The sequence below is a fragment of the Molothrus ater genome, chromosome 20 (assembly GCF_012460135.2).
Source record: "Molothrus ater isolate BHLD 08-10-18 breed brown headed cowbird chromosome 20, BPBGC_Mater_1.1, whole genome shotgun sequence".
Lineage (NCBI taxonomy): Eukaryota > Metazoa > Chordata > Aves > Passeriformes > Icteridae > Molothrus > Molothrus ater.
The window spans coordinates 5158155-5645741 of record NC_050497.2 but is presented as its reverse complement, the minus strand read 5'-3'; the positions used below and the strand labels follow the sequence as shown (position 1 = coordinate 5645741).

General features: G+C 48.6%; 14 protein-coding genes across 28 annotated transcripts; 4 read left to right on the top strand and 10 right to left on the bottom strand.

Annotated features, from left to right (window-relative positions):
- The first annotated feature begins 207 nt into the window (after positions 1–207).
- On the top strand, positions 208–5012 carry FPGS (folylpolyglutamate synthase). 2 transcript variants are annotated; one of them, XM_036394160.2, is made up of 15 exons: positions 208–290; positions 1184–1312; positions 1418–1471; positions 1582–1646; positions 1735–1849; positions 1934–2011; positions 2283–2344; positions 2447–2549; positions 2635–2712; positions 2789–2936; positions 3015–3113; positions 3295–3445; positions 3548–3623; positions 3955–4021; positions 4117–5012. In XM_036394160.2, exons 2-15 carry the CDS (start codon positions 1196–1198, stop codon positions 4542–4544), a joined length of 1641 nt encoding a protein of 546 aa, XP_036250053.1. In that variant the 5' UTR covers positions 208–290; positions 1184–1195; the 3' UTR covers positions 4545–5012. The 2 variants fall into 2 exon arrangements, with proteins under 2 accessions (XP_036250053.1, XP_036250052.1); XM_036394159.2 differs by lacking the exon at positions 208–290 and having other exon boundaries at positions 972–1312.
- On the bottom strand, positions 4862–17036 carry ENG (endoglin). 2 transcript variants are annotated; one of them, XM_036394158.2, is made up of 15 exons: positions 16930–17036; positions 12320–12477; positions 10095–10229; positions 9344–9509; positions 9001–9157; positions 8717–8846; positions 8306–8477; positions 8079–8221; positions 7809–7946; positions 7481–7525; positions 6645–6755; positions 6310–6555; positions 6072–6135; positions 5875–5976; positions 4862–5494 (listed from the first exon to the last, which is right to left on the bottom strand). In XM_036394158.2, exons 1-15 carry the CDS (start codon positions 16985–16987, stop codon positions 5376–5378), a joined length of 1944 nt encoding a protein of 647 aa, XP_036250051.1. In that variant the 5' UTR covers positions 16988–17036; the 3' UTR covers positions 4862–5375. The 2 variants fall into 2 exon arrangements, with proteins under 2 accessions (XP_036250051.1, XP_054372954.1); XM_054516979.1 differs by having other exon boundaries at positions 4862–5474; positions 16930–17016.
- A 2553-nt stretch (positions 17037–19589) lies between these two features.
- AK1 (adenylate kinase 1) lies at positions 19590–24283 on the bottom strand. 3 transcript variants are annotated; one of them, XM_036393749.2, is made up of 7 exons: positions 24214–24283; positions 22978–23018; positions 21817–21852; positions 21148–21311; positions 20829–20945; positions 20113–20304; positions 19590–19810 (listed from the first exon to the last, which is right to left on the bottom strand). In XM_036393749.2, exons 2-7 carry the CDS (start codon positions 22985–22987, stop codon positions 19745–19747), a joined length of 585 nt encoding a protein of 194 aa, XP_036249642.1. In that variant the 5' UTR covers positions 22988–23018; positions 24214–24283; the 3' UTR covers positions 19590–19744. The 3 variants fall into 3 exon arrangements, with proteins under 3 accessions (XP_036249642.1, XP_036249643.1, XP_036249644.1); XM_036393750.2 differs by lacking the exon at positions 24214–24283 and adding an exon at positions 23215–23239; XM_036393751.2 differs by lacking the exons at positions 22978–23018; positions 24214–24283 and adding an exon at positions 22022–22178.
- A 1746-nt stretch (positions 24284–26029) lies between these two features.
- On the bottom strand, positions 26030–28538 carry ST6GALNAC6 (ST6 N-acetylgalactosaminide alpha-2,6-sialyltransferase 6). Its single transcript, XM_036393748.1, has 5 exons — positions 28474–28538; positions 28164–28343; positions 27600–27997; positions 27300–27407; positions 26030–27220 (listed from the first exon to the last, which is right to left on the bottom strand). Exons 1-5 carry the CDS (start codon positions 28486–28488, stop codon positions 27031–27033), a joined length of 891 nt encoding a protein of 296 aa, XP_036249641.1. The 5' UTR covers positions 28489–28538; the 3' UTR covers positions 26030–27030.
- Positions 28539–29367: 829 nt separating this feature from the next.
- Positions 29368–34641, bottom strand: ST6GALNAC4 (ST6 N-acetylgalactosaminide alpha-2,6-sialyltransferase 4). 2 transcript variants are annotated; one of them, XM_036393745.2, is made up of 8 exons: positions 34371–34596; positions 33481–34263; positions 33094–33170; positions 32678–32848; positions 32128–32540; positions 31885–31992; positions 31618–31803; positions 29368–29451 (listed from the first exon to the last, which is right to left on the bottom strand). In XM_036393745.2, the coding sequence occupies exons 3-8, from the start codon at positions 33103–33105 to the stop codon at positions 29439–29441; spliced, it is 903 nt and encodes a 300-aa protein (XP_036249638.1). In that variant the 5' UTR covers positions 33106–33170; positions 33481–34263; positions 34371–34596; the 3' UTR covers positions 29368–29438. The 2 variants fall into 2 exon arrangements, with proteins under 2 accessions (XP_036249638.1, XP_036249639.1); XM_036393746.2 differs by having other exon boundaries at positions 34078–34641.
- Positions 34642–35122: 481 nt separating this feature from the next.
- On the bottom strand, positions 35123–38051 carry DPM2 (dolichyl-phosphate mannosyltransferase subunit 2, regulatory). Its single transcript, XM_036393752.1, has 4 exons — positions 38006–38051; positions 37188–37277; positions 35807–35909; positions 35123–35519 (listed from the first exon to the last, which is right to left on the bottom strand). The coding sequence occupies exons 1-4, from the start codon at positions 38006–38008 to the stop codon at positions 35461–35463; spliced, it is 255 nt and encodes an 84-aa protein (XP_036249645.1). The 5' UTR covers positions 38009–38051; the 3' UTR covers positions 35123–35460.
- Positions 38052–39214: 1163 nt separating this feature from the next.
- On the bottom strand, positions 39215–119194 carry EEIG1 (estrogen-induced osteoclastogenesis regulator 1). 2 transcript variants are annotated; one of them, XM_036393923.2, is made up of 12 exons: positions 75982–76117; positions 73974–74604; positions 55529–55649; positions 55174–55203; positions 51551–51667; positions 51028–51074; positions 48418–48569; positions 47204–47308; positions 46729–46918; positions 46418–46539; positions 45239–45308; positions 39215–44331 (listed from the first exon to the last, which is right to left on the bottom strand). In XM_036393923.2, the coding sequence occupies exons 2-12, from the start codon at positions 74117–74119 to the stop codon at positions 44286–44288; spliced, it is 1146 nt and encodes a 381-aa protein (XP_036249816.1). In that variant the 5' UTR covers positions 74120–74604; positions 75982–76117; the 3' UTR covers positions 39215–44285. The 2 variants fall into 2 exon arrangements, with proteins under 2 accessions (XP_036249816.1, XP_054372899.1); XM_054516924.1 differs by lacking the exons at positions 51551–51667; positions 55174–55203; positions 55529–55649; positions 73974–74604; positions 75982–76117 and adding an exon at positions 119188–119194 and having other exon boundaries at positions 51028–51076.
- NAIF1 (nuclear apoptosis inducing factor 1) lies at positions 82734–86798 on the bottom strand. Its single transcript, XM_036394176.2, has 3 exons — positions 86122–86798; positions 84849–85298; positions 82734–84270 (listed from the first exon to the last, which is right to left on the bottom strand). Exons 1-3 carry the CDS (start codon positions 86630–86632, stop codon positions 84251–84253), a joined length of 981 nt encoding a protein of 326 aa, XP_036250069.1. The 5' UTR covers positions 86633–86798; the 3' UTR covers positions 82734–84250.
- Positions 87539–114743, top strand: SLC25A25 (solute carrier family 25 member 25). 6 transcript variants are annotated; one of them, XM_036393814.2, is made up of 11 exons: positions 87539–87844; positions 107191–107317; positions 107405–107492; positions 107935–107970; positions 108271–108382; positions 109118–109276; positions 110001–110153; positions 110262–110369; positions 110600–110767; positions 111243–111393; positions 112217–114743. In XM_036393814.2, exons 1-11 carry the CDS (start codon positions 87554–87556, stop codon positions 112399–112401), a joined length of 1578 nt encoding a protein of 525 aa, XP_036249707.1. In that variant the 5' UTR covers positions 87539–87553; the 3' UTR covers positions 112402–114743. The 6 variants fall into 6 exon arrangements, with proteins under 6 accessions (XP_036249707.1, XP_036249708.1, XP_036249710.1 ...); XM_036393817.2 differs by lacking the exon at positions 87539–87844 and adding an exon at positions 98311–98953; XM_036393819.2 differs by lacking the exon at positions 87539–87844 and adding an exon at positions 104446–104730.
- Positions 116834–122114, bottom strand: LOC118693522 (alpha-1-acid glycoprotein-like). The gene is made up of 6 exons (XM_036394177.2): positions 122008–122114; positions 121289–121431; positions 120615–120688; positions 119207–119317; positions 118380–118483; positions 116834–116970 (listed from the first exon to the last, which is right to left on the bottom strand). The coding sequence occupies exons 1-6, from the start codon at positions 122107–122109 to the stop codon at positions 116854–116856; spliced, it is 651 nt and encodes a 216-aa protein (XP_036250070.1). The 5' UTR covers positions 122110–122114; the 3' UTR covers positions 116834–116853.
- Positions 122115–124364: 2250 nt separating this feature from the next.
- LOC118693526 (alpha-1-acid glycoprotein 1-like) lies at positions 124365–127344 on the bottom strand. The gene is made up of 6 exons (XM_036394180.1): positions 127234–127344; positions 126462–126604; positions 126181–126251; positions 125744–125881; positions 125436–125536; positions 124365–124568 (listed from the first exon to the last, which is right to left on the bottom strand). The coding sequence occupies exons 1-6, from the start codon at positions 127342–127344 to the stop codon at positions 124515–124517; spliced, it is 618 nt and encodes a 205-aa protein (XP_036250073.1). The 3' UTR covers positions 124365–124514.
- Positions 127345–130882: 3538 nt separating this feature from the next.
- On the bottom strand, positions 130883–274118 carry COL27A1 (collagen type XXVII alpha 1 chain). 3 transcript variants are annotated; one of them, XM_036393982.1, is made up of 61 exons: positions 273558–274118; positions 265718–265788; positions 259236–260659; positions 250324–250377; positions 242046–242099; positions 236477–236530; positions 234555–234608; positions 229604–229648; positions 228734–228787; positions 226311–226355; positions 224001–224054; positions 222764–222808; positions 211736–211789; positions 208104–208148; positions 205890–205943; positions 205495–205539; positions 200889–200942; positions 200119–200172; positions 199921–199974; positions 198916–198969; positions 198553–198606; positions 196632–196676; positions 195912–195965; positions 194760–194804; positions 189139–189192; positions 186355–186408; positions 185526–185579; positions 182372–182425; positions 175060–175113; positions 174660–174704; positions 174498–174542; positions 174233–174286; positions 173490–173543; positions 171196–171249; positions 169472–169525; positions 168211–168264; positions 166251–166358; positions 153554–153607; positions 153325–153432; positions 151879–151932; positions 151545–151598; positions 147141–147197; positions 146929–146982; positions 145964–146017; positions 144572–144625; positions 142586–142639; positions 142403–142510; positions 141939–142046; positions 139995–140102; positions 137717–137770; positions 137078–137140; positions 136602–136655; positions 135925–135960; positions 135221–135238; positions 134810–134845; positions 134472–134498; positions 134191–134256; positions 133630–133798; positions 133359–133468; positions 132413–132631; positions 130883–131318 (listed from the first exon to the last, which is right to left on the bottom strand). In XM_036393982.1, exons 1-61 carry the CDS (start codon positions 273611–273613, stop codon positions 131172–131174), a joined length of 5226 nt encoding a protein of 1741 aa, XP_036249875.1. In that variant the 5' UTR covers positions 273614–274118; the 3' UTR covers positions 130883–131171. The 3 variants fall into 3 exon arrangements, with proteins under 3 accessions (XP_036249875.1, XP_036249876.1, XP_036249877.1); XM_036393983.1 differs by having other exon boundaries at positions 134191–134253; XM_036393984.1 differs by lacking the exon at positions 242046–242099.
- A 68421-nt stretch (positions 274119–342539) lies between these two features.
- On the top strand, positions 342540–390826 carry MEGF9 (multiple EGF like domains 9). Its single transcript, XM_036394216.2, has 6 exons — positions 342540–342997; positions 365380–365572; positions 377910–378049; positions 381403–381546; positions 382449–382721; positions 385894–390826. The coding sequence occupies exons 1-6, from the start codon at positions 342679–342681 to the stop codon at positions 386340–386342; spliced, it is 1518 nt and encodes a 505-aa protein (XP_036250109.2). The 5' UTR covers positions 342540–342678; the 3' UTR covers positions 386343–390826.
- Positions 390827–394957: 4131 nt separating this feature from the next.
- CDK5RAP2 (CDK5 regulatory subunit associated protein 2) lies at positions 394958–466123 on the top strand. 2 transcript variants are annotated; one of them, XM_036394013.2, is made up of 39 exons: positions 394958–395029; positions 395168–395229; positions 395868–395935; positions 399315–399425; positions 400237–400313; positions 401051–401171; positions 402616–402767; positions 403658–403820; positions 405119–405172; positions 405580–405699; positions 406300–406392; positions 407685–407903; positions 413299–413469; positions 414197–414370; positions 419331–419428; positions 422771–422901; positions 424497–424612; positions 426056–426184; positions 430293–430388; positions 430963–431010; positions 431619–431803; positions 433862–434324; positions 437014–437278; positions 438628–438744; positions 440897–441497; positions 443408–443640; positions 446173–446221; positions 447053–447165; positions 448321–448446; positions 452057–452173; positions 452439–452628; positions 452835–452956; positions 454319–454567; positions 455539–455616; positions 456355–456620; positions 459410–459556; positions 461430–461568; positions 464548–464594; positions 465473–466123. In XM_036394013.2, exons 1-39 carry the CDS (start codon positions 394977–394979, stop codon positions 465530–465532), a joined length of 5823 nt encoding a protein of 1940 aa, XP_036249906.1. In that variant the 5' UTR covers positions 394958–394976; the 3' UTR covers positions 465533–466123. The 2 variants fall into 2 exon arrangements, with proteins under 2 accessions (XP_036249906.1, XP_036249905.1); XM_036394012.2 differs by having other exon boundaries at positions 446981–447165.
- Positions 466124–487587: the final 21464 nt, after the last annotated feature.

Here is a 487587-nt window from a genome sequence, read left to right as displayed (position 1 = left end):
GGCGGGGGCCTGGCTGCCCCTCGCAAAGATGGCGCTGCCCCCTCCCTCATGCGACGTGGCGCGCGCTGCCAGCTTCAAAGATGGCGGTGGCGGCGTCGCGGGGGGGGGAAGGGGGGGGGGTCCGTGACGGCCCCGCCCCCTGCCCTGGGCGGCGCGCGCGGTGCGCGCGGGGCGGCGCGCACGCGGCGGGGATGGTGGCGCGGGGGCTGCGCGCGCTGCGCGGGGCGCTGCGGGCCGGGCGGCGCCGCTTCAGCACGCGCCCCGCGCGCGCCCCCGCCACCGACTACCAGGTACCGCGCGGGGCCGCGCGCCGGGCGGGCACGGGGCCGCGCCAGCGGCGGGGCTGCGGGGCCGCGCGGGGCGGCGACAACGCACCCCGTCCCCTCGTCCCCTCCTGATCCCCCCTCCGCCGCCCCCCGCGGCCCCCCGCCGTACCGGCTGCCGCCCGCCACCGGTCCCCGCTTTCTGCTAGGGTCACCCCGCAAAGCGCCGTGCCCCGTAGCAGCAGCGGGCGAGCCCGGCCTGCAGCGGTAATCGCGGCGTGTCCCGGCCGCACGCGGCTGCGCCGGATGCCGTGGGGATGGCGGCGCTGCCCGGCGTGGAGCGGTCCCGCTCGGCAGAGCTGAGCGCTCCCGGTGTCAGTGCCGCTGTCTGTCCGTTGTCTGGGTGGAGTGTCCCCGCACTGGGGACGTGGGTTGGTGTCCCAGCTGCCGGGTCCTCTCTGCAGCTCACGTCCCCTCGGCGTGGCTTTGGGGGGCTCGGTGACAATGGTGACCTCTCAGGCGTGCCGTGCCGTGCCGGTGCTGCGTTGCTGCTTCATTAGCGCCGCTCATTAAACACCAGCCCTTGGAGCGCTGCCCGCTCCGGCCGGCGGCGACCTTGTCCCCGTGGGCAGCGCTGGGAGCCGGCCTGGCCCGTCCCGTGCCCCAACGCGGGGCCAAGGGGCGCCTGGGGAGGGGCGGGTAACCCCTGCCCATAAGTAGCCTGGCCCCGTGACGGGATCTGGCGCTGCCGGCACATCCCCGCGGCACCATGGCAGAGATGTTGCCGGCCTGGGTGACCAATGACACCGCCGAGGGGACTGAGCCCGAAGGGGTGGGTCAGGGTGCAGCGGACTGTGGGCAGAGCGGCCACAAGGCTGCTGTGTTGGGCACTATCCCGACTGCTCTGGGCGTCTTTCCAGGATGCAATCCGGATGCTCAATACCCTGCAGACCAATGCCAGCTACCTGGAGCAGGTGAAGCGGGAGCGTGGTGACCCCCAGGCCCAGCTGGAAGCCATGCAGGGCTTTTTGGAGAGGAGCGGGCTGAAGGTGAAGGGCTGATCCCCGTCTCTGTTCCCCCTGTCCTGGTAGCAGTGCCGCCATGCTTGGTGCTGGCTGCCCTGGGGGTCTCACAGGGTGGTTGAACTCTTACAGGTCGAGGACCTGGATCGACTGAACATCATCCACGTCACGGGGACGAAGGGCAAGGTGAGGCAGGCGGGCGGTGCTGTGGGGGGCTCAGGGGACACTGCTGCTGTCTGTGGCTCTGTTTTTGCCCCTGCTCTGGAACAGGGGGTTTAACACAGCTGTCTCCTCAGGGCTCAGCGTGCGCCTTCACTGAGTGCATCCTCCGCAAGTACGGGCTGAAGACAGGTTTTTACAGGTGGGCATGGGGTCAGGAGGGTTTTGAAGGGCCAATGGGGCTGTGCCTGACTGCCCCCTGCTCTGTGCCCCCTGCTCTGTACCCCCAGTTCCCCTCACCTCGTGCAGGTGCGCGAGCGGATCCGCATCAATGGGCAGCCCATCAGCAAGGACCTCTTCAACAAGTACTTCTGGCTGGTCTACAACCGCCTGGAGGAGACCAAGGTGAGGCAGCTGGGTTTGTGGGGGTGCTCCCTCCCTTGGGTCCCCGCTCCCAGGGTCGTGTGCTCACCCTGCTCTGCCTGGCAGGACCCAGCACACGCCAGCATGCCGGCCTATTTCCGCTTCCTCACCATCATGGCCTTCCACGTCTTCCTGCAGGAGAAGGTCAGTGGTGGTGGCCTCCAGCTTGTGACAGAAATGTCAGGTTGGTGGGGACCTCAGGGAGGGGGGAATTGGGTCAGAATTTGTGTGGATCAGGCTGTCATGGCTGTAAATGGGATGCTGTGCCAGGTGGATGATGCCCCCACAAACAGGGGTGTGCTCAGGTGTGGGTTTGGAAGGGCTGGTGGCAGGGACCTGTCTCCACCCACATCCCTGAATCCATGGGGGCATTTCTTGCTGGTGGCTCTGATGGCTCATGTCCCTCTGTCCCCAGGTGGACCTGGCAGTGGTGGAAGTTGGCATTGGTGGCACCTATGACTGCACCAACATCATCAGGTAGGAGCTGGCAGGGCTGAGCCTGGCCCCAGGGCTGCCAGGGCCTGATGTCCCCATGGCATAGGGGGGAACAGCAGGGACACTGTGATGCTGCATTCCCAGGGCACCAGTGGTGTGTGGGGTCTCCTCCCTGGGCATCGACCACACCAGCATCCTGGGGGACACCATGGAGAAGATCGCCTGGCAGAAGGGGGGCATTTTTAAGGTAGGGAGATCTGGTCTTCTGTCTCCTCTTGTGTTTTTGGGGTGTGTTCCCCCATGTTACCCTGAGCACCCCCTGTCCTCCCCAGCCTGGCGTGCCGGCGTTCACTGTGGCGCAGCCGGAGCGGCCGCTGGAGGTGCTGAGGGAGCGAGCCCAGGAGCGCAAGGTGAGTTGCTGGTGGGGGTGTGGATTGGGGGATACCCCATCCCATGGCAGGGGGGCTCAGCCTGCTCTCCCCACAGTGTCCCCTGTACCTCTGCCCGGAGCTGGATGACTTTGAGGAGGGCTGCCAGGCGCTGGAGCTGGGGCTGGCAGGTGCCCACCAGCGCTCCAACGCCGCCCTGGCCTTACAGCTGGCACGGACGTGGCTGCAGCGCCGTGGCTGCCAGGGTAAGGCCTGGAGATGGGGATGAGGGCCAGACCCCACCAGGGCTCCTGAGGGCTCAGTGGCATGCCTGTCCTGCCTAGGTCTTGGAGAGCTGAAGGAGGTGCCACCAAGCACGGAGCTGCTGGGGAGGCCAGTGCCACTGGCTCCTGCCTTCCAACTGACTGATGCCATGATCCAAGGTGCAGTATGGCCATGCCAGGACCCCCTCCCTCACCGTGTCATAGGGCATAGCAGGGCCATGCTGGACCCCAGCCCGTGCCATGTGTGCTGGAGGGCACACTCTGCCCCACACTGGATCCCCACGGGGTACCAGTGCTGGGGAGGGTATGGGGGTCCCAGCCATGCCCTGTGCTCCCCCAGGCCTGCGGGACACAGAGTGGCTGGGCCGGACCCAGGTGCTGTCCCACGGCCCCGTGACCTGGTACCTGGATGGAGCTCACACCACCAGCAGCATCCAGGCCTGCGTGCGCTGGTTCCGCCAGGCCGCCCTCAGCCAGGACAAGCCCCATGAGTAAGGAGGGGATGCAGAGGGGGGCACACCTCGTGGGGGTGTGGTGGTGGTGGTGCTGCAGGTCCCCTGGGGGCACGGGCCACTTGCCCTTTCTCCCTGCAGTGGTTCTGAGGTGCGTGTGCTGCTCTTCAATGCCACAGGCGACCGGGACACGGCGGCGCTGCTCAAGCTGCTGGTGGTGAGGTTTGGGGGGCACCGGGGGGGTCACTGTGCCCGGGTGCCTGGGTTCTCTGCCGGTTCTGGGACCTGCTTTGCTGAGGGTGCAGGGAGCCACGAGGTGGAGCTGGCACCCTGTTTATCTGTCTGTCTGTCCACCCATCCTGCTGTCCCGGGGTGTATCCCACCTCAACTGCCCCCTGCAGGGGTCTCACAGTCCTGGGTGTGGGAGGGGACTTGGATCATCCCCTGCCCCATTCCCTGTAACCCCGCTGGTGTGGGACTGCCCCAGTGGAAATCCCATGGGTGGGTCCTGAGGGTTCCCACAGTGCTGATTATTCCTGTTTCTGCAGCCCTGTCACTTTGACTATGCTGTCTTCTGCCCCAACTTCACGGAGGTGTCGGTGGCCAACAATGCAGGTGAGTGATGGGGAGACAGGGTCTCCCCCATCTTCCCTTTCTGATCCCTCCCAGCTCCCCCTGCAATCCCTGACTGCTGCCTCCATCCCTCCCAGACCAGCAGAACTTCAACGTGACGCTGGAGAACGCCCTGACCCGCTGCCTGGAGAACCAGCGGACATGGACGAGGCTCCTGGAGGAGAAAGTGGGGCAGGACCCCTGGCTCCCATCCCCGCTGCGGGTGGGGGGGCTGCTGCAGCCGGCCCCCGCCCGGGGCTCCCTGCTGCTGGTGCCCCCAGCCCCCCGGCCCCTCAATTCCCCGGCGCTGGTGTTCCCGTGCCTGGCGCAGGCGCTGCGGTGGGTGGCCCAGGGCAGGGACCCCCAGCTGGCCGCCCCCTCGGCCTCGGGGGCTCACCCCCACCCCGCGGCCAGCAGCGGGGCCGTGCTGCTGCGGGAGGCGGCGGCCGTGCGGGTCCTGGTCACCGGCAGCCTGCACCTGGTGGGAGGAGCGCTGCGGCTGCTCGAGCCCGCCCTGTCCCAGTGACGGGCACGGGGCTCGGCACCTCTGTTTACATGAAGCACCAGTTTAGCCCCCGGTGATGCTCAGAGGCATCTGGAGGGGGACGTGGGGCTCCCCCCCACACCATCCTGGCTTGGCTGTTTTCACCCCAGTGCCTTTTGCCTGTGCCCTTCCCGGGACACTGTCCATGGGGGGATGCTCCTGGTCTCCATCCCCGCCCTAGTCAGAGTGACTGGGGGGACCCCCAGGGTTTGGGGAGCTGCCCCAGGCTGTGATGAGCTCCAGTGCCTGGTAGGTGGGAGCCTCAAGCTCAAGTGGCAAGGCTCAGCGTCAGGGCGCAATTAATTTAACATAGGGAAGGTTTTTATTATTATTGATAAGAGTTTGTAACTTGGACGGGGAGCTGGGGGGAGTGGTGGGTTCTGCCCATCGTCCTGTGGGAGGGCAGCAGCCTTGCACCATCCTCCACAAATAAACCTCTTGCTGCTCCCACTGGTGCCTGCTGCCTTCCTGGGGGGAGGCAGGAGGGGCACGGGGGTCACCCCAAGTGCTGGGGCATGTCCAGGGGGCGCCCACTTCTTCCCCCCCCATTTGATGGGGAGCCTCGTGGGAGGTTTTGGCAATAGCTGCTCTTTCTGCCTCCCCACTGCAGCGGGGGAGCCCAGGGGGGGTTACAGGGTGCCCCCCCCCGGTGTGGGCTGCCCTCAGGGGGCCAAAGCATTCACTGAATGAGTAATGGAGGCCCCCTCTGGGCTCAGCCTGAGATTTGGGGCAAAAAATCAGCTTAATGGCACTGGGCTGGCTCCCCAAGTCCGTTGGCCGGGGGCTGTGCAGGCTCGGGGGGGCCCAGGGGCGTCAGGCCATGCTGCTGGTGGAGCAGGGGGTGCTCTGGGTGCTGCCAATGCTGTGGTTGGTGCTGCTGCTCTCCGAGGCTGGCGCCGTGCTGGAAACTGGCTGCAGTTTGGAGATGGGACCTGGCTCACACCGCCCGCCATGGGGAACACCAAGGGGAAACCACACTCAGGGCAAACAGTGGTGGCCTTGGCTCAGCCCCAGGGACCCTCCAGCCCTCGTGGATCACTCCCCAGCTGACCCCTGAGCCCCTGGGATGGAGATAAGCATGAGACACCAGGAGCAGGAGGGAGGGCAGATGGCAGAGGGGACCCCGAGGAGCTGTAGACACCTGGCGCAGGGTTATTCCCCTATAGCACTGTACACATGAGGGCAATGGAGCAGCCTGGTCTCTGACTCATCTGGGGACTTTGGCCAGGAGGGAAAAATGGGCAACCCAGTAAGGGACACTCGGGGGCCCCCCCATCCCACCACGGGGGCCCCCAGGGTGCTGGATACTCACGGGTGTGTGAGTAGATGTACCAGAGCACGGCAGTGAGGAGCGCCCCGATGAGGAAGGCGCCGAAGGTGATGCCCAGGACAGCACCCAGCCCCAGCCCACGGTCTGTGGGAGGACAAGGCTATCAGCACTGCCACACTGGGAGAGTCCCTCTCCCCCTCCCATTCCCATCCTGACCACCTCCCTGGCCCTGAACTCACAGTTGAGCGGCCTCCAGGCATCCTTCACTCTCACCTCCAGCACCTTCTCGAAGATGGTGTCGTTCTGTGGAGGTGGAGGTTGGGGTGAGAGGGGGGACATGTGCACCCCCAGGCTCTGCAGGCCAGGGAATGTTGCTCCTGCATGGGCTCCATCACCCAACAGCATGGGACAAACCCATCAGACTGCAATGGGGACCAGCCTGGTGGCATCCCAGGGTGGGGAGGGGGTTACACTGACCTGCAAGCCGGCCTTGCACCGCAGGAAGGCAGAGAAGGGGATGTGCCCGCCCTCAGGAACGCTGTAGGTGAAGCGGAAGCGCCAGACCTTCCTGCCGTGGCTGCTGGGGGGCCCCTCCAGCACAGCCACCCCTGCTCCCCGTGCCTCCCCACCCTGAACCAGCAGCACAGGCTCCCGCTCGGAGGCCACCAGCCAGCACTCCTTGAGCTGCAGGTCAGCTGGGTGATCCATCCACCGCATGGACGCCTGCACGGGTGGGAGCGGGGCACACGGTCAGGGTCGGTGCCCCAGGCAGGGCTCACTGCCCCAGCCTGGGCTCTGGACAGTGGCAGTACCTGCACAAAGGCCTCCTTGTTGATCTCCAGCTCCGTCTGCGGCGCCTTGAAGTCAGCGGTGGGGAAAAGGCGCAGGAAGAGCTCCCGTGGGATCTCGCACTGGAAACCCACCTGCAAGAGGGGGGCAGCACTCAGGGGGCACCCAGCACCTGTCGGAACCCAGGACGTTCCTCTGGCTGCCCTGGAGGGCTCGAGACCCTTGCAAGGGGCTCAGAGACCTCGGCACAGAGTCAAAGACATCTGTGCCTTCGATTTTAACCCATGGAAACAATTACCAACTTTGTGCGAGGATTTACAAGCCACAAGAGTTTGAGTAGAATGATAGTTAACTTGTCACAGGGTGAAAAAGCAGAATTTTGGGGTTTTTAGAATGAGGATTCAAGAGGCAAATGGAGGAATCTGGGTGTGTCCTGTCTTTCTTCTTCTTCTTCTTGGCCTCCATCTTCTGCTGTGATGGTGGCGCTTTTGGATTGGTTTAGAGTAGAGACAGACTGTCTAACATAGGTGATAGGTATTGGAAAATTACTGTAAATAAAGTACACATAGTTTCTAGTATAAAAAGCTAACACCACCCCAAGGGCAGTCAGCGTGCCTCAACCCGACCTGCTGGACAGATCTCAGCAGGCCCAAAAAAGAATGTGATAGATAAGAGAGAATAAACAACTTTGAAAACCAGAACTGAGGAATCTCAACTTCTTTGGTTGCGAGGCTGGGAAAAAAGACTCTTTAACACCTTGGGAGCCATTCCAGCAACACAAAACCCGAGAAGCACCCAGCTGGCAGTGCCATCTGCACCTTCTCCCACCCCTGGACATGCTGGGAAACCTGGTTCTTACCCGCACGCTCCGGAGCACGGCATCCTTGGCCAGGCTGAGGATGAGCTGTGAGAAGGCAGAGGGCTGGGTCAGTCAGGTGGTACCCATGGATGGGATGGGATGGGATGGGATGGGATGGGATGGGATGGGATGGGATGGGATGGGATGGGATGGGATGGGATGGGATGGGATGGTCCCACCCACACTCCCCCTCCATCTCAGCCCTGGCCTGCACTATGATGTTTCCAGCCATGCAAAAGCAAGGAGGTCCTGGTGGAGAAGCCCCCCCTCCCCTTCATGGGCCATCAGTGGGGCTGGAGGCAACACCCCCAGCTAACCCCCCTCTCACCTCATTGTTGGCATAGCCCCTGCCCTCCAGTGAGGTGCCACAGTGGCTGAGGGGGCTTTTCAACATGAAGTGGGTGGCATTTTTCTCTGCCTGGCAGCGGATGTCCCTCAGGGTGATGTTCACCACGTCCTTGATGGGCTGGGAGGAAAGCACACTGTGGTCACCCACTGCCTGGGGACAGCCCCGTGCCACCCACCCCAAGCACCCAGAGGAAAATGAAACTTCTGAGTGATTTTGGTGGACATTAGCACCTCTGTCCACCCTCCTCACCTCCAGGTAGGACCTGATGATGACAATCTCCATGGTTTCATCTGTGCACTTCCAGGGCTTGAGTGTGCGCAGCACCTGGTGGGGCAGGTCTGGGGGCTGTGTGATGACAGTGGAGGTGGTGCTCACAGGCGTCTTGACTGTCTCTGCAGGACAGGGAGATGGGGGGGGCTGAGTGGGAATGCTGGAACCCCCCATCCCACCCAGCCCTGGGCTGCTGGGGGTCTCACCGTGCTCATGAATCTGCAGGCTGATGTGGGTGCTGGCAGGGATGGCAGAGTAGGAGGCAATGACAGTGTAGTTCTTCTCAAAGGCTTCAGCAATGAGGCCCTGCTCTGTGTCAGGCAGGGGATTCCCAGGGATCAGCATGGGGAAAAGAGGCATCTTGTAACTCCCAGAGACCTGCAGTGAGGAGAAAAGGGGGGAACACAGAGGGGCTAAGTGGAGACAGGGACAGCTGAGGGTGCACAAGGCAGGGATCATCCCAGTAATGAGGGCTTGCAGCAAGGGGGCTGCCACTTGCCCGTGTCTAATGTCTCCAGGTGCCCTCCTGCCACCTTCCCCATGACACCAGCATCTCCTGGGCACCTGGCAGACCCCTCGGTGGGGGTGGTGGGGAAAACATGTTCCCCTCAGCATACCAGTAACTGGATGTTGCACTCTGCGGAGAGGAACCAGGTGAAGTTGGCCTTGCTCTGCAGGATGAGGATCTGGTTGCCAGCAGAATTCTGAGAACAGCTCAGAGACAGGTTCACCCCTGAGATGGAGGAGCTGCAAAACCACAAGACCCCCATTCTCAGCATTCCATACCAACCGGTCCCACATCCAACTCGGGATGTGGGGCTCAGCCTTTGGGAAGCCCAACACCTTCCCAAGCATATCCAAGCATATCCCCCTGCCTGTCCCACTGCTGGCACTGTGGTACCTGGGCTCCGACTGCAAATGGATGATGTGGGCAGCCCTGGTGCTCTGGGCATCACTGCGTGAGCAGCTCTTCACCCCGTGGAAGAAGACCTCAGCCTCAAGGTGCAGAATGGCATTGAAGTTCTCCTGGGGAGTGCACTCTGGAGGGCTGTGGGCATCTGTGTAGGTGGCAGGGTGATCAATACAGGGCTCAGTGGGTGGGAGATGCTCAGGGCCAGGGGCATCAGTCCCCATGGCATCTCCCTGGGAAGGTACTTTGCCCCAGGAGGTTGTCACCCTTCTGGAACAGGGAGACCATTCCTGCCCACTCCAGCCCCCCAGTGCTAACCCCCAGCCTCACTGACCTTCTCCCAGGTGGAGCTGGAGCCTGCGGGGGTCCTGCAGTTCACTGTAGGATGTGATGCCCCCATAGGTAGCCAGAGCCCAGGCCAGCAGCTGCTCCTCGCTGGAGATGATGGGTGGCTCAGGGTTTGGTGCTCTGTTGGTGCTCTCTGGGATGAGGCGGGCGTCCTGTGGGCCAAGTGACAGCCTAAGCCGGGGTGAGGAGCAAGGTCATCCCTCCCTTACACAGGCTGGCATGGGGAAAGCAAGGAAAACCTTTCCCCTCCACGTGCAGGATACAAATGTGAGCCTAAAACAGGTGAGTGTCCCTGGAGCCTGGGCTGGGGGTCACCCCAGATAAGTGGGGATTTTGGGGCTGTGAGCTGGGAGCAGAGAGAGTGGCTGGTGGCACAGGGAGGGCTCAGCCCACTTTATTATTAGCCACAAACAAAGCAGGAGGTTTATTTTGCTAACAAAGCGCCCGACCCCGGCTCAGCTCGCTGGAGCCAAACCCCATCCCTGACCTTCCTCCCGCCGGCCGGAGGAAATGGGAGCTTTTTCCAGCCCTGTGCGTCATTCCCTGCCTGGCCAGCGCAGTGCTCAGCGCCGCCAGCAATGCTCGGGAGCGTCCCCTCCTCCCCGGGGCACCACAAGCATCGTGGCTGGTGATCAGGGGGACCAGTCTCCGCCAGTGACCCCCTCAAACATCCCCATGGGTGGCCCGAGCCCTGCTGCCCCCCGGGGTTGTTCCTGTTGTGGGGCTGTGGCACTCACGGTGCGGATGATCAGGTTTGAGCACGGGGAGGTGATGGCGGCAAAGCAGCGGCTGCAGAGGAGGATCAGCACTGCTGGCCGGCTGCAGGCATCGGCTCGTGGGGTGACTGTCACCGTCAGAGGGGCAGGAGAGGCCTGGGGGGAAGAGGAGAGTGTCACCACTGTGGCCACCAAGCCCCAGCTGCTGTCACCTCCCTGGCTGCCCCCTGGAGCCCGAGGGAGCAGGGAGAGCCCTGAGGCTGGCCCTGAGATGAGCCATGGCTGGGTTTTGGGGCAGGGATGCCATGTGTGTTCCTACACTGGCAGGGCAAACACGCCCTGGCTCCCCCAGGCAAGGGACCAGCGAGATGCCCACCTAGAAGATGGTGTTATCCCCACACTGGTGTCCAGGACATAGTGAGGTCTAGGCACCCCCTTCTTAGGCACCAGGGCATCCTTGAACTAGAGACTAATTAATCTCTGCACTGGCTGTGACAGTGTCACCCCACTGTGGGCTGGGGTATCCCCACACTGAGGACTGGAGCATCCCCACCCCGGGCACCAGAGCATCCTCACTGTAGGTACTGGGGTATCTCCCACTGAAGACTGGAGCATCCCCACCCTGGGCTCTGGGGCATCCCCCTGGCAGGTTTCCCAGCCCCATCCCAGCGCCGTGCAGCTGCTCCAGGCTCAGGTGTGTCCGTGCTGCAGTGCAGGAATGCCTGGGCACAGAGGTGGCACACACCATTCCTCGTGGCTAGCACTGCCTGGTTGCCTCTAGCCGGAAATCCGGATGGGGAAGTCAAAACTCCAGGCGCTAAGTTTGGCAACTGCTGCCTGAGTAACTGCTCGCAAAGTTCCGAGCAGAGGGAGAGGAGAAGGCAGGGGAAGCCAGCCGGGGACGGGGCGGGTGGAGGCTGCTGCCCGTGCCCTGCACAGGGCTAGCGAGGAATCCCGGCCTCCCGGCCGCGGCCCCGTGGCAAGCGTGGGTGGCCAGGGACCCCGGGTGGCCCCGAGTGTCGGGGAGGAGCTGGCGGCTGTTTTTCCTGCCGCGTGTTTTGTGGCGCTCCATTGTTTGGCTGCGCGAGTGGCGGGAGCCTCGGCGCTCCCCGCCGCCGCCTTTCGGGTTATTTTTTTTCTTTTTCTTCTCTTTTTTTTTTTTTTTCATCGTGGGGATCTGCTTATAGAAAGCGGCTTCCAGTAATTCTTCTATAAGTGGAGCCGTGTCCCTGCCCAGCTTCCCCCGTGCGCCGCGGGGCTCAGCGCCGCAGCCGTGACATCAGTGCGTGTCCCCTGTCGCCGCTGGTGACAACCCCGGGGCACCCCCGGCCCTGGCACCCGTCCAGGATGCCAAGGCCAGGTTACACCGGGCTAGGCCAGAGGGGTCCTTGCGAAACCGACCCTCCCCAGCGCCTCGTGGTCTGGCTCCCCCTCTGCTCCAAAAGCAGAACTGGGAGAGCTGGGAGGTGGCAGGGAGGGGGGAGTGTGGCGCCAGGGCTGGGCCAAAATCGGGTGCTGGGCCCCAGCCAGCGTGAGGGAAGCCTGTCTGTCCTGCAGAGCTGCCATGCCAACCCATGAGTTGGTGCAAACCCACCCAACAGTGCCAGCCAGTGCCAGCGCTGGCCCTGACACCGCCCTTGTCCCAAAGCACCCTCAGTGTGGTTATCACCCCTCAGCATGGCCATGCCAGCTCTGGCAGACAGGTTTCTGCTCGATTGGACACCTTATAATGATGTGCCTCCTTCATCGCTTCACTCTTTCCTCCATGCCTCCCTTCACCCCTCCTTCCATCTCTTCCTCCATCTCTTCCTCCATTCTATCTTCTGTCTCTTCCTCCCTTCCACTTTCCACCCATCCCTCTCTCCCTCCCAAGTGTGGTCACCACTGGGTACCTGTGGCTCTGCCCAGCCCCTGAGCCAGAGCCAGGCCACCTTCACAGAGAAATGGGGTGTCCTGAGGTGTCCAGCACAGGAATATCTGCTTTGGCAGCATGGGCTATAGAGAATTTGCCTCCAAAATCTTTACATTCCCAGCAGGGGCAGAGATGCCCAAGGCTGTGCTTGGAGGAGAAGCTTGGACAAGGTGCCATGGAGGAGGTTAATCCACTGCTCCTTAATTGGAGGAAGGTTTTCACAGCTGGACACTGTGCCAGCTGAGGGCAGTGACAGGATGGCAGTGCTGTGGTGACAGTGTGAAGTACAGTGTAAGGAATTCTGCGGGGATGTACTGGGACCCCTCTGGCTCACCTTGGACCACTTGACGCTGAGCACATGGACTTCATGGTCAGTGCCCATGGAGCTGTTGCTGACACATCCCCGGGGCACCGTGCTGGTGGCATAGGAGAGGGTGATGGATGGCTTCTCTGTCACGGGCTGCAGGTCACAGCCCTCGGCTCTCCCGGGGCCTGTGTGGAAAACAAGAGACCGTCAGTCCCTGCCGCACGGATGTGGGGTGACACAGCGCGGGGGGACACGATGCAGGAGGGGGCTGAATCCCTGCCAGCGCCGGCGCTGCCCCCTCAGCCTCAGCCCCCAGCCCGGCGTCAGCCCGGCCCCTCCGGGACCATCGGCTACGTGTCCGCCACCGCCAGCCCCCTCCGCAACCCCGTTAATGACCCTTGGATCCGGGCTGGAAAAATCCACTGTCCCCGCTCGGCGCTGCCCGTGCCAGAACTCGCACCCAGCCGCCCCCAGGGCCGGGGCGGTGGCGGAAGCCCCCCCGCATTCCCCGGCCGCAGGAAAGTGGGAAGCGCAGGTATGGAAATGGCTGTAAAGCTCATCCTCCCGGCCGCTGAGGCGTGAGCTTTGCCCCATCCCAAAGCCCCCGGCGGCGTGCGGCGAGCGGGGCCGGCCGGCGGCTGCCAAGGGAAATCCTGAGCGCAAACAGCCATTTGAAGGCCTGATCCTGTAAATCCCCACGTGCCTCGACAGTTTCCTCCCTGCCTCAGGCAGCCCTGCTGTGGCCGGGCTGTCCTTAACTTGGCCCCGAGGAGTCATCTGCATCCATGGGTGCTGCCTTCCAGGAGGCTGGGAAGGACAGACCCCCATGGTCTGTCAGCCCACAGCTGGGCTTCTAGGGGCTTTCTATGGGGAGACAGTGCCTGGGATGCTGTGTTTCCTTTGGAGGTATCCACTGAGTTCTATCCCTTCCCACTCCAACTTTTCCCATCCTTGGTGGCTCCAGCCAACGCACCAGGAGGTGACTGGACCAAACTCCAGTCCACCCAGCCACCCCTATCAGGACTGGGGCTACAGGGTGTTATGTCACAGACATCTTTTATGAAAAATCCTTTCCTTAAGATTTTTCCTCCTGAGAAGCTGAGAGGCCTCAAGAACAAAATGTAAACAATGATTATCTGCTGCTGTGGAAGGCAACAGGTAAATCTTTGATTGCCCCATGTTAGTTGTTTCTAATTAATGGCCAATCACGGTCAGCTAGCTCAGACTTTCTGTCCGAGACACAAGCCTTTGTTATAATTCCTTCTTTTTCTATTCTTAGCCAGCCTTCTGATGAAATCCTTTCTCCTATTCTTTTAGTATAGTTTTAATATAATATATATCATAAAATAATAAATCAGCCTTCTGAAACAGAGTCAGATCCTTGTCTCTTCCCTCCTAAGACCCCTGTGAACACAGTCACAGTGTGATGCTCCAGGTCACTGAGTTTTTGGGATCAGCACCCTGCAAAAGGCCGTTCCATCCAGGCCGTGCCCATCACGGTGTCCCTGACCTGTGTCTCCCTGCTGGGGTGGCCCGGTGGTGGTGGCGGGGTCACGGCACAGACCCCCGGTGACGCCGCCGTGGGCCCACCAATTGTCCGGTGCTTCCTCCCCCCCGCGCGGCCGCAGCATCGGGAGGAAGATAAACAGCCGCTTATCTGGGCTCCGCAGGCTGCGTCCCTCTTCCCTTCCACTCCTGCCCCGACGGCACCGGGCACGGCTCCGGCGCTGCCGGGCACAGCACGGGCAGCCCGTGGCTCCCGGGGGAGCAGCATCCCCCGGGATGGGCAGGCAGGGCTGGGGGCCGCGGCCGGGATCGCCCCCGGCAGGGCAGGGATGCCGGCGGAGGGGATGGTGCCAGGCGGGCACTGTCTGTCTGTCCCTGGGGAAGGCAGCGGGCTCCAGCATTATGTCAGGATCAGATAAGGGGGCTCAGCTGGGCCGCCGGGGCGATCAGATAAGGGCACTGTTATTTTTGTACTCCAGGAAAGGGAAAAAAAAATTAAAAGGAAGAAAGAAAGAAAATCCACTTTATGTTTTTCCAACCCGCATTCTCCCTGGCTTTGGTGCTGCTGAGATCAAGGAGCAGGGATAGTCCCACTGTGGCTCCCCCGTGGGTCATGGGCTGGGGGAAATTCCTGGGATTTTGGGAGCAGAGAGCAAAGCTGGGGTGTGGGATGCAGGGCAAGGGTGACTCTGGCAGTGCAGGATGCCCATGGAATGGGCAGCACCACTTTGGCACCCTTGCATCTGGCAGTGTTGCCTTGGTACTTGTGTAACGAGCTGATCCAGGACAGGAATGGGGATGGATCCTGCACTGAGAGGGAATTGGCATCCCCTGAGCCACCACTGGCTGTTGGACCATGCTGAGGTGGCACTGGGGGGCAGATGATGGGTGGATGGGTCCAGACTTCGAGCCTGACACAAACCACATCATTCCTGCCACTCTCTAACTCAGACAGGTGCCAAGAAGCCTCTCCCCAGAGATGGGAGGGGTGACCCAGCACCATGCTCACCCCACGGGGAGCAGTCCTGGCCTCTGTTCCCCCTCTGGAATCTGGCTGTGTCTGTGAGACACCCTGACACTGCACCCACCAAGAGCACCCCAGAACAACATCACTGCACCCACCATGGACATCCCAGTCCCACATCACTGCACCCACCAAGAGCACCCCAGTCCCACATCACTGCACCCACCATGGACATCCCAGTCCCACATCACTGCACCCACCATGGACATCCCAGCCCCATAGCACTGTGCCCACGGCTATGGGGCGCTCAGTCCCATAGCACTGTGCCCACTGTGGGCTCCCAGCCCCAGAGGCTCCTGTGAGGAAGAAGCAGCCACTGGACAGGATGTGGTGAGTAGCACAGGTAGGCAGGATGGGGACCACGTGTCACAGGTACACAGGACATGGAGCATGTAGCACAGACACTCAGCATGGGGACCACATGGCACAACTGCATAGGACAGTGACAATATGGCACAGTCATAGAGGATGAGGTCCATACAGCACAGCTGCATCCCTTAGGGGTGGTATGGCCAGAGGAGATGGGCTGTTTGTATGGCAGAGTGACACAGGGACCATACAGACACATACAATAGGGACTGTATGGCTCCATTACAGAGCACAGGGACTGTGTGCCACAGCTATGTTGGATGGGAATCATACAGCACAGATAAATAGGACAGGGACCACAGAAACACACATTCAGGGTGGGGACCATGTGGCACAGCTGTGTAGGACTCAGCCCATACAGCACAGCCCTGTTAGGGCATGCATGGCACAGCCATATAGGGAGGAGACTGTTGGGGATGAATACAAAGGTCATGGACACATGGCACTGCTACATAGGACACAGGTGACATTGCACAGCTGTGTGGGATGAGGACCAGATGGCACAGCTGTGTGGTATAGGGACTATACATCAGAGACAGGGAGGACAAGGCCTCTGTGGCACAACAACACAGGATGTGCCACACATATGGCACAGCTATAGGATGGGGACTGTACAAGAAAGCGACAGAGGACACAGACCTTACTGCACATCTACATAGGACAGGGACACCATGGCACTGCCCTAGGGCAGGGACAGTGGCACAGCTACAGGATGGGCACCCAGCCTCACAGTTACACAGGACACAGACCTTCCTGTACATCTACAAGGATGGAAACTGTATGGCACAACTACAGGGGACATGGCCCCCACGGCACAGGGACCGTCTGGCACAGCCACCAGACAGGGCTGTGATATAAGAGAGGGGGCACCAAGCCTGGCAGCGGGGCCACCCCAGCACCACCCATGAGCAGTGACCCCTGAGGTGACCAGGAGGGACCAACCCAGCCAGGACACTCAGTGCCGCTGGCCCCAGCCTCTCTGGGCGGCTGCTGCCTCCCCAGTTCCCTTCCCCCTGCCAGCAGGCGCTGTCCCTGAGTCCCCCAGCTCCCTGTCCCCCAGCTCCATCAGCACTGGGGTCCCTCCCTGAAATTCCCCCTGTGGCTTTGCAGGGATCTCGGCGTGGCTCCGACTGCTCCCGAGGTGTCTAAGCCCCCTGCTCCCATTTAGGCTTTAAGGGTTTTTCCCGTTTCTCACCCTCAGCTCCATCCCCACATTCCGTATGAGGTTTTAAGGGTTTTTTCCCATTTCTTTTCAGCTCCAGTCCCACATCCTATGTGAGGATATAAGGGTTTTCTCCCATTTCTCCTCCCCATCCCCTGGTCAACTCCTCCATACTCCGAGGTGATGGGGACCAAAGCCACCCCAGCTCCCCCGTGTGCCACCGTCTAGGTCAGGACTCAGCCACGGCGCCTTCAACACCTCCCACGCCCAGTGACGCAGCCGGGATTTCGGGGGTCCCAGGGAGCGGCAGGGCTGTGCTCGGCGTGTTCCGGGAATCGGGGTGGGTTCGTTCCTTCCCACACGGACGCTGCTCCCTAAAACCTCCTCTCCCGGGGGGTTCCCGGGGGTGCCAATCTGTGCCTGTGCGGGCACAGCCGGGACCCCTTTGGCCCCCGATCCGGAGTCCCCGGTGGTCCCGCCGCGGCTGTCCCGTTCCCGGGGGTCCCGTCCCGCTGTCCCATCCCGCGGCTCTCATCCCCGGGCTCCGGTTGCCCGGTGCCCCTCGTCCCCACTCACCCGGGCGGCCGAGCAGCGCCAGGAGCAGCGGCAGGAGCGGGACGGAGCGGGGGCCCATGTCCGCCTGCGGCCGCTCCCCGGGAGCCAGCGCCGAGTGCGGGCGGCGGCAGCGGCAGGAAACCGACTCCCTTCGGAGGAGGGTCCGCGGCGGAGGAAATGCCGCTGGCGGCGCTGGGGCCGGGCCGGCGGGGCCGGGGGGGCGGAGAGGATGGACGCCCCCCTCCCCCGGAGGCGCCGTGCCTCAGTTTCCCTACAGCGCCGTGCGGGGCTGCGCCTCCGGAGGGGGAAGGAGGAAGGCACTGGTACCCAAGCTAGGTGCCTCCAGGGCCTCCCAGGGCTGGCACTAGTGAGTGGAGGGTTGGACACAGTGGTTCTGGTGAGGTCCACCCACCTAAATTATTCCCGAGCTGCCCCAGGCCATGGGGAAGGGGCTGCCCCCGACATTCAGCCCCCCCTGCTCCCGATCAGCCCCCTGGCAGGGCCACCTTGGCTCAGGCTGGTGGCTGCCCCATGGATGCCCAGGCTGGCGGGCAGGTGGAAGCCCCCGAGCACAACTCCCTGCTTTGTCTGTACCCTCGGCCAGGCCACAGCTGGGGCTGCCCGGACACCCCCACCCGGCAGGTGGGCTGGGGGTCAGGAGATCCCCTGGGACAAGGGGGCCTGGGTGAGGGAGTCACGGGCAAGGGGGCCACAGCTGAGCACGGCCAAAGGGGCACCAGGGGCCCCCTTGTGTACTCCTGCCCCATTCCTCCCCACACCTCTGCTGGCCGAGGTGAGAGCCCTCACACAGCAATCAGTGGGGCTGGGACCCTCACGCCGGGGGTGGGCGCAGGCCCCTGGAATGGGGTCGATTCATGGTTCAGGGGCATGGGGACAGAATGGAAACGTGCCAGGGAAGTCAGCGACGCCTGTCCTCAGAAGCCAGGATGGCCCCGGAGATGTCTGTGACCGAGGTGAGCAGCAACCATGTCCCATGACAGAGCACTGCCATCTCCTGGGGACCGCGGGGACGGGTGCTCACCCGGGCATGGGGACAGGCATGGGGACCGGGACCCGGCACGGGATCCTCTGGGGCCCTCGCACTCCTCTCTCCGCGGTGACACCTCAGGGCAGCGACTAAGAGACCCTCGGTGATGGGCACTGGGACGGTGGCAGCCACAGGGTGACAGAAGGAGGGTGGCCGTGGCTGCGGGGGAGCCACATGTGCAGCCCCCTGCACCCATTTGGCCCAATATCTTCCACCCTCGCAGCATATGGGATGGCCTTGAGATTTCAAACCAGAGGAAAAGCATCTAAACATCCACACCAAGCACTCAGGGCTGTACTGGGGAGCAGAGCAGGGCTCCTGTCCCACTCCCTACCCAGGGAACCACCTGGGGAAACTGAGGCACACTCACAGCACACCCAAAGAGGGCTGGAACCACCAGAAAGATGTCTCTCCCCACTCCTCAATTTGAGGCCGTGCTGTCCCAAACCACACAACCCCTCTGCCTCCTTGTCCCACCAGCACGGGCGGGCCCCAGCCCTGGATCGCTGTCCTGGCAGTGTCCCAGCCCGGCCGGATGGCTGCATCCTTCCTGCCCGCCTGCCTCCCCGCAGTGCCCCGCCTCTGCCAGCGGCCCGTGGCCCCGGAGCACGGGGCTGACGTCGGCCTGACTGGTGAGTTTGGGTTTTCGTCTTGGGGAGTTTTGTTTTTTCCCTGCTGGCTTCCTTTCTCCGCTCTGACTCCTTGGCCTCGTGGCCTTGGCTGACCCCAGCGCTGCCGCCCCTCCTGCCCTCCCAGCCCCCTGGCTCCGTGCCCAGCTCACAGCAGCCCAAAAGTAAAGTGGTGGGGGGCCCTGCTGGGGTTGCAGCTCTGCTGCCTCCTGCCCTCACTGTGGCTGGGTAAACCCTGTCCCCAAGCTCCACTGCAGCCCCTCTGCTATGGCGTCGTGCCTGTGTGGTTCTGTGGGTGCTGGGGAGCCCCACATCCCCTGTCCCCCACACCAGCACCCCCAAGTGCCTGTCTGTTGGGGTCTTGTGACTCACCACCAGTCCCCCAGCCAGGAGGACACCCAGCCTGGTGGCTGGGCTCACCTGGGTGTCCCCAGAGCATTCCCTATCCCCCAGGGTAAGGGCTGAGCTGTGAGTGTCCAGGCACAGCAGGACAGGGTACACCCCACTCCAGGGCATTGTGCCTCTACCAAGCACCACAGCGCAGCCACTGCGTACCCCAAAAACCCCTGACAGCCAACAGAAACAAGGAAATGCCAAGGCATGAAAGTGCTGGAAATCCCCATCCCAAATCCGGTCGCCTCTAGCCCCTGGCAGGCAGTGGGAGAGCTGGGAGGCATGTGCAGGACACACACCCAGACACCAGGGGGTTCAGCAATCGGGACAGAGCGACGGAGGCCGGGACTGGCTGGAGGATGCAGGCGCAGGCTCCCTGCAGGCACGGATTGGGAAGCCGGGGCGAGCGGCCGGGATGCTCCCTCCCTTCCTCTGAGCGCAGCATCCCGCTGCCCCGGCGGGATAAACACCCGCTTCCTGCCCTTAATCAGCTCCAGAGGGGCTGGGGGGAGGACAGAGAGGCAGAAAAAAAAAACAAAAAACAAAAAAACCCAAAACCTCTGGAAAGAAAAACTCATTTCCTGCGACAGAAGAAAAAGATAAAGTCTGGATTCATTACAGTGAACTTTACTGGGGAGAGACGGGAAAGAGCCAAACACAATGTCCTTGAAATTTCCTCCGCACGGCTCCGTCCACGAAAACAGGATAAAGCCGCTTCCGCTGTCTCTGCTGGAGTGCACTGGGGGGAACTGGGGCTGGGGGCTGCTTACAGGCAGTCGAGGTGGGTGCAGACCTGCTGGAAAACCTCCTCCACAGAGCCCTCGGCGTTGAGCTGGGTACAGAGGGGACAGCTGGGGGATTTGCCCGAGGGCTCTCATCCGAGAGCAACTGGAACTCCCAAGGATGCATTTTAGCCATGGGTGAAGAGACCAGGGCTCGCTTAGGGCAAAGGGGTGCAGGCCATCCTTGGAGGGGGTCGTGTTGGGAATGAGAGGGGTCAGGCCCATCCCAAACTAGACAGGATTGAGTCTTCCTGCTTCCCTCATGATCCCCATCCAGCACTTCCCCTCCCCTGGGACACAAGCCCCAGGCTGTGGGGCTGGGGGTGCTGGCATCGGCCGCGTTCCCGCTTACCTGGCGGACAATGCCTCTGCTCTTGTAGAAGGCAATGACAGGCTCAGTGGCCTTGTAGTAGGTCTCCAAACGCTTCTTGATGGTCTCCTCATTGTCATCCACCCTCCCGCTGGTCTCTCCTCTCTTCAGCAGGCGTTTCACCATCGTGTCCTTCCCTGCATCCACGTAGAGCAGCAGCGTGGGGGGCGCGATCTGTGCACAGAGGGGACGTGGCTGTCACCACACTGAGTTGGTGTGGCTCTGGTTTCGTTTGGGGGGGTGGTGGTGGTGGTCAGCATGAGGGTCACAAATGTCCCCACACCACCCTCTCTGCCTCCATCCACATGGGTCTGGGGGCCAGCAGGACACAGAGACATCCCCACACCATCTCCTGCCTCCCACTGCTTTGGTCTGGGAGCCACCAGGACACTCTTCCACTGGCCTCCAGGGCCATGTAGAGGAAGGCAAAGCACACTGCAGCCAAGCCCTGGCTCTCTGCCATCACCATCATGTCAGCACTGCTGTCACACTCTGTCAGCCTGAGGACACCCTGGTCCCTCCCGCTGTGCTCTGGGCACAGGCTGTCCCGAGGCAGGGGGACCTGCTGCCCAGTTTAGACCCTTCTGGGATGTGATCTCTGCTGGGATGGGGAGCCCAGGCTGCTGCTGGATTGAGTCCCTGTGCTAAGCTGGTGTGTGGCACAGCCCAGCACAGCACAGCACAGCACCAGTCCTCACCTTCTTCTCAAACTCCTCTCCCTGCTTCACCTCGCGGGGGTATCCATCGATCAGGAAGCCCTTGGACACATCTGCTTTGGCCACCATGGCATCCCTCAGCATGTCCAGCACTGTGTCCTGGAGGGGGAGGACAGAGCTGCTACAGCTGATATGGGACAACAGGACTCCCACCCAGCATCCCTGGGTCCCTGCAGCAAACCCTGCCCTGGGATGGCAGGGCCAGAGATGCCTGAGCCGTGTGCTAACCATTACTGCGGTGGCCCCACTGCCACCCCTGCACACCCCATAATGTGACAGCTGGTGGCTGGTAGGGACTCACCAGGGGCACCAGCTCTCCCTTCTCCATGATGGCCTGCAGCTTCTTGCCCCGCTCCGAGCCCGAGCTGACCTCTGCCCGCAGCAGGTCCCCCGTGGACAGGTGGGTGTAGCCATACTTCTGCACGATCTTCTCACACTGTGTCCCTTTGCCCGAGCCAGGGCCACCTGCAAGGCACACGTGTGGCCCCAGCCATGGGTAAGGAGAGGGAGGGTACACAGGAGCAGCAGCACAGACACACACAAGCCCTCAGAGCTCAGTGACATGTCTGTTGGTGTCCCCAAGCCCAGCACCAAGGGGATGGACAGAGCTCCTCGTGGTTGCCCAAGTGCTTGGGGGTGACACGGGCTGCTGGGAATTGGCATGTGGGCACCACACCCTGATGGCACCTAAGGTTTTGTCACATTACCTCCCAGGAATTTGTTGTCACATCAACCCCCACTGGTTTACTGCCACATTACCCCAGATGCTGCCACCCCATGTGTGGCCAGAGGTGCCCTCCTGGGGGCACCATACCCATGTGGACTCAAGGAGCCAAGCTGGAGCCATGGCCATCCCACAGTGCCTGGGAATAGCCCAGTCTCAGCCTCCAGTCCTGTTTCCCCAGCCTAGAGGTACAGGGAAAAGGCCTGGGCTGACCCCACCAGTGACAGGATCCAGACATAGACTTACCCACCACAAAGATGATTTTGTGCTGCTTGAGCTTTTCTGGAAAAGAAAAAAAAAAAAATTATCAAAAGCCAAAAGGTCCATCAGGGAGTGAGGTGTCCCCAGGGGGTGCCAGATCCAGGGCAGGCATCCCTGGGGATAGAGGGGCCCGATCCAGGAGAGTCCTGGGGGGAAGATGGAGAGGGAAGCAGACGTGTGTCCTGGTCACCTGGGCAGGCTGGGATGTGTGGCCACGTCTGAGCACAAAGACCCCATGGCACCTCGGCCATGGGGCTGGAATTCCAGTGCCACGTGGTGTCCCAAAGGTGCTCATTGTCCACGGCTCCACTGCAGGCAGGGACTGGCCTCATCCATCCCTGTGGCCGGCTCCTCACCCCGCTGGGCTAACTGGGGCCATGGCAGCCTCGGCTGGCACGGCCACCTCGAGCACCTGGCACAACCCCGGCAGTCCCTGGACCCCAGCATCGGTGCCTGGACTTGGTGGCCGCTGTGCAAGTGGCACTGAGCGCCCCATCCCCTGCCCAGCACCCTGGCACAGGGCTCTCAGCACCTGTGGGGTCTGTGCACCAGCCGTGGTGTGGGGCGATGCCAGGGTGTGATGCCGAAGGGGGAAGCAGAGCTAAAAATAAAGTTGAGCTGCTCTGGGGCCACTTTCCCATCTCCTGATTACAGCTGGATGAAATTTCAACTCCTTGGCACCCAGAACTCCCCAGAGCTGGGGATGGAGCCAAGAGTCTGGCAGGGACCAATGGGATGTGGGGCATGTGGGGGGGCTGGAGGGACATGGGGAATGGACAGAAGGAGGGAGGCAAGGACACAGGGGCACGTGGAGGGGGGAAGGCAAAGAGGACCAGGGCTGCACATAATGGGGACAAATGCAGGGACAGAGGCAGGGAGGGAAGGGGAATGCAGAGGGGGTGGATACAGGGGGGGCAAGGGGATGGATGCAGGGGGGACCCAAGGGGTCGGATAAAAGGGGACAGGGGCATGCAGAGGGGATGGGTGCAGGGGGGACAAAGGGGATTAATTCCAGGGGGGGATTGATGCAGGGGGCAACCAAGGAAAAGGACACAAGGGAGACAGGGAGATGCAGAGGGAATGGATGCAGGGGACACTGAGGGGACAGATGCAGCTGGAATGCATGCAGGGAGATGGATCACTCACCTGTCGCCATGCTGATGGTTCAGGCACAGAAGCACTTAAGGCTGCCAGGAAAGAGAAGGATAAACAACTCAGCACATCAGGTCACCAAGAGTCTGGGGAGAAAAAGGGTCTCCTTTTTTGGCCATGATGGTGCCCAGCTTCAAGCCCAGACTGGGGAGATGGGAGAGAAGACACAACTCCTGGCTCGGCCCAGGAACAGGGAGCTGAGGGATCCCTGCTTCTGCGGCCATCACTCACCTGGCTCCCAGCAGTCACCCTCCGCATCCGGCTGCGGTAAGGGCATCCCCATGCCGGGTGACGCGTGGTGACGTTGCCGGCTTCCTCCCCTGCCCTGCCCACATCCCAGCCTGGGGTGCTGCCCGACAGCAGGAAACCCGCGTGGGATGCCCGGTGCCACCACAACACCGAGGGATGGAGGCAGCACCCCCAGCTCCCCACGGGCTGGTTTCAGGGGGGTGTCCTAAGGAGGGGGGTGCAGCACCCCATGGCACCCCCAGGACCTGGAGGGTGTGTTTGGCCACCCCACCTGCCCACACCCAGCCCCGCAGCACCCGAGCTGCTTGGCCACTGTGCGTCACCCCGAACCGGCCGGACGGGGTGCAGGGAGGGGGCATCCCGCGGCCAGAGGAGCCCGCGGCCGCTGGCAGGTCGTGTTACAGCCTCGAAAGGGCAGGGGCTAAGAATGGCCGGGCTGAAACCGGCACCGGGTCACATCCCACCGGCGCTGCGCGGACAAAGTCCCGACATGTCCCCCAGGGGCTTTGGGGAGCGCGGGACCCGCGGGTCCCTGACTATGGGGGTGCTGAGCCCCAGGACAGCTGGCAGCAGTCCTGGTGGGGTGACAGGGGGCTGCGGGCCTCAGAGCGAGCTGCGTGCCTGGTCCAGTGCGGTGCCACGGGTGCCGGTGAGGGCGGTGTGCAGGTGACCGGTCCGGAGGCGAGGGGGGGCGCTGACCCGCTGGGGCCGGGGCCGGGGAGAGGGCTCAGGGTGCCCTTGTGCCTCCCCAGCCAAGGCCCTTGCGGGCTGCACCCGGGGGTGCCCCAGCGATCTCAGCTCCAAGCCACCCCTCCCATCCCATCCCATCAGACGGAAGGGGAATGCGCGCCGCAGCCCCTCCCGGGGACCGAGCCCCGCACCGGGCTGCTCCAGCGCCGCTGCAGTGCCCCCGCCACCCCCGGCAAGCGCCAAGCCAAGCCCCCCGCGGTGCCCACCCTGGCCCGGGGGTCCCGCACCGACCTGGCCCCGCCGCCGCCGCCGCCCGGGCCCGCCGGTACCGCTATTTATAGAGCACGGCGGCGCGCGGGGCACGCCGGGAGCGCGCGGCACCGGCGGCGCGAGCGAGCGGCGCGGGGGCACCGGGAGGGACGGGCGGGGACACGGGGGGGGGGGGGGCGGGCACGGCCGAGGCAGCGCCGCCCGCACGGGCAGCGCCGCGGAGAGCGCGGTTCAACCCCCCCGGCTCGGGGGTGCGGGACCGCCCGCGAGGGGAGCCCCACCCGGCCCGGCCCGGGGTCTCCGGGGCGCCTCCGCCCCCAGCTCCTCGGACGGGAATGCTTTTCGTGTCACTGTCCTCGTGTCGCCTCCCCTCTTCTGCCCCCATTCCGTTCTCATGTCCCCATCCCTATCCCCAGTGCCCATCCCTGTCCCTGATGTCCCTGTCCTTGTCCCTAATATCCTCATGCCCCCATCCCTATGTCCCCATCCAATCCCCACGACCTCATTCCCATCCCATCACTACTGTCCCCATCCTTGTCCCTAATACCCTCATGCTCCTATCCCATCCCTATGCCCCTCCCTAATGTCCCCATCAATCTCCATGTCCCCATTCCCATCCTTAGTGTCACCACCCTTGTCCCTAATGTCCCTATGTCCCCATTCCCATCCCTACTGTCACCACCCTTGTCCCTAATGTCCTTATGTCCCCATCCCTATATCCCCATGCTCCCACCCTAGCTCACACACCCCTCTCCCTCAGCTCCAGGGGTGTAAAACCCCGCGGGTGTTGTGTCCTTGTTAACATCTGCTCACTGAGATATGCTGGATGCCAAAGCCAATAGTACAGATTTTATTTAATGATAAAATGTGAGGTAGAGAAAGAAATAGAAAAGAGGGATTGTGCATGTGGGGGAGAGAGAGATCGGTGAAGCAGAAGATTGTCACCACCTGTGGGTCCCTCAGCATCCCACTGATCCATCCCCACCCTGGTGTTTGTGGTGGTGGGGGTCCCGAGGTTGTTGAAAACTTCTCACTATTTATACATTTTTGCAAATGAGGGCATTAATGCTCATTGGCTACACAGCTCCTTCATTCCATTGGTTAAATGATTCCCTCTCTTCTTATGCTAATTAATCCCATGCTCAGTGTCTCTTCTAGTCGAGTCCCTGTCAATCTCCCCGTCAGAATTACCTTCTACCCAGCTGGAGCTGATCCCATCCACCAGTTACCTGGCTGGCTTTCCTTGTGGATTCTTTGTGTCCTTTATCAGTGACACATTCTTCTCCCCCAGTTTTATTTACACCCCTAATCTGAGATAATGCTCGGACGATAGCACCACCTTTATCTTATCTCAAATTCCTCTTACAATTCAGCAGGGGGAAGAGGAGCTTCGGTGGTTGCAGGTGCTGTCTATCCCATGAGTTGGGGTGATCTGTTTGACCAGTGACATGTGTATGAGCAGCTGCCCCTGCACAGCCCGTCTGGATGTGCCAGACCAGGCTCAGAGCCAGTGCCATGGTGCTGCTCCCTTCTGTGCTCATCTCTTGGCAAAGCCCTTCTGTGCCACCAGACTTCAGACAGGCAATGGTGATCTCCCAGTCCTGGCACTTACCTGCCCTTCCTCCTCCTCTGTGGCTGCAGAGACCCCATCCCAAGACCCTGTGACCCCAGGGCACCTGGCTGGGGGTGACACAAGCTGGGGGGGTCTCAGGTGTCACCTGTCACTGTCAGAGCTGGAGTCAGCCAGGGACTGGACGTGCTGGTCACCTGAGTGCCCAGGGACCGTATTGCTGGGGGTCACTGCCTTCATCCCCAAAAACCCATCCAGAGCCAGGGCTCAAGGTAACAGACTGCAGCAATATTTATTCCTGTACAAACAATTACAAAACATGGGTGTCCCGCTGCTTCCCCCAGCACTGAGCCCCCCAAAACCCCAGCCACAGCCAGAGGGAAACTGAGGAATGGATTCCTGCCAAGGCTCAGCACCCAAACACACCACCTTTAGGTGCTTTCCCCAGATCAACTTCTCTGCTGCTGAGAAATTAATAACAAAGTCCTGTCCCAGCCACAGGGTGCCAAGAGGCACCACTTCCCCCCACTACCTGCCTACTTCTAAATTGTTTATGAGCAGCTGCTGGCTCTTTGTTTCCACTAATGAGCAGCCCCTGCTCACTCCTTCATCCAGGAACCCCCAGTAGAAACCCCAGGATTAGAAGCAGGAGAAAAAAAGCCAAAACCCCCTAAAAGCTCCCAAAAAATCCCATCTTTCATTTAGAAAAGGTTTTGGCAGTGTGGGGTGCAGAGGTGCTGGGAGGGGCTGGTGTTTTTAGGGTGCTGGGACAGGGAGGGTGGTAATGTCACCCCTGTGGGGTCCCACCAGAAACTGTGGGGTTTTGCTGTGGGAAGGATGACTGAGGACTGGGATGAGGGGCTCGGGATGCCGGGGGGGGGCTGAGCTCCAAAAAAGTCTCCTCACCCAAATGTTTAAGGGAAAGAGTCTCTGTGGTGACCCCAGAAGCTTTGCAAACCAAAACTGAGCTGAGGGGACCTGGAACCCCCTTACAGCCTCACAGGGGCTGCAATGTGCATGGACCAGGATGGGGCAGGATATCACCCCCAAGTATCCTGCACATGGAGGGGGGACACCCCAAGTTTTACATTCACCACTTGGTCCAAAACCCAGCTCAAAACCCAACACATCCCAGGTGCCAGGAGCCACCATGCACAACAGCAGTGGTCCTGTGGGAGGCAGCTGGGGACACCTGATCCCACCACTGCCAGGGGGATGCAGGGGACCCCCCCATCCATCCCAGGTGCCCAGCAGGCGTGGGGCAGCCCCTAAGTCCAGGTGGGGTGGGAGAAGGTGATGTTGTAGAGGCTGGCCCAGCTGGCAAAGACTCTCTTCTCTGTGATGAAGCGGTGGTGGTTGCCGCGGCGGCTCCGCTCGTTGTAGATGTAGGTTGTGCACTCGTCGGGGCCCTTGGGCTCGTAGTAGTGGTAGGGCAGGCGGCGGGGTGGGGGGTGGCGGCTGCAGGGGGCAGAGAAACACGGGGTGAGCCCTGTGGTGGGGTCAGGGAGCTGAGGGGGAGCCCTGAGGGTCTCCTCACCCGCAGTAGCTGGGTGGCACCATGCCATAGACGTGGATGGCGTCACACAGCTCCACCGCGATCACCATGGTGAACCAGCCAGTGCTGAGCCACGAGCGAGACTTCTCCCTGGGGAGGAAAAGCAACAGCAAGGATGACAGGGGTGAGGTGGTGTGGATAATGGACACCCTCAGTGTCCCCAGTGTGCCTCAGGGACCCCCCCAGCTCAATGCTGCAGCCCATGAAGCAGCTCCGAGAGTCAGCTCTGTCTTGGGAGCCTGCAGAAAGGGGGGCACAGCACAGGAGGTAGCTCTGAGGTACCTGTCCTTCCCTGTCTCTCCCCGAAACAGGTCATCAAACTGCTTCATGCGGCTGGGGGAGACAACGTAGGCTGTCATGTTGGGGAACGAGGCGCAGACACGCTGGATGATCTTCAGGAGGCTCTTCTGCATCTTGGTGGGCGGCCCCCAGAAGATGAACATGGTCTCTGGGGTCTTGTTGACAAACTCCTGGGGCCGCTTGAGGACACGGTAGAGGCTGGAGTGAGCCACCACACGGAAGCTGGTCTTATTGCCCACATCAGCACTGTAGCCCGTGGTGGGAGCATCGTTCATGCGGATGGTGCACTCAGCCCCGTCGATGGCCGTGCCCAGGTGGGTGCCCAGGAGGTGGCTGGAGCTGGTGACAATGACGCATTGGTGGCAGCGGGCAGTCAGGGTCTGGTGATGACAAGCGCCATCAGCAGGTGACTTCTGGTGTCACCGTGGGCAGGGCACTGTTCCCTGCAGAGCTGCTGTCCTCGGGAGGGGACAGTTGGGCAGGATGCCAGCAGAGGGACAGACCCTGTGTCACCACCTGGGCCCGGCCCTGCTGCCCATCCCGTACCTTGTTCCCACAGACAGGCAGGTACCCGCTTTTCACCCCCCACTTCTTGAGGTCGGGGGGCCGGCGGGCTCTGCCCCGCAGGCGGCTGTAGGGGAACACCTCGCTCCCGTTGCCGGAGCTGTAGATGATCAGCAACATGATCAGGGCAAAGAGGACCCCCAGGGCGGCGGCGCGCTGGCTCTGCGGGCGGGGGGACAGCGTCAGCCGCTGCCCCCACCCACGGGGGTGCATCCACCCCTCTCCCAAGGCATCTCCAGCAGGATTGCCTGCTGTCCCCAGGAGGTCCCCGAGGTGATTCTCTGGCACTCACCGTGCTGCCACTCATGTCTCTGTGCCAGCCTCAGCACACAGCGATCGCCGGCGTCCTGTGAGCACCTGCAAGGCGTGTGGTCACCCCCAGCCTGGCCCACTGTCCCCATGACAGGCTGGACAAGTCTCCATGTCCCCCTCTGAAGAGGAGAACAATCCCCCGGAATTTATGAGGGGGAAAGAAATGCTGTTGACAGAGGCTGGGCAGACTCCAGGGTGTGGAAGAGCCAAATCCAGCTGCAACTTGTGCCTGGGGAATCCCCACGTTAAGCTGGGTCCAGGGAGGATTATCCCTCGTGGGGATGAAACCACTCAAACCGCAGGGTTAGGGAGGGTCAACCTGCTGCTCGTGCAGTGAAATTCCATTAAAACCACCACCACAGGAGCCTTGGATCAGGAGGGAATGGAAGGAAGTGAGACCTGCTCCACTCAGTGCATGCATTGGATTGCATCCATCCAGCCCCGGGACCCACTCTAACTTCCACTCCAAGTGGACTGACCCAGTTTAGTTCTGGGAGCCCTGGTTAGTGAGCCCCAGCCATTCCTGGAGCGCTCCAAGCAAATGGAAATTAAAAACCACTGAAGCCTCTTTACTAATTGTCACACGGAAAATTATGCAACAGCTTGAGATCAACCCCTGGGGGGAGCTGACACCTCGAAACGCTCTCAGGGCCGCCGGTGGTGCCAGAAGGTACCAGCCTGCCCGGGGAGCCCAGGCCGCGGCCGGTGTGGTGACGCTGAGGGGCTTCGTTGTCCAAGGGCTGGGGACGCTGTGAGATCCCACTCCCGGACCCCACTTCGCTCCCTCCACAGCTCTCGGGCCATGTGGAGCCCCGCGGAGGGGTCCCGGCGGCCTTACCTCACCTGCTGGGGGCTCTCATGGGGAGTCCGTCACCTCCTGCGCCCCGCGGGCGGCGGGCGCTGCCCGGCCCCTCCGGCGGGCTCGGCCATGCCCGGGACCGGGGCTCACATCGTCGCTCTGCGGGAAAAGGCTGCTTCAGAGCCGGCCCCCTCCTCCGCCGGGAGTCCCCCGGCCCCGGATGCGAACCCTCCCGCCCTCCGGGAAGGGAAAACCCGCCCGGCCCGAGGTGCGAACCTCCCGCCGCTCCTACGGGCGAGTCCTCCCCCGCCCCGGGGAGCATCCCCCACCCCCGGCGGGGGCCGCGGCGACACGGGAGGGAGCCGGACCCTTCCATCCCCGGACCCTTCCTACCCCTCCATCCCCGGACCCTTCCTGCCCCTCCATCCCCTGTGCACCGGCCCCGGGGGCAGGGGCCGCTCCCCCCCGGCCGCGGCGCGTTCCGCCCCTGCACCGGCTGAACGGGCCCGGTGGGGACGCGCGAGCTCCACCGGACGCTCCGGCCCGCAGTGCGCCCCGGTACCGCTGCCGATACCGGTACCGCTGCCGATATTGATAGCCCTGCCGATGGCGGTGCCGTTACCGCGGCCGTTACTGATATCGCTGCCGTTGATGATAGCGCTGCCGATCCCGACCGCACCGCTCCCGCCGCCCAGGCCGGGTCCTAGTGCCGCCCTCCCGGGATGGGCGAGCACCGCCGGGTCCTAGTGCCGCCCTCCCGGCATGGGCGAGCACCGCCGGGTCCTAGTGCCACCCTCCCGGGATGGAGGAGCACCGCCGGGTCCTAGTGCCGCCCTCCCGGGATCGGGAGAGCCGCAGGGAAAGACCGGGACTGATTCCCCGGTCCCCGAGGGCACCGATGCGGGCAGCGGGGATGGGGGGCAGCGCTGCCCGGCCGTGCCAGGAGCAGCTCGCCGTGCCTGCCCGCTGCCGGGCGCAGCGCATTGCTGGGATGCCGAGGTCTCACCCACACCGGCCCGGCAGCTCAGGGCCCCGCTCGGGGGTTTCGTGGCGCAGGGGGAGAGCTCCACCGCTGGCAGGAACCGGCATCCCTGACGCGTGTCCAGAGCGATTCTGGCCCCGCTGTGCCGGTGATGCCTTGCCCTGCGCAGGGCTGTGGAAGCTGAGGTGGCAGGCATGAGCTCCATGGGCTCCTGTGCTGCACTGCCCTGCAGGAAGCAGCCCTGGCAGCACCCCCAGTTCCTGCACCACTCGCTCCTCACTGCACCCCCTCTCATCTCTGCTCCTCCTCTTGCCCCTGGCCCCCAGACAGCACCGGACCCACCCAAACGTGTGGCATCTGTTTACATGTTCAAAGAGCTGCCGTGGGCTCAGGGCCATGCACTGGCCCATGGCCTCTCCCATCTCCCCAGGGACACGGGAGCTGCCAGTGCCCTGTGACAGCCCAGCAGCACTGAGCTCTGTGGGACTGAGGATCACCCCAGACCCAGCACCCATCCTGCAGAGATGCAGCTGCTGGTTTCCAAATAACCTCAACTGCTTTCAGCACCCTCTTCCATGTTTAGGCTTGGCTCTACCCCCTTGTCACCTCCTCATCTTATTTATAGCCTGGCAGCCTGTGATGAGGCATTGAGTATCCCCCCTCCCTCACTCCCTGTCCTGTCTGCAGCCACAAGGGGCACAGCAAGGGGCACCACAAGGGGCACTGCAAGGGGCACCACTGAATTAAAAACAATTTTAATGGCCACGTTTGCTTTGGTCTGAATCCAAGGACACTTGTGACAAGGCAATTCATAGCCCCTAGGGCACAGGTCGCTCCAGAGCTTCCAGCTGACGGGCTGCAGGCACCAAGCAGCATAAGGCAGAGCCTGGATCCAGCCTGCACCCCACACCCAGCACTGTCCAGAGGGTACAAGTGGGGCAAGGACCACAGCAGAGCTTCATACCTGTGAGAGGCACAGGTTTGTGGCCCTGGCAGGGCTGAGCATTTCTGCCCCATGTCCTGCTGGAGTCCAGCAGCACGTCTAATCCTGCATTAAATATTCCTCCTGGTAGAGAGAGCAGAAAACCAGGTCTCCCTGGCTCCATCCAGTTTGGAGCCAGTGGGGCTGCATGGGTCAGGCCCATGCCCCCATGTACCAACAGGGGCTTCCCAGCCCATCCACCAGCTGGGAACAGGCACTGCTGAGATGGAGACTCCCTGCTCCAGGGCTTGGCAGAAGGTGTCCAGCCGTGCCACTGGCAGAGCTGAGACGTGTTGCTGCAGGATGAGAGCTGCCCTGCTGCCGAGGCTCCTGCTGGCTCACGCCGTGGCTGGCGCCCTACCTGCCTGTCCAGGATGAGTGGTTGAAGACAATGTTCCTCTTCTTGGCCCAGCGGGAGAAGATGGCTTTCTCGGTGATGAAGCGGTGCCCGGCACGCCGAGCTTGCTCGTGCATCAGGTACATCCTGCACTCGTCCAGCCGGCCCTTCTCAAAGTAATGGTACGGCACGCTGGAGTGGTTCTTTTCCCTGGCAGGAGGGCACAGGGTGAGTATGGGACTTGGGGGGACACCAGACCACCCCACACCTGCCCCTGCCAGCCCCCCACACCTGCAGTAGCTGTCGCTGACCATGCCAAAAACACAGATCTGCTCGCACAGCTCCATGGCCAGGATCATGGTGAACCAGCCCGTGCTCAGGAAGGAGCCGGATTTCATCCTGCAAAGCATCGTGGTCACACTGGAGTGGGTGGCACCCCCTCGGGTGGTAGTGCCACCACTATGGGTGCTTGATGGGGGATAGGTACATGAGGGTGACCTAATGAGAGCTCTTGACCTCAGGAGCCAGCAGTACCTGTTCTTCCCTGTCTCATTCTGGAAGACATTGTCGCAGTATGTCATCTTCTCCTCAGTCAGGGTGTAGATCTGCAGCTGGGGGTACTTCTCCATCACCTTGACCAGTGCCTGGTAGGTTGAGCCCATCTTCTCCCTATTCATCTTTTTTGCTGGCCCCCAGATGAAGTAAAGGGTCTCTTGGGACTGCTGGAAGAAGTAGGGCTGGTTCCTCAGCAGCAGCGGGACGCTGGTGTGTGAGACCACCCGGATGGTGCTGCGTGTCCCCACGTCCTGCTCGTAGCCGGTGGTGGGGGCATGGTTCATGCGCAGGACACACTCCTGCCCGTCGATGGCCGCTCCCAGCTGCGAGCCCAGCATCTGCCCCGAGCTGGAGACGACGGCGCACTGGCGGCACAGCGCTCGCTCCAGCGGCTGTGGGGGAAGACACCGTCAGCTCCTCCTTCCCTCCAGCTGGATACACCACAGGCCCTGCCCGCCCTTCCCAAAGGACAGGGAAACCGAGGCACAGGTGGGCCGAGCTGCCCCAGCGCTGCTCCATCCCCACGCACCTTCCCATCGGGAACGCGGCTGTAGCCCTGGAAGCTGCGGACGCCGGACGTGGCGGGGCTGCCCCGCAGCGCCGGGGCCGAGCAGCAGCGCTGCACACGAGTGTGGGAGCAGAGCAGGATGTACAGCACCGCGGTCACCGCCACGCACACCAGCGATAGGAAGAGCCGGACCTGGGAGCAGAGCGAGGGGAGCTCTCCGGGCCTGCCCACGTGCACCGGGCCCGTGCCGGCTGCCGGTGGCCCCGCGGCCATGGGGGAGCTGCCCCTCGAAGGGTGTTGAGGTGTGTGGGGGGAGCGGTGCGGGGTGCCGGGCCCGGCTCACTCCGTGCCCTACGGGCTCCGTGCCGCCCGCGGGCACCGGCAGCAGCGGGGCTCAGTCCCCCGGCCCCTCGCCCCCTGTCCCAGCGGGTACTCACCAGCGTCTTCATGCTCGGGGGCCTGGCGGATCCCCGGGCGGGCTCCAGGGGTCACCGGCAGGGTGGGGGCTCGCACCCTGCAAGCGGAGCGGGCTCAGCGGGATCGCCCCGGTCCCCAATGCCCGGGGTTCCCCTCCACGCCTCGTGCCGGGAGCCCCCCGAGGCCATCACCGCGATCCCCCCCCCCCGCATTCCCATTCCCATTCCCATTCCCATTCCCATTCCCATTCCCAGGGTGCCCCACGTGTGCCGTTCCCCTCCGTGCGCGTTCCCCCTCCGTGTGCCGTTCCTCCCGTGCCCCGCGGGTGCCGCCCCGACGGGCAGGGCTCGGGCCCGGGGGGTCTCCCCGGAGCGGCATCCCCGGTTCCCGGTGCCGGCCCCACTCACCGAGCCGGGATTCACCGGCGGCTCCTGCATCCCGCCCGGAGCGGGGCTGCCGGGCCGCGGCGGGGGCGGAGCCGAGCGGGCACTGCCGGAACCGGCACCGGGACCGCCCCCGCCCCGCCCCGCGACCCCGCTCCTCGGGGCCGCGCCCGCCCGTGCCCGCGGGCTCGTGCCCGGCGCACCGGGACCGACCCCGGCACCCAGCTCGTGTGTCCCGGTACCGATCCCCGCCTCTCGCCCCACCGTGTGCCTCGGCAGCGACCCCAGGGCTCTTTCCCGCTCTCGCTCTGCCCTCTCGGGCTCCCGTCCCGCTCGGGGGTGCTGCAGCCTCCCTGTGGCCTGGGCTCTCTCACCTCCGCGCACCACGGGACACCACGAGGATCCGGGATGGCTCAGGAGTGGGATCAGGGCAGGTAAGGTAGCCCAGACCCCATCCAATGGCCCCAGGGCCTGCCCATCACCTGCAGCCCCACCTGACCTGGTCAGGCCACAGAACACCCATGGGAAGTGTCCCCAGAGCGAGCTGCCTGCTGGCCTGGGCGGGCATCGGATTTCTCCTACTGCAGATAAAGAAACATGAGATGTTACCTTGAAACCAACCTGCTCTTATTGTCCTGCACAGGCCTGGGACCACAGGGAAAGTGACAGGGACAGCACTGGGCTCCAGCACAGGAAGCGAGGCTGGAGGAGGAGGTCACACCGGCAGCTGCTCAGTTACCGTGGAATTCTCCACTCTTTGCTTCCTTCTGCCCAGCCCAAAACCAGCCCTGTGGGATGGGTTGAGCCCTGAACAGCAGGTGAGCAGCAGGGAAGGGCAGCAAGATGCTCGACAGCTCAGCATGGCCTGGCAGCCTCTGCAAGAGCTGGAAACAACCCCCCAGCCAGAGCCTCACCTCTGGACCCTCTGCTGGCTCCTGCAGCCAGGCCCAGCTGTGGCCCTCGGGGTGTCCCAAGCCATCAGCATCACCGTGGGACATGCTGCTGGCAGGAAGCTCACAGTACATGCAAGAAGGGTTGGAGTGCTCCAGACCTGCCCTCCCCAGGCAGGGGACAGCAGCCCCAGGCATGGCAGAACCAGCGTTTTTGGCCAGGTTGTCTCTGGTGCTTCCCTGCCTGACCTCACCAGCAGGATGCCATGCACTGCCAGGGCCATGCAGCTGAGCCCACCCTGGCAGGCTTGTGGCACCCCTTGGCATGGCAGAGGACAGGGAGTGAGACCTTACAGACCTTTATTGAGGGTGATCCTGCTTGCCTTGGTCCAGGGGAGATGCCAGGAGAGGAACCCCCCAGGGGAAGGACACTGCCACCACAGCTGCCTGCTCAGCCCCAGCCTGGCTGGCACATGGAGCCCTGTCCAGGGCAGGAACCCAGCCAGGACTGAGAGCTGTGATGGGAACCACACCCAACACTTCCCCGTGATCCAGGACATCTCCTCACCACCCCCTCAGCTGGGTGGGACACAGAGGGCAGCACTGTCCCTGCTCCCTCTGCACACCCAGCCTCATGGGAGTCCCTCTTCAGAAGGGCAAGAGCCCCCAGCACTGTGATTAGCCCTTCCAGAAGCAAATGGAGAAGGCAAACCTGTCCTTTCCAAGCCCAAAGTCTCATTTCTCTCCTTTCAGACTTGAATCAAAAAAACCCCACAAACCGTAGGTAAACTTTTAAATAAAATTCCCAGAAGGAACAAACTACTGGGCCGAGCCAGAGCTGAAGGGAAGGAGTGCCCAGAGTGGGCAGGGCAGCCCCAGCTGGGGAGCAGGTCCCTCAGCAGGGGCTCTGGTCCCTCACTCGATGAGCCTTGGATGAATCCTGCTTCTCTTTGGTCAGTGAATTGTAAACTACAGGTTTAGTCTCTGCAGGAGGGAACGTGGGAGCAGCTCAGTGCTGGGCACCTTGGAGATGTCTGCCTGGAGCTGCAGGAAAAGTCTTTTCCTGGCTGTGATGCTGCAGCGTGGGCACCTCCTCATCTCCTCAGCTGGGCCTTCAGTCTGATTTCTTGGTGTGTTTCCTGCTCTTCCACGTGACAAACATTATAAAAACACCTGCCGAGACAGACAGAACCAATTCAGGTAGGAAACTTTTAATTCCAGGCACTTCTACAACACCTGTGAATGAGAAACAATATCAACAGAGAGAGCAAGAAAATTCTGCTGTCCAGAGGCTCAAACAGCCAAAACCCACACACAAACACAGCCCCCGTGCCAGGCTAAGCTGCAACAGTAACCACAGAGAGTGCCGTGAGTGTCACACATTAACTAAACCCCTAGCAACCTTTTTCTCTCTTCCTAATTTAGAAGTTTCTAATTAGAAGCACAGAAACAACTCTCACCTATAAATAGCAGCAGCAGCAGCCCGGCTGTCACGGGGATGATAACTGCATATTCCCGAGGCAGGAAGAACTGGTGGATCCCATGGTCGCTGTCCATGAAGGGCTGCAGGGACACAGAGGGGGTCAGCAGGTGCCCACAACACCTCCAGTGCAGCCTCGAGGGTTTGGGACAAACATGGAAATATCTGGTGTGAGATGGCTGAAAAAGGTGCCCAGATCTGCAGGTGGCTCGGCCACAGAGACAAGAGCGGGTGGGCAGTGAAGGTTTGGGGTTCAGGGGACAATGAGGGGGGGCTGTGGGGCTGGCACAGGGTCCCACAGCCCCGGAGGCTCGGGGTGGGCAGAGCTGCTTATGCAGAACACAGCAAACCCCAGTGTCTGTCCCTCTGTCCTGCAGGAGGGAGCAGCTGGCACCAGCTCTGCTCCGTGGTTATCCCAGCAGGATCCCTGTGCAGAGGCCGTGGAAGGCTCTGGACACCAGGGAGCACTGGGAGGACTGGAATGCTCCTGCAGCTCTGGGAGCACTGGGAGGATGGGGATGCTCCTGCAGCTCTGGGAGCACTGGGAGGATGGGGATACTCCTGCAGCTCTGGGAGCACTGGGAGGACTGGAATGCTCCTGCAGCTCTGGGAGCACTGGGAGGACTGGAATGCTCCTGCAGCTCTGGAAGCACTGTGAGGACTGGAATGATCCTGCAGCTCTGGGAGTACTGTGAGGACGGGAATGCTCCTGCAGCTTTGGGAATGCCGGGAGCACACACACGGATCGGGCAGCAGAGTGAGTGATGCAAGAGGGGAATTCAAACCTCTTGGAGGTGGAGGGGAAGCTGGTGGGAGTTCAGATGTTAGTCCAAGGCTGAACCTGGCCTCTCATACCTGGAAAGCTCGTGAGGAGAAGTTTCTTTCCGGGGAGAAAATCACCAATGACCTCAGCTGACCTCAGATGGGCAGCCTCACTTTCCCAGAGCCCTGCATTCCCTAAACTCTTGTCCTCCCTACCAGATTTGTTAAGATTTGTCTCAATGTTTCCCTCTGTCATCTCCCACCAGAACCAGGAATCTGGGGGATGTGGACATTGATGACACCTCCATCAGGGCCAGGCTTCAGCTCTTCCCAATGGCTCATCCAGCCCTGGCTGGGTCAGCCTGGCTTGGAACAGCAGGTGGGCACCACAATCAATGTTTGGTCCTGCCCAGGCAAGGCCAGGGACACCCAGATGGGACAAGGACAGTGCCAGCACACAGAGGAAGATCTGCCCTGACATTTTTAACCCAGAAGTCAAAAGTCCTTCAGGCACACAGACACATCATCACCCGGACAAAGGGCGGGGAAACACGTGAGTGTGGAGTGACTGGGCTTATATTGGCCAGAGAACTGCGTACCAGCACGATGATCCAGAGGGTGTAGTAAACAAAGAGGACGAGGCTGAAGGCGACCAAGCCAAACCCAACCAGCTGGTCCGTCGCTGTGGCCTGCAAAGGAGAGACAGAGCGGATGGCCACGCCTGGGCCCGAGCGGCTCGGGGCTCCTGCGGTGGGGAGCGAGACCGGGGGCAGGGGCACCGCACCGGGGGTGGCCGGGCCGTGTCACCGGCAGCTCCCTGTCACACACACGTTTTATGAAAAATCCTTTCCTTAGGATTTTTTTTCCTGAGAAGCTGAGAGGCCTCAGGAGCAAAATGTAAACAATAATTATCTGCTGCTGTGGAAGGCAACAGGTGGATCTGTGATTGGCCTCGTGTGGTTGTTTCTAATTCATGACAATCACAGTCCAGCTGTCCGGACTGTCTCGGTCAGTCACAAGCCTTTGTTATTCATTCATTCTTTTTCTATTCTTAGCTAGCCTTCTGATGAAATCCTTTCTTCTATTCTTTTAGTATAGTTTTAATATATATCATAAAATAATAAATCAAGCCTTCTGAAATGTGGAGTCAACATTCTCGTCTCTTCCCTCATCCCAAGACCCCTGCGAACACCATCACAGCTCCCTCAGCCGGCTCACGCACCGCATCTCAGGGGCCGCTCCCGGGAGACTGGGCCCAGTCTCTCCAGTCAGGGAGCCTGGCCAGGGCTCCGGGCCGCGATCCGGCCCAAGCCCCCCGTGACACCGGGCCGAGCAAGGGCCGGGACGAGCAGGGACCGACCCTCCCCTCCGTCCCCGCCTCGGGGTCCCGCTCGCTCCGGGCCGGGCCCGCACTCACCATGGCGCCCCGGCCTCCTCCCCGCCGGCCTCGCCTTTCCGGCACGGCCACCAATCAGCGAGCAGTGCGCCAGCCCCGCCCCGAGAGCGGCCAATCAGCGGGGGTGGGCGGGGCCTGCGAGGCCCCGCCCCGAGCTTCGTCACCTCCCGGAGCCGCGAAACGGCCGGGAAAGAGCGGCGGGGACGGAACGGGACCGGGACGGGGAGAGCGGCGGGAACGGAACGGGACATAGAGAGCGGCGGGAACGGAACGGGACATAGAGAGCGGCGGGGACGGGCCGGGCTCGGGGCGGGAGAGGATGGACCGGGTGCGGGGCTGGCCCGTTCCCATTCCGTTCCCGCCGCTCTCCCTGTCTCACCCACAGGCCTGCGATCCTTGTCACCGCTCCGCGCTCCTGCTGCTCCAGCGCCGTTGCCTTCACCTGCGGACGGGGCACTCTGGTTGCATCCAGCACCCGTCCCCGGGACCTGTGGTGGTGATGGATCCTGACACCAGCCCCATCCATCCCGACATCCCACACCCTGCCGTTCCTCCAAACACACCCGGGGCAGCGGGAGAAAAGGAACAAGCGAGACCAAACAGCCAAGGGCCAGACACAAAAGAATCATAGAATCCTTTGCCTCCCCGTCCTGATACAAGGGAAAAGGGAAGAATGTGCTTGGGCCTCAAAGGTGCACTGACCTTTGTGTGGCCGAGGCTCTGGGAAGGTGGAAGAGGTAAAAGCTGCTCCTGCTCCCCCCTCCAGCCCTGTCAGCCATCAGTGATGAGTATCTGGGCACTGAATTTGGCTCACCCTCCATTAAGGGGGTGCTGAGCCTGGGGTGGGCAAGGGGCTATGCAGGCGCAAGCCCTGAGGATGCAGAGTTGCTTATTGCTTGTGCCCTGCTGGGCTGTGGGCCCAATCCCCCAGCGAGCCTGGTGAGGTAGGCCCAGCAGGAGAGGCAGTTTAGGCAGAGCCTAGGCTGGGACAGAGCAGAGGACGCTGCTGGCAACTCAGGCAGATGTCACCTTTTGCCAGGATTGCTGCTTCCATGGGACTGGTGCTGTGCTGCCAACTGCCCTTTCCATCTCCAGGGAAGGGCTGGCAGGGATCTCTGCTCTCAGCTGCCAGAGCAATCCAAGAAGGCAAAACCAAACTATTCCAGGCCTGAGCATGCCCCTCTCACCCCACAGCATTTAAAACAAGAAACAGAGCAAGAAGAACCAGTGTGAAGTACCAAAAAAACCTTTATTTTTTCCCCCAAACCATAACAACATTTGACATTATACTGATTTCCTCATATATTTGTTATTTCTCTACATTAGGAACCAGATACAGAAAATACAAACACGATCTGTTGAATCAAAGACGGCACAGCATTCCGTTAGAAAAAGAAACAAAGAAACTAGAGGAGCAAGATAGAAATGGTGAAAAATAGTCATTCCCTCCAGCCCAAACTTTCCAAGAATCATCATCAAAATAGAGCAGTGGAAGTAGCTTCTCTTTCTAAACGCACTTCTGCTTTAAGACAAAAGTTAGATTTATCTTTAGATTTTCAAAGTAAAAAAATGTTAAACTATCTTTCAAGCAATTTTGGAAGTTTGCATAGACCCATTCCCTTTCCAAAAATATCAGCCATCTCTCTATAGAATCTGATACAAATCGAGTGCGCCTCAGCCGAAGGTCACCAAGCTCAATTCACTTTCAAGAAAATAAAACACGATCTCCCCTTCCCCTCCCTCCCCCCACAAAAATATGGGCTCTACCATTATTCCACGTGTTTGAGGCAAGTTACCAGGCTCATCCCTCGCTCAGAGCTTCATCCCAAAATTCCTTTTCATTTCCCAGGTTTCCACTCCTGCTGCTCTGCAGGCAGCGGGATCGGGGGGCGCAGGGTGGGGGCTGATGGACACAGCTCTCAGCAGGGAAGCGGAGGGAATTCTGCATTCACCAATCCCTCCCCGCAGCCAGGAAGTGGCTTTTCAAGGACAAACACCTGCAACCAGGCAGAGTTTGTAGGAACTTGTCCCTGGGGACTGGCCTTGTCCAAAGGGCTCGGTCACCAGAGCAAGAGCTCAGCTAGAGACCAGGTGGGGCAGCAGGGAGGGGCAGGAGGGGTGGAGGGGGGTCTGCAGCCCCCAGGTAAGGCAGCCAGGAGGGGAGGGGGAGCCCCTCACCAGGAGGGGTTTCACTGTGGTGCTCTAGCGTACCTGGAGTGAGGTTTTCCCAGAGGTTCCTGGCAGCAGTGCAGAGACCAGCTGCACTGCCACCCGCTTAAAAAGAAACAGCAATGACAAAATAAATAAAAAGTCAACCCCTCCCATTCAGATGAGAATGAAATACTATTTCTTCAGGCCCCCACCTGGTTTGGAACCCTCTAAAAACTGAAGCAAACGTTTAAAAGGGCTTGTTAACCTTTCTGCAGGGGGCAAAGTGATGTGGCAATGAGGGGGGGAGAAATCACACGCCTGCTGCCCATCACTCCAAGGGTCAGAACAGCACGAGGCCCCCATTTAAAGTGCTGACCATACAAAAGATGATGATGAGGGAGCAACATCCTTCTCCTCCCTTTTCCCATCACAATTTCCAACTGAAATCCATCTCCTTCACCAAGTAACAACTAAGCCTATTCTTCTGGACACTCAGTTTTATATTGGTTTTAAAAAAAGAAAAGAAGTTAGTAAAAAAGTTACACTGAATTTCCTAACGCTTTGCAATGTGCTTCCACCAAAACTAAGGGTCTGGAAACCAGGAGCAGAGCCCACATGTTTTGCCTGATCCCAAGACTAAAGCAGAGAGCCAGCTCTGCTCTCCAGGGCCAGCCAGGCATGAGCAGCCCTGCTCGTCAGCATCAGAGACCCAGGGGATGCAGAGTCTTGCCAATAAGGTTCTTTTACTTGTTTAAGCCACCTCTGAATCCCCTGAGAAGGGGAACAATGTGGGGAAGAACATTCCCCCCTAAGCCCCCCTGAAATAAAATATCAACGAAACGATAATGCAGTCAAAAAAACACCAGCCTGCTGGGTTTCTATAAAAAAAAAATTCCATAAACTTCACAACAAAAAAGAAAAACCCAAAGGAAACTAGCCAGCGGTTTGGGTCTGGAAACTGATTCACTTCTTAAATGTTCAAAGTCCAACAAGGAGCAGGCAGCAGGGATGCCACAAGGAAAAAAGTGCTCGTGAGATGCAGCTTCCTGAGGCAGCAGTGAGTGTGTGGGACCAGGGACCCCACAGCCAGTGACCACCTCGGGTGCTGCCTAGGGACTGCTGGGCACTGCTTGGGCTGGAAGCACAGCAGGAGCTCTGCACGGGATCTACAAACAGGAACAGACTGCTCCTTCCTCCCTCCATGTCTGCTCCACGTCCCCCAGCTGTGCCGCACAAGGTGCATGACCAGGACTACCTACTCAAAACCAGGGGCAGGAGAGCTAAAAAGCCACACAAAGATCAGAATCTGTGGAGGGACTAACGTGGAGACAAGGAGGAAATACCCTATGGGACACAGTTATCAGAAATGCAAGCAGTGATGTGCCAAGCCACTGGAGAGAAGCCAAAGACATGCCCAGCTTGGCCACAGTGATGTGATGGAGCAGGTTATGCCTCTGCCAGCCTGGGAAGAAGAGACCAGTGCTCTCAAAAGCTCAACTGCTTCTCCTCCTGCTTTGCTGGGAAGATATTCCTCCCTCTGTCCCACTGATTTCGTGACACGCCGAGCTGCCAGTGCCTCGAAGCAGCCAACCCTGGCCAATGGAGGCCAGGAGAATGCCCTGGGATCCCAACTGCTCTGACAGTGACTGCCATTGTTTCTCATGGGAACAGAAGCAAAGCAGCAAAATGAGCTGGGTTTTAGCCTCTTTCCTGGCTTATGCTTGCTCCTTTCAAGTCCTGGTTGGATCTGATTTCCTGAGGGGCTTTGTTGGCCCCTGGGGAGCAGCCAGAGCCTCGGCTCTGCAGGGCCATCCACAGAGAGGCAGAACATCCACAGAGAGGCAGAACAGCCCCTGCTGCCCTCACCCTGACCTGAGCACACAGTCAGGCCAGGCCTGGCTCTCTGGCACTGCCCCAGGGAGAGAAAGACAAACAGTTCTGTCCTTCCTGCAGACATGTGGCACCCAAGGAACAGGGCAGGACGCTCAGCAGCCTGCAAGCGAGTGCCAAACCTACCCAGGCTGAATGAAGAAGAGATCACCATTAAAAAAACCTAGCAAGTGTGAAAGAGCTTTTGTTCTAGACAGTCTCAAAAGGTCCAACACTTTCCCCCTGCATTAAACCAAACCAAGGTGTTGTCTGTATCCCCTTTTTACCCTAATTCAAATTTAATTCCCTTTGAAGGGAAATGGTAGAAAAGATGCATATCCTATATGTGGTCTGTCCAAACACAGAAAGAAGCCTCTTGACTCCAAGAGAGAAACCATCAAAACAGAGTAAGCAACTGTATAGTTTTACCACACTGCTGAGCACCCTCCCCATGCAGCATCCTTAGCAAGAAGGGTAAAAAAAAAAAAGCTAAATCAAGGCCCTTTCATTCCTTGTTTCTCATTCTGCCAGATTCCCTTTTCCAGCAGCTCATCTGCATGCATTCTGGCCACAGAGACCACAGTTAATGTTTGTTTTTTTTTTCTCCTTTAAAAGAGGCTTTACAATAACTAAGAATTTGAACAATGTGATCAGTTACAAGTCTTTCCTTGCTGAGCAGTGAGTGTGTGCCTGAACACACACCCACATGTGCCAGAAGGGAGCCAGGTCCTGGAGAGGGCATGGCTGCTGAGTGCTGCCACAGAACACTGGCAAAAGAGGAATGGGCACCACACAGAAATAGCTTATCAGCTGAGGGGCTCTGTACAGGGAGGGCTGCAAGCACAGCCTGCTGCTGGCCCACAGCCCGGGGCTGCCCAGATCCTCTGGATTCTGGAAATTCAGCTGCTAGGAGAAATCTCCAAGTGGGAGCTGAAAGGGATGGACATCTCTGCCACACACTGCAAGGAAAAGTGTCAAACAACTGCAGAAACCAAACCCAAAGAAGAGCAATTGAAAGATAACCAGAGAACAGTTTGAAGCCTTGTCAGAAGAGTTCACTCACCACAGAGCAGGTCAGAACAGCTGCTGTGGCTAATGCAGCAGCAAACAGCCCTTCTACCCTTGAAGGCAGAGACAGTAGCTTCTCCCCAGCCCCAAAAGGAACCAGCACAGGCACAGATCTCTGCTGACAAGATAAGAAAGGCCAAGCAACACCAAATCCCTTACTGGCCCAGGCCAAGAGAGGCAATTGACATCACCACCTCAATAGAGAGACCACTGCAGTCAACTGCAACCAGCTCTGGCCCAGGGAAGGGCTGTCAGACAAGATTCTTTTCACAGTTCAAGAAGGGCAGTTCCCTTCCTGAGCCAATGAAACAAGGAAAAAAAAAAAAAGAAAAAAGAAAGAGGCTTTGTATTCCAAGCTCCAACAGGACTATTTGCTGAATCAGTCCAGCAAACACAGATTATACTCCTGGAATAGTGAGTAGAAGCCTCCTCCAGGTAAAATCTATAAGCTCTAAAGTGCTCCTGCTAATGCTAGTTGATGAACACCCCCTTCCATGCCCAGCAGTGGAAGGGCTGCTGCAGTCAGTGGTGTGATGAGCACTCACATTTAACCGTTCACCAACTCTCAGCTGGATTGCAGTAGAGTTTTCTGAAATGCACTTTTGGGAAGTATTTCCTATGAGAAGATGTTGTTTGGGGATGTGAGGATAGGAAGGTGAAGTGTACACCACAGCATACCTTGTTCAGTAAAACCATTGCCTTGGGAGGTGATGTTCCCTTGCAGAGTCAATGGAATAAAGCATCCTGCAAGTGGCCATGTCACCATGTCCCCAACAAGCAGCTCTGGGTTTGGTTAGAATGGTTTCCCCCACCCCCAGTGGTTTGAAGAGTTCACAGTGGTATAACCCAATGTTTTGGGGAGACAGAAACTGAGACGTCCCCTGCTGCAAGTGAATGGGTGGAATGAGGGATGCAGATGAGCAACATCCTCTGGGACTAGCCCAAGGAAAAGTCCCACAGACACCTTGTGTCTGAGCAGGAACAGGGGAAGGCATGCACTGGAAGGACCAGGAAGCAGAGAAGGACAATGCAATGCAGGGAAAGTGCATGTTCTGGAGTGGTCTCGGAGTAGTTCTGCAGTGCAAACATACGGGGAGGGGTGTGGAGAAATCCCTTCTGGAATGCTGCATGAAGAGAGGTAAAGGTTGGCATCCAGGTGGCAGCAGACTGGGTAGGGGGCCTGTGTCCAGCAGCTCTACCCTGTTCTTCACATTTAGTGGGTTTCAATCACCACTGGCTCGTAAACTCCAGATGAGACCCTGGGGAGGCAGAGGGGGAGAGAGGCTGGTTATTTTCCAGTCATTTTAGCAACCAAGTTGTGGTTCAGAGCTCTCCACTCAAACACCATCTTCTAAACCCACTCAGAACACTGCCAGTAACAAGTCAGCCTTGTGGGAAGTCAGTCCTTGGAATACAGAGGGGACAAAGAGGTGGCAAGCTAGCAACAGAGCCCTGGAGAGAGCAGGGTGTGACACACAAACCCTGCTGTACAGGACACAGCAGAGGGGGAGTATCCCACCCACAACAAAGCCAGCCTGCCTGGCTTTGCTGTGCTCCCAGTTTTGTTTCCAGCTTGATACATCTTTGCATTACCATTACTGCTCTTTTTAATTCAATGAAAAGATGCAACAAAGCCTCAAACACAACTGGCCGGAGCTGTCCTAAGAGCTACAGTGGCAAGAAAAAGTTTTACTGCTTCAGAAGGCGTTAATGAGAGAACAACCCCTCGGTGGTTATGGAAGAGGCAGGAGAAGGGACAATAAGAGGCAGGAGAAGGGACAATAAGAGGCAGGGAGAAGGGACAATAAACGCTGCTCTGCTGCAGTTTTGCTGCAGGCCAGCAGGAGGCAAAGCTCCCTCCTTCAGAAACAAACGGGAACCAGCCTCTACCATTTTGTCCTTTCACTCCTCTCACTTCTGTTCCTGGGTCTAGCAACCAGGATCCCATTGTCCCTCTGAGCTCCTGCTGAGAAGTGCACTCATACTCGAGTGCAGCTGCAGCCTGCCACCAAAGGCATCCCAGGGCTGTTAATGTGGGAATGAAGTCACCATGTAGCACATGATGTTTAGAAATCTCTCCTGTAGCAAAAAGTGGAAGTTTCCTAGGTACAGAGCCCACCAATCTCTCTGGGGCCCCTCTGGCTGCCAGCTTTTTGGGAAACCTACCTGTTTCCCAGCTGAATACCACTCAGAGTAGTTGTTCCGTCTCTGCTCACAAACAACCTCAGGTTACTGTCTGCAGATAGAAAAGGAAGACAGACATCAAAATCCAGAACTGCTGAGGCTGCCAGGAACTCCCCTCCCAGACACACAATCAGCACAGAGCAAGTGTGTCTCAGCAGATGCATATCCACACTTTCTGGTGGTTTTCCCACAGTCATGGAGCCCCTGGGAACCCTTTCCTTGCTCCAAAGGGAAGCCTCCACAACACGCAGCTTTGGAAGAATAAAGGCAGAGATATTAATTCAGTCATTCACCTCCAGCTGCCTCTTTTAAAGCAATTCCATTGATGCAAGTCCTTGGTCACCTAATACACACCTGAACAGATAAGATGTGGGGCCTCACACTGCTTTGGTAGAGTCACTGGAGGAGAAACTCAGCCTGTTCTGCTGGGGAGAGGCAGCTGCATCCAGTCTGATTCTAACCCACACTGAGTGAGGTATAACTCCCCACATGATAAGAGTGCTGCCATGTGCAACAATTTAAGGTGATTAATGGTAAATTAATGAAGCACAGATAACAAGCTAAGCTCAAGTCTAAAACTTAACAGAAAACCTCAGATAGAAAAAAAATCAGATTAGAGGTCAATTTCTATGCTAAAGTGGAAAATGAAACTGAAAACAAAAGCAGTTACATTATTAGTTTTCTCCTAGCAGATGCTGTGAGTGCAATGGAGAAAACTCCTTCTTAAGCTCCCCAAGAGACCTGATCACCAGCACATGGTAACCCATGTTTCTGTAGAGATGTGCTGCTTCCCTCCAGTTGTGCTCTCCTCTTTTGATAAATACCCTTGGCCTGACCCTGGACAAAGGCCACTGGAGCTGTGCAGACAGCTGATCTCCACTGCATTGAGAATCAGTGTTTTTCCTCTCTCTCCCTGCATGTTTGAGCTTCAATCTCAATCTCTGCTGTCATGTGTGGAACAACTGCAAGTGCTATCTGTAAATACATGTGCAGCTCTCAAACCCACATGGTTTATCTACCACAGAAACACCCAGCAAGCACTGAAAGCAAACAGCTGTCAAAGGAGAAGAGAGCCCATGGCAGATGAGATCTGACTGTAAACACTTGGCAGCCCTGCAAAAGGAACAACCCAGACATCCCCTCTGAGGCTTCTCCTCTCACCTTCAGTATTGCTGACATCTGTGAAGTCCTGACTCTGCATTATTTTCTCCACTATATCATCAGCATCGATCCTGGTGTCATCCACTCGGGTTGGGTGACTCTCCATTGAATCCTTTTTCCTCCTGGCAAGAGGAAATCCAGGACAAACTTACTCAGCTTCTCAAGACACAGACATCTACATACTGCCCTGCATTTCTTGGCCACAGCCTCCTCCTCAGTGGCCACAATCTGTTCCACTGGTGCCTGAAGACAAAGGAGCAGGTTCTGTCTTCTCCTTCCCAGAGAAAAGTCTTTGCTCCACTGTTACTCACCGGGAGGGTCTGTCCAGCAGCAGGGGTGGTCTGGGGGGCCGAGGAGGCTTCTCCAGTTTGTGCTCCCTCTCCCCCTCAGGGTACTCCACGGTCATGCTGAGCCCCCCGGAGGCGCTGCTGCTGGTGGACGTGTTGCGGCGGTGGGTCAGGTCGGACATGCTGGAGGAGCGCGAGTGCTCCGTGCTGTAACCTGCCAACACAGGGGCCACAGAGCTCAGCTGCTGCTGCTCCCACTCCTGGCAGCACAGACAACAGCCAGGGCAGCTCCACAGCAGCACTTCTGCTCCTGCACACAGAGGTCTAGACATCTGTGGGCTCATTGGCAGAGACTGAGCAGGAGGCTGGTATTACACAGCTGGGGTGAGTATTACAGAGCTGGTATAGAGAGAGATGGCTGCAAATCACTCTCACAAGGGCTTGCTGCAGGAAGGAAAAGGGAAAAAGGGATGGCAGAGCTGTGTGGATCAGTGGTTACCAGAGATCTTGGACTGCTGGCTGGCATAGCTTGAGTTCCGTGAGTGCCCTGAGTGGAAAACTTCCTCTGGGCTGGACAGGTTCTGATCTGACTCCTCTGGGACACCTGCCAAGGAAAAGAGGACACTGCTTACACCACAACCACTGGTCACTGGGAGGGAAGACTGATCTTGGAATGACAGATCAAGGAAAGGGCAGTCTACTGGCCAGAGCCCTGTGTAAAGGCCAGCACAGGGCACAGAAACACGCAGGGAGTAGGGAAGACCACAGTGAACTCTGTCAAGTTTATCACTATTTCTATCCAACACGTGAATTTACAAACATCTCTGGGGGCTTGTAGCATCTAGAAGGACAAGCAGTGTCTGAAACTATCCACAGTTAAAAGCATCAAGCTAAGTAAGCATCACATGGCCACTGGCAGTAAAGTATTTCAACCTCTGTTTGGGTGCTTCTGTTACCACCTTACCCTTTCTATTACTTCTGAGAGAGCCTGTACCATTTAAATAATCTCTGATTTTGATACAGACACTTCAGCATAACCCCTGCTCCTTTGCCCTGCTTGTCTCTCTTGCAGGAAGCTTATCCAGAAGTGCACAAATGTAACACATTAGCCAGCTTTTTAAGAACACCACTTGCACCACGTGCTCTGTCAACTGAGGGGATGAGACTCCAGTGCTATTTTGGTGCAGTGTATCTGCCTGCACATTTGGAATGTGCTGGGAAGGAAAAAAACTGATGTGAAAATGCAGTGCCCTTGAAAACAGGCTCATACAGAAGGCAAAGAACTGCATCAGCAGCTGGAACAAGGCCACTAGACCTTAAACCAACCTCTAAAACCCTCAGAGGAACTTTTCTAGAAGATAAGTCTGAGCAACAGAATAGCTGAGTGCAGAACAATGGTAAGTATCATTGCACACAGTGGAAAGCAGGGATCAGTGCAGTTCATGAATTATTAAATCCCCAGCAAAAAGAACAAATTGCTTTATCTCCACTAACAGAAATCTATGCACGTGGCAAATAGTCAACCTTCCTCTCCTCAGTCACACTCAGATGGCTTTGTTATTCTCAATATTCTGAATGAGCAATGGGGGGTTGAGGATGGGTGTGGGAAAACATGTAAGATTAAAGAGTTTCTGTGCTTGCAACTGCTGGGAAAAACAAAGGAGTGTCCAGGCAGAGCCAGGCATGGCATGGCTGCAGGGTGGGCATTCAGACCTGAGCTGAGGATGGCAGTTCTTGGCTTGGCCTGGCGCAGGGAGCCAATTGTGGAGGAGCTGCTGCTGCTGGTGGTTCCCTCGCCCTTGCAGGTCAGCTGCAGAGTGGAGTCCTGCCCTGGGATGGTGATGGACTTGGCAGTGGAAGGAGGCCTGGAATCAGAAGGGAAGGAGGTTACAGACTGCCAGGCAGGGAGCAGGCATCATTCTGTCCATCCCACCCTTGTCAGCAGGGGGAAGCTGGCAGCCCTCTGACCACCAGCTCAAATGGGATGGTGGGTTTTGTTTTCTCACATGCAAGACTGGTGTCATCCCTACCTGGCACTGCATTACAAGAAAAAACAAATTTTTGAGGTAAATTAAGGCAAAAAGGGGCCATTCATTCATTACACAGGCTCAGAACTTGCACTGTCCTCCAGGACTCCATCCAGAGCTGCCCTTTCAGCCCCAGCATGTGTCCACTGCCCAGCTGGCTTCACAAACAGGAACCAGTTTGCTGCTGTCCCACTCTCAAGTCCAGCTTCCTTTCTCTTACACCTCTTTGGCCAAAATGAAACCTTTTATCCCAGCAACCCTGTCCCCTTATGAGAGCACTTTTACAACAATCAAATAACCTTTCCCTTTTTTAACTGACTATTAAACTCCTTTTCAGTGAAACTAAAGTGTTTTTCCAGCTGTCAGAATTATTTTTCTGGTTATTCTGTGAGCCTGCAACATCCCTTTGTAAATGCTGACTGCAGGGCAGATCTGTGAGTGCCTGGAGCCCCCTCCCTTCCTCCAGAAGTGCTTTTGGGTGGAAGCCACAGCATGTGCAGCGTGGCAAAGTGAATATTCCTGTTGGAGCCCTAACCTCTCTGCAGCCCGAAGTCTGAACTGGAACTAAAGAATCATATTATGGATTTTAAGTGAGGAGTGAGAAATAAAATCTTTTGTCTCACTCAGAGCTCTGAGGGAAGACGTTACATGAGAGGGGATCTTTGCGGTATTTTGGAAGGCAGAATATTTAATGTGGACAGCTGAAGGGCTATAAAGCTTTCAGGAAACTCACAGCATGCCTTCACCAGGAAAAAACCTCCCTAATCACCTTATCAGTGATTTGCATGCACCCAGGTGCTTTGGGGACTTGGCTTCACAGGTTTTTAAGGCTTTTACAACCTTAAGCAAGCAAACTGCTCCTGCAGCAGCTGTGGGAGCAGCCCCTTGGTCTGTCAGCTCAGCTGCTCTGCCCCTTTCAACAACCCCAGCAGGAGAAGGTTCATGGAGTGCTGCAGAAAATCAGTGCTTGGAAGTGATTTCCCAGCACAGTTTAATTCCTGCCTAACCCTCTAATGAGTGTCATTTACCAGAAGCTCTACTGATCAAGGACTATTCCACATGCAAAGTTTCTATTTTTAGATATTTGCACATCATCAACATAAAAGGGAAAAGTGGGAATGACTGCAAAAATCCTTCAAGAAAATTAGGTTTGACTTTCAGACTGAACCTACTTACATTAAATGGATATTTATATCCTATTCTGTGCAATTTTCAGGCATTCTAAGGGTGGGACTTGCTTCCATTGCAAAGGAGCAACAGGTATTTTTGTAAAATATTACTACCAGACATCCCAGTACCCTAGATTTAGAACATCTGTTACTGCTATAAAGTTATGGTTTAAGATACTCAAAACTTCTACATTACACTTTCTTCTGAAGCAGAAATTCTTCAGAATCAGATGACACTGATGTTGGGTTCAAAAGTGTGAAAAAATACTGCAGCACTATGAAAAGCCACTCACAAAACAAACCTAGCAAAAATAATGCAGCATTTTAAAAAAGAATTTGAGCTAATTTATGCACTCCAAGCCAGCTCCTAAAATTAGATCTACAAGAATTGGCCTCAAGGTAAAGCTTTCTTCTCTCATTCTGTTGGGAGGCAACATGAAATATTCCTTTGGGCACATGGCAGCCCTGCTGTGCAGTCACACACCTTCCAGCACACCCAGCAGGGCTGGGACTGTGATGCTGCACTGTGGTGTGAGATCAGGATATTTATTGATTCACCAACAATTCTTTAAGCAGCAAAACTGCTCCCCAGCCTAACTGTCCTTATTCTTTCCTATCATTATGCATTAAAAAAACCCCACATTACAGCAATTTCTCTGCTAATTAATACAAATTGTGAGCCCTGTAGGAAAAAAAATTAAAATGATTCAGCTTTGAAGAATTTTTGTTGCTGTTTCAATCTGAGATCTTTATCCCCCATGGTATGTGCTGAAGCGTGTCCACTTCCAAGACTGTTTTCTTTATTGACCTTTCTCCTCTTGGAGGTCAGTGAAACCAAGCCCAGAGCCATGAGAAATTCCATCCTTCAAGCAAAACATGAAGTTTGTAATCAAAATCTACTGGTTTCTAAAACCTAAGTTGCACCAGCAGGGAAAATACTGTGCACAGCAATAATCAGAGCTGGGAAAGCCAGAGCAGAGAACAAAACCAATTAACAGCACTGGCTGGCTGTGCTTTTCTGGATGATTCAACCAGTTTTACAGTACTTCCCAATATCAAGGGCATCCTTTCCCCTCCCTTCATCAATTCTAGTGTCTGCCCAGAACAGGGTACAGCCAGGAACTCACGTTTTGAAGCAGGGGTCCCCAGAGAGCAGGGACATTCCAATCGTGACCTGGAGAGGGGACACAAGGCACATCATCAGCCATGCTGCACTGAGCTCCTCACTTCACAACACCCAGGAGCTCAAGGGCTAGGTGTAAAGATCAGCCAGATCTAGCTCCTTTCCCAGGGAAATCAGCTTCAGGGATTTAGCAAAGTATTCCCCTCCCTGCCCCAAATCCCTGCATCAGTCACTCCAAGTGGCAGCAGCTCAGCAGGACACCAGCTGGGTCATGCTGACAGTGCCTTGTAACATTTCCCTCCCTCCTGCTCCTGGATTTTTTTGTCAAGGGTCACTGCTTGGCCAAATCAATGCCAAATTATCAAAGGGCAACTCTGATAATGGGAAGCTTCCCAAGTCAGTCTAGCAGCACAAAAGCAAAATCCTGTCTCTGTACATAACAGGACGTTCTGCCAGACTGGCACTGTGCTGTGATCTCCCCAAAGCCCTAAGCAGGGTTTCTGCTGTGTAGGTTCTAGCTGTTGTACCTTTAGAATGGAGTTGTCCTGTCGGGTGTTCTTAGTATCATATCCTTCCAGCAAGCAGCAACGGACAGTGGATCCAGAGCCTGCAAATTCTGCCAGATTTAGATCAGCAAAGCCCAGCTGCAGCCAAGAAAACAATGGAGGGGAAGGTGAGAAAACAGACATTACTCCATAAAGGGATACACAGTGTCTCACAGACCAAAGGGAGAGAACAGGAGCCAGGACACAGAGTGGTGGCTGTGAAGATTCCCTGTTCTTGAGGATGGACAGGGTCACATTCCTAACCCCAAGCTAGATGGACACTTGGAGGCCTTCAGGAGGCCAAGCCCACATGGAGGAAGGGTGTACAGTAGTGCTGGTGGCCCGGACAGTGTTAACCAGCCTGCAGCCATTGCATAACCAAGGACATGGAAGGCACCAGGTCAACAATGTGGAAAAAACAGAATCACACATACACAAACATAATAAGGCACTCTTTGTATCGGACCATCCCAGAATGCAGTGGAGCATGCGAACCAGGAGATGAAAGGATATTGTTACAGGGGAAAGTGACACCATCCTGACAAAAACAACAGACTACGGGCACGGGGAGCTGGAGGCCCAGAGCCATGTGGCACTCACTGCCTGTGCCTCACCCCTCAGAGGCAGCTGCTGGGCTGGGCAGCTCCTCCTCAACACTGCTCAGGTTTAACCAGCAAGGAGTTGGTTTGACACGCAGAAGGGAAGAGAAATATTTGGAGAGATTTAGTTGTGAGCTCTCTAAACCTTCTCCAACAAATGGGAAGCAAACAGAGAAGGTGACAAAGCTGAAGATCACATGCATTTTTTAAAAGGGCACCGATCCCTCCAGAGTAAATACACACACAATGAAGAGCACCTTTGTTTTCCTGCCCTAATCCCTGGTGTATTAACACAGTGTTTCAAAGAAAAAGTTACAGCTTGTTTTATGCACAGCTTTATGAACAGCAGGCAGTTGTGTCCCATCTCATCTGATCAGCAGGACATGCTGTACTCTGTATGTGGCCAAAGCATCCAGGCGTGGAGCATCTGCGTCACAGCAGCGGCAGCAGGGCAGCTCCCAGGGGAGCAGGGAACACAGGTGGAGCAGCAGCAGCAGCAGGTCCTTCTGTCCTTCTGGGCTCTGCAGCACATCCCTTCTGCCCTGCTGCTGACAGCTGAGCAGAGAGCCCCAACAGTAGCACCATCCTATGGAATTGTGGGGCCCTGTCAGCTGAGGAAGCTAATGGAGAGTCCCAGCACAAAACAGTCACTGCCAGAGGAACCCTGGCTCCCACTGTTCCAAGTCAAGAATCACAGTCTGATCAAGATATATGATTGAGGGGGAAACAGCAGCAAGATTAATGTAGCTGCTTTCTTCATCCCATCCTCAAAGGGCAACTTCTGATGGCTAATGAACAAAAAAAAAGTGGGATAGAGAGGGAACCTTTTATCAGGAAAAAAAAATAACCTTTTTTCCTCTCTTCTCACTTCTTAAGAATTCCTTTAATGCAAGTGTTTCTTCAGCCCTTGCTGCAGAAATTTCTCTGTCTCTTCTAGCCAAGGGCTATGCTGTTTGCTAATTATTCACCAATAAGGAAAAAAAAAAATATCTCAGAGATAAACAGGACAGAGGAAAGCCACAGAGGGAGATGCAATCCATCACTGTGACAAAGACACAGCACCACCACACCAGGAGAACAGCATGGCACAGGGGTGGCCCAGACCTAGATCCCTCTTCCTCCAGCACAGCACTAAATTCTGAGAGGAGACCAACACTGGAGCACAGAGTGTGGGAGAACCCTCCAGCAGCCCCAGTGTGCTGAGGTCAGAAGCTCTTTCAGGAAGCAGACTCCCAGTATATAGAGGAAAGATCCCTTAACAAAAGGATGTTTTCAGATATAACCTTCCAGAATCGTTTCCTCAGTTTTCCAGCCAGCTGATGGTGTTTCTCCCAGCTCAGGGAAAGAGTTTCTGCTTTATCAGTCCTTCCTGTCGCCTTCCGCCCTGTCACCCCTGACACTGAGGTGGCATTCACGTCAAACCCCAAGGTGTGCAAGGCACTGGAAACTGCCTGGAGCACAAACAGCCCCATCACCCTCACTCCCTGCTCATGGGCATGAGGTATGCCAGGTACAGAGGGCATTCACAAGTTTCATCTTCCTCTACATCTGCTGCTGTGACTGGAGGAGTTCTCAGCTGAATTGGGATAGTTTAAAAAGGTGGTGACTCGTGGTGTAAAATGAGAAAATAGCTGCATAGACATCTACCACAGACTTCTGCTAGAAACATTAGGAAGCCCAAATCAGCTCTGTCATGAGAACCTGCCTAGAACAAGCCTGGTCCACTGGGCAAGACTGCAATCGCTCTTGTCTGGTGTGACATCGCTCATTTCTGAGCTGCTTCAGATCATCTTCTCAGAGAACACATCTGTCTTTTTCACCAAGCAAGATACCAGCCCAAGAGACAACACGTACTTGAGATTTGGTCTCCAGCTCTGGGCTGGAGGAAGTCAGTCTCTGTTAAATGCCACTAAACACAACTGAAGACTGAGCAAAAAGGAAGTAGGTTAGAACATGACCTGAATAAGGTCTCCAGGTTAACTCCACCACAGAAACGTGCCTTCAGGCCTCCTTTAATTCTGCCTTCCCAAATCCTACAGAAAGCTTCAGGATGGACATTGCAGGAGGCAAAGGCTGATGCATTTGCTATACCTCTTCTTCCAGCTATGCTGCTCTCCCTGGACATGCAGCCCTGCAGAATGAATAACCTTCCCACAGTGTGAATTCAGTGAAAAAGAGACTGATGGCCCTAGAGACCATGTCCTAATTAGCAATGAAAAAGGAACAAAGTCATATTGCCTTCTCCCACCCAGCACAGCAGAACACAGGAGCTACTGCAGTAGACCTTTCACATCCAGTTGCCTCCATGGCCTCAGAAAGGATTTTGATGAGAAGGAATTCTTACATGGCTGTGTGTGACCAAAGCATCTGTTTGTTAGAAGCCAGCAGCAGTGACTCATTTTCAAACAAACATCATTTTGGGCACTGTGTGAGCTCAGCTTCTAAGCCAACATTGTCTCTTGATCCAGCACAAGGAGGAGAAGGGGGTGGCCCATTGTCTGTCCCACAGCACAGGCAAGAGAATGCAAGGAAGACAAACCAAGACTAAGATCCCTGCTGATCCATTTGGCTTTTGCCTTGGTGTCTCCTGTGCTCTGGCAGGCAGTGATTTCTGCTGAAGGCTCCTGCCTGCTCTCCTGAGGCAGTGAGGTGCCTGCCCCAGCTGGCTGCCAGCTCTGCAGAACAGAATTGGAGCCTGTTTCTTTATTAGAGACATGCTGCCAGAAGCCAGAGAGTTCAGATGTGACTCAGAACTTCCCCAAAGTTTGAGGACATGCAGATCATCTCTCCAACCCCCATGTCAAATCCATATCCAGTGCAATCTGGATCCTGTCCCAGCAAGTCGAGTTTTTTGGGAAATCTCTTAACTCAGACTCAAACTAAGAACTAATGAACATCTCTCCAGATTGGTCCACTCAGCAGCCACTAGTTTCTAATGGCTGTAAAGCACAAGCAGGAGACAAGACCATCTTCACTCTGTTATATTTGCCCTTTCTATGCTCTTACCTTTGAGTAGGTTTTTCCGCCCTTCAGCTCCTATATTGGGAAACAAAACAAAACAGGAAAAGCAGCTATTATATGTGCTGGGGCAACAGGGGGAAAGTCATTACTCAGTCCTGGAATCTTCTCTCAGGATTCACAAGCCTCTCTCTCAAGGGTTACCACCACCTTGGTCATTCCCATCCTCCATCAAGGACTCTGCTCGGAGAGAGAGGCTCTATTCCAGCATATCCTGTCCCAAACAATCTTTCCTTCCCACCACAGTCCACACAACTTTTCTTGCTGCCAAAAAGCAGCCAGTGCCCAGCTGCCAGTACAGCACTGGTGGTGCTCCCTGCCAGAAGCAAAGCTGGGTGCTCACCTTGCGGACAGACACTCGGCAGATGCAGGGGTCCAGGAGCCCTGTGGCAGGGTTGGCACTCATTTTACACACAAAGGTGAATTTCTTTTTCCAGCGGACACAATTTTCCTGAACTTCCTCTCTGTGAGAATGGAAAAAAAAAAAATCAAATAAAGGTACAAAGCCAAATCAAGACCAGCTATTAAGTATCTTTTTTAATGACTGGCATCCTAGCCCATAAAGATCCTCTGCAGCAGCTTGCTTCACCTGAAACTGAACCACACAAAGGTGTTAGGTTCGCATCAAACTTTTCACTAGTCAATACAGGTAAAATCCACCCAGGTTACAGAAATACTAATCATCTCATCAACAGAATTTGCCTTCAAAACTCTCCCAAGCTCTGACATTTCCTGCTCAGCCGGTTTAGCTCATTCTCTGTCCAGCCTGCATGGAGCAAATCTCCACACCTGAACTGGGCTGAAGGTTCACAAGCTTATCTCCCTCCAGCATGTCTGTTTGTACAGCCTCTGCACAGCAAAGTGCTCTGTGTCCTGGATGGCCTGTCCTTCCCTGCTCCTCGGGCTGGCACTAAGCCAGTGAGGATGGCCAGCTTAAAGGAGGACAAAAACACATGTGGAAATGCTCCTGGTGCAAGCAGACAGGGTCACACCAAGCAAACATTGCTTCAAATCCTGCAGGGGCTTAGCCAGGGGAGAGGTGGTTTTGCTTGCACAGCTTCTGAGCAGACCATCCTGATCTCCAGGCTGAGTGGAGAACACATGGCTCTGGCACAGCCTGAGCCTGCAGGAAAAAGAGAAGAAGCATTCCTGAGTGCAGGAATCACTTCAGCTACAGCTCTGGCTTCCACACAGCCCTCAGGGGAAGCTGGATTTTACCTTTCCAAGGAAGCTGATTCAAAGGAACCTGGAAACAAGGTGTGTGGGTCCTTCCACAGGGCTCTAGTTTCCTTTCCTACTGAGCCTCTACAGGCTCAGAGCTTGGCCCTCAGCCAGTCCAGTTCTCAAGTGATGAGGCCAGGGGAGGAAGGGAAGGCACTGCTGACAGCTGTGAGCAAGCAAGTCTGACTCTTATCTCTCCTCCTAGCACAGGACAAAGGTGCAAGGGCAGCTGATAAACTGTTTGCTTTAGCAGGGAAAGGGAGGCTTCCCACCATCTGACCCAGGCCAAAGGGACTGGTGGCAAAGGGGAGAGTGATCAGCCTTGGTAGTGTCTCCACTCTTCCTGGGAAGGAAGGGGAAGAAGCTGTGGCTCACATTCCCTTAGGGCAACCTCGAGGTGAGCCCAAGGGGACAGAGCCAGGGACTCAGTCCTGAGCCAGGAGGTCCCTGCTGGTCCTCCAAGATGTTCTGTGGGACCAAATGTGCCAAGCAAGGGAGACACAGAGAACAGAAAAGGAGTAACTGACAAAAACCTGAAATCTGTAATCCTCTGTAATGCAGATAAAGGCTGATCATCCCTGTTTAAAACAAGAGAAAACAGAAGGCAACAATTCCTTCAAGGTAGAGAACTTAAATCCCTTCCAGACAGAACTCAGGCTCACTACTGAAGTCAGTAAAAAGTGAGACATCTAAGTGCCAAAAATACCTTTGAATCCGGGATTATTAATTCAAGATGAGATCTGGTTCTCATTACTTCACCCAAGTCACCCCAGCTCTCTCAGACAGGAGGAAGAAACACATCCAGAGGGATTAAAAAGGTTTTGTCTGTAATAAAATATTCACCATGCCAGCCAAATTAAGCATGCTACATTTCAAATATGGGTGCCTTAAACCTGCCTCAATAATAAGCATCTTAAATGGCCTAAAGGAAGGAAAAACTCAAGATACAGATGAGAAAAGGTACGCAACAGAATGGAAAATCACCTGTGAACACAAGGCAGGTACAGGGGGATGCAGGAAACACTGAATATTTTAGGAGCATTAGTCACCTTTGGAAAGGAACTGCTCTTTTCTAGAAAGCAAAGCTAATGCTAAAGCTACCACTGACACCAGAGCTCCAAGGGATTGCTGGGAGGCAGCTACAAGTGAGAGCTGTTCAGTCAGCCAGCAGCACACTGGAGCACACCCTGCTCCCCGCCCTGACCAGACAAGAGCATTCATGGGATGCTCCCTCCAGCTCCCAGAGCCCATCCCTGGCTCCCAGAGCTGCAGGAGCCCCAGTGGGATCAAGAGCTGCTCCAGCATGTGAGTTGAGTTTCCTTACTCAGGAGTTCTTGCTCCTTTCTCAGTGCAGCCATGATTAAGCATCTGCTGGATGCTGCTAAGTCCAATGAAGGCTAATTACTTCCAAACATGGTAAAAAGTACTGATTAGCAATCCAGAGCTCCATAGCTAATTTGCCTTTAGCCTAAGCTCCTCTAACAGACATTCTGCTTCTTATTAAGGATGTACATTGGCTTTCCAGAACTGCTGTAGATACCACACAGTGCAGGGGATTAGGAAAAGGATTTGGGGGTGTTATGTTACCCACAGCACTGTGATCATGAACCTCAGCTGCAGGTGCACACACAGCTTAGGGGTTTTGTGCCTTTGGAACAGTCTGCACATGGCAAGAAGGAATTTATAAGACAAAATCCAGAGCTGCTTTCCAGTCACAAGTTTCACAATCATTCAATAATGAATTTCAACCTTTTTTGTTTTTTTTTATTTTAAAGGGTGGGGGCTGGATCTGTGTCATTAGACAAACAAGCAACAGCTCTATTGTTTCAAACTGAACTCTAAAATATTAGTTCCACATTTCAAAAGATGGCATGGTGGAGAAGAAATGGGCTTTGCCTACCCACCTCCCTTCAAGTTAGGCTGGTAATTAGAGAACACTAAAAAAGGGACAAAAAAAAAAAAAAAAGGAGAACTCAGATGATGAGCAGTTTTGTATATAGCCCTGGAATATTCTCTGATGTACAATTATGAACCATCATACAGAAACAAAAAATAACACCCAAGAAGCATGGTGAGGGCTGCACTGAGGGAAATTTTCTTTCATCCTAATCACAAGGCAACTAAAAGTAAAGGAGAAATGAACAGCTTAAAACCAGAAGTGTCTAATTTTAAGTGTCGCTCTGTATTTGGAGAACCAGAAATAGTTCACACCAATGCCAGGTCTAGGTGCCAATTTAACGGGTCTTCAGAAGTTTTATTTAAAAAAGCTGCCTGTATCATTTTGCAAAAAGACTCCCAGAAGGTTGAATGCCTGCCAAACTAAGCTTTGCCCTCTTCTGACTTCAGACTTATTCAAAGCTGTGTAATTACTCTTTCCAGACCTAAATATACCTCCTCAGAATAAACCAGTGCAATCCTGTGGCAGCTTTTGTGAAAAGCAGAGTTCTGCAAAGAGCTTTGTGAGGTTTTCTAATCCTGGAGCTGCTCATCTACCTCCAGCTCAAGGAAGAGCTTTTTGCATCCCTCTTTCTACCTCTCAAGAGAAGATTCACCAGGAAAAGAGCAGCTGGAAGATGCTTCACCATAGCATGGTGAGAGTCAAGTGATGGGAATGATGCACAGCAGGGACCCACTGCTCTGCCTGATTTTGGAGAGGCAAACACTCAGGGAAGCCTCCAAGGCCACTCTGGGTTGAGATCTCACACACAGCTCTGGAGACAGGCAGAAAACATACAACAAACAGGCCTTAAAGAAGAGATGTTTCCCAGCTGTGGTGTAAGTGCCATGGACAGACCAGCACTCTGAATGGCTCGCTCTGAATTCAAGCTGGTAAAGCAAACAGTTCTAGAAAAAGGCCACATATTCAACCCATGCTATCTTGGGCTACACTGTGAACCTCTCTCCCACATGAAAACCCAGCTAATGAAACACTAGAGCAGAGATTAAAACTTCTATTTACAGACTCAGAGCTGAGCTGCGGGTATCAACCTTCCAACACACCACCCCCTGAAACACTTTTGCCTTGCTGAAGCATTTAGAAAAGCAGATGTTTCACTCCTGCTTTATGGCAGTTGTCACACATAAGACAGTGTCATAAAAAGGCCACAGCCTTACTGAAAGGGCTGCAGCAACAAAAAAATAGCTTTTAATGTCAAACGTTTCACTAGAGCAATGTGTCTCAGTCTGATGTTTCATGTATGGGGCAAATGTGGGAAAACCTCAGGCTAAATGGGACAGTAGAGATAAGCACACACAAAGAGCTTCTTATTCAGATTTACTCCTCCTCCTTACACAGAGGGGAAGGGTAAGCTTTCCTATTTCTGATGCTCAGTCCACATGCTCACTGTCCCCCTTCTGAGATGTGGATCTGTGTCAGAGCCTTCAAGCAGAACTAATCCCCCTCTCAGCAGACCTAGTCCTCTGCACCCTCCTCCCTGGTTCACCACTGCAGCAGGAGCAGCAGCATCTTATCTGATAAGGCACAGGAGAGATAATACCATTTTAAAGAGGCTGCCAAGCCAACTCCCAGCTCAGATTCTTTTAAGTGCAGTGAAAAACAGCTCTTCAAGGGGCCCTGACACACACCAGCAGTGTGTCTTTCGGGGAGTAAGGGAACACAATCCCTGCAATGCAGGTACAATCCCCTCAATCACAGAGAAACAAAATATCATGTTACTTCAGCAGACTGCACCTGAAAGGCATCTTCTACACCATTTCTTTACAGAGCTCTGCTTTCATCTGCAGAGACACAGTTAAAACAGTCCCATCTAATCCCCAGCCCTTCCAAAGGCTGAATTAGAGCAGAATCACTGACACTCCCATAGCTTGGAAAAGCCTGGAACAATCCTGCATTTTGCTCCAGAGAAGACAGTTACTATTTTAACTAGGTTATCTAGCGCAAAGCTGCAGGAGACACCTTTGCTAAGTGCAAGGAAAAATCCCTGAAAAGCGTGTTTTGAAATTGACTTTCTAGGATGTTCAGGAACCAGAACACCCCGTTGTTCACAGCACATCAAAATATATCCCATCCTACAAACACAGCAGGTCCTGCCACAAACAATGCCTAATCACTGCCTATAAAACACAGGAATTGCAAAAGTGGGTGAACATACATATGTAATACAAAGCAAGCCCTCATTTAGCCATTAGCTGCTTTAGAGTTACAATCCAGAACCTGCAGCTATCTCCAAATAATGGGCTTAGGACAGGGCACTTCATGGCAGTACACACGTTATTAAAGAAAAATACAGCTCTGAGGCTTTGCCATCCAGATGCCTGGCAAGGAAAAGGAGAAGAATGCACAGTGAGGAGAATGCACTGTGGGCAGCCACCACAGGAACAGGTCACATCAGTGAAGCTTAGGGCTGCCAGCATCTGCTCCATTTTGTTGTCAAGCATAGGTAGGAAAGCAGAAGCAAACACAGCGTAGCAATAGGTGCTGGGAAGCTCAGTGGGAACACATGCCAGGAAAATTGAGAAGTGACACACCATATCCCTTGGGGAACATCATTAAAACCAGCTGGATACACAATGTATGCAATCCTAGTCTAACCTGGAGGCTGACATATGCCCTGCAAGTTTACACAGAGGGGTTTTGCCTTCCCTGAGCAGAAGCAGGGCAAGGGCTGCAGGGAACTCCCAACAATAAAGTCACTCTGCAGTGCCTGAGCTTACATCACTGGCCAGAACAACTGCCAGCCCAAGGAGCTGGACGTGTCCCCCTCTGCAAACAACCCTGTATTCTCCAGCTGACAAGTGCTGGTTGTTGTTCAGTAGACATGAGCAGTTATGATGGAAAAATGGCTCAGAGACAGATGATGCAGACTGTGTTACTGAGAGAACTAAGCAAGCCTTTGTCATTTGAAACAAGTCTTATTTGGATGTTTCACTGCAAGTGTTTTAAACAAGGGTTCAGCAGTAAGGTCACTGCATCTACCAAGCTACTCACAAAATTAACTTTTGAACTCCCAGCAAACCCATTCCAACGGCCCAGGGTGAAGAAGGACAGCTACCCTCATCTCTCTTGTGGCATCAGCTTACACTTGTTCAGTTCTTCATTTGCACCAGAGCGGCGATTTGGAAAGGCTCCCTAAATGCTAAACATGTACACCAATGCTTTTAAAATGAGCCAATCGCACAACCCAGCATTTTTGAGGGAGAACAAGGCAAGCTCCAAAACTTCTGCAGGGCTTCACCTGCTGTCTCCCAGCAGGAGATGGACATATATCCACTCCTGCTGCTCACTGGCAGCTGGGGAGGAGTGAACAGGGAAGGAAGAGTAGGGGAAAGTCAGCTCAGGAAACCAGATTCCACTGATGCAGTTAAGAGCACAGGCTGCCTAATCCCTACTTGACTGGACATGAGACAAATACAGGAAAAAGGATTAATGGCAAATGTACAGAAAAAAAAAAAACAAAACCAAAAAAAGCTAATGGAAGAAACTCCAGCCACAACTGAGAAACCAAGCTAAGGAACAGTCAAAGCAGCTTCACTAGGGGACAGGGGACGATGATGACAGCACTGAGTATGTGAAAGGCAGCTGAGGAAAGAACTGGAGCAAAAACAATAAGGCGAGCATGAAATAAAAACAGTATTCAAAGAATGATTTAGATATCATCCTTAGGAGTAAGCTGGTATCTAGCAGGCAAGGGATTGACTTTTGATGGTTTTAACCATCTTTATTTCCAGAAAAGCCTATTTCTGAAAAGCACATTTTTGGAACTGTGTGTTACAGCTCCCTCCAAGGCAGTGATCAGTCTTGATGAAGGTCCACCAGCACAAGCCAGGAAGTGATAATTCCTCCTGGAGAATGGGAGTGGCAGTCAGTCAATCACCAGAACAAAACCCTCCAGCATCAGCATCCCTAGTTGTGTATTAACAGCTTCCTTGAAAGTAATTCAGTTATGTCTGCACTCCAGTCACATGAACCCAGACATGTGTCTTTGGAAGTGACAGACATGAAATGCTGCACCTCATGCACTATGTCCCACAGGCAAGAGCTTTCCAGTGCAGCACATCCCATGTACTCCAGGTCACTGCACTAGGGAGCCAGGCTCTCCAGTACATTCAGGGCTTCCCAAACCACTGGGAGTTATTCTAGAAAAAATATTTCCAACCACTCCTTGTATCTAAATCTTAAAACTCTTAAGCTCCTCCTAACATGAATTATGTTAAAAATGCTATAAGAAATGAAACAATGGAGGTTATTAAAAAAATCACATGCAGCTGGTGACCAAGTGCTACAGGAAAAGCTGCATAAGGAAACAAAAATTGTGCCAAATGGAGAAAGTAAGTCACAGAAAAATGACCCTTTAGAACTTAAGTTATAGAACAAGTCAGATAAGTTTTGGAAGGGTAAGCAAGGGTGGAACAGGGAGAAAGCATGGAGAAATAATTCTAACAGACTTGGCTTCAAGCAGCAAGGGATGGGTACATGGCAGTTTAAAGACTGGACATGCCCAGCAGAGCCACTCTGCTTTGAGGTATTTGTAATTTACATTCTGTCATCTGGAAGCAAAGAAGAAAAGCTGGACATCAGGAAAACAAATCCAAGAAGGGAGTGTAACAGTAAATGCTATGCAATCTATTGTTACACACTGTGCTAAGGCAGACCAACCCAAAGCAACAAATATCCAAGGACTTCTTGCCACATCTACAGAGCACGAGCTCTTCCTGGTCTGAGGCCAGGGATGTGTGCCAGGAGCAAAAACATCACAAGCAAAGAACTACCAAACTCCTAAGTGTAAAGAAAGGAATAACTGGATAGATGAGTCAGTTACTAAAGCACAAGTCTGTAATAACGTGCGTATTGAATGCTGAAAGACGCATTTGCTTTTTTTGAACTCTCATCATGCACTGAGTCACCCCACAACTCCTACTTCCATTGTTCTGATAGACTCTGTTGGAGCTGGGTTAGCCAAGAATGAGCCATGTGCCAGGCTGCCAAGCCCACCACCAGTGCTCTCCTCCCAGAAGCAAATCCACAAGCATTTAACTTTCAGAAGAAACCAGAGCAGGTCTGCCCAGGTCAGCCACCGGCTCCACGCTCAGGGTTTTGTGTGCCAGTGGTCCCAGCCTGGCTCACACACGTTATTCCTCTTGCTTTGTGCTACCTTGCAGCTCACACCCACCACACTCTGAAGAACTTGTCTAAGATCTCATTCCACGACTACAACCACTCAACAATCAAACGTGCATAAAACAGGCATGAGGGCAACTTAACCAAGTTACCTCTTATGAACTCTAACCTACGCCTCCCGTCCAGCCAGCTAGACTCACAGGGACATGAAAAGAACCGAAGCTGAGAGAATTCCCTGTTACTGGGGGGTGGAAGGCACAGAAGGAGGGGTGTTCAGGCTCATTACCAACAACTGTATAGTAAACTCCACAAAATTTGAAACAGGGTGAAGAAAATCCCAACTCTTCCAGGGCCTGTTGGCCCTTTAGACAACCACAATTCAAATTTCCCCTTTGGTTCTAACAGATCGAGGACCTAAAGTTTCAGAAGGTCCAAAACACTTCAGAAAAACTCTGAAGTTTGCTCTGTACAGATGCTTACAAGATTAAGGTAGAATACAGTAAATTTCTGAGCCAATACGTGTTTCTGTATCACAGTGCGGCTTTTCTCGAAAGCCTTTTCACTTTTGGCAGAGCACAGATGTAAAATGAAGATTTGCTGATTATCCATTGCTGGTGTATATTTATAAACTTTCTTCATCCCCTAAGTGTTAGCTGTCATTCTGAGAGATTCCAGATTTGGATTTTGCTGACTAAATTTAAACTCTCAGTGAAGAAAGACAGCAATGTAAACTCCACCAAGGAGAACTCTGATAATGTGCCCACCTCACAGGGCACAAGACATGGCTACAAGTCTGTATTTTAAGAAAGCTAGCTTTGAACACAAGATGCTCTTATGAAGAAAAAGCTACTTATAAAGAAAAAAAAGCTACCTTAAAAAACAAACAAACAAAAAAAAAGCAACACTTGCCCCCAAATATGAAAAAAATCCAGACATGGGTCAATTCAATAGGCCCAGGCTTTGCTGGGATAGCAAAAATGGCAAATGAAAACTCAGAGGGAATCAACACAAGACTAGGAACAGCATCACTAACACAAGTGGTGTGCAGACACAAATGTTTTTGCCTCTAAGGCAGGTTTAGGGCACGTGAAGACATAATGATGCCAGAATAGTTAAGTGACTTTTTTGCCAATATCAACCCTGCTTCAGCTGGGAGAGTTTGCCAACGTAGCTGTACCAGCGAGGTCTTTATAGTGCAAATTAACCTGCACATGAGGCCAAGTTCATTTCTGGAATAATTTCATTAATAAAGTATGATGTAACATCACTGCAATTTGGCTCGAACATGCTGAAGAGCCTTTCAGTAAATAAGCTGCCTCAAGTCAACCCTGTGCTAAATGTGGGTTTAGTTACCCAAGAGGTAACACCCAGCCATGCTCAGACGTGTTTCCCTATGAGTCATTTCTATAGAGTACACATTTACTCAAAACAAATACAATAGCCCAGGAGAAGGGCTTTAATATATTAACAGCAACTTTTTATTCCAGGACCAACACAGGTGTTTTGGGATGGCTCCTTTGTAGAGGCACCATTCAGCACGACAAACCAGGTGACTGGTTTTATGGACAAGGTTCAAACATGTTTTCCCTGAACCTCTGTCCCCTCCATCAATATCTATCACTGCTGGTGTTTATCAGCAAAAAGGCCACTCAGCAGGAGAGGTTTGCAGATGAGAAGAGGCTGCTGAGCAAAGCTTGTTGACCCCTGACTCAACACTGTACTAGTGGTGATGGGCTGGGACTCCTAACTCAGCCTCTCCCAACTCTCCCTTCCCTTCTGCCCCAGTTTCAGTGTCAGAGCCAGCAAGAGGGGAGATAAAAGGGTCTGAGACACAGCAACTAGAACTGATTTTTCTCCTCTGGAGCCAGAGCTGCAGACAAACAGAATTCTCTAAGAACGACCAATATCTCATGGTGCCACTTGTCCTAATGAGAGAAAGGTACTTTCATAAATTACATCTTGTTTAAAAGCAGAATCTGGGAGAGCTCTGCATTTAGTGCCAGCAGCAAGTGCTGGTTAAGGCCTTGGGAGATGTGAGCATAGGATCCCACTGCAGGAACAGGTTTCTGAGGATCAGCAAGGCTTTACCTCCTGTGTGGCTGTCACCACAAGCTGTATTCAGACATGCTCCCTTGATTCTCCCCTGCTAAGAGCAAATGACATTGGAGATGTACTGCATCACTTCTGGAGGGAAAACAACAGGCGTGTTTTGAGAGAATAGATGTAGCTGCACTTACAGCAGGAAAAGTCATCACTACAAACCTACATCAGAAATGGACCTTAAAGAGAACAGGAGCCACATCAGCTACTCCCTATCCAGCACAAAAAGGGTGTTCAACAAAGCAGAAAGGCAGCAAAGCACAGCAACAGTTGTAGGAAATTCACTCCTCCACAGCACAGTTTCCCTTGCAGCAAAGAGCACTGCAGGCTCCTGAAGTACAAACGAGCAGCACTGTGCTTGAAAGAATTTGACATTTATACAGATGCAATATCCTGGTGTTACCAGAACAGGCCACTGACAGAAGCCAGGCAAAGCTTTCCTGCAGAGGGGTTACTGCATAATTAATCTGTAACACAGGCAAGCAGACTACCTCTGCTCAGCCTTGCTGCTCAGTCTGGAGGCAGGAGGCTGCACCAGCCAGGGCTGACTGGTTACAGCAAGGCTGCCTAAGTGCAAATGGGATTGCTTCATCTCAGAGCAATGGAGCATTAACAGCTCTGGAAAAACTGCTGAATTATAAATATCCTACAGGCCTCCCTCACATTCTCTGACATGCAGGCACAGCCTAAGTGAGGATGGGAAGAATGGGAGCTAGCAGGAGAAATAGGCATGATGGAAACACAACTAGACTGAAAACCCTCTCCTCAGCCTACACAGATGCAAACAAAAACCCACTGAACACCATGATGCCATACCCACCTCACCTCTGCTGTCTCAAGCACAGATAAAGCCTCAAAGTCTGACACAACACCAGGTAAAAAAAAAATTCCCTACGCCAGGCTTTTTTTCCAAAGAAGTGCTTCCTTCCTCCTCTCCTGGCCATCTGCATTTTTATTTTGATGAACAATATTATCCCTTAAAGACTGGAAACAAGTGACCAGACAGAGAACAAGAAAACCCAACCACATGACCTCTTCAGGTCTCCAAAGCTGCATTACTAATTAGTGCTGCAGCTTTCTAGCCCTTCCAGGACAGCAAATGCACACACTCTCTTCCTTCCTTCCATGTAAGCACTGACGGTGCTTTCAGGCTGAACAGACAGAATTAATTTCTTATTTAAAGTACAGCATACAGCAGTAAAAGTATTTTTAGCTTCATCCTATCTCCTACTACAACATGGGACCTCCTTCAAGGCCTCCTCTCACCAATGAGGTAGGATAAATCCAGCCAAAGGAAAGGCATAATCCTGCTCTCCTGCCAGCTCAGCTACTCGCTATCCGCAGGGAGTGTGGCCTCTATATATGCTACTGCTTATGTAGAACATCCTGTCTCTCCCACACCTGCCTCCTCCCAATCCTTTAGTCTCCATGTGCTTCCTCTTCATTGTCTTCCTCATCCCCATAACTCCACCCCAGCTCCTTGGCCTAATCCACTGAGCCACACGGGTGACCCATGTGAAGCACGTGACAATGACATCCACGACAATCAGCGATTTCGAATCGTGCACAACAATTCCCTTTCTTGCTCATCAGATTAAAAATACACCAAACAAGAAGGCTGTTCATGCAGTGAACACTGGCACAACTGTTTGTCTAGTGGGAAGTGCCTTTCAAACCCAGGCACTAAAATGAGATGCCGAGTCCCACTGTATGGTACCAGAGGGATCGTGATGCCAAGTCCGCAGTTACAACAGCGACGTGCATCGTGTCTCCCAGCAAGTGCACTTGGCACAATATGAATAAACTGCAAGAGGAAAAAAATAAAGTCTCTCACCCTGCAGGGCAAGCAGCTGGTACTGGGGTGGGCTGACACATCCTGAAATAACACCTGAAATGATCACCTTTACAGCATGGATTACTGACACACGTTCACAGGATGCTACAGAAGAAATAAGCAGATCCAAATGTTGGTCCAGGGAATTTCTAAAGGCTTCTGGTTATTAAAAAATACCCCAGCTATGAAATAATTTCTGATCCATTTCAGAGTAGGCTGCAAGCAAGTGAAGAGCTGGCAGCCCACAGAGGATGCAGAACATATCCTGTTTGAAGAAGGGAGGTCACACACAGAGCCACATCCGCCTGTCCTCGCACGGATGAGGCCTCACAGAGCCACACACACAGGTGGATGCTGCAGAGTTCTCCAACCCACACTGCCAGGCCTGAAGTGAGGGAGGTTTCTGATCTGAGAAGACATTGGCCTCTTTCCTGAAACACTACCAGATGTAGTTTCCTGCAATAAAATAATACTAAGAAAAAAATCTGTACCTGCCTCATTTATCTAGAGACTGGTAACAGAACAACTTGCCACTGGCAACTTATGGCCTATTAAAATACCAACTGCTGTGCAGAGAGACCACAGGCTGCCCAAGGCACGCCTGAATTCCTCAGAAATTCAGCTACAAAGCTAGAGTCAACACTAATGGCAGCTCAAGAGCACAAAGAATAAAGAGACTGGAAGCCCTTTAGGTCTTTCTCTGTATTTCAGGAAAAAAATACATGCCTTAAAGGAACAGGGCCACTCTCACCTACCTACCCTGATTCTCAGCCAGAACTGATGGTGTTGTCACCCTGCAAATTAAGTGGGCCACAGAGCCCCGGTTTCCCAGTAGAACATTAATTTTCAGTGAGTAATTTTTCTGGGCCAAGGGCTGCTTAAGTAACACAGATAAGGCTGTTGCTAAGAGTCAGCTGTCAAAGCAATGCCAGCTCAGAGTCGGCGCTGAGGGGGAAGTTTGAAAGCCGCCTGTATCTGACCGTATTTACTGATGCTGCACACACAGCGTATCGCTTACAGCGCCTCACATCACAGCTTCTGGTCAGCAGAGCAGCCTCTGCCTCAGCCACAGCAGCCAGGACAGAGCCAGGCCATGAACAGAGACTGTTCTTTACCCAACAGGATACAGCCCCCATGGCAGGAAGGTTTGAATGTAATCCTGCCAGTCTTGTGACAGGCTTCGATGCGGTGACCGGTGACAGGAAGCGGCAAGCACAGCACAAAGCAAATCAGCCTGCACAAAGCATCTGTCACACCCTGCAGGTGAAGCAGCCAGAGGCCAGGAAAGGCTGCTACTAAGGCTGCTGCTAAAAGTGCTTTGCAAACTCAAAGCACAACTTAAGATGGTTTGTGCCGGCGACTTTGCGGTGCTCCAACACTTCTGCAATTTTTCCAGCACTCTCAACTTGTGAGAGGTTAAACCTCATTCACTGCTTCTGCTCTCACAACTTGCACCTACATTTAGCTGCACTCCTGGAATGAACCCCCTTTTTGTCACCTTTGCTGTCTAGTTTCTCTGTATTTGTTTCAGAATGCAAGGCACTGCAGGTACTATGCTTGAATATAATCTTGAAATAGGTCACGTTTTATTGCAAATCACTTCTAGAGGCTGTTTTCAAATCACTTTTCCATTAACACCCCCAGCCTATTCCTGAGGCTCTGCCAGGAAGGAAGGATGTTATGTGAAGCTGCTCTGGAACATGAAAACTAAGTCTATTGATCTGTATAATAGGAGTATTTGTACATGTAGGGAAGGTCTGCATTTCCAGACACATTTGCAACAAAAGTATCTTTAAAATGCCTTAACATACCACATGCTCTAGCAGAGGATAGAGCCAAGCACATACTGTCCTAAAATATGGAACTAGGAGAATGGTTTGAAGTCACAATCAAGTTCCTTGCTCTACTAAATTGTGACAATCCCACTGGAATCAAAAGGCAGCACTCAGCAAGTGATCCCCTTTTGATCCCCTTTTCACTTCAGCCAGTTTTCTTCCCTCTTGAGGACTCTAGAAGAAAGTATTTAGTTACCTAACTTTTGCTTTTTAAGGCAAAGAGTAGTCAAGATTCAGATCTCAACCAGGCTGAACCAGTCTTTCAGTCCCTGATTAAACAAACAGCTAACGATTTTCCGGTCTGAAAAAGCTAAACATGGTCAGCTTAATTACCTGAAGTGTCAGGCACAAAGACTATTTATGTAAAGACAGTGAAGTAGTTGATTTCTAACTCCCACCACCAAGAGCTGCATTCTGGAGGTGGCACAACTTGCACCTCCCTTCACAAAATGTTTTCAGTCACCAGCCCTGTATTAATAGGGCAACGTTTTACTCCTTTATTTATGTCCCACAGTAGTGAATAAGTTCTGTTTATCACTAAGGCATTATGATGCTTTTTATCCCACCAGCTGCCAAAAGCAAGCAGCTTCAGCTCATTTGTGCCTACACGATGATGACAGAGCCACACTTACACAAAAGCTGACCTCAGTGCACAGGGAGCTGTCAGTGTGAGGTGCCTTCCCAAATATCAGTGTTTCTCTGGTATTCTGGATGAAGCTTTACACCCACAAAAAATAAATACGCAGTGCAGGAAATGGCCTTTCATAGTGACTCAATTAAAAACTGCAAGGCTAAGAACATTGTGGGTTCAGGCTGCAGCACTGACACACTTGGAGGTCAGACCACCCCAACAGGGTCAGGTCTTCCCAGATCCAGCCCACATGCAAACAGGGCAGGGCTGCAGGAGACAAGCTACAGTCATTGTTTCAAACTGCTGCAATGAGTGCCAGGATCAGAAAACCGAGCTGAAATGCTGCAGATGCTTGGAAAAGCATGGTCTCAAAAAAAATACAGTGTAAGGTGCCTTCAGAAGACAATGAGGAAGGTGGGAAATGCCCTCAAAGCTGCTCAACTCATGCGAAACAGTCTTTCCTCTAGAGTCAGACAGGGCCTTTCAGAGTACAATCCCTTCCTTCAAATCCAGAAATACTAGAGTGAAACTCCTGGCAGGCTAACAGAACAATGTAGGATGAGGTGTCAGGAGTCTGTGGATAACACCTGGCTTTCCACTTCCTTCACACTGTGTGCCAGCAACGCTCACTGCCAACACAGAGCCAGAAATCACTCAGCAGCAAGCAAAGAGCATCTGGCTGTCACTCAACATGAACTGTAAGCAGAGAGGGGGAATTTAATTGAGTCTTCCTCTTCTGGGATACCCAAAGATGTACATGAACTTACTACATCAGCCTGTAGCTTTAGGCACTCCTTTGGACACCCAGGCTCCTGCCTGTGCTGAGCCATGGATGGGATACTGCCTGATGAATTTATTGGCTCATCTCTCTAGGAACAAAGCTGCACCACCCCCCAGAAAGCTTCAGACTGGTACAAAATGCAGCCGCCCACCTGCTCCACAAAAACGGTTGCCATGAATACATCCCTACTTCTCTGTGCCTGCTATTTTTAAGCATACTTGGGAGGCAACTGAATTCACTGGTGGTTGTGCTATTTAAGTATCTGGATTAAAAATATTCTATATTGGTACTTCTCAATATATTGGGAAATACAGCATCTGCCTGGCCTACACCTGGCTCAGATGCCTTTCAGATGGCCAACTTCTGTAATCCAACTGCAAGGTGATAAACCCACAGACACAATAGATGCTTTTAACACAGAGCACTGTAAAGTGAAACCTGTGAGTGTTATTCCTCAGAAGCCCCTAACAGCCTAAGGAAATTTTACAAAGGGAGAGGAAAAGACAAGCCAAAAGATACTTGCAGCTGAAACTTTAGTCATTAAAGTACCTATAGTTTAATGCAAGGCCTGAGCATAGGAAGACTGGAAATAAGAGTACCTGCCTGCAAGAAAACAGTAATTTTAAAAAAACCAAACAAACCAGAAAACCCAAGAGAGGCAGATCCCCAAAGCTAAATGTGCTGACAGGACCTGAACCTTTTCCAGACATCCTTGAATTCCTAAGAGCATTTAGTCATAACACATTTCAGACAGGTTCCCCTCCAGGCAAAAGAGTGAGCAGTCTGGGAAGGGGGTCCCAGCCCAGTGTGTGTCCCACCAGACACAGAGCACCAGGCTCTGGCAGCTCTGTATGTGCAACCCAGGCTGAGCTGGACTTGGGACCAGGACAGGCTGATGGGAGCCAGCAGCACAGGCTGCTCCTTCTGCCTTGCCCCCAGGTCAAAATGATCCCAGTGTCACCTGGAACTCATTGGGAATTTTATATTCCCACCTCCTGCCACAGACATGCATGAGGTGTCAAGTAAGCTTATTGTAAATAACCTGAAAAATCTGTCTCTGGAGGTTCCTGTATAACACACTCCTCTTTCCACAAGACAACTACAAAAACTGATTTAATGTTTCCTGTGAAGAGTTCCTATACCTACTTCTAACCTCAGTTTACAGACTCCAGGTGACAGGGGACACATTATTCAGACCAGTTCTGTGAAAACTCATGGTCATGAAGAGCTACAGCTCAGCTCAATCACAGCCACAGACCTCCAGATAGCCCAGATCACAGAAGCCCAAATCGATTGCAGAGCAAACACCAGATTTTGGACACAAGCAGCTCACAAGAGATTACCTGCCAGACATGACAACCTCAAACCCAATCAGTTTTGGAAGTGGTTGGTTTCAGAGAAACAATCATAGACTCTAAACAACTTATAGATTTCTAACAGAACACATATACAGTATCTCCTTTCCTTTCACCTTTCCCAGTGAGTATCAAAAAGGTGATAGAAATGAAGAGAGGAGCACAGAGCAAAGCCAAGGCATGACCTGGGAGCCTCTCCACACAGTAACTCTTCTGGAAATTCATCCCTCCTGAAGTTTCTCTAACTGCAACAGGGAAAAAATATTTGGAAAAGGTCAAATGACTCAATACCACTGAGACCCATAACTTTTCAAGCAGGAACAGGTTTCCATGTGCTTTCAGTTAGAGCACAGACAGGTTGGAAAGGCGGGAAACCCCCCAGCCCTCTTTGCCTTTGCTCGTTTCAGAGCTATGTATGTGTTTGGTTTTGAATTACAGTTGATTTTGGTGCTGGAACACATCTGCAACGCTGAGCGAACTACTGAACCCCAGCCAGCTCAGAAAACAACCCACACGGCTGGCAGCACCAGCAAACCCCAGGGATGGCTCCCAGGAGCTGCTGTCAGGGACAGCAAGGAGAGGGACATGGACATTTCCCTGCACAGCTTTTCCTGAGACACCCTCCAGTGCCACTTATTGCAGGAAGTGGAAGGGTTAATTTCTTTCCAAGTTCACATACTGTTTGAATTCCTTAGATAAACTGCTTCCACCAAACCCAAGGATCTAGCCCCAGGGGACAACACTAAGGAAAAGCTCTTTTGATAGATTTTCTTCAAAAGAGAAATTAATTCAAAGTCCATTTCTGGAGGTGTTCCACACCCTCAGCTTCTAAGGACTTCAGATGAGTTTGTATTGTGCCTCTGGAAAAAAAAAAAAAAACCCAAGCTTTGAGCACTGCCCTAACACTTCTGTTTGCAAGACAGAAATGTTTTATGCTTGCCCAATAAAATCTTCTCTCCTGAAATGAGAAATTGCTCCAGTACAAAGCACTACAAAGAGGAAAACCAGACCCAACCAGGCTTTAGTCCTGGGATAAAGCAGTTAACAGCTAGCACAAATTAATCCTGTGCCTTTAAAACTGAGCAGTCACTCAGGAAAGTAAAAAAACAAGTTTTGAAAGCCACTGAAGGCTTCCTTCATATTTTGAAGCAGAAAGCAAGTCTGGGCTGTTATGGAATTTGTGTTTGCATACTGTTCGTGATAATCTGTGTGCATAGTTGGAAACAAAACAAGTTTTTATTAGCAATTAGTAACAAGAGTGGGGACAGACCTGCCTGAAGGAGGCAGAGAAATGCCAATAGAGGATGGCAGAACCTTATAATATGTGTAGCAGAAGGATTCCAACATGACATAGAAAACACTGCTGCTCTGAAGTGGGAAATGCAATGGCATCAGTTCAAGGAGATAAACTGGGTCTTTAACACTGACAACTTTGACTGCAGGCAGCAGTTTTCCCTTGCACAGCAATTTACAATGCAAAACAAACTACTTCCACCCTTACCAAGAAGAGAAATTCAGTATCAAAGGGGGGAGCACAGTTGGGAAGGGTTGATTTGCTTAGACATAGTTTCCTACAGAGTTAAGTTTCAAATAAGGCATGAAGGCAATACAGAACAGGGTTTGATTTGAAACAGTGTGTGAGAACTTGGGCAAGGAGGAGGGGGAGAGAGAAGAGAGGATTTAATCCCCTTTCAGAGTGACCTCCCACTCCCTCCCCTCACCTCTGAAAAATTCAATCCAGCTCGAATCAGCCAACACCACCCAGGTTCAGAGCTCTCAGCTATGCACTTCCCCTGCTCTGGGGAATGAAAGGGCATGTGGGGCCCTACAACAGAACTATTAAAATCCCATCAAGGGGTAAGCAAGTGGTTGCCATATGCTAAACCATTCAAGGGAAGAATAACCAGGGAAAGAAGCACAGCCAGGCAGCAAGTCTGCAGACAAGGGTCTTACCTGCTAGATAAACTAGCAAAGTCTCCTCCATCTAGCAGCCTGATTTTGCAGAACAGAACCCCATTGACAAAGGGGACAGCAGTCAGCTCCTCTAGAGTAAAACTTGTCTGAAACTTGAATTTCTTCTTCTTCATCAAGAAAGCCATGGGCAAATTCAGCGTGGAAAGCTCAGGAATTCCAAACAAGATCAGGGAGAAGTGGCTCACAGCACAAACAGACGAGCAGAGGAAGGGCAGTCGTTGTGGGAGCAGAAGCAGGGATAGATTCCAGTTCAGTTACAACGAGGGCCCAGCCTCAAACGCACGATTCTCTTCTCTTTGGTGGTCGGATCTGGCTGTGGGATCATCGCCACGGCAGGCTTCAGGTGAGCAGGAAGAGGTCAGATTAAATCTCTGCAACATCTCCAAGGGAAAAGGGAGGGAGGGAAGTTGGGTCTCAGCTCCAGACCAGCAGGAGCTGTCCCAGTTAGAGGCTGTAGTGCTGTGTCTTCAGCACAGCCCCTCCTGAAAGCATCTCTTGTGAGAAGTCATCTCAAGTCCCAGGAGAGGCCTTAAGTCTTCGGGCAGCACATTCAAAGAGCTTCCAGTCTCTATCTCTTGTGCAACTCTTTGATACAGGTCTTTGGGTCAGCCTTTGGGAGGAAATGAGTAAATTAGTTCCAGCCAGTCTTGGACTCCTCCTGCTCTAAAACCTGTTTGGATAGGTAATATTCAGTCCAGACTCATTCCAGTCTGAAGAGGTATGGCCCCAATTAGTCCAGCCCCAACATCCTCTTTCCCCTTTTTGCCTAGGGCAAGCTTCACTGTTGTCATCCTCCTTGTAATTTCTGTTTTGCAAAGCAGCTAATAAAAATTTGCTCTATTTTCAGTCATCATACTTAGAAGCAGTTTACAGCGCAAGATCATTCTAATGTGCAGTCTAACAAGAGGAAGGAAAAGCCGTCTCAAGAAATGCAAAATATGTTTCTCTCCTGCATTTCCAACCAGCCCTAAGTGTTAGCACCTGTATCTTATAAATGGAGAAAGCAGCAGAGAGGGGAAAAAAACAAGCAGCCTGCTCCAGATTACACAGCATAACAACCAAATCAGGTCATCTGGCTGTCCAATGGCCAGGCCCACCGGGAATGCTGCCTTCCCACCGGCTCTGCACTGAGCTGTGCCCTGCACAGTTCAGATCTGGGGCTGCAGACAGCGATTTCGTTACACATTTACAAAACACCTAAACCAGGGAGGCAGGAGCTGATTAACATCTCAAAGGGACAAGGTTATGAGCACCGGGCAGTAAACAATCCTCACTGACTCTAGGAGCTGCCTGCGTGGGTGGGTGGGTGGTTAAAGACCCTCTCCTGCCCGGTGGCTGAGGGAGAACCCAGCCGGCTCTGCCAGGGCCCGGGCACCCCCACAGGGGGCTCCGCTGTCCCGCAGAAACCTTGGAGCAGAGCGGGGAGGCAGGTCAGTGCTCCACACTGCTGCCAGGTCTCAGCCCTGGATACTGGGAGGTCACAGCCTGTCCCCTGGCACTCCGGGGTCATGCACTGAATGGTATTCGGGACCCAGCTCCCTGTCCAAGCTGTGCACCGAGCTGTGCCCAGGTCCAGCTCTCTGTCCGAGCCGGGCACTGAGCTGTGCCCAGGTCCCAGCTCCCTGTCCAAGCTGTGCACTGAGCTGTGCCCAGGTCCCAGCTCCCTGTCCAAGCTGTACACCGAGCTATGCCCAGGTCCCAGCTCCCTGTCTGAGCCGGGCACTCAGCTCTGCCCAAATCTTAGCCCACCTCTCGGCCCTCCAAATCCCCGACTGCCCTGCAGTCCGGTCCCAGGGGCCAAGCACCGAGCCATGCCCGGGCCGCAGCCCCGCTCCGGCCCCACAGCCCGAGCACCGAGCTGCAGCCGGGTCTCAGCACCTTCCCAGCCCGTACACCGAGTGCAGCCCTATCTCACCCCTCTCCCGGCCCCCCATCACCAGCTGCCTTACGGAAGGTCTCAGCCGGCTTCCCAGCGCCCTCCACTGACCTGCGGCGCGGTCGCGGCGCGGTCCCGGCCCGGTGCCCGCCCGGCCCTGCCCGCTCCTCCAGCCCGCTCCTCGCACGGCGGCCGCCGCTCCCCGACACGGCCGCCTCTACCCGCGCTACGCCAACTGCGGCCGCTACGCCGATAGCGCAGGCGGTGCGCGGGCAGCGCACGGCGAGAGCGGCGCCGCCGCGCTTCGGGAATACCGACGGCACGTAACACCCGCCCTCCCCCGAGACGAGAGAACGCGAGCGGCGCCGCCCGATTGGACAGCAGCAAGGAGGCGGGCTGAGCACTGCGAGGCAGTGATTGGTTATTTCGGCACGGGGCGGGGAAAAGAGCGCGAGGATTGGAGGAGAGGGGTGTCGGTTTGGACAAGCCCCGCCCCCTGCCCCAGGGGGCGGGCGGGAAGCGGGGTCCTCGGTGTCCCTCAGCGGGAGTTGGGGCACCGGGCTTCCCGCCTCACACGGTGTCTTGGAGCCCCTCTGTAGGCTGAGCAGCCCCCAGCTGGCACAGACCTGCCGTTGGGGTGTCCCTGCCTGCGCCGAGGTGATGGCAGAGTCATCTGGCATGAGACATAAGGAGCTCCTGGAACTAGGTCCCGCGGAGGGCAATGAGGATGACTGGGGAATTGGAGCATCTCTGCTATGAGGAAAGGCTGAGGGAGGTGGGCCTGTTTAGCCTCGAGAAGAGACAACTGAGAGGGGACCTCATTAATATGTATAATTACCTAAAGTGGAGTCTCAAGAGGATGAAGCTAGGCTCAGCTCAATGGTGCCAACCACAAGGACAACAGGCAATAGGCAGAAAGCGATGCCCAGTAAATTTTACTTGAACATAAGGAAGAACTTTTTTCCCGTGCAGTGATTTCTCACTGGCTCAGTGAGGTTGTGGAGTCTCCCTCACTGGAGATAATCCAGAATCGTCTGGACATGGTCCTGTGCCACGTGCTCTGGGATGACCCTGTGTGGTGGTGGTGTTCGGAAGGGTCCCAGGACGAGGGGAGAGATGAGAATCTTGACTCCATGTTTCAGAAGGCTGATTAATTATGATATATATTATATTAAAAGAAAATTATATACTAAAACTATACTAAAAGAAGAGAAGAAAGGATTTCATCAGAAGGCTTGAAGGAATATAAAGGAATGATAATACAATCTTGTGACTGCTCCCAGCCTCGACACAGGTGGCTGTCATTGGTCATTGAGTAAAAACAATTTCACACGCTGGGTAAACAATTCTCCAAATCACATTCCAAAGCAGTAAAACATGGAGAAGCTGAAGCTTCTCAGCTTCTCAGGAGAAAAGATCCTGGCAAAAGGATTTTTCATAAAATATGTCTGTGACAACCCTGCTTGAGCAGGAAGATGGGGTCAGATCACCCACTGTGGACCCATTCTGTGGTTTGGTGACAGACGTCCTCCCTGCATCCTCCTGGCAGCCAGGAGCTCTCCTCTGGCTTGTCCCAGTGCCCGAGCAGCTCCTGGTGACATCCCTCTCCTCAGCGTGTCCCACGGGCTGCAGGCACACGGCTCCTCGGGCCACTCAGCGCTGTGGCCATGCTGTCCCCTCAGGGCAGCACAGCGTGGCTGTGGGTCAGGCCAGCAGTGCCTGGGCTGGCTGGAGCAGGAGGGAGCCCCAGGTACCACAGAGCCCTGGGGAGCAGCACCAGGCAGGGCCCAGAGCTGGAATCTCACCCTCCACAAGTGAGATGTGGCAACCAGCTGGGCACATCCCTTCATCAAAATGGCTCCCTGTTATTATGTGCTGCTGCTGCGGCGTCCAGCGCTGCGGCTGGGATCCCTGGTTAGGCTGGATTCCATCCTTTAAGGGCAAGCAGAACAAAATGTCTCTCCTTGTCCTGAAGGAGGCTGCAATCATCAACGTGATTTGCCTGGATTTAAAATTTAGGTGTTTGCCCAAGAGCCTCTGTGGCTGAGAAGTTGAGGCTCATGTGGGAGAGACTGTTCCCAAGGCTGATATGCAAAGCTTGGATGAAAGCCTGGGAGTCCTTGCTCTCTGCCAGGCTTTGATGCCCAGACTCCTTGCCTGTAATCTGCCATCTATGCAGACAATATCAGAGCTATCAAATAATTCCACCACAATGTGAACCTTGGGAGAAAAAAAAAAAGACTCTGCTAAGAAAAGTACACAGAAATGTTCTTGGATAAAAGTGAAAAATTGGATCAAGTCAAATGCATTATGATTTTTACTTACCAGGTTAAGCTTACACAGACTTTGGACTGGGAAAACATTTTGTATTGGTACAGTGAAACCATCACAGGACGTACCAGGAGTTACCAGGAAACAGCAGGGCTTACAGGCTGCTGGTACAGGTGAGGCTTGAATCCTTCCATCAATTCCTATCTGGTGTTTTCAAGGCTTTGAGGCACTGCTGGAGACGGGCTGGTATTTTTGATTTCTGTTTCCTGCTGGAGACGGGCTGGTATTTTTTGATTTCTGTTTCCAGCCTATTAGGAAAGAGCCTGCTAAATATTTGATATTTACAAGCTGTGCTGCTGAAATACCAGAGGCATCTGAAGAATCCAGCCCAGTTCTCGCACCTCTCATGCCCCAGCACATGGCTGACAGACATGTGGATGCTCTGCTTCCATCCCTAGGTAAAGGACAAACGATCCCTGTGTGTGGTGTGGGAGGAGACTCTGCTATCTACTATGATTCACTCTGGTAAATAACCTTCTCCAGGGCTTCTCTTGTTTATAGCAACAGCCTCAAATGCTAAAGTTTACAGAGACTTTAATCCTTGCTGTTCTCACGCATATTTACTTCGCAGTTTTATCAGAAACATCTCTTGAAAACCTCAGTGTTTTTATAATTAATTGAATAATGTGACTGATGTTAAAAATAAATGGATTTGGAAGAATGCCCAGTGAGCTGCTGAGCAGTGTGTAGTATAGCAACCGTAGCTGCAGTCTCAGGGATGTGTGTATTTTCCTAACAAACCCAGTCTCATGACTGAGAGATTAAATCTTTATTAGTTCAAAATTCACCCTGTTGATTTTGCTGTGTTTATGCTGCATAATTGTTTCTGGAGAAATTCACATGTTTTAAAGGGACAGTGCTCCTGTTTACAGAGGGGATGGGTTAGTCTGAGCCTCCCACAGAGGCAATGTGGGTGCAGGGTATCTTCATCCATCCACCATCCCTCTGGCTTTATATTATTTTCTGCTCCAGGTGCAATCCATGGGGGCCATATGTGTGTGACCAAGGTGCTTTGATTCTGCTCATCCCAGACTCACATCCTATGGATTTCTCTATGGCTGTGCCCACCTCACCTCTGCTCCCTGAGCCTCAGCCACATCCCTGCCCTGTGCTCTTCCTGACCTAAGCCTTTCCTGAGGCCACTCCCCAGTGCCGCCACCACTTCCTCAACTTTTGCTGGCTCAGGGCACTGTCTTATCAGTCTGGGATATTTTTATCAGTCTGTGCTGTGCAGTTAAGTCTGGGCCTCACCTCTGCTCTCCTGGAGAGGTGTGCCCAGCTGGCCAGGGCTGGGACCGCTGTGCTCTGAGAGTGAGCACCAACAGACATGCCTTGTCTTGTCTCCCCTCTGCTCTGAGGACAGAGATAAAGCAGCAGTGGAGAAACAAGGTGAGATAAATACAGGAGGGACAAAACTTACTGAGGTGAAGTGAGGTAGATCCTGTAATGCATTTGGTAAGCCTTCAAATCCTATCTTTATCCCAAGGGAATCCCAGATGCACAAGCCCTGCAAACTACATCATCAGCATCTTCCTCTGGAAAGTATCATCACACTAATTCATTTGTCCTGGCAGCCAAATGATTAAAGTTTTAAAACTAAATTACACACGTTGCTGTAACAGCATAAACACAGTAATGGTTCTCTGTTACACCTGTCGCCTCTGCTGTAATGGCCTTAATGAGCTTTCAGCCTCATCATCCAAAAAAAAAAAGAGATTATCACAGTCACTTTAAGCTGTAAATGCATTCTTGGGGCTGTGAGTGGGACGCAATGCCCTGCTCCAAGGAGCTGTGGGTGGGAGCTGCAGTGGGTGGGTGCCTTCCCCAGAACTGGGGCAGGTCCAGGCTGGGGAGCTCCCAAAATGGGGCAGGGGGTGCAGACTCCACAGCAGTGCAAGCTGTAGCAAGCAGGCAGATGGAAACCCTGTCAGGGGAATGGGTACCTATCTCCATTGCACACGATTATCCTATGGTGTGGAGTTATTCCAAGCTTGCATCTTCTCAGCTTAATAACAGGCTGTGAGCTGCACTTTGACCTGCTTGTGTTTTTCACTTGTTCCACATTTGACTGAACTCATCATCATAAAGGCCAGGAACTGTTTCACTTTCTGTGCCAGGCTGGGTTTCCTGTTGGATGTGCAATGGACACACCTGCATGGAGGGTTTCTGGCCTGCCAGCACTGGGAATCCTGTTATTGAAAAAAGGGAGCCCAGGAATCTGGAAATCTGGAAATTTTCAGGTCTAACCACATTTTTGAGGAATCTTTCCTCAAAAATGTGGTTAGACCTGAAAATCCAGCTGCCTGGCTTTTTTTGTTTACTGGTTTCCATGCCTGCTTCAGTGTGTCCTGGGAATGTGCAGCGGAGCTCTCTGCTTCATTCTGTGAGGTCTGTGGGTGGAACTGGATCTTGTTTGCCCCTTCCAAAATCTGCAGACTTGCAACCTGCTTTGCCTCAAGGCTTGTTGTGTTTATCAAGCCTTATCCAGTGTCTGTAGCCCAGCTTCCATCCCTTCAGTGTTGTGCTGGACAAGAGACTTGCTGGCTGTGGCCTGTGGTCTGCCCCACCGCCTGCAAATGCTGCTGTTACCCCAAATACATCAGAAGCAACCGTAGGTCTGTGGTTCTTCCTTGACACAGCAACCTCTAATTTGGGATGCCGGGTGACAGAGGTGAAGGAAACTGTCCCTGCTGGCGCTGGGATTCTGCCTCGGGTTAATCACCTGCACATCTGGGACCCGTTTGCAGATGATACCGACTTCATTCCGCCACTCAAAACATGGGCTGGAAGCTGTGCTCCTCAGTCTCATGGAGTTTCTTATCAGGTGCTTTCAAGCAAGACAGAGAATATTAAATGCTTTAATTTTCACACTGAAAATTAAATGCTTTAATTTTCACACCCTTCTGCTGACAATACTTGCTGGCAACAACCTCTCACGTGACAACAGGAAAAAACCCACAAACGATCCCCAGAAGGATGCTTTGCCAAAACAGGCTTGAAAACTTTAAAATCGTGCTGGAGGAAGTAGAGGTTGTTTGGGTGAGTATGCAGGGCAAATCATTCTGTCCCTCGGAGGGGATCTGCTCCCAGAACTGCGATGCGGTGATGGCAGTGGTGGGAAACTGACAAATGTAAAAAAAACCCATAAAAACCCCTTAAAACTTGTTTAAAAAACCTTAGTACCTGTCCCTTTGCTTATAATGAAGGACTTGATGTGTTTTTTTAAATCCTGTCCTTGCCCATTCGGTTCTGCAGTGAATTCATCCCAAAGGCAGACATCTCAGTGTCCTCTGCCACGTCTTTGGGAAGCAGAGGGACCTGCTCGAGTCCCCAGGCATCATGACTTTTCCAGGGATAGCTATCTCATTGCTGCGCTCTGCCCTTTGAATTTCCTCCTGTCAGATCTCTCAGCCATGAAAAGATTTGCCAGCGGAGGGTGCAAGCGGATCCCACCAGGGCTGGAGCTCAGGGTGCTTCCCGGGCCGGTGCAGTGCTCGGGATCCCGGCGCGCAGTGCCACCTCCTGGAAAGCCGGGCTGCACCGCACCATCGCAGGCGGAGCTGTGCTCCAGAGGAGCAGCGGTGGCTTGGTGCTGCCTCCGTGGCTACAAATATTTTCTTCTCACCACCGAGAGTCCCCTGCCAAACTTCCCTTTCCCCAGCAGGCACGAAGATGCTGCTCACGCCCATGTCCAAGGCACCCTGTGGCAGAACATCTCTGCATGGCTCCTTCCCAGTCTGGATGTTGAATACAAATCTTTAGGTACAAAAAGAACCGTAGAGGATAACAAATAAACATCTATAAATATTCCTCTTTAGCTTTTGTTCTGTTTGGGCATCAGCTGGTTGTTCAGTTGAATGTCCCATGTCCTTGTTTGCCCTGTCAGTGTCCTGTTCACCTATTCATCCTGCTTTTAACATTAAGGGACCCTTTTCTCTGTCCCCACCAGTTTGGTGACTGCTTCATGAGCAACAACCAAGCCCCTCATTGCACAGTTCACCCTGTATTTAAAATGTTGCCACATCTTTTTAATGAGACAAAAATCTGTACACAGAACACATGCTTGGATGCTGCTGGCTTGACTCAGCTCTGCATTTATCCTGAAAAGACAGGAAAAATGTGTGGTTGCAATGGCAACACGTTTAGTCCTCTAGAAAAGCAACACAGCTGAAGTGCTTAGTCACTGAAAAAATGCACACTGCAATTTAAAGCCAAAGGCTGGTATTTCTAGCACTATTTTAGGCTATTGTGGCATGTTCTGAGCAGTGGGGAGATTACTGTATTTCAGTATTCCATCAGACACTGTGAAATAACTTGTGCTCCAAGGTAAGTCTGTAAAAGCTATTATTTGAAAAAGACTGTAATTATGTAAATACAAGGCCACAAGATTCACAAACAAGAGGAAAAGCTACTGTGACCTGTGATTGTTCACAGCTCTCCTTGGTCCCTTCACAGTGAGGATTCTGTGTTGCAAAGTTGTTGTCAGGAACTCATTTTCACTTCTGCACACACCAATGAACTGAAACAGCCTGTTTACCAAAATGTATTTTTTATTAAAATTCATATTTGTAAAGGAGAGATCATTACACAAATGAGGTAAACCAACACATATGACATAGTTCTCACTCTAAAAATAAATTTCAGTTCAGCAATTGATTTGATTCCACAAAGTCTAAGAGGAAGAGTCAGGCAAGTGCTACTCATGTGGTGAGATGCCAGACAAGGCAGGATCCACCCTGACTCAGCTTGGAGGTGTCAGTCCCAAGGGCTTGGGAGTGTTCCAGGGACCAAACCCTTCTCACTGTGGTGTCCTTTTCTCCCCCATCAGATTTGTAGAAAGGAGGAGATGAGTAAAGGCCAGGGACTGACAGCAGTGACCTCATCACCTACTGCTCTAACCAGGGGTCCTCCATCAGCATCTCCCCATTAAAGGCTGTGTAAAGGTTTCATTTGATTGTGCAAATTCACTCCCTTGTCAGCCCTAAAGGAGACTTAACAGCAAGTAAATACCAGCTCTGGAAAAGTTCAGTTTTAAAAGTAATAACCTGGCAAGCAACAAGCCTGTAAAACATAAGCCACTTTGCAAGGCAGAAGGAGAAGACTTACACTTCTGTTTTTTCTTTCCCTAAGTTTTCTTCCATGCATATACAAGTGGACCTTTAATCTTAAAGTTCATGAAGTTACTGCAAGTCTGTGAGAATCATGTTGACCAACCTGTGCAATGAGGCTTTCTCATTAAGGACCAAGATCCACAGAATGCCTCAGAAGTGGCTGTAATGTTGTTTCACCCTGTATAAATGGTATAGGATAGTGAGGAGAAGCTCAGCTCTGTTTGTCAGGATGAGGCCAGCCAGCAGACAAACACAGAATGGCTGCACTGGCTTCCAGCTCCCAAACATTACAAAACAAACACCACCAGCAGCAGAACTAAGTACTGCCCCAAAATTCACTCAAATCAGTGGCTGACAAATTCCTCAACACTGGGAATTCCTGTGTGGCTGCAGTTTAGTCCAGGACCTTAGTCCGGGTCCACTTTGACGGATCAAGGTATTCTGGAGGTGACAAACGATGCAGATGAAGCAGAGATGGAGTTTCACTGTTCCATCCACCCCAGGGAAACTCATCCAAGCCCTTGGGTGTTTACGCTGTGACAAAGACATTGTGCCAAGACATATCCCAGGAGAGTTTCTGGTACCCAAGACATGAAACTTTCATCACATGTCCCAAGTTGATAGAGAAATTTTGTGACGGCACACAGATAAAACATGAGGTGAATGCACTGTTTCAATCCCACTGGGATCCTCAGGGCAGGTAGGTGGGACTGAAAATGCACAGAGGCTGGGTGCTGGTCTGCATGGGCAGGATGTGACACTGCAGGAGCAGGATCCAGGGCTCTCAGTGCAGAGGGAAGGTTCTACCACATCTGGTACCATGTTTCCAGTAAATGCTTTCAGCAAGAGGCAGAAATGCATTCACTGTGTGCACTGTGGGTTCACCATCACTGTACCTTGGCAGCTGCAGCACTGATATCCCGACAGAACTCTCCACATTAGAAGTCAGTTTTAAAGCCTATAGAAAGACAAAAAGAGAGGTGTCATAATTAGGACAGAATTTTTTTTTCTAACAGAAATTTAAAAATAACTTAAAAAAAAATCTATTGTTTGAGGAACTAAAGCAATCCATGTTAAGCTGCTGGTTTAATACACATCTTGCTATGGCTCTGTATGAGAGTCTGAAAGGGCAGATTAGCACAAGATTGGCAGAGAAACCTGTTTAGACTCAGCCGAACTCCAAGGGGGCCATTCACACTGAGAAGAGGCAGCACCCCATGCTCCCAAGTGTCCTCTGCCAGCATAGGTAGGTTTTTAGCACGGCTGATGTCCCATAGAATCACAGAATTGTTTAGGTTGGAAAAGACATTTAAGATCTGAGTTCAACTGTTTCCCCAGCACTGCCACATCCACCACTAACCCGTGTCCCCAAGTGCCATATCTACACATCTTTTAAATCCTTCCAGGAATGGTGACTCCACCACTACCCTGGACAATCTGTGCCAGGGCTTGGCAACCCTTTGAGGGAGGAAATTTTTCCTAATTCAATCAATCTAAAGCTCCCCTCCCATCACTGTTTCTTTCACTGGATCATACCATCTTGCTGCCCTGTCTGGCCAGGCTCAGTGGTGACCGATGGGTTGGGTGTATTGCTCTGCAAAAATCGACGGAAGTCCTTAATCATGGGGCGGAGGACCTGGATGAGGGCACTCAGAGCTGCCTGTGTGCCCTCCATGGCCTGTGCCTGCCGCTCCTGGGCACACGCCTGCACCTCCTGCGAGCGGCGAATCATCTGCAGCAAGTCGTTCTGCTGCTCCAGGTGCTGGGCAATCTCCTTCACGTGCAGGTTGGTCACCCGCTGCTCCTGCAGGAGCTTGGCTGAGTTGAGGGCAATGCGGCTTTTCAGCTCCTGGGGCTTGGCAGACACCTCGTGCTGATGGGCCATCATCTCCAGGGGCGCCTCGGCCGTGACGGTGGTGGGGGCTTCCGTGGTGCAGTACTCCACAACGCCATCCTCCAGGCTGTGGTAGGCTGTCTCTGCAGGAACTGAGAACAAAGGACAGAAAGGGAGTCAGGAGTAGCTGGGATACAGGATTTTTATCTACAGGACTATTCAGTGAGTATCACAGGAATACGGCCTGTTCAGTGAGATAACATACAACGGCCAGCAATGCACAAAATGACCTATTTAAGTCTACTCCACCCTCAGTCGAGCTTCCTTCTGGGCTGTACAATCCAAAGGAATAGGGAATGCCTTATCTGTCTAGACAATACCATCTCTCAATCTCCAGTTTAGAACAATCTTTCCACGCAGCATTAACTGACTGACATAACAGCAAAGACCCCCAATGGCCCCTGTTGGTAGAAGAGCTGCTCTTTGGGAAACTGCCACTGGAAAATCAGCCCTGAAGATGTTTTTCCCCAGAGGGGAATGAAGAATCTCCCAAGGTGCAAAGGATCCTTGATTCCCTTGTCCTTAAGGCTGAGTTCAGCTCTCAAAGCTGACTTTCAGTACCTGCTGTCTTGAGGCCACTCCCCTACACCACAAGGGCAGACTGGGAGGAGCATTTCATTACAGAGATGTGGGGATTTCTTTTTGTTGGGGTTTCTCTCTGTCCAAAGAACCTGTGAGCACCCTATCCCTGGAAATGTTCAAGGCCAGGCTGGGCGCATCAACCTGGTCTAGTAGAAGGTGTCTCTGGCCATGGCAGGGGGTTGGAACTGGGTGCTCTTTAAGGTCCTTTCCAACCTAAACCATTCCGTGGCTCTGTCCCCACACAAGGCTCGGGGTCCCTTCGCAGGGGGGTGTCAGGGGCTCTGTGTGACCCTCCAGTCCAGCCCAGAGCGTTCGGGCGGGCGCAGCACTCACTCTGGGTCAGGGTGACCGTGGTGGCCGACGCGGTGATGGGGATGTCGCTCCCGTCACCCGCGCCGCAGTCGCCGCTCGGCAGGCTGATGATGGTGGCCTCTCCCAGCAGGTTGCAGATGCGCTGCTGCATGGGGGTGAGGATCACCGGGGCGGCCGCGGCGCCCGCCGGCTCCTCGCCCTCGGGCCCGTTGCCGCCGCCGTTCTGGCTCTCGCCTCCCCCTTCCATGGCAGCCCGCACTTGGGCCACTTTGCGCCGCACCTCGGTCTTGAGGTCGGACCACTTCTTCTTGACCTCGGGCAGCTCGCGGTGGCAGGTGGCGACGGCGTTGACGCGGCGCAGGATGTCGTGCCAGGCGGCGGCCTTGGCGGCCAGCGGCACGCCCGCGTTGAAGTGGTTGACGAGGAGGTGCTTTCCCCGCTCCAGCTCCTCCACGATGATCTCCACCTCCCGCTCCGAGAAATTCATCTTCCGCTTCTTGGCTGGGGGCGCCGGCGGCGACGCCATGGCCATGGGGGGCACCGGGACGGGGCACGGGGTCACACCTGGGGGGCCTGGGGGACGCTGGGCAGGGCCGAGGGGCGGCAGGGCCCCCCCACCCCCGGGGCCGGGGACAACAGGGGGGCCCCGAGGCCCCTCAGGGCCCCGAGGGGTCGGTCCCCCCCGCTCCCCCTTTGGCACCGCCAACGATACGCAAATTGCGTACGGCGCCCGCCCGGCAGCCCCGCTCAACGGCCCCCGCCCTGCGGCACTGGCGTAATGGCTTCCAGAATCGGCCCCTCTTCCTGCCATGTCTGATTGGCTCGCCCGCCTGCCCGTCACACTAATTGCCCGCCTCCCGCCTGCAATACCGCATTATTATTGGTCACCAACCCTGTCCATCAGGCAGACAACAGGCGGCCCCGCCCCGCCACTGGTCTCAGGGCACTGGGCCTGCGTGGGGCCTGCGTGGGGCCGCTGAGGGGTTGAACCCGCCCGTGGCTTTCCTTGTTCTAATCCCATTGGTGTTTCTCCTGTCCATCATTTCAGAGCGCGCACTCCTTTCCAACCTACCGGATGCGCGTGACGTCCGTCAAGCTCAAACTGCCTGCCGGACCCCGCTCTGATTGGAGGAACTCTCCTTATCACCGCCCTCCCAGGCGGTTCAGCCAATCGCAGCTTGGCCCGTGCGCCTGCACCTCCCCCTGCGCCGCACTCCGAAACACCGCGGCGCTTCCTCCCGATTGGTGCAGGCGGGGGCGTCCCCCGTGACGTCACGGCCCGACGCTCCGGGTGGGCGTTGGAGGGCGTGCACGAGGGCGTGTCGCCCGCTGTGATTGGCCAGCGCTGGGCGTCACGTGGCGACGACGGCGCGTGGCGCGAAGGCGGAAGCGGCGCCATTTGCCGGTGCCGCGGGCGTGAGGGGTGTTCGGGGTGCTCGGTGCCGGCGCGGCCATGCCGGGGGCGCGGCGCTCTCTCGCCTCCCCGGTGGTGAGCGGCGTTCTCTGCCCGTGCGGGTCCCCGCACGGATCTGCGGTGGAGAGCGGCAGTAGCAGCGGCGGCGGCGGCGGCGGGGGGAATGCGGGGTCCTGCGGGCGGTCGCTGTGCGAGGCATCCGAGCAGGACCGGCGTCTCCGGACCCTGTTCCAGAAGCTCGACGTGAACCGCGACGGCGCGCTCTGTATCCACGACCTGGCCGTGGGGCTGGGCCGCCTCGGGCTGCACCGCTCCGAGCTGGATCTGCGGGTGAGAGGCGGACGGGCGGTGGGGTCTGGCCCGGCGGGGCTGAGCGCTCCCGCCTTGCGGGCTTCAGGGAGGGTTTGGCCGCTCCCCGTGTCCCGTGTCCGCTCCGGAGCCCTCTCTGTGTTTGTCTCGGGAGCAGGACGTGGACTCTGGAGACCTTCTAGCTGTGTTTTGCCATGGCAGCACCTGGGTCCTTTTGCGTCCCCTTCCCCGAGAGAGAGCCGGGCTGGGATGCGACACGGCCCCTCCGCTCCCCTCCCCAAGGTCCATGCCTCAAAGCCACCCCGCTGGCTTCCACGCTGGACCCGGAGGAATCAGCTTGCTTGCTACCTGTAGGCATGTACTGTATTAACTGTCCGTAGTTAATAAGATTAAAACTTAAGTGTTTGGGCAGGAAAAAACATAAAGGAAATCGTGTTTGGGCAGGACTCAGGACAGGGCAAGTTGCATGCTGGCTTACACTAGTGGAAGGTCCTTTGGGAGCGATTCCTGCAGTCAGGATAATTGTGCAGCTTTCATTCCATCACTGTGTTCCTCATGTGAGTCTGGCAGCGTGTTGCTTCTCATGTTTGCCCCGGATGGCTTATGCCAGACTCCTTTATTTTATGGGTTTGGAAATATCTTAGCATGTAGGGAGGCTGCTGCACTGTACAATTTGCACGTATAAAACATGCAGCTCTGGCTTTCTTTTGCAGGGAGCTTTTTGTACTCACCGCTCTGTGTGATGCTGTACGCTGAGGGCTCCAAGGTTCAACGTGATGCTGCTCTAGTCACTGTGACTAGTGCAATTTACATGTCTATGTGGCTTGTCGTCAGTGCTGCACAGTCTTCTCCTGCCTAGTCGCTTGTATTTTATGTGCAGAGCCATAAAAAACTCGGTACCATCTGAAGATAGGAGATAAACACAGGGGTGCAGCCAGGGATGTGCCACTACAGAGTGCCTGAGTCCTACAGGAAGGAAGAAGAGTTTAAGAATAACTTCTGAGTCACTGAAAAGATAGTTAATTCAAGTGACAGCTCCTATTCTCTCCCTGTTCTGGGAGTGGTGCCCCACTTTGAGTGCTTTAATTACACAGTCCTTTCCTGAGTTTCTAGTTCCTTTCTAACTTTGAATCTCTAGCATCTTAACTTCTGACATTTCTTTTTGGTTGGCATCTTCCTAGCTGCTGTAAAATATGAGAATTCCTTGGCAGTGTGATCTTGTGAGTAGTTTAGTTGTGCTGTTTCTAGAAAAAACATGAGTTCTGCTGGGTGCATTTGGGTATGTCGATCTGCTTGTACCACAAGTCACCTGTGCATGCCCTGTGACACTGACCTGCTGCCACCTCTGGGGCCAATCCTTGACCTCTGGCAAAAATCCCCTATGACCCAGAACGTTCTGTGCTTACACCTGCACGCCTGCCTCCGTTTGCTTTCCCTTCTCTTTGCATGCAATTCAATCCAGCCTAGCATTCTGTAGCCCAGGAGGAAGCACCTTAAAACAAACTGCATTTTTACTTCCCAGCAGAGAGTTTCTTTGCTTGGCGGGAGCGGCACAGAGGAACCATTCTGCGGGGACCGGAGCTCGCTGCTGAGGGAAGCACTGGCTGGATGCTGCTTAACAATCCTGTCTTTCTGCTGAAGCCCTTGTCTGTCAGTATTGTTCCTCAGCCTTTTCCTTCCTCTGACTCCTTTTCCACATCAATAGTGTGAGGGGGGTGAAACACTAGCAACAGGGTGCACAGAGAAGCTGTGGCTGCCCCATCTCTGAAGGGTTCAAGGCCAGGCTGGAATGAGCAACTTGATTTTGTGGCAGGGGGTGGAACTGGGTGCTCTCTAAGGTCCTTTCTCAACTCAAAACATTCTAGAGTTTGCAAAGCATTGTTCGTATGGTAGAGCATCCCCTTTAGCAGGGTAAAAATCATTGAGAGTGAAACCATTGAGAGTGAGGATGCAGAGTTCAAAACTCTCAAGTTCCAGATAAAAATGTGGGAACAGCCCTCAGCTGGCTAGCAAACTTCCATGTCGAGCAGTTTTTAGGGAAATCAGATAAACTTCCTGTTTCCAAGGCAGTTCTATTAATAAGTCAGTCCTTTTTCTGCTCCATCCTTAGCTAATTACGGCATCTCAATGCCTAACTAATGTGAGGTCACGCACAGGGAAAGTGCTCAAGTGTCAAGATAGAAAACCCTTCTGATTTATCGAGCATGGTATTTGGAGAGCAATTTGGGCATAAATCACATGGATTACTTGTGATTAGTAAATTACTTGGTGCCTGTGGTGCACTTTCTTTCTCCTTCCATGCAGCAGTACATTTGATATGGGAGTTGCCTTCTAATGTTTGGGAGCAGATGGAGAAAACATTGGGCTCGTAAAGTGAGGTTATCGCCAATCTGGGCTGCGAGCTGCTAATCTCCCTGCGGCAGTGGGCTAAAAGTCCTCGTGGTAACAATAACTTTTGGGCTGAACTTGAAAAGAAAATGAGCAATATTTTGGCTCCTTCAATGCTTGAGAGTTCTTGCTGAGATAAAACCCTTTGTGGCATTCTTGGAAAATTGCTGCTTTCTGTTTTAGAGGTGGCCTTCTGTGGTGGGGGAGAGAAGGGCTTGCACTCAGATGTCCTTTGAGGTGGAATTTGCTTATGTAAACGATGCTTTCTTTTTTTTTTTTTTGTTTTTTTTTTTTTGTTTTAACCCATGCTGTTATCTTTAAACCAATTGACAAATAACAGTGTGCCAGACCAGTGAGCCTTGTAACGAAATGCTTGTTTGCACTGGTCAGCATGAAGCAATCCACATACTTCACTCTGTTTGGGCAGTAAAATGATAACCATGTGAAGAATTTTTTAAAAGCCTTTTTTGTTCTACTGTGTGAAGGGATAGTATCTTACTGCTAAATTTCATCTATCTCTGGGATGGTAAATGTCCTGTTACTGTTGCTTTCTGACTTTATATAGACCTATGGAGCTTGAAGTATGCACTCAATGGAAATATACTGAAACAGAACTGTTTCCTACTTTGTGTCTGGGGATGTCCTATTGCTGAAAGAATGTGTGATGGTAATATTTGTGTGTTTGCTAATATAACTGTTTTCCTACTGATCCTGATTAGCTGCAGGGCTAGAATGCCATTCCAAAACTTCATCTCTGCTGCTGAAGTTCCAGACAGTCTGAACTGGTGGAATTAATCTCAGCTGCCTAGAGACAGACTGAAGTGGTGAACTTTGTCTGCAGCTGCCTCTTCTGTAGTGCTCAGCATCTTCTGCTGGACTAGTTCACTTTAAGAAACAGAGAAAACATAACCCTTGTCTCTTTTCAGTCCCAAATGTCCTCTTTGCCTCTACCCTAAACAGTGATGTCCTCCTTGGTCTTGTGATACTCTCCCCTCCTAAGTTCATGTATTCAACTGTGATTGCTCCCTCGGTATCAGCTTCCCCGTGGAAAACTGTATCAGCTCCCAGGCTGCTGAAATCTGCTTTCATCACTTCTTCCTTAGCTTCATATCTCCACTTTCATATTCAGGTCCTGGCTGTCCAAACTCCCCCCAAGGTCTGTTTTTTACTTTTCCCATGTACTGTAAAGCAAAGCTGTGCTGCTGCAGCTGGACTCTGCAGTGTTCTGTTTGCGTCAGGCCTTTCTTCGGAACAGCTTTGCATTTTAAGTGTGTCCCTGGACTCTTCCAGCTGTGCCTGTGCCACTCTGGGATAATAAATCAGTTAGCTCTTTGGCAAGTGCCTCCATGGATGGATTGAGAAACTCTTTCTACTGTAGCAGTTGCAATCGTAAAAAAATTTAATCTTGTTTCTGATCAATGCTTTATCTTCTGTCATGACGTCATTTAATTCTTCCTCTCAGGCTCTGTTTCTGTAACTGTTTTTTTGTTCTTCAGCACTTTGGAATACTCTGTTTTATACTGTGCACAATGTACTGCAATTCTTAGCAACTGTAAGGTGCAGAAGGAGCAGGGACTTTTTCCAGTGTGATCTTTCACCTGTTTTCCATTTACAGCCATCTGGAATTGGAGGACCTGAGTTTTGATTGTGTTACAGAAGTCAGTTTATAATAAAAAGAGCAAAATTCCAATACTGTTCTGTAATTTGGACTGGAATATCTCTCCAGCTCTCATTTAGATCTCACATCTCCAAACCTATATACATTTATGTATTATCACATTTTTATGGTTTATGTGTCCTGAATCCTGCTGGGGCACTTGTGGAGCTTTTGACTGGGCTTTTGTAATTCACCTTGAAGGACTGAGCAACACAAGGTTGTATTGGACAAGTACTGTTACAGTTTGATATTCCAGTTGATAGCCTCCCCTCTGCTGCCAACAACTTCTCATCCACCCATCTCCTTACTAATCCCAAAGGATTACCTTTTGTGAATACCCCAAACCAGTTTAATACAAGGTGAAACCATTTTCAATAACATGTTAATTAAATTCACACATTCATGAGTAATGTTTATTAAAATAATAAACAAAATAGATCATATCTGCTGGATCTGAAGGGAGTGGAGACCTGTTCTTGCTCTTTGTAATTATGAAATGTGTGGTTTCATGGAGACCCTGTTCTCATGCACTTGAGCAAGAGCAGAACTGTAGGTCAGTGATTTAATTGTAGATAAAACTTTCAAATCTGTGGTGAGTGGTTAGTTGGTATGAATTTGGGGTTTGTTGCCTTCTCTGATTTAGGCTGAAGACGCAAATGAACTCGAATCAATCACATGAGTTCTTGACAGCTGCAGAAAAGACTTGGAGAAGACAGGCCTTGGCTTTGGCACAAGGAAACTTCTGGTGTTGGTTATTAATAGCCTTGGCCAGCAGCCCCACAGTGAGAGCTTTGGGACAGGGGATGTCAGGGAGATGGGCTGGCACTGCAGCCACCCGGGCTGTGACCCTGCCAGGTCCTGCAGGGACAGAGGAGGAGAGGGGTGCTGGGAGCAGGGAGCCTCAGGCTGTCCTGGTGAAAGGCTTTACCCACGCCTGGTGTCTGGTCAGCCCTGCCTTAGTGTGATTAATGCATGAAATGGGCAGTGTGTGTCCACTCCGTGTTCTGAGGGGAGGTTGGGAGACAGGTTTTAGATGCAAATATGCACAGGAGAAACTTGCTCCTGCGTGTTTTCCTTGCATATAAACAAACAATTGCAGATTAGACAAGTGTTGCTTTATGTACATATAGGACCAGGTATATAACTCCTGTGGGATGTTTGTTCTTCCAGGATTGTTTTTGTCCTATCTTGCAGAAAATTGGAGAAGCCTGATGGTTCTCTGGTTTATTTAGCAGCGACCTTTGTCCTATTTGCACAGTGCTAATGACCAAGGGCTGCTGGCTGACGTTTGAGAGATGTAGGTGCAACTTTGACTAGAGCATATAAATTTTAAATGTCAGCATTGTGTAGAAGGGCATTGTAGAAGGGCATCCTGAGTATCACTGATGTGGCCTCACAGTATTGCTTCCTGCAGGATGGGGTCTGTTCTGAACTGTGTAGGGAAGTGAATGCCTGTAGGAACTCCTCAGCCTGAGTGGAATGAAACAACAAAACTCATCCAAAGCAGCTGATTGTGCCTGTGTAGAATATGCAGCAGTGCTTTGGTCTTTCAGTGTGTTCTGTGGGGCATTTTTTAGTGACCAGTGCTCAATACCTTCGTAAGTAGTGGACACATCTCCTTGTCCTCATCTGCACAGATTTTTAGAAGAGTTGATGTTGGAAAGGACCTCCAGGATAGGGTCCAACATTTGATGCAGCACCACTGTATTACCTAATCTAGCACTAAATTGTTTTGAGAACACCTCCCGGAATGGTGACCTCCCTGGACAGCCTGTGCCAGTGCCTTACAATCCTTTTGGTGAAAAAATGCTTCCTGATGGCCAACCTGAACCTCCTCTGGACTTGCTTGAGGCCATTTCCTCTAGTGCAGTTGCTGGTTGCTTTGGAAAAGAGGTTAACTTCCTAAAACCTCATTTCAGGGAGGTGTCAGATTACTGAGATAACAGCAGGTAAAAAAACTCCAGACTTCAGCATACTTACTGTTTCTTTTAAATTTTATTTTTAATTTAGCTGAATATTGAGCAGAACCCTTAAATGGTTGGTGAGCATTAATAAAAGACATCAAAGCCATAATAAGGACTTGGTCTTTTGTTTGAGAGCCCTACAAAATGGTGATGCTGCAGCTCTGGGCCCTTGGTTGCACACAGTATAACATGATACAGTGTTGGGAGGAGGAGAAGGGGGAGGGAGCTTTTTCCTACAGCCCTACTTGTAGCAAATGGGAAATGAGTCTTTGTTCTTGTTCATGTCCTATTGCTATATTTGTCCCTGTGAATGTGGGACATGAGCACAGTTTAATGATGGCCCAGTCTTTGTCTTGGGTGAAGAAGCATAGCTGTGATAACTCATGGGAAGGCAGCTGAGATGTCTGAGTTTTTCCAACTCCCAAGTCATGAGCTGCAGGGAGGCTTCTGGCAGCTAAAATGGTTTGCAGTGAAGAATTCTGCTCTAAGAGAAATATTTGAAATTTTTAGATTATGAGTTGCCCGGAAAGGCAGAGCTGCTTGGTATGTGAACCTACATAGCTTAGCCCAAGGAGAGCTGTGTGGGGGCAGGCCTGGGCCTGGGCTGCTGCAGGGCCATCCTTTCTCACTACCTGCCTTCTTGCTTAACTGCCTGGTGCAGCAAGAAGTTGATTCTCTAATTTCTGAGTATTCAGGATGCCCTGTCTCTTGGTTAATCCCTCTCTTCATATAATATGATATGACCTTGGTGGAACTCTCAGTCCTGGGCAGTGGCTCTGTGCTCCCTGTCCCTGGCCAGCTCTCTCTGTATTTTTGTATTTGGCACTGGCTGTGGATGCCTGAATAGATCAGCCTGGGTAGCTAATTCCTTGTGCCAGGGTTTCTGTAACAGAAGAGACCTGGGTTGCTTTGTAGTGTTCCCTGAGCTATGCTGTGTCACCTTAATATATGAATGCTGCTTAAATAATTAAACTGTCACCAGACAGTTTAATTATTTAAGCAGCAGTGGCCAAGACATTGAGATTTTATGTCATGGTGTGAGAAGCACCGTGCAGGGTTAACTTCAACTGTTTAAAAAGTGTGAAGTAGTGACATACTTAACGTTTTCCTCTTTGAGAAATGAAATTTGAAAAGATAAGAGGTGATTGGCAGAGTCACGGTGGCCCATCCCAGCTGGGGGCTGGGTGCTGTTTCTGGGTGCACACACATGTAGGCAGCAGGGCTCCTTGGGGTGTTTCCAGGAGGCTCCCAGAGGGGATGAGTCACTGCTCATTCCTGCAGGGTCACTCAAGGAACCAGAGATGCCAGCAGCTCTTCCTCTGCTGGGGGAGGAGAGGGGTCACTGCCCCCAGCACAGCTCCCTTCCCTCTCTCCCCCTTTCTTTTTGCCCTCCCTCTCACATTTTTTGTGTGTTAGCAAGTTGTCGGTGATGAGGCTTACAAGTTCACAGGAAAACGCTGTGCATTTATTCAAAAGTCTTCTAGAAACCATCTTAAAGCAGAAGTTAATTTCTGCCAGGTGTACCAGCCTGGAAAAGGCAAGTGTCTGTCTGAAAAGTGGAGTTTTAGACTCAGCAGGTATTATGATATGGCTGAAAAGGGTACCAGGATACCTTAATTTATGGCTTATGCAGAACCTCCCTCTGCCAGCTTGCAGTACTGAGGAAAATAATTGAGCAAAACATGTCAGTCTCTTGCTTTTTTCTCTCTCTTTTGTCTCATTTGGATAGATTACAGCTCTTTATTGTCAGCTTCTGCTCAGGCTATCTAATGACTCCCCATTTTGGTGTGCAGGGCTCTGAGGCCAGCTGCCACAGGCGCCTTCTGTCCCCAGGGGCTGGTGTGCTGGCCAAGAGCCAGCGTTCAGATCAGCCCTCCTGCTTTTTCTGCCTTAAATCCCAGGTCTGGATCATGTCAGCAGCTGGAATTGCAGAATAGCTGTCTCCTAATGAAGCTGAGGTTGGGAAAGCCGTTTCACTGTGGTCTAGGTGTTCATTCATGATTTCTAGAAAAAGTGAATCCTTGTTCCTCGTGTTCCTTTGTGTCACCTTTCATGCTGGACTCACAGTATTTATTACATCTTTTTTGTGTCAATGATTGGCTTCATGGTGGTGTTGGTAGAGTAATATTTCCCTACAGATTCCCTGTAGGAGTGCAGTTGTCTTGCTTCTAGCTATAATCAGCTTGCTGTTACTAGGTTTATAATTCTGGCATAATAAAATTCCCCACTTGGTAAAATAAATGCTTTTTAATTTTTTTTTTCTTAAATATGATTAGAAACTTCTGCCTGTTCTCAAGGAGTTGTGTGAATTAGTGTGGTGGCAGAATTCCTCTGAGGTTTCCTTTAGTGAGGACAGAGGCCAAAGAAGCATTGCTAAGTTTCTGCTTTAATTACACCCCAGGCATGTAATTTCTTGCAGAAATGATTATTTTCTTATGAAATCTCTGCATGAACAAAGGAAGATGTGCACACACCACTAATATTAACACTAATGCAGGGGAACAATTGTAACAGTGGCAGGTAACATCAGCTGTTAAATGGGGCCTTGTGAGTATTAAGTGACCACAGAGGACAAATTTCAAGTTCTGCTTTGGGTGCTTTGCCTTCTGTATGGTGTCCTGTAGCTGTGTGAGTGGCAGGGCAGCCTGCCTGTTGCTGCAGGCAGCTCAGATGCCCTTTCCACACTTTTCTGGACCCCATCCATGAGTAGCCTCAGCTGGTTACCTCAGCAGGAAAGCTCTGCAGGTTTTTGGCTGGGTTCATGAGGTTATCAGAAGAGCATGGGAGCAAGGCAAGTGCAGGGCTTAAGTGGATGTGTGAGATGACTTGTAGTGGCAGTAAGCTTCAGATTAGTTCACAGCTGCTTGTGAAACCACAGCCTTAGGCTAATAGAAGCTGATTTTGAAGAACTGTGCCCAGTTCAGAAAATCTGCTTAGTTCCTCTGGCTTGACAGCATTAAAAACTTCCAAATGTCATCTTAAAGGATCTGATTCACTATGTGTTAGAAAGTAGTTTAACTTTTGTGCTTGTAGCTGGGATGACTGACAGCAGCTCAGGGTAATGGAGGCATGACAAGAATTCCTCAGTCTTTTCTGCCTGTGCCTGAGCTGCTGACTGCATCCCAACTAGAACCAGGCTGTGCCATTCCTCAGAGAGGGACTGGGCTTTCCCACACCCTCACCCCAGAGTTACTGGCCCATAATTTAAAATTTTTTTATGTGTGGTTACTTGTTGGTATGTGTCAAATTTTAAGATAAAAAACTTTGTTGCATACTGCACATAGACCTTGTGATTAAAAAGCATTTTTTTCTTGTTAAGTAATTCTGGTGTATGTGCAGAAGAATTTTTTTAATGTGGTGTCTTCTATGTGCCTGTCTCTCACTTTTTCCATTACTTACGTTCATTATAGGAATTCAATGACAGCGAGTTCCCAAAAGTGATGCTCATCTCAAAATTTATGTGCAACTTGGTTGCTTAAGGCTCTCAGACCTTTTTAGATTTTGGATTGTATTTTCACATCTAATATCTATATGCTGGAAGTGTTCTGCAGTCTGTCACTCTCAAAAGTTAAAAGCTGAACACTGAGGTCCTTTGCTTGCTGTGGCTCTTGCTGTGTTGGGTAGGGAGCCCCAGGTGATGGAAGCTGTGGGTTTGTACTCATTTTTTCTGCCTGTTAAGACACCCAAACTAAGGGAAGAGTCACAGTACTTTGGAAGTGAGGCATGCAGTGCCCTCTGTGGACACAAAGAATCTGGGAATATGAAGTAAGTTGATGAACTGTAAAATGGAAAATGCTGGGTTCCTCCAGGGTGGGCTCTGGTGGGAGGCCGATACAGCTCACTAATCAATGAATAAATGCTGCTGTGGCAGCAGAGGAAAGCGTGGCATTCCTTGTAGGAATCCAAGCAACATCATGTGTCCCTGTGCTTATATACATCAATATCCTACCTTTGCCTAGGTTCCTCCAGCAGAGCTCGGCCAGCCGACCAAGCAGCGATGGTTTGAGCCCAGCTCTCACTCACTGCTGAATGGCCGTAGGCGCTGTGCTGGCAGCACAATGCAGCACCAGGAGCTATTGTAGGCACGGATGAGACCATAATAGACCGGGGAGAGAGAGAGAGAGAGAGAGAGAGAGCGCTTAGAGGTTAATGCGGCCACGGCTGGGCAAAGCCGGCTTCTCTCTGCAGAACCATCTGCCGCCCTAACAAAGAGCTGCAGCCGGGGAGCCACACGCACCCCTCGGCCGCTGCCCATCGCTCCGGGGCCGTGCCGGTTCCCCGGGGCGGCAGTGCCGGTTCCCGGGGCCGCGGGCGCGCTCCTCTGCGGGCGGCCTCCCGCGCTCGGGGCGCGCTCCCGGCCGGCTGCGCGCGCGGCCGCGCTCCGGAGCAGCGCAGTGTCGGGAGCGAGGATTGGCTGGGCACTGCTGCAGTGGGGACGCAGCCCCGGTGCTCAGCATCGCTGCTCGGCATCGCCTGCCGTGAGCCGGGACGCGCAGCTCGGTTGGCAGCTCTGAGAGGCTCCTTTCGGAGAGGTTCATCGTTAGCTTTCCTCCCAAGCGCGGCGTCTCGGCTTCTCTGCGCGAGCAGTCTCGGCTTCTCCGTGCCAGGGGGCTTGTGCTTTGTCTGTTGCCATCAGATTTCTGAGGCTCTGGTACAATGAGCTGCTTGTCAGGCCAGGCACGACTGCAGTAGCAGCAATTTCAAAAGGCAGGAAGCGTCCGCAGGAGCGGTCTGTAAAGAATCGGAGCCGGTGGAGTCGCTGGGTTGAAGCTCCCGCTGGCTGCCGTGCCGATTCCCGTCTCGGGGGTGCTTGGTAGTGCAGTCACATCATCCTTGGCAGCGGGCAGCTCCTGAGCGCTCAGGGTTTCCCTGCCTGGGATGCTCGCTGGAGCAGCAATGCTGCAGACCCTGTGGCATTTTCTGTCTAGCTTCCTTCCCAGGGCCATATGCCAAGGTCCTGCAGATGAAAAAGAGGATGAGGCCAGAAACACCACCCCACTTCCAGGCCCCGGGGAGAAAGGGCCAAAGGTGTTGGGGAAGACACAGGACAGAGGGACTGATCCCACTGAAAGGAGACCAACTATCCTACTGGTGGTTGGACCCGCAGAGCATTTTCCAAAGGTAATGGGATATCCAGGGGCCTGAGGAGGGGTTGGTGCACATGACAGTGGAGTGCGTGGTCTGCTGGGAGAAGGGGTGTTGCAGGTGGAGTGTGTGAGTAGCTCTGTGTGTGTGTGTGAATTTGGGGAGGGGGGAGAGGAACAGGAAAAGGGAGCAGGGTCTAACGCGTGTGTTGCTAGAAAGGAAGGGGGCGGGGGGCAGGGGAGTGACTGAAGAGAGGAGGTGATTTAACCCTCCAAACATGATGTTCAAAGTGTGGGAGAAAAATGCTGTTTTAGGGGCAAGGGGGAATACGGAGGCCTCCAGGATTCCTGGGCAACTTGCAAAAAGCATGACTTAGAGGGCAGGGAATGATAATGCAGGTTAGTGGCGAGTCCCACCCCTGCACCCCAGACCAGCAAAGAATCAAATGCATCCTAAAATGTTCTGGAGTCAGTCTCTGGTAATTTGGCAAGCCTTTGGTAAAACTTGCATATTTTGAGCGAATGAATAACTGGCTGAATTATTTGAATGGCAGAGCCCGGAAGAGAGTAAAGACTGTCCCTGGGGAGCGGGTGGCATAAGGGAGAGACTAAAATCTGCGTGAGGATGGGAAGTTCCCAGGGGATAGGAGAGTGGGGAGGTGGTGGGGGCACACAGTTGGCAGAGAATAAATGGTGAGGCTTTGTCTGGGGGGAGGTGAACAAAAGCTGCTTAGTTTAGTGCTGGAGCTCCCAGCACAGTGCTGGCCGACTGCAGTTCTGGCTTATTTAATGGAGGGAAGTGCTGTCTGTCTCCCCTGAGGATGGTGCAGTCAGCTCTGACTACATGTGGTTTAAAACCAAGGGTGTGAGCTGGGATTAGGGGGGAAGGAGTTGGGGATAAGGCCTCTGAAGGGTGGGGATGATACTGAAGGGCTGCAGCAAGGATAGGGGTGTGTGACTTTCAGGATGCAGTTTATTTCACAGGGAATTGGGCATGGTTGTTGCTGTGAGCTTTCTCTTTAAAATGAGGGATGAACAGGTTTAAATTGTAGAGAGGATTAATATCTGTTCTGCTGCTGTTTTGAATGGAAACGAGCAAGGCGGCATTTCACATTCTGGAGAGCAGAAGCCACTCCCTGCTTGAATCAGGCTGAAAAATCTGCAGGGACTTTTGCCTTCATCTCTATCCTTAGCAGTTAGCACTGTGCATCCCCTTCCAAAAAAGGAGCATGCGCATTTTCAGGAGGACTTTGGTGCACAGAGGTTGAAGAAGGACAGAGGCTCAGAACTGAAGGAAGTGGTGACGAAAACCTTGGAATTACAGGGCTGAAAATCTCTGGTGTCTTCCAGAGAACAGTGGTCTCTCTGTCAGGGAGAGTCCATCTGTTCACACCTGGAAATAAAGCTTTCTCTGAAAGCTGATACCAATCTCCTCTTTCCTGTGTGACCCTGGGAAGTTCTGCTGCATAAGAACCGTAGGATTGGCTGATGGAGAAATACCTAGAGGATAAGGATGTGGTAAAACAGAGTTATTGCATCTTAGGAAGTAACTGCCCATCTGCCAGGAGATTGTGACTGAGTAATTTTAGCTTGCCCTGATTGTTAAGTGAAATACAGTGTAAAGCTCTTCTGTTGAGGATTATGCAGATATGTTTCACCTTGCAATTCAGGCTGGCTTATGCTTCATCCAGCCCATGGCTCAGCTGTGGACAGTAAGTAACTTGTTAAGATGCAATGACTTGTTTGTGCTTGATCAGATATCAGTGTTCCAATTACCTGTCTGAAGGAGAAGTGTTGGGAGAAGTCTCATACAGCCTTAGGGATAGATAATAAACCACTGTGAGCAAAGAGTGTTATTTGGTGTTAATAGAAAATGGGGGCTTTTGTTCTCTGCCACTGGCTGCCTGTAACCTTGGGAGCAGTCTCTTGATTGGTAGGCCACTTCATTTTGTAAAAACACCTGTTACTACTTCTCTCCTAAAACCACACAAAATATCACACCTGGTACTGGGGGTTCTGTAGGAAATTGATGTGTATCCATAAACTTCACTGGAGGGGCATCCTGACCTTGCTTCTTCAATCTTGTTATTGCTGTGTTCCTCCTCAGATGTTTGCCTGTTCCAAGCTGTTCCAACATGAGGCTGTTATTGCAAATATGGGGAGAAAACACTGATTGCAAATGTGTTATGTTGGCCCTGGATCTGTGTACACAGGAAACAGGCATGATCTGCCCCTGATGTCACCATCTGGACTTGTAACTTTGGATCCCTGTGTTGTCGGTGGAACAGGTCACCTTCCCTGGTTACCTTTATGTCAAATATCGCATAGTGCTCTCTGCTGTGCCTGCTCTCTTATCCCTCCCCTGGCAAAGCCAGGGCTGGTTGCAGCTCTTTACTCTGCTGGGGTCTCTTAAATCATTAACTCTCCTCCTTCTTACACTGTACACTCTCTGTGCTTTGTGAGGACTTTCTGTACTGTCCAATTAATTATAAGCTAGTTTCCAGAAATTAAAAAAGACCAAGTCAGCAGAACCCAGTGAAACCTTCTAGCAATAGGGTTGGAGCCCAGAGAGCTGTTTTGCCTCTGAAGGAGGATGTTACGTGACTGTGACGCTTGCTGGTACTTGATATTTTTAGAGCCTTTTTTTTTTTTAGCAAAGAAAATTCAAAATTAAACAGCATACTTTCCTGCTCCTTGTATGGCTGCATCTTTCCATCCCTTGGGAGGTACATTCTGGAGGTGATGTAGTAAACCAGTGATGAAGCAGATGCTCAGAAGTGTACAAATAACTTGGAAATGTTAGCAGGGATGGCAGGGTATGGAAACTGGTAACTTGTGCAGCATTTAAAAGAACCAAATCCTATAAATAAAATGAAAATGAGTTTGCTAAAGGGAGAAGGAGCTGTGTTTGCCTTCCTTCATGGCTCACTTTCTTGTCATCAAGGAATCTGCAGAGGGTATTAGCCAGGCTGGCTCCACATGGCCCAGAAATGTGTCGGTTCAGTGTCGGAATTGGTGGATGGAAATATCAGGGAGGAGTGACTTCATTTGAGCTCTGTGCCCTGTCCTTGCTTTGGTCAGGAATAGACAGTGCTAATGAGGGATGTACTGTCCATAGCTGGTGCCTGGAGCCCTGGGCTGTGTGTGCTGCTGCCTGCGGGTGCTGGGGCAGTGGGACTGGCTCTGTGTGTGCTGAGATGTGGCCAGTGACCCCACGCCAGTGTCCCAGCAGCACTGATCCCTGCAGCTTTGGAGAGCTGCCTGGCTCTTGAGTATTTCCAGCTTTACCAGGATTTTTAAAGCTGAAATACAAAAACTTCTTAAGACTTAAGTTCCCTTTGTCATTATAACGTGAATTGCTGGTATAAACTTCATTTGTAATCTGTCTCTCCTTCTTAGTTCACTGTTCTGTAATTAATACCCTGCTTAAAATCAGCTTTAACTTCATTAGCTTTCTCCTTTCCTCTGACGTAGGTAGAAGGGCTTTTTTTTCCTAAAATGTGCCGATTTTGCCTTTTGTCTCTAGCTGCCAAGTCCAAACAGAGTTTCTTAGGAAAATCTGCATCATGTTGGCATAGCAACTGAGCTGCCAAGCAGCTATAATAGTGATGCTTGGCAACTCGTGGGAAGGACTACGGAGGATCTTAAGGCTTTGTGAAGCAAATCTGAGTTAGATTTGTTCACTTACTGCCTGTTGCTGGGGGTACCCACTCTGCTCCCCTCTGTGGGGGTGTTTGGTGTTGGACAGTGGGGTGTAGGTATCATTAGGGTGCTGCTTGCAGTGAGACTGGCCTTGGTGGGAAGGCTGGGCTGTGCTGTGGGCATGCATGCAGTGAGCTGCTGCAGCAGCTGATCTTTAAGAGGATCTGGAGTCCCTGAGAAGATCCTGTTTTCATGCAGAGAGACGTCAGCAGGGAGTAGGTTAAGCCTAGTTAGGTAACCTGGCCATGGTGCCAGGGTAGGTGAGGTGCCCCAGGAAGGCCAGAGGACACCATTGTAGGTCACGAATCCCAAGGGTACTGAGTTGCTGTGGGTCGTGATCCATTAAGCTTTAAAAAAAAAAAAAATCCTTGAAATGAAGCCACAGATTAAATATTCCCAGTTGGTGTGATTGACATGCAGCTCCATGAACAGCTCATTACAGACCTTGGCTTTGCTGTAGAGAACAAAACACCACGGTAAAGACGCCCAGGCACCCTGGCATGAGGGCCTGAGGAGGGGAGTGCTGCTTGGACTTTGCTCTGTCAGGCAGGCTGTTCAAACACAACCAACACTTGAAAATGTTGCTGTGTCCGCAGCAGTGAGGAAGGCTGTTATCCTGGCTGGCTTGAACCAGTTCAGCAAACACATTTTGTTACTTCTGCTGCAGATAGGATTTCAGTGTTTGGGTTATGGGCTGTGGCTTTTTGCATCTTGCCTGCGTGATAGCTTCTCTCTGATTAAAACTAAGACTATAACTTTATTTAAAATTGATGTCAGCAGTCAGTGATTCTGTCCTGAACAGCATTGTTACTTCCTGCACATTGGTACTCTCTCTGGAGAGCGAGGTGTTACCCTGTACCTCAAACCAAATGCTCAGGAAGCTGTAATTATACCTGCACTAAATGGTGCTTGTGCCACACTCCCTCCAGCCTGGCTTGCTCCTAATGGGAGCTCAGGAACTGCTTACAAAGCAGTTAAACTGTCAAGGGTGAAAACTGGAAAATTGTTCTGCCCAGGACACTTCTTGTAGCACACAAAATGACTGCAATGTTTAATTGGAGTCAGAAGAGGATGAAAAAAATTAAGCTGGTGTAACTGCTGTGTGGATGCTTAGCTAGGAGGCTTAGAAGCAGCTGGGGCTGTTTTGAAGCCTGCCCTTGATTTGGGCGATTTTCTCTGTATTTGGCTTAATGACAAACCTCCACAGGCTTTATTGCTGCTGTGTTGGTAACTGGAGTGCTACAGAGGGGAGAGATCTTTGTGTGCAGGGGTTGTCTGCTCTTAGCTGGCACAAGTGGTTTCAGGAGAACTTTCAACCAAAGCCAGTCAACTCTGGCATAACAAAATAACCTCGTAAAAGTGGAAAATTTTTGCTTAAGCTGGCTATCCTAAATGTGTACTAAAGCAGTAAGTGGCTTGCATCCTGTTCTTACTGCACTTTTAAAAAACAATTTCTGGGAAGGCAGTGATAGTCCTCCCGTGTTGCAGGAAGGGAGAGGTTGTGATCAAGACTTGTGCCCACTGCTACCTGTACAAATCCCTACAGAGGTGAGAACAGGATCAGGAAGGGACCGTTCAGCTGTAAGGCACAGCAAGAGAGTGTCCTGGCGCTTGGCCAAGGGGTCGTGGGTTCAGAGGCCCCCAGTGAGGGTTAAGTGGCCGCGGGTGTGATGTAAGGTTTGAGGGGAGCCAGGTGTTGAGCAATGGCAGCGCTCACGTGTGTCCCTGCCCCGGCTGGGTGGGACCGGCAGCCCCGGTTCCCTTTTAAGTAGAAGGGCAGGGCTTGTGCAGCCAATCCCGCCGGAGCCGGGCTCGCTCATAGGCGTGTGTCATGAGACTCGCTGGCATTTCCTTTCCACTCGCTGCTGAAATTAGCTCAGGGGAATCGCTCGGTTTGACTTCCCTTCCTCGCCGGTCGGAGTGAGCAGGGCAGCGAGTGTTGGGCTCAGGAAGATGCTCTGCCTCTGTCTGTACGTGCCGGTGTTCGGGGAGAGGCAGACGGAGTTTGAGTACTTTGAGTCGAAGGGGCTGCCGGCCGAACTCAAATCCATCTTCCGACTCAGCCTCCTCATTCCTTCCCAGGAATTCTCCACCTACCGCCAGTGGAAGCAGGTACGGCCCTGAGAGAGGAATAGAAGGGATGGAGGTGATGTTTAATACATTTAGTGGCTTGTTTGAGAGGGGGAGAAGGTTGTGATGGCTCTGTTGTAATAACTGAGTGAAGCATGGAAATGCTTCTCGCGCCCCTTGGCAGGGATTGCTGAACCGGTGTGGAGTGAACACTTTTCTTTTTGATTCTTTTGTTTTGAATTGGGTGAAGTCTCAGTGCTTATAAGACTATTTAAACCAGTTGATGTGAGTTAAATAGAAAAAAGGGGTTTTTCCAAACTATGGAGTCTTCTGCTTCTATGGGTCTCTTCAGATACAGCATTTCACATCCTCTTCCTCCTTATTACATCCTTCCCCATGCCTCCTCCTGACAGCAGGGCTGGAATGTAGAGTCAGCTGAAGCTGGTGAAGGTGAGCAGGTTTGTGCTGGGAGGAGGAAAGCAGCTCAGTGAGTGACTCAGCCAGGGGTGGGTGGGCTGAGCTGGGGAAGGTTATGCAAGACCCTTTTGCTTTGCTGTGGAAGAGACATGCACTAAATACGTGGAGTTTCCCATCCTGATGTGTCACAGCTCTTGCTTTCATCTTGCTGCTACTTTTTTTTTTTTTTCATGATCAGGCTGTCAAGAGCCCAGAGAGCTGATTATTGATCAGCCAAGCAGGGGAGGCTTTTTACACCTCTGAAAGGACATGGACAGCAGGCTGGAAGGTGTGTGGTGACCACAGGAACTTCTGCAGCCAAAATAGCTGTTAATGGCCAGATTTCATGTTTGCTGTTGAAAGCGAAGAGGTGCAGGCAGATACTTGATCACACCTCCAGAGAAGATGCTGGGAGCTTGGCTTTCTCACCCCTCACACGTGTGCTGTGGGTTACTGTCGGGCAGGCAGCGTTTCTGTGCTGTGGCTGTGGGGGAGGAAGGGCAAAGCTTTTATTGCCTGCAGTCTCTGATCACTCAGGCTGCATTTCTGCAGCTGAGAGAGAGGGAGCAGTTGCAGAGTCACATCTCTCTTACAGTGCCTCCGAATTATCAATGCCTGTCAACTGGTTGGGGGTTGCCAGTGAGAGGGAAGCCCTGAATCAGCTGTTCAAGCCATGTGCTGACAGGAGAGGGGTGTTGGTCTATATTTAGCCCACAAGTTGAATGTGAGGTCGTATCTGAACTTCACAACGGTCATATGATAAATGGCAGGGTAGGAATACTGGGCATGCCTTGGAGGTCAGGGCAGCTGGGACAGCACTTTCTTATTTAAGGTTCATAAAGTGATTAGGAATAATCCTCATAGCATTAGGGCTAAAGAGGCAGGACTTGCTGGGTGAGGGAGAGCGTTTCAATAATGAATGATTTAGTACTGAAGTAATTTAAAGTGACATTGAAACAAAGACCTATGGCTTATGAAGGGGACTGGTGGTCACAGACTGAGGACATACCACAGTGAGTTTAGGCTTGCCTAATACTTTGAATGCTAAATATTGAACAAGATACTGGTGAACAGAGGGTTAACCCATCTCAGCTCAGAGCTTCTTTAACAACCCATCTGTTGTTAACATAAATGTTACAAGAATTCAAACAAAACTTTGGGTGATACGCTAGACTGAATCACACCTAATTGAGTGTTGCTCACTGATGTTGGAAAAGACTTAAAGGCTGTCAAAGGCAAGTGACTGAATCAGAAGGGGGATAGGAACTCCCTGAGCCACATTCTTGTAGTCTGGAGATCACCTCACCTGTCAGCATGCAGCCATGTGCCCTTAGAGAGGACAGTCCATGGGCTCTTGCCTCACTGAGTTGCAGTGAGTTAATTAGTCATTTACCTTGTCCTAGATGTCTGGCACAGTTTGATCTTGATTTTAGCTTTGTCCTACTAAGAACCTATTCTTGCTCTATATGCATCTCATGGAAACTTGTGTAATTAAAGCACATAGCTTCAGGGTGCCTAAACCACTTCACAAAGGTTTTTATCTTTGGCTGCGTTCACTAGAGCTGGACAGGATTGTGCTGGCTGGAGTTAGTTACTGCCAGAGGGAGCTTACTTCTCTAAGGATTGTAGCAGGCATGAAATTCCTTCTCCCGTTCAGTTTTTTTTTAAATAAGTTCAAGTTTTGTGATTCACTTTTTATGCAGATCTGTTGACTCATACTTAGTTCTAGAACCTCAACCTCCACAAGGACTTTGCAAGATGTTAATCAAGGTACAGTCCTGAGATTAGACACGTGACACTAGCATAATATCCCTGATAAAAACATGAGGCATTTCATCTGTAATGGACTTTGGGAAACAGTTGGAATCAGGTGACTTTTCTATGCTATGGCATTGCTCAACTCTTGTAGAAGAATTACAGTTCTGTCAGCTACTTTTTGAGAAAAAGTCAAAGTTGTGTGGGAAATGTTTTAAAGGTGGTAGAAGGGGAGATAGATCTGTCTGAGTGAACAAAGGAACTGACAGTTCTTGCTTGTTTTCTGAACAGAAAATTGTGAAGGCTGGAGACAAAGACCTGGATGGACAGCTGGATTTTGAGGAATTTGTTCACTATCTCCAAGACCATGAAAAGAAGCTGAGACTGGTTTTCAAGAGTCTGGATAAAAAGAATGATGGTAACCACCTTTCTCATGCTCAGGGTGGACTGGAGCATGTGTTAGCCTGTGATGTGTATCCTTGAGCTCACTGGATTATCTTCACAGGCCGCATCGATGCCCAGGAGATTGTCCAGTCTCTCCGGGACCTGGGGGTCAAGATCTCTGAACAGCAGGCTGAGAAAATACTGAAGAGGTGAAGATTCCTCTGGTTCTTCTGTTTTATGTCAAGGGAACTAGAAAGAAATATAGGGACATGGAACCCATCTCTTTTTCCCCCTGTATGCACTTTCCAGAGACTTTGGTTCCTCCCTTTTTTCCTATTACTTTCTATTTTGATTTTTTCCCTGTGAATTGGCATACATTATAAAATCATAATGCTTTATTGAGACTTACTGTCAGAGTCTCTCCCTGACCTGTTGAGGGGAAGTGCTTGCACCTAAGCTGATTTGCATCCCTGTCTGACTGTCCTGCTGCCCTGAGCTTGCTGCTGTGGAGAAGGACTGTGCAGTTGCTCTTTGGAAATGCTAAGTGCTTTATGCATGTGGCACTAACATGTTAACAACCACTTATTTGTGCTGTTTTTTTCCTCTTTTTTCCTCTGCTACCTTCCCTCTGTCTGTTTGCCTGTGTGTCAGAATAAGGACGGGACACTTCTGGGGTCCTGTCACCTAGTAAGTATTATTTTCCCTTCAGTGTCAGTTATGTCCCTGAATTTGGTAGGAGGGGTTGCAAATACTGTTGTGGGCTGGTTAGAAGGGAGAGAGAGGGGAGGAAAGAGAGAGCCCACTTCTGCCTCAGCATTGTTTGGTGAACAGAAGGTTTCCTAGCTTTGTCTTGTGTCTCTTTAGAAGTCTTTTAGTGGTTGCTTTGCAAAGCTGTATTTGGTGTAGGCTTGGATAATCAAAGGGAAGGGGAGGAGGAATTTGTCACCCAGTGGGAGTCTGTACTCACCTGATGATCAATCTTTTTAGCATGGATAAAAATGGGACAATGACAATTGATTGGAATGAGTGGAGAGACTATCACCTGCTGCACCCCGTGGAGAACATTCCTGAAATCATCCTGTACTGGAAGCACTCCACGGTAAGAAAAAACTCCTGTACAACAGGTCTCAGTCTTTGCCCAGCTTCTTGGTCCAAGTCCTGGCCCCCAGGAGTTGCTATCAGCAGTCCTTATCTTTCTCTTCATGGTTCACAGCTTCCCTGTAGCCCTTGAAGCTCAATTGCTTCCTGTCCTCTGCTGTAATCTTGCCACATATCACTGTCACAGCTGCTGGCACTGGTGATGACGACTGCAGTACTGCAGGGAGCTGAGGGAGTTCTCTTGGTGTGCACCTCCAGGAGCTCCTGCCAGTGGCCAGCCCCAGCTGGTTCAGCACCTGTTAGAACTAGAACCTGATTCCAGAGGCAGCCATCCTTCCTGGAGTTATCTGTATGTGAATAGTATTTAATGAGATTTAACAGGCTGCCAGCTTGGAAGGTTCTGGAGAGGTCCAGCTTCTTTGCCATGCAGCTGCCTGCAGTGGGTCAGTTTGTTCCTAAATACCTGCAGTATTTTGATGTAGACAAATGTTCAGCAGTTGCCAGGATCTTGGAAAGAAATCTTGAAATCAGAACTCAGTTTCCCCTGTGACATGTTTTAGCAGTGGCAGCTCCTGTGGCCAGGCACAGCAGTTAGTGGCTGTAGATAAACTGCTGGCTTGGAATAAGCAGGTCCTGTACTTCAGCACCTGCTGCTAGTAAAGAGCAGTAAATCCAGTAAAACTTTAGCAAGATCACTGGCTGATGAAGCATTTCTCAATACCTTCTCCTTTTGCAGATCTTCGATGTAGGAGAGAATTTGACTGTCCCTGATGAGTTCACAGTGGAAGAGAGGCAGACAGGAATGTGGTGGAGACATCTGGTTGCAGGTGGAGGTGCAGGTGCCGTGTCCAGAACCTGCACAGCTCCCTTGGACCGTTTGAAAGTGCTCATGCAGGTATGATGGAGCAGTTCCAGTTTGTTTAAATACCTGAGCAGATTCCTTTAATAGTTATGGTTATAATGTTCATCAACACAGTACAGCACTCTGGCCAATGCTGATCTTGTTGTTCTTTTATTGCTATTTTGAAACGCATTTTGAATTATTTGAGTGATGAAGGTCATATTAACTAGAAAAAGTACAGAGAATCTTTTTGGAGGTAGACATGTCAAAATTGTCAGTAGTCTAGTAGACAGTTTTATGGAAAACTTGGTTTTTGGTGAAACAGGTTAAAATCCTGTGATCCTCTGAGAGACCTTGAGGCCACGAGAGTTGAAGTGAATGAGGTGGTCAGTTGGCAGAGGTTGTATTCAGTATTATCAGCATTAGGAAGGAGTTGGAAAATTTTGATTTTAGCCTGCTTTGTCACTGCTCTAGAACCAGCTGAGAAGTTAATGGGTAGTTGATCCTGTGCTAGGTATGGGAAAAAGCCAAGACAGTTGCCTGTTTAACCTTTCCTCCCATTCCAGAGGGAGATATTGATTAGATTGATTAGTTAACGGTAGACTTGGCAAAAAAGAAAAGAAGCTTGCTTTCCCATTGTAGAAGTTATCTGGAAGGGATTAAAGCCTTGGCAACTCTCTGGGTAAATAAAAAAGCGCCCTTTTGTCCCTGGATTACAGAAAAACGTTGCACTGTCGTAATGGGGCTGGAACTGATCCAGGCTTGTCCCTGTCCCCAGGTCCACGCCTCGCGCAGTAACAACATGTGCATCATCGGCGGCTTCACGCAGATGATCCGCGAGGGCGGCCCCAGGTCCCTGTGGAGAGGCAATGGCATCAACGTGCTGAAGATTGCACCCGAGTCAGCCATCAAGTTCATGGCCTATGAGCAGGTGAGGGCACAGCTGTGACTGCAGGAGGACCAGCTGGAAAGAAAGCGATGGCTGAGATCAGTCAGGGAGCCTCACTGTCTGTCTGTCTGTCTGTTGTGGCTTCTGCAGATCAAGAGGTTCATTGGCACTGACCAGGAAATGCTGAGGATCCACGAGCGGCTCCTGGCTGGTTCTCTGGCTGGGGCCATTGCACAGAGCAGCATCTACCCCATGGAGGTGAGGCAGGAGGCTGAGTCCAGCCCAGGAGGCCTTGTGGATGGGAAAACGTGGGTAGAACACCATCACTGTGACAATTAATTAATGAGTTCTCAGAGGTGGTACCAAGCAGTACTGCTTGCAGGACGCTTGCTGTGGTTCTGACAGTCGTGCTCCTAAGAATGACCTTGTACATTGTTCTCCTGCTGATTCTCCTGTAGGCCTTCATGCTATTTATTCTTGTCCTCTAGGTTCTGAAAACACGGATGGCTCTGAGGAAGACAGGACAATATTCAGGCATGTTGGATTGTGCCAAAAACATCCTTGCAAAGGAAGGAATGGCTGCCTTCTACAAAGGCTACATCCCCAACATGTTGGGAATCATTCCATATGCTGGTATTGACCTGGCAGTCTATGAGGTATGAAGCCTTTAAGCTATTGTTAGATTAAGCCTCACAATTATTATATTATGTTTTGTGTTATTGTTAGCCTATTGTAGGGCTGTGCTGCTTGTGTGGGCTTATCACTGTCAGACCTTTCAGTTATGACAGGAGTTCAAGTAATTTATCAAAGCTTTCTTGAACGGCCTTATGGGGTACAAATGTATTCTTTTACCCCAAAATGGCTTAAAATATAATCCAGTATGTTGATTCTAGTTCATAAACCATTGTCAGCATCATTCATGGCCCCTTGTTTCTTTTCTTAATGAGAAAATTGCAGCAGAAAATTAAAGGAAGGATTTTCCCCAGCCACTACGGCAACAGCAGCTCAAAAAGATTTGAGAAGCCCTGTGCTTTTGGCTGAACTTTCTGGGCCTTTACTCTAGATCTTTCATGAAATGTGATACTCTTTTGCTTGCCTCTTCCCTGCTGACCTTGGGCTTGTTCCTTCCAGACACTAAAAAATACCTGGTTGCAACGCTATGCCGTCAACAGCGCTGACCCTGGGGTCTTTGTTCTGCTGGCCTGTGGCACCATCTCCAGCACCTGTGGGCAGCTTGCCAGTTACCCACTGGCCCTTGTGAGGACACGCATGCAGGCCCAAGGTGAGAACTTTTGGAACAGTGGGAACTCCTGTGGTGGTGTTTGCAGGGATCCCCAGGACCAGGGAAGAGATGAGAATGTTGCCTCCATGTTTCAGATGGCTGGTTTATTATTTTATGATATATCATATTATATTATTTTAAAACTATACTAAATAGAAGAAAGGATTTCATCAGAAGGCTAGCAGGGAATAGAACAAGGATGGAATGAATAACAAAAGCTTGTGTCTGACTGAGAGTCTGAGACAGCTGGGCTGTGACTGGCCATTAATTAGAAACAACCACATGAGACCAATCAAAGATGCACATGTTGCATCCCGCAGCAGCAGATAACCATTGGTTATGTTTTGTTCCTGAGGCCTCTCAGCTTCTCAGGAGAAAAATCCTAGCAAAGGGGTTTTTCAGAAAATATCATGGCTACAAACTCCTATCTTTTGTTTTTGAGCAAAGCTAAAAGATCTTTAGTGTCAGCATTGCAACAACAGCCTCAGCTGGCCCCTGCAGCTGACCAAGGGCTGTTTGTGATGCTGCAAGGGGACAGTGGACTTTGTGCTGCCCTTCTAACCTCTGGGACCAAGGACCTCCAGGACAGAGGTTCTGTTTTGCTCAGATCAGCATTTCTGGGCTGAGGGCATCTGCAGAGCAGTTTGAGAAAATACCTCAGTGTGGAGCACAGAATGGGCAGCTGAGTTAAGTTAATGCCATCCCCCACCAAGCACCTTTGCTCTGGGAACATCTGAAAGCACATGGATCAGTACTGCTCTTGGAAACAAAAGTGTTTTCACCACATAGGCTGCATTATTTATTGTGGCTTTCCCTGTTCCAGCTTCAGTGGAGGGTGCTCCTGAAGTGACCATGAGGGGACTGTTCAAACACATTCTGAAGACAGAGGGAGCGTTTGGGCTTTACCGGGGTCTGGCACCCAACTTCATGAAGGTGATCCCAGCTGTGAGCATCAGCTACGTGGTCTATGAGAACTTGAAGATGACTCTGGGCGTGGACTCACGGTGACCAGGAGATGCTGAGGACTTGGAACTCTGAAATCTTGGGATGCAATCCCAAGACATATAAGCCATCTCTCATTCTGTGAATGTGTTGACACTAAGCTGACTAAGCAAAGCTGTGAAATCTCAGATTGTGAGTCAGTAAGGAAGGGGGAGGGGAGGATCTTGTGTCCTTTGCCGTCTTGCTACTCAGAGCTCCACATAAACCATCACGGGGTCCTTTTTGTTGGGCCTTTTGGGAGACCAGGAGCTGAACTCCTGGGAGATCTTGAGGTGGGAGTTGCTGAGGTCAGTCCCCAGCAGTATGACAGAGTAGCAAAGATTTGGGTTACAGGTCTGCTCTCAGCGTGTTGCCTGTTTGCCTACAGATGAGCACCTTCTGACTTGCTGAAAGAGCTTCTTTTTCCATTCAGAGAGCTGCTTTTTCCATTCAGTTGTTTAACTTCCTGCCCATTGTTTAAATTTGTACAAACCTTGTGTAGGAGCTGCTGCCACACCAGGCTTGTTATGTTTACAAATATTCCTTTGGGTGGGAGACATTCATGTTCTGCTTCCAAGAATTGACATGAAATGTAACTTTGATCTATACTGGTTTGGAGGGCTGGTGGGCAGTGGTTTATCCAGCCAGGCTGAAGGTTACTTAAGCCAGCCTGATGAAGAATTAGGATTATTTATTTTTTATAGGTTTAAGTGTGTCTCATAAACCCACTAACAAGATGCACTTACTAACAGAAGCAGCAGACTAGAGCCTGCATGCCTGTATCCTTTGCATGCCGGGATTGGCTTGTCTTATTCTCTGCAGGGGCTTGGAAAGGGGAAGGAGGAGAGCCCTGGGCTGCCCGGCACTGTGATGCATGGCTTTAGTGAACAAAGACAAAACCACCACAGCTCCTGTGCAGCTGTGCTCCCAGCACGACAGGAGAGCCCCTGCACAGCGTTGCATGGACCTCTGAATCCCAGCCTGCCTGGTGCCAAGAGAGCTCGTGAACCTTTTCCAAACCCCGTGCCTATGCTGCTATCTTATCTCTTTAGACCTCTTGGTAGATCCATGTTCAGGTTTCCATTGGTGCCGTGCAGGCCCCAAGTCAGGAATGTCTGCTGTGGGAAGGGGTGTTAGGGAGAGGGGCTGTCACTGGGAGAGGGGAGATTTCAGTCCTGAGGACATGCTTGCTTGCCTTTCAAAGGGTGCTTTTCATAAGGCTAAGGGAAAGAGATGGCTTTAAAATTTCTCTGATAGCATTATGGGCTGCTTTAGTTAATAGGATCCAGCTTCTGAGGCCTGGGAGATCCTCACCCAACTCTTCATTTTGGGTAAAATGGACCAGCGTTGCATTCCACTGTTTTACTGCTTAAAGCATATTTATTTTGTATTTATTTGAACAGAGTTATTTCAGACTATTTTTATAGGTTTGTTTAAATATTGTTACTGTGCTTGTATTTCTCCTGTTTTAAAAAGTTCTCTATTAGTTCTTTTGCATCACACAGCTGAGTCGTGGGGAGGGATGCTGAAGTCACTTTTGTCCCTTCCCTCTGGGGCTTGAACTGCCTTTCCCACGTCTGGGTTTGTTGCTGGAGGACCTCAGCCCAGAGAAATTCTGTAGCAAGAAGCCATAGGAGAGAAGGGAGCAGATGAGGAAGCAGAAGTTTGGGGAGAGGGTGCACTGTGAGGCTTGCCTTAGCTTGGAATGGCCTCTGTGCATGGCAGAAAGGCTTTGGGGGGATGGCTGAAGCTGGGAAGTGGAAGGTCTGTGGATGTTGGATGTCACAACAGTTAATTAAGAGAGCTTGGGGGAGTTTTGAGGTAAGGGGGGAAGAGAGAAATCTCAGGGACTAAAGACAATACACATTTCCAGAGAGGTGGAAGGAAACTTGCGCTTGGACACGAGCTGCTACAGTTGTGCTTCAAGGCTGAATGAGCAGCCCCTGCTGCTGAGCCAGTGCTCATCACATGCAGGAGGACACTGTGGAGATGTGTGGGAGAAATTGGAAAAGGATTTGCTAAGCACTCAAACAGCTGCTTTATTTCTGACAGATTTTGGTGGTTCATGGAGAGTCTCCCAGGTGAGACTCTGCCTTCACTTTCGGTGGTGTAGCCACGTGGAAATCTAACCAACAATGGATGAGTGATATGATTTTTTTTTCCACCCCCCTCTTCCTGAGACCTGTCATAAATTCTGCAGTGGCTCCTTCCTACCAGTGTGGCCTAATGAGAATATGAATATCAGAATGCAAAAATCAATGCAAAATGACAACCATCTTTGTAGCTGTAACCACAAATTGTTATAATGCAAATCTAACACGGATTCTTCATGTAGGGAACAGTCTGCTAATAAAGGTCTGATAAAGAGATACCATGTCTCCATCTCTTTCTCTGTGGTTTATTGGTGCTCTTTGGGGCCAGACTCTTCCTGGGGTAATTCTCACCAAGGACACTGACAGTGGGAAGGATTCTCACTGTGAGGACCTGGGAGAACAAAATTCTTAAAAACAAAGCCAGCAAGATCAAGGCTGATGATAGTGGTGATGAGTCAGGGATGTTCAGACTCTGTTTACCTGTCTGGGTATTGCTGGACTTTGCTCACCTCTGCAGTATCCACAACTCTGTTCAGAGAAGTGAATTTCCCAGAAAAAACAGAAAGCTCTGCAGTCCAATTATCCCCTTGAAGGAACCTGGCTAATACCATGTCCAAAATAAAGGCTTTTTGTACAAGTTTTTTCATGAAAAACAACGCAGCCAGGAGCTGCCCTTGAAGGTCATTCAGGAGCCACAGCTGGTAGTGCAAGTGGCCTCTGATTTGGTTAACAAAACTTGCTCTGGGGGCCAGACTGGCTTTGTTTGTTCCTTATGTCTCCTACTGTAATTCAAGGCTTTTATTCAGCTATAAATCTACTCATAAAGTCTGGGTTTTTGTAATCTGAGCCACAGCTCTCCAGTGGTGTCAGCTGAGATGGGCCCTTGAACTGCAGCCCTGGAGGCTGCTGCCAGCATCCCCTCAGCCCTCTGGAGAGGTTGGGAGTTGTGTTTCACATCACAATCTGATGAGGAGGTGGGTGAAGCAAGGGCTGCCTGGCTACCTGTGCCTCAAGACCTGGAGGGAATGGGCTGAAATTATTTTTTCATCCAGCAGAAAGCAATCTTGGGGGGGACCTTCTCAATCTACAATTCCCTGACACAGGAGGGTGCAGCAGGCTCTGCTCCCAGGGAACAAGGGACAGCAGGAGAGGGAATGGCCTCAAGCTGTACCAGGGCATCAGGAGGAATTTCTTCACTGAAAGATTTGTCAAGCACTGGAAGGGGCTGCCCAGGGCAGGTGGTGGAGTCCCCATCCCTGGGAAGGGTCCAAGGGATGACTGGATTGGTGCTCAGTGCTCTGCTCTGGTTAACAAGGGGGGGATTGGTCACAGGTTGGACTTGACCTTGGAGGTCTTCTCCAACCTTAATGATTCTGTGATCTTGTAAAATTCATTTTTGCTAGAGCAGTCACTCCAAAGGCTTAACCCTGAAATACTGCCTGGTAAAGGCGGCTGGACAGAGACAGAGCACCCTGGAGCTCCAGAGGGAGTCACAGAGCTCGCTGCAGCCTTCCCTCTGGCTTCTCTCATTTTCTTCCTTTTTAAGGAAGAGAGATCTTTTCAGTGCTTAATTATGAGCTGAGACTGAATTACTCTCCAGACATGCAGCAGCAGTCTCTTGTTACACTTGCCCATTTTACAATGGCAGGGATGGTGCTGTCCCCCCTTTGGGGCTGGGATAAGGGGTGTATCAGGTGCCTGACAAGTGCTGGGATGTGCTGGAGGCATGGACAGCAATGCCATCTTTGCCACTTCACATTTCCAGGGTGATGAGCTTGCTGAGAAATGAGAAATTGTGAAATTTTCTCTGAAAACTAAAAATCCAGGCTGGGTTGGGTTAGCACCCCTTCCCTCTGGCAGGAGGGTAATTTCTCAGTGTCAGACATGGTGTGCAAACCAAGCTGTGCATGGACACGATCAGGGAGCACTTGCCTGGTCCAGAGGCTTTGGGCAGGATCATCTGTCTCACCTGGGCTACCTGGCACTCAGCTGCCAGGAGAACCGGCTGGTCCCTTTTAGCTAAACCCCCTTTTCCTCAGGCTGCGCAGTTCCAGCTCAGTTTCCAGCCTTCTCTAGATCCCAGTTCCTCCTGAAATGCTTGGTTTGCTTATTTAAAATAGTCAATGATTGCCCTCTCCTGGCTGGTCTCTCTTACTGCTGCATTGCAGCGCTGCTTTTTGGCAGAGCCAGAGCCCTTTTCCAAGCTCGGTGGGAAGCTCCAGGCTGATTCTCCCAACCCCTGGCTGGATGACTCACACAAAGTGAATCGGGTGCTCGTTCTCTTTTTGCAAACCCCACTTCTCAACTCTTCAGAACCTTCTGCCCTCAAACAACTGGCACCGAATTGTATCTAATTTGAAGGAAACGTTTATTGCCCTGGGTGGGGTCAGTTCCCTGCACTCCCAGGCCGGGGGGTGCCTGGGGCAGGGGATGCTGTGGCTGCAGCCACGGGCTCTGGGTGGGGGCTGCTGCTGCCTTCCGCTGCTTTCGCTTGACACACCTCCTGTCAAAACAACAAAAACAGAGTCAGTGAATCTGCCAAGGTGCCGGCAACAGAGAATTTACTCAAGAAAGATTGAATTTACTCAAGAAAGAAGGAATTTTCCTCTCCCCTTTTAGCTGATTATGCCTAAGAGGGCTTCCCTGTCCTGTCCAAGGCTCAGACAATGCTTGCCCAGGTGCTCAGCTCCTGCTGGTGCCATTTTCCATGCCTGTGCTGGAAAGAGGAAAAAGTTTCTGGGGCAAAGTTAGGGTACGTGTGCTCTGAAGGAAAGGGGGAACTCAGACTTTGGGGGAAATAAGTAAAAAGCTTGTGCTGCTCAGGCACTCAGCATAGGTTAAGTTCTGTTAATGCCTGCAGATGACACAGGGCTTTGTGAGTTTGCTCCTGTGCTCTGTTCACATCCACCTCCTTCAGCCTGATCACAAAGGGCCCCAAAATGTTTTCTGTGTCTGTTTAGTTGTTTTTTTTTTACTCCTCAGGTGCAGTTGCTTACTTTGGCCAGTAACTGCCAACCCAAATTGCACCAGAACTTGTAAGCACAGACACTCCTGACCAATTCCCCTCATTTTGCCCAAATTTAAATGTGATCCAGAGACTGCAATCCCCCAGTTCACAGCGGCATGCAGTTAATGTAGAGGAGCTGGGCTCTGCCTCCCAGGTGCTGCTTGTTTGCTAAATTGGAGGAGACCTGCCCCAGGTGCAGCCCCATTCCCAGGGTTCTACCCTCTGTCTCTGTCCTCTGTTCCCCTCAACCTGTGGGGCAGTTTGAAAAGCAGCTCTTGAGGCTGGAGAAGTGTTGGGGATAATGTTGGATCCAGCCTGGTGGCTTGGCCTGGGGTTTTGGGCACCTCTGAAAACTCAGAGCCTGCTGATGTGGGTGAGCAGGTGACCAGGACAGAGCAGCAAAGGTAAGATGTTCTTCACCTTCACTTTGCAAACAGGAGTCCCTGTCAAGCTGACTTAAAGTCTGGGTTATTTGCAGGATAAAATGTCTTAAATCAGGTGGCAGAGGTGAGAACTGGACCTGGTTAATGCTTTGGTGGAAAAAATCCCTGGGGGTTCCTGCTCTTTCTGCAGCTTCTGGGGACAGCTGGTCCTTGCTAGGGAGCAAACCCAGGGGTTTCAAGGCAAAATCAGTAACTTCAGGGCAAAAATCCCTCGCCTATTTCCCCCTGGCAGGGGTAGGCAGGCTGTTACCAGGGCTGCCAGAGGAGATGCTCAGTGCAGGCATTTGCTCCAGGGCTGCTATTTCAAACCTCAGCTGAAGCAAGCCTGTGATGATTTAATCCTCTAAATAACTTCCAACACCTTGAAAACGTGTCTGAGAGCCCAGTTTGGCAGCTGGGGGTGCAGCTGGGCTCTCGCAGCCCTGCCTGGAGCTGGTTTTGGTGGCCCAGGGTGCTTGGTACCGTTTTCCAGGGCGCGTACACGATCTGCTCCGCCCTCAGCCCCAGGCACCCGGCGTGCTGCTCAAATTCCTCCCGGTCTGCTGTGCTTATGCTCAGGTTCCTGGCTGGAGAAGGATTTGTCAGGGGTTAGACATGGACTGGTGGCCTCGGCACAGCCCTTTGTGTCCCTGTCCCTGCTGCTCCCCTTCCCCACCAGTGCTTGCAGTGGATGTGCTCTGTGTGGGGGTCTCTCACTCCCATGGTGAACACACCTGAACAAAACCAACCCTGAGCATCCCTTGTTTAACCCTCTCCCAAAAAGCTCTGGTCCTGCATGCTTAAAGGGGTTGCAGGATGGTTTGATACTCCTGGGGTGTCAGGAGAGACCAAGGTGGAATATGGAGGCAGTTTTCTATATGTGTCTTCAAAATCTCTTAAGCAACTGCAAGGTGATGGGGAGCCTTATCAGGATCAAAACTGCTGCTTTATGGGTTTGTGGTTAAATCTGATCAGCCTTAGCACCTGCAAAGCCACGTGCTCTGCCTGGGAGGTAAATACTGAAACATCATGGTTGGCTTGAAAATGTTGAGATTTTACAATTATATCAATGCTGAATTGTATTTGCTTCCTGTTCTTTAAATATTTATGCTGTAAGTGGGTTTGGTCTTTAACTTGCTTTTCCTGTTCTGCCAAGAGATGTGGGGTTTAATGGGGTTTGCAAATCCCATGACCCCTGGAGCGTTGGTCACTGACTCTTGGTGAGACCAAGCTGCTGTATGGTTTTAGTTGATAACTTTGTGTGGGTGTGCCATGATAGCTTTAAATGACTTTAGGATGGAGTTTCATACCATAGAGATACTGCCCCAAGTATGTCCTTTCCCTCTGCATTTGGTACTGGATGAGTAAAAGGTTTTCAGAGCTCATGTTCATCAGCATCCCCTCAGTTTGCTGGGTCATGGCTTGGAGAGAACAGACACAGAGAGAACACAAGAACTCAGATTTGCAGTGCTGCAGCAGCAATAAACTCCAGCCCAGCTGTGGCAGTATCAGTGGTCCCTGGGATTCAACCTTCAGTAGCAGGTGAGGAAAAATGTCCTGAAATAGGGTGATTTTTTTGGCTCTTGGCTTGTATAAATTGCATTTCTTAAAAATGGGGCTGGGGTGTGAAAGAGCCAAAGTCCCCCAGCTCCTGTCCTGCTGTTGGAATGTCTCAGTGATGGGGGGTGTTGGGACTCAGGGTGTGAGTGTGTCCCAGGGGGCTGCAATTCCCACCCCAGACTGGCTCACCCCACTTCCTCAGCAAGGAGGAAGAGCTCAGAACAAGAGGCTTCCTTAATTCCTGAAACCTGCCCTGGGTGTTCCCTCCTGCCCGCAGGGGATTGTGCAATACTTCACAAACAGGATGGTGCTCTCCGGCAGGGACGGGAGCAGGCTGGCTCCTGGCACAGCATTGCTCTGGGGTTTATTGTGCCTGCACAGCAGGGCTGGGACCCCTGGGCTGCCCCAGGAGCAGAGTTTCTGAGTTTCTGAGCAGGAGCAGAGTTTCTTCAGCTGTTCATTTCTAAAATAGTAATGTTCTGGATGCTGTTATACAGGAACCATAATATTAGTATTTTTTTCTTATTTTTGTGACCAATCTGTTTTGTTTTGCTTAAAGCTAACAAAGTTATTAATTTCTTTAAAGCACTCATCAAAACCTTTATCAAATTACCTTCATTTCTGTGGTTTCTGACACAAAGTGCTTACCTGAAAGCATAAAGCAGCTGTGCCTACATTTATGGATATTAGAAAGGCTAGTAAGACATAAAAGCTAAGTTACAGCACCAATACTAGTAAGGCTAATATCTAAAATTACTACAATAGCAAATAAACGAGCAGTATAACCAACTGATCCCTGTGTTGCTATTGCAGTAATCTAAAATTACTACAATAGCAAATAAATGAGCAGTATAACCAACTGATCCCTGTGTTAGCCTCACAATATGCTTAACAGGATTTCCCCCTTGCAGTCCCATCAGGTACACAGCTCTGGGGTATCACACTCTGGGCTGAGTCCCCCTATCCCCTTTATTCCTGGTGCCCCAGGGGCAGGAATAACCTGGGTGCCCCCTGCTTTGGAGCCCACCGAGGCTTCAGACAGGCAGAGACTCTGGAATAAAATACATCAGATAATGTAAAACAGGGAAATGGGCCCTTTGTGTGTCTCAATCCGTGTGAAACCATGGGCTGGGTGTTAACCCCTTCCGTGCTGCTCACCGTTCTTCACCAGCGTGGCGTTACCAGCAGTGACTTCCAGGTAGGTGAGGTTGTTGGTAAAACATTGGTCCCCCCTGGAGAGAGAGGGGAAGGGGGTGATGCCGTTGTGTGGAGCGAGCAGCAAAGCCCCAGCCCTGCCCCGGGCACCTGCCACCTCCTCCTCAGGGGTTAATTTCTCTCACTGTTAAAATCAAGGCGTTTCTCTCCCTCCAGTGGCAGCTCATGGTCCCAGCCTTGCCATTGTTCCCCCGCCCCTTGGTGGTCAAACGTTTTCCACCCTGAAATAACCGAAACCTCAAAGCGCTGCCTGTGTTGGCACAGAAAAATTCATCCCCTGAAATTCTGACCCTGTGGGGGAGCAGCTTTTGGTGCCTGGCAGGGTCAGCAGCCACGGCACAGGGGCTTCTGCAAAGTTCTCCTCCCCTGGAAAGGTCTTCTCTTGCCTGCAGGGCTTGGTGCCTGTGAGACCTCTGTGCCCTGCAAAACTTGTCTGAACCTGCGGCCTGCTGAAATAAATGAGGAAATAAAGGGGATGAGGGCGAGGGTGCACAGAGCAGGCAGGAGCGACTCCTTTTGGAGAAACCAATCTGGAACCGTGCTCGCACCTTGCGCAGGAAGATTTTAGGGCTGTAGCAGAGAGGGGCTGGGTTGAGGGCACGGGGACCGCATCTTACACGGCCACGAAGTGGCTGATGAGCAGCTCCTGCCCGCCGGGCCCGGGCTCCAGGCGCAGCAAGGCGTGGTCGATGAGCAGCATCTCCACCTGGTGCTGGGGGAACTGGGCAGCCCCTGCCACGTACAGCCAGGTCCCCGGCAGCTGTGGGGAGGGAGGGGACAGGTGGGTTTGCAGGAGGAACCCTGAGATTTCCACCCTCCGCGTGGCAAAATTGATAGCGCTGCTAGCTCTCGGATATCCTGCCAGGGCTCTTGCGTTGGCAGCGATAAGGTGAAATATTTGCGAATGAACTGGGGAAAGAAAAAAATAGCTGGGTGTGGGGGTTGGGAGGGGTGCTGGCACCGGCTGCGGTGCGGCAGGGACAGGACAGCCCGGCTTTGTCGCGGGGGATTTGCACCCAGAAATGCCCAGCCCACCCGCCTTCTTTCGAGGTCACTGCTGAGAACCTGAGAAAATTGGGTCATTCCGGGTGTTTTGGACATTAAGCATTTCCCGTTTGCTGCAGGTGTTTCACCGACAGCGCCTCGGCAGATGCGCTGGGGGAGCAGAGGGGCGCCCGGTGGGGCCGTGTCCCGTCCCGGGGGGCGCACGGTGGGGTTGTTCCCTTTCCCGGGGCACACGGTGGGGTTGTGCCCTTTCCCAGGGGCCAGCGAGGCTGAGCAGAGCCCCGGGGCCGGCAGCAGCGGGGGCAGCCCCAGCCCCGTGTTTCTCCCCTACCTTGGAGGCCGTGGCGCTGTCCGGGCGCTGCGCTCCGCAGGGCAGCGCGGCCGCGGGCAGCAGCGCTGCCAGCCCCAGGATGGCCACGAGTGCCGGGCCCATGGCTGTGCGAGCCCTGCACGGACAGACAGACGGACACACAGGCGCTGCTGGCTCCGCTGGGAGGGGACAGGATGTGCCCGGCCGGATCTGCCCCTGTGTCGCAAGCGGTGCCCGGGATGAGCCTCGGGCTTGGCGCTCGCCCCGGCCGGGATGCGGCTGCGGTAGGAGCGGGCGGCTGGGCATTGTAAATCAAAGGGGAGAGAGAATGATGCATCTGACTCCATCATCAGAAGGCTAATTAATTACTTTATTGTGCTATACTGTGTACCTTGTACCTGAACTGAATCTGCCCTGCACTCGCTCTTGCTCACACTGCTCAGAACTGCACTCATCATCTCCGATTCTCTCCTCACTCTCCCGTGGCAGTCCCACACACAGACACTTCTTGGCCCTGACAGGCCGAGAGGACAAAACATCCTCACTTTGGGTAAACTATCTCCATATTGCATTCTACTTTGTCACAACACAGGCACAGCAAGCGAGATAAGCATCGTGTTTTCCTCCTTCTCTGCTCGTCTCACAGCTTCTCTCTGCTCAGAGGGCATGTGAATGCCACAGCTGGTGATGCAGTTACTGCATTTAAAACTCCAGCCTGCCCTAAATCTGCCCATTTTCCCCCGTGAGCAGCTGCTGTAGTCACCTCTTGCTCTGCTGTTGAGATGTGCAGTCCCTCCCAGTGCTGGTTTGGCTGCAGACCCCCCCCATCCCAATCTCAGCCAAAGCCCAAGGGTGTCACAGACATATTTTATGAAAAATCCTTTTGCCAGGATCTTTTCTCCTGAGAAGCTTCAGCTTCTCCATGTTTTGCTGCTTTGGAATATGATTTGGAGAATTGTTTACCCAGCATGTGAAATTGTTTTTACTTGATGACCAATGACAGCCACCTGTGTCGAGGCTGGGAGCAGTCACAAGATTTTATTATCATTCCATTCTTTCTATTCCTTGCTAGCCTTCTGATGAAATCCTTTCTCCTGTTCTTTTAGTGTAGCTTTAATATATCATTTTCTTTTAATATAATATATATAATAAAATAATTAATCAGCCTTCTGAAACATGGAGTCAAGATTCTCATCTCTCCCCTTGTTGGGGTTGCCTGCAATTCCACACAAGGGGGCTTTGAAGAGAAGGTGCTTTTGCTCTCCTTGGCATTAAAAGTGGTGTTTAGGGGCTTCAGGGGTCACTCCTGTGCTGTTGGACACATCCCCAGTGCAGCTCCTGCCCCTCCCTGTCCTGCTGCTGTCCCTGTGTGTCAGACAGGCAGGTCCTGTTTCTCTGGCATTTGGGGTGCCTTTTCCTCTCTGAGCCTCCCTGAACGCTTTGGTCTGGCTCTGGGGGATGGTTTTTCCCATCCTCTCCCCTTTCCCCTCCTCAGGGACACCTGGGGAAGGTGCAGTGTCACCTTTTGTCACTGCAGCTGTACTGGGAAAGATGTGAACAAGAAATTGTTATCCTCTTGATTTCTCAGCCAAGCCAATTTACTTAAAGAAGAGATGGGTTTGGAAAAGTAGAAACGAATTCTGTGCTGGCAGGTAATTGCTCTTCCCTGCTAAAACATCTATGCCTGGATGATTTTATCTGAGAGTAAAGTTAGCTTTCCTTATGCTAAAATAAGAGTCCTTGTCACTGATTTCCTATTCACTGGGCTGTTACTCTCAAAGGGTCAGTATTTGCAATGATTTAGTACGAGACAAAAAAAAAAAAAAAAGAAGACACAGTTTGTGTCCACTGCATGAATTTTACTTTTTTAACTTTATGGGGATTTCTTCTGGAAATTACCCTTGATAGGATAACTTGATGGTGTGTTAGCCCCAGCCAAATGCTGTATGATGCAGCTGCTTGTTCAGTTGCCCCACACTCCTCTGCAGTGGGATAAGGAGAATCAGAAAAAGGTAAAAAATTGTAGTTTGAGGTGAGATTGGTGTAGATGGAGCCTGGTGGGGTTTGGCTCGAAAATGGAGGGTGGGGATGCTCAGGTGCTGGGAGTGCTGTGGTGGGGGAGGCTCGGGGGGCTTGGCAGGTTTGTGTGTCACCCTGAGGGCTGGGGGCTCGTGTCCCAATGTCCTGAGGCTGGGAGGGTCCCCTGCCACCCCAGAGCTGGCATGAGGGCTGTGCCTCTGTGCCCACTGCCACGCTTGGCCCTGGCTGGGTTTTGTCTGGAGCATTTCACAGCCCTGGGTGGGTTTGGAGATGCAGCACCATGGGCAGGGCAGGCAGGAGGGTGTCCCAGAGGAGATGGAGCAGGAACAGCCAGTGGGTGAAACACAGGAGTTTATTTTGGGCTCAGCTGAGAACAGTGAAACTGGGTGAAAACCAAAACATGGACAGGAAAAATAGGATAAGAGGTTCTGAGGCTGTGCTGAGCCTGGAGGAGGATGAGGATGGAGCAGCTGACCCGGTCCATGGGGTTACCCCAGCTGAGGATCTGCATTGTCTTCATCCCCAGGCAGGGGACAGGCGTGCTGGGGGAGAGAGGAGAGATGAGCTGCTGGGACAGAGGAGAGATGAGCTCCTGGGGGAGAGGAGAGATGAGCTCCTGGGGGAGAGGAGAGATGAGCTCCTGGGACAGAGCAGAGATGAGCTCCTGGGGGAGAGCAGAGAGCAGCTCCTGGGACAGAGGAGAGAGCAGCTCCTGGGGGAGAGGAGAGATGAGCTCCTGGGGGAGAGCAGAGAGCAGCTCCTGGGAGAGAGGAGAGAGCAGCTCCTGGGGGAGAGCAGAGAGCAGCTCCTGGGAGAGAGGAGAGAGCAGCTCCTGGGGGAGAGCAGAGATGAGCTCCTGGGACAGAGCAGAGATGAGCTCTGGGACAGAGGAGAGAGCAGCTCCTGGGGGAGAGGAGAGATGAGCTCCTGGGGGAGAGGAGAGATGAGCTCCTGGGGGAGAGCAGAGATGAGCTCCTGGGACAGAGCAGAGATGAGCTCCTGGGGGAGAGCAGAGATGAGCTCCTGGGGGAGAGCAGAGATGAGCTCCTGGGACAGAGCAGAGATGAGCTCTGGGACAGAGGAGAGAGCAGCTCCTGGGGGAGAGGAGAGATGAGCTCCTGGGGGAGAGGAGAGATCAGCTCTGGGAGAGAGGAGAGATGAGCTCCTGGGGGAGAGCAGAGATGAGCTCCTGGGGGAGAGAAGAGAGCAGCTCCTGGGACAGAGGAGAGATCAGCTCCTGGGGCTCACCCCAAGCCCAGGAATGGCTGGGGCAGGGGCCTGAGGGGGAGTGGGGATGCACAGCAGGGGAAGCTGTGCTGGGGGGTCTAAACTCACATCCCCCCAGAGCCCCATCCCAGCTGGGAACAGAGCCTGGCCTGGGGCTCACCCGGCCCAGGAGGGGTTTGTACCTCTGTGGAAGCGTAGAACACCTCCTGCTCAGTGAAGCCCAGGCACTGCAGGTGGGCTTTGAACTCCTCCAAGTGCTCCTTGCTCACGTTGGGTGTCCTTGCTGTCAGAGAAATGGAAAGGGAGGGAAGGAAATGGAGTTTTAGTGTTGCTTTGCTCCTGGGTGATCCCTGCAGTGCAGATGGGGAGCTCACTGCCTGCCCTCATCTTTCCCCTCTCTGTACAAGAGGAAAAGGGGTTTATTGCCCTGCTTGTGAGCACTGGAGATGTCCATGCCCCTTGATCTGTCCCTGGGGAAGCATCTGCTCACCTGAGAGACTCAGATTTGGGGAGTCAATGTTGATGTGGTTCAGGATCAGCAGGTCTTTGTCACTTTGGATCAGTCTGGCCATGGAAGCCACCCCCGTTATCATCAACTGGGAGAGATGGAGACAGTCAGATTTCCCCACTGGTCAGGATCCACCCCATGCTGAGCCTCATCTGCTTCCATCCTTGCCACTCATCTCAGTGGGGGCCACTCTGGTCCCACAGTGCTGCCATAGATGTGCTGTGTGGTGGAAGAAATTTTTTTTCTCCACCTCCAGACACGATTTTAGGTGCAAAAGGCTCAGGGTGTCACATACTGGGGGGGGGGGGAGAAGCAGGAGGGTTCAAGGGCTGGCTGAGTCCCCCATTATCCCACCCCATTATCCCACCCCATTATCCATCCCCACCCCATTATCCCATCCCATCCCAGTGGAGCTTTACCATGCACCAGGGTGGAGTTCTCGTGGAAGACCTGGATCTTGCTGAAGTTCCTCACCACACAGGTCTCATTCCTGTGGGGCAGAGAGGTCAGAGGGAGCAAACACCCCCCAGCTTGCCCCAGCCAAACCTGAGGGACTTGGAACATGAGCAGGGCTGCAGAGCTTCCCTAAATGTGGCACAGCTGCTCTCCAGCCCTGAATTTGTGGGGTGTCTCAGCCCAGAGGTTGGAAATGCCCCTGGGGATGGGGGAGCCAGATCAGGGCATGGATCCCTGTCCTTACATCCTTATGATTTCAGTGATGTTGAGCTCGTCCTTGTGGCTGCCAGGAGAGAAGGAAAAAGCCTCAAATGTCACCGCTCTCAGCTCTGCCAGGTGAGGGGGGTACCTGGAGGCACCAGCGATGTAGAACCACTGTCCCAGGAGCTGCAGAGGGGAGCAGAGAGGGGGAGTTGGAGAGGCTGTGCCAGGCTCACCCCCAGGCACCCCGTGAGGGAGAGCAGAGGCTGTGTCTGATGTCCCAGGCCAGGAGCAGGTGTAGCCACTGCCCTGGGTAGGGGTCCCTGGGCTTTGTCCCCTTCCTGTTAAGGCACTGCTCCAGCTCTCAGCATGGCCAGTTCTTTCTGCAATGCTGTTTCTCCTGCTCCAGGCCAGGCTGTCATTGCTTTCCTCCCATTAAAAGCTCCCGAGGGATTAAATTCTGTTTATGCAGTGAAGGGTTTGCGGATGGAGACCCGTGACCTGAGCCACCACCACTTGAAGGACTTAAAATAGAGTGGTGAGGCATTGGGATGGTGCTGCCCAGCCTGGTTTGCTGGGAGATGGAAGCAGGAACCCCCCAGAAGTGCCTGGTCATGAGATGATGGGTGCAGAGCTCAAGGCTTCACCCCTTCTCTGTGCAGCAGCCGGGATCTTTTTTAGGAAAACAAGCATGGACAGGCAATGAGCTAAACACTGAGCTGCCAATGGTTCTCCCATGACCTCCTCCTGTGTCCATAAGGGCTGGGGGCTGACAGGAAAGGAGAGGATGGTGCCTTGGCTGAGGCAGGGCTTACCTGAGGGATGGTGGTGCTGTTGAAGGTGATGGGGACGAGCGAGGTGCAGCTCTGGGGCTCGCTGGCCAGGGCCAGGGGCAGCCCCAGGAGGAGGGCGAGGGTGGCCAACATCTCCTGGCTGTCCAGGAGGATGCTCCTGCTCTGCCAGCTCAGCTCTGTCCCTTATATAGGGCTGCAGCAAGGCCGGACATCCCCAGCACCGGCGTCCCTGTTCCGCTGCTGGGCTGTTTGCTCAGGCATGAAGCAACAGCAGGTGGAGGAAATCCAACTTGCAAAATCTTGGATTTCTCCAGCACAAAAGGAGGAAACACCCCCCTCTTGCTCCAACCTCATGCTTCCCCAGTGCAGGCTTTTGTTCTCAGAAACTGCAATTAATTTTGTGGGTGCCTGGCAAAGCGCTCAGCAGCCTCAGGTGTGTTTGGAGACCTCGGGGACACTGAGGGCAGCAGGACATGGCATTCCCCCCCAGGGCAAAGAAACCCTGATGGAGATGGCTGGCAGCTCTGGGAGCTTTGTTCCACACTCACCTGGTGGCACATGGGGCTTGCACAAGGGCTCAGGTGTGCCCGTGTAGGGCAGGGGCCATGGGGGGTTCCTTGGGGGAGTCCATGGGGTGGGGGCCGTGGCCAAGAGGCAGGGAACCCATCAGTGCAGTGGGCTCTGACCTTTTAAAACCATAAATTGGGCTCAGACCTTTTAAAAACCATAAATTACAACTTCTTTAAATGCAGCATCTCCCTGTCTAACAGCGCCGTGCAGCTCCTCTAATGTTGGCATCATAATCGAGCGTGGTGATTAATTAATTAATTAATTAATTAAACAGATTTGCCTTCACCCTTCTGCCCTCATCAGCCGCTCGGTGCTCGGGGAGGGGACAATCGCCAATCACCAGCCGGGCTCTGGCGGTGCCGGGAAGGGCCGAGCGGGGCCGGGCAGACGCGGCTCTGCCCCTTCCCGCTGTCGCAATCTGCCCCGGCCAAGGCAGCTCTGCTGCTTTTTGACCCCCAAAAACCAGTTTTGTTTTCCTTTTGCTTCCTTCTTTCCATTTGCTGCTCGCTTTTTTTTGCCCCCTCCCCCTGCTGTTGCCCTCGTCTTTCCCCTTTTCTCTCCCTTAGTTTTCCCCCTCGTCCTTTCCCCCACCCCAACTTTTTTCTTTTTTCTTTCTTTTTTCTTTTTTCTTTTTTCTTTTTTCTTTTTTCTTTTTTCTTTTTTCTTCTTTTTCCTTTTTCCTTTTTCCTTTTTCCTTTCCTTTCCTTTCCTTTCCTTTCCTTTCCCCTTTCCTTTCCCCTTTCCTTTCCCCTTTCCTTTCCCCTTTCCTTTCCCCTTTCCTTTCCCCTTTCCTTTCCCCTTTCCTTTCCCCTTTCCTTTCCCCTTTCCTTTCCCCTTTCCTTTCCCCTTTCCTTTCCCCTTTCCTTTCCCCTTTCCTTTCCCCTTTCCTTTCCCCTTTCCTTTCCCCTTTCCTTTCCCCTTTCCTTTCCCCTTTCCTTTCCCCTTTCCTTTCCCCTTTCCTTTCCCCTTTCCTTTCCCCTTTCCTTTCCCCTTTCCTTTCCCCTTTCCTTTCCCCTTTCCTTTCCCCTTTCCTTTCCCCTTTCCTTTCCCCTTTCCTTTCCCCTTTCCTTTCCCCTTTCCTTTCCCCTTTCCTTTCCCCTTTCCTTTCCCCTTTCCTTTCCCCTTTCCTTTCCCCTTTCCTTTCCCCTTTCCTTTCCCCTTTCCTTTCCCTTTCCTTTCCCCCCTTTATTCCCCCCCCCTTTCCTCCCTTTTTCCTTCCCTTTTCTTCTTTCCCCCCTACTCTTGCTCCCCAGCACGGTGGCAGGATGGGTACATAGGGACAGGGATGTGTCACAGCAGTTGGGAGCCAAGGGGATCCCAATTTTGTGCATTTGGCATCACAGGAAGGTTTGGGGTGTGGGTTTGGCTCCTCAGATCATTTAGGGAAACCCCTGGGAAATGGGGTGTTTCTGCACCTCTTGCCCACCTAGTTTCTTATGAAGAAAACAAAAAAAACCAAACAATTGCAGTCCTGTTCCATTGCCTCAGTTTTAAATATTTATTTAAAGTTAAAAAAAAAAGGAAAAAGAAAAGGAGAAAAAAAAAAAAGCTTTAAGGAGAACAAATGGTAACTGCAGCCTTGAGAAAACACAAAACCAATGGCATGGGATGAGAAATGGAGGGATCTGGAGTATGGGGGGTTGCAGGGGGGCAGTGAGTGATGGGTGGTGGTGATTCTGGCCTGGGGATGAGGTATTTCTGGCAGGGGCTGCATGGAGGGCGAGGTATTAGGGACAGATCCTGTTAACCTTTTCTGATGGTGATTGGGAACCAACCAGCAGGCAGTAGTGACAAAAAACAACAGCAACAAAAAAAAAAATACACAAAGAGAGACTCACAGATAATTTTTTTCCCCTCAAAAAAATAAAATCCATAGTCCGTATGAGACATGAAAACTCCAAACAGGCACTGAAGAGTTTCTGATACAGTACAGCTCTGATTACATCAATATTATTCCTTATATAGAATTAAAGATTACCATAATTATCCTCTTTAAAAAAAATTCCTCCAAATTTACATATAGAGACTAAATTTCTACAAAACTTAACAGAACAAAACCCTTGCAAGCTTGGCTGGGTTCTGAAACAAGGTACCATCATGTCAGTCTTGACAGAGGGGCCGAGGGAAGAGTTCAGAGCTGGGTTTGAACGTGAGCTTAGTCCAGGGAGTCCTGTGGGCAACTCAGTACAGCCCAACCCAACCAACTCCAAAGGAGCTCTCTGAGGCTCAACACTTCCAGATGAGCTGTGTCCCTCACTCCCCTCCCAAAGCAGTGAAGTGCTGATGAACAAAAAAACCAAATTTGCTTGTAAATTATCCCGTAAGTGATGTTGGCTGTGGTGTGAGTTGTGTTATTGACACCCATGGCCACTGAAGGATCCCTTTTAAGGTGGCTGTTTCTCTGATTTAACTGTAGAACATAATCTGCTCTCTTCCCAGAGAGATGATTCTATGGGGCTTTTATTTTTGGGTCTGTGGCAAGACATTGTAGCACCTTCACAACCTTAAATAAAGTCATATATATAAAATAACACACTTTTTTAAGAGCACCAGAGATTTCACAGTGAGAGGTAGAAACAAATCAGATGAGCCCATTCCCTCTCTCTATTTTAGCACCAGTCTCTTCCCCTCTCCTCTTTCCATTCCCCCTTCTTTGCTTCCTGACTCTCCCCTATTCCAACACCACACCTTGAGAGGGAGTCTTGATTAAACTCATGGAAGGAGGAACTTGGCTTTTTTTTTTTTTCCTTTTTTTTTTTTTTCCTTTTTCTTTTTGCTTTAAATAATATAATATATATATTTTGTTTCTTCTAATATTGCACATCAAAATGCTTCCTGTACACAGAGCAGCCAGATTCAACTTGCAGCTCCGCCTGGGAGACCTGATGCAGCTCGTGGCTGTCCAGAAGGCAACAAGCTCTGAGAGGGAAGCTCTATTTTTTTTTTTTTAATAATTTTTTTTTTTCCAATGGAAAGAACATTTGGTAACTCAGGAACCAGACAAAAATGGGTGGGTGGGTGGATAGGGGGGGAAAAGAACAAAAAAACCCCATGCGCTGCAAGGCGCTTGAGGTTTGTCTCAATGTTTTCTTTGGTCATGGAAAAAGCTTTGTGTGTGTGGAACCACAACACCCAGCCCCCTGATCCCTTTGCACTGCTCACTCCTGACTGATGCCTGCTTCCCCCACGTCCTTGTTCCTCCTCCTTTTTCAACAACTGGCTGAGTTCAGTAGATCATGGGCTCTTGGAGACCTCGAGCCAAGGCTGGAGCAGGAGTTGGCCCAAAAGGCACAGCCCAGCTGTCCCTGCTGCAGAGAGGGGCAGAGAGAGCCCCTGTGAGGACAGGCCAGGGTGGGGTTGGAGCTCAGAGCCTGGTCCCACAGCTTGGTTCAGAGGAAGCAGACGGGGCCAACCTCGAGGTGATACTGCTGTCCTGGCTGGGAGGGGGGCAGGTTCTGGATGCTGACAATTGGCAGCTGCTGAGGGTCCTGGGTCCGGAAGGAAAAGAGGGTCCTGTGCCAGCGTCCATCCTTGATCTGCACGGGGAGGGGCGAGACATTAACTGAAATCTCAGCTCCTCTCAAGTCTCTAAATTCCTTAAGGTTTGAGATAAGCTTTATTGGAGTTGATTAAAATAAATGGGTAGGCCTTGTAGAGTTAGTATGAGTAAGAGTTAGTAGTTAACTAATAATTGATTGCTTGTCAACACAATGTTTGGTTAGCTGGGTTTATAATGAAGAATATAGAAACTTTATAAATAGCTTTTAGGAACATAAGACAATTGTAGGCCTCCTCTGTTCTGAAACAAATTGAAGATGGGGAATGGGAGTTCTACCAAGGGTTCATTTGTCAGATTTGCATTGAAAAGGTAGAAAGGTAAAACTGAGCTTGGGTGGTACCACCAAGACAAACTCCTAATGCTGTGAGCCTGAATGCAGCCCTGCATCTCCTGACTCTGTGTGGCACCAGACCAGAGCCAGGGTCACCATCCACGGGGAGCCATTCCCCCTTCTGCCATTTAACTGCTGCTATCCATGACAAGTAACTTCAAAAATTCATCTTTTGCTTTCTATTTGAAGGCTATCTGCTTCAGAGGAGCGGCATAGCTTCCTGAACTGGAAAATTAACAGTAAACCTGACCCTTCTCCCTTGTAGGATAAACAGCACAGGTGTTACTGGAGCCCCAGAGTGGGCTCTTGTGGTACTTGCAGGGGTCCCCAGGCCGAGGTGAGAGATGAGTGAATCTGACTCCATGTTCTTAGAAGGCTAATTTATTGTTCTATTCTATTCTATTCTGAAAGGATACAGACAGAAGGCTTAACAAGAATGATCATGAAAAACTCGTCACTGACTCCTCAGAGTCCAACACAGCTGATGGCGATTGGTCATTAAGTAAAAACAATTCACATGAAACCAATCAAACATGCACCTGCTGGTAAACAATCTCCAGCCACATTCCAAAGCAGCAAAACAGGAGAAGCAAATGAAATAATGTTTTTTTTTTTTTCTCTGAGGCTTCTCATCCTCCCAGGAGAAGAAACCATGGCAAAGGGATTTTTCAGAAAATGTGACAGTGACAGGCTCTGGCATTTCTCTCCGCTCATTTTTTCCCTCTCTCACAGCAACATACCTTGCAATCATCAGCTGCCACTTCTGGCCTGAGCTGCCCGGTGGCCTGGAACACCTGCCCGTTCCAGGCCCTGAAGCGCAGGGCGCGCTCCGAGGGGCTGTCGGAGGAGCCCTCCCTCCACACTGAGGTGTTCAGGCAGTGGATGGTGATGTGCTGCACCACCTCCGAGCTCAGCAGCCTCAGGAAGTTCATCTGGACCCTCCCGATGTCGAAATCCAGCTGGAAGGTGACAGAGAGGTCATGGGGACACCCTGCAGAGGGGCTGAGGGGAGCAGGGTTAGCAAAGGTGGGGAGCAAAGGGGGTCCCTGTCCTCTGCTTCATTCTGCAGAGCTGGATCTGATGTCAGTATGGACATGAGGACCAGATGCCCATACTGTTTTTATGACACAAAACTTTCTAGTTTGTTCTGCAAAGCAGGTCCTTTGCTTTGCAGAACAAACTGGAAGGTTCCTTAAGCAGGAGGAAAAGAATGTAAACTTCAAACTCAATACACTTGCAAATCAGGTTCCAGTTCATCTGCAAACGAGCCCAGATATTGCTATTTGTATTTTTAGTACAGGTACTTCCTCAACAAAAATCCCATAGCAATAACTTCACTGGCAACTTGTGTATTTAGGCTGACCTCACTTCTCCAGGTGGCAGAAAACAAAATGCAAGAGTGACCCAAACATAAGTCAGGTCAATAAAGGATTTGGGAGCAGCATGTTTGTGAAATTACTGGTCATGTTAAGACTATGGGTTCATTAAACACCACAGGAACACAGGGCTTTGTCTTGAGCCTTGGGTGTATTTTTTAACTCCTGAGAGCAGTTCTGAGCATCACCCTCATGCTCCCCCAAACTGTGTGCTGTGTCCTTGTGCTCACTGTCCAGTGTCCTGGGACAACACAGGCTGTGTAAATATTTATCAGTGGGAAATGCTGCTCTGGGGCTGGGCTGTGCCTACCTTGGAGACAGTGACAGGGCTGAGACACGTCTGGCCACCGTTGGTGAAGTTACAGGTGACCTGGATGGTGTCTGAGGAGCAGCCAAGGTTTGGGTCAATCCAGTAGGTACCTGAGGAAATGCAGGATTTGGGATTAACAGGGACACTTCACCTTTTCTGAGAATGACTAAAGCACAGTTTTGGTTTCTTGGTGACTGGTCCCAGGGAAGGGGAGTGTGTGAAACAGCCCTGTGGAGGGGGATGCAGCCTTTGCACATTTGGGGCCTCCTACCATCAGTCATCTTCTGTTCACAGTTCATGAGGTCCCGGCAGATGCGTGCAGGGTTCTCCTTGGTTCCCAGGGGTCTTTTGATGCTCTGAATGAGGTTGCTGAGGTAGTGTAGAGTCTTAAAGATCTCCCCTCCATGGTCCAGCATGAGAAGGTCTGGGTGTTGGTAACCCTGGAGAGAAAAAAAGGCAAGTCAGGGGTGCCCTGGGGGCACTGAGGGCTGTGACCACAAGGGTTTCTACATCATTTTGAGAAAAATCAGTGGTCAAAGACAGGCTGTGGTGGCTTGGGGCCAGTGAGCCACAGGCCTTGGATTGTCCCAAACAGGACATTGCTGAAATACTGGCAAAGTCACAATGGCAAAGTCAGGAGGTCTGCAGCTTCACAAATCAGTGGCACAACAGAATGATATCCTTTAATTGGACCTTTGCCTGCATAAATTCCAGATATTCCACTAGAACAGTTACAAATCAGGGCTCTGTATCAACCTTCTGCACACACAGAAAGCACTGATGGGCCCATTCCCAGTCTCCAGCCCAAGCAAAGACAAAAATGCCCTCGTACCTCTCTCTTGAGCGCGGTGTTGGAGTCAATCAGGGTCTGGAAAGCTGCCCCAAAGCCATCTTGCTGCTGGTGTGGTGTGAAAAAGATGGAAACTGAGACTGTTAGAAGCTGAGCATGCCCTGATGCAAGAAAACACTTCTCAACCTAAGGCTGCAGCTGGAGCACTGCTCTGCTGACAGAGCCTCTCCTGCTGTGTGTGTCTGCAAGGTCCCAGCAGCACCTCGGCTCTGCAGGGCTTGAGATCATCATTGCAAACAAACATACAGAGAATGGCAACTTACAAATGAGGCTGGAACTCCTGGTGGTCCCTGGAAATCAGAGGAGAAAAGGGGCATCAGGCAGGAGGCTGGTCAGTCACTGCTGCACAGATATTCAGCCGTGGCCTTTGAAATCCCCCTCAGTGCAGAGGAGTGAGAGAGGCAACAATGCTGTCTCTATAAAACTCTTGGGGATGGTTTGGACCAAAGCACAAGAAGCACTGGTCCATTCACACACATGGTTTTGCATGTGAGGAATGGGGCTAAGCCATAATTTCCAGTGAGGGAGCAGCCCCTCTGGAGAGCGTCATGGCAATCATTTCAGCTTGGTTCAGTCATGAACGCTTCCCCCAGATACCTACCGGAGGGCCAGGGTGTCCTCGTGGGCCTGGAGGACCCTAAAGACAGAGTGGCATCAGTTAGTGAAATATCTCCAGTTTTATTTCCATTTCTCATGGTTTTCACCAGCAGGAATCTGTTTCCAGCTGGATTTTTGGCACCCCACAGCAGCCTGTCCCTCAGAGCCTTCAAAAGAGAGGGGGTGACCCCATTTTGTCCCTGCTCTGGGTACATCTGTCTACACCTGGTCCATGCCTGCTGCATCCCTTGTTCCCAGCCCTTTCAGCTCCTCAGTTGTCACTAATGCCCCATTCCCAGGCACTCATCCCATTCCAGGAGTGCAATTACCCACCCTGCAGCTTTACACTTGCTAAAAGCAACTGTTTTATTTAAATACAAGTTATCAGTCAGAAAAAGGAATGTCAAATACTTACCCTTGGACCTTGAAGACCCTGCAGGGGAAAGAAAAGTGCAGAAGCTGTCAGAAAATGCTCATTACTAACCCAAAACCTCCCTGTACACCCATGTGCTGTTCCCAAGGGGTGATGGTGTTCACAGGGGTCTTAGGATGAGGGAAGAGATGAGGATCTGACTCCATATTTCAGAAGACTTGATTTATTATTTTATGATATATATTACATTAAAACAATACTAAAAGAATAGAAGAAAAGGTTCTCCTCAGAAGGCTGGCTAGGAAAAGAATGATAACAAAGGCTCTGTCTCAGACTCTCTGTCCGAGCCAGCTGGGCTGTGATTGGCCATTAATTAGAAACAACCACATGAGACCAATCCCAGATGCACCTGTTGCATTCCCCAGCAGCAGATAACCATTGGTTACATTTTGTTCCTGAGGCTCTCAGCTTCTCAGGAGGAAAAATCCCAAGGAAAGGATTTTCCATAAAAGATGTCAGTGACACCAAGGCAAGGGCAGGAGATCCCACAGCTGTGGACAGCAAGGGGTGGTGTTGCTGGGTTAAGGAAATGGAAATTTTACCAGCAGAGGGGTGTGGATGTGTGTGCACATCTGTGAGCAGTGTCTTGCCCTCGTGGGAGCCTGATGGTCACAGCAGAGCCCAGAGTGACTCTTGGCTGTTCAGAGCCTCTCTGAGGAGCACCCAGAGGTGGGAGCAGCACTTACCATGTCCCCACGGCTGCCTTTGTCTCCCTTGGGGCCCTGCAAAGGACAGGAGGTGCTGTCACTGACCAGGCACAGGCTGCCCCAGAAGCTCCTGGCAAGGACTCATCTCTAACTCATCAGCTTGGGTTGTCATATTGGCCTCTCCATCCCAAGGCAAGAAATGCCATTGCTAGCTGCTTTGGAAATGTCTGAGCTCATCTGACTGGTTTTTATCTCTGCAGCCTCTGGACCAAGCTCTTGTGTTTTCACAAAGCACTGACCTGATCTCCATCTGTGTTCAGGGCCTTTGGCATTTTAGGGCAGGCAAGGATTTTCAACACTTCCCAAAATCAAATGGTTCCCAGTTTAATACATTTAAAAAAAAAAGTTTATTTAAATGTGTTTCCCAGACCAAGTTCTTTGGGTAATCTGCAATAACATTCTTGTCTTCCAGTCTATTGAAAACCTTGCACTTCTGCATTGCTGCTCCTCACTTCTCAGCTAATAATCTCCCAGAAATTGTCTATGCAGCCAGAGACTAAGCCTGCACTTTTCTGAAACTGCTGATCTTAAACCCATTTTATTTTCCTGGTTACAGCAGGATTTGGGGGTTACCTGTGCTGGCCTCAAACATCTTGGATGTCATGCATTTAAACTCCTCTAAAAAGTACAGGCAGGAAAGAAGTGTGGGTACTTACAGGGCTTCCTGTGGGACCCTGAATGCCCAGAGGACCAATAATTCCTTCTTTTCCCTAGGAAAGAAAAGACCTGTGAGCCACCAGGTGGGACCTGACAGTCATTTCCACTAGGGCAGATTCAGTGAAAACTCCAAATCTTTGGTTTTTTTTTTTTTTCCTTTTTCTTTTCTTGGTGGTGGTTTTGCTGTATCTGGAATAAAAAACCATTTCCAAAGAGACAAGTCCTCACAGTGTGGTTTTCATGAGCCTTGTTAAACCTCAGAAATTCCAGCAATAAAGGATTTCAGCATGGCTGGAGTGCTCTGGGCAGCGTGGCTGTCTCTAAACCCTGTGCAGGGGAGGTCACCTGCAGCTGTGGGGCTCAGAGGTGCTGCCATGGCCTTGAGCACTGGGCTCCCCACAGCCCCTGGAGCCTCACAGAATGGGGGTGAAGGGGGAAAAATCCTCCCAAAGCCACAAACTGGAGAAGCACTCACCATGAGACCTGGTGGCCCACGTGGTCCCTGAATGCCTTTGAACCCAAGGTCTCCTGGGGGGCCCTGTGAGCAAAAAATGAGATGTGAGGTAACTACTACTAAATACTGCCACTAATTAACCAAACCCTGTGTTTGTGCCCTTGCTTAGAGCTCTGCTCTAAGGCCAGGGCTGCTGCCTCTTGTCCATGGGACAGGGAAGATCCAATTTGTTGTAAATTCTTTCCCCACTCCTGTTTTGCAAGGCTTTTACTTTTGACAGAAAACAACTTCCTCTTCACCAGGGAAATGATATGGTGATAAAATGAGTCTGAATTTCAAGCCAAGGCTCTCAGAGTTAGGGATGCACATTGGTGTCTCAGGTGCAGGCTGATGGTTGATGCTGGAAATACAAATGTCAGAAAGGGGGGAAACAGCCACAGAATCTCTAGGACAGCCCTTTTTCTCCAACAAAGCATGTGTGAGCACACACTCACTTAACAAATGAAGAGTCATAAACTAAAGAAATTTGGATCAAAATTCAACTTCCACAATTCCTGTAGAGCTGCTAGCAGTGCAACAAGTGTGGCATGACAAGTGTGGCATGACCTGTCCCCAGTAAAGTGAGAGTAGAAAAGCAGCTGGTCCCCAGCAGCCTCTTACCTTTGGCCCAAAGAGTCCTGCAATCCCTGGGAATCCTGCCTCACCAAAGTCACCCTGCACAGCCAAGACAAGAACAAAGGACAGCAATAAATTCACACTGCTGGCTGCAGATCTCACTCAGAGATGCACCCAGAGTTCAGCAGCTCCAGAGGCAGAGAAATCTGCGAGCATCCCTCAGTTTAAGCAGGACTGATGAGAAAGAAGAATGAAAAACACCTGGAGGAGGAGCTGCACAAACATCAGGCTTGAAGCAACTCACCTGATCCCTTAGAGCTCACCAATGCCACCTTTCTGCCCCCAAAATGGGAGGCAGACCTACACTATTCCTAGTGGATGCTTCTCTGGCTTGGCCCAGCATTAGCAGGATGCAGAGCAGCTACTCTGAGATTGATCTTGGAATTTCATGCTGCAAAATAACAGCCTCAAAGTTCTTTAAAACAAGCTCCTCTTTTATTTCTAATACAAACTGGACTGACCTACTAATTCAAACTGTGATTTTAAACTATGCTCATTCAAGCTGTTAAAAAAGTGCATGTTCTTACAATATCACCTCCCACTCAAGCCCAGGAAAACCATGCATATCCCTAATTCTTTTCCTATTCAACTCTGCAGGGATTTTCCCTCAATTTTGTTAGAAAAATAATAATAAAATAGTTGAAAGACCATCAAGCTTGAATCAGCACATAGCATGTACTCTGAGAATAAAAAATCCACCCTGGGTAGCACGTCCTTATGTAAACATCCTCCTTTCACCATGCTGGAGATGGTCATCCTTTGATATTTTTGGGCTTCTCAGATGTCAAAATTCAAGATGATTCAATATTTAAAAAAAAGAAAGGGGCCAGAAACCTCCACCAGATGATTCTTTTCCAGTGTTAGGAACATCAGAGACAGATAAGGCTTGTTTGGCCTTTTGGCAGGACTGTCTCACCCATCCTGTGCTTTTTGGGGTGTAATACAATGGTTTGGGAATGACCCAAGTGATGGGGCTTCCACTCCCTTTGTTGCACAGCTGTTCCAGCATCAGCCTAGAAACCTCACTCTTAGGAAGCTTTCCCTTGAAAAAGGCCATGAGAGTGAGAAACTGCTTGGCAAGAAGGGGCTTGGTTGGACTTGGTGGAGTGTAAGAAACTTTCCAAGGATTCAAATTGATTTAATTGCCCATTTCTGGGTCCTGGAAAGGAAAAATTGCTATTAACAGGGGACTGGGGTCTTTCCTGCATGAGGAAAATCAACCAAGGCTTCTTTGTAGAGGAATTTCAGGCAAAAGCACACGGAAAGTCAGAAGGGTTTAAATGTCATGGAGTCATCTCAGCCAAAGGGACACAAGGTCACTGTTCCTGTAGCAAATCAGGCAGTGACAATATGGGGCAAAAGAATGTGTCACTTGTGTCACAGAGACAAAATAATCTGTGAGATTGATCTATGACCGATGACAAAATGATATATGGTGGTGTTGGTCACTGCCTTTCAGCCTGAAAACTGTTAGCACAAGCTTTTATATAAAACAGCCAAAAAAGTGCACTTTATTGAGGTAGTTTGGGTTCATTCTGTGCCTTGTTTCATATTGAGAGGAATAGTGGATTTGTCTTTACAAACAAACTGTGGATCTGTTGGTAGATGAAACCAGCACTGGGAAATAAAAGGAGCAATGGGAAGGGAATAACTGATTGATGAATGGAAAAAGATATTTGCTTTTACAAATAAGCTTTAGGTTTGCTGATAAATGAAATTATACATTGAAAGATGAAAGAAACGATGGGGAAGAAAAACCCCTAATGTCCATAAGAATTAAAAATGAAAAGGGAGGGTTATACATTAGAGGGAAATCTTTGGTATCAGGTGTTTTGGGAAGTCTGTACATCTCAAGTACCTCAGCCAATGGGGAAAGAGAGAAGGGAAATGTGGCTGGGAAATTGGGATAAAAAGGAGGCTGCATCCTCCAAAAATCTGAGAGATCCCAGGGGAATGCCCCATGGCCTCTCTCTTTATTAAAATAAAGTAAAAGGACTCCTCTGTCTCCTTTTTGGACATAAACCTCTGGTGTTTGTGGATTAATTTTCCTGACAATATCAGTCCTAATCCCTCTCCCAGAGTGATGCTCCAGCTGGATATGGGCTCCCCTGTGCAGCCCCTCCCTGGGATCACTGTGCTGTCCCAGGCTGGATCTGCATCCTCTCCTGCAGGGCTCAGCTCTGCTCAGCCCCACCACACCAACCTGCTGTCCTTTGGCTCCAGCACCACTAACCTGCTGTCCTTTGGCTCCAGCACCACTAACCTGCTGTCCTTTGGCTCCTGGGTCCCCAGGGCTCCCTGGAAGGCCTGTTCCTCCCGGTGATCCTCGCTTCCCTGCTTGGCCACTCTGTCCAGGCAATCCTCTTTCACCCTAAAGAGAACAGAATTCAAGTAATTCCAAAGGAGGGGAGCTAAATATAACAGCACTCAGCTGGGAAAGCCATAGATGGAAGGCTGGCAGAGATGGGATGAGGAATGTGGCTCCATCAGGGGATGCCCCAGGTCTGCTGGGGCAGGATGCTCAGGGTGGGACCAGGGTGGGCATGGCTGTGTTCCCTTCTGGGCTGCCCCCAGAGCAGGAGCTCAGCAGAGCTGTCCCACCTGCATGGGGACAGAAAGGGCAGCAAATGTCTTCTCTTTGCACTTCCTACATTCTCTCTCTGCCCTGCAGTTTCCCATAATCTCTTCCCCCAGCAGGCTGGCAATTGGTGATTAATTCATGGAAAATGCTGAAGGCATGCCAAGAGCAGGACTCCAATCCAGAGGCTGCAAAGCCAACATTTCCCCCTGTGTTAACCCTACAACTTCAACCCAGAGAGGGCCTTCTGCCACCCAGCACCACCCTTTGCTCCCCTTGCCAAATTCCAGGAGCAGCACAAGCTCCAGCTGCTCAGTCTGGGGCGGGCTGGGAGAGAGGAGCAAAGGCAGGGGGGAGCCTTGGACGGTGGAACAGCCAGAAAAGGGGCAACAAATTCCCCTAGAGGCAGGGTGAGAGTGTGTGACAAGGACACAGTCTCAGACACCTCCTGTTGTACTGCCCAAGGCAGCTGGAGGGCAGCAAGTGACAGATCAAGGGCTATGGAGCCCTAATTTAAATCAGATCCCAGAGCCTCTCCAAACCCAGCTGGAGTCTTCCTATTTACAGAGTTTTCCTATTTACAGAGTTTTCCTATTTACAGAGTCTTTCTACAAATGACTGAATTGCTGTGGGTCCAGTTTAGATCCTGTGGTGAGCCTGGATCAGGGCAAGGACCAGGAAAAACCCCAAGGTCACAAAAGCAGGTTGTCCCTGCTTCCACCCAGAGTGATGTCCAAGCCCATACTGGCTCCAGTCATTCTAACCAGTAAATATGCTAAAAACAAAGCAGCAGAAATTTCCCTCCAGCAGTTCAGGTCTTGCAGAGCAGTAGAACACCTGAATCTCCCATGGAATTGTCCATTCTGGATATCCTACAGCTGGCTGTAGTTCCTCTGGAACATGTCCATGTTTTTCCTAGCCAGGTTTCTCATGATAAAACACTCAAGTGTTTGTAATGTGTCTGCAGGCTCCTGAGCTCCTTTGGTAAGGGAGGAAAGGTCTCTGGGACATTCAGCTGCTGTGTACATCAGGAAAATGGATGGAGGGATGGATGGATGCATGGATGGATGGATGATGGATGGATGGATGGATGGATGGATGGATGGATGGATGGATGGATGGATGGATGGATGGAGGGATGGATGGATGGAGGGATGGATGGATGGATGATGGATAGATGATGGATGGATGGATGATGGATGGATGGATGATGGATGGATGGATGGATGGATGGATGGATGGATGGATGGATGGATGGATGGATGATGGATGGATGGATGGATTATGGATAGATGATGGATGGATGGATGATGGATGGATGGATGATGGATGGATGGATGGATGATGGATGGATGGATGGATGGATGGATGGATGGATGGATGGATGGATGGATGAGGGATAGATCATGGATGGATGGATGGATGGATGGATGGATGGATGGATGGATGGATGGATGGATGATGGATGAGGGATGGATGGATGGAAGAAAGATCTGCAGAGCCTCTGGCTAAGTGAGAGATGGCAGCAGGAGCTGAGACTATATTAGACCTTGGAGAGCTCAAGCTCAGAGGCATCAGGGTCACAGACTGGATCACTCACAGCAGCATCTGAGGCAGTCAGAAACTCACCTTGAATCCTGGTGGTCCCTGGGCCCCTGGCAGTCCTGGCACGCCGGGGTTCCCTCTCTTGCCTGACATCCCAGTCACACCTTCCTCCCCATCATCTCCCTGCTCTCCCTGGGAAAGAAACACACAGGAGGTTATGAAACAAAACCCTTTCCCCTTCTGCACAGCTTCTGGGGGGCCAGGGGAGTGGTGGGATTCTGCTGTCAGCAAGAGGGGGCCAGGTTTGCAGGGCTGGACAGAGTTGTGTGCCTGTGAGTGTCTGTCAGGCTACAAACCCCACTTTATTCACAGATCTGGTCATGCAGAGGCAGCTGCTGCCTCAGTGTGCAAGTGATATGTGAAGATCTCCGCTGGGTGCACGTAAACTGGAATATCCATAGCTGGATCACCTCATTTGTCCTGTGCTACCTTGCAGTTTTGCAGCTCCAAGGCTGTGTTTGCTGTCCAAGGCTGCAGTTGAAGCTTACCAGCATCCCAGGCACGCCGTCCTTCCCAGGCACTCCATCCACTCCAGGGGCACCCTCTTGCCCCTGCCTTCCCACCACTCCTCGAGGACCTGGTAGCCCAAGGATGCCCTAAAATCACAAAGGTATTAGAGAAGGAGCTCCCAGACAGCATTTCCTGGGGCAGAAATCTGAATTTTCACCTACCGGTGAGCCCCTGCTCCCTGCACTGCCCTGTGCTCCTTGCTTTCCTTTTTGACCCTGCAAGTAAAAAAAGAGAGACATCTAAAATTGCAGCAGTTCTAGCACAGCTCCACTTGGGACTGTGACTTCAGGGTGTGCTTTTGGATAATGACTGGAAAGAGTTTTATAAAAGGGACATTTATAAAGTCAGTTGCTCTGGTGCTGGGGAATGAACTGCTATTTGCTTTTATTACAAGTGATTCTTCGTACGTCTTGAGAGTTCTAGGGCAGGAATGAATAGCTAGAAGGCAAGGACCTGCATTTTTCCTAATACAGAGCAGATGAGGACAAAAAAAGCAGGATGAACTCGAGGGAGGATTTGGTACACTGGCAAACATTAGAACAAGATGCTAAAAACCTCAGTCCTCCATCAGTTCATTGACAGCAAACCCAGGACCCAGAGAGTTCTCTGGAGGGGTTCAGGGGGGGCTTCTCTCTGAGGAGTAACTCTGTTTTGGAGAGCTAGTGGAAATTAAAAAGGGTGTCTTCTGTCTGAAATTTGCAATGCTGCTTTGTGAATAAAGGCAGAAAATAAATACCCCTGAGGTTTATTAGCTGTAAAAAGGATTAATTTGTGCAGAAAGAATGGAAAACTCAGCCTCGTCACCTTCACCAGGGCTCTCTTAGTGAGGTCATGTACTAAAGCACTTTTAAATTGAAGAATTCATTTTCTGTACATTGTTTCTCCATCTGCAGAGGACCAGGCTGGCCAGCTACATTAAAGAAATATTCCTGGGGGTGCTTCCCCTGCTATTCATTAGACCCAAAGACAGTTCCAGATTATGCATCAATGGGCAGAATTTATTTCTCTTATCACCTGGTACACTTCTTGCCAAGAAGACCTAAAACTATCTTCTGGTATTACCCCCAGCAGGGTCAGATAAAAAACCCTGACATCTGCCAAGAGAGAGGAGGAATTTGCTGAGTATTGAGGTCACATACTTATGTTTTAGCAAATAAAGCCCCTGGTCTGTGAGAATAATTAGCAAGCTGTCATAACAGCCAGATGTGGAGGTAGGAGTGGGTGTGGAGTACCCCAGTGAACCCTGGAGGACCCATGTGCCCTGGGTTCCCTTGCTCAATAAAGGACAAGAAGTTAAGAGGGATTGTTCCAAGAAACAACTCCATGGATAAAAGGACTCTAAACCCAGAAGGTTCCAAGCCAGAAAAGTTTATGGTTCAAGGCGAAGGGACAGACTCTTGCCTGGCTGAGCCCTCCTTGGGGATGGAGGAGCCAGCTGTGGCTGGAGACAGCACTGTCGCAGACATCTTTTATGAAAAATCCTTTCCTTGGGATTTTTCCTCCTGAGAAGCTGAGAGGCCTCAGGAACAAAATGTAACCAATGGTTATCTGCTGCTGTGTAATGCAACAGGTGCATCTGGGATTGGCCCATGTTGGATGTTTGTAATTAATGGCCAATCACAGCCCAGCTGGCTCAGACAGAGAGCCGAGCCACAAACCTTTGTTATCACTCTTTGCTATTCTATTCTTAGCCAGCCTTCTGATGAAATCCTTTCTTCTATTCTTTTAGTATAGTTAATGTAATATATATATCATAAAATAATAAATCAAGCCTTCTGAAACATGGAGTCAGATCCTCATCTCTTCCCTCATCCTCAGACCCCTGTGAACACGGTCACACAGCACAAAGAGGGCACAGGAAAGAGACACAGCCATGGCAGGGACTAAAGACCTGCCCAAGAGTCACCATCATGCTGGGGCTGCAACAGATCTTGATCTTCTCCAGCTCCACAAAGCCAACAAACCTCTGGGCTTGGACACCCAAATGTTTACAGCCCTCCCACAAGGATCTCCACAGCCTTTCCAGGCATAGAGCATAGGTTAAAAAAATCCCACATGCTGGGCAAAACCATGAGAGTCTTCTTAATTAGAGATTTTCTTTAAGTCTTTAAATTGGGACACTGTAAATCCACCCTGCTGAAACCTACCACATCACCTTTGGATCCCTTTGCTCCTGGCTTGCCTGGTGATCCAGGATCCCCCTACAAAACATAAACAAGAAAAATCTGCTTAAAATTCTCTTCTGGCAGCATCTTGCATGAAGTACAAAGAACAGCATTTTTTGTGCCCTAATAACACTGACTGTATGGAACCAATTCAGGGAAACTGCCTGCACTCAGACAGGCCCTAGGGGAAAAAGGAGCAAGGAGCTGTCTCCAGAGAGCATTAACAGGGTGTCAACTGGAGAAGAAGCAACTCTGCCCCTCGCTTGGGTGGTGCCTGTATTTGTGGAAATCATTCACCACATTCCAGATGGTGCCTGGAGAGCTGGGAGGTGAGCAGGAAGGAGCCTGTGTGCAGAAATTGTGTGCACAATGAGCAATTTACACAGTGACTGCTGGTGCCACCTCCCTCCTGAGCACTGCAGCCCTTGCCTTGGTTTCACCTGGGGGTCAGGTGTTGGAAAGCTGCCTATGGGGTAAAGCAGGGAGGGTGTTTCACTGCTCTCTTCCCCATCACACCCATCTCAGTCTTTTCTCCTGGCCAGCCAGGGTTGGGTTTTTTGCTATTTGTGTCAATGGCAATTTCTGCACTAACATCAAATAAATGGTAAGGAAGGACTCCCAGCAGAGCTGTCCTTTTTCAGCCTGTTTTTCAGCCACGTTTCCAATGGATCTTTACTAAAGACAATCCATCTGAGTCATCTGAGGGGCTACCAACCCCCAAATAAACTACATCCACTGGGGAATGCAGCAGCTCTACTCATTTCTGGGCCATATAACAGAGCACTACCATTTAAAACCCAAAATAGAATCTGTTGTTCTTCCCAACATCCTTACAAAGAGTGGGAATTGATTCAACTTTATTTCCCAATACAAACTACATTTAATGTGCTGCTGCACTCACAGTTGCAATTGCCACATATAAAGATCAGATGCTACTGTATGTAACAAGGGAATAAAAAGTCCTTCCCTGGAGTTTGGATTTAATTTAGCCTTTCACAAAGTCCTTCAGTAGTTTGAGAGGAAACACCTTGCAAGTGGAATAATATGGTTTCACCTCACCAGCAGCACATCAAATGGATCATTTCCAAGCAAACCCTTCCATTGTCATCTCTCACCACCATCTCCTAAGATTTCTATTTCCTCAAAGACAATTCAGAAAGGATGATTTTGGAAACAGGCACTGGGAGTGCTCCCTGTTTCGTCACCCATTTATCAGTCTCAAATGTGGCTCAAAATCCCCATTCCATAGGCCTGGCTGATGGAAATGGCCACATTTCACAGCTCCCCACACACTCCCACTGCAGCCCTTCCCACCTCCCTGTTTCTCCTGTGCCTGGGGCACTGGGTACCTCGCAATAAAGCAGCATCTCTTACCGGTGAGCCTTGCTGCCCAGGTTTTCCTCTTTCTCCATCAAGCCCTTCCTGACCCTTAAATAAAAAACAGAGAGGGAACATGCCTTTGTTCTTTTGTGGCAATGAGAAAGAAAAATGAATGTAATGTGATTTAAGGGGCAGAAGAAGGCACATGTGTCTGCATTCTGCTGATACAGAAATGGGGAAGTTGTGGGGAGTGCCCAAATCCTGTGGATGTGCTTTGGAAAGAGGAACTGCTCAGCACCAGCTAAGCAGCAAAGAAGGTGTTCTAATGCATCCCAAAATACACACAGCACTAATGGAAGGGAGCAGTTGGAGACAGCTGTCCTAGAAAATAAGGCAGCAGCACTGTTACTCTGATGAATTAAAAATCTTCTAATTACTGTAATGGGTCACTCTGACCAGGTGCTTTTGAATGGAGGTAACACTTAATTCATGGAGCCTTTGCAGATCAGCCCCAATCAGCTGAAAATGTCCTGCAAAGAGGGAATAAGGAGCACAGCAGGATATTTCATAGCCCTGGTTTTGTTTTTGAGGGAAATCTCGCAAAGATTTTAGAACTCTCCAAATCTTAAAGTTCACAGATCTTCCCATGGAAGAATCTACAGCCATGGGCACATCAGTCTCTGAATTTGTCCAGCAGTGACATGGAGTGCCATGCACACATCTTGTCTAGGATGTCTGCTTGACAATCACAGAGAACTGTGCCCAAATGGTCCTGCTCTTTCTTTTAGCCTCACTCAGCAGGTGCAGGCAGGGTGAGGTGCTGACTTTCTTGCCTTCAGCAATGTTTTTACTGCTTTAGGTAAAGAATTGCTCCTTGTCTGAATCACAGCCGTGTGCAGCAGCTGACCAGGGACAGCAGCAGGTTATGAACTGGGACTGCAGTGCTGTGGGCTGATGTGGACTGGGAGCACTTCCCCAAGGCAGACATTTTTCAATCATGCATTTGGAATAAGACTCACAGGATAACCAGTGTCTCCAGGCTCCCCTCGGTCACCTCTGTCACCAACAGGGCCCTACAAGAGCACAACAAAGACTTGAGGTGGGTGTAAACAAGCTGCCATCTGCAATATCTCAGTGGCTTGTGCATGTTCTACAAGTAAGGCAGCAACCCAGCTAATCCACCCTCCAGAATCACTCCAGGGTTGATTAGAGAAGGGATTTAACATCTTACTCTGTCTCCAGGTGGTCCCTGAGGGCCTTCTACCTTCCCGTCATCACCTTGTTGTCCCTGTGAGTAAAATGTTAGTATGAATATAAACAGCAGATTTTAGAGCAGATGTGTCTGTACAGACCCAATCCAGTCCTTCCATATCATGGGAAGTCAAAGCCTCTGTTGAATTTACTCCCTTTTCATCCAAAGGAAGACTAAACAATTTTTTGTGTTGTTTGTTTCACTGACTCTCCACATTGCTTTCCTGATTTCTGCTGGTTGTTTTTCCCTGCTCTAACTCTCCTCCTTAAGTAACCAGGTGCAAAGGGTTATTTTCAACAACTCCTAAAACTCAGCAAGCAGGATGTAATTACAACAACATGGGAAATAGCTCTGTGCCTCTGAGTTTTATTGCTGACAGTTCAACCAAACTCTTTAATCAAGCATTTCCCCGCTCTCACTGAGTGCTGCCTGGGCTGTCCTGGGAGCAGGGCTGGTCTGGATGGGCTCCTGGGTTGTGTGCCACCATTGTGGGCTTGTTTTACAATCAGCCAGGTGAGACAGCCTCTCACACCCCCCTCTCTTTGCTGGGATGCTCTCACACACCCCTCTCCTCGCTGGGATGCTCCACAGCACGAGCTCAGAGCTCATGGTTTGGCTGGCAGATAACATCACCCGGCTTATTTATGGCTGAGGTCTCTCCAAAACATCCACAGAGAGATCCCTTAAGACTTAACAGAGACACTATCCTTTTAAATTCTGTTGTGAAAGTCACTCAGGGTCACGGTGTCCTGTTTTCTCTGGAGCCCAGCTCAGAGATGGCTGTTTCTCAGCTCCCCATGGAAGAATGCAACATTCCAGCTCCTCCAGTTTTTCACTACTCCATTGCAGTCTCTGGCACTTTGGCTCCTTAGGATGAACGTCTCAGAGCTCCTTTGGTGCATTTTGGGAGGTTCTGGCACAGTGGAGGTGCTTGGGTGCTCCAAGAAGCCTTGACCATACAAATCTCAGCAGATTGCAGAGCCAAGTTTTTCACAGACTTGTGTAGTTCTCAGTGGTTGCACCCACCAGCCCTTTCTGGTGTAGTTACAGCTCTCTTTGACCTTCTCTTTGGGCTACTCTCCTGTTGGAGTTGCAGCTGCTGATAGTAAGGAAATTTCTTGGTGAGCCTGCCTGCCTCTGAGAGAAATGAGGAGAGGAGAGGGAGAGGGAGAGGAGAGGAAGCAAACCCTCACAGGCTCTGCCAACAGTTTCCAGTGCTACTGAACTTGCTGCTGGAAGCCAGCAGCAGCAAAATACCTGGCAACTGGTTTGCCTTCCAGCCACTATCTAAGGAATGTTGCCTAGAAGGGAAACAAAGCCACCATTTCTCAACTCTCAGGGAAAAGAAATCATCCCAGTGTGTCTGTTGCTATGCAGAAGTCTTAGCACTGATTGCTTCTTCCAAGCAGGATGTGCTCACCTTTGCCATTTGGGACCTGAGATGAGTGTGATGAACTCAGAGAAAGCTCCTAGCTCTGGGGACCCTTGAAGAGCATCAAGACTCAGGGATTTTCTCCCCATTGTGGCTTTGTTTCCCCTTGAGGCTGATCCCCACCTTGTTCTCTGTCTCCTGCCTGAGAAAATCCTGCAGCCTGGTCAGCTCTAGGACTGTGAAACTGAGCTCCTCCAGAGCTTCCTGGTGCCTCAGCTGCTTGAGAGGGAGATGAAAGGTCTGTGCTCATTCTTCAGAAAGTTGCAGTGAAAAAAAGTTAGAGTAAAAGGGCAGCAAAGTAAACATGTTAGGATACAAATGGAAAATGCATGGCGAAGAAGGGAAGGCTTGTTGTTGTTGGCTCCTGTCCCAAAGTGAGATACACCAGTTTGTAATTTTTAAAAGGATCCCATCTGGACTGCTTTAAGCAGCTGCCAAGAGCAGGCGTCTGCTCTGAGCAAGGCCTCTTTGAGGAGCTGCAAATGCATGAAATGTGGTGGAGTGGCTGGCTGGGATGGCACAAGGGAGCAGGATTCCACAGCAGTGCCTCTCCCCAGCCTTCTTCTCTGAGAAAGGGAAGACCTTCCCCACCATTGCATCCTCCTCCTTCAGCACGGCTCCATCCACCATGTCACTTAAAACTCACGGAGTGCTCACGGTCCCATTTCCATTTTCTCTTTATTTCTCACTTTCAGGCTTCCATTTTTGCGTTCACACTCCTGTGAGAGGTTACAGATGTCTGGAGGGAAGGAATCTGTCTGTCCTCAGGCTGGGATCCAGGCAGCTCTTGGGAGACGAGGGACGGTGGATAGGAAAACTTAGATGCAAGGTTTTGTGGAGCACCTGGATGCTGCAGGAAGGGGTGCTGGACGCTCAGTGCATGGTTTGTGCTCTCCTAGTTCAGCATCTTCTCCTTCTGCTCTCCAGCAAGACCCACTGGCCTTCCAGGAGAACATGAGTGAGGAGATCCAGCTGCCAGCGGTCATTAACAGAGCTCACTGCTCCTAGCAGGGTGCATTGAACGCTTTGGTGGCTTCATCAGGCCTCAGCTTGGATACTTGCATGTAGGATTAATTTATCATAACACTGCTGTGCTCTTCTGACACCAGATCCACTCAGGGAATGCTTTTCCAGTGTCCTTTTGCAGAGCAACATCTCGTTGATGAAGGGCAAAATGCTCCACTGAGCACTTCAGATGAATAATCTGGGGATCATTTGCTACTGAAATGACAAGAGCTTTCAAGATGGCAACTTCAAATGTTTTCAAATAAAACTACAGCTGCTATTTCAGCAATGGACATACATATCTGCACATCTCAGTGGCTGCAGGGTCAATGGCTGACCTTGCTTTTGCTAGTCATGACTCACAACTTTTTGCCAGGATGCTCAAGATTCGACAGTGGAATTGTCAGGAACCTCTGGGGCAGGTTCTGGGCTGACAATGTGCCTGGTCATGAGCTCTCACATCATCCTGGGCTGGTTGTGCTTGTCTAACACCTGCCAGGGAGTTCAGCAAGGCAGCAATGGAGATAGGGAGCAAACAGCTGTTCCTCCATGGATGTGTTTCAGCAGCAGGAAATGTGAGAAAAAGCACAATGGCCATTGTTCACCCCCAAAGAAAGATTTCTGAGTGTGTGAATGTCTCAGTGGAACACAACAGCTTGCCCTGCCCCAGTGACTCCTGGCTGCAGGGGGGATCTCCAGGCAGAGCATGGTGTGAGCAGGGTGGCACCAGGAGCCTGAAGGGATCCACTCAAAGCCCCAGCAAGGGCAAGTCCTTGTAAACTCATTTTATAAGCAATGGAGCTCCTGTCTGCACTGCATCTGCCCTCCCACCTGTGTGCAGAGGCAAAGCTGAATGATGTCTTGGTGATGGGGAGCAGAAAATAAAGGGTTCATGCATCTCTTCTCTTCATGGGGACCTCACAACTGACCAGTCCCCATCACCATCGCTTCCCTTCCCACACCAAGGGAGAAGCACAGAATGGTTTGGGTTGAGAGGGACCTTAAAACCCATCTTGTTCCACTCCTTGCCACAGGCAGGGACACCTTCCCCCAGATCAGGGTGCTCCAAGCTCCATCCAACCTGGCCTTGGACACTTCCAGGGACAGGGCAGCCCAGACCTGTGCCAGTGCTTTACCACCCTCTGAGTAGAGAACTTCCTGACCAAAGTCTTTACACTTTTGTTTTAAAAGTATTCTCCCCTGTCCATTGTAGGAATCTGCTCCCCTCTTTTAGACAGCCCCCTTTAAGCACTGGAAGGTCACAAGGAGCTCTCCCCAGAGCCTTCTGCAGAGAGGTCTCAGGAGGGAGGGAGCCTTGCTGCAGAAGGCATGTGAAGGACACCATCAGCCCTGGGAGAGCCAAGCAGCCCTGGAGCCGACAGGAAACCACTGAGGAGTGAGTCACTGCTCCAGCCTGGACTGGTTATGGCTCTGCTGACTCAGCAAAAGGGGGAAAACTCCCGGGAAAAGCCACTGTGGAAAGAGGGCTCTGAGTCAGGGCAGCTGCAGCCAGGGGGCTGTGGGAAGGTGGGGCACAGGGAACGTGGAGCAAGGGCCATGGAGAGGGGAGACACCAGCAGCTGGAGATCTGCTCCTTTGTGCAGGGAGTTACTGTGACCTGATCACAGAAAGCCACGAGTCTGATTCCTTTTGGCTTGGGGATGGAGCTGAATTCCTGTGGATGCAGGCAAAGCACATCCTCAGGGTCCATGCTGGCTGGCTCAGCCCCTGGCACAGGGGTGTCTGGGAAGGACGTGCTGGTGGCACGGGGGTCCTGGCACGGGCTGGCACAGGCAAGGCTGCAGCTCTGAGGGGTTGTGTGAGAGGCTGTGTGGTCAAGGAGGCACCTCTGCCTCAGCTCAGGGTGAGCAGAGTGCAGATGCATGGGAGTCACAGCAATTGTCTCATTCAAGGGGAAACGAGACGGCCAAAGCCCCTGAACTCACCTTTTCCCCCTTTGGCCCTGGTGGTCCAATTGGCCCTGGTGGTCCTGCATGTCCCTGTGGAGAGCAGAGAGCACGTGAGGAGCCAGGAAAGAGCTGTGGGACTGAAAGCCCTCCCTGGTTCCCTGATCCCACGAGCCCTGGGTGGTGCATGCCAGCTTTGGAGGGACACGTGGGTCACACAGGCAGAGATGAACCAAATGCAGGTGGTGCAAATGGAGACTTGACAGAGAACTAAACTCGAGGTCAGAAATAAAGAACAATTTGCATCCTGGAGTGGCAGTTTTGGTGTGTTTAAGAACAGATAAAAGCTGGGAGGTGAAAATAAAACCCTTACCTGGTAACCCTTTAAGCCTGGGTCCCCTTGAGCACCCATCCTTCCTGGAGCTCCCTGGAGAGGCAAAGACAGAGGGACTGAGAGAGGCAGCCCATGGTGTTGGCACGAGGGGAGGAGGCACTGGGCTGTGCAGAGCAAAGCTCTGCACGTGTGGGAGCGTGGCCAGTCCTTGTCCTGGCCACCACTGAGCTCTGCTGCAGCCACCTGATGGCTTCTCCTTGGCTTTAACCTCTTACACATGGAGAGGGCTGTGCCAGGAGGCCTTTCCATGCCTTTGCCTGCCTGCAGCAACAGATTCCCCACCTCACTCAGATTTGCTGTCAGAAATGGCTGCATTTGTGTGCTCTTCATCTGCCCTCTTGCATGCCTCTATATCCAAATATCCAAATTAGTGTTGTGCTAGGAAGTCCACCAGACTTCCACAGACCAGAATCACACCCTCAGCACAGTGAACAAAGGGGTTTAAATCAAATCATCAGATTAAAGTGAGACACAAAATTTCCATATAATCCCATTTAGCATGGAATAAAGCCCTTTCCACAAGACAAAGACATGTCCACTCCAATAGACTGTTGCTCAGATATTGCTTTGCTTCCTTGTGAAATAATCCATGGAGGCTTTGCCAAAGACTATTAAGGGAGGATATGTGGTGAGGCCACAATTTTTAGTGCAGGAAAACACTATCAGCAAAACCATCACTCCATCACTCATTTGCTACTGTTCTGAAATATCACCACTATTCCTAGTTCATAAATAATTCCTGATTTTGCACTAAGTTCTATCAAATGGAGTGCAAGAAGTTTCCTAACCAGCCTGCAATGCACGAGAGGCACTTTTATGTACCACTGCTGTCCTGATGCATTTATCTCTTGTGCCTAAAGCAAATTAAATTTCTCCCCTCTCTGCCATACTATGGGTGTTCTCTCTGGAAGCCTCACCTTCAGTACCCAGTTCAAACCCTTTCCCATGCTATATTTCTTCTTGCTCCAAGTGTTTTAGATAAGTAGATCAAGAGTGGGTGTAGAAACAGGGCAGAAATCCAAGGCAGAGTTCCTTATAACAACACAGCTTGACTTGGAAGCAGCTCTTGCCATGAGTGTGCAGTCTCAAAGGGGAAGATCTTAGCAAAAAATAGCTTATCAGCTCACTCAGCTGAGGAAAAATCCCCAATATTTCAGCAATTTCAGCCTATCTGGGGAGTTGTAAAGAACTGCCTTGATGCAACGTGAGCTGGGCTCACGGGGCACCAACCCAGCCACCCCTATGGACTCTCTCCTGTGCTGCTTGGGACAAGGGTTAAGATGTTTCTGGCCAATTAAACCCATCTAACAGCATTTTTCAGTGCATTTTTCAGGCTCTGCTGGGCTCTCTGCCCCAGTCAGGCCCGTGCCCACCAGTGCCAGGTTTCTGTGAGTTGTGTTCAGCCGTTTGCAGAGCTCTTCTCACCATCGGTCCCAGGGTACCTCGGGATCCTTTGGGGCCTTGGTTCCCCTTCGGCCCCTGCTTCCCTGGGGATCCCATCTCTCCAAGCTGCCCCTGGTAGCCTTTGCTGCCCTGCAGAGCAAAGGCACTGACATCAGTGTGGGACAAAACTCCTTCTGCAGGAAAACGTCAGAGACGAGGAACAGGAGGGAAAACCACAGGCTGTGATGTTATCAAGGAGAGATGTTCCTACCTTCTGGCCAGGCTTGCCCTTTTCCCCCTGTTTTCCTGGTTTCCCTTCTGGTCCCTGGAAGGGAAAAAGAAAAAGGCTGTTGGAATGGGAAAGCAAAGGAGTCACATCCCAACCAGCCACTCCCAAGCCATTTCCCTAGCACACGAAACTTGAGAGCATCCTCACCCACACATGGGGGCCAACAAGGAGGCCAGGGAGTTGTGCAGGTCAGATCACAACCCACAGGTGCTACAGATGGAGGAAAGCTCATTGCTTAAAGGTGGAAAGCTCTTTGTGCTCAAATGGCTATGGGGCAGCACAGCTGAAAGGTGATACTGTGATAATGTTGATGATGGTGACTTTGAAATGACATCCTGAAGATAGGTGGGTCATGGAAAACTGTGTCCATCTGTCTCCAAGGGTGCAAAAGAAGGATCTCCAGAAGTGCACCTTCCCAGCCTCTGCTACAGAATGGGCTGAAATGTGGAAAAACATTTATGCTGATTCCCACAAAAGGATTCCTCTGGTTCGCTCCTGAACCAGCAGTGAACCAGTAGGTATCAATACTTGCTAGGCACTAAATTAGGTATTAATATAGGACCCTACCATTGATTCCACAGCACTTCTCCTTATTTTTTACCTTGTGAAAAAAGGCAATGGTTTCATTCTCTGTGCACCTACCACACACAACCTCCTGCACCCAGTGAAACCCCCTCCCACACGCAGAAACCACAATCTACTGATCAGGCTTCTAGAAATGCAGTGGGATGCAAAACTTGAGGTGGGAGCCATGGCAAGCAGAGGCAGGAATGCTGAACTGCTTTCAGAACCCAGTGTGGGTGCAGAACCTGCTGCCCCTCCTCGCACCCACACCACAGGCATGTGCTACCATGAGCAGCTAAATACAGCAGCCTCTCCTTAGGGACCTCAGGGAACTCATTTTTTCCAGTGTTTGACCCTGTTGGCTGCAAGGGAGACAGAATATTTTGAATTTGACAGAAAGAAGCAAGAAGTGTAACTGAAGAAAATAACTCATGCTTTTTGACAATTGTGCCAAACTTTCCAACAGCATCTCCACACCAGCACCACCTCTCTCCCTCTGCTCCCCTCCTCCCAGCTAAGAAGGTATAATTTTCATCATGGTTGGTGTTGCAGTCTCAGCTGAATAAAAGAAACTTTAAAGTGAGACATATCGGGGGGTTTTCACTCTGATCTGAAACATGGGCCTCAGAAGTGCCTGCTCTGAACACAAAGGAGCAATTCAGCCTCATTCCAACCCTAAAGGATTGTGCCAGTTCACTTCCCCAGAGGGAATAGCTCCATTTTACCCAAGTCAAACATTTCGGGAGTCCACCTTGCCAACACCATTAGGCTTCACAAAGCACAGGTCCCTGCAGAGGAGCACATGAGCCTTGTTCTGTGTCTCTTCCATACTGCTCAGGGTTGGTTTTTGTTTTGTTTTTTTTTTTTTTTTTTTTTTTGTGTGTGTGCTATTTTTTGCTGCCACTTTCCCAGAGATCACTTTTGGAGCTGCTTTCCCACAGATGCTGAGCAGCCGTGGCAGATGATGGGTGCCAAGCCTCCAGCATCGCCCACAAGATTTACACTTCTGACAGGAGTACAGAGAATGAAAGCACTGATTTCACTAATGAAAGCATTAGAAATGGCCAGAACCTTCCAGCTCCACAGCAGCTCACTGTGGGACCTGGTACTCAGCACCTGAAGCACAGTAACTCCACAGCCCCTGCTCTGCAGCAGTGCCCTGGCACATTATGGCTTAAATATGTGGAGAGGGAATAGTAGAATCAGTCAAAAAGCTTTACTGTCAAAACAAGATGTGACTGAATAATGAGACAACTGGGGTTTTTAATCAGTTGCATAGTGTTTTTTCCATCAGTCTCCCTGGACTGTCCTTTAAGAGCTTGTGGAAGCACAAGCAGTAGATGCTTCCTGCAGACAGGAGAAAGCCCATTTTAAGCTAGATCTGTTTCTAACCCAGTGATGGCCAAGGCCTTGGTCTGCTCCAACAGAGTAGTTATGCACACTCAGATGTGCTCCTGGAACTGCAGTGCTGTGGCAGCTCATGGAACAAAGATTTCCATGCAAAGGTTCCACCCCCAGGCTGAGAAAGTGTTATATTGTCTGTAAAAAATGCAGATAGCAGGACATTGGTGAGACACACTCTTTATCACTGGGCAGAGCAGGTGGTCCCTGTTCATGACCCTGTGAGGTCATGAGGATCTCACAGCTACTTCAGAAGAGTCTGAGGTAGAGCCTGGCTCCCTCCACCAGGATACATCTCCCATGGGAGTTTCATGACTGAAACTTCTACCCTGCATTGGAAAATGTCTTTGTTTTTCAAGAAGACAAGTTTAGGCTTTAAATTTTCCCATCTGAGAAACAAAACTTCCACGCTGCTCCTAAAATCTGCCAGCATTCAAGTTCCTGCTTGCACTCACCATCACGGAGTACAGATAGAATCATCTGGGAGAGGGTGAACAACAAAAACCAAACCAAACTTTGACAGCCCAAGTCCTGCTCACAAAATTGAGCTCAATCCACAGTGAGACTGTGCTGAGTACAAACAGCTTCTCAGACTTTCTCAGGCCTCCTTCAGCTTGTCTTTTCCCTTGGTGGTGGGTGTGAACAGAGATAGGGGCTCCAACAAACTCCTTGTACCATCTCCCCCTTATGACACATCAGCCTCAGGGAGCAGGGGTGTTCATCTGCTCCAGAAGGTTCTCCTGGGTCCTCCAGATGGGGTGCAGCTCTCTCTCCATTGCTGAAGAAAAAATAACCAACATTGGCAGCATCACCAGCTCCTGTCAGTGCCAGGGAGAGGAGCTGTCACTCACAGGAAGCCATGGAGACCTCGTTCCAAGCCTCCCTTGCTGTTCTTGACTCTCATCCACTGGTTAAAAGCTTGGCTGGCGTAAGAAAATGGGTCAAACCACGCTGGTGACGCCACGGGCAGAGACGTGGCTCAGATTCTGAGTTCCTGAGTCACCTCCTCGAGAGGAATGAGCTCTATCAGTCAGGGACATTTCCCTGCTCTCCCAGCACGCTTTCTAGGACTTTGGCCAGCAAGCTCTGCTGGTGAGTGGGAAGCCTACCATGTGTCTGATTTTCCTGGATATGCTTTCTCCAAATGCACAGGAATTCTGCCCAGATGAATTTAGAGGCAGTTCAGCACTTGTCTGGGGTTCCCAGATATGTGATATCTCTACTTGTGATGATCCAGATGTGGTTGCTGTTGCAATCCCAGATGTTCCCAGGGCAGATATGCAGGGGTTTGCACAGTTCCCAGAAATCACTGCACTGCCCTGCACATTTCACAGGGAAGGAAAAACCCAGCAACAACTTTGGTAGCCTTCAAAAATAGTCCCATCCTTTTTCTCTCTATTCTTCTGACTCATCTGTCCAGGGATAAAAAAAAAAAAATAGGGCCAGAAAAGGAAGAAAAAAGAAAGAAAGGATAAAAATAAAATTCAATGAGATGTTATCTTCATCCAGGCTCTCCCCAAAGTACATTGGGAATGCAGCACCCTTTGGTACCTCTTTTACTGCAGTGTGAAGTTCCTCAGGTTCCTAAGATTTCTTCTCTCTTTAGCAGAGATAGGAGTGAGGGCAGAAGATGTACAAAAGCCTGCACATCAAAATAATGAAATCCAAGCTCCCTTTGCTGGACTCACATCAGTTGGGTCACTGTGCCAAGGCACTGAACACTTGGTGCTTTTGTTCCCAAGGTTTGTACACATTTTGTTGTATGCCTTGGGTTACTGGTTTGCTGAGAAAATATATCTTCTTTCCAAGCTTCTTCCATCAGTGGGGCTATTTTTAAATGGTGATTTCTCTTTATATGCTGCAGTCTTCACTAGAGAAGCATATCAGTACCTCCAGATGATGATGGTATTTGTGACCAGGGACAGTGGAAAGAAGCAGTTTTATTAAGTCACATGCCTTCAGCTATGCCAAAATATCCAAGGAAAGCAAAAAAAAAAAAAAATATAGTCTTAGGTCTAGCATGTTTAAAATTTCATTGTCATCTTCAGTAAGGACACAGATTTACAAGGATTTTTTTTAGTATAGCCTTAGATATTCCCCTAAGGGAAAGAAGAATGGTTTATTTTCCAATGCAAATTGGTTAATTTTTAAAGAAAAAGAAAAAGAGACTTCCAGCTGCTGATGGCCTTGACAGAAAAGTCAGATCTATTGCCCAGCACAACAGCAACGTTTAGTGGGAGCAAATAGATGAGCAGCTCAGCTTTAAATTCTCCAGACATCAACAGTTGAAATCTATGTTCTGACAACAGCATCCAGAAAAACAAAACAAGGAAGTTGAATGAACTGCAGAGAGATATGCCCTGAACAGAGCCAAACAACAAACAGGGCTCAAATCCTGACCCAAACTTCCCCACAGCCAGTGATGCTCTTGCTGCAGGCAGTGGGTCGGGGAAGTGGTAACAGAGATGTGACTCACCATCCTGCTCTGGCTCTTGGCATTCCAGAGGGCAAATGTGTTCCTGCCTTCCTTGCAGCACAGCACAGCACAGGAGGGAAGCTCTCAGGGCACAGAACTGCTGGGAGAGCTTCCCAAAGCTTGCCTCAGGTTGTTTCAGGATTGCTCAGGACTGCTGTGGAGCAGGAGCATATTTTCAAACGATTTTTTTTTTTGTGTGTGTGTGTCGTTGAGTGAAGGTCTGAGGTCACTCCTCCCTCCCAAAAATAAGGCAGGAAGAAACAGAACCACCAGAATACAGCTACTGAGCAAAGGAAAAAAGTGACATAGTGACAGGGAAAAAAAGAAAAGATAGTTTGAGGCACTGGATGTAAAAAGGGCAGGAAAACTAAAAGCAGCAATAAAGGTAGGAAGCATGAACCATAGGATGACCATGCCCATATTGTCCAGGCCCAGCCAGTGAGCTCATTTAAAGGGAAATGAAAAAGCCCCATATAATTTCCTACTGCTCAGCAATGTCTCCATATGAGAACCTCTACTTAATAAACTTTGATGGAGAGAAGCCTCCCCCCATGGAGGACAGTTCACAAACACTCAGGAAATTAGTGGGATTATTTAGGCCGGGCATTTGAAGACATAAATGTTTTGGATTTATAAGAAACACATTTCATAATCACTCTGCCTAGCAGTAGTCTGGAAGGGGAGGAGACAGGGCAGCAGCTCCTGAATGAGTATGGGGAAAGAAGAAAGACTCAACTGTTCTCGAGAAGAAAGACCTGATTGTGCTGTGAGCTTCAGAGGGTTTCACTGGGAGCACTGGGAAGTAATGGGCTCTTGGCCTGCCTGTGGAAACCCGAGTGGAGAGTGCAGGTAGAGCTGGCTGTGCTCAAAGAAACAGCAAACTGGGGAAATCCTATAAAAAGGTCTTGGATGGCAAGGCTGCAGCCAGAGTGGCTGTGACTTTCAGCTGAGCTCCTCGGCTCAAAATGGGAATCCAACCCCAAGCTGTGTATCCTGAACTCTCTGCTTAAGAGCAAACTCTTATCTGCATGCAGCTGTTGCTCTGAAACTTGCTGCTTTCAGTTTTGTGGAGGAGGAGATCTATTTAACTTGATTTTTCTGAGCAGCCACAGTGTAAGGCAGCAAAGAGTCATGCACAGAGCAGTGCTGTGTGCTCTGAGCTGCTCTGGTTCAGTCTGATAGCCCTGAACTGCCACTAATTTGTTGTTTCTGGGATAATCCTTTTTTTCCCCACTCTCTTTGCCTCTCCTTCTTCATCTCTAAGAAAGCACAGGAGACAAGATGCCACTAAAATGCTTGATGGATGAGTGGAAAGTGTAAGAAAAGTGCAAGGCCACATCCCCACTGAGCCTGTGAAGCTTTCATACACAGTGAAACCAAAATACTCCAAAAAATTAGTGCTGGAATCTGACAATGGGAAAGAAAAGAGTAGAGAGAGCACCTGGGCAGCACAGCTCTGACTGACACTCCCCCAAACACTAAGGGTTAATATCTTCCTTTTGAAGGACACAGATGCCCTGGGGTTGTGGAAGAGGAGGGGAATGAAATCCTCTCTTGCAATAAGGAGGGGAATCTTGGAGCAACTGCCCAAAAAGTGTGTCTCCTTCGTCTGAGTCAGGAAAGAAACCGTGCCAAGCCAATGGGATTTATTTCAAATTCTGGCTCATTTTGACTCCTGTTAACTCTAAACTAAGACCAGCTGGGATCAGGCTGCCTTCCCCAGCAGCAGAGCCTGCGAGGGCCAAATGGCCCCTCAGCTGCTGGAGAGCAGCCTCAGTTGCTGCAAGCAGCAGTTCCCTGGGGATTGGGAAAGCTCTGTGATTCCCTGCAGGATGCTCAGGGCTCACAGGCAGCCCTGCTCTGCTCCAAAGGTGTCAGTGGATTTGCTGGGCTGAGTCACAGAGAGCAGAATGGCAAATAAAGGGGGAAAAGTCCCACGCAATATCACCCAAGCAACAAAATCCAGCATGTACCTCTGCATTAAGTGGGTGTTCAGGAAAGGCTGACCATGGGGCCACCAGCACTGACTGTCAAAGCAAGAGGAGAAGCTGATTGCAGCTGTGGGCAGGGGTGCCCAGGGATGCTCACCTTGGGTCTAGGAGGGGAAACAGAGAGACCCAGACCTGCATCTCCACAGAGAAGCATTGCCCTGGCTCTTGGTCTCAAACTCTACAAAACAGAGGTTTTCAGCATATTTCACTGCATTTCTGAGCAACTTTATTCACCTTTGACAAATACCTACTTATGGCTTTCCTGGGTGTTGGTCTGCACGAGCAATGATACTCCAGGGCTGTAACTCAAGGACACACCAAGGCCAAGTGCAAACACCTTCAGTCCTGGAAAATGGGCTCCAGTATAGGAACTGGGCCCCTGATATAGCAGCTACTGGAAAGGACAGGCTGTAGGGCAGGGGGATGGTCTGTTGTGACCCCCTCTGCCACTGACTGACCTCCTGCATCACCCTGGACCCCTTTACTGTCCTGTGCATCTGCTCCTAACACATTATTCAAGGGCAGGATTTGGAGTAACACACTCATTTCCTAAGATTTAGGGTGTGAGGATCTTGCTGGTACCACAGACACACTGCCCTCCCCTGCACAGCCAGCCTGGTGTTCTCCATTCCTTCCTCTGCTCAGTCAGAGGGTGACCCCACACTCCCTAGCTGGGGCATTTTAAGAAATTTCATTCAAGTAATTACTGCACAGACAGCCCATGGTCCAGCGCACAAAAAACAGCTTTTCCAGGAAACAACAGCTCAGTACTTTATCAAAAAAACCCATAAAATTCCTGCATGGAGAGCAGAGATTAAAACCAGAGGTGACTCCAGGATTGTCCTCAGTGTTTTCAGGGAGCTGGATGCCATGGATGTGGTGCTGCCAGCTGTGGCTGAGCTCATGTGCATGCAGAGAATGGCTGGATTCAGCAGCAGCAGAGCGAGGGGCTTTGTTGCAGAAAACCTTTGAATCGTGTTTTCAGTGGCAGGAAACAGAAGAGAACAAAGAGCAAAAACCACTCTGGGACAAATTCTGCTGTAAGTGGTGTTTGGACAGCATTGTACAAGAGCAATGTGTCGGATGAGAAGATGCTCCTGCTCTGCCCTGGCACTGCAGAGCCCAGAGGGCAGCCTGGCATTGCAGCTCTGCCAGCTCAGAGCAGAAGGTCCATCCTGGCCAGCAAGTCATCCTTCCACTTCAGGATTGTAGCCTGGAGATGAGACAGGGACAGAAATGTGGTGGGAAGGCTCCTCAGGACACCATCCAGAGCTGTGTGTGGGGCTGCTGCTGCTCTGGGGAGCGACCACAGCACCGGAGCCAAGAGCCACGAGTTCACTCCACGCTCTGCACTGGGCTGGAGAGTGGCTTGATCTTGTGAGTTCCCTCAAAAAACCCTTCTCAGCTCTCCAGCCCAGCCCAGCCCTGTCAGTCTACCCTCCTGAAGAGCAAATGAAAGGACTTTGGATCTTGTTGCACCAGAGCAAAAGGATTTACAGCCCTTCAAGCTCTTCTGGGCTGATGGTGCACATCTGCATGCCACAACAGGGCCGGCAAAGGCAGCAAGATCTTCTCTGATGTAATTGTTTATGGCAATTCAGAGCACTGGAGTGTCTGGCTCGAAGCTTTCTGAGTCCTGACATAGCTCAAATGACACTGCAGATAGGATTTCAGGTTAAAATTGAAGTGAAAAGAACTCGACTCCCAGTTTTGCTGAACAATGAGGGAATTTCTTGTTTCAGAGCATGTTGTATTTCAGTATTTCCAGGCTCTCCAATTGCTTTCCTGGAACTGTAAACCCCTTGCTATCAGATGTCTGCCGTGTATGGCAACCAGCACATTACACAAACCACAGTGCAGAGCCACAGAGCACAGCTGGAAACCCATCACCTCCCTCCTCCAACTGGCCTGGGCCTTCCTCAGCCACTGCTGCATCTGTCATCCTCCCAGGGAAGGGCTGAAATGCCACATTTGCTGTCACTGCAGAGGAGAAGCAGCAGAGGGAAACACTTTTTGGGGGAAGAGGTTGTTCTCAGGGCAGGTTGTTGGTGGCACATCAGTGACTTCAGCCTCTTTTACCATCCTCTGATGCCATGAGCAGCTCTGATGGGCAGTCAGATCCTTTGTGAGTGCAGGTTACTCTCCAGGGATGTTCTCTGGGTGTTTCAGGCTCTGTGGCACTATTCCCTCACAGCCTTGGAGATGAGGAGATAAATGATCTTTTTATTTTGGCAAACCACACCATGACACTTGCGCTGCTGAGGGATGCCTTGCCAGAGTTCACCAGGCTCTTGTACTTTCCAGTGTCCCCACACAGTGAGGAGAATATCCTTGTTCTGCCTTGCCCATACAAAAGTTCTGGATTTCCAGCCAGTCTCTCTGAATGCAGGTGCCCAAACAGTCCCTGGTGCTCTGCAAGGAGAAGGGATTTTCAGCCTTCTGTTGTTCAAACCAGGGGGCAAATGGCCATGTTCAGAAGAGAGTCAAGGTCAAGTGAAGGCAGTGAGTTTGTGTTAGAAGACAGAAACCTCTGGGAGGAGATAATTCATGGGCGAGCAGCTCAGGAAAGGTGCACATCTCTGGAAATTCCAACTGGATTTCTCTTTTATGGCCAGGGGGACAACTGGCCCATTCCTCCACTGAGCAAGAACTAGAGCTGAAAGGAGCAGTGTGAACTTGGACAAAGTGACCAAAAGATAGAGGATACTCATTTATTTCAGCTCCAGCTGCCTCGAGCCCTGCCAGCCACAGCTGTGAAGCTCATGGACCATCTCAGCTGCCAGGTTTGCTGAAATCCACTGGCGTTGAAACACGTACAAACCACCCCTGGAGACTCGACTGGGGCCTCCCTGCTGCTTTTCGTTTGAGACTCAAAACCACAGTGGAAACTGGTTTGCAGATATGTTAATGCTGGAAATGGCTGAGCCAAGTGAAAGCTAAAGAGCTCTGGAAAACCTTCCTTGAGCACTGAGGGAAGTTTGGTTGTGCTCAGGCAGTCATTGCTATCAGCATCAGGATGAGCCTCTGGAAAATGAAGCCTTGCTCAGGAAAGCCAGATGTGCCTGTGCTGAGCCCACTGATCACCAGGTGAGTGTCTCTCTTCTGCAGGACCCAAAAGGGCAGCACAGACCCTCTGTGCTTCCTCCAGCTTTCCAAGTTGCTTTGGGGTACATCTGCCATCTCCAGGGAGCTCCAGGACTGCAGAGCCTCCAATCTCCTACCATCCTTCACACTGGCCTGCTGCCACATTAGGTGTGAGCTGGTGGTGCCAAATTCCCCAGCTCCTCTACCTGCTCTGCCAGCACCAGCCTCTGCTGCAGCCAGGATACACAAATCAGGCTGAAAATGTACCAGCAGTGAAGTCAGATCCTTTCAGAGCAATCTGGCACCTCATTTCCTACATCTGTCACAAGGACACTTGATAGTGAAGTGTCACATTCCTGTAGACATAAGCAAAATAAAGATTAAGACTAAACATTTCCTTGGCATTAACGACAAACCTTCAGGACATGGTGTGGCTGCAGAACCCTGTGATGAAAAGGGGTTTTTCCAGAGGTTGTTGCTGTCCATGGAGAGCATATCCCTGTGGGTGCTCCCTCTGGAGTAACACAGGGACAAGCCAAGGTTTAGGAGAACCTTTTATGTGTCCACAATTGCAGGTGGGCATCAGATTCCTCAAACTAACTTCCAGAAGCAGAAGATGAGCTTCACAGCCCCAAATGGAGCTAGAGTTTGTTGGCACAGGTAACTGCACAGATCCTTGTGTGTGCATCTCTCCTAAGGGCACAGAAGCATCAACACCTTCCCTGTGCCCTTTGTAGCTGAGCAGGATATCCCAACAAATACTGGAGCTGAGGAAAAGCCCAGGAAAGCATCACTGGATCCTGGCAGGATTGCGGTGAAGCACAGATGCCAGGAGAGGCCAAATGGAGATGCAATAGCCAAAGATGAAGTTCTTACCACCATCTAAAGTGATTATTGGACAGCAGGACACTGTCACATCAGAAGTGTTAGAACCATTCACAACAGGGTGGTGTGGAATCACTCAGTTCCTGCACATCCAACCCCAAAACGCTCCCTCTCCCTCCAATCCAAGCACCTTCAACACCTTCCCCAACCAACTTCTATGCCAGCAAACAAATCCTAGACATGAGTTTGTCACCTTGATATCTGCCCTTGGGTGAACAACTTTCACAACTTCCCCATGACAGATTTTTTGTTATCTTAGTCCAGCAGCCTTAAAGACTTCTGTGCATTGTGCAGTTTGTGGTGGCTTTTGCAGCATGTCCTCCAGGGCATGGCTTGGCTGGATATTCCAGCTTCTGACCCTCAGAGGGCTTGCAGTTATCTCCATCTGAGCTGTAAACCTTATCTTGACTGAAATCTAAGGAAGATCCCACTGATATTTCTACTCCCCATGGGAATGTAGAATGAAATTCTCAGTAATGGAAGAGGAAAATAATTTGTGCTTCTGTCAGAGGAATTCCATATTTAAATGACCTCAGTGAGCACAGGAGGAACACCAGGCTGTGTATTAGGTAACAGTGTCTGGCAGGGCAGGCAGCACTATCTGGAGACTGTGTAGGTCTGAAAGTCTGCCTGAGCTTAGGCACAAGGAAATACAAAGAAGTATATTAAAATAGTAGATGGAAATATAGCACTTTGCAGTAAAAAAAAAAAAAAAAAAACAAACCGAAAGGGAGTGATTATGAGCAGGAATCTTGGCTCTATTGACTGTTTTTTTTTTTTTTTAATAAAACAGAAAACACCATCATGTTCCCAGGGACATGCTGGCAAACAGCAGGGACAGAGTCTGACAGAATCTGTATTTTATACTTTATAACTTAATATGGCTTTTGCATGATTTTAGTATTTTTATTGGTTCTTAAAACATACACAATATAAACACGTGAAGCAGCCAGAAGTACAGCACAGCACATGGAGGGCCACTGTCCAGCTGTGCCAGCCTGCAGCTGGGAAGGAGCTGGGCTGTTGGGGACCACCCTTGCCTGTGGCATGATCCCAATCCTGAAAGGGCTCCCTGTTGGGGACAGGGGCCTGTGGCCAAGGGTGGCCTTATTTGGGGCAGGACTACGGGCTTCTTCTGCACATTTATGGTGCTGCACTACAGCATTAAGCCAATGTTTCCACTTTCTAGTTGAGTCAGTGCTCAAATCCCAACCTCAGCCCAAAAATAACATAAATCCATCTCTTTTTGCTGCTTCCATCCCCTCACACCCTTCTCCCTGCCCTCCTTTTAGCCAGCCACAACAGCACCAAGAGGAAAATCAACGTTTCACCACAGAGCATCCACCCAGGGCTCGGCAGTACCTGCTGGCCCTGCTGCTTCACACCCAGCCCAGGCTGGGAGTTCAGAGCTGCCTTTACACTTGGGCTTCTTGTTCCTTCTCCATGGATGTGTGGGGTTGGAGCTGGTGTGTTCCCCAGCTGCATGAGGGGTAAGGCCACAGGGAGCAGTGCATCCCACCGAGCTGGGCTGCCCCTCTGCTCTGTGAGCCTTGCAAAGCCATCACTGCTGGTAACTCTGATCCAAGACAACAATCACAATGAATAAACCATGTCAGCAACCTGACAAACTCCACATCTCAAGCAGAAAGGCCTGACTTGCAGAGCAGCCCACTGGGGCACTGGGCAGAGCCTTCTTTCACCTGGCACTGCCCTGCTTCCTCTCATCTCAGAGCCAGAATCAAACTTTTTCTTTCTACAGCACCAAGATCAGACCTCTAAAACCCAGACATGCCCAGGATATTCATTGAGAATTCATGACTCATATCCTGCTGATTTCTTCTAGTTGTTTTCTATATTTAATGGGGAAATCCTAGAAGGGAAGAGCAGAAGCAAGCAAGTAACCATCAGAGAAGGCACAAGGTGGCCAATTCCAAGCTCCTGGCCCAAGGCAGATGTAGATGTGGCAACCAGGGAAAAATCAGCCCCTCTCAGTCCTCTGGACCTCCCCCTCTAACACATCTTACAGAGGTGTGGGAGGGAGGCACATCCCTCATTTCTCAAAGCCTGTGGCAGGTCAGATTCCCATTCTCAAGTGTGAATCCTAGCTGAAAAACCAAACCCTCTCCTGGACATATTTTGTCATGAAAAACAACACACTTTACCATAATGTTTAGGACAAGTTACATCTCAGGGGAGCTCCTGCCCTGAGCAGTGGCCTGGGTCACAAACCCATCAGAGCAGGAGCCCCGGGGTGCCCAGGGCTGGTTCACAGACTCACTCGGACACCTGGGATGCCGGGATATCCAGGAGCTCCTTCCTTCCCCTTCAGCCCTTCACTGCCCTTCTCTCCTTTCTCTCCTTCTGGGCCTTGCTCTCCTTTGTCTCCCTGTGGAAGAGAGGAGGGTGGGAGGTTTTCATACCCACACAACACGTGGGTCACTCTGCAAAGGTCCCTGCGAGGGAAAACCCCACCACATAATTAATATTTCAGGAGTCTGAGAGGAAAAGAGCCTGCAAGAAAAGGGATGAATGAGGATGAGTCATAATACACTTGACATTTAAAAAAAGGAGCAAACCCAGGTTTCTTTTCTTTAAAATCTCTTGGCTGAAGGAGAAAGAACTCCCCCATTACACAGAGTAACCTGAACCCCTTTGCTTCTCCTGAACCTCCCACGTGAATGAGGCAGGCAGACAAGATGTGAAAGTCTCCCTTGCCTCATCCAGAAGCCCGGAGCTTGGGATACTGAAAGAATTTTAATGGGATGGGTTTGTCTGGAACAGCTGCTCAGCTCCTGCTGCCAAACAGAAATCAGCCCAGGGCTCCAATAAACACTCTGTGAAACTGTGTCACTGTGCCCTGTAAAGCATCCATGGCCTGAGCAGTGGGTATGCTGTCAAATCACTGCTCTGGCAATTGCAGAATCACAGAATCAAAGAGTCATTTGGGTTGGAAAAGATGTTTAAGATGAATTAATCCAAACTTCAACCCAGCACTGACAAGGCCACCACTGAACCATGTCCCCAAGTGCCACTTATAGGGACAGTGACTCCACCACTTCCTGTTATAATGCCTATTTCTTTCAGTGGAGAAATTTTCCCAATACCCATTTAAAGCTCCCCTAGTGAAACCAGTCGTTGAAATTTATGAAAAAATCTGGCAGATAATAAAATTTCAGCATTTGGCAAGATCAACCAACTGGAACACAGACCAGAAATATAATAATAGAAGTGTAAGAAGTAAATGTATAGCTGCTTTTTGTTTATCAAAATAAATAAAATATTGTAAATATTTTGTATTATTCATTACTACCACTCAAAATTATAGGGAGACAATGATAAAGGGCAGTTTTATACTGAGAGCAACATGTGCAGCCAAGCAGCCTTGAACTGAACCATTTTCCTCTTGCACCTGTGTTGGGAGAGCTCAACAAGATCCCATCTGGTTAAAGAGCACAGACACATCTGCTGAAGTGTCCAGAGACACATTTGGGGTGGAAAGAGCTGGTTTGGTTCAAGAGCTCCTGGGCACAGCCAGCAGTGCAAGGGAATACAGAAGCCTTGATTGTCCTCAAGGAAGAGATTTTTGGTCCAACATTCAGAGATAAGCAGAAGTAGAGACACATGGTGAATAGTTTAACTAGAAAGAAGCAATAAAGTGCATTGTTGTGGGATGGGCTGCTCTTTCTTTCCATGGAACAAAATTGTTGGCCTGTTTGGAAAGGCTGGCTGTGCAGGACAGGAATCAGAGCCCTGTTCCAAAGGCAAGGTAGCAAACTCCCAGCAGTGAGAGACAGAGCAAACCCTGAGTGAGATCCTGGGGCTCTGCCAAGGGAAGGAGATCTGGTTTCTTTACTCTCTAACATTGTTCTGGTCAGTGGTGCAGGGGAGAGTGATGGACAATCCTTGATTTCCCTTGCCAGGCCCAGGAATTCCTGATTAGCTGGAAATTTGATCTGTAAAAACTCAAATAAAACAGACAAATTGTTGGAAACCAGATTTTGAAGAACTTGACCTTTTTGGAGATCTGATCAGATGCCAAAAAACGTGGGCAGAGGAGTGAAACAGGAGGGGTTTGTTATGTGTGCTCGCAGAAAAAAATCCTTAGAGACTGCAGGGCAAAGGTTTATTCCAGAGAGGACCCAATAATCCCCTCATCCTCACCCTGGCTCTGGGAATCACAGGGATCTGAGTGCACAGAGGTGAGTGTGAGAGCTGCAGCTCCATGGAGTGAGGCTTACCTTGATCCCATCTGGCCCAAGCTGCCCGCTGTCCCCTTCCAGCCCAGGCTCTCCCTGTGGACAGAACAAACACCATGAGGCTGTGCCTAAATGTGCTTTCCCCAGCAGTGATGGGAGCCCAGCCCTGCACTCTAACATGTCCTATCTCATATCCTGATGCTGAACAAGGAGCAGGAGCAGGAATTCAGCCTCCTGCTCTACTCTGAGCCACAGTTTCTCCTCCATGGGCCCACTGTGGGAAAAGGAGCTCAGTCAGAATTCATTTAACCTGGGCCTTCCTCCTCCAGCTCCAACAACTGACCTCAGTCCTGGGAAGGGACAGAGCCCCTGCCAGCCTCAATCCATGCATTCATCCCCCTGCCATGCCCACACAGTGTGTGCAGTGTTTCCCTGCTGAGCTGCCTCTGCTCCAGCCTGCACAGCCCCTGGCAAACAGGAGGGGTCTGTTCCCCCCTGTGCTCCCACACTGCCCCTTTCACACTCACTGGGGCATCTCAGGGCTCACAGACACTGCAGGGCCTGGGCTGAAGGGCTCTGTGGGGAAGTAACAGGGGCAGGTCTCAAATCTCTGCTGATCACAGTGACTCTGAGATAGGTACAAGACTCTTTTCCCAGCCTGGCTGTTGAAGAAGGAGTCAGTATTCTTCTGTTCTCGTTCTCAAGGTTGTTCATTGTTTCTTATCTATAAAATTCTTCCTCCTGGCCCGCTGAGGTCTGTCTGGAAGGTCAGGCAGAGGCACACTGGTTGTCTTTTTATACTAAAAACTACATGTACACAATTACAATAACTTCCCAATACCTATCACCTGTGTTAGACAGTGAGTTTCTACTCTAAACCAATCTAAAAATGCCAACATCACCCAGAAGATGGAGGCTAGGAAGAAGAAGGAAAAAGGACAAGGCACACCCAAATTCTTCCATCTTGGGACCCAGAGCCCCCATTCTAAAAACCTCAAAAATCTATTTTTCACCCTGTGATAAATTCACTATCATTCTACTTAAATTTTCATGGTTTGTAAATCCTCATATAAGGTTGGTAATTTTTTCCGTGGGTCAAGATCAAAGGCACAGGGGTCTTGGGCTCTGTGCCAGGGTCTCTGAGCCCCTGGGCAGGGGCTCCAGTCCTCCAGGGCAGCCAGAGGAATTTCCTGGGTTCTGACAGGCTGGGATGCAGAGAACAGGGTCAGCCTGTCCAGGCTGTGGGACAGCAAGGACAGAACCCCTGAGGAACTGATGAGGCTCAGAAAGTGGCCATACTCACTCTTTGGCCAATGAGACCTTGCTCTCCAGGGATCCCCAGCTGGCCAGGATCACCCTAAAAGGAAGGAAGCACAGACAGGGACACAAGCTGTTTACTGACACCAAGGAGTGAAATACTTCCCATTGCACTTCTAATTTTGTCTCTTTCTTTCCTTCTCCCACACAAACACCTTCAGCTGAGGTTTCAAAGGGGCTTCAAAGGCCCAGCACAGCCAAGAAGGACACATCTCAGAGGCTCTGTTGCAATGATGCAAAGATGGACAGGACAGGGGTCCCAGAGGGTCTGAGCTGCCTGAAGCTGCATTTTCTGGCATGGCCCTTCACAGACAAGCAGCAGGATGGGTGCAGTGTGGTGTGGGGGCAGACATGACCAGAGAGAGGGAGGACAAAACCCAACAGCTCTTTTAGACCCAGTTCCAGAAGAACCAGAATCTTTGATGGCAGTTAAATGAGTGAACAGAAGGAGCTGGCAAACAAATGGATCTTGCCAATGTGGCACTGGGGTAGGATGGCCACAGGGCAGCTCTCTCCCAGGTGTGCCCATCCAAGCAACCTGCTCTGCATGGAAGAGAGCTCTGGAAATGCAGAGCATTCAAGGGAATGTTTGAGATATCCATAAACCATAAATTCCATAACCATAATATCCATAAATTCAAGGGAAAAAGGTTTGAAGTAGCCATAAACCATAAATTCCATAACCATAATAACCCTAAATTCCATAACCATAATATCCATAAGTTCAAGGGAAAAGGGTTTGAGATATCCATAAACCTCATCCCCCAGCAAACTGCTCTGCACAGACCAGTCTTGGTCCAGCTCCTTCCAGCTTGGAGAAGGAGCAGGACAGGACCCTCACTCCACAGCTTCCCAGCAAGGCCAGCAGGTCAGGGGGTGTCTGTGCAAATCATCATGTCCTGCTCCAGGGAGGGCCAGCCAGGAGCACTGGAGCTGAAACACTCCTGCAGTGTCAGGATGCCAAAAGCACGGTAGCTCCAGTGAAGTGTCAGAAGATTTGCCAAGGAAAACATGGCAAAGGATGGGAGGGAAGAGCAGCACAGAGGAAATTGCATTTAATCCCCACATAGAGTTTGTTCAAAAGCTCTGCTCACACGAGCAAATGTTCAGACCAAGTGGGTTAGGATGAAATAAAACCCCCTCTGAGCTGCCCAGCACTGGGATTTTACTCAAACAAAGAGATGGCTTTTATGTGGACAAGAAGGTGCATTCATGGTCTGCAGCAGGGCACCCTTCCCCCTTAACCATCAGAGGAGTTCAGTCCCCAGAGAGCTGAGCCTTGGAAACTGTGGCAGGACCTTGTCTGAGGGTATTTTTAAGTCTGAGACCTTCCTGAGACCCTTCTGGTTTTGAATTAGAGGCTGCCTGGATCTCTGAGTCTCAAGGACTCCTCTCTCCATTGAGATTTTGGATCTGCAAAGAGCTGAGCTTCATTTCCCAGGCCCTTCACAGCTCTTGAGGCACGAGATCCCTGGGATGGGGCTTCTCCCCAGCACTGACTGCCTCTCCCTCAGAATGGGGCTCAGGAATTTGTAAAAATGGCTAAAAATAACCCAGTTTTAGGTTTTTTAAACTTTATCTTTTATTGAATGCACTATCTGCTTTGGCTGCTGCAGGGTAAACCTGCAATGTCACTCAGTCCTTCAGGAACAGAAGTTGCCATTTGTCTCCCCAGTCTGACAGAGAAACCACACTCAGGGTTTTTCTTACCTTCATGCCAGGTTCACCTGCAGGACCAGGTTGTCCCATTGAGCCTGGCGGTCCCTGGGAACAAAAAAAAAAAAGCCCAACAAGATAATGAAAAAACCCATTGTAACAAAGCAGAAAGCAAGATCAAAGACATAACTCCTTTAGCAGAGCTCTCCTGGGACAGCCAAGCCCTGGTTGCAATGCAATCACCTCCCTGGAGCTGGCTCGGGGTCCAGAGCATCAAAGAGGCCCCTGGTGCCTGGGAGGGCTCTGAGCAGCTCTCACACCTCCCCTCTCCCCAGCCTCCTCTGCCAAGCACCTTCCTCTGCTCCTTGCAATCCCTCTGCTCTCTAAGGTTTGCAACCCCAGCAGGGAGCAGCACTGGAACCAGCTGGGATGGAAGGGAAAAGGTCCAGAATTGGGTTTGGAAGCTTTTTGCAAGGGTCCAGCAGGCTGGGCTGGTACAGGGGGTAACAGGAATGTGCTCTTGCTCCTGCTCCCTGCAGCTCCACTCTCCATTCCCACCTGTGTGAGCACATCCTCTGCACCAACAGGCTCTTTCTGATGAGGGACAAGCTGCCCCACATCTTCCAGCTGAGCCTTTGCCCCCCTTCCCAGAGAGGCAGGGGCACCATGGTGCTGCTGCTAAAGGGAGCTGAGGGCAGCAAGGTGACACTGAGCCCTCCAGCACAAATTTTGGCCAGATTAGCCTTGACATCCATCAGCCAGCTGTCTCTGGCTGTGCAGGGCCAGCAAATCTCCAAAGGCCAACACCTGGGCTCAGACCAGCAATCCACAGCCCAGGTTGGACTGGCTGAGAGAAAGTTTCTCCCTCTTGTGTGAGCACAGACTCTGGTAGAGGGGTTTGGCACCCCTCAGAGACCCAAAAATGAGTGCTTGGCCTGGAAAAAGATAGGAATTAAGATAGAAAGATGGAAGATGTGAGAATGACCTTGCAAACTGTTCTCACTGAGTCCAGCTCCATGTGCAGCCCCTGACAGTGGGGTCACAGTCATTCACTATCTTTAGTACCAAGATCTGTTGGGAGCTTTCATCTTTGTACATTTGCTCCTACCTCTGAGAAGCATGGGGAATGAGAGTCTGTAAAACCACCCCAAAGATGGGACAGTAAAGCTTCTCTTTAAAGGATTTGAGTGGTTTATTTACTTATGATATTTGCATTCCAGACAACAATCTCCCTTCTCTTTACAGTTGGGAATAAAGGAAAAAAGAGCACATAGTCAAGGGAGCTACCCAGGGAATAAAGCCAGTTCCTGGCTTGCTGAAGTGGATTCAAGCAGAGGAGGGAGCAGGGTGTGTGTTGGGTTTGTGAACAAACGCTCGTGTCACGCAATGAGAAAATTCAAGCTCCAATGAAAGCAAAAATCCTGCTTTGGTTTCTCCAGAGGTGCCAGTGCAGAGAAAGGCTCCTGGAAGAGTTACAGATTTGAATGAAGGTCTGTACTTTCTTGGTTGGCAGCATCCAGAGTGGCTCAGCAGCAGCTTTCCAGCTCCCCAGTGTGGTTTACCATGCTGAGAGCTCACTCCATCCACTCCAGCAGCCATGAGAATGGAAACTTTCATGACTCACACACTTTGCATAGACTGCATTCAAAGCCACCTCCACGTCTGTGCTACAGCTCAGGACCTACAGAGAGGAGCTGTGCAAGGGGCACTGGCACACGTGATAAAAGAGCCAAGACTATATTATTTTAAGAGTAGTAAAATAAAGCCAAAAGTGTGGGGGAGTTGGGGGAACCATGGAGGCATCCCCTGCGCTCCTTTGGGGCAGTGTTTGGCAGCTGCTGGTTGGTTTTGGTGTGTTTGTGTCAGTGCTTCATGGCAACCCCAGCCCAGCAGCACTGTCAGCAGCAAAGGCGGCTCTGAGCTTCCTGCTGGGGCTGCCTTGGCCTCTGCTGGGGCTGCCTTGGCCATCTGGGCAAACCTCTGTGTGTCAGCAACAGCACCAGGGAGAGGGAAGGACTGGCACTCACTCTGATTTGTGCTTGTATTGGCTCCCTGGCTCTGCACCTTGGTGCAAAAGTTGGTCCCTGCCGTGGTCACCTTTGAAATGCATCTTCTGTTGGGAAGATGGGTCTGCACTTCCAGCAGCTGGGTGTCTGTGGACTGTGGTGGAAAGGGTGCTAAAATTCCTGATTTCACTGTTTGTTTTGGAAGCTGAGTGTCAGATTTCAGGGAAATCCTTCCTGCTCATTCCACAGTGTAGGTGTGGAGGGAAGCTCCCCTGCACGGTCACTCCTCCCTCAGTCCTGCACTCCTGAGGGAAGGGGAAAGCAAACAAAGCTCAGACCTACCTTCTGCCCCATTTCTCCCAAAGGCCCAGGTGGCCCCTGTGGTCCTTGGGGACCCTGCAAAAGAGAGACACAAGGCTCTTTTCACACAATTGTTTTCACTTCTGAAGGGCCATCACTTCCATGGTCTGTAAGGTAAGACTCCAGTTCCCTCCCACATCTCAGAGGAGTTCTCACTGTGCAAGATTTGGTAGAGGGATGGAGAGGCCAGCAGTGGGTGTGCAAAGAGCTCAGAAGACCTTCCTCTTCCTGGCTCCCATCTAAAACAACTGCAGTGGCTAATCTGCAAGTGTCTGGTTTACTCTCTCCCTTCACAGTCCAGCACTGCTGGCCCTCCTTGAGGTCTGTCTGTCCCCAGTGACTCCCCCAAAGCTGTGGGCTCAGTTCTGACACCATCAGCCTCCCTCCTGCTCCTGCTTCCACTCCAACTCCTCCTGTTACATCTGACCCTGTCCCAGACCCAACCTTGCCCTTCTTTCCTACCTTCCCTTCCAAAACCCACCCCAGGCTGTATCCTACACTCTCCCTGGTAGATCCATGGCTCCCTTTGGCTTTCCAGGAGTCTGACCTTGTCTTTCCTTCTGGCTCCTAGGACTCTAGCCAAGTCTTTCACATCTCTGACCATGCTGGAGTTGGCAAGGACAGAGAAGCTGGGAATGGGATAAGTGGTGGGAAGAGACAGAGAAAGAAATGAAGTGTCTGTGTGCAAGGAAAGACAGATGGAGAGAGAGTGATAAGACACTTGCCGGGTCTCCTGGAGCCCCTTTTGCTCCTGGAGGTCCAGAAGGTCCTTGGATACCCTAGAAAATGAAAAACACCAGGGTCAGCTCCAACCCAGCAGCAATCCTTCACATTTCTCAGCAGAAATTGCACCTCAAAAGTGCTCCAGTGACAGGAAGGGAGAGGTGGCCCTGCAAGTGTGAGATAGGGTCCAGATTCTTCCACCTGGACCAGGACTCAAAACTTAAGGACTTGAGGTTGTGAAAGGAAGCAGGAGGGATGGACACTTACTGGGAAGCCGCGTGCTCCAGTCTCCCCAGTCTCCCCCATCTTGCCCTGTGAACACACAGTTACAGCAGTTATCACCTGGGGATGTGCTCACACACCTGAGGTGCTCTGAGGACACGTGGCTGTCCCCAGGGCTGGCAGCTGTGGCTCTCACAGAGGACATACCTGCAGCCCATCAGGGCCCACCCTGCCTGGCTCCCCTGCTCGGCCCTGCAAAACAAAGAGACAAAAGCAATCCAGGAGGAGCATAAGCTGTTGGTGATGCTCTTCTGCCCCAGCCCATCTCCTCTCGCATTTTTATGCATCAAATTTCCCTTCCAGTTCCCTGCAGCTTTTGAGAGGCCAAATACCTGGGATGATGCCCCAAGGAACACCCAACCAGCTGGGAGTGTGGGCAAAGGCCCCGATACCAATGCTGGATAGATTTCACTCTGGTTGTAAGAGACTCATCCCTGCTGGTTGATCCTCATGGAGCAATTGAACATCCCTGTTCCTGGGGAAGGATGTGACCTTGATCCTGCCCAGAGCATTTCACAGCAGAGCTGGGAGCAGCCTTGGCACTCACCTTGGCACCTCGCGGCCCTGGCTCACCCACGGGGCCATCAGGCCCTCTGGCACCCTAGGAGGAGGCAAAAGAGAGGCAAAAATAAGAACACAGAGGATATGGCTCACTGGAAAATCCAGCTGTCACTTTAGCCTTGGCCACCAGGACAGTCCATGAGATCAATCCTGGCTTAGCCAATTTATACCTGCTTGGGTTGAGCACAGCAGCTCAGAGCCCAGGACTAAAAGGATTCTTTCTGTGTTTTGTTGCCTCATTTCTCACTGTTACCAGCACACAGCACTTTTTATTCCTGTTAAACCAACTACCAACCACTAACCCAAGCCAGAGGAGAAAAGCAGGCCAGGAACAGCCTTATTTTCAGACAATGGTTACATGACAACAGTTTTGCAGTGCACAGACAAACTTGCAGTTCCAGCCTTATTGACAGCAAACCTTTTCCTTCCTAGAAACGTTGCTTTTCCAACACCTTTGCCTTTAACCCTTGCCACACCACACTGCCACATGGTCACAGTGGTGGTATAGAGGTACAACAACCCCCACTGTGCAGTACCTTCACATTGGGCCCCAAATTCCTCCCAAAGAGAAAGGTGTATTTGCTGGCAGCAGAACTCCAAGCCCTCAGCTACAGCTGAGTGATATTTAAAGATCTGGCTGCTGTTAAGGACCAGGCAGTGCATATGGAGGTGGGGAAGGTCTGGTGCCATGCCTGGCCTCTGCTCCTGGGTGTGTGAGTGTGAGGTGGGCACAGGGGCTTTGGGAGGTGTGTGGGACACACACCCTGCTGCAAATGAGCAGGTGTGAGTAGCTAAAATTAAACAGTTCATGGGACAGCTTGGGCATCACTGAGGAAGGGGCATCCTTGTTCTTTTAGAGGGTTCCAAGTGAGGAGAGCCCTGGGAAGAGGGTAAGGATATGATCAGAGAATCACAGAAAAAATGGTTTGGGTTGAAAGGGACTTTAAAGACCATCTGTCTTTCAAGAGAAGCTGAACACACAACCTTCTGCACCATTTGACCCCCAGAGACCAGTGTGTAACACAGACAGAGAATAAAGAGCCACAGTGAAAGAAAATAAGAGTTAAAAAAGGGTGTATGAAGAGACTCTGTGAACAGACATCATGTTCATAATCAGTTCATGAGCTCAGTTAGGACTCTTAGGCACTACTGCAGTATAAATAATAAATAAAAGCACAGAGCAGTGCTAGGACGTAGTGGTAAGAGGAATTCTGAGAGCTGGCCAATGCAGAAAGGGAAAACAGGAGCCAATGTGCTTAATCGGGATGCAAAGCCAGTGCCAAAAGTAATAACAGGGCTAGGGAGCCAGTGTGTTAGAAAAGCAACTCCAGGATGACAGGCAAAGAGAGAGACTCACAAAGAAAAGCAGTGTACAGCAGAAATGTATAGGAACCCCAGCCAAATTATTACAGCAGACAAACATTGTCAATATAAAATAATGCAAAAACTCCTACTGAGCTTGGCAAAGCCCTGTGCTGCTCAGAGGAGCAGAGACTGAATAACCAAGAGCCTATATTGCACTGCCAGTATGGCCCAGCTCTGAAGAATGCTCAGCCTGGCCCCCAGGACAGACAGACAGACAGACAGACAGACAGTGGGCTGTGCCCCAGATGGGACCCTCACAACCAAAGGGGTGTTTCACAGCTGGGGCTGTGCTGCACAAATGTCACAGCACCTCTCACCAGCCCAGCACCCCAAGTGCTGTGGCTCATGCTGGGCCCTAGATCAGAGAGCAGTAAAGACCAAAAGTTTTATTAATCCACGTCCCTATAAACCTCAAAGCACAATGACAAAGACCAGAAGGTCACTTAAAAGCTGGGTAAATGACAGCAGGAGTCAGACAGCCCTGTTACTTGGGGTGGTGGAAGAGCAGGGCCTGGAGGCACCTTGGAGCTGCCTGGGGTGATGGGACACCCAGCAAACACCCAGAGGAAGGGAGGTGGCACCATGGGTGTGATGCTGGCACTCTGGGAAAGCACCCTCAACAAACAAATGCTCATCCTCCCTGGCAAACAAACTGTTCCCCTCTTCTTTGAGCAGCCAGTTGGATATTTTGTGCAATTATTGCATCTCTACTGTCTGAGAGGATGTGGTGAGCTGCCAGTGAAGCAGGGGGAGGATATGCAGAGGGCAAAGATTCCTTAGCTCAGGCCTGGAAGAGGGAAGAGGAAGCAAGAGGGACATGGAAATTACAGTGATGACCCAGGTTAGAGTTGGGAAGGGAACTGGAATGAGTCTGGCCTCTCCAGACCCATCTTCTGTAGCCTGTCCTGCCCTGTCCAGCCCCTTTGCCAGTGCAGGGGCTGCTCTGAGCCAGGAGGAGTTGGTTGGGTGCCCTCAGTGGTGGCTGTGGCTCTCACCAGGGCTGGCTGGGGAGGTTTTTACAGGATCCTCATCTCTTCCAGCAGAGCCCTGTCAGCAGCATGGCAGGATCTGCCAGGCCAATCTCCCTTCACAGCTGTCACCTGCCTGATCCCTCCACAGCACCTCTCATTGGCATCTGACCTGGAGAAGGAGAAAGGGACACTCTGTTCTCAAATGCATGTGGCAGCTTCATCTTCTCCAGCTTCCTGGGCTGAAACCTGGGTTAAAGGCTTCCCCTAATCCACCCTGACAGGAAAAGCTACATTTAGTCAATTAGTTAAATTTTTAAAACTCTCTTTTACTGACAACACTGGTTAGAGATGAGTGAGTGAGGTCCTGGCAGCTCTCCAAGGAGCATCCCAGAGCCAAGAGCCTCAAGGCTCCTCAGAGGACCTCAAAGTGCCTTCCCCCTGCAGACCTGGCAGCCTGGCCTTGCAGGCAGGGCTGAGCACAGCCCCTGGGCTCCCCTGGGACCCTCAGTGCAGGCCAGGCCAGCATTTCAGCATTTCCCTGTGCTGAGCCACACCAAGCAGTGCTATCAGAAACCCCAGGCTAAGCAAGGGGTTCCCACATGGCTGGAGGTGACAGCTCACAAAGGCAGGCAGGGGAACCCAGCTCCAGGCTTTGTCCAGGTGAGGCAATGGGGATATATCTGCTGCTGAAGCAGACAATGCTCCTGCAGAACTCAGCAAGGTGTTTCTGCAGAGCAGTGCTGCATTTCCTGCTGTTAAACACCTACTCAGAGCTCAGACAGACAGTGACCAGCCTCTCTACAGCAGCATGGAGCAGCAGGCAGTAGCTCCTTTCCAGAAACCCAAAGCTCCTTCCTTACCCAGTTATCCAAATATTGATATTTTGCTATCACAGCCTGGCCAAACAAAAAAGCAAGCAGATGCCTTGAGTGAGGCCAAAGGGAGACATCCCTGGCCATGGATCTGGAAAAGAGCTTTTCCTCAAACACTTCTAAGGCTTTCTCAGTCAACCAGAAAGATCCCTGGAAGCAGAACAATACCCTCCACTTCTCCATGAACAACAACCCAGCTGGGCTTGGAAAGACAAATATTTTCAGGTTTGCTTAGATAACACCACTTTACAAATCCCTGGCATTTATAAATTCCTGCAGTTGGTGATGCTGGAAGTCATTGGGTCCATGTGGCAGAGGCAGCAATTCCTTCCCTCTGGCATGGAGCAGCAAAGGGCCTGGAGTGCAGGTGTGCTCCCCTTATCTTGGATTTACAGGAGTGGATGAATGAACGGCACAGTGGAAAAGAGAAATGGGCTTTGGGATTTGCAAAGCTCCTCTGTATCACCTGAGCCAGAACCCAGCAGTGAGAGGATAAAATTCTAGAAATACTGGCAGGCACCTTGGCCAGGAGAACAGGGCAAGGAAAGGCACTTTACAGCAGGGCTTCAGGGGCAGCTTTGTAATGTGGGTTACAAAATCATGGCTCTGGTTGATACTCAGCCTTTCAAAGACACTCCCAGTCTTTTTGATGACATTATCCTTAGGAGATCACACATTTTACTGCTGTGGGGAGCAGATTAAGAGAAATGTGCTTTAGGATTTAAGTGACATAGGGCGAGGGGCTTGCTGGACCAACTGCCTCCAAATTTAAACCTTGATTTGGTTAAATAATTAGGTTTAAGCATGTACATAGCTGTCACTAGCTGGATGTTAAGCACATGTCCAAGTGCTACACTGAGTACAGATGAAGGGAAATGAGCCTGGGCTCACATGTCCAAATTTCTTCTCCTTAGGGAAGACTAGAAAGGAAATAACATTTGAGGAAGATTGTTCAGTATCAGTTTGGTGGAATAAACAAAGACTTGTGAAGGAACAATAGCTCTGTCAGGACTAAAAAGAGGGTTGCAATTTTTAAAAAGCTTTTCTTTTTAAAATATACATATCTTGACACTGTGAAAGCTATCACAACATAAATGCAGACCCCAAAAAGTCTCCATTGTTCTTAACAATCAAAACCATATTTGCTATTTACGGTTCCTTCAAAAGCAGAATAACTTTAATGAAGCATCCACAAACAGAGCTCATGGAATCCACAAACATCTGGCAGGGGCTGCATTCATGTTTCCACTCTGAATTGAATTACATCCCTTCTGTGAGCTGGGATAGACAGAGGGTGATGGCTGAAATTAAAGCTGGGGGATCATTTCCCCATCCTGAGTAAAGCAAGAGCTGCAATCAGAGGAGCACGTAAGCAAACATAGGATGCTGTGTGCCTGGAATATCTTCTGAGGATATGAAGAGAATGAAAATGTGAATGAGAGAGATTTGAACCAGAAATCCTCCAGGCAGGAGATCTGGTTCTTACTGACTTCCCTGCATCAGATCCACTGAAATCTGTAGAATTCCACGGCAAAGCCCAGGTTTGTCCTTCTTGCTGGGGATCTCAAAAAGTGCATCTCTCTGCCTCACAAATTCTGCATGGATGAAATCACTGCAGTGCTCAAAAAACACCAGATCTCCACCACAGCCCAGCCCAGCAATGGGAGCTGAGAGCAGGAGCACCAGCAGCAGATCCAGAGGCTCAGTCCTTGCTGGTAGAGCTTTAGGCAGAGTTTTACCCAGTACTGGTGTCCTTAGGGCAAGACCAATTCCTCAATGGTCCCTTTTCCCCAGGCACTGCCTCCTTTCTGCCTCAATGCTCTGCACATCCTGAGGTGACTTTCTGCAGGCACTGCAGCCTGTCAGGGTACAGCCACTGCTGCATTCCTGTTTGCAGGGCTGGGATGCACTCTGAGGTCTGGCCCCCTCTGTGGAGGCATGTCCAGAGGGAGGGAGTGGCACAGGACCTGCTGGGCTGAACATCTGGAGAGGAAATGGAAAGCCAGGCCATGCAGCTGAAGGTCTCTGCTGCATGATGTGCCATTCTGAGCATGGACAGTGCTGGTGGCAGCTGATGTTCCACAGGATTTCTCTGGAAGGTTTGACACCCTCTCTCTGGATCCAGCTACAGCCAAAGGCAAATCCCTGATGTCCCAGGCAACCTCCTGTCTTGGGAGCTGAATCCAGCTGTCCTTGTGGGCTGGGGACTTGAGGCCAGCATGGATGTCAGAAGCTGAGGAAGGTTTATATGAGGGAACCTTGGACAACCCCAGAGCCAGACAGTGCAGTGCCTGTGCCTGCTGGAAGGAGGAGGACAGGGATGGGGATGGGGATGGGATGGATCCCTGGCTGGCAGCTGGGAGGAGGCAGTTCCTGGACTCCTTCTCTGTCACTGCAAACATTAAAGACACTGGCAGAAGCAGCTGGTGCCCTGAGAGGACCCACCTCTCCCAGAGCCCTCACATTCACAGCCTGGATCCATCAGAAGGTGCTTCCTGCTCAGCCCTGGGCTGCACTTTTACCTTGGGGTATTTTCCACCATCCATTCAGAGCCTGGATGAAGGAACACCTCCAGTTTCTCACCCAGCATGATCATGGATGTCCCAGAGAGCCCAGTTAATCCCAGCTGGGCAGCACAGGGGAACCACACTCCCTTTGCAAGTGAACTCCATGGGCCTTCCCACCAAGGAGCACAGAGGAATGGGAGCTTTTTCTTAAAAGATGAACCCTGATAAACATCTGCCAAGCTTGGATGTAACTGGCATCCTTCTAGATGTGATTTTAAAGTTTAGAGCAGTTCCAGAGTACATAACTCCATAGTTACAAAGCTTCCTAGCTGGTTATTCCATTTTCTTTTGCTGGTCCCATCTATTTGAAGAAAACATTCACTCTGGCATAGGGAAACACAAAATTGTTGGCTGTCCTGAATCCCCCAAGCAGAAGTTGCAGGAGAAGCAGAGAGTGGGAGTAGGTAAAATGTATAGTTTACTCCAGTGTGTGCCTTTGAAAATGAAACATGGAAACAGATCCTTGGAGGGAGAAATGCAAAATATGTTGTTGTTGGGGCCTTCAGCAGAACTCATGTGTGCTGGCTATTAATACTTTGTAAAGCAGCTGGACAAGGAAAAACAACCCAAAGCAGGGATGCTGCTGCAGTAAATATCCCCTTGGAGAAGAAAGACTGAGGAGCTCAGTGGGATGGGGGCTGGATGTCAGAGGCAGGAAAACAGGCAGCTTTGGCAGGTCAGGAGGTCACTGTCCCACCAGCTGTCACCCAGACAGAGCAGGGAGAGCCACACAGGAACTGACTCTGGGTGTCTGTGAGCTTTTATGGAGGGAAATGTGAACTCACTGCACTGCCAGGGGTGCCAGGCAGTGGCACCCAGCATGGGCTGCTCTTGCCAGGCAGGGTGAGGAGTCACCTGTGCTCACACGGTGGTACTGGGAGGTACACATCAAATTAGGGCTGGAAAAGTCCTTAGAAAGGCACAGGACATGTTTATAATTTGATCTAGTGCCAATGCAAGGCACACCTTCCTCACATGCCTGGGGAGCCCTGCTGGGAGGTGCCAGTCCTGTGGGATGGAGGGGAACACATGGGTAGAACAGCCCAGCTCTATTTCTGTCAGCCCTGTCTCTCAAGTCTACGTCATGACATAACATTTCCTCCTTCATCTGCCTCTGGTTATAGCACAACACTTCATATCTCAGCTACTTTTCCTCCCACAGCAACAAAGGCACCTTTTCTGCTTTTCTACCTGCACCCTTTCCCACAATTTCAGACAACTAAATCTTCATTATCCTCACCAGAAGCATCAATAAACTGTGTTTTGACATGGCAGGTAGTTGGAAAAGACAGGCTGGACCACTTCCATGATAAGCTCTACTCTGGGCACCCCTCTGCCCTTACACATCCTTTGCATCCACTTCTTTGGTAAGATTTGTTCAAGGACCTCTATGAGCAGCAGAAACATGTTTATGGAGGTGCTGCTCAGCTTCTGCTCATCTTCACACCCCCAGACCAAACCAGATTTAGCAGATTATTTTCCCAGTGTCTGGAAGAGGAGAGGGATGACAGCTCAGTGCTTACCCTGCGACCTTTCATCCCTCGGACCCCTGGTGCACCCCGGGCTCCTGCTGGACCCTGCAAGGGGAAAAGGACACAAAATGAGGAAGGCAGCAGCTTTGGTGGGACCCTACATCCCTCTGTGATCTGCAGGGGCCTCAGATGCAGACCCTTGATCAGCAGATTGGTTCATTAAACACTTGCTAAAAAACATCACCATTTTTAATTGCCTATAAATATCTTTTTTTTTTTTTTTTGGTCACAGATTGTCTTTGGATTGTGAACATTTAGGCCAAAGATCCTGGCTGAGGTTTGCATGCTTAATGACCTGCAGGCTGTTATCTGTGTCAGTGGTGTGATGTGAAGAGAAGTTGAACATCCAGATTCCTCTCTGAATCTATTAAAAGCAGCTGTTTCTCAGCATCTGTTCAAAAATAATAATAACCAGGATCTGGTTTTTAGATGTCCAAATGCAAAATCAGACACCTCATCTTGGGTATCCAAGTTTGATCTTTTCAGCCAAATACTGACTTTATCTTTAAGTAACTGTTGCCCTGTTAATGCTGCATAAATATTGATACTGGCAGATAGATACTAATTTAATGTGACTGTTGGTGTTGTGGATGATCCTGTTCTTACAATTACAGAAGGATTCCAGGTTTTCTTTTAATCTGGGTTTGTACACACATGATTCATTAATGTGCATACAGAAAATGCAGAAAGCCAGTTTTTTTCCCTGCTAGAATATTTATCAGAGTAAAAAAAAATAAAGGATATATTTATTTAATATCTGTATCACAGCTTTTAAACCTGATATTTAAAGTTAGTGCCTTTCTGCTGTCAGAAAAGGAGACCTGAAAATGACACATTCACTCCTTGCCCTCTCAAACCTTCCACATCAAATTTGGCTGTTTACATGTTAATAGCTTTTACCAACTGTCAGCCCTGCAAACTCCACCAAAGATCAGAACAGAACTGGACTGTGATCTTCCTACTGCTCCTACAACTGCCATTTATGAGGATTTTGCTTTTGTGCATGTAAGCTCAGGATACAAATGCTGAGCTGTTCTCACTGAGGATGGAAAAGGCAGTTGACTGTAACTGTGTTTGTGATCACAGAACATCCCAGTTTTGGTAGTGAGGACAGTGGTGACTGGCACAGGCAGTGGATGTGTCAGAGGCCTGTTTTATAGAGATTTTTATGATAACCATGTGCTGAAATGAAATCCTTAGCTGGTATTTGGAATCTCCTCTGGAAGTCTCAGCCTATCCCAAACAGCTTATGAAAGTACAAGGACAGAGACATTCATTGTGATGGCAAACGTTGAGGGAATAGCTAGATACCCTGCTGGAATTCCAATGAACTATTTAGGAGAAGATAAATGACCTTTAATATTCCTATATATACACATTATCTCCAAAACTGTATATAAACAGAAAAGATGCACCATAATGGTGAGTAAGAAGAGGAAAAAGAATTCACAAGCCTCAGGAAGCTGAAACCAAGGGCAAAGTTTCCTACCATTGACTTTGCTCCCCATTTCCAATCACTTTTTGTTGAATTAATCAGCCATCACTGCTGAGGCTCATTCAAAGATTTTAACAGTTTAGGACAAACAAGAACTGCATGCCTCAGGTCTGGCTTGAAAGGCAAGTAAGGAATGTTTGGTGGAAAAACAGCTGGAGTTAATGAGTGGGGATTTGATATTAGGAGATTATTTGATTTACTGGCTCTGTGGGGAAGTTTGGCTTATTGAATTATGACTTTTTAAAATGCATTTGTGGAGCAAACATTTTGCTTGGATGAACTTGTTATTTGCCTGCAGGAGAAGAGGGAACTGAAGGAAGCAGAAGGACCTGGGGACAGTCTCAGCTCCCAGAGCTTTGCTGAGAGCTTTTGGTATCTCCACCTGCATCAGATGCCTCAGCTCTTTCTATTGTTATGCCCCAGTGAAGGCAGACAAAATTTGGCTTCACTTGAAGGTACATTTAGTGGTGCATGGGATGGTGCTCAGGGCTGGAGCTCTCTGCCACAGCACAGAAACTGCATCAGCCACGGGTGCTCACAGGCCTGGAGCAGGAGGGAGCCCAGTGCTCCAGCTGTCCCCAAATAATGTGGCAGCTAACATGATGGGAATTGTTAAAAATGAGACATCTACAGATACACAGCTGCCTCTAGGCTTCTGTCAACAGCAAGTGCTGCCATGAGGGGCCACAGAGCAGCTCAGTGCTGGGGGCTGTGGGTGGCATTGTGCTGCTTTTACTGCAAGGACCTGGGTGGTGCCACACTGCTGCTCCCCAGGCAGAGATGGGCCACCCTGAGGTGCTGCTTGAGCTCAGATTTTCTCTTTTCCTCACCTCCACTCACTTGTTACTGCACAGTCAGTGCCCAGGCAGCAGCTGCCTGCAGCCAGTGCACCCAGAGCATCCTGGAGCTCCCGGCAGTGGCACAGCTGACCCTGATTTGGAGGCCACACCTTTGGCACTTCCTGGGCATTTCACTGCTGTGATCTTCCTCCCAGTCACCAGCACTGTGGGAATTCACACACTGAGCAAAATCCATTCCCTGCACCCACCCAGGGCTGCCTTTTTGTTGGCTCCAGCAGCTCTTGTGCTGCTGGGAGAGCCTGAACTACATCTAAGGAACATCTGTGGGAAACTGGAGCCAGGCTAAAATCTGCCTCCATGGCCATTGCATGCTCCAGCCACAGCTGCAGTGTGCCAGATGAGCCTGGCCAGATGGAGGGTCTGTCTGGGGGAGCTGCTCTGCTGCTCCTCTCATGCCAGCAGGGGCTTGGACCAGGCAGGATGGTCACGCTGCATGCCGTGGTCACTGTGATAAATGACCATGATAAATCACTGTGATGCATCACTATATCACATATCACCACACTGCCAACCAGTCCCAGCCCAGAACACCTTGAACTAGGGAGCTTGTGTTCCTGCCAAAAGATTGAGGCTGGATTGTGATATTTGCATCCCTCCTTAGGAGTACAAAATTTTGAATTAAGCACTGTGGGTTTTTTGTGTCTCTTTCCATGTTGCTCCCACCCATGTCCCATCCCTCTCCCCATATCTCTGGTTTGTATCAAACTCAAATAAACTGGAATACAGCTGCTGACTTAGCCCATGCATGCCCAGGATGTGGTGTTACAAGGTGATGATAGCCTTTACTTACTGTTGGTCCAGGGATCCCAGGAAATCCCACTCCTCCTGGCATCCCAGGGTGCCCCTAAAAGGGAAGGCAGAAGAAGATGCTTGCTGTGAATGTCCACAATCTGCACAGACCTTCTTCCTCCCAGTGGGAAGACAGGAAAAATGGCATTGCTGGCTGCTGGCAAGGTCAGGCAGATCTGGTATTTGTCAGGGTAAAATTGCTCAGGGGCAGAAGGAAATGGCCAGGCTGTCACTAGCCCAGCTCCAACCCAGCCAGTGATATCAGCAGCAAGATTTTCTGAACAGCCCAGAAGAGAATGGGCTGAATTAATATGAAAATATATCTTTGGGTCTTGTACTAGAGTAGACAGGAAACAAATGTCAGAGAAGACAAGATCCAGCTGAGGTCCCCACTGTTAAATTCCTAAACGTAGTTCCCTGAAAGGCAGAGCACAGCAAGGCACAGTGACTGTGATGCCCAAGCATTCCCAGCTGCCCTGGTCAGTTTGGACAGATCCTTGTTGGTGGGCACTGCCTGTTCTACAGCCAGGATGGTTGGGAACAGGCACCAGCCCTTCAGCTCCTGGTTGTCTCCACTTGACACAGCAGACCCTCAGCTGATGGAGCCACAGAACACACCTCAAACCCCAATGAAGGGAAAACTGCTGGACTCAGCTGCTGGGGAGAGGCTACACCTCAATATCCACTCAAATGCCCATTCCCATCCCCACAGATAGGGGAAGAAATTGCAGCTGTTGTCATGAAACCCAAAGACAGGAGAAGCTGCACCCTTGGCTAGGACAGACAGAGAGGTGGCGGCAAGAGTGAGAGAATGCAGACTTACTCCTTACCATCGACCCCTTGACTCCTGGTGGGCCTGGGGGTCCCACTGGGCCACGGTCACCCTAGGAGAGAGACACAGGGAGAGTGATCTAGAGCAATGAAACAACTAAAAAAATCCACAAATTCACGTCTATGCCATCCGCTTTCTACCAGAAATGCTTCCAGTATTGCTCTCTTTCCATCCATCCCATCAGAGTAATGGAAGAATTGCAGGAATTAATCCTCCACATCCCAAGAGAGGGGACTTTACTGTTGACTTTACTTTACTGTACAGGCACATCACCTTCAATTCCAAACAGTGCTAGGGCTGATCCCAAGGAAATCTCCAGCCCTGCCCACCCAAGGCATGACATGCCTGTTCTGCAGTACCACAATCCCTGCACGTGCTGGCATTTTCAGAGCCATGGATTAGAAATCTGCTGTCACAAGACCCTGCTGAGAGCAGGGAATCCAGCTGGAAAAAACCAGAGATGCTGCCTGGTGCTTGCAGAGGAGACTGTGGGTGCTTTGGAGGAACTCCCTGTCCTCTGGCTCATACTGAGACCACAGTGCCAGCAACAACAACCTGGAGGTCTGATTTATGAGGGGCTCAGGGCTGGATGACTCCCCAGCCCACCTCAAAGATAGGATCCCTTCTAAAACAAGCAGTTAAAGAACTTGATGTACCAAAACATCACTTATTCATTGCAAAAGTCTTCTTTATCCCCTCATGCAGACCATCTCACTTTCCTTGAACACGTCCTTGACCCAAAAGTAGGAGACAAGAGGGTCAAGCCCCACCAGCACCACCACAACCTGCTGATGTGAGGATGACACAAAGGTGTGGCTTTAGCAGGGGGACATCAACAGCTCCTTCAGGAGACAGTGGCAGTTCCCACACAATTACCTGTAGTCTCCCTGCAGCCCCAGGGGTGCACTGGGAATTAGGTGTGTTAGGTTTGTATGCTCAGGGGGATGAGGAAGGAGGATTTAGCAAACGCTGCCAATTAGTTTACGCCCAAAATCTGACCTACCTTCCAACAGCAAAAAGTGTAAGGGGAAATATTTTCTGGGCTCTAAGGAGCTTATTAAAAACAAACCCCAGAGTTTGTGTTGTCACCAGCTGGCCCTTGCAAACCAATGTACGGATTTTTTTCTCCCTGAATGGATGGATTTTATTAAGTGTGTATTAACTGTATTGTTCTCTTTGATAATCTTTGGATTCTACTGGCTTCAGTCTTAACTTTTGCAGCTCTCAGGATGGAGATTGCTGACTCAGCTATGTCTAATGAAAGCATATTTCCCACTTCATTTAGCTCATAAGAGCGTAGTAAGCTGTAGGATACTATGCCAACTGGAGGCCTGGTTGAGGTTTTGATTTGATGATAGCTATTTCTGTCATCCCTAAATTTGTCCTGGTAGAGAAGCCTGATGGAAACCCCAGCTGTGCTGAGGATCTCCAAGGGCAGATTTTCAAAGGACAGCCTGGGTTTGCCTTGACATTGATGTAACATCATCACATTACAGAGCTGATCTGGAACCTGAGGAGACTTCATGTGGTCAAGGCTTTGGCATGGAAAGCACAGGGACAAATTTGAACTTAATGGAATGGAGGAAAAGATCTTCCCACATCTCCTGCATGGCAAACACCTTATTCTTCATTCAATTCAGGGCTGCAGCTGCCAATGAGACAGCTCACTCAGGCACCAATTTTCTGCGTAACCACCCTGGACACATCACTCTTTATTCTCTAAAACACAGCCCACATCATGTCACTCTTTTTAGTTCTTGTGAGCCTTGACAGCTTGGACTGAGACTGACTCTGCTACTGCCCCACTGGGGCCCACAGGACAGAAAGGCCTTTCCAAAGGCTGCTGTGGACAGACAATAAAATGGATCTGCAACAAACACAGTATAACTGTCACAGAGTCTTTACATCATTACCCAGAGGACAGGGCTTGAAGCAATAAAAGTGAGAAAGAGAGCACTGATGTGTGGAATGCATCGTTTTATGCTCCTCGCTATCTTTACGGCCGCACTGTGAATAATTAAAGCACCAATGAAAACCAGCAGCGTGCGAGTGAGGTACAATGAGTGACACAGATGATTTGTCTTTGGGAGCTGCCTCTGAATGAAAGTTTACACTCTAATAGAAAACAAATTAACGTCCTTTTAGGTTTTTATGTGAAATAAAGCCCTTTTTATTCCCCTGGAAGAGGTTTGTGTCTGTAGTGTACACAAGAGGGCACCAGCCCTGAGTGTGCCCAAAGCAATCAGGGCAGCCAGATGGGATGGTCCTCACCAGATAAAAAGGGAAATATTTGGACCAGCTCAGATGGGTGGCTGCACTCTTGTACACCTGAGAAATTGCTCAGACCTCCTGTTCAATGCAGGCTCAGCTCTGGTCCTGCATGGCCCCCTGGCAACCCAGAGGACTGCTCAGCAGAAATCTGTAACCTCAATCCCATGGACTCCTCCCATGACCAGCAATACAGGGCTGATGGATCTCTCATTCCTATAAAAACCAGAGCTGACTATTAAATACAAATTCCCTGGCATATTATGAATGGGGAAAGTTAATTTTTCAAAGAATATTTGACAGTATCTCCCTGGAGGGCAGCGCATGTTAATTCCTGAATGAGAAGTGGATGATTTTGGCCTGGTCCTAGTCTAGCTCAGAAACCCTGGACGTGCCTCATTCCCAGCTGGGTGTGGCACTCACATCACAACTTAAATCTCCACAACCCTTCTCCCACCCCAGCCTTCCTATCCTGCAAAAATTACAACAAAGATTTCATTGCAAGCAATATTACCTTTTCTCCTGCTATTCCAGGCTCCCCCACCGGACCAATGAAACCCATGAGACCCTGAGGAAAGAGAAGAGCACAGCTAATTTTCAGTTTTTATTTGCTGAGAAAGTAAACAGTTCCTTTGGTCCACCTTGCTGGTTGCAATAGCACAGCATCCCTCATCTAATGCTCAGTAATTCCTACTGGCTACCAGAGCGGATGGAGTTGCTCCCGGCCATGGGAATGTCTAACTCCACAGCTGGTTCTGCTTTAGGGGCCAGCTGGAACAGCAGCACCAGGATCTGCAAGAACCACAACACACAGAGCAGTGGATGAGTGAAGGAAGGAAGGCTGAGTCCATAGCGTGGCTTTGTTCCGTGAGCTTTCCCCAAAACAGCTTCCCCAGGAGCTCCTGGGTTGCACAGAGACAGAGACCCACCATCATTTTAGCAGCTGGACTGGGTAGGCTTCTTCTGGGTTAATCCAAGCTGCCTCAGCCCTTTGTGCAGACTAATTTTGCCCTGGATAGTGTTGTGTTGGTGGGATGCCAGTAGGAAATAAAGGTTCCTGCAGCCAGAGAGGCCAGCAGGGCAGTAGATCTCACACACCACTCAGAAACCATCTTGGAACAAACCTCCGGTCTAAGCTCAGGGTTTAACAATGTTCGGGATAACGAAGAGGCAAACAGAGCTGCTTTTAATTAGGAAGATGGAAACAGATGCAATCTCAAGAGAAGATTCCTGAGAATTAAGAAAAAGCAACCTCCCTACCAGCTCCAGTGGTTTCTGGCTCTGGAGATGCAAGGGGCTGTCCCCTCTGCCACTGCAGGCACTCGTCTCCTCTGTGCCATGATGGAAATACCAATTAGCCATGGGATGACAGCTACAAACAGAAAAGCTCCACACATCCTGTAGGGGTGTCACCAGCCTTTCTGAAGTGGTCTTTGCTTAAAAATGGCATTTGTGTCTGAAGCTGAGGCAGTCCTGGAGCACAAGGTTGTCATCGTGGCCAGGCTGCACTGACCAGACACCCATGGCAAGCAGAGCTGGACTCAGCACAGATTGCCCAGTGCAGGAATCAGCTGGAGAGCAGAAAACTCTGCAACATCTGCCTATGCAAGGTTGCCACTGGGTGGCATTGCTGAGGGCTGCTGGATCAATTGTCCTTTCAGTAAGACACAAGAGCGGGTACACAACTGCATCCAGTTCCTGAATTTTTCCAATAGCCCAAGGCCACGAAGAAGGCAAATGTTATGGCAGAGAATGGCAAAGCAATGAGATGCAACAGGGAAATGCATTGCTAGGCAAAAATAGACAACAAAGGAAGAAGGAATACATCTCTTGTTCATTTCCAATTTCTTGGAAAACCACAAAACTCTTTCTCTCTCTCCTGGGAATATGGTCTTTAAGAAATTTCTGGTTCCTTAGGGCAGTCCCTGCAGAAGAGGGATCCCTGCTCTGCAGAAAGTGTTGGTCCCATTCAGAGCAAGACTGTTTCAAACTCCCTTCCAAGGGGTGCTGCATGTCCAAGCTCAGGCTTGAAGGCCAATCTTCAGACCCACTGTCCATGCCAGCATCCACCCTAAAAAGCCTCTCAGGAATCTGGTTCCTGAAGCCAGGTGTTCTGGAGATGCTTCTCAGGCTGGTGTTTTGCAGAGGGGTTTGCAGGGATCTGGGCACACCAAGAGCCCCCAACACCCTCCTGACACCCTCCCTTGCTGTCACAGATGTGCTCCTTGTTATGGCAGCTTGGGGAGAAACCTGCTGGCATGGCCAACACTGGTCCTGCTGCACAGAGGGGATGGAAGGAGAGCATAGCCAACATCTCAGCCCAAACCCAGGGAGAATTCTGCCTGTGCTGGTGCACTGTAGGACTGCACAGGGGAAGATGTCACTGCTCCCCACGTGAGAGGAGCATCCCATGGTTGTGAACGTGGGATGCAGAGCTGGGACCTTGTAGCTTCCAGCACAGTAGCTCTGCAGTGTTTGCAGCCAGCACTGTCTGCTCTGGGCTAAATTAACCGACATTGCTGTGTCTGCAAGCAGACACAAATTGAGATAGATATGTCTATGCCAAATAAATCTCAGTAACTTATCAGGAGTATAAGAAAAAAACAGGGGAAGATTGGGTAATGATGCTCTTCACTGGCCAAAATGGGATAGACACTAAAGGCGAGGAGATTTAGGTCTTAAGACAGAAAGATTTAGGTTTTAAGAACCAGAAGAGCTGCCAATGGCAAATATTTAATCAAAACAGACACAAATTGTGGTCATTACACTAAAATGGCTGTGGCACAACATATTTTTCTCAGGTTCCCAGGGTTGAAAAGAGGGCCTGCACCAAGCAGGGCTCTGGGCAGTGTGTGTAATGATGCACGTGAAGTCCCAGCAGCAGTGGCTGCCCGGATAAAGGCCCACACTACACAGGAAAGAATGTAAAACATTTATATTAGACAGGAGTTCAGCATGTCGCTCATGATTCAGTCTGCTGTACTCCCCAGCCAAGGGCATGGCGGAAAAGGGATGGAGATTGTTAAAAAGTTGCTGGGGGCTTGTAGAGGGGAGGGGTGGGGGCAAGGAAAGGAGGGGGGACTGGTGGGTTGTAATTCCTAACTCCTGTCTTGCTTTCCCCATTTATTGTCCAGCCCTGTCATAATTAAGCCCCCCCTCTTGGCTCCACCAACAGAGAGCAAGTCAGCACTGAAGGCTTGCATAAATCAGAGCCCATTTGGGAGGGAGAAGCAGCCCAGCATGAGCAGGGTCTCCCAGGGACGGGCCCGCTGGTGGCTCCCAGCGGGAACCGATGGCGGCCTCTGTGTTTGACTGGTTCACCAGAACTCAAAACAAAACAAACCAGGCACAAAGGGAAGGGACGGGAGGGAGTAAATGTACAATCCTCCCATTCAGATGAAAGAAAGGGAAAGTAAAACAGTAAATATCGCGGTTTATAGACAGGAGGACGCTCTGACCCGCAAAGAACGGCCATGTGGTTTAACCCTCTGTGCACCGGGCTCAGCCCAGCCCTCGTGCTGGGTTGGGTTTCCACCATCCTGGGAGTGAGGGAAGGGAAGGTGGAGAGGTGTTGTCGAAACACCACAGTGCCTGAAAATCCCTGACTGAGATGCCTGGAGGTCAGAGACGCCCTGGAGGAGAAGGTGAAGGGCTGGAAAGGAGCAGTGCTGACATGTGGGAAACACCAGGGCAGTTCCTGTTCCGTTCTTGGTGACCCTCTTGACCTTGGCCAAGACAACCAGGACGTCCCCACCTGCAAACCTGACATCATAGCCCCTCTCCTTTGGAAGGGGAAAGACATGAAGGAGATGGTGCTGGTGTCCTTTGACAAATGATCTTAGAATGCTCATATTGAGACAAAATACTTTGACCTTAAAGGAGAAGAGAAGGGCCTTGGCTGCCCTTCCCAGCACAGAGTGATGGGTACATGGCTGACCTTGACACAGCCCCGAGAGTGAGCAGGGCTGTCACTTCTTGTCCAGGGGAAGGGACTCAAACAGCTGCTCCTGCTGTGACAGCACCTCCCAATCCCATTGAGGATATGAGGCAATTGGAGCCTCTTTCAGCTGGCACAACTCTTCACTGGCATTTTCTAGTGCCAAGCAGGGGCTCCCTGGGATGGCAGCACCTTCCTGCCTGCTGCAGGGTGCTGCTTCTCCCACAGGGCTCTCTGACCTTCAGCATGGACATTTTGGTGACATTCTCCTGCTGTGCACTCCCCAGCTCGGGGACAGGAAGGCTGGTGGCTTCCCTGGCCAGAGGCCTCGTATTCCTCTTCATATCCTTCTGACTCCATCTCCAGGCAAGGAAGGGTTAACCCACACATTTCCAGGGTACTGGGGCGCCTGGCAGCTGGAATCCTTCCAGCACAGGGAGACAACAAGCATCTCATGAATGATCTTCCCCAGTCTGTGTCCTTGCAATGGAAAAACAACGCATCAGGGGCTGCCCTGTGCCTTAAAACCTCATTTTTCAAGGAGAGCTCAAGTATCACCGGAAACCTCACAGAAACTCCCATGTTTTCCTAAACAGATGTCCCTAAGAAAGGGGAGAAATCTCCAATGAGATGGATGGCTGGTCTCTTCTCATGCTGTTATGCTGAGATTTTCTACTCTGAGAGAAACCATTTGTCAGGCAGAGCAGCAGGACTGAGAAGTGTGATGTTTTCCACCCTTACTGTGGAATAGAAAACATCAGGGTCTCCACAAGAGAAAACAGGGTGAGGTTATGGTGTCTTCAGTGCCAAGGGCTCTGCAAAAATCCAACCCAGCCCCAGCACCAACTGCTGAAGTTAAAGTGGAGGGAGGAAGGAAACCCCAACGCTCCAGCATCGTTCAATGGAGATGTGAGGGGAGAGGAGGTTATTTCTCATTACTCTGGTGAGACATTTTCGTTCTAATTACTTGACTGGTTCAGAAATGGAAATTTTCTGGGTGATATTTCTAGACAGAGACTAATTGCCTAAGAATAACACAGGCAGCTTTCCTACCACTGTGCTGGTTTCAGTGTCAGCAGAGGCCAGCTGTGTTTTCTTTTCGATGAACAGTGCCTACAGTTCTCATCCAAGGTCAGTCCTGAGGGAAGTTAAAGAATAATAATCCTAATGATGCTTTGCCCTTCAAGGACAATGTCTGGTTAAGGATCTCAAAGCACTTCTAAATGTTCATTTTTAACAGTGTCCACAGGTGCCGCTTCAGACAGGAGGCCCTGGGCTAAGCTCTGCTCAGGGCTGTCTCACACCTTCCACAGAAGGGGAAACTGAGGCACAAAGCACTGGAATGTGTTGCCTGAGATTGTGCAGAATCTGATAAAGCTGCAAGTAGAACTCAGATGTGGGGAACTTTGCTCCTTCAGTAGTTGCTCTTCAAGGAGCAAATTAACAACCATAACACAGAAATGGCTCTAATTTCCAAAGAGAAGTAACCACCTCTGATAGATGCAGAGGCTGGTATCAGACTGCTGGTACTGAAAAGATCCACCTTGACTTTTGTAGACTTGCTTGGTCAGAAACCCTTGGAAGAAGTGACCTGAAGAAGAGCCAGAGAGGCTGACAAGCTAAACCAAACCAAGCTGACCATCCAGCAGGGAAAGTGTTGGGAAGGACAGCAGTGGTGGGAAGCAGCACCCACAGTGCCAGGGCCAGCTGCCACAGCCACTTTGGTGTGGTCATGCAGGAACACACAGAATTTGTTGGAGGCTCTGTGGCTTCACTTTCAGGGTTGTTGGTGGACAAGTTTGTTGGTTTCAATGACAGAGATGTGGGAACAATGGTTGCTTTTTCCTTGATGCCTGTGGTTCCCCCAAAGCCTACAGGGATCGTGCATGTCCTGGGTTATGCCAGCAGAATGTTCTCCATGGAATTACAACAAAATGCAGCTCAGTGTCTCTCTTCCCCAGGGTCTGGTTTCTTCAGATGCTATCTCCTCTACTCTCCAGGGCAAGTGAAAGCAACATAGCACCCAAAGCAGAGAATCCTGTCCTTAACACCTGGAACCTGGAGCACCAGGGCTGCTTTGAGGGCAGCTTTGAGGTGGCCAGAAGTCCCTGGCCACTGCCCTCTGCCGGCCCTCTGGGCACCCAGGACACGTTGTACAGAGGAGATCATCAAGGAGACAAGGGAAATGAGGAATTTACCTGCTCACCAACTTTCCCTGGTCGGCCACGGTTTCCTGGCTCACCCTGCAGGACAAGGAGACAAGGGCACATGGGTTACTGGGCACTGCCAGCCAGACCCTGGGCACAGCCTGGCTCTTTGCACACCCATTATTTGGGCTGCAAAGTGTGAATTGGAGAAAATCTGTGAGAAACAACATCTTACAAAACCAACTGTGACTTGGAGGAAGAAAGAACTTTCTTACTTATCCAAAGTAAGAATACTACATGGAGCAAACATTTGCTGTTCTGGAGTGAAATGCCCCAAAAGCTGGTCCTGCTGTAGTAAAATAACTTTCAGAGAATCACAGTGAAACATAAGATATCTATGGTATAGGCCCAGCCTAGTCCTTGTTACTTTATCCCAAAGTTTTACAAAGCATAAGAAGAAAAGACAACCCAAATATTCCCAGGCAATGCTGTCCCCTGATTCTGTTGTTGTAAAACCTCAGACAGGCACACTCTACAGTCACATGGAGCCTCCACGGGAAAACCACAGCAAGAACCTATGTGAGATAAATCCCAGTGCAGGAAGGAGGAGTTCAGAGCATGAAAATGATGAGGGGTGAAGGAGAAAGCAGAAGGAGAAGGCAGTCAGAGTGCCCAGCCAGGCTCACCAGTAACCAGCAGTGTCTCCAGGACAGCAGCTGTATTTTCTCAGTAGGCAGATACTCCAGATGTGCTGCCAGAGCACATTTTTGCTATTTACTGTTTGAAGAGGTTGTTTTTGTTGGGTTTTCTCTTTCCTTTCGAGTGTGGGTTTGTGGAGTGCATTGCCCTGGGATGGCTCCTGCTGATAATTAGGCAGCAAAGATAGGAATGATGTGCATTGTTTTAGAACAAAACCATGGAGAAGCAATGGAAAATGAAGTGATGATGGAGGGAGAAGTTGGTTAATATCAAAAGAGGAACACATTTGTTTATAATAGCTTAAAAAATGCACCATCATTCTTTTTGAAGAAAGAAGCAGAAGCTAAGACCCCAAAATTCTGAGAAAAAGAGGAACCCTCAGTCCTCTTGCTCTCTCTGGAATGAATGCTTGGGAGAGTGGTAAAGGTGAGAAAAGACATTTCCCTCGTCCTTTCCTCCCTTCTACCCACTGCTTTCCTGATCAGGAACAAACTCTTTTCTTACCTTTGGACCATTGGGACCAGGTGTTCCTGGAAATCCCTTCCGACCAGACCGACCCTGAAATACATGGAAAAACCATAAACATCAAAAGCTTGCAGCTGCTTTGCTCACAGGTGCTGCTTACATGCTTGTAAAATAAAAGATAAAGATAAAACATTCATTTTCTGGTCCACCTATTACCAATTTTTGGGATACTTTACTATCCTGAGGTGACAATTATGTACAGACCCATTACAAAATCCTGAGCTGGCAAGCTCACAGATATGATAATGTTCTTTTTGTTTCTTCTAACTGTGTTTCTGTGATACATCACAGAGGTCAAAAGGACTCTCTCTGACTATCCAGTCTTTTTTTTTTTTTCTTTTTCCTCTACTCATTGAAAAATACTATAAATCAAGGAAGAAACACAAGGGCTGGTTATGGAGATGGTGTCCAATCAACGTCATTTATCTTGAGGATGAACTGTTTAAACATTAGAGGGTTTTTCAAGGTTTGAGACTCCAGGAAAGTCATAAACTCAACACCCTGTGCAAGGCACTTCCTGGACTTTCAGCCATCCTGGATCAAGCAATCAATCAAGCCCTGGACAAGACAATAATTCATAGCAGGGCAGATTAACTTCCCAAACCAGGAGGGTGGAAGCTTTTTGAGAATTTAACTACAATCCCATTGCAAGGTCATCAGAGCTGGTAATAACTGAGTGAATAAATGAATGGAACCTACCTCTGGACCAGGGACTCCTGGCGGTCCTAAGGGGCCTTCATCTCCCTGAGGTGAAAAGAAATTAAAATAAAAGGCAAAGAAGTGACAAAATTTGGACTCACCATGCAGCAAGAATGAAATGCCTGCAGTATGAGCAGCAGTTAAACACAGGCTGTGTGTTCAGCTGTCACATTTTAACAGCTGAGCCCTTTTCTATCTTAGAGCAGCCTCTGAGGTTTCTCAGGGAAAAAAGATCTCAAGTCAAGCCCTGCCAGTAAAAGCCATCCAAAATCTGACCAAGGGAACACCAGTTGATTTGGTCTATGATGAGCTGGATTTGGCCACTGGGGTACCCTGGACATGCTGCCATAACTCTGCTTCATTTGATTTGGCAGGGATGTGAATGCTATAGAGTTCTCTTTTCTCTCTTCCCCCCAAAAAAGCATGCTCCAAAATTTCCCACAGAACCACTTGGCAACTGTATGAACGTTTCCCTTTTGCTTTCAGCTGGGACTACACATGCTGCAGAATGGAGCTATCACAAAATCTCACACAGCATTTGGACTCGCTCCTCTCCCTTGGCTCCACACCAATTTCTAATGTGATAGGATCAGATCTACAGTTTCTAAGAGACCTTCAATTAAGCTTCACAAAAATTATCTCAAGTGTCTAAACCCAACTGCCAAGAGAAGAATTAAAAGCGCCCTTGGCAGCCCCAGCCTGGCTGCTCTCATTTTGGTGGGCAGCCCTGGTAATGAAGGGGCACTGGCAGGCTGAGGGTGGGACTGGGGGTCAGGAACCCAGCTCCAAGGGCACAGACAAGCCACCCACAATACGCCCCATTTCCAGAGGGATCTAATTCAATTCAGAGCCCTGACCCAGTGCCCTGGGTGAGCACAGTGGTGAGAGCACAGTGCTGTGCTCTGCTGCACACTCTGAGCCCTGCAGCACAGCTCACACCAAACTCCATGTCCATGTCTTTGGGCTCACTTTTACACTCACTAACTAGAGCAAATTGAAGGCAGCTTGGTCACGCCTGCCTGAACCTGGAATGCAGGGCTTCGATTCCCTTTGTATTTTGGCTGGAATATTTTTTTTTCCCCCCTATTTCACTGCAAATAAATGAGCTAATTTGCATTAATCCCATTTAGAGAACAAGCAGAAGAGTTCCCAGAAAAAGTTAAGAATTATTAGTGCTATTAAAACGAGCTCCTGCCCATGCATGTGCTCAGTATTATTTACACAATGTCTCGTGACTCTGGACAAACAGCTTACACTGGCCTGAGTGAGAGGAAATTACACCAATGTCACTGGAGTTACAACAGGATAAACAGGCAACCCAGACATTCTCTGCTGCTCCCATCATGTACAATTAAATCAGTGACAATTGTTCCCTTCCTAATGACTGCAAGGGGAATGATGCTTCAGGTTCTGAGGTGAAGCAGTGAGGGAAAGCTCTCAGGTGCTGCGCAAATGAATTTCTGCAGAGCAGCAATTCCCATTTCCTCCTCTTTTTACAGAGGGATGTTTCTCCGTGTGAGAGAGCGGAGTCTGCAGGTCTCATGGTTGAAAAGGAACACACTTAAAAGGAGCAGAAAGCAGATGCCAGGCCAGGGCATGTCTGTGCAAGGGGATGCGCAGGGAAAAGGGCTCTAACACCCATCTGGGGGTGGGGAACAGGCTTTAAAAGCAAAGCCAAGGCAGAATTTAGGGTCAGCAGATGCCAGCAGTGGCTGGAGGCAGAGATCACAGGCCTTGGAGAGCACACAGCTCAGAGGAAGCTCCTCTTCTGCAGGTCTCTGATCACTCAGTATAAGCATCTGCTTCCAAATTCAGAGGGACCAGAGCATTTTAAACCACAAACACTATTTCACCATGCATTAATTTAGAAAATTCAGCATTGTTCTTTAAATCAAACCTCTTCTGAGCTGAGGACACTCACCTCTTGTCCAGGCAGTCCTCTTGGCCCAGGTAAACCTCGTGCTCCTGGCTTTCCCTGAGAAAGAGCCAAAGGAAAAGATACTCAGAAAATAGAAACATAAGCTCAGAAGGGCAATTAAAATGAGAAAGTCTCTTTCACAGCCATGGGACATTATCCAATGTCAATTTTGTTACAGAAAAAAAAATCTGAAGAAAAGAAAACGCTGCACTTGGAGGCACCTCAAGCCAAACAGACCAAGCTGAGATGCTGGCCAGGACAATCTTTAGGAATCTCCTGGGCTTTCTCTCTTCCCCCCTTCCCACTACTTTGTTTTCCCTGGCTGCTTCCAACCCCACACAGAGCTGCAGTCTCTGCTCCACTCACCTTCAGACCTTCAGGACCGTTTTCTCCTGGTGGGCCAATGTCACCTGGGAAGCCCTGGAGGAAATGAGGAACAGTCAGGGTGGAATTCTGCAGGCAGTGTCAGCCTCTGTGAGAGGTTGAGTTAGAAGCCAAGGGACAAGGTGTGTTACATGCTGGCAGTGTCCATGTGGGGGCCACCACAGCTTTGGGAGGGAATGGGACACAAAGGAGCAGCACCATCAGTTTGATGGAAGAGCAGCCTTTCCCTAATTCCCTTTAGGTCCATCCTCTTACAAGATTTATTGCAGAGAGGGCCTCCCTGTCATCACACAGCTAAAAGCAGCGATTTGGGTTTTAATTAATCTTTCTGAGCCAGCTCATAACCTCTGTGCTCCCAGAAAGGAGCTGCAGCCTCGGCGACAAAGGGAAGCAGGCGAGGAATTAGGAAAGGTGCTGACACCCTCATTAGCTGCCGTCAGCCTGGCAAGGCTCCTTCCCACCCAGCCACCCACCCATCGAGCAGGAAACAAAGGAATCCCTGCTTATTTCCAATAGCAACAAAGAGGAACGATTGCTAAGTGGCAGCACTCAGCTGAGAGCCCTTCCAGACCCTGTGAAATACCAGAACGCTGATGAGGGGAAAACAGACATCAGTTGTGCTGGAAGAGGCTCTCCAGCATCTTACAGACCTTGTCTGGTCACTTAGGAAGGGGAAAAATGCTGGTGTGCTGGTGGAAGCTCATCCTGCTTCTAAGGTATCACTGTGACCTTTTTTTCGTAAGGGAAATAAGAGGATTTTCTACTTTAAATGGTGTTTTGAGGGGGAAGAACTGAAAAAAAAACTCCTTCATTTTATCTATGAAAAAAAGGGGAAGGAAAAAACAGGATTTCATCTACATAAGATGTAGAACGGGTCATGAACCCATCTTGATTCTTCCTACCCCATCACCGCTGATGTGCCCTCATATCCCAGCAAGAAGTGAAGCTGAGGCTGGGAGGATGTGAGAAGGAGGTGGTGGGACATACCTCAGGGCCAGGTGGTCCTGGAAACCCAACTGGTCCTTTGTCACCGACTTTTCCCTGCAGAAATTGGAAAAACATGGGGAAAAGTGAGCTGGCTGCTGGCTGTCAGGTTTCCTGTTTGGAACAGCCAAGCTGTCTTTCCAGCTGGGCACAGAACCTTAGAAAGGGAGGTGAGGGAGCAGAGGGTGCTTGGTTACTTACCAGGGGGCCTGCCTTCCCTCGTGCCCCAGGGACCCCAGGCAAACCCTGGCTGCCCTGAGAGAGACACATTTTTTTATTTTTTTCAGAACACAATGAGGCATCAAAAAAAAAAAAAAAAAAAAAAAAAAAAAAATCCTCAGGCTCCAGCTTTGCTGCAGAATGAGGAGCATCTCCTAAAGGCTGAGCTCAGCCCTGCATGGAGCTGGGGCAGCTGCACTAATGTCAGGGAGATGTTCCTGAGGACAGCCCTGAATTTAGCCCCAGAGAACACAAACTGCTGCAGTTGGCTGTGGCTCAGAGCCACGCAGGCTCCAGCACGGGGCTATGTGCAACATTTGTCAGCCACAGGCAGTATCACATTAAATCACAGGGGAGAAGTCATTTGATCAGAAGTTATACAGAGCATTAAGTGGTTCCCTGGGTCAGGGTTTAAGTTGCTGCACTGAGCAGACAAAATCTCCTGAGTCTGCAGCCTCTGGACCACACACATTCACACACATCCCCATCAATCCCATCACTTCCAACCTCTGCTAGGAGACATAGTTCCTACAAAAAAACCCTGCAGAACTGCTTTTACTATGGTAACTATAAAATCCATATTCTGACATGGATTTTAGAAAGGCACAGCATACCCCAAATGGGAACAATCCAAGCAGGGGAACCTGACAGCAGGAGGCAGCTAATTCCAGCTCCTAGCGGAGGAACTGAGATAACTGGTGGCCACTGCTATGTGAGGGGAGAAGAACAAAGGAGAAAAGAAAAACAATTACCTTGTCTCCTTGGAAGCCAATATCTCCTGGAACACCTGCTCTTCCCTGATCACCCTGGGTACACATCACCAGAGAGTTAAAACAGGCAACAGCAACAGCCAAAATGCCCAGGTTGGCGCTCAGGAGGTGCAAAGGCTCAACAGCAGCTGCACTCAGAACTGAGCTGCTGGCAAGCTGCAGATCACATTGAACACAGCAACAACCCTGAACAAAGTGTGGATTTCCCAGCTTGATTCTAAGGTGAGGAAGGAAACTGCAGGAGAGCAAAACCCAGGAATTCCCCCAGCATTGTGTATCTATAGGAGCTGCAAGAAGAGAGAGCACATTCCTCTGGCTAACAGGCACCATGACGGTGGTGAAGTGTTAAATTCAGCTGAACAGAAGAGTTCAGTTTTCAATGAATGAACCTTTTCTCTCACAAGGCTCTATAGAAAAGCAAACAATCCTCAGGGTTTCTGTGAGCATATCCTAGTCCTGACATCAAACATCAATCCTCTTTCATAAGAAAACAAGAGCAACCTCTGGTACTGCTTTAGTAGTACCTCACTGCCAGTCTCTGAGCTGAGATTCTCTGGGAGGGGTCAGCTGGTGCTCACTGGGATGGGGAGCCCATCACTGACAGTATTTCCTCACCAAGCTGTCTGTCTGTCTGTCCCTCGTTGGACCAACATAACAGATTCTGACTCCCTGGGTGGAAGCCAAATATCCCTGAAGGTTTTCCAAGGAGCAGTGGGCTACCTTGCATTGGCTCTCAGCCCTGCTGTGAGCAGCTCTGGACCAAATCACCTCCTGATGCCCCTTCCAGCCTCACGTGTTTAGTGATTTACTTAAACAAAGGATGAGTCAATGATGGGGCAGAGAAAGGAAAATTCTACTTGGGAAGTCAAGGGAGGAATGACTACAATAACTTGGTACAATGACAAGACCCAACAAAAATAACTGCTGAGGAACTCTGTCCCATGAACTTGGCTCCCCAGCAAGGGAATGAGCCACTCCAGGGCTATATGTTTAAACATAGCCCACATGGAAGACATATGGAGTCCTGCAGCAGAGCCAAAGTCCACAGAGAGATGTCAGAGAAAGTCCACTTCACTCCAGAAAAACCACCCACTGTCACCCATCAGAGAGCTGAAATAATTGCAACTACTTCAGTAACATGCAGGGGATAATCAAATTGTGGATGGTTCAGGTTTGAGTTAGCAAAAACTTTTCAAAGACAATTTTTCAGAAGAAAAATAATTAAGAACTATGCAGATTCAATGATGGAAACATTTCATGAATTCATGCTAAATTTCCTTAAATGTTTTGGCAAATGTTCCCGGAACATTTCACTGAACCATCTTCAAAACAAGTCTTTTACGTAGCAAAATTAAAATGTTGGTCTTAAAAATGTTAAATTGATTTTACTCATTTGGTTTTCAACCTAAAATATTTTAATTTGAGTAAAATAACCAACATTCTGTTTCATCGGAACTATTTTCCATATTTTTTTTCTTTGGCAATGCGAAATGGAAACAATCAGCTCTTTACACAGCTTCAGTTCGGAAGAAACCCAAGTATTAGATAGAAAAGAAATGGTAAAAAAGCTACTGTGTGACCCAGCTCCTTCACAGATTTCTCTCATCTTCTCTGAATTTTTGACTTATTTTATGTAGTCCAAGGCTTAAAACACGGAAATCTACTTAGTTCTGGCTCCCGACTGAAGGCAGCATGAAAACAGCTTTTCTGGAAGTGACAGGTTGGCTCTGAGATTTGGCTTTATCATCAGTTCTGAGGGTCAAAGAAGAAAGATTATATTTTTTATTAAGCAATTTTCTACCCAGAGAGTACAAGTGGCCATTGAAATACTGTTTCACAAGAAATACTTGGACACTAAGTAATAACTACTAAAATAAAAGAGTTTCCTGAGCATAGCAAAACGCAGGAACAAACTTTTGTTTCCAACCTTTAGGAAAAGTGGGGCATGACAGTGAAGCCAGTTTTCAAACAGCTCTGAGAAATGGTCATTAGGGAGGGCAAAAAGGAAGCAGGGAAACAAAACTCATCTCTTAACCTGAGCTGGACTTGACACCAGATGTTCACATGTTATTGTGATAGCACAGCAAAATGTCGCAGCATGAACAGTCCATCTATGGCTGTCAATCTCTTAAACCAGAACTGAGCACTGGGGCATCACCTTTTACCTGCCCTGGAACTGAGACTTGGGATCTGTGTCCTTAATACGAGGGGAAAATTACAGAGGAAAGAGGTCAGGCATGTTTGTTATTAAAAACTGAGATGCTGAGATGACGAAATGGGCCTGCAAGGACTTGGTTCACGGGGCAGGAAAAGGAATGTAGGATCTGAAATTACAAACAGCCCCTGCCCATGGGATGTTGCCTGTGCTTCATGTTTCACCTATAAAAAGAAATGCAGCTTCAGACACCCCCAGGGCTTGTGTAACCCAACACAAACAGAGAGGGGCTACAAGGGAAGGGACCAAATGCACAGCTGTGGGATGTGTTTGCTGTCTGGGGGATGCAGAGGAGGTTGTTGTGCAAAATCCCCTCAATTTTCCTCAACTGGAGTCTCTGTTCCCAAGACTTCCTGCTTAGCAATGCAAAGGGAGCTAACGCCACACAGCTCCAGAGGTATTTGCCTGAGCCATGTCCTCCACAAGTTACAGATGTCCTGATTCATAAAACTCCTTTGTGAGAACAAGTAGCTGGGATTTCCTCTGCTTCCTCCACCTTTCCCCTGCACTCATCACCCCACGTGGCCTTCTCAAGGCCACTCTTGATGTCAGAGTTACACAGTAATTGCACTTCTCCCTCTCTTCCCCCTCTCCTTGCCTCCATGAAAACACGGGAATGCAAACACAAGGATGACCTGGGTCTGCCTGTCTAGCTTCTAGATAAAAGGATGTGATTTTTGCTGGAGGAGCGAGATGCTGTCCCTTATTCTGGTTCACACCTGGCCATGTGATGTGAGGACATTCTCCCAGGTGGATTGAGGTGGCAGATCCAGTGACATTCCTGCTGTCTACACAACTATCCAGCTGCCCTGTCACTGTTCTCAGGTTTTACCAGCATCCATCTGACTGCTGCTGACTGAAGGGAGTTTTCCTCAGCTACAAAAAACCCAACCTGTACAAGGCCACGTGTTTTGGATGTGACCAAGACAGATGGGATTAATAGGAGCTTGCAGACATCCAATTAAATCTTCATCAACCCAGGAAGGCAGGATGACTGCAGCCTGAAGCTTGCAGGGGGAGGCAGCTGGGGGGGAAGGAAAGGTTTCCTGTACCTCAGGAGCATGGGATTGTTGGGAGGATGGATAATTCTGCACTTGGGAATATTGTAAGGATAACTCCAGAGAGAGCCACGAACCATTTGGTTACTGTGACAGCAGTGGCTGGGGAAATACTGGGCTTAAAAGAGCAGTTTCTATAAAGTGATGGAGACTGAACTGTCCAGGAAGGTTAATTTTGCTAAACAATGATTTAGATCTTGGTGATTTTTAAGATATTTAACCATTTCTCCCAAGGAGTGGATGGAGGAGTCTGTGGACTCCAGGATCTGAGGTTCAGTCCAGAAACCAGCTACAATGCCTTAAGCTTGTCCTAAAGAAAAAGCCCTTCTCTTGCCTTGTCATTGCTCTCAACAGAAGTGGGAAAGCAGCACAAGGGAGAAATGGAAATTGCAGACACAGGAGTCCTGGCAAAGAGCTGCTATAGTATAAGAAGAGTTGAATCACTGGTTTGACACTACTTCCCCCCTGTGCAGTTTTGGGCAGCTAAATCATTCTCTAAAAGCAAACATCTAAGAAGAGAATAAAACATCCGACAGGAGGAGGAGAATTCACTTAATGGTCATTTTCCACTGCCCTCCTGAGCAATCAGAGCCAGCAATAAATAACTGCACCTCCCACTCCTTCAGACTAAATAAATCCTAGAGCTGAATATCTGTAGGAGGAGGGTTCTCGTGACAGTGAGACATTTACACACACAGCTTCATGCTGATTTAGCTGAAGCTGTGTGGTTTTGTGCCAGCACCACTAAATCACTGCAATCAAGGCCCCTCTCCATTTTGCTTTTTCTAAAGTGATTTATATCAGTTTGGGACAAGGCAATTTCCTCCCAGTAGGAAGCTGAACTGAGGTGAGGCTCCTTGAACAGGAGCAGAGGTATCCAACACACAACAGTTTTTCCAGGGGATCCACCTGGTTTGTTTGATACAGGGCTGCTTTTTCACACCACATCTTTCTCCCAAATGCATTAATGCAAGCTCACTGTCAGTGTTGGATCATCTCCTCCCCATCCCATCATGTAAATAACAGAAAAAACAGTGGAACACCAGGTAATTGTACATTACTGTCATCATCAGTGGGAGATGGGAGCTCCAAAGAGGATCTGAGCATAACTTATCTATATTCCATGGAAAAGGGGATGGGGCAGATATCAAAGAAAGAAAAATCAAAACTAGAGTGTCATGAATGGAGGGAGAGTGAGAGGATGGGGTATAGATGGCCAGGGTGGAACCAGCACTACAATGCTGAATAAGAAACTACAAAGGGGGTTTCACATGCAAAATTAAAACACAGTGCAATAAGGGAGTATTCAGATCACCTTATCACCTTTCAGTCCATGTTCTCCAGGGTTCCCCATCAGCCCCTGAAAGAACAGAAAGTTCAGAGTGAGGTTGAGCCATGGTGAAGACTTGCTTGGGTCAGTGACATTGCTGTTTGCTGATGGGGCTGGTGGCTCACATCCACAGCACTGGCCTGGGACAGTCTCAAGGTCCAATGCCAGACTGCTCCCAAAGTGTGCTCCATCACACATTCTTCATGTGGGAAAATGCTTCTGGAATTCTCCATTGAGAGCACCAGTGGGATGTTTTTTCCAACATCACTGCTGCCCATCCTTTATCTCAGGACAGTCACCTCTGCCCCAAGGAGGAACAGAACAACCTTCAGCCCAGCCACGGAGGGATGAGAGCTCAGAGAGCTCAGAGATCCCCTCACCTTTAATCCTTTTGGTCCTGGATAGCCAATTGGTCCAACAGGGCCCATGTCACCCTAGTGAGAGAAAGAAAATTACCACAGTCATTAGGTGCAAACCCAACAGAACCCTGCATGTGGTGTGAAATTCCTCTGATATCCAGCCTCAGTATCCCTGAAGAAATGCACTACTGATACCAACAGCAGCATCCTGGCATGAGTCAAGGCTCTTTGAATGTGCACACAGCCCCTAAATAAATGCAGCACTCACAGAAAAGAGAGGAGAGGCAGGAGGTGGGGACAGAGGGGTCTCATCCTGCTGCAGTGAGAAGTCAGCGTGGCACTGTGTGCAGTCTAACACAGGAGGACAGCAGAGCTCTGGCTGCTGTGGGCACCCATGTGTGATGTACAACAGAAACCCTTCAGTGCTGGTGTTGAAACGGGCTCTGGCTGCTCCCTGCCATGAAGAGAGGCAGTGACAGGGTGCCTGGCCTGGCCTCAGTGTGTAAATAAACAGGGCAGGCTCCCTGAAGGAGCGATTCTCCAGCCTCAGCCCCGGGCCCGCGGTCACGCAGGGAGAGCTGGGCTGCAGCCACCCCAACAGAGCCCTTTTCATAGCTCCCAGCATAAAGACTGCTTGTGGAAATGCATTTACTTAGAGCTCTGCCCACATGGTTAATTAGGAGAGCAAGAGGCTTTAGTTACACCTAATTCTGCTCTTCAGCCTCTCTTACACCGTGAACCAAACTCTGCAGAGTGTGTGAGCAGAGCCTGGCTGGTCCCTGGGGTGGCTGCAGGTGGCAAGGGCCATGTGTCACCTTCTCCAGGCCCTGCAGTGCGTGCACACCCTGGGGAAGGAGCTGGAGCTGTCCTCCACAGGGAGGACAGGGCAGGATGGATGTGCTCCCTTCTCCCCAGGAGGACTGAGGAGGTCACTCTTGGTCTGTCCCACTAGAGATGCTTCAGCAGTCTGAATTCAGGAGCTGCATCTTACCCTGGGACACAAAATCTGACTCAGCTTGACCTGAATCTCAGTTTGAAGTTTGGCTGGGCAAGTGTGGACGGGAACTTCTGACTCCATCATCTCTAGAAGGATCATGATGACATTTGCCATCTCTGGCCTTACACTTTCTAACAAACACAATATCTGTGAGATAATGGCTACAAGGAAAAGAGAAATCTTTCCAAAAGCAAGAATGCCTTCAATGGTATTGTTTTAAATAGCAATCTTCATCTTCCAGTTTTTTGACAGGAGCACATCCTTTCTGCTGCTATGGCTAAAGTAGCTACTTTCATCTCCACTAATGAAGGGAAGCAGAGCTAGTTCCTGGTTCCATGGAAAACCTTCCTTTGAATCCACCTCTGCCCCAATCCCCCATCTCCAAGATGGGTGTTCCACCAGATTCCCTGCTGTTCCTTCCAGGAATGTGAGATTTCTGGGTTTGTGCAATGCCTAGTGCAATGGAGGCCTTGATCTAAGCTGACACACACTCCTGTAATTTAAGCTATGGAAAGGCAAAAGGGGAAGGTTTTAACCATTCCTTGCAAGTCAAGTTTCCATGGTTTGTCACAGCTGAGGAGGAATCATTATGAAAGAATGCTGTAGTAGTAACAGAGCCTACCAATTTATGTGCATGGAAGGGAATAACCTAAAACAAGTACTGAGACCTAAAAATAAACCACACTAAGTTCAGCTGGAGGAGCTGCCACCCATCCTTACAGCCATTTATCTCCTGCTGGGGGAAAAGTGGTAATGAAGGGTAGAATTTGGCTGAGTAAAATTACCTGGATTAGTGATGGGATGGTGAAAGTGCTTTTAAAATTCCTGTCTACCCAGAGGACTGACTGTTCCTGCCCTCAAACTCCCCAGTGAACAAGAACTGTGTGTCCCTGAGGTCACTGCTGACAGGGACTTGCTTTTTAAGAGATCCTGGTGTGGAATGAATGCTGCATCTTTGAAGAAATACCCTGGCAAGTGCTATCAAAAGGGCATGTTACCATGAAAAAAAAAAAAAAAGACACTAACAACAGACTTCCAATCTGTTTCCTTTTGCTTGGAAAGGGTTTGCCCTCCTCCACCTCCGAATCCACCAGGAAACCCCCTCTCTCCCCAGATGCCACAGCTCCCCCATGCAAACAGTCATCCTGCTCACAGGAAGAAGAAAATCTGTGTGCAGTTAGGCAGGCTGAAAGGGTTAAAGCCCGACAAGCCAGATCTCCATTTGTTTTTGTACTTACAATGAGTCCAAGGACTCCAGGAGGACCTGGGGCTCCCAATTCTCCCTAAAAGGAAAGACAAACCCACATGGTTACAGAGCACTTTATAGACAAGCAGAGACTGAAAGGCAGCTTAGTGTTTCAGGGGTTTGAGGGAAGGGAAAAGAAGGGAAAAAGACCATCCCTCCCCCTTCCATCCCCAGCCCCTTTCCCCTCCAAAGCAATCCAGAACTTCCATTTTCAGGAGAGCACATCCTGGGAAGACACAGGCTGCTTGTTTTTGGCAGTAATTCCCAGGGCTGACTGCCCTCCCAGGAGCAGGCTGAATGAAAGGAACAATTCAGGGGAGAGGTGGGAGCCTGCCCCAGGTGAGACCCAGCCACTGGCAGGGAGAGGGAGCAGGGGACAAGGGGAGAGCAAGGCTAAGGTGGGAAGGAGAGGAAAGCTGCTGCTTTAGCACTGGGAAAGGTGAGTTTTGGGAGTGGTTATGTAATAATAAAAGGAAAAGGTAGGAAATAATAGGAAAAGGTAGACTTGCATGAAAATGCAACTGGGTAGTTTGGGGAGAGGGTATGGCAGGTTCTGGTGCTGGCAAATGGGAGTGTTTTGGCACCTTGGAGCTCATCATTCCAAGGGTCAGACTGCTGATGGGGCTTGTGGAGCTGGTTTGGCTGCTCAGCTTCACCACAAACGTTCTCTGTGTGAGCTCTCCAAAGCCATGCAGAAGCTCTGGCAGGTACCTGATGGCATCTCCAAGTGAAGCAGAGCAGAGAAGCTCTGCCAGACCCTCACCTACCCAGGTCCCTGAGCAGTTCAGCAACCATGGGGTGCTCAGCCTGTCCTGGCCATGCTAACAGTGAGCTGCTGGCCAGGGCAAGGACCTGCTCTGACACACCTCCATCTCCAGCAGGGCCTCTCAAAACAAGTGCATTGGAAATGCTGAACTTCCCTTTCACTCAGACAGTCCTGCCCCTGCTCTGGATCATGCTGGCTACTTCCTCTGACAGCCCTGCTCAGTTTATGGTGCACATCTGGTGGAGCCCCCTCCAGTGCAATAGAGCTCCCCTTTTATGGAAAGCTTTGCCTAGTGGAGAAGGAAAGAGAAGGGGATGCAACGTGACTGAATGTGCTCAGGGCTCCTTGGCTAAAGGGTTACGTGTGTTTATTTTATGGGAAGTGGAGTAAAGGACTATTGGGCAAGCACACACACAAAAAAGCGTTTCATAATCTCAACCAGCCTAAAATTGCCTTTTTTTTTTTCCTTTTTTTTTTAATGGCCAGTTCCTTTCCTGCATACTTGGGACATCTGTGGAGCAATTGTTCCTCATGGGTGGGATTTCTGTGTCCTCAGAGCTACTGTTATAAGGTCGGCTGCAAGCTTTCAGCCAAGGCCTGGCATTACTGGCTCAGGAAGGAGAGGGAGCATCCCAGGAATGCTGAGCACAGGAGCTGCACGGTGGCCTGGGTTCCCCAGGAAGGGTGGCTGGGCTGCAGGCTGGGGGGATGCTCAGCTCTTGGGCCCACCAGCTCCAAGAGGCACTTCCCAGATTTTCTGACTTGTGTCCTATTGCTATTCCTCAGGAGAACGGCTGTCTGTGGAAATGCATGAGCTCACAGCTAACAGAAGAGGATTTCCTCTTGGAAGAGGAGGGGGTGGACTCCCCTGAGAGATGAGGACAGGACTAGTTGTTAATTTGAGCCATTCCCTGGTCTAGGAAATGGAGGATTTACAAGTGGCCTTTCCTGGCTATCAGTCCCTGACCTGTGAGGGAAATCAGGCTCTATTCTCCTTTTTTCAGCACATGGACCGGGCACTGGGACAAGAGAGAAGGAGATGAATCAACAGCCCTTTCCCACGTCTAATTCCTGTGATTAGGAGCCTAATTGGAGTGGCTGAAGCACTCCGGGGAACGTGGGATCTGGAATGCCATGGCTGACAGTTCTCATCAGCTGGCAGGAGGGAAGAATGCCCCTGGGCTGGAGGAGCTGTGCCTGGAGGGGCTGCAGAGGAGATCAGAGGCTGTGGCTGAGCCTTCCCAGCCAGCAGGGGATCAAACAGAGGATGTGGCAGCCGGGCCTGAGGCCATCCTGCCCCTGACAGCTCAGCTGCACACCCCACCTACCAAACCTAGCATATTTGTGCGCTCCACAAACAGACTTTCTGGCATTTTTCTGCGTCTGTGACTCCACTTGTGACCCTGTGAACCTCCCTTTAAGTCAGCCCAAACAGTCTGTTTTCATTCTGCCATGGCCAAGGCACATTAATATTTAAGAGCCGTTGATAAGATGAAAGAGGAGCAATCCTTCTGGGTGAATTAACGGGACATTTGCTGCTCTCCCAGGCTCTGGGAACAGCCATTCAGCTGACTGGCATTGAGAACATCTTCTGAATGGGGCTTAGACAACTTGCATATTCAAAAGAAAACAAAATAAGTTATTTAGGGAAAACAAAAACAAAAAAAAAAGTCTTCCTGTCCTGCAGGATTCCTGCTCTTCCTGGTGGGCTGGCTGGAAATAGCAGTACAATCAGAATGTTTTCCACTTTGGGACTACTGATTCCACTCTGACCCATGGCTTAAGTTGACTGAAGGATGGGAAAAGTCCTGCAGAAGTGTTCCTTGGGAACATCATTCTTTCAGTTCACTGCATTTATGATTCTTGTGCTGAATTCCCACAAAGGCTGGAGCTGTAGCTGAGCTTGGCTTGGTGATTAGAGTCTGTTGTGAAAATAACTTTTATGCTGCATACATGACGAATGGGAGCTTGCAGGCACATGTGGAGTGGGTTACTTCACACAAATCATCCCCTCAAACCCCAGAGCAGCACGGTGATTATGTGTGAATAACCAAGGCAGCAGGAATTTCAAAGATGAATCAGTGCTGCTCACATGCTAATTCGGGGAGAACCAACAAAGTCATTCAGAAAATAATTTAGGATAATTAATACATCTGAGAGCTGCTGCAAACCACGAGGACACGTTCTGTGAGCAGTGGCAGACACAGCACATCCCCACAGTTTACTGCTACAAGAGCAGAGCAAATTGAACTTTATCAGCACCCAGCTGCTTAAATGACCTCAGTGACCATCCTGACCCAATTCCCAGGAGACACATCCCACTCTTAGGAAGCCAGCAGGGGTCAGATGAAGACTGAAGGGCAAGATCTCAGGAGACTGGAGACTTGTACTCCCCATGCAGTCCCAGGGCTGGCTGAGGATGGGGCAGGCAGCAGCTTGGGCTGTGGAGTCTGTCCCTCAGTGCTCCCAGACACTGGAGCAGGGAATCTGTGCCCTGTGGTGTGGACAACATGGTCCAACACTGCCTACTCTGCCAAAGCAACATCCTTGCCTTTTTTCTCTTTATTTTCTCCTAGCCACACCTTCTGGATAAGAAAGTACTTGTCATGACTGAGGTGCAGGGAAGGCAAGAGATGGAGACAGAAAAGTGATGGCAAATGACCTGACAGTTACAGGAGCCAAACACAGGAATTTTCAGCTGGGATGTATATTTTTTTTTTTTTCAGGAGGGGCAAAACCAACCAGCAGGTGCCACCAAGATTAAAAAAACTCCCAAAAACTAGCATGATGCAGTACAGTGTGCTGTCTACTGCAAAAAAAAAAAAAAAAAAAAAGAAAGGAAAATGTTATGAACTTACAGGGTTCCCATCGATGCCTGGAGGTCCTCGTTCTCCAAAATTCCCAGGAAAACCCTGAGAAGAGGAGGCAAACATGAATGTTAGTTATTGAGGCTCCCTGGTGCAGTCAATCAGTTACAAACCACTCCCCCTGCACCCCGTGCAGCACTTTGGGAAGCAGCAGAACACGGGGACATGTGGGACAACCAGCCTGCCTGTCCTCATCCAAACCACTCCTGCCACACCAGCACAGCTCAGCAAGGCCAAAACTCCTGATTCACAAACTCACTGCAGTGACTATATTAAAAATGGATTGCAATGTGAATTATTTAGTGCTGTCTGCTAACAGGACCCTTTGAAGAGCATCCCCTCCTCTCAGGATAGCTGGACAGCACAAAGCCTCTTGGAGCCCATGCAGATGCTTAATGGAGCTGATGGGAGATGCCTGGTGAATTCACTCCCTTTCAGCTTGCCAGAGGAGCAAACACTTCCAAACTCATTCCAGCCCACACCCCAGGGCTGTGAAAGGCCATGTTTACTACAGGAAAAAGTCACCACAAAAGAAGACTTCATCTCATTATATCCGAGACAAGTTTGGAAGACTTCAGACAATTGTAGAGAAGGGAGGGGAGGTGCTGAGCCAGAGCCAGAACACAGTGCTGGGACACGTTCTCTCTCTCTCTTGGACAGACCCTGTGCTCCTCTAAGCCCCCCAATTCCCTGCCACAAGCAGATCCCAGAGCAGATTTCTCTTCCCTGTCCTGCCATGCTCCGTCTCCCACAGGAAGAGCTCGAATTGGGAGTCAAAGTAAAAGTGCTTTATCCCCTTCTCTGCTCACCAGAATATGAAGGGCAACATGGGCATCTTCTGAAATACCTGAGAGCTTAAGAAACAGAGAAGAAGAAAGGGAGAGGATGCTGTCCACTCCTGCCTGCTTCCCTGCATGCTACAAACAAATGGTGACAATGCTTATCTGGAAACCCATCAGCAACAATGAAAACTGAAATGATCACAGCAGACAGAGCAGGAAAACCACACTGGGAAACTGTCATCCAAGACCTCCCTTGACCTTTGGGGGTTTACAGCTCCTGGTGAACAGAAAAGGTAAAAAGTTGCTCAGTAAAATCTAAGGTGAGAGATGGGACACCTGTTTAGGTCAACAGAAATTCTGCTGCTGACCTCAGAGCCAGCATTTCAGTTTTTCTGTACCAATTCTCTACAGCATGAAGGACTGAACTGACATGAGCTATTGCTTGCTTGGATTCAACACTTTTATTTTGTGGGAATCATTGAGAATAGGAAAGTTGTCTGCCTTTCTCCAGCTAGGCACTACATCCCTGAGGCCTGTGCACATGCCAAGAGGCTGTGGTAAGCAACCACTGGAAACAGCCTTCTGCCATCTAGAGACAAAGATGTCAAATATAACAAGAAGGCAGGGGGGCCTACGATTTTCTTTAATGAAAAAAGGAGAAAAATAACTCTTCTACATGCTGAATCAATCAGATCAGAAGAGAGATGTGCAGGGAAAACTCATTGCTCAGGCAAGACAGAAAAAAAAAAAAAGAAGATTGCCAGAATATTTTGCTGTTTACAGTCATGTGGCTTGCCAAGGAAAATATGAGTGTGCACAGACTGATACTGTACTTGCACTGCTGCAGACTTCAGCATTCCCCCATCTCTCCTTCCTTCCTCAGGGACAGAGCTGGGCATGGAGTGGCCCATGGGTGCCACTGAGCTGCAGCCTGGCCCTGTGGCTGCTGAGCTCTCTGCTGTGGAGCTGAGCTCTCACCAACACAGGGAGATTTTACTGCTTTGAATGGTACAATGAAAACAATATTGCTACAGCAGCATAATACCAGCTAGGGGAATGCTTGCTCCAGACTAAAACAGCACTGTCTGAATTTGGTTTAAAACTGTGGCAGTGTGACATAAACAATGTGCTCCTGTGCCAGAATAAAAGAACTCAGATAAGGAACTATTTAAATGCATATGTTTTGCACATGTGTTTCACTTTTTTTTATGCCTCAGTTTCCAGCATTAACCTTGCTGCTTAAACACAGGAAATTTGAGGCACTTGGTCGATAGAGTTAATAGAAGTCTAAATTTACACAGGTTTTCCAGCACTAGATCTCCAAATATCTAGAAAACCAGTTTATTCCTGTGTTTGGAAGGTGAAGCTGAGCACCTGAGGTCACTTGGCCAATACCACCCAGCAACCAAGAGATTCAGCAATAAAACCTGTTCACAGCAGGCTGTGACTGCCCACAGAGCTCGGGTTCTGCCAGCCCTCAAGAGGGCATGGAAAAGGGTCAGAGTGGGAGGAAGCAGAGAAGAACAGCAGAACAGGCCCAGGACAGCACTCAGCACCAAAGCCCCATCCTGGCCAACACCTTTTTTGTCCTTAACACAGCATCTGCACTACTGGCACAAGCACCCCCAACCCAGCTCACCCATTGCTGGGGGGGTGGCTGGTGTTCCCCCTAAATGTCCCCTGGTACATTTTGCCCCAAACTGTAAAACAAACCCAGAGGAGGAGACAAATGCAAGGAGCAGCTTCAATTCAACTACCCCCAGGCATCCTAGCCCAGAAGTCGAGCTTAGCACAGGTTTTGCACATTAAAGGAGGCTGAGGCTGGTGGCTGTGGCATGGAGAAGGATATTTCAGCCTTCATGCAGGCTGCAAAGACCCAAACCAGGTTGTGAAAGCTGTCCCAGCACAGCTCTTGCACAGCAGGAAACAATCAATCTTTTAAGCCCCTAATGAGAAAGAAAGCACTTTGTTTCCATGGGGTAAGCAGTAGCAGTTTAAACCACAATAACAGTTCCAGTGACCACAGTGTCCTAATTTATTGGATCTCACACGTCTGTAAAAGCTATTTTTTTGGTGCCTCTCCTGCCTGAGTCTAAAGGAGAGAGCTGTTCCCTAGGAACAGAACTAGCACTATTCAACTAAAACAAGCAGCCCAGAATTTACAAGCAGACTCTGTTATCCCCCTGGTTTCACTCCCCTAAGCAGTGACACCTCTGCTCTCCCATGCTCTGCTCCAACAGCCTGAGGAGCCCAGGCTGAGGGAGAACACATGGGGCAGGAAGCTCATTTTATGGTGCTGGCAGACAGGAGGGTCACAACTGGCAGCCCATTACAGGAGACTTTTGAAAGAGATTAAATACAGCAGATTCAGAGCCTCCTGTGAGTGCAGAAGGGGTTTTGGTACAGAAAATCCATAATTTTCCAAGGTGTTTTTTTTCAGGAAAACTAGTCACTGGAAATTATGCTTAAGGATTGGGACAGCAAAGGTAAACACCCCAGTGAAAAATACAGAGCCTGCTCTGTGGGAGGGACAGGATGACAGAGAAGGACCAGGACAGGGAAGGGAATGGCAAATGGCAGCAGAAGTAGGGAGAAAATGCTCGACTAACAAGTTGTGCTGGCCAGGAGCCAGCAGGGTGCTCCTCCACAGCGCTCCAGTCAGGTATGACAAAACTTTTGGCTCTATCTCACAGCTGGGAAATTCAGAGAGGAGGTGGGGGAAAATGTCCAGCTGAATGGATTTCACATTGTCTGAAGGAGAAGTTCAATGAAAGAAGCAAGATGAGAGCTGGAGAGAGAGCACAGAGGCAGATGCTTTGCACCAACAACCTCTGGGTGCTCCTGTGCTCCCCTGTCCCCAGCCCAAGCAGAGCTTTACAGGGGTTCACGATTTGTGAACTGAGACACAGAGATACAAACTGATTTATCCCAGCTTTCACTGAGGAGTCTGCAGCTGAAGCAGCAACAGGTCTCTGTCTTTGAGATGTTCCAATAGTGCCTTAATTCCTTTCATCCCCGCTCCCTGCAAAGGGCATCCTTTCACAGAGCAGGAGACTCCTGCTGAGAACAACCAGACCTAGACAGACACTGGAACCAGCTCCTCTTGCATCAGGGGATTACATCCCCCTCCACCTCCCCTTCCTTTCTTCCACTGCTCAAAGCAAACAGAGCAGCCTGCCCTTTCTGCTGTCAGCCAAAGCACTGCTCCTGTCAGGGCAGCTCCTTGTCCCTTGTCCCTGGAAGCAGCTGTCCCCAAGGAGCAGGGACTGGTGACACAGCACGGTGTCCTTTGCTCCCCCCAAGCCCTCTCAGGTGCTCACGTGTGGCTGGGTGTGTTGTGTGTGTACAACATCTGATTCAGTTTAAAGCACTTTCCCTGAAGGAGTAAGGGAGGCAGTCTGGCAGCTGCTGCTCTGAAGAATCCTGGCAGGTCTTCATGCCAACAGAATCGTTCTCCAAAAATAGGATTTTATTTTCCTGTTGGCTGAAGGTGAAGCTGCTCAAACCAACCAGCCCTCCTGTCTTGTCTGCAAAAGTCTCTATTTGCCAGTTGGCTCTGGCCAGGTGAATCACTGCCCAGAACCTCCCCAGGGACAGAACTTGCAAGTCAAATAATTTAAGTAAGGAAAAAGGAAAAAAAAAAAAGGTGGTGGAGAAGCAGGGCTGAGGGTGAGAGAAAGCCTTCACTGGAAAAAAGAAGGAGAATAAAACAAACAAGTGTAGCTTATGTTGGCAGCTCACACCTCTGAGAGAATTCCTGGTGTGGAGAGCAGACTGAGCCCCTCCACAGGTGGGCAGGGGGTGGCTCAGCCCCTGCAGGATTCACCCCAAGGGATCCTGGCAGACCCTGTGCTCCTGCTGTGCCTCAACAGCTACACAGGGACCTCTGCCCTCCCCTGGGTCCAGGCACTTCTCATCCCTGCAGAGAGGGAGATGTGGGAATGGAGGGGGGTCCTGCTGCAGCTCTGCTCCTCTGCCACCTCAATGGAAGCTTTGCTCTCACCCCCAGGAGACTTCACAGCTCAGTGTCGCCTCTTGGGACAAAGATTTCAGGGCATTTTTAAACAAAGCTCTCCCTCCAGCTGTGGGAGTACAGCAGGAGCAGCACAAGAAAAATTTCCTGAAGCCCCTCCAGCCAAACATCACTCAAGTGAAACGCCAGCCCCTCCACGCTCCTGCTCCATTCCTTTCCCACTGGTACAGGATCTTTTCCTGCTCTGCAGGGCTCCAACTGAGTTACCAGTGCACAGACACGTTGGCCTAATGCCAGAGAGCACCGAGCCTGCCACTGCCCCTCCTTATCTCTGGCCAACATTGCCAATCCAAGCAGCCTCCTGCCCAAGGAAGTCAAGCAGCTTTAGGGGTCAAAATGCTTTCAGACTCATAGGTGACAATTGCATTATTTTTCTTTATAATTTCTAAGGAGAATAGTTTTTCAGCTTTGATTTATGAATGAGCTTTCCCCTGAAGGATTAAAGATGCCTGGAAGACCTTGGTTCAGTTCCTCATGAGATTTCTGAATGAAGATGGACAAGTCAGTTAGGAGCATTCTTGGGAAAAAAATATCTTTGGGATTGTTTCTTTTCTTTCAGTGGAAGTTATAGCTCTTGGCACCGTTTCCCTGTGTTTTATGTACCTTGTTTTGCCCATTCTTAAAAAATGAAATACATACTGATATTGTCAACCTCTCCAGGTTATTTGGATGGTGTAATCCTGGACATAGGAACATGTGAGAAGTAACCATGCAAGCACCTCACCAGAGATTTGGGAAACTCCAGACGTGTGGAACACAGCTCAGGCCAAAAAGAGATGGTGACATTTGCTCTGGGCTCACGCCTGCATTTCAGAGTGGTGAACCAGGCCAAGAGGGGTGGAGAGACCAGACCAGCTGCCCAGCTCCAGTGTCCAATTTCAGCATTAAAAAAAGTCACTGATTGCTCAAACCACATCTATTTTAAAAATTCAGGTTAATAAAGCAAAAAAAAAAAAAAAAAAAAAAAGCAAAGAATTTACTTAAATGGCTAACAGGAAACATCTGATCCACGGGCTAAAACTCTCTCATTAAAAGAGGAGCCTTGTTCATGGCTGGTTTTCAGGACCTCCACTGGACTTTTCATGCAAACAGAATGATTAAAAGCATATTCTGCTTTTAAATTAATCAGTTCCTGAACAAGGCACCAAACATTTTGGTGCTATGCTGGGGTACTGGCACGAGACAGCACTGCCCAGTCCTGTCCATCAGCTCCTACAGACCATTTGTGCTCCCTCCTGAGGCTCATCTTGTGGAGTTACCTGTACACAGCTCTTCAGCCCACTCATTTCTCTACTGGCTTTGGCTGGCCACATCTGAGAGTACCATGAAATGCTGTTACCAGTTTCCCAAGTGCTCATGTGGTGCAGGAGACTCTTGGCTCACTCACTCAAGGAAGGGTCTCAGCTGCATCCAAAGCAGAGAAAAGACTGGAGCAAGAGAGGAGATGTTTATCACCTTAGTCCCTACAGAGAGAAGCAACATTTGTTTTGTCAGTGCTCTGTGGCCATGCCAGCCCCTGCAGACCCACGGCAGAGCCTGGCTCCCCACTGTGCATGGGCAGCAGCTGGGCCTGTGAGCCTTGGCAAACCCCAGGCTCTGACACTGGATCTATCCAATGGATGGATCTATCTCAGGATGACACTGGATCTGTCCAAGGATGGATCTATCTCAGCCCTCCATCAAAAGGTTGGGGAGGCTACAAAATGAAACCTTCCTGACCCAGAGGCAGCCCTGCTTTTGGCTATCCAGACACAATTGACGCCTTTTCATAGGATGCAAGAGCCTGCTCATGCTGGTGGGGAGGGCAGGGGTACCCCATGACCTTCTGACAGCTTATCAGATGAAGGAAAAACCAGTATATTGCATCTTGGTGCTCACTGGAGGCAGGAGTTAATGCATGATAAGGCACCACAGAAGAAGAGAGCACACATGGAAAAGAGCTTGGTGAGAGGGAGGGTGCCGCTCTCTGTGAGAGCTGGAGAGGGGGATCCTGCCTGTGGCCAGCTCAGCAGCCTGGCACTGCACTGGTGCTCCCAGCAAACTCTGAGGCTGGTTCCAGTGGCTGCCAGCTCCCTTTGGCTCTCACACTGTGGGTGACAGAGGGGAGGGACCCTGCTGGACTCACTCCCATGCTGATCCCTGTGACTCCAAATCCATGTGCCTTTTTATGGCACCTCCTCCTTGAGACATGAGCTGTCATCCTTGGCATTTCTACGCTAAGCTTCAGCTGCTGAGCTCAAAGGAGAGCTCTCCAAAGACAGTGATGTCCCTGGTTTGCACAGAGCTGGAAGAGCCAAGCAGCTTGTGTGACACTGTGTGTCATGGGGAGAAACCAGAACGATGAGCACAGAGACAGAAATATCTGCTCGTGGTGCTCATGGCTTACTCGTGCTGCTGTTACCAAACCCTTCCAGCCCTGATCCCTGTGCTGTTTTGTGGACCTTTTGGGCCAGGGCTTTTCTTTCACAAGGTGTTTGCATGGTACCTGACACAGTGAGGCTCTGAGTGCAGGACCAGCACCACCAGGTTCTTAGAAAAATGTAAGGAAACCTAAGTTGTGTTTAACTGACTTGTGAATAGACCTCAGATGAACCTCAAAATTACTAAGTATGTCTTTGAATTAAATTTCTCTTCCTTCTTTTCTATCTCTTTTAAAAGAATACTACTAACAAAAAGATTGGAAGCAAAAAATCATAGATAAAAAATAGCACAGCTGGTGCAGTGTGAACACTATGTGAAAAAGAGAGATATAAGCACACATCAAAACCAAAGATGAACCAAAAAAGAGCTCAAAGCTCTTTGGATATATTTCCTGAAGTTTTGCCTTTAAGTCCTTTCCTCTAGCAGAGCTTAAGAACTTCTGAAAATATTCCACTCCATTTGAAGTTTAATACAATCTGCAGTGCAGACACTCCTGATTGTGGCTACCCATCTCCCACAGCACAAGAACAGCTTGGTGTTCCTTCAGCTACTTCTATCTCCTACTCTTCCTATGAGTCATTTCCTACAGTGGCAGCACAGCTCCTTCCCAAAGCTGAACCAGGACTGGCACATTGTCTCTGCATGGCAAGACAAGCTATCAACAGCTTCTCTCACTCCTTCCCCCAGCACCGCTGATGGGGTCTTGTTTTTATATATATTTTTTTCCCCAGCTGCTCAGCTGAACACGATAAAAATCCACAAAAATCACCATAAAAAGACATATTTTTCAGCCACTGCACTGGCAAGACTGAAGGTTTAATCAGGCAGCTGCATCAGCTCCAGCTCCCCAGCCCACCTCTAAACCAAGCAGATCCAGAGATGTACAGACTCCTGTTATTTCAGCCTCCTTTGTGCACTGGGCTCCAACCATAACTCTGCTCCCAGCCCACCCCCAGCCCTCTCCCTCTCCAGGGCTCATATTTTGGGATGCACTGGCCTCCTGCATCGCTGATGTCGGGCAGGGAGAGGTGGAGTCAGCTGTTTCCACGACAGACTCACCATGTCCCTCTCAGCTCTGCAAAACTTTACTTCCCTGGAAGGATTTCAAGCTCTGACTCATGTCCAGTTCCTCTATTTTAATCATTCCCTCTTACATCATTCTCAGAGGCCCACGGTGTCACATGCAACCTCCCCCAGCCCCCAGCTCCTCCTCGGCTGAGCACTGATCCACTGCCAGCTCTCCTCCCAAACAAAGCTAGGTACAGAAATATGTGTGATACCAACTCCTTCCTCCTCTCTCGAGCATTCACCAGCTCTGAAGGCAGCTAATATGGGCTTGGAAGAGCTCCCCTCAGCAATGACAAGACGGAGACAGCAGAGGAACAACAGCCACACCAGCAAATCTAAGGGAGCAGGGATGGGAGAGACCAGAGAAATCCCAGAAGGCTCACAAAAACCCCAAGGCAGCTGGGAGGCAGCAGTGGCCAGGAGATAAGTGTTGGAAAGAGAATCAGGTCAGCTGGTTCATGCTTTCCATTTCTCCCAGAGACTTCCTGAATAACTGTGGATGTCACTTAATCTTTCTGTTCACGCTGGGAAGTTCAAATCGTCAGCATCGGCCCATTCAAGATTTCCTATTAAACCTGATATCATAAACCAGGGATGGAGCCAGAGCTCTCTGAAGGAGCCAAGCAGAACAAAGGTGCTCACGTGTAGCCGTTTAATCCCTTCCCTAGATCCCAGCCTGAATGCCTCCACAGCTGAGAGATTCCCTGCTGATCTCAGGGGAGCCCCTTGCTCGTAGCAGTGACCGCCAGACCGAACCCTTGCCTGGAAGATTACAAATCCTGGCCAGCCAACAGCTGGAAGGCTTTGAGCCTGCAGCGTGCTCTGTGCAGAGAGAGCAGAGAGCAGAGCCCCTGCACCTAACAACAGTTGCTGTGTTTGTTTTGCCCTGGCCAGCGAGTCATGGTTACACCACGGACGCTGCACTTATTCATCACAGAGGTTTCTGGTGCAACCAGCAGCTTGCAAAAGATCTGGTATGGATTTCCAGTACCCCTCCAAAAAAATCTGCTTGACTGCTCCCCATCTCAGGCAAAGGAGAGGGAGGATGGATGTGGCACTGCTAAGCTGTTTGCACTGCTGAGGTGTCTGCACTGCCACCAGAACCCAGGACATCGCTCTGGCTGTCCTGGATGGCTTGAGCCCCTGCCAGGGGGCTCAGAGACCCTGGCACAGAGCCCAAGACACCTGGGACTTGGATTTTGACCCATGGAGCAAATTATCACCTTTATATGAAGAATTGCAAGTCAAGAGAGTTTAAGTAGAATAATAGTTAGTTGGTCACGGGGTGAAAAGTAAATTTTTGGGGTTTTAGAAAGGGGGCTCGGGGTCCCAAGATGGAGGAATTTGGGCATGCCCTGTCCTTCTTTCTTCTTCCTAGCCTCCATCTGCTGAGTGATGTTAACACTTTTAGGTTAGTTTAAAGTAGAAACTCACTGTCTAACATAGGTGATAGATGTTGGGAAATTATTGTAAATAATGTACACATAGTTTTTAGTATAAAAGACAACACTGCACCTGGGGGCAGTAAATGTGCCTCTGTCTGACCTGCTGAACAGACCTCAGCAGGCCAGAGAAAGAATGTTATAAATAAAAAATAATAAACAAGAAGAATCCTAACTCCTTCGACTGCCAAGCTGAAAAAAGAGACTTGTACATATCTCAAAGTCACTCTGACCAGCAGAAATCCTGTAAATGCCAAGGTGTCTGCATGGCTTTTGCAGTGAGAACATCAGTGAGTGGTGGGCGGGGGGCTCCTGGGAAGGGGGACAAAGGGAAAGCATTGGATTTTTCCATGTGTGGGTGAGTGGACATTTTGCAAGAAGCCTGTGAGTGCAATGATGTCCAGAGGTCAGAGGAAACTCAGGCTAACATGAAGGACAATGTGCAAAGGCAATGAGACACAACAGAGCTCCGACATGCTTGAGCTCTCTGCTGGTTCCTGGAGCAAAAAGCTACATCCAGCTTCCTAAAGTAGGCATACAGGACTGTTTGGAAGAAGGTTGATGGGGTAAAGTCTTTCCTTTCTGTCCTTTCCTCTGCTCATTTCAGTATTTTTCCCACTTGCTTTTTACTAGAGTCAGCACAGCCCCCCTTGTTCTCCTACACAGCTCTCACAGCTTGCAAACACCTCTTCCTCCTGGCCGAGCTCTCACATCTCCCTGGTGCCTCCTTGCTCCTCAAACACATCTTCCCCAATTCTGTTGTACCACCAAGAACAAAAAGGTTTCTACACAAAACCACACTTGCATTACAGAAACCAGGATGGGACAGGGGTTGGAGAGAGACACAGCAAGAAGAGAAGATAGATGTGATAGAAGTGACAGAAGCTGTGGTAGAACTGGTGGGAGTGCAAAGCAGGAGATGGAACAGAGCCAGTACAGACACCTGGGACACTGCAGCCATGGGTGGGAATTAAAAGGTGCATCTAGGGAAGCAATTGGCCAGAGGCAGGACAGGAAGGAAGATGTTGTAGAAGAAAATCTGAGAAGTTTAAGATCCAAGGGAGCATGGGAAAAGAGCAATAAAGCCTGTGAATTGAGCAGAGCATGGAAGAAAGGAAGAGAGCAATATCTCTATCTTTGGTTTTCTTCCTGCTTGAGAAGACAGACATGGAAAGGTTTGTTTGAAGATATGAAAGGACCCAGCCAAAAGCCAAATGTCTTCTTCCCAGTTTCATTCAACAAGGTCTGCATAATAGACGAGGAAAAACTTTACCGGCCTACCCATCTTGCCCCTCTTCCCAGGAACTCCAGGGATCCCCTGCAAGGAAAAAACACAGAGAGAGAGAAAAAAAAAAAAAGTTCTGGTTGAGAAATCAAACAGCCAACCAACAATACAAAGCAAAATGAGAAGAGAAAGGAGAATGCAAAACAGGCTAATGACTGTGGCATTGTTTGGGAATCAAAATGTCAGCTACTTGCAGTGGGCTGCGAGAGCAGAAGACAATTAACCTTCACCCATTAACTGCGGCCTCCCGAGGCCACGTGCAGGCAGCATCCCCAGGCTGGGGCTGGGCTTAGCAGGAGCAGTCATTAAGCTACTGGTCTGGAACCAAATGAGGGCCACTGCTGAGGCACTCGCTGCAGAACTCGTGTTTATGTTTCTTATTTAGTTCTACAAGCATTAAATCAGCGTGGCCAGAGCGCGGGGCAGGCCCTTCCCAGGCAGGCGCACTCCCACATGGTCCCAGGGCCTCTCTGCTTTCTGGAGATTGCATTTGAGGGAGGAAAGGCTGGAATCAAATTGTGTTTGGCTTCCAGTGATCCTTTTAGGAGCTCTTGTAGTGGGGAGAAGGGGAAGAGATCAGGCAGGTGGGAGGGTGTGGAGATGGAGAGTGGAAAAGCAAGGGATGACCTGTAAAGCTCTGGAAATTTGGGCTGGGGGAAGGTACGATGAAAAGGATGGGAGGAAGGGAGGGCACAGCCACAGCTGCCCACTCACAGCCCCGGGCTTGACTGCCCAACTCAATGCAACTGGAAATAAAGCCATTTTCAGAAAGCTCAGCACTGTCCCTTCCAAGAGCCAGGCTCTTTCCAAACATCTCCAGCCAGGCACACAAAATGTTGGGACAGCGTGGCTGGGAGGGGATTCCTGTGGGAGCAGAGAATCTCCATGGACATTCTCCTCACCCTGCCCCACCTCACTAAGATGAGCTGGCAAGGGGGAGAGGGAGGGCAGGTTTTCAAGTGAAGGAGAATATAGAAAAATTCCTCTGTAGTCAACAGCAAGGTCTGATGGCCCTGCCTGAAGCCTGGGTTTTCCTCAGCTGAACATCAGCATTATACAGGGACACAGATCCTTATTCAAGGGTAGGAAGAGACTAAAGAAGGGATAGGTAAGCATTAGGCATGCTTGCCTCCTTCCTCAGGGAGCAGGGATAGAGAAGATTACATCAGGCTCTGAAGAACTGCATTCAACCAACACACCAAGGTTTTCTTCACAAAATACTCACTCGTTCTCCATCGGCTCCTGGTAGCCCAAATAATCCTGGGAGACCAATATAGCCCTAAAGAAAAGAGGAAACAAGCAGTCAAACACATTTCTCCATTAGCATGCAGTAAATCTGTGCTTCCTGAAGAGCAGAGCAGCCTCCAGCGCTGGTCAGTGGCAGCCGTGATGAAATAAACCTTGAGGCAAGTGTATATGCCCATGGACTGCATGGTGCTGGCTTCCACGATGTAGTCCAAGGGCACATACCCTCACACCAGGGATCAGGAAGACTCCAGGCAGCAAGAGGACAGCCAGAAGAAACCTTACCTGGGCTGGCTCTAAGTGTACCTGAGGGAAATGGAGCTTGGTTCGAGGTTAGCAAAAGTAATCCACAGACCTACACCTCCTTTTGTCTCTTTCTTTGCTTTTGACACTCATTTCCAGCTGTCCTGTTGTACAAGCCCTTTCTGTTTGTGTTGTGTCACCTGGTGGTCACACACTGCAGCCCCTTCTGAGGCAAACCCCCCTTTTCCTGGCACCAGGGCTGCCACCACCCTGCAGTGAGTCCTGGCTCTGCCCAAAGCCTGTCCCTGCACCACCAAGACCATGTGCAAACCTGCATCACCCCAAGCACTGAAGGCGCTGCATGGGCTGGGAGAGGCTGGACCTGACATTCCAGGCTTGGGGGATTGATGTGAGGCTCAACTTGCACACCCACACCATAGGGAAACCACCTTTGCACCAGCACATTTCACATAAAACCTGCTGCTTCCACACTCATCAGAAACCTTGTGTTGCCAGGTTTCTCTGTGGCCTTGGGGCCCTGCTGAGACAAGACACGCTGCATAAAACACAGTGTTTCCCTTCCCTTGCCACAATGGCAGCCTTGTGTTCAATCCCTTTGCTCAGCAGCCTGGACAAAGTCACCTTGTGTGCTGGGCCTCTGCAAAGGCCCCACTGGTGCCAAGCATGCCAAATCCAGAGGAAGTGAATTTCAGCAGGGAGCCCCCTCCGTGGCACCTCACTGTTACAGGAGCCAAGCGCTAACACTGCTTTTCTCTCATCTTTCTTTCTCCATCATTGCTAAATCTCTATCTGCCAACCCCACCAAACCTTTTCCCCAGTCCATCGCTCCCTGTGGGCTGTGTTTCCTTTAGGGACAACACCTAGCTGGGAAATAATGCTACATTTAAATGATCCTGCCTGCCTTTGCCTCCTGAATCCTAAAAGAAACCACATAACTCCCAAACTTTTCCTGGAGAAGGAAAAAGTAGAAGTGGAGGATGAAGAAGAGTCCAGAGCTCCAGAGTTGGCTCCCTTAAACCACAAAATGCACATTTCTTACCTTAGCACCCAATTCTGATTTACTGAGGTTGAACTAAGAAAGGGCTTCCTTGGGTATTTATAAATATTTCAGTCCTCACCACTCAGGGATGCAAAATGGAGAATAAGTTCCAAATCTTACATTCTGTACATCTACCACTTGATAATTACACAAGGTCCTGGTTAGGGCAGTGAAGAGATGCCCCAGGGAAAACTTCAGTCCTTGCAGAAGTGGGGTGAGTCTCACATTTTCCTCTTCTGCAGGAACTGAATGTGCCCTCTCCCTTCCCAGCTCAGGAATACTGCTAGCTACAGGGTCAGCATTTGTTTATTCCTTGCAGTTTTCCTAGTGATGAAAGCCAGCTGCTTGAATTTACTGCATATAGAGAAAGTATCACATGTTGGAGAAATGGGGATTTATTGGCTTAGGATCTCATTGTGAATTTATAATTGCAGGAAAAGAACAAAATGTGATTAACAAGAGCCTTAAGTAGTAATAAAAAAAGAATCCTTTGCAGTGAGAATAAAACCCCAGCAATTATTTCTGGTGAGCAAAACCAGACAGAACGGAGATATTGTTTGTATTTGCACATGGCTTCAAGATGCTGGCTTGCTGTTGTTCATAATGATATAGACCACTCCCAAACCAGGCCTGTGCCCAAATGAGCCCATACTCAGCGTCGTTAAAGTCTGCTGAACCACACTGATTGAAACTAAAGAGGCCTTTGGGACATGGGGCTTGCAGGCTTTGATAGGAATTTGTAAGCCATTCTTTCCTCTCCTGCAATGTGAGCTCTGAAGGGGCTGACTTTATCATCAGCACTATTGGGGGACTTTGATCAAGGTACATTCCATGTTTAATTAAAAAAACTTAACAGTGCATGGTTCAAATCCTCCAAACCCAACAAATTATAGCAACCAGCTTCAGAATTGCAAAATCAAGCCTCAAGTTTCTTGAGCAGTCTTTGATAAAAACAAGCAGAGAAAAGGCAAATGAAAGATTGCTTACCCGAGTGCCTTTTGGGCCAGATTCCCCTATGGGGCCAGGTAAACCCTAGAACAGAAGGGAAAAAAAACAAAGACAAATGTGGACAAGCTTTAACTTAAAATAAAAAGCAGTGCCAACCCCCCAAGCACCATCCCTGCATGGTTCTGCTTTAAGTGCTTCTTAAAGCTTTAAGCGCTGCATGGTTCTGCTTTAAGGTTTTGCTTTAAGCATCCAAGGAGTATCAACAAAGGAGAAAAAAAAAAGACCAAATAATGCAAATAACAGATCTGCCATTGTTGGGGAGCTGGCATTCGGCAGAACCTGAGACTGCTGCACACATTGAGCCTTCCCTGGGGCTGAATTTGAGATTTCTGATGATAAAGACCACAAGGGCTGATGCAGTGGGGTGCCCAGAGGTTGTGTTACACTTGGGATGCCAGGCACAGTGATGCTCTGTGCCCAACAGCTCTCCACTCATCTTCCTGCCTGAGCAAACACATGCATAGCAAATGTATTCCAATACCTGCTTAGGTGCAATGAGAAATTCCTACAGCTCAGAGAGTCACTTAGCAATGCAGGTACTGTGATAGCTCTAACCCTTTGCAGCATCAGCTATGGAAAGAATTGAAAATTAATTCCCCATTCTAATTCTATGCCTAATGCTGCTCACTCAAAATACTGCAAAGAAGGAAAGTGCAAAAACGCAAAATAATTTTTCATGTTTATTGCCTTCTAGCAAGTTTCCAGATCAATTTTTTTTCAAGCTCTAAATTTTGATGGGATTTTTCTGGGGGAAAAAAAAAAAAAGGCTAAGTCCATATTTTGTTCAGCTGGCAGCAGTGCAGGCTCAGCCTGGGATGTGAAAGTTGGGTTGTGCTCTTTCCTGGCTCCTGCATCGTTGCCAAAGATTTCAGGCATTGGGGTGAAGTTACAATCCTGCCTGTGATGCACAAACCAAACCTGAGCCAAGCACTCTCTCCCATGGCTGCAGAGCCAGCACAGCTGACAGGAGTAACAAGTAGTAAAATCTCTGTAAAGTAAACAGCCCTGATGCAGGATACACGCAGGATTCAGATAGGCTGAAAAAAGCTGCCTTAAAAAAAATAAAAAAGTCACTTTCCTGACCCAAACCATGTTTTTAAGAAGGCAGATTTGTTCTTTGAATGTAAAGGCACAGATTTCATCCTGCTTATCTGATGGGCTGAATTGCTGAACAGCATTCATTAACCTTGTATGTCCAAAATCTCTTGGACGTCTTCTCATTAGCCATCTAACACACATTCACACCTAGGAGACTCTCTGGCATGCTGAGCTCTAAGAGCCTTTCAGAGTATGAATGGAGCATTTAGTCAGGTGCATAAAGCTCCCATCCAGTTCTGCCATCTGCACTCTCAGTGTGCTAAGCAAGGCAGCAGTTTAATTTTCAATTTAAAATGGGTCATGCTTTGTTGACAGTCTGGAGCAGAGAGATGCAGACTTGTTCTGCAGGTCTAGTTCACATTTAATCCAATAACCTACACATCTGCATAAAAAACTCACATCCAAACTCATGATAAGTCTGAAAGACTCAGGACAGAGCATTTGGAATCTTTGACATCTGCCTGGTCTCTTGGCTTACAGATAAATGTGGCTGAATCCAACATTACATGTGTCCATTTTAGAAAACCCTGACAAACTCACTTCACCACAAAAGTTATAGGGCTGGGTGTTCTGTCCTCCAAGAGATTCCATTTTTTAGAATCTTGCAAATTCTCCTGTTTTCTTTACACTACTCAGCATCTTCCATCATTAGGACAACAGTGTCCAATCTTGATCCATTACCTCATGCACACTCTTCCATTCCTAAAGTTGTCTTTGTATGATGTTTTTTCAGCATGAGAACAATGACTTGATTGTCTTTCATTATCTTTTTTGCAGCTGCAAATATGATTTATATATATATATATATTTACAGTTCATGCATAACACTGTGTGTGTATATATATAGGTTTTATGCCAGTGCATTTTACTAATGGGAGTTCATCTAAATCCCCTCCTCCAATAATAAATACATCTTTTTCCATCCTAGGTTTCTAACTTGTCCAACATTAGATGTAAAATATGCCTAGAAAAGAAGGGTTAGCAGCTTGCACGTGCCGTTCTGTGCTCTGCTGTTCTGTTTTTTCCCTATTGTTATGCTGAAGAAAAATCTGCCATAATTTGCTGTAGAAATTCAGGTTTTATCTATCATAGCCACAAAATACTTTCTAACAACATTTCAGAGTTGAAAGACTGTGTTATTGCTACAACACCTTGAGGAGGGAAGAAGGAAAATATTCAGAGATCAAATATTCAAATATACCAACATTTTCTAGAGGACTGCACTGTCCTTAGTGGGGCATGTCTTTAGCTACCTGCACACCCAAATCCCTACTCTGTGCACAGCACGATGAGATTTACTGCACCTGCCTGCCAGGATAACCTTTGGCACCTGGACTTCCAGCTGGTCCTTGTTCACCCTTTGGAGAGAAAAAAAAAGCAAAAGCACAAAAAGTCAGGTGAATGTGCCACTTGGGAAGGGGTTTTAGCTGAATCATTTTTGAGGGGATTAACCTGATGCACATTTATTGAGAGGAAAACAATATTAAGGGTCCATAATGAAGTTAATTAATGAGGGTGAAAACACAGGGAAGGGATCCATGCACTGAGCAAGTGCTGCTGTTTCTCCTTCTCCCTCCATTTGGGGGAAGGCAGCAGAGAATCTGGAACAAGGACACTAAGAGAAGGTGTAAGGCTGCATCTATATCTGGCATATGGAACCGTTTTGCTGGTGGGAAAGCACTGCCAAAATTCTTCAAAACTAAATGGATTCATGTATAATATCCTTTAACATCATTGCTAACAGGGCCTGCTATTCATTGCCTTTTTTTTTTTTTTTTACTGCATTGCAAACATCAAACTTAACCAAATAGAGAGGGAGGAGAAAAGGGGAGGGGGGGAATGGGCTTTGGGAAGGGAATCACATAGACTTAACACAGCGTGGTTAGTAAAGTCCAGGTGAAATTAATGTAAAAAGACAAATAAAGGGGTGGGATGGTGAGCTGGTTTTTCTTCCCCCAAGTAAACTGAGCAGTAAAAATTAGAAATTAGATGTAGGAGCTCCAAGGCAGCCTCCTCCCACCATGCCATGGATGCTGGGTCTGTGTGTGTGCCCAGCTGCCCTGGGAGCAGCTGCCTGTCCACACTGAGCAGGCTGCACCAGAGCCAAACCAGCATCACAGCCAGCAAATCCATCCCTCCTCAAAGCTCCCCTGTTGGGAAGTGGGAAAACTCACCTGGTCTCCAGGGTGACCTGGTGGTCCAGGGTAGCCTTTATATCCCTGTCAAAAGAGGATGGAGGAGATGAATACTAAGAAACAAAAATGTAGTACAATAATCTGGGTTTGGTTTCTATTTCTCTTTGCAGGTGGGACTAAAGTTCTGAGGAGAAGTAGGATTTTAGAGAGCATTACACAATCATGAAAACTTTTATCAGGTTGCTTTGTGCTTGCACCACCCAAACCTGCTGATGTGCCCTGCTGTGGTCTGAGGTGGTAAATACTCCAGAAGGAATTGCTCCATGAACACATTTGGAGTGGTCTCCATGTTCAGATCTATTTGTAATCTACACCTTGAGCAAGGCTGCCCTTAATCCTCGGGAAACCACAAAATTAAATGTTGGCTTTGGGCACAATGGGGACTACAGCAACATGAGCCATTTGTGTTTCAGAGCTCTTACTTTTGCTTTATGGTTTGAAATGCCACAGGAAACACCAAAACAACCATTTACTGTCACAGGAAACTCCAATTTTTCTACCTTGAACTTGTCCAACTTCCAGCTTTTCTAATCTAATTATTACAAGACCCAGAGTGCTCCATTATGAAGCTACTAAAAATGGTGAGCAAGCTGCCTCTCAACCTGCTTTCTGCTGAATTAATTAGAATGAGTTTCTTAATCCACCTTGCTTACTGGCAAGTGTTTCAGGCTTCAAATCATTCTCACAGTTCTTTCATAATCCTGCTGCAGTTTGTCAATATTTCATTTTTTGTGGGGATGCAGACACTGGAGCAGAACAAGGGCAGCCTGTTTGACTGCAGACTGAGCACTGTGTGTCTTTAAGGGAGTTTGCTTTCTCCTAGATTTACCTAGAGCTCCCTTCAAACAGAGTGAATTTTTTATGTGATGGACAGTTCAGATTTTTTCCCTCTTCAGCTGTTTAAAACAAGCTTCCATCAGGAGAAGCAGATCAGGAGATTGAACTCAGTTACAGAGATGACTGTTTAGCTGGGCTAGCAGCAAGATTAAAAAAAAGAAAGAGCAGAAAATTTAACTTGAAACAAATGGGAGAGGAAAAAAATAAACATGGAACAATCCTTGAACAAATACTAAAGAAATAACAAATTGCTTTCAAGAGTGGGTTACAACTACTTGTCCCTCAGTCCCTGCCACTCACCCTGTCCTGGCCAGGGCTCCAGCACACCTCATCTGTCTGTGAAGCCCACAGGGAGTGTCCCTGCTCTGGAAGCCATCACCAGTCACAGGGGTGACCAAGCACTTGGCCTTTGGCTCCACTCTCCACACGAACCCAGGACTGTTTCTGCTCCCAGGTCCACACCTCTGCTTAACAGCTTTTTTATTCTTCCCACGGGCCATTCCAGACCTGCAGCCTGAGCCTTTGCTGGCAGGGTGTGCAGTGCTCCCAGCCATGCTGGCCACTGCCCTCTCCCCTCTGCATTCCTCCTGCCTTGTTATTCCAGACAGTCTGGCCTGCAGTGATGCTGATCCCCTTCTCACCAGCTCTCTTCTGCTTGGCTCTGCTGAAATGCCATGGCTCTGGACAGAGTTGCACCTTCTGACAAGGCTGCCCTGAAAGCCCCTGGTTGAACCACCTCGAGGGTCCTTCCTCCAAATGCTGTGAGGACATTTCAGACAGAGATTCCTCACTGGAAGTTCTTGGAATAGGACCAGCACACAGGATTCCCTGCCCCTCTCCAGGAATCTGCCCCATGAAATCCTCTCCTGCTCATCCTCTCCCTGGCTCCTTGGCAGAGGCTCGCAGAGAGGAGGGAGGATGCTCCACCCTCCTTGGGTGTCTGGCCTGAAGGTGAGAGCTTCCAACAGAAACATCCCTGAGTTCAGCATCCCCAGTCATTCCCTGGAATTTAGATTTCCATAGGGTTTTCTCCTGGGACCACTGCCCAGTTCTTCCAGTCTGCAGCAGGAGCTGCCTTGTCTCTAGACAACTGGAGCACCACGCTTAACAATATCTTGCTTTTCCACTGATAAGAAATATGTGCCTGGCTTGGCTGCTCTGAACCATTCTGCTCCAGCTGGATTTCTGCAGGATGGGGATTTTGAGCCTGCAATGTCACCCAAAGCAGGTGGTTGCATGATGGTCCCTTGAGATGCTCAAAGAATGTCCTGAACTAAATTTTGCACCAATTTTGTAGTGGTAAGTGAATGACAATTAGGTCAAATATGTATGTTCCTAAATATGTAGGCACTGTTATGTGCTACTGTTATGTTATATTAAATATCCTCCTCACTACATGTTCTGGGCTCTGGAGAGTTTCAAAGATGTATTTCCTCACAATATACCCCAGTTATTTCTGCCTCAGGTGAATTACAATGAAGGAAAACCAGGAAAGCTTGTGTATGTTACAGCTTTGTGTGAAAGTATTTACCTGCTAAAATCCTCTTCAAATAGCACTAAAATGACAGGGCAGAGGGTATGAAAACAACTGCATTTGCTCTTTTATCCGAACACTTCGTGATGCTTACAGGGCACTCCACACAAAGGGCTGTGATTTGGAAAGGAAATTGAACTCCAGTGAAGGATTTACTCATCTGTGATGATATTTATAATCCACTCTCTCCTAGCTAAAGGGATCATCCTGCACTTTGGTAGGAAATGTGAAGAATTAAGGGGCCAGGGGATGAGACAGGCATAGAAGATGTTTTGAAGCTCTGACCACTTCCCAGCTCTGTCTTTGCTCCCTGACTCCAGTGAAGCTTTGCCTCTCTCACTGCTGTTTTCTCCTCTGGAGCAATGATGCTGCTCTGCTGAGATCTGTCTCCAAGGCAGCTGTGGTCTTCAGCCCCAAACCAAAAGCCAAAGCCCACAGATACCTCACAGGCACAGAGGGGACACCCAAGTCCTGCCACCCTTCCTGGTCTGCAAAAGCACCTTTTGCTCTGTGTGGAGAGGATGAGAAATACACCTAAGGCAGTTTCATGTGCTTGTAGATGTGTGGAGCTAAAACAGCTTCAGGGGTGCTCTGAGATCAGCCTGTCCAATCCTACAGGCCCAATCCAAGTCTGCCAGCATTCCCAAGGCAGGCACTGAGGATTGAGCCACACTGTCCAAAACCACAGGCTGCTGGTTGTGGCTCCAGCTCAAGCTGCTGAGACAGTGGTTTCATTTAGTGGGAGATGCATTTTGTTTCTCCTGGTGAAATATTTTACCCATTTGAAGGTTTCTACATGGTGTTCTCTGATCAAAGCCCTCAGAGCCCTTTTTGCAGCACCTCCATGGAGTGAGAGGAGGGATGTCCATTTCCAAGGCATTGCTGTTTTCCAGTAGCCAAGATATGTTGCCCACCCTGAGCCAAGCAGCAGTGTATTTTCACTGGGAGAATGCCAGCAGGCAACCAAGATTTAAAAAAAAAAAAAAAAAAAAAAAAAAAAAGAATTTTTCCAAACATTTCTCCAACAGCTGTAAATTTTTGCTTAATGCAGGATGCTAATAAAAGCCAGGTTACACCAAACCCACTGCCAGACTAGTGCTACTGGGAGGTGTTTTTAAGCTGCACCAAAGGAAAAATTTCAACATCCAACTTGCTCATTACTTGAAGAAACAGAAGCATATCCCTGCCTTTACCCTGTCCTGTGGGAGTTAAGATCAGATGTGAAGGCCATGTGCTGGACTTGGGAATGTTTGTTCAATCTCCTATTCCTTCTCTGCTTTTTCCACTATGAGTTCTTGCACTCCTGACATTGCATTTTGCTGATCGTAACCACAAGGTTTTGTTTTATGAGCTGTTATACCAGGAAAATGGTATTCTTTGCACCCTATTAGTTAGAACTTGTTTGTGACAGCATAAGATCTGTAATTAATCACTCAATTGCTCCTACTCCACAGAGCACCCCAAGCATGACCAGCTTTGGAGTAGAAAAATAAACTCAGCCCCTCCTCCTGGCAATTTGGTTGTAGTATAAAGCATACAACAAATAATGGTGGAGAGGGAGGGCTCCTTTCAGCCTCCTCCACACCTTCTCTCTCTCCTTGGAGTCTTAAAAAATACCAGAGGAGGTGTTTGTGTGCAGCTAATTGACCTGAGCAACAGTGTATGGTCAATGGCCCATTGACTGATGAAGTGATGGAAACAAGATGCTAATTTTAACTGTTCAGGTTAGCTGTGGCAATATTGTCTTGCTGGGAGGGGGAGTCATGGCCACTGAGCCCCACTCAAACAGCTCCCTGCAACAGGACCAGCTTCCAAAAAAAGAAACCAACCCAACACAGCCTGGAACTGGAAACTCAGCTGAAATGTCCTTGATGTATGAAAGATCTGAGCTCCAGGTATGGATGGCTCAGGTATTGCTGTGCAGGCTTGAATGCATGGATAGAAACACACCCTGCTGCCTCAGGAAAACAGGGATGGATCTTATGTTTTATCCCTACATACCCTTTTCTAGGCATGAATGTGTTGTTTGTGATGTTGATGGTGTTGAAGCATCAATATGGAAGAAAATAAAGCAAAACCTGACCAGTGCTGGCAGTCTCCAAGCAAAATAAAGAGGGAAGGCACACAGATATGTTCTTGAAATGTGCTTTACCAGGATAGACAGTGGTGATTTCCTTGGAATGCCAGCACTGTTCTGAATTCAGCTTTGAGTATTGCTGTTGGTTCTCCAACCATCCCTTTAGATGATGCACTGGCTGCACCAGGTCTAAACTGAGCTTGCTGAGGAACACCCAGTGTCAGGGTGCAGAGGGATGAGGAATACAAAGAAGGAACAGAGTTCTGTACCCAGAATTTCATTTCATACTCTAGCATAGTCTTTAGGCAGCTGCTTCAGCCCATCTCCCCAGGTTATACACCTGCTGAACAGGCATAAGGCTCTTTGGGTGGATACTGGGACTTTGAATTAAATCTTTCAGGCAGAGTTATAGAAGAAAATTTTAAAATAAAATTTTTAAAATAAAATTACTGATCTGATTCACTAGAAAAGAACACTCTTACCTTTCTACCAGGTGGTCCAGGGAACCCAGTTAAACCAGGTAAGCCCACATCTCCCTGTAGGAAGAAAGCAAGTTCAATCAGTTTGCAGCAACATTTTCCCTGAGCTTACTGCAGTTACCACAATTATTTTGCTGACACCAGCCCACAGCTATTGATATTTCTGGTTCTAATCACAACTCTTCAAAACCTGAGTGGATAAGAAGAGTAGATTTAAACAACATCTCTATTAACTGGCTCATATAAATAATAACCCCGGTTAATTAATGGCAGCTGCTGCTGGAGTCCAGCTCTTTGCAAGCAGAATGAATGTGCTTTTTTTCCCCTCAATGATCTCATTCAGTCACATGCTTCATTCGCCTTTCAATAGGCATTGAAATCGCCAAGGCAAGGAAATTTTAGATTTTAAATGCAATAAGAACAACAGGTACCTGCTGCCAAATCCTCTGATTTGCTCTCACACTCTGCTACTGCACTGGCTCAGCCCATGGCTCCCGTTGGGATGGTGCTGGTGGTGTAATTATTTAACCTGTCTGTCTGACATGGGTTGAACCTTTGCAGGCTGCTGGTGGGAGGGTTTGCTCAGTGGCCTGTGCTTCTGAAAAGGGATTGCATCACATCCCAGCTGGCAAACCCAAAGCATCACAGAACGGGTGAGTGCATTGCTGTGAGACCTCTCCAACACCTAGCCCGCCTCTGTGGGCCCACTTGGCCTCCTCTGACCAGGATCAACAAACCCTGGAGTGCCTTCTTTCTGAAATTCAACAGATTTCCAGTATCTAGATTGAAAATTAGGCATCACTCCAAACTCCTGCTGGAAACTCCTTATTCCTATTGTTGCTAACAGGGATAAAGCCTTGTTAACACAAGCTAAAGGTCATCTGGATGTCTCCCTTTTTTACACCAAGAATTGTCTTCAATAAAACAGTTCCAGACCCTGCAGGTGGATGATTTCCACATGATGCCACTCCAATATTGTGTACCAGAAATTTCAGAAGGCATCTCATGGTGTTAAGTTGAAAGCATCATTTCAGACTTAGCCTTCTGAATGTTTTCTAGCATTGACTTCCATCCTGCAGTCGTGTGGCCTCACTGTACTTTATGGGGGCATCTGGTGTCAAATGAAGAGCCCAAGCTCCTCATGGCTGGTGCTTTCTATGAGCTGTGCATTTGTAGCAAGATTTATGGTGAGAGGAAGAGAACCAGGCTTCTGCCCTGGACATGAATTACCAAGGATTGTGCAGGCATCACTGAAAGAGCTAATTGAGGTAGGTGATGTGGAGCCCTGATTGCCCTGCTGTTCATTTCTAGAATTCTGTGAGGGCTTGTTGCCTCAGTAAAAATCACTCAGCTGTGAAACAGCAAAAATGGGAGTTGTAACTTATTGAAAGGAATTAGCAGAACTCTGATCCTCAAAAACTGCTAAGCCCAGAAAGCAGCTTTCCTTCCCAGCTGGGTGCTTTGTGCTGGTTTGAGCAGCCCTTGGTGGTAACCTCTCAGTGAGGTCCATGCCTTAGAAGCCTCCACCAAGAAACCTCTACCCTGATGGGGCTGCAGCATGAGGCAAACCCCTGTTCCTCATCTCCTGGGCAAGAACATCCTTTCCTTGGCCTCCAAGGTTTTTATTCCTTACCCTGGGACTGCCTCTTGTTGCAGTTTCATGCCCAGAGCGTGGCTGTACCTCAGATGTGCTACTTGAAACACTTGGCTGGAGCCTGTGGGACTTCAGCTGGGCTGCAGATTGTGGATAAACTGGATAAACTGGTGGCCAGGTGGCACCTGAGTGCACTGTGATCATTGAGAACTACCTCTCTTCAGTCCTGAATCCAAGATCTAAGCCTTATTTCCCAGTCCTGCAGTACAGACCCCCTGTGATTGTGTGCACAGTTCTGGAAGCCCCCCATGGCCTCGGGGTGACATCTCACCTTCTGCCCATTGCGAGCTTTTCCAGGTGACAGCCCAGGATCACCTTTCTGACCCTGAAATGAAAAACTTACATTAGTGACATAACCCAAGGACCCAGCCCACAGATGTGGCTCTGCTTCCACCAAGCCTCCAAATTAAAAAAACATTTTGTTTTATCCCAGTCTTCCCTGACATCCCAAATGTATTAAAGTGGCCTGGAATAGCTGTTGTGCTGGGGGTGGATTTGGTGAGTGATTGCTGCTGCTAAAGAGTTGAGTTTTAAATAGTAGTTGACAGTATTCAATTGGCTAAAGAAAGGATAACTGGAAGAAAGCAATGTCAGGACTTTTGATACTTATTAGACCAGACAGCTGCAATTCCTTCCTTGTCTACAACTACCATCACAAAAATAATTACCAAGCCTATTACTGGGGCTGAACCATCCTCCTCGACAACTCACTAGATGCTGTTGCTTTTTTAACTGTGAGGAACAGATGAGACTGCAGAGAAAGTTGCACTAATTAGACACCCCCAACAGGCAGAGCAATTGTGAGGCTCCCAGGCTGGCAGAAAGCAGCACTTGACCTTAAGTGGCAGTATTCCTTATTTTCCTCCTTAACAACCGTGACGAGGGAAATTACAGTTTGAGGCTGTGATCTTCTGACAAACACAGGCTGGAATCTCAGCAGCATTTGATCATCTAATTCCAGCAGATTCCTTTGGAAATCCTATTTTTCAAGAGGTGGAAAGGTAATGTGAGCACCCAACAGGGAGGGATGGAAGTAGGAAAATCTAGAAGAGATTGAAGAGTGCCAGGTTCTTTGGGTAGAGGAGAGGTAAAGTTCAGCACACAGAACATCTCTTCTGGCACAGCCAGGATGGGTATCCCAGAATCAGTCACTACTTAACACCCATGAATCATAAACAAGCCACAACTTCTGTGTGTCCACCAGCACAGGACAGCTGAGAGGGTGAACTAATGGCTGTCAAGTGAAGGCTTGGAGGGGAGACCCAGAAAGGAGCAATAGTTGTCAGAATTCAGGACATCCCTCTGGCTGTCCTGGATTGCCAGCACCCCTGCCAGGGGTCTCAGAGACCCTGGCACAGAGCCCAAGACACCTGTGACTTTGATTGTGACCCATGGAGCAAGTTACCAACCTCATATGAGGATCTGCAAGCCATGAAAGTCTAAGTAGAATAATAATTAGTTTGTCACGGGGTGAAAAATAGATTTTTTTTGGGTTTTAGAATGGGGGTTCAGGGGGCAAGATGGAGGAATGTGGGCCTGTCCAACCTTTCTCCTTCTTCTTCTTGTCCTCCATCTTCTGCTGTGATGGTGGCACTTTTAATTGGTTTAGAGTAGAAGCTCACTGTCTAACACAGGTGATGGGTATTGGAAAGTTATGGTAAATATTTTACACGTAGTTTTTAGTATAAAAAGATAACAACATTGCCCCAGAGTGCAGTGTTAGTGTGAGTGCCTCTGACTGACCTGCTGAGCAGACCTTGGCTGGTCAGGAGAAATAATTTTATAGATAAGAAACAATAAACAACCTTGAGAGTGAGAACTGAAGAGCTCTGACTCCTTCTTCAACTGCCAGGCTGGGAAAAGAGACTTTCTAACCTATCTCGGGGTCACTGTGAGCAGCTGAAGTCCCAAGAAATAGTGGTTATTACTTGGCATTTCTCATGAGCAGCACAGAGCTCTGGTCACAGCCTCTCTGGGATACATTCCACGTGTACTTCCCACCTTGCACAGAGTGTGAACCCTCCATTCTGCTCCTCCTCCAGCAATCACCACAGGCTGTGAGACTCAGCAGTGAGACTGCTTGGCTCTGGACTGTAGGGAGCACTGCTGATTCAAGGCAGATGTATCTGCACAAATTCTCAATGAAGGCTCCAGCTTTCCAAACAGTAAATGAAGTCATGCAGATAATCTTGCTTTGCATGCAGCTGTTATCAGGGCAATTCTCCCACTCCCTGAGCTTCAGAGCAGTCAGTGGGTGCTGGCACTGCTGGGAACAGATTAGAGCAGCCCTAGGGATCCCTGGGTGTTCATTTCTGCTCTGCAAAATTCATTTACTGCAGCAGGTAGACACCCACCACTTTCCCTAAATCTTCCCATATGCTCCATGCAATGACTTTGAGACGTGGAAAAGAACTTGTGCTTTCCCCTGGGAAGCTGCAGATCACATTCAGCCAGGTCTCTGCTTTGCACTGGTCAGCCTGCTGAGCCCATCACACAGGTGCAGAGCTCAGCCATGAGCAGGATCACATGTCCCCAAGATCCATCAGCAATGGCACCAGCTGGATGTGAGGGCTGAAATTGTGGATTAATTGCTTGAGTCTTCTCACACAGCAATGACAACGGGGGAACTAACCTAAATATTGTCCAAGCCAAGCCACAACACCTTTCCCACAAGTTTCTCTCTTTCCCATCCTAACTTACTGAGAACACATCTTCCTCTTGTAAAGGAAAAAATTGTTTTCTTCTGGGAATTGCACAGTCTAGAGCTGTGCAACTTAAACATCTCAGTTTTGCAATCCCACTAATACTATTTTAATTATCAGTGAGCCAAACTGATGAGCTACCTTGGAGAGAAAAAGCACTCACTAAAGTGAAAATACAATATTTTTCAAGTGCTTTAAGAAGAGATTTATCCAGGGCAGCAAATCACCCCAATACCTGATACCAAAAGCCTCCAGGTGAGAGATGCAAACCCAGCTCTTGTGATGGCTTTTGAAAACACACCTTGTCTGACATCTGCCCAATCCCAAATGCTTTTAGGGCATCCTGAGAGCTACAAAACAAAGCAAAACCACCCTTCCTGTCCCCAGCAGCTTTCAGGTGACAGCCCCAGCCCAGCCTGTGGCTACAGCTGTTGCAGAGGTTATCTGCAATAATCAGTCTCTGCCAAAAAGATGCAACAGCAACTTTACAACTGCCAGGGACAACAGCAGAATGCAGGAAGTGGCAAGAATCCCCCTTTAAGCAGTTTCACACCAGGAATTGCTGAGCTGAGCACCACAGGCTGAACTCCCAGGTGGCACAAGCAGGTGTAATGCCATGGAGTCAGTGGAACCATGCCCAAGCAGATCAGCAGGATTTTGGCTCAACAGCTACAAACAGCTCTGTGCACAAGATCAGCTCCCTAAGCCCAGGGAATTACAAGTGCTGAGCTCCAGGGGTGAGGATAAACTGGGCTCTGCACAGGGCTGACTGTGAAATGCAGAAACACAACCAAAGCCCTGCAGCCAGGCAGGAGACACAGAAAAACACCCAGAGGCTGCAGTGCCACTCCACAGCCCTTGCACAGAGCTGCCTGACCTCACAAGGGCTCTGCTCACCCAGCTGATGAATATTATGCTCCTGAGTCCCTTCTTAAGTGACAATGACTTGGTGTTAGTCATGGTTTCCAAGCTGTGTCTATGTGGGAAACTTCAATTTCCTTTCTTAGATTGCTTGGGGTTTTTTTTTTTGTGTGGGTTTAGCTGCTATCTAAGCCAGACCAAGCCCAGCAGCCTCTCAGCAAGAGAAGTTCCACTTGGAGCTGCTTTGCCCTGCAGTGCAGGCTGAGCTTTCACAAATCCAGAATTCCTGCCATGTGCTGGGTCTGTCAAGAAGATTCCCATCTCTGAAAGTGTCCAAGGCGAGGCTGGATGGAGTTCTGAGTGACCTGGTCTAGGGGAGGATGTCCCTGCCCATAACGAGATGAGCTCTCAGGTTCCAACCCAAACCATTCTTTGATGATGAACAAATCAGGTCCCAGATGCAGGCAGTTAAAACATCAGGGGGTGAAAAAGCCACTTTTTGGGGCAAAGTCCATTTTCTGGGACTGCTGTAACACCAGAGAATTGAAGAGGAGGAGGGGAGTCAAAACTCTGGCATCTGATCCACACCTTCCCAAGAGCATTTCCGAGGCAGAGGTGATGTAACCACAGCTCACCAGGCTCTCCCTGCTAGAGGTGAACCTTCACCTGGGCTGAGCTCCAGCTCTGACATCCCATTGCAAACCTTATACTTCATTTGACAAAGCACCATGAGCAGAAAAATCCTGCAAATGGTGGCTGGACAAAAATAAAATACATCACAGAGCCTGATGAGACCAGATCTCTGCTGCAGGCTCACAGCTCTCCATCCACTGAGATTTCCTGCTGCCAGACTGTGCATTGAGATGGAGGAAAAATGCTTACAGAAAGACTTAATTTCTATTAGGTGACCAACTGAAGAGAGCTTTACAGCCAAATGATGATTTCTGATGAGTCATTAGGCTAAAAGTGTTTAAAAAAAATCCTGTAGAATAGAAACATAGCTCGACTCCACAGCTTGGACCAGGCTGGATTTGCAGGGCTGGAAGTTAGATAAAAGAAGTTTGATTTGACTTATAAAACTCAACAAGTGTGATCTGGAAGTCATTGATGGAGAATAAATGCAGAACACTAAGATGTAGAACTTTTACAGGCTCACTTTTCAGGCTGTATGTGGAATTTAAACCAGCTGCTGTTCACCAGCATGTCTCCAGTGCCTAATTTTTAATCACATAGAGGCAGCATGCCAAGTTTCCAGAATCTTTTTCCCAGAGCATCAGTAGTGCTCAGAACATCTCTGCCTACTGATGAGATCATGAAAAGACAGAACTATTGCTCACACCTTTCTCTGTTTGGCTGAGATGTCCTTCAGCTCCCTGGTACTGAAAATCTCTGTTAAATATTGCCTCTCCAGGCTCCATTGTTCTTTAGTCCAACACAGATGGTATAAAACATAAACCTATTCCTTTGTAAACAATCATACCAAAGCAATCCAAACCAGTTTTCCAGGAACTTCAGTCTTTAGGTAACACAAACCCTTGAACACAGAATGAGCTGGGATTTAAAACACCTTTTGGAAGGGTTTTGCTGCACACTGCAGGGTTAGGACCCCTGCAGAGCCACATCTGTGCTCAATCCCAGGCAAAGGGAGAGGGTCCAGCTGCGGGGGGGGAATCTGTGTGTGCAGGAGAAAAGCACAGAGCACAGGGGCCCTGGCACTGCAGGAGGCTGTGAGCCCTCCTGGGAGAGGGGGAGGCATCTAGAGGGAAGCCATGAGATCGGTTTGGGAGGACTGGGGGAGCTCAGAGATCCCAGAAGCTCTGGAGAGGGAAGGACAGAGGGAGGAGTTTCAGGAGGAGGAAGGCAGAGGAAGATGCTGGGCGCTGCCACTCACTCCTGCCACTGTCCAGACTCAGAGGAACTGCAAAATCCAGGGGAGAGAGATGAGAAAGCAAAGGAATTGAGAGCTGCTGGAGCAAGGATTCCACTGCCCTTGTCTGACACAGCAGTTTGGGCCTGGCACAGGCATAGCTTAAGCAGGATCCTAATCTGGCAGTTTTGAAATTGAGGAGAACCAAGGAGGCACAGACACAGAGCAGGGTCTCTCTGGGCACAGGAAAGGCTCAGCTGTGCTGCTGGAGAGCCCTGGGGAGAGCAGGAGGGAGGGAGGAATGGCTTCAGCTCCTTTTTGTCCAGAGCAGGAGAAAAGGAGGCTGTCCTTCCCCCAGGATGTCCCGTGGGGCAGGAAGGTGAACGCTCCTTGCACCAGTTCATACTTACTTTCAGTCCTGGGGGGCCAGGTGAACCAGGGTTTCCATGGGGGCCTGGGGGACCCTAAAACACACAACAAACACAAAACAGAGTCAAAAGGAGATGCTGGGAATCTGCATGGGTGCTGGAGCAGTGCTGTGCCGGACTCACAGAGCCCTGGGGTGCCCTGGCAGGGGATGGTGGCGCTGGGACCCTGCCTGGCACCCACAGAGGGAAGGAAACTCAGCTGTGGGTTCCCAGCAGGCTCTGTGGGAGGGGGTGTGTGTCTGTCACCACAGGACACGGCATGACACTGAGACAATTCGGGTAAAGCAAACATCCCACGGGTCAGGGGAGCCCGGGCTCTGCGAGGAGCCCAGCAGAAGGGGATGGAGGCGGCAGAGGGGAGGGGAAGTGTGTGGGGGTGTTAACAACTCGGGTTTTTGCTCAGGATTGAAGAGAACAGAAGTGATTACTGAAGGAAAATTGTTCAGCTCTTTGGGGTGAACTCATTTTCCCTACAAGCCAAACAGATTTTTGCCTTTAGAGATTGGAAAGAAAACGGGTAATCAGACAGCAAAACAGTGGGAATAGCAGTACATCCATGAAAACTTTTAAAATCCATATTTCACATAGTTAAATCTGTATTTTTCCTTAGTTGTCACAAGCCAGTGACACTGCCAGAGTATCTACCTCAAATCACAGACACCAGTATCTCCTTTACATCATATTTTAAAAGCACCCTGCATATTTTCCAAGGCCTATTTAAGGAGTTATCTGGAATAAGCAGCTAAGAATAGTTTATGCCTGGGTTATACACAGCACAGAAGATCTGCTAACCTTTCAGGCAGGGTAATAACAATTCTAAGTCCTCTTGAACACGTTCCTGGGAGATGAAACAACCTGAAAATTCAACTCCAAGAGCTCTGCCAAGAACATGTGAGGGCTCTACCATGAGGAGCTCTTTATGTACCCTCAAGTTAGGGCAGCACAGGAAGGGGATAAAAAACCACTCAGGCACATTCTTAGCAAGCTGTAGGATTTCCAATGAGCATTTTGGGGCCAAAATCTTGAGGGTCTGATTTCCAAGGAAAATCACTGCAGTTAAACATTTCACTGGCAGCCAAGTTCAGTGCCCCTGCTGTCTTCTGAGAGAACATCAGTGCACTGATCTCTATTCAGTTTTATTTTTTACTGCATTTTAATAGAAAATAATGCCTTTTAAAATTGCATCTTGTGGAACAGACAGTTGCTGAATGCTCAGTGCTATTTCACAACATGCTGCTCTGCTGCAAGAGGCTGTTTAATTAAAAGATTGAGACTGAACTTTTCAAATGGCAGTTTTTACCCAAATTAACATCCCATTCTTAAATTCCTTCCAAATTTTCAGCCTGAACCCAAATACATTTATTGCCTCATTCTTAATTTCCTTCTAAATTTTAACCTGAAATTTTTGTTTAGCATGTCTGTGAATTTCCAGTGAAACTGAAAGAGCTTTAATTAAAATTAAGGTGCTTGAATATCATCTTCTCACTTAAAAAAACCAAACAACCCCATACAGCTGCTGGAGCCAGAGTACCTGGACACTGAGGAGTCTTAAATAAATTCATCTTCCCAGCAAACTGTGGAATCACCTGCCCACCTTACTGGGTGGAACACTGAAACAGAGACTGAATGTGCTGCTTAAGGTAATTCAGCAAGTCTGTGGTGGCAAAAATGCTTCAGCCCAAGTCTTTCCAGTCTCAAATATGTAGGATAATGAATAATAAGTGACAGAAATCAGGCCAGCAAAGTCTCTATAAAAGATGAATTCCTAAAAAGCTTTTACACACAAGCAATAATCGAGGCAGCTCTGAATGGGGTTCATAAATCCAGCCTGCTGCTGGATTTGAGGAGGGAATTCAGCTGTAATTCAGCTTTGGAGTGAGGCAGCTTGGCCCAAAGCCCACAGCAGAGCAATCATTTGAGGTTTGGGCTCCAGCACAGCCCAGGGCAGGCTCAGAGCAGTGTCAGGGAGCAGCTCAGGGTGCTGTGACCCCCAGAAGAAAGTGATGGATTCCAGAGGAAACCTGGATTGTGGGAAGCTCAGCTGCCAATCCAGAGCTCCTGGATAAGAGACTAATCACACCCCCAGCAAAATCTGGAGCAAGTTCTTTCAGACTAAACCAAAGCACAGCAACAAAATCCTAATGTCACTGTCATATTTTCTGGAAAGATCCCTTTGCCCAGGAGTCCTCTCCTGGGAAGCTGAGAAGGCTCAGAGAAAAAGGAAAACATGATTATCTCATTGCTTCTCCTGTGTTTTCCTGTGTTAGAATGTGCTAGGACATTGTTTACCAACAGGTGATTGTTTCATTGGTTTCATGTGAATTGTTTTGACTTATTGGCCAATCAGGGTCAAGCTGTGTCAGCACTCTGGAAAGAGTCACAAGTTTTCATTATTATCTTTTTAGCTTTCTGTCTGTATCCTTTCTGTATTCTTTAATATAGTTTAGTATAGTATTTCTTTAATATAATATAGTATCTTAAAATAATAAATTAGCCTTGTGAGAACACGGAGTCAGATTCATCATTCCTGCCTTCATCTGGGAACCCTGCAAATGCATAATCCTAAAAAGCCTCAAGCAGAAGGAGGGAAGAGGGGAGGAAGAATCCAGTCACAGTTTCTAGTGATTAAAAGTGTGATTATGAAAACAGAGACTCTTGAGATAAAACAGAGCCTTCAGCACCGAGTTCAATGAGTCTGACAGGGTGTATCCAGTGCAATCCAGGCAAAGGAAGGTCAGAGACTCATCCTGTCCCTAAAGACTGATGTGGTTTTACCCTAGTGGAAGTGGCCACATCCTGGTGATGAGATAATAGTGGGAAGTCCAGTCTGGTATGAAGGAAACTGCTGTGACCAGTTCTGGGGCTTCTGTTAGACATCTGAAACTGCTCTGGCAGCTGTGGAGAGAAAAGGGTGTAGTCTGCCAGCAGTCCTAAAAATTGTAAAAAATAATTGATCTTGATGTGTTCCAACATGGTGAGTCCTGAATTTGGGATTCCACCCACATTCTTGGCAGGGGAGGAAGATGCTGTGTGGCACAGTTAGATGGGCTGAGTAACAAAAGGCGCAGGATAGCAGCTGCCTCAGGAGCTGTCAGCAACACTTAATTGCTCTATTGCATTAATTAATTCAATTTACCACTCCCACCTGGAAATTTGGATTCTCCTAAATGTATTCATCATCAATACATCAGTTTTGCTCCTCTTATCTACACACAGGGTAGGACAGTGCTGAGACCATTAAATGAAAAAAATATCACTGCATGTGTCACATTTGCTCATTTCCCCAGCCACTTCAGCTTCCTTTATCTGCTGAAACAATCCAACCTAGCAGCAGGCAGACTTGCATCTGGAAGCTTCCAAGCCTTGTAGCAGAAACTCCATGGAAAATGTGACATGGGACAGCAGCAGCCCCAGGCTGCTCCGTGGCACGGAGAGCAGAACAATCCCTGAATGTGTTCTCCAGGGCAGGAGGGGTTTCCCTGCTCCCTGGAATGCCTTCTGCGTGAATGATGCTGCTTGAGAAGGACCCTGAGCCACCCAGCAAGGCTTGGGGGTGCCTGGAGATGGGACCCTGCTCACAGAAGCCCTTTTATGCCTCGTGGTTCCCAGCCCACAAAAATTAACAAAAGTGTCACTGTGCATAGCTCCCCCCAAACCCTCCAGCATTCACAGGGAAGGGGGAAAAAAATCCTCCCAACTCCTGCTAAATGCTAAAGAGCTCCAGTCAGAGGAATGACCACTCATTTGAAACTCATTAAGTCTTGGGGTTTCACTGTGTAAAGCAACTTTTTCTGATTCTGACCTACAGATCCCACTGTGACCTCTAGCTTGCTGAAAAAGAGCTAAATATTTGAAGTGAAGCCAAGCAAACTGTTTCTTTAAACACTTTTCAGAAATTGGAAAATCTTCCTAATGGGATGAGGATACTGGGGAATCTCCCCAGCTGACTGAGCTGCTTGTTTCAGGAGGGAAGCCCTGCGTTTTGAAGCAAAGGGAGATTTTTTCCAAGCACAGACCAAATGTAACAGGGACATGTTACAATGGGACCTCCCAGTCTTTCAAGCTGCTGAGATTCACAGGAGGATGGCAAGTGCATCCTGAAGCATCAGGGAGTGCATGTGTGCTCCCTTCACCCAAATCCATTTGGATTTCCCCCATGGTGTCTCAGAGTTTAAATAAACTAAGAGCAATTACTCAATAAAGCATGTCAGGGCTTTTTATTGCTGATTCTGCCTCTGACCTGTGGTGTGGACAGGGATGGAACACTTCTTGTACCAGTGTTTTCTCCCCTGTTGGAGAGGGAGTGACTACCAGTGGGACCTGGATTATTAAAGTGAATTCCTGAATTATTTAAGTGTTTTGGAAAGTCTGCCTGTTGCTCTTTTCTTGCTGTCCTGGGGGCTGAGCAAACAACCAAGGCCAGGTTGGACAGGGCTTGGAGCAGCCTGGTCTAGAGGAAGGTGCCCTGCCCATGGTGTCAGGTTGGAACAAGATGATCTTTAAGGTCCCTTTCAGCCCACACCATCCCACGAGCTGGGCTCCTGTCTGGCATGTGCCTGAGACTTGCTGTTTCCTTCATGCAGAGGCAAACCAGGTAACTGGGATTTCCACAGCCTCATCTGGAGGGCAGGGTTTAAGACCAAGTGTCACTCTCACCGCTCTTTTCTGCACACCCCCTCCAACTTTGGGCACTTTGCTGGTCAAACCACACCAGAGGAACGAGTCCCAGCTTGTGGTGGATGCAGGTGTGCTGTGCAAAGCTCCTCATGCAGACAGCCCTGGGTGAAGCTCCCAGAGCCTGCAGGGAGGCAGGAGCAAGCTGCAGTGCTGAAGGAATGATTGATTGCTCCAGTGGGAGCCCTTTGCTGACAGCTCCTTGTAGAGCTTGTTGGCACATCCCTGAGAGCAAATCCCAGCCCCAGCCTCTGCCTCCCTGGGAGACCCTGAGTTTTGGAGAAATGCAAAAAGCTCAGCACCCGTGGCTTGCACAGAGCTGGGGGTTTCACTCAGTGCCACCACTCAGACTTGCCACCATGGAAAAGGTGTCCTGTGACCTGCCTGGCATTTCACATCATATAAAGCAGGGGAAATCCTTCATGGCTAGCACTGCCATTCCCTCAGATCTTGCACAGACACCTGATCAGGCACACAGCACATTTATCCAAGAATAAACAGTGTGGACAGACCTATTCCTATGTCTCAAATTCTTAAAGCAGACATGAAAGCTGAAAACCATCCTGAAAGTCAGCTGGATAGAGACAGAGAAACCCTTCCTGGAGAGCACACATGGCACTACAGCAATATCTCTACAGACTGGAGAGCTCCTGATAGTGTTATTAGCCACTCCTGGGATAGTGTTATTAGCCATTCCCATTGCAATTTTTAACTCATTTCTCTTGGAGTCCCTGAGGAAATAATGAGAAGAAGAAACACCCAGTTTTCACTTGTTATGAAAATGAAAATTTCCTTTCATAGCTGCAGAGAGGAGAGCACAGGAATAGCCTGAATCTGTCTCAGTGGGCCCCTGCTGCTGGAGTGATTGGGTGTGCAATTAATTCCATGCTCCTGGAATGGGGATTGGCTTTCAAAAATTGAGAAACTGTAATTTTCAACAAAACTACCACACTATCCACTCTGCTACCCTGCCTTGGATTGCTCTTGAATGCTGAGATGTGTCCCAGTCAGAGCCTCTTCCCTGCTGTCACAGAGGCTGGGGTGTGTTTTTGCAAAGCAGGTGGCATTACCTACATGGAAGAGCCACCCTCAGACTACACAGGCAGGTCTGGTGATACTCATGTGCTGAGAGCCAGGAGACAGATCCATGGGAGCAGCCAGATTTCCTTACAGACTCTCACCCACCACAGTCTCACTCTCAAGGCAAAGGATGGCCAGAGATTTCATTTTACCCTGATCAATATGGGGGGAACAAAGGGAGGAGACAATATGGGGTGGAAATTCTGCACCACACATCAGCATGAGACGACTTCACAGCTACAGAAAGTCACAAGTCAAATGCTGCTACTGGATTTTCAAATGTGCCAGGCAGCTGTATAAGCATTAATAACACAGAAATTATACAGAAGTTACAACAAGGGCAATTAATCTCATGCATTAGGCCAAGAATTGCATTGGTGACAAAAAGATCCCTCCTTTCCTCTGCATCCAGCACTGCAAAACTGCCTGCAATGTTCACCTCTCCTGTGGAGCTCCAAACTTGGGCTGTAGCCTGATGGGACACCTCATGGCTTATCCATGGGCTGGTGCAAGAACTCTGCAGCTGCGTTTTTGGAGGATCAGGTTAGGAGAGGTAGAACATGACCCTTGCAATGTTGCACGTTTATTTTTAAGTTTTTCAAGCACAACAAAAGCAAAAGATGCAAGAATTCCCCTAAGCCTGTCTTAGTTCCTGGCAACTTCACTTTCCAATGAAATCCCTAAATCCCAAAGAGACACAAGAAAAAATTACCAGGAGAAACACTTCCCAAAGTCCAAACAATTCAGGCACAGAGCAGTCCTGTCTCCAGTGCTCCAGGCCAGACATTCACAGAGTGACCCTTCTGCCCCCTCCCAAAATTAGCACAGCCTCTCTGAAGGGGTCTGAGCCAAGCCAGGCTCAGCTGTGCTGAGCACTTCCTAACTGGGAACTCTTTCCTGGACCAATTCTCAGCACCTCTGGCAGGGACTGAGCTCAGAAACCCTCTGTTGCTTATTGTCTTTCAGAGGATCATCTCAAATATAGGATGGAGCACGCCACAGCTGGGGAATAACAGACAATTATGACACAGCCTCCGTGATGCTATTTCCTTCAGAAGAAACTCAAGTGGAATTGGGCTGTGGAGCTGAAATTTGATCACCCATACAGCAGGCAGGGGATGCAGCTGGGGGCTCCAGACCTGCAGTTTAGCTTGCAAACCACAGGATTGCCAGAAGTAACAGCAAACAACCCTCATAAGCAATGGGCTGGGGTAGGAACCAACTTCCAGCTTGCATGGGGATGCCAAGAAATGCAAACTCTGGGCAGTCTACTGATGTGGGAGCAGCTTGGACACTTGTGAAGAAGACATCAGGGCTGATGCTTCGCTAAAAACAGATTGTCCCATCTGTAAACGCAAGCCTGGTGCTGCCTAACCCCCTCACTTACAGCCCAAATCAGCTTTTGATTCCCACAGGCCCGGGCTCCAGGGGTCCTGCAGAGCTGCATTTCACTGTTGGAGAAAAGAGATGAGTTTGTTTTTGCTGGTCACTGTGAGATCTCACAGGAGTGTAACAAGTGTCCTGGGGGAATGCCTGAGAGCCTCCCAGCTCAGCCTCCTGCTTGCTCTTTAAAGACATTACACGGGGCTTGAGCTTCAGCCAAGTATGTGTGAGGAAATCTCCCTCTGCTGCCAGGCCAGGATGCTGCCTGCATCACAGATCCAAATATTCCCTTCCTCCAGCCTCAGACACTCACACCTTTGGATTCCCAGCCCACAGCAGTGCTGAGAAAGGGGATCCATGGCTGCAGCCTGTGGGACTGCCCTGTGCTCCCAGGAAAACAGCCCCAGGCTGCCAGGAGAGCAGTGCCAGCACTGCACCGTATCCAGGTCAGGCACACTGCCCAGCCCTGGGAGAGCTGGGCCAGAGCAGAGGCTTTTCTCACAGCTAGCTGCAGCACTCAGCTCCAGATGTTTCCTCAGCACAGCACTCAGTGTTCAAAGATCTGCAGCAGAATTTCATTTGGGGAGGAAGAAATTCGGCGAGGGCCATTGCGAATTCCTGAGCTGATAAGGAATTCTGCTCTGGAGCTTGAAAAGGAGTCAGAGTGCAGGTCTGGGGAACAAAAAAATCTCATCTCTGTGTGTGCTGATTCCTTGGTCCTGGACCTTGGTCCCACCAATGAAGGATCTTGAACTAAACAATTTGTGAAGCTGGGGAGAGGGAAGGGGAGTACAAAAAGCAGGCAAAGCTAATATTCAGCTAATATTCAGCTTGCAAGAAGGAACAGAGACTGGAAACAAAATGAGACAGGCAGATCTCATTCTTCTGACAGCCATTTGGAAACGTCCATCCCCAGCCTTTGCTGATGCCAAACCTTAGCTCAGGGAGGCTGCAAATCACCAGTGTGAAAACCTCCAGCAGGGAATGAGAGAGAAGGAGACCAGAGCTCAACAGAGAAGGTCCTGAAGAAATCATTACTCAGCCACAGGAGCTACAGCAGCCCTCGGAACAGCAGGACAGGCAGATTCAAATACAAGTAGAAGGAAGTTTTTAAAGCACTTACTCGAGAACCTCTCTTGCCAGGGGGTCCTGGTAAGCCTGGCAGACCTGGTGGGCCCTAGAAAAACAAAAATAGGTATTAGTGGTGGTTCTGCATCAGAATGGTGCTCCTGACAGTACTTCACAAAGAGAGAGACCCATAACACAATCATTTGGAGAAGACCTGGGGAGAAGGGCCAATTACAGCATCACAGCCAAAACTTCCCTTCAGCTTATGCTATTGCTACAAAGGGATAAAAAGCCACGCACAAAAACATCTGCAGGAGCACGAATTTCCAGAGAGCAGAGACAGAGCATCCCTATCTTCCTGCTGCAGCCTGCATTCCCAGGATCACAGCTGTGCCTTGTGCTTCCCCTCTCCTGGGCCTGTGCTGTGCCACAGGAGTAACACAAGAGTGTCCCAGCTTTGGGTTTTCCTGCTCTGTGTTAGCACCTTGGCAAGGGAAGCACATTGTGTGCTCTGATCTCTGTCAGATGGACACGTGCAGCTCTTGGTGTTGTAGGTTCCTACATGAGTTACAACAAAATCTGTGATTATGTGCAACCCCAGCACTTCATATTTCAGAGCAGCAGGTTATAAAATGTAATAAAATTGGTGTCAATGTTGGAAATTCTTAAATATGGTTCTGTAGCAAAGGAAAGGTCGGGTCATACATGTCAGGGTAGTGGGGATCTTGTAAGAGGGGAGGAACAAAGTGGAGATATCAGGAGCCCAGCTGTGCACTGATCTGAAACAGGTTAGGAAAAAATACTTAACCAACGAGGTTTGAATTTGTTCATCTATTTATTCTTTTTTTTTCCAATGGGCTGGAGAATTCAGATTTCTGGAGAGCCATCTGCAACTCCTAATAACTCCTCAAAACTTCTTTTTCCCCCAAGCCAAACATGTCTGACAAGAATAACTGTTAATTAAAGCCTCTCCCAGAGGATTTATATTCTGGTAGCTTGCTACAAAAGACAAGTTTCCATTGCATTCAGTGGAGACACATGCAGAGCAGGCAGTGAAGGGTGTTTGGAAGGCAGCCTGAGCTCTCTGCCTGCATGGCAGGCCCCAGGAACAGCATTCCACAGGGATGAAGGTGCAGGGCATGGAGCAGGCACAGGATGAAGCCATTCTGGCCTTGCTCCCTTCCCACTGGGCCATCCCTGTGGGATCTCCTCCCTGCCAGGCTGGCCCAGCTGCTCAGAGCTGCTCAGGCTGGTGATGCCCATGAGCAGGAGCCAAAAAGCTCAAGATCTCTCCTGCAGCTCCCAGGAGTCACCAAGGTCATGACTCAGTGAGAAAAAAAATCAACCCAGGAGATCCCTACCCTAAATCTCAGGCCCAGGAAAAGATTTTGGAAAGAGAAAACTTGCTTGAACCATACAGGTAACCAATGGATAATTACTCCCCTGATATGACCAACCCTCCCACATGTAAACAGCACATTAAGTTGTATAAAAGTCTATTATCTGAAGTCTTATCTATCTATTTTAAGAGCCAAACTTGGCACAGTAGAAAAAAAATTCAAGGAAGGCATAAACAAAAGCCTAGTGTCCTCTGTGCTATCAATTTATCAGCACAGCAAATAAATAGTGACTTTCTTCCCTGTAGTGAAGATAACAGGAAAGGTTTGTTTTAAAGGAGCCTGCACAGCAGAGAACAGGTAATGTCCCTCAGTGTGACACAGGGATGCACCTCTGTCACCACAGGAGCCCCTGCTGCTGCCCAGCCCTGCCTGCCCTGGACAGGCCCAGCCTCCACAGTGTGGGACACTTCATCTGACCCCTCTGCCAGCTGCTTGGTGCTGCCTAACACAGTATTAGTGCTCTTTGTATTAACAACCCTCATTGATACAGCTGACCCTGATTTTAGCAATATCCCAGTGTTTTAACCTGCCATTGTGCCAGCTCAGGGCCCCGTGCATAATGCAATTATACAGCTGTGCAAATAGACATGTAATTGTAGGGGTTTTTTTAAGCTTCATGTATAATTGTGCTCCAGAATCCCAGATTTTATTAAAAATATCCCCCTGCCCTTTTAGTTGGGATGATAACTATCAAACCACGAATCCAGCGCAACTGAGGCAGCAACAGGTTTAATAAGAGTTTATCAGAGATTAACCATGTCCTTGATCTCTCCTCCACCAAAACCCATCCCCATTTACACCCTTAGAGGAGGTAAAAGAGGAGATGCAACTGTCTGAGCATGGTGTTCCCCATGTACCAGAATTGAGGTGACCTTTTCCACCTTCCTGCTAACAGCAGCTGCAATTGTACTTGGCTGCTTGAGCAAAAACCTTCTCCAAAAATGTGAGCTGCTCAGAACAGACTGAAACTAACACAAAAATAGGGAGAGAGTTAATACCAGCACTGGAGTGGGAATACAGGGTTGAGAGAAAGGCTTCTAGCTGGAAAAGCACAGAGCAGCACACAGCTCAGGAGTCCCTGCCATGGTGCTTTGATCTGCCATGCCTTCAGACTCATTTTTCCTTGCTTGAGGAGTAGGAGGGATAAGGGGAAGGTGGGATGAGTGGCTCAAAGGTGCCAGGCACTACAGAAACTGCAGAAGGTAAAGATGTGACCACGTTTAAATTGAAGCCAGTGAAGGTGGAAGAGGACTGGGGCAGTGGATGGGCACAGGCAGTGCTGAGAAGTGACAGCCTGTGAGGCCACTTTGTATTTATTTGTCCCATTTCTCAGTTCCTTGGTGGCTGGGTTGGATGGGACATGGGCACCCTCCTGGTGCCTCCTTTCCCCTCTGCCTCTCTATGCCCCAGCCCATGCTCTCGGACAAGAGGCTCAAGCTCAGGGATAAGAGCCCCACATGTCACAGCTGGGGAGAGCAATGCTGGAATTCACTCAAGGCAAATGTGCCATCCAGAGAGAAGGGCTGGGTCAGGGCCCAGCTCCTTACAAATGATGGATGCAGTCAGGAGATGCCTGTCAGTGAGCCTGCACACACAGCCCCCAGCCTCACCCCCAGCTCAGGTCACACAGAGCCTTTGGGGACCTCTCCACTGTCCCTTAGGGCACCCCTGGGGAATTCCACCAGGAGCAGAGGGCAGTGCTCCAAGGGCAGGAGGGTTTCCTGCTGCTGGCAGTGGGGTGAGGATATCAGTGCTCTGCCCCTGCCCTCCCATCACAGGGATGGAGCCTCCTGTGGGAGCTCCTGCCCCTGGCACTGCAGCTCTTGTCTCTCTGGCTCCTTGCCTGCTCCTCCTGCAAACGGATGGCAGAGAACACCCACCCTGTTATCACACAAAGCCAGAGCAGAGATCAAGGAGAAACTCAGCAGCAGCAGCAGCAGCAGCCACTCTCTCTCTTCTCCAGCCAAACAGCTGAGCTGTTAACCAGCCTGAACAGCTCCTGAAGCAGCTCAGGGCAGCCACAATAAAGTTTAACCCTTCTCAGTTTCCCACGGTAGCATTAGCAATGACGACCGACCCCACCAAATGATTACAGGATTTATTCTAAGCTGCTGCTGGGAAACTTGCTGCTGCAAAAGGGACTTTTTTTTTTTTTAATCTTAGCTCTCTGAGCTTCAAATTGCAAATGGAAAATTAAACATACTTGTCTGAAAGGAAAATACATGGGACCCTGAGGATAAGGGAAATCTTGCCATTTCCTCTTGCTGTTAATTTATACCTCTGCCTCTCCCACACTGTGACCCCTCCTTCACTGCTTCCTCTGCCCACAGCAGTGCTGCAGGGAGCAAGGTGCCTTCTGACCTGCTCCAAACTCAGCAAGGCCAAACCTGCTGTTGAATTAAAGCACACTGAGTACAAGAATTGGTGCTGGAAATTGGGAAATGACTGCTGAATCAACTTGGTCAGATAGCAAAGGATTCCTGTAATGGTTTCCTCAGGGGTGAGTACTCAGCCTGGCAGCAAAGAGCTGAGATTTCCCAGGAAACTATTAAGCTCATATTCCAGTGCACACTGACAGATGGATAAATTTACTTTAGGGTATTCCCAATGTATTTCTGTCCAGCCACCAGTGGCACAGTTCTCCTGTGTCCCAGAAAATTCAGTTTCAGAAGTGCAGAACGCTGCTAGGACTGAGGAGAGAAGACAGAACATTCCTCTTTCTCAGTGTCAATGCCTGTAGTGAAAGTCAACTTAAAAAGGAGTTCAGAAAACACACCAAAAGCTTCTCCCCACACTGGCAGCATGTTCTGAGCAGGGAGTGACATTCCCCCTGCAGATAAAGGACCTGAACTGTTTTCTTCCAAGAAGAAAAGAAATATTCCTGCAGGAAAGATGGCCACTGCCACAAACCTACCCTTTAGCCTTGCATGTCTGGGAAGCAGCAGCAAGGACAGCACTGGAATTCAAAATTCCCTGCTTAGGAGAATAGAAGAGGAGGAGAAAAACCCTCATTTTCAACAGCCTGGCAACCTCTCCTCACCTCCCCATCATTGCCAGGCTTCAAAAACTGCCTGAAACAAAGCTAGAATTTTAGGGGGGGAAACTCCCAACACTTTGGTTACTTTCTTCTCCAAGGCAGGCTTATCGTATTAAAATTTGGACATGTCTGGTTTTCAACCAGTGTAAAAACAAAAAGCCCTCATAATTCTGGCAGGAGCTGAGCTGCTGGTGCAGAGCCAGCCTTGTAACACGATTTCCTCACCAGGCACAGATGTTTGCTCTGGGTCTGTGCAACACCTATCACACAAAGGTCCTTGTCCACAACTGGGTTCCTCACAGGGCAGCAGCACAATGCACAACAAAATGTGAGTGTTCCAGCTTGATGAAAGCCACTTTTCTGCAGAGACATTTCAGGAACAGGCTCTGCAGGGCACTGGAGCGATCCCAGGCCTTGGAAGGCAGCCTGAAAGGCTGGGAAGGAATACAGGGATCACCTACTCTACTACTCACTTTCTATTTTTAAAAATTTATAAAAATACTTGTGTGTACTTGTACAATCCTAGATCCTTTGCAGCACATTTATCTCAAACACACTATCAACTGTCTCTCTTCAAAATTAACTTTATTTTACACAAACAGACCTCTCTGATGCTTGGTCATTTGCCTGCAAGATTTCCCTTCTGGGATATTTCCCGTTAAATCACCAAAAAAATTTGATCCAATTATGTGAGCAAGGATAAAAACTTTCCCCATGCATTATACAAAGCATGCAGTCTCTCTTTTTTTATTATTAATATGACTCATTCGTTAATAGATATTCAAACACGTTGTGTGTTCCTTAATTTATCATGGGCTGGCAGCTCAAACAGCCTTTTCTGGTGTGAGGAGAACTGGAAATAGGCACTTCATCTATTTTATCTGTGTTTCCAGTCACCTCTCTCCCCTGCCCACTGATTGAATTGGCTGGGATTGTTTCTTTAGGGAAGGAGCCGTGCTCCAAGACAAACTGCTCGTGCAGAGGATGGCAGCTGGAGCAGTCTAGACTGGGGACCTTGGAAACACATGTGCCTTGCAGAGAGGGAGACAGGGAGGGAGGGAGAGGGAGCAGCCTGCCAGGCACCACCACTGCCTCCAGCCTGGGGCCACGGCCAAGCAGATGGAATTGAGGGTGTGAGCCCCCCCTGTCCTCTGGCTGGGATTTTGGGGTGTCCTTGAAAAGCACTCCCTGCTCCTCTTGCCTTAGCACTTCCACAGCCTCTCAGTGATCCCAGCCTGCACATTCAGCATCAGGGGTGGTTTTCTCGCTCTAAAAATAACCTTAGGCTTGTCAAGAGGCTTGGAGGGACAGAATTGCAGCTTTTTATAGGAGGAGAAAGGTCTGACTTGGGGTGTGCTGTGCTAGACCCCAGCCATGCCAGGGAAGGGGTTTAGTGCAGCTTTACCTGGCAGGTGTTGCTGGTGGGCAGGGGAGAGGCTACAGCAGCCCCCCAAAATCTCCCTGCCAAACCTGCTGCTGGTCTAGACAAGCAAATGACACCCCATCCACTGGAGGATTCAAACACCCATCACATCAGAGCCTTAGTTCAGGAGTTTGACATGCTCACAACAGATACTATTTTCCAGTATGAATCTTTCTTTGGAGGGGGGTTTTAGGCTACTTCCAGCCACGTGCTGGGGTCATGCTGCAGGGCCTGGAGCTCTGGAGCAAGGCTGGCTGAGATGCTTTGGGCAGTGGGGATGATCCAGAGGGAGTTTTGCCAGCTGCTGAGTCAGTGCTGCGTTACAAACTTCGCACGATATCTGGGTGTTCCTTTTGTTATTTCTCCCCTCCAAAAAAACCATAGAGCTGAGATCCCAAATGCTTGTGGTTATTAATGGTTCCCAAGAAGTTTTTCTTTTTTAAGAACATATTGCCCTCCCTCCTCTAGCTGCTCAGCAAACCCAATGCTCCTGAAGAATTAATGCTCTGCCTGAGTTCCATGTGGGATGCAGCATCTCCGTTTCCTTTTGCACAGCATCCACATGGTCCTTCAAGACAGATTAATACATGGAGGGTGCTGAATTTTATTCCTAAATAAATCCTTTCAGTCCTTTGCTCACACTCCTCTAACCATCAAACCCTTCCTCTATTGTTGGATGGAGCCTTTCTGCACAGCTAAGAATATTTCATTGGTTATTTTAGAAGAATTCACAAAGCCTCAAGTGCAGACACCACACAGCCTGAGTCATCACTGCCTCACACCATGGCTGCCATTGGGATGATCAGGATGAACAACAGTCCTTTTTCTCTAGGTGGAAGGGTTCTGTGGCTGCCACTCTGCCCAGAAATCACAGCCAAGGTGGCCCCAATCCTTGCTGAACAGGCAGAAGGCAATTCCCCCCCACCACACCTCCTCCTCAGGCTGACAATCTTCTTGATATCAGGCAATCTTCTTCTCATATCAGGCAGCAACTGGGAAAACCAATTAATCACCTTCTCCTTCCCTCGGTGTGCCAGACAGCAGATGACATTCCCAGCCCTGGCCAGGCTGGGATATCACTGACCTCATCAGCAGCGGCAGCACGAGGATGGCGCCAGGTAATTACTCAGGCACAGAACATTTATCAGCACTTTGCCCTCAAACATGCTCATCTGGCCATGGACGTGCTGCATTAATTTCTCAACATGTCATCCCCATTCTGATATTTTTTCCTCTTTCCCTTCCCACGTCAGAGACATCCAAGGAAGCGTGGTACCGAGATCTCCGAGTGACTCACAGGAGATGCTGAGCACTGTGTGGCAGCCAGCTCCAGCCAAGCCATAACCTTTCCCTCCCCAAGCCCTGATTTTGTTTCCAGCAGTCAAAGAGAATAAGGCCAGACAGAGCCTCAGAAAGTTCTCCTTTCCCTCGGTTCAGGACTCCAGTTGTTCTCAGACAGGATGGAAAAATCCTGCCATCTCTTCCCTCAGCCCTCCACAGCCTGAATCCATTTCTTTGCTATGATTCACGAGCCTGAGAGAGATTTTCCACTCCAGTTCAATAATAAGCTCTTTACATTGCAGGGGCTTAGAGCTTGGTCACCCTCATGACACTTGAAGAGCAAGAAGGTGGCAGAGGTCAGGATTGTGGTGGGCTTGGAGCAGGCATCCAGATTCACCCCTTAAAGCTAAGAGGTGTTTTAAGGGAAATGCACAACTGCTGTATTTCTTCTCTTGGAAATATGCCTGAAATGACTCTCCAGAAAACACAGAAGCCTGCCCAAAGATCAAATTGCTGGAGCTTGTTCTGTCTACTCAGGGATTTAGCAAAACTTCTCCAAGCAGCAAGACTCCATCAGGGATGGGTGCCTGTAGCCCACGCTCAACCCCTGCCCAGAATCACCTTCACCTCTCCCAGGGGCAGCAACCTGGGAACAAAACACCACCCTGGGTGACTCCATACCCAAAGAACAGGGAGAGAAATCACCACCCAGCTTTGAGATGGGACAGGAGGAAACACAAACTGCTCATCTACCACTGAGGACCTGGGGAGACCCAACCATTCCACTTTGGGTGTTACTTGCACCAAGGAGCAGCTCTGCAGAGACAAGTGCTGGTCATTCCTTACACCAGCCTCAATATTTCCATTGTAAACTCTTCTTTCACTATTTTAAGAAGTCAGCTATAAAAATTCCCTCTAGGCTGGATCTTGGCAACAAAAGGCTCTGTCTGGGAGAAACTTATTTTACATGTACAACCCCTCTCTCCTATTGACAGTTTGGGTTGGAACACCAAATCCCCCTAAAAGTTGGCCAGTTTAAAGATCATGTTTGCATTCTCAAGTTTGGAAAAAAAAAGAAGAACAGCCAGCAGATAATTAGTGGGGCCTGAGTGCTTTTAGCATTACAAAACGTGTGTATGCTTTTATAATGGCCAATATATACAACCTGAAAGGAGTTATTTTTTATGTGGAATGCAGTAGTTAAATTTATAAAGGAAACTTTTTGCATGTTTTAAGTGCAGGCTATGAGAAATAAAAACCAGAACAAAACACCCAAGAAAAACTTATACCATAAAAACAAATGAGACTTTGTTTGAAAAAATAAATCCTGAAGCCATCTCTGCATTTCCATTTGCTGGAACAGGGCACAAATCTTCTCTAGATTTGTGAATATCAGATACAAAACAAATTAATAACAAGTGCCAAGAAATAGTTAACTTGAGGCATGTTTTTAAAGCATCTGGGTTTTCTATGGAAGATGACCAGAGATAAAGCAAGGGCGTGGAAGATAGCGCCAACCTGGTCATTAAAATTTTAGCCAACAATTTAAAGGAAAAGAAGGTGGGATTTCTCTTTCCCCCCTCCCCTTTCTTTTAAAAATCTGACATAAAGCAGCAACTTTAACCACAAATGTTTCACGGCATGCACCATCACTGAACACTCAGGTTCAAACTGAGATTTATGCTGAAATTGTGATGATCAGGAATGCAGCAGGGCTTGGCTGCCACACTTGGATGAGCTTCACAGAAACCCGTGGAGCTTGTGGTCTGCCAGCCCTTGAGCCGAGCTGTGACTGGGAACAGCCACCACGAAGAGCCTGAACCTACCTGAGGTCCTCTCTCTCCTTTCGCTCCTGGAAATCCCAGTAAAAATGGAAATGGAGTGGGTCCCAAGGGGTCAAAGATTTGATAGCCATCTGTGGCAGCTGGGGTTGTGAGGTTGAAGGCCCTGGCTCTGGAGCTGGGCCGGGCAGAGCCCAGGGGTGGCTTGGTGTACGCCAGAGGGATGATGCTGGGATCCACTCTCCTGGTGGGGGATGGCTTCTTTGGGAAGGGCCCACGGCTCGGGTTCTGCGGGGTTTGCTTCAGGGTAACCAGGTGGACACTGCTCGTTGTGTTATCAGTCACCCTCCTCAGTGGCTTTGCAGTACTGAGCGCTCCAGGGGGCTCAGTGGTTGGTTTTTGGTTGTTCTTCTTTTTGGTCTCTTGCTCAGACTCCTTCCTGCTGGCCGTGACCAGGCTCTGGCTCGTTGGTGGGGCCCTTTTAGCAGTGGGAGGGGGAGTTTTATCCCTGCGTGTGCTGGGAGTGGGCTGAGACACCCTGAGGGTTGTCCCCACGCCCCGAGGGGACTGGGTGGGTACCTGTGGTTTGGTACTTGACACAACAGGTGGGGCCACTGTGACCTTGGTGGCTTTGGTAGTCAGTCTTGGCCGCGATGGTGGGGTTGACAGCAACGTGGGGGTTGTTGTACCTGAACCCCGCGTCTTGAGGGGCGCAGTGACCCTGCCAAACTCCAAGCTTGGGGCAGCAGTGGTCAGGTTTTTCAGACCCTGCAGTGAGGGCTCTGTATGCTGTGGGGTACTGGGGGAGGCACTGGGATCCCTGGGCAGGAGGGGGATGAGAGGGGGCAGGTTTGGCCGGTAGGTATCTGCTTGCCTGCACTGTTTTTTCAGGTATTTACAGTAATGATGAGCTGCCTTGGCGGAAGGATAAATATCAAACTGGCAGATGGCTCCTTCAAACTGCACGGAGTGCTGGCTTATCTTCCCAAAGAGGAAAGATCCTTGTGGATCCAACGCCTCGTCCTTTTTAAAATGCAAATCCGCATGTACTCTGCGCTTCCCACAAGAAGTAAATAAAGTGACAGTCTGGCCACGAATGTTGATGGCCATGTTGTGCCACCGGCCATCGTGGACATTGTAATCAAAATATACAGAGCGCTTGTGGCCCACGTACACGATGATCTTCCCAGGCACAAACTGGACCCCCAGCTGCAGTTTTTTCTTTTTGCTCCTGACAGCAAAGAGGAAGGCGTTGTTGATGCGGTGGGAGCAGAGGCTCAGCACCAGGAGCAGGTCAGAGCTGGAGCCTGCGGGGAGCAGGGCGCTGAGTGGGGCTTCCACACGGGCTCGCTGCGTGAAGATGACCCCTGATTTGAAAGGAATGACTCCTTGAGGAGCTGCACGTGAGGAGGACCATCCACTCGATGGCCTTTTCCCTGACAGGCCCAGTCTTTGAAGAACATCCACATCTGAAAGGGAAGCACAAAGGTTATGTGAGGTGCTGGGAGGCCCAAGGGCTGGATGGGTGTGCAGGGAGGTCAAACTAATCCATGAACAAAGGCAACAGGCTACAGGAAATCCCAACTTTCATATCTAATCCCACCCTCTCACATGTATATTCCCATAACCAGCATGGAGAGCTCACAGCTCTTCTCACATGGTGTGAGGAGCAAGTTCATGCTCAACGTGATTACCAGCAATTGCCAAAATGCATCAGCTCCATGGTGCATCTGGTGAGTTCCCCTGTCCCACCAGGGACCAGCTCAGATGTTCTGGAGGGAGCTGACCTCACTACAAGGAAATTTCCCACTGAGCACCCCTAGTCCTCTTCCTGGGATTTAATTCTGAGTACTGACCGCATAGCTGGAAAGGAATTCGAACAACAGATTGAGCTGGGATTGCAAAATTTTGTATCCCCAGAGGGCAAGTAACAAAACTTCCAGAGGAAGCAAAAGCCTTGTATCTGTCTCTCTCCAAGCTAGCAAGCAGCAGCTTTTGATCTTTGGAGAGTTTAGGGAAGTGCAGGTGCCTCCCAGCATGAAAAACATTACACCTAGATTTCAGTGAACTGCTCAAGGTCCTCAACAGCAGTACTTTTTTTTTTCCCAGCAGATCATCTTACAGCAATGAATTTTTTTAATAGGTTGGAACCAGACCTGGTTTGTGAAGAGCTCAGAAATTGGTTATGGCTGCCACTGAGTAGTGGAGGTGAGATTTGCCTCCTGTATAATGTCACCTAGGAGCCAGGTGCCTTGCTCGAGCCAGGAGGAGAGGGGCTGATGAACAGAGGACCTTTCTTCCCCAACTCCAGGAGGAATTTGCAATGGACAGACAAGCAGAACCCCCTGCCTTCTGCCCCCGAGGTCTATCAGGAGTCATTCACAGCTCAGATTAGCAGGCACCAGCAACACAAACTGGGGCCAGCTGGCAGCAGCCTCAGCTGAATTATTTAGGAGAAGATGTCGAGGTCTACGTGAGCAAAGCTGCAAAGGCAAATGTGCCCAGACCTGAAAAAGGTCCTTGTTGAGCAGCTAAAGGAGCTCAGCCTAGAGGAAAAGGAGGCTCAGGGGAGAGCTTCTCACTCTCTACAACTCCCTGACAGGAGGTTGTTCTGCTCCCAGGTGACAAGCAACAGGATGAGAGGAAGAGCCCCTCAGGTTGTGCTGGGGGTGGGGGGTGTTAGAATGAAGAGTAGGAAAGGCTTCTTTACCAAAAGATTTGTGAAGCATTGGAATGAGCTGCCCAGTGAAGTGGTGGAGTCACCATCCATGTGAGTGTTCAAAAAACATCAGATGTGGCCCTTGGGGACATCTAATGGTTTAGTGGTGGACATGGCAGCCCTGGGTTAACAGCTGGGTTTGATGATTGTAAGGGTTTTCCAGGCCAAATGGCCCTGTTAAGGTGTTCATGGTTCCTGTGACACCAGCACTGGTGACAGTGAGCTAGGATAACTGCACCTCCTCCCCTCTTCCTGCCCAAATGCCATCCCCACCACTCCTGGACCAGCCAACTCTCCCACCTCAGTGCCCTTTGGGGAAGCCAGTCAGGGCTGTACAACACAAATGCCAATGTTGCAAGGCAAGAATTTAACACTCAGAAAGGTGGTGGTGCCAATCATGGCTGACACAATGGAATTGCGACTTTTCTAGATTAAAAGTAAATCAACAGTCCTCCAAAGGAAAAAAAACCAAAAAACACCTAGCTCTTTTTCTAAAGGGGCCTTGGTATTCAGCTGCTTTCCCCCTTAACTATTAAATATTCTGCACAGAACACAATATTTGGAGAACTGGCACATAAAGATCCCCTTGGTGCTGGCCAGAAGGGTTGTAGACTCAAGCAGTCTGAGACCTGTAATGCTGCTGGCCAAGAAGGGAGGAGAATGATGAGAAAACCTCTGTTCCTTGACTTTGGCAAAAACCTCGGCCATTTTTGTATATTAAGAACGAGTCAATCAGTATTTACTTTGCCTGAGTTTAGCTTTATTCCCACCTTCCTTTTATAAAGCAGCTTGACTCGTTTTCTAGCAGACACTACCCTGGAGAAGGTGTGTCAGATGTAGAAAAGGATGGAAATGTTCCCACTCTGTGCAGAGGGGTAATTTACTGCACAGCATGTCCAAGTGTTAATGACAGCATCTCTCCCATTCTCTGAAATCCTTGGTGCCCCACTGGTTTTATTCCATATTGTCCAACAGGGCTGTCTCTCAGCAGCCTTCCCCTCTCTGCTCTGAGCAGTGTCTTCATTCTGGATAATCTCCAGGGCTCATGAAACACCAAAGGCCAAAGCCTGGCTTTAGTGAAGTGAAGTGGGACCTTTGCCACAGACTTCAAAGGCATCAGGATTTATCCCTAAGAAAATAAATTTACCACTTAAGCAAGCAGCTCTTCTCCAGCTTCCAATTTCTACGTGTATTTTTAGGTTCTCCCTCAGAGGCAGACAGGGCTGTCTCTGCTAGAGATGCTGCATGCTCTAGGAGTTATTTATTTGGTAGCTGCTCTGCAAAGACCTGAGGATGTTTCCATGCTCAGAGGATGCTGCTGCTGCTGCTGTTTGCAATCCCAATGCCTCGTTAGCAACAGCATCCAGGAGTGCTGAAGGGAAAAAAGCACAACCCAAACACTGCTCTCCCTCAAAAGCCGCTAAGGTGGAGCCAAACTCTGGTGCCCACGCAGAATCCCAATAAAGCATCCTCCTGCAGGACACACATGTGAACTTTCCAGCACCAGGTCCAGGCACAGAGCTCAGGGCTCCTCCTGTGCACCCAGCCCATCTCCTCTCCTCTCCTCTCCTCATCCTGCTGTTGTCCTGGGCTGTTGGGTCACATCTCCTGGGATACGGGATGTCATCAACCAATGTGAAATGCAAGGTAATTCTGACTTCCTGAAGCAGCTCCAAGTTTAGCAGAGGATTTTTTCCCCTTCAAACTTTTTCCTCTGTGGATTTTTCCATCAAAACACATTATTTAAAAAGAACATTCACTTAGAGCTGCCTGATCCCAGGTGCCTCCAAGCTAATTGCAACATTACTGTAGCAACATTTGAGCAACTGGGAAAAACTCTTCTATCAGACTCTGTGCATGAAGTGAGACACACAGAGATTCCTGAACAACCACATGATCACCTCTGAAAAAGGGGAAAAAAATTATTGTTCTCCTTCCCCTGTCTTTCTTTCCCTCCCCCTTTCACCACACAAAAAGCTGTACAAGAAAAAGAAGCCAAAAGGCAGGAGAGGAATAACTTGCAGCTTCCCAGATTCCAACAGCCAAGATGTGATGCCCACAGCTAAAACTGGGTTGAATAAGTGCAGCAGTTCCAAAAGTTACTGCCCAGACCTTTAGTCAGCACACAACAAATGAACTCACCTCACAATCTTTTGGATTTGTAACACTTATGGAAAGATCATCCTCTGTGCTCCCTGATTTTCCAGCATACAGGAAGACTCCTAATCCTTAGAGTAACAGCCAGAGTGTTTTCAAAATCCCACAGCATTGGCTGAATTTCACCCTCACATTGCCCTGTGAACAAGTTCTTACTGCTGCTGAGTCTCATGTTTGAAAATCCTGGGTGATAACACAGCCCCAGGTCACCCATGTTTTCTTGCAGCCTTTACTTCCCTGGAAGGTTTTGTTTTCTGGCACCCAGAAGGAAATTCTCTCTCTCACTGTGTGGAAACCAGGCAAGTTTTTCAAAATTCTTTTATCACAGAGAAAGTATCTCAGAGGGGAGCTATCAACTACACCAAGGTAAGCACAATGAGAGTGAAATGAAAGAGTTTGCTTTAGGTTGATGGTAACAAAAGACACAGCCCCATCCCATAATTATCTTAGGAGTAAAATGATGGATAGAGGTGAATCTAAGCAGCATATTATAATCTACTTGAAAAGCAAGATGCCAAGACACAGTATTTGTTCTGCCTCTTTATGAGCTGACATAAAACTTGCTCTGAAAACTGCTTGACTAAGTAATTCAGCCAGATGTTCACCTCCTTTGCATGGAGGCAGAATTTGGAAAATATTACATTTTTCAAAATTGCTGATGGCAGGGATCTATTCCCTCCCTCCTGTAAAAAGTGGTCCATGGGCTGGCTGACAGCTGAGTGCTGACCAAATTTTTATTTTTCCTTCATGTTTTAGAGACTGAGAGGAGAGCCCTGGAGCCTGCTAGTCCACTTAGTGTTGTCTGCTGACAGCAGGGGAAGCTGTTCTCTTCCAGCAAATACCCATGTAAAGCATCCATGTGGGAAAGGTGTTGCTATTTTGAGAGGAGAAGGCTCCTTTTCAAACAGATATTGCAGAGATGCTTAGCACCCACTATCAACTGGTAAAGATTAATTTTTTTTTTGTGTGTTTTTGTTGCCTTTCAAGTTTTAATCTCTTTTGTAGGGTCATTGGTTATTGTACCTCAGCCTAGTCCTGCTCCTGGCAGCACCAGGGAGGTGATGCCTGGAGAAGGGGTGTGAGGACAGGCTGAAGGTGTCACTCCCCTATAGAATATTCCCTTACAGCACAGAGACTGAACCAGGTGTAGCCATTTTATTGTCAATCAACCCTGCAGGATTTTCTGCCCTTAAATTTGCTCTTATCTTTAGAACTCACATTATTTCAGTATGTGACATCCCCTGTGCTGGCAGAGGTGCCTGGGGTGCACCAAAGTCACAGGAAAAATCTGCCAGAGACATTTAATTTCATAAAGTCCCAGTCTCAAGGGGCAGTTTCTAAGAGCAGCTAAGTCCTGGCAAGTGCAGGTGGATGCCAGTGATATTTTAGACACAAAGTGCTTCACTCCCACCAGTTCCACCAGACAGACAGGCTCTGAAAATCCTGTGGGACATGTAATCACCTGTACAAAACCTGGTCTTTTGCCAGCTCTTAACTGCACTATCTATATCATGTGTACTGAAACCATCAGCAATAAATGCATCTGGGCTCAGACATTGATTGTTCAGTTATAATACTACACTGGTACCAAAGCACTTGGCTTTTACTTTTGTTGAAAGAGGAGAGGAAAAATAAAAAAAGTGTAGTTTACCTTCAGAATTTCCCTGTGTGAATCCCAGGAACCAAGTAAAACACAATATTGTCCAGAGAAAGCAGAATCCCCTGAAAATGGAAGAGAAGAAAAAAATTAATGCATTTCTACAACAACAGTAACAAACCCAAAATTTCATTGTTAAAGGTCTTCTCCTTGATCCCAAGTCCAGCAAAGGCTGTGACAGTGCCAGCATGACTTCAGGAAGTAGATCCAGGCTGAGACCTTATTTTTCTGTTTCAAAGCCATCCAAATCCCACTGAACTTAATGGAAAGCTTTCCCAGGGGAATTAGGAGCCTTGAACAAGGAGCAGCCCTGTGTTTTGAGAGGCAGGGCCATCACTGCTGGGTCTTTGCTGCTGCTGCTGCTCTTTGGCACTCAGCCCACCCAGGACAGACCACCAGAAATGCAGGGGAATGGAGAAACCATTCCAAGCTGGGAGGCCCAAAAGCCCTGCCAGGAGTGCACATTCAGGGCTGTGGGGACATGGGGAGGAAATGGGCTGGCACTCAGTGCCCTGTCACCTCAGCAAACACCCCCTGGGGCCTCCTGCTTTACTGTGTGCTTAACAATGTCCTAAGCATGAAAAACCCTGCATGGGTCTGTTCCTCATTTTACACCCAGCTGCAAAGGTGGGGGCAGCTTCTCACCACTCAGCACCCTGTGCTGAGCCACTGAGAGCCTTCTCACAAGCCTGGCATGGCAGGAAAGTTTAGAAAATGGGAGATCCACAGACTTCCAACCCTGTGCTCCCACAGACCCTTCCATGCCTGAGAGGGAATTTGACAAACCTCTCTGTTAGCTCAGCTTTAAGCCTTCAAGTGCCATTGAAAACAGCAGCTCAGGGGAAAAAACTTTTACCAGAAAGGTAACTAAACCCCCCCTTTCCCCCATCAGCTTCCTTGATTTGTAGCCAGCTAAAGAACATGGGAAACTCCTTGGTTAGGCTCACTAAAAGCTGTCAGTGGAAAGTTTGAAGATTGAATTCCCTCATCTTCTAGAGAGGATATTTAACGGCTTCATCAGCAGAGGCTGCTGGAAGAACAGACAGAAATGTAAACTACAGAAAGTGCTCAGGCAGGAGGCAGCAGTGTGGGACATCCACAGGTTGGTTGTCACCTCAGCCCAGCCAGTGTGAGCACTGGACTGTGCAAAGCCAGGCCAAAGTGCTCCTCTCTCCACCCACATCTGATGCACAAGTCATGAATCAAACCACTCTTCTCCTGCCATCAAGCCTCAGCTTCAGCCCAAGAAATCATCCTGAGACAATGTATTACCCTGGCCAATCCTCACCCAGTGCAGCAGACCCTTCCCAGAGCTAAAACAAAGCCACAGTGATTTACATCAGTGGGGAAACCTGGCCTTGAATGTAAAAATCCATCCAGGAATCCAGCCACTAACTAATATTTTAAGGCTTAAAGAGATAAAATCCTGGACTGGTCCCACATAAACTGGGAAAGAAATGAGCTGAAGCAATCCATGCCCTCCTTTGCTGTTTCCATCACCCTGACACCAGGCTGCACATTTCAGGAGCTCTGGGAGTGCTTTAGTTTATGGAAGAACAGCCAGGAATAGCCCAATCCTGGTGTTCTTTTGCCATGTCCTACAACCAGCCATATCCTAGCCAGGAGACCCTCACCATGCTGCAGAGATCTCCAGCTGGGGAGCCCGGGCTCTTTTCTGACAGCTCCATCCCTTGGGATGCTGTTGGCATGGAGACACTGCTGAGCCCAAGGAGAGCTGCTGCCCCAGCACCTCTGGGGAGTGGAGGAGGGAAGCAGAACAGGATGATTCTTCATGGCCACCTCTGCCAGTATTTTTTTTTTTTTTTTGGCATGAGAGAGGCTAAAATCCACTTCACAAGACAACCTGAATGTCTGTGCTCATCCCCAGCAGAGTTTAAGATGCGGACACAATTCCATAGAGCAAAGATCTGACTGGGTGTCACCAGCTTGACTGCCTGAAGAGAGCACAGGAGGGCAGGGAAGGGGATCAGCAGCAGCAGCACTCCCAGGTGTTGAGAATCTGTGATCTGGTGAGGATCAATTTGTGCAGCCACTGCCACTCACAATGCTCTGAAGCCCACTTTTTGTTCTTATTGAGGGGTACCTTCACAAACCAAGCTCCCTGTTGATTGGCACAATGAGGAGAACAGGTCTTGGGGGAAAATCCAGCACGTAATTTCATTCCAGTGACACTCCTGGGCTGCAAAGGAGACGAGTGCACAGTGTGGGATCCAGCTGGCCCCAGCCCCGCTCCTGGACCCCTCACATGGCCAACACCGTCAGAGCTGAGAGCGGGGCCGGGTGCCAAAACACTGCAGAAAAACACTTTGGCAAAATTCACCAACTTAATGGAAAAAGCAAAAGCAGCTTCCAAATGGCAGCTGTGTGAGTGATGGGGCTGTTAATTATCCCAGGGTTTTTAATGCAGGCTCTTTTTCCGTTACAGCTCTGCAGCCACAGAGCTGCACAAGCAGCTCGAGTAGCAAGAGTAAAGAAGATTTTTCTCCTTATATAGAGCTATCAAACCCACCTTGCCTTTATCTCAGCTTCCTCTCATGAGCAGTCATTTCCACTCTATCAAGAGACACCACTAAAGGCGTTTATTTCTTTTATTCACAGGCACTGTGAGTACCACAATGAGGATCCCGGAGAAGAGAATGCTCAAGAGAGAATTTAGAGCACCTTCCAGTGCCTAAAGGGGCTCCAAGAGAGGTGGAGAGTGACTTAGGACAGAGGCATGGATGGACAGAACAAAGAGAAAGGCTTTAAACTGAAGAAGGGCAGATTTAGAATTGCCATTAGGAAGAAATACCCTGTGAGGGTGGTGAGACACAGGCTGGCCAGAGCAGCTGTGGCTGCCCCATCACTGGCAGTGTCCAAGGCCAGGCTGGACAGGGCTTGGAGCAGTCTGGGACAGTGGAAATGTCCCTGCCCATGGCAGGGGATGGAATGAGATGAATTTTCATGGTCCTTTCCAACCCAAAGCACTGCTGCAGCCCCTGGGTGTAGAGGTGCCCCAGAGCACACATGATGTAAGCTCACATGAGCCTTTAAAGTTTTCCAATGCAGACACCAACTCCCTTTATAGCAAACTGAAGTTACTGACTGACTACAGCTTAGTTTTACTTCCCTACTTTTGGCAAAGTCCTGTGGATCAGTCCACGGGAGCTGCCCAGTGCCAGGAGTCCAAGGAAAAGCACAACTGAGAGGGACAGAGAAGCACAAACCCCCTCATTCCCTTCTGACCACACAAGTGCTGGGATGGAGCCCTGCACTGAATTAAGGACAGCAGGAACACAACAGCCTTCAGGGTAAACTCGGTCACAAATTATCCTCGAGGAAGTGACAATTTGACAAAGCTGAGGCAACCTGTAAAATAATTGTGATCAGCTAATTCAGCACTGTTTCTGGAACTGGTTTGGAACAATTTCAGCTTTTTTTTAATGAAAGGTTTGCCCTGACTTAAAATAAGAAGTCCAAATGATTTTGACATCTTGTTTGTTTAGATGATGGATTGAAGATGAAGGAAATATTTCAAGGGCCCATGGCAGCATTTAATTTTTATTTTGTTTTCTCCCTCATTTACAGCGGGGAAATGGCTTTGAAATTGCAAACGTTACTGCAAGGTGGAAAAACAATTCCCCCACCACTTTTCTCCACTCAGGTGTATATTCTTCCTGTTCAAAAGACCACAAAGCCAGCTGGAGGCTGAAAATTGCTTTTCAAGAAAAGCAAACCTGCATTTCTAGCTGTAGATCAGACTGTATCTTAAAAAGGAGAAAATGCATGTGTGGCTTAAGATGCTTTGCACATGACTGGAGGTGATATTCTGTAAGTTTTGACAAACAGGAAGCAAATCACAACCTATAAACTGAGGCTCAGAGTTGTACTGTGCATCGATTCCATCCCAGCTTTTTGGGGTAGAAATCTTATTTTGTACCAGCAACCTCCTCTGTGCAGCTTCTGGGGCTTCTGGAAATGATGGTATTTCTCCACTCCCCCTCAATTTCTGGCAAGAGCAATGGAAACACACAACTATGTGGATGTCCCCATATTGACCCTGCTCAGTCCTTTGCTGGACCTCTCCTGCAGTATAAATGAGGTATTGACTTACACCTCCAGGCAAAGATTTTGTACACAGGCACTGCTGCAAACCCCAGCTTGATAAGAGCAAAGTTTCTGAAACATCTGAAATAGTATTACTTTTCAATCCCCATTCAGCAGCTACATTTTTAAGGAAAAGTATTGAGCAGGCAAAGAGATAGGGCCCCTAGAAATCCATTCTTCAGGTCATTTAAAAATACTAAAAAACCAGAGTGGTCTAGAAAATGTCAATATTAAGTAAGGAAAAATGAAATCCCTATCCCTGGAAGTGTTCAAGGCCAGGTTGGATAAGACTTAGACCAACCTGGTCTACAGGAAGGTGTCCCTGCCCATAGCAGGAGAGCTGGATCCATAAATCTTTGCTCATCTGGCACCTACAGCTCCTCTTAGGGCTTCTCCAGGAGGGCCATCCTGACCTGCAGGGCACAGAGGTGGGGATGAGGCACCACCATGGCCAGGGTGACCTCACCCCTTGTCCTCTCAGGGGTTTAGGTTGGCACCAGCAGACAGAGGACTGAAAGGTCCCAAATTGATGGTTCTTGTCCTGCTGAGTGGAGCTGGAGCCTGTGCACTCCCTGCACAGAGCTGTCCCAGAGCTGAGCTGCTCCTGGGGCCAAACCTGCTTCCCCACATGAGAGGCGCCAGACTGATAAGGCTCAAACACCCTGCAGGCAGCTCCCAGCAGCTCTCCACACTGGGGGATCCTTCCTGGGAACCCATCACTCACCTGCCCTTCCCTCCCCATCCCTGTCTGTCTGTCTGTCTGTCTGTGATATTGGCTTTGCTGCTGTGTGAAGTGACAGCACTCAGCGCTGGCCCTGGCCTTTGTGTTCTCCAGTAACTGGAGCCCTCCACAAACAGAAGTGCTAAGCCTGATCTAACTCCTTTTTTGTCCTTCCAACAAACACCTTTGCATTCCTTCATTTTGTGAATGGGGTTTGGCAGAGCCATATAGAATTCCCCATAGTTTCCTTTTGCTTCAGTAAAAGCGTCCACCATTTCTACTCATGTCCCCAACAAATTGGCAAAGGAAGGGAAGAGGGAAAGATAAACCCCACAAACCCTGTGTTTGTCCCTGAGCAGAGATTTCCAACAACAATCTCACCACAAACCTGGGCAACCTTCAGTCAGTAGCAGAATCTCCATGAACAGAGATATTAAGCAGGGCAGATTTTAACCCCTCAACCCATTGCAGAAAGGGGATGAAGCTGGAGCTTTATTTTAATAAAGCACACACTCAGAGAGACACATGGAAATGGCAGGAGGGTGGTCCTGGACTATGATGCTGTCTGTCCCTCATGGGACACATCTCCAGGTGCAATTGCCTCCTCTCTACCCCCAAGCAGCCAGCACATACATCATTTGCCACCCTATTGCTGGATTTGTCCAGCAGTGCCATGATCTGTCCCCAGACCACCTGGATCCATGTCTCCCTGCATCCCTTTCAGGCTGTCACCCATCAGAGGTCTCCAGGAGCATTGAGCCTCCTCCATGGCCAGCAAGGGGCACTGGGGCTGAAGGGCCAAAGTCACACAAGCACAATGGAACAGCACCTGGACATGTGCTCCATGTGCAGTGCAATGCAAACCCTCCCCTGAGTTTTGGAGGGGCCTGTGCTCACTGAAAATCACCCAGAGGGCCACTCTAAGCTTGAAGAGCCTGTACAACTTTGTGTTCTCGTGCTTTTACAAACTTTGGCAGCTCAAGTCTTCCAGCACACTCTGCCACTGCCACTCCTCTCCTGGGGAGCCAGCCCTGCCACTGTCACCTGCAGGTCTCCTATGGGGCCACCAGGAGCTGCCACCAGCCCTGCTCCAGAGGCAGCTGCAGGAGTGCTGGAACAAGAGAAACCCCCAGTGCCACACAGGGATCACTCCCATCACCAGCTGTCCCCAGGCAGCAAGGGTGGCCTGGTGACCCCAGGGACAAGCAAGCCACGGGCTCAGGGCACTGTCCCCAGGAGCGGTGACCTCAAGGGGACCCTGGAGCCGTGGGATGCACGGCGCTCTGCCAAGGGAATCAAACCCAGCACCGAAATTCCCTCCGGGAGAGGATGCGAAGGGCAGCAAGCGACCTCTGCTGAGGAGGGACCGGAGCAGCACACGGCGGGGACAGGCCAGGGAGCAGCCGGGACAAAGGCGCTGGTTCCGAGGCACCGGGACACAGCACAGGCACATTGCCTGGGGCACTGCACGGCTCAAACCCACGGCAGGGCTGTGCCAGCCGCGCACACCCTGGGGCACACCGGGAGCTGCTCTGGCCGCTCCCGGGTCCGAACGGCGCTCGCACGGCTCCGATCTGTGCCCGGGCAGGACCCGGCACCCGGGCAGCGTCTCGCTGTCCCCGTGGGGAGCGTGCTGCCCTGTCAGAGGCTGTGCTGGTGCCGAGTGTCGCTGCGGAGCGCAGCCCGTCCCCTCGCTGTGTGTGACACGCTGCTCCTGCTCGGTCAGAGGAACCTTTCTCTGCCTGCTCCCCCCTTGGGGCTGCTCCCTTTCTGACGCCAGCCACCCTTGCACGGTCCCAGGCGGTTCTCCCAGACCATGCCCAGCACGACAAAGGTGTAAATGCGAGATGCTGCAGTTACCAGACACGCCACAGCCACATCCACGCCAAAATAAATAAATAAATAAATAAATAAATAATTAAAAAAATTCCAAACAAAACCCCCGCACCGTAAGAACCCTAAAGCGCCGAGATTCAGCCCTTGCGAGTATATAAACACACAGAAAACCGGTCAAGGAGAGCAGCTGCAGCCCCCGGGAAGGGCTCCGGGCTCTCCGTGTGGCTCCACACACAGACTGAGCCTCCAAAGGGAGCTGCCCGCTCGCCCACCCCCGGCTCCGGAACGGGGCGGCAGCAGGGTGACCCCGGCCCTGGAGGGGGGCTGCCCCCAAACCCCCCGGCCCCGATCCCCCTCTTTCCCCCATCTCCCAGCCCAGCCGGGCACAGGGATCCTGTACACAACTTTTTCAAACTGCCAGGCAGAAGAATCCCAGCCTTTCCAAGGGAGTGTCGGTAAATCATCAGTACATCCGACAACGCAGCCAGCGGGATTAACCCTTTGCGGGATCCCAGGAAAATAACAACAACGGCAACAAAACCGCCACCAACAACGCGTTTAACAATGAAAACAGTAAAATCTGGCCCCGGCTGTGGCAGAAGGGGGACGGGCAGGGTGTGCGCCGGGATCTTTCCATGCACGGATGGAGAGGGAGCAGCGTTTTGTGTGTGCCGAGCACATGAAGAGCACCGTGCCTCAGCCCCCCGGGCTCTCTCGGCTCCCGCAGCAGCACGCAGGTCCCCGTGTCCCCAAAGGACAGGGTGGCAGCAGCATCCCCAGGATGCTCCCAGGAGGGGCTGGGACCCCCCCGTGCAGGCAGGGCTGCGAGGGGCAGCGGATCCGCTCCTGCATCTGCCTGGGGGCTGCAGCGGCCTCGCGGAGCAGCCCCCGGGGCTGGGAGCCGCTGTCCCTGTGCTGGGTTTGGGGGGGCCGGGGGGCTCCTCCTGCCCATCCCCGCACAGCGCAGCCCCATTTCCCCGTGTCCCGCTCCGCAGCGTGGCCTCCCTGCCCGCAGCCCCGTTCTCCCCTCCAGAGCGGGAGTTTTCACATCATCCCCTGGCACAGGAATGTCTTCCCCCAGCCCGTTCCCAAATCCCTGCGGCTCCCCGGCACCCCCAGCCCGCCCGGGATTCCCTTCCCAGCGCCGGGAGTAGCGGAGTTTGTACTCACCCTCTGCCTGCCGCTGTAGCTCTGAGTCTGGAGACCGGCTCTGATTCCGGCTCCATCACGTTTAGTGCATTGTCTCTTTCGGGCAATTTTTGCGGCAATCCATCAGAAATCGGGGGATAAGGCGGTTTGTGGGTACATCCTTCCCAGGAGCTCGGCTCTCTGCCTCGCTAAGGGGTTCGGCTGGGTCACAGACACCCCTGGCCCGGACGGCTCACTCCTTCCTCCTTCTCTTCTGGGTCCTTTTGCTTACACAGATCTTTTAATCCCATTTAACTCCCTCTCGGCAGACTGCAATTACCTTGGAAAAAGGAGAGAGAACACAAAGTACACTCTAGGAAGCCAGGCTGGCCCATGGTCGCTGGATTTCTTGCCTTTTTTTTTTCCTCTCCTTATAAATAGTGCAATTTCTGTGATCTCTGATTCCCAAAGTCCGTGATTTCAAGTGTTTTCTCTTAGCTGTTACATTTTTTGTTGTTGGTTGGTTGGTGGTTGTAATTATTATTTTTATTTGCAATGCAGATGTGCCTCCCACCCCCCAAGGATCTCTCCTCTGGACTTAGAGAGAAGAGGAAAAGGCAGATTTTGAGAAATGAAAATTATTTAAGGATGTCCTTACTGCCTCTCTCTGCTGCCCTCCTCTGTAATAGTGAAGCATTTACGAGAAATTATACAAAATAAATAAATAATTTGGGGAAAAAAAAAAAGCAGAAGAAGAAGAAGAAGAAAGAAAGAAAAAAAGAAACTCTTTTGGCCAGAGCTGCAGGGAAAGAATTGAAGACCCTGTCCAGGCTCCAGGGAGGGAAGCACAGGCCCTTCTGCTGATGGAAATTGCAGCCCCCTGCACTCACCTGTCCAGGAGCCCCAAACTGGCCTGGACCCACCTTATAAAGTACCTGCCATGGCTTTTCCCTCGGGATCAGCGCTTGGTGCAGGCAAGCACCAAGCTGGGAGCCTCTGGATGGGACTCAGGCTTGGAGGAGAAAAGTCCCCCATGGCCCTGTTGTCCTCCTTGAGCTGCTCTGCTTCCCCAGGGCATCCCCAGAGCCCCTCTCATCCCAGCCCCGAGGGAGGGAATCTGCATCCCTGAGGGCAGGAACGGGGCGCTGAATTTCCCTATGCGAGCTCCACCAGAACGAGCTGGATCCTAAATCCTCTTGGCCAGCTCTGGCAGGAGAGGGGACTTCCACATGTGGATAAAACCTTCATCCCTGCTTCCCCTCCTCATCCAAAGTCCCACCCTGGAGCCACCGGCAGGTCCCTGAGGCAGGTGAGGGCAGCGGTGCCACCTCCTGCCTGCACCCCTGGGTGTCCCTGCACCCCTGGGTGCCCCTGCAGCCCTGGGTGTCCCTGCACCCCTGGGTATCCCTGCACCCCTGGGTGCCCCTGCAGCCCTGGGTGCCCCTGCAGCCCTGGGCGTCCCTGCACCCCTGGGTATCCCTGCACCCCTGGGTGCCCCTGCAGCCCTGGGTGTCCCTGCAGCCCTGGGTGCCCCTGCAGCCCTAGGTGTCCCTGCACCCCTGGGTGCCCCTGCACCCCTGGGTGCCCCTGCAGCCCTGGGTGCCCCTGCCCTGCTCCCTCCCCTGCCAGCCCCTCTGCCTCGGGCACTTACTCTGCAGCGAGCTGAGAGGCTGAGCAGCATCTCCGTGCAACCCCATGGCCCTGGGCATTCATTGTCCCAGCAGCTCACGGCAATTGCTACTTCTTTAAAAATAATAATAACAGCTAAAAATAAAAAAAAAAATTAAAAAAAAAGAGGGAAAAAAAAAAAAACCACCGAAACAAAGCCCCTTCCTCCCTCCTTCCCCCTCAAGGTGTCTCCTGCGCTGCCAGCCCGGCAGAGGCGGCCGGGGCGAGGGGCCCGGGGCCAGCCGGGGCTCTCTGGGGTCCCCCCAGGTTCAGCAGATAATCCTTCCCCGGGGCTGGCGCGTCCCCCTCGGGCCGGGGCTGCACTCGTGGGTCATGGATGCTGCAGGGATCCAGGAGAGAAGGGCGGTGGGGAGCGGGCGCTGGGAGGAGGGACATGGATGTGAGAGAGGTGGGAGCTCTGAGGCTGCCCTTGTCCTTTTAAATAGCTGCAGCCCGGGGACTCCGGGCTGGCGGGGGTGCCCCAGGTATCCGGTTTCAGCAAACAGCAGCTAATGAGCAGAGATCCAGCCTCCGAGGGGCAGGATCAGCGCTGCCGCCGGGCAGGGGGGCACCCCGGGCACCCCAGCAGCAGGGGAGGGGAGCGCTGAGGGGCAGGGGCTGCAGGGCAGGGCTGGGGACAGGGTAAGGGGTGAGGGACAGGGCTGAAGGGGCTACAGGACCCCCAGGACAAGGGGACAGGGCTGCAGGGTTAAGGGATGGGGCTGCAGGGTAAAGGGATGGGGCTTCAGGGTAAGGGTGACAGGGCTGAAGGGGCTACAGGATCCCCAGGGCAAGGGGATGAGGCTACAGGGTGAGGGGACTGGGCTGAAGGGGTTACAGGATCCCCAGGGCAAGGGAACAGGGCTGAAGGGGTTACAGGATCCCCAGGACAAGGGGATGAGGCTACAGGGTGAGGGGACTGGGCTGAAGGGGTTACAGGATCCCCAGGGCAAGGGGACAGGGCTGAAGGGGTTACAGGATCCCCAGGGCAAAGGGACAGGGCTGCAGGAGCTTCAGGATCCCCAGGGCAAGGGGACACGGCTGCAGGGCACAGGGCAGGTCCTGCGAGGTGCTGAGCACCCAGCACAGACCCCAGACCCCAGCGTGGCTCTGCCATCAAGGCTGAGCCACCCCAGGGGCTCCCTCCACAAAGGGGCTCTGTGTCTTACTGCATTATCTATCCCCTGAGATGGGGAAGGGCTGAAGCACCCCACAGCTGGGCATGGGCACTGAACTTACCCACTCCCCATGAGAATACACAAAAATTACACAAAATTACACAGGCACAAGCAGCACCCCACATCCACCCACCTGAACTCGAGGCTAGAGGAGAGTGATGTTACATCATGTTCAGACCAGAAAATTCAAGGACCCACTGGCCTGACTCAGCAATGCAGGCTTTACTCAAAATCCTGACCTCAGAGCATGGCCAGAAGTTGAGGTTTCCCCCATAAATCAGATCTCCTCTATGACATCTTCTGCTACCATGCATGCCAAGGGCTTCTCTCCCTTAATGCATATATTTGGTTTCATTGTGCTTGCTTGCTGGAGCTGTGGTTTTCCATCTCCCATTTTCTATAGGCAGAAGATTTTATTCGTACTTTTGCTCTGAAGCATCTGCATTTTCCTTCCTTTCTCGCTGTAGCAGATGAAGTTTTAAGTAGAGACAGCAAAAAAAAATTTGAAACCGGCAGTGTTGGGACTGGGGCTAACTAACAGCCTCACAGTTCCTCTGTCCTCCACAAAACCTTCTCAGAAGGGTGCAGCTAAGTTACACATCCTTGTCAGAAATTCCTATTCACAGAAAAATGTGTCTCCAACCCCTCTGGAAGCCCAGGAACTCAGATGACCCAAACAGTCCAGCTTTGAGGACTGTGACTTTAGGGACAACAGGCAGTGACACAGCTTGTCAGAAACACCATAAAATCTCTATTTTTTCTTAGCTATTTTTTCCCCCAGCTGTTCTTTCCATGTTTCTCAGTCACACATTCCTCACTGAGAAACATATTCTAGCCATGCTGAAGTGTTTAAGATAAAGCTTTAATCAATTAAAAAAACCTCCAACTCCACATAATTGTAGGTTAATCCCTCTCCTGCTTATTTCTTCCTTTTCTCTCATCTGAATGCAGCAAATATTTAGTAAACTCCCTTCCCCTCAAACAAAACCAAACCCCACCCTACTTGAAAGGAACAAGGCCTGGCTTTTCAGAGAGAGGGACAAAAAGGAAAATGATGTGTTGCATCTTTTTGCAAAGATTTATCCAAAGTGGATGTGCATGGGTAGTGGGAAAAGACTGATGATGCTTCAGGTCCACAGCATCTCACCAAGGACCACCACAAAACTCACTGTGAGCCTCATCCTCAAATCCTCTGCCCATATTTGCTCCCATGAACATTTTCAAACCAAACACATGCCTAAAAGCTTTGCTAGCACGAAGACATAAATGTATCCCAGCAGTAGGAAAAAGGGAATTACTTTAAAACAAAAGGAAACCCAACATTGCTGAAGCCAAGACTTGTGCCAAATGAATTCAGGTTCAAAAATTAGACCTCATTCTTCAAAAAGAGAAAAGCCACAACATATGATCTGAATAGAAATATATTTAGCAGATTTATTTTTCTTCCCTTCCAAATTTAAATAGAAGCCATTTTAAAACACTAAATAAACTGAAGTAAAAGAGCACAGCAGTGAAATGAGAAAAAGAAAAAAAAAAAAAAAGGAATGGGAATTGAATAGATTAATTAGCCAAAAAATAAAAAGTACAGGGGAGGAGGAAATGCCACCACACATGGGGGACAGGGAACAGAACACTTGCTTTTGATGAAACACACTCTCTCCAAAAAACCAGCATGTCATTACAGCCTGAATAAATACAGCATCTTAAATATTCCCCCCTATTTAGCCACTTGCCAGAAGAACCAGTACCCACCTCTCCTCAGGAGCTGCAGCTCGCTTGAGCACCAAGGCTCTCATTAATATAATTTTGTCTCTTTGCTCCTCTCAGAAAAGCGAGCGTGGAGGCAGCTGGGAGCCAGGGCAGGCGGTGTCACAGTGCCCTGTGTGACACACAGAGCCCAGCTCCACGGGACAGAGAATCCCAGCCTAACCTGGCCCTACCAGCCCTCTTTGGCTTGGCCTGGAGGACAAGCTGAATTACACTGCGGGCATTTGCACCTCTGCCCAAATCCAAAAAGTGCCCTGGATCACTCACTGCCCCCAGAACTCACAAGGAATTACAGGGATGTATTTGGATATATTTAGATAAATACTCCATTCAGGTTTCAAAACCGTGGCATAACCAGGCAGAAGTGAAAACCGCGGCACCGGAAAAACTTGTGGGAGGGATCAAACAAACAGGCGAAGGAAAGGTGGGATAAAGAGCCTTTCACTCCCTGCTGGGCTGGGGATCCGCACCCAGCCTGGAGCAGGAGCGTCTAAACTTGGTGCCTGGCTAAGAGCGGTGGAGCAAAGGCAGCAGGGTGATGGTGCCAGCCGGGTGGGAGAGCTCTGCAGGGAGAGCAGGGCTGCGAGCACACCTGGCAGGGACAGGGCATTCACCAGGCACGGGAGAGGGGCTCATCCCAGCCCAGACACGGGCACGGCACCCCGGGCACAGCACCAGCAGGGGCACAGCATCCCCGGCAGGGCACAGCACCCCAGGCACAGCATCCCTGGCAGGGCACAGCATCCCCGGGCACAGCATCCCCGGCAGGGGCACAGCATCCCCGGCAGGGCACAGCACCCCGGCAGGGGCACAGCATCCCCGGCAGGGGCACAGCATCCCCGGCAGGGCACAGCACCCCGGCAGGGGCACAGCATCCCCGGCAGGGGCACAGCATCCCCGGCAGGGCACAGCACCCCGGCAAGGCACAGCAGGGCTGATCCCAGCCTGCACACGGGCACAGCACCCAGCAGGGTACAGCAGGGCACAGCACCCCGGGCACAGCATCCCCGGCAGGGCACAGCACCCCGGGCACAGCACCCCGGGCACAGCATCCCCGGCAGGGCACAGCACCCCAGGAAGGCACAGCACCCAGCAGGGACACAGCAGGGCTAATCCCATCCCAGACACGGGCACAGCACCCCTGGCAGGGCACAGCACCCCGGGAAGGCACAGAACCCCTGGCAGGGGCACAGCAGGGCTGATCCCAGCCCAGACACGGGCACAGCACCCAGCAGGGTACAGCAGGGCACAGCACCCCGGGCACAGCACCCCGGGCACAGCACCCCGGGCACAGCATCCCGGGCACAGCAGCCCTGGCAGAGCAGCCCTGGCACAGCAGCCCTGGCAGGGCCGGGCAGTGCCCAGGAACGAGCCCTGCTGACTCAGCACCCGCGCTGCAGCATCAGCAGCCTCGGCAGGCAGAGCCCCCGGGCTGGGGCTGATCCCTGCCTGCCCGGCTGGCACGGAACTGTTTCTGCCCAAGAGGCCGTTTCTGTCCCTTTGTCCCCCCATATCTGGCTGCAGTGCTCTCTCAGGTATGTAATTCCCTGAGTAGGATTTCCTAATCCTGACATGAGTTTTCTATTCAGATAACATGGCACTTTTCACATCCATGGGCTCTACTCAAATGACTGGCACTAGTTCAAGCCTTGGATTAAAGCCTTCCCTACCCTGCAGGGACCTGACTATGAGCAGAAACCTGCTCAAGAGCTTCATTTGCCTGCTGAGAAGTCTCACCATCCATGGCAGTCAAGATCTGAAGAAGGCAGAAGCTGATCCAGCTGGGATCCGGTCAATGGATGCTCCTAATTTGGTCTCTCTGGCCTCAGCCATCAGTGCAAGCCAGGAGGTTTCTGCAGAGGAGCAGAGCATGCAGCACTCCTGGTTTTAGGGTTTGCTGTTTGACAGCTATTCATGATCCAAAAGCTGCTGTGGGTTGTGTTTCTCGTTCCCAGTGCACTGTGGAAGGTATTAATTATAGAGGAGACACACAGAAAGCTTGAAAATCATGTATGTAAGAGAATTGCTGCTCAGTGTTATCCCCCCCTCTCCTCAGCCCTCCTGACAAAGCCATTCCTGTCCTGTGCCACCGGCTGCCGGTGACACGTTTGAACTCCTGCAGCCTTTTGATGTAAAATGTTTTAAATTCTTTTTTGGAACACTAAAGGCTTTTGTGTCCTGGCCGGTGCTGTGGGGATGCCACGTGTGGCAGAGACTGATCTTTCTGTGCTTTCCAAGTGCACCATGTCACACGGGGCTGCCCGGCCAGCCGAGAGGTGGGAATGGCTGTTAATCATTAAATGGAGCCCTTCTCCATGGGAATGAAAGGGAACACAATGCAGCCAAACCCACCCTTCCCATGGAAAGGCTGCCTGCTGATTACAGCTCTGTCCTACCCTGCCATGGAGGTGTCTGGGGAGCTGCAGTTTCACAGGATGGCTGGGAGGTGATTTTTCAGCTGATGGCAGCAGCAGCAGCGTTGGGCTGATAGGTCAGCCCCGACAGGGTAATGCATCACCAGGCTTTGACAGGCAGATATTACAGCTCCTAAACCCTGACTGCCTTTAAGGTATCAGGCAAAGACTGCCTGGTTTTGTGAACATCCCTTCATTTCTCTGTTTGTCCATGTGCTCTCTCTCTGGTTTGGGACCTATTCAGTCACTGGTGCTGGTGGAAAACACAGGAGAATCAACACCACCAGCCAGTTTAGAGCTGTGTTCTCCAGCCTAAACACCAGCCCAGGGCCTGTGGCACAGTGTGGTGATCCTACATATGAACAGAAGAATACCAAGACCTGTTTCCCCCTTTTACCATGGAGGGGAAAAAATAATTGACCATGAAATGCCCTGTGGGCTGCTGCACAGGAGAGCAGCTCTCCCTGCCTGGGGTTTGCTGGTTAAGTGCAGAAATGCATCAGCAAGCACAAAGCACTTTTCCCACCAGTGTGCAAAGGAGTTTGTTCATGCCATGGGCCCATGGAGATGTTGAGAGCTGTCCTGGATGAGTGCAGGTAACACGAGCTCCCTAAAGACACAGCCTTTCTGTTCTTCATGAAACAGAACCACCCTGAGAGTGCCTTCCCCCTCAGCAAAGGAGTCACACCAGCACATTAAAGTGCCTGCTGATCTCAATAATTCCCTGCACATTAAGGACAAAAGGACAACTGCCACTGTGGCTGCTGCTGCTATGACAGCAATTTACCATGGCAGGGAGCACACAGCAGTGTGTCATGTTTCAGCCTGAATTCTGCAGGTCACACAACTCTTATGATTTTAGGCAGCAGTGCCCAGTCCTGGTGTGGTCTGCCAGAGTTCTGATATCCCAGTGACACTGGTGCAGGTGTGGCTCAGTGCCTGTGCCACAGCCCTGCACCCACAACACACAACTGATGCAGGAGGGATGAACCTGACCTGCTCTGAACCCTCTGGACAAGGATTTGGGAGCTGCAGGCAGCAAACATGGGAAGGTACAGGCTGTGGAGTCACTCCAGGTCCTTCTGGAGCAGGGATGCTGTTTGCTCTGAAGAAGAGGAACAAGCCTGAGGGTGAGAACACAGTGCTGGTGGCAGCTGGAGCTCATGTGCACACCCAGGCAGCCTCAAGGCAGAGTTCAAAGGGAGATGGAAATCAGTACAAGATCTTGGCCCTGTGTGCTACAGCCCAAGTGCCTGGGACAAAGGTTTTGTGCAAGACAGAAACTAAACCTGAGTCAGATTCTGAGTAGTTTCAGTGGGAAAGGGAGAGGAAAAAGAGCTTAGAAAACATCAAAGCAAATGTTGGTCATAACACAACGTTAGGGTAATACTATTTAAATCCAAAAGGTAGTTTTTCTACTGTCTAAGCAAGATATATTCCTTGTTTCCCACTGCTGTGGGAAGATAATTCTGTGTCCTGTTTCTGGGCAGGCCTGTGGGAGCAGTTCAGGGAAATCAGACCTGCAGGAGGAAGCTGAAGTGGAATTGATAAGCCCAGGCAAAGTGAAGGAAGGGTGAGACTAGACAGATTTGAGATGAGAATTTCTTAGGCTCCACCCTGCACTGGGCTCACTAATGACAACAGAGGAGCTCCTTCAGCAGTGACAAGGATAAGGCAGCCCTTGCAAAGTACACACGGATATATTAAGCTAAAGCCTGTACTCTGCTACATCCTGAGGTATCAACACCAAAAGGCAACTGCAATTTGGTTTGTGTAATCAGAGTAATTTTAAGATATGACCCAGCCATGTCCAGGAATTGCTGAACCCAATCTGAGCCACAGCACTGCTACACCAGCACTTCCCTGCGCAGGGTGTTGAGCTATTTCTGTGAGGAGCTGCTCTGATGAGAGGCGCTGAGGCTGCACAGAGGGGTCTGTCTGTCTGTCTGTCTGTCCCTTCCTTGGAGGGTGTTTGGTGCTGGGTCCTGGGGCAGGGCCAGGCAGCTCTGCCCTGCCCCACCTTGCTGAGGCTCACACACTAACCCAGACCCCAGCAGGGCTCAGGTTTGCCTTTCACACCTGCAGGGTGACCTGGAGCAACTCAAACCCCTGCTTTTGTGCCGTTATTTTCCTGTCTCTAAAGTGAAGCTTGTGATACAGATCACCTTATGTGTAAAGGGGTGTAAGACCCCCAGACACCAAGCGCTGCCAGTGGCTGTCAGTGCTGCACTGTGCAGCTGGCAGCAGCCCCTCGAGCAGGAGCAAGTGTAAATCTGTTTCCCAACCAGTTCTACATTCAGCACAACCTGCCATCCTCCAGATGCACAGTTCATTAGAGACTGCTTGGGTTTATCTGGCTGTAAAGGCCTGTGTAAAAAAAAAAAAAAAAAAAAAAAAAAAAGGCTCTGCTGATTAAACATGCAATTCAAATCCTGGAGCAGAGCAGACAGTTCCTGGTGCTTTATCTGCACTGACTGAAATGCAATCTGTGCCACTTAGAGCAGAACAATGCTGGATTTCTTCATACTTCACTCAAATTGTTAACACATAAAGCAGAAGCACAGCCCATTTCCACAGAGAAGGTCTCTTCTGACACACTCAGTGTGTTAACCCAGGGTATACAAATCTGCTTCAAAGCTAATAGGCTTTTTTTCCTTCCTGCAAACACACTTCTCCACATCTGCACACTCTCACTCTCTCTACTTCAACAGCAATAGTATTTGGTAAAGCTCTCCAAACAGGACCCACTGCAGAAAGGCTGTATTTACTGATGTTTGGGTAAGAACTAATAAGAGACCTGGTTGTGTCTCTGTTCTTAAAAAAAAAAAAAATAAAGTCAATAAGTCAATATTTATACACCCACTGGTGAAATAAATCCTGCCCTCCTCAAGTAGAGGGAAATAAAATGAAGTGATTGAACCAGGGTTTCATGGAAGAGGACTTTGTTTCCTTATTTGTTTTCAGAGTTTGGGATATGTTTGGGATTAAAAAAAATTATTGTAATTTGAATGCAATTGTACTGTACAGAGCCCATCAGAGCAGCTTCACAGTGGGACCTGTCACTGAGGAGCAAAACAAAGGGGGTGCAGGGAGGTGATCCTTAAATGTCCAACCCCAGACCATTCTATGAGTCTGTGATTCTGTGATATTTCAGAAATGTAGCCAAGTCCTCATTTGCAGCATCCAGTGGCATCACTGTGGAGGAGCCTTTGTACAGACCAGATCAGGACATTTTTATTCCCATTTCCCATTCTCCCAGAATCTGTGGGATTGAAGAGCCTTGTCACCAGCCAGAGTTAGCTCAGGGTCAAGCTCTACACTCCAAAAACCAAGTAAAAAAATGCTGTTTACTCTCCAATTTCTTAGAAAACAGTCAAAACCCTCTTCACATGGAACTTCTTATTTGTGTGCCATCAGCAAACCTTTCCACTGGCAAACTCAGCACAGGTAAACAAAGTTTATATTTTATCAGTGTAATCTCCCTTCAGAGCCAGCCTGGACACCTGCCCTGCTGCTGTTATATTGCTTTTCTCTGATTTTCTTCATTGTGAGCTAAAATTAAGCTATTTCTTGTTTAGCTTAAAAAGGGCAACTTTCAATCTCATTTTACTGCTCAGTGTATCTTGAGATGCTCCTCTTTGAACAGCTCTGACTCTTTTCCCATCAAACACCACATTTAGCACACAAACTCACTGCAAAACTTGCATTAATCAGCAGAATGGGATAAATGAGACTATTTATATTTCCCATCTCCAAAAGCCTTGAATAAGCAACAACGTTCTGCTGATTTTCTTGCCAGTGGCTGTGCCCCAGGCAGGGAGCAGGTTCAGTATTTGCACCTGACCCCTCGTTTTTAAAAGGCCAGCAGTCATTAACTGATGTGGGAAACGAGGCTCTCCCCTCTGCCTTCCTCAAGACAACATCCCAAACAGCCATCACAAAACCCCCTCACTCTGATGTCCCCTAAAGTGCCTTTCATCACATCCCAAAAGCACTTTGCAACACTGCTGTTGATGATCCTTGAGTCATCACCCCCCCAAGCAGCTTTCCTCAATTCCCAGCTGGATGTACAGAGAGCTGCAGGTACAGAAAGGGTTAATTCCGAACGAGGGCGTTCTCTGGGAGCTGCATTCACCACCCCAACTCCAGAAAGTGAAACCAGACCGTTTGTGATGGTCCCATTCCCATCCCAGGGGGAAGCAAAGCAAGGAGGGCCCAGGAATCCCTGCCCTTGACCACTGGGAGCTACTGGAAAGCTCTCCCGTCCTGTGCACACATCCAGCAAAGGGACCTTGTGCAGAAAATAAAGTTTCTCTGTATCCTTCACCCCTTCATCCTCAGCTGGCTTTTACTTTTTTTTTTTTTTTTTTTTTTTCCCCTGACATGCAATTATTAAACAACAGGAACAAACTAGCTTCTGGGTAAAACTTCCCCCAAAGTAGTTGAAAGACAGCAAGAAATGCCAAGATTTCTATTTCCCTCCTTCTTTAAAGGGGAAATAACATTAAATTTAAATATTTGTAAATGCCACTGATTAGCATTTTATTTTATAGCTTTGATTTAAAAAATTATTTCTATTTTTCAGCCCAACAAAGACCCCCTTTCCCTGAAGTAATGCTAGGAGGGGACTCTGCTGAAAATTATAGATTCCAGAGTTTGCAAGAGAACCACAAAGGCTTAATTATAGTTATTGACATTCCAAACACCCACTGAAGGCCTAATCTTCCCTTGGCCAGAAATAACCACAAAAAATGAAGGTAGAAAAGTAACATCAAACCACCTCAAGAGCTGGGTACTGCAGTGGGGACAGAGAGAGGTCCTGGTCCCCTCCTGCAGGGGACACTGATGGGGCTGGTTTCCTTAGGGAGATTTATCCCCCATAAATCAGGGCTGCACAAGGTACCCCCTTCTCTAAGAAAGGACCTGGAGGAGCTCCTGTCTCTGCTGTGGTATTCAATCCCTGTATTCTACATTTCTAATGCATTTGTGCTGCTCCCAGACCACACGGGTGCACCCCATCCCCCTGGGCACCTGTGGCAAAGGGAGGAAGGCTTTTCAGAGAGAGGTGTGACACTCCTTGGAATTAGAAACTCCTTGGAATTAGCAAATGCCTTGGCTGCTGTCCCCCATCCCTCCTGTCCCAGGCTGTGCTGGCAGATCCCCAAGGAAGGGTGCAGCAGACTCCACACCCCAGCAGCTGCAGCCACATCAAAGGCTGAGGCCTACAGAGATGCTAAAAGGGTTAGAAAAGGTGCAGCATCTCTGGGGTGATCCCAGGGAGCCTCCTGAGCATCGTTCCCTCTGAGGGCTCCTGGATGTGCCCCCGTGGTGAGCTGAGCACACTGAGAGCAGGGCCCTGGTGATTTAGGGGCTGCGCTGCTCACACAGAGCCCCCTCAAACCCACAGCACGAGCTTGTGACAGCCTGGCAAAGGCAGGAGGACCTGGGTCATGGTCACAGGCAGAGACTGAGCAGAGCTTGGGAGACAAAGCACAGCCCCCTGCAAGAACCCAGCCTGTCAGAGCCCAGGCAATTCCTCTGCCTGCCCTGCAGGACTGGAGCCCCTGCCCAGGGGGCTCAGAGACCCTGGCACAGAGCCCAAGACCCCTGTGCCTTTGATTTAGCCCTTGGCAAAAACAATTACCAACCTTAGATGAAGAATTACAAGCCATGAAAGTTTAAGTAGAATGATAGTGAATTTATCACAGGGTGAAAAATAGATTTTTGGGGTTTTTAGAATGGGGGTTCAGGGGGCAAGATGGAGGAATGTGGGCATGTCCAGCCTTTCTCCTTCTTCTTGGCCTCATCTTCTGCTGTGATGGTGGCACTTTGGGATTGGTTTAGAGTAGAAGCTCAGTGTCTAACACAGGTGATAGGTATTGGAAGTTATTGTAAATATTGTATACGTAGTTTTCAGTATAAAAAGATAAAACACTGCCCTGAGGGCAGGCAGAGTGCCTCTGTCTGTCCTGCTGGATGGACCTTGGCTGGACAGGAGAAAAAATTTTATAGATAAGGAAACAGTAAACAACCTTGAGAGTGAGAACTGAAGAGCTCTGACTCCTTCTTCAAGTGCCAGGCTGGGAAAAGAGACTTTCTAACACACCTCGGGAAAAGAGACTTTCTAACACACCTTGGGACAAGAGACTTTCTAACACATCTGGGGTCACTCTGACCAGCTGAAGCCCCAGCCCAGCCCAGCTCCTCTTCCACTGCCCCAGCAGGGCCAGTCCCTGCTGCTGTCCCACCAAGGCCAGGCTGTTTGCTCAGGGGATGGGGAGGTTTCTCCCCTGGGCTGCCTTTGCCCCAGGGCACTGCTCCCCATCCCCTCACCACCAGCACTGCAAAGAACAACGGGCTCCACCAGAGTGCCCCACTCACACCAGAGCAAGGGGGTTCATGCAAAACCCCCGGGGAAGCCTGAGGAGCTGTGGGAATAAAGTGCTGACTGCAGGAAGGTGTTTCACACCCAGACCCTGCCCCTCTCCACGGGGCTGTGGGGATCAGAAAGTCCAAGGGAAGATGGAGAGACCAAGGCTGGGTGCACTCCATGGGCTGTGTGGGGCAGGAGGGTCATGGCTATGAGGAAAGCGAGTCCAGGAAGGCTTAAATTCCCTCCCCTTGTGTTTTTTCCATCAAGAGACGCTGCCTTTGCCCCGGCTCTGGACAGCAGGGCTGTACCTGCAGCTCAGGGCACTGCCCCCAGCCAGCAGCCAGTGGGATTCCATCCCTGCTCCTGTCACCAGCCTGGATGGGAGCAGCTCCCCAGCCCCCCACAGGGCAGACAAAAAGCTTTTGTGACAGGGGAAGGTCGGAATTAACCCTTTTCTGACCTGCAGGGCATGTGCACCCAGGAGATTTGTCACTCAGCATCGTGGCCCTGTGCCCATCCCGTGCCCTCCCTGACCCTCTGAGGCACAGGTGGCATCTGCAGCCCCAGACACAACCAAGAGGCTGATGGAAAACTTCTGAGGGAAGGACACTGGGAAGCAGAGACCATCCCAGGAGAAGTGTGGTACCAACACAGATGCCACGGTTACAGCAAATGTTTGGTGCTCCCATTCACAAGAGTGATCAAATAAATCTCCTTAAATCTAGAAGAGAGAAAGTAAATGGAGTAAAAGCTAAAGTTGAGCAGGCTGGTTATTGAAAACAGCAGTATTATACTTATTTGTTTCTCCTCTCCTGTGCACCAGCTTTTGTCCACTGAATAGCTACAGAATTCACTGGCATTATTCCTAATTTTACAATGATTTGGAAGAAGAGGAGACAAAGGCAAGCAAACAAAGCTAATTGCCTTCAGTGTTTTGTTTATCTGGGTTTTGTTCAGCCAAACAAAGAGGACGTTCAGGTCCAAGCTGACTGTGGAGCCACAGATCTCTTTTGCTTGGCTGGTCTGTTTCAAAACACAGTTTGCAATTTTGGCATCCAGCATCTTCAGCAACCACCACTTGACGCTACTTTCTTATCTCCAGCTGGTCACTATAGAAACTCTGGTCACTCCAGCCACCATTACTACAGATTAATCAACCTTGCAAAGCCTCTCCAAAAAAGCAGGAAGTCCTCCATGAGCCAACCCCTTGGTCATAAAAAGAACAAAGCCAGCAGGAGATTAATCACTGGATGCTATTTCCAATGCAAGAATCCTAGCAGGACAAGTCCCAATTTTAATAACAAAGCTATGCATTGTCACCCATCCATACCAGCAGCCTTTTGTTCTTGGAGCCAGGGAAGAACATGCTGAGCACAAATGTAAATAATATGGCAAGGAGAGCACGCTGCTGGCAGCACCCCCCAGAACAGGGGCTGCAGGAACCACAACCAACCAGTTCTGCCAGCTCTGCTTGCCCTCCCTGCATCTCACATTTCCCAGCAGGATTTCCAGGCATCAGGCAGAGGAGAAAGGCAAGGGAGAGGAGTCTGGGAAGGCAAATCCAGCCTGCTGTGGTTGCTGCAGTTGTTTGAACACAGATGTGCCCAGAACTGAGGTCTCCTGTTCCTCCAAGGCCCTAAGGGAGGCTCTAACCAAAGATCCCCAGTGTTAAATGTGCTGGTGAGAAACAGTCCCAGGGGTCCCCACAGGTCTGCAAAGGCTGCAGGTGGGACCTGAGAGCCTTCAAGGAGCTGCACAGAAGAAAAAGGAGATTCCTAACAGTGTCACCTGTCCCAAAGTGCCAAAGCCAGCAGGATGCAGGGTTTGGGAACAGCCTGTGGTGATCAGAGCATCAACAGCTCAGTTTAGTCCTTGCATTTTCTCAACCAGGGTGCAGGATCTGTTCTCTGTTAGTAATTCCTAGCTGTGTGCAAGAATAGAGGTTTCCTAGAGCTGGGGAATGTGTGTAACATTTTCTCATTCAGAGGAAAAAAAGGTTTTGGCAATAATTTCTATTTCTAGAAGGAAAAATTAAAAAGTCAAGTTTGAGAGCCTTGCTGTGCTCACTGCCTTGAACACCTTCTTCAAAATGATTTAATGCTTCAGGTTACATTGGGATCTTGGCAACAATTTGTAAAAGTTGGGCTCCTGGAGGCTTTTCTGTTTCTAGAGTACCACAGGCTGCCCTGTGACATGAAATGAAGGGTGAATTTGGATGAGCCTTTTGCAGTGTCCAGGACAGACAAGGAGAAGGAGCCTGACCTGCTCAAGGCTTGTTGCTCAGTAACCAGAGCTGCTACAGTGCTGACTCTACAGGAATTTGCCATTAATCCTTCCAGCTCAACTATAAAATGATGCTTTAAAAAAAAAATTAATTAATATGATTATTTTTGTGTTTGCAGATGCTGTTCTCAGAGTGGGCTCACAAGGAGCACAGGAAGGTGAGAAACAAGGAGAAGCCAATGCAAACAGTTTGGGAGGGACCCTCTGGAAATCAGGCAGGGTTCAAAGCTTTCTCTTTCAAGTGGCCTCGACTCTCCTCACACCAGGGAGGGAGCACAGAGGAACTGGGTCCCTGAATCAGGGAAAAGTCAAACAAGCAAAGCTCAGCTGAAACCCCCAAGGCTGGCACGTCACGATCCCATTTCCAAGGGGGGAGTTCCTGCTAAACTTGACTGAAACGTGAGCAAGATGGGCTTTAAATAAACCAAGGGGGTGGAACACATTAAACCCTGCCCAACTTGATTTTAAATATTGAGGAAAATGAGAAAGAAAAATTAAGTGCAAGGCATTGGATCACCAGACCCCATTTTGCTTTGGGATGGAAGCCAGGAGGGGAAAGGGAGCAGCAGCCCACTCTAAAGTCATGTTGAACTCAGACCTGCATTTGGCAAAGGGATTTAGGGTCCTTGGTCAGTTGTAAGGCCCTTAAACCCCAGCTTTCAGTAACAGAGTGGAAATTAAACTCTTATTCTCAGTTTGTAAACACAGACAGAGGCAGACAAATGTCAAAGACTTCAAAAATAATTGGGTCAAGATCCTTCCACTTTTGTAACTCTACTTGTATCCCAGAGAAAAACCCCCTGTTTCCAAAAGCACTCCTCATGTGCACCCAGAAATTATCCTATTGATAGCAAAGGGTTTCCTACACCAAAAATTAATAATTAGATACACTAAGATGTTACCCATCTTCTCTATTTATCCCTTCCTTTTTCCTTCTGCCTGTACAACATTGATAAAATGATGCTCAGTGTTTGTCAGTCAATCTCACAGTCTGAGATTCCTCCTTTTTCTCTCACAGGCACAAAAGCACAAGCTCAGGTCACTGTCATTTCCAAGATTGTTGCCAAGGTGATGCTCTCTTCCCTCCTGACAAATCACCCCCAACACAATTGGATGCTCTCCTGGTTTGACTGGTGTGAGTGGGGAGGGGGCACCACAAGAGAAACTGCCTTGAAAATGCCTTGGCTGGGTTTGGAACATCCCTGCTCCTGCAGAATTTCTACATTAGATTAAATATCACCCAAAAATGCTTAAAATGACTGTTATTTAAATAGTATCAAAAGAAACATTCTGATTTCTTTAATTCCTGAAGAGAGGTGAAGGTGATCAGGGGTAGGAAAATAGCAGCAGAAATACTGAAATTAAAACTGACTTAATAGAAAGCAATATAATGTAAAGCTCTAGAATTTAGCCTTGATTCCATTCTCTTTGAATCACTGAACAAAACTTGCTTTCTCCACTCCTGAGAATTCCCTAGAATGGGGAAAATCCCAGTGAGATTAGAGTAGGTGTAAACTAGCCACTGTCTAGTACAATTTAGTGCCTTTCATGATTCTCACAACTGAACAAATACAAAGGAGAGAACAGTTCTTGCCTCCAACATAATACAACATTGTGGTGAAAAAGTCTCAGACCTCCTTTAGATCTGGCTTAACATTTTGGTTTAGCCTTGATCTGTTTTTTTTTCCTCCCTCCTTTTAGCCAGGGGACAAACCCAAACTCTGGAATGAAAGAGATTTTCACACAGAACAGCAAATCCAGCTGAATTTCCCACAATTTTTGCCTCCTGCTGCCAGCCTGTGGTGCTCCTGCTGAACCCCCTGTGCTGGATGTGCTCTGGGTGTCTGACAAACGCAGCCAAACCCAAACACAGCCCTGCCTAAGGAGCTGCATTTCCATCTCCTCCATTCTGGGACTGCCCCAGGGGTCACCTCAGACCCTCAGGGGCTCTCACTGTCTGCATTTCAGCCTCAAGATTCTTCCTGGTCAGAGCATCTCAGAGCAGGCACTGGCAGGGATTTATCAGAGCTCAGAGATCCCACGGCAGGAGATATTCACAATGGGTTTGGGAGGCTCAGAACAGACCTTGCACCTTCCTCCTGGACTTGCAGTAGCTGTGGTTGCTTTAACAGATGCCTCTTCCTCACTTCTGCATCATTGTGTTAACCTTTTTCACATTTCTTACATCTTTCCCCCACATCCTTTGAATTGCAACAGATTTATTTATTTTTAACATGTTTTTATATCACAGACACCAACAGAAATTATTAATTTCCTTAGGACATGTGTGCATACAGCAAAGTATATTCCCACTATATTGCACCAAAAGAAGCCTCAGCTTTTCCAAGCTCCTTCCATTATTCCATACTTTATAGAGACAACTCCAAGCACCCAACTGGGACCTCTTTGTGCTCAACCTGGACAAATGCAGAGAAAATGTTCCCAGCACTCAAAACTCCAAAAGTGAAATTTGGAGAGAAAGGAAGGAAAGGAGGAAAGGAGGAAAAGGAGGGAAAGGAGCCCTGAGGGGACACCAACCCCAGCTCCTCACATAAGCCTCACCTTTCACATCCCACCTCACTTCCCTTCCTTATGGATGGAGCAACCTTAGGAGCAGCCAAAGGCTTGGAGCAGCTGAGCAAGCCCTGCACAGCAGGTTTTCAGTGCACTGAGCACTAAAAGAAACGCTCATTACAGCCTCTTCAGGCCATCACATCACAGGGATTATTCCCTGTTTCACATCAGCATGGCAGGCTTTGCACACATCAGCCATGTGCTGAAGGGAAAAAGTTCCCACAAATCTGCTTTTGTATTTTTGGAAAGGGCCTGACAGGACTATCAGCTTCTATCTTTGTCCCACTCTCCTGGGGAAAACCTCATTCACATCGAGCAGAATATTTGAAGGACACCAAGAAGAAAACAAAATCACCAAAATATAAAGACAGAATTCATTCCAGCATCACAGAAGTTCTGGTGCTGGGGACAGCAGGGATGCCACAAAGGCACAGACACTCACTGGACCTTCTGCAGAGCTTGTGATGGAGCTCGTGGCTTCCCCACAGGTTCACTGATTGTGGAGGGAAGCACAGAGCTCATCCATGGCTCCTGGCCCTGTGCACATTCCTCCCTCCCTGCTCCAAATTAGGGAGTTTCTGCTCACTCAGCAGAAATTAGACTGGTTTGCTTAAAAAAAAAAAAAAAAAAAAAAAAAAAAGGGCAATTATTAACCTCTGCTTTTGCTTCTTGTGTGCCAGGTGAGAACAAGAGCAGAAAGCAGAGAGGTAGAGTTGGAAAGTAGGGCAACTTCCAGGCATCCAGCTGCCACTGCTAGCAAAGGGGTGAGCTGTAAAATCTCTGTGGAGCTCCAGGTTCCTCTGCAAGCTTCTTAAGAAAATCACTAGAAAGCTTCACTCTCATCCCAGAAATCTAATTCCATCCTTAAACTGCAAAAACATGAACCTGTCTTTAATTATAAAGGACTGTCTCTTGTTAGCAGTTGGTCCTAAACTTGCCATGAACTAGAGAGGATTAAAACATTGTCTGGAGGAAAAACTAAGAAAAAAAAAGGGCATAATGCCCCAAAGGATTATTTTATGGTCTTATCTTAATATTTCATTACTTTAGCAGACTTGAGTTCAGTCTTCAGACACAGGGAAGTGTTTTAGGATTCCTCCTCTATTCCCTATGAAAGCAAACTGGAAGCGGGACTCTCACTTTGCCAGGACCCGATTTTCTGCCTTTTCTCCCATCACCACGCCAGAGACAGCCCGGGCCCTGCTGGGGACAAGGGGACACCAGAGGGACACAAAGGCTGCCAGGTCCTCCCGGATAATGAAAGCTTTAGCCATGGGTGCCCCCTTGTGCCTCGCTGAGTAACTCAGCACAGCGAGGGACTCAAACAGAACCCTCGAGTGGTTTGGGTTAGAAAGGACCTTAAAGAAGGAAAAGGACCCATTCAGAAGGAAAACTGAATTTCCAGGGGGTTGGACTTCATGAGCAAGGCCAGGTTGGACAGGGCTCGGAGCACCCTGGTCCAGTGGAAGGTGTCCCTGCCCAGGGCTGCAGGATGAGGATCCTCATCCATGGATCTGGAGGAGTTTTAAGGATGAGGATCCTCATCCATGGATCTGGAGGAGTTTTAAGGATGAGGATCCTCATCCATGGATCTGGAGGAGTTTTAAGGATGAGGATCCTCATCCATGGATCTGGAGGAGTTTTAAGGATGAGGATCCTCATCCATGGATCTGGAGGAGTTTTAAGGATGAGGATCCTCATCCATGGATCTGGAGGAGTTTTAAGGATGAGGATCCTCATCCATGGATCTGGAGGAGTTTTAAGGTCCTCCCAGCCCAAGCCACTCCACAATTTTGTGCTCCAGCTGCTCCCTGGCTGCTGCACACGCTGGGGTGGGGATGAGCCGTGTCCACCCTCAGCCAGAGGCAGGAGCACACGAAGGCTTTGCCTTTCCACCCCTCTCTCAGCAGCATCCTTCAAGCTCTCTGGCATTTTGGCACAAGTAGAGATGGATTTTTCCTCTCCCAGTGCTTGGCAGCTCATTGCTGGGGGCTGTTTGTCTGTGCCCTGCTGTCTGCTGCACAGGGCCAGGCCTGTCCCTCCCCATCTGCCCTGCCCTGGATCTCAGGCAGGGGCAGGGTCACTCTGAACCTCTGAGTCCAACAACAGCCACTTCACTGCTGAGCCTCAACCAATACTGCAATGGGCCTCACGTTCCAGCTTTTGATCCGAATGCCTTCAGAGCAGCACATCTTCAGATACTGCCTCTGGCATTCCAAAATAAGCAGAAAGAACAAGATAACCTTTGTGAGGCTTCTCTCCCTACAATCTATAGCTGAATCTACACAACCTCATTTTAGTTGGGCTGGTACATGAGAATTGAGCAAAGCTGGATGTGAAATGGCTCCCAGCCTCTCAATTTGATTATTATCTTTTTGGGAAGGCATGGCAGTTTCTTCATCTTTAAGGAGATGAATGGATATTTTGTCTCTGGAACCCCCCCCCACAGTGTACAGATTCAACATTTGAAGTCCAAGCTAATTTTAGTTGTGAGCAATTACACAAGTCAAAGGTTCTGGCTTTGGGACTTCAAAGAATACAAAAAATATATAATTTTTTATAATATTTAAATATAAAAATATAATATAAAATATAAATATAAAATATAAATATAAAAATATAATATAAAATATAAGATATTATACAACATTGTATAATATAATAATACATAATTATATAATTTTTATAATATAGAAATATTTTATTTATTTATAGAAATAAATAAAGAAATAAATATATAAGCACTCTAAACCCCACAAAACTATTCTGATGTTTGAATCCCTCAGTACAGATGTCATGGAATTTTAGGTTGTTTTTATAATTTATTCAATATTAACCACATAGGCTTATTTTAAGCTATTGCTAAAAAAAAATATAGTATTTTTTCAAGAGTCACCTACAAAGATTAACTCTGTTGAATACAGATGTTAAAATGTAGTTATTTCTCTCTCATTGCCAAAGTTACTGCATCTTTACATGGCTTTGGATGCTTTAAGACTTGGCAGAACCTGACCAGGCTTCATTGCTTTGGTGCAGAAGGTGCAATTAGAAATTTTGGGATTCTAGTTTCAAGATCCTATCAGTCAATACCACCATCCCTTCAGAAATGTGGAGATGCCAATGATAAAGATCCCCAGTGGTTTGTGGCAGAGCCACGCTGTTCTTGTAGCCAGCACCAGTGCTGAGAACAGACAATGGTACTCTGGTACTCTGGCTACCACAAGGGCCCAAGTATTTAATGTTGAACCAAATCTTTCTGATCAGTTTTCAAAGTTCCTTTCAGAAAAAAAAATGAAATGGGAAAAGGTAATGCTTCAGTATTCAAAGGCTGTGCTGTGGAAAATGTCCTGGGTTTGCTTCAGCTTTTCCTTCTCCAGCTGAAAAGCACTCAGAGTTGGGCACGATTCACAAATACCTTTGGTTGACCTAAAGGGAACAGCTTTTAGCATGTACATAATTCATCTAGGACTCCTTGCCCAGCTCTGAAATGACACATCTCCAGGGTGAATTTCACAGTGCAGGTGGACAAGCAGCACCTGTGGGGGTTATTTACTGCCCACACAAGACTCTGGACCTGCATCATCCAGAGCAGGATCATGTCCCTGGTGCTTTGGCCTCAGCTGGGGGTCAATTCACCCAGAATTCACATTTATTTGCATCTCTCCTGTTTGGTGAGGACATCAAAGCCACTCAATAAATCCACAAAGGAGCAAACCACTTTCTGATATTTGCTCTTGCTCCCCAGAAGAGCAACATCAGCTCAGGGGCATCAAAGGGGTGACAGCATTGTTCACCCATGAACAGCTGAGTACTCGGAAGCAATTTCAGAGATGTACACATGGATCTCTGGTCCTCATTAAAATTAATGAAAGGTTTGTATTCAAATGCCAGTGCTCCCTCAGAAACCTCACTCATTATGGCTCAGAAGTTGCCTCTGTCATACAAAACCTCTCAGGATGATTTACAAAGTTGTACATGAGTTCGTTGTATTTCAAGTCACAATTATTACCTAAGCTTAAATTACATGTTGGGGAGTGGGGGAAAGAGGAAGGAAAGGCTTCAGGACAGACAGATGGACAGAGTCACTAAAGGGGAGTGCAGTGTTTTAGGGGCTGAGGCACCAACAGCACGTGGGCTTAGGAAAGCAAAGAGCACAAAACCAGCTGGACTGAGCACAGCAGAGACAGCAGGGACTCCTCAGATCCCAGTGCTCAGATTTTATTTTAAAGTTCACAGAGCCAAAAAGGAAAAGAAACAGCAGCAGGAGTAGTGCAGCCAGCCTCTCTCACACTCAGGCACAGAAAGAGCATCCCCTAAGATTTCTATTAACCTCATATTTTACACGCACACAAGCCCCATTCCTCCCCCTCATATGATCATATTTTCACAGCAATCATTTCTCTGCCTCTGTTGCCAAAAGCTTCTGCTTCTCACCAGGCTCCTGCTCCCAGCAGAGTGGAATGGGAGTGAAATGAATCCTGAGCAGAGTCAGGCTCCAAAGATTGCCATTACCTAATCTTGTACCATTACACAAATGTATTTGCTAGGAATATTCCAAGGTTTTGGGAAAAGGCTGACAACAGTTTGCAGTGTTCCTGTGCCCACCACGAACACTGCCTGTATCCATGGTGGAACCACATTTGCACTCCTACATGGAAAAAACAGGGAATTACAGTGAACCTCAGAAATGTTGAGGAAAAATGCCTTCAAACTCTGAAAAGACTGGTTTATTATGTTATTACAATTCCCTGGAAATTGCTGTGTAGTCATCACTAGAGCATAAAATTTCATCAGAAGCCTCTGTCTGAAACATTCCTGCATATGGATTCCAGGAGAATCTTTGAAAAAAAGCCTCATATGCCCAGAGAATCAAAACAAACCTCTTGTCCATCTACAGCACCAGGGTGTGCATCTGGCAACACAAAACCTCTTGCTTGTAGCCACCCACTAAATGGATTTTTGATTAGCCATGTAGTTTAAAGCAAGCACAAACCTTTAGAGCAAAGCCTGGGCAAAGGGTCAGTCCCAAGGCTCAGCCCAACATCACCAAATTCCTGCCCTGGCTTTGGGCTGAAGTTCAAGTGAATCTCTAGATGGAGAGATGGGTTTCAGCTTAGAATTGGCAACCCTGCCTGATTTTAGCAAAGGTCTCATGATGTTGGCGTATTGCTTAAAACCCCAGCTCTTGGGATCTTGTGCAAGAAATTTGACTTCTGCTTAAAACCCCCAAAACCTTTCTTTGTATGTAAGTGTCCTGCAGACCTGAGATAATTCCAGAATTATCCTCCAGAAGTCAGAGGAAAGAATGATGCATGACGTATCATTTGAGTGTCCTTGGTTTTGGGAAATGTATTGATGACTTGATTTAAACATCTGGTATTAATAGTGTGTTTCTGGAAGCATTACATGAAAATTTTCTTTCAAAACCCTGACTTTAACTTTGTTTACTTTGAAATTCTGGATATATTAATGCAAAGGAAAATGCAAAAAGAGAGAAAGGGAAATGAAACAGCGGCAAACATTCAAATATTTTTAAAAGCAGAATGAACTATTTCCTCTCTAAAACCAACTACTGCACTTATTTTGCTGTGGGTTGAGATATTCCTGACTGACCTACAGCCTCTAGAATGTGATAAGTTGAGCAGGACCTTGGAGTAAATCATCTCAAAGTCCTAGTCAATGATCTGCTTTAAAGCTGCAGACTGACTCCAAATAATCCCACAAAATCTGCCCCAGCCACCACACCTGAGGCCAATTTATGAACAGTGACCATAATTTAGGGCCCAACAGAGCTGTACCTTTGATCTCTCTGGCTTCTCTAACAGCATTTACTTTCCAGCACTGGTTTTATCTTTCCCTTTTCATCCTCCCCCTCCCTCCTCACACAGTGGCTCTTTCATCTGCTCTCAATAGGTGCTGCTCTACGTAATTAATTGAGTACTTAACAAGTGCACTTTCTAATTAAAGTAAATAAGCCTGTACTTGGAACAGTGGCTCAGTGTTACCCAGCCCTGCTTCCTCAGGAACACGGTGTTATGGGCTCCACCTCCTCAGTGGCAAATTAATCTATTAAAGTAATAGAGCAGAAATAAAAAAAAAATGAAAAAAAAAAAAAAAACCACCAAAAAAGTCTCTTCAATCATCATTTAGAAAAATGGTTCTAAACAAAGCAATTTCCAGCCTCGAGTCTCTGCACTCAATGAGATCAATATTATTTGGCAGAGAATCAGACTTTAGGAAGAGGGAAAACAGAAAGCCATAGATCTCATTTTCATAGATCTCATTTTCAAACCCAAACTCCCATTTGGTGCTTCCAGTGCTCCTGGATGGATTGGGAGGAGGCTGCAGGAAGATGCTAGGGAACAGAATCACAGTGGGGTATTTCTGTTATCTCCTGTGGTGCCTAAATGTGTCCCAAAATAACACCCAATATTAGGATTTTCCTCCTTCTTTAGGGTTGCTTCTGTGCCATGAACTTGAGAAGAAATTTATAGGGGTTGTTTGGAAAATTCCCATCTGTCCTCACCCTTGATCTGTATCTGAAATTTTATGTGGGTCTCCACCTCTGCTGTTAAACTCGTGATGAAAGCCTTAATGTACAAATGACTCAAACCAGATGCATTTTAAAGCAAACTGGTTATTAATCCCACCACTTTCCCTGGGTTAAGCAGGGACATTCACTGTCTCCTCCATGGCATGGGCCAGGCTGTGGGAGCATTTGCACAAGCTGTGCTCAGCTGAAGGAGAAGTCTGAAGCAAGAGAGGTCAAATACAGCAGGCAATGCTCTGGCAGGGAGGAAAAAATCACTTTTTCTTCTCCTCATTCCAGTGTAACCAGCAGCAGGAGCTTGGGGATGGTGGTGGCACCCACCTGAAGGCCCCACCTGCAGCAGGAACAGCCCCAGCTGCAATTCCAGCCTGTGAAAACCCAGGCAAAAGGTTGATTTCCAAAACAAATCAAGTTCCTCACCATCTTCTTCTATTACTGAAGACCTTTCTGTAGCAGTAAGGACGAAACCAAAATCCTGAGGATTTCACAGTATTCTATAAATGGTCAAAAGTGCTTCCAAATCAGCATTTGAATTTTTGTCAGTTTGTTTCCACAGATGGGCTGGGAGCAAAACTGTGTTAGTTTAGGCCTTAAGTACCTGAAACACATTAAGTCAAAGGAAAGCTTTGTGTATTTCCCTGGATTTTGGATGAGCCTGCAGGTTTCAATAGCGTGGACAGGAAGAAGTAATAGGAAAGAGGGAATGGAGGTGTATGAGGCAATGAGGAGTGTGAAAAGAACTGCATTTTGCATGAAATTATTCTCTGCTTCTTGTAAGCTCCTGGCTTTGAGCAGTTAGTCCAGAAATAAAGATTTGTTTGTGTTCTTCACAGTGTTGCTCTGTTGTGGAGACCAGACAGAAAGCCAAACAAAATTGTGCTCTTCTCACTGCATTTCCTTCAGCCATAAACACCTTCATTTATGTATATAAAAAAAAAAAAAAGCAAACAAAAATGCCAGTGAAGTGCAGTTTAAATCTTATTTGGCTCTATGCAAAAATCAGCCAGAGCCCAGGCAGAACAGTTGGGCAGATCCTGGCTACAAACTCTACTCTTTAATATTAATTTTATCTAAAATTCTTGCGTGTTTTGGTTTCATAAAATAAGTAGGTAAAAGAGATCCCTCAAAAATTGGTTGGAGTTTGGATCAGCACAGCTGTCAGAGCTCATTTGTCTGCCAGCCCTTGGTATCACTCTTTCCCCCATGTGCCACATGGCCTGGGCATTGCTAGCAACAGCCATGTGTCCACTAAAATAAAAACCATTTTTAAACTATTCTTCTTTTAAACTATTCATTCTGCTGTGTGGCAGCACAGATGTGCCCACTACAATAAAAACCATTTTTAAACTATTCTTTTTAAGAAATCAGGAATTATTTCCTCTGCCTGAGACTCTTGGCCACACTCAGTTTTCCAAGGGGGAGCTGCTGCTTTTCAGCATCTCCAAAGCCTCAAGTTACCCCTTCAAATAGAAATGCACTTGTCTTTGCTAGAATTAAAGGCAACGGAGAAACAAAAGCTCTGCTCCAGCCTGACACCCTGAGCCACGAGAGGGAGTGAGGGGAGCAGGAGGGATGGAGCAGAGCAGGGAGTAAGTTACACTCAGAGTAGTGCCCCCAAACCCACTGCAGGCAGGACAGGAAAAGCATCATTTCAGCTACATTATGTTATTAATTTGGCTAAAAGCCATCACCTTCTCCAGATTGTACTCAAACAACCATTTCCTACTGAAACAGCCTCTTTTCTGCCCAGCCAAACACTAAAAGCAGTTGGGTTTGGGGATGTGGGGGAGAAAAGGGCCCCCAGGTTTTTTTTTCCCAGCTTTTGAGGCGTGTGGCAACTTAAGAGAACACACACACAGAAGTGATGGAAGTGCAAAGGGCTGCAGGGTTTGGTGCTTGTTTTTGTTCCCTCCCTTGTTCTCTCCTTCGTGCCTGGCCCTGGCAGGAGCAGCCTCTGCTCCTGGTGCCACCACAGCCCTTGGCACCCTCCTGCAGCTCTGCTGTCCTGAGCTGATCCTTTTATTCCATGGCACTCACCTCAGATGGATTTCAGCTGGCTTGGTGGCCTTGCTATTAAAATAAAAACCCAGGATGAATCACCTCCAGTTTATACATGGAGAGAGTCACAAGCTTGCTGCTCCTGTTAGCCACTGTTTGTCCCACATGCCAAAATATCCACCCTTTTCTGGGCATTTCAGCCACCAGAGCCACCAAAAAAACCCTCTTCTTCAACAGGGTGGGTGTTTTAAAGTTTATTTTAGCCCTTAAAGAAAATAATCCCGACTTCTCCCTGTCAGCTTGCTCCTGAGAGCAGCCTCCTCACACTAATTTTATTATTCCTTTCCAAGTTCTGCTCCTTTGGAAGTATTTTCTGTTCATTTGATGCTGAAGCAAAAACCCTTGGGTTATTTTTATTCTGTAAACACCAATATTTGCTCTTGCAGTGACCTAAAGAGTAAGGATGCTCTTCAGTGAAAAGGAAGGATGGGAACTCGAGATAGACTTCAGACTGTGCTAAGACCTCCTCACCCAACCCAGCAGAACAGGAGCCTCATTTTGTTGTTTTATTTAAAACCTGTCAAACTCTTTGTGTAAGCCTGATCCTGTTCTCCTGGCACTTATTCCTGCTGCCCCTGAAACTGAGTTTTGTGATTTTATGGAATATGGCATGGAGGTCTCACTCAACCCTGCCCAAGAGTTTTGTTGTCAGAGCCAGAATTTTCCTGCAAATCCCTCAGTACTAGAAATACAGATTTGTTCTGCTAACAGTGAAGACTGAGCTGGTAGAAGAAAAGAGGATTATCAGTAACATGTCAACAAAGCCACTGCATTAAACTCTGACACCTGGCCAGGACCCAGCAAAGGTGGAAAGGGGGCAGAAGAGGTAGAATAGAGGGAATATGTGAAAGAAATGCTGTGAGCTCAATGCAGGTAACATTCACAGGATCTTTTCCACCACATTAAACTGCTATTGATGCAACTGAAGTGTCAGATCCAGCACACAGACTGACTAGAGCCTGATAGCATCAATACAGGTGTGAAAATCAGATGTATCCCAGGCAAAATGCAGAAAATGCAGTCAGAGGGAGCAGGGTGCAGCCCCAGTTAAACTGTGCAACCCATTGATAGCTTGGAAAGCAATTGGAAAAATCTGTCCATGGGTGTTAAATAAAAATGGCACTATCAAACAAAACAAAACAAAACAAAAAACCACCAAAAAAAACCCCCAAAAACAAAACAAAGAAAAACCAAAAAAAAACAAGCAAAAAAAACCAAAAACACCAAACAAAAAACCCAATAAACCAAACAAACAACAAAAAAAAAAACCAACCAAAAAAAAAAAAAACCAAAACCAAAAAAACCCAGGCTGAAGTCACTGAAAAAGCCCAAACGTGTAGGGAAACTGTGCTGGTTTTTACCCTCTCACTGAGGACAGGGCCAGATTTTCACCCCGAGCTCCTTCATGCTCAGGGTCTCTGAGCAGGGGCAGGCACTGCCTTCACTCCACTTCAGCACTGCTGATTTTTTGAGCAGGATTAAGGCCAACGCACAGCTTTGTGCTCCTGCTCCTGTCTTTGAGAGCAGGGCTTTGCCTGCAGGGGAGTGCAAAGCACAGGGGAATAGAGAGGGAGCAGGGCCAGGTAGGAGCAGAATCATCATAAACAGGGGATTTGCACAACGTCTGTGAGAGCTTTCTGGGCAGGGACCATCCTGCTGGCACAGGGACATGTGTGTGCTCTGATTGTAAGCACACAGGTCCAGAAGTTTTAGTTTATTTTTTTTTTTCCACAGGCCTGCACTTGTCTTCTTCTCGTCCAAGCTAACAAGATCTGTCCCTAAAGAATGAAAAATTAAATCTCTTGTTATGTAATGTGAGCACACAGACAAACCCCAAAGCCCTGGAAAGGGTTCATAGAGAGTCCAAGAAAGGCACAGGTGCAGGATGCAAAGGAGACAGGAGTGTTACACCTGTTTGGCACCTGAGGAAAGGGAACCTCAGCTCTGCTGCAGCAGGTTAGGAAGCAGATTACTGTCCCCAGGAAAAAAACAGGACTGGGAAGGAACAAACCCCTTGAGCTGTGATCCTCCTGGATCCCAAAACATGTCACTAAATCCTGGGCAAGGAGATTGGGCAGCTCTGTGCTCCCATCTGGGGACCCATTTTCTCCCAAAAATAAGCAAAAAGCTTCTCAGATTGATTCTCCTCTCCCCAGAGTAAGGATTTAGGCACATCAGGGATTTTAGATGTGAAAAAAGCCTGTAACAAACGCCAAGCTGCTGTCTCTGGCTGCCTTGACATCCCTGCCTCCCAACTGTGCCCTTTCCAAGCAGTTCCCCTGCCTGGTGCAAGCTCTTTTCTTCCAACAAGCAACCTTGGGACACTCAAGGAACTGAAGGATTTGAACCCAAACGATTAAACAGCATTTTTAAGGCAGCAAATGAGCCAGCACAGCCATCTCCCATGAGGGAGAAAAAGGGAAAGGGGTGGAATTCAAGGTCTTGCAAGAAGACTGAGCCCATCAGCAGGTGGAGGACTTTTGGACCTGTTTCACACTCTTCCATGGCACAAGAGTTTGGATTTTGGAGTCTGGATTTGTCCCAGTCATCCCCTTTTCCTGCTGCCGTACAGCCAAAAGGAGGGTTTGTCCTCTGGTGTCTCTGCACCCCACTGCAGAGCTCAGACCCCAAGGACCAATCTCCTCTTCAAGCAGTAATTTCCCAAGTGCCCTTCCTGGCCTGTTCTTTCTAATCCTCTACTTCTCAGAAACCTTTAAATATATATTTTAAATTCCAACCCGATTCTGGGACTTGGCAGATAAACTATGGGTCCCATAAGAGTTATATTTGCTTTGAAAGCCTTGAATGAAGCCTTTATAAAAAACTTCATTAATATTGCTACCTATATGCCTGCTCCCCACTTCCTGCACAAATCCAAACAGATTCTCCACACAGAAAGACTTTTGAAATTCACATATTTACTTCCCCCAAACAGTGAGAGTGTTACTGAGGAGTTTGTGGTACAGTCAGGCCACATGTGCCTTGTCCTGCTGGAGTTTAAAAAGATGAAGCCTCTATTCATTGGAGATGAAAAAAGTAGATGCAAGAGGGGAGGACATAAAGCTGGGGAGATTAGGGCTCTGGACTCCTGTGCCCTGGCTCTGTGCCTTTGGCAGAATTTGGCCCATTTTTGCTGTTAAAGAGTCAGTAAAGAGTCATTCCAGCTCATGCAGTACAGTGTGTACAAGGGTGTAAAAGCTGCTTTTGCCAAACTAGTCAAAATTAATAAAGAATTTGTTTCAAAAGTAGCAAAGACTTTTTTTTTGTGTGGTTTTTTTTTTTTTTTTTTTTGTGTTGTTGTTGTTGTTGTTTGTGGCTTTAAAAAAAAAAACCCAAACCACAAGCACCCCCAAGTCCCCCAAACTATTCTGCTTCATCCATCAAGATCCAACCATTCCCTCAAGGAACTGTGGCCCCCAGACAAATCCTGCTCCCACTTTAGTCAGAGAGTGCAGGACCCCAGCTGAAACAGGGCTGGCAAAACTGGGATGCAGAGTGAAACAATGCCAGAGGGCAACAGGAATGCAGCAGCTCATGGTATTCCTGTTTTTAAAAGCCAGCTTCTTCCAGGTGCATTATCCAAGTTTGGGTAGCAGCAAAGGGCAAGAGGCTGGGTAAAGATGGGCAGGAGCAGAGCAGGCACCTGGGACAGCCCCACTGCTCTCACCCACCACATTTTCAATTTCCATTTTCCCATTCAAGGCCAAAAGACACGTAACTCTTCTTGAAAAGCTACAGCCTACATGCCATGACATGCAAGTAATCCCTCTGAAGACTACTTAAATGTTTAAAATTATTCATGCCTGTAAACAGATCTCAGACCAGGCAGTGGTAGGAGAGGGACTGGGAAATGTTTCAGAGGTTCCCATTCCCTCAGTGTGAGGTGGTCTGTGGGGCTGGAGCCAAGTGTGCACAGACCAAGGACACTCAGCAATTCCAGACCTCCTTGTGGACACCATTAGAGGCAGCAGAACTCAAGGAAGGGACCAAACTGGGCACCAAACCTCCTCCTACACCTCCAAGTGACTTGGTGGTGTCATTTCCTCTGGCCAGGCTTTGACTGATGGCTTTAGAAATTCTCCTTTTAAACAAAATATCCAGATGTTTGAATCCTTGAGCAGGGCTCGTTACTGGCCAGGTATCAGAAAAAGGATCACAGACCTGACCTTCAAACAGGACTAAAAGGGGGAGATGCTTTGGGTAGCCCAGTAGGACTTGTTGTCCTTCTTAAAACAAATAGCTTGTTTTAAACTGGGCTTTTAAAATGACAATGCAGCAAGCAAAGGAAAATAATAAGAAAGAAAATCCATTTGAACTTCTTCAGATGGAAATTAGATTTCTGATTAAGGGTTGTGTGACCTTCCCTTCCAAAGGAACACCAGAAAACTCTGAACAAAACATGAAATATCTCACAGGAAGTTGAATCAGTTATTCACAATCCCTCTGCTCCTCCTGAGGCAGCATTCCCAGCCCAAAACATTCTCCCAGCACCACTGCTGGGGGCTCCCATGGCACAAACACAAGGAAGTGCTTTGGGAGCAGACATGGAGCTCTGCTGGATAACACTGAGAGCACAAAGTGTCACAGAAGAATTGAAATACTCTGGATTGGAGTTTTCCATTAAAAAAAAATAAATCCTATTGGAAGGAGAATGTTTTCCAAGCAGCTTTTTTTAATTATTTGTCAGGGATAGTTACAGCCCACTCCAGTTTGTTTGGCACAAATAATCCAAATCAGAATTGCATCAGATTTTGGCTGCAGGAGGGAGGTATGGGGTGGCTGTTTCAGCTCCAGACTGGGAGAGATTTCTCCCACCCTCTCACATCCCAGGGCTTCAGCCAGGCTGCCCTTCAGCTGAGCAGAGCCTGCTCTGTGCCCAGGGCACCTCTGTGCCCAGGGGTGGCACACACTGCAGCTCTGGGCACCTCACCAGAAACCCAGGCAAAGCCCCCTCCATCCCGCACACCTCCTGCCTCTCAGGGACAGTTTTTTCACAGGTGGGGTGGGAAGGTGTTTTCCTGGCACCTGGAAGGCAGTTTGACCCCCTGAGATAGGAAAACCTCAGGATTACTGTGAAATAATTTGGAAATTGCCCTGAAGAACTTTACTTCCATAAAATTCTCTGTCTTAGGGATTACCTTGGAAAGAGCTGAGCACCCCATGGAATTAAAATCCTTCCTGTGGCAGAGATTCCATGAGGAGGAGCCCCTGTATCACAGGACCACCACACCTGCCTGTGCTGTAACCCAACATTTCCAACTGGAAATGACACATTAAATTGGAACTACTGCAGCTGTGGGTAAGAGTTCATTTTTAATAGGAACCCACTGTGAGGGGAGAGAAAACTCCAGCATTGGCTGGTTCTTTGAAAGGAACAAAGGCCAGCAATATCTCAGCAGAGAGTATGGGAAGGGTAAATATCCATCAGCAGCAAAGCCAAGGATTGTTGTGTAAAAAATCCTTTGCAGAACAAAGGAAAGGTTGAAACTTGAAGAAGTTTGAGGCTGTTGTTTCTTTTTTCCCTATTTTTAAGGAACAAACATCTGTGGGAAGTATTTATGAGACATATAATGCACCTCACATAGTACCCTAAGGGCCATCTTTAGAGTGGAAATAAAGCTTCTGTAGCAGGAGTTTGTTAACATTGAGACAGGAATCAGATGCAAACACAAAAGCTCACTTGTTTTGTAATGACTTGCTGAGATAAGTGTCCCTTATCAGCAATCCTGTTTTCTTTTGGAAAGGAAGGGGCTCTGTGTGTACAAGCAGGGTTGGAAGTCAATGAAAACAGGAGGCTGGAGAGGTCTGAATGGGTATTTTGTACTGTAATTCTAGCTTGGGGCTGCTTTTTTGGGTGTGGAAATATCAAACACTGACCTCCCACTGACGGCCCTTGGCAGTGGGATAAGTCACTCATTTATTTTTGCTCAGCCACAAAGCTGCTGTGTAACATGGCAAGGTCCTTCCCAGGTTCCACAGGGTGGATGCATCTCCCAGCAAACCCAGCTCCACTCCCAGCCCTCCACGGCCCCTGCTCAAAATATCACCCAGCTCCTGCCCACAGCAGCACTGCCCAGGCAGCTCTTTTAGTTTGGGAAGAAAAAGAAGATTGGTGCAGAAGAAATGTGGGGTCTTGATTGTATTTGCCAGGTCCCCAGATGAAGGCAGGAATGATGAATCTGACTCCATGTTCTCACAAGGCTAATTTATTACTTTATGATACTATAATATATTAAAGAATATTAAACTAAACTATACTAAAGAATACAGACAGGATACTTACTTAATGCTAAAAAGATAATAATGAAAACTCCTGACTCTCTCCAGAGTCCCAACACAGCTTGGCCCTGATTGGCCAAAGAGTGCAAACAACTCCCAGCAGAATGCAATGGAACAATCAGCTGTGGGTGAACAATCTCCAAACACATTCCACATGAGCACAGCACAGGAGAAGCAAATGAGATCAGAATTGTTTTCCTTTTCTCTGAGGACTCTCAGCTTCCCAGGAGAAAAACCCTGGGTGAAGGAATTTTTCAGAAAATGTGAATGTGACAGGGCTGTGGTGGTGGAGCTGGGGCCTTTTCTGCTTCTGACCCAGAAACCCAAAATGCACCAGGCTGGGATGAACTGCATGAAAGCATCACACACACATGGGAGAAGGGTGGGCAGGAACTTCTCTGTCCAAGTGATCACAACATTCTGTTAAACAGGAGGAAAGGTCTGCAGAGATCATCTCTGATATTTGCTCAGCAGGAAGCTGTCCATGGGCTCTTTTGGCATCCACAAGGAGTTTAACCCTGCCTTGGAGCCACTTTAACACCTGAGAGTGAACTATTACAGACTGATGATAGCTGAATGAAGTGAGAACCTACAGGGAAGTGCTGGGCTCTTCTCTTGAGCACTGCAAACTCAAAAACCTAACATGTGGCATCAAGATTCAGGATAATTAAAGCAGAACCACAGCAGTGGGGAGTTCTGATCAGAAAATGAATAAACTTGGCATCTCTGCTCTCAGGAGAGCATTTCAGACCTTTCTGCTGAATCAGGAGGCTCAACCAAATCAATCAGCAGCTCTCCTGGGACACCACAGCAGCTCTGACCCTGCAGAGACCATCACAGCTCCCTCAAGCAGCAGCAAAACTTTGGGATGTGCTGTCACCAGATCACAGGAGGTTTTCCCTCTGCCCACATCAGTTTGTCTCCCAGTAATTGCATTGGCAGATGTGAAATGTGGAGCTGTAGCACAGTCTGGCTGGAAAAGCACGGGATCCATCAGCAGGATGCATCAGCAATCCTGTGCCAGCAGCCCATGGCAGATGAGGCAGAAACTCCCTGGCTCCCAAGCACGCCTTGGGAAACATCTGTTACTGCTCCACTCATTTTAGAAAGAAGCTATTGCCTTGTTTCTTCTTTCTTGCTCCTGATAAGGTCCTTACTGCCTTTGATTCCCCCTACTAAGCTTATAAAATTTTTCTTCCCACCTCCAGCTTTTGAATAAGTTCCCTTACTGATCACCATCCCTTTGCCTTAATGGATAAGGGACTACAAACTGAGATTGGTAAGGACAAACAGGGGTAGTCAGGACATCCAGACATGAGCTTTAGAGTGCACTCCATCACACATCACTTATACCTGGTTTTAAAAGTTTAGTGAGCTATTCCACAGGCACAGGCTGTGCATGGGCACATGCTGCTCTTTGGACACAGGGAGGCTCAAAAGTCTGGATTAAATCAAAGGAAAACAGCCCTGTAAGCATCAGTGTAGCAGTGAACACTGCATTTCCACACTGCTCCACACACACTGAGAGGAAAGGGTGCAGGAAAGAGGAAGCTTTCACTGATGTCTTGTCAGGCAGCAGAAGCCAAGAGACTGAAGGGATGGCTGTGCTGTCATCTCCCACAGCCAAAACACCACAGCTGAGGTTTGAATTTTCATATTTAAGGCTACCCAGCTCAGCCCCATTCTGCCTCCAGAGTGATCCAGGCTGGAACATCCTCAGAGCAATCATGAGGATGTGATTTCTTTGACCTGTGCCAAGTACTGCTGAAAAGCCAGCCTGACACTGTGCTGCATTTTTGCTCCTCCATTTCTAATTCAGACACTAATACCTACACAGACTCTGTTCCATAAACAAGTCTGGAGCTAGACAGGGGGGGATCAAGGGATTTTGTGGGATTCAGATGATACAGCCAAGGAATGCTCTGACACCATCCATCAGAGACAAAAATTAAAAAGGCAGGTTCAAGGGAAGACATCCACCAGGAAAGCACTCATGGGCAAAGGAGTGGCTTGAGCTTGAAGTAATTGTCACTTCAAAACCCTTTCCCTGGGTCTGCTGTGGGTTTGGCACTTGGCTTGCCACGAGAAGGTCACTGTGAAGTAATTGGCTGTTGGTGAGCAAATGTCAGCTCCCTGAGATGAGACACTCCAAGTCCAGCAGGAGAAGAGCAGAGCAGCCCAAAGCCCTCGTGATCCAGCCCAGCAGCCACCTGCCACCACAGGGACAGGAGAGGCTCTGAGACCAAAGCAGGGAGGGCTCTGCATCAACTGCTGCATGGAGAAATCCAAAAAGTTGCCACAAAGCAGGAGGAGAAACAGAATCAGGCATTTTGGTGCCATCTCGCTGCCTCCAGTGTGAATCTGATCATACAGTTATTTAATATACATATAAAGGGGTCCTAAAATCCAGACAAAGCACCACTGAACTGCTCCTGACCTCCTTGGAGCCTGGGAACTTCTTCTTCTTACCTCCAGTTTGGCAATATTCTGAGAGTAAGGAGTAATTTGGAAAAATGAGCTGCTGTTGTGCACATTACCAAAATCTATCTCATACCAGATTGATTGCAAGGACATCAAGCACTAAAAATGTCAAAAGCCTTACCTACATCATCATCTGCTGCTCCTCCCCATCCACACACCCTCCTGCCATATCACTGCTACTAACCTGCTGGATTTCACAGGTTTCATTTCTGACAAAGCCCTGTGACCCCTCAGGGAGCCATCAGCCATTCCCTGACTCCAGGAGCCAGAGAGGAGAAATTCTGCCCTGCAGCTCCTGATTTCTTCCCCCCCGCACTTCTTAAAGCAGAGTTTGCTCTTTCAGTTCTCAGTGACATCACTCATCCCCAGAGCCTTTGAAGGGAGCCAGGAGCAAAGTGGTGCTCAGAACCCTCTTTGGCAACATTTTGGGTCCCTGAGGGTGAATTTTATCCTGGCCAATTATCCAAGTACTGTGAGCCCACACCATGCAGAGCAGTAACTGGAATATCAAACTGCAGTCACAGCAGGTTTGGATGGATGTTCTGAAGACATGGAATGTTCTGGCCTCTTTTACCCTGCAGCTGGGCAGAGGATGGCTGCCTCATCAGTCTCATTCACAATGATTCTTACTTCTATTGGGTTTTTTTGGTTTGCTTGTTTATTTTTTTTGTAAGTATGCCTATTTATTTGATCTAGTTTCTACCTTTTTGATTCTCAGGGCACGAGCAGCTCCAGCTCAGCTGAGCTGATCCCTTTTTACACTCCCTCCGTTTCCTTTCATCAGGATAATTTGTGCTAATGTCCCTCATAAGACAGTCTTTCCCACATTACAGCAATCAACTGATCTGAGGGAAACAAGACAAAAATCACTGTGTTCTGGGAGGCTTGTGAAGATACCGGGGGCCATATGTTCCCATCCCCAAATGGAATGGAACTTATGCTTTCCATCACTACTTGCTGCTATAGAAGCCTCTTTTATCCAGCTTAAACCTAAATTGGTGAAGTCTCTCAGCTCCCAGCATCCCTCAGCTGGGAAAAGGGTCTGTGGTCAGGGAGGAGCAGCCAGGACATGCCATCCCTGCAATCCACAGAGCCAGCTCAAACCACAGCCCCTCATGCAGAATCTGCCTTGCAGGGAGCAGCATCCTCCTGGGCCACAAAGGTACTTCAGTGTCACCCTGATGTGACAATTTAAGATTTTCTAAGCCTTCTGATGTTTACATTCTTGTAACGAACTTTCTCACACACTTTCCGTAAATAACTCATTGTTTTGCATTCTTTTATGGAAGAAAAGAAATTGGATGGACTGTTGCTTTGTCCAGTGTCACTGGAGAGGTGGCACTGTCACCTCCAATCCACTGGCACTTTTAGAAAACTATAAATGTTGAAGTCAGAAAATAAACTTCCCTTTTCCTTCACCTCGAGAGCAGCACTGTGTGTGCTCGTGTTGTTTTGTGTCCTACAGTGACACCTGGGGACTGGTGCCATGGGGCTGGGCATGTGGCACTGAGTGTGTCTGCCTCACACAGCCTCCATCCCTGCACTTGTGCTCTCCCAGCTGTGTTTTGGAAAGCCCTGACAGCCACAGCAGGCTGGTGTCACCCTGCTGTTCCAGGTGTGCCAGTGTCCTGCAGATGGACACTGAGGGACCTGAGCCTGGTCCCTGTGCCTGGGGGAGGGCAGCACTGCAGCCACACTGCTCCCAGATCATCCTGTATGGAGTCCAAACCCACATGAGGGGAATGGCAACCCATAATCACCTCCATCAGTATTTAATCTTTACCATTTTATCTCACTGTGCAACGCATCGAGCAATTTCAGCTTTCTTCACCTGCTGCTGATTTCTCATTTATATTCTCTGGGACACAGAGACTTCTACCCAGCCTTACTCCAGTTAAAACTCTTCACCTGTCTCCCCACACTCCCCAAAGCCTCCTCACAGGTCTGTGATTGCTGTAGCTGGGATGCACGACCAAAGGATCTCATTCCAGGCTGATCTCATTCCTCTTATTGAGCACTCTGGTGCTCCTCTGCTGAGCATGGCCACAACAAAACCCAGCCTCCGTCCCCCAAAACAGCCAGGCCATTGAACAATAACCAGGTTATTGCACAAAAACCAAGGGATTTGCCCATCCTGGAGCCTCCCACCCTCCTGCAGCACCCCAGCCATGGCTCCAGCTCACTCAGCTCTCTCCCTGCTACAGGACCCGGCCCAAGTGCAGTAACTCTGGGGGGTTTGTCATTTCCAGAACGTGGCCTCTCATCCCCACCCTGCCAGAATCCCCATCCCCACCCTGCCAAAGCCCTGCTCAGGTCCCACATGTTGGCTCATCCTCCCATGGCTGCCTCTGCTCTGGCTTTGGCTGAGGTTTTGCCTCAGCTCGTATCTGCCTGCAGCAACACTGGGATGATTTTGTTTTAAATCTCTTTGCTTCCCCCCAATAATTCTCCCCTTTCTTTTGTCTTTTGATTTCCTCTTTGGCACTCCAGGCAAAGCCACTTCCCTGCACTCTCAAGGACCCTTCAGAGCCCCACCACAAACAGCAGCAAAGTGCACCCCTCTCCTCCCTTGGAGCTTTTCCAGCTCTTTCCCCTCTGACACCTCAAAGAAAATGCCCCAAACAGCCAGGCTGCTGCTGTGCCAATGCTCCTGAAAGCTGCATTTTGCTCTTGGTGCTCCCAAGCTCAGCGTGCCCTGTCACTGTGGGCTCTGTCCCTGTCCCCACCTGGCACCCTGTGCAGCAGCAGAGCTGATCAACTGAGTGCCAGAAGGACTCGTGCATCCAAACAATCCAAACTCCAATTCCTTCCATCTCCCTCCTAAAGGAAAAATTTATCCTTTGCAATTTCTTTTTATGAGACCAGCTTTTACAGACCCTCCAGCTCTCGTTATGGAAAATAAGTGGAAACTCCTGGCAGGGGATTATATTCTTTGGGCTTTTTTTTTTTTTAATATATACAAGCAAAAGCGTATATTATGCACTGCCTACATTGGCTTTGCCAACAAAATTTGCTGATGCTTGCAAAAACTGTAGGATAGTTGTCCAAATTTGCCTGCCACTTGCTACCCATAGACAGTCATGAATTGTCCCTCTTGCTGACAAGTTAATGTTGCATCATAAACTGCAAGTTTTGTTGCTATAACACATGGCTGAATTCAATATGTCAGGAAAATGATTAATTGCCCCAGAGATTTGGATCTTTAAAAATAGCAGAAATTCAAAAGCCCAATGTTCTTTATTCTAATGCTGGTAGAATTTACATCATGGTTAATAAATAACAGGCCTCCTTCAGAAATTAGGTCATTAGATTATTCTATTTGCAAACATAAAAATTGGATCAGATGGAACTGGTAATATCCAGGATACATTGATGAGACAGTTGTGACATCTCAAAACTTAGGGGGATTATTTCAAGGAAATCTTGGTCTGATTTTCAAGTGTTTGCAGGTTTAGGCACTCCAGTATTGGGGCAAGATGAGAGGAAAAGGTGAGGAAAAGGCGAGGAAAAGGCCCGGAAAAAGGCCCGGAAAAAGGCCCGGAAAAAGGCCCGGAAAAAGGCCCGGAAAAAGGCCCGGAAAAAGGCCCGGAAAAAGGCCCGGAAAAAGGCCCGGAAAAAGGCCCGGAAAAAGGCCCGGAAAAAGGCCCGGAAAAAGTGAGATTTGCAGAAATCCTCAGAAACCTCAGAAATTTGTATCTTATTCTATCCCCAAAGAGTGGTGCATGCTGTCACCAGGGGCAGACACTGATCTCTGTGACAGGGACAGGACCCAAGGGAACAGCTGGAGCTGTGTCAGGAGAGGTTTAGCTTGGATTTCAGGGAAAGGTTCTTCCCCCAGAGGGTGCTGGCACTGCCCAGGGAATGGGCACGGCCCCGAGGCTGCCAGAGCTCCAGGAGAATTGAATTGGACAGCACTGCCAGGATGGACAGGGTGGGGTTGTTGGGGGTCTGGGCAGGGACAGGGGCTGGCCTGGGTGATCCCTGTGGGTCCCTTCCCTCTCAGGATGTTCCATGGAAACACAACATGTGCTTTCAGCACTTGGGGTTGCAGCTGCAGGAGGTCCTTTCAAGGCCTGTCTGCATTGTGCAAAGCCATGATGACAGGTGTGCTCTGAACTCACACGTTCTCCACTCCTCTGCTGCCTTTTGTGTGGCTGGGGTGCACGAGACCATAACCAAGGGATCCCATTGCAGGGTGACACCTCACACTGAGCACTCTGCTCCTCCTCTGCTGAGCGTGGCCACAACCCAAACTCAGCCTCTGTCCACCAAACAGCCAGGCCATGGCACAGTAACTGGGTTATTGCACCAAAACCAGGGGATTTGCCCAGCCCAAAGATGATGCACTCACTGCAGTGCGCCCACAGCCATCAGAGATGGCCTTTGCCAGGGCTTGACAGCAAATCTGCAGAGGGAGCTGCTTTGGTGGGATGCTCAGGCAATCCCAGAGACAGGCAGGAAGGGGCCACATTTCCCTTTCTGAGCCTATCCTGGCCATTCTCACACACCTCTCCTGCCCAGAGCAGCCTTCCCAGACCCAGCACCCCACCAAGGGCCTGGGAAGAGCTGCTGTTGCCAGGAGGCACATGGAAAAATAGAAGCCAATTATAAGTGATGGCTGAGCTGACAGTGAGCACTTTTAATACAGCTACCACACACAAATGCCAATACACTGGGCTGAATCTCTTTCTCCTCAGCCCTTTGTGTGCTGCAGGCTGCCAGGGGGGAGCATGGCCCCCAGCAGGACAGAGCCTGACCTCAGGGCTGCCTCCCTGGGGTGTGGGATGAGGGAATTGGTGCTCTGAGCCTGCAGGAAGCAGATGTGGATAAAACCCACTGGGACACAACAGTTTGTTAAGCCTGTACCTGTGTCTGTTTCATGTCTCAGAAGTCCTGGCAATGCAGGAAGAATCAGTATTTCCCCAGTGTTAGAGGATGCCTGGGATGAGAACAGGCTGCTTTTACCCAGAGTACACCCATTCCTAAGAGCTGCAGGGAGATTTGGCACATAAATGCAATTGATTGAGTGGCTTTGTCATAAACCAGACCTGGGGTCACACTGGGGGGAGGAGAGGGAAACCTGCAGGGAGACCTTGTCTCCTCAGAGGGCCAGAGCAGCCTGTGGGGACTCCAGGGGGTGTCAGGACCCAGGACATCCCTCTGGCTGTCCTGAGCAGCCAAGACCCCTGCCAGGGGGCTCAGAGACCCTGGCACGGAGCCCAAAACACCTGTGGGTTTGATTATGACCAGTGGAGCAAGTTACCAACCTTAGATCAAGATCAGCAAGCCATGACAAATTAAGTAGAATGATAGTGAATTTATCACAGCGTGAAAAATAGATTTTTGGGTTTTTTAGAATGGGGGTTCAGGAGGCAAGATGGAGGAATTTGGGCTTGTCCAGCCTTTCTCCTTCTCCTTCTTGGCCTCCATCTTCTGCTGTGATGGTGGCACTTTGGGATTGGTTTAGAGTAGAAGCTCAGTGTCTAACACAGGTGATAGGTATTGGAAAGGAATTGTAAACATTGTACAGGTAGTTTTAGTATAAAAACATAACATTGCCCTGGGGGCAAGCAGAGTGCCTGGAACTGTCCTGCTGGATGGACCTGGGCAGGAGAAAGAATTTCATAGATAAGAAACAATGAACAACCTTGAGAGTGAGAACTGAAGAGCTCTGACTCCTTCTTCAACCGCCGGACTGGGAAAAGAGACTTTCTAACCTATCTCAGGGTCACTCTGAGCAACTGAAGCCCTGACAAGAGGGGAGATCACACAGGGCTCTCCATCCCTCTGCCCCCTTGGCCAGGGCTGGCTCTGAGAGCAGCCTTGGTGTTAAACCCCATCAGCAGCCTGCAGCCTGTGCTCCCAGAGCCCTGCACAGCCCAGCACTGCAGCAAACACAGCTCTCAGCACAGAGGGCTCTTTCCCATTTTCTCTTTAAATGCCTCCCTGCTTCTCCTGGGGCAGAGGAAGGTTGGTAAATAGAGCCCATGCTAGCACAGAAACACAAGCCTGGCCTGTCCCTGGGTTGTTTTTTTAGAAAATGTTCTCCACTGAGGCTTTTCTGTTCCCTCCAGTCTCCACACCGGGACCCCAAGCTTTGGCCAAGCCTCTGCTCCTAACACTTTTTTGTTTTCTTAAATGGACTGAGAAGTCCTTTCATAAAGTTCACTTGAGGAAAACACATTCATGCCAGGGTCCAAGCAGGATTTCAGCTCAGCCCCTCACTCACATCAACAGTGAGCCCATCTCATGACAATGTCCTGGCCTTGAAGAACCACATCCATGCCCAAAAATCAATTTCTGAGAAGGTTTTTGCACCCATGGAGCTGCAGGGATTTACAGCAATTCTCTCACTCCAGGTGATGGACACCAACCTGAGGCTCTCCCTCAGCTGCCTCCTGCTGATGTGGTCCTGGGAAAACACAGTATTTAAGACATCTTCCCTCCCCATTTTCAAGTCTGGGCACCCAAGTGTGAATATAAGTATCTGTTTTTGCAAGTGTCCTGTAGTTTTTCCAACCTTAAAGTGTGGAAGGCAACGTTTAAAAAATGGGCAGAAGCACTTCTGTGTCGGATTCATGTTTCAGACACTATTTTTTGAAGGGCAAGTTCTCACTGCTGGAGGAAGGCACAAAGTCCAACAGTGCTTTACAGGGTGACTCACCCTGACTCCATAAACAGGTCCTGGGACTAACCCTGACCCTGTTGTGTGGACCTGGCCAGACAACTTGCCCATCTCCTACGTTAGATTTCCATCAGAATTTAGGACAGGCACAGAAATGAGTAAGAAGACAACAAGAAGATACAGAAACACCTGGAAAACAAACCCCTGGCTGCAAAACAATTCAGCAAAGTCACAAAATAAGCCCAGCAGAATGAGTTGTCTTTCCTGGCTGCCCAGTCCCAGCCACCTCCCAGGGTGTATGAAACATCAGCATGGGATGGAGATGAGTTTCCCAGAGGTCCATGGAGGAAGGGAGCAGGAGTGGAGGCAGCAGAGAAAGTTTGGCGTCCCAGGGGAGCAGCCACACACTGCTCCAAAAGCTGAGCTTCCAGTCCTGCACAACGAGGGGAGGCTTTAATGAGAGCTAAGGAAAGCAGGCAGGTGGGAAGGGGCAGATGTGACAATCTGGGGGGGTTCCCTCCTGCGAGGATGAGTGGGCACCACAGGAATGAGGAATGAAACCCAGCACAGAGGTGGAGCCTGCCTGAAAACTGGCACAACACATCCCTGCACTGAAGGATTTCAGCTCTCACATGCTCCATTTTTCCAACCCAACAACATGAATTTTTCCACAGAAAGCAGATGCTTTTCTTGAAAGATTTCTTTGAGCAGAAATGCCAAATTCTCCATCAGGAAACTGTTCTGAGGGAAGCATTTTCAACCAGCCCCGTTCGAGGTCTATTTCAGGACTGGCCTTTGCTGGCCTGAGTCAGTCCTTTAACTCATCATGGGTTGTTTTTCCTGCCATTAGGTACTTTTAAATTGAGAGTGTCTCTGCTCAGTCAAAGAGCTCCTGCTACTGTTTAGAGAAGCCCTTGCTCTGAGTCAGGCCATGAGCACAGAGCAGGCATCACCTCCCAGCAGGACTGTGGCTCCTGTACAGGGATTGCCCATCCCTCCACACTTCCCTCTATAACCTCCCTCCCCCCAAATCCAACTATTTCAAACCAGTTTTAAGGCATTTTTCAGCCTGCTCCACCCATTTCCAGAGTGATGTAGGAAGAGTTTGAAAGCATTGTCTGGTTCCACGGGGTCATTTCCACTCACGTTGCCACTGATGAGATGGGAATTCTTTCCCTGCTGAGTTTCAGCTGCATCCATGTTGCATCCCCTGCCCTCCAAATGCAGGAGCAGGGTGCCAAGGAGCAGCAGATGCCACCAGGACAGCAAGGAATGGCATCAAGCAGCTTGGGATGCTCCAACCACGTCTCCAGGCCTCACTTCAGTGTTTTTCCACCCTTCCCAAGGAGGGCTCTGAGCAAAACCCTGTGTTTTCCATTACTGGGATGGGGTCTGGGCAAGCTGGGCTGCAAACAAGGATCAATTATCAGAGTCCCATAGCTCTGACCTATGCTGAGAGCACCATCCTCTGCCTTGAACCACAAAGCAGAGAAGCACCCAGCAGCAATTTCACATATTTCCACTTAGGTTGGGAAAGACCTTTAGTTCATCAGTTCCAGCTGTTAGCCCAGCACCACAACCACCAGTAAAATCATGTCCCTGAGAGCCAGGCTTCTGGAATACTCCCAAAGATGGCAATTTAGCCTGTTCCATGCCTGACCACCCTGTCAGTGAAACAATTTCCCCACAATATCCCAATCTAAACTCCCCCAGCAGAACGTCAGAACATTTAATTTTGTCTAATTGCTTGTGACTTGGGAGAAGGGACTGGTCCCCACCTTGTTCTCCTCAGCCCTGGAAGGGTGTTGGAGCTAGAAGGTCAGTCTCAGCCTCCTTTTCTCCCAGCTAAAACCCCAATTGTTTCAGCCACTTTTCTCAAGTCTTGTGTGTCACTTTGATTTTTTTAAAGACTTTTTAAGCCTTTTGACGTTTACATTCTTGTAATGAATTTTTTTATACACTTTAGGTAAACATCTTCTTGCTTTGCATTCTTTTATGGAAGAAAAGCAATTTGATGGACTGTTGGTTTGTCCAGTGTCATTGGAGAGGTGGCACTGTCACCCTCCAACCCACTGTCACTTCTAGAAATCTATAAATGTTGGAGTCAGAAATTAAAAACTCTTTTTTTACCTTGAAAGAACAGTGTGTCTGTTTTGTGTTATTTCATGTCCTAGAGTGACACTTGTGCTGCAGACCCTTCCCCAGCTCCCAAAGCACAACACTTTAATTTAACACAGCATTTCACACACACTACCGAGTTGCTCCCTGTTGAAAAACCACCTGGAACCAGCACAGCAGAGGAGAGCTCGCTGCCCCTGCGTGCTGGGGACCTTTTCCCACACCTCACCCTTCTCACATCCCCTCCCAGGAGGGAGCAGGGGATTTGTGGCCTCCGCTTGCCCTCTTGTGGTGCAGCTCGGGTCAGGCACCGCAGTTATTTTCAGTATTTACCCCCTCAGAGGAGCTGCAAGCTCAGATCCCCACATCACACCTGGAAAATCAGCACAGCATCCCCACGGACCTTTCCAGACCTCTCCAAAGCAGCAGCTGTGCCGAGCTGCCCATCTCTGCAGCTCACAGCTTCATCCTTCCACTCAATGCTGGTTTTCATAGAAGCATTAAAAAAAAATTTTTTTTTCTATGCGTAAGAGGATTGGATTTCCAGTAAAAACTCCAGCCAAAAACCATTTGAAAGTTTGTGTTTGTTTGTTTTCTTTAAACAAATCAAAACAAACTCAGCTTTAGCCAAGAACTGAACCAGAAAGTTATTCTTGTCCCTCCACAAATAAAGTCCTGTGGAACACTGGATCCTTTCAAAGCAACAACAAAAGCTGTACCATAAATAGAGATTACTTGTTTTCACTTCTATCATTTCCATTACAAAGACACTTCATCTTTTATTGAACTAGCTCGTGGTTTAAATTAAAATTTGTTTTTAAATAGAAATATTGTTCTCTTCACTCAGTGGTGAAAGCACACCAGGGTGGGAGATCAGTAACACTGGTGGCTCTTAGACTGTTCCTGTCATTTAGGAAGGTTTCTAAATTCAGAGACTGCCTGAAGTGAGTTAAATACATCTCCACAGAGGACCTTGGAGTGCTGGGTCTCCTGAGCTCAGCCTCACCTCCAACTCTTTCTAGAAACCTACAATTGCTCTGGTGCCCCAATGACACAAGGATGTGTTTGGTATTGCTGGACAACCTTCAGAAAGGTCCTGCACATCCCACACCTGGTCCCTCCCTTCATTGGAACCACTGGGATCCACAAGATTTTTCACTCAGGCATGTGCTGTGAGCTCCAAGCAAGAAACACTGGATTAAAACCACATTTCATTTGACTCCCTTCCTGGAGGTGCTCCCAGCTGGGTGGCACAGCAGAACCTGGTCTAGGGCAGGTGTCCCTGCCTGTGGCAGGGGATTGCAACAAGATCTTTAAGGTCCCTTCCAACCCAAACCACTCTAGGGTGTGTGATTTACAGCCACAGTTTAGTGTAAGACACTCTGACAAGCAAATCCCGCAAGGGTTTGGGGTCACCATTCCCCAAAACAACCCAGCCCCCAGGCAGAGAAATCTGCTTTGATTGAACCCCTGCTCAGGACAGGGCCCAGAGGATGGAGCTGCATGTCCTGGGCAGGCAAGGCCAGAGGATTTAAGAGCTCTATTGAGATCTGCTCTTAGAATCTGGATTTCAGAAAAACAACAATCCCAAGAAAATCAATGGAAAAGCAATTTGCTGAATGGTGAAGACATAAGAGCCAGTCCATATTTTGACCAGCCCATCACAGGCACACCAAGCACTTTAAAAAGCCATTATTACTCCAACTTGCAAACAGCCCAAGGCACAAAGGGAGAAAAAAGCAGATTTAAAGGAGGAAATGCACAGGGGGAGACCCTGCACCGTTTGGGATTTCAGGAGGTGGCAGCCAGGAGTGCTCTGCTGCCATCTCCAGTGCAAGGGAGAAACCTGCCTTGTACTGCACTGCCGCTGCTTGGTGGTGGATGCTGCACACATTTGGCAAGTTTGAGAAACCCACTGGCAGCTTGCTAGGGGTGAAGGTCAGTTCATGTGAGATTTCCTTAAAACGACCTCCCTAAAAAGCATCTCCTTCTGCCACAGCTGGGAAACTTGCTCTGATCCCCCCGGGGCATTTCCTGCTCCCCAGATGTGAGCACTGTCCCCTGTGACCATGCAGGAGGAGAGGTGAGGGGCCTCCAGGGATGCTTGTGAGGTGCCAGAACCAGCTGGGACACAGAGATCCCAGCCACCAGCACACAAGTGGTTCTTTTGTGAGCATCACCCAAACATCAGGCAGCAAACACAAGCACCAGCACTCACTCAGGCTGGAGCTGTGCCCCCCAAGCCTCACTGAGCTCATTCAGGGGGCTCCAGGGTGCCCTGGGCACCACCCAGGCTCGGTGCTCTCTCACCCCAGCAGGAGACAGGGCAGGGCTCTTCACACCCTGGCGCTGAGCTAGGGACAAGTGACACAGCCCAGCAGCACTAATTGGTTCACTGCATCCCCTGCCAGGGATGGGGCAGCTTGTGGGCACTGCCACCACCCCAGGCTGGGTTGGTGCTGCTCCACAGGAAGGCAGTGCTGGAGGGATTTATTTCTCCTGGCTCCCTGCTCTGCAAGGACCTTCTCTAGATTTGCACCCACTGCAGAGTCAGAGCCTTACTGGTGTTGGGGAGGATGAAAGTTTGACAAGAAAGTCTCACAGATATGTGTGTGCTTAGCAGAAAGATTTTTGAATGTAGAGTCTGATAAGGGAATAGAGATGGAAGCAAGTTTTGATATAGAAGAAAAGAATTGCTGAGCCAGTCTCACTGGATAACCAAGGAGGCAGAGGGTGTGTGAGTTAGAAGGGGTTTTTATGGCTTAGAGCAAAGGATAAACCCACCCCAAACAAGAAGATGTGTTTACCAAGCACAAAGAGACCACAGGCAGACAAGGCAGCAAAGTTGCAAGTAGAAAAAGGTCTCAGAATTTTCCACTGCAAGAAAACTGAAAAACAACTCCTAGCTTAAACTGTAATGTACTAACTTTGAGTGATTGGAGAACAGTAACATGAATATGGGAATTACAGTAGTTATGATAGGCTGTAGGGAATAGTTAAGGTATAGATTGGTTCTACTGCATTAAGATGCTCAGCAAAGAAAAGTCTAGAATGCATTGTAACCAAAAGAAAAGTCTAGAATGCATTGTAACCAAAAGAAAAGTCTAGAATGCATTGTAACCAAAAGAAAAGTCTAGAATGCATTGTAACCAAAAGAAAAGTCTAGAATGCATTGTGACCTTAACTAAGGGTGTCCAGGCCTGCCTGCAGCTGGGGCTGACAGCTGTGGGCACAGCTCTGTCACCCCCGACCCTGGCTGCTGTAACCTCTTAGATGGGATAAATTGCATTTTAGAGAGCCACCTGCAGTCCCACAGCTCTCATTTAAGCTCTTACATACTGGAAAAACAGAAAACTGGCATTCCACAAGGAAAACAAACCCAGGTAGGGCTGCTGGGGCCCTGCCAGCCCCAGGAGGGGTGGCATGAGCTTCTCACCACCAGACACCAGCTCCCCCCATGTGTCACCCTCTGTCCCAAGGGCTCAGCTCACCCACCAGGACCCCTAAAGCACCCCCAGTCCCCCCCATCCACGTTCACAGGGAGCCAGGAGGATGCTCAGAGCCCCTGGCACCGCTCCCTGCTGGGGCAGAGGGAGGCCAAGTTCTCATTACTGCAGATCATTCGCTGGGCAGGGACAGCCTCCCCTGGTCACTGTCCCAAAGGAGCTGCATCACTCTGCTCCAGACTGGAGGCTCTGCTGGCTCAGGTCGAGGTGAGCCTCAACCCAAGGGCATTAACCCCTTCTGTGCCACTGCAGCACCTTTCACTGCTGTGTCAGCCCCTCAGAGGGCAGCCAAGAGACTTAGACCAGTAGCTGGCCATGTTTCATCTTTCACTTGTATGTATTTTCAGGACTGACACAGTTTAACCAAAGCCAAAACCCCACCTGAAAGGTGATTATTAGTTTCACACTAGAGCCATGCCAGCTGCTGTCTGGGACTCTTCATTGTCCCTTACCAACAACCAGGCCAGGTGCCAGGGGGTTCAGAATTACTGTGGGTGAAGCCTCTCATGAGGCAGCCCCTCGGCCAAGGGGAGAAAGAAGTTTGGGAATGCCTAAAGCTTATATTTTCACCACTAATTTAGTGATGATTTAGCTTATTATCTGACAGCTCTTTTGGGAGCAAGGATTTTTATCAATAAAGCAAATTAGGGAAGCTTTGCATGTCAATGAGAGCAGAGGCACAGGTACAGAGCAGTGAAGGTGACAGAGAAGCCAAAGCCACCCTCAGTGGCACCAGAAACCACTGACACAGGCTCAGAGAGGGAAACAGGGAGGGACATTGCCACAGGGGAAACAAAAACCCCACAAATCTGCAGCAAATCCCTCAGCTGGGCAGGGGAGCGCTCCATCCCTCAGGCTGCCCCTCTCCCCAGCAGGGCCTGCGAGCCTGAGCCCTCCATGAACCCTCAGCCTTCCTCCTGGGTGAGGGCACACTCTGGCACCAGTGCACGTCACCCAGGCTCACAGCAAAACCACCAGAAAATCCCACTCTGGGCAATGGCTGGGACACAGCTCATGGGAGCACTCAAAACACCTGGGAAAACCCAAACCCCAGCTCAGCTTAACTCAGCCCAGCTGGGGGAATTCACCTGTAATCACCCCACAGGCTCTGCTGCAGCCTGGGGGTCTCTGGAAATGTTCCCTGACCTTCCTAGAGGAGCCAGAGTGCCCCTGACAGAGGCTTTGATCCCATTTCTGTTGTTCTGAAGGGCACCTTGTTGTCATTGCCCCCAGCACCATCTGTTCCCCCTTTACTCTCCCAAAATGTTCTTTTTTTCTCCCAGGTATTTCCCACTGCTGCACCTCCTGCTCCTTGAGGCAGCCACCCCTGAGAGTGCACGGATTACAGCACTCTGTGCTGGAACTGCTGTATCCTGTGAACAATCTACCAGCTAATTAGTAATTAATGATTTGCACATCCCTAATGCTTCCTTTCCAGGCTAGCAGAGCATTTTATGAGCATAAAGAAACCAAAACTCATCATTCCCCAGAGCCAGCAGGGAGCCCAGCACACCCAGGGCTGCCAAAAGCTGCTCTGCTGCTCACACCAGCTGCTGGGACAGGGCAGTTTTGGGGCACCAGCCCCATCCTCATGTGCACCATTCACAGCAGAGCATTCCTGGCTGCCACCTCCAAAAACTCCAAACAGTGCAGGGTGCACATCCTTGAGCTACAGACAGTTTTCTTCTGTGCCCTTCCATCCAACAGAGCCATGTGCAGCCATATCCAACACAGAACACCACATTCCCCCCTCGTTTTTCTTCTCCCCTAGCCCAACATAAGCATTACATTCTTTTTGAGACACAGCTCTGGTGCTGAACACCACGATTTAGGAATTTAAACACCATTGAAGCCCCTGCCTGCTGCCCCTCTCCCCTCGCAGGGCTGCAGAGGGGAGCAGGACCCCAAATCAGCAGCAGCTGCCAGCAGCAATTGGCATCCCAGCTGCAAATAACTCTGGCTCCCTTGGCCCTCATAAATAAAGAGGAAAAAACTTAAGAATTGCTTTGCCAGATGGCTGTAGATCATAAGTGATCTGTCAGAGGAAAAATAAACTGCTCACTGCTTTTCCCCACAGGGCTGAAGCATACCTGGATTTCCACTTTGATAACAGCAGAAACCTCACCCATACAGGGAGAAACAACATGAACTTTGCAGAGCTGGGGCTGCAGGTCCATCACCCTCAATCCTCTGTGCTTTGTGCCCCTTGCTTGTGTTTATTTAGAGGTCAATAAGCTTTCCCAGGAGATCTGAGCCCACCACACAGACAGGTACATGGGGTGTGCACATGGATCTGTGCCGGCCCCAGGAGCAGCTCCCTGCTCCAGCACCCTCTGGAGAGACAAAACTGTGCAGAAGTCCACGAGCTGCAGCTGTTGGGAACCTGCTCCAGAAAGGCTCTTTTCTGCCTTTTCACAGAGATTCAACACCCCAAGCACTCTTTTGGGTTTAAGGCAGCAAAGCCCAGGCCGTACCTGGGGCCTCAGGGCCACCTCTGCCTCAGCCCCCCTGCTGCTGCTGCTGGGACAAATCCCTGTGGCCAGGCTGTGCCACGCACCAGTGCTCACCTCCTGAGCACCCCACCCTCAGTGGTACCAGCAGGGGAGATGAGCTACCTGTCCCTGAGACTGGGGAGAGCAGGCTTCATCACCCCAACAACCCTGCACCCCAAAACACAACCATCCCCTACAGCATGCAGAGCCCACACCAAGGGCACAGCCAGGAACAGCCCCTACACCCCAAAACACAACAATCCCCTCAACACACAGAGCCCACCCCACCCCAAGGGCACAGCCTTAATGGGACAGCCAGGGACAGCCCCTGCACCCCAAAACACAACCATCCCCTCAACACACAGAGCCCACCCCAAGGGCACAGCCTTACCTGGAACAGCCAGGGGTCCTGCACCCACACCTCAGAGAGGAGAGCAGCCCTTCCTGGGGCAGAGATAACTCCTGAAACTGCTCCCATCAGCAGATGGGGCCCACGGGGGCTGGCCCTGATCACCAGCACCTGTGCCAGGGCAGGGCTCAGGGCTCTGCTGCCACCTGCAGCCACTGATTTGCAGATTGGCTGCAGCTGTGGCAGGAGCTGCCAGCTCATCAGAGCATCCCAGAATCAGGTGTGATCTCCCCTGGGAAGGGATCCATAAGAACCATCCCCTCCTCCTTGCAGGAGTACCTCACACTGACCTGAGCATCAGCACCTTGCTGCCTTCAGGCTCTGGTGCTTTAGGCTACAGCTGCCACTTCTCACTGGGAGGATCCCAGTCTGCACTGGGATGTGGTCAGTACAGGGCATCTGGTTTGTCCTGACCCCTTCAGGTCAGGACAGACCTTCCCCTGAGTCATTTAATCATAATTACACATCAATAAAGAAGTTTCCCCAAATGACTAAAGCTCATGCTGGGCTTAGCAGAGAGCCATGGGGTTTCATCCAATGCTGGTGTTCCTCTGCCTCTAGTTTTGAAGGAAATTAAATAGGAATTAGCCGGAGACAGCAGATCCTGAAGCTGGATCTTTTCATCACACCTGTTTAAAAGGTGAGTGGGACAGAGGACACTGCCCTGTTACAAACCCTTACCTCCAGGAGAGCCCACAACGGGCCCAACGTACCTGCCAGACTTCTTCTTGCCAGATTTCTACAGTCTTTATGGGCCAGGCTGACTCAAGAGGCATCATCCAAATTTCCTTGTCCTGAGATTTCCCTCTTTGCCTGGTTTCTGGCCTCAGCCCACCTTGCCCACATCAAGCAGATGGTGCCCTGAGCCTCGTGCTGGAAGTGCTGTTGGCCCCAGTGAAGCGTGACACGCCGAGTTGTGCCTAACAAAGGGCTCCTCTGTCTGCCTTTCCAGGGAGGGTGATTATAGCCAGCGTTTATTTTGGCCTGGGACCAAAACATGCATCAGTGTGCCTCATCCTGTGCACTTCTGTGTGCAGCTCTGACAGGCATGGGGGGCTTGCAGATGCCAGGCCAGGCTGGAGGGAGGATTTTCAGGAGTTAAAAATCTTCTTCCCGTACACACACTGTTCAGAGGAACGGGCCCAGGGCATCCTGGCAGCCTGGGGAAGGTCCATATTGGCCCCATGTGTGCCCATCCGTGCCCGGTTTGCTGTGGGGCACTGGTGAGTGCCAGGGATCTGCCCCACAGTCGCAGCTGTGGGGCTGGGCTGTGCCGTAATTAATTCTGGCTTCTCACATTGGCATGGTGATACTGAACCTGCATCATAAATGTGTCAGGAAGCAGCAAGAAGAGCAGCAGGTTCACATGTGCACGGAGGATGGCTCTGCAGAGGCTGGGGATGTTCCCATTCCCATTCCCAGTGCACAGAGCTCCTGCAGAAACGTGGCTCTCCACACCAGGTGGGGCAGGTGCTGTTCCCTTTTCGCAGACATCTTTTATGAAAAATCCTTTCCTTAGGATTTTTCCTCCTGAGAAGCTGAGAGGCCTCAGGAACAAAATGTAACCAATGGTTATCTGCTGCTGTGGAATGCAACAGGTGCATCTGGGATTGGCACATTTTGGATGTTTCTAATTAGTGGCAAATCACAGCCCAGCTGGCTCGGACAGAGAGTTTGAGACAGAGCCTTTGTTATGATTCCTTCCTATTCTATTCTTAGCCAGCCTTCTGATGAAACCTTTTCTTCTATTCTTTTAGTATAGTTTCAATGTAATATATATAATAAAATAATAAATCAGCCTTCTGAAACATGGAGTCAGATCCTCATCTCTTCTCTCATCCTGAGACCCCTGTGAACACGGTCACAGTTCCCCACCCTAGAGATCAGTTCCTTTGAGGACGATGCCCCCCTTTCCCTGCAAACTGGTGCACCAGGGTCAGGAAAGGCCCTGAAACTGCATTTTGTAGCCTCAAAAGAAACACGAGTAGGTGTGGTGGTGTTTGCAGGGGTCCAGCACGAGGGAAGAGATGAGAATCTTGACTCCATGTTTCAGAAGGATGATTTATTATTTTATGATATATATTATATTAAAAGAAAATTATATAATAAAGATATACTAAAAGAATAGAAGAAAGGATTTCATCAGAAGGCTTGAAAGGAAAAAAAAATGGAATGAAAATAAAATCTTGTGACTGACCAGAGTCCCAACACAGCTGGACTGTGATTGGTCATCAAGTAGAAACAACTCACATGGGCCAATCACAGATGCACCTGTTGCATTCCACAGCAGCAGATAACCATTGCTTACAGTTTGTTCCTGAGGCCTCTCAGCTTCTCAGGAGGAAAATCCTAGCAAAAGTATTTTTCAGAAAACACGTCCATGACATGCAGGGTGCTGGGCAGCAGCAATAGCTCACCTGGGGTGACAGGGGCCCCAGGGCAGAGGCTGGGACACTCAGTCCCCACCGCTGCTGCTGCCACAGGTGCTGCCCCTGTGTGAGCAGTTCCCTGCTGTGCTTTTGGCACATCCTTTGCTGAGCTGTGAACGTCAAAGCAGACAGCATCTGCTCTCTGTGCCGTGCTGTAATTAGGAAACAATATTATTAAAACCACTTCCCATCTCTGCTTTCTTTTCATCTCCCCTCCTTCTCCTTGTTTCTCTGTTCTCTCTGGTGCAGCCCCTGGCCTTTGGGCTGCATGCTGATGAGCTGTTGTTTGGTCTAATCTGCAGTGCTTGTTAACAGGGTTGTTAACACAGTTTGGAACCACCTGCTCTGGGCTGGCTGGCTTCCCCCATGTCCTGCCCCTCCAAATCAGAGCCCATTGCTGGGGAGGTGCTGGGCTTGTTGCTCTTTTCTGCTCCAGATGCTCACAGGCACAAGCTCTGCCACCCATGTTGAAACTGAGCTCTGCCCAAATCCATGTTGGCTGTGATGGCATCTGTGCCAATGTGATGTTTTTGTAAATCACTACATACAGCCATTGCATATATATAAATCAATCAATCTATATGTATATATATATATATATATAAAAATATATATATATATAAATATCTATATATACCTATATAAAAATATATACATAAATATATATCAATATTTATATCTATATAGATATATGTATCATATACATCAATACCTATATATCTATATCAATATATACCAATATATATCATATATATCAATATTTATATCTATATATATCTATATATCTCTATATATATCAATATATATCAATATCTATATTTCTGTATATATCTATACACCCAGCCTTGTAACCTTCCCCACAATTTTTGGGTTCCAAAAAGAGCATGGTCAGAGCTGGCAGCCACCAAAGTAGTTACAGGGATGGAGCACCTCTCCTGTAAGGGAAGGCTGAGAGAAATGGGTTTGTTCAGCCTGGAAAAGAGAAGGACTGAGGTCACCTTATTGTGGCCTTCCAGGATCTGAGGGGAGCCTACAAGAAAAATGGAGAGAGGGCATGGAGTGATCAGACAAGGTGGAATGACTTCAAACTGAAAGAGAGTAGGTTTACATGAGATATTAGGAAGAGATTGTTCCCTTTGAGGATGCCCAGAGATGCTGTAGCTGCCTCTGGATCCCTGGCAGTGTCCAAGGCCAGGTTGGATGAGGCTTGGAGCACCCTGGGATAGTGGGAGGTGTCCCTGCCCATGGCAGGAGGTGGAATGAGGTGATCTTTAATGTCCTTTCCAAACCAAACCATTCTGTGATTCTGATTTCTCCTGGACCATCCACTCCCACCTGAGACATCCAAGTGCCAGCACTGGATGAGGGATGGTCTCCAGCACTCTTTGCACAGCAAGGATTTTACCTTCAATTCATGCATCTCACAGGCAAATTTCAAATGTAAAATGTGGGCACAACACCCACAGATACCCCTCCCTCTGCTGAGTGGGCTGAGTGAGAAGATGCAGACGGCAAGTGGGGAGGAACGGGGCTGGAGGGAGGGACAGGAACAGCCTGGTGACCAAAAAGAAGAGATGCCAGTGGAGCTGAGACCTGGTGGGTTACTGGGCCAGGGAACTGGAGTCTCCTCTCTGCCAGATACGTGGCTCACACTTTCCTGAGAAGTGCTTTGAGCTCCCTGGGCAGCAGCTGGGCCAGAGGAGTTGAGCATTATTTGTATGTGGCACTCCAGGGTGTGTTAAGTGACATTTCAACCCCAGTTTAACACACTCTGGGCACATCAGTGACACCCCAGCTCTGAGCTACCCCACCTTGAGCTGCTCTGAGGGAAGCCAGCTGCAATTTACTGCTGGAGAAGCAGCTGGAAGGGCTCTTCCACCTGCCAGCCAGAGCACATCTGGGGCTCTTGTTTTAGCACCACTTTAGTCTAGGAGTGGATGAAAACTTCTACAAGTTGAGGTAACTTTCTAAGAACAAATTAGTAACATCACAAAAGAGTACCAAAAGTGTATTGAAGACATTTGTACCATTTTCCTGCCCAATTTTCTCCTTTTGTTGAGGACTGTGTTTTGGGCTAGATGAGCACCCTGGTCTCTCCAGAGTGCTCCCATAACTGGTACTGGGATCTGGAGCTGCAGACATCAATCTGCCAAGCACAAAGATGCCTTTGAACCTAATAACTTGCAGAAAATAATACTCTTTTACATGCTAATAGCTAGGATTGTTCTTCAAATGTCTGACATTTATAGCAGTATAATATCTCTGGTGGAAAGCGTGCCAGGCATGGGCACGACTTCCCAAGGCTGGTGAAAGAAAGGGGTGGAATAGGAATTAACAGACAAGATTTGTGGCTGAATTTCACTTTAGGTTTTCCTCCAATTGCTGCTGTTTCCTTCCCATATTTCAAAAGCTATGACTGCCCTGGAAGGTAATTCACACAAAGCCCCCTAAACAAAGCAGTGGAAATAGAGCAGCAAAGGGAGATGGGCTGTAAATCAGCATCATCCACCTGGAAGCTTTGCTGGCTGCAATCCAACTGAAAAATCAGGGCCAGGCCTCAGTAGCTCTGCTTAATATCAGAGAGACAATAGGTAGGAATGCCTGCCTGGAGATGTTTGCTTGAAAGGGATGAATTATTAATAAACTTATTGTTATTTGTTATTGTTCTTAAGCAGCTTGTCTCGGTACACATGTTAAAGTGGATTTCAGTCTTCCCTTATTATGCCTAACAAATATTTGTGTCCAGATGCAAAGTGGGGATGGTATCTAAATTCTGATGAGAGATGCCCAGAGGGAATTTGTGTCTATGGGGCAGTGGGAAATCTGGGTTTGTGTTTGCATCCCTGCCCACCTGAGGTTACTGTTTGTTTGCTTGAGTCAAGCATCTTCCCAATGGCCAGCCAGCCCATAATATTGTTGGAAAAGCTGCTAGGAGGAGATGTGCAGCAGCTCTGAGGGGCAGAGCTGGCATTGCACCCAAAACTCCAGGTGACTGAGTCCTGCCAATATGTCTGCTGCATTCCCAGAGGAGAGGAGGGCTTGAGGAGCAGCAAGCTTTACATTTTTGGTGCTAGTTCATGGCTGAGGCAGGAGCAGGAATGTTGCCATGATGTCTACTGAATAAATATGTGCTACTGCTGCTCTCATTTGTCTGTACAGTTTTGGAGGAGTTGCAGATGGCCCTTTAAATACTTGCAAGGCCTGCAGCTTTTCCAGAGTGGTTTTATTTTTTTCCCCCCTTTCTCCAAGCTACTTGGCTCCCTACAGTAATTAATATTATTTAATGGGGTGAAAAGCAAAGCAAAGCATTCATATTTGAGATTGTTCACACAAACAAAAATGTAAACAGCTGTCTGAGAGAGAAGGACTCTGAGACAGGAGCCTGCAGGAATGAGCTGCCTGGAGCTGTACAGAAGCCTGTGTGCTGGGATGGTTGGTGCTCACTGGGCACAGCCAGGAGATGCTGTGCTGCCACACCCTGGACAAGGACTGCAGCCCCAGGGCACTGTCCAGGGGGTTTGATTCCCTAGAAATCTCAATTCCCACAAAACCCTCTCCTCTTCAGTGCCAAAATTTATCACTGTGCTCATCCGAATGGCTCAGCCTGGCTGAAAGCTTCCAGGACTCAGGGGAAGATCACAAGGAGAAAAACATCCCCCATTGTGTAAAAGCAGGGCAACCCCAACAAAGGGGGAAAAGACAAGGAGGACCCCATGGATATCAGAAGGCTAATTAATTACTTTATTATACTATATTATTCTATATTACATCACATCTAAACTGAACCTGCACAAGCCTCAACTCAACTGCAGAGAATCTCATGGCTGTGAGCCCACAGTCCCAACACACACACCTGGATCCAACTGGTCAGTGAATCAAAACACTCACACCAGAATCCAATCACCAATTCCCTTCAGGTAAACAAGCTTCCACAATGTGGAACAACACAGAAGCAGTAAATGAGATAAGAATTGTTTTTTCTTTCTTTGAGGTTCAGAGAACGTGAATCCCAGAAAATGTGTGGCTAAACTGGCTCTGGGTGAATTAATGAATGTATGTACTGCAAGGGGCTCAGAGGAGACTGTTCCTGCAGAAAGAGGGGATTTCTCTTGGCCCTGAGAGTTGAGAAGGATGCTGCTGTTCTAGGGGAGGGGACAGTGACAGTGCTGCCACCCATCCATTGGTGCCTCATGAGCTCTGAAGAATAAAATAATTCTAAAGGTGGCCTGTGCTGATTCCCATATCCAGGGTGAATTTCATTGTATCTGTTTTCTGGGGGTGAAATCTTGGTAGCAGAGCCAAAGATTTTCAGCACAACACTGTTGGCTCTGCTCATCCACCTTCTCTGTGCCTGCTGTGGACAGAGCAATTGGGTATCTGAGATCTGGTGAGGACCTTCCAGCCAGGAGAAACATGGGAAACTTTCAAAATCCTCTGCAAGAGGCTGGAAGGAATATTTTTTGCTTGGTCAAATAGGTTTTAATAATTTAAAACATTTTTATTTTCATGGTGATTTATATTCCAAAATTAGATCTTATTAATTGTTTCAAACTGGAGAAACTCAAGATAACTCATTCCACAAATTTGGGAAGAGGATGTTGTGACTCAGTGGGAGCAATGTGTTTCTCTTTCTGTCCCTGACATGATTTTTCTGTGAAATGGCCACGACCTTTTGCTGGTTTCATTTTGCCACACCTTCATTGCCAACAAGTGGTGGCTCTGGAAGTGGCTTTTCCAAGCACCTGCACCAGGAGCAGAATTTCTGCTGCTTGCAGGCAGAACAGGCAACAGCCTGTGGGCACCATCACCATGGATATTCCCTGCAGAGAGAAATCATGCATCCTGGGGAATGCACTTTATATAACTCCCTGGCTGAGGGAAGAGTTCCCAAGTTTTTGTTGCAGCCACTGAGCAAATCTCTTGGCTGCACAGAAGCATCCCTGGAGTACAAAGCTGGGGAGGGGAAGGCCAGACCCAGCTCAGGGAGCCAAGCTGCAGCCAAAATATGGTTCTGAGCTTCCAAAACATTCTGGTGCTGCCAGGTTGGAACCTCCTGTTTGCTCTCTGGCAGCCACCAGGCAGTTTGCAAGGCCACTGCCAAATGCAGAGCTGATGCTTGCAGGATTCAAGCAGGTCAAGCCCGTGGAAGCTCTGGGTGAGGGAGCCTTGCAGGATGACAATGCCTGATTTGATTTCCAGGATTTGAAAATGCAGGATTTGATTTCCTGCCACCTTGCCCGTCCTTCAGCTGCTGCTGAGGCTCTGGGGTGATGCAGACCCTGGATACACAGGGTCTGCTTGTGCTGGGGGGTTCTCCCAGCATCTCCATGGCTCTCCACAGCTCTGCCTCAGCCTCTGGCTCAGTGCAGCCCGACAAGCTCATCCTTTTTGGCTGCTCATTCTTGTGGTGTGAGCAATCTGCCCCAGAGCCTCCCTCATGGGTCATGGAGCCTCTTGGGTTGACCAGAACAGGGTCACGAATTTCTGCTGCTTTCACAGCTCCAGCTTGATGGCTCCCTGTAGGGTTCAGGCTGGAGTGAGCCAGGCTTTGGCCTGTCATCTCCCTGGAGCACAGCAGTGTTTTGTGGATACTGCTCAAGCAAATGGTTTTGAATTAAAATCGTGCTGATTAACCCTATTCCAGCAGTGTGTGTGGGACTCAGGGTGTGGTGGGTATCAGGACACCCTCAGACCATGTCCATGCCTGCTGCTGGACTTCCTCTGCAGCAAATGATGCTATGCAACAAGCTCCAATCTAAATAATAAATCTTTTCATATGCACTAAACTTGCATATGAAAACCCCCCAATGCTATTTAGCTGGTAGCCCCTGGTCATTCCCCTTAATCCCCAGTGGTGTCCATTTGGGGCAGGTGTTAGGGAAATGCTACTTCTGAGAGCTTTGACAAATAAATCCTCATTGTAAGGCTGGAAAGTCTCCCACCTCTCCATTTCTGGAGGAAATGAAGCACAGACAAACATTGCTGATCTGGAGGATGGCCTCTTCCAGAGCCCAGCACTGGATCTTGTGAATGGAGAGGGAACTGCCTCACCAGGTGGAATACCTGGACAAGCTTTTCTGGCTGATTGTAGGATCAGGCATGAAGCCAACACGTCTGCAGCCTTTGAATTCAACACCTCCCTCTCCCCCCGAAGCCAACAAGGGCTTTGTTCACCTCTGGACAGCTGAATTTCCACTTTATAAATCCAGCCCCCTTCTAACCTGCATGGGGAGCCATCAGAACTGTTATTCCATTAAATTAGAGTAAAATTATTATCTTTTCTTTCCTTTTTCTTGAAACCACGGGTCCACCCTGGCAGCAGTGTGGTTAATCCCAGACCTGGTTCTGCAGGTGGGAAGTCTGTGAGTTCCCAGAACAAAGCATTTCCTCCAGTGGCCACAGCACTTTTCACCTTTTCCCTCACACCTTTAGCAGATATTTCTTTGAGGTGATGGATACAAAATGTTACCAAGGCAAAGGAAAACCCAGGCTCCATATTGCAGATTTCTTCTCCAGCAGGACCGGGAGGGAATGGGGGAGGAGTCAAGAGGATCATTATTGAATTTATTATTGAATTAATTTATATTGCATTTATTATTGAATTCATTATTGTTGAATGCATGATTATTGAATTCATTACCGCTGAATTCAGAGGGAGCTCCATGAGGCTGGTGGGGAGGGCGACCCTGGCAGGCGGCAGATGTTGCACAGCTGGGCGGGCTGTGTGGAGCAACACTGACATGCAGCGGTCGGCAGCTGCATCTCTGCCTGCTCCTGCTCACCCCTGAGCTCAGCCTCACCAGGCACGGCCCCAGGCATTGCTTCCCAAAAATTCAGCTACTTCCCAGTGGAAAAACCCCGTCCTGGCTGGTGATCTTCCTCCCACAAAAGCGGTGCTCAGCACCTTTTCAGTGCCAAACCCTGTAACCTCTGAATAATTTAGAGAAATCTTCCATGGATTTCTCACATTTCCCACAGAGAAATCACCTGCTGGTTAAAGAGGGGAGCATTGCTAGCAGAAGCTTTTTTTTTTTTTTCCCAGCATGTTATTGAAATTCCTGTAAAACTGCCCCATACCACTGCTTGTAAGTGACCATGCTGCACCCCAGAGGGTGCTGACAGGCAGCTGTTCCCAGATGGAAAAGTAGCTGCAGTGCTGAGCCAGGGAAGGAAAAGACTGGGAGGGGAGTGATTTCAGACGTCTGAGCTCTCAGGAGCTCTGGGTGTGATGTTGGCAGTGACATTGCTCAGAAGAGTTTGGCCACACCGGGCGCCTGGGCTGAAAATCTGTCCCTTTTATCAGTGCTGATGTGTTTTGAAGCCTGGCCAGGGAAATGGGACGAGGTTGGGGCTACCCTGGCTGCCAGCCCTGCTGCCCAGAGCTGCCACATGGTCACGGTGTCAGCTCATGTGGCACCTGGGTATGAGCCAGCTGTGGCCAGCTGGGCCCATCCTCTGCTCTGCAAGGGTCCTCAGACCTGAGCCCAGTTGTGGATGGATGTCTGCCAGCCTGAAGCACCAAAACCCAGGAGTGGTGAGGACAGGGAACAGGCAAAAAGAGAAAACAGGGAAATTATAACATCTGGCGCAAGGAAAATCTTTTTTCCCAGGTTCAGTGTCCAGTGTTGAGCAAACCAGCCATTTACAGTAAAAGTCCAAAAGATGCTATTGAGGCATGAGAAACTGGAGCAGTTCAGGGAAGAAGAAGGAGCTCCAGTCTCAGCAAAGGGGCTGCTTTGGCTGGTTTGGCTCTGTTTAAGGGGTCAAGCCAGGGCTGGAGTGGAGCACCAGCTCAGTGGAAGCTTCCTGGCAATGTGTGGTGTTTTAGGCAAATGACTGAATAAGATTCTTGAATATGTGAGAGGGGAAACAGTGAGTAGGTGCTGGGAGAGGATTTTACCTTTGTGTGGGGCTGGAGAGACTGATTCAGGAATTTTGCATCCACTTCAGGTGTCTGCATTTAAGAGAGGGTGTTGGAGAGTGTTGAAAAGAGCTACAAAAATGATTGAAAGACTGGAGAAACAGCTTTACAGGGGAGACAACTTAAAGACCTCCATCTGTTTTCATTATTAAAAAAAGAGGTTGAGAGGTGACTTGATGACAGTGTATAAATACCTTCAGAGGAGAAAAGAGTGGGCATTGCAGGATCTGTAATTTAGCAGGGGAAAACCATGGATGGCTGGAAGCAAGAGCCAGATGAACTCAAACTGGAAATTAATCACCTTCATTGTTTAAAAAAACCCCAACAGGTCCAACATTTTGGAACAAATTCAAAGGAAAAGGGTGGCTTTTTTCAGTCTCAGTGTAGGAAAATGAAGTCTGGGAGCTTTTCTCAAAGACCTGTGTTAGCTAAGGCACAAGTTAGCACAGAATGGCTGGAGCTTAATGTGGAGATTATTGGGTTGAAATGATTGTGTGGATACACTCAGCATTGCAGGGGCATCCCAAAAGATGCACTAGTTTATCCACCAGGTTCCTGAGCAGGACTAATATAGAATGTTAACTCAGGAGCAAGGGTGAAGGGAAGAAAAGAAAGGAAAAAACCATCCATGATGGGGTTGATTTTACTGGCTTTTAAGCAAAAAATTAAATCAGAGACAAGGAAGAGCAACCCCCTTGACCCAGATACCTGCAGGTGTGGAGCAGCTGGCCAGGTATGGTCAGTCAGAAGAGCCCTCTGGAAGGGGCAGGAGGAGTTGCTGTCCTGAATTAATGACACGAGTTCCAGAAGGGATTTTGCTGTGCTGGTGTAGAACACACTCCAATGACAGCCTTGAGGCCCTTGTGAGTGCAAACAGCAGATCTGGCTGTGGGAGGGTGGGATTTTCCCTACCCTGGGTGCACATCTGATGCTTTGCTCAGGACAGTGGGAAGGCTCCTTCCTCTGCACTCCTGCCCTTGCTGCTGTTCCTGGCCCTGTTCCCACTGGCTCAGCCCAGCCCCTGCCTCCTCTCAGGCTCCTCACCCTCACCCTGCTCCCAGCAGCTGGGAGCAGTTGGATTTTGGGATGTGGTGGTGCCAGGTTCTGGGTTCTCATTGCAGCAGGGAAGCTCAGGCCCCAGCATTTGGTGGAGAAGCAGAAATAAAAGGTTTTTTTGCTTTGTTGGCTGATGGATTGTCCAGTGTTAGAGCCCAAATGGCCTCTCAGTGTCCCACCTGCACCCCTGGGAATACCAAGGACTTTGTGTCCTGCCTTCACACTGACACTTTCCAAAATTGCACACTGACACTTTCCTAAATTATTCAGGGGTTACAGGGTCTGGCACTGAAAAGGTCAAATGCTGACAGGCGTGTTGTCCCCAGCTCTGTCCTTAGCTGGGCTTTATTTCCAACTCCAGCTGTGTCCCCCAGCCCTGCTGCTCATGTGATGCTCCAGCACTGGTCACTGCCAGGAGTCAGGATGAGCCCCAGCCTTGCTGGGGAATCATTGAAATAAAACTGTGGAAAGAATCAAACACCTTGAGTGTTTTAGGAGGGAGCTTGGGCTCTGAGACAGCACCTGGCTCGGTGTGGGCAGACCCCTGCCTTAGGCAGTGTGGGAATAGCTAACAGCCTGTCTAATTTGGACAGGCCTCTCAATCCCTAATCCCCTCCCTCCTGTGTCCCAGGTAATAAGATGCTTTCAATGAAAAAAAACCCGAGTGAAAGTGAGTGAAAGGTGAAGTGCCTGTCTGTGGCAGGAAGCGAGAGATTGAAAGTGTTACCAGAGCTTTAGGGGTGGGTAATAGCAGGAGATTTGTGAAAAGGATCTGGAAGAAAAGCCCCTTTTCAAAGGAATTGTATAATCACTGGTAGCTCAGTGTTTCACGCTCAAGGATTGCCTTCAGGATCTGCCATCAGAGGAGAGGATTTGCTGCTCTCTTCTGTAGATGAGCACTACAGAAACCCTTCCCACTCTGCTTTTTTAAATCTTCTTTGAAGGGATGCTCCTCTCCTAGGGAGTGGCAGGGCTGTCCTGTTTTGTGACACACATTTGCAGAAATAATCAGGAATAAAAAGGGGAGCAGAAAGCACCTGCCAAGGAGGGATGTCCCTCCAAATCCCAGTGTTCCCAGAGCCAGGGACGGGGAGAGGGATCCAGAATGATGCTGGGGGCTGCACTGGAGAGGAAATACTCCCCACTTGTAGGTCTGTGGGGTGCTCAGCTGCAGGCAGAGCTCTTTTGGCAGCAGGAAGGATAGAAAGGGTTTCAGTGGAAATGATCTTTATTGGCAAGCGCAGCTTTGCTGAAATCAACCCATTTTGTAGGAACATGTAGGAAACTATTGATGGGAAGAAAAATCTGAACCATTCATTTTGACCTTCAGAGGATCATTTTTTCTTCCAAAGCATTTAATTTCAACAAATTGTTCCGTTTCATTTTGACATTACCACTCAAATTGATGCCATTTTAATCTTCCACGTGTGTGAGCTGCTGGTTCCTGGCTGTGCCCTGGCAGTGCTGGGCTCCCACAGCACCTTTCCATGGCACAGAAAAAGGAATCATTCCCCATCAATGCTTCTGAAAGCCTTCTCCAGCAAATTTAGGATGAACAAGAGGATTTGGAGATGAAAACACATCTGAAAGCACCACAATTTCCTGTGGAAGAGAAATTGTACTTTCCAAGCACTCTGAGTCAGCAGAGCAGAGCCTGACCCTCCCTGCTCAGCCCTTCTGATCCAACCTCTCAGAGAACAGCAATAAATATATACATTAGGCAATTTATTCTGTGTTTTGCATTTGTAGGACCTTTTGATGCAAAAAGGAACTTAGCTTTAAATTTTTGTGACCTTGACGTGCCTAAAGTTAAGCTGCTCTTTAAGTCTGTGTAGAATTTGGATCTGTTAGTGATCCACACACCCCTACCATGACCTGCCGCTGTCCCCCTGGCAAGAGAGGGTGGTTTGGCAGCTGATTGCATTGATCTGAGGTGGAGCAGACCTGTGCCAATGTAGGAGTGGTGGTGGCTGCAGCACGCAGCGTTTGCAGCCCTGTTCACCAGGGCTGGGACTTCTGCTGCTGTCTGGGAAGTTGCAGCAAGGACAGCTGTTCCCTGTTTCCTCCCTGCAGTGCTTTGTGCAGATAAAAAGGTGTGTGAGGCTGCAGAGGCTGTGGGGGGCTCATGGCCAGGCAAAGATGTGTCCCTTCCCATCCACATCCAGATCCAAGGCTCCTCCTGGGTGGATTTGCAGGGAGCTGGAGGGAGGGATGCTCAGGGCTCAGCTCACTGCAGTGACAGGGCTCTCCTGGGCTCACCCTTAAAGCAACATCATCATTCACAGACAGGTACAAGGGCAAACTCCCTGTGAGCACAGCGTGTGAGTGAGCTGGACCCAGTCAAGGAGGAATTTGTCACCTTTGGGTGATGCTGTGGATGCTCCTCTTGCACACTGAGGTGAGGCTCCAGGCCTCTGCCCACCCAGCCCTGCCACCAGCAGCTGTGGGCCTGCAGAGACAGCTCCCCAGGCTCCCTTTTTAACTCACTTGCTTTCATTTATATTCAAATCAGAGGATAAATGTAGGCAATGCGTGTGCTCAGCTCAGGCAAGGCTGCTGCTCCAAAGCAACCACAGAGAAGGTGTTTTATTTTTAAAATAGATTAAGGAAGAGATGAAGACAGGGAGTTCTGCATTCTAACTATCACCTTCTTGTTGCTAATGTTGGCCTGGTCATGAAAACAGAAAGATTTGTGAAAATTATTTGTTTTCCAACACACACGCTGTTTACTTGGCTCCAGCAGGGAAAATAAAGCCAAGGCTTCTGCTGGTGCTTTAAGCCAGTTCCTGTGCCTCATGACCAGGTTTTAGAGATGCTCCTGGGGATTTCAATCCCCAATCACTCTTTATTTGATGATTTAAATAAATGATACATATGCATATGGAATAATGCAAATATTCATGGAAGAAGTGCAGCCTAAAGGATATATTGATCTCCCTTGAATCAGGGCAGTGCCTGACAGGGCTCTGCAAAGGTAGTGGAGGGCACCCTGCTCAGGGGCAAGCCCTGCAAAACCCACTGAGCTGGGCTCTTAAATGAAGGTGGAAGAGTTCCCAGCACGGTGTGTGGCTCAGTCTCACAGGCTGTGTGTCCTGATAAGGCACATGGGAGCTCACTAACAATCCGCTGCATTTAGAACAGAATTTTGCCCTAAAAGATGATCCTGACATTGTTGAAAGTGACAGTGCCCTTTTGCAGTGTGTTTTAAGCACATGTGTGCTGACACCTCCATGTGTTGACCAGGCTGGACTCAGCCTTGTGCCTCAGTCCCCACGGCAGAGTTGTGCTGCCTTGTCTTTTCTGGGCTTTGCCCACCCCAGAGCACACAGAACTGTCAAAACCTACTTAATACACATTGACTTAATGGGAGTTGTGCAGCAAAATGCTGCTGGGTGCTTGGAAGGCAAAGTCTGTGCAGAGGATTCGTTGCTCCTGGATTGCAATTAATGATAATTAAAAAAAAAGAGAGAGAGAGAGAGAAGGTTTTGTATTGAGAGTTATGCTGGATGTCAGAATTAACATCTCATTGAATTATCAAAGCTTTCAAGTAGTGGGTGGTGGAGAGTGGCTTGGGGCTTGCAAATAGGTCAGAGAAAGAGCTGGTTGCTAAATATCTGATAGAAACTTTCCACTGGGGAAGAAAATCTTGCTGATTTGATGGAATAGGAAGAATTCTTGGGAGGATATCTATTCCCTTAAAACTTATGGAAAAAGCAGGCATGGAGGCTGGGCTGCCTGCATGTGACCTGGGCTCTGTGGCTTGCTCCCCAGGGATCCCTCCTGCTCACATATGCATTCCTCCCCTTCTCATTGCAAAATGAAAACACAAAAGGAAGGAAAGTGTGAACATTTTGGTGGCGTGGTGCCAGCACAGGTCTGCTCTGTGCCTTTGGCAGCTCCAACTGAACGCCCTTGAAAGCAGACACCGTTTTTTTGGGTGCTTGGGTTGTTGGGTTCAGCCAGGGATGGTTTGGGTCCGGTGCTCTGGGCTGTGGAGCGCTTGCAACTCTGTGTGACATCAACAGGGGGAGCGGCAGGTCCTGCGGAACTGTCCCTGGGACGAGCCATCCTCCATCCCCTTCACCAGCATCCTCCGGCCCTTTCACCCGGCATCCTCCACCCCCTTCATCATCCAGCACCCTGCATCCCCTTCATCCACGATTCTCCATCCCCTTCATCCAGGATTCTCCATCCCCTTCATCCAGCATCCTCCATCCCCTTCATCCAGGATTCTCCATCCCCTTCCTCCAGCGTCCTCCATCCCCTTCATCCAGCCTCCTCCCACTCCTTCATCCCTCCATCTCCTTCATCCAGCACCCTCCATCTCCTTCATCATCCAGCCTCCTCCATCTCCTTCATCCAGCATCCTCCATCCCCTTTTCCCAGTGTTTTCTGGCATTTTTCTTTCTCCAGCCTTCAACCCAGCCTTCTCCAGGCAGCCCAGGGGACTGGCAGTGGTTTTCACCTAGGTGGGAATTCATCCCTCAGGTTTTCCACCCCTGCTGCCACAAGGATGTGGCATTACCATGAAGGCTCTGGGTTGTGTGTACCCACAATGTGGCAGAGACAGTAAATTTTATTGCTGTGGTTCTTTGTGTGGACTCTCATAATTCAGCACTGAAATCAGCCAGCTGGGCAGGTGGAGTCTTTTGTTTTTGCATGAGATCCCACCTCCAAGGGGTGGCCAGTCCTTTTTCATGGGTCCTGCTGGGTTAAAGATGCCCAAGAGCCTCTAAAACTGCCAGGACCTTCCTGTCTCCCTCCTTTGTTGGGGTGACAGCAGAGGATAAAGAGATGAAGGACTGACATGCTTAACCTGCTCCTCCCAAGCAGAGGTGAGAATGTAATACTTTGGGAACCAGATGAGCAGATCTGGTGGTGCTGTGCTGTGCTGGCCCTGGGCTGAGAGGTGGGCACAGGGTCTGTCCTTTGGCTCCTGAGGCTGTGCAACTTCTTTCAGACTAAGAAATTCTTTGTTCCAGGCAACTCTTCCCTTAATCTTTCCTCTGCTTGGTTTCTTCACCCTGTTCCCATAGACAACAACCTTGTGTGAACTGCTGGAGGAGACAGTGGCTCAGCAAACCCTCCTGCCCCCCTGCCAGCCGTGTTCCCCTGATCAGAGGGACCCTCTGCTCCCAAGGGGAGTGACAGGCTGGTGGTAATTATGGAAAGCAGATCTCAGAAGGGTTTGTCTCCTAGCAGAGCTGTTGGGGAATAATAATAATATTATTATGCAGGAATAAAATCCTGTTTCTTTCTGAGAAAGGGATGGGTATGGGAGAAGAGCAGTGAGTGATTGCAGAACAATTATCCCACAGCAGCTATGCTGGGCAGTGTTTCCCTTGAAGGCAACTCCTAAATATTGTGCTAGAGAAGGACTGGCAGCCTGGACCATGTGGTGGGTGAAGGTGGGGCTGTCCCATCCCGAAGGACACTTGTCAGCATCCAATGGCTCCTGCAGGAACAGGAGATGATGCAAACACTCACCTGGCAGTGCCACACCTGCAGGCAGGGCTGGGCAGCCGAGAGCCACCCAGCTCCTGGTGCTCTGTAGGGATGTGTAAGGGATGTGTAAGGGATGTGTAGGGATGTGCAGGGGATGTGTAGGGGATGTGTAAGGTTGTGTAGGGATGTGTGGGGATGTGCAGGGATGTGTAGGGGATGTGTGGGGATGTGCAGGGTGTGCAGGGGATGGGCAGGGATGTGTAGGGGATGTGTAGGGATGTGTGGGGATGTGCAGGGATGTGCAGGAGATGTGTAGGGGATGTGTAAGGTTGTGTAGGGATGTGTGGGGATGTGCAGGGATGTGTAGGGGATGTGTAGGGATGTGTGGGGATGTGCAGGGATGTGTAGGGGATGTGTAAGGCTGTGTAGGGATGTGTGGGGATGTGCAGGGTGTGCAGGGGATGGGCAGGGATGCTGCCGATGCTGCCCTGCGTCTCTGCCCGGCCCGCCCAGCTCCTCCAGCACATCCCAGCCTTGCTTCCACGTGCCTTTGTGTCGATCAGAGCGGCGTTTTCCCCCAGCGCATTCCTGCCTCGCTCCACCACGCGTGAACCGGCGATCACCCACTTGCGCTCCGTGAATAATTAATATCTGTGCCACTGTGCTTCCTCCCCCGATCGCTCCTCCGGGACCGGGGGGTTCCAAGGTCACCGCAGGTGGCGGCCCCGGCAGCTTGGGGGGCCCGGCTGTCATTGTCCTTGCGGCGGCTCCCCGCAGCTCCGTGCCCGGCAGAGGAGCGGCACAAAGGGAGCGGCACCGCTGGGGCCTGGAGCGGGGCCAGGCGAGCAGGGGGACAGGGATGCAGGTGGCTGCGGATGCAGGTGGCTGCCGAGGGGGTCGTGACACCCCCGGGCTTGCCCGACCCCTCCGGAGCGCTGCAGGGGCACGCAGGGAGCAGCGCTCCTTCCTCAGAGCCGCTTTGTGTCCCGCTGCCGTTCACCGGCGCCTTGCTCGTTGTCTCCCAAAACTGAGGCCGGGGAGGATGGGGGAAAATTTCATTTCTTTAATAAAAATTTTGAACGTAACAAAAAGTTAAAAGCTTTAAAAGCCTGTATTCTTACAAATGGAGCGCCCACACCCCCCTAAGAAAGGCGACCGTGCGTCCCCCGCCGCCGCTGCCGAGGGCACGGCAGCTCCGGCCCGGTGCCCCTCACGCCCGCACAATGCCGCCCCCTCCCCGCCGCGCACCGCCCCTCGGCCCGCCCTCGCCCGCCGCTGATTGGCTGCGCCGCGCCGTCAGGTAGGGCGAGCTCGGCGCTGATTGGTCGCGGCGGCGCGGGGCGGGGCGGGCGCGGCGCTGTCAGCCGGGGCGCGGCGCGGCGGGAGCCGCCGGAGGGGCGCAGGGCGCGGGCGCGGCATGGCTGGCTGAGGCGGCGGGAGGAGCCGCCGCCGCCCGGCGCCGCTCCCGGCCGCGCTCGGTGCGTGTGCGAGCGCCCGCGTCAATGAGCGAGTGCATGGCGGAGCCCCCCGCCGCACCATGAGGCGCCGGCCGAGCACCGCGCTCGCCCTACTGTGCCTCGCCGCCCTCCTGGCCGCCGCCACCGCCGCGCTGCCCGCCAGCGCCGCGCCGCCCGCCGAGCCCGGCAGCGGCAGCGGCGGCCCCGCCGAGAGCAGCCTGGGCACGGTGCCGCCCGCACGGCCCCGCGGCACCGCCGCGCCCGCACGGGGCAGCCCGGCGCCGCCGCCGCCGCCCGAGGAGGAGGAGGAGGAGGAGGCGGTGGCGGAGGAGGAGGAAGAGGAGCAGCAGCAGCAGCAGCAGGAGGAGGAGGAGGAGGCTGCGGACAGCGGCCCCGCAGGTGAGCGGCTCCGGGGCCAGGCGGTGTCAGCGGGGCCAGCGGCGGGGAGCGGGACCGGGCTGCGCCCCATCCTCCGCCGGGCGGACAAAGGCGCGGCCGGGGACGGGGCGGCGGCTGCCCGGGCCCCTCCGGCTGCGAGACCCCCGTGCAGGGCGGGCGGAGCGAGCTCCGCGCTGCGGGACCCCCCAGCATCGCCGGGGCCGGGTGCGGGGCTGTGCCGGCCCCGGGATGCGCTCTGGAGGGGCTGCTGTGCCTCGCCGGTGCCTTACTGGGGCTGTTACCGGGGCTTTTGGGGAGCAGCGGGGCAGGTGCTGCTCCCCAAAAGCCGGCGCATCCTTTCAGGCAATAGTCCCTGACATGCACTGTGCTCCCCGTGGAGGAGATGCAGACAGCTCCTTCCCATCGCTTTCCATCCATCCAGTGGCCAGCAGGCAGGATGCTGAACTCGGCATCCCCCGATGGGACTCTGTCGGTCGAGTTCTCCACAACCATCAAGCACCCCTGGTTTCCTACCTCGATGTGCTTGCAGCAGAGAGAGAGCAGGGTTAGTGATGACTTGGGGTCACCAGAGCCTGTGCTCTCACCGGTGTCAGGAGGTGTATTTGCAGCTCAGTGGGTGCTGGGGTGCTCACATGGTATCTGATGGATGTGCAAGGGCAGAAATGAGCCCCAAATTTGTCTCTGCTGGGAATGATGTGTCTCAGGGCAGCCTGTGCGAGGTCTCATCCTGCCCCTGTGGTGGTCAGGGCTTATACAGAGCTGAGGAAGGTGCTATGGCAACAGGAATACATGGCATTATCAATGTGGGGTGTAAGGAGGAGAGAGGTGAAGGGTGGATGGGAGGGCTGTGCTCTCAGGTGAAGCTCCTTCTGGGTGTAGCATGCACTGACAGCACTGTCACTTGCTGGGAGGTGAAACACTGATGCTCTTCAAGATGAGACTTCACTTTACCTATAGATGAAATAGGCAAAACTGTGCTGGAGTCCAAGGATGGAGCTTTGTCCGTTTATTTTACTGGAGAACTTGGCTTCACTCTGTAGTTCCAAAGCTATATCTTCAGACACGTGCAAATACTACAGCACTGCTTCTTTCCTGTTTTATATTTATTTTTTCTCTTTGCCTTTTTGGCTTAAGTATGTTGAGCTTCCTCTGATGTGAAAGGGATGCAGTCTGTTGTTCTGGTAGTGTTAGCAGTCTGAACAAGGGGATTAATCAACTTTTTTTCATTTGGTTAGAAATAAAATCGACTGAAGATCTGGAGTCGCTCGTTTTCCAGACTTTAATTTGCTTTTTTCTGTTGAGTTTTCTCTCTTTGCTTTTTCTGGTAGAAACAGAATGGCTTAAGACTGGGAATTGCTGATAAAAGTAGGATGAGTTGAGTGTTCTTAAGGCAAAAGCAATTTCTCCTCTTGTGCCTGATCAGACAGAATGGACTGTGCAGCTCAGTGCAGCACAGCGTGACCCTCTGGATGCCAACCAGGGGATCCAGACACACATCCCAAGCTTCCTCCAGCACGTTTCCCTCTCTGACCCTTGTGTTGTGTTTGTTTCCATTGGTATCTATTAGTATCCACTGGCTCTGGGCCTCCCACCCTGAGCTCCAATGGCTTGTCAAGAGCATCCTGCTCCTGCAGGCAGAGTGACAAGTGCATGAGGTGGCTTTGGGATGCTCCTAGGTTCCATGGAGGATGCTTACATAACATCCTCTATGTCTTCTGCCACTGGAGCTGTCAGGGATGGAAGTCTGGGGAATTTTACGTCTAATCCCTGTGCTCCCACGGGCTGCCCTCACCCCGAGCTCTCACTTGGGAAAAGGGAGCATGGAGGATGAGCACTCCCCACCGCCACCCCGGCTGTGCTGAGTCTGTATTCTGGAGGCCAGCATCACCCTTTGAAGTTTTAACGTGCTAATTATTAATGGCTACAGCCACTTAATCACAAAATTGCTCTCTGGTGCCTTCACACTGTGGTGGTGATGGCCAGGGCAGAAGCACATGGGCAGATTGTCTTCTCCCGGAGCCCAGGCTGTTAGTCCTGAGCGTGACAGGTTGAGATTAGCCCTGGCTGTGGGGGGAGTGCTGGTGTGCTCCAGGGCTGGGTGGCTTTTGGGGCACCTGAGGGTGGGTGAGGCAGCATCAGGAGGAGCTGCTGGGCTTGGCAGCATCCCCTGTGTGATGGGGAGCCTGGGCTGGTGTTAGGGTGCAGGGTACAGCCGTGCTCTGTGTGGGAGCTGCACTCCGTGGGTTGTGAGGGGTTTTCTGTGCTGCCCCATCTGCTGTGACTTGTGCAGAGGTTTGCTCTCAAAGGCTGTTAAGCACCAAAGCCACAGCAAAGCCAGTGGACATAATGGGCTTAGCTGAAACCCTCCGTTTGCTTTAACTCAAGCATGTTTTCAACATCACTTTTCCACTCAGTAGGTAATTAATGCATTATGTGCTCTGTTGCATTAAACAAATGGGCCTTTTCTCATGCACATTATTAGAAAGGCTTCCCTTAATGTTCATAGCATAATCACTGATAAGAGCTTGGTGTGAGAGGCCTCAGGCCAGTGGTGTTCAGAGCTACCAAGATTTCATTTCTGACTTTGGTGCATTTCTCATTTTGATTTAAGAAGCACTTCAGTTTTCCTCAAGCTGCCTGCTTGCTCTGTTCTTGTCCTCCTCCTTTTCCCAGTTTCATGATGTTTATTTTTCTTTCCAAGCCTGTGATCATGTTAAAATCCTGGATTTTGTTTCTAAGGGAAGTAAATTGCTAATCCTTATGTTTGTGGAGACAAGCTTAACATATCCCCCGCCTTATCACCAAAGCCTTCAGCACCCACCATAGAGACTCTGCCTCTTCCTTTTATCCTTCACAGTCTCATTTTAAGCAGGAGCTGGAGCTTTCCTGGGGAATCTGGCTTGGGAATGGCTGCTGCTCAGGGGGATGCTTGTGTTGGAGCAGAGATGCAGCCGCTGTGGCCAGCATGGTCCTGGTTGGACTTTCCCTGCCTGGGGAACAAAAATCCTCAATTCCACGTGGTTCTTAGGGCAGCTTTGGGTAACGTGGGTCTCTTTGAAGGACATTTTGTTCTGATTCTCTTCCAGCCCCATGCACAGCAGGTGGGTGGGCTGAAAAACCCAAATATCCTTTCACAGCCTTGCTGTGCTGGGTCAGCAGGAGAGCTGCACCCAAACCCTGGGTATGGTGTCCATACTTCTCTCCTCCCTGCTCTTTTGTCATGCCTCTCCTGCCTTCCTGGGTCACCCACTACCAGAGGTGACTTTGGGTCTGACTCCTCACCTCTGCAGCACGTAGGAGAGGACAATGAACAGTTTCTGCTGCAGCCACAGGGCCGGAAATGCAGGTGGCTCGGAGCATTAACCACAGGAAGGTGTCACATGAAATGTGTGAAAGCTGAGTCAGTGGCTGATGGGCCCCCAGCCACCAGCATGGGGCCACCTCGGGCTGGGGAGCTGCTGCTTGATGGAGGAGGTGCAGCCAGAGCCCCTCAATGGGGGTGGCTGCAGCTTGGTGGGGGATTAGCTGATGGGTTTAGCTTGTGGAGAGGAGCCTGGCAAATCCCTGGGGGCGTTGGGATGACCTGGGTAATTGGCTGGGCACAGGGGAGGTGACAGGTTGAGGAGGGGACTGGTGAGTGCTGGCTTTGTCCAGCTGGAGAGGTGGAGGGTTTTGCTTTCATGCAGGGCATGTGGAGAAAGGTCTGTGCATCCCCTTCTGGCAGGAGGGGTGGTGAGGGCAGGTTTGGGGGGTCCCCACAGCACTTAGAGTGTTGTTGTAGAGGAAAGACTGAAGCCAGACCCTGCCATGAGGGTTTGGGAGCTCTCAAACCCTGGTAGGACAGAAACAGCCAAGCTGTTGAAGGTAGTTTCAGGATTTTGTGCCGTCATCCCTTTTGCAGCTTTGGGTGACTCCTCCTCTTCTCTCTTCCAGCCATTAGATCCTTTGGAAGAAGTGTTCCCCCCTGTGTATGGGTGCACCTGCTTGAATGCCCCTGCTGTGCCTCTGACCCTGTGGGCGACAAGCAGAGGAGCCAGGGAGGGTGAGCTGGAGCTTTCCTCCTGCTCATTACTTGGGAAGGCAGCTTAAGCCTTCCTTGTTTGAGGGCTCAGGATTGTGCTCCATGTGGTTACAGAGATAACTTGTGTTCAAGGTGCTAGCAGGATTTAAATTTGTTTAAAGAAATGGAAATGAAGGCATGGATGTGAAAGCTGAGGATAAGGAGGATGGTCTTGTTCCTCAGGATCAGCACGGGAGCAGCCAGGACAGAGTGTGCCTTTTTTCAATCAAATAATAAGTTTGTATCTTTGTGCTTTAAATAAAGACATATTGCCCAGAGCAGAAAATGTCACTCCCTTGCCTTCCTGCCTGCCTCCACGTTCCCATCTGAATCATTCTTGAATCAGATGCATCCAACTGTCCTGACTCAAGATTGAGATTCTGGGACTTAGCAATGTTCATAAAAATCAGGATATTTCTGGGAGGATCTCTAGAGCATTGAGGGTCTTGTTTGTTTGCTATTTTCTCTGCTGGATTTTGCTTATTGTTTCTATTTTAAATGGTAGCTCAGATTCAGACATATCATCACAGAGCTGCCACTTGGAAAATGGCACCACCTGTGTGAGGTGATGTTATTTACCTGCCTGCTGTTGGTCATGCCCAAACACCAGCCTGTGGGGAAGCAGAGGTGCTGGAGCACTGAAACAAGTGCACATCTGAGGCTGTGTGGTGGCCGTGTCCCCGTGCTCCAGGCCCGGTGAGGGTGGCTGGGACAGTGCTGGAGTGTCATCAAAAAAACTCTTGTGACACAGACTGGGGTTTGCACAGGGTGCAAAGGTTGTGCCTGTCCAGACAGGTGGGATGGGCTTCCTGGACAGTGTCTATCAGGGAGCTGCTGCCCTTGGAGCACCTTCCTGGTGGTGGTGCCTGCTCCCCCTGAGGCACCCTGGCCCTGCCTGGCTGTGCCACAGGGGACAGGACTGCTGTGGTCAAGGAGTGATGGTGTCATGGGCTACACTGCTGTGTCACCCCATCCCCGAGGGCACTGTGGTCCTTGTGCCACTCCAGTGTGGCCCTGCAGGTGGCTGGGATCCTGGGATGTGCCCACCTGGGTGGCACTGATGGTGGGCATCGAGCCTGTGGCACTGATGGTGGGCAGTGTGAGCACAGGGACGTGCCATGCCCCAGGGCTGTGGGCACAGGAGCACAGCACAGGCTGTTCCTGAGAAGCTGAGGCTCCTGGATGTGAAGCTCTGCTGAAGTCTGAGGAAAGACTCCAGCGGGTTTTGCCGAGAGCCCTGTGAACACCCAGGGCTGAGGCTCAGTGTGCTGGTGACATTTGTGGAGCTAACAGCAGCTGACTGTCAGGGGGCTGCTGCCAATCTGAGGTGCTCACTGGTGCTTCCAAGAAGCAGCCAAGCTCTTTGTGGTGGTGTGATGCATCTGCCAGCTTTGGGAATAAAGCTGTGCCAAGGCTGGGTGCTGCAGGCTGGGATCCTTTTACAGCCCCCTGCCTGGAGGGGAAGGCTCCTTCTGCTTTACCTCTGACAAGCACCTAAAAAAATCAAACAAAGAAATGATGTTGAGGAGCTGGATTTTTGTACAGCACCTTGACTGCACCTGAGACTTCACTGAGCTGTTGGATGAGGATGGAGCAAGGGCTTGGACTTGCTTTAAAAGTCCTGGAAAGCTCCAGGCTGTGTTGCCCTGGCAGGTGCTGCATGTCTGAGCTCAACAGGGCTGCCTTGTGCAGTGAGGCATTGCTGGGTGGGAGTGGGCCCAGAGGGGCAGAGTCTGGCACTTTGTAATTAGTTGGGGATATTAATATATTTTATGAGCTAAAGGCTAGATTGCAATCCAGCCATCTGCCCTGCCTTGGGGAGTCGTGTGTCTCCAGCACCCCAGGAGAACAGAACCACTTGCAATTCAGTCTCATTAAACTGGCTAAAACCCAGATTTCTGGTTCACAGGAAATTATTTGCTTTTTTAAAAATTTATTTTGACTTTTGGGTTGTATCAGGCTGAAATGGAATGGTTGTTCTTGCTTTGCTTCTGCTCAAGCTTCCAGTGAGCTCAGTGAGTGTCCTGTGCCTTGAGGCTGCTCTGTTAGATTGTTGTGCCTGGGGCTAAATCCATCCCCAGTGAGGGGCTGGGGGCTGCTGGGTCCCTGCCAGGGGGAAATGCTCCCAAAATCACAGCAGGGCTTGTCTGGAAGGGTCTTTTATTGGATTAAAGCTTGTCAGTCTGGAAGCATTTCCAACAAGACATTCTAGACTTGGAATAATTGAACCTCGTTTGTCTGGCAGAACATTTTCCCCCCTATTCAACAGGAAACTTCCGGATGGTTCTGGTGCTGTCTCCTGCAGCTGCCACTCCTGGAGGAGCAGGGCAGGCTGTCCCCTGTCCTGCCAGGGTCACTCACTCCGCACAGCTCCCATCCCTGCCTGGAGGGATGCAGGGAGGCTGGTCCAGCTGCCTGCTGTCCTGGCAGCAGCTTGGCTGCCTGCTCTTGTTTTCTCCTGCCATTTAATCAAGGCGGGGAGCAGGGAGGGGGCTGCTCGATCTGCCTGCTGTCCCGGGATTTCCCCTGGCTGCCTGTGGAGAATGGACCCTCCCAGCACTGCCGGGGCTGTCATTGCCTGCCCCCACCGATGGAGCTGCCCAGAGCAGCTCCTTTGGAGGCTGAATTCCTCCTCTGCCTGCTGCTGCTCATCTGGATCTTCCCATGCAAAATTCCTCTCTGCTCCAGCCCTTCAGGGCTTTCCCCCCTGCCCTGACTCTGGAAGAGATTTTGGAGGTCTCTGCTCCTCATTCACACACACAGGTCCTATTTCAGTGAATGAGGAGCTTCCCTGGAGCTGCATGAACTAATGCAAAGCCTTAGCTTGGTCTTGTGCTGCTTAAAGGAGGATTTTTCTTTTTTTTTTTTATATTTCTGAACACCTGCTGTATGAATTAAATTTGCCTTGTAAATGTAACCAATTCAGAGTCTGAGCATGAGCGATGGGCGTTTGCTTTTTGCCTGGAAAAAGAAAAAAGCAAAAAACCTTGAAGGTTTTTTTTTTCTTCTGGCAACTTGGCTTTAAAGCAGGGAAGCCAAGACTCTTCTTTTTTAACCATTTTTAATTCAGTTGCCCCCTGTTCTTATAAATAAGCCCCCAGAAACATGACGAGGCAAGCATCCCTGCTATTTATAGCTCTGCTCCACATGCCTGTTTTAAAAATCGGGCAGCTAAATGGCTCTGCAGCCTTTCAGCAAAAGGCCTAATGACACAGGCATTTTCTATGCATGGATGGGTGGGTGTTCAAAGGCTCTTGGTGCTGAGCCTTCACCCTGAGCAGGCAGGATGGTGTCTGCAGCAGGGAGGTTTTTCCTGGGCAAAGGGGAGCCCCTTGGCACTGCCCAACCCTGGAGAAGGGGCTCTGGGGGGCTGCACCCCACGGCTCAGCCCTGCTCCAGCCACTGGGGATGCTCCCAGCAGGGTCAGTCCTCCCACCTGCCCCCCACTCCTTGGCCCTTCTTGAGGTTACCTCTAGACAAGATATATTGATATTCCCCAAGTTGTTTGGGTATTCTTTAAATAATTTGTTGAGGCTGCATTAACATTTCATTCTTTTTTTTTTTTTTCTCCTCCTTTGTGGCATCACCTCCCTCTAATGCCGAGGCTGCTGGTAACCTTTACCTGTTTAACTGGTCATGCCACTTCTCAGATGAATCTGCTTTATTCCTGGCAAATTATACAGCCACAGTTTTCAGGCAGCTTTACTCTATTTTGACTGACTGGCTGACTATATTAACTGATAGTGCTGCTTGGGCTGCTTTGATCCTGTATTATTTATGGAAATGATGGCACATAACTCTGTGTAGCTGATTAATGCTGCGTGTATTTTTAATATGCTGGTTCTCCTGTTTGATCTGTGCTAAATGATTATTCTCTGATGTGTTCCTGGGTTCATTTTGGCTCTTTATGAAAAGGAGATTGAAATGGACTGTTTGTTTTGTTGCCTTTTTTTTTTTTCCCCTCCCAGTGGTCTAATCGTGGGCTGCTTTTCCAGCTTTCACAGGTCGTTTTCCCCAGCAGGGCTCTGCCTGCCACATGGAGCACTTACACTTTATTGCTATTAATTTGAGCACTTTGTTGGTGACATTACTCTAAATTCATCCCTGTGAACACAGTTGTGGGAAATTTTGAGAAGATACAAGGTGGAAAAACAACCTTTTAGGTGATGCTCAATCCTTCTGTGCAGTTGCTGAATGAGACTGTGACTGTCACCAAATGGGACTCGGGTCCAGCAACACCTGAATGAGAAGAAAACCAGTCTAAAATGTCAGGAATGTAATTAATATTTTCTGTGCCTTGTCACAGGATGGCTGGGACTGGTTGATATTAAGAAGATGACTTTAATTGCCAGGGATGTGTGTGCTCAACCCACAGCTTCCTCCCCTGCAGTGTGAGATGTGGTCATGGCTGGGGAGGGATCTGTGGGCAAAGCTGCTCTTCCATCCCAGCACATCCCCACTGCAGCCCCTGTGCAGGGCAGTGCAGTGCTGCTGACGTGCAGAGGGAGGCTGATGTCCCTCATGCCTCCTCCAGAACCCACCCCCAGCACTGGATGTGGCTCACAGGGTGCAAACCAGGGCCTTGTTCCATCTGTGAGCTGGAGGATCAGCATTTCCCCTCCCCAGGGGCCTGGTGGAAGGGAAGGAAGTTGATGATTTTTTAAATATATATATATTTTTCTCCTTTCTTTTGTAATAACTGCTCGTTTTCATGGCACAGGCAGGAGTTGTCTCCAAAGCCCTGTCCTCACCCTGCACGTGGTCACATCTCCCCTCTCCCTGGGCACGCTGTGTTCCAGCAATAACAGGTTTGTGAGGATGCTTTCATGAACAGTGCTGTAAAGGTGCAAAAGCAATGCTCAAAACCTTCAAATGAAAGCTTTTCTTCCCCTCCTCTGAACAGTCCTTTTTGTCAAAATCAGCAAAACATATATCTTTCTGCAAAAGATCCCTTTTCCTTTAATGAGCTTTTCCATTGAAAACGGTTTAAACTTGATGTTCTGTTCCTTCCCTCCAAATTTTTCAAAGCTTCTTGGGCTTTGAAAACTTCAATGATTCCATTTTCATTCCCTCTATTAAAAAAAATGTATAGGTATATGTATATATTATATATATACATATATATCTTTTTTTCTCCTAGCTAAAGGTCTTGCCTTTTATCCCAAAGCAAACCTAATAGACTGGGTTTTAGGGTGTTCTTTCTCTGCCCCAAAATAAACATGCTCATTTGAGCAGTTATTTGGGGGAAAGAAAAGCAGGATGAATGCACCACATTGGGCTCTGAGGGAGCAGGCAGGACTTGGGGATTTTTTCCCTACAAACCCAGCTGCCTCCCCAAACCCATCTCAATGGCAGAGGGGTGAATAATGGGGCAGAGGCACGCACACCTTCACCATGCCACGGGTTTGGAGCATTCCTGGCTGGGGAAGGGACAGGGAGCTTGCACAATGCCCCAGCTGGCAGTGCCTGGGGGCAGGAGGAGGGATTGCCATGCACCCCTTCCCACCCCAAACTGCAGCCTGGCCTCTGGGCAGCTGGGCTGGGTGCAGTAGGAAGCCCAGGAGAGCCCAGGGAGGATGTGCTCCAGTGGTTTGTCCGAGCTGGAGGGGGGTTGGAGTTGAAATGGAGCACACTGACCTGTTGGCTGGTGTTTGCTCACTTGCTGCCAGCACAGGTGATGCCTTTGCTGGAGCCTCCCCAGCTTTGTGCCCTTCCCTGCCATGGCCAGTGGGTTTTTTTTTCCCCAGTCCCAATACTTGAGGAAGGATCTGGGGGGAGGTTTGCCATGTTTTCCAGCTCCCCACCTCACTTGGACATGGGTGCTCCCAGCACTGCCCTCCCTGTGACCATCTATGTCACAGTCAGATCTGCCCTGTGGGGTTTTCCCGCAGTGCCCCCCGTTCCCAGGCAGGGCTGGGGGTGCCCACTTTGGGTCTGGGGAGCTGCTGGGCTGTGTGGCATCCCCTGGGCCGCAGGGCCAGCTGGCACAGGGAGCAGATGGGGAGGTGGAGCTGGGTGCTGGGCCAGGTTTCAGGCTATGATAAAGCAAAGTGACGTAGAAAACTAAATACCTGTTATTGGAGAAAGGCAAACAGAGCCTTCATCTGCCTCCAGCCTTGCTGCCTTCAAGGGCAGGCTGCACACCTGGCATGGAGCTTCCTGGAAAAGATGTTCTCTTCTTAATGTGCTTGCTTTGTCTTGGCTGTGTTGTTGAGAAATCCAAGTTTGACTCCAGATAATGAATGACAAACATTTATCTGGTCTGAACTGTTTTATTCTGAGTGTTTTCATCCTCCTGGAAGTTCAGGGAGTTGTTGACAGCTTGCCCTTTGACGTGGATTAGTGCTGACACCTGGCAGTTGGATCTTCCCATCCTTTTCACTTCTTGCTTGTTCCTTTCCAAGGGAGGCTTTTGTACATGTCTAATCCATTTAAAATGAAAGATAAACAACAAGTGGACCAGTCTCTGAAGGGACAGTCAGTTACAGGGGTGGTACTGATTTTCCTGTGGAAGGCAGTGAGCTCATGGAATGGATGGAATGACAGGAGAGAGCCTCCCCCCAGCACCTCAGTTTGGTGTCAGGGGATTTTTGGTTTACAGACCCCTTAAAATCTTCCCAGGAGATGTGTGGATGGTGAGTTCAAGCTCAGGGCCTGGAGAGTTGATGCTCTCCTCTCTGCTTCACCACCCATGGTTTTGTGGTCCCTCTGAGAGGATCCCCTGCATCCACTCTCAGGATGTACATGAGCTTTGTACATGAGCTTTGCCTCAGAGCTGGCATCTCTCCCACTGTATATCTGTAATTCCAGGTGATACATTTATATTTTCAGTGGGTGCAGCATTGGCCCTGTCAAAGCAGAGTCTCAGGGCTGTGTCAGGCACTGGCAGCTCCCTGGCTCAGTAGGATTTTGGGTGTCTCTTTGCAGGTGGGGCTCAGATCCTCCTTTCACCTTGTTTCTTTCTGACAGCAGGGCTGGTGGAAGAAGAGGCACTGCTCCTCCTCCTGCAATGCCAAAACAGTCATTATGAAGCCCTCAAAAATGAGGAAATGGTCAAGATAGAAATGTCAACAAACCTCTCCTAGCTGACCCTATTGGCTGCAGAGGAAGCTCTGTGGTTTTGAGCATTTCTTTGGGTTGGGATCAGGCTTGGTTTTGCCAGCCCCAGACTGAGTGTGCTGCTGTTGCTGAGGGTCATTCCCCCTTGGTGATGCTGGAGAGCTCAGCTCTGGCTCTGTAAATCACTGCTTTGCTTTCAGCATCTTGGCTCAGGCTTGGTCTCAGGCCTGAGCTGTGGGTGAGGTGGGGAGTGCTGCACAGGGAGCCTGAAACCCTTGTGCCTGGCTGCCTCCATCCTTCCCATCACACTTTGAAGGCTTTTGCCTATTTACAGAGGATTTGGGTGTTCTCTGGGACAGGGCTGTTGTCTGTTGTACTTCCCTGAATGACCTGGTATTTATTGTAGAGGTTTCAGAGAATTGGCTTAGGCTTTAAGTTACTGTTTGTTTGTGGTTGCTGGACTTGTGCTGTTTAATGGAAACACTTCCTTTTGGTAGGAGAGCTATTGCTGGAAATAAATACAGGTAATAAATACCTCATGGCCAAGGCAGGAGCTGGGACAGATGGAGCTGCAGTGTCCATCCACAGTGACTCGGGAGAGGGGAAAGAAAAGCTGATGTTCTGCCCTGACTGGAGTCATCCATGTGCTGCAGGGCTTGGGGCTCCAAGCAGAGGTGAGGGGGAGGCAGGTGGGCTCTGCCCCTCTCTCTGTGCAGGGGGGATTTATGCTCTTTAAATTCATGCCATGGCTGCAGGAAGTTTTGGAGTAGAGCTGAGCTGCACCATGCTGGCTGCTCCTCATCCAGCAGATGATACTGGATCTGCTGCAGTCCCCTGTTTCCAGTGATAAGTGATGACTTTCTCCATCCAGGTGTCTTTTTCCATGACGTGTCCTGACCCATATCAGTTCCCTCTTTGAAAGCTTGGCTTCTCCTCCATGGATTTGCCAGCAAATTTTGTCTGGCTGCATTATCTACGACCCAGTTTGGCAGGTGCTGGCTGAGAACAAAGGTGTGAAACAAGTTCTGAATGTGGGAATTTAAGTCCCTCCCTGTGAGCTGGAGGTAAAGGCATCACTGTGCAAAGTACAGCAGGGCAAGGCTGCATTATAAAATAAGGGAATAAAATGTAAGGAACAGGAAACTTCTCTTCCCAGCTCAGATGACATTTTCCTTGCTCTGTCCCAGCAGCTCTCCCTGCTTGCAGCACGTTGTAACTTACAGCTCCTTGTCTGGCAGGAGTTGTGGTAACTCCAAACCAGCCCATAGCACTATGTCATCATAACCTTGAAACAGGACCCAAATGGCAAAACCTGCCCCAAACCAGTTGTGATTACTCATGCTCTGTGCTATCCCTTTCCCCCGCTGGGCTTTCTGCTATGGTAATTCCACTTATTAAGCAAGGAGACAAAACACCTTTATTAAACTTGGAACCAAGCTTGGGAGCAGTGAGAGGAGCAGGACTCGCTGGCTGCAGGCTGTCCAAGAGTTTTCTTCTCTTGTCTCCCTTCCTCTGCATGGCCTTTAAAGTGAGGGAGAAAGGAACAAAGATACTTTGCTGTTTGTGATGAATGAAAGTCTGCATTTCAATATGTTTATTTAGAGTAGAGAAGAATTAGGGATGTGTATTGGGAATGAATCCTGGGATTCGTTGGGGCTTTGCTTCATCTCCAAGCTTGAAAATGCAAAGAGCTGAGACAAACTGGGGTCATAGCTCAGGCTCTGGAAAGCTTCTTTTTGTTAACACTTTCAGTTAGTGTTTATTAACACTGTGGATAAAAGGTGCCTTTGTTAACGGGTCTGTCCCTTTGCTGCTCGACTGGAGGAGCTGAATCTTGAAAGGAACTGCCCTGGGCACCTGCTGGAGTTCTGATGAAAGTTTTCATTCCAGATTTTCACCACAGGCTTAGACATAAAATAGCCTGAAACCCTCCAAAGCAAGTCTTCCTTCTCTTTCTCATTAAAAAAAAAAAAAAAAAAAAAGGTAAAATAAGTTGTAAAAATGCCTCTTGCTGTCTGTGTGCCAAGCCATGAGCAATGAGCCCTTTCCCTGTGTGGAGGGCATTTCATCTCACAGCTGTGTGACCCCCTCCTTGGTCCATCTTCTACCTCTTGTGGGTGTCCAGAGTCTCCCTTGGAGTGCATCTCTCAGCCTGGGGAATGATTAGAACATTTAAAAATCCCTCCTGCATGCTTGGAGAGAAACCTGGGCCTGATGCTTGTGCTGACTCAGAAGGTGAAGACATCCCCAGAGGCTGTGTGTGTGCCCCAGGGCAGGGTGGGGGGCTGTGGCACCCATCCAGGAGCAGCTCCTGCTTCCAGGAGATGCAGAACATCCTCTGCTTGGGGAGGATGCACTTCCAAGCATTTTTACATTGAATTATGGGTTGTGCTGTTGCTGTTGGCATCTCCTTGCTTTTGTTTTGTCTTTCCTCTCGGTGTAAGGGTGCTGTAAATGAGGGAGAAAGGAAGGATAACTTCTGACCACACTGATCCCAGGCTGGGCTGAGCTTTGGTAGCTCTGCCCAAGGTCAGTGAGGCAGAGCTGCAGCTCCCTCCATACACCAGTGAGGACCTGGTTACACCTGGTCTAAAGAAATGGAGTTATGACTTCACAACAAAAAAAGGGCTGCATTTTGCAGTGAGATCAGCCATGTGAGTGTTTGCCACCTCCCTGGGAGCCTCCCAAGAGACCCCAGCCCTGCAGCTTGCACATGATGGGCCTCATGGGGGAGGGAGGCTGTCACTGTCTCACCAGTCCCCTCCCTTCAGCACTGCTGGCAGTGCAGCAGATGTGTCACCACCTACTCTGGGATTTCTGCACTCAGCAGAAAATGGCTTTCCAGCAACCTGGACTTGGCCATTCCCTTTTCTTCTCCCAGGCAGTGTGAGCCATGGCTGGGGATGACAAACCCTGCTCAGCAGCACCCATAGAGCTCTTGCCTTGGCTTTTCTGTGGGTGCTCAGCCCCAGGCTGGCTCTGGAAGGAGGAGCTTGGAGGTCACATCCATTCCTGCCAAAGCTGAAGCTGACCCTGGGAGCATCAGGAGTTGATTGCAGTGACTTGGGAGAGAGGAGGATCTGTTGTATCTGCAGGCAAGGTCTGGAGGGGAGAAGGCTCTGGAAGGCTCTGCATGCCTTGCAGCAATGGGGTTTGGTTTGAAGTAGCTTAATGGTGTCAGGCAAATGTGCAGGCAGGAGGCAGCTGCTGTCTCTGGGCAGATCCATCCCTTGCAGGCTGGACAGAGTCCCTGGGAGCGTGGGGTGGCTGTGCTGCTGCTCCTGCCCCTGCCTGGGATCTGCCAGCAGCAGCAGCAGCAAATGAAAGTTTTGCTTCTCAGCAAACCCAGCTGTTACTCAAACAAAAGGTTTGACCCTGTTCTCCCTGGTCTTGCCCAGAGCAGTCTCTGGGGGCCCTGCTGGGAAGGGTAGGATGTGATCGGGGGTGTTACCCCAGCTCATCTCTGTTTTCTTGCTGGTTATTCACACAGCACAACCTTATAGCCCAAACACAAACACTTGGAAGGACGGTTCCTGCTCGGGGTTTTCTCTGAAGAGCCTTAAATCTCCCATAAATTAACGTGTTCATTCATTAGTTGCAACTCCCCGAAGCACCGAGCAAAGTTTGTGAGTTTAATTACTTTTTGCAGGAATCAGAGCACGCAGAGCCTTCAGCAGATGATTATAGTTCATATTATTCATGCAGCTCTTCATAATCCCTTGCTCTGCTGGGCCATGGTCGATAGAGACTAAAATTGGAATCTGCTCATAAATTCCCAGCCCCATCCTGTGTGAGGTGTCTTGATCATCCAGTGAAAGCATTTTGCTGACAAAACAATTCAGTTTCCTGAGAGGTGCCACGCAAGTGTATCTGTCAGGAGGGAAGGAGCTGCCAGGGCTCTGTGTGCTGTGGGCAGCTGTTTGCCAAAGTCATTTTCACCCTGTTTATCTCTAAACCCGGCATTGGGCTGGCTGTGTCACACACTGGGTGGTAAAAAAATACAGGGATTTTCAAACAGAAACATGGAATATTTATATGGTTGCAGACGTTAGTGGAAATATTAGTGGGGAAAATTTAATCAACTAAAGTAGAACGCCAACAAAACTATTTTTAAATTAATTAAAAGGCTTGGATTCTTTTTCTTATTTTTTTTTAACTGTGGAGGTTTTAATCCTCAAGTATGTATTTGGTCTGTTTGAAGTTACTGTAGTTTCTTGTATCATAAACATTTTAGGGCCACATTCCTCTTTGTGCACAGTCTGCTTCGTAAGAGACCCCGGAGGGTTTGTCTGCCTGTGGAAACTTATTGTTCTATAGGAATGAATAATTCCTCAGCTGCAGCTGTGTAATCCCCCTGCACAGCTTTCCTGCCCTATTACCTGCATCTTAATGACTCCAGGACCCCTCCTGTTTCTCCTTGTCCCATCCATGGGAGCTCCTCAGGTGTTGTGCTCCAGCAGAGCTGTGAGCTGGGGATCTCCCAGTGCAGGAGGAATACTGACTTAATCAGAATCCATATTTTTCTTTTTCTTTTTTTTTCCCCCTGATGTTTACAGTCCTTTATCCTTTAGTCTCCCAAGACAGCTTTACACCTGTGAGTCTGACTTTTGATGCAGCTTTACTGGGGAACGAGCAGGTTCAAAGCTCTCTGCACAGGTTGCTGACTTGTTTAGCATCAAAAAGGAGGAAAAAGCAACAAAATTGCTCTGTGTGGAGGAGCTTTCAGGAACTGCTCAGAAACCACACGCCTGCAGGTTGCATTGCAGGTGCAGGGAAGGCATGGAAACAGGCAGTCCCAGAGTGAGCAGCCTCGGCCTTTGGGGAGGGTCTCAGGGTTCTGGTTTGCTCATGGCTGGGGGGGCAGGAGGGCTGTGAGCTCTGGTGGGGAGTGATCTCCATCCCTTGGGAAAGGCAGGGGCTGACACAGTTGAGGCTGAGCTGGAGTTTGGCTGAAGCCCCAAACCTGTCTGCTCCAGGCTGATAAAAAGTGCTTGTGCAGCTGCTGGTGACCCCAAAGTTGGGACCTTGGCTTTGTGCTGCTTTCCAAGTGATAAGTGAGAGATTTAATCTGATACCATATTCCTCAACAGATGTGTTTAATCTTCTAATGATGTTACAAGTGATGTATATGAATTGAGAAATTGTTGTCTTTTCCCCCTTGTTGACCTGTAAAAGCCTTTTATGGAACAGCACAAGTGACTCGAACACTCTTAACAGCATTAATGTGAAGGAAGTTCTCTTCACCATCAGCACCTGACTCTGCAGAGCCTGGAGCTTGATGGAGGCTGTGAGTGCCCAGAATGTGGTGCACTCAGTAACAAAGTGGATGCAGAATAACAGAAGACAGTCCAGAATAACAGAAGACAGTTCTATGTGTATATAAATTTTTTGGGGGATAGGCAGAGATACTCTTCCTACCACTTTGGCTTTGCATTGTAGCCTGAAGTGAGAGTAAATTACAGGTCTGAGCACTTCAGTGCACCTTCATGATCCAAGAGTTGAGTCTTATTTTGTGCTGAGTGCTGTCTGGATGGGAATGAGTGCTGGGACTTGGCAGAGCTGCTCTCTTTGGGAAGCTGCAGTGCTGCAGCTCCTCTCTGGCCTGTTCTTGCAGGAGCTCTTAGCCCATGGCAGATGTTCCCCAGCTCCCTGGGGGAGAGCTCAGCCAGGCTGTGCCCTCTCAGATCTGCTGCAGCTGTGGGGAAAGATGGAGGCCAAAGCATCCTCGTGCTGGGATAAGAGCTCCTTGCACTGGGATAACAGCTCCTGCACTCAGAGCATCAGTAGCATCCAAATGAGGGGGGATGAAGCTGAACCCAAATTCCAGTCCAGGGCTAGACTGGACCACTCTGACATGGTGCATCAGAGACGTGGAAGAGATGGGCTGGAGCTCAGGGAATTGTTTGACAAGGGCTGGGTAGGATGGGACCTTCCCTTTTAACAGCTGGCTCATGCCTACTGTCACTGTCCCATGCTGGGGCAGCACTGTCCTGACCCTCATCCCTTTGTGGGGGAGGTTTGGCACATCAGTCATTGTACTGAGGGGATGAAATGTCTCTCAGGGGGAAGGGAATGAGAGGCAAGAGGAAAGACAGAGCAGTGGTGCAGCACAGCTGTGCCTTTGGCTGTAATGAGGAGAAATTCCCAGTGCAAAGAGCAGTGCCTAACCCTTTAAGGGGGGTTTGTGTGTTTGGGGGAAGAACTGGAGCAGTGCAAACAAGGAGAAAATAGAACTGCCAGGCTGGCTCAGAGCAAAGCTTCACCCACCCAAGAAAGGCCAGAAGATGATGCCAAGAGAACAGGGCATGATCCTGACTTTTCTGGACAGAGTTCCAGGCCTTTCCCATCAGGATGCTTCCTCCAGATCCCTGTGTTTAACAGCCACCAGTGGACCTGTCCTCTGTGAGCTTTTCCAGTCCTGCTTTGAAGCCATAGGTATTTCTGGCAGCCAGAACATCCCCTGACAATGAGTTCCACAATTTAATTACAAGGGGAAAGGAAATGACTTTGGATAGATTTTTAAACCTGCTGCCTGATCCCTTTATTCCTGTCTTGTCAGGAGTGGTGCCTGCAGAGGGATTGAGAAGGGGAAATGGAAGAGAAGGTAGGGCTTGAATTTGGAAATGAAGTCTGGGGAAGAGGGAAAACTGCTAAATTAATATAAAAACAAAGCCTTTCCAGGGAGGGGATGCTGTTGTGTGCAGTGGTTTAAATCCTTTGGGATATCTGGGGAGTATTTGGGAGCTGAGGTTCTTATTGGGCTGTGTTGGTTTCAGAGCTGCAGGTGCCAAACTGGGGCTGCACCTCTGGCTCCCAAAAACCCAACAGTACCTCCAGGTTAGCAATGATTTTTGGTTTTTTTTCCCCTTCATCTATTCTGGAGAACAGAAAATGTCTGTTTCCTTGGGGATGCTTTTGCAGCAGGACAATAAATAGCATCTGTGGGCCTCCACAGCTTGCTCTTACAGCTGCATGTTCTTATAATCAAAAATGTGCACCTTGGGTTTTCCAGGCTGGCTCCCAGGGAGCAGGTGAGCTCATTCAGGGTCTGCACTGGTTCAGGATGTCCCCAGCTAATGTGGTTTCACAGAGACCTTCGTGCCTTTCACAGTGTTGGCTTCTTTACCCTTTGTAAATATTTCACCTGTTTTCTAAATTATTCATTCATTAAGTGGCTTGGAAAGGAGGGGGAATCGTGCTTATAAAATGTGTGAAAACTTTAAACACTGCAAAGCTCAAAGGATGTGAAAGAAGTAATTTGAGGAAGGACTTTTACATCAGAACAAGCCCTGTTTAAGTACTAGGAGGGGATGGGAGATGAAGGGATGTGGGGTCTGGATGGATCTGGTACAGGCCTGGATGTTGCTGGGATTTGCAGAGTTGAGGTTTGCTTTGGGATGGAATTTGGAGGCTGAGATCTTTATTAGCGGTGGATGGAGGAGCTGGTGTGGAATTTGAGGTGGCCACACTGAGGGGTCTCAGGGCACCCTCAGTCCTGGAGGTTCTTGGTTGTGCCAGTGTTATTTACAGCCATGGTGTGGATCCAATACAACATAAAACATCTATTCTCCAGTTTATTATGGCTTTTGCATACTAAAAATTAATTGATTTTAGACTGGGGCTAACTGAAATGGGATATTAAATCTGTCTCCACACAGCAGTGTGCCCCTTGCTTCCCAAATGAGGAACCTTTCCTTCCACTCCACCTTCCTCCAAGCAACAACCAGTGAGGGTGAAATATTGTTCCAGAATGGAGAGGTGTTTGGTTTTTTTGTTTGAAGGGTAACATGGCAATGGCACACACTTTTATGGTGCCTCTATTCTTGGACCTCAAAACAACCTTATGCTGTTAATTAGTTAAAGCCTGTCAGTCCCCTCACGAGCAAAGGTGGGTTTTATCTGTGGTAACCAAGTGATCTGAGCTGTGCTGTGGTGCTTTGTGGGGAAGGAAGGGAACCTTGGTGGTTTAGCAATGGGGAACAGGAACAGGCAGAGACGAGCAGGGCTTGGAGGCCCTGGGGGAGAGGGGAACACCCGGAGATGGGGAAACTGAGGCAGAGCAAGGATGAGTCAGGATAGCAAACTGGGAAGAGTCAGAGCTTGGGCCAGTGCCTCATCCCTGAGAGGTCCTTGCCCTTGGCTCCCTTGCTCATGGTGTTATCCCCGCCTCAGCACAGCCCTCCAGCCATGACTGTGCAGTCTGCAGTGGGACATCCTGGGGCTCATCCAGCCTCTTCATTCCTTTGCCTTCACAAAAGCTCTCAGTGAGGTATTTTTGAAGGTTATCTTCAAAAGCAAAACATCAGCCTGAGAAAACTGAATAAAGGCTCCTAAAACCCAGGCTCTGGCTAGAAGCCAGGACAGTGTTCCCTAATTTTCCTCTGTAGTGCTCATCCTCTTTGCTGTGTTCCCAGAGCCCGTGGCAGATGTTTGTTATCAGTTCCTGTTCTGGCTCAGGACCGTTCCCACCCTCTGCCACCCGGCTGCTGTGGGGACAACAAAGTGTCCTTTAAATCAGCCCTCAGGTTTTCATAGCCTGCTACATCCTTGTGCAGCCCTTGACCTGGATGGAGCTCAGACTCCAGTGCTGCTGCCTGAATCTCCTCCCCTGCCCAACCACAGAGCTCTGGGGTGTTCTGGGGCTGCATCCATGTGTGAGCAGGGCTGGATGCATTTGGGTTGGGCAGGGACCATGTGGGATGGTCCCACATGGGTCCCACCAAAAAAATGTGTGATGCTGTTCCCCTACCTGGGACTTAGCACACTCTTGGGGTGATTTCACAGCAGACAGGCTCAGCTGCTGTCCCCATCACTAGCAGAACCAGGCTCCCCCAGCCTCCCAAGCAAAAAGTGTTTTGCCAGTGTTATTTTGGATTGTTGCAGCATTTCTCACTCTCCTGGGGCACTGGCATTGCAGTGGTGTCTGTGTTGCTGTTGAATTTGGCAGCTCAGGCAGAGCCTGACCTGAACTGGGGCAATTTTGATGGGCAGGAGTGTTGGATGGAAAACAATGGGTGCTACAAAGTCAGGTTCAAGTTCAAAGTGCTGCCATCCTGCTGGAGCATAAGTGATGGGGCAGAGCTCCATGGTGCTGATTGGGACCATCCTGAAGCACTGCCCCACTCCTGCCCTCTCCATCCAGACATCCCCCTGGAGTGCCAGGATGGTCTCAGTGGCTCTGGCTTTGATGGAGCACAGGGGTGGTCTCCACATGGAGCTGCTCATCCCCCTGTGCAGGACCTGCCCTGTCAGTGCCTCCCATGCCATTAGAATGGACACAATGCTCATTTTCTTTCCTTGATCAAGTCTGGCAGGTCCAGTGGTGCCACATGTTGGGTTCTGAAAGGGAAGTTTGTTTTGATGCATGTTTGACAAACTCCTGAGTGCTTTTGCTCAACAAGTTTTTGTGGTTTCTGCTCTGGTGGGAGAGAGAAACCCGAGTGCCCAAATCAATATGGTTCTGCTTGGATAATTGAGCTGGGAATTTAGTTCATTATGTGAAGTGGCTGTTGAAGTGGATAATTGGATCTTGAGGTGTTTGTCCTATCTGATAGTTTGGATTGAAGAAAATTTAGGTGCAATTTCACAGGTGTATAGGGACAACATGGCTTCTGTGGGGATCCTGTGGTGGAGTAATTAAATAACTCACATTTCTTTGTGTGTCAGAAATGTGGATGAAAAGGAAAAGAGCTTTAAGGCAAGTTTTCTTGGGATGGGGACTTGGCCTCTCCCCTCTCCCTAAAGTGCCCTGAATACTGGCTCTTCTCAGGCAATAACAAACACCAGCAGTTGTGTAAAGCCCCTGATGCTTTATGCACTATTTCTGCAAATAATCCTTGTTTATAATTCAGTCTTGGCAGAAGAAGACTTTAAATTATTAAGGCACTAAATATTTTGCAGTGAAAGAACAGAGATAAAGCTCTTGGCAGAAACAAATTGCCAGGGAGAAGTTGTTCTCTTCAGTGCATTTGGGGCTTTAAAGTATTACAAGAAATAATGTGTGGGGGGACTGGGAATTCACCACTTGATCAAAAGATTTGCTTCTCTCCTAAAAAATCAGCTGTTCAGCAACCCTAGAAATAACAGTGTCCCCAGAGACAACGTTTGGGTCCCCAGAGCCATCTCCTCTCACCACAGGACTGAGGGTGGTCTCGTTTAGGTGGTGGAGGTCTCTTCCTGCTCCAGCTCTACCACAGATTTTAAAGTACAGTTTTCATTCACTGGGTGCTCCCCTGAGGGCAGATTTTTGGGGATTCTGTATCCCTTCCTCAGCAGTGGGAGATGCTGCTGCCAGTGTGTCCTGTCAGAGTTTGTTCTGTGGTAAATCAGGGCTGTTCCAGTGGGGTGGAGTGGAGGCACTTTGAATTAATGACTTTACAACCTGTTGCTGATTTTATCCTGATATTACACACTTATTGCTTGTGAGCTCCTGGAGTCAGAGGGTGGCTAGGTGTGTGTATATACATAAAGACATTGTGTACAGCTACATATAGATAAATTTTAGATAGTTATACCCATAATCTTGTAGCTCTTTGTTGGAGAGATTTCAAGCCTGAGCTGTGGTGTTTCAAGCCCCAGGGTGCTCCCAATGTGGTTGTTGTCCACCATCTCAACATTTTAAAGCAAAAATCATCCTTAAAGTGATGATGGGGGTATGCAGAGGGAGTGGTGATGCCTTGTGATGGTGTTCTCAGGGGTCATAGGATGAGGAAAGAGACAAAAATGTTGACTCCATGTTTCAGAAGGCTGATTTATTATTTTATGATATATATTATATTAAAACTATACTAAAAGAATAGAAGAAAGGATTTCATCAGAAGCTAGCTAAGAATAGAATAGGAATGATAACAAAGGCTTGTGACTGACCGAGACAGTCCAGACAGCTGGGCTGTGATTGGCCATTAATTAGAAATAACCACATGAGACCAATCCCAGATGCACCTGTTGCCTTCCACAGCAGCAGATAACCATTGGTTACATTTTGTTCCTGAGGCCTCTCAGCTTCTCAGGAGAAAAAGTCCTAAGGAAAGGATTTTTCAGAAAATATCATGGCTACAGTGCCCTGGCACAGGGTGCCCAGAGCAGCTGTGGTTGCCGCATCCCTGGAAGTGTCCAAGGCCAGCTTGGACGTGGCTTGGAGCAGCCTGGAAACTGTCCCAGCTCACAGCAGGGAGTTTGGAATGAGATGGGCTTTAAGGCCCCTTCCAACCCAAACCATTCTGCAGTTCTGTGGTTCCATGCCTCTGTTTCTCTTTCCTTGCAGGAGATCTGTGCAACTGCAGCTCTGTGGGCAGCGCCGGATGCAACCTGACGACGGGGCAGTGCCACTGCCTGCCTGGGTACACAGGGCCACGCTGCCACAGCTGTGCCCACGGCTTCTTCCCCCAGCTGGGAGGCCAGCAGTGCCAGCCCTGCAGCTGCAGCCCTGCTGGAGCCACCAGTGAGCAGTGTGACCAGTGAGTAACCCATCGTTCTGCACACAAGGTGTCAGGATTTGGGGTGGTTTGGGTTTTGGGCAAGAGTGGGTCTTGTTGTCTGTGCTGGTGTTTAAAAGGAAAAAAAATAAGCAGGAGGGAAGCTGGTAGTATAAAAATTCATGAAGATTATTCTTCCTCATTCAAGAGCTGAATTATAAAAATATCTGTGGTTGTGGCAAAAGCCCTGGCAGCCCCCAAGGGAGCTGACTTGTGTTTTGGAGTCACATGGAAGCAGAACCTCTCCTAATGCCTTGTGCATCTCTTAGTCCCTGTTGGACTCCTGAGCTGGGAGGGGGGCAGGGGCTGGGGTGGAGCATGGGGGCTGTGGAGGGGTTTCTTTTCCAAAGGGATGGGTTTTTTGCCAGAGGCAGGCACAGCTTTGTGCTCTGCCCTCGCTGAGCACTGGGGTGGAAGCGGTGGCCCGAGAGCAGAGTCAGCTCCTGCCTTGCCTGGTGTTTACAGGCACCAGAGCTGATGCCTGAGCTCTTGTATAATGAATGTGTTCCTCCTCATTTCACCTCACCCACCCTCACATCTTGCCTTGTGAAAGCTGGCACGCAATGATTTTCCAAGCAGGGATCTGTCAGCCATTGGAGGCAGTGCCTGAGCTGGGGGATCTCTGTTCCTGCATGATCACACCCAGAGCAGCCTGACCCACTGGCTCTCCACCTTGTGCTCATGGGGACAGCAAGTTTCAAAGTCTCTGCTTGGAGGAGACCTCAGCAACCACCCTGCAGCAGCTTCCAGCCTTCCCAGGCTCCTGCTGCCTTTTTGTCTTCTAGGGCTGGGTCTGGGCTCAGCGTGTGTTGAACACCTGCAGGTCCCTGCCAGGACAGGGGCTGAGTCAGAGTCAGAATGCTCTGCAGGGACATGCTGCCTGTAATTATTTTATACATTATCTTTTCCCTAACGACCAAACCCTCTGTTGATGTCCTTCCTTTTCGTTTCAGTGCTGCATTTTTCTGCTTGCATAAGCTCTGACAATTCAGATCTTAAAAGTAGCTTTCCAGTTGAGGAAAGTGACCTTCTTACTAAAAGAGGTGATTCTTGAGGGTGGAAAGTATGAAGTTTTATCACCTTTTTTTTTTTAGTGGCTGTTTTAGGTATGGGAAGATGTGCCTGGAAGCACCAGGGTTTGCCACAGAATTGAAAGTGTGATTGTGGTCAGATCTATTGGAAAGGCAAATTGGGCAGAAAGGCAGATGGGGCAGATCTTACCTTTGGGAACTGGGAGAGGAGGGGAAATGCTGATGGAGTAACTGGATTAACTGGAGGGGAGCATTCCTGCCCCAGCTCTGAGTTACTGGGCAGTGGGTGAAGCATGGACATGTCTGGTGTCTCCCCATGTCTCACTGCATGGGGCGAGCCAAGGAACGCCCTTGGGAGCTTCAGGTGAGATGCTCTGAGTTGTGAAGGAGAATGAGGTGGAGTTGGAGCCATCTGTGTGGAGCCAGAAACAGCAGGGACCTCCCCAGCCTCTCCTCAGCACCATTTCACAGCCTGGAGGGATGGGGGAGATGCTCATTCTCAGCCATTTAGAAGAGACAGCACAGGGCAGGACGTGCAGGGAGATTTGGGGAGGGGGGAGGTTGCTAACAGAGATCACTCTGTTTCCCTTCCCGCCTCAGAGGGGTTTGCTGCAGACAGAGATGACCTCTGGGTGTTCAAAAAGAGAAAAATAGGTCAGTTGTCTGTGTTACAGGGCTGGGGGCATCAGAAGGGCTGGTGTGGTGATGTGTGTGGGAAAATGGAGCGGGACACAAAGGGCAGCAGGGCAGGTGCTCCCCCTGCTCCTGCTGTGTCAGAGTGGGCACCAGGGCTGGGCACAGCTCCTGGCTGCAGCTGGCATGGCTGGGGGCAGGCACCAGGGGTGGGGGGATCTGCTCTGATGGGTGGGAGAGCCCATTGCAGGGAAATGGGTGTGTGAATGCAGGAAGGGAGTTTTGGCTCTGGGTGGCTGCTGAGCAGTCCCTGGAGGAGCAGTAGTGTCCCTCAGGCAATCTCTGCTCAGGGATGAGGCACGCAGGCATTGCCCAATACCAGCAACCAGCTACTGGTTTGTTGACATGGAAAATCCTGTCAGTTGTACAATTTATTTATTTATTTAATAAAGCACCAGCCCAGCTCGACTTGCACAAGCGAATTCCTGTGTGAGGCTTCAGAGGAGAGCCATGGCTGTTCCAGTGGGGCTCTGGGTGGAAGAGCAGCAGAGATTTTGGACTCTGACCCTTTTTAAGGGTGGCTGATTGGAGCGGCAGAGTGCCCAAAGGCTGAGCCCTCAGGGCACACAAAGATCCCTCTTAGGTTTCAGTCAGCTCGCCCAGGCTATTGTAAAAGTGCCTTTTAAATAAAGCACCACCATATGATGGTTATTAGTGTTATTCCTCAGCACGCTCTTGGGCTGGCCAGATGGCAACCCAAGTCCCCTGTTTGTTAACCAGACCTCAAATGCAGACCATCAAACAAAAATTAAAAAAAATCCCTTTCCTGAGGCACAGAGTTGATTTTGGGAGTGAACATTGACCTGACATGCTGTCGCTATGAATGGGCTCCATGGCTGCTAATCAAAGGTCTGTTTTGGTGGTGGTTTAAATTTGATTATCTAGGAAGATCCACACAGATCCCCCTGTGGGATGGCAGAGCATTTCTGTGCTCTGGTTTGGGTGGTTTTTTTGTTAGATGAAAAGCTGTGTGTGGCTCAAGCTGAGGGGCTGGATGGAGTCCTGGGCTGCTCAGAGAGGGCTGACACATCTTGGGGAGGGGAGGGGATTGTCCCTGCTGTGGTTAACGCCTAGAAACCTCAGAAAAAAATCACATTTCTTTGGGTTGGATGCAGTGCAGATGCCTGCTAAAGATAGCTGTGGCCTGGAAGTGTTCACAGTCCATGGAGGAAGGGTGGGGAAAGAAGCTGAAGCTTCAAGGGCCATGGTCAAGGTCAGAGTGGTGGAGAATGAGGACGGTGACTCATGTGTGTGCACGGGCTGGGCTGGCAGGGCTGTGTGCCTGCTCTGGGGACAGGGACAAGTGGGGAGGGTGCCTCAGCCCATGGGGGTGTAGCCCCAGCCAAGAGCTGCATCTCTTTGGGAGATGCATCTTTTGGACCCCTTGAGTTGAAGGCTGTGCTGTGTCCTCTGAGGAAAGCAGAACCTGCCAGCCTGGTGGGGGAGTGGAAGTGATCAGTGCTGCTGGAGAAGGTCCCCATGCCCAGGCTGGCCAGGCCACATCTCCCCTGTGGGATGGTCCCTTTTTTCTTTCATGTGAGCAGCACTCTTGTGCCTGAGCTCTCATCTCTGGCTCCCCAAGGCTGAGCAGGGAGCCAGGGCAAAGGCAACAGGAGTGGGCTGGGGTTAATGGTCTCCAGTCCCAGTAGCCAGGGCAGCACTGGGGCTCCTCATGGTGTTTCTGGCCCTCTGCACCCTTTGGCACCCAAAGTGCCACCCAGCTGAGCCAGGGCAGTGTGAGCCAGCACACAGAGCTGGGATGAGCAGGGTGAGGGAAGGAGGTTTGGGTGAGGGAGCCTTTGGTTCTGCAGCCCTCGTGCCCTGGCGTGAGGAGCTGTGCAGGCTCAGCTCTTTAAACGCACCCTGAGATAATTCTCCATGCAAACCTGGCCTCTGGCTGTGGGGTTGGAAGGACCAGGAGTGCAGGCAGCCCCAGCCTGGATGAGGCAGCATCCCCCTCCTGGGGAGCAGGAGATGGCAGATGACTCTGCAGTTTTTGGTTTGTTTATTTTTACCTTGCTGGCAGCACTGCCCATCCCCCTGTGGCACTGCAGACACTGGCCCAGGGCAGCCCAGTGTGACCCAGCTCATCTGCAGGAGGGCTGGCCTGGATTTGCCTCCTTTGAGGTGTTTATCCCAACTTTTCCTAGCCCAGCACTGGGGTGTGAGTGGCTCTTCCTTTCCTGAAGCTGTGGGGGCAGCATGTTTAGCCCACGAGCAGCTGGCCCTGCGTGGGTGCTCCTGTGGGTTTGGGATGTGAGTGAGGAGTGGAGCTGTGAAGCAGAGATGCTGCTATGAGATGCTGCTGCCTGGCAGAAGGGTTCAGACCTCAATTCCCTGTTTCCCTGGCAGGTTTTGCTTTTTAAACTTGTCCTGGTTCTAGGGGAGAGAAGTGATGCAGCAGTACCTGTGCCAGGAAACAAGGGGAGAGCTGTGGCTGCTGGGGGTTTTAGGGATCACAGAATCACAGAATATTCTGGGCTGGAAGGGACCCACAAGGATCATCCAGTCCAACTGCTGACCCTGCACAGACACCCCAACAATCCCACCCTGTGCCTGAGAGTGTTGCCCAAACATTCCTGGAGCTCTGGCAGCCTTGGGGCTGGGATCATTCCCTGGGGAGCCTTTTCCAGCACTCAACACCCTCTGGGGGAGGGACCTTTTCCTGGTATCCAGCCTGAACCTCCCCTGACACATGAACCTCTCCCTTGAGAGAGGTTGAGAACCTCCCTTCCCCTGAACCTCTCCCTTTGCCACATGGTTTACCTAGACCCAGGTTAACCATCCAAGCTGGGTTAGGGTTTTCCCAGTTCCTTCAAAAAGCTCTAAACTAATCATCCACATATGCTGCCACTGTCCCTAGAGCAAACAGATATCTGTTAAACTGGGGTCTGTGGAGCAATCTAAGTTGCTCCCTCTGCCTGTGCCTCAGTTTCCCCACAAGCAGAGGGGCAGTGGGAAGCAGAGCTCCAGCAGACAGCTTGAAGGTGATGTCTGGTCTCCTTTGGTTGCTGTGGGCTGAGACCCTATGCCCAAGGGTGCAGTGCTCTGCTTCTCTGCTGACCCAGCAGCCTTTCCTTATTGCTGCTGCAGAGACAGCCCTGTGATCCCAATTCCTGCATGGCTTGTGCTGCAGGCTGGGCACAAGTCATGTGAGAGAGAGCTCCTGTCACTCATTTCCAGTGGAAAAAAAGGAGAAAAAATGATAACACACATATAAATACCTAAGTGATAATTCAGAGATGCTTTGCCCCCTCGAGGGGACCTCAGGCTATGTGTTCATGTTAAAAGGAGTGAAGGGAGAGTGTCCCTGGCAGCATCTGGGCATGGCTGTCCCCTGCAGCAGGGAGGGCAGTGGCCATCCCTGTGTGCTGCCTTTGTGGTGGGATTCTGTGTGGAGAGGCTGATCTTGTGGCCCCAGCTCGTGGGGATTGGCAAGAGCCTGGACCAAGTGCTTTGTTGAGACCTTTGAATGAGGGCTGGGGGTTCTGGGGGGCCTTGGGAAGCTGGGCAGGGAGAGCCACACACTGGGATTGTGGAGCTGGTGGGATGTGGGAAGGAGCAAAGAGACTGTGGGGGGCAGCCTGGTGTGGCACAGTGTGGACACACCTTGAACCTCATGTGAGGCAGGATTGGGTGGGGTTTTTGCAGTGGTCAGGAAATGTAGGTCCATTGAGATTCAAGGTTTTTGTGGAGCTTCACCAGCCTGCAGGGCTGCTGGCCATCCCAGACCCCAGAGGTTATTTGGGGGAAGTGATGGAGTTGTTGTTTTGCATAGATAAAGTCTTCATTTTCTGTCTGCAGAGTGTCATCACACTTCTGAAATGTCTCTCTTCTGCGTGGGATCCCTTTCCATCCTGCTGTATTTCAGCAATCCAGTAAACCACATCAGGCACTGCTCCCCTTTGGAGATGTGACCTTGGGAGCTGAAATCCTCAAGGACTTGTGCTTTAAACCCCCCCCAAAACCAGACAAACCCCCTTTTTCTCTTTAAAAAGACTGCTCTCCCTTTTATAGATTGGATGAGCACAACTGGTGGCTCATTATCCCCAGTAATGCCTTGTCAGCATCACTCTGCAGAGAACAGATCGTGTTTTGTAGCGGAAATTATTACATGTGGACGTCAGAAAAGCAGAAGAATACCCTGTTAAAGCCTATTTTTCTGCATGGTTTAATTATCTAAATCTCTCCCCTATTCCAGCCTCTCACATCCTTTATATCTGATTAGCTCTCCTCCTTCTCTCTCCCCCCACAGGAAGGTAAAGGCACCTGAACCCATTTTTATTCAGTTGCAGGCAGGAATGGGAAATGAGTGAGTGACTGGACACAGCAGCAGGGAAAGGTGGATTGTTATCATCTCCCCTATGGTAATTATGGCTTCTCAGAAATCCTGTTATTTTGTGGATTTTCGAGCAGGCTTTGCCATTCCTGTGTTGCCTGTTGCAAACTTTGCTGCTCTGGCAAGCACTGACTGCCCTCAAAAAGAAATATGGGCTCAACTTTTTAAGCCTTTGTGGCTAAATTCTGGTTGAGAGGTGGTGCCCAGGCACTGCTTGTACCCTGAGCCTTCTGCTGTCTGAGCAGAGGCACCAGCAGAGGTCTGGGGGATGGAGGGACCCCTTTGGGCACAGTGGGTGTTCAGTGGAGACCACCCCAACTCCCTGGCACCCCACTGATGTGTCCTCCTCTGCACTGAGGCTCCCTGGCCCATCCCTGCACATGATCCTCTGGGAATCCAGCACCCACCAGCTGAGGCTGAGACTTTGCTGTGAGTGAGGAACTCATGGAACTGTGCAGGATCCCATCCAGCCTCCCTCTCCAGGCTCAGTGTGGACTTTCCATTGCCCCCCTCCCCTCCTTCAAGGGCACCTCACCTGGAGGGGACAGCCCAGCCTGGAGATTCCTGGCTTTGCAGAGCCCAGCCTGGAGATTCCTGGTTTTCCACAGCCCTGCCTGGAGATTCCCAGCTTTCTACAACTCTGGCTGGAGATTCCTGGCTTTCCAGAGCCCTGGCTGGAGATTCTCAGCTTTCCACAGGCCTGCCTGGGGATTCTCAGCTTTCCACAGGCCTGCCTGGGGATTCTCAGCTTTCCACAGGCCTGGCTGGGGATTCCCAGCTTTGCAGAGCCCTGCCTGGAGATTCCTGGCTTTCCAGAGCCCTGGCTGGAGATTCCTGGCTTTCCCTGGCTGCTGGGGAGCTGGGGCTGTGGAGGCGGCGGTGGCCAGACAAGGTGGCCCTTTGACATTCACAGAGTGGCCTTTCAGAGCTGTGAAGTGTTGAAGTGTCCCTGCTCCTGCCCTACAAAGCAGCTGCCCTGCCCCAGCACGGAGTGAGGAATGTGGCACACAATGGGCCAGTGTTGGCCCCCATAAAGCTCTGCTTCTTGTGCCCTCCACAAAGGGGCTCAGAGCGAGTGGCTGCTGCAGGGCTTGGCCCTGGCCCCACTGACTCTCCCACAGAGCCACCTCAGCCACCAGCAGCTTTGGGTTGAGCTGAGGAGTGGGGAGGAGAAACCCAGTGTGGGGCTTTTTTCCTGCTCTCCCCTTCCCCATGTGCTGATATTCACTGATATTCTGACTGACAGAAAAGTCAGCAGGTGGGTTGGGAGGGTGCTGGGTATCCTCAGGATGAGAGGATGTGGCCTCAAGCTGTGCCAGGTTGGACATCAGAAGGATTTTTTCATGGAGAGTGTTGTGAAGCATTGGGAGGGCTGCCCAGGGAGGTGTCCCCATCCTGAAGGTGTTCAGCAGGTTGGACATGGCACTCAGTGCTCTGGTGATGATCAGAGGTGGGGCTCAGTGATTGTGGAGGCCTTTTTCACCTGAGTGATTCTGAGTGTTAACAGCATTGCTTTCCCACCAAAGTGTCTTGGAGCATTTAGCTTTTTCACATTGCCCAGGAAGGTGTAAGAGAGATTTATGCCCTGGCTGCTGTCAGACACCACAGAAAATCAGCACTAAAGGAGCCTGGCTTGCTGGAGGAACACACCATTTTTGGAGACATTTTTTCTGAATCCTCCTAACCTTGCACAGAATCCTTTTGTCTTATCCCATCAAAGTGTGACAAAGCCTTTTCATGGGGTTTGTTTTAAAGATGCTCATGGTTCAACACGATTTCCCTCATTCCCACAGCACCTGCTGTGAGCTGTGGCTGTTCCAGGGACACCCCGTGCCCTGCTGGGACAGCTGAGGGACATTGCTGTCCCTGGGGCTTCCCCAGGGGACAGGTGAAGCTGGAGGTGCCACCTGGAGATGGCCAGGAAGGGCTGGCATAGCCCTCACTTCCCTCTTTCTTAGGGCAGTGTGGCCCTGCCCAGCTCTCCTGGGGAGATGCTGGTCTGGGCAGGGTGGGGGTGTGCTCTGGGCTTCAAGGGGAAAACAATAAATGCATTTGGAAAAACTCTTGTTGTAGGTTTTGCATGGCATGCCCTGGTGTGAGACCCATGGGAGCTCCCTCCTTCTCTGCCTCTGCCCCAGAATCTGACCAATCTCACATCTTTTGAAAATCAAGGCACAAGGGCTTGGTGCTGTGCTGTTTTGGCTGGGTCTGACATGGCCAGGGAGTCCCTGGGCTCTGACTGGGGCTTTTCTGGTGTCTGGGAATATATTCAAAATTAATTTCTCCATTGCTCCTCCTTGGGGGGAAAAAAGAAGAAAAGGAAGAAGAGGAATGATTGGAGCTTGGTGAGGGTTTTCTGTTAGACCATGAACTGTGCACAGCTTGTCTCCCAACAGCCCCTAAGGCCATGGTCCTTCATCCTCCCATCCATCTTGTGCCTGTCATGTCCCTGCTAAAATCAAGATGTTTCTGTGGAGGAGGAGTGGAGACCCCTTGCAGATGTGGCTGCACATTGTGCTCTGTCTCAGATCACAGCCACTTTAATGCTTTTTTTCCCCTTGTGGTGAGGCCTTGAGTTCCTGTGCAAAGTGAGGGCATTGCCCAGCTCCCAAGCCCAGCCCCTCACTGTGTCCTTCCCCAGCCACCAGACCTGGCAGGAAATCATCTGCAGGATGCTCTGTGTTCCCTGTTCTCTGTGCCCTGCTCCTGAGACACCTGCAGGTGAATCAAAGCTGCCTGCAGTCCTCTTTGCCAGTGCCCAGGGGAGGGCTCTGTGTCTCTGGTGTGTCCCCTTGACTTCTGTACCTGTAAAGCTGCAGTCCTGGCTAAAATCACCGCTCAGGGAACATTTGGTTGCCACCAGTGGCACAAATCCCTTGGCAAGTGATGGGATCCTGTGGCTCTTTCCCCTTGAGAGGAGTGCAAGGGAGCTGTGGGGACTGGAAATGAGACATAATTTGGGGTGTAGGCTGTCCCCTGCCCCAGTATTTTATTTACACTGCCCTGCCCCGTGGCTGTGGGAATGCTGCTGCCTGGGGTGGCTGTGTCCTAGTCCAGCCCCAGGCTGTCTCCTGAGGCAGAACAGGGACCCTGAGGGTGCTCAGCTGAACCAGCTCCTGCCTTGGGGGGGTCCCAAACCTGGCATGTGGCCCTTGTCCCCAGAGGGTCACATCATTCCATGCTGGATCCAAGCCTTGGATGGGGCTGTCCCTGACCAGCAGTCACTGCCTGCTCCTTTGGCCAGTGCCTCATGTGCTGGTGATGGTTTTAATCAGTAGGAAACATCTGTAAAGTTGATGGATGATGTGATGGTGATACACACCACCTACACGGTCCCCAGAGTGAGCGTATTCATAAAAATCTGGTCGAAACCAATGCTGGCAGGAGACTTTGATTGCTGGAAGCGTGGTTTTATCCCAACAGATGTTTGTATCAATTCTTTGTGAGAGCTGAGTGTTGGCTGGCTTCAGAGGGGTTAATCATCCTCTGAAGTGGAGTTGAGTAATTGATGTTGCTGCATCAAAACGTTTCCCTCTTCCCATCCCCCTCATTCTCCCCACTTCTCCCCAAAAAGAAATTCTTGGCTGATACTCAAAATCCAGTTCAGTTCTCACTGTGCAAGTATTAAACTGTGGGTCTTTTCTTTCAAATTTCTGGATTTTTATGGGTACAATTGGTCTGTTAACAGGATTTTTTTTTTTGGTGGTTTCAATGCATTTATATCATTGACCTTTGCTTTAAAAAGTGTCTGACAGACTTTGCTGGGCTGGAGCTATAAAAAGGAGTGTTGTAAGGGGGCTTTATTCTGTGGAAGCAATGACCACAGGCAAAGCTTTATATTTGCTGAGTGATTTAATTCTTGCACATGCAGGACTTGGCTCTGTGCCATGTGTAACATGTTGAGAAAAGGTCTGTTCAAGAGGCATTCAAACCAAACTTTCCAAACAGTCTTTTATTTTTTTTCCTTCTTTTTTAAGCTTTCTTTCCTGTTATTTCTAAGCTAACAAGTAAAATCAAGGGACCGTGCCCCAAAATCCTGAATTGAGCTCCAGCAGGGTCATTGGGGAAATAAAGCTCCTTGAAAGCAATGAAATGGGAGTCTGTGTGGAAGCAGGGAGGAAGAGGAGGGTGTCATTGAGAAAAAGGCTGGGTCAGGGACACGAGGGAGTCAAACAGAGCTCTCTGAACTCCAGGAGGAAGCCAGGGAGGCTGAAGATGATGCAGCTCAAATCCTTGATCCTACAAAACCCTCTCATATGCTGCATCCCCAAGAGATGTGTTTTCAGGCTCAACATCAGATCTTCCTCCCCACAGCACTTGCTTTTCCCTGCCTGTCCCTGCCCTCTTACAGGAATAGCAGTAGCAGTCAGGAGCAAATCATAAAAAGCTGCTTTTTGTTTGCGCTTATTTTAAACACTGTGACAACGTTTGGATTAATGTTGGGTCTTGTGAAAAGCTCTTTAAAAGTCAAACATTCTGAGCTGCTTACCAGCCAAACATACTGAGCTGCTTACCAGCATGCCTTTGAATTTTGCATCTGCCTGCTGCACTTCTAGATAATGGCCTGGAGAGCAAGGAAACATCATATTTCTTTCTTCTTCTTGTAATCAGGCCATTAAATATCCTTGAGATTTCAGATTCTGCAGGTATTTAATTGTGTAGCCCCTTGGGCTGAGGTCCATATTTTGGTGAGTAGTTCCTTTTCCTTTGGCAAACAAACAAACAAACAAACAACAGAAATACTGAATTATGCTAATTTCTAACAGAAGCAATGTCTTGACCAAAACATCTTGATCTACAGCATTTTAGTTAAAAACAACACATCAGCAGTGCATCAAACATCTATTAGTTTTAATCAGCAGATTTTTCTGGAGGCTTTTAGGAGCAAATTGTGCCTTGCTCAGTCTTTCCAGGAGCAGAGGGAGAACAATGGATGAGCTTTGTGCAGGCACAGTGAGCCCTGAAATGCTGACTTGAAAAGGTGTTCCAAAGGTGTTTGAATGGGGTGGAGGTTACACAGGGGAGAGCTCAGAGGGTGATGCAGCATGGAAGGGCTGTCTGTGGGTCTGTCTGTCTGTATCACCCCCTCTGCAGATAAATCCATCACCTGGAGGGGACCAATGCTGTTTATTTGGGTTGCTGTGGTGGTTCCCTGCAGCAGGCAGGGCTGGGGTTCCTGCAGGTGCCCCCAGGGATGTGCAGAGGCACTGGGTGCTCTCTGTCCCTTGGCTTGGCTGTTCCCAGTGCCCAGGTGGGATGAGGCATCTCCAGCAGTGTTTGTGCCCAGGGCTGGATGGGAAGGAGCATTTATCCATTCCTGGGATTCCTCTGAGAGTTGAGCTAAATGCTGCCAGTGTATGAAGTCTGTTATGAAAGCAAAGCACTGGAAGCCTCTGTGTGGAGAGAGTAGCAGAGAAAGCCAAAGGAATGAGGGTAACCTTTGCTTTTTATAGCTCCTGGTATTTGTTTGCTCATGGCAGCCACCAGCAATGCCCTCTGTGTTCACAGTGCAGAGCTCCACCCTCCCTGCAGTCACACTGTGCCCAAGTAAACAGCTCCTGTCTGGGTCAGCTGGAGTGGAAGCCTCTCCTGGGGAGGGGAGAACCCTCTCTTGTCTCTCCCTGGCTTTACTGGGTAGGATTCAGCTGGAGAGAGGGGTCCATGGAGATGGGGAAGGATAAATGGGATGGTGGAGGAGAAGAGGAGGGAGTGCAGGTGGCTGACACCTGCCCTGGCTGGAGCCAAGCAGGACACATGAGCTGCTGCCCCAGCTCCCAGGGGAGCCAGCAGAGCAGCTGCTGAGCAGGGAATTGTCTGCTCACACGAAAATCTGGGAGGTGCTGCTCAGCACTGGTGTGGAGGGGGGAGGATGAACCAGGTGGGTGCTCTGGGATGGGTCAGGCAGTGACCATGGATGTGCCTCAGAACCCAGGGCTGTGCAGGTGTAGCAGGGACTCCAGAGGGGCTGTGGGAGCATCTGCTGGGGCTGATGCAAGGGAGTGGCTCTGGGCCAAGGCTTTCTGGAATGAGCAATGATTTCTGGTGCCCAGCTGGAAATTGCTGTCAGGGCAACTGGCTTGGCAGACACTCGTCCTTTCTTGAAGTCCCCATCACTTTTTGGAAATGGTTGCCCCTGGGTTTCATGTCCTGCTTCCAGCAGAAAGGAATACAGGGAGTGCAGAACCCTGCCTGAAGGTTTGTACTTTGCATGCCTCCCAGCACAGCCAGATCTCACTGTTTGTTTTTCCCCCTGCAGCTCTGGGAAGTGCCAGTGCAAAGCTGGAGTCACGGGCCTGAAGTGTGACCGCTGCAGTGAGGGCTTCTACAGGTTCAACGAGAGCTGGTGTGAGCCCTGCCAGTGCAACAACCTCTCCCACACCTGCAACAGCTCCACAGGTGATGATGGCCTCTTGTCCTTCACCTGCCCCCTCTGCCTCTGCTTTTTCTCTTCTCATTCAGCACACTCTGCTCTTGTCCCCTTCATCTACATCTTTTTGCCTTGCACACCCAAAATCTTTACCTTAAAGCTGAAATGGAAATGCAGGGTTGGGGTTGGTCTCCTTTGAAGGAAGGCAGTAAAGGCTGTGTGCTTTAGCCCAGAGCCCTAACTCAGCAGCCTGTATCCAAAACTGGGGCTCTATTGTTCTCTGCACTTACACAAACACACAACATGGGCTTTTAAAGACCTTTTGTTTAGCTGCTGTTTACCTGGAAACATACCCTGGGCTGGCACTGACGTAAGGGGACTTGCTGCCACAGATAACAGGATTAGAGCTGCTAAAAACTGCCAGCATCTAATTAATACTGCCCACTTCTTATAAATTGGCCTTGTTCATTTTCCCTGATTATTTCTTTGACTGTCTCTCACTCAGATGTTGATGGAGTGCAAATGTCGAGGCAGCTGTGCTTGAACAGCTTATGGGAGAGCAGGGGGAGCCTGATTGCTTTGTAATCTCACCTGGGAGGAGAGATCCTGGAGGAGCAGTTCTGGGACTGCCTGCACAACCCCACTTCAGCCACAGCACTCACTTCAAATTCCAAATTCTCCTCAAAACCTCCAGGCTGAAAGGCAGTTCTGTAATACTTGTCCAGGAGCTTAGAAAGGGATAATAATTAAAAGTAATGTTGCAGAATTTGCTGGCAGAGAGGCAGAGCTCATGAAATCAGGTATTTCTGGGCAATTTGTGCCCGTCTGTTCCCTCATGGGCTGTGTGTTTGCAGCAGAGGAATGCCCAGGTTCCCTCATGGGCTGTGTGTTTGCAGCAGAGGAATGCCCTGGTCCGTGGGCACTGGGTCTGCATTCCCTGGGGGTGAATTCCTGCGTTCCCTTGAGCATGAATTACTGCATTCACTCTATGCTGAACTCTGTGTGCTTATGTCCTACCAGTGCTGAGGGATACAAGGCTGTCACTAAAGCTGTGCACACATCAGCTGTCTCACTGATTTGGAGCTGGGTGTGTGGGTTTTGTGAAGGAGGAGGATAATCTGCTCTTCCTTTTTGTTCCCTCAGTGTTCCTCCTGCTCTTGATTTATCAAAGAAAACCCAGCACAGACCTTGCTCCTGGGATGGGGCTGCTCTTTCTGCTGGGATTGCCCAGTGCTGCCCACAGCATTGCAATGAAAACCCCTCATTTTGTTTAATGACCTCTTGTTGATTTGACAGAAACTTTTTGCTGCTGTGGCTGAGGGAACCAAACAAAACCAGAACAGAGAACGAAGTTGATTAAAAGTTAGATCAGATGCCTGCTCTAGAGACTGCACTCTGTGTGACCTCCCCAGCTTTACATCAATTCTGTGTAGCCTTTGTCCAATTTTCAAAGTTTTTTCCCATTCATGCTATACTTTGGGCTCCCTCTGCTGGCTCTGCAGCCAGCTCCTGCTTGGCATCGCTCTGGCCAGGAGGAATATTTGAAATTACTGGGCATAAATAAATAACTTGGGCAGCAGGAGCTCCCCAGCTGACAGCACTTCCTCTGCCACGACCCTTGTACTCCAGGGTGGGTCTGTGCACTGAGGTGGGCTGGTGCTCCCCACTGGGGTCCTGTGGGGTCTGATCCTTCCTGAGGGCATTATCAAGATGAGAAGTGCTATTAATTATTAAGGATCTCCACAGTGATACCTGATTGCATGCCTGTGCATGCTCTGCCTGGCTGAGCAGCTGCTGACTCAGGGAAACACAGCCATTTGCAGGGCTGCTGGAGATGGATGTGGGTGATTTCTGCTGATGGGAAAGACATTGGTGCTGAAATGACCGAGGCAGCACAGGTGTGATTCCAGATTTATGCCCCTGTTAGAGCCTGGGGAGCACTGTCCAAGGCAGCCTTGCTGTGACCAGGCAGATGAACTTCCCTGTCCAAGACATCCATCCCACTGAAACAGCTGATCCAGGTTTGCAGCTGGAGAAACCAAGCACAGCAGATAACTTTCCCTTCTAAACCTGACATCTCTCCCACAAAAACCACTGGCTCGTGCCTGACAGGCTGCTGAGGGAAGAGCAAACAGTGTGTGGGAGGTGATGCCGAGCAAGGGGTGCTGGCAGGGCCCTGCTGGGTGGGTGAATCAGCCACTTCCTGGGCTTGCTTCCTGCCCTTGGCAGCAGGCAAGGCTGCAAGGACATGCCAGGCTGCCTGGGGATGCTTGGCTGTGGAGTCATCACTGTGGGAATTGAGGAGCAGCAGGCGTGTCAGGATTGTGAGGGAGCCAAACTGTTGTGATATTAATAAGAAAATCTGCTCTGGTCTTTCAAACAGTCAGCACAAACCTCAATCAGGATTTTTTCCTGTGGTTGATGTTGATATGAGACTTCTCCATCCCCCAGCAGCAATGCTGGGTCAGCTCAGTGGATCTGTCTGTGCTCTCCCACTGCTCTGGGCCACCCCAGTTTATAGACAGGGCTGTTGCCTTTGCAGACTCTGTCTGGTACATGGGATTTATTCCAATCTTCCCTCAGCTCCCTGCCACCTCACCGAGCAGCCAGCTGAATTACAGCATGTTCCTGGTGATGGATGGGCTTTATATAGAGGCTGTGCTTTTGTAACTAAGGAGATTTTTCTTCTGGGTCACAGTAGTATCAAAATGCAATTTGGAGGCCATTAGGAGACGGCGCCAGTGGAGACACGGCACGTTGAGTTTCTGATTCAGGGGCTTCCCCAGGAAGGGCAGGTGGCTCATGTGAGTCCCCACTTCTTCTCTGCTTCTCTGGGAAGGTCAGTCACTGCTGCTGCCTTGTCCTGGGGTGGAGGAGCTGGAGCCACACTGGGAGGATGGAGCTGCCTGCCCCCAGAGCAAGACAGTGGCACGTCCTCAGCCCTGACCACCAGCCCAGGTGTACAGGAGGAGGCTGCACACAAAAAACTAAAGGCATAAACCTCAGGGACCCCTCATGAGAGTGGGGGATTTTCAGCATCAGTGTTCCATCTCACTGGTACAAATGCAAACTGAAACTGCTTTCCTTGAGGAGAATTTTAACACTGATAACTTGTGTTTACCTGCAGTGACCTTTTAGTGGTGAGCTGTGGGGCCTCTCTGCTGGGGCCACCTGCTTTTTCACATTATCTGTGTGTGTGTGTGGAACGAGGGGATGAGCATCAGAAGGTCATAAGAGGCCAGGCTCATGTTTTGGCCAGAGGGCATCCAGAACCACCTGTGAGCTCTGATAATTCAGTGTGTTCCACGTGGATTCTTGCTCCAAATGTTCTGCTCCAGTTCCTGCTGCTGAATGTTTGCTTGTTCTCCTCTCTGTTCCTCAGGCACCTGCCTGGAGTGCCAGGAGAACACGGAGGGGGAGCACTGTGAGCTCTGCAAGGAGGGTTTCTATCACAGCACCCCGCCTGCCCACGGTTGCCAGCGCTGCCCCTGCTCCATTGTGGCATCCACTGGCACCTGCCACTTAGGTGAGCCTCTTGTTTTGCTCTAATTCCTCATAATGAAGGTTGCTCTCCTCAGTTACATTGCCCCTCAGAGTGTGTCAGCCCAGCAAGGTGTTTTACAGCCTGTGGAGCTCCTGGCTGTGGGCACTGCAAGCAGCACCTGCTGTGATGGGTCCCTGGTGCTTGTGTTACCTCTTGTGAGAGCAGCTGTGCAGGGGAGGGATCAGAATCACAAAATGGTTTGGCTTGGAAGGGATCTTAAAGTCTGGTTCCAGCTCCCAGTGTGTTGCTGCTGCAGTCTGCTCTGAAGAGCCTGCAAAGTTTTGCAGAGAAGCTGCTGAGCTCATGGCAGCCAGGAGGGGGGCAGGAGATGCTCAGCAGTGCCATGTAGCCCTCCATACTTCTGAGTCTGCTTCTGAACATCTCCATGGGACTCCATGCAGAGATTCTCCAATGTACCTGAGACAAGTCAGAGCTGTAATAGTCATATCTAAGACTTTTTTTGATATTTCCCTAATCAATTTTGCAAGCAAGCTGCTTCTGGCTTTGTATAGGCCCAAAAGTTCCTTTGGATTGCAAGCATCCCTGATATAGTTCCAGCTGTTCTCTGAAATTGCCTGTTTGAGATGGAAATGTTCAGGAATAATAATTTATTTCCTTAGCAACGTGCTGAGTTTGCTCTGTGAGGTTGGTACAAAGGCATCAGAACTCTCCAAAGCTGGTTTTTCCCCTACTAACAGAGAAACTGCTGCAGTTCAAAAATTGTGTTTTCAGCTCAAAATTTGAGATTGGTCAATACTTGTGGCTGCTGATTTTTGTCAGGGTGCCTTGTGGTCAGTCCCTCAGAGCAAACCCCACAGAACAATTTTGGGGGTGTCTCTGCAAGGGCTGTGGCACATCCCTGCTTTGCTTTCTGTGTTCTGCAGAGCCTGGCGAGAGCATCCCGAGGTGTGACAAGTGCAAACCAGGGTACACTGGCCTCAACTGCAACCAGTGTGACAAGGGCTACTACAACTCAGACAGCATCTGCATGAGGTGTGAGTGCAACGGGAACGTGGACCCGGGGCTGTCCCCCAGCGTGTGCCGGCCCGACAGCGGCGAGTGCATCGGCTGCCTGTACCACACCACGGGCTTCCACTGTGAGCTCTGCCAGGAGGGCTACAGCAGGGACTCCCAGGGCACCAACTGCACCAGGAAAGGTAAAAAATGCTGCTCAAGTCAGTGGCAAGGCTCACTGTGCAGCTGGACAAAGGTTGGAGAGGGAATGCTGGTAATTGTTCGTGTTAGTTTAGATTCGTCTGGACTCTGGTGTAGACAAGAAAACCACATCTTTATAACAGAATAACAGAATAAATTAGGTTGGAAAAGATCATCTAGTCCAACCTATGACCTAACACCTCCTCATCAATTAAACCATGGCACTGAGTGCCACATCCAGGCTTTTTTAAACACATCCAGGGACGGTGACTCCACCACCTCCAATTCCAGCACACAGTTGTTGGTGCCTCCTGGCCTTGAAGGGTGGTTTAGAGTTAGCTCTGTAACCACCCTGATTCCAGACCCTGGCAGACACTGCTAGTGAACAAACTGGAAAAAACCTCAATCCATTTGTAGTGTATTTAATGTACAATGAGAGAAAATGGTTCTGGAGTTGCTCCTTAATTGGTTATGTGGAGGTTGGTTTTCATGGTGGATGTCCCACACCATGCATGGAAACATTACCAATGTGATGTATAAGATGAAAGAACCCAGAGTTCAGGGAAGTATTTGGGCACAAATTTGTCCTTGTCATGGACAGAGATTCAGTTCAGATCTTCCATCAGGTGCTAATGTGGTTTTCACTCCTGTGCTGCTCACTTGGGTGTGTAATCACAGAGTCCTTCCCTGCTCAGGGAGATGATCAGTACAACAAAGTTGGATGCTCATTAGCTGTAACAGGGCTGGAAATGGCAATTTTACATCAGCTCATCCATGATCTGGATGTGTTTAAAAAAAGACTGGGCATGGCACTTGGTGTTACAGTCTAGTTGAGGTGTTAGGGCACAGGTTGGACTCGATGATCTTAGAGGTCTCTTCCAAGCTCATTATGCTGTGATTCTGTGAAGGCACATAGAGAGGATATTCAAAGGACCAAGGTGAGTGTTTTGAGCCCCAGAGCAGGTGGTGCTCCTGCTGCCGTGGGGTGGCACAGCAGGGACTCTCTCTGGTGCACTGTGGCTCTGTGCCACCCTGCCCAGCAGCGCAGCCTCCCCAGGGCTGGGCCCGTGGCCTCCTGCCAGAGCTGCTCCACTGCAGGCGGCAGCAGCGGCTCTGCAGAGCCGGCGCTTCAATCAAGCAGCTGGATGTGAGGCTGGATGTGAGGCTCCCATCAAAGCTGCCAAAGCAGTCCATTGAGGGAGCAGCTGCTGCTCTCAAGGAGCTGCTCGGGGACATCTGGAGAGCTGGCAGGGCCCCGGCAGCGGAACAGGCAGCGCCGTGTCACGGCCCGGAAGCGGCGCCAGGGCCAGAGCCCTGCACTTCACCGAGACGGTCCTGGGAGTGCCAGGAAATGTCTTCACCCCAGGCCTCCCTGCCAGCCCTGAGCTGATGCTGACTCACACATAAAGCCCAGAAAAGTGCTGTTTCCTTGCTGGTGAATCAGCCATTGTCTTGGTTCTGTTTTTTCCCTACTTACAGCTTTGCCAGGGATTGAGTGTTGGTGAAGGAATTTGGAAATGACTGAATTCCTCATGCCCTTTTCCCAAAGCCAGAGGTTTTCCAGGAACTTCTTGCTCCTGACATGTTGCTTCCTATTGCAAAATTTTGCCTGTCATGCCTTCTGGCATTCAGCACCCTGAGTGTCCTTATCAGCCTGAGGGAACAGAGGAGCTGCTGCAGGGAGGGGACTCTGAGCAGAACCTCAGTCAGGTGTGTGATGCCCCTTCCAGAGGAATTTCTTTCTCAGTTGCCTGAACTGGGAATGTGACAGCCCAAAGTTAACTTGTGGGAGTTCCCCTGAGGGCCCGTGGCAGGACATGTGCTGAATATTTCCGGCTCCTGTTGCCATTGGAGATGGAACTTAGTGCGAAATTAGTCCTTCGGAAGTGACTCTCCTCCTCAGTCATAATTAGTAGATGTTCAGGAGAGCTGGAAGCTGGATCTATACAGCATGGCACCATCAGCTGTAATTGCTGCAGCTGTACATGGATTTAAAATGAAGTTGCTTTTCTCTTGGCAGGAAGAGAGTGGGAAAGAGGATGCAGAGAGTCCTGTGGAGCAATAGGTGCAGAGAACATTCTGGCTGATTGAGGCTTCAGCTTGTGGAGTGTTCCTGTTGCCTGAACTTGAGAATCTAAAATAGATCAGGTTATTCATGTGAGGAAATGCTTTATTAGCTACATTTGTGAGCTTAATGCTACAGATTTGTGGTGCTCTCTGAGGCCTGTAGCTCAGCAGGTTTGGTGCAGGCGTAATGAATTCACATCCCACTTCTGAGATCTCAAGGTTAACCTGACTCTGAACTGAAAAGGGAGTTTATCCCATGGCTGCTGGAAGCAAGGCAGGTTCTTGGCTATTTAGGAAAAGACAGAGCACAGTCTGGTAGTTCCCATATTCTGACCCTTCCTGTGGGCACCTATGCCAGCAACTGAAACCAAACCAGGATCCCAATTGGCCTCTGCTGTGTTCAAAAGCTTCTTTTTTTGTTGTGATTTGGTGACCTCCTGCTTCTGGCTGTGTAGACTGGGGATCTCCGTGTGGCTTGTGTATGACTTCATTCAAAAGCAGAATTGAGGTTATTTTGCCCTTTTACCTAAAGTGGTGCAAACACTGAACCCACTGCAAAATCCTGGGATGGCTGAGTACTTGTGGTTCATTTCTTCAGTTTTGATCTTCTTGTTTGTACAAGTAGAAATAATACTACTGAGAACAAAGTCCTACATCTGGTGCACTGGTTGTGAATGGTTTAAACTCCTGGAGTTGCTGTGTCTGAGTGTGCAGCCCACACAGACACCAAGGGACATGTTGGTTCAGAGTCTAAACTTGCTGAGCTTGGTAAAGCTCCATTTTCCTGGTCTGAACAGGAGCTGGACTGGGACTTGCTGTCATCATGAGCTCCTGTATTGAACCCTGAATCGTGACTGCTGCACCTGTCCCTCAGCACCAGGCTTGTCAGAGGAGTCCTGTGGGCACTTTGCTCACAGCATTATATTAAAAAAACCCACACACAACCCTGGACAGACATTTTCTAAATGGCTTTGAAAAAATACCAGTTTAGCAGTGTAGCCTTAATTGCCATAATAACTGTGATATAAATGTCGAATCTCTTACGTTTGTGTTCGATTTTCAGCTCAGCAGATGTTTTTATTGATCATTTTTAAATTTGTTTTGTAGAAGCCACTCCAGAACCAAGGGAGTTTACAACTTCTGCTCCAAATACCACCAAGGCCACATCCTTTTCCACGGCAGTGCTAAACAGTACTTTGTCACCAACAACTCTACAGACAATATTTCCTATAAGCTCCTCTGACAACAGCACCTCTGCTTTCGCAGATGTTTCATGGACTCAGTTTAACATCATTATTTTGACAGTGATCATCATTGTTGTGGTCCTGCTGATGGGCTTTGTGGGTGCTGTCTACATGTACCGTGAGTATCAGAACCGAAAACTTAATGCTCCCTTTTGGACCATTGAACTCAAAGAGGACAACATCAGTTTCAGCAGCTACCACGACAGCATTCCCAACGCTGACGTGTCGGGGCTGCTGGAAGATGATGGCAATGAGGTGGCCCCCAATGGACAGCTCACGCTGACGACTCCCATGCATAATTTTAAAGCTTAAAAGTCATCCAGCTGTTCCAAAGTTTGCTTCTCAAAAAGTTACAGGGCTCGTGGAAGGGGTATCAGGATCCGTGCCAAGGCTCCACGCAGAGGAATTTGCGCTTCAGATACTCTCTGGTGCAAGGCGTGCTGTAGCTTGCAGGTGAACAGGAGACAGTGTAGTACACCTGAATTTCAGGTAGTGTGGTGAAATGCATTCAGTGTTCTCCATAAAGATCCATAGAATTCACTGTTATAAACTGAATTGCAACTTTTTTTATGAAGAGGTGGTGGGGTGGAGAAAGCAGAACCCGATGAGGAGTCAGAAGCTACTTGGTTTCCAGCCAACCCAACACTTGTGTCTTCATCCTTTAGTTTGAGAAGTAGCTCATGAATTAACAGTGGAATTTCAGGAAACAGATCTTTGGAAAGGCATCATCTTCATTCCTGACAGAAACTTATTTGAAAAGGAGAACAAAAAAACAAAACAAAAACAAAAACAAACAAACAAAAAAAAAAAAACCAAAAACAAAAAAAAAAAAAAGGGAAGTAATTGTTCACTGTACTACCGTACTACCAAAAGGCAAGTAGGAGGAGTGAGTTGCACACTGAAAAAGTCACCATTATCTGTTCCCACTAAGCAGGGAAATGGGAATAAAATCCTAAGAACATTTGAGTTTGGGAAGAGACTAAGCTTTTCCCTTTCTGAGTATTTATACAGGGTGATGATGCTATTAAGACATAGCAATCCATTTTTTTCTAGAAGGAGTTAATGAACTTGTATAGTTTCTGTGCAAGGGAAGACGACAAGACATCTCAGGGTTGCCATGTAAAAATAAAAGCCAGGCTTACTACCCTACCCTGATAGAAATGGTGTGTTCTGTATATAAAATGTAATATATCTTCTTGGAATTGTATTTGTAATTATTTGTAAAAAAGACAAGCAACCAACTGACCAACCAAAAAGTCCCCAACAACAAGATCATGAGCCCCTCCCCAACTTCCCCCATTCCCCAGGTCATGTTTTATCCTCTAGGTTTTAATTGTACAGCGGTTAGTGACATTGTTTAAAAAAGAAAAAATCATGAGGGTTGTTTAAAATACTGTAAATGAGATGGCAATATTGTTGGAGCTGGGCCTCTGGCAAACACCAACTGCTTAAAGCTTTTCTTCCACTGTCATTGAGTAACTTCTTTTTTAGAGAAAATGTGAGTGCTCCCTACTTGTATCTGTCAAATTTTGCCATTCCTTCAAATACAGAGTGAATACCAGTGTTGCCATGACTAGAGCTGAGTAGGTGTCCAAAAGCTGGATGCACCAGTGTATTCCTTGCTTTTAAGTCTCTCTACAAAATGCAAATACACTGTCACAAACACCCTGAGAGCCTGGGCTCATTGGCTGGGGTTCTCCTCAGCGGGTGCTCATCGTGTGGAGGGATCCCAGTGCCATCCCTGCTGAGCTGACATGGCACAGGGGACCTGCTGGAGGGCTGAGCTCAGCCCTTGGCCTCCTGAGGGCCAAAGGTCTCCTGGATTTGGGTGGAAGCAGCTTTGGGATGAGGAGCTCGCAGGACCCGATGTGCGCTTCGGGGCTCGGAAGGTAAAAGGCACAGATGCTTTCAGAATTTAAAATAGCACAAGGTGATGGTGAGGAGTCAGCTGTTAAAAAAGCACTGCAGGGAACAGGTTTTACAGATTTCCCTGGTTTTGGTGGGAGGCTGGTGGGCTGTTAGCAGAGAGAACGACTCACAGGCAGCACTGCACAGGGAGGTCACACCATGGAGCTCATGGGTTGGTACCTGCAGTGTGTGTGCCTCGGGGCAGGGGCTGTGCCATCTCTCCCACCCCTGCAAATCAAACTACTGCATGGAAATAGGGCAAGAAACAAATATTTCCCCTCACTCTTGCCCAGCCTCAGAGCTGCAGCTGCATTGCTGTGTGTGGTGGGGCAATGGTGAGACAGAAGCTGGTGGATGTATCCTCTGAGCCAGGAAAAAGTGAATGTTTCTCCAGATGAGAAATGGTAGAGAGAACATGTTGGTTATTTATTTGTTTTTCAGTGCTGTGAGGAGGTTTCTCTTATCTTTGGAAACTTGGCGGGGGGGGGAAGTAGGTGATTCAAACACATGCTCAAAGATGCCATTTCTGCCTCAAAAACTTGCTGCTTGATTTAAACTTGAGGCATGGCAAGTCAGAATGAAAATTGTTAAGGATGACCAAGGGAAATAATGAGGGCAGAATGTAGAACTGCATATAGGCCCAAGCTGATGGAAAAAAGCTGATGGAAAAAAGCTGATGGAAAAGCTCTTGTTGCCTGCAGTGGGCCAGGGTGAGGTCCCATTCTTCAGGTAATAAATCTGGCTCATGTCATTCAGAGCAGAGTTACTTTTAGCTATAAAACGGGGGAGGACTGGAAGAGAAAATCTGGATATTGCTAATCCTTGAGTTACTCATCAAACTTTTAAAGAGCAGGGTGGTGACAAACCAGAAAATTTCCTGGAAGTTGTAATTATTTAGAGGTGCTGATCTAGTGATACACTTGCACTTGGTCACTTCATGGGTGAGGAAAGGTAATTAAGAAAGTGTTGGCTTCTGGGACTGATGCTAGCAAGCAAATCGAAGGACAGGTTGTTCACTTTAATGTTTCTAAAATACTTTAGCAGATTTTTAAATCTCTGCCACAAAACACCTCTTCCTTAAATTTTGCTGTGACTGTGGGCTGCTTTGTAACAGGAACAAGCTTGGATTTTGTCTCACTGTAGAAGTAGGGACCATCTGCTCCAGCAGAGCGTGGGCTCAGGTGCTGAGCCCTCCTAGTCCCTGCCTGCCACAGCACAGGAGGTGTTGGCACCTGGGCTGCTTCTGACCTCCAAAGTAATCCAAAGGCTTTGTGTTTGGGAAGAGGAGGAGTCAGGATGCCCTGCAGGGTGGGACAGCTGCTGCCTGTGGGTTGCACAGCTGGATGAAAGGATGGAGACAGCCTGGAAGGAAATGTGATGGGAAGCCTGGATGGGCGGGGGGACCTGGCTGCTCAGATTTGGATGGCACAGGATGTTCCTGAACAGGGAGCAGCACAGTGAGGATGTGGCACTGGCACCGTGCTTGTCAAATGGCAGAATGACACAGCAGCCACCTCCTGCCACCCAGGCCTTGGCACACAGGAGCAACAGTAATAAAAGGAGATCAGTGCCTCAGCAGGGAAAGAAGAAACAGCTTCATGTTTGCCTTTGGTGATGTGAGATCAGATCATCCATGCTCTTATCAGTTCCCCTGGCACCACAGGAGGGGAGGAAGAAGCTGAGCTGGTTCTGTCTCCAGTCACCTTGGGCTGGGTTGTACCTGGAGGGGTGGCAGAGCTCAAACACTTGTGCCACCAGCACCATGCTGTGTGGCATGGCTTGTCGTGAGGCTCCCCAGGTGCTGAGCTTTGTCCTGAGGGTGGGGTAAGGGCAGCAAAACCAGAAGTGGACTCTCAGGGCTGTGTTGAGGCCCAGCTGAGCAGCCAGTGAGGTCAGGGCAGGGCATCTTGGTGACTTGTGGGGCTGAGGTGGCAATCCAGGTACACGAGGTGTTCCTGATGGCCACTGCAGCACCTTCTGCCTGGGAATGCTGGCCAGCTGCTGGGCTGTCACAGAGAGGGCACTCATGGCATGGGACAGCAGCTGCAGAGCAGAGGGGACGTGTGACAGGGCAGGGGGTGGTGGATGTGGGAGAGCAGTTCCAGGCACCATCCTTGGCAGGGTGAGGGCCCAGCTGGTCTGGCTGGGGCAAACCCAGCCCAGCAGGAAAGGCAAAGGGACAGAAGGAGCAGATGAAGGGCACAGAGCTGGGGTGGGGCAGGAGTTGGGACAACCTGCAGGGATCTCAGCTTGGGGGAGCACTTGGTGAGCAGCAGACATGCAGAAAAGTGGTTGAGCTAATGAGGAGAGATGATCTCCAGCCTCGTGGACCACTGTAGCTGGAAATAGCTATGAGGAGCACTAGCCCTGGGGAGCTGTCAGGAGATGTCAGCCACTGGAATGATAATTCCCTTGGACCAGGCTGAGCAAACTTAGCAGGCATTTAGGAAAGAGGAGGGGATATATCCAGCATCCTTCAGGTATCCTGGGCCAGTTAACCACTGCTGTGCAGCATCATCCTCTTCAGTGTTACAGGCAATGTAAATGTGGCAGAAAGTTTGCACAGTCTCCTTTAAATAAAGGATATAAAAATAGTTTTCTCTTTAAAGTGAAGTTTTAGAGTGAGCTCCCACAGGACTCTGCTCTTTATGTGTCAGAGGAATGGATTAAAATAAGAAAAATGTGGGCCTTAAAAGTTGTACTTGCTCCCATCTGAAACCCATCAGTCTCACTCTGCATCCAAATACGGCATCCCCCACGCATATGCTATGCTTACAAATGCATTTCTAAAAAGAAAAAGTGTATGATTTGAATATATGTCAGAATTTATACAGAAGAATGTTATTTAAATGAATAAAAATAAATGTATATAATTTGTATCTATGCCACTTGGATTTTTGCATTTGTGTTTTTGTTCATTGAATTTCAGCAAGAGTCTTCCCAGTGACAGAAAGGATTGAATCCAATCTCATCCCAGTAATAACATTTGTTCCAAAAGAATTATTCCTTCATTATGCCCCTGTATGCGAGATGAGAACCAAGGCACAAAAATGTTTTCTATCACAGATATTCATAAGCACAGTTGACATTCTGTGTTGGAAAATCCAGCTAAGAAATGAGCCCTCTGATCTCTTGTGTCTGCTATGAACCATCCCAGCCCTCAGCTGTGGTTGGGAGCCCCACTGGCAATGACTGTTTTCCCACTGTTTTCTGTGTCATTCACACGGACACATTTTGTCAGAGATGTGAATCACTAACACGGAAACCCTCAGAGCAAAGCTGGAAATGGGGTGAGGGATATATTGTATCAGATTTTTCTTCATGACCACAGATGTCTTTCAAAGGCCATTTTTGTTACAGATACTCTGAAATCCACATCTGTGGCATCAGTTTTGGGAGTGTTTCAGTAGGGCCTGTGGAAAACTTGCATTTCCTTCTCACTTGGCAGAGTTAGGAAATTGATTTTGTTTTGCAAACAGAACTGTTAAAGGCTCTTTTTTGGTGAAAGCTGTGTGTGACTCTTCAGCCCTTATTAAGCGAAGAACTTGGAGAGGTAAGGCTTCATACACTGAGGGAGCACGTGGTTTTTTTAAAGTGTTCATTCAGATGTTTGACTGAGCCAGAGCTGTGTAAGGAAGGGCCACACTGTGAAATTCGAGGGAGTTTATCGAGACCTGATTTGCATTAGCAGAGCAGTTGGATTGTGCATGACTTAACTTAGGAGGAATCTTGCTGTGAACTGTGTGAGGAGGAGGCAGAGCTGAGTCTGAATGAGGTCCCCAGAGCAGGGAGTGAGAACAGGAGGGTGAGGGGGACCCGTGTTCAGCTGCTGGTGACATCAGCCCTCCTTGTGCCAGCACGGCACAGCACAGCGAGCAGCTGGCTCCCGTCCTGCTCAGCTCTGCCCTACCACTGCACTCCCCAGAAATCCTTTCCCAGACTCTCTTTAGGACTCTGCCTGAGGTGGGAAGGATCTCAGGCTGCCTTGAGAAGGAGGAAAGTTCCAACACGGCTTCCTGGCATGAGGGTTTAGTGTAATCTCCCCAAATGTGCTACTAATGAATTTAAGGTTAAACAGCATTAAGCAGATTATCCGAAGGCAAGTTGTTAACTGCTTCTAAACAACACATTTCCCAGTCCTGTCTGCCCCTTGCAGCTTCCTGGTGCTACTGCAGCTTGTAAAACATTGGGCAGTGCAGTAAATTTCCCAGGGAAATGTTCCATTCTGGCTGTGTGTATACATGGAATCACAGGACCACAGAGTGGTTTGGGTTGGAAAGAACCTAAAAGATCATCTCATTTCCCCTGCTGCCATGGGCAGGGACACCTTCCACCAGAGCAGCTTTGCTCCAAGCCAGCTTGGCCCTGAACACTTCCAGGGAAGATAGACAGGGATGTATGTCTATATATCCATATCTTTGTCCATCAGACAGCCACTTCATGAAGCAATGAACTTCACAAGGAGGGCTCTGCTGATTTCCTTTTGACTCCAGTGTGTTGGACACGGGCTGTGACTCTGCAGACTCATGTGCTGTGTGTGCAGAGTGATTTACTCTGCAATTGTGGCAGATGGGTGCTGATTTAAAGACCTACATCAAATATGTAAAACCTTGCAGAAACCTTAAACAAGATTAAATAATTTGGTATTATCATTTTAAATGAGTGGACTTAGTCATTTTATGAAGATCTGCTCTATAAAGGAGGAAAACTCACATTTCAGCCTGGCTGACCAGATCCTGGTGCCATATGGCAGACCTGATTTTGTGAACTTAATTTCAGCTTGGCAGAGGCCACTGCAAAAGGGTTTCAGTCACATAAGGTGAGCAGTGTCTCTTGAGGTCTCTCATGGGGGAGTTGAAGGGACTAAACATCCCTTGGGGTCATCAGACCCCAAATGCAAAGCATGAGGCATGTCCAGTTGGACAGGAGATGGGCTTAAGAGCTTTACTTGTGCTAAGCAGTGCCTGGCACTTCTGGCAGTTTGGGACTGCTGCAGCTCCATCGTGCACTTGTACCAATAAAGCTGAAAGAATTAAGCAAGGATGGGAAGCCCACCATGACCTACACATCCAGAGCTGCAGTGGCTGCTCCCACCAGCCTGGGGCATTTGACAGGTGAGTGTCAATCTAAACAGTGCAGGTACATGGAGGAAATGGAGTTCACAAGGCACCAGGCCAACTGGGAATAATAAACTCACAGAATTCATGGCCTGTGGTCAGCCCTTATCCATGGCCTAATTCCTGTCTGGGTTAGAGTGCTCTTGAGACAGCCTAGAGTGAAACCTGACCTGAGTTGGTACCAAAGAGGAAACCAAATCCAAAAGAGGAAACCAAATCTAATGCACAGGGGTCACTCCTGTGCTTCCTTGTGTTACAGAGAATGGTAAGAGCAAGTCCCAGCATCCCAGCATGAGGCACCACCTGATGCCTGATGCACTTTGGGGGCAGAGTGGCTGGAAGGCAGCCCAGTGGAAAATGGGAGTGCTGGTTGAGAGGGCTGAACATGTGCCCAGGTGGGCAAGAAGGCCAATGGCTCCTGGTTTGTACCAGCACCAGTGTGGGCACAGGAGCAGGGCAGTGATTGTCCCCTGTGCTGAGCACGGCCGAGGCTCCTCGAGTGCTGTGCCCAGTTGTGGGCCCCTTGTGACCAGAAAGACCTTGAGGAGCTGGAGTGTGTCCAGGGAAGGGAACGGGGCTGGGGAAGGGGCTGGAGCACCAGGAAGGGCTGAGGGAGCTGGGCAGGGGCTCAGCCTGGAGAAAAGGAGGCTCAGGGGGGACCTTGTGGCTCTGCACAGCTCCTGCCAGGAGGGGACAGCCGGGGAGGTCGGGCTCTGCTCCCAGGGAACAATAGGGACAACAGGGAACGGCTTCAAGCTGTAGGGGCGAGGTTCAGGCTGGACATCAGGAGAAATTCTTCACAAAATGGGTGATCAGACATTGGGAAGGTGCTGCCTAGAGAGGTGATAGAGTCACTGTCCTTGGAGGTGTCCCAGGAACGACTGGACATGGCACACAGTGCACTAGGCTGGCTGACAAGGCAGGGATTGGTCAAAGGTTGGATTCCGTATCTCAGAGGGCTTTTCCAGCCTAAATAATTCTGTGAATCTGTGATGATGTAAATAAATATTGCAGGGAGGTATTTCAATCCTGCACACGGGTACTAAATGAATTAAAGGAAGGCGAGGATGCACAGCAAGGAGGGGTCTGGAGCTCCACCTGCGCCCGGCGCTGCTCCCCTGGCCATGCCCCTGAAGGAGGGGCCACAGCAGCAGCATTTAATGCAGTTCAGCATTTCCCGCTGTCCATGTCCAGAAATGTCAATGCAGTTGCATTTTCTCCCACAAAAACTGGGAGAGCCGACACGCTTACAACTTCGCTTTACAAAAAAAAAAAAAAAACCCAAAAAAACCCCAAAAAAACCCTCTCAGATCATCATTCAAAATCCGCCTGGGCGGATAATGACAGCAGCTGCCTGCACCCCTGCCCGTTGCGATGAGCAGTGACCAGAATGTGGAACTAACGCGTGTTTATTTCTTCCGCCAAGCCCAATGACGGCTGTGCCCTGCGGGAACACGGTAAACATCAGCGCCAGCGGCTCTGCCAGGCTCGGCAGGAGCCAGGGCCGGGTGCCTCCCTTCCAAAGCCTCTTCCAAATGGGGACACTTTTGTAGCAGAGCCGGGGCAGCGGCGGGGACCACCCTGTCCTCTCTCGCATCACCTCAGGCGCCCCGTCCCCTCGGGCTGTCAGCCAGGGCTCCTTCCCTCACTCGAGATGGCGCCCGGCCGGCACCCGCCCCGCTCTGCCCTCAGCCAGCATGGTCGCTGCTCGCCCGGCTCGGCCTCCTGCCCTCATCAAACATGGCGGCTCCCATTCACTTCCCATTGTGCCCGCCCTCCTCGCGCTCCGCGGCGGCTTCGGCGGCTTCAGCGCGCTCGACGCAAAGATGGCGGAAGCGATTGCGGGCGTTTGAATTCCAGGGAAGCCGCCAAAGCCGCGCACAAAGGCGGCGGGCTGCCGCGGGAGCCGTGCGGCAGATCCATGGATTCGCTGCCGGGGGAGGACCCGACGCTGCCGCTGCCGTTCGAGGGCAGGTACGGGGAAGCTGCGGGGCGGGGATGCGCTGGGCAGCGCGGTGCGTGTGGCGGGGCCGGGCCCGCCGGCCGCGGACGGGCTCAGGGGGACGAGCCCGCGGGCGTTGTGCTCTCAGCGCTCTCCTCCTTCTTCCCCAGCGCTCTCCAGCTGCCGGACATCTCCCGCGGGGACCCCCAGCCCGGCCCGCCCGGCCGACAAGGTAAGGCTGGATCGCGGCCGGAGCCCGCGCATCCCTGCCCGGCTCGGTGCTTCGCGCTGGACCCCAAACCTGCGGGAAAAACCTCAAACTCTTGGCAAAAAGGCAAAAAAAACCCCAACCCCTTTTAAGTGATGCGCTTTTTGGCGTAATGTAAGAGTTTTTAAGGCCAGCAGCTGCTGCCGTCACTGCTGTGTGCTCGCTGCCTGTGGTCATTAGGGCTTTCAGCCTTATATAAGATGATCAGCGGTTTTGTGCGGCGTGTACTTAAAATACTTGGAATATCCATAAGGTCGTGCTGCCTGGTCACATTCTGCTCAGGGTTAGGGGAGTTGCACGCTGTGCATCATCCAGTTCTTGTCCTGAGGGTTTATTGACGGCGCACCTCACATAGCCTAATTCCAGTGTACATCATAATTTAAATGTGTGATGGAATTCGGGAGTTTAAGTGATAGACAGCTTAGTGTGATCAGAAAGGAATGTAGATACTGACATGTAATGTAAACAGGGGGCCAAGCAGTGCCTCTCTCACTTCCCTAAAGGTTTTATTATGTTTAGATTAGTGTAGACCTTTGCCAAATTGAAACCCTACTTAGAGAGATTCTGCTGTCTGAACTTGTTCTGTGTTCTTTAATGTGTAGTAGTACCAGATGTGGCAGAAGACACAGTCTCACCAGCTCGAGCTCGGACCATGAAGGACTATGAAAATGTAAGCAGAACTTTTAATGTAAGAGTCGGTGACAGATTTATGGCCAAGATATTTCCAGCATGCTGGCTGAAGTGTTGACTCTTAGTTTGTTTCAGTTGGTCACATCTTTTGGAGGTGTGACCAGGTGAATGTCCCTGTCCATGCTTTGAAGCTCCATTTCTTAAGTGTTGCTTTCAAAAACTGAGGCAGGAATTTGTTGTTCAGAGCAGCCAACTGCTGCGCTGAAGTTGTGAAAAAAAATTGGCACCCTCTGCTCAGAAGTTCCTGCAGCTCACCAGAAACATCAGAACTTGGTTTGCACATCTGTTGCTGATTTATTTCAGGGAAGCATCAAGTTTATTTTCATTTAGGTTAGTGTGGGATTTGGCTTTTTAATTCATTGACTGCAGTATAATGCCTTTTAACTTTATAGTATGAGTGTGCTTGGAATGCTTGTGTTGTAGAAGTCTAGTATCATTGTGACAATCCTGTAGAAAAAAGTATTTTGGCACTTACTAGAATATGAAGGAAAACATTAGATTTTAAAAATATGTTAACTGTATTGGCTTTTTAAATTGCATAAGACAGTTGTTTATGTCTGCTGAATGCTGATTTGATTGGGCTGTGTTGCAGGACAACTTCCCCATTCAGGACTAGAGTGAAAAACTTTTCAGGTATTTATTGTTGTGTGAAGAAGCTGCAGAGGGGAAGGCAATCTAAAATCTCTGAGATGATTGCTACAGACAGAGGCTGTGGCTGCTGCCTTTGGGCTCTGCCAAGAGTCTGCAGTTTCAGTGTGCTGCTGCTGCTACCTTTTGTGGCAATACTGTCTTTGAAATGAGTGTTTCTTACAAACTTTCAGTTTCTTGTGGCCTTACATCCTCCCTGCTTTTTGCTCAGAATTTAAAGCTTGTTTTGGAAAGCTTTGGGTGAAGGATTTTTTTTGCAGTTTGTATCTATTTCCCTTTCTCTCTTTTCTGTGTGTTGGCTGGGCTAGGCAGACACTGCCTTGGCATTGGTATGTGCTTAAAATCTCTTACTGTGATGTGTGCCAAAGACCTCAGTCCAGAATATACATTTTGCTTGTGGTTTGTCTGCAGGGTTCCTGGGCACAGGGAAAAAAAGTTGCAGAAAGAAGGAGAAATCTGTTGCTGTTTGTCCTGTGTGATGTAGAGCAGGGGCCTCCCCACAGGTCTGGCATCCTGGTATGCTCAGACCCCTCCTGTTAAACTGAGCTGTAAAACTTCCCATGGGATGAGAACTTTTATGGATGCCAGCAGTGTGATGAAGCTCAAAGATCCATTGCCATGAAGGAAGAAGAATATACATTAAACACCAGTAAACTTATTTCTGTAACTCTGTTATTCATACAGGCTGTAAGAAGGATGTAATGAAAAGAATGAGCTCTGGCCTTGTAGCTCAGAGAGAACAGGATGGATATAAGGACCCTTAAGTGGGCTGAAAGGTGGATCCATGTAGAAAGGTCCTTTAATGTTTATACCTGGAGAAGGTGCTGAGCTGGATAATGTTGGAGGTGCAGGTTTTTGAATTATTTATGGTGTCCCACATTGTTGCAATGTGGTGGTAACCATTCTATCATAGAAAACATGATTACATGATTACATGGGCAGAGTGAAAAGCATCTCTGAGGAGGATCTTGTTATGGGAAATGAGGTGTTCAGGAGCAGAAAGGGTGATGGGTATCAAATAAGGGAGCTGGGTAATAATATTTGTGGGATTCTTTCTTGTCTCTCCAAACCCTCTTAGAGTTTTGCTGTGAATCTAAAACAGCCTTTATAGTTGGAAACTTTTCTGCTGTGAAACCACAGCCACTGCTGACAAATCCCTTTTGAACAAAACTGGCTCCATGCAGACTTGGAAAGGAGTTAATCTGGGCTAGGATTTGCTGCCATGCTGCTCATGCTGTGGAATATTCTGTGCAGTATGTATATCAGTCTTTGTTTTCATTCCTTTTGTTTAAATACAGGAATCAAAATGCATAAAAGAATTAAGACTGAGTCTTCAAATGCATAAGTTCAGAGGGTTGCTTTTAAAATCTTTTTGCAGTGTGAGCTTTCTCACATTTTACATGTTTTCTTTCATTAAGCAATAACTTATAAATTGTCTGTGTGCTCTAACATTCATCCAAGAAACTGAACATCAGAGATGACATTTGTTTCACTCCTTGGTTTATGATTGCATAGTCTGTTTCATTTGCCTTTTGAAAATATTACCCTTAATCACTTTGGTTTATCTCTGTTGCCACTGAAATACATGTAACAAGAGTTGTGAAATGCTGAATTCTTTTGAAATTATTTTTTCCCTTTGACTCAGAAATATATCGAATGTAGGGAGACTAATTAGAAGTTCAGCTGGTGCAACTTCAAAGTGTTTTTGTCACTTGGACTTTTTTCTGAATGAGCAGGGACTGCTGGGAATGATTTACTGACAGGTTCCTTCAGGGTGTGGGAGTGAGCCACAAAGTTTATGTAGGATTTTCAATTGCTCAGTGGATTTTCACTTTTGTGAATAAGGACGAGGCAGCTTTCTGGGCAGGGGTTATTAAACTGAACAGTTGTTTGCAGATGCAGGTTCTGAGTGCAGTTACAGAAAGTAACCTTGGGTTTCACAAGCCAAATATTTTGGAAATTGTATTGCTAATAATTTTTACAAATAGCACTGTAGTGTCCTGGAAAAGCCTACATAAATATTTTATTAGTAGCTCTGTAACATATTAGATTTCCATTTGCTGAAAGCATCTGGCAGGGGACATAAGTCTTATTTGAATGAATGTTTTATGCTTCATCTCTTAAAAAAATTTAGAGGGAGACTCCTTTCTTTAATGAAACCATCAACTAAGTTACTGCTTCTACAAGGAAGGTTAAAAGTGATAAGCAATTTTCCCCCAAAGAATTGCACTCTGAATTATGGGATGGGATAAAGGTTTTACTGGTGTTCAGATGGGATCACTTGTGTGCTTGTAGCTTTTCTTGCTATGAATAAAGTTACCTGGGTCCTGTTAATGAAACTGCCTTCCCAGGCTTTTGCTCTAGAAAATATTTCTGTTTCAAGATGAAAAATGTATTGTGTCTTGCATTTTGTTCAAGTTTCATTATTTAGAAGAATTCCTTAATGTTGTTAGATTAAAAAATCTCTCCTGAATTCTTATTTTGTCAAGTCAGTCAGTATTGTGATGCTTTAGGGGATAGTTCAAAGAGCTGAGGGCTGTTATATATTTAATTAATACCTTTACAATTGCACATACATGTGTGTCACCCATATGAGTTTAACTGTGTCGAGGATGTGGAATTCTGGTCTTGCACTGGTAAAAGCAAAACTATTGGAGGTTAAGATTTTTCTTTTTTTTTTCCTTTTTCTCGTTATCTTTCTTCTTTCACAGCAAATCACTGATCTGAAAAAAGAAAACTTCAACCTGAAACTTCGTATTTATTTTCTGGAGGAGCGAATGCAGCAGAAGTTTGATGGTCCCACTGAAGAAATCTACAAAATCGTAGGCATTTAGAAACATTTCCTGAAACGCTATCTCTTTTGAAGAGTTTGTTTGTTTTATTTGTTTTTGCCTCTTTCACTTTCTTTTAAGTCTTTTTTTGTCATTGGAAATTTTGGTGTGATTATTTTATTCTGACCTTATCCTTTTCAATAATAGCTTAAATTAAAGTGACTTAAACAGGTGCTTTCCTCAGGTCTCTTTTCCATAATGAGATGGAAACTTGAGTCTCTCTTGATGCATATTTCAGTAGTTAAGAACATAAATTGATGTTTGGGTAGATCATGGTTGCAGCTGAATATTGCTGCCTGGTCTTCTCCACTGGTGATTTTGTTGTAATTGCTGATGTGTTGAATTGGTGTTTGTCAGCTTCCTGGCCAAGGACTTCTTTGTACAATTGCATCATGAGAGGTTTCCTCAAGGTATAAAACAAAAATTCTGAAATTACTAAAAACCTCTGTAGCTGATAAAATCAGGTTTTGAAAAGAAAATAATATATCTTGTAGCTTAAAGAAGAGATATGCTTGGAAACCCTGGAAACTCCCAAACTGAAGTGGAGTACTCCCTATTAGAACAGTTAAATGTGTGTGCAGGGGATTTGTATTGCTTGAGTGCAATGGTCCTGAATGCTACTGATGTTTCTGGAAGGCTTGAACCTTGCAAAATATGTCTTTTAACAGCTAAATGTCTATTCTTATCCCAATGATACTTTGTATTTGCTGGTCCAAGCAAAAAGTAATCTACACACTGCCACTCACTTTTGGGATGGATGATCTTCCAGTTCTTTGCAGATATTTTCATTCTTTTATCACAGAACATTGAGCTGAAAGTTGAGATAGAAAGTCTGAAGCGTGAACTGCAGGAGAGGGAGAAGCTGCTCATCAAGGCCTAGTAAGCACCAGTTTATTTCTTGATGTCCATTTTTTTAGGATTTGTTTCTATGTGTTTCTGTGTGCTTTAGGAGTTGGAGGATCTTAAGGGCACTTATTTAGAAATGTCTGGTTCAAAACTCATCCAGGCTGGCAGCTGTTGATTGCCCCATGGCCTCAGTTGCAGTGGAATTTTCTTTGTTTTCCTGGAGCAGATGAATTTTGTTTGATCTCTCTAGGATGCTCAGAGGGTATTGCTGTGATGGGAACTTTGCACAAGGTCATGCTAGAAAGCAAAATTTATGTGGCAATCATGAACAAGTGGTCATCTGGTGTTGAGTAAGGAGACACTACCTGTTCTTTTCTCACAAGGTGTTAACAAATACTGGAAAGGCAAATGGAGAGATCTCAGCAGCTCTGTGTCTTCAGTTTATTCCAGTGCTGCTTCCTGTAGAAAACACAGCTCTGCTGAAGGCTTTATAGTGTATTTGGAAGCTTTAGAAATAGAAAGGAAATATTTCACTTTTTCATCGTACATCTAAAATGCTTCTTTAGCCACTGTGCCAAGGCTTTTATGGGGAACTCACAGACAGCACCCAGATTGCTGCATAGTCCATAGATGTTTGTATTGAACCTTAAAGTGATAAGCAGGTACAGAGAAGGTGGAAGATGCTTGAGCATCATCCATCAGCCTCTGGAACCTGAAGTGTTTTCCATGTTGATGTGCACTGGGATTCATGCCTGTGCTATTTCTCTCAGTAAGGCAGTTGAAAGCTTGGCCCAGGGTGGTGATGCTGAAGTGCAGCATGGGAAGGAGGCACAAAAGAAGATGCAAGAGATGGAGGAAATGCTGACTGGCAGAATAAACCTTCTGGAAGAGGTGAGTGACCACAGCTGAAGGAATAATAAGGAATCACTGCTGTCTTTGTAGTGTTATCTGAAATTTGATATTGTGGTCAGCATATATTTTCATAATGTCTTTTTTCATTCCTCACTATCTGTGCTTGAGACAGTTTATTCCTGTATTTATTGTTGAGCTCTGGTTACTTTACAGGGATATTGTAGTGTAAAGGGAAGGGACCCACAAGGATGATTGAAGTCCATTTAAGTGAGTTCCTTCAAGGAGCAGAAAAGAGGAATTTGCATGACCTCTTATTCATTTTAGTGGAACTGGGGTTCTGAAAGCATTCTTTGTGCTGTTGAACTGGTAGAGAAGTTGTTAAATTGCTTCCTTTATCCCAAATCAGGCAGTCAGGCTGGTGTTTTCCAGATCTGATAGGTTGAAGAGCAGATTTTCTGATCTCATGGTGATGGGGTATTTTCTGTAGCCCAAAGGTAGTGTTGGCCTCTGACATTAATTTTATTCTGCTTATGAATTCAGACCCTGCAGTGTGGTTTTAGTCACAGGTTTACACAGCACCATGTAATTATACAGATCTAGGGAGTGCTAACAAAGATTAATTTCCTTCAGAGTTCTTGATTGACAGGGGAATGTTGGCAAAACAGCTTTTCTGGAGAGGGGTTGAGTGGGGAGGTTCAGGGGTGAAGGAGCTTTTCCTCTCCCTCCCCCAAAAAGATGCTTTTTAGTTTAGATGTGAAGGCAAGGGGGGAATGGCTTGTTAGGCTACAAGGAGGCTTTTATTTCATAAATTGGGTGAGCACAGCAGGGAAGCTTGCAATGTAAAAATGAAGATCTGAATCAAATTTGATGGAGTATATGGCAAGTTGTTTTGTGTGTCTTTTTTTTGGTGTTCTCCATCTCTGTGAGTTGGGTCACCCAGAGGGAGTTGACTGAAATCTCTGGCTGTTATCTCCGTTTCTTTTGCTGTTCAAGAGAAAAATGTCTGGTTCATACTTTATCAGTTCCTGCAAAATATTATAAATGATGTTGGAGAGAGTTCCAATTAGCTACAGTGAGCTTGGGAATATTAATTTTATTGAACAAAAAAGTCCTTCTTTAACCTCTTTCATTTAAGTGTAGCTATTTATTATGATAGTGGGAGGACAGTGGGACAAAACCATTTTATAATTGCTAAATCTAAAACCATAGCATAGGGGCACTTTTGTTTCTAGTTCTGCTATCAGTTAGGGTATTTTTTATTTCTTTGAAACAAATTTCCTTTCTTTCTGAACTACAGAAAGTGGATTAATCTTAAAAATGCAGACACAGAGTTCAGAAGCATTTACAAAGAACTTGAAATACTTGGTAAAAGTTCCTAAATTAAACTTCCTGACATATGTTGGGTAGAAGAAACTTCAGTATGTGAAAAAATTCATGAGCATTTAGTTCTTAGAGGCATCAAGATTGTGTGTTTTCATTTCAGAATCTTAAAGCTGCCCAAGAAGAGGTGGAAAAAGTCCTTGCAATGGCAGAGAAGGAGAAAGCTCTGAGAATTGCTGCTGAGCAGAAACTTGCTTCAATTATCAATGCCCCTGCCAAGGATGTGGACAAGGTTACAGAAGCTGAGAAAGACAGGTCAGAAGTGTTGCCAGTAATGTTTCTGCCTGCTGGAATTCTTTATTGTTAAAGTGTGAAGAGTCAGCACAGCTTTGGCTTTGATTAGGTTGGTCTTGCCCTTGGGTACAGGAGAGTTGCTGGCCACCCATGGGGTGAATGGCAACACAGCAACCAGTTCAGTGCTCTGTGGAGCAAAGTCATCTTTAAAAGTTCCCTGAAAGCCTGAAAGGGTCAGGATGTGTGAAACATAAGCTCATAGGTCAGGTTGGTAGATTTAATGGGAAGAGAAACACTGTTAGAAATACAATCCAGGCTACAGAACACGAGGAATCAGTGATGGCATCTTACCCTGCAAAGTTTTCATGTGTAACACTCAAGTCTGCCAAAAAACATCTTTATTGTTCTTGGAATACTGGGAGTGTGAAGATGTGTATTGAGAGAAGACAACATCACTGACCTGACTTGTTTTTAGTATGGTTTTTTGGTTTTTTTTTGTTTCTGTGAAATGAGAACCACACAAATTTAGATGAAACTGGCTTCTGGAGAGACACTTGCTGAAGGCACATAAGGATGTGGTGTGTGGGCTAAGAAAGGAAATAGATTAATAAGGTTTTTGTGTGTGCTGTAAAGGACAATGTAAGTAAAATATAGAAACTTAACTGTTGATATTTGAAGTGGTATTGGAGGAAAATAAGAATGAGCACTTTGCAAATAGCTCAACCCTGTTTGCTTATGTTAAAGTTACAGCCCATTTTCAGGTTTGCCAGGGTTATGAAAGTCCTTCCTTAAGTTCTACAAGTATTGTCTTGAGTCTTCATTTAGGAGAGTTGTGTGCAAGATTCACTGCAATGACTGGAGAATTGGTGGTAGATGGTGCAAGATTAATACTTAAAATCTTGTCATTTTAGACTTATAGAGCAACTGAATCTGTCACTGAAAAGTAAAGAAGCTCTAATTCAACACCTTGAGAAGGAAAAGTCTCAGAGTGGATCTTCTGATGGGAACTTGCCAGCAGAAAAAATCAGAGAATTTACCATTGCCTTGAGGCTTGAAAAGGATAGTGAGATAGAGGTGAGGACACTGCCTGATGAGTTATGTGTTATAAATCTCATGGGGGGTAGGATTTTAAAGGTTTTATGCGTGACTCTATGTAAGTGACATCAGCCAATTTTTTAAAATATTATTTCCTCCTCCATTTTCCAGTTCCTTACCATTCATGGGTTATGCTTGGCTTGGTGGGCAGTATTTATCCTTATTTATCCATTCCCTCAGTGAGAGGTTGTGTTTCCCACTGACTTGATGCCTGTGGAATAGACAGAGTGCAGTTGCTTTACAGAGGTATATATTAGAGAAATCCTAGATGTTAACAGATCCCTCACTGGATGACATAACTGCTATAAAAGTTAAGAATGTGACTTGAGAATTTGTTCTTGGGAAGTGTCTCTGCTGTTATGGGCTGAAAAAAAAGCTGTGGTAAGGGAGATAGACATAAAAACCTCTCATGAAATAAAGTGCAGGTTTGCCCTTTAGCTTACAAAAGGTACAAGCATCAGTCTTCTATTTCACTTGGCTCATAAATAGGAAGACAGAGATCCTGAAAGCTGGAATGTAGAAACAGGGCCAGAGGCTTTTTCTCTTCTTTTTTTTTTCCTATTCAAAGACAAAATTAAAGCTGGCAGAATTAAGAAAGTTAATTATGGAGGCTGTCAAGCATCTGAGATTTTTTTCTTCCCTTTTGTTTTGAAACTTAATATTGCTCAGCTCAGTACAGAGACACATTTTTTGTCTATGTCAAGAAACTTTTATGATTGCATTGATTAGAGGCAGTAAAAGTTTGCAGTTCTGGGTGATCTTGCAATTAAATCTGTGCCAGGAAAGCCTCCCCTGGTTTCACAAGAGTATTTGTGTGTCAAGGTGAAAACAGCATCATCTTTAATCATTTCACAGAAGGTGGACAGAGTGCATATGGTCATTTGGGGGGCAGTATTGGAGAAAAAAATCTGATGAATACCTTTGCACAACTCTGGTTTTATGTATGATTACTTTTCTAAAACAAATAATTCTGTCACCTCCCCAGGGAAAAGTGCTAATTAAAATCTCTCTTGATAAAAGCATCTTGCTGACAAAGATAAATGTCACATAAAAATGCACCTCTATTAACTCAGCAAGTGCAGTTGTTCTGTCTCATGCATAGAAGAACATGTTTTGAGGGTTTTTGTTCTATTTTCTTTTTTTTTCTTCTTAGTTTTGACTGGTTTATTTCGTGCCCAGGGTTTTTAAGCTCGTTTTGCTTCACTTTAAGGCTTAATGAGTGTATTTGTGTTGAGAATGAATGAAAAGGGGCCATAACAACTGTTTTGTTCTTGTAGGCTCTTAGAATGGAGCTTAAAAATGAGAGAAATTCCTTTGAAAAAAAAATTCAGGTAAGTTCCAGTTTTGCTCCTGTTTCCTTGACCCCTTTCAGTGTGCTCCCTCTGTTCTCCTTTCATAGGCACAGGAGGCCTTGACTCCAAGGGAAGCAGAGCAGGTCCTCTGTTAAATTCTCTTTTATATGGGATGACAGGAGGACCCCTCCTGTTTTTGAAGCAATTTTCAGTAAAGCTGATAGACACACTCATCAAATATTGAAGCTGATGCTCGTGGCCTGCTCCCTTCTTATACAATACTCCAGGCACTTCTTTAAGATGCTGCCTCTCATTTTGGGAACTGTATTTTATGTTGCTAATCTGACTAATAACCTCCAAGAACTCTGAGGGAGTGTACTTATTAATGTGCAGTTACAGTGTCTCTTAGTGGGAAGTTAATGCAACTTTCACATAATCTAATTTAGTCACTGCAAGAAGAGCTGCAAGAGAGAGAAAATGAGCTTGCTGTTGAAAAGAAGAATGGTTTGAAAAGGGATAAAACTATCCAAGGACTAACTGTTGCCTTAAAAGCAAAGGAAAAAGAGGTGAGGGTCATTATGATCTTGCTGGTTTGTTGAAGTACCACAGAGGGAGGGTGTTGTGTGTGTGTGTGGCAGGTCTGGTCTCACTGGAACCATGAGGAGGCTTTGAGTGGGTCCCTGTCACTGCTGTCACCTCTCCAAGCAGTTCTGCTTGTCTGCAGTTGGGGCTCTTGGACTGAAGGAGAGAGGAAGAGGAGAAAGTATCAGTTAAGTATCTTCCTCCCTTAGGAGCCTGAAAGAAAAATGTTTTCAGCTGCATACTGATTTTTATCAGCTCTGAGCACCATTTAGAAGATCTGAGGGGTATTTTATGTTGTTGAGCAAGTGGAGCTGTCAAAGGCAGCTAAAATGAGAGAGGTCAACATCAGCTGAAATTCAGATTGTGTGGAAGAGTGGGAAATACTTCACTTGAGTGATAGGCAGTCTAGTGAGTGTATAAGAGCAAGAATTTCTTTATATAAAATTTACTATGATGTATTTGATGTTCTTGCAAGTGTTTTGTGTAGTTGGATGAATGTTTAATGAGATGGGGTAGAAATTACTGCATTGCCATCCCTTGGAAATAACTTTTCCTACATAGTATTCATTTCACTTTATTTAAAGAATGAGGAGCTGGCTTCTGAAATTGAAGAGTTAAATGCTTCATTGGCTAAGGCAAGAGAGGCAACTCACAAGGCACATGTCCAAAAATTCAAGGTAAGAACAAGCAATTTGTTGTGATTTCCCCCTTCCTGCTCCTTCCTTCTCTGTAAATCCACACAGCAGGCAGTGCTTGCTGTCTTCGAAAGCAGAGGAATGGAAATCAGTTTAAAATGTTGTTTTAAAGTTCTTAGTGTTTATTACTTTAAAAAAAATCCTAAGTAAAATTATTTGAACAATAGAATGTTAAAATAACTTACCTTGTTTCTCCTTCTTGTTTTTTGGATTTTTTTATAAATCTAAACAAATTGAGAATCTTTAAGGGAGAAACATGTAATATCAGAATAACTTAAAAATAAAGACACAACTATCTGGGGAGCTGAGGTTTTCTTGAGCTTTTTTCCCAAAATTATGGTGCCAGCACAGGCTTCCTATTAGAGTTGAACTGGGTGCGAGACACCTGCTTGGATTTATTTATATGTGAATAAATGTGAAACCACTTTTATTTATAAAACACCGGAATGTTATTTGTGAAAATGTGAATTAGTAATGCTTTTTGTGTGTGTGTGTGAAGGAGAAAAGGGACTTGATGATTTTTTTAAAAAAGTTCTGAGTTTAAGAAGTGTGCAACTGATCCCTGCTGCCCGCAGAGCCCACGCTGCAGAGTGAGTCCTGCTCCTCATCACTCTGCTCCTTAGCTCCAGCCCTGAGCTGAAGGCAGCTCTCTGTGAGTAAAAGGTGCTGCAGGGCCCTCTGCTCCTGTCACCTCTGCTCTGCTCCAGGGCCACTTGTAGCAGTGTGTGGTTGAGCACAAAACAGATCTGTGCCAAGGGGAAGGGTGCAGTCACCGTCCCAGAAATGTGCAGCTGTGGCACTTGGGGATGTGGGTTGGTGCTGAGCACGGTGCTGGTGCTGGGCTGGCAGCTGGACTCCATCCTAAAGGTCTTTCCTAATCTTAATTCTGTGATTCCATGAAAGACTCAGTAACTTCCTGCCCTAGTCCAGACTGAAACTGGACTCTAGTCCAGAAATAGTTGGATGTAATTAAAGCTCTGTGAATCAATAATACTGCCATGACCTTGTCTGCACTGTGGGCTCCTTTGCATGTCACCCTTTGTCTCATTCTTTGTCACTTGAAACTTCCTCAGCCTGCACTGAGGAAGTTCTGTTACATCACTAGAGGAAGGTTTTAGTGTTACACTTTCCTTGTTCTGTCGTTTCACTGTTTCTTTGCCCCCCAGTTCTGATAACACTGGGAAGAGGAGCAGGGCTGTGGGATGCAATGGTGGCAAAGACTCCCAGGCTCCAGAAAACCCCTTCTGGAGGCTGAATGCTGTTGTGTGTTTCAGGGTGCTGCAGATTACCAGGCTCTGCTGATGGAGAAGGAGACTCTGCTGGCAGAGCTGCGCTCAGAGAACCTCACCAAGGACGCTGAGAACCGCAGGCTGCAGAGGATCATTAAAGTCACTGGGCAGGAGCTGAGTGATCTGAATTTGGAAAGAGAGAAAATGGAGAAGGAGCTGGATGAAGCACAACTGCAGAAGAGCAGAAGTGACAAAACCATTAATGTTATTATCATGTTTTTCCTTTATTTCCTAAAGTCTAGAAATCATTCAGTGCTTTAGCAGGTCCTTTTCTAACTAAATTAGGTTTTTAATTTAAATAACTTTTGGGAAGGAAATGCCTGACACTGTCTAATGCTGTGTGTGAAGATTGAGGAAAATTCTGGCCCATAATCTGCACAGAATAATATTTTAAATATAATTTTGATAGTTAGGTCCTAGGGAAAAAAACCATTAACCTTTAGAAATGGTAAATGGTTACTGTTGGTCCAGTTTTTCTGATGGGAGAATCTGAACATCAGGATGATGTATGTTTACATTTCTGCCATATTTTTCCTGTTGCATGTCTATAGATTATCTTAAATTTCACTACTTAAACTTTCTTCTAATTGTGACCTGGAGTCAAACCTCAGCCTGCTCTCTGCTCTTCTAGCAGGGTTACTTAAAGGCTGTATATTAAATAACTTCTGCTTGTAAAAGACCCAAAGCACAGGATTAATTGATCACAGTTTAACATAAAAATGAGGTGCTGTTCATTAATTCTGCTGCTTCATATTCTCTTGAGGGTTTTTACCTTGCTGTGGGCATTCAGATGAGCTCTCCTGCTCCCAGCACTCACAGCTGATGCAGCAAAGTGAATGACCAAGTTTCTCCTTCTCTTCATTTGAAAAAGGATGCACCTTCTGCTGAGGCTTTGACACAAACCACTTCTCACCTGAATGCTCTGTCATGTGGATTTTGTTAAAGTCTTCTCACCATTGCTTCCACGAGGGCAGCGTTTGCATAATGAGCAGAGTCCTGCTTGCATCCACAGTCTGATCCTCCTCAGTTAGGGATTAGTCTCCTGCTCTATTAAATTACATAAAAGATTTAATGAGCCTGTCTTTATTCACTAGATGTTTTGGTTCCATTATTAAATAAGGACCTTAATAAAGCAGGGAGACGTGGAAATTGCTGCTCCTGCACTATTCCTATAAACCAGCAGAGGGGTCTCTTTACCTACAAATAAATGAAGTTCCTCTCCCCCTCCTACTCCCAATTTAAGGCATTTTTGCTTGATTGTCAACTGTGGTTTGGCTGCCATCACAAAATCTCTATCTTTGGTGTGCTTTGAGATTTCTTTGGGGCGTTGATGTTAAGGAGAGCGAGAACAGATCGCTGCTGTCAGTAAAACAGCCACAAAGAACATTTATTGATTTGAAGTATTTTATATTTAACTGTCTTCTCTATTCAGATTTTTTTTTTCATCTTTCAGGGCAGCTAGAATATAACTGTACAGGAAAGACAGGAAAAATAGGACTGAGGAGGGAGTTGCTAGGGGATTTGAAGTTAGCTAGATTACAGAAGCCCTGTTTGACTCCATTATGTCCAAGTTTTTCATGTAAAGATGAGCTCCTTGGGGAAAAGCATTCCTGCCAAAAGATGAGCAGTCTTATAAAAATTATATCCCTAACCTATTTCCTACTCCTTGCAGAACAGCTGCTTCAATTTCAGAGCTGCAAGTACATTGGATAGAACCACATTGCCTGTGAAGTGTTGCCCATTAAGTAGTAGATATGTGGGAGTTAAACAATATGCTGTGAGATTTTGCTCTTTGACAAATAGGAGACTGCTTCAGTGATCTGCTGCAAACTTTTTATGAGACAGCCTTAAAAACTCAGCTCTATTTATGCTCCAAGATGCCTATTCATCAGTGTTTCTATTTTGTTGGAATAAAGTTAGCAAAAAAGTGTATAAACTGTAGAAAATGCCCTCAATTTCTGTAATGAACTGCTGCCCTAGCTCTTCACTCATTCACAGGGAAATTTGCAGTGACTTCCCATATACTGTAATTGGGTGTAGCAGGTAATGCTAAATTTTTGCATATATTCATTAAAAAAACCCAAACACCCCAACAAACAACCTCCCCCTAAAATGTATTTCATGGCCTGCTGTAAACCCAGTTTGTCTGGGCATGAATTGGGCATTACTGTTCTGGAGGGGAAGAAGGTGAAACTCCAACAAGTGAGATTGTTACATGTGAGCTGATCATCCCCATCACAGACTTGGTCCAATTTTAGCAGTTTCTTGGATTAATGGATTTAGATGTTCTTGAACCATGTTCCAGCCTTAGGGTGGGCAACTTTAAAAGGTATCTGAAAGAGCTTTTAAAGCTCTTTCTGTTCTGTCCTTTCCAAAAGCTGTTGTTAAGCATCACTATCAAGATGCTGTTAAACATCACTTAAAGCTCTTTGGAACAAGAAACTTTGGACTTTTATTTTTACACACTCTTGGTGAGGAATGAGCATCTCATCCTTGATGTTGTTCATGGCTATCATGGTGCTGTGCCTGTAACAGGGGTGGAATGCTTCTTCCTTGAGAAGTTTGTTCAAATTTACATGACTAAACACTTCACATTCTCTCTCCAGGCCTAAATGTAGACAGTTCAAGTGTATTTACTAGATATTCATATTTGATCAGTTGGTTGGGGAAATGCATAATAACTCATTAGGCAGAATTTATTATTTAGTCTTCCTAGCTGTAGTTTAGCCTGAGAGGAAGGTTTTGGAGCTTCACAACTTAATTATTCACCAAACTGGTTTTCATCTGACAAGGAGGGGGAGGCATCTGCTCCAGCCTTCTATATTAGAGTGTTTCACATTCATTTTTCTTAGTTCAGCTATCATTAATCATAGGAAAGTCTCTTGGGGAAAAGGTTGGCAGAGAGAATTGCAAAGTTTATGCTCTGAGAGCTGTAGGTACTATATTACCCTTGCAAGTCAATGTATAGAAAGCAATAGATTTTCTTCCAGACAATTTGAGTGGTCAATGAGTTCAAGCAACCCGCTACAGTGATGGATAGTTTGGTGTGTTACACAATTCCAGCTCATGCAAAGAAGGTAATTTTCAGTCTCACCTTTAGCTTGCCTTGGGAAGGATTTAGGGAGTTCTGAGGGCAGAAATAGGAGAGGCAAAGTTATGTGCAAATTGGAAATTTCACACAGGCTGTTCTACTTTTTCCACAATTACATCCCTTGTCAGTCCAGCTCTTCCCATAAACCTGCCCATTGCTGAGTTCTGCTGTTTTAGGGCAGAATCTGGTTTCTGCACCTGACAGGTGCTGTGCACCAGGAGGACTGAGATGAGATAACAGGTGGAGTACAGTTGTTGCAGCAGCATCTTTCTAACTCTGCATGTCTGTCATCTTCAAGCTGCTTCTGCTTTTCACTATGAGTCACAGTGTTGGTCACTTGAAGTTGCAGGCCAGATGAAAAGTCCCCTGAAGTTTAATTACAGGTAATGTGTCAGTTCAAGCCACTCAGTAACATGATAGTATAAAAATAACATTTAAAAAAGCCAAGGAGTGACCTTTGCAGCACAGGGAATGTGATAACACTGCTGTTGATCCTTTGCTTCCAATTCCAGTGCTGTGTGGGAATAGGTTTAATGTGACCCACTTGAAGAGTTCCACAACTTGGAGCCAAAAGCCTTTGCAATTATCAGAGCTTCCCACTGCAGTTTGTATTTATAGGCAGCAGTTAGGGAAAAACAGGAACATATTGGAGAGTTTGGGTATCTAGACAAAACTTGGACCTGATTCTGCTGTTCTTCAGTTTTCTTAGTCAAGCAAGTAGTTCTTTTGCTCCTGAAAAAAACCAGTTTGTAGAACTGAGGGTCAGGGTGTAATCATTCTTTGAATAACATTTGAGGGGGTTTTGGGAGCTGTTAGGTGTTTCTTAGCTGAAACCTGGAGATGAAGCTAAAATGAAGTAAGTAAACCAAAAGGCTTTGTAAATGACATTTTGCATTTAATGTGCAAAATAAACAGAAATAAAACAGTGAAGTAATAAAGTGATGTTAAGGATTTGATGTGAACCTGCATGAAGCAAGGTAATTAAGTCAAGAAAAGGACATAAAACAGTTTTTAAAGAGACTACAATTAAAATGTCACTAGTGCTATTTCTTTGGACTTAGAATAAGAAACAACTATTAAATTTTAAATCCCAGTGGAGGTAAAAATAAAGTTTATAAGTGACTACCATATGTGCAAACTATTTAAAGGGCTCATGCTACTTCACAAATGGGCCCTTTTGGGGAATAAGTAGCAAACATTTATTTGAAGATGTAGGCTGTGTTTCCTGGTTCTTTGGGTCTGAACAGAAGTTTAGATAGTATAAAGTCTCCTGCAAGTTTTAATTGTTTAATTTTAGGTAACAGCTCCTGTGTTACAAGTTTCTACCTCTCTTTCTTCCACACAATCTGTGCAGTAGAGGAAAAGTTTATAAAATTAGGATGGAGTCTTTGCAAGCTTTGCTTCCTTCAGTTGACAGTGTTGAAACTCCCCAACCAACCAGCAAAAATGTTGGAAGAGACACAAAACAATGGTGGTGGGAGAGAAGGTGGAGGGACAGAGAAGCCACGTTGGAAATTTTCCTACTGCCCTGTGCCCTTAAATATTTTCCACTCTAACTATGAGCTGACTGTAAATCCCATGCTGATAATCTCATATTTTCACAGAGATGTAGTGATTGTCCTGGTGCCTAGCAGAGTGTCAGGAACAGGAATTGTTTGATGTTACTTCTTGGGACCCAAGGCTTTGTCAGGTGGCCAGACTTTGAAACCCCATGGAAAGCTGTGGGTTTGCAGCTGGAGTGGGACAGATCAGTGGGGCTGCAGAGCAGAGCTGGGGTTGTGGTTGGTGCAGCCCAGGAGCTGCTGCTCTTCCATTGCAGCATTTCAATCTGGTCCTAACACATCTCAGAGCCCTTGGGACTTGCTGCTGTGTAGAAGCTGTTGAAAGAGATTGTTCCTGTGCTTTAGGAGCAGAATGTCCACATTTCTCTGCTGGGAAGCTAAGATGTGGAGGTAATACAGCTAATCTTGGAGCTGCAGGAAGTAATTAACAGAGCCAGAGCCAAGATCAAGTTCTGTTCATCCCTTCTGATCATGAGCTTGACCTGGTTGGTCATTTGAAGTTTGTGTTCTTGTCAAAAGGAAAAAGTTTTAACATTTCTGACCTCTTGTTTGGTGCCAAAGTAACCAGTGTGCAACAATTTTCATGGTGTGATGAGAAAAAAGGCAAATGACAAAATGAATCACCTGTAAGCAATTTTCTCCTATTTCTAGCCAGAGAGTAAATTGACTCAGAAATGAATGTTCATTCTGACAACATCTATGTGCATAATATTCCCAACAGCCTTGGAGACCAGCCATTTTGTATGAAAAGCATTTAAACAACAACCTAGATTTATGGAAGAAAATACTGACATCTTATTTGAAAGTTGTTCTTTCTTTAATTGTTTTCATTTATGCCAAGAGAAAGTGGCTTCAGTACATTCTTCAGTGACAGTGTGGGTTGTTAGTCTTAAACTTTCTTTAAAGTTGATTTGCTGCATATTCAGTTTCTTTTTTTTTTTTGTAGGACCTTAGAAATCAGCTAGAGAAATTACATGGTGAAATGACTGAGAAAGAAAAAGCAGTTGAACACCATTACAATATTCTTTTGAGTGAAAGCAATCAGAAGCTGCAGAGCCAAGAACTTGTTATAAGGCAGCTGACAGACAGTGTCAATCACAAGGATCTGCTGCTTCAGGTAGGTAGACTTGCTCTGAAATGAAAAATGGAAAGTTATCATTTGATTTTGTGTGGGGAATTATTACAAAATCACGTTTGTAGTTGGAGTTATTGTTGATTTTGAAGATAATCCTTCACTTCTCATAATACTGTATTTGCAGAACAGACCTGTAATTACAGAGTGTGTGACATTCACCAGGATTTCTTGTTAGGGTTTTGTGAAGCGTGTGGACAGAGGGGGAAGAAAGCTTTACTAATACTTATGTAGGATTGTCACTGTTGTAAAAGCTCTGAAGTGATCATGATTTTCAGTTTATTGTGCACAAAGTGAAATTGATGAATAGATACTGAAATATTTTATCTTCTTTTCTGGGGCCCCAAATATCCTCTATGAGAATGTTCCTGCCTGAATGGTAACAGGGCCCTGCTCAGTTTGCACAGAGTAAAAAAGGTGGTAATGGTATTCAGCCAGCAATGCAGAGAGGAGCTGAGGTTGCTCTGTACCTGGAGACAAAGGTGCATGCCTTGACTTAATTTTTTAATACTGAAAGGGTTGCATAGGTGGGGAAAGCTTCTTTGTATCTTTTGGTTTTGCTTCTGGTGTCTTAAATTGAGCTCTTTTTGCAAGGTGTGTAAATAACATGTTCCAGGTCATCCTTGAATATTCCTCTAGTTTTGTTAGGTTTTGTATTTTGCAGTTTCAAATTAGAGTAAATTTTATAAAACTGCCTGTTTTCTTTTGTTAGAGACTTGATGGAACAGTTAAAGAAAAGGATGCAGAGCTGCAGGAGCTCCAGAATAAGTGCAAGAACCTTTTAAGAGCTAATGAAGAACTTGAACTGAAAAATGAGGGCTTAGTGGAGGAGAAATGTGCTGCACAGACTCAACAGTCAATTATCAAGATAGTCAGAGAGCTGGAGGTGAGTTTTGCATAACTGATCATTTGCAGGTAAGTACCTGAACTTCAAATTGAAGAGAATTTTGACTTTGGCTTCAAAGCTGTGGACTGATATATGTTGTAATTCACCATGTTTGTGCTCTGATGAATTCATATGACATCACTAAATTCCCTACTTTCAGATGTTTTGCCTGCTGTAAAGAGGTAGGGTTTTTTGGTGGTTAGGGCAGACATAATTCACTGAGTGGGAGGATATCTGCATTTCTGGAGAGAGGAGCAGAGAGGAGTTTGTGTAATTTGGATAGATAAGGGGAAAGATTGCACAGAGCTGGTGCCCACAGGAGATAAATGGAATGTGAGGATAAATACAGGTAGGAGTGAAAACATGTCCAGGGCAAGAAGAAAACTGCTTTAAAGGAAAGAAGAATTTGTACAGCAATATGTATATTAAAAAAGGATGAGCAATATATGCCCATTACTTTATTTGATGCCGTGAATTGAAAAGATTTGTACCTGAAGTGAGAGGTCAAAATTCAAAATTTTAGTTTTAGAAGTACTTCCTTCTCTCTTTACCCTCCATTCTGCTCTAGCAAAAAGAAATCAGGTACTGTTAAATTTTTGAATCACTGCCTGACTCCATCAGTGCATCATGGTGTACAGATTATTGAACAAATGAGCTGCTTTTGAAGGTACATTTCCTGTCTCTTTTTGTGTTGTCTGCAGCCTGGTGTATCAAGGTTTCTAAAAGCATCAGGCAAGGGTAAAATAATTAGACTGGTCCACAGTAATGGTGGAGAAAGCTTTTTCATTTCTTTGATAATATGTCAGTCATTAACGAGACTTTCTCAAGGAAGTTCAAAATAAAAGGAGCCAATGGCAAAGGGAACATAAATGCAGTGTTTGGGTCACATTCTGAACAGTCTGGTGATGAGATGATGAATGTGATGGGCACTATAATTAACCATGGGAGAGACAAGAACACGTGGAGTCCTGGTTGTGTGACCAGCTCAGAGAAAAGCAGCTGCAGCCCTGTTTGCCTGGGCAGCAGTGAAGGTTTATCCCAGTACGTGTGAATGTGCAGACACAGAAAATGGTCTGGGAAAGGCTGGGGGGAAATTCCACTTCTGCACAACAAACTGCAGTGCATGCACCTAACTTCTGTCACAAAGGGACCTAGGATGGAAAATCACAGGGAATTAATGGAAATCAAACAGTGACTTGCCTGTGTACCCCTCCCTCTGTTCAGGTGGGTAACCAGGGCAGGAGCAGTGCAGGAAATCACCCAGACCCACCTTCTAATCACAGCCCATTCTCTGCTCTGTGCACTCAGTGACTGAACAATAGCTAATCACAGCCCATTGTCCTCCCAGCTCAACCTCTGTGTCACCTATCTCCTGCAAGGACCCACTTGGGCATATTAATCACCAGTTTTTGGACACAGATTAGCCAGAGCTCTGCTCTCATTGGCTGCCTGGCACTCTAGGATGGCTTTGCTGTGCTGCACTGACTCTCAACAAACCCACAGCTGGATCCTCCCCACGAGAGGGGACAGAAACCAGGTTCTTCAGCCTCAGCGAGCTTTTAAAGTTGAAGAAATTGATTGGAGAGATGCAGAACTTTTCTGTCTTTCGGCAGATCTTTGTACTTTATTTTAATGTAATGATAAATTTTAAAGCAACCAACACCCAGAGCTCTGCCTTGGTCAGGCCAGGAAAGATAAATTACAGGTTCTAATTTTGGAGTTTGGATTTTTGAGCACTGTCATGGTCTAGAGAGAGTGAGTGAGGGCATTGATAATTAGGGGAGTCTGGCAACTTCTGACTCGGGGATCTCTGAAGTCTGAGTTAAATGTGTTTTACAGACAAGGAATTTAGAAATTGGAAGAAATGACCAAATTCTAGTGATGGATGAATGGATGGATCAGTGAGGAGGTATAGCTAATATCCTTCCCTCAGTCATTTATCCTTTAACCTTCAGAGATTTTGAAATGATCCTGAGGGTGGTTGGGAGCACGAGAACATTCAGTGAGGTAACCAGAGATTCTTGTGACGTTGCCAATAATTTATTTATTGTGGGGGTATAAACCTTTTACTTTCATTGCTTACAATCTAAGGAACCTTTAATGAAAATAAGTTATGTTTTCCACCACTGCTGCTTAGGAATAGTATTTCAGACTTAAATACAGACTTTAACATATTAGATTGCCTCCTTTCACGGGAATATAAATCCTTCACTGCAATATGGTCTTGGATGTCTTGCAACTATCTCCTCTAACACATTTTCCCTCACACCATGTGTCAAGAGGTTTAATGTTTCATTAACTCCCACAGCATTACAGTCTATTTAAGTTACAGAGCTGCCTTATGTTTTGTGTACCGTCGGGGAGTTGATTGAAATAATTCACTCCTACACGTTATTTAGAAATGACAGTAATAATGTACAAAAAAAAGGGATGTTCATGCTGCATCTCCTCATCCTTATTATTCATGAAAGATTCTGAAAAAATCAGGAACACTTCCTCGTGATTTTGCTAACCTTTACCTAGGTAGTTGAATTTAGAATTTAATAATTTGTGTATAGCCTGTGACATTTTGAATTAAGAAACAGCTCATGTCTCCTGTTGGGCAGAAAGAGTTGGGAGGATTTCATGAGGTTACTGAGATTTTGGTACAAATGGAGAACCCAACATGTGAATCCTAAAAGGAACAGGGTTTGTGTGTGGCACTGCTTTGTTCATGCAGCAGCCATTCCTTCCCTCATTTGTGCTCACTAACTCTGCACAATGACAGTGCTCTGCCAGGCTTCAGAAAGAGCTTTAATTAGGATAGAATTCTGCAGTGTCTTCAGTAATAATTGCAAGGTTTGGATCAGACATATGGAAGAGTTCACTAGAACTTTTAACAGACTGTGAAACAACTAAATTAAGTAAAAAGATTAATTTTTTTCTGTTGCTTTCTACGTCATTGGTCAGTGTTTGTGATCAAACTTTTCCAACTTAAATTACAACCCATGTATTTCTTGCTTAATGTCTGTTCTTGAAAGGCTGAGATTCCAGCACGTTGATAAGACTCCTTAATTTAGGCTGCAAGATGTACTTTTAAACTTTTTTTTTTCATGAGATTATTTTATTACTGGCCTCTGGATCACCCACCTCCATCTGTTTTTGTGTTTCTCCATGCTCAGTCAGCAGCTTTGCTGGGAGCTCTTCCTCTGCTGATCTAGATAATAAATTAGATGTGAAGCTCAGGATTTTTCACTTTAATACAGAATAGTATTTAATGTCTAAATTGCACTAGAACCTGGAAATGTTTCTTAGATGCAGCCTTTAGGTACTGTTAAATTTTTGAATCACTGCCAGACTCCATCAGTGCATCATGGTGGACAGATCATTGAACAAATGAGCTGCTTTTGAAGGTACATTTCCTGTCTCTTTTGTCTGCAGCCTGGTGTATCAAGGTTTCTAAAAGCATCAGGCAAGGGTAAAATAATTAGACTGGTCCACAGTAATGGTGGAGAAAGCTTTTTCATTTCTTTGATAATGAGACTTTCTCAAGGAAGATGATGGCAGCTGGACATGGAGCACCTGTCCAAAGGCAAGGTCACTTCTTCAAAGACTCTGGAGCATCAGTGGTAGGAGCTGCAGCAGGACCTGCCAGGCTGGTTCCCTTAACTGGAGTCACCTGAGCACAGCTTGATTACACTTGCAAAATATTATTTAACATACTTGCTGGCATATTGTGAAGTAAGAGTGTAAATAATTAAAAGTAAACACCGGTTGTCCTTGCTTTTGTGCTGTTTACTTTGCAGAACACTGAATTGTTCAAATTAGCAGTCTTTGCATCTTTAGTGTGAGCTAACGAGATTCTATTGTAGCTGAATTTTTTTTTGGTTGCAATTTCCTCCTTAGGAATTGCAGTTGGAATGATAACAGCTGCTGAAAACTCCTGGGTGTAGGTTTCTTCCTTGTTAATGATCTGTTCACTAATGATTTAGTATCTCTTAAGAGTTCCCTTAGCTGAAATTCTCCCTTAGCCATGGCACCTTTTTTGTTCCTCCTTTCAGTTTTCAGTCAAAATAGAAAATAGAGAGAACCAAAAATTCTTTAACAGAGGTGAATTTGTGCCCGATATTAATACATCTAAATTTGCTATAATATCCCAGTTATTTTCTCTTTGGAAATGACTGATATCTTAGATACTTTTACATAGTAAGTGCAAGGAAATACTCCATTAAATAGCTGCATTTTTTACTTCCTGCTGAAAAAATGACTCTCTGGTTGTTTTGGAGTGAAAAAGTCTGGGGAAATTAGAGGATCCTTACTGAGAATGTACCATAAGAGTTTATGTTTATTCTTATAATAATAATAATATCATCCTTTCTGTGAGCAAGACTGTAGATAAACCATTTTCTTTTCTTCACACGAGTGAAGCAGCAGCTTGTAGTGTGCAGAAAACTGATTTATGCAGTGTCTGATATGTTCATCCTTTATTTGGGGCTCAATATAATCCTTCTTGTTCGGAGTGGGAACAGAATTTGCTGGATCTTCTCACCCCAAAAAAGCCAATTTCATCCAGAACACAAAGAGGACTTGTTCTAAAATGTGTACTTGGAGCTTTGGCTTGTTTGCTCCCCTTGCCCTCCTCTGGGGTAGCTGCCTGCCAGGTTGTTCCTGTTGTGGGAACTTTGGGAGTGAGGATGCTTTTGTTGGGGATGGGGGAAGCTTCTGAGGCTGTGAGAGAAATGCTGGAGCACTGTTGAGGTGTGTGATTCACTCACGGTGGGTACACAGGGAAACACTCTTTGCCTCCCTCAATAACAGCTGGATTTAAGGGCAGTGAATGGTTCTCAGATCCATGCTGGTGATCCTGTTCAGAAAATTGGGATTTCAGCTGCTTCCACAAGTGCTTCAGGACACAAGCACACGCATGGGCACAGACATGAAAATCACATTGTAAACACAGGATGTTCTTCTTTTGATTTAGGAAAATAAAGAGGCTGAATATGAGAGGCTGATCCTTGCTTTAAGGAAAGAACAGAATATTTATTCTACTCTAGTGAAGACCTTCAAGGAGTCAGATAGGTAAGTGCTTCAGCTTTGGGGGATAATCTGAACTCAAAGGGCAAAAGTCAGAAGTTGTAAAAAAATGTGCAGCTTTACTGGAGATTAGTTTGTTCTGGCCAGTTGTTTATAAGCTCTCTGTAGTAGTCTCTAAAGAGAAATATTTATGTAAGTGAGTTTCTATTATCTAAATTACTTAAAATGTTTCTGAAAATGTTTCTTTTTAGATTGGAATCTCAAATGAGCCCTGTTTCCATTTAGGTACCAAAGTGAGCAGCCGGATTTTCCATACTTGAATCTTGTGTTTTGGCATCTGTTGTAAAACCAAATTGCAGTGAACTTTTGGGCACTGGACAATTTGCCATTTTTTTACTCCTAAAATACAGATAATGCTTATCTTAAAAGTGACTCTGTGAGAATTTTGATGAATATAAATATGCAAGATTTGGGAGAAGGTTAAACAAAACAGAGTAATTGAAGTTTGCATAGTACGTTTTCAGTGCAAAGCATTGAAAAGGGTGGCAGGAGCAAGTGCTTTTTAACCTTTTAAAATCAAAGAACCCAACAATTCAGAAAGAAATCTGCAGCCTACTCTCTATCTTGTTATTGCTTGGCAGTTGAAGAGGAGATGTTATGATAAAGAAAATTCTTAGTCTGTAGACAAATGAAATTGAAATGTTTTATAAATAATTTACTGCTATAATTGCAAATTTCTTAATGAAGTATTTAAAACATTTGAGTGCCAGCTCCTGAAAGCAATGGCTTATACCTGCCAGCTCTGGGGGAATGTTTATTTATATTTTGCAGTTATTTTATAGACCACTATAGTTTGGAAACCATAAAGAGAAGTAGCACTAGACTAGATGAGATCTGTGTGTGAGTTAAACACTTAGCAGCAATGCCAGCTTGTGCTTGGCCACAGCTCAGGACCTGCTTTAGATACTAGAAAAAATAATGAAAAATAATGCTAGCAGTCAGCTGATGGAGATAATTTCTGATTTCATATGAAGAGAGGGACCTGGCAGTGACTCCTGCTCTGTGGGCAAGGAGAGGCTCCACATTCTGTACAGCAATGACAGCAAAGCTCTGAAACTGGCTGTTCTAGAATGCCTTTCAAATAAGCAAACCCAGAACTGCAGGTGTAATCACTGGGCTTTTGCAGTGAGCTTCTGTGGGATCAGGATCATCAGTCCTGATCCCTGATGTGGGATTTTGAGTGCTGTGTCCAGTTCTGGGCCCCTCAGGTTGGGAAGGACGTTGAGATGAGTGTGTCCAGAGGAGGCAGCGAGGCTGGAGAGGGGCTGGGAACACAAACCCTGTGAGGAACCCCTGAGGGAGCTGGGGGTGCTCAGCCTGGAGAAAAGGAGACTCAGGGGTGACCTTATCTCTCTCTATACCTTCCTGAAGGGAGGTTGTAATCAGGTGGGCTTGGGCTCTTTCTCCAGGCAGCACTGACAGAACCAGAGGACGCAGCCTCAAGCTGTGCCAAGGAAATATAGGTTGGATATTAGGAATAAGTTTTTCACTGAAAGGGTGATAAAGTTCTGGAATGGCTGCTCAGGGAGGTGGTGGAGTCATCATCCCTGGGTGTTTTTAACAAAGCCTGGATGTGGCATTTGTGCCAGGGTGTAGTTGAGGTGTCAGGGAACAGGTTGGACTTGATGATCTTGAAGGTCTCTTCCAACCTGGGAATTCTGTGATTCTGTGATTTTGGAGTGCATGGAGCAGTCACTGCCTGTTGTGCCCCAACAGCAGAGGATGCACAATGAGCTAGGGCTTGGAGCTGCTCTTATTCCTCCCTCTCCCAGTTCTGGGGGCTGGAACATGCTGGAAACTTCATCAAGGCTTGAATCCCAAACTTCTGGGAATGGGTAAAGAAGCCCTGCAGATACACAGATGAGGAAGCTGGGTTTAATTGCCATCAGCAGTGACATGGATTTTGGGCAAACATCTGTTTTCTTGCTGACATCTTCTTTTAGGCAATATTTATTTTAAGCAACCTGGGTGGTTATTTTTCAAAATGAGTTACTGGATGTCAGGACCAAGACATTCCTTCTCTCTCCAAGAGGGGAATCAGGGCTTGTTCTTATAAAACCTTTAACTCATGGAAAGGAGAAAATGTGCTTACCTGGCTTCTAGTCACGTGCTGGTTTGGTTTTACTCTTAATCTTTTTTTGCTGAGCATTTAAGAGAGCTCTCACTTCAAAGAAGCTCTTGTATGAGGAAGAATTGTTTAAAGCAGTAGTTCCTTGTGCAGGAGCCCCTGACAACAGCACACTTGTCAGGAGACAGACTGAGAGGCTTTTCATACATGTAGCTTTTTAGTTGATGTGCATCTGCAATACTCTGTTATTCTCATGCAAGTGTGATGTGCTCTGTGTTCCTGTACAGTCTCCCATCAGGTGGATTGAATTTTTTTTAAAGATCCCTGAATTCTCTGTCATTTAGTGCAGTGGCTTGGAAATTCTACAGCAGCTTAATTTATCTTAAAACACTAAGTGAAGTAAATGCAAAAATAAATAATACAAAGAATTCAGTAACAGCCTCTTATTTATTTTTTATTAAATCAAATTTATTTCATTTTATTGTAATTTCAGGTTGGTTTATTTTCAGCACTTAAAATATTTTTACAGATTGATCAGAACTGCCTTCTTGGTGTAGTTGAAGGGTGTGGGAAGATGTAGCAAGGGGCAGCTGATGCTGGAGAGCTTCAGTAGCAAAGTTGCTTTAAAAATTAATTCACCTCGGCAAATTATAAATTCTAAGTTTGGACATTTATGCCCCATTGTGGTAACTGAGACAATTGAGACAATTTAGAACTCAAGGGGTCTTTTTACAGACTGTGGATAAATGAAGAAATAAAACAGTTAGTTGTGTCTGGGTCCTATTTTCAGTGGAACAGGATCTTTTGATATTTTTCCTAAGTGCAGGATTAGATTATCTGGTGGAGCTCTGTGGCAAGGGAACAAAGTTTCCATGGTCACCACATAATGGAATACACAAAGCCATCAGCATTATGCGATAATGATATTTTTCTGGCACAGTTTTTAGAAGATAGTAATTTAGATTTTCCTTAAAAAGAACTGCTCAGAAAGAGGCTGGTAGAAGAGCTCTGTCATGGGGAAGCTGATTTAGGCAGCAGAGCCCAAAAGAGCAGGAAAATGCTGTGTATGTAAACATTTAATCTCCTCTTTCTATGTAGGGATTTGTTTGTGCTTATGCATCAGAATGATGGAAGTGTGGGATGAAATCCAGCCATGGGGAATGGGGAATGGCTGCAAGCCTGAGTGGAGAAAAACCCAGTGCACACCAAAATGTTTTGAATTGAATCTCAAGAGATTTATTTGTCCCTTTTTTTCCCAGTATAAATAGCTTGCAAGTGGAACTGAACAACATTTTCATGTTGAGAAAACAACTGGAAGAAGATGTTTTAGGTAACAGGAATCTCCAGAAGATTTTACAAGATCAGATTAAGGACATGAAAAACCACAAAGGTTTGTATCCATGCCCAGCTCAACCCTCCTCTAGCACAAAAGAAAAGTGGTTTTATTACAGTCAGTTTGCTGGCATGAAGAAAAAATATTTGAGAGTAAAAAAGGTGTGAAAATATTTCTTTTCGAAAGATGCAAAAAGATTTCTTTTTGACTTTCTATACAGATGATTTGGTGGATTTGTAACAGAATGCCTTGGAGCAATCAGGGCACATACAGAGGGAGACTTTCTCTCTTTCCATGCAGCAAATGTTAGAAATTCCATGGCAGTTCTACTGCAGGGATCATTTCATGCTGCCTGCAGCTTTGTACCCACAGAATTTACTGTTTTCCACAAAAATCAGAGATTCCTGCCTTGCAATCACGTGGTGGCCATGGGATCACTTTCTGACCATGGGGTGTAATCACTTCCCAAAGAGTTTGTGGCTCAGGGACTGCTAACCTCCTCCTAACAGAAGTATTCCCTGAGAAAGAAAAAAATACCTAGAAGTTTTGTTACTTAGTAATTCAGAAAAAGTAGAGCTTTTAAATATAGCTTAGCTTCTGGCTTTTTTGCTGTATGTCTTGGGAGGTGTTTTTAGTATATTCTTAGATATAGAAAAGAATAATATAAGTGGGTATCATTAAATAGTTTACTGCATATGTACAAGATGTTTCTGTTTTATCCCATAGGGGATATATAAATAACAGTAAAGCCTGTTCACTTCCCCTTTCAACTTAGATTTTCAATTTTAGCATCACTTGACAGCTCTGATAAGTGACAAAAGGTAAACTTCAGCTGTTTCAGAGTTTCCAACCTCAAAAGCCCAGAGATAATCAACAACCAGGGTGGGCCAAAGGATCTTGTGAATGCTCCAGGGTTCTCAGGAGCTGTTGTACTGAGGGTGAGGCTGGTGGGAGTAAAGGCTGGAAAATCAGTAATGATTTGTGACTTTTGGGTCCTTGCAGCAGCCACGGGATTGGTATCAGAACTGGGAGTAGGATTTGAAGGATTTGCATCTCTCTTCTTTGTCCTATTTGTCCTATGCTTTCTCCCTATCTAATGAGATTTATTTCTAGAATTGACTGTCATTTATATTGTAAATAAACAGGTGTTTATTGAAACATAAATAATTCCTGGAGTTATAGAGGCAGTGAATAAGTAACTATTTTCAATCCAATTACTGCATTCTTTTGACCCAAAAGCAAAATAAGTTCATTAGTTTTGTCTAACCTGGCATTTTTCCTTGAGACCTTGTTAAACTACAGTTAAAATAGAATAACTATTCATGCCTAACTTATCCTTCCTAAAAATTATTTCTAATTGTAATGCTAAATATGTAAATTATAATTCAGAATTACATTCACAACTCGTGCTGATAACCAGAGAAAATACAGCCACAGAAAATGCAGCAAGTCTGTGTGACAGAAACACAAAGAAATATGAGGACAAATTTTTTTCAATTAAACAGAAAGCTTATTTTGGGAATGAAACATTCTAAGTGGCCTCCCACAGACTTACTGGAAGGTTCTTATTGGAAATGTCCTGTGCATTCTGTGCTGTGTTTTCCTGCAAATGGAATTTCTGAAATAACATCTGTCCTTGGCTGTTTTGGCAGATGAAACTCTATCTTTCTGTGGAGATCAAACATCTTATATGAGTATCTGTTTAGGAGAACAAGACCATTTAAGCCTTCAGATAGACCATCTGTCTCTGGAAGAACTTAAAAAAAAGGTATTGATCTTTTTCATTATTTACTGTTCCTAATGGCTTAATTCTGCTTTGTTTCTAGTTTCTGTGTCTCTCACAGAAACATTTATTTAGGTGCAGTTGGGTAGTTCTGAAAGGATTTGGAGCTCCCATCTCTGTGGTTTGTGGCCCACCTTTTATGAACTACTCAGACTTTGTTACACCCATGGGCTTCAGAAGCAGCTGAAAGCTGAGGGATTTCCTGCCAGGGTTTTCTGCTCTTGGACACCTGGACTCAAGGTTTTGACTCAATACAGGTTTCAGACTTCATCTACGTCATCTCCAAAGAAAGGTTTTGCCTTGAGCATCCCACAATGTGTATTTCATGTACCTTTATTAATCATGGAGGTGGTGGTGTCTATATACTGTATAGCACACTCCACCCCAGGATTTGCAAATCTTTTGGTAAATAGGGCATGTTATAAAATAACCCTGAGGTGAATTCTCTATTGTGTGTAAGGAGAACTGAAATTCAGAGATGAAATATGCAGAGCAAACAATGAATCAGTATTGGAGTTCAGAAACTTCTTCTCTTTCTCCTGATCCTGCACAGTGACATCTGATCCATGCACCAGTTCATGACAAGAATAATTTTGAATATGGTTGGTTGGGAGTGAGCATCAGTGAAGTTTTTCTGTTTCTCAGGGACAGCTGAATTGTAGGCAGGTGCTCATGCTCTGGAGGTGGGTAGTCTGAAGGAAGGAAGTTTGTCTTACTTGGAACAGGTGTCCCTAAAAAAGCCCCAGATTGTGTCCCAGTGCCATTCTGGGGTTTCACCACTTTTATCTCTGAGCATGTTCCCTTCAGAAGGCTCAAGGACACTCATTAGGAAAAGATATTTATAAGTAATTTCTTACTGGAAAAGGGTGTGACTGAAAGCTGACCTGGTTTTCCAAGTATGTTAATTGGTCTGATAAAAAGATTTAACTTTTTTTCTCCAAACTTCTTGATACACTTCATGGCTTTGTGGCCATGAGGGTTTTGAACCCAGCTGCCCAGTCAGATTCTGTGTCTGTGAAACTGCTCAGAATGAGAATGGCTTTTAAAGGGGCTTGGAAAGAGAGAACATCTTGTTCCTGAATGCTGCTTCTTTCCAGTAATGCTGTTTTTTATTGCATTAAATGTTTCTTCTCAGATCAGCTGTTTGTCTGAGTGCCCTCAGGTTTGTTCTTGCTACTGAGTTGTGAAACTTGTTACCTAAACTTAATAAGAATGACACAGACTGTGAACTACAGTGTTCCAAATGAAGGTCCCTTGAACACTAATTCACAAATACAGCAGCATGTTTCCATACCTAGGGAGATGAAAGCAGGAGCAGATACAAAACCCAGTGCAGTTTGCATTTAGCTGGAGATTTATCTGCCATCATTTGTTTTCCCTCTAGTTTGGGTGTTACCAGTTGTGCTTGTTCTTCCTCTGGTTATTTAGGTTGCTGACCTGCTCCTGATGGTCAAAGAGCTGCAGTCAATTAATCAAGAGCTTAAGGCAAGACAGTCTGGGTGTTGTACAAAGGATTCTCAAGGAAAGGAAGCACTGGAAATACTAAACCACAGAGAGGTAGGTTTTCTGTTTTAAAGTAGAATCTGATCTCACATCCAATCTGCATTGTGGAGTTATTTACATCAGTGCAGGAGTGTAAAGCCCTTGGGGCTGAGGCTGCTAATTCCTTATAATAACTTTTTAAATTAATGATGTAAACAGCTTTAACATGTTAGCACGACAGAGAAGCAGCTCAATGCCAGTGTTCAGTGATGTGTCAAGTTGATTTTAGGGAAGCAACATACTCATTTAAATATTAATTGGGTCTGTGATCTATTTGTTTTGTCAATTGAAAGGGAGGGAAATAGTTAATTTTAGAAAGAAAGCAATATCTTAAAAAACATTTTAGTTATTCCTAAAAGTCTGTTTGCTATGGCATAGTCATTCTCAGGCTGGTCTAATTATTTAAGAGTTTCCTTCAGATCTCTGATTCATCTTCAGAATAGGAGGGTTCAGTGCAGCCAAAACCTCAGGAATAGACCTTCAGCTCACCTAAACACGTGGCTGTTTCTTCATATAGAACAGAGAAGTGCCTGAAGAAGGGGCCAGCACTGTAGTGGGTTATGAGAGGTGCCAGGAAATAATCCCTGTTGGGTGTTTCATTCATTTCCCCAAAGCTGGGACTGTTCTCAGCTGTGGGGAAGAAGAGACCTTGGCAAAATCCATGCACTGGGAGCATTTTGGGTGCTGGGTCCCCACATGTGTGTGAGTGGTGAAGGTTGTCCAGGAGGTTCTGGGTGACCCTTCCAGCTTGGAAAGTGTTACTTGAAATGTGGTAATTCAAACACTGAGGTAATTCAAACACTGGTAGTGTTTGTCTTTATGTTCCTTTGTGGCTTTTGCCTTCAGTTCCATCCTTGTGCAAAATGTGTTGAAGAGGAAGGAAAAAATACAAAAGGAATGATGATGGTGCTTTGTGTCTTGAATTTCTGAATTAAACTCAAAAGAACAAAATTAGAAATAGTTTGAATCAGTTACATGCAGGACTGGCTGATTCAAGAACTGGGACTGTGGAATTAATGTTTTTTCTGCAGAACTCAGGAAAAAAGCTCCTGTCTTTTCCTGGATGTGCTGCAGGTATACTGGGACAGTCCCACAATATTTTTGCTTCTTCAGTTTTAAGACACAGTCATGCTGTCTTTAATTGAAGTATATTTAAAATTAGAAACAGACCTTTAGGTGTGCCATGGTTTTATTGAAATGGTGAATTTATGCGTCACTGAGGTTTGGGAGAAGAGCTGGTGGATGATCCCTGTCCAGGTGCCTGCACTGCCCATAATTAACATTTTTAGCCATTTGTCTCGTCATCCTGCAGAGGGCTCTGCATCCCCGTGGATGCCACAGTGAATTCCAAAGGAATTCCTGTCCTGTGCCAGGATTATCGTGACAGGATGCTGTGTGCTCCTGCTCCCCTCGACATGACAGGTACACACAGGGCTGCTCACTGAAGAAACTGCAGGATCAGATGTAAAATGACACAGAGTGAGGCTTGTAAAATATAAATAAACCTCAACGTTCTGGGAAAGGAAGTAGGAAAGTTAAATACGGTTTTTAATCAGTGCCAGAATGATTGTAGTTCTGTGGAGCTCAGAAATGAAAGGATCTTTAGTTAGAAGTTTTTAGTTCAAAAGCTGTCTTTTTATCAGCAATAAATGACAGCCTGGATATTGGGTTATGGGTGTGGCAACAGTGTGTTTTGCATATTAACAACCACTCTCAAAAACCCCTTACTTTTTTTTTTTTTGTGTTTTTTGAGCTTGAATTTGTTGGCAGGTAGTGCTGGGGTGACGCTGACATCTGTGTTATAAGAGGAATTTGGATATGGGATCTTCCTCAGGTTCTTACAATGCTCCCATCCTGCTTTTCCTTCCCAGAGGCAGAGCACAAATCAGGAATTTGCACGTTGGTGCCCCTGCAGGCTCTGACAGCCCCTTGTTCTCTGCTCCTTGCCTTCCTGCTCGTGCTGGGAGGGGGAAGGAGGAGAGGTAAAGGTTGTTTTTGTGCTGTCCTCTGAACATCTGCCTTCTCAGAGAGGAGCAGCCTCGCTGATTGCAGCCTTCAGGGCTTTGCAAACCAAGCACATCAGGGCTTCATCCAGGAGAAACATTCTCCTGGTTTTCAGTCTCTATGGAAATACTTGAAAACAGGCAGCTTATTTTTGGTGGACTTATCTTTCTGGCCTTAAGACACTTATTTTCTTTTAATATTTTGTTGCACATGAGGTCATTTTCCTTGGAGTACAGGACGTGTCAGCCTCTCAGACACAGGACCATAGTGCGGTGATTTATTGTCACAGTGTATTTACAACCTGTTGGTCTTATGCAGTAATTTCATTAATGAATCCTCACTTATTAAACCAAATACTAGCCTGGGAAAAGCAGATACTAAATAATGCTGACCCATAAAATGTAGTTGCATTGCATGGATAAGTTACATGTGCAAATAAGTTAATTTTTTATACACAAATGTAGGGTTTGTCCTGAACCTACACAGGGAAGATTAAACTAAATAGGTTTTTAAAAAATAATAGTTAACATTACTGGACTTTTGGCATCCCATGATTACAGCAAAAATTTTTTTGTAATGCATGTCCTTGTTATATGCCCTAAACCCCTCTGTGTCTTTCACCAACTTTCAAATTGTCTTTACTCTGCGTTGTCCTGCAAAGCCAGGTCTGAGTGAAAATACCAAGATAACCCAAAGATGACTTGGAGTCAGTTTTCCATATAGAATTCTAACTGTATAAGGCAAATATATTAATACTCTGCACCATCCAGATTCTCCCTTTTAAAATTCATACCTAAAACCATTAGCCTTGCTTATACTGCAAGGGGTTAGGAGATGAAAGGGATTTTCTTACTAATTTAGTATATATATGTATATTTTTGTATACATATACATATATATAAAATCTACACACATATATATGTATATATATTTATATATGTGTCTATATGTATATTTTTTAATCTATATATATGTATTTATATATGCATACATTCAGTGCATACTCAATTAAAAAATCAAAATCAAACCACACACATCCATTCAATTCCCAGTGTTCTCAGGAAGCAGAACTAACTCTGTCCCACACAGGTTGGGATCCTCTGTGCCAGGGCTGTGTCCTGCCCATGGATTGGGCATAATTGGAGTTTCCAGAGGAGCCACAGAGCTGCTCCAGGGGCTGGAGCCAGGCTGGGAGAGCTGGGGGTGCTCACCTGGAGAGGAGCAGCTCCAGGGAGAGCTCAGAGCCCCTAAAGGGGCTCCAGGAGAGCTGCAGAGGGACTGGGGACAAGGATGGAGGGACAGGACACAGGGAATGGCCCTAAGAGGAAGGAGTGCAGGCTTAGGTGGGATATTAGGAAGAAATTCTTCCCTGGGAGGATGGGCAGGCCCTGGCACAGGGTGCCCAGAGAAGCCTCTGGATGCCTGGAAGTGCTCAACAGCACCCAGCAAAGCAAAGGGATTCTGCTCCTGCTCTCAGTGATGCTGATGTCAGGGCCTTGGGTACTGCTCCTAAAAAAGCTGAATCCTCCTCTTCCTCTTTGCTCAGGCTATGGGATGGGTTCTGTGGGAAACAGGGAGTAAAAGATGATTTGGCACCATTTGCTGCAAATGGGCAAATTTAGGCATAGACACAGCAGATTGTAACCTTCAGTGGCACAGTAAATCTTTCTAGTGTACAGCAAGCCACATGTGCTTAGTTTTAAAAGCATCTATTTCTTGAATGCTGGAGAAGAGCCTAAATTGTGTAGCAAATAAAAATAAATTCTGGAAATTGGAAAATAAAATAGGCAGAATGGGGACACGACTGAGGATGCAAAGCTCCTTTGCCATGAAAGGTTAAATGGTTTTTATGTGTTCTATAAATTCTGAGGAGGAAGGGTTAAGTAAAAATGAAGGAATATATAAGATAAAGTTTCACTTTATTTGATATGAGTCATTCCTGGGGTTTATATTAATTTTCTTTGATCTTGTTGAAGGAATCTAATTCGGTGTTTGTTACTTTGTATTACAGGCTTTTTTATTTTTCTTTTAAGACATATCACTGACTTATTTATGCACGTTTCATATCACAGTATTTTTTTTTGTGCTACATTTTCACATCATTCCATACTTTGTGTAGTGTCTTGAAACAACAGAGAAGCCCGTGATGCAGCCTGAAGATGGTGACAATGACAAGAAGGTGCAGAACAGTCAGTTTTGTGAGAGGGTCAGTCAGGTAGGAGCATTATGGGACAGTGCTCTCTTCTCTGCATGCCTTCAAAATGTCTTCATTTTCTTAGAGCATAAAGCATTTTGCAAACAAAACATACTTTTCTTGCTTTCTGATTTTGCTTGCAACTAAATGTTATCTTCTGGAAGCTTTTTCCTGTGTTTCTGGGCTGGTTTTGCATTCAAGATTGCTTTCATTATTTTCTGTTTGAGTACTCATAGTCACCCTGAATGGGGATAACTGAGTCCCTTGAAATTGTGTTTCTTTACATCCACACAGGTTGATCTCCTGCCTCCATTGCAGTCAGGCCTGGAGTACAAATTGTGTGAGATTCACTTGCTGGGGTTGAGGCAAAAATCCTGCAGATCTTTCTTTAGGGTTGAAATGCTTGATAGCTTGGTAAATGGTAAACTGCATTTTCATACAAACAGGAATCTGCTGGCCTCTCAATCTAATCAATGTAAGATAAAACATCGTGCAATCATAAAATAAATCAATTTGCAAATAGGTTTGTAACGTTGATGGAGGATGATATTTTGCTTTGTGAAATCTGTAATTTCTGTGTTTCTCTGTTTACCAGGTATGCCTTCAAGTATCTTTGGATTTTCCTTGTGAGGTGGATAAACAGGTAAGTGATGTATTGTAAAAACTCTTTTGGCTCTTGTTGCTGATGGAAATTGTACCCAGCCCAGATGGGCCCAGATTGAATTCTCATGTCATTGCTGCAGATTTTGATTGTTTAATTGGGGTTTGAATGGCTGTGGAGATCCCAGGTAGAAATTCCTTTGGACACATCCATGATGTTTTATAAGAAAGTTGGCAGCTTGTAAATGCTTCCAAGTTTTGTCCTGTTCCAGCCATCAGGGCTTGAATCTGGAGATCCCAGGACAGAATCTGTACTGTAAATACAAATGATTCAAAGCTGAGCTAATAAAATTGTTAGCTGCAGTCTGCAGGCAACATTCCAGAAGTTTCATACCTCTTGTTAGATAAAGACCTTCAGGGAAATCTTCTTACTCCTTACTAAACAACTGATCCCTATGAATTAATCATATGAAATAGATGTTAATTAGTTTTTCTATTAATAAATAGTCAGCAGAATGTCTGTGGGTGCTTCTTAATGTAGATAAAGAGCATCAGGAATTACAGAACCTGATTACAGAAAGATTACAGCCCTGAATTTAATAGAACATTACATACCTGTGTAATAAGACAATGTTTGCAATTTTTTAACAGATAACTCCATCAGGCTATTCAGAGAGTTTCTGCAAAGACAGACATTATAGGAGTCCAATTAAGCCTCAATTTGAGCATGATACAACTGACAAACACTTGAGAACAAGAATGAGTGAACATGAAACAGAAGAGAACTTGCTCACATCTCCTCTAAGAGAAAATAGAACATCTGTGCTGGAATCTACGTGAGTATGAGGGATACACACTGCTTTTGACAGTATTTCTATTTGAGAGGAGAATAAGGCAATTTTGCTAAAGTGAATTTAGATAATGGCACTGTCTAATTTACCTGAGAGATTGGCAAGGCACCTTCAGAGCCATTTTAGTCTATCATGCAATTAAGTAATTAGGAAACATACTATCAGTAGAAATCCTTAAAAAAAACCAACCCATTGCAAGAAAGAAACTCTGCAAAGTTACTGATCCAGGGAGCTTTACTGCAGGGACTGATTGTTTCCAGGGTGAGGTCTAACAGAGTCAAAGGGCTTAGCTGACAGTAGCTGCTATTTTTCTTGAAAAGAACCAAAATATCTGAGAGCACAGGCCAGTGAAAAGTGGTGTGGTGGAAGGGACAATGCTTTACTGCTGTAAAAACAGTATGTAAAAGGATCTAAGGATGGAGGAATTGGAGTTGGAGTGACTTTTTACAGGGATAATTTAGAATGGATGGCGCTGCCCACTGAGTGCCCTATGCCACTTCACCTGAACTGCCTGGACAGGGCTTTGCTGCTCCCAGTTTAGGGAGCTGGGGCCCTGTCCTGCACTTGACTAAAGGGTTATTGCAGTGCCCTGTGTAGGACTGGCTGAGCTATGTTCTCAGGACCTAAATCTATAGAAGCCCTACTGGCACCAGTGGAATTCAGGAGTGTGTGTGTGTGTGTGTGTTACATTGGGATTTGATCAATTCCCAGCTGAAATGCTCATTTCCATAGGAACTGGACAATGCCAAGCAAGGAAAACCACACGCCCTGACTGATTTACCTCAGTTTCATGCTCACACCATTTAATCTCCTGGTTGAGCTTTGCTGTAGCTCATTCTCATGCTCCTTTCCTTGTGCTGTAGCTCCTTTTCCTTCTCTAGTTGCTTTCCTGGTCTCTGGACTGACTATGTGCAGAATTCTGTGACTTTTCAGTGCTGGGAACAGAATCTCCAGTGGAGTTACACAAGTCAAACCCTGCTTTCTGTGTTCACCATGCTGCACTTGACTTCACTGAGCCCATTCTGTATTTTCACATTACTATTTAAAACTCTCCTAACGGGCATAAATTGTCTTAGCTGTCACAGGAGTAGTTAGTGGTGAATGAGGAGATACTACTCCCTTAGAAATGAAGAGAAAACATTGTTTATTTGTTATCCTTACTTAAAAGTTGGCTAATGAGTAATTCCAGCACCGTCATCTTTACCACTCTAGTGTGTAATTTTTCCTGTGTTCAAGTATAAATGACCAGGCTGATGGGTGATGAGCCTGTGCTTTGCATAGCTGAATTCTCACTAATGCCATTAGATGCCAGAGGAAGCCATAAAAAGCCCAGTTAGCTTCTACCATTTCAAATGCTAAACGATACAAATGCAGTTGTTTAAAACTCTGGTTTATATGTTTAATGGCACAAACAGCTCTCTATTGGACACATGAAATTGTCTCTAGAATTTCAGAGCTTGCTTGTGCTTTAAATGCCTCTTATTTGGCTTCAGTTTCTCTTAAAACATTGCTGTCCGTGAGCTGCTAGTTATCCATGGGGCAGTTTGGTGTCTGTAATGAGCTGGTTTTGTAGGCTTTTTGGCTGATTTCTCACTTTTCATCTTCCCTGTTCCATTAGAAATTCATAGAGGAGTAGATTTGCTCAAAAAATCAACATCAGGGCCAGGAGTTGCAATTTGATGATTCTTGTGGGTTCTTTCCAACTTAGGCTAATCTATGATTACATGGCCTAGAGTCTGGTGTGGTGTTGGCATAAATTAACTTTTAAAGTAGAGAGTAAACTTTTTGAGAATCCATTCATATTTCTTATATTTCTGTGTGAAATAGGAGAAAAGCCATGATGAGGCAATTTATGATATAATTCATGTTGTGAAAAGGTTCCAAAAACTCTGTTAGTGAGTAATTCATTAGTGAGTAAAAACAGAACCTCCTGGGAATTTCAGATATGTCACAAAACAGCAGAAGGGTTTCTTGGAAGGTATTTTTGTTTGCTTAAATAAAAATCTAAATTCATGTCTTTTCTCTCCTCTTTCCTGAGTGTAGCAGACAAGAACAAATGAAAATTGTAAATGAACTGTTAGATCATCTGAACACGACAGAGGAAGAATGTTCAAGTGAAGATATAGAGAAAAAGGATGAAAAAGATCTTAGGCAAATGATTATTCAACTAAGAGCTCAACTCAAACATTTCAAGCAGGTCACTAAATTCTTAAAGCAGCGAGCAGAATTGAAATCAGCTTTTGATGGGGAAGAGAAGCTTTATCCCGATGCAGTGCCACAGATTAATAAGGCGAGTCAGTTGTTGAAAGTGGAATTGAAAGATGCAGCTATGCAAACAATGACTTTAGAGAGTAATGTCATGAGATTCAAACATGAAGGCAAAAAAGGAGCCTCAGAAGAAAAGTCAAAATATTCAAGATTAAATGCAGAAGCAGAACATCAGCAAGAAAATGTGTATAAGAAGGGTGAACAGCATGAAAGACTTTCTTTTACTAGAACAAATGAAGTAAGTTTATTCTCTTTTTTGTACTTAGGGAATAGATGTATAAAAAGGGAAAAATATGTTTCATTTCTAATATTAAATCTTGCTTTTGTATGATTTTTAATATTAGGAAAAGAGATGTAAGCCAAATATATTTTAGATAATTGTTCTTAATGTTCAGAGCTTTTCATCTCCTACTTCAGCGTGCTTTAGAACGTTAATTAATTGAATTTCAATCCTCCCTGGGACCACACACTCGTAAATATTACAGCTTTTGGAAAAAGAGAGTCTGTGTTTCTTATTCATAATGTACACAACTAGAGTACTTGGAAGTGATGAAGTCTAAATGGCAAAAGTGTTCTAGAAAATTCCAGATTTGCATCACATCTGCGAGAAGGCTGGGGAGGGATTAGTGGGACACTTCCACAAACTCAAACCTTAATTTTAGGCTTTTTTTAACATCCTCTCATTGTGTCTTGCTTCCTGAGGAGCGTAGCCAGGAGTGCCCTGTGGCAAGGGCACAGTTTGCTGTGTTTGCTGGGACTGAGTGCACTGGGGCTGTTCTGGGAGGGCAGGCAGGGTGTGCTTGGGCCAGATGAGCTTTGGAGCCTCCTGTCTGCAGGCAGACTGTGATCCCAAACAAAGGGCTGGGAAAACAGTGTCTGCTAAAGAGTTCTGTGTATTGTTTCAGCAGCAGTGATAGAAGTGAAGTTGAAAACTCTTTGAAGATCTTGGCTCCTGCAGAGCAGACAAAGGGGAGCGTTGCTTTTGATTTTGTGCTCTGCTAACAGGGAATGTTGTAGCACCTTCTGCAAAGAGTGGTTTCCATAACTTCAGTGATCAAGGGGTTTCTGAGAGGTAGCAATTAGGAGTGATTCATTTTTATTCTGGCTTGTTCCTCTTGGGTTCATTTTTCTGAAGGAAGGGGCTTGTAAATGAGGGATGTTGATAAAGCTTTGTTCTGGGCATGAAGTGACAGGACAAGGGGGAATGGCCTGAAGATGAAGGAGGGCAAGATGCTGAGATATTGAAGATGGGATATTAGGAAAAAAATTCTTCCCTTTGAGGGTGTGAGGCCCTGGCACAGGTGCCCAGAGAAGCTGTGGCTGCCCCTGGATCCCTGGCAGTGCCCAAGGCCAGGTTGGATGGGGCTTGGAGCACCCTGGGATAGTAGAAGGTGTCCCTGCCATGGCAGGAGGTGGAATGAGGTGACCTTTAAGGTCCCTTCCAACCCAAACCATTCCATGATTTTCTGATTCTTTCTGCAATTTTCTTTTCTTTTTCAAGTTCCTGTTTTCCCTGAGTTTCAGTTTACTGTTCTTATTCGCCATTTTCCAGATTCCTCTCTGGTTTAATCAGTGGCACCCTCAATGCAGCCCTTGAATGAGTTGCTTTAAAAGCTTTCTTGTTTGGACTAATGCACTGTATCTTTAGCTTTGGAATGGCTTTTATAAATAATTTGATGTAGCCAGCTGAAGTGGCCTTTGGGTAATCTGAGTGACAAATGTGTCTGTGCCACAGCCCTGAGACAGCTGGAAATGGTTTGGTGTTATTAAAGCAGTTTAGTTAGCTGCAAGTTCTGGATTTATTTTGCAGCCTGTGAAGGATACTGTTCTCATGTATGTACAAAAGGAATTGAGGATGGCATTTGGAAAATGGAACTTGCTTTTTATGATTTTAAATTGTGTAAAGACTGTAATTGCTGAGAAGTGAATGTGGAAAGGTATTTCAGAATACATTGGGTGGTGAAAGAAATTAGGGGGCTTAACAGCACTGGTGGAGCAAATGAACAGCAGAATTATAAACTAAATCTATCTGAACATGCCATTATTGGTTTTTATTATTATTACACACAATTCCATAACTCTCATCAACACATGGCATGCTTTTATCTTTTTGGAGACAGCCCTGGTTTATGCTGTGGGGTTTAAACAAGGAACATTTATTTTATGCAGAGTCTTCCAAAGGTGAGAGACTAAAATGTAGTGACTTTAGAAATGCAGCTTCCCCCAGCTCCAGTGAGGGAATGTCTGTTGCAGCAGGAAATGGGAATCCTTCAGAAGCAATTTATAGAGTGGATGGGTGAAGAAACTGGTTTTGTTCATAAAGGATTTCTCTGTGGCAGAATAAAGGTCCTCTCTGGCTGATGCAAAGTTATGCTGATTTTCTCAAAGCTGTGGAAGTAGGACATGTTGGGTGGAGACCAAAGGAAGAAAGGAAAATAAGCTTAGGAATTGTTGAAAAGATCCTCAAATTAAAAAAAAAAAAGGTTTTAAGGGAAAAAGTTGCTGGGCTGGCAGACATTTATGATATAAATGACAGTGGGAAGTAGCAGTTAGAGAGGTCAGTTTGGGTGAGAAACTGTTTTCCTAAGGCAGCCACAAATCCAGAGCTAATTGATACACCTGGTGGTTAAAAGCCTTTGGTGGGCATTGCTGGATTTGCTGTCCTGCTTCAGGAGCTGGAAAGTTACAGATGCATGAACAGCTGGGACTTACAGAAAATTGTGCCACTGAAATGGGTGTTTTGCCTCTCTGAATGTTTATTTCTCCTGTAGCCAAGGGTATTGCAATTTTATTTTCCAAACTAATGTGACAGCTGCCTGATTTTACAGGAGAATTTTTATTTTTCCTGGCCTGTTTGTTTATACTTCCTACACTTGACTGTTACACACAAGTCACTAACTGCCCATTTTCTTCCATGCCTTTTCCAGGCTGGCTCTGCTCCCTTGCCCAAGAAGTCCAGGCTGCCTGTGCTTGTGAGATCCTGCAGAGCAGTAGGAAATGTCCCCTTGAACTCCTGGCTGCAGAAATCAGCTCCAGAAGCACAACATCCTTCCAGGCCACCTCCTGAAGCTCTGAGAGCCTGTGAAACACAAACCAAACCATTTCAGGCACAGCCTGATGGAGAGTTACTGCATGAGTCTGGAGCTGAAAACCTTCCAGAGGAGCCTGCACAGGGAAACACATCAGGGAGAGGTAAAGAAAGAACAAATCTGGTGACTTGTGGTCCTGCCTGGAGTAGTGGCAGCTTCTCTTGCAGCAGAAAGTAAATGCAGCTCATCTTTATGTACTACAATACTGCTTAGTCTTGCAAGTTTCTTGAGTAGACAAATATATGTAGACCTTGAAAAAACGCCTTTTTTTCTGTTTGCCATTAAGATGTAAACCAGCTTTTGGTGGGACAAAAAGTGCTGTGTACATGTGTAAGGTCTGTAATAAATGACAGGCCACAGGGTGTTACACGTGCACACATATATCAATGTTTGGGTAAATTAAAAATTCCCTTAATAAGATGCCAAATTTAATGAAAACTGCCTGTAATGGAGACAGGAGAGTATAAAAATCCTGATTTTGTTTATGCTGGATAATTAAACTTTTCCAATATTCCACTGATCAGTCAAGTCAGCTGTGTCTGTTCCCACTGTGGCTGGGTTAATTTAAACTCAGTTGTTGACAGAGTACTATGATCAGCAAAGTATGACAAATTGTAAGACAGAGCAATGGGTATTAGATAAAGATTTGGGGTGGTAGAGAAATAAAAATGCACTTAGCAGTTAGATTAAAACCTGAGTAGGGGTGTAGAAATATAAAAATAAGACTCAGACAAGTTGTGGGTGAGCCACTGTCAGACCCAGAGGCTGCAGAGAGTGTTTTTAAAAATAACATTGTTGTGGTAAGGCACAGATAGGGTACAATTTGTTATAAATACTTTGGGTGATGGGAGTGGAGCAATTAATTCTGGTAGGTGCAAATCCCATGGAGAATCCTGAAGGGCAGGGCTTTGAATTAGATCCTGAAAGGAGTCAGGAGCTGCAGTCCTGTGATTTCCTTTCCACTCTGGTTTTTCCCTTGGGTAACAGCTGTGCTGCACACTTGCTGAGTCTGAGACTTGCTGCAGTGATTGCAGCAGATTGGTTTGTGATCAATGCTCACACTGGAGAAACTTCTAAGCCTTTTCTCTAAGCTGAACATAAAACATTTAAAAATGCACTAGAGATTGATTTACTGTTCCATTACAAAGGAGACCTACCAATGTTTATCTTCATTTGTTAGTAGGAGCCTTTGCAATGAATTCTGAGTGGTTACCCTTATAATTAGTTCAAGTATTTAAAGATACTCATATTATCAGTAAAGATTTTCCTGTTCAAAACTGTCAGAGAACCAGGTTTGTGTTTATGAGGTGTGGGGTTTTTTTTACTTTTTTGATTTTATTTAGTGATTTGGTTGGTTGGTTTTGATTTGTTTTTCTTTTTTTTAACTATCCCCACTTAAATTTTTTCAGTCTCTTACTGATTTCTCTTTTACCTTTCCTCACTGTTCTCCAGTTGTCTCATTGCTCCAACTGGATAATACTGAGACCCAGGTGGAGTTCCAAGATGTTGATCCAGGTACAGAGGACAAGAATGAAAATGTGAAGGACAAAAATCAGCAAAACTATCAAGGTAGAGCATTTATATGGTACAGAATTTGAAAAAAAAGGAAATTTAAAAACTTCATTTTCTTCTGAGTTGTACAAAATTGTAAATTGCTTCAGGTAATCATCTCCCTTGCTGTTATTTGTGGATTTTAAATCTGGTTTTCTTAGCTGCTATGGATTAATTGCTCCAAGAATCCAAGTTGGTCTTTCAGGGTTGTGCTTTCAGAAAGGCCACAGGGATTTATGAGTCTGGTTTCCAGTAAAAATAATGAGTTGTATGCCTGACTCTGATCTCTGTTGCTAATGACCTCACTTCTGAACTCCTCTCTGAATTAAATGTTTGTTACTGCTTCTCCATCTAGTTCTGAACTATTGGAATGAAGCAACTGAGTGATAGAATTTTGCTTATCTGAATTATTTGAAGGCATTCAAGTAGGCTGAAACCTAATGGAATCATTTAATGAAAATGTAAATAGACTTAGTGCTGTGTGTTCCACGTTGGTGCATCATCCATTAGTCTTTTTTGGGAGGGCTTGAGTAACCTGAATAACACTGGAGAGTGCAGAGGATTTGGCCAGTTCTGTAATCCTTTAGTGTGCAGGGTCCTGCTCAGTGCACCCTGTGGGGGTGTGGACACATGGCCACAGGGAGCTCGTTAGTTCTCTTTAATTAGAGGGCACTCTTGCATCATAAACTGTATCCAGTGCTCTGATCTGGAGTACCTTTGTTAGGATCTGTTTTTATTTCCTCTGTTTGTTATCTGGAATGATGGATGGAGTCAGGGTTTCAGAGTTTGTCTTCACCTGGTGTTGGGGTTTTTTGCCATCTGTGTTACTGCAGCAGAAGTTCATGAATGCAGTGTTGCATTCCCTCCTTGTGTCCTCCAGAATCCATACCCAGGCACTTTCCTGGAGTGCCACACAAAATTAATAGAGTGCAGCAAGCATCCTCTGAAATGGTTTTCATATTTTCAAATCAGAAAATTTTCAAATCAGAAGGTGGTTTGGGTTGGAAGGGACCTTAAATCTCACCCCATCCCACCCCTGCCATGGGCAGGGACACCTCCCACTCTCCCAGGCTGCTCCATGCCCAAGCTGGCCTTGGACATCCCAGGGATGAGGCAGCCACAGCTGCTCTGGGCAGTGTTGATATCCCAGAATCACAGCTTCATTCTATTCCAGCTCTTAGGTAATATTTATTTTTATTCTCCTGATCTTGGCTTTGGGCATTCATACGGAGCTGCTCCCCCTGAGTTTTTGTTTTGATTTACAGCTTGAACCTGGACATTGAAATTCTCCATGGAAACCAATCTGAAAGTATTGCAACCTGCCTGAAAGATCAATGAATTGGCTCCCAAAAGGGAAGTTCTAATTCAAAGTGATCTTTTGCAGAACTAATAGAAGGGGAAAATTTAATTTACTGGTAACTAGAAAATAATAATTTTGCTGGCTACTTACACCTACAGCCCTCAACATGCACAGAACTCCAAACAGGGATCATCTGTAGGAATATATGGCTTTTATTGGGCTGAATCTGAGGTGATTGCATTACTTAGGGATGGCAAAGTCACCTGAGGGATGTGATGTTCATATCAAATGTAAAACCTTTAATACCAAACACTTTAGTGGGGTTTGTTTAGAACACCTTTTAAAAAGAAGTTATTATAGCCTCCTTTTCAAATCTGACTATTTTGTTGATAGTCTTTTAAAAATTCCACTGACTTTATGCTTCAATTGATTTTGTATAGATTTTTGAAGTGGGGGGAAGAAGAATATTTAATTAGAAGTTTTAGGAGGACCATGAAGTCAGAGTCTCCCTTGCCTCATGTTTGAGGTTATCATTTTTGTGGCTGGAAAGGTCTGGGCTTGATCAGTGCCTGATTCAGGAGAGCATAGAGCAAAAGGAATTTTCAAGCATTTGGGAAGAGAAAGTTGGTTGTATTTTGAGTATTGTTTATTGAAAGGTAATAAAGGATTTGAAGTACTTGATGTGCAAATTGAATTCATGGCAAATCATGGAGAGAGGTCAGAAGTCCCAAACTAATAATGTATAGCTTGTAATTACCTACATTTTGATTCTGCTCTTATAGGATTGAAATAATTCATTTTAGTGCTGTTAAGACCAGAATGTCAGATAAAGAAATGCTAATATTCACAGACAAGCCTCCTGTTTTTCAGAAATGCAAAATCATCATAGCATTAGCAATGGGAATATCCAGAGTTCATTAAAAGAGGTGGATGAAGAATTTTATCCCATGGGACACGAGGACACGGACTCAGCCCCTGCACATTCAGACTCCAAGTGTCTGTGTGCTCACCAAGGGAGTGGAGCAGGAACTGATGAACTCCAGGGCTCTGGAACCACAGAAGATATAGAAGAATTGAAACAAAGAGTTAGGAATATGCAGTCTGAGCTTGAAAAGTACAAAATGTTCCTGCTGCAGCTGCAGGGCTCTGACCAGCTCTGGTTCAGTGGTGTTTGCAGTGGGGCTGGGAGGGATGCAGCCCTGCCTGTGGAAGGGTTTGTCACACAAATACCAGGTACAGCCAAGGAAGGAGTCCAGACATGCTCTGGTGTCCCTCAGCTGGATTTGGATGAGATCCACACCAAAACCAGGGATTCTGAGTCTGTGCAAGCACCTGATATGTGGGCAGCACAAAACCTCAAGGAGCTGCTGTTGGCCAATGAGGCAGAAGTTGACAAAGAGCAAGTTGTGAATGTGCATCTTGATGAAATGTATCCTCTTCAGAGCAGTCTGAGAGCAACATCACCATCCAAGTGAGTAAAACTGCTGCTCTTTGAGGTCCCCTTTTATAAACAGCCATACCAGATAGCATAGCAAGGCGAGATGAGGATAATTTTATTCACAAGTGTTGTTACAGTAAAGGCTAAATTTCACTAACATTGGCATAAAGGAACTGAGATGTTTTGTTAAAAGACCCCCTAAGTACAAAACTGATAAATCTGGGCCATCATCTGTGCCAGACACATCTGTCTCTCCCACACCTCAGGCCCACAACTCTCTTTGCTGTGAGAGATCCTCTCTGGAGCCAAGTCAGATCTCAGGTTACCTGTGGGACAGGCTCACCTCTGCCATCAGAGCACCACAGTCTGCAGCACTCAGGGTATTTTCAGGTGCCAAATCTAGGAAAATGGAACACCCCATTTAAGACAGAAATGTTTTTGTGGGTAATGGGCTGGCAGATTGGTGCTGGCCCTTCTGTTTGAGTGCCCAGACTTGATGTGCAAACATAAGATGTTCACGCTCTAGTTCCAATTTATTTTGCAGTTGAGGGCTGTAATGCCTTCCTGTGAAGAATGTGAGAGGAGATAAATATAGAATTAATGAATGAAATTTTATAGCATAAGCTCATAAGCTGGAAAATCATTTATGGGAGACTGAAAAGAATCAGTCTTGGATTTTGTATGAGACTTGGGGCAGCATTTTGGCTGCATGTGTACGAATTGCAAACATACAATGGGGGATCATAAGAACGAGCCTTTCTTAACATCCACCCTCCTTTTCTCTCTTTTAAATATTGTTATTGTGCTGAGGGCCTGTGGAATACCAGAAATTGTAACAAGGAAAGGCATTCAGCCTTGTGCCTTCCTTCCTAATGCTTGAGTGGAAATATTTGGAGACAGTGAGCAACCACCAGCATGGACTATTGTGTGTGTCTGAGTCTCACTGTTGTAAAACACAGTGGTGTTACAGAGTCCATAGGAATTTACATCCCTTGAAAATATACCTCATCCATTTTACAAAGAAAGATCTAGCTGTGAATTAAGGGATGAGACCCTGTGGATCACTGTGAGGTTTTTATGGCCACTGCCTAGGACAATGTCATGAGTCACAAATGACAGACCCCACAATGAGTTATGCTTCTCTTCCTATACAAATGACAGTAAAATGCTGTAACAACCCACATCACCATAGATTCTGTTTGATTCCCTGCATCTTTTAACATCTTCTCTCCTTTTTTCCCTGCTAATGGATGATTCTGGAGAAAGAATTCTGCCTGTGGTACAGACAGTGGCAGTACAAAGGGGATGCCTACATTTGCAAGTGTAAATTCAATAAATAAATTCAGTTGATCTGAGTTGAAATTTATGTCCTGGCTTGTGGAGTACAGGAGTTTGGGCACCACAGTGGTTGTCATTGTTTCTTGCAATACACATGCAGAGATGTGGAGAATTTTCAGACTGGGTGAAACCACTGGTTCAGAAAGTCCAATGCCTGTTTTGGCAGGAAATAGTTTCAAAGAAGGGACAGTTGTCTGCTTCCATAGGGAATCAAGAAAACCACAAAACACCAAGCCAAAAAAAATCCCCAACCAGCCAGGAAAAGTATTTGTATTCTTGAAAATAATTTACATATATTCACTCTTATTTAGTTTAATTTGGCACCTCTGCTGCCATCCATGTTCTTTCCAAGCAGGCCATCAAGTCATCCCATTAGTTTTGGCCCATTTTATAAATGATGCAGTTAAGTGAAGGAGAATAATCTCTAAATACCAAACTCAACAAGCAGAGACAATACATCTCTCATTGTGGCTGTTAAAAGCATTTTAAAACCAAATTGAACCACATAAAATTATAGTTTAGGAATATAAGCTTAATTCCCGTTTTATTTATATTTAAATATCATTTATGGCCATCCAGCTTTACAGCTAATTTCATTTTCTCAGATATGACTCGTTGGTTCACTCACAAGTTCGGGAGCTGTCCTTCCAATGCCAGCAAATCAAGGAGATCCGCTGTGGCTGTGCCACCTACCACCAGCACCTCAGCAGCCTGGTGAAGGCCTTTGAGGAGCTGCTGCAGGCCAGTGATGTTGATTATGATCTTGCTGAAGGCTTCCGTGAGCAGCTGAACCAAAGCGTGCTGCTGTTTGAGAAACTGGAGATGAAATTCCTCTATGGTGAGCAGCAATGTTTGTGCTTCTTGTCAGATAGATGAATGCCCTCGAAATGGGAAGGATTTGATTTGGTTGTTGGTGAAAGAAGCCTTCCTTGCTGTTGGTTGCTTTAGGATGGTTCATGGGGAGGACTGTCATGGAAGGTAAGATTTTTATGATGCACAAAGAATCACAGAATTGGGAGGGGCCTCTGGAGATCATCTGTGGTGGTGTTCACAGGGGTCCCAGGATGAGGGAGGAGACGAGAATGTTGACTCCATGTTTCAGAAGGCTGATTTATTATTTTATGATATATATTATATTAAAACGATGCTAAAAGAATAGAAGAAAGGATTTCATCAGAAGCTAGCTAAGAATAGCAAAGAATGAATAACAAAGGTTTGTGACTGACTGAGACAGTCCAGACAGCTGGGCTGTGATTGGCCATTAATGAGAAACAACCACATGAGGCCAATCACAGACCCACCTGTTGCATTCCACAGCAGCAGATAACCATTGGTTACATTTTGTTCCTGAGGCCTCTCAGCTTCTCAGGAGGAAAAAATCCTAAGGAAAGGATTTTTCATAAAATGTGTCTGTGCCAATCATCCAGTCCAAGTCTGTGCCAAGGCAGGGTCACCTGGAGCAGGTGACACAGGAACATGTCCAGGTGGGTGTGGAATATCTGCAGAGAAGGAGACTCCACACCTGTTCCACCCTCAATGTAAAGAAGTTCTTCCTCATGTTGAGGTGGAACTTCTTGTGTTTTACTTTATGGCCATTGCTCCTTGACTGGGTTTTACTTTTGTAGCTGTACTCTTTATTGACACTTGCTGTTTGGGGTCATCTCAACACAAGCATGTTTTAACTGCCAAAAAAAAATAGTGTAAAAAATTGTGTAAAACTTCTGTTACACTTGGCTTCAGGGTTTCCTGTTTCAGGGAACAGCCCAGCTGACTGTTGAAGACACCTGGGGACATGAGTTAGTGACATGACATGACAGGACATGAGCCTGGCAGTGCTCGGGTAACAGCTGAACTCAATGATCTAAGATGTCTTCTCCAACCTAAATTATTCCATGATTTTCATAAGGGACCTGCATCTTGCTGCCTGCTAGTCTGGCTGGTGGAAAAATGTACACTGCCATTCGTAAGAGAGCTAAAATACAGCCATGTTTTGGAAAATGAGCATCACAGTTGACATTTGGCACTAGAAGGAAGAGTATAACCTGCATTCTGCCTTCAGTCTGTATTTTGGAGGAAGTTAGCAGGAAGGGGATGGAAAAGGGATGCTGTTGTGAGGAACAGCAAGCAAGACCTTTCCCTGGTGTCACAAGTGCTGCTCTTGCTGACCCAAAGCACCAGCAATCCTTCACAGATGTCAGCTGCAGGAGCAAAACACCTGAGGTGCCTGAGATGGGGACTGACCCTGACCCTGACCCCTGGAACTGCCTCTGGAGCTGCCTCTGCTCAGCCCCATTTGGGGCCCGCCACAGCATGATCTGTGTTCTGCCCTTCACTGCACATCATGGCAGGATGTTGCAGGTTTGATTGCTCATATAAAGCAGCTGTGTGTGAGAAAAAGGTATTACAGCCTTGTGTCATAGCAGGGCAATAAAAGATTGAGTGTATTCAACGATTTCGGTGGCTACAGAGATTCCTTGCATTGCAAATGAGAAGACTGTAGTGAATAAACATTAAATGCCTTTAAACCAACAGATGGTATCCTATATACCATGAAAAGTCACTGACAACTGAGACAATTCAATATATCTAACACAATGGTGCTGCATTGAATCACACATTAAAGTAAAATGATGTTTGTGGGGTTGTAAAGAACATCCAGTGTACTAAGAATTGACTGTAAAGAAGAAGCATGAGCAGCTGTCTGTCTCTGCATTTCCATCCTGACCTTCAGTTCATTCCCCTGAAATTTCAGCTGTGCAACTCTTCCCTGCCACTTTTGCTTAATTGCACAAAAATTTTAAAATAGGGGGAGCCAAGGTGACACCACCAAGCTCTTATTTCTGTATTCAAATTAGAGTCTGAGTCCAGATCTCTTGCACTGAATTGTGCCTGTGCTCACACACAATTCCACAGAGAATGTTGCAGGCAAAATCCTGTGTGTGCTCCTTCATTAAGGATGACTGCTTAGCCTGACTCCAAAACCAGCACAAAAAATCCAAGTGCAATGGAATTTCTTTTATATAAATGTTATTGAAGAAGTAACAACATGTGCCTATAATCCTTTTGCCATGTAGCACAATTATTTCAAATAGGTATGCAATTAAAACACCAAGGCTGTAAAATCTGGCATCTGTGGTTGGTCCCTGATAATTTTTTTTGTGAGTTCCAGAGCAAAGCTATTGCTTTGTTAATGGGCTGTAAATGGTTTTGGTCATGTACAGCATTTGACACTAATACAAAGTGTGCCAGTATTTGTTGACTCCTCTAATTTCTCATTAATTTACTACTCTGTATTTAAATAGAGTAAGATGGAGGGGGGAAAATTGTAATTCTCAGTGTGTGTTTTTAATCAGCTGTTTCTGCTTTGCAGGAGAATCAATAGGTACAGAAGTCACTATACTTTATGAATTAGCTCAAAGGTAAGAGTGCAACTGAATGTTTAGCAAAAATATGGTTGTTTCATCATCTGATAAGGATACTCCATGTTTTGTAGCATGTTTAGCTGTTTGGCAGGGCTTGGCTTATTAATATCTATTCAGTTAATAAACCACCCATTGAAAACTGATTAAGGCTTTTTTTCCCCACTTCTCACCAAGCAGGTGAGAGGCTGAAAGAGAAAGGCTGTGCCACCAGGATTGTTCTTTTCATGAACAAAAATAACCATGTCCACAATGCAGTGTGGGGCATGCTGAGACATTCTCCTGGTGCAGGTGCCAGGGGGGACAGTCCCTCCCTGAGTGTCCCCATGCCCTTGGGGCTGGCTTGGGGTCACTCCAGTGCAGCACTGCTCAAGTTCATTATTGTCACAGCACCTCGATGCTGAAGGTGAAGAGAGCAGGTGTTGTTGTGCTGTGTTTGTTGGTTTTCTGCCAGCTTGGGATTCTTCTGTGCTACAGAAATGCTCAGCTCCCTGTTCAAGGCAGCTTGAGGTCCCCTGAACACAGAGGTGACTGCCTGGTGCTGGAAAATGCAAAGTAGGCTGGAGTGCCAGTGATTGTTTCTGCTGACTTCAGTGAGCTCTGGATTTCAGTCTTGATACAACCTCTGATGTGCAGTGGTTTTTCATACCCTGTCACATAAACTTACCTGTAAATAGGTGTAAATTTGGCATCCTCTGTGCACTTTCCAAAGTCATAGAATAACTTTTATACTTTAAACCATTTTATTTGGCACAAAAGGAATAATGAGAAGAATGCTACCATGTACCAACATCTGCAGGATGAGTCTCCTGTGCCATCTGCTCTTCACAGCTCATCTGACTTTGATTTGTCAGAGAAGTCTCCTCTTGGCTCACCTGAGCACAGGCATGACCTGGAAGGCCAGCACAGCACACTGCCACTTCTGCCAAGCAAGTTCCCTCCAGGTAATGTTTTTCCCATGGAAGATTTACTGGATATTGGGAAAAGCTGATAAATAACACACAAGGGAACTAATTAAGAAATAATGAAGAATGTTTGTCCGCCTCAGCTTTCCAGTTCCTTGCATAATCATTGCAGTTTCAGTGATGAGGCACAGAGATGGCAACCATCTGAATTACCCTTTTTGAGGCAGCCTAAAGTGTGTTAGTTTGAGTCCTTGTTGTTTTAAGCTACCAGCTTTTACATTGCTCCAGACACTCTTTAAATAGACAAGTTCTAAGGTGAAAATAGACAATTGTCAAGAGATTATTATGTGGAAAAGGAGAGATTTTCCAATTTTATAGGAGCCAGTGTTGTGTTTCCTTGAGAATTGTTAAGTGCTGCATAATTAATAAGTGGTGTCATGTTTGACCTGGATAGTTCCACTAAACACAAGTGATGCTTGCAGTACTTTATCAGCAGCAATGAAAATTTAATAGCTGAGCTGGCACATCCTGTTCAGGGAGAAATATTGCAGAGCAAACCAGGAGTGTGTGACATGGATAAACTGACACATCACACACTGACAGGTGGAACAGATCTGCTCCCGAGGAAGGATGAAACTTGCAGCCAGCAGAAGAAAAATTGTAGAATAGCAAAGCAAGAAGGAAAAGGTACAGTAATGAAACTTGATACAGCAGATTTCTTTACTGTGGAGTGCATTGTGTAAGTCAAAGTCAAATTTCTCTCTGAGTTACTCTGGGAGCTTCCTATTGTTGTAAGGAAAAATGTGTGCTGGTGGTGTGTGGAGCTGCATTGCAGACCTTTGGATTCTTTCCTCAGTACAGGGAATGTTTAAGTAGATAAAATTGTTATCTGTTCCACTTTTGTAGGAAGAAGAAATCTGAAGAGCCTTAAAGTTAAAAAAAGAAAAAAAAAAGTTAAAAAGTTAAAGCCTTAAAGTCTTTAAGTTAGAATGTAGAGTAGGAGTTGTCACTGAATGCATGGTTTGAGCACTGTATAGGAAAAGAGGTTGTGGAGTCAGATATTCAGTATCTGCCATTTTTAACAGCTCTGTGTCATCTTCTAGAATTAACACCCATTAGATTTGACAAGAGTACATAGTGTAAAAGAATACAATCATCTGCTCTAAATAAGAAGTGGTCTCTTGCTTTATTTAGAGTTATTAATGGAGCATCTGCAGGAAATTAGAATCCTGAGACAGCGTTTAGAATATTCCATAAAAACTAATGAGAGACTGAGGAAGCAGCTTGAGAGACAAGTAACAGACAAGGAACTAGATCAAGGTAAGAATTCATGTAATGAGAAACTGAATCCATCTTTCCTGATGAGAGCCTCAGGGATCAAATGCCACTGGAAAGGTTTGGAGCCACTGTTCTCTGTTCTGGTGTTCAGCATCTCTGAAAGCCAAGCTCTGAGGTGGATTTAAAGCTTTTCACAAGTAGCCAGCTTTCACTAAAGATGCTTTTGGAACACCTTTTGAAGCACCCCATCCCTGTATTTTTCTACACTTTGCTTCACTGTCCTTCCCACCTTTTCCCCCATAGGAAAATTGATTAATATGCAATATTGCTCTGACTGGAAGCAGGTAATAAATACAGACATACTTTCCTTTTCCTCAGTTCCACTGGTATTGACATTAGATTCATTATGTTTTACATCATCCCCATGATCCATTTCTGTTGTTGTTTAAATGGAGGCAACCTGCACATGGCAGTTTGCTTTCAGGGATAATTTACAGTGATGGAAAGCTGGATAAAAAGCATCCATTTCATTCCTGAAGTATTTACACTGCTGGAAAGGCATTCTGTGCTCGTGAAATAACCACACTGAAACACTTCCAACTCTTTTACAGCTTCATAAAGATTCTGGCAAGGGCATCCATTAATGCAGTGAAAGTATATTTTCTTTATAAACTGTCTTAAGCCTTCCATCTGTCTTGTTGCCTTAGCACATCTACCAATGTGTGCAGGAGAAATTTGGAAAAGTAAAGGAAAAAAGCAGCTACCTGTTAGAACAGCTCCTTTTTGTCACTGTGTTCTTTCAGTTCCTGTTTCTCTCTGTATCAAAGATCTCTTTCATGCTATCACATATGCACATGCTCTCTTGCTAGTGATGCTCCTTTTTCCTGATAGATGAGCTTTCTTTGACTTTTGGTGTAAACAGAAATCCTGAAGTGAAGCTGAGGGGATTCCCAAGGGCATGTGGGAATGGCCTTAAGCTGAAGGAAGGCAGGCTGAGATGGGATATTGGGAAGGAATTGTTCCCTGTGAGGGTGGGCAGGCCCTGGCACAGGGTGCCCAGAGCAGCTGGGGCTGCCCCTGGATCCCTGGCAGTGCCCAAGGCCAGGCTGGAGCACCCTGGGACAGTGGGAGGTGTCCCTGCCATGGCAGGGGTTGGAACTAATTGAACCTTAAGGTGCCCTCCAACCCAAACCATTCTGTGACTTGCATTCAACATTTTTGCTTTTAACTGAATGTCCTTAGTTTGTTTTCCTTTAAAACAATTAAGTTGTAACATACTTAATTGTTATGGCAACCTGCTGAATTCGTGATATTGAATTGTTTGTTCAACAGAAGTTATTGCAGAGATTTATTCTTATTTTGAGTCTCATAAATATTGTATGGCTGTATATACACACATCTGCCCACTGTTCTTGCCATGTTATTTTTAATATTTAGATTCTTTAAGTATTTAAATGCCTCTGGGCTTCCAGTATCCTATAAATGACTCAAATGCTGGTAATGACTACATCATTCCTGTAGAGCTGGGGCTTGCAGTGCAAGTAGAACTAAAATAATTGCTTCAATAGTTTCAAATGTTAGGCTTCAAAATAAAATCAAAGGTTTAATTTTGAGTGTCCTAGGTTTCAAATGTTCTTAACAGCAGTGAACATTAAAAGGGGGTTTGTTTGCTGTTTTTAACCCACAAGTAGCTAATGTTTCTACTCAGACTTCTTTTCAGCTTTTGAATGCCTTTATTTTGCTTTCCCTGGGAGTGAATATCTCCTTCCCCATTGCTGTGATTTTCAATAGTGCCTTTCTTTCAGTCAGTGTTTCCTTTGAAACCTTCAAGGTATGCTTCCTTAGCACTCACTTTTTCAGCACAAAACAGGATGAAAACTCAAGTGTATTGCAATTGTGGGCCCTGGTGCTCCACTTTCCTCTGGTTAGATGGACCTTTGCCTCTGTGGGGAGAGTAATTGATGTCAGCAGGCTCTGCACAGAAGTAGCAGCCTCAATAGTGGGTCAAATTGTGGGATTGTGGCCCTATTACCACTGGCTCTACATTATCCCTTATTATGTAAGATAACCAATAGTTATATTCTAAAGCCTTTCAGTAGAACTGCAATAGCATAACTTTTCAAATAGGATAAAGCTGGGTGATGGGCAATAAATTAAATTAGAATCAAGATGAGACCATCAAGCCTTTCCACTTCAACTTGGATTGCTTTGTTACTGTCTGAAAGGAGAAAGCCTTTTGAGTTCACATAGCTGCCTCAACTCTTTAACATATAGATAGTAAAATGCCATTAGTGCCAGGCTTCCAGAGCCTTTGAGTCTTTCAGCAGTGACAAGAGGTTCATATCATGGCATGCTACATCCCAGTTAGGTAGTGGGTAAAAGCTTCAATTGGGATTACAATAAAATGAGATTACTCAGAGGAAGTGCAGCACATCAAATTGAATTGAACTGCCAGAGCTGAAAGGCATCCTCCTCATACATTCAGCTAATTTTTTCTGCCAGCTGGTTATTTCTCTATTAACCAAATAGTTGACACTCATGTACTTATCTCAGGCTTTAAAGTGTGGGAGATACTGGGATAACCAATCAGCTGAAAAATGCTTTTAATTCTGGTGGGTCCTGAAGTGTTTTAGTGACCATGAGAAGGTCACAAAGGGCAATAACAATGACTTGATCTGCATTTCAGAGGCAGCACCTTGAGAGTGGGACGTGGCACTTTGCAGGCTGTGCTGCACCAGTGCAGTGCACTGAGGATTGCCTGGGCTGGGGTTTGACTGGCTGGGCGCAGGATTTAACTCTTAGAGTCACCTGCCTAGTGCAGTAAGGTCCTCAGAGCAGGATTCATCTGCCTGGTGTTTGTCAAAGTCAGACATTTCACTCCTGCCAGTTACCCAGAGCTTCTTGTGGAGGCTCTAGAGGGAAATCCAGCCCCTGGAGGACAGGGGATCTCATCCTCAGAGGTGTGAGGAGAGGGGACACAGGGTGAGTTGAGCTCTGGAGGGGCCTGTTCCTCCCCATGGCTGCTGATGGGTGATCAGGACTGGCTTATTTATCTAAATGTTAGAAACACGGATTTAAGAAGGATAAATCTTCATCCTTGTGATCATAAATGGGCTCTGAGTTTGTAATCTGAGGCCAGGACAGTGACTCCAGCCTTGTGCTCTTACCTGTGTGGTAAGAGATCTCTCACCAGGCTGTTTACAAGCTTCCCTGCATTAACCCCTGTGGATTAGCTGGTAGAATCCCATTGTTCTCTCACTAAGTACAGTGGACTGTGAGCAGAGGAAGACTGAAATACATGGTAAACCCTCTTACAGTTTTCTTTTCAAATCATGGCAGTGTCACAAAATACTCCTGCGTTTTGTCCTGTTGGGATTTTAGCTGATAGGTAAAGACTGCCAGGGATAATTCTGCAATTTTAGTAATGGTTGCCCAGCAATGAGAGGCACTTGTGCTGCACAGGGCTTTGGATTACTTGGCATTAACCAGAGCTGACTTTTAGCCTGTAGTGATAACCTTCAAAATATATAGGGGAGAAATAGCTTTTATAGCATGTTTTTCTGCAATTTTTAAAATTGTTCTTGTCTGGAAAGTTTAATCTTTAATGACCTAGAGATGACTCATAAATCATCTTTTATGTATATATTTATAGGTTCTGCAAACATTTTTATCCATGGCTCAGAGCAACATAATTCCCTGACTTCTGAAATACATTTCCTGAGGAAGCAAAATCAAGTTCTGAATGCAATGCTAGCAAAAGGATCTAGAGGTAAAAATGTAAACTGTTCTTTACAGGAGTAGCCTGCAACCCATGACAGATCAGAAAACAGTAAAATATTCACAGTCCACTCATTAAATTGACTTAGCCATTCTTTGCACCCCTGAAATTCCATGCTCAACCATAAACATTCAAGCTGGGATTAGCAATAATGGAATAGCAGCTGGATAGTCTCTGAAAAAGCTGATTTAGTTAAAAATCATGGCCTTAGTGCATTGTGGGCATTGCAGATACCTTGTGTTTTTTCTTGTTGTAGATAAACAAAAGGAAAATGAAAAGTTAAGAGAATCTCTTTCTAAGAAGAATGCAGTCATTGAGCATCTTCATGAGGACCATGAATGCATGAAAAAGGAAAACGAAAAGTTGCAAAAACAAATTTGCCAAAAGGAAGATGAAATCAGATACCTGACATGTCAAATTTACAGCAGTCGCAATGAACTGAACAGGTATTGATTGGGTCCACATTTAAAAATTCATTTAGAGAAGAAGTTGTCAGTGTGACAGGCATCTGTTTAGCCATAGCCATTAATATTAATGAGGGGCATGGATATGTTCAAAAGGCAAGGGAAGAATTATGGAGGGAAAGAGGAATGGATTTTAGATTTTGAAAAAAGATCAGAATTTAACTCAGCTGTTTATTGGGACTTCACAGGTTGCAAACAGAAATTAATGTAAAACAGCATCAGATCTCTGAGAATGAGAAGCTGCTGCAGTCGCTGCGGACTGAGATCAAGGTGTATGAGAAGCTGGAAGAAGCAAGAAGGAAGGGGACAGGTACAAATGCACAGTTGGCTCTGTGCCCTCTGCCCTTGCACCTCCTCCCTCTGAACATGCTCTTGTCAAAGGCCAGGAGGGCTGGGTCACTGTTCCTTTGCTCCTGCTTGTGTCTGCTCTGCAAAGAGAGATGACAACCTCCTGCTCAGATGCTTTCCCCTGGGGTGCCTGCAAGCCTCAGGTGTGTCAGATGTTGACCACACACCCCCAAGTTTCCTTTATCTTTTTAGCTAAGCTAAAAACCAGAATTGAAGACTTAGTGGCTCAGGCTGGATGAGTTTCCTGGGGATCTTAGATATTTACTTGTCTTCTAAAATCCTGCTGCTGCATCCTTGCAGTCCTGCTTACCCAGGTAGCTTCTGCTTTCTCTTGGCTGAGGGTGGGGGGAGAGGCTTCTCCCTGGGGCTGGCAGAAGTGCTGGCACTGCTTTCTGAATTAGGTGTTTAATAATTTCATGTCCACTTTGCTGTCACTGAAAGTTAGAGGAGGGCTGGAGCTCACCTGAGTTCTCCCTCCCCCTTGGAAGCTGTGCCACCGTGTAGCTGTTGGTGTGCTGAGGCAAAGAGTGGGATGCTTTCACTGCTGAAAAGCCCTTACCACATCCAGCAAATTTCCCACTGGAAGTTCTTAAAAGTTGATTTTTTTTCTCCCTGCTGCTCTGTGTTATGCCCTGCAGCCACTGGTTTTGCTGCCTGGCTGCAGCAGAAGAGCCCTGTAGGGACAAGGCTTTGAGGCAGAGCTCAGGGGTGCAAGGGATTCTCATTAGAGAGTGGCAGCACCTTCCTCATGCAGCTGAGCCCCTTCCCACTGTCTGGAGAACCCCCTGAACAGCTGGATTTCAGCAGGAAAGAATGCATGGAGTTGTTTGTGTACTGATCTCTTTCTGTGAGAAAGCAAACACAGCCCTTGCTTTTCTCAGGTTCAGATTTGTTCCTCTGGTTGCCAGGTGATTACTGTTTTCTTTTTCTTTTGGTGTATAAAATTAAACTCCCAGTTCTACTCCATCCCTCCTCCACACTCTGGTGTTCCCCATTCCTTTTCCTTTCCCCAGAGTGTGCATTACTGCACTTCACATTTTGTAAATCCTCTTCATTCTCCTTTTATCTAATTTTTTAGCTTTTGCCATGAGACACAGTAGCTTTTATGGACAAAGTAAAAAAAAATGTTAAACCCTTTAAATCTTTCAAGAGTAGAAGCAATTAAGACATGCTTTTTTTGTCAAACCATTATCTTAATGCTGTTTGTAGTTAATTCTTAATACTGAGGATAGCACTGACTATAACTTACTTGCTGAGTCTTCTGGTGGGTAATACTATTTTAATTGTTAGAGCTGTTTGAGTGTTTCTTTTGAAATTGTCTCAGATCCCAGATGTGATGCCTCAGAAGAATTCCAGAAAGATCAGAAGAATCCACTGGATTTACATGAGCTGCTGGCTGAAATCCAGAGCCTGCGAGTGCAGCTGGAGAGGAGCATAGACACCAACAAGTCTCTGCATGAAAAATTAGAGGAACAGCTTTCCAAAGGGAAGAGAGAGGAAATGGGCCCAGTGTCAGCTGTTAATATCAACTGTGTGTTGAAGCCAGGCTCTCAGCCCTGTGCAGGACTGGATGGTAATGTGCTCTGTGTGCTTTTGCTTACTGCACAACCTGTGCCTCTTACAGCCTTAAACACCAGCAGCTCTCCTCAAATCCCTCTGCTGTTAGAGCAGGGTGAGAAGTGCACCCTGCACTGTCCTGGAGCTGCTGGTGCTTCCTTTGCATCCCAGCAAAGCAGAGTCTCTGGGCTGGGAGGATGCCTGCAGTAAATTGCCATAAATTCTGCTTACCTGGGGGGTTCTTTTTCCACTGCTGAGCTCTATAGTGTTTGCTAAGGGTGAGTGTGTATTACTCAGGAATGATCAATAAGTGCACTAAATGGGCTCTGGATAAATCAGTTGTCCCCTCTTTGCCCTTGAGGAATGTTTTACCTTTATTTCAATCACTGTTAAGTGATGCTGTTTTAGCAAATAAAGGGAAGTGTAATGTTTACACCCAGGGTTAGGTTATTGTTCCAGTATTGATGTTCATGGGATACAGAGGGCACGAGAATCTTCCTCCTTAAAGTGCTCTGCACAATAAAAGCTTTCCATACATCCAGATAAAACCACATGGGCCAGAAAGATTCCTTGCAATGTCAGCAGCTGACTTTTTTTAGATGTGCTTTTCTCCTAGGTGCTTAGGGAATGTGGAAGTTCTGAAGGAGGAATATAGAGACAATCTTTAGTCTGGTACAGCTGAAAAAAGTGTCCTACTGCCTGTAGAGTTGATGGGAAGGTTATGTTTGTTAATGAAATATGTTAATCAGGATGTATTTTAGATTTTTTACCTCTGGTTTGATTTTGGGAGATACCTGGAATTTAGATAGATGCTCAGGTATAAAAGTAGATAAATACTGGAAGATCCATGGCATGACACTAGAAAAATCAGCTGGTTTCCCCTGCTTCCAGAGTCCAAGTGTAGCATCAGCAATAAAAGAACTGAAGAGCTGGGAGGGGTTTTTAAAATCTAATAATACAGCTTTCCTTCTCCCTTTTTACCTGTAGAAAATCTCTGCAACTGCCCTGCTGCCAGGAGAAACATTGGTGAGCAGAACAGATGCTGCATTTCAGCAGAGAACCCAGGTACACCCAGCCCTGATCAACAGCAGTCGAGTACAAATTAAATTTTTTTTTTTTTTGTATGAGGATAAAAACCTGTAGGAGCACTGGGGGGTAGGACAGTCAGGATGGATGGAGATCAGAGATCTCTGGAGCCAGGGCTGGAACTTGGGGTTCATTGCAAAGGGCCTGGGGGCAGGGCCCTGCTGGGAGCTGCCAGGCACAGCTCAGAGCAGGCCTGAGAGAAGAGAGGGGGAGAGAGGGTGAGAGGGTGAGAGAGCAAAAGGGTAAGAGAGTAAAAGGAGAAGAGCTCAAAAGCGTAAGAGAGCGAGGTTCTCGTTACAATACCATAAATCTTCTTCTGTGTTGAATATTCTGATTCTCACTAACCAATCTAGTACAAGATACAAATCCTACAGCATTTACATGCAGCCTATAAGAATCATTCCATTACCATCCTGTGTTACATTTTAAACCCTACAAACTCCTCTTTGGGCCCTTCTGCCAAGCTGGCAGGGTCTGCTCTGACCCTTGGGCCTGTCTGCAAGCAGAGGGTGTTGTTCCATCAAAAGGGGATCACCTTCAGCTGGCCACACCATTGTTTTCCAGGTGTTCAGTAACTGAGGGATCTCAAAGCTTGCTTTCATTTCAATCTCACTTAGAGTTTCCATATTCTCAAAATCTTTTGCCAGACAATCATGTTTATAAGGCTTTCCTGTTTCATCTTCCCCAACAAAAACCACCCTGATTTTTCTGTGCCAGGTGCTCAGGCAGCCCCTCAGGGTGATGTGGACAGTGCCTCAGTGTGCAGCAGCAGCAGCAGCTCTGGCTCCAGCAGGACGTGCACCCCACGCCTGGTGCCCGGCCATCGCATGTGGGCCGACAGGAGCGGCCGGCACGTGCTGGGCCTCATCGAGGACTACGAGGCCCTGAGGAAGCACATCTCAGAGGGACAGCAGGTGCTGGCACACATGGAGATGGCTCTCAGAGAGCTCACTGGCACCAAGCTGCAGGAGCCTGCAGTGAAGGTGAGCGTGGGTTTCTCTGCGTTTGGATTGAAGGCGCTTGAGGTGATAGTTCATGTTCGGTCTCAGGTGTTTATTATCTCTTATCAGTGAAACAGTCTCACTGCTGTGAGTTCTGCAGCTTTTCATTAGAAGGCACAAAATGGCTAATCATCTCTTGTTACAAGGGCTTTTAAGACTAAACTGACACCTGGATTATTTTCCCTTTTAACCCAATAACTGATCCCACAGAGCCCCCAATGCAGACTTTCCTGCCTAATTACAAAATGCCACCCAAACCCATGAAGAAGAAGAAAAAAGAAACCCAGGACAACACCCTGTGCCCTCCATCTTGCTTCCACCCACAACACACTAAAAATCCCAAAACCTAAATTTCTCACCAAGTGATACACCTACACTACTCTCTATAATCTATTTCACACTTTTGTGGATTCTAGTTTATCTTGAAGTCTAGGAAACTTTCTCCATGAATGAGGGTCAAAGTCAGTGCTCCTCTGGGGGTCAGGGCATCCCAGAGAAGACAGGGAAATATTCCCAGTGCCCTGGGTTTGCAGAGGTGAGCACTGAAATCCTCTAAAGGAGGGTGGATTTTACCCAGAGGCTCAAAGTGGTGCAAAGGGAAGAACTGACTGAATAACTCAGGATGCCTCAAGCTTGGCACAGTCATTGTCTAGATGGACTCAGTGGGATTCTGAGGTAGTTAATTCAAGGCCTTTAAGCAATTTCACTTTCAGTTTCGGCTTTAAATGGTTTGGTTTTGCTAGGGAAATTGGTGTTTGTTGTGCTGGAAATGATAGAAAAGCCAAACAAAAGCAGCAGCAGAAAACCCCAGGTAAAAATCTAAAATGCTGTAGAGAGGGTTTAAACTAGGGGTGTGTAAAAGCAACCTAAGAATAAAAATAATTAGGATTTTCATATAATGAAGGCTTGAGATAAACCCAGGAAATATAAGACAATTAAAGGAAATGTGATACAGAGCTGATAAAGTTCTCCCTTAGTTAAATTCAGCCTTTTAGTAACATCAGATTGTAACTGTATATTAAAGATTGATTTATGCTGATGAGGCTTGTTTCATATTACATTCATATTTCAGGGAATATTTTTGAATATTTTTCCACTTCCTGGTTATCAGTTGAACATTTAACAATATCATAAACTAGTCCTAAAACTTGAATATTTCATTAATGATCAAATACTGTCTTCTAGGACTCAGAGTATCATCCTTTCTTCATTCTCTGACAGTGTGAACAGTCATGATGCTCTTGCTGCATCTTAAGGATATTTAACCAGTAAAATGTTTATTTTGTCTTGAATAACCTCAGTCCTTTTTGTCTAGAATAGGAGAACCTAGTTAGTGTTTACTTCTGCTACTTTTCTCTTATGTAATATTAATTTTTGGACACAGTTAATGATGGCATGTTTGGGGTGGTTTGAAAAAGACACATTTGCCTACAAGCTTCAATTAAAGGGAAGGAACAATCTGTGCACATCTGTGGCATCTAATAAGGAGCTAAGAAACTCAAACCCCAGCAGGAAGGGCCTGGATCAGGCATGGAAAACAGCAGCCAGTGGTAAAAATAATGAACCACTGGCATGGAGGGTGCTCAGAGACACTGACTGGAGGCAATTTTGAGGATGGATTATGCCAATGTTTAAAAAATTCCAGGTAATGCTTTCCTGCCTTGGAGAGGGAAAGGAAACTAAGTGTCTAATGAAGGTCCTTTTCACCCCTGTGATTTGATGATAATATAAATGCTGTAAAAAGCATGCTTACTGCTCTTCAGATAACAGAAGGTCTTAACTGCAGGGATAAATTCGTGCTACTTATTTTTGCAGTTATAATTAGTGAAGCTGTTGAAGGTGCAGTCTGCAACAATTCTGAAATTCTTTTTGTGATATCACATGTGTGCTCACGCAGTCAAATGATGCCTGAATGACACTTAAGACTCTCTGAAGTATCATATATTTCCCAATGACCTAGTTAACATACTGATAATGACTGAAAAAGTGATCTCTCTAAGTTTTTAACTTGTTTTGTTGGTGTAAAGATAAAAGCAGTAAGTTTCACAATTTGCAGTTTCCTATCAAGCCTAACATCACTGAAGTTTCAGACTACTTAGCAAATGGGATATTTTATGTGACAGGAGGATTCTGGTTTGATAACAATGCTAAATAAATATTCAGATTGTATCCTGCATGGGGCAGGAACTGCAAATGCTTTTTTTTTTCATTACCCTTCCCCCTTCTGTAGCCCCATTGCTTTGGTAATTCATTTGCTCCCCTCACATTCTTTCCCTCCTTTATTTCACATTTATACAATTTCTTTCATTTGGTTTCTCATCTGTCAGCAGAGGAAAACATTTTATGTGTACCCTGATAGTTATTTTAGCATCAAATGGAACAGTTTAAAGGGTCTGCTAAGGAAGAAACATCTATATTGCTTAAATTGATGTCTGTAATCATTGACTTTCAAATAACATGACACAAAATGCAAATGAAGAAAGAAGAGAGTTGCCAAGTGTTACCATGTGGCATAGCAAATCTAGTAAATATAATCTATTGTTAATCATGGTTATTGATTAGGATAAATCCCCTCCCTCCCTGAAATTCTCAGATAATGCATAATTCAGCAGCCTTTGTTAACTAACAGATTAGTTTTTATGGCACACAATGGCTGTGTACATTATCTTAAATATGAAATCACACCAGCTGGATTAAACCCATTAATTAAGATTACATTTTCATAATGGTTTAAGTATAAAATAGAAAATGTCTCTAATCCTGTGATACAGGTACCAGAACAGGCATCCCTGCATGGCTTTTCCACGAGCACTCACACAGTACAGCAGATTTTGGAAGAGGCTGCACGTTCCCTGAAGCTTCTTTGGAGAGTTTCTCTTCCCCTGAAAGCTGCTCATGGTACTGCTCAGGGCATTCAGGTACGGCTGGGCTGGGGGTTTGGGGTGGTTTTTTGGACTTTAGGAATGTCTCCAGCAAGATGCAGCAGTTACAGATGTGTCATTTTGGAGAATCGTGCCCCCAGTGTCCAGCCGCATGGATTTAAGGCTGAATATGTCCTGGTGATGTTGCATGGCCAGGTGTTCATTTACAGCATCCTTTATAATAAAAATGGAATATCTAATCCTGTTACCAGATCCAGGAAACCCAGGGAGGTGGCAAAAGCTCCACCTCAACAAGAAAAGGTTTGGGCTCCCTGTTATTTGAACCAAATTCAATTTGATTCTGTGTGTATTGGTAAGAAGAGAAACATCAGCAACTTTGATGTAATCTCAGCTGCATTTTCTTTTATGTTCTTGATGCCAAAGTGGTAAAAGAAGAAGCTTTTGTAAAAGTGTGACAAAACCCCAAGACATGTTTTATAACACTTTAACTAAAAAGGATTGCACTATTCAAATGCATAAAAGTAAACTAAATGATGAATGAAATATCTCTGCTGTCAGAATACCACCACTCAGCATTGAAACTGTTTCAAACCCTGGCTTTAAAATAAATCTAAAGTGATTTCACTGAGGTTTTTCTATGTGTTTATTAAGGGAAACAGGATTTTTCTGAAAAAACCCTCAAACTTAGGGAAAACAAACATTTCTATATAATTTCATAGCATTTTTGGTGATATTTTTTAGCATCCTTAAATATATAAAATCCCAAAAGCAGTGGGAGTGAAGTTTGCTGTCTGATACATTCACTCCAGATTTGGGATGCCTTGGCAAGAATGTGTACTTCCATTTTTATCCTCATGTGTGTAATCCATGCAGACAGCTCCTGCTGGCCTGGATTGCAGGGATTGCACATCTCTCACCCCCACAGGGCTTTCAGGATGTGGGGGATGCATCTCCAACTTTCCTGTCACTGATCTCAACCTTGACTTGGATCAGTCACTTCTGCAGGCTGATCTTAATGTGTGTGTGGGGGTCTGAATTCCCAGGATGCTCCTAATTAGAGCCTAATAGAATTTTTTCTGCAGTTTCTTATCCAACACCCCCTGATCTTAAGGATGTTAGATTGCTCCTGATGTCTTAAATGCAGAATATGAAAGAATCTATCTCTCTCTCTCTCTCTTGAAGTTTGGGTTCTAAATACTGGGAGTGTTCAGTGCCTTCTCTGCAGCCCCAGGAGTTGAAGTATACATGATACTTCAGTTCTTCTGCAGAGATAAATAGTGGGAGCAAATTCCAGAAGCTTTATAATTTAACAAGTGGCACAACAAGAAGAAAAAGGTCCAGGTTTAAATCTGCACAAGGACCCAAATCAGTGACACTGGCAGATGTGCCAGGGCTTCTCACAGTCCTGTTTTACAAGTCACTGACCAGAACTTTGTTGGGAGTGGTGGTGAAAACTGAACCTTAATAATAATACTGTCAAATAATTTTGCAATTAAACTGTCCCAGTGCCTTTTAGCCCTGTGATAGAGGCAGCATCAGCCATTAACAGAACACAAGGAGGAAATTGGAATTCTGAACCTGGCACACAGGGCACTGATCCCTTGGCACTGATCCCTTCCTTATCTTTTCTAGTTTAGAACAAAAATAGGCACCAGTTTAACAGACTTCCCTCAGTCTAATAGAAAAAATTACTTGCACTGAATTCCAGCTAAGAATTGGAATTGTATCACAGAATCTCATGTCATGGGGGATGTGGAGGAGGAAGGACAGGACTGGTCCTTCCCTGCTCTGAGTTGTTGGTACTCCAGGGAAGATTGAGGGTACTTGTCCCAAAAGTATTGAGCAATTCCCAATGTAGAAAGTACTTTTAGCCAGTAGTTTAATATCTTACCTTCTTCTCTCAATTTAGGATGAAGGAATGAAAGCAGAAATATTTAGGTTACGTAAGAAACTGTCTGAGCAAGAGAAGAAGTTGCACAGCACAGTGAAACGCCTGCACTCCACAAACCAGCTGAAGGAGAACATGGAGAAGGTCATCATTGACCAGTGTGAGTGTGTGCTTCAATAATGATTCTGATTTAATAATGATTCTGATTCTGTTTCTGTAGGCTGTGGCTGCCTTTAAAATTGGTGTTTCCCTCGTGTGCCCCAGCTGTGACAGACAGACAGACAGACAGACAGGCTCAGGCTGTGCTGAGCTGATGGAGCCTCATTCCAGTGGCTGGAAGTTGCCCAAAGTACAAAAGGCTGTAGAGAATATCATGGGAAGCTGTTCATGGTTTTACACAAAGCACTGATAATGTGTCAATCCATGCAGCTGCCACTAATTCCTACTTGGGTTGTTCCATTTTGGAGACTTCTGTTTCTATTTTACACCAGCTCTGGACAGAGGCAAAGTTTCTGTTTGCTGTAAACATTTTCAGCCAAAGTTTGTGACATTGTCAAAATTGTGATTTTTGCCTCAGTCTTAATAAATGTGGAATTAGGATTTTACATTTTCTGAGGCACTGCCATGCAAGGAGCTCTGTGCTCTGCCCCAGACTGAGAAGTGCAGGAGAACAAGCTCAGAATAAGGAAACAAAAGCTTGCTATGAATAATTTTTTTTAAGAAAAATTAGGCCACACTGTGGAATTATATTTTACCCTTAGTGGCCCATGACTAGAAAATGATCTGGAGACATGAAAACAAGTGGGACAAAGGGAGTATTGTAGCTATGTTAAGCCAAGTGTCTGTTTGAAGAGATCCATCTCTGCTGCTTTAGACTTTAATCACTCACCAGAAGAGATCTGAATGGAACTCTGCTCTACCTTCCTGCTACAGCAGTGTGTGTGTTGTGGGAGGAGCAGTTCATTTTCTTCTGTAGAAAAATAAAATGAAAAAAAATCCATTCTTGCCTCCTCTGAAGTGGTGGGACTGAATGGCTCATTAGTCCTTGCTGGAGTGGCACTTGTGTTATCAGTAATTAATCTAGGCTGGAAAATTTTCCTCACCATACAAAGTGATAGAAATATCTGTAATATTATATGTTACTCAAGTCAGTTAAATGGAATGTAGAATGATAAATGTTATTTTGCTCCATAGCCTGTAATTTTTATATCTAAGGCCCATATATCTTCTGCCTGCAGATTTTTGTTGTTTCAAGCATTTATTGGCTGGTGTTTGGTCACTTTCAAAATTTCTATATTATATGTGTACAAATTACTCGTATTAAATCATAAATTATGTTTTGTTCAGGTTGTAGAGCCAAATAGCTCAGTTTGGGGTTGTCATGTAAAAATCCAAGCCATTCCATTATGTTTTTCCAAATAATATCCCTGGGGCAGTTTCACTGGTCTGGTTTGTCCAGTTCCAGTGTCATCTCAGTCATTGCAGAGCTAGGCTGGGTATAAATCAACAGATTTTACCCTTATAGTCAAAATGTTATCCCTGAGCCACCCACACTTCACTAAAGCAAACAGTGCCTGTTGCCCTAAATTTGCTCACTTTTTTCCCAGGGCATTCAACCTCCTCTGAGTGAGGTGCTGAGAAACTGAAACCTGCATTTTCTGAAATCTCTGTAATGCAAATCTCTGCTTGGAGAGCAGCAGCTGTGCCAGCAGTGACACAGGCACAGCTTCTAAATTCTTGTCATTGGCTGAATTTAAGAGTTTTGATTTAGAAAAATCTAGTTTGCCAGGTGAAATGGGTTTACTAGCAGAGCTGTTCTGAGCAGTGAGCACTCTGCCACACAAAGAGACCTGGATGTGGTTTTCTCCAAGTTTCATTGATTATGGGAATTATGGACGTTGAGTTGCCTTTGTCTTAAAAGAGCAATTTCAGAAATGTTTCTAATTTGCATCTGTACACAAATTGCTGGCCAAGCCTACAGCAAAACTGAGGGACCACCTGAAGCTGCTGGATTTTATCAGGTGGCTTCCCCTTGGTTTTGAGATTTCTTCCCTTCTCCTTTGGCTAGCAAGAAGGGAAAAGCACTGCAGTGGGTGACCTTGCATGCCTTCATTCTGCACACATCCTGTTACCTGCCTGCTCCAGTGAGGATATTCAGGTTCCCTCTGTTATGTAGCTGAACATTCCTAAATATATTTAGAGGCAGGGACTGGAACATTCTTGTGGCTCAGAGTCTTCTGTGTGCTCTCTCTGATGAGAGAGCTCATTGCTTATAAACCTCATCTGAACCTCTGAGCATGGAACAAAGCAGTGCCAAATTGCAGTAATCTGCCAGGGGTGTAATTATCTCGTGACAGCTCTACCCTTGGAGTTGTTGGCTTCTTATTGTTGTAATGAAAAATCTTTATTATGGTTAAATTGTTTATTTTTGAGACTGGAATATCAAATTGGTGACTGTGAGTGGTGCATTTCAGCGCTTACAGGACTGACACAGATTGGAGACTCACGTCTTTAACCTGACATTTCTAAATACCAGTTTTGTTTGGAAACACCCCCTCCTCCATTCACAGGTCTCCTGCTGGCCCCACAGACACAGACTGGGCTGGATGAATGGAGAAAACCTGGAACCCTTCAGGGCAGCCCACTGCTTTTTGATTTCCCTGTGGCACAGAGAGGTTGCTTTGTCCTTGAACTGACTCCTTTTGTCATCTGTCCTCTTCTCCCTCTCCTAACTGCCCTCCCCAGCCCAAGGAGGATCCTTAAAGGATCAAACTGGAGTTGAACCATGCACCATTTCCCCTTGAAAGGAACAGAAAATCTTCCTGTATGGCTTGGGTGGAGGGATGAGCAGGAGCTGTGCAGATCTGGGGGGGTCCATGCAGGGCTGAGCTTTGCCTGTTTCACGTGGCAGAAAAACTTCAAGAGCACTTCCAGGATGCTCAGGTTTGAAAAGCAGATTGTGGAGCACAGGCCAGCAGCAGGGAATGACAATCCAGGGGTGGCACAGCTCTGGAGCTGCAGTCCTGAGGGAATCCTCTGCTCAGACGTGATTTCATGTTTGGTCATAAAACAAACACAGGGAATTTACTCAGACTCGCAGTATTCTTTTTAATCTTTTTCATCTCCTCTTTCTCTCCAGTGGTTTTAACACATGATGTCTTGAAGAAGGCTAGAGGAAACCTGGAAGTGAGTAAAAGTTTTGCTTGTATTGGATTCCTTGGTCTCTGCTAGTCAGAAACACACAGTGCTGTGTCAGGAGTATTTTGCAGAATTAGTCTGATTTGCTTTAGGTTTGCTACCTAATCAAGCCTGGGTGACAGCAGTTTAGTGTGATAAATTGCCTGCTGTGTTTGATGGCTGAATTAAGAGTTTTATGAGTGACCACATAAACACCTAAACCCTCTCCTTCCTGATGCTTTCCTCAGATTAATATTCATGTCTGTCATCATCTCCCACAGCTCATTTCCAGGAGAGCACAGCCTGATAACCTGCCTGCTCTAGAGACACCCTTGTTCAAAGCTGGAGCCTGTGTGGTCACTGCTGGTGCTTTTGTTTTTTACCCACACACCCAACACAGGGGCAGCTTTGGGAGCAGCTCTCTGCTGGTGCAGGGAGTTCAATCCCTGGGAGTGTTTCAGGAATCCCTGCTCTGGTTTGATTTCTCTTTTTGTGACTTTTCTCCCTGAAGGGTGCAATGCATTCCTTGACTGTGAAATCCCACTCCTCCCCTCTCACCCCTCCATTCTCAATAATTGTACAATTCCCAGCCCCTCCCTACATTTTCCTCTCACCTTTTCCATGCATCCCTTCTCCCTCCTCCCCAGCAGCAGCAGCACCTCCCTCTGCAGCTGCTGGGCTGTTCTCAGCCCTACCTGAGCTACAAAGTGATGACATAAAACAATAAAATACTCCTTCTGCTCACAGAAGTCTTAGCACTTTAATTTGAAGATCTGATGAACACAGGAGCTCCTCTTGGCACATCCTTGTGCAGCAGGATGGGGTTGGGACAAATTGTGGGCATTGAAGTACTGTATAATAATTATAATTATTGCTTTTTTAACCAGGTCCCACCAGCTGAGAATCAAAAATCACCTTCCTACACCAGCAAAAAAAGGATTCTCTGAAGGAGAAAGTTCTGCTAACAGAGACTGGTTTTGTGAGTGTTGTTTGCTTTGTGCTGCCTTAATATTTATTGATGTAAAAAATGTTTGTTCAGCTCTTTTAATGGAATCAGCCTTTGACCAAAAAAAAAAAAGGACAAAAAATGACACCTTTTGGTAAATAACTTATTTAACATTTTCTGTAATGTAAAGATGGTTTTTAATATTTATTACCAGAAGCAAGGTACTGCAGGTATTGAGGAAAAATCCAGATTTTTTTAAAGTTGGCACATTTGAAATTTTATATTTGTACTTGCCATGTTGTAAAATTATTTGTTGTTGTAGTCAAACAGGTCCTGAAAGAATCAAGAATGTTATCCACCTTCCACTGTTTCTCTCCTGCTAAAAGAATGTAGGTTAAAAAAAATACTCTGCCAGTTGTCATTGTTTTGTAGCAATGTGAAAAAATGTTAAATATTTTAAAGCATTTTAACCATCTCTGGAAGGTTCTTCTGGAGGCTGCCTGATGCTGGGCTTTTGTTAGGTACTTAGATTGATGGTGTGTCTGAAAATGTTACTTAGAGTCAGACAATTAAAATGAAAAATAATCACAAATGTGTTTGTGTTATTTTGTTTAAAGCCTCAGACTTTGGGCATTACTGACCAAAGCAGCCACATCACATCATTTATTTCCTGAGTGACACAAAGTGAATGGGAAAATAGTTCAGTTTAACATTAACAAGACCATAATTTGAAGTGATTTTTGTTACAAAAGCAGAGTTTGTGGTGCAAGCATGACTTCATTGAACTGATTTTGTACAACACACGATGTTTTTTCCTTCTCAAGCTGATGACATCCCCATTGCACAAGGAAATTTGCCCTTGGCATCCAAGCACTGGGACTGGGAGATCTCAATACAGGACTGGGGCTTTATTGGCCCTTGGATTTTGTAATGGGCTGCCACAAAACTCTGAGTTTGTGCCCTGAGGGTGAGGAGAGCTGGAACTTCACCCACCCCTGAGCTGGGGCTGTTCCCTGCACAGCACATGGGGGGAAAGGACCTGAAATCCCATCCCATCCCATCCCATCCCATCCCATTATCTCTTCCCAATCCCATCCCATTATCCCATCCCACCCTGCCATGGCAGGCACCCCCTCCTCTGCCCCAGGGTGCTCCCAGCTCTGCCCAGCCTGGCCTGGGACCCTTCCGCAGCTTCCAGGGCCTCCCCACCCTCATGGGGAACAAATGTTTCCTAATATCCAGTGTAAACCTCCTGTCTCTCAGTTTAGAGCCATTCCCCCTTGTCCTGTCACTGGAGGAGTGACAGACAGGAGCCCAGCCTGCAGAGCCCATGTCCCTGAGTTTTTGGGAATTAATTCCTGCTGTCTGGGACATGCTCTGTGCCCTGCAGAGCCCATGTCCCTGACTTTTCCTGGAATTAATTCCTGCTGTCTGGGACGTGCTCTGTGCCCTGCAGAGCCCAGCCTGCAGAGCCTTTGTCCCTGAGTTTTCCTGGAATTAATTCCTGCTGTCTGGGATGGGAGGTGCTCTGTGCCCTAGAGAGCCTCTGTCCCTGAATTTTTGGGAATTAATTCCTGTGCCCTGCAGAGCCCAGCCTGCAGCCTCGTGTCCCTGAATATTCTGGAATTAATAATTCCCGGTGTCTGGGAGGTGCTCTGTGCCTGCAGCCCCTGTGTCCCTGAGTTGTTTGGAATTAGTAATTCCCAGTGTCACATCCCGGAGCGCTCAGCCCGGAGCCAGCAGGGGGAGCCAGCCCCATTCCTCTGGACTCGAGAAAAACGGGAAAAATTAAAAATAAACTCCGCGAATTGGGGAAAACGGGGGGAGGTAAGGGAAGAGCGTGCAGTCAAACTTGTTCTTCAGTCTCTTCACACATTATTGTCCTCACAGCTCACTAAAAACGTCAAGTTAATTTTACTAAGTAGCTAAATTATAGACACTCAGATGTAATCAGAATCGCTATACATTTCAACTTTCAAAATTAATCATCCTGTGTTTCTGAGTTATCACACCTGAAGGAAACAGCTGTACAGCTATATATAGCATTCCCCTGACTCTTGGTCTTCTTGCAGCCTTTTATTCCCCCCACGCCATCTGCACTTCAAAATAAATAAATAACCAGGTTAAATGTTTCCCTTTCCTGAGATGATTTGCCACTTACTTACTTCTTAATGGTCTCTGTTGTGCCCTCTCAGAGATCTTCTCCTGACCCCCTTTATTTTTTTGATAGGCTCTAATTGCTGCACCCAGTTCACACCTGGGCAGGTCTCACCACTGAGATTGGTTAAAAAAAAAAAAAGATGCAGGATATCATTACCTCTTTAAAAACAGATGATCCTACAAGATCAAAGTATTTCATCTTAATGAGAAGTGCCTCTTAACCACACACAATTTACTGGGCTGGTTTAAAAATAATTAGAAAAAAAAATCCAGGAAAAAAGCTCACCAGATGGTGGCTGTGGAAGACAAAGCTTACCAAGTGTTAAACTTTGTACCCATTAAACAAAATTAAATTTTCCTTTAAAAATAATTATGCAGGAGAAAAATAAGCAGCATAAGCAAATGGAATTATAGGAGGGGCTCATTTGCTTAGCGAGTTGCTGCCTGTGCTTTCATTCTGTGGGCAAGGTGAATGGAAACATTGCTGAGAGAGTGGTTCAGGGAGGAGCTCAGGGGGGACAGGGGAGGCTGCTCTCCCCACCTGTGACCTTGAACCTCCTGCTCATTCCCAGGCTCACAGGCACTGAGCAGGCTGAGGTCTTTCTCAAAGAGGACGCTGAGGGCCAGTTGAGATCAAGGAAAAAAAAAAGGGGGGGAAAAAAGTTAATAAAACAAAGGCAGGGGTTATCCCAGCTCTCTAGGCCCCCTGCAATATGTGCAGCTGTGCAGTAGCGCTGGGAAAATGCAATTTTTACTGCCCTGGGGGCAGAGCAGGGCCTGTGCCCACCACTGAACACCGACCTCTGCCAAAGGGAACAAACACAAGCAATACCCAAAGCTCACAGGTCGCTGCTGTATTTAAAATAAATCAATGCAAATGCATTCAGGTGTTTTTAAAAACAAAACCACAGCAGATCTTGTGGTATTTTCATCTCCACCAAAGCTGCCCGTTCATTGGGAGGCTTTGCAGGGTGCTGTGTGCTGGGGTTTGGGGCTTCCTGGGGCTGCTGTGGGATCACAGGGAGAGGGCAGAGCCCTCCCCACCCTCCATATGGAACCACAGAGCAATTTGGGTGAACTTTTCCCATTCCAGCCTGGCCCAAAGAGCCAAGCAGAGCTGAACGTGCCCTCTGGACATTTTGGGTTTATTTTAAACCCTCCTGAACCAACAAAAAGCAAATCCTGTCATCACTCCCAAGTTAAATGACAATGTGGGAAGAGAAATATAAAAAAGGAAGTGGCAACACTCTGCAGCTCTATTGATACAAATTCCCGAGGTGCAAAGAGCCCAAACCTGACCCTGGTCCCTCCTTGGAGCCCAGAGGGTCCCAGCACAGGCAGGGCAGGGACTGGGGCAGGGCAGGAACTGCAGGGAGGTCAGGTCTGTGCTGTGGTGACATCCAGCCACTCCAGTGCCAGTGGGACCAAGCTGCTCCTGGTGTTAAACCCCAGGAACCCCTCTCAGTGGCCATGCAGGGGGATTTGCACCTCCAGCCCTGGCTTCTGCTGCTGGCAGAGCGTTTTTGGCCTCTGGATGCTGGGATCAGCCATGGCACACTGAGGATGCCACAGAGCAGGGCATCTCACAGCTGCAACAACCTAGAAAAAAACCTGCTTGAATAGCACAGACCCCCTCCATACACTGCTCCCTTCCCCCCTTCCCTCCTGAGCTGGGCCTTGGCTCCTTGGAGTGGGAGGAGAAACCTTGGGTGGTTGTGCCACTAGATGGCAAGAGCAGGGTGTTCTGGCCAGGGCAGGATGTGCTGGCCAGGGCAGGATTTGCTATCCCAAGCAGGGTGTTCTGGCCAGGGCAGGATGTGCTGGCCCAGCTGTGCCCACAGCTCCGGGGGTGCTGCAGGACCCAGCAGGATCGAGCCCAGCTGGGCTTGAGCTCCTGCCCAGCTCCTGCCTGCAGGGAGCTGAAATAAACCCAAACATCCCTGCTGGATCGGGCTGGGCTCATTAGTGTGAGTGACACGAATAAGATGAGATTTGGAGCCTGAGTTATTACTGAAATTAGGGAAAAAATCCCCAAGCAAGCCTGGTCTCAAGTTGTGCCCTGCATGGATCACAGTGATCCAGGAGCCCTGGGCATTATTGTCAGGGGGAAATTATGAGTGAGTTTAGTGCTTGCTGAAGTTTTGGGGCTGCCTCTCTACATCCCTGGATGCAAATTCCTTCCTCTGACCCTTTTCAATGAGTTTGGCCCCCAGCCTGAACAGGTTTGGCTTGCAGAGGAGCAGAGTCCTGAGGGTGCCCCATCCACCAAACCCTTCTGTGCTGCCTTACCCTCCAGGGGGAAGGAAAAGTGGGGATGGACCCCTCACCCTCCAGGGGGAAGGAAAAGCAAACCAACCCCCATCTGCTCCTAAAATACCATTTTCTTCCACCTCAAATTTAGAGCCTGGCCCCACAGCTCAGCTCCCAGGGCTCAGCACAGTGCTGGCTCCTCAGGGATGGGGCAGTGGATGCTCCCTGTCCTGCAGGGGATGATCCAGCCTTGGCAGGGGCACAGAGAAGGAATGTGGTCCCTTACTTTGGCACCTTTTGCAGAAAACTCCTCTTGCAGGGAGCAGAGGCCTCATCCTTGTCTTGCAAAGCAGCAGTGGGGGAAGCCAAGGCTGCTCCCGGGCTGGTGACACCTGAGAAACAAGAAAGGTTTTGGTGACCTGTTCCCAGCTTTCTGTCCCACTCCTCACCATCCTCCACACCTAAAATGACCTCCCACACACAAAATCTGCATTTTTATGGCTTCTGTTTCAAGAGAAGTGGCACCAAGTCCAGTGTCACACAGCAGCACAGAGCCACAACACATCCCTGCAAACCCAGCACACTGAAAGCAATAAATAAACCAAATAATCCCTTTTCCTACCTCTCTCCATGGGAAGTCACTCCTCTAATAAGTTCCCAACACCCAACCAAGCCCTCAGAGACCTCCACAGGCAGCTCTGGGCTCCCCCTGTTCTCTAGGAGCTCCAGGACCTGCAGCTGCCCCTGCCTCATCCCCAACCTGCTGCTCCACATTCTCCAGCCCCATCATCCTTATCTTTAATTTCTGAATTGACCCCCTGGAGAAAAATCTCTGCATGCCTATTTTTTATGTGTTTATCTTGTCATTTCTTTAGAAAGATACTTGTTACAAATATATTTTTCCCCTCCTTCCCCCCAGCCCTGTCGGAGGGATCTACTTGGGTAATTTGTTGAACGGGTTGCTGGGCCATGCATTATGCATGAGATGCAATCTTGATTTTTGCACTCCACTGTGTGCATTCAGAAACAGGAACGGCATCGTGCCCACACGCAAAATGAGCATTAACAGCTCAAAAAAAAAAAAAAAACCCTCCAAAAAAACAAAACAAAACAAACCCAAAAACCAGAAAATGCCCATATATTTAAAGGAAAATGAAAAAACCATTTTTTCAAGCTGTTCTCACTGGGATTGCTCAGAGCAGTCAAGTTGTTCCCATGTAAGCTCTGCTGGGGAGTAACTGGGCTCAGAGCTGCTGGTGGGACAGCAGTGATGGTGCTGCAGCATCCAGGGATGGGGCTTGGGATCCTGGGCTAATGGAAGGGGTCCCTGCCATGGCAGGGGGTTGAACAAGATGGGCTTTAAGATCCCTTCCACCCCAAATCATTCTGGTGTCACCATCATATTTTCTGGAAAAATCCCTTTGCCAGGATTTCTCTCCTGGGAAGCTGAGAAGCCTCAGAGAAAAATGCAAACAATAATTATCTGATTTGCTTCTCCTGTGTCTGGCTGCTTTGGAATGTGGTAGGTGATTGTTTCATTGGTTGCATGTGAATTGTTTTTACTCATTGGCCAATTACAGGCCAGCTGTGTTGGCCTCTCTGAGGAGAGAGCCAGGAGTTTTTCATTAGTATCTTCCTAGCCTTCTGTCTGTATCCTTTCTCTATTCTTTAGTATAGTTTTAGTATATAATTCTTTAATATAATATAATAAATTAGCCTTCTAAGAACATGGAGTCAGATTCATTCCTTCCTCCTCTGTCCAGGGACCCTGAAAATCTCACATTCTGTGACTGTGTGTGAGCCCAAAGGCAGCGGTGGAGCTCAGGTGGAATTCCCTGCTCAGAGGAGGAGGATCACCCTGTCCCTCCCTCCTGCTGTCCCCACAGACACACACACACAAACACAGACACTTCCTGCTCCCAGGGACAAATAAATCCTGCCTCAGCCACTCCTGTTCCTGTGCCTTGTGCTGCAACAGCTTTTGGAGCACCCTGGGGCCAAACATTTTGGGTCAAACTCCAAAGGCCACCATTCACTGAAGCTTTTTGTGCCAGGTGTGCCCTTGTTAATCCACCACACCTCCACTCCCCCTTCCCCTGGCAGGGCTGGATGCCTGACTCCTGAGCTGGAAGCAGATGATTTGGGGACATGGTGATGACACAGCGAGGGGAGAGGCTGCTAAGTTGGTGTCAAACCCTTCAGGTTAAAGACACAAAGCAGAAATACAGACACAAGGAAACAGATGCAGAAGGTTCCCAGCCCATCCACCCCCCACCACTCTGCCCTGCAGAATTTCATGCTTGGAGGCCATGGAGTATTCCAGAGCAACCACACCTGTGGCTCATTTTAAAGCCCATTTAAAACCCAGTGATGTCCTTACCAGCCTCTGCTGGGGCACCTCTGTCATCTGCCTGGGCAGGGGCTCCTCCTGTAGCTCCCCAGGGTCACACAGCCAGCTCAGGCCACGCTGCTCCCCTGGACACAGCTTGGAACATCTGCAGGAGAACACAGGACAAGAAACCATCTGATCATGAGCAGTGGAAAGGAATCAGAAAGTGGCCCCTGAACAGGAATTGAGAAGGGAAAAAAATGTCAGAGAATGAGTAAGAGGGAGAGAGAGAGAGGACAGGTGGAAAGGAAAAAGGAACAGGATAAAACGGGGACCAAGATATAAAGCCAATTATTTTTGATTCTTTGGCTTAGGGGCTAATTTATTACAGCAGTAAATCATGCTTAGGACAGGTAATACAGCAGCCAGAGCTTGGACATTATTTAGACAGTGTGATCACGGTATTAGCGCTCAGAAAAGTGGAAAAATTTAAATTTTAACTGCCTCCAGGCCACATCTCACCCTTTACAGTCTCCTCTTGGCTCAGTGTGAAGAAATATGGTATTTTCCCAGAGCCAGGGACTCCACGTGGAGCCAGAAGGGTTTCATGGGAAAGCACAGGGCTGGGTCCCATCCCATCCCCATCCCATTCCATCCCTCTCACCCTGAGCCTGTGCCTGGCTTTCTGCACCACTTTTTGGGATGTTCACCCTGTGCCCTCCTGGCCCTGGTCGAGGCACAAGGAGGGACCTGAGGGGCAGTGAGGGATGTTGGGAGCCCTGAAAAATGATGTTAAGGATGGAAAAACCCCAACCTGCCTCCCTTCCAGTCACTGCAGCAAATTCTCCAGCAGAATTAAGTAACTGCATTATTGGATTTGCTGGGAATGCCCCAATGAAGGCAGGAATGATGAATCTGACTCCACGTTCTCAGAAGGCTAATTTATTATTTTATGATACTATATTATATTAAAGAATGCTATCCTAACTATACTAAAGGATACAGAAAGGATCCTTACTGAATGCTAAAAAGATAATAATGAAAACTCCTGACTCTTTCCAGAGTCCCAACACAGCTTGGCCCTGATTGGCCAAAGAGTGCAAACAACTCCCAGCAGAATGCAATGGAACAATCACCTGTGGGTGAACAATCTCCAAACACATTCCACATGAGATGAGATCAGAATTGTTTTCCTTTTCTCTGAGGCTCCTCAGCTTCCCAGGAGAAAAACCCTGGGTGAAGGGATTTTATCAGAGAATGTGAATGCCACACTCCGTGGTGCACAGACCTGGCTGGGGATGGGAGGGGAAGCTCTCTGCTTCCCCCAGTGCAATCTGAGCCTGTTTACTCTGATTTCACCTGCTGGGAACCCACAGCAAGGTCCCAAGGCACTGCTTGGCAAACTGACACCAGCACAGGCAGCTGCTCCCTGCTTTCTCCTGCTTTCCCCAGGCATGGAGCACGTGGAGACAGAGATCCACCATCCAGCCTGGGGCTCTGGCTGTCCCCACCAATATTCTGCCTGCCTAAAGCCACAGCAGGATGTTTTTCTTTTTGTAGATGGGAAAATATTTAAGAAATGTGTTTACTTCCATCCTGTAAAAGCACAATAAACTTATCTCCAGCCATTGCATCAAAGAAACATCGTGATTTTAAAAGCTACTTTGTTCTAAAACTCCTCCAGGCAGGAAAGATTAAAAAAAACTGGCAGGGTAGTGGTGGCAAAGGAAAAACAGAACCATGCTGTTGTAATTTCACTGTCCCTAACAGGGCAACACACGCAGGGCACATGTGGGATGATAAGTTAAAATAACTTGGAGAAAGCTATTAATTTCTAACAATGGCAAACACGGACAGCAGAGGTGTTGTAAAGCACTGTTCAAGTTATTGAGCCCAGCAGATGCCACGCAGGCACTTTGAAGCCTCAGGTGGTTGGAAATGCAGCACAGATTGTCTCGTGTTTGATCTCCCACTCCTGTCTCACTCCATCACCATCAGTGGATTTCAGGATAACTGGGGCCAGCATTGATGGAGGCCTGATTGGTTTGTGTTGGGCCCAAAACCTCACATTTCTACCTTTTCTGTGGGAAGAATGTGACTTTAAGCAGAAACAGGGCTAACTTCCACCCCAAAGCCAATCTGCCTGATGGAATTCAGGCTGCAGAGCAGGAAGGATTTTTGTATTTCCATCTGCCTGAGTGCAGGCTTGCACCCACCTGCTCCTTGATTGTTTTTAGTTACAGCTGATGATAATGCAGAGAGAAAGATCAATATGAAGTGTGTTGGCCTGGGAACCTCCTGAAACTGCAGAACTTGCACTGAGCTGTGACAGGGGGAAACTGAGAACCAGCAGGAACATTTTATGCAGCCAGAGGAGCTCTCTGAGGATCTGCTCCCCATGGGCCATGAGGTCTCTGTGCTGGGCTGGTTTTCCTGACTGCTCAGGAGGGATTTTGCAGCTGCTGCTGGAGTTTGTCAGCTGTGACAAACTGCTGGGAGACCCAGAGCAGAGCCTGACCAGTCCCCTCCATGATCTCCTGCATGGATGGGAGCACCCTGGACCTTCTCCAGCCTCAGGGTGGTGCCCAGGGCAGCTGTGGCTGCCCCTGGATCCCTGCAAGTGTCCAAGGCCAGGCTGGACAGGGCTTGGAGCAGCCTGGGACAGTGGGAGTTGTCCCTGCCCATGGCAGGGGTGGAATGAGATGGGATTTAAGATCCCTTCCAACCCAAACCATTTGAATATTGTACGGCCTGAATGCACCCTCTGCCTTTCAAAGGGCTGGGCCGCCCCTGCTGCAGCAGTGGCCACCCTTGGCATTGGCCACCACCTTGGGGACCTTGTGGCACCACCCTTGCTGCAGCTCCTCCCCCAAAAATGCAACCTTCAAGCACTTGACTTGGTATTTCCAAAAAACAGAATTTTCCCAGAAACTGGGCTTTTCTCCTCAAAGCCAAGAGCAAAGAACCCCCATCTTGTGAGGGTGAGAGCACACATCCAAAACCAAACCAGCCCAAACCCAAAGCTTTGCAGCTGCACTGATTGCAGGTGGGGGCCTGCTGACCCCAGCAGACCCCTGAGCTTTGCAGGGATGTGGCTGGGGAGCCCCTCAGGGCCTGGCCTGGCTCCATCCCAGGGATCAGTCACCTGGCTGAGGGCACCAGGACTTGGCTCAGGAGGCCAGAGGGATGTGGTGTCCATTAAAGGTTTTATTAGCACTGGCTCCTGTGTCTCACCAGTGCCAATGAACCCCTCAGACCACACCACTCACTGCTCTGTAGAGGCCACATCACTCCTCTGTAAAATACTTCATAAAGCAGTTTAAATTTTTTCCCTTGGTCATAAACCCAGGCTGGGTTTAACAGTTGAGAGCTCAGCTGAGCAGAGCTGGCTGGGACAAGGAAGCCACCCTCACCTTTTCACTTGTTCCACAGTCTTAAATATTTTTTCTTAGCTGGGAAAGCATGAAATGGAATAAAAGAAAGCAATGTGTAAAATACAGCATCCAAAGCAACTCTGCAATTTCTCCTGAGCCCCATGGTGAACACAGACGCAGGGTTAGGGGCTGGTGTTTTGGAAAGTTTTCACAGAATAAGGCAGAAAGTCTGCTCTGGCAGACTTGGATTTTCAGTTTCTTTTAACTGAAGACTGCAAAGGACAGATTTGAACACAAGGACAGGTGGAAAGGAAGACTCAGCTCCAGCAGTAATGGGAACTGTTTTCAAAACAAAGAATCACACCAAAACATTCCCCAAACCCAGCCCAGTGCTGGGAGCACATGGTCCAGCTGACTGCTCCAGGCTTTCCTCAGTGCCCACTGAATTTATGGAGATTCTGGGCATGAGGAGCCCAAAACCCAGCATAAGGTCAGTCAGAGCAAACCTGGCTTGTTCTTGGGGGACGAGGAATGAATTGACATTAGCACAAAATATGTTCACTTCAGCTCAAACCTCAGCCAGGATGATGTGGGAAAAGGTGAACATTTGGTCACTCCTCAGTCTCTAGGAAAGAGGAAGCTGCACAGGGCTGGCAGTGAAGATGAATCCTTTCCAAAGATTCAGTTTTAAAACACTTCCTTTTTGTAACCTTGAACTTCCACTCCTAGGGTGTTGTTTTAATTCTTCTTTTTTTTTTTTTTTCCCTTTGTCCCTTCAGGAGTTGACACAGTTGAGAGAGCAGAGAAATTAAACTGTGCAGAATTGCTTCCTGCATTGATAGACTTGGATTCTCATTCATGCAGAGACTTAAAAAAAAAGTTTAAAAAATCACTGGGATCTCTCTTTGCTCAGAAATCTGTATTCCATTAACTCTGACATAAGGCACAAAGTAAACCAGGAGAAAGAGAAACTCACCCCAGTGGGTGGCTGGAAAACAGAGGCAGAGCCCATTAGCATTCTCTGTGTGTGCAGGGAACAGAGGGCTTGGGCACACAAAAAGTGATCCTGATGGAAGGAACAGTTAATCCCTCCTTGTAGCAGCAGTGAAAGCCTATGGCCAAGAGAGTCTGCATGGATTTGGTAGCAGAGATAAGAGGGAGCCAAATTCCAGTGAGCATCCCCTTTCTGCAGCTGATGAGCAGCTCCACTCCAAGCTGGAGAACACACACCCCAAAATCCTCTGGGTGGAGATCACCCTGAGAGCAGCCTGAGCACAGACACCTGGGACAGAGCTGGGGAGCAGCAAAGGCACAATAACCCCATTCTCAGGGACTAAAGTTTGGTTCTGTCCTTCAGGGGGCAGACACAGGAGGAAAGTGGAGCTGGGTCCATCCCTGCCTGGTGGAGAATTGGCTCCTGAGCTCCTCAGGGAGCTGGAGAGCCCAGGTGGGGCTGCAGGAGCACCCCAGGAACCTTCCAGCAAACCCTGCTCCACCCTAAATCCCAGCAACTCTGGCCCCAGGAGCTGCCTGTGCTGGATTCTAGTGGTCAATAATTTTAAAGCTAAGGATTTAAAGGTACCAGCTTGCAGATGAGTTGTTCATATACATTAATTTTCCAGAGAAGCTGTGGCTGGATGCCTGGAAGTGTCCAAGGCTGGATGGAGCTTGGAGCAACTTGGGATAGGGGAAGGTGTCCCTGCCATGTCAGGGAGTGGGATGGGCTGAGCTTTAAGGTCCTTCCACCCCAAACCGCTCTGTGATTAATAAAAATAATTTTGGACATCTCTGTCAAACTGGGATGAAATCCAGAAAACCCATTCAGATGTGTGTCCATACAGGTAGAGACTTAACACATCAGCCTGTTTCCTAAAAACATTTGCCTGCAAAAGATCCTTTAAAAAGAAACATTTCCCCAGGCCCTACAGAGCACAATCCCTTCATGCACAGCACATCAGGCCTGGGGCACTTCAAGGGAATTCTGCACAGGGCTGAATTTCACCAGGAGACAAAGGAGGGAGAAATACTCCAAATCCCAGAAAGGCTCCCTCAGCCCCAGCAGCCCTTGTGGGAACCCTGTCAGAGCCCAGCCAAAAAGTAAAACCCTCACAGAAGCCAAATGGCAGAGTTTGAATGGTCCACACAGGCAGAGGTGATTATGTGATGCAGGCATGGATCCTTCCAGCTGGAGGTATTTTAAACACCCAGGAAATAATGTCAGAATCATAGGACTGCAATCTTTAAATTATATTCAAAAAAGATGCTCAAAGCATATATCATTGAATTATGAGCAGCTTTGGCAGCTTTATTGATGATGTTGAATCTGGTTGACAGATGCATTTACACTGCATAAGCATTCGAGATGCAAGAGTAATTGCTTATTAGTCTTGTTGTGAGGCAAAACACCAGATTGAAATAAATAGGAGCTCATGAACACAATTTTGCTGCCTCTTTGATTATTTTTTCAAGCTAACCATCTGCTAAGCATCTGGGATTCTTAGAATCCAAGATCCATAGCCCCCACACAGGTGGGAATTAAAAAATACAAATAGAGGGAGCTTAAGAACCTAAACAAACGATAAGATGAAATTGTCCAAAATGACTGGGGAGGTTCTTTCACAGCTTGAATACAAATGTGGGGAGTTTGGTTCTTGCAGGATACATGGAGCAGATGCTGCACTGGTGCCCTTCAGCTCAGGCCAGGGCCAGAAAATGCTCTGTAGTGACCCCAGGGAGGGGTGTAGGGACCCCAGAGACCAACTCAGCAGGACACTCAGCACAGGGGTCTTCTCCACACATGAGACACAGTGGGACAAGTCAAATTCTCAAGTTCCCTTGAGATCTCCAGGAAAAATTCCAGGACTCACTGGGGCTACTTGCAAGACTTTTGGTGACATTGTAAGACTTCGATTGCTTTCTCTATTTCTTGCTACAGGGTTTTTAAACTTTCATCAAGATATAAAGAAAACATAAATGAGGGAAGAGAGAAAACACAAACACAGGAATGAGGAAAGAAACAACATACGAAAGAAGGGGAAAAACCCTAAAAATAAAGAAAAGTGCTGCCAGTGAGGGAGAGGCTGCTGAATCCCCTCAGCACTTGCCTCCAGTGGTTCCTTTCCTCTGCCCAGCAGTGCTGGGTGCCCACACACCATCCATGGGGACAGATCCAGCCCTTTCCACCCTCTGCCCACCCTGATCTCACGGATTCCCCATTTGTGTCCCCCTGGGGTCGGTGTCAGCTCTGCCACCAGCAGAGGACAAGGACAAATCTCCACGAGGACAAAGCCAGGAGCCAGAATGAAGTTTGCTGCAGGGTTTATTGCAGCCTGTGGGATGGCAGCTTTGATAAGAACATAAAATTGATATTTGAATTTTCCCCAGCTGCCAATGCACTTGGTGCTGAGAACATGAGTTAATAAAAACAGCCAGTTAAATAACTGTCAAACTCAGGCAAATACCCATAAAGCAAATGTTCTTTTAAAAAACCAAATTAGACATGCATTTTCCTCCATGAAAAAGGGCAATTAGAGAAGCTTTATAACTAATATTTGGTTTTGGTTCTAAAATATTAAGGATCTTTCCTAAACACAGCATAGTGAAGGGTTTCAATTAATCTCCTTTGAACACACACATTCAGGTGGTTAAAAAGGAAAAAAAGAAGAAAGAATGATTTGTGCATCAAGATCTGTCATCTCCAAAAAGCTGTAAACAGAATCTTAGAGAGCAGAGTTTGTGTGACAAATTTGAGATTAGGCGGATTCTGATCTAAAAATTAACTTGCTTATCAGAGAAATAATATTAGAGTAAAATAAATTAGAATCTCTACTGAAGACTCTAAAAGTAATTTTTAAAATTAATTAGAATCAAAAAGATGGATCTCAAAGGATAGGACAACTCTAATTTAGACAGACGGTAATTAATTCCTTATTTCAAAAATTCATTAACAGGCTGTAAGAACCAATCATTCCTTTGCTGGAGTTAAGCCCCAGAGGGAAAGATTCATCTGGAAAGGGGCTGTGGGAAGTCCCCTGCTGCTGGAGGGCAGGGCAGCCTCTCTGGCAGCAGCTGGGGCTGAGCAGGGTCACTGGGGTTTGTTTGGGGTGGAAGGTTTGGTCCCACAGCTGCTCACACTTCAAGCACGGAGGCTCAGCTGAACCACGGCCCTCACAAGGATTTGTGGATAGGGAAAACAAATAAACCACTAAATATTGCTCTGATTTGCCATTAAAGATGATATGATGTGCTCCACACTCCCTGTCTGGGTTGGGGCAGCAGTTCCCACACCTCCGCCTCCACCAAGCCCCTGGCAGACCCACCACAGTCCTCAGACCCCTGGTGTGGGGACAAAACCCTGAAGTTCTGGGGAACTTCACCTCAAAACTCTGTCATGCAACAGCAGGGAGGTGATCTCAGAGCAGACATGTCCCCCCTTTTCCTCTGCTCCCACCTCTGTCCCAAGAACCTCTCCCACAGCCCCAAATCCCAACACCCCAATCCAACCCCCAACCCTTCCCAGGGCAACGTCCACAAGGAAAACAACTCATGTGGGTTTGCAGCCCTAAATCCCAGCACCCTCACCCCTTCCCAGGACAACATCCACAAGGAAAACACCTCTGTGTGAGCTTGCCCTGGCCCTGGGGACGTGCCTGGTGCGCTGCCATCCCTCAGAGCACTCCCAGTGCCACTCCACAGCCCTGGAGAGGCCTGGCCAGCCCTGGCAGCGCCAGCCCGGCCTGGCAGCTGCATCCCACTGATAACTGGGATAAGCTTGGAGCTGATCCTCGGAGCTGGAGGGCTTGGCAAGGGGAGGATAAGCCATGCAGGAATCTGCACCCAGCTGGAGGGGAGCCCAAAATGAAATCCTTCTCTGAGCAGAGCTGGGCTCTGGCTCTGGATGCCAGGAGCGTCCTGCGGCCTCCCCATCTGCAGCCCAGCCCCAGGGCTGAGAGAGGTGGCAGGGAAGGAGCCAGGAAAATGGATTTATTCCTTTGGACTCAGCTCTGCCACATGCCTGGTGGCTCTGGTGGTCCTGGGCTGGGCTGGTTTCTTGGCCTGTGACCGTTTCCCCCAGGAGGAACCCTGGTGACCGTGCAGGGATTGACAGACGGCTCCCAGCTCTTCCTCCAGGAGGAAGGAGGCAGGAATACAACAGGATTAGCTCCTGCTGGCCCCAAACCAACCTCCCTCCAAGGGGAGAGCAGCTTCCAGAGGGGCAGACAGGTCACCTGGCAGCAGGATTCACCATCTGGGACCAGGGAGGAGCCACACAGCCGGACATGGCAAAATCAGTTTAGCACCAGGTCCTGCTCACAATTGCTGAACATTTTGCCCACAATTCTCTCCTTGAGGACATGTTCACTCCCCCCCACCACAGTTCTTTTAAGCCCGGTTTTATTTCACATTTACAGAGGTAAATGTCTGCAGTTTCTTTTTGCCTAAGTCACAAGTCAGCCCAAACATAATTTGTTGGAGAAGGGAGTTGCTCCGGGTTGCGGAGCACTCAGTTCCAAGCCCCAGGGGCTCCAGAAAACAAAGACAATTAGTTGCTACTTCTGAAAAATTAATTTAAGTGACAGACTGTGAAGCTGCCAAAAACTAACAAGCATGTGAAAACTGACTTAAAAAAAAATTACAGCAGTCTGTCTGTTTTTCTTTTTTTCTCAGGAAGAGCCATTGCTCCCTTGAAAGTCATTGCTCAAAGCAAAAAAAAACCCAAAAACCAAACCCCTAAACTACTGATTAAGAAAAGGAAAGTCAAGAAAAGATCTCTTTTCTCCCACATTTTGTCTCTGAAGTTTCCTGGGATGTTTTATCTGGAGGCAGGCACACTGGCACAGACTGGTGAGGGTGTAAAATTTAAACAAAGCATGAAAATGGGAAGGTTTTGGGGACAGGTGGGATGCTCCCATTTGCACAGCACTAGGTCTTTGGAGCAAGGTCTGTGTGCTGATAGAGAACTTATTTTCCTTTCCAGTGGCATTACCATGTAAAAAAACTCACATTATCTTCCTGACAAGCTTTGCATTTGTAGCTGCAGCAAGCCAGAGCTGTAAGAGCTGCACTGATGCAGCCATGGACCTGCTCATGGTGAAGCCCCTCTGCAGGAATGAGGAAAAGAAACAACAATAGGAAAGAGGGAAAAAAATTAAAAAAGAAAGAAGAATTCTGCCAGTGAGGGAGAGGATGCTGTATCCCCTCAGCATTTTGCTCCAGTGGTTCCTTCCTTTGCCCAGGAGTGCTGGATGCCCATACATCCTCCATGGGGACAGATCCAGCCCTTTCCACCCTCTGCTCCTCACAGATTCCCCTTTTTGTGTCCCCATGGGGTTGATGTCAGCCCATGCTGGCCCCAGGGTCGTATCTTGGCACCTCAAAAACCCCGCTGCTGCTTCCATCACGTGGGTCCTTCCCAGTTCCCAGGGGGCAGGAGACCCCCAGAACATGCTCCAGCTGGCAGAGGTGGCTGGAACAGCAGCTGTGACCCCAGGGGAGGTTTCCAAAATAATGGAGAGAGGAGTTGGGTTCTGCTGTGGTTCAGGTGCCAGAGACACTCAGGGCATGGTGTGACACTGACAGTGCAGGGGCTGGCTGGGGGGTCACCCCTCCACCATGGCAGCTGCAGCAGAGCCATTCACATCCAAAACACACCTGCATCTGTCAGACAACGGGCTTTAAACAAGATCTGTGCCACAGATTTAAGTTTAGATTTAGCTTTGAACCTCTCCTGATGCCCACCCAGCCTCTGTGGCACCTCAGTACCCAATGCACTGAGCAGGACTGGGGCTGCCATGGCACTTCCTCCTCCTCCTCCTCCTCCCACCAGCTTATTCACTCCATTTTCTCCCTAAGAAGCCCTTGAAGGTGTTGCTGTGGGCAGCTGCCTCCACAGCCCAGTGAGCCCCACACTGCCTGGTGCCACCCTGTCTCATTCACCGACTGTGACAAATGCCTTGTTTGGTTTCTGTCATTATAACCCAAGGATATTAAATTTACATCAACCTGACAAAGAGAGCAGGGCTGAGGACATGAAGTGCTGCCTCCAGAGAGAGGGAGAGGACAGGCATCCCTTAAAATGCACAATGTGGGTTCTGCTTCTCCTCTTCACCATCTCCCTGGCTGAGCAGAGTTTGGATTTTCCAGGAGAGTACACCTGGAGAGTGGACAGAGGTGGCAGAAGAGATGGTGCTAGGGTGCCTCTCTCTCTCTCAAGTACCTTTCAAGCCTGCAAGGCCCCAAAGCCCAGGGCACCATCCCCTGGCAGGCTCCATGCCACATCCCTGGTGACCAAAGGCACATCTGGACTCTGCCCTTCATTTCCTTTCCTGTCCCTGTCACTCACAGTCCAGTTGCCCATCTGGGGCAAACCTCAGTCCGAGCACCAGGAGCTGCAGGGGTTGGTCCCTGCCCACCATGGCCAGTCCAGCACCCCCTGCTCCCCTCAGCAACCCCCAGGTGCCTGCTCAGCTGCCTTCTAATCCTCAGGAGGTCTCTCCATCCCTGCATTGCCACCAAAAAGCAGTTCCACTGCAATGTAAGCTCATTATCTCACCAAAGGGCGTGCTCAGTGTCTCTTATCCCATTACCAAACAGGAAGAACTTCCATTCTTTTCACCTACCAGAAAGAAATTTTTGTGTGCGTGTGTGTGTATTTACAGCTTTGTTACCCAAATACCTCCCTCCCACCCACATTTCCCTGATTGTTGATAAACATGAAAATCCATTCCCCTCCTAGCAAGGGGAACAGGGAATCTTTTATCCTCCCCTGATAAACAGTAATAAGCTTCTTATCCTCTTACCAAAAACCGAGAGCGTTGCAAATCCTGTATCAGGCACACTAGGGTTAGGGTTGTTTGCATTACGTGGAGGGATTTTGTAAAGTGGCAAATAAAAGGCATATCATTTTGTTCTTTTATCTGAAGCCTCCTTCTAGGAGGGAAGGCAGAGCTGTTTAGAAGTACATTTAATTGGGTATTATTCAGTATCAGGTTGAGGCAAGTTCTCCTGTCTCCCACAAAGAACTTCTGCACTAATTTGTTCCTACTCGTGGATGAAAGGTCATTGTGCTGACTAGGAAGTTAAGTAAACAAAATTAGCATCTGATTTAAGAGACTTCTTATTCCCTCTGGTGTAAATTAGTGTAAAAATTAGCAAGACTTTCCGTTGCTTCTGTTTTCTGCATTTGAAATGCATCAGCTGCCTGAATTTAATGGTGTGGAGGCTTATTATTTCTTTATCTATGGAAGAGCATACAGATGGGTGGGGAGATGGAAGGGGCCATCAGCTTCAGCATCAAAGTCGTTCAAGGTCAGTAAAAGTGACACAGAAGAGCTCCCAGCAGCTCTGACACCTGGACACTGAAGGAGCCACAAGAACTCACAGATGGGGAAAGATTTTAGAGAGGCAAAGTGGGCTTTAGCTGTGAAATTCAGCACCACACAAAAACCACCACCACTACAGAGGACACAGGGAGCTTCAAGCAAAGGTTTGATTTTTTAAAAATTGAAATAAAAAAATAGCCTCTCAAGTGTTCTTTCAAATCTGAGTTTTCTAGAGATCAGAAAAAAACCCAGGCACTGCTTGGGATAAGAGTAAAAAATCCCAGCAAATGTTCCAGAAGCCGATTCCTGATGAGTTGCTCATTAAAAAGCTTTAAACTTCATCCAAAACATCTATTCTTGATTATTGCTGCCTATTCTAACCTGATGGCACTGCACTCCTGAAAACACACAGGGACAAAAGGACGTAAAAGGTAAGAAACATTGGAAAAAGGCAAAAAACATGTTGGAAAATAACCTTATAGAAGGAAGGTGATGGAGGAATATTTTTCTATCTTGCTGGGCAAAATGGTCCTCCAGAGGAGGAGATGGACTGGCACAAAGGGAGCACCTGAGCCGTGGTATCTTCCAACATAAGAGTGGGAGAGACTTTTCCAATCACCACTTCTGTGGTGTAAAGACTATTCCCAGTGTGCCACAGATTGCATGGCAGCTGCAGCTGGGAGGGATGAAGGCATTGTTGAATTGGAAGGTCACAAAGAAAGCCCAGGAGGGAGATTTTTGGGAGTTTCTTTGACAGAAATCTTCAGCTATTCTGTAAAAGGGGGAGCTGGAAACGTGGGGTCCCACAGATACAGAACATCTCTCCTAAGATGTTCTTGCTTGGAAAAGAACTGGAGAAAAAAACCAAACCAAACCAACCTCCCCAAAACAGGATTTGCTTCAGATATTGGCCAGAGATGCTGGAAATTTTGTATTTTTTTCCTACCAGCACCTGATGCTCTGCAGAGACCCACTGGAGTCCCATTGCACTGACCCCAGAGAAAGGTGCCTGCTGCAGCCCAGGCAAGGAATGATGCTCTGACCCCACCATGAGCCTCCCCAGGGACAAACATTATGCAAAGGGGGCAAAACCAGCTCTCCCAGAGAGCCTCTTGAGCTGAGGGTTACACTGGTCTCTGGTGAGGTCCCACCATTGCATTTTTAATCTTACACGCTGTAAATTTGCCTGTGGATTTTTTCTACTGTGCAGATCAAACATATTTCCACTTTAATTGGTAAAACTCACATCCCCGGACCCCAAAGAGAGGTGCAGCATTTGCAACCATGCTCATCATTTTGAGTCTGCAATTGCTTGTTAAACCAAAAAGATGTGGAACTGAGAGCAATATGTTAAACTTAATAACATGAATATTAATTCCCTGAAGAGTTATGGAATATATCCATCTATCTCACCAGCTCAGGAAAGGTAACACTCCTCCAGCCCCATAAGAGAAAGGCAGGCACTGAAGTAAAAGTTTGCATTTCTCACTAATTCAGCTTAAAACATGAGCAGGAATGTTGGTTTTCTGGTTGAAAGAGCAGATATTACACTGACCACGGAGGGCTGGCTCCAGCAGAGCTTTGGGACCTCCCAGCTGTGGCTGGGCACAGCAGGAAAGGGGCACTGATGCCTCACTAAAGAGGGCAGTTCAGAGACAGCCCCTCTGCTGGAATCCCCCCTGTCAGGAACCACACACCTACACCCAGGCCTGAGTGCCCAGACCTGCCCCGAGTGTCATCAGCTCCTTCCCTGCACAACCAGTTCTTCCAGCAGAACTCCACCATGAACTTTTCCCTTTGATTAAAGAGGCAACACTTACTGGGAACATCAATTTTGCCCAGTCTTGTTATCCATGTATAAAAATGCCAGCTTCCTCAGAGACTGAAATGAATAAACTCCCCAGGCCACGGGGTTCAGACACCTCTAGATGCAGCTGAGAGCTGAGCAGGGGTTTCAGGAAATAACCTTAAGGAAGTGGGATCTGCAGTCCACACAAACCATCCCTGAGGGGTGTGTTCCTACCTTGGACCTACATCAACAGTCATCAATCAAATAATTTCAGGCACTGAAATATTCGAGAAACCCTCAAATTTGTGTTCTCTCATGGGGAGAACAGTAACCTTGCAGCTGGGATATTTTCTCCTGTTGCCCAGCTCATGTTTGGATCTATCAGCCCTCTCTGTTGGGTCTGGCCTTGATGCCATTCTGAGCCAGGATTTGGTGCTGTAGCTTTTTTCCTCTGCATTTTATTGTTCCTTGCAGTTCTTCAGCCAAAAGCAGTGCTAGAGAGGAGGACAAAAGTTCACAGCCTGCCACCAAAGGCACCTCTTGCCAGAAGGTCAGCAGCCCTTGCTGGGCAGGGACAGTTTGTGCCTGCTGTGGCCACAGTGCTTCCAAAAACAGTGAGGAAAACCACAGTGACAGAGATGAGCAGCAGAGCCATTAAGCATATGCTGGGCTGGAGCTCATAAACACATAAACAACAACAATTCTGGTTAACCACAGGCAGAACTTCCGACGAGCCGCAGGTACCAGGCACAAATTGACAATAATGAGGTTTAATGGGGGTGGTTTACAGTCTCCCTGGTTTGCATGTTTTATTGTTTCCTGCAGAATTAGCCAGTAAAATAAAGTCTCTCTGCTCTTGCAAATCTGTTGGGGTAGGAAAGTCCCAGATGTTGGAGGAGTCATCATCAATACAGATCCCCAGGGACTGGGACTTTTGTTTTTTCTGTTATAGCACTGAGGCCTCAGGCAAAGGGTGAAAAGCACAAGTAACAAGGAGGAAATTTGGATCCAGCCCAGCTAACAAAAGTTCTCAAGTCCGAGGAAATAAAGTTCATCCCTGGATGTGTTTAAGAAAGGACTGGATGTGGCTCTGGGTGCCATGGTTTAGTTGGGGTGTTGGGGCTGGACTGGACTTGATGATCTGAAGGTCTCTTCCAGCCTGGTGATTCTGTGAATTCTGTGAAAGTCAAACTTTGGTTTCCATTCAGATGGAAAGACCTCTGCACTGGAAAAATACAGGAGGTTCTGTGCAGAGGGATGTGTGAAACACAGTGACTGTATTTTCAGCACAGAACTTGGAGCTTTGATTGCATTAGAAATGGAAACAAACAGAGCTCATTTGGAGGAAAACATGGCAACTTCCAGCTCGAGCTCCTGCAGGGGCACAGGCAGCCCTCAGAGGCACCACTCTTCCTGTGGCACAGGGAGCTGGGAACTTCTCGGGATGGAAGCTTAAGGGAGCACGCCATGGAGGTAGGAGTCAATGCCACAGACAACCATCAGTGCCATTTGTGCAGCACCAGGGGTTTGGGTTCTACTCCTCAAACTGCAGCAGAGACTCTGACCAGAGAACAGGGCAGAACACACACAAACCTCAAAATGCAGAGGTGAGAACAGTAGGGAGGAGAGGAAGATGGAGGAGCTGAGGAGGATGGAGGAGAACCTGAGGAGATTTCCAGCTGAGTGCCTCTTTTATCAGTGTCGGGCAGTTTTGCTGCCTGTGAGTGCCCCTGGAAACAGAAAGAAATGATACCACAACTTACCTGGTTCCATGAACCAAGGCCAGGTTTCAGGCAGGTCCTTGCCCCAATAACCATTCAGTGGAGGAGAGCA

Bases quoted from the DNA above. Each gene is read 5' to 3' on its own strand.
- FPGS (XM_036394159.2), top strand. From the start codon at position 1,064: ATGACACCGCCGAGGGGACTGAGCCCGAAGGGGTGGGTCAGGGTGCAG. The intron at 3,624-3,954 runs GTGAGGTTTGGG...CTGTTTCTGCAG, and splicing joins CGCTGCTCAAGCTGCTGGTG to CCCTGTCACTTTGACTATGC. The intron at 4,022-4,116 runs GTGAGTGATGGG...CATCCCTCCCAG, and splicing joins GTCGGTGGCCAACAATGCAG to ACCAGCAGAACTTCAACGTG.
- ENG (XM_054516979.1), bottom strand. From the start codon at position 16,987: ATGGGCCCCCGCTCCGTCCCGCTCCTGCCGCTGCTCCTGGCGCTGCTC. The intron at 7,526-7,808 runs GTGAGAGGGGGG...GCCTTCTCACAG, and splicing joins GGGGCTATGCCAACAATGAG to CTCATCCTCAGCCTGGCCAA. The intron at 6,756-7,480 runs GTAAGAACCAGG...CCCCTCTTGCAG, and splicing joins CCGTGCTCCGGAGCGTGCGG to GTGGGTTTCCAGTGCGAGAT.
- AK1 (XM_036393751.2), bottom strand. From the start codon at position 22,163: ATGAGGCCAGTCCCTGCCTGCAGTGGAGCCGTGGACAATGAGCACCTT. The intron at 21,312-21,816 runs GTAAGTCTATGT...TGTGCCTTGCAG, and splicing joins CAAAATCATCTTTGTGGTGG to GTGGCCCTGGCTCGGGCAAA. The intron at 20,946-21,147 runs GTGAGTCCCTAC...CTCCCCCTCCAG, and splicing joins AGGGAGAGCTGGTGCCCCTG to GACACAGTGCTGGACATGCT.
- ST6GALNAC6 (XM_036393748.1), bottom strand. The intron at 27,998-28,163 runs GTACGGGATGGG...TGTCATCACCAG, and splicing joins TGCCTGTCTGTGGGAACAAG to ACCCTGACTGCCCGCTGCCA. The intron at 27,221-27,299 runs GTGAGGAGACCC...TGCCCCCTGCAG, and splicing joins GTGCCACCCAGCTACTGCGG to CCGCCACCCCCCACCCCGCC.
- ST6GALNAC4 (XM_036393746.2), bottom strand. The intron at 31,993-32,127 runs GTACTGCTGGCT...GATGCTTTGCAG, and splicing joins AATGAGACAGGGAAGAACAG to GATGAAATCCGGCTCCTTCC. The intron at 31,804-31,884 runs GTGTGGGGGGCT...CCCTCCTGCCAG, and splicing joins GTCAGCGACAGCTACTGCAG to GGAAAAGAACCACTCCAGCG.
- DPM2 (XM_036393752.1), bottom strand. The intron at 35,910-37,187 runs GTACGCAGTTCT...GTGTCCCTGCAG, and splicing joins CCCTCTGGATCATCGTGCTG to CCCTTCATGGACAGCGACCA. The intron at 35,520-35,806 runs GTGAGAGTTGTT...CTGTCTCGGCAG, and splicing joins GCTGCTGCTGCTATTTATAG to GTGTTTTTATAATGTTTGTC.
- EEIG1 (XM_036393923.2), bottom strand. From the start codon at position 74,119: ATGGCTTTCTTGATGAAGAAGAAGAAATTCAAGTTTCAGACAAGTTTT. The intron at 51,075-51,550 runs GTACAACAGCTA...TCCCCTCTCCAG, and splicing joins AGGACAACTCCATTCTAAAG to GTCACGATTGGAATGTCCCT. The intron at 46,919-47,203 runs GTAACCACTGAT...CTGTGTTGGCAG, and splicing joins CCAGCAGTCCAAGATCTCTG to GTTACAGCACGGAGCACTCG.
- NAIF1 (XM_036394176.2), bottom strand. From the start codon at position 86,632: ATGGCCATGGCGTCGCCGCCGGCGCCCCCAGCCAAGAAGCGGAAGATG. The intron at 85,299-86,121 runs GTGAGTGCTGCG...CTTTGTTCTCAG, and splicing joins CACGGTCACCCTGACCCAGA to TTCCTGCAGAGACAGCCTAC. The intron at 84,271-84,848 runs GTATGATCCAGT...GTCTTTCTATAG, and splicing joins CCAGACAGGGCAGCAAGATG to GCTTTAAAACTGACTTCTAA.
- SLC25A25 (XM_036393814.2), top strand. From the start codon at position 87,554: ATGCCGGGGGCGCGGCGCTCTCTCGCCTCCCCGGTGGTGAGCGGCGTT. The intron at 107,318-107,404 runs GTAACCACCTTT...TTATCTTCACAG, and splicing joins TCTGGATAAAAAGAATGATG to GCCGCATCGATGCCCAGGAG. The intron at 107,493-107,934 runs GTGAAGATTCCT...CCTGTGTGTCAG, and splicing joins GCTGAGAAAATACTGAAGAG to AATAAGGACGGGACACTTCT.
- LOC118693522 (XM_036394177.2), bottom strand. From the start codon at position 122,109: ATGGGCCCGGCACTCGTGGCCATCCTGGGGCTGGCAGCGCTGCTGCCC. The intron at 120,689-121,288 runs GTAAGATGCGGT...CTCTCTCTCCAG, and splicing joins ATCAGCCACTTCGTGGCCGT to GGGGGACCAATGTTTTACCA. The intron at 119,318-120,614 runs GTGAGCAGCACG...GTTCTCTCCAAG, and splicing joins CGCCACGCTGGTGAAGAACG to CCATGACCCAGCAAACTGAG.
- LOC118693526 (XM_036394180.1), bottom strand. From the start codon at position 127,344: ATGTTGGCCACCCTCGCCCTCCTCCTGGGGCTGCCCCTGGCCCTGGCC. The intron at 125,882-126,180 runs GTAAAGCTCCAC...GATCCTGACCAG, and splicing joins GAACTCCACCCTGGTGCATG to TGGGGAAATCTGACTGTCTC. The intron at 125,537-125,743 runs GTGAGCAGATGC...TTTCTCTGACAG, and splicing joins CCCAAATCTGAGTCTCTCAG to CAAGGACACCCAACGTGAGC.
- COL27A1 (XM_036393982.1), bottom strand. From the start codon at position 273,613: ATGGAGCCGGAATCAGAGCCGGTCTCCAGACTCAGAGCTACAGCGGCA. The intron at 151,599-151,878 runs GTAAGGGTTTTA...TGCTCTCCACAG, and splicing joins CAGGCTTAAAGGGTTACCAG to GGACATGCAGGACCACCAGG. The intron at 147,198-151,544 runs GTGAGTTCAGGG...TTTTACTCACAG, and splicing joins CAGGGCCAAAGGGGGAAAAG to GGACAACAAGGTGATGACGG.
- MEGF9 (XM_036394216.2), top strand. From the start codon at position 342,679: ATGAGGCGCCGGCCGAGCACCGCGCTCGCCCTACTGTGCCTCGCCGCC. The intron at 365,573-377,909 runs GTGAGTAACCCA...TTCCCCCTGCAG, and splicing joins ACCAGTGAGCAGTGTGACCA to CTCTGGGAAGTGCCAGTGCA. The intron at 382,722-385,893 runs GTAAAAAATGCT...TTTGTTTTGTAG, and splicing joins CACCAACTGCACCAGGAAAG to AAGCCACTCCAGAACCAAGG.
- CDK5RAP2 (XM_036394012.2), top strand. From the start codon at position 394,977: ATGGATTCGCTGCCGGGGGAGGACCCGACGCTGCCGCTGCCGTTCGAG. The intron at 443,641-446,172 runs GTGAGCAGCAAT...TCTGCTTTGCAG, and splicing joins GGAGATGAAATTCCTCTATG to GAGAATCAATAGGTACAGAA. The intron at 447,166-448,320 runs GTAATGTTTTTC...TGCTTTATTTAG, and splicing joins GCCAAGCAAGTTCCCTCCAG to AGTTATTAATGGAGCATCTG.